General features: G+C 32.1%; 5 protein-coding genes across 8 annotated transcripts; 2 read left to right on the plus strand and 3 right to left on the minus strand.

The window, feature by feature from the left end:
* The first annotated feature begins 7,437 nt into the window (after positions 1 to 7,437).
* Positions 7,438 to 24,148, plus strand: LOC118190027 (BTB/POZ domain-containing protein 6-like). 2 transcript variants are annotated; one of them, XM_035360712.2, is made up of 3 exons: positions 7,438 to 7,735; positions 15,904 to 16,369; positions 23,343 to 24,148. In XM_035360712.2, exons 2-3 carry the CDS (start codon positions 16,062 to 16,064, stop codon positions 23,953 to 23,955), a joined length of 921 nt encoding a protein of 306 aa, XP_035216603.1. In that variant the 5' UTR covers positions 7,438 to 7,735; positions 15,904 to 16,061; the 3' UTR covers positions 23,956 to 24,148. The 2 variants fall into 2 exon arrangements, with proteins under 2 accessions (XP_035216603.1, XP_035216602.1); XM_035360711.2 differs by lacking the exon at positions 7,438 to 7,735 and adding an exon at positions 7,786 to 7,942.
* Positions 24,149 to 53,347: 29,199 nt separating this feature from the next.
* On the plus strand, positions 53,348 to 383,011 carry kst (spectrin beta chain, non-erythrocytic 5 kst). Of its 3 annotated transcripts, XM_085814575.1 has the most exons (80): positions 53,349 to 53,554; positions 150,349 to 150,389; positions 229,071 to 229,223; positions 234,970 to 235,137; positions 235,506 to 235,622; positions 235,779 to 235,855; positions 240,903 to 241,099; positions 245,558 to 245,670; positions 246,831 to 247,018; positions 248,189 to 248,414; positions 249,957 to 250,088; positions 251,783 to 251,865; positions 256,100 to 256,238; positions 259,058 to 259,266; positions 259,559 to 259,736; positions 260,750 to 260,950; positions 264,026 to 264,121; positions 264,577 to 264,693; positions 266,173 to 266,364; positions 270,002 to 270,221; positions 270,764 to 270,864; positions 276,430 to 276,516; positions 278,009 to 278,071; positions 278,256 to 278,386; positions 280,660 to 280,719; positions 281,038 to 281,164; positions 281,321 to 281,385; positions 284,626 to 284,707; positions 287,582 to 287,659; positions 288,857 to 288,984; positions 290,541 to 290,778; positions 292,708 to 292,847; positions 294,318 to 294,441; positions 295,678 to 295,824; positions 295,933 to 296,196; positions 298,132 to 298,262; positions 299,416 to 299,602; positions 301,301 to 301,501; positions 304,035 to 304,151; positions 304,744 to 304,857; positions 305,769 to 305,951; positions 309,586 to 309,731; positions 312,105 to 312,330; positions 315,850 to 316,029; positions 317,504 to 317,707; positions 318,044 to 318,193; positions 318,325 to 318,429; positions 319,408 to 319,502; positions 320,178 to 320,268; positions 323,049 to 323,207; positions 323,381 to 323,572; positions 325,087 to 325,170; positions 329,167 to 329,285; positions 329,780 to 329,894; positions 330,329 to 330,442; positions 330,612 to 330,733; positions 331,158 to 331,218; positions 333,262 to 333,363; positions 335,112 to 335,300; positions 337,066 to 337,143; positions 337,608 to 337,871; positions 338,857 to 339,141; positions 339,851 to 339,976; positions 340,106 to 340,236; positions 349,898 to 350,084; positions 354,585 to 354,785; positions 355,458 to 355,553; positions 356,734 to 356,868; positions 357,136 to 357,318; positions 357,453 to 357,644; positions 363,434 to 363,589; positions 364,054 to 364,271; positions 365,067 to 365,355; positions 367,394 to 367,576; positions 370,255 to 370,377; positions 370,464 to 371,622; positions 374,154 to 374,261; positions 380,801 to 380,938; positions 381,355 to 381,413; positions 382,186 to 383,011. In XM_085814575.1, the coding sequence occupies exons 3-80, from the start codon at positions 229,104 to 229,106 to the stop codon at positions 382,402 to 382,404; spliced, it is 12,525 nt and encodes a 4,174-aa protein (XP_085670701.1). In that variant the 5' UTR covers positions 53,349 to 53,554; positions 150,349 to 150,389; positions 229,071 to 229,103; the 3' UTR covers positions 382,405 to 383,011. The 3 variants fall into 3 exon arrangements, with proteins under 3 accessions (XP_085670703.1, XP_085670701.1, XP_085670702.1); XM_085814577.1 differs by lacking the exon at positions 380,801 to 380,938 and having other exon boundaries at positions 53,348 to 53,554; XM_085814576.1 differs by lacking the exon at positions 150,349 to 150,389.
* LOC118190024 (uncharacterized) lies at positions 64,286 to 65,415 on the minus strand. The gene is made up of 2 exons (XM_035360706.2): positions 65,291 to 65,415; positions 64,286 to 64,642 (listed from the first exon to the last, which is right to left on the minus strand). Exons 1-2 carry the CDS (start codon positions 65,312 to 65,314, stop codon positions 64,286 to 64,288), a joined length of 381 nt encoding a protein of 126 aa, XP_035216597.2. The 5' UTR covers positions 65,315 to 65,415.
* On the minus strand, positions 158,111 to 168,980 carry LOC118190022 (protein lethal(2)essential for life-like). Its single transcript, XM_035360703.2, has 2 exons — positions 168,827 to 168,980; positions 158,111 to 158,537 (listed from the first exon to the last, which is right to left on the minus strand). The coding sequence occupies exons 1-2, from the start codon at positions 168,916 to 168,918 to the stop codon at positions 158,297 to 158,299; spliced, it is 333 nt and encodes a 110-aa protein (XP_035216594.1). The 5' UTR covers positions 168,919 to 168,980; the 3' UTR covers positions 158,111 to 158,296.
* Positions 383,012 to 387,316: 4,305 nt separating the features above from the next.
* Positions 387,317 to 411,520, minus strand: LOC118198325 (glutaminyl-peptide cyclotransferase-like). The gene is made up of 7 exons (XM_035369978.2): positions 411,270 to 411,520; positions 406,376 to 406,519; positions 404,514 to 404,783; positions 401,049 to 401,240; positions 399,110 to 399,209; positions 395,570 to 395,692; positions 387,317 to 391,959 (listed from the first exon to the last, which is right to left on the minus strand). Exons 1-7 carry the CDS (start codon positions 411,387 to 411,389, stop codon positions 391,787 to 391,789), a joined length of 1,122 nt encoding a protein of 373 aa, XP_035225869.1. The 5' UTR covers positions 411,390 to 411,520; the 3' UTR covers positions 387,317 to 391,786.
* Positions 411,521 to 427,275: the final 15,755 nt, after the last annotated feature.

Genomic DNA, 427,275 nt, shown 5'->3' on the forward strand with positions numbered 1-427,275 from the left:
TGCTTCCATTTTCATTTCAAATACAAATTTTATTTAAGGCCAGTGGCCAAACTGCTTCTTTGTTTAGAAGAACAAGAGAGGTGTCATTCATAAAACCGAACTTTTTCTCTTTTACTTTGTTTAAAACTAAAAAGTGAAAAATTAAATCATTATATTTATTCCATAATTATAACGCTGATTATTTTATGTTCCTTTAAAACATATTCCATAGTAAAGTTTCATTAATTTCACATAATATTGTCATAAACATTTAATTTTTTCTTTTAATCAGAGTTTCAATGATTAGTTATGAAAGCTACAGAAGTAGAATTATTTAACATTTTTTATTTATCTCTACATAAAATAAAAGAAAGAGTCTGTGTGTCTTTCGTTCGTGCTGCGCGTAAGCTAATATACCCAGGGCTGCGGAATTTGATATATAGGTGTATCTAGACAGGAGCCAGTGCACCTCGAAGCGATATTTTCAAAATTCGAATCAGATTTTTTTTTTTTTTTTAATTTTTATCTTTTCAATTTTATCGCATAATTTTGATTAGTTTCATTCTTTTAGAAATGTGGTTTTGGCAACAGTTTTCATTCAATTATATACTGGACTGCTGACTGTCGAAAATCAATACTGTTGCCACGTGGAAAAACGAAGACGATAATTCTGTGCAGTTTTTAAATTTAATGTTTCTCTTGGATATTGGACGTTTGTTGAGAGAAGGCAACGGGAAGTTTGTTAATTTATTTATTACCTAATTAATATTTGCATTAAGGGATATTGCTTATTTTATTGTAATTTAATACTTTTTTATTTGTTTTTTGGAGGGATGAAGTTGTTGATACATACCTCACCGTACTGTCATCCGTGAAGATCATAATTCTACGAAACTTCGCATTGTTTATGATGCTTCTTCAAAGGAAAAAAATCATGAATCTCTAAATGATAATTTACTACAAGGACCAAATCTTCTTCCTGAACTTTTGAAAGTTTTAATAAATTTTCGACTTCATCGAATTGCATGTACGTCAGATATTGAGAAAGCGTTTTTACAAATTTCTGTTGCACCTGAAGATCGGGATTCAATGCGATTTTTGTGGATTGATGAGAATTCAAGTTTGAGCAATCCGAGAATTCAAGTTTATCGGATGTGTCGTGTAATTTTTGGGGCAAAATCAAGTCCATTTTTGCTGAGCGCTTGCATTAAGCATCATATAAAGAAATTTGAAGACATCCATCCCAGAACTGTAGAAATGTTAGAAAACTTCATGTATGTTGACGATTTTATTTGTGGATCAGATACGGAGGAGGAAGCCATACAGATATATCATGAAGCCAATGATATAATGAAAAAGGCATCAATGACTTTGACCAAATGGAATTCTGATTCGGATACTGTAAAAAACCAGTATAAATCAAGTGACAACTTCGTTAACTTTAAATTGCCTGACTGTGATTCCCCCTCAAAGATTCTTGGACTTCAATGGGATACAATTAAGGATATCTTCTGTTTTAATGCACAAGACGTTATTGATTTCATCCAGTCAAATGACCAAACAAAACGTTGTGTTTTAAAAGCTGCTTCAAAAATCTTCGATCCTGTTGGGTTTCTTGCTCCATATGTTATTCAAGCAAAAGTTTTGTTTCAGGATTTATGGCTGAAAGGTGTTGATTGGGATGAAATTATCCCACCAGAATTGCAGGACAAGTGGAACAAATGGTATAGGCAACTATGTGATCTACCTAATATCCAGAAACCTCGGTGGTATTTTCGTGATGTTGATGAAACACTAGAACTACATTGTTTTTGTGATTCATCTCAAAGTGCTTACGGAGCAGCAGTATACGTGAAATTTCGTAGCTTAAAATATTGTGGAACAAGTTTAGTGATAGCCAAGAGCAGAGTGGCTCCCCTGAAAAAATTATCTTTACCAAGACTCGAGCTTATGGCAGCAGTGTTAGGTGCAAGACTTGTAACTACAGTCCGTGTGCATTTTCCTCAAGCTAAGATTCATTTATGGACAGATTCTCTTGTTGCGCTTCATTGGATAAAGAACTCACCACGGCGATGGAAAACATTCGTACAAAATCGAGTGTCTGAAATTCAAGACAAAACATACCCGAGCATGTGGCATCATTGTCCTGGCTCAGATAATCCAGCCGATAAAATCACACGTGGTGTTAAAGTGAGTGATCTTGTAGTAGATCAAGTGTGGTGGCATGGACCTCCATGGCTTCATCAAGATGAAATAAATTGGCCTAAAGTGAACGAGCATTGTAACATAGTAGATAGTGCTGAAGAAAGAGTTGTGACACAAGTTACTTGCAGTGTTCAACCTTCACAACCTGTGTTAAAAATAGAAAACTTTAGTGACTTAGGTAAACTTTTAAGAGTCACGTCATATGTATTTAGATTCATTAATAGTAATAATTAAGTCACAGAATAGAGTGATTGGTCCTGTGACCAAAAATGAAATATGTAATGCTATGTGTTATTGGATTATCTTATCACAAGGTGAGTATTTTTTTGAAGAGTTGAATGATGTTAAATGTAAAAAACCATTGTCTCATAATTCCAAATTGTTTGGGTTAAATCCAGTAATGGATGAAAAGGGTTGTTTTAAGAGTTGGAAGTAGATTAGTGAAATCATCATTAGATGTCGATGAAATTCAGCCTATAATATTACCAAATAATTATTTTTCTCGTTTAATTATTTTGAATTGTCATGAAAAGGTACTTCATAGTGGTGTAAATGAAACTTTAGTGCAAGTAAGAGGGAAATTTTGGATTTTAAAAGCTAGACGTTTTGTAAAATCTGTGTTACATGATTGTAGATTTTGTAAAAAATATAATGCTAAAGCTGGACACGAGATATCGGCTCCTCTTCCAGCTGACCGAGTGGAGAAAGCTCAACCATTTGAGGTAAGTGGCATAGATTTCGCTGGCCCTTTGTATTTAAAGGATGGTACAAAAGTGTATATTTCATTGTTTACCTGTGCAGTGACTCGAGGAGTCCATTTAGAATTGTTATCAAATTTAAGTGCAGAGTGTTTCATTCAAGCCTTACGTAGATTTTTTGCACGTAGGGGTATTTGTAGAGTTTTATATTCTGATAATGCTAAAACCTTTAAGACTGCTGATCGTGAATTAAAATATTTGTATAAATTATGTAAAGATGAAAAGGTTCTAAATTTCCTTGGTAAAAATGGGTTTGAATGGAAATTTATTGTAGAAGGTGCTCCTTGGTGGGGCGGATTCTGGGAACGTTTGGTAAGATCTGTAAAAACTTGTTTAAAACATATCTTAGGTAAAGCTTCTTTATATTATGAAGAACTGTATACTGTTTTAGTTGAAGTTGAAGCTGTTATTAATTCTAGACCTATAACGTATGTATACAATGAACGAAAGGAACCTGATCCTCTTTCACCATCTCATTTTATAACTGGATCTAGATTGACTGTTTTACCTTCACCTGAATCTAAACTAGAATGTACAAGATCACAGTTGATTAAAAGATGGAAACATAGGCAATTAATATTAGAGCATTTTTGGAAAAGGTTTTATAAAGAATATTTGTTAGAATTAAGATCAGTTATGTTTTCAAAAACTCCAAAGAATTCTCCCGTGTTTAAAATTAATGATGTTGTACTTGTACGAGAAGATAATGTGAAACGCTGGAACTGGAAGATACGTAGGATTAAGGAATTATTTCATGGAAGAGATGATAGAATTAGATCCTGTGAGATTCAGTTGGATAAGGGTGTTGTTAGAAGACCAATTGAAACACTTTATAATCTTGAAGTTCAGTAAAATTGATGCATCCGTTACGTATGCATGGGGGGGGGAGTGTTAAGTTTAGGATTATATATCTTTAGATTGCCAATAGATGGCGGTAGTGTTTGTTTGTAAAAAGAAACTGTGATATCAATTATGTATATGTATCAGTTCGTCTTTGGTATTCGTGAATAAATGTTGTCTGGAAGAACGCTCCTCTGTTTATTACTTTAACTGCGATCCAGTCTGATTTATTAGAGATTTACTCATATTTTGTTTACTCTCTACTGTGCTAAGGTGTAATTTCGCCAGCATGCTCTCCTTCTCAACAATATCAAAAATGTAAATCTTCTGTCGAAAGGCACGACTAGAGAGCCAAGTGATTTTGGCCACAAATATCAATTGCAAATAAAAACGGAATTAAAACTGCCTCGACTGCCAAGTTCTTTAGATATTACCAAGTTAGCATTGTTAGCATACTACGCAATGAAAATTCTTCAATAAGGATCTAAGCACACATCGACACTGCTCCGGCTATTCCTTGTGCTTTTATTATTGCATATATACAGTCAAAAGTCTTTAATCCGGAAGTCCATAATTCGGAATGATCTATAATCCGGACTTCAAAGCTACGAACTTTCTACGCATGCGTCAACGCATAATGCGTTAGCGCATGCACATAATACCTTTACGCATGCGCGTTTAATGTATACCGGACGGTATAAGCTAAGCTAAAATTATCTAATCATCTATTTCAGTTAATGTTGCAGATTGCGCTTTTCCTTAATCTTCGAATTGGATCCGGCTTATTATTTTTTGCAAACTGTTAGAGCAATTTTATAAAAGTAAGTTGGAACTTTCGATTATATCAAAAAGAATTTCCGATTCTGGAGCTACCAAAAGATCTACAAAGCGAAAGCGTGTTTCGATGTCCATCAAACAAAAAGTGGAATTGCTGCAAAAAATGGATAAAGGCATATCCTTTGTTTTTCTAACCATTCCGAAATCTGTTTATGAATTTCACGCTGCTCTGTGGGGGGGGGGGCAAACGTCGCAGCGCGCAATGAGTTGAAAGTTGATCTCTCAGCACTATCCTTATCTTCAGGGCAGGTTTTTATATTTTATTCGGTTTATAATTCCTTACTAAATGTAGTATTTCATCTCGATATACTCTGATATAATTTAAATAAAATTCCTCGTCATTATAAATACCCCGAATACACATCAAATAGTTTTCTGGTTGCAATTTTCTAATTTCGACTAATGTATGCTTTACGCATGCGCGCGTTGAAAGAAATGTTTAATAAAGTAAATAAATAAATATAAAGCTTTTTTTTGTAAATTTTGATACCCTTTTAGATCACAATTGCTCTTTAGTTCATAAATTACGGTTTCATATTTTTAATTTTATAATTTCTGCATGCCATCTTACCAGATTTAAACTGATGATCTATAATCCGGAAAAACCGATAATCCGGAATCGCCGAAGTCCCGACGAGTCCGGATTAAAGACTTTTGACTATATATATATATATCGGTGAAGGAGGAGAAAAATGTTTACAAGTTTACAAAAATTTTTACAAATTTAAATTTTTTACTCCCCCACTTAAAGGGGGAATGGAAGAACGGGACTCAACCCAAGTCGAAAATAGATTTGAAAAGCGCCATATATTAGTTCGTATTCCACTTATACAGTCATCAAGTTTATTTCGAAACAAGAAATATGAAAAAGGCCCTTGCCAGGATTCGATATCCGGACTTTCCAATTGCTAGCAAGATGGGCCTCCAATTACACCACGAAGTCATGTGATAAAATGAAAGAAAATTTCTTACGTTTGTAGTTCTAGTAATAAAAACACAGGGTATCTGGTAAAACTAACAGTCTATAAATAGTTGTTATACTTCAATCTACCGATCTTTTTGTTAACATTGTTTTACAAAAGCAGATATGTTTGTGCATTTGTGGGTTAAGTGCAGCTAATTTTCAAACATGTATGACAAGCAGTGGCCTCATTAGTTTCGCTCGAACAAAAATGACATTGGCATAGAATTCACGAGCTTTTTGGTGACTCGCAGAAACTAAAGAAGTTCTGCAACTGCAACGAAATTTACTCTGTGTGTTTCATAAGGATCCTTCGACACTAACACCATCGAGATTTGGAAGGAACAATCTTCATCGATAGGGGTTTGTAATAAAACCATTATGTTGCTATAAATGCTGAATGTCAGATGAACTCGGAATGATTAAGTTGATAAGAAATTGTTTCACTGAGAGCCAACACGATATGGATTGATATTATACTATCATGTATAATGATTACGTTTGTATGGTTACAAAGTGCAAGTTTTACAAGAATTTGACCCAGACGAGAACCTGAAAACCATACATTTGACATCCTGAAACAGTTTGATAACAGCTCCGAGTTTCTGTCAAAATTTGCCTTCTGAGATTAGGTTATAACGTATTTCTCCCGCCTTCTTATCGAGCCTTCATGGTGTAGTGGTCTGCACGCTCAGCGCGTAATTGAAAGGTCCGCGGTTCGATTCTCGGTGAAGGGTTGCAAATTTTTCATTTCTCCGGCTTCCAAAAATACGTAATATCTCTACAGTGACGCCCGAACTAAAAGAGTGTTGGATGATGATTTTCCTAACCCAGGATTTGGCGATTGGGTCCCCTAAACACTCCAGTCGCACTTTAAAAGAGGGAGTATATAAGGTATTTCTCCCGCCTTCTTAGCAAGCCTTCGTGGTGTAGTGGTCTGCAGGTTCAGGGCGTTATTGAGAGGTCCAGTTCAGTTCAGATCATAAATTCAGTTGATCAGTTATCTTCCTTATATAATTTCTTCGATAATAAAATCTTCAGTGGATAGACCAGGTATTTGGTTAAACTATTTAGCTTTCTATAATCAATAGCAAATCGCCAAGCTTTGAAATTCGTAGGAGGCAAATCATTCTTTTTTCCACATAACACTACCGGACTAGCATACGGACTGCTGATAGGAATAATTATTTTATTTTTAAACATGTCCTGAATATGCTGTTCAATTGTCTCCTCCTTCACCTTGCAATACCTGTATGGTTTTGCTTTACAAGGGCTGTTATTCTTTAATTCAATTTCATGCTGAAGAATTTGAGATAAATCAGATTTGTTAGAAAATAAATCAGAAAATGTTCATAACAAGTCTTCCAGTTTCTTCTCCTCAGGTTTCATAAAGCCTATAACTAACACTGGTGATTAAGACACAATAACACGCCGAATAAATACTAATTCCGAAGTCAAACAACAAAAATCAGCGTTATACTCGTATTTTCAAAATTTTCACAGGACTAGTTTCGATGGTTTTACCGAACCACCATCCTCAGCTGCAAAACCGCAAATGAACAAGATAAGAAATAATGATTAGATAAGATAATAGAGCCTGGACAAGAATAAGCAAGTGGCGCCATCTGTTGGTGAAACCAGAATTAAAACATAATTTCTTTAAAGGCCGAAGGCCCAGTGTAAGTTGGCCTTGAGTAACTTCAAAAATGTTTCTACATCTTGACACTCGAGAATAAAATACGATGTGTGTGTGATGGTTCAGCAACAGATCTTTCCCGTTGACGGCTCTTAATAACGGTTTTTATGTTCTCAGCTTGCAAATACAATTCAGCAATCTGGAGTAGAATTCTTGCCGCATATATTACTTAAAATTGTACGTATTACTTCAACGTACATATAGCTTCTATTTTAGAAATCCTGATTAATCGGGCACTGGGCATTGTGAAATCTGGTTCTGATTATGCCGGAAGAAGAAGTAATAAAACTGCCTTAAATATAATTTTGCTGTATTTCTTTTTTGAAAATTCTCCAATGTCTTGTAAAGAACGTGAACCGGCCCGGTGACTTTTATGAATTTTTGCCTTAGGGATGCTGAATATCTTAACGTCAGCTGTGGCAATATTTCTCCAAACGTAATCAGAGAGAAGTGTTCAAGGTAAGTTCATTGAAAAACACTAATTTTTATTGCAAAAATATAATTATTATTCTACAATCTTAGCCCAACAGTGCCAAGTGTACTGTTGCGATCGATGATCTCTACACGTGATCTGCTATCAATCCCCTGCAAATTCTCTATTTCGGTTTCATTTTGTATTAAATATTTTGCTTGTGAAATTGGATTGTAAAATAACAATGGAGACTGGTGAGTGAAAAATTTAATCATGATTTAATGTCAACTTAAATTTTTCCATCAATATTGATGATTTTCCCTTATTGGCTATTTAAACTACGTATAAACACCGTAGTTTTATTTCTATCATGGAAGCTGCAGATTTTTTCCTCCATTGTTTCTCCATTGACACCAGCTGATAATGCACTGACTTGCATTTGTTGTACATATTTTGGGTAGATTTTTTTTAATTAGGCTGTATATGTGAAGTATGATTGTACAATAAATATAAACTTATTTCTGTAAAAGTGCAACTAAGATATGCTTGTTGCAGTCAAATTGTACAACATAACAATAGCATTGAAGTCCTAATAATATAAGATTTATAAGCAAAGTAAACCTTTATAACTGCCATTACAGGTAAAATACCGGAAAGAGACGTAATTGGATTTCATTTCCCAGTAGACAATATTTAATGTTTTTATTAATTTGACTGAATATGTAAATAAATATAACTGTTTCAACTGCATGTTTAAATGTTGGAATTTTAGTCGTGTTTCTCTATAAGTGCGTGATAGATTAGTTCTGTTAGTATTAAAGAAGCAGGTCCAATTTGCACACACTGCCGTTTATCAGTTTTAAATGCTGAACAAGTAATAAAAATGAAATTAAAAATCTAAAAAGTTTGCTTGACACAATAAACATCTCTAATAATATTACTAGAGCTATTTACTGTGATACACTGATGATGTCCAAATATTAGGACCTACTGAAATTAAGCCTTTTCAAGTTATTTGAAAATACAGTGAATTATCTGTTCAAGAACATATTCATTTCTGAAGGCAATTTGTCTTCAGAAATTTTAATAAATCAAAACTGTTTTCCTGATAGGAATTAAGTCTAAACTGATTAATATGTTCCTAAACAACAAAAAATTATAATCTAATCTAAATCATTAAATGCAAGACAAATGCGAAACTAATGTAATAAAATTGAGTGAAAATTTTGTTTTATAATGGGGAGGGGAGAGAATGTAAAAAAAGAAAGTGATGAGGAAGATGCTACTATAAAAATGTCGGGTAACTAATACCGTTTCTGAAGCATCTTTTAACTTTCTTTTGTTTCTTAACACCACTTGATTCTGTGTTAGACTCACTGAGATTCTTTTTCACTCAAAACTTGTCAAATGGGATTTGTTGTTATCTACATTGCCATTGAAAATGCTTGCAGCTGCTTTATCAGAGTGATATTATTATATGTAAACTTGGAAAATACAGCCTATCAAAAAAACAAATTTTTAGTCATTAATGGGAAAGCCTGCCTTTAAAAGCACTTGGTTTAGTATAATATTTTTCTGTAAACAAAAGTATTATTAGCTGTGTTTTTCTGCTCATATGCTGATTTTTTCTCCATGCATTTGGGAAAAATTATTAAAATTTGGGAGCTGACCACTGCAGATCAGAATGCAGTAGAATATTTTCAAAAGTGTGGAATTGAACAGCATCTAAAAAGTGTATTTATGGGCATCATACGGCACTCTACTTGAAATCAGACAATCAATGGTGCGAGTGTCTCTTCAGAAAAATGCATGGTTTGAGAGTTTTACTGTTTCATTATTGCTGGAGCTAAGAATTAATGACCATTGAATAGGGAAAGGAAAAAATTTGATTTAGTGACGAGGTAGTTATAAATTGGAGCAATTATCTGAAAATTGTTTGTACTCACAGCCTTTTGCCAAGATCAAAGAAAGAAAATGGTAATCTTAACCTCATGGTTGAAATCAGTAAAAGCCCGTTTAAGCAAGACAGAAGAACTAAGTACGCAGAATGCTGCCTGAGCATTGGGTGTGTGGAGGAATCTGCAAGGAATACGTTTTATCATAAGCATTTTCGATAAGTGGTGACTGTCCTTTTTCGGGCTGCAAAAGAAAATATTGGAGAACAATCTGTAATTTATTCATACTCTTGGAAGAGTTATAAAAACCAATGAATAAATAGCTGAAAGGCTGGAACATCTCAAGGTTATACAGAATACCGAAAAGATAGAATGGCTCTGGAATTCAGCCAAAGGCTGTAACAAAAAACAGCAGGGAACTGCATACTATCACTTAGATTCATATTGGATTTGAATTTTTGTCGGTTTCACAAAGAAGAGAATGCATTTGTTGCGATCTCGAATACAATTAGAAATTTTTAGCAGCTGCAATGACTAATCTATGTTTGGTGGGATTCTTGCCAATTTGTGATCGATGGAATTTTCCGTAGGTACCAAAAATTTTGGACCTTATCCCATTTTAGGCAAATATCAAGGATAAAGCTAGGTTAGACATTTCCTAACAGTCACCCCAGTTTAAACCTATGCCTGGGCCTTATAACACAACATTCTACATAAAAATTATTCCTCATCATCAAAGCTCTCAAAGTCTCTGCCTACAACATAATCTCATCATGATTTTCTCCGGTTTGAATTGGAACTCGGGTATTTTGGAAATGCAGTGTGAAAAAAACTGTAACAAACATGTCAGCATTTTAAGCGGTAATTGGTTCAAGAATAGTCGTCTGAGATTACAGAAACTAGATTTATAAACTGTTGGAGTAAGAATTAACAAGTGATTTCCCACTGCTTTGAATCTATTCTTAAAGTGATTGCTATGAAATTTCCACCGCAAGAAAAGAAACAAAAACAGATTTGTAGCTAGTTTTATAAATTTTTCTTCGAGATAAATATTGAACTAAAATTAAAATATGTGCCTTAATAACATGAATGATATGAAATAAATAACTTTCTCCGATTTGAAATTACCATTCTATTAAAAAAAAAAAAAAAAAAAATCGAGAGATTGTATCAGGGTGGTTGCGACAATGCTGAAGTATCTGATTTTTACTATTCATGGGAAGAAAAGAAACATGAACCTGTTATTAATTATCATCAACTGTATTTATATTTTCAAGAGGAAAAAATAAAAAGATATTTTTGTTATATCAATATGCTGATGCTATAGCTTATTACAAGTTCCAAGCATGTTCATTGAAAATCATGTTGATAATAACTGTGCTGCTGTTTTGTTATACTGTCTATAAATTAGCTATAACAGGAAGGTTTTTAAATTTCCTAATCAAGTACATCCAGTTGGGCGAGTCAACATTTTAAGAATTAATTTGCTGCTTGTACCATAAAATTAAGTTCTGGAAAACACCAAGTTGCCTAAATAAATATTAATTCAATTTTATCAACCACAGAACTAAAAATAATTTTAAAGTTCACAGAGTTTAATCTTAAAATTCAATTTAAAAAGCAATCTTGTCAAACTAGCTGTAGCCCACCACCAAATCCATCTGTAGCTTAGTCTTTCCATTGTTTATGTTGCATTATGCTGCATTATGCTGTACTATGCTGCTTATCATCTACACTGGCAGATAATTTGACAGGCTTTCAAACAACATAAACTCCCTCAATTTATCACTCTCATAGACTACCTTAGTTTCAGAGATGGGGCCTATCCCTAAAGCATCAAATCTTTAAATTTTCAAATTATAATCATGACTTGTTTAACAAACTGAGTAATTTAAAAGCAATAAACATGCATATTAATAATATGGTTCATTAATTTAGTTGGAACTACTCTTATATGTGCCCTCAGGTCGCCAAATGCGGCGACAAATTTCTCGCCAAGCATTTTTGGCAAGAAACTCCACGTGCCATATTACTATTTAAATTTTTTGTCTACGTTTCGAACTTTAAGCCTGAAATGTCTCCAAAAAGCAAGTTTTGAACACACAACTTAAGCTAAAAATCCGAAACAAAACCAAAAAATTTAGATAGCAAAACCATAAAGTTTCTAACCAAAAAGATTTGACAAGAATCGATGTACACAGCGATATGTTTTAACTTTAAAAAAATCTACGAATTGCACAATCTAGCCAGTGAAGGAATCTACAAACTACGCACACCTCGCTTTAATAAATTAACATAACAATAAATTTCAAAGAATACCATGTACACAGCATTCTGTTTAAACTTAACATCTACGAATTGCACAATCTAGGTATTGTGGACAAATCAACAAAATAACTAAAATAAATTACAAATAATTCAAAAAACAACAATAACAATAGAAATTCGTAGTAAAAAAACAATGAACATAACATTCTACAAAATAAAATGCACTTACCATAATCGGTACTATTCTGTTTCGAGGGCCATAAAAAATCGCCAAATTATGGTTGATGCCAAAAAGAATTGCAGCAAGAAAGGACGTATAATAATAAATAACTATCTAAGATTGATGTTGTAATTTAGATGAAAGGTTAATTTCATATAATACTTTTTTATTATAATAATTTATATGAAAAAGGCTAAACATGACTGAATGGAAGCATCAGAGTAAATGGTTGATCTTTAGATTATGGTAACTTCGCAAAAATTTGGTGACCAACTCTCCTACAGCAACCCTCTATTTTTTTTTTTTCTTGCCGCCATTTTGTCTTCACAAAGTAAAGACATGTTTCTTTTCTTTTTATCTACTGAACACTTCTTCCAACAATCTACTAGCCGAATTACACTTATGCTAGAAATTTTATCTAACAAAACTGCTTAATCATGACAAATATTCACTGCAAAATTGGGAAAAAGTGCGCAATACCATACTCCTTACGCGTTTTTCAAAATAACACATACACATAAACCATGTACACGTCGACTTATTTTTACTTAAAAAAACATCCCAGAATTACACAAAAATGGCATTGCGCACACTCTTTACTATATCCATGTACACTGCTTTTTTCTCATAAATTAGAAAAATTTCACGAAAATACATGACAATTTTCTCAATCTTTAAACCCGGTAAAAAGAACATATATGAAATTACCTGATCGCGAAAACGTATATACCCTTTCCAAATATGAACATTTCCACATATAAAATAAATAAAATATCCAAAAACTTTTACCTCTAAATCAGCTATTATATTATAAACGTCACCAACGAATTCATACCGCAAGCATTACAAATACTTAGTGTCAAATATTTAAATTATTTCCATGCACGTTTACTTCAACTAAAACATATACCAAATTCCTACAAACATAAAATTCACAAAATAACTATCATTTAATTAAAATATCACTAAACCATGTACACGTCGACTTATTTTTACTTAAAAAAAAAATCCCAGAATTGCACAAAAATGGCATTGCGCACACTCTTCATATCCATGTACACTCCTTTTTTCTCATAAATTAGAAAAATTTCACGAAAATGCATGACAATTTTCTGAATCTTTAAACCCGTTAAAAAGAACATATATGAAATTACCTAATAACGAAAAAGTATATACCCTTTCCAAATATGAACATTTCCATGTATAAAATAAATAAAATATCCAAAAACTTTTACCTCTAAATTATCTATTATATTATAAACGTCACCAACGAATTCATACCGCAAACATTACAAATACTTAGTGTCAAATATTTAAATTATTTCCATGCACGTTTACTTCAACTAAAACGTATACCAAATTCCTACAAACATAAAATTCACAAAATAACTATCATTTAATTAAAATATAATTAAATTCAAAAACACTACTTAAAATATAAATAAGCACATACATTAAATTAATAAAAATTAGCTTACAATCCTAATTACTTTAAACTAAATCATTGCTAATAACAATTTTCCCAATAATACCAAATTACTTTACTTCCGTCTTACATTTAGAACAATGCATAAAAATAATATCCTCAAATAATTAAAAATACTAACTTACCTAATCTTCTTCAGAATCTTGATTACGTGTCCGATAAACTTTTCTTATTTTCTATGCTAAATAAAAAGCAAGCGTATGTGCGCCTGTTTCAGGATCTTTAAAATCATACTTATAGTTCACAGCAAGGTACCAGGTAAAATAAATAATTTAATAAAACATCTTTACCTCTATCTCGCACAACCTTAAAGAAACACTTATTACTACTCCTTTCAATCCCACTAAATACCCATTTCAAATTCACTTTAGTTAGGGCCATGGGATCCAATAATTAATGAACACTGTTTCACACAACACAGAATAAAGCCAAATACAAAATTTCCAGATTTTTTCCCGATTCCCCCCCTTTTGCGATTAAAGAACCATAATTCGTCCATTAATATCACATGACATATACCATGATCTCTCATTTCCCTCACACAAAATAATGCGTAATCGGAACTGAGTACTGCTCACATTATTACCAAAGTCCCAGGTAGTAAACTTTATCGCCTCTAAAATGTCGCCAAACTACCAGTTACCATATTCTTAAGATCAGCCGAGTGAATAACTATTTCAGATCATTATTATAATTTATATAAAAATTGCTAAACATAACTGAATGGATGCCTGCATCGCTATTTCGCTACCAAATTATCGCTAAACCATGATTTCATCTCGTTGGTTGTTCAAACATAATTTTCTATAATGAATGATGCCTTTTCTTTGAAAATATTCTCGGTAAAGTGCAGAATCGCTCACTTATGTTTTTGCTGCTTTTTACAAGGGTTAAAAACAATTGGATTTTTGTCAATTTTCTTTTACTTTTTAAGTGAAAATAGGTCGATCTGTACATAGATAAAGTCAAGGGTGTGCGCAGTGCCATTTTTGTGCAATTCTAGTTTTTTTTTTTTTTTTTTTTTTTTTTTTTTAAGTGAAAATAGGTTGATATGCACATAGGTACTGAGTATGTGCAATTCTTAAAAACGCATCAAGCAGTGGGTGATTCTGCACTTTACCCAAAATTCTATTTCCGACTTTTCGTCATGGGCAATTCCCAAATTGTTAAATTCATAGGATATCAAAAAAGGATTTAAAAATTAAACTAGTATTTCAATGGCGTCTTAAAAAATATAGAACTATATAAATTTACGCAATCTAAAATCAACGCGTAAGCTAGATTTGGTGCGCTGTTAAATGGGCGCGTTTGCTAAATTTGGCGCTTTTGCGCATACATTTTCGCTGCAATTTTTTTACGGCCCTCAAAACAGAATAGTACCCAATAATCAATGCTTCTTCGGATAGCAGAACGTAGCTTTAACATGCCGCCACGTACTCTCTATGGTATTTATATGACAGCCAGACTCGCTATCCACAAAATTCGTACTATGGTTCACAAATAAATGTTCAAAACCTTCTTTTCCTAAATCCTTGCGAGATTTCCAGCCATCCGAAAAAATAGTTTTACAAGGCTCAATACACTCTTTGATACACTGCATCAGCATTTCCTTACTTCTATTATGCACAGCCATAAAAATAATCTCCCAGACCCTCTTGCAACCACGTCTCTCATTGCAACATAAGCCATTTCAAAACATGCACGACACAAACCATCGAGCAATTAACCTTTTAACTGTCATGCCTGAAATAACCTCGGGCACAGCACTGATATTCCAAAATGTCAAGCTCAAACATTACTTGGGCTTTTTTTTTTTTTTTTTTTTTTTTTTTGAGTGCATCGTATTGTTATACCCGAATACATATCGTGATAAGTTTATTTCGGCTTCAATTCAACAGATGGCAGGACTTTACTGAAGGTTTCAAAGGATAGAGGTTAAAGTTCAAAGTGCACAGCTTTTTTTTTTTTTTTTTTTTTTTTTTTTTTGACTGGGAGGCAAATTTTTATTTTTGGAATTAAAAAAAATTGACAATTTATGCACACAAATCATCAAAATAACTTGACAGTTAAAAGGTTAAACCAGTCCAGCAAAAGAGTTTTCAATGTGAAAATGGTTGCCGTACAACACACAATCGTGCAGAACACATAACGCCACATTTGGTGATCTTAGGGAGCATATAAGAGTAAAGCCATTTAGTTTAATTATATAAACTTATAATAGATCTATTTGATAAATTTAATAGACTTTATTGTGTACTTCACTACTGAATAATAATTTTATGCTATTAAAAATGGTAGTTAATAGCCTAGAAATAAAATCTTTCACCTTTTTTACTATCTTTTCAGATGTAATTACTGTTTGTAAAGAAATAGACACATCCCAGAGCTCAGGTACCTGTGACCCAGAACCCGTAAGCATTGGAGAGTGGGTATCATTAACAGAATGCACTGAAGAATCTGAATCCGAAAATTTTGTTGGGCCAGAACCTGTGGTTCCTGAAGAAATGGAGCCCTTAAGTTTTGCAGAATCATTAGTTTTTAGTGTTGGAAATGTGGAGTCTTTAGGCATTGAAAACTACGGACAGCTAAACATTGTAAAAGCTATTGCTACATTGTGGGAAGCAAATTTATACACAGATGTGCATTTCACAGTTAAAGGAAATTTCGGGGAAGAGAATTACTCTGCACACAAGCTAGTGCTATCTATATTTAGTCCGTTTTTTGCTGACAAGTTTTGTAATCCAGATGTCAAAATTGATAACACAATTAAAATTCCTGATGTATCTCCCACAGCTTTTGAAGCAATGCTTAGGTAATTATATTTATTATTATCTTTCTTTTAAATGAATTTTACCAATACTTTATTATTAGTTACATTCTATGAGAGGTTAGTCAGATTACATGAATATGACAAAGCACACAATGGCTCTTAAAAGGAGGAATTTCTAAGGGAAACCACCTCATGTAACCATTGTATGTGGGGAAAACTACAAAAACTAGTCTTGCAGCCAGCTGACTTTTAAATGAATACTGGTAGTATGATGGTCAAACTGCCAGTATTCAGCTGTCTTTGCCTCTTGGGTGCTGATGGAGCACATTTTGTGAGAGAGGAATCAAAATAGTGTACCTAATTAAGACATAATAACACACCGAACAAGTACAGTATGAAATTTGAAATTCTGATATTAGATCATCAGTTTAAATCTAGTAAGATGGCATGTAGAAATTATAAAATTAAAAATATGAAATCATGATTTATGAAATAATGAAGTATTTATGATCTAAAGGGTAGCAAAATTTACAAAAAAAAAAGCTTAATATTTATTTATTTATCTCATTAAACATTTCTTTCAGTGTAAGTTGTTTTAAGTTGCTTTTTTTTTTTTTTTTTTTTTTTTTTTTTTTGTGCTAATACTTTCTCTTTAATTCTGTAGACAGACATAATCTCTTGTTTAGTTACATTGTTGATGTCCTGTAACTGCTATTTCGAGAATTCTGACTAATTTGTCAATCGAAATTTTCTCATTTTCAGTAACTTCTCTGTCTATTTCTTCACTATCGGTAGCGATATTTTCTGGATATAGAAACATACTGCAGATTTTGCCATTCATTAATTGATTGATAATTGAGACGCATAGTCATCACAATGAAAAACTTCTTTTATATCATCTTCATTTATTATCGCTTCTCCACAATTCCGTTACTTGGAAAATTTCACCTTTGTTTTGCAATATCCGAAAACCTTTAAAATTAGCAGCTATCATCATCAAATTTAACTATTCTCCACTATACATATTTGGCTATGCATCACGAGCTTGGCAACTAACGACAAGTTGTTCCATTAAATTTGATATTGCTTCTATCGCACAGACAATTAAGCCTGAATTGCGTTAGTTTAGTTATTTATAGTATTTATGTCTATTTCTTGCACATGCTTAAGGCTTATCAGAGCTCTGAATAAATAAATTCCCACCATATACTTAAGCCTTATTGAGGCCCGGTGCTAGATATCTTACCGCCTGATGCAGTCTCTGAGGGTCATAAATTCTGCGACTCGATGCAGCCATACAAGCCCTAGTGCTGGTTCTGGGTTTATGTGAATAACAAATCAGTTATTCTTAATTCAAATATCCCTAAATATAATCTTTGGGTCTATGAGTATCATCAACAAAATCTTATTTTTAGCATATGGAAAGAAATTTTTGGTAATTTCTTCCTCGTCAACATATTTTAGCACATTTAACTTAAATCTGTAATCATTGCCAAGCATAATGTCAACAGAAAAGGTTACCACACGCCTTTATTATTAAATTACTAACATTAAAAAAAAATTTAGGCATTGTTTCATAAGTCAATACTCAAGTTGTCATGTTTTAATAAACATGCGGTGATGATGGAAAGTATATTAAATAATGATTCTCCAGGAGGGCGTCAGATCAACGATGTATCTATGTGAAATGTTTCGGTTTAAGATGTATGCCAAGCAGATACGCAGCAACGGAACCAAATTACTGATCATTGCAATTTTATGCTAAAATGCTATTTTATAATAATTTTATGCTAAAAAATAATAAGATGCAATTTTATGCTAAAATGATCGTTTCTTTTATAAGAAGGTATTTTATTAAGTGTCAAAGCAAAATTAAGAATCGGAACTCTCCAGATGTTTCATTATGCACGGAGAGGGGAATCAAATGCGCATGCGTAAAGCCTACGAGAAAACGTGGTGGTTTTGAGGACCGAATTTTATTTCATTCCGGATAATGGGCGTCCGGATTTCGGACTTTGTACTGTATTAATTTAGAAGTCAAACAACAAAACTCAGTGTTATATTTTCAAATTTTCACAGGACTAGTTTCAATGGTTTTACCGAACATTCATCCTCAGCTGCAAAAGCGCAAATGAACGAGATAAGATATAGTGATTAGGTAATATAAGATAAGAAAGCCTGGACAGGAATCAAGCTACTGGTGATATCTGTTGATGAAAAAAGAACTAAAGCATAATTTCTTTAAAGGCTGAAAGCAATGATGGATTGGAATTAGGGTCATTAACTAGAACAGAAAGATTTTTTTGAATGTGAAATGCCTCTTGAGAATCCAGTTGACCAATGGAAGATGTTTTTCGAATAATTTTGGCAGCAGAAATATTGAAAGTGTTGATTTTCGGACCAACAATGCTGGGCATCAGAAGTCTTCGGTGTTTCCTTTTTCTAACATATGCCTCATGTTCCTTAATGTGAAATTTTAAGACTCTCTTAGTTTGACCAATGTAAATTAAACCACACTGGCAAGGAATCCTGTAAATACCCCAGGAATTCATATCTGGAATGGGGTCCTTGAGTATGGAACTCGGAATTTATAGATGGGAGAAACGACGCGAAAGTTAAATTTCTGTAATACATGCAACTTTATAGCTAATTGATGGAAAGAAGGGAATGACAACATAATTTTGATAATCTCCTAAAACAAGAGTGTGCCTTTTGGTGTGTTGAGATGATAACTTTTTAACTACTTGATTAATAATGTTGGGTGAAAAGCCCCTGTCAATAGCTATTGCTTTTAAATAATTTAGTTCTTCATCAAGGGCTAGTTTGGAGGAGCAAACTTGAAGAGCACGGAAAACATAGGAATAAAATGAAGCTAACTTTTGTTTAGTCGGATGACATGATTTAAAGTGTGGTGGAAGGCAAACCGATGAAGGTTTATGGTAAACTGTAGTACTGAAGTTGGATGTGTTACGTGTGACCAGAGTGTCGAGAAACGGAAGAGAATTGCAAGTCTCAAGCTCAAAAGTGAACTGAATAGCAGGATCAATAGAATTCATTGTTGAAAGAACTTTATTTAAATCATCTTTATTACCTTCAAACAGGGTAAAAGTATCGTCTACGTAGCGGAACCATGCCGGGAAGTTTAAAGTTTCAAACAATTTTGATTCATAATAATGCATGTAGATATCAGCCAGGATGGGCCTAAAGGGCCTTCCCATAATCCCTCAGTTTGCTTGTAATATTTATTTTGGAAAACAAAATGTGTGTGTTTCAAACAGAGTTGAGTGAGAGAAATTAGCTCATCAATTTTGATGCAAGACAAATGAAATTCACGAAATCTGGTTTCTAGACATCTTAATGCACCCTCCATTGGAACATTGGTGAATAATGATTTTACATCAAAAGGAACGATGAGTAAATTTCTGGGAGAAATGCTTTTAACCTTTTTTGCAAACAATTGAATTTTTTATGGTGTAAATGTTATTATCTAATAGAGTTCGAAATTTAGAAACTAAATATTTACCAAACGGATATGAGGCAGTACCTAAATTTGATACAATAGGGTGGAAAGGAATACCACTTTTATGAATTTTGAGAAGAGCATATAATCTGGCACAATTCGCAACGGATGGGATAAGCGAATGTTTTAGGTTGCTTGAAATGATTTGTGAAAATTTGATCGCAGTTTTATTTTTGACAAGTCCGAAGGTGAAGGATCTTTAGGGATCGGATTATATGGTCCTTCGTTTAAGAGTTTAGTGATACCATCAATGTAAGTTTTCTTATCCATGATGACTATCTGACCATCTTTGTTGGCCTTTCAAATGATACGTTATTTGCACTTTTGCGGCTGAGATGATAGTTCGTTAAAACCATCGAAACTAGTCCTGTGAAAATTTGAAAATATGATGGTGATTTTTGTTGTTTGACTTGTACCTAATGCTTCCCTAGTAACCGCTGCATTTCATTTGCTAAGTGATGCAGCAACTGTAAAATAAAATTAAATTACAATATAAATATTTCAAATTACAAGGAATACATCTTGAGGAGTTTTAATCATTAAAGTATTTTTTAAATACAGTCAAAGTCGTTAATCCAGACTCGTCGGGACTTCGGCGATTCCGGATTATAGATCATCAGTTTAAATCTGGTAAGATGGCATGCAGAAATTATAAAATTAAAAATATGAAACCATAATTTATGAAATAAAGAACAATTATGATCTAAAGAGTATCAAAATTTACAGAAAAAAAGCTTTATGTTTATTTGTTTACTTTACTTTCTTCGCTATCGGAATGAATGACGAGGAATTTGATTTAAATCATATCAAAGACAGAATACATCGAGATGAAATACTATATTTAGTAAGGAATTATAAGCCAAATAAAATAAAAACGTCTGCCCTGAAGATAAGGATAGTGCTGACAGATCAACTAGCAATTCATTGCGCGCCATGGCGTCCCCCCATCGCAAAGCAGCATGAAGTTGATAAACAGATTTCGGAATGGTTAGATAAACAAAGGATATGCCTTTATCCATTTTTTGCAGCAATTCCACTTTTTGTTTAATGGACTTGGAAACATACTTTCGCTTTGTAGATCCTTTACATATTAGTAAATATATATCGGAAATTCTATTTGACATAATCAAAAGTTCAAGCTTACTTTTATAAAATTGCTCTAACAGTCTGCAAAAAATAATAAGCCAGATCCAATTCGAACATTAAGGAACAACGCAATCTGCAACATTAACTGAATTAGATAATTTTAGCTTATACCGTCCATTATACATTAAACGCGCATGCGTAAACGTATTTTGGGCATGCACACACGCATATTCGCAGCCGTAAAGGTCTTTCTGCGCATGCGTCAACGCGACGCATGCGCAGAAAGTTTGTAGCTTTGAGGTCCAGATTATAGATCATTCCGGATTATGGGTATCCGAATTAACGACTTTTGACTGTATAAAACTTTAAAAATTTGTGATCTAATCTCTAAGAATTCCAGTTTAATGCTTAAAATAATTTTAGTCTAAACCATTACAATTAGCTCACTAATATAAAAATTAATTCCTTTAGGAATTCAAGATGTAGAATGTAAAAATCTCAGATTTAAAATAAGCTAGTAATGGTTAAATTTCATTAGTATGATAGCAGCAGTTAAATTTTTCAGTTACAGCTAAAAAAGACGATTGATCTCAGAAGTTCTGTTAAAATAAAATCTTATGTCACTTAACACTGTACTTGATGGGTTATTCTTTCATATTTTTTTCTGAGTGTGATCCTGTTGCTCAGTGCCAGCTTCTGTAAAAAAAAATTAAAGCAGTATTTGTATGGAGAACGATGCAACATATCTTTAGCACCATCTATAATTTAAATGTCCATTTCCGTGAAGAATTCAGGCTGTTTTAAGTACCACCCAACATGTTATATGCCACATGAGAGCTTCTTAATGTATTCCTATCTTTTTGTGTGTTTAACTAAGTTGAATAAACATTTTGAATAATTCAATCTATACCTTCTCAACAATATCTAATAGACATCTTTAATATATACCTAATAATTCATAAAATTAATTTTGCTTTTTCACTTTTCAAAGACTTATTTAGAAATATCAATTACAAGATATATTGACATAGAGAAGAATTCGTAGAATAGAATAGAAATCAGCACATTTTGGAATCGAAGATTCCATGAATTGGTGAATTTTGCAGATTACAGATCATGTCTTTTTGAGTTTTGTTTATATTTTCCTCTTTTGCTAGTTTTTATATTAAATCTCAATTATTTGCATGTAAATAACTAATTAAAATGCTTTTATTGCATGAGAATAGTTTCATAAAGATTTATTGAATACAAAGTTCCCCCCCCTTTAATATAATTAAATGCAAAAAAAAAACAGCATCAGTACAGGGAGAAAGCATAATGGAGAGGAGGGAAATTCTTTGGAAAAAGTTAAGAATTTTTTTAAAACATATCAAAGAATTTTATTAAAAACGTTAATTTTAAAAATTATATATCTCCAACAAAGTTACTTTCAAAGTAATATTTCCATTCATAAAAGAGGAAAAAAATCTTAATTTTTTTTTCATAATAGCATTGTTTGCTAGAACTCTAGCCATAACATTTTCTTTAAATCGATTTGTTACACTAATCCTGCCGTTATACTCTGTACATGCAAAGTTGTATTGATAATGCTACAACAGATGTTGGGACTCAAATTTTAGATTTATTAATAAAAAAAATTATATATTCTTTAACTCCTCTTTATCATATTTCTGTATATAGTGGCAGAAAAATTTCTGTAATTGTTAATTTCAAAAATCTATTCCTATTTGCCACCGATATAAATATGCTTGCTTGTTGCATGGAATGTCAGTAAACCATTTGCAAGGCACATTAAGTTAGAACAGGCCATCTCAAATTTTGGATACATGCGTACCACGTGAATTTGAAATTAATATTCAAAGGCAATGGAATACATACCCCAAAGTAAGGATTTATATGAAGTACAACATTTGCAGAGATTCATAATCCATGTTTGTTATAAAAAAAGTGCTCATACAGTTGCGGAAAAGGCTAAATAACTTTAATAATGAAAAAAATTCACTTCAATGATTGTAATGTGTTGGGGGGGGAGGTGTGAAAAAAATGTCCCCAAATCAATTTTTTTTTTTCTTTACCTTCAGAATTGAGAATGGAAAGAACATTCTGGAAAGTATGGTACTTTGCATTTCACAACTGCTTGGTGTGAATATATAATGTATTATTTACATTCTTTGCTGTACCTGGTACATTTGCAATCTTATCAACATAAATTTGTATTTTGTGGATTTACAATTTCTGGCAATGCCCTAACTTGTCAAAAAGGCCTAAAGGGCCTATATAAAATCGTTACTTAATTTACACATAAAATCTGGACTGTTAAGGAAATCATCTGTTGTATCAAAATTACATTGAATATTGCATTCCCCTTTTTTAATAACAGTTTTATTAAATTTCATACTTCTCTTGCAGATTCATGTATGGAGATTCAAGAGCATTTCAGTCAATGGTAAAAAATTTGAATATTCTTCTAGATGTGTACAAGTTGGCTCTTCGCTATAAAATAGAAAGTTTGAGAAAAAAGTGCATGCAGTCAATATCGTCAGCCAGCCCAACTAAATCAAATGTTTTTGTGCTGTTAGAAGCTGCACAGTATGTGAAGTCAGATTCTCTGAAGCTCCGCTGTTACAAGGTCATTCAAACGCAAACATCTGAAATTTTTAAGTCCTATGATGTAGGCACGATTCCTCTCCATGTACTGTCCATGATTCTGGATCGTCCAGCGCTAAGTCTTGCTTCAGAATATGAGTTGCTGAAATGGGTATATACATGGGCAAAAAACCGATGTTTGATTGAAGGCAAAGACAATACCAGGGAGATAATGGAGCCTTTGCTGCCAAAATTAAACTTTTTGACCCTCTCTTGTGAAGAACTTGCAGAGTTTATAAGGAATTATCCAGATTTCTTCACTGAGTCTGAAGCTTTAAGTCTTTTCATGAATATTTCAAGCTGTGAATGGCCATTACCATCATGGGCTGCAGGTGATAAAGTAAAGCGTAAATGTAATAAATTAGTTAGAGAGTGAGAAATGTGTTATTTTGTTCCTACCATGAGCTTAACTAGAAAATATATTTTTAATTTTTGAACTTAAAATTAACAGTTACTACATTTCAATTTATAGTGAAAATGCTTTAATAATTTAATCTTAATATGTTCATTTTTTGTTGATTTCTGTTGTCAGTATAAATAAAACATTTAAAAAAATTTTTTACTCTGTTTTTATATATATATTTTCATGTTAGAAACTTATTTATTATACATAATTATTTCTCAGGGGATTTGACATTCACAGTGCTTAGCAGAGCATTTATTGTCCACCTAATCTGTCAAGTTTTTAGATCTGTGTTGCTATTCTATATATCTTTGACTCATAGAATAAAACTACACTGCTTAACAAACTGCATAATTTAAAAGCAATATGTCTAATTCTTAATAGTTTAACAGTAGTTGCCAGAAAAAGAACAATGAATGAAATTATATGAAAAACATATGCAGTCAAACCCTCAGTAACGAATTTTTAAGGGGCCAAAAGTGTGGTTCTCTAGATCCAATTTGATAAGAAAAAAATACATCATTTCACAAAATAAGGAATCGCAGGGGAAAACTGATTGCATGTTAAGGTTATTATTACATGTTATAATTGCATGTTAAGGTTATTATTACAATTATTATTACATGCAGTTTATAAATTTCTTTTCCTTTGTTTTTTAGTTTTACTTTAATAACTTTACATGATTAAAATTAACATTTCTCAGATATCAAAAGACTGCAGCTTCTTTCAATGATGAACCATTTCAGTAATATTTCTTCAACATCTTATGATTAGCATTTTTAAATATTTCCTCATATCCGAATTTTTCTTCATGAATAGAAATTATTGAGCATACATTTTTCTGCATTTAGATCTAGATAAACTATATTCCAACCAGATATCAATTTGGTTATGCCCATGATGCACCATATTTCCTCATGTATTTTTCCTGTCTTTTTTTAACTAAGTTTATTGCTTGAATATTGAGAAAAAATTATGTGAGTAATTTAATTTTTTAAGAACATGGTTACAGTAAAAGCGTAACAAATTAAAATTAGTCATAGATAAAATACTGGTAACACTTACAGTAGTATTTCTTTAAAAGAAACCTGCGTTGCAATAAGAATATTATCATTTACAATATATAATATATTAGATATTTAGCCAATATCTGATGGATATTTGACTGTAATTGACCTGAACGTGTCACGCTAAGTCCCAGGGGCACCTTACATAAATAAGCCTTGACCGCGGTTCCCAGAAAAGTCATCGAAGGAATCAAGAAGGATGTGGCGGACAAAAGACTCTGATTTTAAAAGATAAGCACATCAGCGATAGGTTTGTTTTGGGGTTTATTTAATTATGACATTGCACTCGAGGGCAATCTGCCTTAGGGGCATGATGTCTTTGTAGAGGACTATCTGAGGAAAACTGACTTGTATGCACATTACACAGGGGGAAAACCACGAAAAGATACATTTGCTGGGATTTACACACACACACATCAGCTATGGGGAAAGTAAATTAAAATTTGAAGAATTACTTGAAAAATGTTTAACAAATATTCTTTTGAAGGTATCCATAATGTTCATTACATCCAATTTCTGTACAATTAGAAATCTGTTATAGCTGCATAAAATACCATTAAATGTATAGGATATTGGGTATGGCAAAAAAATCATTAATTACATGCAGGGGATAGCATAATTTAACTGTATGCAATTTTCTGTTTCTGATATTGAAGAATTTTTCATTTATTTATACAATTAAAAGAAAATGTAGTTTTTCTTTCTGAATAAGGTCATTTGTAAACAAAAAAAAAAATAAGAAAATAAGTTTATATTACATGTTTGTTTGCAAATGTTAAAGACATCATAAAATAAGAGTGTGTAATGAAAAGAAAATTATAATAATACATCCTCATAGTCTTATAACCTCAGCTGGTGTTTTAGTTATTTTATCTGTTATTTTTCTACACTGATATTTTGTTAGGTCATGTCATTCTGTTGTAAAGTTTTTTCAGATTTTTTTAGTTTTTTATTATTTTTTTGTTTATTGTTCTGTTCTTAATCAGTCGGTAATTTTTAGTCAGGTTTAAATCAAACAGTTCTGAAGCTGTGAAAACAGCATAATATCTCCTTCTTGGTGAAAAAATATTTAACAGTCTGAGTGACAGTTTTAGATCATTATTATTTTGAAAAGTAAAACCATCTTTCATGTTGTTATATGCATTTGGCAGTATCATAGTTTTAGAATTCTTATGTGTTACATATTAGTCCATGGACCTATGGGGAAATAAAAACACTCGCACTTCTATGTTTAACTGTTGGTAAAATCCATTAGCATTTCAAATCTTCACCAATTTAGGAGAGATATAACAGATCTTCATATTGTCCAAAACGAATACCTTTAATCTTCATAGGTTTTAGTGAAAGGAAGTCTCATTGAGAGTTGGTTTCTTGTGCAAATTTAAGCCACACTATTTAAAATCTTGTATCGTTATAGCACTGAATTAAATGTCATTACTGGTATTTATTTCAGCTTCGTTATCAGTTGCAGAATGAACAGTCTTTTTCATTTCAAGCAATGAATTCTGTGACCCATTTATAGTTAATGTCTTCCCTAATCTGTTCTAAGTCTGAAATTTTCCTTTACTTGAATTTCAGCTTAAGCAAGATGTTTAAATACCTCTTCTTCTCCTTTCCAAATTAAATTAATTCGATCGACCTCGGCGGGGGGGGGAGTTGTATTTTATTTAAATTAGAATTTTTTTAATGTGTTTAAAAGAATCCCACAAATACATTTCTGTTTTTTTCTTAAACTAAAATAATATTTACTGCTGCCACTCATTAAACTAAATCTTAACTGAATAAAATTAAAGAATATTAACTTAAAATGTTTTAGAAGTCAAACAACAAAAATCAATGTTACATTTGCAAATTTTCCGGCGTTATATTTGCAAAGTGGAGTGTTATTTTAACCTAAATTCTAAAATTATGCCATGTATTTATTATTTTATCTATTTTTAAATAAAATTTGTGAAGAGAAAAATATTAAAGTTTGGACAATTTGTATGAAGTATGCATGCAATAACATAGTATCACAGGCACTCATTAAAATATGAGCTATTGCTATGAGATAATTATAATAAACTACTATGAGATTTAATTTATGTATTTGTAGCGATTTCAGAGGGGCGATTGCGCCGCCGATACGGTTGGGGTGTTCTGACAACAGCTTCTAACAGAAGAAAGCCAGGGCACTGAAGCAAGAGGAAGCTCTGATGTCACAGGTAGTTGTCTGACCCACCTCGCTCCTTCCAACAATCTCGTAGGTTACCGACGAACAGGGCACGATTATTTGAGTGAGCGATAAACGTGTGATTTTGTAGGATGCCTCATAAATGTTCTGTAACCACATGTCGTAAAAATTTTAAATATGGCCCTTACTTTTCATCTGAGCCTGAACTAAAATAGATAAAAAGTTTAGGAACAAAAGATGCTTTCAGCTTACCTAACATACAGAAGTAAGTTCGATTTTCGTTGCATTTTTTATGTTTTTGTGTGTTAATCAACTTTTTATTATTTTTATTGATACATCTGTGATGTTTATGTTTTCTTTATTAGATTTTAATCTCGCCTGTTTTAATTATTTCTAAGAAATATTTTTCTTCAAAGTGAAACATTTTAATCATGAAAATTGTAATATTAACTTTTTCTAATTCTGCATTTGAATAAAGATAAATACGAATGAAATAAAGTTCCATAAAACAGGAAGAATTATAAATTTAGTACAGTACAAAGTTTTTAATCCGGATGTCCATAATCCGGAATGATCTATAATCCGGACCTCAAAGCTACAAACTTTCTGCGCATGCGCATATGCATTTACGTATACGCGTAATACCTTTACGCATGTGCATAATACATTTATGCATGCACGTTTAATGTATAACAGATTGTATACGCTAGGCTAAAATTATCTAATTATCTATTTCAGTTAATGTTGCAGATTGCATTGTTCCTTAATTTTCTAATTGGATCTGGCTTATTATTTTTTGCAGACTGTTAGAGCAATTTTATAAAAAGTAAGCTTGAACTTTCGATTATGTCAAAAAGAGTTTCGGATTCTGCAGCTGCCAAATGATATACAAAGCAAAGCATGTTACGATGTCCATCAAACAAAAAGTGGAATTGCTGAAAAAAATGGATAAAGGCATGAAGAAAGTGACAAAGAGGTTAGTGAAAACGAAAAAATTTCGATTGACAAGTTAGTCGGTATTCTCGGCACAGCAATTATAGGACTTGAACAGCGGAACTTTGTAACTGAACAAGAAATTATGTCTGTTTATAGAATTAAAGAGAAAGTATTAGCACATAAAATGAAACAACTTAAACAACTTACATTGAAAGAGATGATTAATAAAGTAGAACAAATAAATATTAACCTTTTTTTTCGTAAATTTTGATACTCTTTAGATCATAATTGCTTTTTATTTCATAAATTATGGTTTCATATTTTTAATTTTATAATTTCTACATGCCATCTTACCAGATTTAAATTGATGATCTATAATCCGGAATCACCGAAGTCCCGACGAGTCCGGATTAAAGACTTTGTACTGTAGTTACATAAAAGCCAATAACTTGTAAATACTTTCTACTATATTGTGTAGGCAGGTTTTGCAGTTATTCCAAATTCATCATAATTTATATGCCAAGTAACTAACAAATGATGACAATAGATTTCATTTTAAAATTTTCATAATGATGCATATAAGTTTGGTATCAATGTAATTAAAGTAATTGATTATATTTGATACTTAGTATTATAAAAAACAATTATATAAATTTCTTTAAATGTGAATAAAGCTGTAGTCGTCGTGATGAGCATTCTACACTCTACAGATTACTTAAGAAAATTATATATGTAACTGAAATCATATTGCTGGCTTATTTATCAAAGTACTCATTTAAATCATAGGGCTCCTCAGCTTCTGTTACTAAATATTAACATACATGTAACTATTGTAATCACAACAAGTTAATTTTAAAATATTTTGTTTCATAGATGTGTGACTTGCATTTTTGAGTGGATGAAGAAGCACAAGAAATGGAAATGTATGATGAGGAATCGGCAAAATCGATTAAAATACCAATTTCTCAGCGATGTTTCAAAAAAGGATGTGTTATCTCTCAATTTCCTGATGGAGCATGTTACATATCATTGAAATCTGTATCGAGAATGTCATTTGAAAAGGTGAAAGTTCGTTTAGGAAAGAAAGTAATGGAAGAAAAATTATAAACAAAAGAAAGGTATGATAATTAGCGATCAATTACCTAGAACATCAAATTTATGAACTCTGTATACAACTCTGCATACTGAAAATTCAACTATGTTGAATGATATTTCGAGTGATCCAGCTCCAGAATGGGAATTAATCATTCTGTTGATATGGACACTTACTGACTGTTTCATATTCAGATACTTGAAAAGTGATAATATTGAAAAATTTCTGTGCTCTGAATTTATTGTCATGTAAAATAGTATCTGTAGGGGCGTAGCTAGGATGGGGCAAGGGGGGACATCTGTCCCCGGGCGTAGTATCTAGGGGGCACCAGTTTGATATTATGACATTTTAGAATGAAATATTTCCTATTCTTGGCACATAGAAGGGGGCGCAAATTCTTCAGCTGCCCCCGGGCGCTGTAAACCCTAGCTACGATTCTAAGTATCTGGGTTGTGTTTTAAGCGGCGACTAATTTTATTGCATGAATATCATTTGGTGTTAAAAAATGGTAAAATGTTTAATCATGATAAAAAAGTGAAGTGTTTCAACAAGCTTACAAAATGACATGTTTGTAATAACTGCCACTGTTATAGTGGGAAATAGTCATTCTGTTGATATGGACATTTACTGACTGTTTCATATTCAGATCACTTGAAAAGTGATAATATTGAAAAATTAATTTCTGTGCTCTGAGTTTGTTGTCATGTAAAGTATCTGTGTTGTGTTTTAAGTGGCGACTAATTTTATTGCGTGGCTATTTAATTGAGCACAAAGTGTTGTTATAATGTTTAAATAATTAATCATTTATGGTCGAGGATTGAATTAATCCATCTTACATTGAGTCGTATGGGAGAAATAGTTTCAGTGAAACATGCGAGTGCTCACCCGTTGCTCTTTTTTGATTCTGTCAAGAGCATAATATAGTAGGTTGAAGCTTTAGAACATTGCTTATTTTTTCCTAAACATAGTTTCTTATTATTGAGTTGCAGATAGAAAATCCTGCATGTAAACTTTACTGTCTGCTCTTCATGAATATTTCTATAATTTATTTATTACTGATAGCCCTCCTAAATTTAGCTGTCATTTATGTTTTTATGTGTTAAAATCGTTTTTGTGGATCACATGTATATACTTCATAATGTGGAGTAAATTAGTTCAAAGCAGTTTAGTATTGTGATAAGGTGGCATAAAGGCTCTTTGTCTAGGATGAGTGATTTCAAAGTGCAATAATTTCCATCAATGGTAAAGTCCTGTGCCTTTGTTAATGATTCGGGTTGCAGCCTCGAAGGTCACTTCAGTGGACAAAGAAGTCTTTTCATCAGGGTCAGCAGATGGACACTTTGTTAGGTATGAGTGAAAGAATCTTCCCCCCCCCCAGGAGTTCAGAGCAAGTAAACACAAGGAGATATATAAGGTGGTTTCTTAAAAAGAGAGAAAGTTTTTTTCTGTTTAGAGCTATGAGCATGTGGGCCTGCTAAGAACGATCATTCCTCGTGTATAATGCGTTAGAGCATTTTTCTTGTAACAAATTTCTGAAATTACGGGGCTAAATATACCCAAGTCCCATATTGTCAAGATATGCAACTGTTAAGGTTTTTATTTTATTAAAATTCATGTTATTACTAGAACCTGAGTTTGGAGTTCATTTCAACCCTGTATTACAATCCGGGGTTTGTGTAGCGGTTTCGGCCACTACACCACAGTATATGGATTTTGTTAGTTTTTGTAATTATGTATGAACAGTGTATTTGATAGTTGCAACATTTTGCATATATTAAAAAAATATTGAGTCAACTCGACTCATTTTTTTATATGTGCAAACATATTTTGATTTATTGCAGTAATTTAACTAGCTTATTATAAGATTATTCATTTAATCTTAGTTCATCAATAGTTTGAATAGCTGCTACTTTTATATTATGAATTCCCTATTAATTAATAGCATTAAATTATGCTAAAATGTGCTTTCTTGATCATTTTAATGTATCTTATGATGATAAATTCATTTGAAATGGCCAGAGATTTATTGCTTTAAAACTTTGTAGAGTGTGTTAAAAAAGATTTTACTTGTATGCTTGTTACTTTGTTATTCTGACTGTTTGCTTAAAACTGTAAATAAAAAATTGGTATTTTACATTTTTGAAGCTTTATTTTCAAGATCTGATATACAACTAATATAATATAATTAAGTATATATATATAACTAATATTATTGGTTTTATGGATTTAAGTAATAATTTTAAATTGCACTGTTGAATTATTTGCTAAAGAAATGTCTAATATACTAATTTATTGAAACTTGCAAGATACATATCATATTATATTTAAAGTTTGGTACATTTTTATAGTATTTACCTTTAAAGACAAATTACACATTTGAAGAAAAATGAAGTGGTAAGTAGTAGCTTGTATGCAGATAATATGGTTTTTTTTTTTTTTTTTTTTTTCATGAATATTAGAAAAATATAGTGCAACATTAAGAATGGCAACTTAAAATATTAAATTATGAGATTAAAGCAGAAATTCCTTTTTGAGATAGTATTGATGATTTTAACTTATTAACTGATTCTGCTAACCTTCCAGGATGTGTAATTCATTAGTTAGTCTGGAAATAGAAGCAGAAAATTCTTAAATATACGTAAAAGTTTATCATGTTAAACTTTGAAATAATTAAATTATTCAATGTGTATAATACTAAGACATTTCTTCTGCCTAAATAAGAACAATCATATTTCATAATGTGTTACACTACAGGATTTTTCCTTACAGAAATGTATTTATTATAAAAGTTATACTTAAAACTACAGAAAATTATGAAAAGAGGCAACTTTTTTATTTTATTTTGGAAATGTTATTTCATACCATTTAAATCATGAAATAAAAAGGATGATCTTAAGGAAATACTTATCTTTTACAGAATGCCTACAATCCTTTTTTTAAAATTTAATTATTTTTTAATAAGCAAGGAAGTAGATTAAACTATATTCCAATAAGAACTGTCTTCATGCACAATATGTTTGTTAGTAGATTTGTAGGAACAAGTTGTTTTGTATTTCACAATGCTTCCCTGTACGGTAAACAACCTCTAGTTAATCATGGACAATATTATTCATGTTATTTTTCAGTATAACCTACAAGGTTTGAATGTTTACCATTTATCTTTGGCCAAAGAATTTATAAAAATCTTATTTGTTTATTTTCTTAATATATTAAAATCCGAGAAATATTAATCATACTCTTTATAAACGACAAAAATGTTGAATTTTTGAATAAAATCTGACTCAAATATCTATATCAAATAGTGAATGCAATGTTAAGTACGGCACTAGTGCATAACCTATTTCGTTTCTTTCCCCTCTTGGAGTTTCGACTCAGACGACTACTCGTGACATAAAAAATCCAGTGTCCTGGCTTTCTTCTGTTAGGAGGTGTGTTAGGAATAAATAGGTGCTCCACCTATTTATTCTTAGCTCCATACATCATATATAACGGGGAAGCGAGGCCAATGTGATAAACAGAATTCCAAATGATTTCTCAGGCAAAGCAATGGGATCCTTGAGTTAGTAGTGAAGTCATGAAAACAAAGCATTTTACGACTTAAATTTTTTTAACATGCAATATTTTTCTGTGATCATTTTTTTAATCTTAAGAGTCGCGTAATTTGATCGCGGTTAATTTTATCGTTTGAATATTGTTGACAAATAGTGAAATTCCTGGTATTTTATACAGGAAAACATGGAAAATACATTGGTTAATTGTGATCAACAATTCGGTTAATGTGATCAAAATGTTACAGAATGATTTTTTTTAAACTGAACTAAAGTCACCAAATAACAGATAATGACAAACATCTCCAACATTTGTTCTTCGATTGTGTTATTCTTATTAATATTGCACAATATCTAATAGTCTTTTTATTCTTTTCAAAATCTACAGATTTTCATTTGTTAATTGTTTTGTTAACTGTAAATATAGAATATATGCATTCCTTTCTTACTGTTTGTTCATGGGAAAGCAAGTATTATAAGAATGTTAAATAATAAATTTAAAAAAAAAACTGCTATTTTATGAAAAGAAGTAAATGGACACTTTTTTATATTTTTATTAAATTTTAAACCTCAGTAAATTTATACATAATTAAAATTTTCGTAACAAGCAGGATCTTATAACCTTCCCTTATGCCAATAAATCAGATTGCATTTCCATTGGTCCAAAGTTGGAGGCGTTTTGAGGGTAATCCGAGTTGAAAGGCATCTTTTTCCTACATTTCTAATGCTTCTTCTAATACTTATATAACACAGATTTTCTAAAAGAAGACTCTGTTTCGATGTATAATGAACATGATTTAATTCCTCAGTATTTTCCTCATCCAATAGTTCCAAACTTCTGAACTGATCCAAGGTAGTTTCCCAATCTTCGGCTTGTAAATTCGCACCAGAAATTATGAGTAAACTACAGTCAAAAGTCGTTGATCCGGACTCGTCGGGACTTCGGCGATTCCGGATTATCGATTTTTACGGATTATTGAACATCAGTTTAAATCTCGTAAGATGGCATGCATAAATTCTAAAATAAAAAATATGAAACCGTAATTTATGAAATAGAACAATTATGATATAAAGGGTATCAAAATTTACAAAAAAAAAAGCTTAATATTTATTTGTTTACTTTATTAAACATTTCTTTCAATGTAAGTTGTTTAAGTTGCTTCGTTTTATGTGATAATACTTTCTCTTTAATTCTATAAAGAGACATAATTTCTTGTTCATTTACAAAGTTCCGCTGTTCAAGTCCGATAATTGCTGTGCCGAGAATACCCACTAATTTGTCAATCGAAATTTTTTCGTTATCACTAACCTCTCTGTCACCTTCTTTATGTCTTTATCCATTTTTTGCAGCAATTCCACTTTTTGTTTGATGGACATCGAAACATACTTTCGTTTTGTAGATCCTTTGGGAGCTCCAGCATCGGAAATTCTATTTGACATAATCGAAAGTTCAAGTTTACTTTTATAAAATTGCTCTTACAGTCTGCAAAAAATAATAAGCCGGACCCAACTCGAAGATTAAGGAACAACGGAATCTGCAACATTAACTGAAATAGATAATTAGATAATTTTAGCTTATACCGTCCGTTATACATAAAACGCGCACGCGAAAACGTATTCTGCGCTTGCGCACACGCATATGCGCAGTTGTAAAGGTCTTACGCCAGGAGGTTAGAATATAAGGAGGGAGGGTTCGCAGTTTCCTCCACTATCGGGGAATGAAACTCCACTGAACAAGCGGCGTCCATGTTTGTAACTTAAAAACATTGCATTACGGCAGTGAAAGATATGTGTTTTTAAGCTGTTCCGTGCATATATTTTCCACTAAAAATATGTAAAATTTATAATGAAATACTTCGCTATTGTTAATTTTTTTGTTTCAAAGTTATAAAGATGATATCCGTAATTTACTACGTACAGAAAATCATTAAGAAATAGTTCGAAATCTAAATGCATGTGCATAACATTAAAGCCTTTAAAAATAGAATTTGTTTAGATTTTATTAGCAACCTGTTGGGTGTACTTTCCAGTTTTTCCTTTAAGAAGTGATATTTCTGATTTATTCACAATATTGTAATTTATTAAAAAAAGATTTAAAATATATTTAACCTGAAATTAAAATCAGATAATTATCTAAAAAAATAGTCACAGGTTGCATTTTTTTAAAATGAAAGTTTGAGACTCTTTTCACAACTAACAACCTTATAACAACAAGAAAACAAATATTAATAAAATAAAACAGATTTATGTGAATTCAGTGATTTCAGTTTATGCGCGTTTCATATTTATGAATCTCAAAGAAATTGCCTTGAATTAAGCTAAATTAGAGAAATATACCTATATTTTTGGATACATCTTTCCACATGTTCAGTTGTGTAAATATTTTACTTACTTTTATCGCTATACTGCACACAAATTTGTAAATTTATGCAAAAACATTTTAACAACAGAAAAGTAAGTTTATCTTGATCAAATGCACAAATTATATTCTTAACAGAAATATAATTGTGCATTTGATCACAAATTATATTTCTTCTTTCTTTTCACTATTTTTTCCGAAGAAAAAATAGTGAAGTGCTTCAAGGAAACATGGGTATTTAATGCTCTTTCTAGTTCTGAAAATCACTGCAAGTGGGAGACAGTCTGAACAGTGACAATAGTGATGACCTGAAAGCTCCAGCAGCATTAAATGGTTTGAAGTCTAGATAATAGTAGTTTATAACAATAAGTATTTGTTATGCATTTACTCTAACTGCGTCCTTTCAGAAATTATGTTATTCACATAATTTTCTCCTTTCAATTTTTGGGCGACAAAGTTATTAAAAAAAGGAGGAAATATGCATGAGGAAATACGATAATTTTAGATAACATTGCTGAGGTAGATATGTTTGCAGAAATGTTTAAAATCTCTTCTAGTAAAATTCAAGTACTATTATTTAAAGTAAAAAATTTTGCTCTGAAATTCAAAGATTAATGGAGTTCGTTACTAAAGCAAACGGTATTATTACATATATATAATAAGTAGAGGTTTTAATCTTAACGTCATTTTATAACACAATGTTTAAAAAAATGGATCTTTTAAAATCTTACTGCTTTATGTTATGCTTTTTTTTTTTAATTTTAAATGTTACTAGCGGACCATGGTCAAAGTAAAATTTATAAGTTCTATGTACAACTGAAAAGAAAATGTGTAAAGACATTTCAATATGAATGAAATCAGTTCATTCTTTCCGAACAATAACCAATTCGTAAATAATTCATTTGTTACCAAATCAGGAAACAAAAACTTTTTACACTTCAAGTTAATATATATATACAGGGTGATCTTTTTTTAAGTGACAGTGTTTGTAGCGCGTCTAATAGCCGAAATGGCACCAAACTTGGTATTTAGACTAATCAAGACATGGGAAAAAGGGATTCCGTGGGGGGAAAAAAAATAGTTCCAAAAATCGCCTCTAGGGCATTTTGTGGCGCTGATGTAGCTTACAATAACGAGAATTAGCATAAAACACGGGTATCAAATAAAAATGCAAATGTGCGATGACAGTAATAGGGTCTATAAAAGCAAGTAGTAGACAGCTCCGACAAATAATCTCAGCTGAGATAAACGAGCTCCAGTGGACATGCCTCGTACGTTATCGGAACGTGCTGGGGTTACTGGTGAAACTGTATTGCATGAGTTAATGTAATGCATCCGCAGCTCTTCGGGAATTTCGAACCAGAAAAAAAGGACCCTTTATCGATGAAAGGTCTTAAGAAAATGATTAAGAAGTTCGAGGAAACGGGGTTACTGACCATTCGCGCTGGGAGTAGACGTAAACCAGTATCAGACGATGTAATAACTGATGTGGCAACTGCAATTGTCGAATGATCGCAGGGAACCGTTGCTGGTACTAGGTGTGTAGCTCGACAACTGGACATGAATTATTCCACGGTATGGAGAGTTTTGCGGCGCGTTATTGGATTTTACCCCTACAAAATAAGCCGATTATGATAAGCTGGAAGGAACTGAAACCAAGTGATTATGATAAGCGAGTGACATACGCTCTAGCGTTTCTTGCCAGGGTAGAAATTGATGATGCTTTTCCATGGCGCATTCTGTGGGAGATGAGTGCCATTTTTATCTCAAGGAGTCCGTAAACACACAAAATAGCTGAATTTGGGCTTCTGAGCGCAGCCCCACACCGTGCACGAAATCCCATTAAATTCCCCAAAATTCACTGTTTGGTGTGGTTTCACAGCCGAATTCATAATCGAGCCATTCTTTTTTGAGACCATCACTCCGACAGGACCCCAAACGTGCACCATAAATGCAGAAAGGTACCACGAAATGCTGCAAACGTTTGTTATTCCACAACTTCAGCAAAGAAACCGTCTCCAACAGACAATCTTTATGCAGGATGGTGCTCCGCCACACATTAGTAATAAGGTAAAGCAGCTGTTGCGCCAAAACTTCACTGATGATAGAGTCATAAGTCGCAGTTTTCCAGTTGCATGGCTGCCTCGTTTCCTGACCTCAATCCATGCGATTTTTGGCTCTGGGGTTATTTGAAATCTCAAGTTTATGTTGGTGGAGTATCAAATTTGTCTATTCTAAAGGACAACATAACAAAGACAGTGCGGAATATTCCTCGTAATTCCTGCCTGTGACATACGTCTGTGGAGAACGTTGTGCACAGAATGCACGGTGTTATTTCTGAGAACGGTGCTCACATTGAATATGGTCTAATTCCTCGCCGGGGAAGTTAATGTAGTAAATAAACATTAATAATTCAACTGTACGATTGTATGTCTTGATTAGTCTAAATACCAAGTTTGGTGCCATTTCGGCTATTAGATCATGCTACAGGGCGCTCCAAACACTGTCACTATAAGAAAGATCACCCTGTATATATATATATATACACGTATGGCGTCATGATTTAAATTTAATGTAATAAGCAAATTTTACTTATATAGTTTATGAATATTTTACTTGTTTAATTTATGAATATAAAAAACTTCTTTGACTCAATTTTGGTGTTTATAAACATTTTCTATGCTTTTCCTTGTTTAATTTATAAAACACGTTAAATATAGTCTAAATTTAAAGTATTTTTCGAATTTTGGAAAGAAGGGGGCAGGAGTAATTTTCTAGCAATAGTGAAAGGGATGCATAGGCCAAAAAAGGTTGAAAATCACTGATGTAGAAGTTCGTAATGTAATCATAATTTTAAATTTTACCGCAGAAAAGGGGCTTGTTCGTGCAATGATAAATGACTTCTTAAAATTTGTAATTCTTGCATCATCTGTACGCAGTATTCAAAAAATGGTAGGAATGGTTTAAAACTTTCTAAGACATGCTGTTAAATATTACGATCGGCAGGCACTACGCTTAAATTTCATTCCATTGTACTCAATGATGATATAATGTACAAACTGACTATTTCATTCATCTCAATAAAAAAAGAGAGCAGACGATCACAATCTGGAAACTTCAGATAACGAGCACAATTTAATAATACCTAAAAGAATTTACTATTGAAATGTCCAATATAAATAAAAAATAACAAATATAAACATCATAAGATTAAAATGAAACTGTAATATGATCTAGGTATGTAGATTTCAGTTTAACATATGAGAGGATTTTAAGCTTAATAATAGGTTTACAAATTTAAGAATCATTTGCTAGGAATTTACAGTTGTAGAGCATAAGTTATCATAAAGTAAAATGTTCAAAATGGAAAATCTAAATTGTAAGGAAAAATTTGCTGCCTCTTATTTCATCTTAAAATGAGACTTGTACGCTTTTGATTATTTAAGATGTAGTTATACATTTGTTTCATTGGATGGCTTGCGGACCAGATGCAAATATTTTCTTCAAGCAATTTTTAGTTTTGATTTGAGCTAAGCCTATCTCATTGAGCCAAGCCAGTTTCATTGATGTGAGAAAGAAATTCTCAATTATGGATTGCTTTTTATTTAATTATACTAAAGCACTCGAGGATTGTCTGCCTAAGGGAAAGGATGCGTTCGTGGAGGACTTTCTAAGGGAAATTGGCTCGCATACACATTGAACATGGGAAAAACCACAAAAACGTCCATGCAGCCAGCTCGTTCGCCTGGATTCGAGCCTCGGAGCTAACTACCAGTGTTCAGCGACTTTACCGCTCAGCCGCTATGGGACCAATTATGGATTGTATCAATTAAGTTGGATTGTTGTTAACTGAATTATAATTAGCAACTAGCCGCCTAATCTGTACTGTGGTTAGCATCGCTGACTGCCGTGCCGAAGGGCCGGCCTCGAATCCCGGAGAAGGCATGGATGTTTGTAAATGCCCAGTGTCGATGCGGCCTGGCGGCACTCTAAATATGTGGCGAGCCTGAAGTCCTCTCGTGTGGTTTGGCGGAGACGCACGGACCCGTTCCCCTTCGGAGTGTGCTCTCCATCAAAATCAGGGACGTAACTGAGCTAAATCGTACTGTCACCTGTTAGATAGTCAAGGCTATTGCCAACGACAGGAGTATCTTGCCTCGAGGAATTTTGTGAGCTTGGGCTGATGTCACTGTCAGACAAGTGAGCATAAGTAACAAGAACATAACTAGCAACTCTGAATGAATGCTCGAAAGCGGTTTGGCTACAGTGTGCAGATTTAATAAAAGAAGATCTGGAGCTTGTCAGAGAATTGGGTAATCATTTTGCTAAGCATGACCGAAATAAGGAACGCTCTGGGAAGTTTCAAAAGTGAATTGATTTGCTGATACTTCTTACTTAGAATTATATAATAGTCTAACCAGAACATGAACAAAACGATTAATAACTGAATTCATTCATAAAATCCCTGAAACATCAGCACCAGAGAAGACACGTGCTGATTTACGCACAAGAGATCATAGAAAGAATTTCATTCTTACAGGAAGACGCAGGATTTCTAGTAACAACAATGGTATTCAATTAGTACAAACGTATACGCCGTTTGCTGCCAGAGAGAGAAAATAATAAAATCTTGTTATTCGTATCTGTGAAACAGATTTTTTTTTTCCTTTGTGCTTGTTTGTTTTGTTCATGAAGAATTTTTTGAGTTTTGCTTTCATTTCGTACGGCTGTCGTGCTTGGGGACATGTTCTTGCAAAGAAGTTTAACAAAAGAAATTTGAGAAAGATTCAATGGAGAATTCTTGTTATTATTTTTAGTGGTTATATGTAGAACCTTAAACTATAAGCCTACTTTTGTTCCTGCAGGAGTTCCGCTTATTGATTTCGAAATTGAATATAAGAATAATATTTTCGAGTCATTGGCAACTGATACTTTAGAAGACTGCATAAATGGAATTGTCCCCTTCCCTGATCTTCCTTATACAGCTATTTTAGAGCCCATAAATTTCTGCGATTATTAAGAGATTATTGAAATGAGTTTTCATATGATTATCTTTACAGATGGCAGCAAGATGAACAACAAAGTTGGCCTTGCATTTTTTCTTTCTGACGGCCATTCCGTGGTTTGTTATTTTCGACACAGTATGAGGAATGAATTCACAATTTTTCAAGCAGAACTTCTGCCTATTTATCTTGCCTTCAAATGGATCAAGGATAATGGGATAGCATTCTCAAGGTACCTTATTTGTTCTGATTCTCTTTCTTCTCTCCACCTTTTGAACAGTATTACCAGCTGCAACAAATTAGTTATCGAAACTCTATTAACTGTCAGTTCGCTTAGAAATAGAGCAATTGATATCTGCTCTGCTTATATGCGTGCTCATAGCTGTTTTTATGGAAATGAAAGAGCTGACTTCTTATCTAAAGATGCCTTAAATTTATCCATTAATACTTAAATGGATAAATTTAACACTTTTTTGTACAGTGTCTCACAAAAGTGATGGGACACTTGTGCTTTACAAAAGGAAACTGTAGTAACATAAATTAAAAAACACATGTAAAACTTTTTTGTGGGTGTGTTTCATACTTAAATTTAGTAACAATTATTACATAACATACATTTTCTCAAAATATTAAAATATTAATTTAATAAAAATATAATTGTTTAGAACGGAGCAAAAAATGGCTCACATAAGTGATGGGACACTTACTTTTCCATTAAATATTTATCCAAAAATTTTGCTTTTTAAAAGGTTTTAATATTTTGTTGGATTTCCTTTTACTTTTTAAAACATGATTTAATTTTCTTGGGATGGATTCGGATAATATTTTTGTGATTTCTGGAGTGATTTTACCCCATTCTTCTTGAAGCATCGATTTTAATTGTTGTTTTGAAGAAATGGTGTGTTTGCGAATTCTTGATTCCAATTCTTGCCAAATATTCTCTATGGGATTCAAGTCTAGAGATTGTGGTGGTGTTTTTATTATTTCAGGACAGTTATACAGCAGCCAGAGTCTAACGTTCAAAGCAGTGTGCTTGAGGTCATTGTCCTGGTAGAATTTAAAATCGTTATGAAGGTTAAATTTTCGTGCTGAAGATTTTAAATTTTGATTTAAAATGTCAATATACTTGTACTGATCCATTACACTGTCAATAAAAACAAGATTACCAACTCCAGCGGACGACATACACCCCCATACCATAACTCCTCCTCCACCATGTTTTACTGTTGGCACCAAGTTCTGTTTGCGAAATTCTTCCGTGGGTTTTCTCCACACCAAGATTCTACCGTCAGAACCAAATATATTAAATTTACTCTCATCAGCAAATATAACTTCATTCCAGTAATCAGAATTCTTATTTATGTTGGATTTTGCGAAAGCCAGTCTGAGTTTTCTATTCTTTTCACTTACGAAGAATTTTTTCCTGGCTGCTCTACCGTGATATCCAGCAGATCGAATTACTCTTCTAATAGTCTAATAATTATATGGAGTAATAACAATTACTCCATATAATGCTTGTAAATCAGCAGCAACTTTAGGAGCACTCAATCTTGGATTTTTTTTTAATATTTCGAACGATAATTCAACATCGGATAGCTTTGATGGTCGGCCAGGTCTTCTTTTATCCTGAATGATATGATTCTTTTTATATCGTTTAATGATATCGAAAACTGTTGAATGACTCATGTTAACTGTTTCAGCAGTTTCTCTAATAGATTTTCCCCGTTCAATATGCAAGTTAATAACTAATTTTCGAATTTCAGGCAAAGTTTCTTTTCGTTTAGCATTCATGTTTAGCACAGAGCTAAAAAACACAAAAATTCCAAAACGAACTGGAGAGAAATACTGCAGACGATTTTATAAATTATTGCCAATTGCTTTTGAGTAAAAATGAAAACCCCCCAAAATATTTTTATTGCTTACTTCAGATTACTTCAGACGATTTTTGTTGCATAGTACATAGGTGTCCCATCACTTATGTGAGCCATTTTTTGCTCCGTTCTAAACAATTGTATTTTTATTAAATTAATATTTTAATATTTTGAGAAAATGTATGTTATGTAATAATTGTTACTAAATTTAACTATGAATCACACCCACAAAAAATGTTTACATGTTTTTCTAATTTATTTTATTACAGTTTCCTTTTGTAAAGCATAAGTGTCCCATCACTTTTGTGAGACACTGTATATTAATGGATAAATTTAAGGCACTATTAACTCTTTGGAATGCTAATGTATCTACATTAGCATTCCAAAGAGCTATTGGAAGTCCTTTCATTATAAGAAGCTTTTAGCTAGGCGAAATGAGGAATATTTTTCAGCTTGTAATTCTGAGGTCACCAAAAAGTTCTTTTTTTCTGTTTACCATAGACTGCATTCCGAGTCTTTCCTCTGTATTAATTTTAAAGTTTCTCATTTTTTATGTGGTTACGGTAAATTTGCAAGTTACCAGTTTCGTTTCAAGCTAAGATCAAGTAATTTATGCGAATGTTCAAAAAGAGTACCTCAGGATGTGGAACATTTTATTTTTTCATGCCCTACATTTGATGGCCCTAGATTATGCTTGCAGAACGATTTGAAAATGTTCGGAGTGACTTGGTCAGTGAACTTATCTGTTTTCGTGAAGTCCAGCCTGCTGTTCTCTGCTTTTGTTCGTTTTATTTATGCATGCAACTTTTAATGTTAACTTACTGCTGTAAGCCCCGTGTTGTACATCTGTGGTGCACGGGGAGTTTGTATGTTTTCAAATTTAAAAAAAAAAAAAAAAAAAAAAATGCAAATTTACTTAAATACAATCCATTACATACATTTCCATTTCCATACATGTAAGTATATTTTATCGAAAAAAAATAATAAGTTTGCAGTGTGACTAGCCATCTCGGTGAAATTCGTAATTACTCGGCTTTGCATTATACCTGTCGTCCTTTAAACTGTTACGCCGGTAAGAAGATCTGAGCCAGCTTAGATTTAAATATAATCGTGTAGACTTTGACTGTAGCCTAAGCTTCCATTTAAATTTGACTGTTGTTTTAGTTTCATCACCACAAGTGGTGGTTGCTCTGTTAAGCACAAGACGTACGGTTATGTTAATGTTCTGTTTTAATAAAAAGCTTGTTTTAAACTTTTTTAAGACTTTGTAGTAAATTTATATTTCCCCAAAAAGCCAAATTCTATAAACTTAAAACGAATATTTTCAGATAGTTTTTTTTTTAAATTATTTTTGCTGATATTTTAGAACTGGAGCCAGTCTTTTTTTTTTTTTTTTTTCTTAAAACTTTAAAAGGCTGTATCACTTTTCAAATCGTTGTCATCATATATTATTGCCCTGTCTTATATTTAAAGAAATTAAACAATGAAGAATCTGCATAAGTGTATGTATGTTTCTCGCATTGGGATAAAACAACGATACCTAGAGCCATCAAAATTTGAATAACGTAATCTTCCATAGAATGTGGGCATGTGGAAGCCCTAATTTGAATTTGAAATTAGTTTTATTATCGATTTAATATTTTGTAACACTTAAACGAATTTTTGATTAAAAAAACTAAACGATTTCAAAGCGAGCAATGGCAACACTGTACGGAAAAACATTTTTATCTCCAACGCGCGATATTCTGTATCGGAAATTCTAAAGATATGCTCGTTTTAAAATTAATTTGCGACATTGCTGTTGAACTGAATTTCATAGTTTGAGTACGTAGAACATGATATTTAATAAATAAAGGTAATACACAAAACGTTAAGAAAACGCCCCTTTAGACAAAATTTAAAATCTGAAAACTTTCAGATTTTTTTTTTTTTTTTTTTTTTTTTAAATTCTTTAGAAACGTATCTATGATGTGAAAACATAATTATGTGTAATATAAATAATTCCGCATAAAACAATACTTCTCAGGTAGGTAACCAAGTAATTAGGAAAAATTCATAATCAAGAAAGAATATACGATTTTTCCATTCCTTTGGCCACACTCGGAGCTTAAATTGCGCCGGAGTGTCGTCCTGTTTCCGCGGTTGTCAAAAACGTTCTTGTTTCCGCGAAATCATCAATATTCACTATCCCCCTTTTCAAAGGGGTCACATAGTGAGGGGCCGAGTGGACCTTGGCCTCTCCCAAAGATTTAGGAAAAAGAATTTTTAAAACAAATAATCGAAAAATTTAGAATTTTTAGATTTAGAAAAAAGAATTAAAAAACATAAATAAATGAAAAATATTTATTATGTCAGATGTTTGCATGAATGAACCTGATACAGTATTTAAAAGAAGAGAGATACTTAAACTCGCGATGATTTTGGCAATGAACTAAAAGATCGTTTCCGAAATTTAAATATGTATATATATATACAGTGTCTCACATAAGTGATGGGACACTTGTGCTTTACAAAAGGAAACTGTAATAAAATAAATTAAATAAACATGTAAAAATTTTTTGTATGTGTGTTTCATACTTAAATTTAGTAACAATTATTACATAACATACATTTTCTCATAATATTAATTTAATAAAAATACAATTGTTTAGAACGGAGCAAAAAATGGCTCACATAAGTGATGGGACACTTACTTTTCCATCAAATATTTATCAAAAAATTTTACTTTTTAAAAGGTTTTAATATTTTGTTGGATTTCCTTTTACTTTTAAAACATGATTTAATCTTCTTGGGATCGATTCGACTAATTTTTTTGTGATTTCTGGAGTGATTTTACCCCATTCTTCTTGAAGCACCGATTTTAATTGTTGTTTTGAAGAAATGGTGTGTTTGCGAATTCTTGATTCCAGTTCTTGCCAAATATTCTCTATGGGATTTAAGCCTGGAGATTGTGGTGGCGTTTTTATTATTTCAGGGCAGTTATACAGCAGCCAGAGTCTAACGTTCAAAGCACTGTGCTTGGGGTCATTGTCCTGGTAGAATTTAAAATCGTTATGAAGGTTCAATTTTCGTGCTGAAGATTTCAAATTTTGATTTAAAATATCAATATACTTGTACTGATCCATTATACTGTCAATAAAAATATGATTACCAACTCCAGCGGACGACATACACCCCCATACCATAACTCCTCCTCCACCATGTTGTACTGTTGGCACCAAGTTCTGTTTGCGAAATTCTTCCCTGGGTTTTCTCCACATCAAGATTCTACCGTCAGAACCAAATATATTAAATTCACTCTCATCAGCAAATATAATTTCATTCCAGTAATCGGAATTCTTATTTATGTTGGATTTTACGACCAGTCTGAGTTTTCTATTCCTTTCACTTACGAAGAATTTTTTCCTGTCTGCTCTATCGTGATATCCAGCAGATCGAATTACTCTTCTAATAGTCTTAGGATTAACAATTACTCCATATAATGCTTGTAAATCAGCAGCAACTTTAGGAGCACTCATTCTTGGATTTTTTTTAAAGATTTCGAACGATAATTCGCTTTATTCCATCGGATAGCTTTGATGGTCGGCCAGGTCTTCTTTTATCCTGAATCATATGATTCTTTTTATATCGTTTAATGATATTGAAAACTGTTGAATGACTCAAGTTAACTGTTTCAGCAGTTTCTCTAATAGATTTTCCACGTTCAGTATGCAAATTAATGACTAATTTTCTAATTTCGAATTTTCAAAATAAAAGTTTATTTTCGTTTAGTATTCATGGCTGCACAGAGCTAAAAAACACAAAAATTCCAAAAATAACTGGAGAGAAATACTGAAGACGATTTTATAAATTATTGCCAATTGCTTTTAAGTAAAAATAAAAACCCCCAAAAATATTTTTATTGTAGTACGTAGTAGTATCTAATGGTGTCCCATCACTTATGTGAGCCATTTTTTGCTCCGTTCTAAACAATTGTATTTTTATTAAATTAATATTTTAATATTTTGAGAAAATGTATGTTATGTAATAATTGTTACTAAATTTAAGTATGAAACACACATACAAAAAATTTTTACATGTTTATTTAATTTATTTTATTACAGTTTCCTTTTGTAAAGCACAAGTGTCCCATCACTTTTGTGAGACACTGTATATATATATTCTTTCAAAATTCTGCATAAAGGTGAGTTATAATAAAATCTTTCAGAACAAATATTCGTTCTAAAACGAAGTTCTAAAATGACGTTCGTTCTTTTAAAACGACTTTTGCTTTGGTTTTAATTGCGCCTTTGCAGCTTTTAATTCTTTCATTTATGCAAGTCCAATAAATTGCATTTTCCTTATTTCTATTCCTAATTCGATACTGATAACCTTCATAAAGGGCTAAAGATTTTTTTCCTCTTAGTTTCATTGTCTAAAACATGCATATTGATTAAGATGTGAAAATAACAGCTAATATTGTAGCAGAATTATGAGGCTAAACTTAACGAAGACTAACTTATTCACAATGAAACTGCCCAACTCTTCTTAATGACTTGACATCCCCTGAGGAGATGTCATGGAGGTAGGAAGTAAGATGGAGTAGCCCTAAACAAGTTTCTCCCGTACACTGCTCTGAAGCACCGACTATCCCTATGTGGTAACCGAAACATTGGGTCATTTACCATTGAGTTCAATGGGATTTGACGCGTTCGGATGTAAATATTTTGTAATTAAATATACATATAAATGTATATATTTTCTTTTTCTACAACACTTCAGAGTCCTAAGTATATGAAAATAACATATTTTTAAACAACATTTCATTCCGAACGGAATTAAATGCTTCTGACAGGACAGTTTTCTCAGAATGGTTTAATTTGAATGAAATATTTCACAAGTTTTCGATAATTACATTAGAAAAAAAAAAATTAAGGTAATTCGATTTTATTCGGTTAAGGTATAAAAATTAAGATCAAAGTTTATTGTGTTTTTAATATTAAAATTATGCATTATTTCTTTTCTATTTACAGAGCTTCTTCCTAAAATACTTTCTTAAATATGACATGATTTTTTGGCTTCTGAGGCATCTTTTAAATCGAAAAATGTAAGTCAGTTTATAATTAATGCTCTATTCGGTTCATTTTAAATTAGAGAATTATTAGGTTAATTAAATTATTATACTGAGATCCCGGTCAGAAAATGTTGGACTCTTTTCTTTTTATTTTCATACCTATACATCATCCATTAAAATTTTCTGTGCATTCTGTTATTTTTTATAGTTATTTTTTATTCTGTTTAGTCTCCAGAAAGAAGAAGTAACTCCATAAGTAAACTTCAGAAGTGAAGTTTAAACATTTTTTTTAACGTTTTTCATTGGTGTGCTGGAAAAAGAGTGGTCTGTATTTCTATCGTCCCTTGAAGTATTTATTTATTAAAAGTATTTATTTAGATATTATTATTATTTAGATATTAATTTCAGCCGGAACCGCAAATAAGTCAAGATCGAGTACCTTATTCTATTTTTTAACTATTTACCGTTTATTATTAAATTATTATTTATTATTAAATTTTTATTTATCGCTTTACATTTAATTAAATTTTAATTATTTAATTATTCTAATCATTAATTATGAAGTTATTTTTAATAATTAATTACTAATTTTTAATATTATTAATTATTTATTTATTTTAGTTGCTCTTTCGTGACGGTCTTCTAGAGTGCTCCGGCACTTCTGATTTTAGAAATTAAACTCTGACTGCATTGAATATTTTTTCGGTTGAATGGCCTTTGAGAATTTACCGTTATTTCAATACCAGCTCGATAATGTTCGCATATCTCATGATTGCAGTTCTATTTACAACTCTTTCGTCTAGAACTTATTTCTTAATTCTATAGATTTATTAATCTGGTTAAATTCAACATCGTTGTTATTAATATACTTATCAGCAATATCGATCCCCCTTCTTTTGATATGCCGGCAAAAAACTTTTTCAGAATGATGATAAAGAACTCTAAAATGTCTTCTCTAATCTATAAACTTCTTATCTATAAGTATATCCACTTCGCATCAGTTCCGCTTTTCAGATTTTTTTTTTTTTTTTTTTTTTTTTTTTTTAAGATTCCTGTAATAAGAAAACTCTGTCTCTTCATACCCTTACACTGCCTCTGTGAAAAATCTTCGATTCGCTTCGGAAGTTTCTTTTATCTTAGAAAATATACTTTCTGAAAAATCATTCAACACGTTTAATTCCGTTACCCGCATTTAAAAGTATCTTGAAGATTTTCACGTCTCATGCGTGTATAGAGATGTGTTCATAGTTGCATCCAACGATTTATATTTCATCTGAAAGATTAGATGATAAGTATCGCGATATCATGCTTACTCCCTCATATATGACACCTCGTGTATACGAAAACTGTTATCAACACTGACAGCTTAGCCAAAATTATTATTTTTTTTTTCAAAATATTTCTCTTAAAATCAGTTTATGTCCGCAGCAGAGAATTTCTTATAACATGGGATCTTAACATTGTTGTCGGGTTGTTGTGACTTTTCTCACACGCCTGACAATAACATCAGAGCAAGCCCACGAAATTTAATGCGGCAAGGCGTACAAGACTGCTCCTGTTGTTGGCAAGAACCTTGAGCAATACACATGTGACAGTACGACTTTGTTCCATCCCCAGTTTTGGTGGACATCATCCCGGGGCTGTGAACGGGTTCGAGGGTCTCCCACCCCGCTCCCCCTACCAGCAATCTCTCGAGAGGACTTACGGTTCGCCGTATATTTAGAGTGAACCCATGCCATACAAACACTGTGCATTTAATAACATCCGGTATCTTCTCCGGTATTCGAACCCGGCTATTTCGGTACAACAGTCAGCGTTGCTAACCACTACCCCGGTTGGGAAGCGGATCTTAATATTTGGTTCTTATATTGTCAATATATTTTTACACAACAAATATTTTTCTCGGTGGGATATGCTAAAAGTGCAGAATCATTTCTTAGTGAGGGAACTTGTTGACTGCCTGAGAAAAAGCAGAAAAACTTTATATAACCAATTTCTTCAAACAGGTATACCTTCGAGGCTGCAGCTAGAATCATTAACAACAGCACCTTGTTGCACCAGAATTTCTCCTCTGGTCTGAAAGAGGTACCATTGCATTCGGAAATCTTCATCATAGACAAAGAACCTTTATGGGACCTTATCGCAAGGCGCACGATCTATATTTTTATCTTACATACGTATATGAGAAGTACGCTAAGGTATAAGGAGAAATTGGATTAGAGGACCAGATATCAGCATTCAGACAGACGTAGCCATCAAATTGCATAATTTCATTTATATACAGGGTGTTTCATATTGAATAGGACAAAAAGAATAGCATAATACAAATTCTGTAATTGATTAATTAAGTCGACACAAATTAATTTTAAAACTACAATTATAAACATTTTATCTGGCAACAGCGAAATACCTTTCGGTTACGGAAGAGCCGCTAGAGGCATTGCTAATCAAAATGGCGTCATCCATGCAGGAGAGAGCACGCTGTGTTTTGGAAAACGTAAAAATATCAGCGTCTATCGTCGTTCAAAGCCATTTTCGCACAAAATTTGGTAACGAACCACCGCATCGTCACAACACCGAACGGTCGGTGAAACATCTGATTCTTGTGTAAGAAAACCAGCCCGGGATGAACAGCAGCCTAAACCGAAGTGGTTAAAAATTCGTGAAAAATTTTCACAGAGTCCCACAAAATGAACGCCCTGTGACAACACTTCTGAACTCAATGTACCACATATAATGGTGTGCATGTGTTACGGAAACGTCTACAAATCCGGCCATACACTTTTTCCATACACATCCGGTGTAAGTGTTAAAAGTGTAAGTATGTTCTGACAAACCACTGTGCAAAGCTTTCTGTGAGGATTCGCAAGATAAGCTGGAGGTCGATGATTTTGCGAACAGACTTGCAATTACGGATAAAGCCACATTTTACGTTTCTGGCAAAGTTAATCGTTATAATTTACGATTTTGGAGCACAGAAAGTCTACATGGAATAATGGAACATGAGCGTGATTCTCCAAAGGTGAACGTTTTCTGCGCCATTTCCAACATTTGTGTGTTTGGTCACCCTTCTTTTTATCATGGAAAAATTGATTAACGGGTGCATTTACTAAGATATGCTATCAGACTCGTTGTTAACTCAGTTGGAGGAAGCGGTTCTCCACCACACTGGCAACATTCGCCAGTACCTGAACGGTAGTCTACCTCGTCGCTGGATTGGCCTTGCTGGGTCAAATGATGTGCTAATGCTTTTTTTGGCCACCGAGATCCCCAGATCTTACAGCAACTGAAGCATCGGGCAACTGAAGTGCTCGAATCATTAACAAAGGATATTCTCTCACAAGTGTGACTAGAAATGGAATATCACATAGATATTTGACGTGTCACCGGATTGGCACACATAGAACTTGATGGATGACTGTAGTTTCACTGTAAATTTCATTTATCAAAATAAATTACAGCTTTCATAGGTATGCTTTCTTTTTGTCCCGTTCAATGTGAAACACCCTGTATTTATGTGTCTAAGAGTTTTATTTATTGTTTTTGAAAATCGGTATTTTATTGGTCTGGTGTCTGAAAATTGACTTTTGAATACTACGGAGATTATGGTCTGTATTTTTTTTTTTTTTTTTTTAAATCTACATATCACTTATTTTACCATAAAGTAAGCCAAAAACTAGGGAGAAAAAAGACAAACATGGAAATCTCTTGTTATTGCTTGAATTAATCGAAATCAACAGCATATTTCTCCTCAAAATTCATTTTGTATAATGCAGGGAATAAAAATACGGTTTCACGAATTTAACAAAACTAAATGCACGAGTAACTTTCTTTTTACAATACTGAAGAGAATTCTTAAACCTTATTCATTTATTTACGCGGTGGGAAAGCCTGTGCTTTTCGTTTGCTACCTAATGAACGTAGCCAAGCAAGCTGCTGAACATGGCAGTAGATGGCTTCTCGTTATGGAAGCTTGTTTTATCGTGGGAAGCAGGCGATGGGATAAGTAAAAGAAGGATGAAGAGAGGAACATCCTTGAGATTAAAATCTTTTTTACTCTTTCTGATGAACTTACAGAAAAATTTAATATTCGAAAAAATATCTATTTATAAACTTTTATCAGTAATCCAGAGCGTAAAAACATTTTTGTAAATTTATGACAACAAAAAATATGCTTCTACTTCCCCCTCAAAAAGATCTGCTAAGAATATTATAATTCTTTTGTTAATTTTACAAACTGCAAAAATATATGCAATTTTTATTACAGTAATTATTTATTAATCTATCATAATAGTATTAAATTCATTTAAATACTCGAGCCCGAATTATTTGTAACAGAAGACGGTTTCGTACTATTTTCGTCAAAAAAGAAATTATAGTAATCTTGAAACTAGCAATAACGTAAATAAAACGTATCACTTGTTGCCATTAAATAAAGCTGAATATTTTTGTTTCACTTAAAATAAAGTACAAATTAATAACAATGCTGCTACTTAACGCATTAAAAAGTTATATTTGAGTTAAGTTTCATCTAAAATTTCCTTCAAAAGCATCACTTTCATTGAAAACTAATTAGAGATAAATTGTAACTTTAGCTACGTTCTAGAACCAGATTCAGAACTTTCCGGCTAAAACTCGAAATGAATGTAAATTGTTGCACATTTCGGATGCTGACTTCAACACAGGTGACCAATGCTAGAAGTGCACAACTTCAAGCCTCAGTATTCCGAATATATTCCTCCAGTATCCTGGGTTATTTGAAACCGGACTACTCAAGGAATTTAATATCTACAAAAAACTGGTTACTGATTCCAAAAACTTTTGGTTCTTCCTGTTTTCTAATAAATAAAAGGCGATTAATAAATTCAAATGTTTGTTAGAAATAATTTTTAAAAATGCATGCTTTTCTTAATTCATATTTTATTCTCGAACAATTACAATATGGATGTTTGCCTAATTTCATTTTTTGGCTTTTGGTCTTCATACTATTCTTTGTATCAAAGAATTGCATTATTTATCATTTGGTGAACTTTAAGTCTACGTTCAATACTAAGATGAACTTTTATAATATACTCTGACAAGGTTTTACCCACTCCAGTAATTTTTTATAGCTGTTCAGCTGTTAGTTTTTGTACAGGCATTTCACCGTTCTCTACCCATTCTTCATGAGCCCGTTGTCCATCTATTTAAATACGTGTTTCATTATCTCGTTCATTAGTTTTCGATTAATAGTGTTTGTTCATTCGTGTTCGATCTGAAATATGTATCGTACTGGGAGGGCCGATGCTAAAAATTTTGTCACCCTGTGTAAACCCTGCGATTTTCTGTGAAAAGGAAATAAAAAAATCCCCGATTATTTATGTACCAAAAAAAAAAAAAAAATAATAATAATTTTGTTTTCCAATTTTAAAAAAATTATTTTTATCTTAAGTAAAAATTAGCTTGTTTTGAAATTTTCAAATCGACTTATAATGAATTACTTATTATTAAAATTTTAGGTGTGACTCATCGAAGCCGGAATATACAAAGTATTGCCGTATCCTAAATTTATCAATAAAAGAAATAATAATTAGTGAAACATAATTGTTGCATATTTGCCTAAAAAGAAATAAATTAGTGAAAAATTATTTTTACATATTTGATGACGAATATTAAATCTACATATTTTAGCGACAGAAGCTTCGAGATAATGTTAACTTTTTTCCTATGAAAACTACAAAATATTTGTTAGATTAACCTCCCGGGATCAAAAATACCTGGCATTGATAAAGTAGTAACCTGGCATGAATAAGTAGATAAATTAATAAATAAAGATATATTGGTAGAATTAAAAATTAAAAAAAGTCGATGGAAAAATAAACAATGTATATTTGTTGTTACTCGCTATAATATCCCGTTGTTTATTGCAGTAATTTGTTAGGTCCTTTTTAAAATTTTTATAAAGGTAGAAAAATTATACACTTACGTAGTAAATTATTATTGTAGAAAATATGTTTTGAGAATTTTTCAGTTGTTTATTATTCTAGGATGCAATTTCAAAGCTGTGCTCCTTCATTTATTTTTTAGTTAAGGTCTGCAAAAAGGCTAGAAACGTTATTAATGATATATTATTTGATAAATACATCATTTTGAGTTCTTAAAACGATGATTATATTCTTAACTCGTATTTCCGTCATGTGGCGCCACCATTCGAAAAACAGGTTTCCAAATTTCGCGCATACTCCACACGTGGCGCAACAGTCAACATCACCTCGCGGCATATTCATTAAATCGTCGGTTAGCAACGCGGCTAGGATAGCATCCGAAGATCTAAACTTGGTTTGTTTACCGTGAATAATTTTCAACTTGTATTTTTCTCATACTACATTCAGTGGGATATACTGCATTTATTTGTTCCATGTATTGTTATTATACCTGAGAATGCACCTGTAAGGAATCCGTTGAAGAATTCTGTGCTGTCGTTTAACCGGTAAGTTAGTCATGATTCAAATGCAGTCTTTAAACAACGCCTTGCATAATTAATTATTTTTTTCGGTTACATTTCCTTAATTTTTGTTTTCTGAACTCCATTATTTAATATGAATTTTTATCATCACTTGTGAACATCGAAACTAAAATTCATTTGTAATATGTGGGTGAAAATGAAAGATTTCAGGATTGTTTATTTTCGAGTCGTCTGAATACATATGCAGTGCGTGAAGAATGTTTTAAGTTGGTTCAAATACCTGTTTCTCGCATGCGAAATGCCTTCGATCGTGTGCATACTTATTAAAAATTATATTAAAATACGACCTTTGTGTTGCAACAAAAAATAGAAGATAATTATAATAATTTTTTCTAGAACTTTAATGATTTGTTCATACATTTTAAGAAAGAATATGTATACAATATTTTAAACACATTATATTTCTAATATATTCCGTAAACGACTAATAGAATTTTTTCTACTTGGATAAATTTTTCAAATGTATAAATATATTCTAATAGGTAATTTTTAAACCTATTTTGCAATAAAAGCTTTTAATTCATTGCTTCAGTCCCTCCCACTTTTGCTATTTCCATTCATTTCGTGAATTGTCAGCCTTTTCCACTTTTTTAAAAATCTTGTGGACTTTAATATAAAAAAAATATTTTATAAAATAAAGGAAAGAAATTTCGTAATGAAAATAGTTTTCAAATCAACATTTGAAATTATTCAGATTTTATAATTGCTGCTAATTTGCTCCTAATTTATTTTAAAATTAGAACCATAATTTTGTTTCGAATAAGTTCTATATGTTTTAGGCAAAATGTCTTTAAACTTTTAGGTGTAACATCTTTAAAAAAAGAAGTTTTTAAATTGAGCAAAATTTAAGTGACACAAGTTTTATAAAAGAAGTCTGTACATTTTGAGTGAACTATGTCAGTTTCTCTTTAGATACAGAGAACATTTTACTTTGAACTCAGTGTTGTGTAAGATTAAATTTTGCTTGATTTTAAACTTTTAAGTTGATGTTCTTCACTTCATTCCTGTGTCTACATTCATTCAAATGTTTAGCATCTGCTTCCTAGGACTTCATTTTTCAAAATATTTTCAAAGTGTTTTTTTCAGTGTTAAGATTTCATTTCAGAATAGTTAAGTACTAATCTGTCAGGTATGAGGATGGTAAAAAAATAGTCGTGCAATTTGTGATAAATTTCTGGGCATTAACTACATTAATGTTAAGAAATTTTATTGCCTGTTAGTATTCAGTTTTTGAACCCATAAAAAGCAACTGTTGACAAAGTCAAATAAAAACTTCCCCATTTAGACTTATTTCAAATGCAGATGCTATTTTGAAGAAAGCAAATTATTTAACTATTGATTATTATAATATAATAAATATAGATATATTTAATTATTATTTATGAGCTTTGCTTTGATTGCCTAAAAAATTCATTTTTAAAACTTGTTTGCTATATATATATATATATATATATATATATCTTTTTATTTTTTTAATACAGGATTTATATTTTATTGAAACCGACTGGATCCTTCTTTCCAGTACATTTCAATCTTTGAGCAAAATCGTAATTCCTTCAAGACTCTTACAATAACTTCACTTATTTTGTGTTCTCTTTGAATTGTAACATTAACAAAAAATTCCATTATTAATATAATCTTTTGTAGCAGTTAATAAAAGTAACAGAAATATTAGAAGGTTTTTTTTTTTAATTCTTGATACTATGCCTTATCATCTTTTTATTATTTCATTTAATTTTTTGATGCATTAATTAAATTTGTTAATTATAGTTAATTTAATTTATTATTTATCTCTGTACATTATATTTAAGTATATTTATATTTTAATTATGAATTGATTATTATTGTATATATTAATATTTTCACAGTGCTTGATAAGGTTTCACAAGATTCTCACATTTCTAATTTTAGAATGTAAACTCGGTTATAATTATCATGCACATACTATAAATTAATTATATTCCACTATGTTTATCTTGAGGTTTAAAGGCAAATTTTAGTGATCATGCAGGTTAAATTTCCTTTTTGTTTTTGAAGATAATATTTAATATTATAGTGCATTAGCTTTTTGATATTTTCAATTGCTCTTACAAGTTAAAAATTTTAAATAATAATATTCTTAACTTTAGACTCAATTTTTTATCTAACTGAAATAAAAATTCGTTTATAGTCAATAAATGCTAATTAAATTATTAATTATTTAATTTTATGATATGTTATTCTGTGACATTAATTACTCATGAATGCGAAAAAAAATTAGTTTACCATTACTAGGAATGAAACCTGTGTATTTAAGAATAAACATTAAGTAAAAAATAAATTGTTAAGAACAGAAGAAAAATTGTCAGAAAAAAAAGGTAAATGTTATGAAGATTTATTTTATTTTATGCTGAATTAATTGCATTGTGAGTGCAAATAAGTTTTTTTCATTAAAACTGCAAGCTAAATATCATCATTCCGCGTTTATAATTATTATTATTTCACTTAGACCAAAAATTTAACTCATCTAATTTTTTTTAAATGTTTTTTATTCATAAAAAAAGTTTCAGGCCTGTGGTAGTAATATGTATAACATTAATGGTAAGATGAACATATCATAGAATTAGCACATTTAAACAAAAGTTTAAAGAATTTCTTAAATGCAAAATGTGTTGAATCCAAAGCCTAAAAGTTTTTCCATTCAGCCTGGTATAATTTCTTTAATTTTTCATTTTATTATTTAAGCAAATTAAAAACTGTTTATATCTTTCTTAATATTAATTTATAGTCTTTTTATTTTTAATAATATTTCTAATTAATGTAATTTATAATGCCCCTAATTTAATACTTAACTAATAAACTTTAAAAAACATTTAAATCTGGCACCATAAAGACACTTTTAAACGAGTTTATTGCTATTGATGTTGAAATTAGTACAATACTTTTACTGCACACTCACAGTCGAATATTAAGAGGGGTTAAAAAAATTCCTTTGATATGTAATGATATGCTTTTAGTAATAATGTGTATTTTGATTAATATGACATTTACTGACTTTTGTTAAAGGCTATGAATCAATATATGAATAAAAATCATCATAGAATAAGATATCTTCTATTGGTAATAAAAACTTTTTTTTTTTAAAATACTTTTTTAAAAAAAATTCCTTAAAAGATTTTAAATGCTGATTTATAGTATGAAATATTAAAAATTGAAAGAAATCTTTTGAATATTTAAATGATATTTTTGTAATTGCTTACATTTTGTTTACTAATGCAATTAATGACATCGTTCTGCGGTATAATATGGGTCCCCCGTTATTTATTTGGCCCCAAGATTATCGATAAATTGCCTATACCTCACTTAATAATCAAGGCTGACCCGGCTAAGCTATGAAGCCCAATGCGGTCTCTCCATCTCCTATTTTTGCTGCCAGGTGCTTTCCAAAATTCAAAAGATTTTGCCACTCCTTTGTTTTGCAGATTTAGCCCTTCTTAAAGATTCGATACTTCTCTAAATTCTAAAAAATCTGCCGTCCTTGTCTTCTAAAAATCGGCTGCACTTGTTGCACCAGCTCTGACACCGGCCCTGCTCCATCTGAAGTGCTGTGAGTAGACCCCATGTTATCATTGTTTATTTCTATCGCATTTTCTGTCTTTTTCCGAAACAATGCTAACAGTTTTTGGTTTACAAGATAAGAGTAAGGCGGCCGAGAACCGACGACGATCTGCGACATACATTGGCGATTTACTGATAATCTTGGCTCCATTAAATGATAGGGGCCGTAATAATAAGAAAGTGCCCATTCTGCTTTTAATAGCCAGTTCAGTTAACTGAGTAGCTTTTAATGCTGTTTGAAGTATTTTGAAAAACAATTATTACTATTCTGGCAGCCTTGGAAAAGAGTCCAATCCATTCAATCAAATTCTTAACCGTTGTACCAAGATGTAATTAATTGCCTTATTACTTATGATGCTGTAAATTGGGTAGCAAATGATATTTTTGATGCGGTATTGTAATCGGTATATATAGAGATATATAAAGAAGAAACTCTGTGTGTTTGACCTCTAATAACTCAGTCACTACTATACTATAACTACACTCAAGGAAAAAAAGAGAAAAAGGCGATAATTTTCGCCCTCGCGTTTCCGAGTGGCAACAGTCTCACTAACTGGGAGATGAAAATCTACGGTCGCCGCTTTTTCGGATGGCAAAGAGTCTCCTTTCCCTATCGATGACGACTAGCTGATAGCTTTGCACTTTGTAATCGATTACGAAGTCTCGATACTTTGTTTACGTTTTAGGCGGAATTGTGGAAAATTTTGCGGAACGGAAAAGGGCCTTCACCTTCATATTTTATTTTATTTATTTATTTTTTTTTTTTGCGGTATACGAGACTGGGCGCAATGCGAATAAATCTGTATGATACACAGAAACTTGCTCATATTGCTGATACAATGATCAAGAGTATTGATATGTTTAGTTCATTTCTGTTGTTAAAATAAAAAACCGCAATTGTGCATGTAATGAGTGTAAACAATAATGAATTATTATTTAATATATTGTGTACTTAATTGTGTGTGCATATATATACGAATAAACGGGCCTTAAAACTTGGGTTGATTTAGTAAAAAAATTAAATATAGTATAATGTGTTATTATAAACATTATAATACTATACCACACAAGCACTTTCTTATATATGTAATATAATCTTAGAGAAATACCAACTGAATCCTTCTTTGAATATCTATAATATTCTCTGACTGTGTTGTTTCATATACAATGATTAAGCAAAGACAGCGTTAAAATTTTCTTAGATTTTGTACTAAACAGCACAAACTTATGTCTGGAGGTAAGAAATTTATAAATTTTGTTTTGTCTACGATTTTCATTTCTCTACATCGAAAAATTATACTGGTGTGGGGGCACCACTTCACTTAACATTTGATTTCAAGTGGCATCTGATGTTTTATGTCAATAAAAATATGACAGTTCATCCTAATTTTAATCTCTTCTTTATTGTTAGCTTTTAAGAAATTTGCTTCTTATTTGCATTTTGTTCTCTTTCTGTCAGTAGATGATATTAAGGATTTGGTTTTTATTATTTAACCATACTCTCCAATTTCTTTCTGTTGCTTCTCATGTAGGCACATGTTTCTTTTTCATTCTTGCAGCAGATATTAATATGTGTAGTGCTTCAAGTGAACTAATATTTTGTGGATTTTTGTTTGCTATTGATTTCTTTTTAAATTATAATCCTGCTTAGTGTTAAGATTTATGCGCTGTTTATATCTGGTAATTAATAATAAAAAAACTATGTATTTTCATCATTTGTGTACATTTTAACCATACAATTATTTTTGTATGCGAATAAATTTGTATTTATTGACTTTTCTTTACACCCAATTATCCCTAAAGTATATATGCTATGCTGAATGCATTATTTCAGATTCAAAATGTATACACAGAGAGATGCATATCACACTATGATGATAACAAAAATGGTAATTTAATAACATTGACATCAAATATCACCTAAGACAACCACTTCCATAGAAAATTTTTTGTAGCAGCTGTGTCTGACTGTCTTACAGAAGTGTTTTGTGATTTAGAATTAACTCGCTGTAATACTGATGCAATTTAAGGTTACTAATATGTGCATTCAGCTGTTTTTCTTTATTAGTTCAAACAACCCATGTTATTGATCAAAAAGCAATACCTTATCGTTAGTCATATTATAAAAATTAAAAAATGGGTTTTGGAAATTTTCCTCCTTTTGCAATGATTTCCAGTTTGGTAAAAAAGCTTTCATAAGTTGATCTTACTATGGGCACGTATTGAATTTTATTTAGTGTTAAAAATCATTTCTATGGTATATGTACATATTTTTACAGTTTTTAAAATACTTCAGAAATTCATTATCTCATGCCCCAAGGCATGCATAAAATAAGCTTATTTCCTTGTACTATTATTAAGCTGTCCAGAAGAAGTCTTTTTTTGACAATGGATCACTGAAAGTTATGCTGTATCTTTCTGTTAATTAGAAAATAATTTTGGATAATAAAATAAATGTATTAGAAAAATATTATATTAAAATGATATTTTTAAAACACATAATTAAATTAATGTATTAGAAATCTGTAATTTAAAGCAAACCTTCGTTCTTCAACTACATATTCATTTCCGATACCCAAAGGCTAATTCCATCATAATAGCTTGTATTTTAACTCGTCATTATTCAGCAAAACTTTTTAATTAAAAATTCTGTATTCGTCCTTTGTGATAAAAGCCCAAGATACGAACCTCCACCATCTGCAAAATGCATGGCTCTCTTTGTACAGGATCTCTGTGGCTGTTACTGGAAGCCTAGAGTATGTTCAAGCAGTAGTAAATAGGCTTCCTTATTCTCTGTTTATTTAGTGTGTGATATATTTGTTTGTGTGTGTTTATTTGATAGTGTGTCTGTATAAATACTTTTGTCTGCCATTGGAAATAAAAATATATGCATTACAAATCCGAGTTATTAAGTATATTAAGGCTGTTTACATTTTTCATTCCAAAACATATATTCAATTAAAATACATTATGCAATTTGTGTTCATCTACATTTGTTAATGTTTAATTAATGCCAACAGAAACATGTTTGCATAAATTCCTCTAAGTAATTTAAACATGAGGTTGTTTAAGAAGGTCATTTTTTATCCATTCATTTATTGAAATATTTGCATTACTTCTTATATATTAAAATTTACATATATTATGTACTTTTTTCAGTAGACAATCCAAGAATATTCTATATGTTAAAATGTATGGTATATGCAATAATTCCCCCCCCCAAAAAAAAAGAAAAAAAAAACTTATCCTCTATTTGTGATCTTATTATCTGATTGTGTCTTCTTCAAAATACACAAATAATCTGATGGAATGAAAATATTTTGGTCATTAAAACTTTTTAATCACTACTCTTTACATCTACATTTCTTTTTTCACATAATCTGAAGTTTTCGAGTAGTCTGAAGGTTTTCAAACTGTGTTTCACAGAAATTTTAGATACCATGCAACCTCTAGGGCATCTGTAAGTCAAAATTTAAAACACTTTTTAATATCACTGGACATCAAAATGAAATACTTGAAATAATCTTTGAAATTCTCTTATTATTGTTAAAAAATATTAAGCAGATTTTTGTTTATGATTAAATTTATAATGAAATAATGAATTTCTTTTTACTTTCTGCATAAAATGCACAAATTTTATATTTCAATTCTTTAACATTTATTTTTCTGAGGATAGAAATTCTTCTATAGAAAAAATTACGATTTTAGAAGTTTTTCTGAATTTAAAGATTTGAAGACAACCCTGTTATAAGGGTTTACGATTATAATGTGAATGACCCAAATAATTGTAAATGGCCTATGGCCATACTTAATACACATATTATTTAAATTGACATGCTTTACCTGTAATGTACATTTGTGACTTATGTTATAATTTAAGTGCACCAGTTTACTCACACTTATCTGTATTGTATGTATGTATTATATGCATCTCTAGACTCAGGTTAAAGCTAGCTCGTTTCCCCTTTCTCAGCTTTCCCAGATGACATTTTTGGGTCTTTACTGGAACTCGACGCACACTTTATTTCGGCTAGAATAACCACTTATCTCACTCTTCTTTTATTCAAAAATTATAACATACTAATTTGGGGAAAAAATTATATTTTATGTTAGTTACTCATGACAACATTTGAAACAACCTACATGTTCGACAAGGGGTAGGGGTCTAGGAAAGCCACAACTTTTTCAATGAACTGGATGAATAAATGCAGCCCTGCCTTTTGTTGTGTTTTATGCATTTATAAATTTCTACCTGACTGTTTATTCTTTAATTCTATATAACACAATTAATCGATGCTTGTTTCTTGTATGGAATTTTAACATTAATTCTACATAATAACATGAGTAATCTTTTTTTTTTAAATTGTATTTTAGCATTATTAAAAAACACTTTGGCACTATGAACTGAGAATATCTGTCAATCTGTCTTCTACGTTAATTTACAATAATATAAATGTGAATATCTGAATGGAGTTATATTGAAAGATCTACTGGATGCTATGATTCCATGATGGTCAATCCACCACATTGGAAATATTAAATCAAACAATAAGTACAGGAAAAGATTCAGCAAGACAATACATCCTCTTTTGAATGAATACATTTAACTGTAGTTATTCCATATGATGTATTATACAACACCCCAAAATCATGGAAAATAACTTTCTAAACCGAGTTTACAGTGTAAAAAAAGTAGTGGAAAAATGTTGTAGTCATGTAACTGGGCTATCTAATTAAATTACAGCATATTACACCAGTGTTCTTACCTTTACTGCATATTACAACCAAATAACTACAATTAGATATGAGAAAGAACAGGCAGTGTCAGTACAACCAAGAGTAAAACTTTTACACAGTTGCTAATTTGAAAACAAGTGAACCTGTAAAACTAACCCTGCATACTGGTTTGCTTTAGATGCATTTGGTAACCAATATGCTGTAAGTCTTTACCAGATTCAGTTTTGAGTGCATTAAATACTATATTGCTCATATGTCTTGATCGTGACAATCAATGCAGCTGCAGCATTATTGAATAGAAATAAGTTATATGACTCTCAAATAAGTGTTTGTAAAGTTGTTCAGGAAATAAATATTACTAAATACTAACATGTATTATGTTTATTGAATTGTACAAAACTTATATGTTATACTTTGAATTATCGTCAATTTTAATTGTCTGAAATCTGGTATTTGATAGTATATAGTTGTAGCAGTTTTTTCACTATAAATTCTGAAGAATCCGAAAATAAATGCACATACTAAAGTATTTCAAGTATGATAATATTCAGTATTTAAGATTATCCTAAAAGTATGAAATTTATTATTTTATTTGAAAATAAGTATTAGTGTATCCATGGCATGCAGGTCCCCGAGATTACTCTATTATCCACTCATAGGTGGGGGTGTCACCTTTGCCAAAGGCTCTTTGTAGCCTGCTTTAGGTTTCATACTAATTTTAATTACTGGCCATCTACTGAAATGGTTTCTTTATGTATATCCACCTTTATTCCAACTCTGGTATTTCTACGGCGATGGAGGTTTAGTTGACCATACTTCTTGACAATTCTTTTACTTTTTTTTAGTTTAATTTTTTTTTCAATTTGAAGCGGTAGACCAGTATTTTCATCTCGCATAACTGTTTTTGAAGCAGACTCTAAAATCTCCTTCAAAGAGTTGGCTACATTGTGTAAATTTTCGCTATCTAAATTCCAAAGGAGTGACCGAATTGATCTGTAATTTGCATCGCACTCATTGATCAAATTTCTTTTTTTACTCAACGTTGCTTCTTCAGATATGGTGGGTAAATTATCTGATGTTCCACCTGAAGGAGTTTCAGTTGATGAATATTTTCGTTTTCTGGTGCCTGAAATACTTCTTGAGACTAAATCTTCATCAACTTTGAAAATAGGTGTTGAAAATAGCCATTCTGCAGTACATTCCAAACTCCAGGCTGGAAACTTCATGCCAGCAAACACAATATGCTTGCACAGCAGTCGGTTTCTTCTGAAATCTAAGCATGTGCATTGACACAGTTGTTTCTGTTCATCAAACGTGACAGAATAAACTGCATCATGCTTAGTTTCAGAAGAAACTTTAAAGAAGCCATGTGAATTTTTTTTTATACTACCCACATAAACTTCAGCAGCTCTTAATTTTGTTTTTATGTGATCAATTAACCATTTTGGCTTATTGATTAAATAATTTGGTACATGTTCATTGTATAATCTGGCCTGCGAAAGCATACTCAGATTTTTTCTGACGTAAATTCTATATCTTTCTGGCAGAAATTTCTCAACCAAGATCTTAATTATTTCAGACAGCATACAGTTTTTATATCCCTGAAGATATCTATATTTTAGTTCCTCATTCAACACCATTGTTCGAGTTTATGAATAAGTCATTTGGTTTGTAAGCCAAAGCCCATCTCTCAATTTCCTTGAACCATGTTAATTCAAAATAATCTTTCACAGCTTCATATTGGTTCCATGATTTTAATATCTCTATTGCTGCAACCATTTCATCTTGAGTTGGAGCATTTGCTATGGCACGTAATTTACACAAAAGCTCTTCTTTGGGAACCACTGCATTCTTTTTCTTAGAAGCCCATCTTGACCATGCCTGCTCTCGATGGAAACTACATATAAAAGCCTTAATTCCTGTAAAGACATTTTCCAAACTTGTAATTTCTTCCATTGCAAAATCAACCATCCCATATGTTGGTCTAACGAGAGGCGACCAATTTTTAATAATTATAAGAGCTTCTTCTAATGCTTTGGCTGTTTCATTTTGTGTAATTATTATGCTCACTATTTGATAGTTCACATTTGTTTTGACAACTAAAAAATAAAGTGGGAGAGCATACTTACAGGTTCGATAGGTCGCGTCGAGAAGAACAAGATTAGAACCATATAAGACATATAAATTTTTCATTTCTTCACTTTGATATACAAATAGCAGATTTAGTTTTGAATCTGTAAAGTCATTTGGCTCAGTACCATCATATGTATTTTCAGTACATGGTCTAAAAAAACAGAACACTTGGAAGTATCCCAGCTATTTATTAACATTTCTGTATTTTCCTGGTCAATTTTACTAGTTCTAATATCGGATTTTGCTTGGCTTATTATTTTCCTTATTGCCTCCATTTCTGGATAAAATCGTCTTGCGCGTTTTATCAGTTTCTCCCAATTCAGTTGAAACGTATACTTCTAATAGCTCTGCAATTACAGTGGCATTGCATTTTCCATTCTTAACTTTAGAAGCTATGAAATGCCGCACTCTAGCATCTATAGGTTCTATTACTGCAGCCATGTTACCCATTAGATGATTTTGATGATCTTGGCTATTAGGTAAATTAAACATGAAAACTTCTTCACCAGCAATACTATCTTTATTGGCTAGTTTTTCCTTAATTTTCCGAGATATCATAATCTTTCTTTTTCGGGTTGGCACTACCTGTAATTTAAACATATTTATCACAGTAAAATTTAGAAATTCCAGCACAGTCATCTAAAACTAATTATTGATAAAGGTTCAATTTTAAAAACTTTCTGTTCATAGCAAATTATTCAAAAAAAAAAAAAAAAAAAAAAAAAAGAGGAGTCATTTCTCATTTCTTTCCTTTAAAAAAAGCTGTAAAAAGGATCTTCCATTTTTATAACAATAGATCAAATTACTTCTTCAAAGAAACATAACCAATAAAACTTCACTTTGAACAACTTATTTCTATTTGTAGCAAATTGGTTAGAATATAATTAGCACAAAAAGCCTTTATTTCTGGCCTGAAAACATCATTTTATTTGCATGTCAATTACTGAATTATTTATTTAGGAAAATATTACTGTTAAAAACCCTCTTTTGGCCAAAAAAAACACCTATTTAGAAAAATATGTTGAATAAAGAGACACAAAAAATCATTTCTCTTTTTTACATTGTGACTCTAAAAATACCTTTTGTTTTTATGTCAAAAAGTATGTATACTTTATCATAGAATACCTTCAATACATCTTGCTCATACGTGACAGAATTATATTTTTTCCTTAAAAAAAAATTCTCTAAAATTACTAAGACCATCTTAGAACAAAAAGTTAAATAAACTTCTACCTTGAACTGAGGCATCCTGTACATTCGGGTAACATTAATTACAGCTGGACAATTAACTTTTTTAGTTGTCTGGTTCTTGGAATATGCTTTACCAAAAGCATGATCAGTTTGACACTAAAAGAAAAAAAAAAAAAAAAAAAAAACACACACACACACATATATATATAATCCAAGAGGTGATATTTTTGTATAAATTTTTAAATATAACAATGTTATTTTACCTTTTCATTTTTTTCTTTAGCATAATTTTTCTTTTGACGTTTATTCAGATCTTTTCCTTGATGGCAAACATAGGTTTTTCGCCCAAAGTGGAAATAGGGAATATCATCTAACCAGTTTAATCGTAAATCTGGAGTTAGTTCAACTGGAAAGAAAATTTTGATTTAGATCACAATCTGATAAGCTTTGATTTTTAAAAGAAAGAAATTACAGATCTCTATAAACATATTATACATTTAACATTATACTTTGATTTTTAAAAGAAAGAAATTACAGATCTCTATAAACATATTATACATTTAACTGTCTCTATATATACTACATACTGTAGACACTGCTTAATGTATTGCAGCTGATGTCGTGTATATTGCTATTGAATTTTTTAAGTTCTGCTCTTTCATATATGGAAACATAAAAAATGCATCATTTGCTGTAATTTTATTTGCTCAATTTGGTTAATATAATCAAAATATTATACAATAAATTTCTTAAACTGAAGAACGAAAATGATTTTAATCAAGCATTTAGAAAAAAAGCGCAAAACAATAAAATAAAATAAAAAAAAAAACTTAATTTCATACGAATTTTCAATAGCTATTGATTTGGAAGGGCTTCAGCACAGTTCCCTCTTCTTCAAAAGGGAGGTAAAAATTCCTGAAAACATTTTTGCCCAATTTCAGATTTTACATTGGCAAAATCTCTTTAAACAAGGATGTCCTCCAAGTATTAAGATTATAGGTATAGAATTGGTCCAATAAATTTCAGAAACATTATGGACTACTCAAATGAACTTTTGCAATGAAGACTGTAAACAATTGATAAACAAACTTTTATTTTTCCTAATTAAAATGTTAAGAAAGTGGCTAGTTATATTTATAGTTAATTCAATTCCTATTTTAAAAGATACTTTTCTCATCATCTTATATTATCAAAAATGGGCAAATGTAATCACATTAAGCAGCACCTACTGCAAACATAGAGAGATATTAAAAGCATTAAACTATTATGTAAAAAAATTATGTCATTTTGTCTCATATTAAAATTATATATGCTAGGTAAAGTATAGAATGAGCTAGCTGCCTTACGCAAAAGGGATGCCTTTGAGAAGGTCTAATGGGAAACTCTCTTGTATTCACTTATATATAAGGAGAACAGGAAAATTCCCATGCAGCTAATCCATTCAACAGTATTTGTACCTTGATCAAACATCCAGTATTCAGCTATCTTATCTGCTAGTCCATTGGTGCTAAGAGTCAAAATAGACAGTAATGTGATTTTACACACAAGATAAGTAGCATTCATTGACTAAAGAAATATATATATCACATCACTAAAGAAATATATATACATTTCAGAAAACTTTCCTGTTTTCTAAAATTCAATATCTTTATTATTATAACTTCCTGATATTTCAATGCATTATAATTTTATGGTGAACTATTACCTGAAAATAAAACAGAATATTTTTTGAATTGGTAGTGTTTATTATAAGGTTATTTTGAAACATGTTGTTAATGATAAAACTAAAGAATGGATTTTCTTTATAGACTATTAAATGATTATATTTCAAATCAACAGACTGCATTCATACACTAAAATAGGATGAAAAATATAGTAGTCATCGAGACAATTGTCGAGTTTCTCAAGAAACAACAATAAAAATTTTCAAATCTAACACGGTATATCTTGTTTAATGTTTAATATAGTACGGAATGTTTCGTGAAGCATCAGCTATTTAAAAAAAAAAAAAAAAAAAGAACATGCAATACCTGACAATGAAACCAAATAAAAATCAAACATAACGCTATTACACGTTCTGCAACAAAATTAATGAATATGAACGTCTATAAACCCTTTTTTCAACTTGGACCGAATCTCGCAACATCAACTAGATCTTACGCAATAAAATTAATACAAATTAGTGCTGATAAGTTCTTTGGAACAAAATGGCCAAATATCAACTAAACAACCAAAGAAAGCATTTACATTCTAGAGGATTTTTATTTACTCATTACATCTTCAAAAATTACTTACTCTCTTTATCGAATGACTTTCCATAGTAATAAACATATTTTGTTACAGTTTCTACTTCGTGTCTGCGAAGTATTTCTTTAAATTCGCTCCAAGATTTCGCAAAATTCATTTTGCCTCTAAACACAAAGGGACTTTGAAACTCGTAATCGATAAACCGGCCATTCCCCTATCGTTGACACAAGTCTTTCTATCGATGGGAAGAGGAGACTCTAGGCCATCCGAAAAAGCGGCGACCGAAAATCTACCTCCTTGGCTTTACTTCGAAAGTTGTTGCCACTGCTCGCTTTGGCTATTCCCATTTTCGTACGACTTTAATCAGCCGAAATATTATTTAAATTTTCGCGCTTATTTTTTTGAGTGGCAACAGTGTCGCGCGTTGGAGATAAAAATGCTTTATTTCGAAAAGTGTTGGCTACTGCAGGCTTTCAAATTTTAGAATTTGTTAATCAAAAGTTTGTAAATTGTACAAAATCTATGCATATAAAGAATATCTGTTTGTTTGCGTTATTGATTTCTGATCAATTATAATACATTTTTTTGGTGCATTTAATCGACTAAAATTGAATATAGGTGAAATATTGAGAGGAACTCAAGCTTTTACGCCCATTTTTTGATTAGAGACGAAAATTATAAAAAACTGCGTGCCATTGTTGTAATATAATGGGAGAGAATTAGTTTATTTTCTGTCGAAAGTTTTTATGTATGTTCCATATCGCATCAGACTGAAAAACGTATGACTATGAATCGTATTTTTTGCATCGTTATTAGAGAAGGATTACAGCGGTATCGTTCTCGCAGTTATGTATTACTTTCAATCTAACTTAACTGGCATAGTACTTCCCCTAGTGTACTAATAATAATTACCACATATTGACAAAGAAGATATTTCTTAATTTCTGAAATATGGGAGATTTTAACGATTAACATCAACAATTTTCAAAACACTTTTAGAATTAAAAAGTATAATGTACTTTACCTTGACGCAAATGATAGATTTTCGACAGAAGAAAAAGAATGTCATATTTTACATTTTAATTAGTTGGTTATCGAGTTATTTTAATTAGTTAGTCTTCGAGTTATCTCGAAAAATAAATAAATAATCAATGAACCTATTTACAAGCGGAATTTTATTTTATTTATTCTGGTAGAAATTTCCTGGCGATCGTTTTAAGAATAGATTATAAGCAGTCGTTTCCTTAGCGATGTTGCGGCAAAATGATGTATGACTGCAGCAATTTTACCATAGTGCTTTCCATAGTAAACAAGCCCCACAAGTATCTTAAAATTGAATTCAAGATAAAAAAAAAATATAACGATTTGCCTACATAAATCTTTGCAACTTGGAGCACAACAAAAAAATGGATTTGGAGAATTGTTATGTACAAGGTTGCTATCGTTTAAACATTTGAAAACTTGGCGACTTCTGCTAATGTGGTTGCACTTAGGTAGGTTACAAAAAACGGAAGTCAGAAAATTCTAAATTATCCGAAATAATTAACTGATATCTTAATCCTTCTATATTGCATTTTATACAATGCAGTGGATAAAATTTTGTTTTATCCAAGGAACAATGCTACAAATTGCTTCTCAAGGTGATTGCTCGAAATATCGACCACAACAAAAACAAAAATCCATTTGTAACTAGGATTACTGATTGCCTTTTGGAATAAATATATGGTTGAAACATAAAATAGGTGTATAATAACATGTATGTAATATATACTTTTTTAAACACTGGTAGTTCTGCTTGGCTTGGATTCGAACCCAGGTGAACGAGTTGGTTTCATGATTTTATCCATGTAGAACAGAGTTTTAAGATAGTCATGGCTTTGCAAATCAACTTTTTGCAGTATTTATTTAAAAAAAAAAAAAAAAAAAAAAAAAAAAAAAAAAAAACTTACGTATCACATGCACAGTGAATAGAGACTGATACGTATAATTCTGTGCTAACACAACGTATAATTGTGAAATGCATGAAGTATGCTTTCTTTTTTAGTTTAATTGGACTCAAGAGAGCGGAATTATAACTTTTATATTTCTTCATTACCTGTGAGGCAAGAATTTGGTCTTCTTCCTCCAAAAATTCATATTGGCATATCGTATTCTGTACTTTAGAAGTAAACTGAAAAAAAGCAGCTGGAAAACTAGAAGCGAGTTCCTGTATTCATATGCGCAGAAATGTTTCCAATTGATACATTTTTTCTGTAATTTACTTTTTGTTGTTTAGTATATTATGAATTATTTTATAAAGGAACACCAGAATTTACCCGATAAGAATTTTAGAAGAAATTTGCATGCTTACTAAGCAGTTTGAGCGGTGGTAGCATTTGTCACTGCTGCAACTTCCGTAAAATGAAAAAAAAAAAAAAAAAAAAGTAAAAGGCTCTTAACGAACGCTTCTTAAACCTTTTTGTCACACATCCCGAAGTTAACTGTTGAAGTGGTACTTCAGACTACCGGAGATGCTTCTGATAGCATTTCATTTAAATTGGATATTTCACGAATGTGATATTTCTTTTATTCAGCTCCTTCTTTATAATGTGCTTGTTTTTCAAGTGAAGGAATAAAGTGTATTTAATGCAATATGAGCTTGAATTTCGGCACTTTCATAATTCGTTTCCTTCTATAGCATCTGCCACAAGTTAGAATCATCTTTCGCTCTGCATTCAAGCGATTCCACTTAGCTTTCATTTATTCCGCCTTTCCCCACGTAGATGGAATTCCTGCATGCCCGACAGATCATTTTGTAATTGCATGTGCAGTGGGGAGTATCTAAGGGTAGTCTTTCCAAAAGCTGAGTTCTGTGACCGCAAGTTGATACGATCAACAGATATATTATTCTTTACATAAGGCCAGAATGTCATGCGATGTTGTGCTGTTATTATTCAGATTTTTATGCTAAAATTTTGTGTTGCTATTTTAAAACTAAAATATTTTAAATTATGTAATACGAATAAAGTATCGTGTTTTAAAATGCATCTTTTATTACTTGACTTTTCTAGCTTGATTTGGTTTTATTTATTGGATATGGCAAAGCACTCGAGTACTATCAGACTAAGTATTTCTAGCTTACAAAACTTGCATTGTGAGATGTAATGTTTAGGTAGTCTCGTCTATGAATTCGTTCATCCTTTCGAACGGAGGAGGGAGGCAATTTTGTATGGTTTAGTCATTTTATATGGATAGATATATTTCGGCTTGTTGTAATTGAGACATTTTTGTTACTTTTTCTGTTATCGGGACCGGTTTCAGAAATGTATGAATGTATGCAAGTGTGTATGTATGTCCATATATGTGTATATGTATACACACCTGCACATTCCGACTTACATGCATGCATTCCTGAATCCGGCCCTAATAACAGACTAGTACCCCTTTTTTAACATTCAGTTATTATTTTTTTTTAACTTAAAAGATTATTTTCCCCCCGAAATTTCACTTTTGCTTTGTGAAAGTGCCAGTGTTTTATGTAAAGTCTTTTGTAAATCGAAATGGTGTAAAGCCAAAAGAGCAATTACAATTAAATTATATGGGAAACATTTTGGACGTTCTTAGATCTCCAAATGACGGAAAGGTCCCTGTGAAATCGTACCAAATTTCCCTTAAAATCTAAAAGGAAAAAACAGGAGAAATACGTAGTTCATATAAATAGCAAAAGCATACATTAAAGTTTAACGTTCTATAATTAAAAAATTAGGCGAACCACCGTGAAGGTTTTGTTAAACTAAATCTTCAGAGTGGGAAATACTGAACATACGAGTGTAGGAGAGAGGATGAGGATTGTGTATTAATATCTTTTCGTTCTTTCGTATTTATTGGGCCATTGTGTATACAGTTTTAATGCTTGACTACCTGCTGTAGAAAGTTGAGCTTTGTTTTGTATTGTGGGTGATGCAAAGTTTTGATTTAGCTGCTTTTATCTATATTCTGATTCTTAACTCGAATCTCTCGTCGCAGGAGATAAAAAATGAAGCATTTGTGCCAATGCGAAGCTCCGAATTGCTTGTTTTTGCGTAGAAACTGTAATTTTAATTGTAACAAAAATTTTTTTAATAATTTTTTAATAATTGTACTTGTTACTTTATGTTTTTCTATATCTTTCTAATTTTGAGTTTTTATGTATTTTTGCCTTGCCGTGAAGTGAGAACTGAATTAATTGGATAAGAAATATATTTTTAATGAAATTCGAAAATAATTGTTTCGTATTAACAGCAAATATCTGCCTCAGACCGAGAAGAATGTTAAAGTTTCTTTTTTATTTAATTTTTTTTGGACATCGTTTTAGGTTTATTTTAGTATTTAGATAGAATATGTGGCAACCATTAGATAATTCTTCACGTGATATAATTTTTGTGTATTCTGAGTTATAAAATGAATGAGATGTGACGCTGTTAAATGAACCTAGCACCAGAGTGTCATTGTGGTAAAGAACTATAGTGAATTTTAAGTGTATTTATTTTATTTAAGTCCATTTATTTTGAGTGCATTTATTCTATTGTAATTTATGCGCTATCGGCGAAGTAGATTTAATTCAATTCAATAAGTTTAAATGAAATGCAGGAAAAGATGCGTATAATTTAATATTCTGTACAAGATAGTCTATGGTGTATACATCAGCTTTTTCTTTCATCACAGAAAGTATATCCCTTTCAGAAACAATTTGTTAATTTAAAAAAAAGTACTTATTTAGGTTTTTGTAAAATGGAAATATTGTGAATCTAAAGATACTTGCATTATGCCTTAGGATGCTTATAGGCGCTGAAGCCCTATATTGCGTAGTCGTAAAAGCAGAGGGCCAAAACGGGACGAAGATGTTGATACTAAACTAAGTTCAATCAAGCATTTTGTTCCGGCTGTCATCAGGTTGATAAGGCGCTGGAGGTAAATTGAGTCCGAACCGTAGGTCCAAGAGGGCAGGAGCTGATGGTGAAAGTGGCTGACCGCTTTTCACGTGAGCAGTAAGCAGACACGGCATTGGTTGCGAGATTCCCATGAAAATTCTACTAAAATAACAGATAACGCAGTTTATTTGCGAGTGGTATTTATACGAATTACATGCAAAAAGTACTCTAAGCTATGACTGGTTTATTTGAGGTTGTTTTATAATCATGGAAGGATCTCGAATTTTGGGGAACAGATGAATATAGGTGTAGAGCACCAAATCGAGAATCGTTAATTTTGAGGTCGCCAGTTATTTTTAAAGCAGTTATCGTATTTTGTTATATTTTACATACATATATATATAAATCTGATAAATCTGAGAGTTTTCAGGTTTTACATTGCGTCCAAAGGGGCGTTTTTTTAACATTTTGTTTGTTACCTTTATTTATTAAATATGTTAGCACTTAAACCATAAAATTTAATTCAACAGGAATGTCGCAAAATAATTTAAAAATGAGCCTATCTTTAGAATTTCCGATACACGGTCTCGAAAGCTGGAGATAAATATATATTTTTACTTCCTTGTACGAAGTAAAAAGGAAGTATTGTAATCGCGAAAAGTTTCAGGCAGCATGTTTCAACGAAAATATCCATTTTGACCTCTATCAAATGCAATTTAATGATGTTTTTGCGTGATATCTGTACGTAAGGACAGAATAAAATACTCTTTTCCTTCAAAAAAATTATAAAACTGCTTTAAAATTAATTCTGAAGAGAATTTTTCGTGGCGTCTGTACGAACGTATGTACGTACGTGCGTACGTACGTATCTCGCATAACTCAAAAACGCATAACTCAGAACGTTGAAATTTTGTATATAGGACTGCTATAACATGTAGATGTGCACCTCGTATTTTGGTTGCATTCGCACCAAAAGTATATAAATGTATTTATATATACAGTGGATGGACAAAAATATGGAAACACCTTGTGAAATTCATGTTTGAAAAGAAAGATTGATTTTAATGAAATATGTAGGTGGCGCTGGCATTTTTGACTACTGACGCCACCTATACAACTTCGTAAATGTGCTAAACAGTTCAGTTGTTGTCGGAGTACTGTTATGTGAGGTTGTCATTGCATTATGTCAGAGTTAACAGACTTCGAACATGGGCAAATTGTTGAAGCACGTATGGTAGGTGCTTCCGTAAGCAAGGTAGCCGAGGTGTTTAGTGTTTCAAGAGGTACTGTATCGAAGATTTATTCCGCATATTTGAAAAGCGGAAAAACATCATCTGCTAAGTCACAGCGCGGACGAAAGTATGTCCTGAGTGATCGTGACAGACGATCATTAAGGGCAATTGTGACGAAAAATAAGAAGACCACAGCTGCAAAAGTTACTGCTGAAATTAATGTTGTGTTACCGAACCCTGTGAGTACCAAAACAATTAGAAGGGAGCTTCATAAACAGGGAATTGCTGGCCGTGCTGCAATTGAGAAGCCACTCATCAGTGATGCTAATGCCCGTAACAGGAAAAGATGGTGTTTAAGTCATAAAGCCTGGACAATAGAGCAGTGGAAGCGAGTAATATGGTCTGACGAGTCTTCTTTCACATTGTTTCCCACTTCTGGCCGAGTTTACGTCTGGAGAACGCCATCTCAAGCCTATAATACAGACTGCTTGTTGCCAAGAGTGAAACATGGCGGGGGTTCTGTTATGGTTTGGGCAGCCATATCGTGGTTCTCTGCTAGCCCCATGATAACTGTGTCAGGGCACATGACTGCCAAGACTTATGTGAACATTTTGGCCGATCAAGTTCATCCCATGGTACAAACTTTGTTCCCCGATGGTGATGGTGTCTTCCAAGACGACAAAGCCCCTGTTCACACAGCTCAGATTGTTCAGGACTGGTTTTCTGAGCACGAGGATGAGTAGTCCCATCTCCCCTGGCCACCACAGTCACCAGACCTGAATATTATCGAACCTTTGTGGTCTACATTGGAACGAAAGTGCGTTCTCGTTATCCACCGCCAACATCGTTATCTGAACTTGCCACCGTTTTGCAGGAAGAATGGTATAATATTCCCTTGGCAAACATACAGGAACTGTATTCATCCATTCCGAGAAGACTGCAAGCTGTTTTGGATGCCAACGGGTTTCCTACACCATATTAAGCAAAGAAACATGTTTTTTTAAAGGTGTTTCCATATTTTTGTCCAACCCCTGTATATCCACTCTGTTACCCGGCTCAGTGATCTCAGTTTCTTTACCCTTATATGTTTGTAAATTGTACATTTTTTGCTTTAAAAATGATTGTATTATGTTGATTTTATCTTCCGGTTAAGGTTTTTATGCCTTTAGTAAATCTGTGTGCAATATTTTTAGAATTATCAACAATTTTAAAGTTGTCTAAGTGCCGCTAAGCCTTTTTTTTTTATGGCGGCCATTGATGTTTACATTTGAAACAGGAGACTAGTGGATTTGTTGCCAATCTAGAGAAACTTACTTCGCAACAACAAAGATAACGCATTCATTTATTATTGCCAATTAAATCATGCTTAATTCTTTCTGGAATTTTTTCGAGGAAATAAGTGTTTGAGATTTACTTCGTAATTTTTAATATAGATATTTTGAGTTTTTATGTATTTTTGCCTTCTCGCGAAGTGAGAACTGAATTAATTAAATGAGAAATACTGAATCGTCTGTGAAAAACTGTTTCTTTTTTGTTTTGTTTGCTTAATTTCTTTTATACATCATTCTAGCTTTATTATAGTGTTTGAATAGAACATGTGGCAACGATTAGACAATTCTATTCTTTAAATGATATAAACTTTGTGCATTATGAGTTATAATATGAACGAAATATATAAGGTAACTCTTATATAATTATTGGATTATTTAACAGTTAACTTAGTTTCCGTTATATAATTATTATATAAGTTAACTGTTATATAATTATTAATACTGTTAAGTGAATCTAGCGCCGGAGTGTCGCTATGGTAAACAAATACTAGAGTGAATTTTAAAGAATGCATTTATTCTATTGTGGTTTATGCGCTGTCGGCGAAGTAGATTTAATTCAATCCAATAAGTTTAAATGAAATGCAAGAAAAAATGCGTATAATTTAATATTCCGTACAAGGAAGTCATGTGGTGTACACATCAGATTTTTTTAATTCCCGTACAGTGTTGCCATTGCGCTCTTTGAAATCATTGATTTTGTTCATCAAAAATCCGTTAAAGTGTTACAAAATATGAAATCGCTAATAAAACAAATTCCAAATTAGGGCTTCCAGATGCCCATATTCGGTGGAGGATTACGTTATTCAAAATTGGATGGCTGTACGTACCGTTTAGAACCGATATCGTTATTAACGCTCATATTAATCCGCTTCAAATTGCAGGTTAGTCATAATTTTACATCACAAGATACGTTTCAATAAAGTCACTTCAATATGTGAAAATCACACACGAACTAAAACTATGTACAAAATTTTAACTATTCTAAATTACTCTCAAACGAGAGTTCAAATCATTGTTACCGACTCAGTAGGTTCTTACTACAATTCTCTAGAACAGAGCGCAACTACAGGTTTGCCACAAAAGTACAAAGTCTAGTTATGCGCTTCAGCGCTACCTAACGGCAGTCTCAACACCGTTGTTTTATCACAATGCGAAAATTCATGCAGATTCTTCATTATTTAATTTATTTAATAATAACACGGTGTGATAATATTTGTGGTCAACAATTTGAAGTGTGAAACGGACATTTAAAGTTTTCGACGCAAAACTCCAAAACGAAATTAATAGCCCTTGTGAGCTAAACATTCTTCGGAATTCTTCGGTACCAAGAAGTTTCTAAATGCCGATGCTTATACGATAAAAGGTGGTATACATGATTACATCCATTTTTATGGACGCATAGAATGCTTCTTCTCTGCTTTTTTTCTGCACCAAATGTGTTAACTTCTAAAAAAAATGCATTAACTAACCTGCCTAAAAATGCGGTCAGGCTTTAATATAGCAAATCGTCAGTTTTATTAAGGTAAAGCCCGAATTACTTCACAATATCGAGAAAAACCGTCGTTTATTGAAAGTCCGAATTATTTTGAATTGCACCAGTTATTGGTTTATTGTTCGTCAAAATTAGATCATCGATACATTTAAACTAAAGTTTAAAGACGTGTTAGTAGTTTTAGGTTAGATTATTTGAATGTGGGAAAGCCTATGAAGGTATATCTGCTTTTGGAAAAGTATGCTGTGGTGGAGAATCTTTCTCGTAGTCATCTGACATATGGGTAAAACCGCGAAAATCAACTATGCAGCTAGCCTGTTCACCTGGAATCGAAACCGGGTTGAACTCTAAGTATATTACGGTGTTAAATACTCAGCCGTTGGTGAGGAAGTGGTTAGTAAAGAATGAAGTTAGGTATTTTTGCGAGAATGCGGTAAAGATCGACTGCGTAGAATCGACTTGGCAGTTCAAAACCTGGTTTCTAACCTACAACGATGTCAATTCTTTGCAGTTATCCTAAAAGTATGCGTTGCTAACTGTAACCTTAATTACCTAATTATTTATTTTAAAAGCAATTAATTCCAATTTTTTACAGCCGACTACCTAATACAGCTGTATTCTGAAATAGTAACAAGAAAATTTGTGCTGCCACAAATATTTTCATAATTTAATCCGCTTTGTGACAACATTTTTCGTCATATTTCCACCTTGCGCGCGCAGTTGAAAACATTCTGTCGCATAATTTCATTCCATATTTAATATATAGCTTTTATAACATTTAAAAACTACTGTGAACCAAAAATTCTAAGAATTTCATGTTAAATTTTTATTTTATTTGGAGTCGAGTTTATAAAATGTATTTTGTTAAAAAAATCTGTAATGTTTTCGTGCATAAAATCTTTTAATGTTAAAATATTCATCAGATTTTTGGTTTAGTTAGAAAATAGTGCCTATATAAAGAATTTCATCCAATTTCAAGTATGTACCATTAGTCATTTTTAAAATATCATGCGCGCAAGGTGGAAACATGACAAAAAAGTTTGTTTAATAGCGGATAAAATTACAAAAATATTTGTGGCAACACAAACTTTCTGGTTACTAGTTCCCAAAGCAGCTATATTATGTAGTCAGCTGTAAAAAGTTGGATGTAAAAGCTGTAAAAAGGGTGTGCATTAATATTTTTACTCATTATTACGTTACTATCAAAATTTACGTTGCATATTCTATCGATTGTTATGCCGATATCGATTCTGCTCTATGGCCATCCTATAAAATGTAACCCTATTTTGTAGTGAAGAAAAAATAATCTTTATCACAATTATTAGCTAAAATTCACATTTAAATTTGCTAAAATTACCATGTATTGTCAATATTAAGGTAAAATTTTTAGATGCTCCTTTAATGTTATGAAAAGCATTTATATTTTTGTCTAAAGTGTGCTGAATTTTATTTAAAAAAAAAATTACTGCTTTGATTTGTATAATCTAATTACTTGCTTTGACTAAGAAATCTGGAGATTTTTTTTCGTTTTCATTATATTACAACTGTTTAATGTAAATTGGATCAAATATTTCGTTCGAAGGCGATAACATTTAAATAAAAAGGAAAATAATAAATAAATAAATTAAAAAAAAAAAAAAAAAAAAACTGAAAGCTTTCAGATTTTATATGACGCCCAAAGTTTTTTTTTTTTTTTTTTTTTTTTTTTTTTTTTTTTTTTTTTTAACGCTTTGTGTGTTACCTTTATTTAGTAAATATGCTTTTCGCACTTAACCATAAAATTTAATTCAACAGCAGTATCAGAAAATATTTAAAAGGAGCATATTTTTAGAATTTCCCATACACAGTTTGGCGTATTGGAGATAAAAATGTTCCCCTCCGCCCCATATAGAGTAGCCATTCTTCGCTTTGAAATCGTTGAGTTTGTTAATTAAATATTCTTTAAAAGTTTTACAAAATATGAAATAGATAATAAAAAAATTCCAAATTTGGGCTTCCAGATGCCCATATTCGAGTGGAGGACTGACTACGTTATTTAAAATTAGATAGTATTTAAATAGATGTCTGTAGGTATCGTTGTTTTTTGACATTGCGAGAAACATACATGCAGATTCTTCATTTTTTAACTTCTTTAAATATAATGCAGTTCTCTAATATTTGTACCAACGTATTTCAAAAGTGAAACCTTGTTTTACGCAAAATGTCAAAAACGAAATTAAAGCCCTTCTGGGCAAATTGCCTCTTTGAGCCAATAATTTAGCATGAGGTATTTTGAATGGATATAAAATATAATACCATTTTGCTATTTAATTTCTTTAATGATAGGCGAACAGTAGACGTCTTTTAAGCGAATGAGTTGTGTTGTCTTTTTTTTTTTTTTAGTCCAAAGGGACTTGAGGCTCGAAGGACTATTACTTTCGTTTTGGCATTTTGCGTCGGACGGATAAATGTCGGTTCACTTTTCAAACTGTTGCCATAAAATGTTAGAGTCCTGCATTATATTTGAAGAAATTAAATAATGAAAATCTGCGTAAATGTATGTATATTTCTCACATTGTCATAAAATAACGGTACATAGAGTCATCGAATTTTGAATAACGTAATCCTCCAACGAATATGAGCATGTGGAAGACCAAATTTGAAATTTGTTTTATGATCGATTTCCTATTTTTTAAAACTTTGACGAATTTTTGATTAACAAACTCAAGGATTTCAAAGCGAGCAATGGCAACATTGTGCTGAAAAACATTTTTATCTCCAGCGCGTGAGTCTCTGTATCGGAAATTCTAAAGATATGCTCGTTTTAAAACTATTTTGCGATATTGCTGTTGCACTGGATCTTATGGTTTAAGTGCGAGGAACATGATATTTAATAAAGAAAGGTAACACACAAAATGTTAAGAAACGCCCCTTTGGACGTAATTTAAAATCTAAAACATTTCAGATTTTTTTTTTTTTTTTTTAATTTTTTTTTTTAAATCCATTGCTTTGTAAACAACTAACGGTTTTTAAAACTTTTGCTTCAGATTCTATGGGATTACTTTTAAAAAAAGCTTCATATTTCATAAGTTTTTTTGTCCGGAACGCATTTGTAATCTATTCAATTTGTAATTCCAGCTTTAGTAAATAAAATTTTTTGCAGGAAAAATTTATTCTTATATTGTGATAATGCTGCATCCTAATATTTGTGGTACAGAAGTACCAGGCTAGAGAATCATGGGAACACTTCCATCCTTTATAACCATATTTGTACGTCATTTAGCTGTCTGAGAGACAGAATTTTTGTTCAGTGTGATCCAATTAAGGCGTCCGAGACTGTGTAATAGCGCGAAACTCATCCCACAACATCCGGGTTTTTCCGCGGTAGCTGTTCACTTCTTGACCACATTGTGCTCAGACAATGTAACTGTCTTGAGAAAGTTTCCGGTTCGACTTGCGGCGTCCTTAAATGACACGCTACAAGGAACGTCTTAATTGTTTCGTAAAGCTAGGTTTGTGGAAGACGGCGTCTAGTCATTCTGTATTTGTGTTTTTATGTATTTTTTTTTTTTTTTTTTTTTGTATTTCTGTGATGTACCCAAAAAGCTCTAAATCGTAATTTTATATGGTTCTTTCTTTTCTTTATTTAATTTCTACCTTTGTATGTGCTTTTGCCCTCACTTTACCTTTTAAAAACCTTATTATTATTTGCGACATTTATAACTAACAAGTGTAGCTTTAATGTTATTGCTCTTCATCCATTTAATTACTACTACCAGACTTTGATAGTTTTGAAATTCGACTTAACAAATATAAATATTTATTTTCTCTTCATGGGATAAAATGAAAAAAATTTGATGTGTACACTACATGACTTTATGTACGGAATATACATGACTTTCTTTATGTACGGTTCATATGCATTCGATAGCGGTCAACATGTATATTTTCGTTGAAATGAGATACCGAGAAATTTTCTTGATGACAATACTTCGTTTATTTCGCACAAGGAAGTAAAAATTGTCATTTTTTTAAACATTAGGTCCACTAATGGCCAATGAAATTGTTGAGGATCGGTAATTCGACTCGTATTTGAGTTCCGGCGAAGCTTTTACTGCATTGAACCTTCAAATATTTTGATATTTGAGACAAAATCACGCCACCAAGATTGAGACATTTTCATAAATGATAGCAATGCGTGTGAGTAAATGTTGATATTTCAAGAAATGAAGACCAGTTTTAAAAGAGCAATAAGCAAAAAAGTGATTCCTGGGAATAGAAGCCCGTCAGAGGCCAAGTGGCTAAAACATCTGAACAATGAATTATTCTCTCCGGACGCATAATGGCAGACCGCACATTGAGTTGAACAGTGTTAAGCGAATTTCGCTTACTGCGCATGCTTCATGTTGTACCTTTGGCGCGGGGAGAAATATTGGCGACTAAGCAACCCTACGCTAGCTTATTCGTGATCTCCATGGCTGTCGAGTGTGTTCGAGTGATATTTACAATTGCAATGTTTGTCAATAACAGTGCATTTAATATTTGTTAACATATGTTCGTAATAATTCGTTACTTAGATGTAATTTGTTCACATGTTATAATTCAGTAATTGTAAACTGGAGACTCTAGCTTAGTTTGTTAGCGTATATCCGCGCTTTTATTTTCTCATTTTAAAGAATTTAATAACTAGCATTAAGGAATTGTAAAATTCAGTGTTATTTGCAAGCACTTGTTATATTCCTCAGTATTTATTTATGTATGTACGGATGGAACGTATGGTAAATCCTGAATTGTTTTTATTGCTTAAAAGTATAATGAATAAATTTTCAACTAACATATCCTAAATTTCAGTCTTTTTCTGAAAGAAAATTTCTACAGTTCCAAAGGAATGTGCAGAATTTCATAAGTATTATATCTTACATTTTGAATGCAAACACTGCTTCACATAACTTCGCAATAATTTCAGCTTTCTAGTTGTTTGAGCATTACAGCAAAAAATAGTATTTTAACACAGTAATTAATTTAAATTTACATTATACTTTACAAAGTTTTAAACGCCAGATTTGTTTACAATCAGATGGCGGTACATATACCGTATTTATCTTCTTTTCAAATCGCGCCAACATAGTTATTACGCCAAATTCTTTTCTGAGCATGCGCAGTATGCGACATTCGTTTAACACTGTTTAACTCAATGTGCGGTTTGCCATTACGCTCTCCGGACTGGAATTCAAGCGAATAGACGGGCTGCATGGGCGTTTACATGGTTTATCTGTGTATGATGTTGAATACGAGACAATTTCGTTTAGAAAGTCTGATGTGAAGCCATTTCTCTTTCTTTCTTTGCCATTATTAGCCTTTCTTTGTCCACACATCGTACCATACTTTCTTTGCCATTATTAGTTAAACAAAAAATTATCACAAAAGTTATTTACAGTAAAAGTAAAATTAGACACTTTTGTTACGACGGAAGCAAATTTAAATATTTGTTGTACCTTCCATAACTGAAACTAATTTTCATTTTGACTAGGTAGTAATTATCAAAGTCGCAAACTGGAAGAATTAAAACGCCAAGCTGAGGTATTCCCCCCCCCTTCTTTCTGTTTTTGCTGAATTTTACATTGGCTTGTTTGTCTTCGAATTTAATGCATTTTTTATGATCAACTACCATTTTGGAAAACTTACTTGCTGTTATTATAGTTTTAACTTTGATAGCACCCCTCCCCTTTTTCTGAAGAAGACAGATTTTTGCCGTATCGCCCTCGAAGTTTGTAGATTTTTATTTGAAACTCTACACCAGTTTCTACGATTTCATTTTTGCCTAATTGTAGACATCATCAAGTCATTGTGTTGGGACTTGCATTCGCTGATATTGTATTTACTGAGTTAAACAGAATTCTGATGTGTATTTAAAGAAATGCATCGTGTTTATACCTACCTTTGTTGATGCAGCTAACGTAGATGCATAAGGCAAATGATGCATGAATGCATAGACGTAGATGCATGAATGCATAAGGACAGGGGCGTAGCTAGAGTTTCCAGCGCCCGGGGACAATTGAAGAATTTATGTCCCTTTCTGTGTGTAAAACATTTCATTAAAAATTACGTAGCCTCAATTTGGCATTCCTTGGATGCTGCCTGCCCCCAGCGACAGATGTCCCCCCTTGCCCCACCCTAGCTACGCCACTGCATAAGGAACAAATGGCGCTGTTGAAATAGGTGATTGATCTTCTGGTGAATAGTATCAGTTCAGATGAATATTAGATGATATTTTATTCTAACAATTTTTCTTTACGATTGCTAAAATTTTTAGCTTTTTTTTATGTGTATATTGTAAGACATAGCGAACTGCTTTGAATTATTCCCCTCCCTTTTTTTTTCCTGTTTCCTCGCCCGACTTAGAAATCTTCCAAATATTTTCTCGCAGTTGTGCTGTTAAAATGCACGGCATAATAGCACTTAGGTTCTTTCTTACAAACTTAAGAAATTTTGTGATTCGAAGTTCATGAACATTATGAGTTGCATAGAGTCCTGTAGGCTTATCGGGCAAGTTTTATGTTTAGATCCTGGTTTTCTCAACCAGAGAGGAATTCAGTTGTTTTTGGGGAAGGCGGAAATGATCGGTACTTCTTTATTATAGCGGCGGTTATAGATTTATGCCTAGATCTCATACCAGTTCGGGCCCACCAGCGGCCGAGCGGTAAAGTCGCTGAACACTGGTAGTTCGGTCCGAGGTTCGAATCCCGCGAACGGGCTGGCTGCATGGGCGTTTTCGTGGTTTTCCCCATGTGTAACGTGTATACGAGCCAGTTTCCCTTAGAAAGTCCTCCACGAAAGGCATTTCTCCCCTTAGGCAGATAGCCCTCGTGTGCTTTGCCATAATTAAATACACCAACACCAACTCATACCAGTTCGTGGACCAACAACATTTATTTACACTATTTCGTGGAGTCAGCTTCTCTGCCCAAGAATACATAAATTTAATAGCAGTGACTAACGATATTTTGGAACCGCTGAACCAATTTCCTATACGGATGCCCTTCTTCTTTTTTGAATTTTGAACATTGCACCTCCAAATGGTTTCGCCGTTAATATAAAGTATCATGGTGTGGCCATTTTCGCATACTTGTGAGGTAAAAGACAGCTTTCTTGAAAAAATGAATGGCACCCGCCTCATTACTTGGTAAATTAAAGATTGCTAACATCCTGTTCACAGAAAAAGCAATGAATATATTTTAAAATAAACCATGTGAATTGGAAAACCTCATCAAATATGAATAACATAAAAACAACGCGGCGAAAGCAAACATGTCACACGGTGCTAATTACCAGGGGCGGATTTACGTATAAACTACACAGGACCCCACATGCTTGGGAATCCCCCAAAAATTAAAATATAGTATAAATAGTATTAAAGTATAGTATAACAGATTTATGAAGGGCCCCATATCTCAAATAGCTTAGGACCTAAGTCTAAATATGGCTCTGCTAATTACGATGATTAATTAATACGCACGATTCATTAATAATAATTAATGTATACGATTATTTAATTATTATGCACGGTGCTAATTACGTGGTGAGGTATAAGAACACGCAACCGGTGTTAGTTGTACGATCACGTGGCGATCTATAAGAACACACAGCCATTTTGGCACAATGTCTCGGTTGATTGGTCATTCAATCTCGATAGCCGCTATAACAAGAAAGTACCGAATGATCTTCTAGCAATGGTGAATGGGGCAAACCTTGTTCTAGACATTGTGTAATCATTAAAACCACGAAGATACCTAAGCACTCGGCCCATTTTTCGAGATTCGAACTACATTTCAGCGGTCTTACTTATATGGTTATAGGTAGGTCAAGAAGAAGAAGATTTGGGCATTCCCCGTATCGAGAACTCAATCTCATTCCGGGTCCACTCCCCCTTTGGGCACATCGTGGTGGTTCAACCTCCACTATTACCCTCCAGGAGAGCAGCGCACCACCTGGGGAAGTACCCCAGGCAGCATCGGTCGTCTAATGCTCCTACCAGTCGCTTGGGTGAGCCCGTCGCAGCGGGACTTTACCCAGCGACCCCGGGGGAGACCCCCGGGTTACTAGTACCACGCCGCGCTAGGACGTGCCAGACTCCGGGGCCGGCCAATAAGTGACCTTTCCCAGAGCCTTCAGAACCACCAAGTTCATAAATTTTATACCCCCGTGGCCGAGACTGCCTAGGTACAGATCCTAGCCAGTAGCTTCGCAGAATTCTCTACGTCGACCCCCGGGAGGGTATAGGTAGGTCAAGCGTTTTCATTGACTCCGAACTGTAAATGCTTATTCTTTTCTACATCCACAAAAATTTGCTTTAAGTAGTCAAGTTTGAGACACAGCATAATGTCGAATTTTAGTTAAGTAATTTATTACACGAGGATAATACGTCTGCTCTTAGAAGACATACTTTTCCTTTATTTTCTTTTAGGAAAATTTAAGAAATGGACATGAATAATAGTCCTAATATGAAGAAAATTTTAAGGTAAGTTCGCGTAATCAATTACAAATTTCGAAGTGAATTTTATATTAGTGTGCCATATTACTCACTCTGGTAATCGACAAAGCGCAGAGCGATTGTTGACAGATGAAGATAACAAAATTTAGTTCTTTTAGTATTGTTTTAAAATATCAAACATTTATCAGAAAATTAAAGACACACGATTTCAAATTATTTGATTTTTTTTAGCCCATAGGGGCGTCAGCCAAAAATGGCTATTAGTCTCGAAACGGCATTTTGCGTCGAATCACTTTTCAGTTTGTTGATACCAAATATTATCACCCTGTATTACACTGAAATAAATAATGAAGAATCTGTGTGAATGCATGTTTGTTTCTCGCACTGTGAAAAAACGACGGTACGCTCGAGCCATCAAATTTTGAATCACGTAGTTCTTTACCCGAATAATGGCACTCGGAAGCCTGAATTTCGAATTTATTATCTATTTCATATTTTCTAAAACTTTAACGAATTTTTGATTAAAAAAAAACTCAACAATTTCAAAGCGAGCAGTGGCAGCACTGTACGGAATAAAGCATTTTTATCTCCAGTGTGCGAGACTGACTGTTTATCAAAAATTCTGAAGATATGCCGCTTTTAACTATTTTCAGCTCAAAGGAGCGTTAGCCCAAATGCTCTCGAAACGCGTATGTGTGTGTACATGATGAAACGCCGCTTTTGTGTGTAATATAAAATCTCAGAGCTTTAATTTTTTTTTTTCCAAATTAAAGCAGAGTATTGCTTAACTCACTGAGCGACTTAAAAGCAATATTAATTATTACAGTTTACAAACTAGTCTGCAGTACATTGCTATAAAGTAGATTAAAATTTACCTATTACAAAGTATTATAGTCTGTAATACACAACGGAAATGTCGAACTGATTTATCTCTTATTTTTGTCGTGAAATAATAGCTACGGATCTGCTTCCCCGCTGTCATTTGTTATTTCTAACTAACAGCATTATAGTTTCATGTCATACGTAATTAAAACGCTTTTATGTCAAAACATTTCATTCTGTGATAATTAATCTTTAGTAACACTAAATATAGATTTATTCGTGGGAAATTATGTTCAATAAATAAGCATTTTGTTTTCATTTATCGCTTTCCATCGCAGCAATTGTAACATGATAGAGATAACTTGTGTTACACAAGGATATAGTAATACCATCATTCGATTTCCAATTTCATTTTTTGGAATAGTTGTAATGTTTTTGCAAATGTGAAGCAGTGCGGTTAATTCCAACATTTCAAAAAGTGTGTGCGATACTTCCGCCTTCGTGTTTACAAGCAATACTCGAAGATTCTTCTAGAAGTTCTGAGAATTTAAATGAGTAATTATTTTTACAGATTTCTGTAAAAATGAATAGTAAATTGTAATGACCTTTCGTAAACCTTCGTAATCTAGCTTTTTGTATTGTTCTTAAACCTGAAATAACTTGTTCTTTATAGCAGTAAACCTCTCATGATGATTATTTTTTTTAGACGACTACCTCTAAAAAACACCAGTATTTCTCAGAATTTTTCATTGATATTGGGTATTACTTCTTTAAAATAACCATTTCCTTAGAAGAGCAAATCATTTGAATTAGTAAGTCATCGTAGAGAGGTCTCACTGTATTAGTGATAAACCTTTTGGAAAATTAATGCTCTGTATAGTTTACAAAACAATAGGCTTTAGCAAAGTTTTTTAAAATTAAAAATATGTTTCCCACTCAAATTAAAAATACGATTTTACTTCTTTGTACGAAGTGAAAAAGAAATTGTAATCGCGAAAAGTTTCAGGCAGCATATTTCAACGAAAATATTCATTTTATCTGCTGTCGAATGCAATTTACTGATGTTTTTGCATGACATCTGTACGTAAGGACAGAATAAAAGACTCTTGTCCTCCAAAAAAAGTATAAAACTGCTTTAAAAGGAATTCTGAAGAGAATATTTCGTGGCGTCTGTACGTATGTAACTCAAAAATAACTCTTGCATAACTCAAAAACGAGTAGCCTCAGAACGTTGAAATTTTGTACATAGGACTGCTATAACATGTAGATGTGCACCTCGTATATTTGGTCATGCCTCATAATGCAGTCGGCCTCACCAAACGTATGTACATATATATATCTACTCTGTTACCCGGCTCAGTGATCTCAGTTTCTTTACTCATTTATATGTTTGTAAATTGTGCATTTTTTGCTTTAAAAATGATTGAATTATGTTGTTCTTACCTTCCGGTTAAGGTTTTTATGCCTTTAGTAAATCTGCATGCAGTATTTTTAGAGTTATCAACAAATTAAAAGTTGTTTAAGTGTGGCTAAGTCTAATTATTTTTGCAATGACGGCCATGTTTATTTACAGAATGACTAACGGTTTGGCAGAATAACGGAGTTGTTGCCAATCTAGAGAACTAAGCTTCGCAACAACAAAGATAACGCGTTCTTTTATTATTGCGAATTAAATCATGCTTAATCCATTCTGGAAAATATTCGAGGAAATAAGTGTTTAGGATTTACTTCGTAATTTTTTATATAAATATTTTGAGTTTTTATGTATTTTTGCCTTGTCGCAAAGTGAGAACTGAACTTTTTTTTGTTTTGTTTGCTTAATTTCTTTTATACATCGTTCTAGATTTACTTTAATATTTGATTAAAACGTGTGGCAACGATTAGATAATTCTTCAAATGATATAAATTTTGTGCATTCTGAGTTATAATGTGAACGAAATAGCTTGAACCTAGAGCCAGAGTGTCACTATGGTAAACAAATAGAGTGAATTTTAAAGAGTGCATTTATTCTATTTTGGTTTATGCGCTATCGACGAAGTAGATTTAATTCAATCCAAAAAGTTTAAATGAAATGCAAGAAAATTGCGTATAATTTAATATTCCGTACACGGAAGTCATATGGTGTACACATCAGATTTTTTAGTGAAATGTTGAAGCGTGTTTTGAACGCTGTTTTTTAATTCGTTCCAGCAGTTTGTGTTTCTGTTAATGAAGTCAATGTAACATCGAAATGAAAGAATTTATAAAAATGTATGCTCTGCATTCTACTATATTTTATCCATATATATGAGTATTCTGTATTAATGATGCAATGAAATCTCTGATGACATATACACGCGAAAGGGGCCATTATTTCGTACAACCTAAATAAGCGTCAGCATTGCGTATTACTGATCTAAGGAGATCATCTTCGCTGAAAACCAAAAAATCGGCTGGAGCTGGAGATGTTGGAAAGGTATCACTGTGACATCTTCATTTAATTAAGGAAAAATGTGTGAGGCTGTGGAATATTTCTCAAACATCTCCCAGCAGCGAAAAGTATGAAAATACAAAATAAGGAGAAGGGGACGAAAGCACCGAGGTCGCAACTTGGGTCGAACTACCACTCTTTGTCATTGGTGGACCGACCTCTTGAGTAAAGTAAGCTTTTATTACGGATGGTAAAACGGTCCTACAAATGGAATTTGAAACTCTCGTGGAACTAACCATTCAGCTGAATTATCCACTCGGCGCTGGTGGGCTTCTATTTGCCACTTTCTTGCTTAATGCTGTTTAAAAATTGGCCATTTCTCGCAATATTAACATTTATTATCATATTTGGAATGTGTGTCAATCTTGGCTGTGTAATTTTGCATGTAAAGTATCGAAGTGAGCGTTATTAAGATAGCTGCAGGTTGTTTGATAACAATTTTTAGTCATCGAGATCTATGGATTAAAATTAAAATTTATAAACTTTTTAATGAGGGAAAGCAATTTGAATTAACTTGTTGCTTTCTCGAAATCGGTGCAGACTGCCATCAAAATTTTGTAGATCTCGACAAAGGAAAAACTTTTGCAGAAGGAAAAAAGCATTCGTAGTATGTTTTACATGGATTCATTTTTACATGAATACCTTTTTGTTTCAAAATTCTTCCTTTATAACGTTTATTACAAAGCTTATTTCGCAACCGATTTTCCGCAAATTGCGTAGGTGGACAGCTCTTGCTGCACCTGCTGCCAGTTTGATTCGGATGATCCTGTTGACCTCTTAGGTTCTCACGAACTAGTAATGTATCTGTAATCTATCCACTACCTGAAGGTGCTGTTGATTGCGGTCAGCCTATCAAACTTGTTAGAAATGCTTGTAATACGCGTGTGCATTTAATATAACATTAGGATAGTGAAGATACGGGTTTGCAATTTTTGTTTACCTTTGCTGCTGATTTATTATCTTGTTTTTTTTTTTTTTTTTTTTTTTTTTTTTTTTTTTTTTTTGTCTAATTTTTTAATAATAGCATTCATCATTTCCTCATTCTTTGAAAAGTGAATTGATCTGACTTGAATAAACTTAAGAGTTTCTCCAATTCAGAAACAAACATTAACTGTCTCCTACTTTATGCGAACATAAGGCACTTTTAGAACAGTGTCCAGAAAGTAAAGAGATTGCAATCATTTGTCAACTCGGCTTCGAATTGTGAAGAGCAGGCTCGCTGCACGGGTGTTCTGGTGCTTTTGCGACGTCAGTACGAACCAGTTTTTCGTAGAAAGGTTTTCATGAAGGTATTCTCTCTCTTGCGTACTTTGTCGTAATAGGTTTGAAGTGCCATTTTGCACTTCATGCAAATCAGTATCAAAAGTCTTACCGTGAACGTGGTTCAAGAAATCCCTTCAATATGTGAATAAATCAACAAACACACTTAACTACTATGTACAGGTTTATTTGCTACATATTAGCTACAGTTCTAAAACAAATGCGACATGGTTGCCACCAATGTATTCAAAATATCAAACACGTACTTTAGCGCTGCCTAACGACCAAATCGACAGTAAGAACATGGTTAAACAAACAAATAAATATGGTAATGTGCAGAAGTCAGACCAGGACAGTAAAAAGGTATGAGTTAGAACAGTTACTATTCATGTAGTGTTTCTCTTTCTTTTTTTTTTTTTTTCCAACGATCACTCTTTGCCTTTTCAAGAAGACGCTTTACCTTAGTGCTGTTGCTTCAGCTTTCACGTGTTTGCTGGACATCTTTCTTACTGGTACTTATCCCTTAATATTACTTACCAGTTACTCATTTACTTAGTATATAACTCTGCAATGAACGGTTACTCCAGGTTTCAAGAATGTATAAAGAAATCAAATGAATGCGGTCCTCTGAAATACAAGGTTAGATTTTTGAAAAACATTGAAGAGATTCAATAGCGTCTTGCATTGTCAATAATCCCATCATTTTAAAAAAAATATTTCTTCTCACTACAGCAGCATCGAAGATTATATTTGAATTTTATAAACGAAAAACGTTTTCTTCAATTTAGTGTTGTAGTGGCTGAAATTTGAGGCCGCGCAACACTAGTGGTTTGTTGGCCCGAGCAGCAAAACGGGCTGATTACTTGGAATTTTCATAAATTTCTTTAAGGCCCACCAGCATCCGAGCATTAAAATCGCTGAAAACTGATAGTTCGGTCCGAGTTTCGATTTCGCGAACGAGCTGACTGCATGGGCTATTTTGTGGTTTTCCCTCATGTCTAACGTGTATACGAGCCAGTTCCTTTAAAAAGACCTCCACGAAGGCAACCCTCCCCTTAGTCATATAGCCTTCGAGGCTTCGCCGTAATGACATAAACCAAGCAAACCAAACCAACCACAAATTTCTTTATTTTGGAAAATAATTGTCACAGTTAAAAAATTTGTGATTATGTATGTATTTTTCCATGAAAAGGGTATGTCGTAGAACGTCACAAAGTTAACTTGGGCTTTCGACTGCCAGATCACCGCTGTATGCTAGCATCTATATATATATAGGAATATATTCATTTCAGAGCCTCACAATTATATCCGATTATCAATTTTCACAATTTCATTAAATGTCTACTTAGTTAAAGTAATATATTGTATCCCGGCGAACGGACTAACGGATTTGTAACGTAAATACGGCCCATTTCTCTTAGGAAGTCTCACACGAAGGCAACTCAGCCTTTATGCTGATAGCGCAGCCTGTTTTATCATAATTAAATCCAAATCAATAATGAATATTTCAGTTACTATATATGGGAATTTTTAAAAGCGGTTTTCTTCGGACTTTCTTAGCTGAGCAGGGCCGAGCGGGTAATATACATGCAGATAGTTATTATCTTAGATTCGTTTTTCGAAACAGTTTGGAATGAAGCTGGCTGTTTGGAATTTTTAAACCTTCCTGAAAGCTATCTCTCAAAAATGGATGAGATAGGCAGCTAACCTTTCTATAATTTTTTTAAACTAATTATGTCATCGGTGGTTCAATTTTTTAAAGTTGTGCTGGTTTCTTTCCAAAGTAGCGATACATAATGCGAACATAAGACTATGAAGTTCTCCATAAAGGCATTTGTGTTAAGGTAGGGAGACCTTGAGTGCTTAACACGTTGAGCGCCATGTCAGCCATCTGTGGCTGACACTAGACTTTCCGTTTAGGCCGCGTCAGCCATCTGTGGCTGACACTGGACTTTCCGTTTAGGCCGCGTCGACCGCCGCTGGCTAACAGCGTGTAACATGATATATAACTATACAATTTACACTGTTTTATGGAATTACAGAAAAATTATTTAAAATTTACTTAATTTTGATTCATTACAGGACTTCATTGAAACACGGTAAGTATAAAAACGGTTCTCCATTACAGCTATTACAAATTGTGACAATTGTCTTAGTCTTTTTTTCTGGCCATTACTCTACCAGCTTCAGTTGCATTTTTATCATAACATAATTTACAATGTTTCCGTACTTCAGAGGCCTTTTCCGGTTTTCTTTGGAGTTTATGCTGTCATTTTTTAGATATTCTTGCCTTTCTGTTCGATGGAATATCTTCTTTTTCACAACTTGTAAGGGATAGCGCTAATTCTTTCCGGACTTCAGTTAATGCTAATTTTCTGCTTCGTAATATCTTTGCATAGAATGTAACAATTTACAAAACAGACTTGGAGCGTAACGTGTTGAATGAATGCCTTTAGGAATCACGTTCCAAACGTAAACTATCTTCTACTGCGATAAGAATCGCTGGCCCTACAATGCCAGCGCTTTTAAGCGGCGCGCAAGGCCTGAACGGGTTTGCCTAAGAAATACGCTTGACGCTCAACGTGTTAATTAATTAAGACAAAGAACTATGCCATTCGCGACTTAAAGTTTAGACCGGTTGTAATTCAAATCAAACTTGTCGTATTCGTTTATGTGGAAACGTACAATTTGCTTGCGCATGTATATATATATTTAATATATATTTAACGATTTCTAAAATAATAATTGTATTATTGGAATAATAAAATTTCCGGTGTTTTACTATTAATTCTTGCCATGAGTTTATACTTTAGCATACAAAAACATGCCTACAAAGAGTTGGCCTGATTTGGAAGCTTCATTTTAGAAACACTGCGTTTTTTTTTCTCTTGTTTACGAAATCCTTTTCTGAAACTTCGAGTTTATTTTCTTTTATATGTTTTGAAAATAATAAAGGCATGTAAGAGATTCTCGGATCCATTGTTTCGGAGGATCTGCAAACTAATCGTGGTTTCGCAAGGTGTGAAATTGAGCACTTCATCTTGACACGAAGTGGTGCAAAAAATGTTTCAGCGGCTCGTAGGTAATCACAGTTAAGTTCTGGTCAGTTTTTTCTTAAGTATATAATTAGGGTCAATTTTATTTTTTTGAACTTTTAGCAGAATGTAGGTCAATTGCTTTCTCCGTTGCCTTGAATCCGATTTTGTTTCAGGTATTCGGGCATGTGTTTGAGAATTCCTGGAAGGCAGTTTTCTTTTATGGGTTCTTTGCGTACCATTATAGGATGGGAACAAAAAAGTTAGCAGTTGAGTTTTCCACTCTTTTGATAGTGTGGTTTGGAGTTCTGATTTGCGAAGTTAATGAAATATCGTGTTCTCCAGAGTTCAAAGTTGTAAAAAAAAATCCATGAAGTAAATTAATTTTTTAGAGATAATTGTAATTTTGGTTTTCATTAAAATCAAAGCATGTTCACCGGATATTTGAAATTTCTATAAATAAATTATTTGTTTATGAATCATCTCTTTGAATTAAAAATTTATTATTACTTTACTATTTCTAAGTAAAATATTTATATTTAAAAATAATAAACATTTGCTGTAGGCTACATATTGTTGCGTACGTAAGGTTTCGTAATCCATTGAATGCACGCAGAACCTATGATGCTTGATAAAATTTATTTTAAAAGAAATGCTTTGCTGTTCTGTAACTTTCGACAAACATACTCGTACAGCTGTTCTGAGTATCACAGAGAACAATTAGTACTTACAATTCAGAACTAAGTTACTAAGAACCTTAAACACAATGCAAAGTGCATTGAAGAGCGAAGTTAACACGGAGAACAACTTCTCAGGAACTGATGCTCATCCCGGTCTTACGTACAGTCTATCATAAAAAAGGCTTTCGCCAGTTAGTCTGGAGCAGTCTGTTGCCTTAGTAACGAGGCTTGACCTATTTTCCGTAGGGGTGTCTTGAAGACGAATGATAACTATTTTTCCCTTAGCCAACAAAGCGGCCGAGCGGTGAAGTCGCTGAACAGTGGTCGTTCGGTCCGAGGTTCGAATCCCGCGAACGGGCTGGCTGCTTGGGCGTTTTCGTGGTTTTCCCCATGTGTAACGTGTATACGAGCCATTTTCCCTTAGAAAGTCCTCCACGAAGGCATCCCTCCCCTTAGGCAGATAGCCCTCTTGTGCTTTGCTATAATTAAATACACCAACACCCTTAGCCAACAGTCGCCAAAAACAAAATAACAACAAAGCAACCCTTGGGTCGCCCCTGTTTAAAATATATTACTAGCCTTGTTGCTATAGCGACCTGTGGCGGAAGCTGTTCTTCTGGAAGACAGACAACGCTGATGGAACGAGACGGCTCCCGACCTAATGCGGCCTAATAGGCGCCAAACGGGATTAAGTGCCGCCCCGCCCTTGATCAATCGAAAATGTTGCGACCCCCACAGAGCAAGGGCAGACAAGACGGTACCAGTACGGACCCTGCCGAGTCCCGAGAGCCTCCTGTGAAGTCTGTTATTATGCCCTCGTGTTTGAGACTGCCTAGGTACAGATCCTAGCCAGTACTTCCCAGGCGTTCGCTTGAGTCAACCCCCGGGGGGACGAGTAGTTTTCTCCCGACCGCCGATTTCTAGTACCTTCTCGAAATTACTGGAATGTATTTGAGAGTCGGATACGGTTACAGCGTTTGTTTTGCTGAGGCACACAACCATTACCCCTGATGTGAAGGTGTGGGATGCTGGCAGCAGGTCGTCCATGGTACTCTTACATACAGTTCATTACCTGTGTACGTCAATGGCCCTCTTACACACACAGTTCAACGATATGTTGATGACATCCTGCAGCCTTCTGCCTTACCTTCCATAACATGCTCTGTTGGAGCCATTTTCCAGCAGGATAATGTTAGATTGCATACGGATGGCATATCTCTGTAGTGTCTCCGAGCTGTTGTTGATATTCTTTCTTTGGGCAACTAGGTCACCAGCCCCTTCTCCAATCGAGCATTCATACATGTTCCAACAGGATAATATTAGACTGCATACGGCTGGCATATCTCTGAACTGTCTCCGGGCTGTTGTTGATATTCTTTCTTTGGGCAACAAGAGCCCTTTCTCCAATCGAGCATCCATACATGTTCCAACAGGATATTAGACTCCATACGGCTGGCATATCTCTGGACCGTCTCCGAACTGTTGTTGATATTCTTTCTTTGGGCAAAAAGGTCACCAGCCCTTTCGCCAATCGACCATCCATTCATGTTCATGGGGGAGGTGTTCCCGGCTTATTTTAATCGGTTCCATCTACATATAATAATGATAAAGGCTTAATATAAGTTTGGGGACGCCAGGCACTTCGTCGATGAATGTACGCTTAACCAGAGTGCAAGAGAGAAATATAGAAATAATTTTAAGGAAGATTTTAAAAGGAACTATTCAAATTTGAAAGATTTTGCAGAAACAATAATGACGATTATAAATACGAACAAACATAGAATTGGAATTCGGCACTGAGATTTTGGATTTTATATGTTTTTTCTTATATTTGTTTTTTCCTGGACAGTCCCATTTTTTGATCATATTGCCGGCTAGGAGGACAGGGGCTCTGCCCTTATAATAATAATAATGTGTGGGATATTGTAGGCCGCAAGATTCGGATATCCCAAAATATTCCATCTGTGATAATTGAGGAATGCCTGCCAGAATGTATCCCAGAATGAAATTAGGAATCTTTATCACTCCTTACTTCAGTGTTTAACGCCGCTATGGGGGCTCACGGAATTACTGATTTGAACATTCAGTGTGCAAGTGCTAGCCACTGATCACTCTTATGGCTTGGAGTTTTTTTCATTTTTAATCGTTCATTACCTATGTATGAGCTTTATGCATATTTATTTTCATTAGAAGAGTCATTTTCTTCGTGGTATTTCTTTTCTTTCTTTCCTTTTCTTTTCTCAAAAGATTGTGTGAATGATAAAAAATACGATACCTAAATATGTATTTTTTACATGAAAATTTAGGTACTTTAGAATAGTCTGTGAATCCAGTTTCGGGGGGGGGTAAAGATATTTGTTTGTAAAATAAAGGTTGTATTAAAAATCAGATATTTTTGGGTTTATCTGTTTTAGGTATTTTACTCTTAATCACTTACTCTTGCATTGTTTTCTTATTGTGTTATGGAAGAGTTGTCTGCACGGCACTATGATAAAATTTTTTAAGAATTTCTTTTCTAATATAATAGCCATATGAAATATTTATACTATCACTTTCATGAACGGTATGTTAAGCAATTCTGCGAATATTGATAACAGGTCAAAAGAAATCTTGTGTGCATATGCAGATAGTCTCTTCTCAGAAATTACAATTTGTCTTAAATTGCTCTCCAAGAATCATCCATTTGATAATGGTAACTTCTTGTATATCTGTGAAATATCGTTCCAGAAACAATCCTGGTCATTTATTCAGTTGGTAGTAGATGAAAGTCGTATAGAAAGGATTTCAAGAATGAAATTGTTGTAAAGGATCTATAAAACAGAAACAAGATGATGTTCCTTTTTAGATTCTTTCTGATGAGAAATTGATGGAAAAGATGACAGTTTCTGATCGAAATGTCAATATCGTGCAAAATTATTTACACCAGTTTTTTTACATATTTCTTATTTTTAACGTAATTTATGCCTTTTGTTATAAACATTTAAGTTCATTTGAAATCACGAAACATTTGAAGAGCATTAACGCCACAACGTCGTTAACTCTTTTGGACATATTTAGGTAGAAAAAGTTGCAATAACTGATACAAATTATTCTTTAGAAAAATCTGTAATGAACGCCACACATTTTTGTTTTATCAGTCGCTTATGCTAACTAATGCGAAGATAAAAGCAAAGATTAAATTTGATTTGTGTCAAAAATCCAATGGAAATATAAACTTTCAGTATATTTGAGTTGTTACAAACGATTTGTAATGCATAGTTTTTGAAGTTGCAGCATTCGTGTTTTATAAACTGTCACCCAACATTATAGGTCTGTTCTAGATGAGGTGGTCTACCAGCGGCCGAGCGGTAAAGTCGCTGAACACTGGTAGTTCGGTGTGAGGTTCGAAGCCCGCGAACGGGCTGGCTGCGTGGGTGTTTTCGTGGTTTTCTCCATGCGTAACGTGTATACGAGCCAGTTTCCCTTAGAAAGTCATCCACGAAGGTATCCCTCCCCTTAGGCAGGTAGCCCTAGTGTGCTTTGCCATAATTAAATACACCACACCACACCTAGATGAGGTGCGGTTTTTTGTTTTAAAACTCAAGAGTTAAATTTTTGTTAATTGTTTGGGCAATTTTTTTCATTCTTTAAAAGTGATTTTAATTTTTAATGGAATGAAGTTCTAAAAAGCGATGTTCTTTTAAAAATGTTTCGAAAGCTGTTATGATACATGAAAATATTTAGAAAGAACTACTCTTTTGTGCAATTTGTGCGCTTTGTCATTTTTAAAAATTCGCCAATCATTTCGCATCCCTAGGGTTACCATGTAAAAGAAAATAGGTACTCTCAATAACCACAGAAATTAAGTTTTAATCAAGACAGCTGATTGATTGAAATGTGAACAATAGAAAATTGTGTTCCGTCTTTCTGTTGGTGGTTAAATCCGGTAGAAAGTTCTTTGAAACATTTTAGTTATCTGAAACAGAAGTATGGGGAATAGCACTTCAAGGAAGAACAGAATAAAACTTTATCAAGAGTGCTTAAAATTAAATCAAATATAGTAACACATAGTTACTATACATGTGAGTAAACCAGTGTTTTTTGATTCCATCTATAAATTAAGAGAAAAAGTAATTGTAACAACTATCCTTGTAAGCTAAGGCCAGATGTCCCATAAAAAATTTTCCCATTAAAAATCCAATTTTAAATCTTTGATGTTTCTTTTGTATTTATGCTATAGCAAGAACATCATGCTATATCTTCAGTTCTTGCTATAGCACATCATGCTATAGCTATAGCTTCAGTTCTTCTGATTTATAAATTCATCATCGGCCGAGCGGTAAAATCGGTGAACATTACTAGTTCGGACCTGGGCTCGATTTCAAGCGAATAGGCCGCTCGTGGTTTTTCCCATGTCTAACGTGTATACGAGCCAGTTTCCCTTTAAAATACATCACGAAGGCATCCCTTCCCTTAGACAGATAGCCTTGGTGGTATTTGCCATAATATGTGAAGCCAAAACAATCTGATTGTCTTCTTTCCAAGTAATGAATAAATACTGCTGTGGTTTGCACAAACCCAGCTGAACAATAACTTTTTTTTTTTTTTTCCACTCAGTGCAGCAAAATATATCATACTCATTAACTCAGTGCTGATCTTTCATTTTCATTCATTCTAGTGAGCCTGTTATTAATGCATAATGCCGGCGAAAAGATGGCATTAATGCATTATGTTGTTACAGCAGGTTTAAAAAAAAAAAAATAAACTCTTCAATGTTTCATTAAAATTTTTCATGGGTAGATGATTTAATCATTCATTCTAAAACATGCTGCCAATCATTGCTGCCAATTGATTAAAACATGCTGCCAATTGATTAAAACATGCTGCCAATTGATTGAAATGCAATTAATTTTTCCGAGGGGGGAGAAAATATTATTTTTTGCTAACTCATTAGTTTTCTTCATATTTATTACAGGATGGTTTTCTACTGTAGATAACTAGCCTCATGTTGTTCTCCTTCTGCATTTGCTGTTGCTGCCAATTAAACAATAGAATAGCTACTAAGACATTAAAAGGCCATTAAAACTTGACTGCGTACTTTTTTACTTTGTAATATCTGTTCACGTAGCAACCGCATATCGCTGGAAGGCGAATTTTCTTAGTTTTTCTTCCTAATTATTCCGTATTCTTTATCTATTTTATAGTTTATTATCGATTATTTTTCATATTTCTTATTAAATTTAGAATTTGGGAATATATTTTTATATTTTTGTTTCAATCTTAAAGTTATTTTACTCTTACAAGGTTTTTTTTTAGCCTTTTCTTAGGGGGGGAATGCTGTTTTAGGAAGAAGGGGTTAAATGATGATCAGTTCAATAATTGGGTTTGTACAATAAAATTCGATAAAGCATTCAAGGGTTACCTGCGTTAAATGCCTTCGTGAAGGACAATCACTAAAACATCTATGCAGCTAGTTTGGGGTGAACTAACAATGTTAACGGTCGCCCATTGGTGGGCTGGTATCGCTCTCATGTTTTTTTAGTAGTTCAACGGAAATAATAGTCTGCTTAAAACGGGGAAAAAATAAAACTTCAGCATGGGATTTATAACTTTCATTGGATCTTGGAGTAGTTTGTCAAGAAAGATTTATGGAATTTTACATCCACAAGCAGTAACCTGGTATTGCAGAAGTTTTATGAATAACCTCTTTCAAATAAAACAAACATGTAGTGTTCAAGTTTTAATTTTGGTCTTTCTAGTATTCTAAATATCACTGTTTTTAAGAGTAGTCTGAACATTTGTATGCACAATTCAGTGTTCTTACAATATATATATATATATATACAGACACACACTTTGTCTTTTAGTTACATTATAATTCTTTTGCCATCAACATATCTTAATTCGTTGTATTTTCAAGGCAGTAAAGTGTATGTATAAAGATTAACGATGATGTAATAGCATGAAGAACTTTTGCATTTTATACCTTTTGTTTTAGAATGGGATACGAGTACCTATTCGGAAGCTTCATTTCTTAAGATATTTGAAACTAAGCCTTTAAAGAAGGAAGAAATCTTGATTAATTTTCAACGTAGACTGTTAAGTCACTTAATTTTCAACTAAGACTGTAAGTAACATGGCGAGGATGTTATAAAAACAGGGAAATTGCTTTGTTTCCTTTTTCTGCTGGATTTGGTTCTTTAACGCTAGGTTTACAGACATTTTTGTATCGTGCGCGTTTGTGTGTTTGTTTGTAACATCACCACCTCCGGCACAGCGGGGAGTCGAGTTTCAAGAGAGGTTATCTCCAGATTCCAAAAATTTGCGTTAAGCCGTTTCGACCATTCTCAACTTCGTACGACTTTGATCATCCGAGATATTAATTAACAAATTTGCAAACGCTAATTTTTCGCATCCTGTAAAAGTTGTTTTTTTCACCGAACTTCACTCCTGTTCGGCGTGCTGCGTCGAAGCGCACACGAGGTGAAATTTTAAAATTTGCCGTCCGCCTTTTCTAAACAGAGTAAAATTTTTTATGGAATCACGGAGCCCGTTTATTGCTATTAAAATATATAGAACGGATTTCACTCATATTGGAGTGTTTTTATACGTTTGTTTTTTATGGGTACAGCCTGTCTATCATAAGCTCTCGCCAGTTAGTCTGCAGCTGCCAGTTGCCGTAAAAACGAGTCTTGACCCATTTTCTGTAGGGGTGTCTTGAAGACGAATGATAAACTCTTTTTCCCTCAGCAAACAGTCGCCAGAAACAAAATAACAATAACACCTTACGAAACCTTGGTTCGCCCCTATTTGAAATATACTAGCCCTTTTGCTATAACGACAGCCATCCGCCAGACACTGTGGTGGGGCTGTTCTTCTCGTAGACAGACAGTACATAGAACTTATAAATTTTGATTTGGCTGTAGCCCGCTATCTATCGGGCTTGCCTGTTAGTAAACACTAACAGTCTTAACACTGGAACTACGATAACCATTAATTTGACGAATTTGTAGCTGTTTTTATCGAAGAAAGTTACGGTAGTTTTAGTGTTAAGACTTACCAAAGCAATCTTCGCTTATGCTAACCGCTTTCTCTTCAGTAATTTAGCATCTCTTCTTGAACTACTCGTGATGATTAAAGAAGGGTATTTCGTCAGAATAAAGTAAAACTAGTAGCTTCCTCTAATGCTATAACGCTACTGATAATTCTCATAATAATCTAATACTTTCTGCTCGATCGTATATGATCGCACTGACTGAAACTTCTTCTAAAACATGTTGACACATTGACTGGGTCTCAAGAACTACAGATCGTGCCTAAGTCTTGAACGCTTTATGTTTGCACTTTAGGCACTTACGATTGACACGAGTCGCCCAGACGGTATAGCGGTTAGGGGAGCCTACTACGTTACCGAAGGGGCCCGGATTCGAATCCTGGATAAGACATGGATGTTTGTAAATGTATAGTGTCGGTGCGGCATGGCGGTATTCTAAATATGTGGCGAGCCGAAAGTCCTCTCGTGTGGGTTGGGGAGTGAGAAGAGAGGTGGGAGACCCCCGGATCCTCCCCCTCAAAACCGGGGTGGAAACTAGAAGTCCAACCTCTCTTCGGAGTAGGATCTGGCAATCATTGTTCCATGTAATATGGACAAGACAACAGATAATTACGCAAAACATATCCCTTGCTGAGTGGCGAACCGCGGTGTGTTGATACTGGGTTCGAAGTTATCGAAAGGTATTTCCGTTGAATTATGACTTTTATTTAGTATCTACTTTCTAACTACTTTTACGTATGTCTCCAGAAAAATAATTTCATAAAAAATAAATAAACAAATTTATTTACTGCGATTAACTATGAAACCCATGATATTGATAGGTATCCGTAGAGATAGGTATATCTCGTGCAGAAATCTGAAATTGAAGAGCTGAAGGGGCAATAAATTTGGGTATGTATTCGTTCATTACATCGATGATTGTCAGCATAAATTAGAAAACAGTAGTATGAAAATAACGGTTTTTGTAATTTTGCTGATGAAGTCTGAAATCCGTCAAAAGGGCCGGGTCCTGTAAATCTTTTAGTTTTGAGTTAGTTCTAGGGTCGGCCTAGAAGCCAAACTGTTTTTTACGTGACAGATTTTTCTCCTTGGTTGCTTTATTGATTTTTAGTGCAGTTGAATTTTCGAAGCTACTAGGATTGTGTTTTTACAATAGTTAGTAATTATTAAATATTACCACTACTGTTACTCGAGATAATATCTTAACTGAAATCTGTTCCTGACAAGACATTTTTAGGATCAAGTTTCATGTGTAAAACTGTTCTTCCAGAGAAATTGTGTGAAAGTGTTATATGGAATATCTACTAATAGCCGAACCATTCTGTTTATGATACGAAAACAGAATTTTTTGAAGTGTTTGAAGAAACAGAGTTCGGAGCAAAATAAAACAAAATTGGTGTTTTTCGTAATCTGTAGTTCTAGTTTAGAAACCAATTTAATCGTTATATCTTTTTTGCTTCTCATAAGCTCATTACGAATTTGCAGCGGCCGTGTTATAAATCTTACTCATTTTTTAATGCCTCTCCGATCCATCATACGGACCTGTCGTTGTTGGTTGTTAACTTAAGCTTTCTCGTTTTGTGTGAATGCGATGTACTTTTTTGTAACCTTTCCCACTTGCGAAACATAAAGCCAAAAGGGACATTAGTCCCGAATAGGATATTAATTTCGAAACGGAATTCTGCGTTGAATCACTAAAATGAGTTGTATCACTTTTCAAAATGTTTCCATCAAATAAAACTAATAAAAATACAAAGCATGTATTTATGAGAAAGGTATTGAATCTAGTTAATTTTTAATTGCTTTATTAATTATACGAGTTATATCATAGTCGGATTTGCAATAAAATGTATTATGACAGCACTAAACGATAAAATGTTTTATGACAGTATATTCGTAGTTGGCGGTTGTTTATAACAAACACTCATTATTTTTACAACAGTTATTATAATAAAGATTATTAGGAGTTGCTTGATTTATTTTTACAGTTTATAATTACTTATATGAATTATAACAAATCTCTTGAATTGCGCCAAATTGTTGTGCTTTTTTCTAATCCCAAAGCCGATACCTTCAAATAACATAAACTACTACGAGTTTGATCTGTGTGGCGTAGGTAAAGCAAAAGCGTTCTACAAATGAACTCTTAGCTGAGGCCTAAACACAAACATCGACCTACGAAATAACGCGTGGTCGGCATCGAACATGTTAATAATAAAGCTAAAAAGGCAAAAAAAAAAAAAAAAAAAAAAAGAGGGCGCTATTAGGAGTGAGTGTAACGGTAGACTGGCGAGCTGAGCGAGAGAGCATAAAAAACCTTAACAAACCCTTTTGCAGGCGTTTTGTAAAATCTAAAACCTTTCAAAATTTTTTTTGAGGGGCGGGGGGGGGAATATCCAGGCTACTTAAATTGTTTAACCCTTTCTAATAGGTTATTGATAAGATTCTCCACAGCACCTTTAAGATATTTTCTGTAGACGAACTGGTCAGTAATTAATTGCATTGGGCGATGAATCGCAAACCGCTGCCAAATTAATGTGAAAAACTTGGGATGTATGAAGTTTATGGGACGTTGGTGAAAATTCTTATAAAATGTAAACTGCTTGTAATGTAACTTGTATGTAAACTGCTTGAGAATGGCGTGGGCATTTTACCGACCATATACTCATTCATTGGTAATATTTAAAAATTTATTTTAAAATAAAAAAGGAAGCAAAATTAAGTAATTTTTCATGATGTTACTTACATCAGGGTTTTTTAACATGCACATTTTAGATCCGAATAAATATCTGTTGATGTGCGAATTCGTTGTCGAGCTCCAACTTAAGTTTTTTACAGACCGCTCCGCTAGCAACTCCCTGCAGAGCTTTAATGGTAGCAAGTGCTGCCTACTTATTTATACATGGGTTGGCTGTTCTGTTGATTAATTAAAACAAATCATAAGAAGTCTGCCTGTTTAAAAGAATACATGCTATCGTGAAGAATTTTATAATGGAAATGGTTCATGTATAGATTGCGCATGAAAAAAACCACGAAAACTCGGTGTATCTGGCTTATTCGCCGCGATTCGAAACAGGACAATATCGATAATTTGCTGGTGCTTTGCAAGAACCTGTTTTTAGAAAACACCTTATTTGATATTGCATTTAGCGGCTTCAAACCATCTTCACATTGTAATTTCTTGAGTGTTGATAACTATTACGACTTCAGGCACTGAAGTGCCAACTTCTTTTTTAAATTGATTTCAGCTTGATCTGTATATTTATCAATAAATTTATGCGAAGGAATTCAACAGAGTGAATTATTAAAACATTACCATGTGCATTAATATGTACAGAAAACGTCGTGGTTAAACGGCGCATCGATGCCGTAGTTGGGATTGCCAAAATTGTCCGCCGTGTCTGACTTATGTGTATGCGTACTTGTGGCAAGGATACGTTAGGTTACCCAATATGAACAAAAAAAGACTGAGCTTTGTTAGATGACGTGCCCAGCTGACCGCGTCTGAAATAATAAAACGCATGTTGGAAGCTTCCTGTGGAAGGCGATACGCCGAGGTCAGAGAGATCGGAAAAAGGTTGGCGGCGATGTCACTGCGAAAGCTCTTTCCTTCCGCCTACATTAGCATGCATATATGGACTCCATTTGTGAACGGGTTGCGTTCTTTTTCACTGTATTGTTGTTTACGTTATGTGATTATTTTTTATTCGCTTTCTTTGTTATGTTTTTTACTCTTTAAGTTTATTTCAAGCATTCACCTTGCGTGCATTTGAGTAATGAAAAAAGGATTATTTCTCTTTAAAGGAGAGGAAAAGACTTAAAGGAGAGGAAGGAGAAGGACGTGGCATTTGCGTCGAGTTATACTAAATAAATAAATACACAGATTCTAATTAACCGAGGGAGAAAAGTCTTATCTCCATAAAAGGAGGGATGCCTTCAGGGAGGACTTTCTGAACAAAAGTCTCGTATTCACGTTGCACATGCGGAAGACCGCGGAAACAAACCGTGCAGCAAATCCGTTCATCTGGGCTCAAACCTAGGTCGGTCAGCTATATTAACCAGTTAACTGTGGCGCCTTGTTTAAGAGTGCGCACCGTTTTGTGTCGCCAGAATCGAGCCATGACGAGTATATTCGTCCATCACAGAGTAAGTTGCGCTGGTAAGATACTGGATGAAAAAGATGGGTTTATTTTATAAAATTGAAAATTTTACTAATATTTAATTATTTGGTTAACATAAGCATATATTACATACATATTAAACTAAAAACGCATTAAATTAAATTAAATTTAATATTATACATGTAAAAGTAAGAATTTAAATTTCTGCCGTGGAATGATATTCAACAAAACAGCGTATGGGACTTTGCAAATCGAACACCGGTAACGCGATTCGTTCCTGATCTTACGTTTGCAGCAATGCGAACACCTTCGCGTAGGGTTGTTTTTTCTTCGATGTTCCGGGTATATAATCCGGAACATGATTGCCGCCTAATTGGCTTATATTAGGTCTAAATGGCCGCGTTTATGTCGATTTATTTCTTTTAATAGGATACGTCGCAAAAGTGTCTTCAATAAATTTGAGCAAAAAGTTGATACGCGATAATGTTCTATTATTTTTTTTATATAATATGAATGCATTCAGACACATAAGTCTAAGAAATGGAGAAATATCTTTTTGTAGTACTTTTTGAGTCGTTTTCTTGCTGTGGAATACGCTATGACAATCCCGCCGCTCATATCCAGTCCACCCATTTTTTTATTATAATCAATCTAATCAATCACTAGCTCCGGTTTCTTTGTTATTATTTTTCTTTTCTCTGTTTCTATTACGTTGTCATTATGTTCAGTACTTACTAAATAAACCTCCCTCTTACCTTTCCATTTCATTATATGCATGACGAGTGTACTCGTTCGTATACACAAAATCGTGCCGCTTCTCCGTGACGAGTATACTCGTCAATCACAGTTAACTGATTAATCACTCGAACACTGGTGGAACATTCTTTTTTCAAGGAAGTCAATAAGAAATTGAGAAAATTCATCCTAAAAAAATAAACTCTTTCATCGTACATTTGTCGTATGGATTTACATTTTTTCCCTATAATTATTTTGAAGACTATGAGGAGCCATTAAAATAACTTACGTGCAGTTTTATAAAAAATCCAACAAAACTTTATCCATTACTGTCAGAAAGGACGATATCACGCAAAAGGTCAGCTGTCGTTATAGCCGGAATGTGAACCAATAACACGGCATGGCATTCGGGGTGACATGCCAGCGTTTACTGACACACGATAATATCTGTTTTTTGTATTTGCATTCTATTTAAACTTTTGCTTCTTTAGAGTAGGAACTGCATTGAATTATTTTTTCGGGCCAATTCACGATACCGAAGTTAATAAAAAACCGCTATTAATAAGTAATTGGCTTATAAATGAGTAGATAAAGAATTTTTTCTCTTTAGCTTAGGAGAGGGAAAGGAGCTTTCATTTGATTAAAATTAGGCATTTTCAGAATTTTTGACAAGCGAACCTTAAAAGGTTCGCCATCATTATGTTCTGGCAACTACGAGAAGTCCTGCTATTCTGCTTTTGTATCTGTGAAAAATAATAAAATATGCAGAGTAGTCGGAGAAAGTGAATGCAAGCTTTTCTTAAATATGGATCCTAGTTATGCGCACATTAAGTTTACAACGTAAGATAAAATTAAGTTTACAAAGTAAGATAAAAATTATGAGAAGTGTGTAAAATAGTTTTTAAATTACATAATTTAGCTTTTTATGGGATCCTATTTAAAATAAAGAGTTTGCTTAAAAACTCTTAACCATTTAACAAATTAAATGCAAAAAGTTCACGTTATTTGCGGCCGACCGCAGTTAAAACCTCTGAATATTGATAGGTCGTTTGGCGTCTAAATCCCAGCAATGCAGGTGAATATAGGTTAGACTATGTCAAAGCAGTCGAAAGCCATGTCTTCCTAAAGGAAGGGATGCCCTTTGAGGACCTTTTTAATGGAAACTGACTGGTATTTACATTCCACGTAAAGAATACCATGACAGCTTCTTTGCAGCTAGCCCGTTCACAGAATTTGAATTAAGGTCGAACTGCCAGTGTTCAACGATTTTACAGCGCGGCTACTGGTGAACATTTGGAAGTAAGTGACTCTGATATTTTAGCCTAATCTGCAAAAATCATATGAGAAATGCACTTTACTGTAAAATATATGGCATAGTTTCTAGAGATGGTATGGGAGGAATCTTCTTTTTTCCATTAAAGCAATGAAAACAGTAATATTGTTAACGTGGGTACTAACAAGAAAAGCAGAATACAGACAAATTTAACGAAAAAGTGTTTTTACGAAAACAGACAAGAAAAGGGTGTCTTCCTGTTTCCGCTGTTGTCAAAATCATTCCTGTTTCCGCGAAATCATTAGTCTTCATTACCTCCCTTCCCAAAGGACATTGTGGGGGGGGGGCGAATGGACCTTGGTCTCTCCCGAACGGTAGGGGGGAATATTTCTTTTAAAAAAGAATTTTTTAAAGAAATAATCGAAAAATATTTACTACTTCAGATCTTTGCATGAATGAAGATAATACTGTATTTAAAAGGAGAGAGAGATGTTCAAAATATGCGATGATTTTGGCAATGAACTAAAATATTATTTAGTAAAAAACATTATTCTTCCAAAATTCTGCATAAAGGTGAGTTATAATAAAATCTTTCAGAATAAATATTCGTTCTAAAACGACGACTTCTTTGGTCGTAAGCTTTTGCAGCTTTTAATTCTTTCATTTATGCAAATCCAATATACTCCATTTTCCTTATTTTTATTCTGAATTCGATACTGATAGCCTTTATAAAGAGCTAAGGGTTTTGTTCCTTTTAGTTCCAATAATGTCTAAAACATTCATATTGATTAATATAAGATGTGAAAATAACAGCTAATATTGTAACAGAATTACAAATGGAATGAAACTTGAGATTTCAAGCGAAGCCTAAACTAAGACACGTCTTCAGTCTAACGAAGACTAACTTATTCACAAAGAAACTGCCCAGTTCTTCTTAATGAATCATCATGACATCTCCTGAGGAGCTAATGGAGGAGCTGTGGGAGGGGTACTATACTCTCCGATTTCGCGGGAACAGGAAGAATTTTGAAAAACGCGGAAACAGAACTAATTCGATAAAAATATGTGCTTGATAAATTGGTAATTGATTCGATTTTTATTCCTTCTATGCATCTGTGTTTCGTTAAATTTCAGAGAAACTGTGTGTGTGTGTGTGTTCAGCTGGTCAAACAAACGGAAAAGAGTAGTTCTTTACTATGCTACGAAATGCTTTTCGATAGCATCTTGAGTAGATGGTCTTTGGGAGGATTATAAAATTTTGCTGGTGGCATTTCCATTTTCAGCAACGTAAAAGTTCAGTGGACATTTTTAGCCCAAATGAGCTACTAGTCTCGAAATGGGATTTTACATCGTCCACTATACACGGCAAATCCCTTTTCTAATTGTTGCCACCAATTGTTAGAGCCCTGCATTATATTTAAATAAATCGAATAATGAAGAATCTGCATGACTGTATGTATGTTTCTCGCATTGTGAAAAAATGACGGTACCTAGAGGGCCACCAAATTTTGAATAATATAGTCTTCCACTCGAGCATGTAGACCTGGAAGCCCGAATTTTGAATTTCGTTTATATTGCTTGTATTTCATATTTTGTAAAACTTTAATGAATTTTTAACAAACTCAACGATTTGAAAGCGGGTAGTGAAAATACTGTACGGATTAAAACATTATCTCTAGCGCACGAGACTGTATATCTGAAATTCAGAAATAAATATAAAGTGCCGAAACATAAAGATGGGTTAAGAATACAGAGTAAGAGATAAACAGAAGAATTAAAGAAAGATTTATTGAAGGAGCATAATAAAGAATGTTGAGCTGTAAAAAGATGGAATGCAACAAGCGATATTATGAAAATAATAATAAGAAAATAAAATTGACTGAAGTTGTTAGTTTTCAAATAAATCAAGATGCTTTAAATTCTTCTACTGTTGCCAATAACGAATTGTTAAATTTGGATGAACTTTTACCAGATTATAGTGGAGAGATTCTTCAACGGTGTCTGTGAAATAAAAAAACTGATTAGTGTGTACATTATACTTTGTGAAAAACTTCAAATATAATAAATTTAGACATGTGGATTTATATAAGGAATTTAACTGTTGTCATTTATCAAAACGGCCGATTTTCATTGGTTAATTTTCGCTTGATGTGAATGGAATTTTTAACTTTTTAACTTTGTTTTCATATAGTGCATTCTTAATGTTTTCTTTGTGTAATCCTTTCCCGTTAAGTTTACTTTTCATTTTTATATATAAAATGAAGTAGGATAAATAATTGACTAAACCGTAACCCTTTATTTTTATCATCAGCATATTTTAGGTGATTGAACTTTTATCCACGACTCCCTTATAGGACATAAAAGGAAGATAATCTTTGAACTTTTTAAGATCTGATATAAAACTTTTATTTCTGAATGGCAGCGGTTCAAACCAGTTCACTTCTGCTTATTCCGTTCTGATTGGAAGCAACATTAGCTTAGAGTTCAACAAAAGATAAACATAGTTTCAATTACGGGAAGAAGACTAAACAATTAAGTCTCTTCTGAAAGAGAAATCTGCTTATCTCCGAAAGTTGCTTGTACCAGTCATGCTTTAATCTGAAACCTAAAGGGGTCTAAGAGAGTGGAACTAATTGAAAAATCTTGGTTGGAAATATTAATTTGTTAATGATCGCACGACTGTATAAGAAGTGTTAACTAATAATAATAACGATTTAGTACAACTGAAAGTTGATAAATTTTAGTACTGCATTATTAGTAGAAATTTTCAGTGGATACTTGCCTTTGAGTTACTTTATATAGCGTCATTATCATCGCAATGTATATTTCGCTGTTTATCAATATTAGGCATACGTTATAAGATTTTTATGAAATTGTATTATTTAAGTTTCGGAAAAGCTCTTTGTCCAAGAAAATGGATATCATCTTAAGAGTTTTCAACGAAAACTGCCTGGCATTCACTTTACACGCGCGAGAAATCGGAAGAACTCCCAAGCAGCTAATTAACCCAAGCAGCAGATAACGTAACCCAGATCGAACTAGCATAATTCAGCGGTTTTTATCGGTCGGCTGCCTTTGATATTTGAATAATATTTCCTTTTTGATTGAGAGGCTTAGAATTTTTCATCTTTCGACCTTTTAAAATGTGTTGTGTATTATCTTTGGACCATATTAATGAAAGATTATAGTTTTTAAATAAATGCTACACAGCTAATCGAGGACTGCCCCTCCCCCGTTAGTTTTACAAGAGCTTATTTTACTGGAACTCATGGGAAAGCTTTAAAATGCACCTTCGTTGGAAAAATTTAAAAAATGTCTTAAGTTCTTTAATATTGTACAAAATTCAGCGTTAATCTGCAACAATATAAATTTTTATGAAAATATTGATTTTTAAAAAAAGTTCAACTTCGAAAAAAGGTCATTTTAATTTAAAAAATCGGCCTTCTAATTTAAAAAAAATTTAACGTTTTTGGGAACATTTACACATATGTGTGTGTTTATTATCAGTTTAAATTGTTCTAAAGGAGGGGTATATATAGATATATGTAAGATATAAATATATGATGGAAATTTATTAACAGAATGCAACTTAATTGGAAAAATTGACAATAGACCTTTAAGTTACCGTAGATTAAAACCGTAACAAAACAAAGACTTTTCCAAGCTTATAAATGGTACTACAACTGGACTACGCCTCCTCTTTCGCCACTTCGCCTTCCTGCTGGCAACATGTCGCTTAGTGCCTGCTAGCTATTCTCCATGATTTGGAATGTAAGTATGTATCTAAAATTGTGGGGCGCGTTTAGCACCGCTAACCAATTAAGAGGATATGTGCTAAGAAATTCGTCAACCAAAAATAAATCGTATTTAATATCCAAGCTGGTTTCCTTCTTCCATAATTTCATCCACCACACCGCAATTTTTAGTCACCTATGCAGCAAGTTTCTCGGCCATGATTAAAAAATCAATTCGTGCGTTTTCTAATATCAAGTTGTCATCTAATATAGTTATCTGCAACAAAATAAATTATCACAAATGCAACAAATACACATACGCGTGTATAAATGAACTGAATATCTTTTGACGATCTCTTCACTATAGAATCCTTCAAATTGACGAAAACAAAAAATTGACTATACGATAGTACTGATAACATTTTTTGACTATTTCGTAAACTTTTCCAGTTAATTAAAGAAATTGATTATCCCTGATAAATAACTAGACGTGTTAAGTTCAATGATTGTATTAACTGAAAGACGGATTTTGTAATATCAGCTCTATTTCCTGAGATATTATACATGTGCATAATTTTGATACTATATGGACAGTTATCGTTTCGAATGGTGTCTTTGTGATAACCGTGTGTTTTATTGCGGGCTTTTGCAAGTGTGATATTATAGTTTTTTTATTATACTAACTCACAGATTGCAATAAAAAGGAGAAAAAGATACATAAAAGATGAAAATTATTACTGTGAGACCAAATAATGGGAGCTCAGATAGTGTAGATTTCGAAATATTATCAGGCACAGAAAATGTAGGTGACCCAAGCAGATCATTATTTATGGTTGAGGAAATCTGTTTCAACTGTGTAAAGGCATTCTGTATATGCTATCAAAAAATGGGGGGGGGGAGATAAGTGTTATAAAGTAACACCAGTGACGAAGGAGGTTCATTAAATAGAGGTATGTCATCAAAATTCTGCGATTTTGGTACACTGAAAAGGTTTAGTCCCATTATAGTCCTATCACCTTTTGTTTAGACTAACAAAACAACTGGTGAAACCTAATGTAGGGTTAACTGGATATCAGAGTTAACTTCCAATTAACCTAATGTAGAGTCATTAGGTTAATTGGAAGCAGAAAAGAGGAAAATGTGCAACCGCCTTCGCCGGGAATCGAACCATGGACCTCTGGAATACCGGCCCAGCGTGCTACCGTTACACCACGAAAGCACGCTAGGAAAGTGGGAGAAATACCTCATAAAACTACTTTCATTTATTTCAGTCAAATATTTACTAATGAAAATTTTGTGACACGTTTGCCAGTCTTCAGCTTATTAAATAACGAGAACTAGAAACTTTCTAGCGTGTCATGATTTATGGGGCGAATTTCCTAGTGTTATGTAAGCGCTTACCACTTTTGTGCACTGCTAGCTGTTGTGCCAAAATTAGTCATGGAAAGTATACTAAGTTAGCTTAGTATACTTTCCATGACGAACCAGAAAGTTAGACGTACTCACTATATTAGCTATTGATCAGTTAGCTATTTTTAGCCAATAACAGAAAATTGCAATTCCGGATTATCCTCGTAACTCGCGATTAACGTGGGATGGATTAAGCAGAAATTAACAGGTTACAACGTAGGACAGTTAAACCAGGCTAATTTTCTGTTAATTATAATATAGGTTATTTTTCTTTGATATTTTCTTTTTAACTTATATCCAGTTAACCGTATTGGGTTTGTTTTAAAGAAAAAGGTAAAGTTTCTTTGCGGAACGATGGAAAAATTAGTATCATGGACTCTGAGAATAAAGCGAAATTTCGGTGGGAGATTCAGAATGGAGAACAAATTGTGGGAGATAACGGCAGTGGTAGCAGATGTTATTGTTGTCTTGTCCTTGAATTTCATGAAAGAATGGTTGTCAGAGCCTCAAGAAGGTTGGACTTTCGAAGCACCATTTCCTCGTGAAAGGCCAGGTACCTGGCCGAAGGCCCAGGTACCTACCACTATTCGAATGATTGTGCTTTTACTAATATGTAAACAATAATCCAATTCAAAACATTCAGAAGGTAACAGTCAAAATTTATGTATGAAGGTGAATAATATCTAACAATTAAAAATTTATAATAAGTGATCGTCAAAGCAGCGTAGACATTAAAAGAACCTTACAAGCATCTGGTGTGGGGCCGTTCGAACTGATGGCAGTGGCTACTAAAAATAAAAACTTTCGAACAATAAAAAAGAAGTTACTAAAAAAGAATTGCATAGTAATACAGTTATTTAAAAAGTGCAAGAATCCTTTGCTGATGAGTAGAATAAATAACCATAAAAAATATATCACAAGTTACTGGGTGGAACCACGATTAAATTCGAACAAGACAAGGTGGGTTGGAAATCATTCAATGAAGAGAGAGCAGCCGAGAAAATGATAACTAGGTATTAAAAAAGTTGCAGTAATTTTATTTTAGTATATATGAGTGAAGATGAAAGTTACATAAACTTGAACTAGACATGTATAAACAAAAACTGACTATGCATTTTGTGACATGAATAACTCTTTAAAAGGATTCAATAGAATAAACAGCTTATCGATAGAGTTTTCTGTCGCCTGAATTTCTGGCACTTTGGCCGCTATTTTCTGAATAATTTGGGATAATGATAAACCTCTGAATATGTTTCCTACTTCTTTTATTAATTTAAAGATTTCTAGCAGATCGCTTATACCTGAAGTGTTGCGGTTACTTTGAATAGAACGTTATTTCTACTGGGTTTGTTTTTAGCGTTTAGATCATGATTTTGAACCACATTGGCATATGAGATTCTTGAAGTTGCTTGTGGGTTTTTCGGAACACTTTGCGGATTATTTTTCCGAGTAGCATTGCTATCAGTATTTGTTTGTTGGTTGATTAATTTTGGAAATTTCTCACATCCCTTGCAATAGGCGGTGTGACCGGTTTTAAGACAGTTGCAGCACCTTACTTCATTCATTATTTTGGATGCACAATCGGAAGTTTTGTGCGGTCCAGGACATTTTACGCAGTGAGGTGAAAGTTTGCATTGATCTGAATTGTGGTGGAAGTGTTTGCAGTTAAAACACTGCACAACACATACTTTATATTCAAGAATTTGTACGTAAAAGAGCATAAAATACTTTATCTGATAAATTTTTCCTACATGTGGGGTTTTTTCCAATTCTATCTGAAATAGGGGCATTGGAGCTTTTGTTTTGAGCCTGGACATTTGTGCAACTTTGCGAACCTTAAATCCTAAACTTTTTAACTCTTCTTGGATTTCGTCAATGGACAGTCGATGGGCAAACCCCTTATCACTACATTACCTTCACTGGTTAAGGTTGGACTTCTATTTCCACTCCAATTTTCCGGTCCCTCTCTCCTACCACCAATCCATAGGAGAATACTTTCGGTTCGCCATATATTTAGAGTGGCCTACAATGCCGCAAGGACATTATACATTTGCAAACATCGATGCTTTCTCCGGCGTTCGAACCCCGGCCCTTTGGTACAGCAGTAGGCTCGCCTAACCGCTATACCGTTTGGGCAGGGTGATAGCAAACGATATCATGCCACTGCAAACGATATCACGAGTATTTAGGAATTGCTTTTATACAACAACAGCAAGTAATTTACTGTACATAATACGGAATGTAAAAATATGTTAAATTATCCATTAAAATAACTTCCTAAAGCACAAAAATAAATTAAGTGTATAGTCATTAATCGTGTATTTCCCATTGACTTCTATCAAAATAGAAAAGAGTTATAAAATTTTTTTTTCTTCCTGTTTTGAAGTGTATTCTGTTTTTGTTTTGAATGCTAATTTTATATACTAACCAAAATGACTTTATTCTTCACCTTAGACTATTTATAATTTTCGGTTAATAATAATGTATATTATTTCTCTTTGCGGTTTTCTTTTAAACTGATGTCGGATGAACTGTGATTTGGGGTTAACCGTGGACGTCGTTTTTGTCTTAACTCCGTTAATCAGGAGTCCACTGTTTCACTTACCAATGATATCATTGCCGAACTATGTTTTGAAAAAAGGAATCATGCATGATTGCAGCATGATTTTAGTCAGTTTTTGGCTGTGAAAGGAAGAGACAATGTGCCATTTTTCTGTTCTTCCAAAGATTTAAAAGATAGAAAATAAATAGGGAAAATTGATGTACCTACCTACTCGGTTGAAGAAGCTGAACAAGATGCAGTGATGCGAAGAAAATGGTGGTATTCCATATGTACGACGCTTGAAATTTCATCTGAATTGAACCTTCTCCTGTGTAGGCGTAATTCATAGTTCATTTACTATGCTTTTATTATTTACTTAATTATCATCTTTAGAGAAGATTTCTGTTATTTTACTGAGTTTTGATTTTGTTACTGAAGATAACGGACAAAAACTTTTCGATGATCGATGAAATCAGACCCATCTCCTAAATATTGGCGACGCTTATATTCGGAAGGCGTCAGTTACGTTGCTGTCACAAGCGGCAACTAAATAAAACTATAATTTGCTTCGAATTTCCGTATGTTTAATTTTTAGACGGTTCCAATTGTGCTGATCTTCTGGGGATCCGAAAAACTGCAGTAGGGCGAAGACGGAATAATTATATTTCCATTTTTAGTCCAAAGGGGCAATTTTCCCAGAAGGACTATTAATTTCGTTTTGGCATTTTGCAACGATTCACGATAAGCGTTGCTTCACTTTTCAAATTGTTCCCACCAAATATTATCGCCCTATATTATAGTTAAAGAAATAAAATAATGAAGAATCTGCATGAATGTATGCATTTCTCTCGTTGTGATAAAACAACGGTGCCTAGAGCCATCAAAATTTGAATAACGTAATCTTCCATAGAATATGGGCATGTGGATGCTCTAATTTTGAATTTGGTATTTGTTCCATTATCGGTCTCACTTTTTTGTAACACTTTGACGAATTTTTGATTAACAAACTTAGCGATTTCAAAGCGACACTGTACCGGAGGAGGGGCAACAACATTTTTATCTCCAGCGCGCGAGACTGTGTATCAGAAATTCTAAAGATATAATCATTTTAAAATTAATTCGCAATATTGCTGTTGAACAGAATTTTGTAGTTAGAGTTTCTACGTACTCTAACTACAATTTAATAAATAAATGTAACTCTCAAAACGTTAAAAAAACGCCTCTTTGGACGTAATTTAAAATCTGAAACCTTTGAGAATTTTTTTAATACTTTCGGTTTCATAACTCGTAGCTTAAGGAACTTGCAGCACTGCAGATTGGTAGCTACGGTTCTAGAGATGATGGTAGTTCCTTTTGGGTTCGAATACGGGCGAACGGGCTGGTTGCATAAGTGTTTTCCCATGTGTAACGAGACTGTAAGCTGGTTTCCCTCAGAAAGATCTTCACAATGGCATCCCTTGTTTTGAGCATGTAGCTCTTGCAAGCATTGCATAATGGGTGAAACAACCAATTAGGAGTTTTCCAGCACTTTTTAGAAGAAGGCCATGGCATTATAAGGTTAATGGAAAGGTTCGGAAGTACAGAAATTGCAGGTGTATGAGGCGGAATCTTTTAAACTTATTACATTGTTTTGAATTTTTGTATATATGTAAATAATTTTAGTGAAGTTATGTTTATAATTGTAGTGTCTTTTGTATAATGTACAATGCAAATCTGAAGAGTCGAATTTCAGCTGGAAAAATAAGATTACAGGGGCATGTCTATTTAACATTGAAATAAATGGCTATCTCGGTTAAATTGGCGAGGATTTTGGCGACAACTTTTTGTTGCGAAACTTGGTGACCATTTGGCTACATTTTGATCCGCCGCCTGTGAAATTAATTGATTATGTAACTGAATAAGTGTAATTGGTCCCTATATGTAACTGTGACTGCATGCGGCCCTTATATGTAATTTTAATGGTACATGCCTTCCAGTAATGTCGAAAAAAGAAAGTTACTAGAGATTTCTCGGCGGCCAGGGGAAAACTGTATAAGAGCGAATCATTAGCTCTCAGTTGTTATGTTTTTTGTTTTTGACGTCTAGTTATCATGTATGACATTTGTTATTTTCCTTATGTTATTGTACACCATATTTATTATTTATTTTGCATATCCACAATATTTTGATTATCTTCTCTGCAACTCAACTATCTTGATTTTTGGCACCATTGCTCTGGCGCGTACTCCCATCTATATGTACTAACACAAGGGTTTTCACCAGCTCGACGGCCTTCTGGCTAAAGTATTAGCAATTAATATCAAATTATAATAATAAAAAAACTTAAATCCCATTTTAGGTTACTTTTGTTTATCATTCTAAATTTTCTAATTATTCTACATGGGGTAGGGCTTATGCCCAGGTACCCGGATGCACCCGGATGCACCAGACACCATTCCATTCATCAGATTAGATCTCAGTTGTTGTTTAGTTCAGCTTGAGCTGAGAGTATTAAGGGATCTGCGTAGGAGTTTCCCCTTTTAGATGCTCTTTGCATTGCGTTATGTTTAACGTTCTTAGTAGTTTGAAGTATAACTGCTGATTGTACTCTGTGAAACTGAGAAGAGCTGTACGAGAACTGTAAAGTGTTTCCTTTGGCAAAATAAATTTTATAAAGCTGCCATTGGTTCTGCGTGCATTCAATCTATGACGAATCCGTACGCACGCAGCAATATCTCAACCCAAAAAGTATTCTTAACAGTAATAGGAAGCATCGCTGTAACGGTACTTGTCTTCCCCAAATCAATTATTTAAGGTGCGCTTGAATTTTTTAGATGTGCTTTTTTACAAAATACCACTACTGGACATATCTACGTGCTTTGACGGTATGTCAGCAAGGGGCATATTGACGTGATCGGCATAAAGTCTACCACAGACTGCGTTATTAATGATCAGAAATATTTGGTGTTCAACCTTCGTTCTATTCCTAAAGGCTGAAAGCGATATTCGGATTTTCCGTGTGTGTAATGTAAATGGGGACCGATTACCCTTCCGAAATCCACTGCGCTGACATATCTTCCCCCAAAAGGACAATCTTGATGTGTTTTACCATAAATAATTCAGTCCGATCTTTGAAAAATACAGTTTGTCTGGCTTTTCTCTCTCTGTTTTTTTTTTACTAATCCTCTTTTTAATTGGCAAATGGTCAAAACTTTTGTTGCTTCTGAGACATCGCGCCAAATAAAGGGGTAATATTAATGTTCCATAATTAATTATCTCATGATGTATGCTAGTGTTAGAAAAGTTCAATTTATTTTTTTGCATGTATTTGTAGTAAAAGGCTTGGTATCGCTTGGAAAAGACGAATTATTTTCTCTTAGAGGCAGTAACCATTTACATTTGCCAATACCTAACATTTCGAATATTTACCAGTTATTTCATTAATTCAGCCTTCGTTAGTGTGTCATGGACTTTGAAATTAAGGTACAGCATCCGGAAAGGACACTTTTATGTTAATGATAAATAAGAAAAATATTTTTAATGCTACGTATTAATATGAAATGTTAAATTCCGTGGATGTCTATTAGATAGCTCAATTCGTGGATGTCTATTAGCGCCCTTCTCACCGAAGAGGAAAACAGTTGTAGATACATACGTATATTTATATGTGTAATGAATAATCACTACCCAATCAGATAAGATTTCTATCGTAGTGCGTTCAGGGAGGTCTGCAATCGAAATATTTGCTAGACGGGCTCATCTTTGGGATAGATCGTAGTACTTCAGGCGTGAATGTTCCTGCCCAATCGTTAATCTTCTGGCCGTCATTTCTGTTTTTATCATTTCGTGTTCTTCATTCAACTGCGAATTACACGGTGACTTATTTGTTATTCAGCTTAGGAATGCTTCTAGGAATTAAATCTGGTTATTTTATTTTTTTCAGCGAGTTTGGATTCCGACTTGCTTTCTTATTGGATTAGAAAGAGGTCGTACCCCGTTCACGTCTTGTAGGGATTATTCCTACTTCGCTTGTTTTCTAAGTGTTTTATTTATATTTAACAACTAAAACTAACTAGGTATAGGGTAGAATACATTTTATATTTTAAAAATAGAAAAAATTTAGCAGTAGTTGAAAACGCATACTTCAAATTCAAACCGTAGTCGCTCTCTATTTTGACCTAACAAAATATATGACCCTGAAAAGTCTAGCTGTTCCACTAACTGTGACACCGCTCTTTGCGTGGTGATTTTGAATGGTTAACTATAAAAAATAAATATTTATTCATTTTTATTTTTAATGAAATATATCGAGTCAGTCTAAAGTTCGCGCGCGTTAAGAGTCTGCGTGGAATTCACTATGACGCATTTACTAAAACAATACAATTTTGAACCTGTTGAAACTTGTCATCATTTGGCTATCATATTATTCAGTTCATCACCAACTTTCGTAAATATCGAACTTATTTTAGTACCCATAGAAGATGAATATAGACAATCAGTACAAACGTGCTGTGCTACATTTTTTTATTTTCGTGTGGTGAATCTGCCAGGTTTGCAGCGATAGAAATTAATAGTGTACATTGTGAACAAACTATTAGTGTAAGGACTGCCCAGAAATGGTTTTAAAAATTTAAAGTTGGAAAAAGCAGCATTTATGATGAACCCCGTTTACGGACGTTTTGAACTGTTAGAACCAAATCAAACGATTCATTCAGAAGTTTATAGTGAACAACTTTGCCGCCTGAACTCAGAATCGATCCAAAAACGCCCACGATGGGTGAATATCAAGAATGTGTTGTTTCATCATGATAACGCTAGACCGCATACGGCTCGAACAACGCTGCAAAAAATGAGTGAAGTTAATTGGATGCTTTTGTCACATCCTGCTTACTCCCCAGATATTGCCCCAAGTGAGTTTCACTTATTTCGTGCCTTACAAAATTTTTTACTGGGAAAAAAATTAAATTCTAAACAGGATGTACACAATGAACTTCCAAGTTTTTTTTGCATCAAGACGAGAGTCTTTCTAAAGCAATGGCATAAAAAAGCTGCCTGTAAGGTGGCGAGACATTGTAGATAATGGAGGAAAATATATAATTGATTAAAATGCTAAATTGTGTTTTTTATATTATTTAAAAATTTACCAAAAAATGCGCACGAATTAATGGACTGACCCAATATATCTGTCCTAAATCCCGGATTTAAGAACGCGATTCAAATTCTTTAATAATAAGACGTATCTTCTTAGGTTTTATTATGTCAATGTATAATATAAAAGAATGTGTCTGAAAGACATCTGATTCTCGATAAATATGCAAATTAATCATGGATGAAAACTAATGAACTGAGACTGTTTCAATGCAGAATAATAATTTGGCATTAAAATTAGCGCAGCAGTGACATAATAAACAATACATTTTTAGAGCATTCTGAATGCTAGTGTGTATTGGATGGCTTGAGGCAAGGCATCTTTTCTGTGGATCATCATGTATTTTTAATTGTTTATAAAAACGCTTCCAAACAAGTGGCAGAGGTCGCTAAAGAAAGGTCAGTTGTGTTGCTGAACACTGTCAACTATGAAAATCTGCCAGACCACAAAAACAAAGTTGACAGATGTGCAATTTTTTGTTACTAATCTTTGATGTAAAATTTTAATAAAAGTTGAAAAGTCAAATTGCATAGAGTGTTGTTACATCAGTGCAAAATTAAGGTGTAAAAAATTTTTAAGTAATTTAGGTAATTGTTAGGTAAACTTGTGAACAAATATTTCAGAGACAGCAAGTTCAAAACTTCTTGGTACAGACTATCAGATTTTGAGTTATGATTACAAATGAATTAAATAATATGGTACCATATAAAGGTTTAAATAACAGTTAATGATTTTAAATTGTGCGTAATGTAATTTTAAGTATAGTTGCAGCTAGCAATCTGAAGTGAGATTGCCAGCGAGCATGCTTTGTGCTGTACAAAGTCTTTATTACTTGTTTGATGTAATTTAAAATAGTTAATTTATAATATATCTAATTATATATAATTGATAAATTTATGAACAGTTGCAGTTTTATTCTAATAAATGTTTTTTAATGCCTTATGTTACAGACTTAGGTTCAAAATAGTTCATTTATTTATTATTTTATTATTTGCTTTTTAACCCTCTAATTTTATTATTATTAATAATTAAATAACTGAATTAATAACCTTATGAAACAGAATTTCAGACAAAACGTTGGTTTCAAGCAAATTTTTTTGCTACTTATTTACTTATTGCTGCTTTGGTTATTTTAGAAGTCAGTGTACTTCTCTTTGAGAAATCAGAATTCTTGGAATTATTTCTCGTTTGAAGTTTCTTTGTCGAGTAAATATTTAAATTGGAATTTGTGTGAGATATGTTTTTTTAGTCTTCATATTGTGTCTATTTAGTCTCATCTCCTACCCATCATTTTATCCACCTCCATCATTTTATTCGCAGCTCATAAAAAGTGTTAATTTCTCTCTTCTGTTTCTTTGATATGTAAGCTAAATTTGTATTTGTTTAAATGTATTAGGAATTCGTTCCAATTCTTCTCTACCACATTTTTAATAGCATAGCGTAATCGGCTTTTATGGCTTTTGAGAGAAATGTAATTTTTAAACCACGAAAGTTGATTACGTTAAAATAGAAGCAACGAATTTATTTAAGCCAATGAAATAAAATTTTAAGACCGAAGATTGGCGCGCCTGAGGCCGCGAAATACCAGTAGTTCTTGAAAATAAAGGAGTTGTTTTGCAATAAGGAAAAAGAATAATATTTCTCTCGTTTGATAGCTATACTGGACGAAGTTTTATGGTTGCAGTACTTCCGTTACTCTTAAAAACTAACGCAGGAAGAAGGCGAAAAAAAAAAGTGATTTCGACTTGTGTTGAAAAGAAAGCGAAAAGAAAAAAATGTCGGGTGGCGGCGGCGATAGCGAAAAGTGAAAGTGCTGCTGATGGAATAAAATGCCTGGTTTTTCAAGGTCACTCACTTCGTTTCACTTCGGTTGTCATAGCAGTCAGTGGCTCACCCAGTCAACTGTGACTACTCAACTCCACTTTCCATGCATGCTGCAGCCTTTTCAGAGCCAGGAGAAATTACGTTTAGAAGTCTATATATTAAATTATTTATTTATATATTAAGTATTTAAGGATCAGGAATAAGTTTTTTTTTTTTAAGTCCAAAGGGGCTTTGTCTCTGAGGGACTATTGTTTTTCATTTTGGCATTTTGCGTTGAAATCTTTAATAAGCTGCATCACTTTTCAAGCTGTTGCCACCAAATATTATCGCCCTGTAATGAAGAATCTGCATATTCTCGCATTATGATAAAACAACGGTACCTAGAGCCATCGAATTTTGAATCACGTAATCCTACTACGAATATGGGCATCTGGAAGCACAAATTTGGAATTTGTTTTATTGTCGATTTCATGTTTTGTAAAACTTTAACGAATGTCTGATTAACAAACTGAAGGATTTCAAAGCGAGCCGTGGCAATGCTGTACAGAAAAACATTTTTTTTTATCCGCAGCGCGTGAGACTGTGTATCGGAAATTCTAAAGGATACGCTCAATTTAAAATTATTTTGCGATATTGCTCTTGAACTGAATTTATGGTTTAAGTGGGAAGAACATCATATTTAATAAATAAAGATAACACACAAAATGTTAAAAAAAAGTCCTTTTGGATGTAATTTAAAAGCTGAAAAACCTTTCAGATTTTCTTCTCTCTCTCTTTTTTTTTTCTTTCTTTTTTTAAACGTGAAGGACATTCTGGTATAATGATAATTTTACACAAAAATGTAGGATTATTTTTGTCAGATGTCGGTTGCTACAAGTGTCCCAGTTTTTAGTGCAGTATTTTAAAAGTACGTTTCATGAGTTTATATTTTAACTGGGAGAAGAGCTGCTACATATTTAAGAGGGAATAACAGCTGGATTCATATTTAAGAAAACAACGCGTTGTGGAAAATGGTTGAATAATTCCAGTTAAATGAAAAGTCACTAGTAAGATAACGCGTGTTACATAGCCTTATATGCTGCCACCAATGGCTGAATACTAATGAATGTGCGAAAATATGTCAGTTCGTGATGTGCTCGTGAACTTGAATATTGTTATTTTTGTCGTTATTTGTGCATCTGATTGAGAATTCTGTATGCAGTAGGACTAGATTCTTCGTACAATAACACTCTGTTTATGTGAACTCCAGATATGTAGAACTCCTGTCATGCGAATAACTTGTTCTTTTTTCTAGGCAAAATTTAATTAAGTTTATTGTAAATTTAAATGCGTATTTTGTTGATTAAATAATAAAACATATTTTAATATCATATCATGTCAATTAACTTTATTTACATATATTAACGAAACTGCTATGTGTATAGAAAACATTATTATATAACATTATTTGTACTGCTAGTTTTATAGAAGAATAATGGCTTATTTTTATTTTAATTAATTAAAATATATGCGTTTTGTTTTATTAAAAATATTCTATTAAATTAGTATAGGGAAAAAATAATTATTTATTTTGTTTTACGACAATAAAAATTACTTTGGTGTTTTATTATAGACTGAAATAGAAAAATGTTGCAAGTTCGGTAAGTAAGGCAAATTAAAAAAAAATCATTTAATAATTTAATTATGTCATGAAATGTGATCTGTATTTTGTTTTACAGAGATGTAGTTTTTTTTTTTTTTTTTTAAGTTTCTGTAATCTTTACGATAAAAAAGTAAATGAAAGCAATAAAAAAAACGAAAATTTCCTCAGTTGCATTTTGCGATATTTCAGTTATACGGAGTTTTCGGCCGAGTGGATTATGGTCCCGTTTAATCTATATACTTAGTAGTTCTGTATTCACAATATCAAATCACTGTACAGTATCTGATTTGATATCATATTTTCTTTTATAAATAAGCGAATAATCGAATTTAGCATTTTTAATTTAAACTCATGCTAAGATTTAGCTTGGAAGGTAGTTGTTGCCATTTGTGAAGGCTTATTTTGTTTTTCAGTTTTTGGTAGAAAATATGACAACAGTGAAAGAGACCAACGAAAAGAATATTCATTTTTAATTTGTGTACGTACTGCACATTGTATCCTGAACTGGATCATTAAAATTGTTTTTTCATTTGTATCAAAACTTCATAAAAGAATGTTGAACAGGGCTTCCCAAATTTTTTATTCTCTTGATCAGAACTTAAAAAAGATGATTAACCCTGCTCAAGAACAACTTTATGTACTTGCGCTTGAATTGTCGTAACCCGCCTGCGAATAGTTGCGATTTATTTTAACCTATATGTATATAGTTTAGAGAAGGAGAATCATGAAAGAAACATGTGGCATGTGGAAGCCCTAATTTGAATTTGAAATTTGTTTTATTATCGATTTCAGATTTTGTAACACTTCAACGAATTTTTGACTAACAAACTAAACGATTTCAAAGCGAGCAATGGCAACACTGTACGAACACAAATACATTTTTATCTCCAGGGCGCGAGACTCTGTATCGGAAATTCTAAAGATATGCTCTTTTTAAAATTAATTCGCAATATTGCCGTTGAACTGAATTTTGTAGTTTGAGTACGTAGAACTCAATCATTTGTTTAATAAATAAATGTAACTCTCAAAACGTTAAAAAAACGCCCCTTTGGACGTAATTTAAAATCTGAAACCTTTCAGATTTTTTAAGCTTTACTGTTATAATTAGTCTGCTTTATGACATTAATTCTTGAAACCACTTTCTTGGGTTTCCAGTTCAGTGCATTAAACGTATGTTTATTTGAGACGTGTTGCTGTATTCCATGAGCGTCAGAGTTGAAGAATTGAAGTAGATCAGAGTGGCTAATTGAACACTTGGTCTGCATGCAACATCATAATCTTTTTTCATGAGCGACTAACAATAATATGTTAATATTATCTGTTGTTCTGACGCTTGAACATTGATATTTATTCCTGGTAATGTATAGGTACACAGATATACAATGCACGTGCAGATTTCTAGTAGGATGCAGTAGAAAACTGACTGCAATATTAAGAGGTCTACATACCTTTTGAACAGAGCACATGAACAATCTTTGCTGATATTATTAAAAGAATTACCTGCAGATTAAACTTTGCTGTAAAGAAATACTTTTTCTGGTCTTAACGTTTGTGCTAGCTTTTATATGTTGTTGCCTATTATATATTTCTCCTCAGGCAGCATAACAACAGCATTTTTTATTTCCGTGCAGTGTTAATTTCCACAATAAACTTTTAGGAGGTTAAACACAAAGCTTTTAAAAGAGGTAGTAGGATATAATGCATTTTTATATAGTGATGACTATAGGCCTTCAGGTGATGACTATAGGCAGGCCTACAGATTTCTTCAAGGGTTCAATACGTGTTCTATCTATCGTGATAGAAGAATCAGATTCTCACTGGAAGGAAATGCGCTGAAGGACAGACCTTGGAATGTGAGGGAGGCAAATAATATACTAGCAAATATAGGTATTTTTGTTTGGATAACATCCTTCTTCAAGGCCGCGTCCTTTATCCACCCACCAAAGGCACGTAGGAGATACATGTGCCATTTCTTGGGTTTGTTTGCCATCAATGGGTATTGAAACGCATTTGCAACTTTTTACATACCGTTTATCGTGCGGGTTTCACTTTATTGTATACTGGAGGGTTTTGTAGGCAGATGACCTCACCTTCGCGTCTTCTCTTTTTATCAAAAAACTCGTTTCCTTTCACATCAACATAAACCTTTTGAAATAGCTGGAATATTATTAAACGAGTTTCCCCTTAAAAAAGCTTTGACCTCTTTTAATTGGCGGCAAAATACTGACTGATGAGCGTCGAACTTGTTTCCCTTGGATAAGGATAATATTCGTGCTGACCTTGAACTATTTATATTTGTACTAGTCTATCTAATTAAAGAATGGGAATAAATCGTGTCATATTGAATCTAATTAGTAGATTGGTGATTTCTATATCAGTCTGTGATTCCTTTTAGCATGTAGAAATTTTTTAAATATTTAGAACATGATTCTTCACAAGAAGTAAGTTTTTCGATTATGTTTTAAGCTTTGCTGAATTTTCCTAAGGTACGGACGGAATCGTAAAATTCCATCCTAAATTTGGTAACCTAATTTAAATTTGGGAACATGATTGATAATTTCTGGGAATTACAGAAATGAAAGTCAATATTTATACGAATTTAAAAGAAAGACTTCGCATTTGGATTTTATTTTTATTTTTATTTTTATTTATTTATTTTTTTTTTTTTTGTTTTTAAATTAGCCGATTTTAATCACATTTACATTTTTAACATTAGTGGCTTATTTTATCCATTTTTCGAATCCCTTTATGGCGTCTTTATGTTACGTTACATTAGGCTACATGGGCATTTATCATACACGTGGCCCAGCATTTTGCCTTCTATTACACATGTAGAAATTCAGCGTGGTGTTAAATTCTTTTGTCTTTCAGATTAAAACTCTACATTATTTTGTTGAGAGATTAAAAAGCAATTTACATATTTCTTAAATGATTTATATTATTTTTAATAACATTTATATTTGATCAATTTATAATATATATCTTGTTCATGTGATTCAGCATACGTATACCTGAAACTTTTTATAAATTTTCATTTTTATTGTAATTAAAGAAAAAAGAATTTCTAAACGCCATACAGTGTATACCGGGTAAAGAACCAATCGCTTGTTCCCTTCCTAACGGTGAGTTTTTTCAAACTACTTTTTTTTAACTAGTTACTTGTGCGACCAGCCATCTAAAATAATTATTTTAAGAAAGGGGAAAAAGTATATACAGTGATATAAATGTGTTCAGCCTGTGTAATTTCACGAATCCAGCTAGTAGTTAATAATAAAGGAGAATGAAAAGTTGTATTTATTAATTTTAAATCGCTTATTTTATTACTTAGTATTAGATAATAATCAATAATAAATTTAGTTTGAAAGAAAAATATATTACCCTTTGTCGGGTGTCAGTGTACTGGCGCGGGAAAGATTGAAATCTTTTTATAGTGGGAAGTGGCGACATATTTCTTTTAAACTACTGGTTTTTGTAAATAAATTTGAGCTCGAATGGCAACACATTGCTTTTAAATCGCTGAGTTTTCTGATTAAATTTGAAAGATAACTTATCTTATGCTTTGCCGAACTTATCTTATGCTTTGCCGAGTGGCAACACATTCGTTGAGTTTATTAATCAAAATATATCTAAATTCGCACAAAACATGAAATAAATAAAAAGCTAATTCGAAATTTAAAATTCGGCCTTCGCGTTGCACGTGTTCGGGTGGAGACTGTGTTCAAAATTTGTTAGCTTTATTAGGTACCGCTGTTTTTCCCAGTGCGAGGTACATACATATATACATACAGATTCTTCGTTATATAATATTAAAGAGTTATATAATATTAATTCTTCGTTATATAATATTATTAATTTAATAAACATAAATTCCTTACATTAGGAAAAGTTTACCATAATTGTAACCTATTTGTTTTCAGGTATACGAGTGACCCGTCATCTATAGGCACTTCAAGGCCTGCGGTCCTAACTCGTTTCGTCATCACTGCAGAACATTTTCTCCACGTCATTTTGTGGCTATAATTGAAGTCATTTTTCACTCGTGCGCTTTTCATAAATGAAATATGTATTTGGGGGGGACGGAGGTCGGCCTTTTTTCCGAAGCTGTTATTCCCATGGTTACAAGTAAAATCATGCGTTCGGAAAATGACCTTTAAGTTCCTGTCTTAAAGGGCTATAGTAGATGCAGACCTAAACTGAAACTACTGAGCTAGACATGGTTGTTATAATTAGTGGTAGTTATGCAGTTTAATATATATATCGTGCCAGTGTAATTCATTTAGTAAACAGCGTAAATATTCTATATGTTTGATAATTGAACTTTCTTCTTTATCAAAATGTTCAATAAAAATATAGCAAAACAAGGGGTCTTATTTTCGAGTAAATATAGTATTTGTTAGCAGAATTAATTTTTTTATTTTTTATTTTATAGAATAGTATTCGTAATTTTCGTATTTTTATTTGGGTTGAAATATAGTGTAACATGATAACAAACTATACTTTTGAAATAGGCGATCATTTAAAATGTGTCTTCCATTTTTATTATTCCGTATAGGAAAAATGCAACTGTGCAGCTGCAATTTATTGAAAATAAAGTACAAATTGCCACCAGAATATATATAACTTGTATTCTCATTTCGTGCAAAAGATAAGGCAGCCGGGCGGTAAAGTCGCTGAACACTGCTATTTCGGTTTGGGGTTCAAATCCTGGCGAATGGGCCGGATGCATGGACATTTTCTTGGTTTTCCCTATGTGTAACGTGTATATTAGCCAGTATCCCTTACAAGGTCTCCACGAAGGCATCAGATTGCCCTCGCGTGCTGTGCCGGAATTAAATAAAACAAACCAAACAAAAACCATGCAGGTGATAATCTAATCCTAACTTTATGCTGCTGTCGAGCATTACCAATCATGAGTTCTTTCCTCGAAACTTTTTCATATTTTAAATATTTTATACATCATTTGAAATATTTTTTAATTATCTAGACTCTCCTCCCTTCCAAGCAGTAAAAACGCTACTTTTTAAAGATTCATGTTATTTAACGCACTGTTATCTTCGGCTGAAGTCCGTCCCTTAATTTTATTTTATGTGTTTTTTATTCCTCTTTATGTAAATATGAAATTTTCAACAGTGTTTGCATGAAAAAATGCTAAGAATATTTTTAAGCAGTAATACTTTGGCACTGTTTCTCCTGAAACGGTAAATTTTTCTGTTTTTTCTTGCAGCCACTCATAATGTTCTCTTCAAAAAATGTTTATTCCTAATAAAGACGTTAATAACAGAACTACAATTTACTCGGCAATTTATCAGCGAAGATTTATTGTGTAAGCTAGTAAGTTCCTCGTTTGCATCAGTTTGTTTTCTGTACATTTGTAACTGATTTTTCTTTTGTTTGAAAGAGAATGTTTTCTGCGTAACGGGAGGGAGTAACATTTTCATGTTTTTAATACATTTGCGGGCGGGAATTTTCTTATTTAATTCCGTGTGCTAGATTTCATACTTTGATAGGCGCTATTAACATTCAAAAAGTAATTTATCAGGAGGAAATATTTCATCAATTCATTAGTGATAATATTGTAGTTAAGTTTGTATTTATAATACAACAGCTCTTTTTCTTTTTTTTTCCCTCTAATACTCATGACCTTATATATATTTCATTAGATGTGCAATTCTAACGTTAGTAATGAATTCGTTAATTATGTTGTTTTTAATGTTGTTTATTGTTTATACGTATTAATGTTGTTTTTTAATTTCCTTATACGAAGTAAAGGAAGTATTTGATCGCGAAAAATTCCGAGTATCATTCAAAGAAGGAAAATATCCACTTTCGTTGACTGCTCTTGAATGTAATGTTTTTCCGTCACATCTGTACATACGGACAGAACGAAGGACTGGGTTTTTTTTTTTTTTCCTTCCCCAAAACGGATTGTAAAATGGATTTAGAAGATATTTTTTCGTGACGTCTGTACGTACGTACGTGTCTCGCATAACTCAAAAACGAGTAGCCTTAGAACGTTGAAGTTTTGTATATGAGACTGTTATAGCATGCTGTGGTGCGTCTTCGTTTTCTTGCAGTCAGTTCGCAGCAAACATATATAAATATTCTGTATATATTGCTACTCTGTTAACCAACTGGGTGAGCTCAGTTTTTCTTTAATTCTTATATGTCGGTAAATTGTGCATTATTTGCTTTAAAAGTGATTAAACTATGTTTTTCTTATGTTCCGATTAAAGTTTTTATGCCTTTAGTTAATCTGCATGAAATGGATGTAGAATTATCAAAAATTTAAAAGTGGCACTGTAAGCCTAACGAGGCGGCCATTGGTTTACATTTGAAACTTAGTAGAATAGTGAATTCAGTTTGTGCACCGACTTAAGTGTTTTTCTGCACGGTGGGGCCGAAAGTTAACTTTGTTTCGCGCACCGTAAAATCTGTCTTCTTGCCCTCTGGCCGAATTACGTGTTTTTGCATAGAAACTCTAATTTGAATTGTAAAAATGTTTTGAACTGTTTGTTATTTGGTGTTTTGTGTTTGTATGTACTTTACAATTTTTAATGATGATGTTTTGAGTTTTTATGTATTTTTAGCCTTGGCGGGGAGTGAGAACTGAATTAATTGAATGAGAAATATAGCTCTAATGAAATTCGAGGAAATAAATTGAAACGAAATGCAGCAAAAACGTGTGTATAATTTAATAGATCGTACGAGAAATTGGTGTGGCTTCCACATCAGGTATTTTAAATGGAAATACTAGTAAAAATTAATCACGGTAAAGTAAATATCATTTGTGACAATTTTAGTTTTTTTTTAGTCCAAAGGGCCTTTGTCCCTGAGGGACTAGTTTTCGTTTTGCGATTTTGGGTCGAAAATGAATGTCCGTTTCACTTTTCAAACTGTTGCCACCCAATATTATCGCCCCGTATTATATTTGAAGAAATTAAATAATGAAGATCTGCATAAATGTATGTATGCTTCTCGCATTGTGATAAAACGAGTCTAGAGCCATCCAATTTTGAATGACGTAATCCTGCTTCGAATATGAGCATCTGGAAGCCCAAATTTGGAATTTGTTTCATTATCGATTTCATATTTTGTAAAACTTTAACGAATTTTTTGGTTAACAAAATTAAGGATTTCAAAACGAGCAATGGCAACGTTGTACAGAAAATTTATCTTTAGCGCGGGAGGCTGTGTATCGGAAATTCTAAAGATATGCTGTATTTAAAATTATTTTGCGATATTGCTATTAAACTGAATTTTATGGTTTAAGTGTGAAGAACATGGTATATTTAAATAAAGGTAACACACAAAATGTTAAAAAAAAAACGCCCCTTTGGACGTAATTTAAAATCTGAAACCTTTCAGATTTTCTTTTTTATTGTTTTAGTTTGTTACAGTTTATTAAGGCATAAAAAAAATACAAATTTTAATGTGCACCGAGTTTTAAAAAAAGTGCTGTTTGTTTTACTAGAAGATGCGGTAGGCGATATATATCACCACATTGACTTGAATGTATTGGATATTTGGGACCTAATACATAGAAAGATTAAACCATCATTTCACGTTTTTAATGTCAGAAGTTGAAATCCAGTGTGGTACAGCGCAAAACTGCTCTGAATACTAAAATGGAGCGATGCTGCTCTCCTTTTGTTCGAATGTGTAGTAGAGTATAAATGATACGAAGAACATAAATCTCGCTCTCCGTAATCCACTTGGTCGTAAAACGTTACGTGCTTAGGGAAAAAAAAAAGATAACGTTAAGTTGCGCGATTCGAACTCGCATGACCCAGGCAGAGGGCTGGATTGACCCGGATTCCTCCACTTGGACAGCTCTCTCCCTTCCCCGCTTGGCCACCGTCGGCCCTCGTTCAGCGCCGACCGCATTCCTCATGGTGGCTGTTTACTGTGGACTCTTGGAAGCTGGAAGACCAAGAGGAGTTGTGACGCGATAGGTTCTGGGAAACGGCCTTGGCCTTGTCGCTGTTTGTTTTCATTTTACATTCTTATTCTGATTAATTAATGTTTCACCGATATTAATTGCTATTAATGGTTTAAATTATTGGTAATGCCCTGCAAGAATTGTATCCGGATTTTAAAGTAGGCAGACTTTAATTGCTGCCGGCGTTTTTCTCAGCAACTAAAATAAATCAGTTATTTTAAATAATAAAAATCTGATGTGTACACCACATGACTTCATTGCACGGAATATTCAGTTATACGCATTTTTTCTTGCATTTCATTTAAACGTAATGGATTGAATTTAAATCTACTTCGCCGATAGCGCACAAACCACAATAGTATAAAAGCACTCTTTAGAACTCACTATATTTGTTTATCACAGCGACACTCTGATCACGCTAGCTTCATTCATAGCGTTACATTTCGTTCATATTATAAATCAGAATGCATATAAATTTATATCATTTGAAGGATTATCTAATCGTTGCCACATGTTCTATTCAAATACTATAATAAATCTAAAACGATGTGTAAAGAAATTAAGCAAAAAAAAAAAAAAAAAAAAAACAGTTTTTTACAGACGGTTCAGTATTTCTCATTCAATTAATTCAGTTCTCACTTCCCGACAAGGCAAAAATACATAACAACTCAAAAATTAAAGTTTACGAAGTAAATCTGGAACACTTATTTCCTCGAATAAATTCCAGAATGGATTAAACATGATTTAATTCGCAATAATAAAAGAACGCCTTATCTTTGTTGTTGCGAAGCTTAGTTTCTCTAGATTGGCAAAGTTTGAAATGTAAACAAATGTGTCCGCCATCTCAAAATTCATTAGGCTTAGCTGCACTTAAACAACTTTTAAATTGTTGATAACTCCACAAATAGTGCATGCAGATTTACCACCATTCTTATAATAAAAGAAATTCCACCATTCTTATAATAAAATTGTAAGTGTTATAAGAATTATTATAATAAAATTACCACCATTCTTATAATAAAAGAAAGTAATATAAGTGTATCTCGCATTTACATTTCCTTCTTATTGCTATGCAAAGATCTATCCATTAGTTATTCTTTTCCTCCATGCATTCATGGACTTAATCGATGACTCAAGTACGTTGATTTAAAAATTTTAAAAATTATTTTTAGTATTAATAATTCTTTTCTTGCCCTTCTAATTCTGGAGATGTCCGTAATTTAAATTTCGCCCTGACTGTAACGGTGTGGGCACTACACTACCGCTGCCTCAACTTCATCTGACTAGAATGGTATCACTACTTGTGCTGATACCACTCTAGTGAAGCAACTAGAATTAGTCGCTGATTTCACCAGGTAGAGTCACTAGGTTATTTTGAAGCAGCAGTACCTGAAAAACGAGCAATGCCCTCTCCGGGCATCGAACCTGGATCTCTCGAATACGCGACGAGTGTGCTACAGTTACACCACAAATGTGTGCTGGAAAGAAGGAGAAAATATCTTAAAACCAAAACGTTAGATTTTAAATATGGTAAAATTAAAAATGCACATTGAACGCTAGTAATTCTAGTAATAATGCATGATGAATCATTTGGAACCAATTGGATTTTTAAAACAATAGCTAAGTGTTTAATCGTATTAACCTCACAACTGGTTTGCTCATTGATTCACAACCGCAGACCTAACCTAAATATGCAGTGTTATCGGATCATGCGTACCAATCATGGATCGATTGCATCTTTACTATGCAACGATACGTAACCATTCGTACCATCTTATTATTGTAATATGAAAACAGATATTTATTACGGCTGCATCTCTGGATATTGAAATGTTTAGTAACAAATGATTTTAAGGCTTACTAGTGAGTTGCCATATCGAACCGCTAAACACTGATAGCTTGAGTAGTGTTCCGATTCCAGTGAATTTTACATGCGTCGAATTTTTGATGTGTAACTTAAATACAAGACGGATTTTTGTGTTTTTCAGCATGCGTAACATAAATATTTGGGTTGTCAATGAAATGATCTTAAAGTTAATTATTTGGGCTTTATAAAAGGTGGCTTAAGTACCTCCCCCACCACCAAAAAAGGAGGGAAAAAACATCTATACAGGAAGTGTCGGGAGAGCACCGAGGAGAAGACACACTTTCGCATCCCGCATTGTTGATTTTCTGCATGGTTTACATTGCCTTGCGTGGCTGGGTGTTACAACGAAGCAATAGAAATACATGTCTATTCACAAGTGCCGATTGCTTAAAAAACAGTTTTCCTTTTGTTATGCATTTGCCCCACATCTGTACAACACCAAAGTGTATTTGTGGTTTCAACTTGTGGGAAGCATGAGTAGCAAATAACACCAGCGGCAGACCACCATACAGTAAACATGCAGTGGTGCCTTTGGAGTCCATCTTGGTGCATCTTTCGTATTCGGATATTGGGACTAATGTGTACTGTTGTAGAATATTCTCATTTACTGTCACAATTTGTTGCATCGTTTTTCTTCCAGTTCTTTTTTCAAGAGAGAAACTTAACTTCGAAGCGCCGTGCTTGATTTCCATAATGGTGAGGCACGCATTTATTGAGCTTCTTTACCTTTCGTCTTATTTCCAATCACCGTGCAACAATTGCAAAGTGTACGTTTAGTACTTGTGGGATCCCTCATACAGTTTGTGATGGATCTAAATTTGACTAAATCCTTTCATTTATTCGAATTAGTGGAGGAAGGACATGATGTGCTTTGTAGTCTCAAATGTCCTGTGCGAAATTTTGCCGACCAGCCGTTAGTGGATCTCTTATTAGCAATTCTTTCTAACTTAACAGTGAAGGCTTTAAAGAAACTTTTTGTCTTTTTACTTCCTTTTCCTTATACGAAGGAAGTAAAAAGAATCACTAAAAATTCCGAGTACCATATTTCAACGAAAATATCCATTTTGACCGCTATCGAATGCAATTTAATGATGTTTTTGCGTGATATTTCTACGTAAGGACAGAATAAACTGTTTTTCCCTAACGGAATTATAAAAATGATTTAAAATGGATTCAGTAATAGAATAATACAATTGCCATTACATCGTAAATATATTAGTTTTACATTGTAATGGGCAGCTGTAAACTCATTAACATGAGTTAATTTAACATTAATCAGTTATGACTATGTGAAGTCTCGTTAAAATTAGTAATTATAGAATCTGATATTCTTTTGTAAGCATAGAACATTGCATTTAGCTACTATTCAATATAATTTTAATGCTTATTACATGGTATTCTAAAGTTAGCGGTAAAATATTTAATTTAAATTATGAAAGACAAGAATTAAAGAGGTTGAGATACAAATAACACATTTACTTCTAAATAAATATGCTGTTTTAATTTCTTCTGCTAAGCTTGTGATTGATCTTGAAAGCTGTTTATAGATCTCCTTTGGATAATGTTTCAAAATTGTTTTTTTTTTTTTTTTTTTTTTTTTTTAAGTCCAAAGGGATTTGAATCCCGAAGGACTATTAGTTTCGTTTTGGCATTTTGCGTCGGACTCATAAATGTTGGTTCACTTTTCAAACTGTTGCCACAAAATGTTAGAGTCCTGCATTATATTTGAAGAAATTAAATAATGAAAAATCTGCATAAATGTATGTATATTTCTCGTATTGTGATAAAACAACGGTACATAGAGTCATCGAATTTTGAATAACGTAATCCTCCAACGAATATGAGCATGTGGAAGACCCAATTTGAAATTTGTTTTATGATCGATTTCCTATTTTTTAAAACTTTGACGAATTTTTGATGAACAAACTCAAGGATTTCAAAGCGAGCAATGGCAACGTTGTGCAGAAAAAACATTTTTATCTCCAGCGCGTGAGTCTCTGTATCGGAAATTCTAAAGATATGCTCGTTTTAAAACTATTTTGCGATATTGCTGTTGCACTGGATCTTATGGTTTAAGTGCGAGGAACATGATATTTAATAAAGAAAGGTAACACACAAAATGTTAAAAAACGCCCCTTTGGACGTAATTTAAAATCTGAAACATTTCAGTTTTTTTTTTTTTTTTTTTTTTTTTGTCCTCTACCAGTTTTCAAATATGAATGCAATGATAGTTAGCAAATCCGTTTCTGTCCATTGCTTGTGTTGGAGTCCAGAATGTTCCAGATTTGCATACTATAATAAGACTGTGACGTGACACATTTTTAAGGACAATACTTTTTCAAGTTCTAGTCTGAAGGAACATCTTAGGAATTTTTATGGTGCTTGGTACATCAGGTTAAGAGAGTTCTTTTTCCGCATCATTTGAGTTACTATGGTAATTATGTTTTCTAAGATTTCGTATGATTGTACTTGACATGTACAGTAGCTTCTTAAGCAACTGATGCGCAACCGTTTTATGAGTACGTCCTCATTGAAGACATTTTATTTTGGATGCTCCAAGCCGCCATGAAAATAAAACGAACTGTTAAAAACATTGCAATTAAACGTAACTGATGTAACGTAAATGTCTGAATTGTAACCTATAATAAAATTTTTACCATCACCTTAAAGTAGATGTATCCCTAGGCGTACCTGCAAAAAAAATTATTTTTTTTTATTCAAAATTTCCCAAGGTATGCGTGAATTTATATTTATATGTTGGTTATTTTGAAATTTGGCATATTTATTATGAGTGATAACAACGGCAATTGGGGTTTACGCACTTTGTTAAAAATATTTGAAAGAATGAACCATGCGCCTCTCCCCCCCCCTCCGGCTCATCCGCAATGAAAGAAAAATGAAAATAGGTTAACCATAAATTAATAATATCGGCAAGAGTGGCGCAGATTAAAAAATGTGCGCCAAGATAAATTTTTAAATTTCTTGGTAAGTTTCGCACCAAATTTTACGAAATTTGATATTTAGGCATAATTTGAGTCTTAGAATGGCATTTCAGAAAACGTGTGATTATTTTGTTTGTCAGAATACATAAGTCAAGAAAATGCTATGTAAAAATATAATACATATGTTATGTCGCCCTTTGGGGACATGCAAAACGCAATGTTGAATTTCGTCAATCGACGCAGTAGGACGGGAGATACAAAACTCCTCCTCCCTTTTTTTCCTTTTTCTTTGGTGCAGTGTACATTATAGTGAATACACACGATATGGATGTTTTCCATTTACACGTAGGTGAAGCATCTAGATTTACGGATTATATTAATAACATATGAATGTCCAAGAAAACATGTAGAGAAACATTATTAAACGTCCAGAAAAACATTATTTAAATCATTTGGGGCCAAAGCATAGAACGGCTATCTGCCTACGAAGAGATAGCTTCCTACAGAATTTTCTTAGGAAGACTGGCTCGTATTGATTTTACATTTCAGGAAAATTCCCGTCGTTTGCATACGATTTTAACGTTAGTCGAACTACCAGTGTTCAGTGGCCTTTTCCTGTCGACCATGAGCATTTAACTAAAAGTAAAGCTAATATTGAGTATTTTTATAGTAATTTCGCCATGTACTTAGCTGCTTAAAAGTAAGTATTGGTGTATATCAAACGACCATTACTTTATGCCAATACTTGTTGTCAGTTACAATATATTTTCAGATGATCGGTTTAAGTTTTGAAATATTATCTAAAGAAATATTTTTATCTCCAAAGCATGCCTTCTTTCGTTATTAAAGAAACTATTAAATATGGTGTATTGGGGAAGTAATGTAAAAGGGGATTTTCCATCATTTTGGAGCTAAAACAGGAACTTCAAAAAGATGCATTTTCAATTTTTTTTAGGGGGAAGAGAGTGTTATTGTCGTTAAATACATCTGTTGAAATAGTGTAGGCAAATTTAGGTCAGGCCTCTGATCTATACTGAAAGCGAAATGAAAACTTTTCTTAGCAGTTGATGGTGGGTTTCGCCATTTCTATATTTAAAAATAAATTAATAAAGCATTCTGATGCGGAGTGAAATAGAAGAATGCGATATCACGTCATGCGCATCCGAAGAAAACGGGGTTACTCTCCTTATCATGCGTATATTTGCATCTTTTAATGGGTCTTAAATTATTTGTCATGTTTATTTTTACCGTTTATTTTTTCGTTAGGTATGTATTTGACCTTTCTGTCTGTAGTTGCAAAAAAAATTACTTTCATTTCTTAATGCAGCTTGCTTTCTGAAAACTTTTAACCAGATAAAATGGCGTAAAATAATAGCGCCCGCAGCAAGCCATTATATGTTGCAGTTATTACTTTTTGGAAAAATTTTTTTAACAAAACTTTCTATTGCCAGGAACAGCACATATCTTTGTCACTTACTGTTCATATTTCCTGCTGTGTTGTTAAATCGGAGTCATTTCTAAGCAATTTATCCGTGTTTATCCCTAGGTTAGATTGTCTTGTGATAAATGCCGACGAAAAAAGACGAGAGTTTGTTGATAGAGGAAAAATACATGTGAAAAATTAAATAATGTATTTATATTGTTTTACATTTTTCACTCCCATATAAGGGAAAAATAATAACGGCAGGAAATTACCGTCTTTTGATGGGGGGGGGGAACAGCGTAGCAGCGAATTGCATGGCGTCATTTTTCTCTCAGGGTCTTCCAATCTGTCGGATTGTGCTTGTCGGACACTTGATATTTTTGCGCATGCTATCATCACCTAAATTGTGCTGACAATGAGAGATTTAAATTTTTTTAATTGAAAATAATCGAAAGTCATTAAATTAAACAAGAGGTGTCGAAAAGACTGTCTGATGATACACAAGTCGAAACTCTGTGATTAATTATAGATCTCATAAAGAAAAATTTGTGCGAAAGTTGTTTTTTTTTTTTTAAATCATTACAAAATTAAATTAGGGGGCGGAGGGACTGCACAAATTTTGAAACGATCTCTGTGAAATGTTGTATTTGATCGCAAATACTTACGCAAAATTTAAAGAAAATTGCCGCAGTCGAAAGAATTGTTTTTTTTAAAAAAAAGATCAGTTTCAGTTTAATGCATATCAAGAGAGGTCAAGGTAAATAATATATAAAAAAAATTGGGGTGTTCCCAACAGTGATAGATTTTGAGTCAAAATTATTAAAAAGAAATTTAGTTGAATGCAATCAGTAAATATTTGTAGGCATGTTGTAGAGATATTACGTTATTTCGAAGCTGGAGTCATGAAAAATGAGCAATGCCTTCGCCGGGACTCGAACCACGGATCTGTCGAATACGCGTCGAGCGTGCTGACCACTACACCACGAAGGCATGCTAAGAAGGCGGGAGAAATACCTCGTGTATTCCCCTTTTTAAAGGGCGACTGGGGTTAGGGGACCCATTCTCCAAATCACGATGGTGAAGAAGAGGAAATTCTTCCTTCTTACGAGGAAATTCTTCCTTCTAATCTGCGCAACAGTGACTTAGTCGTTTTTTCAAGTTTCTCCGATCTGTTTAATGATATGATATTGAATCGATTTTGCAAAAATCTGTAAATATAGATGGAGATTTCGAACAAATTTCATTTGAAGGATACGTTTCCGATCGATCCTATGGTGAGAAGATCGAAATTGTGCGATTATTGGTTTGATCATTAAGGAATGATATGCGAGAACTTCGTAAAAAATCGATTCAATACTAAGGCGAAAAAATTGCCAAATTCTGCGGAGGGGGAAGTTGAGCTGCTATCTTAAATACGTACATGGTGTGCAAAATCGTCTTAGTAAAAGGTAAAAATTTTATTTCAAGATTTGACCTAGAGTAACAACGTAAATAAATATATACAGTGAAAAAGTAAAATCAGTTGCTATCCATTGTCTCGTGCTAATCTAAACGTCGCAGCTAAAACAATAGAAGAATCAGTAGTTGATCAGTTAAATTCTGTAATTAGTGAAAAGAGCTTAGGGGGGGAAAAAAACTTCACGCCGTATGTTGTGAACTGTGCAAAATAGGCTGTGTGTCTCATTCTTAACTTTTACTGCTTTACAAAATAAGCCTGAAGAATGAACTGGGATATTAATTAAGGGAGATAATGTTGATAGCAAAAATTTCGGTATACTTTTTTTTTCAACAAGGTTGGTAGGGTTTTCCTTATTTTGCATAACAAATTTATTTTAAGTTTGATACCTCTTCTAGACTTCTCAACTTCCCCTCACATTTTCTCGACAGGATGTAAATTTTAGCCAAAAGCACGTTTCGTTGTTATCCATGAGTTGGGGAAAATTCGGGCGCGACATATAGTCTTTCTCTTTTGTTCCTCATACACTAGAATGGGCCCTATAATGACCTGGTGAATTCTCGCATAGGCGTAAATAAAACTACTGACTCAGACAAAGAGTAAAAATAACCCTTTATTAATTCAAAATAGTTAACAAAAAGGCACGGTTTTCGTGCGTTACAAAATCACCATCAACTTGCGGTGAAAACAAAACGTAGACTATAATGCAAGTCAAACCTAAAATAAATAGTGCAAGGTAGCACTTAAGTTACGCGTAATAGGTAGACTCGCAGGAACCTAGTCGGCGTGATACTAAATCTCATAAGGCCCAGAGGCTTACGAGCGTAACAGCGAAATAACAACGAAGTGTGCGCTTGGATAGCGAAACACGCTCTGAAACACTCAGATATTCATCCGTTTAAGTAAGCACTTCGCTTAACTTTAAATTTACATCCTGGCGAGAGAATGTGAAGAAGTTGAGAAGTCTTAACTAGGTATTAAACTTAAAATAAATTTGTTATGCAAAATAAGGAAAACCCTAGAGGTTTTTTTCAGTAAGAGAAATTTTCTTTTGTTGTTTTTCTGCCAGTTTTTGTGTGAGCAAACATTTCATTAGAAAAAAAAAAAAATATTTAATGATGATTTAATTGGTTCTTGTGAAGAATATGTAAAGACAATCTCAAAAGCGCCTTCTATAAATAAATGTATTATACTCCATTTTGACGTGATCTATCATATTTTTTACCATGGCAAAAAATACAAAACAGACATTTTGCATATCTCACTAACAACTCGTTTTTGGACTCTTGTATTGTAAGAATACCTGCATTTTAATTTATATTAAAATTTTCCTTAATTTTCCTTATAATTATTCATAACCGTCAAAATCCGTTTGACATTACGTTCAGATTTATGGCGTATAATTATTTTTCACATTAAATGTTTGTGTTTTTGCGTGCGAATTAAAAACGTCTTGAAGATCTGAAGATGTAAATCTTCAGATGGCGCTACCCTCTCATCTCTCTCGACTTCCTTAGGGTATAAGTATGTTTGTAACTTGGTTTTTCAATTGCAGATTTCTCTGTTGCTGATGGAGAGGGACTTCGCCCTCGAAATCGATAGTTTCTACACTTTTATGTCTACGTATATTGGAATTGTCGGGCGCATTTAGCCGTGGCCTTCGAGAATTTATATCCAGTTGGCCGTGGTTTAGCATCCCTAATGGTGTACTACTTTTAAGTAGAACCTTCCCCCCCCCCAATGATGGGGACTAGCCGTTAGTGGCGCTGGCCACTACTGGCCACTACTAAGTTCCGAAGCGGTAGTCACTTCATTATGGATGCACTTAATAGATGGGCCACTGTTGCCTGCTATGAGAGGACAGACAATTTACATCCATGCCTTCCCTAGGATTCGAATCTCGGCCCTTCGGTACGGCAGTCAGAATCACAAACAACTTTCTCGTCGGGACGGCCTTAAGCAGAAATGTATTTCTGAATAATTATTCCTGTGCCAAAATAAAAATGATGTTTTAACCATCAAGCTGTTTGTTATTTTTGCACCAATCGTCATCAAAGCAACAGTCTTGTTGGCATTGACTCAAGCGTGAATTGGTTTTCAGCTCCCCCCCCCACATATATATAAAACTAAAATATTCCGCCTAACGATTAGAATATTTTATAATAATAATTAAGGTTTTGTTGTCAGAATGTGATCATGATATTCCTCGATGCCGTATGAAGTGCGCAGAAAGCTATCACAAGTGACTGGGAAGGAGGCCCGACTCACAGGGGAGAACAAACTGTATTTCTCTGCGAAGGAAACCAATGAACTGTAGATACTTTTCTAAAAATGCTTGGAAATTATTACTGAAACAAGCTGAAAAAAGAAGAAAGAGTTTTCAAAGCTCAATTAGAAGAAGACGCATAGTTGATTTCTACATAGCTATGCTCAACTAATCACAGAACAGGAATGTCAAAATGAAGTAGAATTGTCAAAATGGAGTAGAGAATATTCATGAAAATTTTTGACCTTCTAACAATTAAAGTAACTGACAAAAGAATTTAGAAACGCATCAGAATTAACGAGAAAAAATGTGCATCGGCTTGAAAGCCGCTAAACTGAATACTTACGATGAAAAGAATTCAAGGGTTGGGCTAATGGCCAAACCCGTGCAAGGAAGTCATGTGGTGTACACATCAGATTTTTAGTAAGTATCATTACGCAGTCGAGCTAATAAGGTATATAACCCGAAGACTAGTGTAAAATTTAAAAGCTATGCATGCTCATGAAAGTCAAATTACGAAGGAAACTTCGATATTTATGAAAAAAATAACAGTTTGATGAACATGTGGCCAAATGCTTTTGCACAGAAATTTTAAAGATAATTGAAACTGTTACGTGCCATTTAACTCTGTGCACTTCTTTAAATATAATATTATGGAGGGGAAGAAAAGTGAGACATCTATAGGAAGCTCTCAAAATCAAAGAACGAGTTCTTATTTGAAATCTGCATAATGTCAGTACGTCTTGTTTTGCTTTTGTGGGAAATGTAACTGGTGGGTTGCATTGCTACTTTTCTTTATTGTCTTTCATTTGACCCTGGCATATTTCAGCCAATCCCGAGAACAGGAAAGTTGAGTTGTCATGTCACGCTGGTATTATACAGCGTAGGAAACGTATATGTAGTTAACTGCTTTGTATCAAGCGTTGCCTTTCCTAATTCTGTTCGAAAGGTACCGGTGGCTTCTCTTAAAAGGTTATTTTGACAGTTATGAAATGTTTCGAAGCTGTTCGCTGTCATCATAATGACAAAAGAGAAGCATTATTTAAAGTTTATAGACAATGAAGAAATTATTTTCCTGTCAACTAAGCATTTCATTTAACAAGCGTGATATCGTCACTCGTTGCATTTGTGAATTTCGCTTCTGCATGTTAAAATAAATAAATAAAGAAAGAATATTTGCAGTTAGAAAATTCCGAGTCTAACCCTTCTTTACCATTAAAGTTTCACAAAGTTGAGGGAGGGAAAACATTTAAAAGGTACGAAAATTAGGAAATTAAAAAGAAATTGATATCTGATATGAGATATATTCTGTAAGGAAAGAAGAGGAATTACTTTGTTTATTTACATTAGCTATACACAAGTCACGTGTTCACGGAAGTCATCTACACTGTTTGTTTACATTATCCGCACCTAAGTCACGTGATCTTTGAGGTCATCGGAATGTACGTCATTGATAAGTAAAATTCTGTCCAGCACGTGAAACAGTTTACTATAGGCTTACTAATGTAGTAATGATTTCTTCAGAAATTAAAGCTATAAAACATAAATTTTTATATTTAAAATGTGCTGTTGAAAATGGCAAAGCTAGATGGAGAGAAAAATATTGCTGTGCTATTATTTCAACCTAAATTAAGGTCTTAGGAAGACCTATGTTGTAATTTAGTAAAGAAAGGGTTTAATTGTTAAAGTTGTATTTAGGCATTACTTTCATTAATGCTATGACGTCAACAAACGAGGTTTCTGTTGGGTATATTTTTAAACTCAAGTTCATAAAAATAATTATTTGGGTTCTCTTACTATTTGATAGTTTTGGTGTAAAAGTCACCATTGTTAACAGCTCCTCGATTTGATTTTAAGTGATTTTTTTAAAAAATATATAAGAAAGAATTTTGCAGTAATTAAAATTAATTTTTACGTTTTTGCATATGATTAAAAAATCGTAATTTAAAAAGCGATGTATTATTGAGATCCGAAAATTGGAAAAAAAAAATTGATTGACGGTTTGTTTTTTATTAGCATGCTGGATTACAATTTAACATAAAAAAAAATACACAAAGTTAATGAAATCAACGTTTATTCAGTATGGCACTCTTTATCACGGCCAGAACTTCAAATCGATTAGCTGTGTCTCACTGAAGTACACAATAGCCTAATGTGTAGTTTTTCCAAATCGATTGTATCAGTTCATCTTTATCGTAGCTAGTCTTTTCATAAAAGGAATTTTTTGTGGTTTCTTACCTTTTAGGTTAACGGTGACTTATTATACACTCCGGGAAAGCTTCTTTGTTGGGAACTAGAAGCAATATCATTTGAAACCTTCCCATATCTTTATTCCGTAATAACCGGGGGGGGGATTTTTATGAATCTGAAATGGAATTTCAGACGTTTCGGTTTTTTAAAGAAACGGGTGAGGTTAAAGAAACTGGCGTTCTAATTAAGGGTTCACACGCGCGCTGCGTGTGCGTTGTTGACTATTTGTATTTCTTGGTTTCGTTCGTCGCAACGTCACCGTTGTATATAACACGCGACAGGAATTTTTAAAGAAAAATTGCGTCTTGTACACCGAGAAACGATACTTGGAAGAAAAAGGGCATATTTCTCTTTTAAAAAATTTTCCTGCATATTTTAGCGGAATGGATAAAAGAAATCCCTCGAAAACAATAAATAGCTGTATGTTTAAAAAAAAATAAACTTAAAAATGAATATAAATAAAATAAATCCAAATTATTAATTTTATTTACTAGCAAACGCATGGGAATTTTTTTTTTTGGGGGGGGATTGTCTTACCGTTTGTCGACTACTTAGCGGTTGTTTGAGGACTTCGGTAACTGTAAAGAAGTTATATAGTACTAATGACTGTAAACTGCCTTTTATAACATTTCTTCCTCTTTTTGAGAGTCTTGAAGTTGCGTGCATTCTATTTGAATCTCTTATAACCTGTAGCCAGATGACATGATAGATTGATTAGTCAACTATTTACATTTCTGATGCTCTGGCTTTAAGTTTTTAATTGTATTCTATACATAAATGATTACTATGAGATATATAAAGCAGTATGATGAAAATCCGTCATATAGTACATCACTTTATTTTTTTATGTAATGAACAATTAGACGAAAACTGTATCGTTCTAGTTGTCCCATTTTTGAAATCGTATTTTTTTACGAACAGAAAGCAGCGTCGTAGTGTAATCCTGCAGAGGTAAAATGCTTCCATTCGTAAAACATATGGAAACAAAACGAAGAAAGCAAGAGAAAGTTTGCAGCAGAAGTTTAACCTGAAAATAAATCTGGAAAGAGTTGAGATGCTAATAATCACGAAAGATGAGTTTTTATTCCTGAATATAAAAGAGTTTCTTGAATTTTGATCATCATGAGGTGCGATCGCTATAATTTATTTATCCGTATTCATTGTTTAATTAATAATAATTTAGCATAACTAATTAACTAACGCGTGAAATTCAGCTCGTATTTAAAGGCTTCTTCGAAAAAACACAGACCGAAAATGCTTGCTAATTTTTTTGCGCAGACTGTTTGACACACGGAGAAAATCTTTGCTTCCTCCGGCCCACCAGCAGCCGAGCGGTAATGTCGCTGAGCACTGGTAGTTCGGTCCGAGGTTCAAATCCCACGAATGGGCCGCGTTTTTGTGGTTTACTCCATGTGACCTTACATGGGGTAAACCACAAAATACAAACTAGCATAGTATACGGGCTAGTTTCCCTTAGAAAGGTCTTCACGAAGGTATCGCTCCCATTAGGCAGATAGCCCTCGAGGCTTTCCGGTAACCATATAAACCAAAACCTTTCCTTCCTCCGTAGTTTGACAGGATGAAAGCGTGTAACACCGCCTATTTGTGAGGGAAACTGCGCACTTTTCAAACGCAAAAGGGAAAAAAATATTCTATTTCCTTAACTCTTTGGTTACCTGCAGTAACCATTTCTGTTGACCTTTTCTATTGAACGTATAAAGAGGTTATCACACATGACTACAGTCCCTGCTAGACGGTACTTTTCTGAGAAACGAGATTCTGGTAGCACTGGTTTAAACGGGAGGACCTGAAGCGAAGTCCCGCCTACCTGAGGAAACAATGTTGCGGCTACGTGGGATTTTTTTCAAACTTCACTGAAACTGTCTCGTCTGGACTTCAGTCCCGGGTAGAGACAACCAATCAGATGAAAGTTATGCTTCTGAATCCTCACGTAATCCCGATCTGAGCGATAATCGATTATTGGCCTTCAAGTCTTTGTAGTAAGGCCGCCAAGTCGATATAGTGGTCAGGGTTGCTGACTGCGATGCCGAAGGGCCTAGGTTCGAATCCCGGAGAAGGCATGGTTGTAACTGTCCGTCCCTTTCATAGGAAAGGCAATGGTGACCCACCTATTAGGTGCCTCCATAATAAAGAGACCACCACAACCGGTCTGAGATTTGTCTCTTTCGACGTCAAGCCCCGCGTAGCCGAAACATAATGTGATTGGGACTTTACTCACTCGTGTGTGTGGTTTTCAAGACTGACCGTTTCTGAAGTTCCCTTGTAGCTCACTAGATGGGAATCAAGAAACATAAGCCAATCAAGAAACATAAGCCAGTAGTTGAAGCAGCAATTCGTCTTCAAGAAAATAAGCATCAGCCATCGAAGACAACATCACGACGATGTACACTCCTGCAGCTCCAAGAAAAAGCCTGTAATAACAGTGCAGGAATGCAGCACATGCAAAGTTGCACTCTGCTTGAAAAAGAGAAATTGTTTCCATGAGTACCATAGAGATTGATTTGTAGGGATGTGTTCTGTGGGCGGTGGGAATGCAGCACATGAAAAGTTGCACTATGCTTGAAAAAGAGAAACTGTTTCCATGAGTACCATAGAGACTGATTTGTGGGGATGTGTTCTGTGGGCGGTGGGAATGCAGTACATGAAAAGTTGCACTCTGCTTGAAAAAGAGAAACTGTTTCCATCAGTAACATAGAGACTGATTTGTAGGGATGTGTTCTGTGGGCGGTGGGAATGCAGTACATGAAAAGTTGCACTCTGCTTGAAAAAAACTGTTTCCATGAGTACCATAGAGACTGATTTGTAGGGATGTGTTCTGTGGGCGGTGGGAATGCAGCACATGAAAAGTTGCACTCTGCTTGAAAAAGAGAAACTGTTTCCATCAGTAACATAGAGACTGATTTGTAGGGATGTGTTCTGTGGGCGGTGGGAATGCAGTACATGAAAAGTTGCACTCTGCTTGGAAAAGAGAAACTGTTTCCATCAGTAACATAGAGACTGATTTGTAGGGATGTGTTCTGTTGGCGGTGAGAATGCAGTACATGAAAAGTTGCACTCTGCTTGAAAAAGAGAAACTGTTTCCATGAGTACCATAGAGACTGATTTGTAGGGATGTGTTCTGTGGGCGGTGGGAATGCAGCACATGAAAAGTTGCACTCTGCTTGAAAAAGAGAAACTGTTTCCATCAGTAACATAGAGACTGATTTGTAGGGATGTGTTCTGTGGGCGGTGGGAATGCAGTACATGAAAAGTTGCACTCTGCTTGAAAAAGAGAAACTGTTTCCATCAGTAACATAGAGACTGATTTGTAGGGATGTGTTCTGTTGGCGGTGAGAATGCAGTACATGAAAAGTTGCACTCTGCTTGAAAAAGAGAAACTGTTTCCATCAGTAACATAGAGACTGATTTGTAGGGATGTGTTCTGTGGGCGGTGGGAATGCAGTACATGAAAAGTTGCACTCTGCTTGAAAAAGAGAAACTGTTTCCATGAGTACCATAGAGACTGATTTGTAGGGATGTGTTCTGTGGGCGGTGGGAATGCAGTACATGAAAAGTTGCACTCTGCTTGAAAAAAACTGTTTCCATGAGTACCATAGAGACTGATTTGTAGGGATGTGTTCTGTGGGCGGTGGGAATGCAGCACATGAAAAGTTGCACTCTGCTTGAAAAAGAGAAACTGTTTCCATGAGTACCATAGAGACTGATTTGTGGGGATGTGTTCTGTGGGCGGTGGGAATGCAGTACATGAAAAGTTGCACTCTGCTTGAAAAAGAGAAACTGTTTCCATCAGTAACATAGAGACTGATTTGTAGGGATGTGTTCTGTGGGCGGTGGGAATGCAGTACATGAAAAGTTGCACTCTGCTTGAAAAAAACTGTTTCCATGAGTACCATAGAGACTGATTTGTAGGGATGTGTTCTGTGGGCGGTGGGAATGCAGCACATGAAAAGTTGCACTCTGCTTGAAAAAGAGAAACTGTTTCCATCAGTAACATAGAGACTGATTTGTAGGGATGTGTTCTGTGGGCGGTGGGAATGCAGTACATGAAAAGTTGCACTCTGCTTGGAAAAGAGAAACTGTTTCCATCAGTAACATAGAGACTGATTTGTAGGGATGTGTTCTGTTGGCGGTGAGAATGCAGTACATGAAAAGTTGCACTCTGCTTGAAAAAGAGAAACTGTTTCCATGAGTACCATAGAGACTGATTTGTAGGGATGTGTTCTGTGGGCGGTGGGAATGCAGCACATGAAAAGTTGCACTCTGCTTGAAAAAGAGAAACTGTTTCCATCAGTAACATAGAGACTGATTTGTAGGGATGTGTTCTGTGGGCGGTGGGAATGCAGTACATGAAAAGTTGCACTCTGCTTGAAAAAGAGAAACTGTTTCCATCAGTAACATAGAGACTGATTTGTAGGGATGTGTTCTGTTGGCGGTGAGAATGCAGTACATGAAAAGTTGCACTCTGCTTGAAAAAGAGAAACTGTTTCCATGAGTACCATAGAGACTGATTTGTAGGGATGTGTTCTGTGGGCGGTGGGAATGCAGTACATGAAAAGTTGCACTCTGCTTGAAAAAGAGAAATTGTTTCCATGAGTACCATGGAGACTGATGTGTAGGGATGTGTTCTGTGGGCGGTGGGAATGCAGCACATGAAAAGTTGCACTCTGCTTGAAAAAGAAAAACTGTTTCCATGAGTACCATAGAGACTGATTTGTAGGGATGTGTTCTGTGGGCGGTGGGAATGCAGCACATGAAAAGTTGCACTCTGCTTGAAAAAGAGAAACTGTTTCCATCAGTAACATAGAGACTGATTTGTAGGGATGTGTTCTGTGGGCGGTGGGAATGCAGTACATGAAAAGTTGCACTCTGCTTGAAAAAAACTGTTTCCATGAGTACCATAGAGACTGATTTGTAGGGATGTGTTCTGTGGGCGGTGGGAATGCAGTACATGAAAAGTTGCACTCTGCTTGAAAAAAACTGTTTCCATGAGTACCATAGAGACTGATTTGTAGGGATGTGTTCTGTGGGCGGTGGGAATGCAGTACATGAAAAGTTGCACTCTGCTTGAAAAAAACTGTTTCCATGAGTACCATAGAGACTGATTTGTAGGGATGTGTTCTGTGGGCGGTGGGAATGCAGCACATGAAAAGTTGCACTCTGCTTGAAAAAGAGAAACTGTTTCCATGAGTACCATAGAGACTGATTTGTAGGGATGTGTTCTGTGGGCGGTGGGAATGCAGCACATGAAAAGTTGCACTCTGCTTGAAAAAGAGAAACTGTTTCCATGAGTACCATAGAGACTGATTTGTGGGGATGTGTTCTGTGGGCGGTGGGAATGCAGTACATGAAAAGTTGCACTCTGCTTGAAAAAGAGAAACTGTTTCCATCAGTAACATAGAGACTGATTTGTAGGGATGTGTTCTGTGGGCGGTGGGAATGCAGTACATGAAAAGTTGCACTCTGCTTGAAAAAGAGAAACTGTTTCCATCAGTAACATAGAGACTGATTTGTAGGGATGTGTTCTGTTGGCGGTGAGAATGCAGTACATGAAAAGTTGCACTCTGCTTGAAAAAGAGAAACTGTTTCCATGAGTACCATAGAGACTGATTTGTAGGGATGTGTTCTGTGGGCGGTGGGAATGCAGTACATGAAAAGTTGCACTCTGCTTGAAAAAGAGAAATTGTTTCCATGAGTACCATGGAGACTGATGTGTAGGGATGTGTTCTGTGGGCGGTGGGAATGCAGCACATGAAAAGTTGCACTCTGCTTGAAAAAGAGAAACTGTTTCCATCTGTAACATAGAGACTGATTTGTAGGGATGTGTTCTGTGGGCGGTGGTCACTGACACTAACCACCAGAAGTGGTCATTTTTTCACGCGTCTCGGATAAAATATGTGTAATTGTCTCAAATAATTTCATTATAACACATGATATGGTAAATAAAACAAGAGTTTTGCTGAAAAAGTAAATTACCTTTTTCCTGCTCCTCAAACTGTTAACACTTTAATTGCAAATAGTGAAAAATCAATACGACTTCTAAGCAACCGTGCCAAATAAAAGGTAAAGAAATCCCCCCCCCTCTTCTCCTTCTTATTCAGTTCATACCCGCGGCGAGCTGATGACATTGTGAATTTTGTATCTGCCACAATGAAAAAAACTGCGTTCTATTCTGATACTGAGAGCTGTGTACAAATTGAAATCCACGTGCCCCGCACCACGGCGAGGCGCAGTCTGGGCAGGGTCTTTACTAATCGCGTCGTCCATCGAAAGCCAGAATTCTTCTTCAAATTACTTTGAATGGATGTGTGCAGTCGACTCGTTCTGGTAGGTTGTTTTAAAAAATGCAGGTGTAACCGGCGCAGATCGGCGTGTGTGGTAAAAAAACGATGAGGTATTAAAAAAAAAAAAACTTGCGAAACCGGCTCTCCTTCTAGCTAACCGCTAACAGGAAGTTTTAGGACATCGCTGTTATATAGGCAGCTTTTTCCTTACGATAAATTATTGTAGAGTATGATAATGACGTCACGCAAAAGCCGAAACCGATACCATCATTCACGTGACTCTGGAAAGAAGAAATTACCGAATTCAGGCGAAGTAAAACTACGAAAAATAAGTGAGCGAATATATTGTTGCTGAATTGTTTGCATAGTGAAGATAACGGGTTTTTAAGAATGAATATACTGCATTCAGTCTCTCTGAATGCCGTAAACGTTAACTTGAAAAAGAAAATTCAAAGCACAGAGCGTAGAACTGCGAAACTGAAGGATTCAGTGTGTAAATATTTCGCAGATTCGAAAAGTTTGGCTGATGTCGTATACCCATGACTGTATGAACGACACCAAAGTCTTCTGTTTCGGTTTTGTATGGTTTGTGCTTATTTATAGTTAAAACAGAGTAACAATTGCAGGGGTTCGAAACTTCCGTGTTTGTGATAGACGTAATGAAAAGATATCTGAAAAGTCCCTTCTCAAAAATTTGGTTTATTTGATTACGGCAAAGCACTCGAGGGCTGTCTGCCTAAGAAGAGGGGTGCCTTCGTGGAGGACTTTCTAAGGGAAACTTGCTCTTATACGCGTTAGACATGGGGAAAACCACGAAAACGCCCATGCAGCCACGTTGTTCGCGGGATTCGAACTTCGACCGAACTACCAGTATTCATCAACTTTACCTCTTCGGCCACTAGTGGGCACCTTCTCAAAAACATCAGCGCACTATTGGCCGAGTGGATAAGACCGTGAAGCGTTAGTAGTCCGACCCGGCTCCGAGTCGTAGTGAGCGAGCTGGCTACATGAACATTTTCGTGATTTTTCCCACATGTAACGTAATTACGAGCTAGTTTCTCCTTAAAGATCCTTCACGAAAGCATCTTTCTTGCCCTTGTGTGTTTTACCATATTAAAATTAACTAACTTAGAAATGTTTCATAATGATTCGGTAGTCTGCTGAAAAAAATATGTAGTAATCTTCCCATAAAAGTTTTAGTGTTTTAAAATGTTCTTAAATATTTGTGATGTTTTCGAAAGTATTTAAGTAAATAAAACCTTTTTCTGTTTTGTTTCTTTTCTAGTTCGTTGCCGAAATTCGTTTGCAGAAATGAAATAAATTATAGTAAGTAATGAAATCTAAAAATCTCTATTAATTTCTGTGCCTTTCTTGTGTGTAATGTAATGGATATTTGAACTGAATTATACTAAACTAAAAAGTCCGGCGGTCATACGAAATGACCGCTGTTCTAGATATTATAAATTGTAATTAAAATGAGGTGTCTGCTAATTCAAACTGAATTACAGATGATTGCTAATGCAAACAAATGTTCACGTATCCCCTGACTCGCTCAATTTGCGTTCAGCTGAAAATTCAGTTTAAAATACATTGTCGCAATACAATCGGGCAAAATTTTAAACTCTTTACTCGAAAGGATATTTAACATATGAGTTTGGGTAAACCTACCTGATGAGATGTACTACGCACAACTCGTTAGTAGGTTTCGTCTCCTTTAATTTTTCAACGTTTGCAAGTTTCTAGGTAATTCATACGTAAATATAGTTAAACGCATAATAAGCAACAGTTGCATGAATTAAAAATATTTAAATGTTCTTAAATACCATGATAATATAATTTAAACAATGATAACTGCATGCATGTTATCAGTGTGTATGGACTATTTGAATGCTATGGGAACTTCACCCCATTGGCTAGTACATTTACGCAAGCAACCAATAAACTATCGGTGACAAATAGACACTTAAGCTGCATATAATAAATATAATATGTTTTGTTTGTGACACACGCATATACACGTGCTCGAATTTTAGCTGTGATTTTATACAGTTAGATTCGTAATATTTAAAAAAATATCGAGATAAACCGAACGGGCAAAATATTTTTTATTTTTTACTTCATGCGTAAGTACCTTCGCAAATATATAGTATATTTCTTTGGCTTATCTATTATTATTTGTTATCATTACTAGGTATCTATAACGTGTAAATATTTCATTGAGGAAGCTGAAAAATGAAAACCAGTTAAGGTGTAAGTTATATTTAATTAAGTGCATGCGTGTTACTGTGTGTGTGATATTCCCCTCCCTTCTCTAGATAAAATATGCCAAAAGCGTGTGTGAATTTAAACGCGGTCACTTTTATCTTTTCTCACGTTTAAATAATACTAATTTTTAAAAAGAACTGCTTTTAATCCTAAATAACGCATAATAACAATAAAGAAAGTGAATGCTAATACAGCAGTCTTAATAGATTTTAGATGGGAAGTTTTCTCCACTTGTACTGATGTTTGAATAAGTTAACTATCCGTTTTATTCTTTTTTTTTTTTTTTCCTTTTTGAGAAATCTTGACAAGTGCATTTCATTGGTTTGAATGCAAATAAAACATTTTTATAACACAATGAACCTACCATACCCGTAAGTGTAATTATAATAAAAGTTTGCTTGCAGTTTTGAAAAGAAGTAGCTTTCCCATGAAGTTTTGAAATATTTTTTTTTTTTTTTCCTTTATGTGATCTATAAATTTGAGAGTTCATTAAGGCGATTTGAAGTGATACCTTAAAATGTTTACTAAGTGACCCAGAATAATATTTATGCATTTAATTCGCTTGAAGAACGTAACGTATATATTATGAGTGTATATCTGTTGATTTAGCGAATTGTTTGATTAACAGATTTTAATTTTTCAAGCGGACTACAGATTTCGTAAAAAGCGGCTTCATAATAAATATTAAATTTGCAACTCTATAATAAATTATTTCTTTAGTTTGTATATTATAAAAATATTCCATGCTAGTTTAATAAAACATAAACGTAGAAAATTATTATTAAATAATTTATCTTTAATTTACTGCAGATAAATAATATAAATATTGTGAGATAGAGATGATAGTGGTGAAATTCAGAATAGGGATTAAATGCAGAAATAGTACTTCAAACAGGTTTACTGAATTGAGTAGTGCTATATTTCCCAACTATCGTAGTGTTGTAAAGTTCTTCCGAAATATACCCTGAAATTTAAACTTTAAAAATATTGCATCCATTTGCAACATTTGAATTAATATTGTTAAGTTTTTCTTTTTTCTCTTCTGACACCAGTTGTTACGTTATTTTCTTCCTTCACGTTCGTACGGGTTTCGTGTAGATTTGGAGTTAATAACGACGACATTTTATGAAGTATGGAAACACACTTTATTTGGCAGTATTGTCAGGACAGCTCCAAAACACGTTTTACACTCGTCGATGAACTCCTATAAACACGCTGACACGATCAGCGACACAGCCTTCAGGTTAACAGGCTATCACGGTGGAGACAGCTTCCTGCAAAGCAGCTGACTCTGCTTTCCGGAGTACAACTTCCGACTCTGCTTGGTCGTTCTCGGAACTCCACATACTCTCGAGACTCTCCACGCTACAACTCGCGATGCACACAACGACACACGAGCACAGCTCCTGACTCTTTGGTTCAGTCTTTCCCGGAGCTCAATGCGCTCTCTCGACGATGCACTAACCTCGATACACTAACAGACTCCTTCAGTGGACTCGACGACCCATTCGGCACTCGCTGCCCGGCTGTCAACTCGATCAACTCCGCAGGGATTGACTCGCTAGACGAGGCACACACACTCTCTATGAGAGACACACTCTCTATGAGAGACACACACTCTCTATGAGAGACACACTCTCTATGAGAGACATACTCTCTCTATGAGAGACACACTCTCTATGAGAGACACACACTCTCTATGAGAGACACACAGTCTCCATCTCGATGAAGCACACCTGCTAACTGCAGACCAGCACGGTTTATATAGCTTTCGGCTTGTGTTCGGGAACATTCTGGACTAAACCGGTAAGAATTCGTTCCAGAAGGTTCTCCAACCGTCCATGGTATATCGCCTATTTTCTCGCCAAATGTCTCAAAATGAGTGATTTCTCGCCAAATGTAGCAACTCTGCCTTCCCTTGCCATTTTATGGCAACCCTAAAACTGTTTCCTGGGTAAGCCATCTTACCGCGCCTGTACTTTTCGTAACAATATTTTCTACACTAAAAAATAAGGAATTCTAAACAGGTACAAGTAGAAGCTAAGCCAACACCTCTTTGGTAGCACAAGTACTTGCGGTATTACTGAACCTAGTTAACTATTAAGCTTGAGGAAGAACATCCCGAGCGGGCGGTCTGAGGATCTCCCACTCATTCTTCCCCTACCATCAACCTCTTGAGAGTACTTTCGGAGCGCCGTGTATTTTGAGTATCCCTGTGTCGTACGGATACTATATGTGTACAAACATCCATGCCTTTTCCGGGATTCAAACCCGGGCTCATCGGTACGGCAGAAATCTAAACAGAGAAAGATATACTAAGCGCATTTTTAGGATAATATACGTGTTAGTCTGACAGAGTGGCATCTACATTTTGTTAAATTCTGTGGAGGCCACCAAGCATAGTCTTCTAATTAGCAGGTGAATTTGAATATAATTTTGCGATAATAACCGTTAAAAACCTACAACACTGTTTAGCGAAGCCAGGAGTTTTCAGTTAAATATACACTTGTGCTAAAAAAAAGTAGCAGCAGACGCTAAAAAAAATGTATAATTGTTAAAAAGGGGGAATTAAACATACAATTCACATATGAGGTAGAGCTGCCAAATGCAAATAAGCTGCCAAAATTAGCATAAATCGCTATCCTACAGTCACACCACAGTGTCTTAAAAAGAGGCATGCCAGACCTATGCGTCTGTTTAGTTCTGTGTAGTCAGAGGTAGCCAAAGCGGGATGCATTGAGCCGAAGACACCATTTGCACGATGAAATGCGTTGGAGGATAGTTGGGATGTTGCAAGCTAGTGCAAGACAGTCCGCTGTTGCGAGAGAGCTAATTCTACATCGTAATGTCATGAGTTAGTTCGCAAGCAATAGTTCCATGTAATCCCAGATAGCGAAAGCGGAAAGCATGAGACAAAGACACCTTTTGCACGGATGAAATGCGTTAAAGGGCTGTCGGGATGTTGCAAGCTGGCACAAGACAATTCGCTGTTGCGAAAGAGCTGAATGCGTCAACAAAAGGTTGTGGAATCGTTACCAAAGGGATGAAAACCCCTGTAAAAGACTTGGGTCTGGACGCCGGACTTACCACAACGTCAGACGATCGCTTCCAGTTGAAATGTGCAAGACGACCGAGATCACTTAATAGCACAAAAGCTCTCGTCGCATCTCTCTGCTGCATCCCGCCAAACTGTGGCGCTTCGACTTCATGAAGCCATCATGCCCGACGACTTGTAGTTTGTATATCTTTGTCCCCTCGCATGTCGGAGCCCGTGAACACCGCATTTGGACACCAGAGCACTGGGGGCCACCTTTTTTTAATAGATGAGTCCGGATTTAACATCCAGAACGATTCCTGAAGGACAATGATATGACGAGAGCCAAGGACATACTATCGGGTACCAAACATCATTAAAAGAGACTATTATAGTGTAGATGGCTTACTTATGTTGACTGGGATGGCAGTGAACGTTCGCATCGATCTGTACGTGATTTCTGCTGTTTCCGTCAGAGCCGTCCGATATCGCGACGAAATTCTACATCCTCTTGTTTGTCCTTTTATCGCTCCAGTGGGTATCGACGCGATACTTCTGGACGATTACGCCCGCCCGCATAGAGCTTGAATGAAGCGGAGTTATCTGGGGAGTGAAACCATTCCACATCTGCCGTGGCTTGCTAGAGCAGGTATGAGACATGTTTGGACGATGGATAAAAGAATGGTCACAATGTTCCGCTAAACACCCTCCATAAGCTCCGACATGCATTACTACAGGAATGGGCGCTACTGCCAAACAAGCGATCACTGACACTACTGCTAGCTTGCCTCGCCGTCGTCAAGCATGCATTTCAGCTAGAGGGTATCGTACCTCTTATTAGCGTGATCATTGCCATTTCTCCCAACCCATTTGGTCTTTCGTGATGTAATGTTCGTAAGACATGTTTTTGTATGGCTTTGCTTTATTTTTTGTTGTGTGGTCTAATAGGGGCGCACCAGCATCTTGGATCAGTTTTACGTATATGTATTATACAGTTTTTGTTTTATTCCGTATTTTGCCTTTGTTGCTTATTTTTTGAGCAGGAGTCAATTGAAAAATCAATTGGGCTTTTTAAGTCTTCATCACAGTGCGCCTGAAAACTAAGCCGCAATTCATATAAGAAAGTTATATATAGCAATATCTATAGGAAGTTACATTTTCATGTATTCTTTTAAAATATTTTAAAGAATAAAATACATTTCTCTCAGTTTTGATCTTAAATTTACTTGTTTTATTGCGTATGAGTAATATAATTTAACTATGCTTTTTGGCAAAGGTCAAAATTACTGGCAGTCTTAGAGGTTTAAAACCTGTTATTGTGTAATGCAGATATCAATCGATCATATAATGTGTTTGTTCGTTTTGGTATGAGTCTCACGAGAGCAGGGTAACTTCATCAAGTGCTCTTTCTTCGCTTGGTCGGTGTTCTGACTTCACGCTGTTCTCGAAAGTTGTGTTTAACGAATCAAGCATCCCGATAAAATTCCTATTTTCGTTTCTTTCACTTTAGAAATCAAACGGCTGAAAGGAAAACGTAATTGGCTCCTACACACAGTTTCGATTTCTTTTCCAAGTCGGAAAATGTGATAGTTTCTCAGATAGCGGATGCATCAGTGGTTGCCTGCGTCGATTGATGCGATTATTTTCATGGCTATGCGCAAACCTTCGGAACTTCTGTTTTGCAAACTGAACTCTTATTTTTTTAGTCTGTACAGGCCATTAATGTCTATTATTAATACATGTTCAAAAGTCCGATTATTTGTACCTATCAATGAGACTTGTGATTTCATTAGTATTCACTGCCAGTATTAATTCATAATTGTTCAAATCGGATCTCCTAACTGGAGATCAGATAGCATATGTACTACATTTGTTTCACTCTAATTGTTTTTCTTTCGTTCCTCACAAAGTACCGAACTTGTTACCAAGAGTCTACGGTAATAAACCAAGATCATAGACCAAGAGACTAAGGGACCAATTCAATACTAAGAGTCTGGTAATAAATGTTGAGTCTATGGTAATATTTTAATAGCAGAACTTTCTGCTGTGTTAGTGTACTATATTAACTATCATTTTTATTTACCGAGGCAAAATTTAAGCATTATTGCTTCTTCATTCTTCTCCTTCCCCCTCCTCCAAAAAAGGGAGCTATTAGTTGAAGGCTTTTCATGGGTTTGTTGGCACTATTGAAGGCTTCTTTGTCATAGGTCATTGGCAAATCACCGTTATTGTGATATATTACAAGTTTTTCTTAATTAAGTGAGGAATGCGGTTATGTAATATCACTGTTGATGAATAACATGAACCTCTATTGTTTCATTTTTGATTCAGAAACTTTAGTTTAACCGACATGCTTTTATTCTGTATTTTTTTTTTTTTTTTTTTTTCTCCTGCGAAAATTTTTTATTTATGTCATCAACTGAAAGGGAAAGAAGTGAATGGAAAGTCATAATGAGATCCCCCCTCTTTGACAGCGTTAAAGCGATGTAAAAACTAAAAGTGAGATTAAAACCTGATTTTTAATTGCTCTTACGTTAGTCGCATTTATCTTTTAAGATGAGTTTTCACATCATGGAAAAGTGGTTTTATGTAATTGATGATATATTTTTTGCCAAAATTCACGCGTTCTTCAAAGAGCAAACAGAAGTGAAGCACAAATAGGCCTTTAACTTGAACTGAATGTCTAATGATAAAATTAGTATATTTGTGGTACCTTTAATTAAGTAAGAATAAAAACTCGTATATATAATCAAATTTTTGTTTCGGCGGGGACTAGAAGTAAGAGCATCCTTTAATAAATATTTGCTAATGAAATACTGGTCGGCGGAGGGTTTGTCTACCTTTGATTTAGCACCATGAACGTGGACTTTTTGTTTGATTTAAACCTAGGATCTTTTCCGTTCGCATGCATGCCACTAATCTACCGAAAGCGGCAGTCACCTTCGAATAATTTTCGTTATTATTTCGATATTATTGTTGAGCTGCAGAAGTCAGCAACCATCTCCGTTCATTAACGTCAGGGGCCTACGAGCGGCCAAGTGGTAAAGTTGCTGAACACTGGTAGTTCTGCCGGAGTTTGAATCGCTTCGAACAGGCTGGGAGCATGGCCTTTTTCGTGGTTTACGCCATGTGTAACTTGTATACTAGCCAGTTTGCCTTAGGAGGTCCTTCGCGAAGGCATCCCTCCCCTAGACTGATAGCCCTCGAGTGCTTTGCCATAATCAGATAAAACAAAACAAATAATTACCGGCGGAGGGTTTGTCTACCTTTGATTTAGCACCATTAACGAGGACTTTTTGTTTCATTTAAACCTAGGATCTTTTCCGTTCGCATGCATGCCACTAATCTACCGAAAGCGGCAGTCACCTTCGAATAATTTTCATTTGAAATTGTTTGCTAGTATCCTACCCGTTTTTGTCTTGAGCGTTACGAATGAAAGTGGTGTAGTGGCATTGTTCGTAATAACGGCCAACGTATATGACATGCAAATGAATTAAAATTATTTTGCATAAAATTTTCATGTCCACTGGAGGTGGTCGTGTCAGAGAGATGATGTTGAATATTGATGTTTGGTTATGCTTTTCATAATACTAATCACGTTCACAGCTGGAAGTGGTCACCTTGAGAAAATTTACTGTATTTTGCTTTAGAGAAACTATTAATGTGATTTTGGTTTCTGAATGTGATAATGTTTTTATTAAATTTACTTCCACATTTTATTTTTATTTATTTATTTATTTTTTTACGAATCCAGGATTAGTACGGTACAAATTTATGCAGCTTCTTAAAACAGTTTTTTTTTTTTTTTTTTTTTTTTTTTGTTTGTTAACAAGATGGTAATTACCGAGTTGAGATAATATGATGCTTCATTAAAAAATATCAAGTGGACATTAATTATGTTATGTAAAATAGCAGTAGATAAGGTGGTAATTGATTATATATAATGAGTTTCCGGCTTTTTCTCGGATAAACTTGGTTTCTCGTCATCAGGAGCATATTTTACAGCAACCTGTTCAGCCGGGGCAGTTATGGTTAGAATTCCATCCTGACTTAAACTGGAACTGATTGCATCTGTTTGAATGTCTGAAGGCAGGAGATACCTTCGGATGAAATGCCTTGCAATGAATCCTTGATCATTTAGTTGTTCTTCATGCTCTGCTATTATGGTTATATACCTGAAAGTTAAGAAAACAAAATGACTGTAATATTTGAATCTTGCACTGCAACTTTGTTATTTTATAAAATTTGATGGAAACCAAACTTTACTGAAGTAATGAATGCAGGTCTTTGGAAATTGTAATTGGGTTAGCTTGTTTCAGAAATGCAGGCTGCTTTCAGTTTAATTTCTGGAAGTGTCGATACTTTTTATACCATTTTAGAAACAAAAAGTGGTACATTTTTTTTATCTACCGGCGTGATTGTGAAATTACAGTACTGACGAATTCGCAAGTACGCAATCATTTAATGAAATATATCGGAATAATGGTGATAAACCATTAGGAACCATTAAATAAGAAAGCAGGGATAGAGTACCAGAACTTTGCCTTTGGATTTACAGGCTTTGCTCTGTCGCACTACAGTTTTGGCAAAACATCCATCACAGGGAATACTGCGCCTCACCTCGGGCACCAGCTGGGCAAGGAATCCATGTGCACACTACAGTGGCGTTTTCACATTTTTCTTAAGGTCCGTTCCCACTAGGATTTATCTGAGCTAACGGAGTCAGTTCCATGTGTCGACTAGCTTCGCTCTGCTTGCTGTTCAGATTTTTCAACTTGGGACAACACTGGTTTGGGAGATTTGTCGGCTACGTCAGTTCTGTTCGTTAACTCAGATAAACCCCAGTGGGAACGACCCTTTACTGGACGGTCCTTTCAAGTTGCCATTATCCGTCCTGCTTTTCTTTATATACAATTCGAATTATTTTATTTTGAAATATCAATTTATATTTTGATGATGCTTTGGTAGCTATTTATATTTGGTTGTTCATAGGTACTTAATAAATAACCAGTAATGTAAAGTTGCAGTATGTCTGTTTTCATTTTGAATTAAATCATTGTTTAAATAAAAATGTCGGTACCTTCTTATTAGAACCCTCCGTTTTTTTTTTAACTCCAAGTTAACTACAGAATTATCGTCAAGTTCATGTTTACTTCTCATGCACACTTTGTGGCTGCCATGTTTCCGCGATTGCTTTTTGTATGGCACCAGAAGCATGGATTTAGAGATTTTTCTTTTCCCTCAGGTGAGTGGATTGGGGGGGATAGGATGTATCAGTTGAATCCATATAAACATTTTCAGAATTCTTGACGAACCAAACTCTAAAGTTAGAGATCCCAGTTAATAACGATAATTATTTTATATTTGTCAATGGTTTTAAAATGCTGTCTAGTTGACATTAATATCTGAGGCATTAATTCGTTGCATTAAAAAGCAATTTCAGAATAAATTGTTGAAACCGATCTTAGAAACGAAAGGTGACCAATGGTAATGATTGATTAGTACACTGTGGTTGATATCATCATTGACGACGTTTTGCAGAGGTAGAAACCTGCAGATATTTTTCTATTTTTCATCCATAATCCAAAGAAATTACTTAATCATATTATGCAAGTCTTGCGTATATTAAGTTTCTTGGGGTTTTTTTTTTTTGGGAGGGAGAAGGGAAGGATTTGATTAGTCTGTCTATCCATCTGTCTGGCTAAGCTGCACCCCAATTTGATCGAAAATATTTCAATGGATATTTTGGGGTACGGGATGTAGAAGGAATTGGATATAAATTCTGTAGTAGACTGCAAATATGTAACACACCTTTTTCCTGTCTTTGTAGCAGAACATAAAGCCTATGGGAATGTAACATCATAAAAATTGTAAAAAAAGCATTATTATTCCTCTGAATTCATCTTCCCATTGTTACATTGTTGTCACCCTAACAAGAGTCGTCCCGAGAGTGGGGTGAATGAGACGCTTCGTTTAAGTAAGTAAAAAACAGACGCAAAATTAAAATATAGTGAATCATGTATTATTCATTAGATTTTAATTTTGCGTTTGCTTTAAGTAAATGACAGAAAAATATCATCCCTCCTCTCCCGCCTTGTTGGCATGCCTTCGTGGTGTAGTGGTTTGCACTCTGGGCGCGTATTCCAGAGGTCCGTGGTTCGATTCCCGGCTAGGGCGTAGCTCATTTTTCATCTATCATGCTTAAAAAAAAAAAAAAAAAAAAAAAAAAAAAACCTTACCACCCTCTACAAGGTGTTAAAATCCGTCGGTACGCCTGTGACCCTGGTTCTAATCTATAAATCGAATTTTTTTCATGAAAAGATTAAAAATTTAAGTTTTTATTATTCATTATGTAGCGATCGGCTTTTTTTTTTTGTATTTTAACTGGATGTGAAATTTGAAACGAACCGCTTCTCATGTTTGGAAAAAAATTGATTAAGTTTTTGATTGTGTCATCAAGTTTTTTTTATCGAGCAAAGGAATTCAGATTTTATTAACCACGCGATTCGTGTCTAAGAAAACAATCGACACCAAAGCGTCAGAGCTTGCGTCTTTTTACTGCTTTTGAAAGCTTTTTATGTAGGCACCTTTGCGTTTCTTTCACAATGGAATTCTCGTCATTGTGCGTTGATGGAGCATGCTCAGGTTATCTTGCTGCGAACGCTAAAGCTCGAATGATACTTCTTCATACTTTGTCTTTCATGTGAGCGATAACAATGGTGTAAGCTGAATACTTCCCCATAATTTGGATGCAATAAATGGATAATTAATATTACTAACAAAATCAGCATGGCACAGAATGTAAGTAAAGTCTAGCTTACGGAAAAAATATAATTAATATTCAACTTATCAAATTTTTAAAGTTTTCTTTTTCCTTGCTTTCTTCCTGGGGCAGTCTAAAACCTTTTCATGACAGTTTTGAAATAATTTTTCACTTGTGCTCTCTTTTTAGGAAATAATTTGCGAAATAAATATAATTAAAAAATGAAATTAAAGCAGTAGAATTTACTTCAGAATTAATATAGTAAGAATCTTTTTTGCTTTTTTGTACAAAATAAAGGAAGTATTGTAATCGTGAAAAATTTCGGGTATCATATTTCAGAGAAAATACCTAATTTGAGCGCTCCTGAATCCATATGACCGATGTTTTTCATGACACCTATATGTATGGACAAAATAAAGGATTCTTTTTCCCAAAACGGATTATATCGGGCTAGTCCATGAGTTCGTGCGCATTGAGAGTGTGCGTGGAATTCACTATGACGCATTTACTAAAAACAATTCAATTTTGAACCTATTGGAAACTTGTCATCGTTTGACTAACATATTATTCAGTTCATCACCAACTTTCGTAAATATCGAACGCATTTTAGTACCCAAAGAAGATGAATATAGATAATCAGTACAAACGTGCTGTCTTACCTTTTATATTTTTGTGGGGAGAATCTGCCAGGTTTGCAGCGATAAAAATTAATAGTGTACACGGTGAACACACTATTAGTGTAAGGACTGCCCAGAAATGGTTTAAAAAATTTAAAAGCAGCATGGATGATTAAACCCGTTCAGGATGCTTTGAACTGTTAGAACCAAATCAAACGATTCATTCAGAAGTTTATAGTGAACATCTTTGCCCTCTAAACTCAGAATGAATCAAAAAAGTCCATGATTAGTGAATATCAAGAAAGTGTTGTTTCATCGTGACAACGCTAGACCGCGTACGGCTCGAACAACGCTGCAAAAACTGAGTGAATTTAATTGGGAGCTTTTGCCACATCCTGCTGACTCCCTAGATATTGCCCCAAGTGATTTTCACTTATTTCGCGCCTTACAAATTTTTTTACTGGGGGAAAAAATTAAATTCTAAACAGGATGTACACAATGAACTTTCAATTTTTTTTTCCATCAAAACCAGAGTCTTTCTTACAGCAATGGCATAAAAAAGCTGCCTGTAAGATTGCGAGACATTGTAGATAATGGAGGAAAATATATAATTGATTAAAATGTTAAATTGTGTTTTTTTTACATTATTTAAAGATTTACCAAAAAATGCGCTCGAATTTATGGACTGACCCAATAAAATGGATTCAGAAGACCTTTTTTCATGACGTCTGTATGTATGCATATATGTTCCTGCCATAACTCAAAAACGAGTAACCTCAGAACATGGGCTGAAATTTGTACATGGGAAAGCTATAGCATGTAGTTGTGCACCTCCCTTTTTTGGTTGAAATCGGGCGCACCAAAAGTATATATTATTTATTATTATTGTTAGAAAAGTTTTTTTCCCTCAAGGAAAATTAATTAATGCGATGAATTATTGGAATAAATTTGAGTCAGTATTTTAAGTACAAGTAATTTAAATTTCTATTATAGTAAAAGTATTTTAATAAGCTACTCGGAAACTCACACTCTCACCGGGCTTGGTGAGCTTACTTTTTTTATTCTTATATACCAGTTGCCCTTAGAAAGCCCTCCAGGAAGGCATCCCTTCCCTTAGGTAGATAGCCCTTGAGGCTTTACCATAATCGCATAAACCAAACCAACTTTAGTACAATACTTTATTTAGTTTCTGAAACAACTTCAATGTCCTTTTGCGGAGGGGGACGAAAAGTAAACTTTCAGATTTGTGCACCGAAAAACCTGTCTTCCTGCCCGCTGATCGAATTGCTTGTGTTTGCGTGAAAACTAATTTTAATCTTAACAATTTTTTTTAAACTGTATTTTATGTTTTTCTGCAATTTACAATTTTTAATGAAAATGTTTTGAGTTGTTATGTATTTTTGTCTTGCCGCGAAGTGAGAACTGGATTGGTTGAATGTGAAATATATCTGTTATGAAAAATTCGAGGAAATAAATTAAATGCTGCAAAAAATATGTTTATGATTTTATAGGCCGTGCATGGAAGTCATATGGTGTCCACATAAGATATTTTTAATAGCTTTTTTAATAATTTCTAATGTTACTAGAATCTAAGTGATAATTAATTCGAACTTCATCTAGTTTTAATTATGTAAAATAATTTCTTGAATAAGATATTTGAAAACGATAAAATGTGAAAATCAATAAATCATGTTTCCTTTCTGGCAGTTGCTTAGCTAATCTTTGTCGATTTGTATAACGTAGAAACTAAAACATCGTTTATCGTATTTATGCTTAATGTTAAAAATGTTAAATCAGAATATTCTATATAGAAATAACATTTTCATCATGAAAGTCGTAATTGGTTAAATATTGACCGAATTGAGATTTCTTGTGCTTAAACAGTATTCTGAATATAGCAACTGTATGAAACAAACCTCTTATATTTGTATTATTTTGCCGAGGTAAATTTAATTTATATTAATATGTAAATAAATGAATTCGTTATTAAAAATATCTGGACTGCAGTCTTAATTTTTTTACTCTCAGAACAAAATCAGATGCTTTTAAAAGTTTTATGTATTGCTACATGATAATGAAGGAAGGGGTGAGACATGTTTTTCGTATAGCCTGCAAATTAATCAAACTATTGAGAAACGAATGAGTTAGTACTTTTAGCCTGTTTAAATATTCTCTGTTGCTATATGTGTCAGCGTAGTGAAGGCTAGTTGAAAATATTTTGATATTGCTAGAATTGGGATATATTGAGAGAGCAGGGCATTATTTTCTCGAAAATCTTTGCATCCCCCCTTTATTTAAAATTACATCCATTGAAATTTTTGTTCTAATGATTAGTTTTAAATTTCATTTGTTTGTAAATTTCTTTACCAAACAAGTAATATAAAAGTTTTTTAAAGTCAGTTCCTACTTAAGTCAACAAAGAAAAATAGATAAAAATAAATAAATAAATAAAATAAATAATACAAAAATTAAATTAATTTAAAACATTTTTTATACGTGAAAAACTGTATTAACATCAAGTGTTCCACTACAAGTTAAAAAAATGTATTTGAGCTTGAGTGGATGAATAAAAAGTATTTTATTAACGATTGAAAATTGATTAATTAATAGTCAGTTCCTACTTAGGTCAACAAAGAAAAATTTTTTAAGTACAATTTTTTTTTAATTAAACATTTAAAAATTTTTTAATATGTGAAAAATCTGTATTAACATTAAATCTGTATTAACATCACTAGAAGTTTAAAAAAATGTATTTGAACTTGAGTGGATGAAAAAAAAGTATTTTATTAACGATTGAAAATTTGAACAAGATATAGTGAGAGCTAATAGTAGGAATTTAAAAAAAGATAACAAAAATTAGCATTTGACTAAATTTCTATATAATTGAGTGTGGTTGATATTCTGCTGATTAGGTTGCGATGATGACTCAGAATTTAATAGTCATTATCTGTCCTGTTAATATTCATTATCTGTTTAGTCTCGATATCCGAATGTGATACATATCATGATTATCCTTAAGCTGGATGTTTATCATTAATTTGCCTGCTTATATATTTGCTTCAGAATCGGTTACATAGACGAAAATCGCCGAGTTAAATTTAGAGGTTCGTTTTGGTGATCGCATCACCTCACGCCATTATCCTTTTCCGTGGCCTCCGCGATCCTCTGATCGATTGCCTGTGGATTTCTGTTTTTGGGGATATCTCAAATCCAGAGTTTACCTTTGCAATCCGAAAAGTTTGTCGGATTTAAAGGATTCTATATGGCGTGAGATTGCAAACATCCCTCATACCATGCTGCGATCAAAAATGTTTGATCGAAATAAAGGTATTCTTTTGTTCGATATGTGTTGTCATCAGTGATCGGTGTCTTGACTTCGTCATATGCAAATTTTCTGCATGCGCCCAGATCGTGTTTCGTTGGCTGATTTTCAGAACTCTTTTTTTGTGTATGCATAACACGTTCGTTTTTGGACATATGGGTACCGTTCCAGCGCAATTTAGGGTTTTCGCATGCGCTGAACATTTTGCGACCATAAAAGTTAGCGTTGCCATCCGTTATTTTTGAGTTTCTGTAAATGTAACCGTAACCGTGAGCGTCCCTGTGTTGGCATTCACAGAATCTCGAGCTCATATATCCGAATAACTATATTCTCATTTCGATCGGGTAACCGCGGACGCTAGAAATGCAGATGTTGTCAAAGTTCTTTATGACCACCCTGTATACTATAGTGCGGCATGCATAAAGTAAATAAAATTGAATTATGTTAACTGTCTGCAAACCTTCCCTTAAAATTTTCTATTTCAAATCTTAAATTTTTATTATATGCATTTAATTATTTTACATTTCACGCAGTGTTTAACAATATATTAATACTCAAATAAAAATATATGTAATTCTGATTTTCATTTATTAATATATATTTTAAAATATTTGGTGTGTCCAGAAGCATTCCCCCTTATACAAATTCAAGATACGCTCCTGACCTTTGTTCTCCTCAGACGTTTTCGAAAGCTTCATTTCAAATCTCGAAAGAAGTTATAATGACGCAGTGTGATTTCAGATATAGATAAATGGATATACTAATTATTATTTTAAGTTCTTTTTACAGGTTCAACATAGGATAATATTTCAATACAAATTTTCATTGATTAGTAAGAGGGCTTAAATGTTGTAAGAAATGAAGATAACTTTCACTTATGAATGTAATCAAATGTAAACGAAAATGTAGTTAGTTATAACTAACCAAAGTAGTGATTTGTTGTGGTTTGTAAAATGATGTTTAAAATGAAACATAAGTAATTAGTATTTAATTTTGTGCCGGTATGTTGTTACTGTGGAACTTAATTTATTATTATAGACCTTCTGCTCAAGCTGTATTAGTCTAGAGTTTATTACATTTCTCGAGCAAAAAAACAAGGCACTATCTCCTAAGATTCCAACCATGAAACTTGCGGTTGCGGAAATGGACGACGCGCTATGAGTTATTACAGCATGAAGAGCATACTTAGGAAAATGCAATAAGCTAATAAGCCTTCTTTCCTGTGTGTGGCATATGAATTTTAAGTGCTAAAAGTAAATGACTAAACAATGAGAATTTAGTTGTCCGGCGGTTATGCTCACCAAGCACAAATAAAGCTATTAAATTAAAAAATGGCACTACAGTACTATACTATGATATCTTCCAAATCTATTTTTAGTTTTAATTCCGTCTAAGGTACTTACCTATTAACGCCACCGCACTTACGTATTAACACAACCGCAGCAGAAGTTGCGCTGATGCGCCAATAAAGAGCAATCTTGTTCGCACGCAATTATCTTTTGGATTCCTTTTTACCTTGTTGTTTGCTGATTTTTGACACCATTTTTTAGTGCTACAAAAATGCGTCTTTGGGATTTGCCAAACACAGAACATGCAATTTTATTAGCGAAATATTTAAAAAAAAAAAAAGTTTAAAGTGCTTTAATTTATGATTTGTCACAAAAATTTTAGGTGTAGACTGGCGGCACTTAAAAACCGCCAAATCTGCAGCTGCGGTGGCGTTAATACGTAAGTACCCTGTCTAATATCATCTTCGGATCATCTTTAATTCTCTCTAGTACAAAGATAAATCATCTTTGGACCAAGAGTGTCTTATTGTGTGAATTTCTTTATTTAATCGTATTTTGTAAATCCTTGTTTTATGGTAAAGTTGATGTATAGTTCATAGAATATGGAGATTATAGAATAACTGAACATTTGGAATGTTTCTAAGCGATCAAATTTTTTGATTTCTCAAGACAATCTCAGAATACTCTTCTCTTGAACTTGTGATTCCCCCCCCCTGCAAATAATATTTTTGGGCGATTAAAGTATCCATTGCGCCGCCCAGACGGTATTAGTGGTCAGGGGAGTCTTGACTGCAATACCTGGGTTCGAATCCCGGAGAAGGAAAGGTTATAACTGTCTGTAATAAATGTTCTATAATAAGAGACACCACCACATCTGGCCTTAGTATAGATTAATGGACTCTGTTACAAAGCTGTAACTATTCACAATCTGCCATTGTGTGTGTGTGGGGGGGGAGTATCCATAAGCAGTTTGCTGCTGTCACATTAAAGGTCTTCATTAACCTAAAGCCCCCCAGACGAGCGGTTAAAACCACTGAACATGCTAGGGATAAGACCTAGTATACGGTACGACGCGTTTATGAAAATTGTCTTCAACACGAAAAGGACGCGTTTACTGCTCATCATAAACAAAAAATACCGCTATCAAGACTAAACACGAAAGTCGCCCAAAATCGCCAAATCTCCGTGTGTGCCGTATACTAGGATTAAGCCCATGCGTATTCAAATCCAACGTACGGATTGACTGAATGGGTGTTTTTGGAGTTTCCCCGTGCGTAACTGAAATGTGTGATAGTTTCCTTTAAAACAGGGTTTCTTAAACTGCGGGTCGCGATTCCCAAGGGATTAGCGGGACCTGCAGCAGGGGTTCGCCAAAAATTTTAGCAGTTTTGATATTTCTTTAACTTATAATAATTTTTTACAATTACCAAATATTTTTACACAATGTATAAGAAAATACAGACAAAGAAAAAAAAAAACGAAAACGTTTCGACGCGTCGTTTTTATAATATAAACGTTCATTTTCTCTGCTTTGCACCTGACGCTGTCATTTCGTTTGTTACTTATTTAAAATTTTCGCATTGTTCGATGTCTTAAAATTAGAAATTAATGTTAATAGACCTAAAACTGCAGTAGTATATTACCGTGCAAGTGAAAAAATTGACAGTTTCACTCACGCTGTGTCGGATTTGCGCAATACGTATGGGGTCCCACAAAATTTTTGTATATATTCTGGGGTCCTGAGGGTCGCAAAAAAATCTCAGTGATAGAAAGGGGTCGCGACTGAAAAAAAGTTTAGGAAGCCCTGCTGTATAAAATGCTCTACGAAAACGTCCCTCCGATTAGAAAAACAATCTTACCGTGTTTTGCTATATTCAGTTAAACAAATTTGATTTATCTTTTAATTTAGCTCTAGGCATTCAATTTGTTACTCATACAACTGTTCCCAATTTTATATGTATATTATTTAGCACTTTGGTTACTCAGCGCTTTTTTTTTTTTTTTTTTTTTTTTTTTTGCGTGTGTTTGTGTATATGTGTGTGTATGCATGTGTCTAACAAAATTATTCATTGATTTAGTTTATAAATTTGTGATGTTTCAATTAATACTTTATAATAGTGTAGCGTAACTGTTTGTTATTATCCAACCATTTGATAGCATATATTTCTATTTTGTACTATATATTTTAGGTAGTTTACAACATTTCATTTATTTATTTTTTAAAGAAATACTCTCAGGCTATGCATGTATGCATTTAAAGAGTCATACACACAGGAGGAAATAGTTTTAATTCGAATTAATGTGGTTAATTTCTAATTTTATTAGACGAAATGAAATTTTTTATATCAAACTAGATAAATCTAGCGACTAAATATCTTCAAAAGTTGCGTATCTTTTATATTTATTTTTATTACAATAGCTTTACCTTTTTGTGATAGAAATATATATATTTTTTATTTTAAAATTTATTTACCTGTCGTCAGTTTTCACTGTAATTTCCTCCTGGGCGAAATCGCTGACATCCAATTTGACCTCGAAACCCCGGACTGGATTTGATATTGACATTTTACCAAATTTCTAAAACTGAAATTTGCCAAGGAGTTTACTTCTTTGATTTAAAATGCCTGTCTGTTCGCAATACCGATTGTCTGCGATATCACGCGATTTATTTTTTTCACTTACGTAAGATTAACATATATTTCACCTTGAAAGTGGTGTTACCTTGGTAACAGGACATTAATAGCAGTATGAATCAGACGCAAGCAGTTTAAAATATGATCGTGAAGAAGAAAGAATATTGAGAAAGGGAGTGGAATGTATACTTCATCGGTGATATACTAGCTGGACATCAGACTGAGAATCGTATTATGCTTGAAAGTAGAATATAAATTGCCCAGAAATTTTTATAGTTTCCCGCTTTCTATTATAGTTGGAGTTTTTATGTTAAGCATTTAGCATTTATGTGTGTTACTGTGCGGCAGGTACGTGAAAAAGATTGCCGTTAGAGTTGCGTGTTTGCGGCTCTTTTGCAATCGTCTATTGATCATTTGGTTAAAAAGGCGTTGCTGCATTTTTATGGTTACGTTATTAAAATTTTTCATATTTACGTGCAGAGCGCAAACAGTTATGCTAATAATAAGCTTTGACTAATCATAACTATAATCCTACTCGATTATACAGCACAGTTTTCGTCCGTCGGCGAACTTTTCCGAGATAAATGCATTCCATTTACATCTTCAAATACCTTTTTGGTTTCGACTTTATTCGTTGTCTAGTGGTCGAGTGGTTAAAGTCTGGTGAATACTGAGAGGTCGACTTTGACTCGTTTCTAGGAGAACGGGCTGGCAGCATAGTGGTTTTCGTGATTTTCTTCGTGTGTAACATGTTGCCTTCCTGTGTATTTAAATGAATCGCCCATAAGGCGTTTCTAAAAGACAAAAAAGATTTATTGAAAGGTTAAAAATATACTCGTAAGTTAGTAGCCCTACACGTAACTTAAACATACATATCCTAATAGATGTTCACGTAGCACCGTATATGTCTTTGTCTTTTTGAATGTACAAACAGAACTTGTTGGCCATTCTCAGTACATATTCCGTCTAATAACAATGAATAATTTACAGTTATCCTGGCTTTTCAATTGATCTCAGTTGTGAAACATTACCCGTCCGTACTTCAACATTACACATAACTTACGCGCATTACATCGTTCGTTACGTGTATTATATCGTTGCATTACGTACTTTACATCGTTACTTTACGTACATTACATCGTTTTATTATATGTTACGTTCATTGCATCACGTCGTTCTTTACGCACATAACATATTTTTACATCGTCACATTATGTACATTGCATCGTTATGTTACGTACATTACATATTTTTTACATCGTCACATTATGTACATTGCATCGTTATGTTACGTACATTACATTTATTACATCGTTCGTTACGCACATTACATCGTTACATTACGTACATTACACACATATAACATTACATTGCTCTTCAACATTTGATTGTACTGAATGGAAAACTACAATCTTAACCTATTATATTTTCATAGTCATTTACAGATACAAATATTTTATTGCGTAGTTTGTTTCTTATTTTGTTAGCTGCAGTTGAGTATTAAAATATTTCTCTCTTGCAGCTTGGGTGCAATATACAAATAATAATAAAGAAACTTTACCAATCGATAGCACAATATCATTCGATGAAATGATAGTAGTGGAATATCTGTTGTACGTATTTTTGCCCCTAAACCCCATTTCTTATTAACGTTTCCGTTTCTCTTTTTTTCGTTCTTTTTCTTTCATAATAGTCTTTAACCATTCGTCAACACAATCCTCATCATATTCCTTGAGTGTTTTTTTCAAGTCACTCATTTCATGATTATCTGTAAAATTTTCTTCCAGTTCTTCTGTTGAAATTTTCAAATTACACCTCCTTCAAATTATAAATTTGTTTTTCCAAACATAGACATTTATAATCATGCATATAAACATGAATACGAGCCTTTAGAAAATTCTCCACGAAGACATCTCTTCGTTTAGGCGAATAGCTCTCGTATGCTTTGCCGTGTTCAGATAACCAAAGCTAACCTTTAAAATAGCCGTTTATTAGATAGTATATTATTCCAGATGTTGTGACAGATATCCTGTGACTTAGTTGTAATACAAAATTCATTTTTTTCTAAAATATTCTCATTTTTTGCAACGTAGTACCATGAATCTTCGACGTTGATTAATGGTTAAAACTGTAGAGCTGTGGTATTTTCTTTCCAGATTCGACTCCAGACAGACTGAGCTGTTTAGAGTACAGGAATTTATAATTATTACATTTGTAAGATAAATATTGTCTTTGGTTTAAAAATTTAAGATTAATACACTGTCTTTCAGACGTTAAGCATGCAGGGCGGATAAACAATTTTCGAAACCGTCGCTGAAAATTGCTGCAGATGCAAATTGCAGCGTATAAATATCGCATGTTACAGGCCGTCACGGACTGACTATTCGAACATATGGTAAGTAGGCAGCTGCCGAAGACGCCACCATTCTGAAAGATTTGAGGAGGTACATTTAAAGCTAACACGAAATGTTGATGACTTCCATAAGGTAATTTTTTAGGATATTCGCGTTGCTGTGGCTAAAAGAAGACGAATGGCAGGCATTGGCGTGCTGTCAGACGCATTGAAGCAGGATAATCATTAAAGATGTCGCTGTTTTCTTTGGCGTTGATCATTCGGTTATTTGTTGAATGTGGAAAAAATTCCAAATAAGTGGAACAGTAGTCCGGAGATCTGTGACTGATCGACCGAAGGTTACAACCCCTTTTGAGGATCAGTATATTGCTGTAATAGCCATGTAAACTCTGCAACTATTACATCCATGGTTCCAAGCGCCAATTGATAAGACTATCTGCTAGTACTATGCACTAAACGGACTCCACGCCCGATACCAAGTTTTGTGTTTGCTTATTATATAACAGAAATCAAACGAATGGTATAAAACCGGTTTTGTGAAGATTATAAATAAAAAAATAAATTCAAATATCAAGTAACTCAGAGCAGCGAAATACGAAACAGCAGCGAACGTGAAACATAAAAAGAAGTTAATATAAAAGACAGATTCAGGAAGTAGTTTTGTTTAGAGGTACTATAACACTATATATATTCTTGAATATGAGGTGACCAAGTCGAGGGGAGCGATATATCTACCATTCTGTTATCAGTACATCTACGTACAAACAAAAGTAATAATTTCTTTGGTCGATAATATTTATTTATAAAATATATTTGTTTTTTTGATTTGCATAAAACTTTTTGTCGAAAGTGTTCTGTAAAAATTTTAAGTTTATGCATCGTACTGTTGAAGGTAAAATTCGCTGTCTTTTTTTTAAAAGTGCAAAATTTTTTGTACGTCGCCATTAAACGACCAAAGAGACAGCATATAAACGCTCAATAAAAGGTAAATGTTGAGACCGTACTAATGAAATAAGTTGTGCTTGATGCTTGTTGTTCATTTGAGCAATAAGGATTACCCTTGTATTTAAATAGTATATTCTAACTTTTAAAATAGAAATGATCTTAGACGCCTAATATTTATGTTAAAGAATACACGGTATGCGTTCTTCAATGTCGCGGCATGACCTGTCTTCTTTCATGTATAATTGAGCTTTGCGATGTCTGTCACAGCCTCTCTGGGCGTTGGACGTGTGTATCATGAGCTTCTTTGGAACAAGTTAGATACTTGGAATACCTCGACTTGTTCGTCTAGTTAGAGGTCATTAAGAATTGAAATGAATGAAGGGTTGATCTTATGGTAAATGAAGAACCACGGTTTATGACCATTATAGAGGGTTGGTATTTGCTTATTTATTTCAACCCAATTAAGATTGTCTAATGTTGCGTTAGAAGGGAGTTGAATATTTGCTAATAGCGAATTATGATGACAGTTGTTTGTCTAGGAATATTTATGTAAGAATATATGAAAATTGTCAGAAATTATCTTTCAATACTTACGTAAGTGCTCTATAAGGTACATATGAAGAGAATTGAGGTACAATAACATGTATCGTAATTTTTCGATTAAGAGAGGTATTGTAAAACGCAAGTATTACGAAGGAGAAAGTAACAGTAAGAAAGAAAAAGATTATGATTTTAAGAAAATTAAATACTAAACTGTAACTAACATTTATTTTTCTTAAATTATAAGATTTCGTCTACTAATTTATTTTACTAATAAAATTCTATAATTATAAAATTTGATTTACTTATAATATACTTATATTTTGGAAATATAGACAGACCTAAGAGGAATAGTAACAAAATAAAATCGAGACAGACTGAAGACATTTCTGATATGAACATTTCCCATTGGTCTTTAAATATTATTATATTTATTTCATAATTTCTTCTAATTCGAGAACTTTTTGGTTACGTTTCATTCAAAACCGTGGCTTTTCTATAGAATCTCCATTATGTTATGTCAGAAGCCTTTGTCGTACGTTGAAAATTCCTAATTGTATTACCTTCAGGTATCATAAAAAGAAGCACTATATGGTTTTTCATCATCTTTTTACAAAATTCCATGATATATCTCTTTGAATATCGCGTTTTTTTTTTTTTTTTTTTTTTTTTTTTAAAATCGAGGAATTGGAATTTTTCAGCAGTAAATAGATGTATGTTTGCATGAAAGTCTTGACTGATTATTAATTTTTCCCGTGTGATAAGGCTTTAGAGATTATTATGGATTTTACGCGATGACACCTAAACTGTACAACAAAAATTTTACAACCGTTAAGCGTTTAGACACTTGCGTATCAGTATTTTCAGTGATGGCTATTTTCTGTTTTGCAACGCTTTGCGGCATTTATGAAGTCTCATTCCCTTTTTTTTTTGACATCCGGTTGTGCTTTGTCTTTTACTCTGCATGCATTTATGCGTTGACTGTCTTTGCTTCGTTCCCATCAAAGTCATTGGAATGAAGCATTGTCAGCTGAAAAAGAAGTGCATTGTAATATTTTTTCCCCCGTAGTTCGCGTGTTGAACGGTGAGAATGACAATTAGTTTTTTCCTCTTCCCCCCTGTCTTTCTGTCTCTTCTGTGATTGTTTTGATGTATTTTTCTTTCTAATATGTATGACTTGCGTGGGTTTGAGATACTTCCATAAAAATAAGAACTTTAATTTATTCCTTTTCCATTCAGTTTTTTTTTTTAAAGGTCAAAAGAGCGTTAGCTCAGAAGGGCTATTAATTTCGTTTTGGCTTTTTGTGTTGGTTCACTATAAAAATCTGAATCACTTTTCAAATTGTTGCCACCAAATATTAGAGCTCTGTATTATATTTAAAGAAATTAAATAATGAAGAATCTGTATAAATGTATGTATGTTGTGAAAAATAGCGGTACCTAGAGACATCAAATTTTGAATAACCTAGTCTTCCACTAGAATTTGGAATTTATTTTACTATCTATTTCATATTTCGTAAAATTTTAGCGAAATTTTGATTAACAAACTCAAAAATTTCAAAACGTTCCATTAACATCGCGTGCATCTTCAAGCACGGATATTTTATGCGCGAGGTTTCTTTTATTGTGATATTGCTGTTGAACAGAATTTTATGGTTTCAGTGCGAAAAACATGATACTTAATAAATAAAGGCACCACACAAAATGTTAAAAATAAAACCTTTTTGAGCCTAATATTCATGAAAGCTTTCATATTTTTTTTTTTTTTAAATCTGTAACGTATGTTGATCCACAATTTCTGATCTGCAAATTATTTGATAGATTTCTGATTCACAAGTCATTTGCTGGATTTCTGATCAACAAGATGGATATTTTAGAGGAGAAGACCTGAAAACTTAGGAAACATGGATTATAAACCCTGCTCTTTCAGTGTGCAAAATGTTTCGGAGGGTAAAGAACCGAAGGAAAATCTTTTAGAACTTGTGCAGAAATCGTGCTATTGAAATGCAATTTGAAATCAATACTTTGGAGAAATATTGGTGTTCGGTAATGAATATGTTTCCAAAATTTAGTGCAAAGACCCTAAGTGTGCTTATCCTGTTTCCGACAACGTACTAATGTAAGTCAGGATTTAGAACCCATTTGTCTATCAAAACAGAATTTAAAAGTCGCCTTTTTTTTTTTTTTTTTTTTTTTTTTTTTTGTATGCACAAGCATGTATAAGAATTGCTATTAGCAACAAAGCACCATTTTTTAAAAAACTATCATAAAATAAATAGGGCTCGGGGGAATTTGTTTAAAAGATTTATGCAAACGTTAATTTTTGTAATGTTTTCTTACTTCTTTGTTTCATTTTTTTATCATTAAAATTTGATTACACAGCTCTGTGTTCGTTTTCTTTAGAAACTACTGTAGGGGGGGTGTGCGAGAACATAATAAAAAATTTTTAGGGGTGGGGATGTGAAAAATGTTGGAAACTCGCTATCTGTTACTATCTCATCGTCGTTTGTATACATCAGATCATCTATCAGCAATTCGTATGTCTTCTTGCCGTATAGTCGAGATGTGGTGGGATTGATGTGAAAGCCTTCATCCAGCATATTAAGGCTGTTTATAGGCGATAAAAAATCTGGTAGAAATGCTTTAAACCTGCGTGTTTTTTCAAAGTTGGTCATAATTGTCTAATCTCACTGCTTAAAAAAAGGGGGGCATAAAACGAACTTTTATAAAGCGGGGGATATTTGTACTAGTTTTCGTTTATGATAGGACGTTAATGTATAGATATATCAATTAAAGAGAAATTTTGTAAACAGGATACTGTATGATAATAATGTTAACGAGAAACAGATAAGCTATGCAGAAAAATCAAGAATACAGGGGCATGTCTATTTAACATTGAGTAAATAATTATCTCGGTAATTTGGTGAGATATCAGCAAGCTGACGGCAAATTTAAATTTGGGGAGAAATCGCCATAAGTCGCCAAACTTGACGACCATTTGGCGACATTCTGGTTTGGTAAGTACTGTGATTTGTAATAAATGTAAATGATCTCTATATTAGCAACAACCGTAATTCGAACCTCATATTGCTTCCCAGTAATTTCGAGAAGCAGAAAGTACTAGAAATATCGGCGGTTGGTTGAGAACTAACTATCTGAGGCCTGAGAGGGTATCAGCTCTAAGTTATTGTTATTGCGAGTTTTTAATTCAGCGTGAATTGAAATACCTCCGGGTTAGCTTTCTCTTTAGATGCGTTTTGCATTGCATTTTGTGTTTAACGTTCTTAGTAGTTTGAAACGTAACTGCTGACTGTACTGTGAACACCTGTACGAGTATTTCTATGGAAAATTCCAGAATATTCTATGGAAAATTCTATGGAAAATTTCAGTTGATAAAAATAAATTTTATTAACCTCTCATCAGACCTGCGTGCATTCAATCTATTACGAACCCGTGCACAATTAAACAATATATATATATCGGACTGAAAATACAGTTTTGGTATGTCAACTTCTTTTAGCATCCCTTGAAAAGAGTTAACTTAGAGCTTTGCGAATCTAATTAAGCTAGAAAAACTGAAAGCAGAGTTTTTGTTATGTAGTTATTATAACTTTAATTAATTTTTCTGCTGAGATTTTTTTTTTAAAAAGATTCTGCAGCAGATACTCTCGAGTGTTTTTGCACGATAAATAATGTAATTGAAAACCATGTTCGTTCTTGTCTTTACTTTTTTGAAGCAAAACAATCTAAAATTAGACGAAACTGTTTTAGTTTTTCATAATAATAATAATACTAATCGTTTATTTTACTTCTATTTATATTTTTATTAATATAAGATTTTTCTACATTTAATGAAATCTATAGAAAGTCGATGAAAAATTTTATAAGGTTATTTCTCCCACTTCCCTGCGTGCCTTCGTGGTGTAGTGTTCAGCACATTGAGCCGGTATTTCAGAGGTCCGTGATTCGATTCCCGGCGAAGGCGGTTGCCTATTTTTCATCTTTCCTGCTTCCAATTAACCTAATGACTCTACAGGTGACGCCCGAACTAAAAGGGTTGTGGATGATGATTCTCCGCACCCAGGACTAGGCGACTACGTCCCCTAAAACCCTACTCGCCCTTTAAAAAGAGGAGTATATAAGGTATTTCTCCCACTTGCCTAGCGTGCCTTCGTGGTGCCTTCGTAGTGGTCAGCACACTGAACCGGTATTTCAGAGGTCCGTGGTTCGATTCCGGGCGAAGGCGGTTGCATATTTTTCATCTTTCCTGCTTCCAATTAACCTAATGACTCTACAAGTTATTTGACTGTAACTTCAATCTTCCCTTGAAAGTTTTATTATTTTGAAAAATTTGCAGAAATATGTTTTAAAAATCTCAAACCATTATTCTGTGCGGGAAATTTTCTACGATTTTCCTTTCTTTTGAGTAATATTCCTCCCCTTTCCCATTAACAGAAGACGAAAAATTTTGACTCCCCCCATCTAAAGTTTAATGAAGGCGAATGTAGTTACTCATATCGTGGGTGAATTCCTTCCCCCCCCTGTGCAACTAATGTAAATTATATTAAAGCTATTAGAAGCTTACGGCTTCTTTGAAGCGTTTTCTAAGTAGTATTGTTTTTAGTTTGAAGACAGCCCCTTTATGCAAATGATATAGAAGTTAATTATTAGCGATTGCATCGAAATCAATGATACCATTGTTTCCCTTGTAAGTATGATTAGATTGTACGATACAAGTATATTATACGAGTATCTAAGCAGTTTATCAAGTTATGAGTTTATTGCTCTTCTTAAATAACCTGTTAAGATTGTTGAAACCGATTCTACTTAGATTGACAGATTAGGTAACTCTTCAAGAAATTTAATTGGATTTAATTTTACTTTTCCGGTATTATTAATAGATTTATACATGCAAAATTAGTTGTTTACTGTATGTCTTGGTTTAGTCGTATAAAGATGTCTTTAATGTCTGCCTCTAGTTTTGCTTTTTTAAATATCTCTTTTCCCTTATCCTTGGCCGACTTCGTGAGATTTCTGAAACTTGTACTTTTGTCTCAGGATCATTTCTGGCGGCAAAACAGGATAGTTATTTGAATATTTTTTTGGTAAATAGCGTAAATATGATTCGGTTTTCCCGGAAAAATTGTGCCACCTTAGGACGATAGCCCGTACGCGCTTTCCTTGATTTAATAAATTTCCTATCTGGGTACTTTTTATGCAGTTTTAATAAATCTTGACATTTTTATTTTGTAACAGCTTTCGATCAAAAATAATGTTCTCAAAGCTGTTTTATTTTACATATGCTTTAAGCAAATAAAACTAAGGACAAATAAATCGTGGATATGATATGGTTTTCAAATTGCGAAACAGTGGACTTAAAACGTATTATGAGCAGGATGAATTAAAATTTTACAAATTAGAATGGAAGCATGATACAGGGATTTAACAATGTTCATTTACATATAAATCATGTGGGGAATGCCAAAAACGAATAATCCTTTCTGTAGTTCTTGGTATTTTAATTTTTCGATGTCGAAATGTTTACGGGGGGGGGGGGGGAATTAGACGTGAACGAAATGGATATAAAAATTTATTTATTTGATGCGTATTTTAGATAATATTCTTAATTGTAAGCCACTTGTGTGTACATGGGGAATCTCTCTCTCTCTCTCTTTTTTTTTTTTTTTTTTTTTTTTTTACAAAAGTAGTGCTTGCCACTTTTTGTACCCTTGAGGACCAATCTGAGTGGCATAGGGTCCCGTGCTACATAGTGTGTTTAGCAAATATATAAAAATGTGACCTGTTAAACAATGGTTATTTCAAGATTCTCCTCCATTCCATGAATTTCTTAAAATACTTTACCTCTTGACATTGACATTTTCTTTTTCTTTAAATACGTGAATTCTTCCTGCCCCCGCTCCAAATCGATGACTAATTTTATTTCACGATGAAAAGGGTACCAACATGCGATAATAATTTCTAGGCATTTGTGAAGTAAATTGTACATTTCTGGCACACAGTAAAATTACTGCGCGTGTTATACATATGTACTGTAATATGACTTTGGAAAATTCTTAAATCTTGTTGCCTCACTAGTGCAAAAAACTTTGCATATAGCTAAGAATTTTTTTTTTGACAAAGTGTTTTTCATTCATATTTTGAGAAATTTAATAATCGCTTCATCTTATATTAAAAATATTAGCCTTTTTTTGAAGGTGTCAGCGTTTATGTGGGCTTATTTTAATATCTTACTTTCACTTCCCCTTAAAAATCAAATACAAATAATAATAATTATAATAAATGCATAGAGTTTTACCTTTGGTAACATAATTTAGGATCAAACTCCTAACAGACTCGTCGCTGTGTCTGAAGTTAACGACAGAAACTTGAAAAGTAAAGTATCTTTTTTATTAATTCAGAACTTGAACATGAAATGCCGGTCTCGTGTTACAAAACTAGCCATCACTTGTGGCGATGTAACTTAAAGTAATTTAAAAGTTAAATTAAGGCTGATAGTCTAAGACTACAGAATTGATCTTAAATTCCAAGTTGGTCTGAACTTCTCACTGGTGTATACAATTAAATGTTGGCAGCGATAGAGCAAAGCCGAAGAATTACAATCTTATCAGAACCGTCGAAGCCTAGTAACGTGACGTGGAGAGGCAGAACACGCGGTCTCTTAAGTCCTTATCGCATATGTTTTCGCTACGCGTGAGTGGACGTCGAAAGGGACATTTCTCAAAACCCGCACATTTCCAGGAAACCCACGTAGCTAGGTTACCATTTTCACTTACTACAAAGACTTGAACTCCAAACAGTAATCGATTATCGCTCAGATTGGGATCACGTGATCCCTCAGAAGAAGAACCTTCGTCTGATGGGTTGATCTCTACGCGGGATAGAATTGCAGACGGTACATTTTCGGCGAAGTTTCAAAATATCCCGCGTAACCGGGACTTCCGTATCTAGGTGGGACTTCGCTTCCAGCGGAGCCTTTTCTTCTAGGAATCCTCCTGTTTAAATCAGTGCTACCAGAATCTCTTTTCTCAGAAAAGTCCCGTCTAGCAGGGACCGTCCCTAGATGTGATAACCCCTTTACAATCCAAAAACCTCAGCTTAAATACTGTCTAATTGATTTATATTTCTGGTGAGGAAACGGAAACGTTTAGGTCTAAATCATATAATAACTGGTTAATTAAAATAAAATTTTAAAAAATCTGATAGTTTTCAGATTTTAAATTACGTCCAAAAGCGTTTTTTTAACGTTTTGTGTGTTACATTTATTTATTAAATATGTTCTGTCCACTTAAGCCATATAATTCAATGCAGTAGCAATGTCACAAAATAATTTTAAATGAGCCTATCTTTAGAATTTCCGATACACAGTTCCGCGCGCTGAAGATAAAACGTTCCCTCCCCCCGTAGAATATTGCCATTGCTCGCTTTTAAATCGTTGACTTGGTTACTCAAAAATTCGTTAAAGTTTTACAAAATGTGAAATCGATAATAAAACAAATTTCAAATTTGGTCTTCCACATGCCCTATTCGTAGGAGGATTACGTCATTCAAAATTCGATGGCTCTATGTACCGTTGTTTTATCACAATGCGAGAAATATACATACATTTATGCGAATTTTTCATTATTTAATTTCTTCAAATATAATGAGGGACTTTTAACATTTGGTGGAAACAGTTTAAAAAATGAAACGGACATTTATAGTGATTCGAAGCAAAATCCAAAACCGAAAACAATAGTCCTTCAAGGACAAAGCCCCTTTGGACTAATAATAATAACCCTATAAATGAGTAGAAAGGCTTGAAAATTAAAAACTGCAGATGGAGAATTTGCCTTTAAAATAGTGTCGTCATGCAACAACTTAGGAGAAAAAAGACCATTTCTAAACATTACCTCAATGATATCCAACCGCCCTCTCTTTTCATGCCAATTTTTTATCCGAATGAAAGCGAATATCAACAAAGTGACTAAGGTATGTGAAAACTACAGTTCTGTGGTTAGACTCGCCCTTTAAATGATCATTTGTATGACGGTCATTAACTGCTTAATGGGTAATTGTGCGAATTAATGACCTTTCATGAAATTAGAGCCGTAGTTCCTGATAATGTAGAATTCCGCAAAATGTTTCTTTTCTTCACGCCAAATGGCACAGGAGGGAAAAAAATGATTAAATTGTGCCTTTTATAAATTCTACATATGATAAAATGAATTCTTGACATTTTTTTTCCTTCTCCAAATAGTAGTAACGCGTATTAATAAATGCTTGTGCGATGATTTTATTTTAAACGTTGAGGCATAAGGGGAGGTTTGTTAAATCTTGATTGATTTAAATCACAACTTATGCTAACCTTTTTGCGGGGCGTAACTTATTGTAGGAAATTCGAATTTAATGTATTCCGTGCAAATAATTCTTGACTTACGGTTATTTGGCTTAACGATTTTTTATTTTACAAGAGTACGAAAGCGGTATGTACTCAACAGAAACTGTGATTCGAATTGTGGTCTTTATCAGGGTATCCTATCATCAGGTATAATTCGATGCATGCAGGGATGCCATTGCATGCTAACTGTGGAGTCCTATCTTCCTGGCTTCGTGAAGACTGCAGTGCGTGCTAAACCCTCAGTACACGTCGGTGTCCTAATGTGTTCTTATTAGGTGACCTGTAACCTCCCCAAAATGGAATAAGATCCATGGACTTAGGTATTTGCGGTATCCTCACACATGTTTCCTTCGATTTTTGTATATCTGCGAGGTGCAGAAATGTAGCTGAACGGTGCGAAAAATTGCGTGGCGTGTAACTTGGATTATCATGAAAATTTTGCGTGTAAATATCCTGCTGTCGATTTTGTGTACAAGAAGCGAGAATACTTCTGTTACTTTGTTGACCCTTGCCATTAAGCAGTTAATTTCAGTGTAGATATTCTTTAAGATAATCATGTTTCCATTTCTGCGCGTTAATAGTTACTGCCTGCACGTCTATTCTGTTTTTGACTTTTAGTGTAGTGTTCAGTCAATTAAATGAGGTATTCAGCACTTAGTTATCAAATAGGTTTTGTGTCAAATGATTTTGACTAACTGTAGACTAACAAGTTTTCTTAACATTCTGGTTACTTTTAAGTAGTGCTAGAGTTTATAGGATTTATGAGCAAGTTCTCTTCCTATATAAGGTATAACTAACCTCTAAGCAACAGTAAATTGCTTGAATAAATAATTATAATTCAGTTTTAACAACCGGTACACCGAAATTTTTTAACCAGTTTTGCCAAACCCTCTAAATCTCGCCACTGCTTTTAAGATCCTCTAAACTATGATACTTGCTAAATCAGGTATATATTGTTACGAAATGAGATGGCTTCCCCGCAAAGCAGTTTTAGGTTTGCCATAAAATAGCAAGGTAGGCAGGGCTGCCACATTTGGCGAGCAATTGTCCATTTGGTGACAAAATTGGCGATATGCCATGGACGGATAGAGAACCTTCTGGAACGAATTCTTACCGGTATAGCCCAGAATGTTTTCGAACACGAGCCGAAAGCTACATAAACCCTGCTGGTCCGCAGTCAGTTAGTGTGTCTCATAGAGTGCGAGATAGATGGTGTCTCGTCTAGCGAGTCAGTCCGTGCGGAGTCGATCGAGTTGACAGCCAGATCGAGTGACGAGTGGGTCGTCGAGTGCATCGAAAGAGTCTTTTCGTATATCGCGGTTAGTGCATCGTCGAGAGAGCGTGTTGAGCTCCAGGAACGACTGGACCGAACAGTCGGGAGCCGTGCTCTGTGTGTCGTCGAGTGCATCGCGAGTTGTAGCGTGGAGAGTCTCGAGAGTACATGGAGTTCCGAGAACAACCGAGCAGAGTCGGGAGCTGTAATCTGGTGCTTTTCAGTGAAGCTGTTTAGAGCACTTAACCCAGTGGGCCAGCTTTTCCGTCGATGGTGAAAAGAAAAGAAAGTGAAGCTGTCTCCACCGTCATTGCCTGACAGTGTGAAGGCTGTGTCGCTGATTGTCCCAGAGTGTTTATAGTGATCTTCGACGATTGTAAAAAGTGACTTTGGAGCTGTCCTGATTAATATTGGCTATTTACTCGAAATAGCACGAACCCCGTAACGTATCAACGAACGTAAAGGAAGGAAATAACGTAACAACTGGTGTCAGAAAAAAAAAAAAAAAAAAAAAAAAAGTAGCAATTTTGTATATTTTTAACATCAGCAGGTTTATGGGATTATCGGGATCCCAGTAGATCAACCTGGAGATTTATTGGAACATAAAAAAACCAATGGAAATCGAGACGCGACCGTATTTACAAATCAACCGCCAGTTGATACATTTTAATACCAGCAGCTTAAATAAAACTCATTCTCCCTTCCCAATTTTTCGGCGCACCCTTTTCATTGCGTTGCAGGTAGACTTGTCTTTATTGTTGTCTTCTTTTACACGTACCAGTGGATTCGTAGGAGTGCCTCTTAGAAATGTCTGTGCTCTGACCTTCATGCGTTTGACAAATACTGGAGAATTTGTATTTTGCTTGTTATGTGTCTATGCTTCATAATGAAGGAAAAACAAAGAAAAACCTACCGCCGTTCTCTTTTATTCGGTTTAGAAAATATTCCATAAAACCTTCGTGCATTTGTTATGAATATGTCGCTTTAATGTAATTTAATTTGTCTATCTTTTCATTTTCTTTAGAGTAACGACGCAAAAAAATTTTAAAATCTAAACATAACGAAATGTAATTAACGTTAGAAAGACTGCAGTTTATCAAATTTATTGATTTTAGCTGCGGCCAAACTAGGTATGCATTCAGTGAGAGTAGTTCTAATATTAAAGATTATACTGACTAGAACAGTGGGCAAACTAACGGCGGCTCGCCGGAAGGTTCTATCCGGCCCGCGGATAGAATTTTAATTTGCCGGTCCGAGGCAAATATCCATCTCCTCTTCTAATTTGTTTAAATATTATTGTTTTTTTTTTTTTTTTTTTTTTCAAAGGACTGATAATATTTTTACTTTCTCTATTTTTGTTCTACAAAACATAAACTGGCGGAAATAGCAAGCACAGACAGCTTTCAATCGGTAAAGAGTTAAAAGCAGAAGTTCTTTGTTAGTTATAGCTGTAAACTGACGCCAACAAGAGTTCCCTCTTTCTCGGGGAGCAGACATATGGGGATCCAGTATGGGTGAATTAGACCTCTTAAAAAAGCTTAACTTAATTATCTTAATAAGAAATCTTAATCTTTGCTGGGCAGCTAGCTAAGAACGACTTGTCGCATTTCCCGAGGTTAAATTCAATACCCTCAGTAAATGAAGAGAAGTTTAAGAATTATGAAGATGACTCGAAAAAACTGCATTTTAAGTTCGAATGAAGATTTCAAGATTTCAGTGCCATTCAAACAGAATTGGATATTTTTACCATGCCTTTCATTGTAAATTGTGAAGCAGTGAGGTCAGATTTGCAGCTTGAGTTAATTCAGTTGCAATCTAACAATCATCTAAAGCAGTCGTTTCTAAATATGCTAAAGTTAGAGTTTTACAAATCATTATCAAAAATAAGCTTCTCAAATTTAATATATCACGCTCAGAAAAATTAGTGCTATATTTGCTTCATCTTATATATGTGAACAAGTGTTTTCAACTATGAACCTTAGAAAGAATTATTTCAGAAGTAGACGTAGACTGGCAGATGAGCATTTAGCCTCGTTCCTTAGAATCAGTACATCTCACTTCGAACCTCAATATAAGGAACTTTTAAAAATGAAATCGTAGTTTCATTCATCTCTTTAACATATTTAAATTGTAATACTTATATATTGTTTTTAAAATTTTAGAAAAGTTTATTCTTGGCCCACCAAACTTTTTTCTTTTTGATTTTTGGCCCGCGACCGAAAAAGTTTCCCCATCCCTGGACTAGAATATTCTTTTATATTAATAGGAATCTTCTAGTTAGTGACTTTTTTTTGAGGAATTTTGGCATTTCTCACTGCGTGCTCTCGTCATATAACTGGTAACATGATGTGTTGGAAATCGGAAGATCCCCGTCGGAATCTTGGCTGGGACATAGCTGAATGCCTTGAGTTTTCTGCTTCTCCTCCTTACACAAAAAGAAAGCCAGTAGCTAGATTTGCAGCCAGTTGTACTATAAGGCAAAATGAGCTACCGCTTATACATAATTTTCCGACTTCACATAACCACTATTTTGATGGGTTAATGATTCAGGGATTAAAAATATATTTCATTGTTAATTTTGCGCATTATTATTGCTTCAATTGAAGGCTAACCAAATGCATTTTATTTTGGTTAATTGTGCTGTAGAAGATATTTCAGTAAACTATTAAAATAAAAATCTTCTACTTTGAGTTTTTTAAAATTTTTATCTAATTTTCTTAAAAATTTTGTGTGTTTTGGAAGAATTTTAAAATACAGGGTGGCGCAGGGAAACGGGAAATTTTGAACGTTACAGTTGGCAGCACTGTAGAGCCGGCAGTTGTTCGAAACTTTGCACAATTGTTGTGAGCGCATTGCCATTTAGTAATCACGGATCATTGGACTGGTGCGGAACGTGCAGTAGCTGTGAGAGCGTTTTATAAAAATGGTAATAGTGCGACTGCCGCGCATAGAATATTTCGACAGCATTACTAGCTTGGACGTCATGGACGTGTCCCATCTGTGCATGCGATTACAGCGTGGGTGCGTAATTTTGAAGAAACAGGATCTGTCTTGAAAAAGAAACCTCCAGGTGGCATTCCAACGGTACGTACCCCAGAGAACATTGAAGCTGTTACAGCTGCAATCGAGAGAAGTCCTCGCCGCTCCGTTTGACAGCATCACACTGCTCGACAATCGATGGCAGCAGTTCGTCAATTGTTTGGAAGACGCATTATTTCACGTAACGGTGACATTGAATGGCATGCGAGATTCCTTGATCTTAGTGTGTGCGACTTCTTCCTGTGGATATATCTTAAAGGCAAGGTGTACCGTACACGTCCTGCAACAATCCATGAACTGGAGGAGAACATTGAAAAAGAAATCACTGCCATTCCCCAAAATTTGCTACACCGCGCATTCCAGAGTTTTCATCACAAGCTATTAGAGTGTGAACGCTGAATGGGGAAGCACATCTTTCCGATGCCATCTTTAAAAAGTAAAGAGACACTTTGGGACATTTGGCTGTAAAAACATAAATGGCATGCTGAATACATGCACTTTTGTTAATAAATTACTAGTTTTATGAATTTATTCGTGGAAATGACGTTACTTCGAAATTTCCCGTTTCCCTGCGCCACCCTGTATTTCATTGTTACCAGTATGGATCATTCTAAGAGATACATTTAGATAATTTACTGTTGACTATTATAGTTTCTTTCGTTAGCAATTACAGCAAGAAATTTTTTTCCCGAATTTATATGTTCTGAATAGTTTTTTTCATTCTGTATCAGGTGTATATCAAATGGTATGGTATATATCAAATTCTTCATTCAGATGTGGAATTGGAGTATATAATATAACCAAACGAAATAGAATACCAGGATCTTGTATCCCGTTTCTCTTACATCACCTCTTGAGAGATTAAAAGCACTTAGATGATTTAAACTCCTCTTATGTCGCAAACAAGGTAGCATCACAAATGTCCATGCCTCATTCAAGATTTGAATTGGAGGCCAAGGGCCGTGAAAAATCAATCAGTTCGGCCTGCCCATATAGACTCCCGGTCGAAAACAGAAGTGTGTAAAATCTTGCCAATGGATAGCCTACCATTAGTACAATTTTAGAAATTGCTTGCTCGAGAAATTACAACCTATATTCATTAAATTATGTAATAAAACTATCATCTTATACTTCTAGTTTCCTTCGATGCATTGTGATAATTAAGGACATTTTTGACTTCGTTCAAGCAATCTAATATATTTATTATAAAAAATAAAGAAATGCAAATAACGCTTATAAGACCTAAAACAAGTTATTGCCGGATAGTTCGAAAGAAATGCACTGAGCTATTATTAGTTATAAATTTATTCAGTTGAAGAACATTTCTTCGGGAAGGTTTATTTTTGTGAAAGTGATTCAAATAAAAGTAACTATCGCACATGAATCATGGATGGGAACTACGACTTGTCCGTGAGAAGCATGAAATCATGTGTGAGTAATGTACGCAAACGATGCAGGAAGCTTATTACTTATTGACGCTTATTGCAGTGCCAAGAAAGGCTGTGTGTGAACAGCAACTTTTCACAAGACTCTTACTCCAAAGATAGTATTTCCACAGCTGAGAGAAATTTTTTTTTCCAGGAGGGGGGGTGGAAATCATCTGTCATTTACTGTGGATGATAAAATCAGGGACAGGAAAATAATTCATCCCAGCTTCTCTTTTTCTCCCCACCCCTTCCGGGTAATTTATTTAGTTCTTTGAAAGTAGCAAGCTCTGCATCTTCTAAACATAAAAAAGAATTTTTAAAATTATTCTTATTAAAGATTTTTAAAATGTGTCAGAAATTCAGTCTAAGGTTTTAAGAATTTTTCTTTCCTACCGGAAAGAGAATGTGACATCGTTTGCATTTTCCCGCTTCGTCAGGTTGTACGTTGACCCGACATCACGTGGGTGTAAAGAATATTTTATAATGAGCCGATGAGAGAAGCATTTGCGCATGCTGTGGTTCTAGTTGACACAGCGGGCGGCGTTGCACCAAGACATTACCGGGAAACCGCGGTTAAATCGCTGTGTGGGTGCCGCATGTAAGGCGTTTGAAGTGTTTCCAAGCGCAGTCTAGTAGCCTTCTGAATTTTTAGTAGTAATTAGACAGTTTCGCCGTGTTTTGTAGACATGTGTCTGGAACATTTATGATTTTTACTTTTTATTTAAGCAGATCTGGCGCGAAAGGAATTTCGGTGTAAATAATGTTTACGAGAAAGGTCGTATATTGATTTTTGGTCATTTAAAAATCTCATCTCTATGTGTGAAATATATCAAGAATGCGGATTAAATTACCGTGGATAGAAATTCCTGATACCATTTTCGACAGCGATTGGTAACTTGCTTTGACGTAACGTAAACTGTTGAGTAGTGGGTATTTTCAGTCTGTCTTGTAGTTAAGATATAAATGTAGGATTGCCGTAAGAGTGAATAAAAAAATTTGACTTAAAAAATTGTGTATTTTCGTAAATACGTATAGCGTTAAAAGAAATTCCATTCTGGAGACTTTAAATTACATGACCTCGAAGAATTAATTAAAGTATCAAAAAGTTAAAAAAATATTAAAGAGTATAAAAGTCATTAAAAAGAAATAGCTATCTGATCTTAATATGCAGATTTCAGTTTAACTCTTGCAGCAATTTTAACTGAGTAGTTACAATAAGTTTACTCATTTAAGGAAAAGCTAATTAATTAATTAAGATATAGAATAAAAAAGAAAAATTAAAGATATAGAACATAAAATCTAGTAACAGGAATTACAGATAGAGCACATCCTATTTGTTGTTTAAATTCAGCTCTTCAGAACGCCGCTCAGACTTTATGATGGTTAGAGGAGTCTGTTGAGATATCGAAAGGCCCGGGTTCGAATCCCGGAGAGAACATGGATGTAAACCGTCTGCCCCCTCATACGCGGTAATGGTGACCGCCTATTAGATGCCTTCGTAATAAAATGACCACCACTTCTGGCAGTGGCGAAGCCTTAAAATGGCTAGTGCGCGCCGCAGGGGGGGGGGGACTCCTCCTCAGAATGGCAGCCAAATGTCGAGGTACGGCATAATTGCTGCGATGTTTTTGCATGAAGTCACCTTCATGAAGCTTGTGCCCTAATTTAATAAAGAAAAGAATTTATTATTCAAAATATAACTGGGTATTTATCTGATTGGATCGCACTGGGCTTGCAAGAAATATTCAGGTGGCAATATTTTTTGTTTTGCCGGACCATGAAATCCGCGGAATGAAAACGTAGACCTCTGGACGAGGTTTTCTTTGAGGTATTTTGGAAGCCCAGAGGGGGCGGACACAGACTTGGAACTTTTTTATTTTTATTTTTATGACAGCAAAGATTTATTCGTGTTCACTAGCTATATTGAAGGGGGGACACGAATGGTAAAAATTTTAAATTCCAGGGAAAATATGAACTCTGCTAAAGTGCAAAACAACCCGAAAGCAGTAACCGTTTTTCTTCTTAAATTAAGTTAATACCTGCTGTTAAAACTAAAATACTTGTCATAAATGAAAATAGTATTTACTTTTATAATAAACTAAATATTCAAATAAAACTGAAACTTAATTGAAACATTATTTCTTTTTTGAATGTAAAATCAAAAAGTCATTAGCGCCTAGAAAAATCGCTTAATCTAATATCTACATATATTCTGGAAACTGTATTATACGCTGTTATCAACCTGTTAGCCAAACTTGAGACAGAAAATGCAGAACTAATGCATGCTTATGCGAGTGAATCTATGCCAGATGTCCACATTCACAAACTCATAATAAATTACATCACTTAGCTTTTGTACCAGCTCGGATTGCTTATGTGGTAATATTGTTTTGCATTATCTAAATGAAATTCTCCGAAGATTGTACAATTAAATGAACGTCTTCGACGGAAATCGCATTGCTATCTTTAGATTTTGGAGGACTTTCAAAGAGAAACTGGCTCGTATCCACGTTATACATTGGAAAATCCACGAAAACAAGCCTGTACATCGGTACTTGAATGTGGGTCGAACTACCATTGTTCAGCGGTCTTTAACCAGTCGGCCACTAATGGGTACAGTCTTTACGAGGAGTGGGATGATAGTTCAGTATAAATAGATTTTATCGCTATGAATCCCCTCCACGACCTCTTAATGGATTAACCTTTGCGACACAGTGTGTCCGGTCTGGACACACCTAAAAATTTCCTTCTGTACGCACAGAAAAATTGAATGAAAAAGGATTTTATAGGTTACTCTGAACCTTCTTCATTTATAGTAGATGGCAGCTCAACACAAACCAGTCCATAAATTTTAGCCATCTTTAGTTTTTTAAGACCCTCATTTTTCAAAGAAATCTTCCAGATTTTTTTAGAGTATAAAAGGAATTGTTTGAAAAGAAATTTCTATCTTATTTTTTTGGCTGTATGCTAATCTCCTTATTCTATATTAGTTTTAAATTTTTACCTTGAAATCTTGCCTAAAATCAAACGGCGAACCCTATTTGTGTCCAGACCGGGCTCACCGATAATCTAGGACAACTGAGGGTCTGTAGTCTTTGTTTCCCCGCATCTCATCGGTCAGTTCAGTGACAACAATGCTCGTTTCAGCATTTTTTTCAATTAGTGTGCCCACTTTGGGCACACCTACAGAATTAAAACGATAAGTGCTATCTTCACAAAATTGTACTTGTGTACTCGTCTAGGCCTAATTAGACTGCCTAACCTTTTATTTTTATTTATTTATTTATTTATTTATTTATTTTTATCAAAACTCCAATTTTGAAAGGTAGCGTGCCGGCAAGGGTGAACAAGTATGAACGGACTTAGAAACTTTTACGCATATTTATCGAGATCCACCCTCAACTCAAAAATAAATCATTATTAATTTGGCATAATAGTGTTGAATTCCTAACAGCTGGACATTTGTTTTACCCTTTCTCCTTCTTACCTTCGGTCAGAAATAACTCAGCTTGCAGCAATTTTTTTTTTTTTTTTTTTAAATCAAAACTCCGACTTAAAAAGGTAGCGTGCCGGAAAGGGTTAAACTGACAAGTCAGTGTTGTTCGTAGTGGTTCCAGAAAGATCTCTATAATCGAGTTGAATGATGAAATACTAATCTAATATCTACATATATATTTATTACGCATTCATGACCCCTCCTCCCAAATCGATAATTTTTGGCCACGCAGCTCATGTGTGAATCTTTCAAACTGTTGCAAACTTAAGTATCGAGTATATTCGTAGGGTGAAAGCGCGTAAAAGTGATGTCACGCTGTTAAAATCTACGTCGGTTGAGAGTTGTATGTAATAAAAAATACACATTAAAGAAGGCAGGGGTAATATGTAGTTTGCTGTTGACACAGCTGAGCTTGGGCACATAGCTTATTCGCCAAGCGCTCTGTTGCAGGTAAATAAATTCCAGTCAGCGACGCTTGACGGGATTCCTTTTCTAAGCTTGTTAACATTCGTTCGTTCGTCATGGTTGTGTGGTAACAGCGTTTAATGTTTCAAGCTACGTCGAATCTATTGGATTTTGGCTGATTAAACCTGGATACATATCGTGATGTAACGATTACACTGAAGATATCCGAACATATAATTCTTAATAGTCTGAAGAGTTTTCCTACTTTCTCATTGTTTTATTTATTTTGTAAATGGAGACGTCATTTCCTCCCTCACTTTCGTCATTTGAAGAATCCCTTTCTCAGACATTTCTTATAAAGTATCTTCTAAGAATTCAACAGAGGCATGGCAGTAGATTATGCTAATCCGTCTATATTACGGATTGAAAAAAATCCAAAATATCTGACTGATATGTTATACGATTGTGATATGTTTTATTTCCTGTTTTAATATCTTTTCGAAAGCTTCTCTTCATAAATAATGATTGTACTAGGATCAACTTAACGTATTTTAACTGATTTAATTTGATTATTTTATGGCTGTATTTTTAACGGAAATATTTTGCCATTGGCTGTTACTGTGTTTGTTCGTTTAATTGAATATGGCAAAGCACATTATCTGCTAAGAGTAGGATGGCTGTATGAAGGACTTTCTAAGAAAAATTTACTTGTATTTATTTATTTATTTATATTATATATGAGGAATATATCATGGAATATATTTATGAGGAATATATTTATATTATATATCATGAAAATGCCCATGAAGCCAGCTTTTAACCAGCAAGATTCATTGGGATATAGTGTTACTTTATTTTAGATTTCTGTATGAAGTAGCTTGAACTGCTTAGTACCTCAGTTGAATGGATTAAATCTGTTCCGTTTAAAGCAGAAATGCTTTCTTACAGATTTTCTGTGAAAACTGGTTCATGTCCATACGGGGAAACCTTATGTATTCAATTCATTCCGTTGTTGGTTTATCATATAAGGTATTTTCTCTCTTCTTTCCGTATGTCTTCGTGGTGTGGTGGTTGCACACTGGCCGCTTATCCTTAAGTTCAAGTTCGAGTCCTGGAGAGGGAGGGAGGGAAATCTAAAAGGTTTTGGTTTTTAAATTACGTCCAAAGGGGCGTTTTTTTAACGTTTTGTGTGTGATCTTTATTTATCAAATATCATTCGCATTTAAACCATAAAATTCAGTTAAAGAGCAGTATCGTAAAATAATTTTAAATTGAGCATAGCTTTAGAATTTCCGATACGCAGTTTCGCGAGCTGGAGATAAAAATATTTTATCTGTACAGAGTTGCCATTGCTCGTTTTGAAATCCTCGAGTTTGTTAATCAAAATTCGTTAAAGTTTTAAAAAATATGAAATCGATAATAAAACAAATTCCACTTTTCAAATTTGGGCTTCCATATGCCCATATTCGCAGTAGGATTACGTCTTTCAAAATTGGATGGCTCTAGGTACCGTTGTTTTATCACAATGCGAGAAACATGCATACATTTACGCAGAATCTTCTATCTATCTATACTATTAAAATCTGTGTGCCTCTGTCTGTTTGTGTGTTTGTAACATCATCTCCTCGGGAACGGCTGGGTGTAGAGCTTAGCGGAAGGTACCGTTGGATTCAGAATGCCCGTGGCTCGCCGGATTGACCATCGGCATCTTCGTGCGACTTTAATTAGCCGAGATATTAATTAAAAACTGATTTTCTCCCTACATTTCCCTACGTTTTGCACTTTATTTCACGAGTTTCCCCTATTTTAGGGATTTGGCCGAGTGCCAAATTCGTTTTTCTCGAATATCTGCGGAACGGCTCCGAGTTGCGATTCGAAACGCATATCCCCGTATTCGAAAAAAATCAACGAATCCATCGATACCGGTCCCATCTTCGTACGACAATAATCGGCGGAGTTATTAATTAAAAACTGCGAAAACGTTATTTCATTTTTCGGAGTGGCAACCGTCTCGGAATTAGCTGAGATAAAATTGCTTTTTCGAAAGCGCCGGGGGGATGACAATTGCTTCCGCTCGAGATTTGTGCTGGCGAAAGGTCACGTGTCAATTTCTTTTTTCTTAAATATCTATGGAACGGCGCTGAGTTGGAATTCCAGGCAGGTGTCTGCGGATTCCAAAAAATTCTACGAATCCAATGATACCATTCTCATCTTCGTAGGACGTTAATCAGCTGAGATATTAATTAAAAACTGTGAAAACGCTAATTTTCGGGCTCATTTTTCCGATTGCAACAGTTTCTTGAATCGCCGCAGATACAAATCAAGGTTATATTCTAAAGTTGAATAAAGCACGCGATTGCATGTTACCTAACTGTATTTTAAAAATATTTCGTTAATGTAGGCATTTTAAATAAACAGCTGCTTTTCACAATTTTTTTTTAATTTCAGGTTAGGATGATTGTCACGTTAATTCTTTTATTGATATTGAATAAAAGTTATTATATTACATTAAATTTAAATGATGACGTTCTTGAAGTTGTACAACTTTAATCAGCTGGGATATTAATTAAAAAATCTGAAAAAGCTATTTTTTAAAAATATGTTGTTATTTTTTAATAATAAATTTGATTTTTTGGAATAATATATTTTTTTATGTTATTAGATACGTGCACTTAACTTAGATATTATCTTTTAATGCAAATGATATTTTAAATAAGTTCGCACCAATAAAAATTAAATTCACACTTTTTTTTTTTTTTTTTTTTAGATTAAAGATTTTTCTTTGCTCCTTTGAGATGGTATACGGTAACTTTTGAATCCCGGTGAGCAGGCAGGCTACACTCATGTTTTTTGTGATTTTACGCATATCTGTTGTGTATGCAGTGTCTTCTGGATGCATAAATTAATAAAGTTGAACTCTGGTAGTTCGGTCCTAATTTCGAATCCCGGCGAACGGGCTGTGTCCATGGGTGTTTGCGTGATTTTACGCATGTGCCTCGTGTACGCAGCATCTTCTGGATGCATAAGTGAATAAAGCGGCCGAAATTCGCTGAAAACCTCTGATTACTGGTAGTTCGGTCCAACTTTCGAATCCAAGCGACCGTGTTGGCTCAATGTGTGTTTTCGGGATTTTTCGCATGTGTAACGTGTATGCGGTATCTTCTGCATGCATACTTGAATAAAGCGGGAGCAGCCCGCGCAAAACTACAGAACACTGGTAGTTCGGTCCAACTTTCGAATTCCGGGGTACTGTACATAAAATTTGGTCGCATATGTGAATACAGCGCGCGGATACCGGGTAAAACCGCTGAACACTGGTAGTTCGGTCAAACATTCGAATCTCTGCGAGCGGGCTGGCTGCATGGGTGTTTTCCTGATTTTCCGCATGTGTATAGTGTATAAAGTGATTTCTGGATGCATATGTGATAAAAGTGGGCGCAGCCTGCTCAAAACCTCTTAACGCTGGTAGTTCGATCCAACTTTCGGTGTCGGCGAACCAGCTGGCTCCCCGGGTGTTTTCTTGCTTTAACTCATGTGTATCGTTTATGCAGTATCCTCTCCATGCTTATGTGTATAAAGCGGGCGCAGCCCGCTCCACAAAATCGCTGAACACTGGTATTTCGGTCCTACTTTCGAATTCCGGGGTACTGTATATAAAATTTGGATGCATACGTGAATACAGCGCGCGGATACCGGGTAAAACCGCTGAACACTGGTAGTTCGCTCAAACTTTCGAATCTCGGCGAGCGGGCTGGCTGCATGGGTGTTTTCGTGATTGTTCGCATGTGTATCGTTTATAAAGTATCTCATGGATGCATACGTGAATAAAGCGGGCACAGAATACTGGTAATGCGGTAATTTCGAATCCCGACGAACTGGCTGGCTCCATGGGTGTTTTCGTGATTTTACGCATGTGTATAGTGTATGGAGTATCTTCTGGGTGTATATGTGAATAAAGCGGGCAGAGCCCGCGCAAAGCCACATAACACTGGTAATTCGGTCCAACTTTCGAATACCGGCGAACAGGCAGGCTCCATGTTTGTTTTCGTGATTTTACGCATGTGTATCGTTTATGCACCATCTTCAGCATGCATACGTGAATAAAGCGGGCACAGCACGCGCAAAATCGCTGAAAAATTGTATTTCGGTCCAACTTTCGAATCGGCAGCGGGCTGGCTGGAGGGGTGTTTTCGTGATTTTACGCATGTGTACGGTGTACGCAGTATCTTTTGCATGCACACGTGAACACTGTTTTGGGCGGGCTCCCGCCCAAAAGCGCTGAACACTGGTATTTCGGTCCAAATTTCGAATAACCGCGAAAGGGCTGGAAGCATGGGTGTTTTCGTGATTTTCCGCATATGTATAGTGTATGCGGTAACTTCTGGATGCATAGGTGAAAAAAGCGGGGGAAGCCCGCGGAATGCCGCTAAAAAATGGTAGTTCGGTTCAACTTTTCAATACCGGCCAAATTTAACATAGGATATCTTTTAAAAACGAACAATGATAAGCGGGCTTCAGCCCGCTCAGCTGGCGGGCTTGCCCGCTAGTCTATACTATTAAAATCTGTGTGCCTCTGTCTGTTTGTGTGTTTGTAACATCATCTCCTCGGGAACGGCTGGGTGTAGAGCTTAGCGGAAGGTACCGTTGGATTCAGAATGCCCGTGGCTCGCCGGATTGAGCATCGGCATCTTCGTGCGACTTTAATTAGCCGAGATATTAATTAAAAACTGATTTTCTCCCTACATTTCCCTACGTTTTGCACTTTCTTTCACGGGTTTCCCCTATTTTAGGGATTTGGCCGAGTGCCAAATTCGTTTTTCTCGAATAACTTTGGAACGGCGACGAGTTGGAATTCGAAACACATATCCCCGTATTCGAAAAAAATCAACGAATCCGTCGATACCGGTCCCATCTTCGTACAACAAAAATCGGCAGAGTTATTAATTAAAAACTGCGAAAACTTTAATTCATTTTCCGGAGTGGCAACAGTCTCGGAATTAGCTGAGATAAAATTGCTTTTTCGGAAGCGATGGGGGGGGGAGAAACAGCTGGCATCCGCTCAAGCGTTGTGTTGGCGGAAAGGTCAAAGTTCACGGATTACCACGTGGAGAATTATTTAAAAATTAATATCTTTGCTTCTAATTAACTTACGGACTTGAAACAAGTATCAACATTTAGATTGTTGCGATATGTTTAATGTTTTGCTTCCTATTTTTTTAAAGATCTATTCATTCGTGTTGTATGTTTCTGTTAATGTTCCTTTAAATATTACATTCACGGTTTATACAATTTCAATTTTGTGTGTGATAAAATAAAACAATAAATAGAAACTGTCTCTTCATTTAGTTGTTGCGAATTGATTGCAGGTTGGTTTATCCCATTGATAAGTGGATTAATCTGCAATAAATGAAAATAGCTATTTTTTTCCAATATTTAAAATTTATTTTTGATTTTTTTTAGATTAAAAATTTTCTATGCAGATATTTAAACAAGAAGTTGAAATTACTATTTAGAATACTAGATTAAATTTTCACTAAAAATTTCTTTTCGTACAGGGATTTAAATTGAATATGTTTTTCTTGGAGATGGTATATGAAAACTTTTCTTATTATAATTAATTATGAATTATTAATTGCATTAATGTATATATTGATATAGTTTTGTGTGTGATCATATTGAAGTTTATAAAATAAAAAGAATTTTAATAACGAATCTACTGTTTGAATAATAAATGCGAAAATTTACGCGGTTACACTTTCTACAATAACCCATTTAGCGGCTGAGCGGTAAAGTCACTGAACACTGGTAGTTAGGTCAAGTTTCAAATCCCGGCGAACGGCCTGGCTGCATGGGTGTTTTCGTGAATTTCCAGTTGTGTATATTGTATGCAGTATCTTCTGGATGCATACGTGAATAAAGCGGGCGCAGCCCGATCAAAACAGGTGAACACTGGTAGTTTGGTCCAACTTTCGAATACCGGCGAACACGGGCTGGCTGCATGAGTATTGTGATTTTCTGCATGTGTAACGTATATGCACTATCTTATGCATGCATATGTTAATAAAGCGGGCGCAGCCCAGGTAAAATCGATGTACACTGGTAGGTCGGTCCAACTTTGGAATCCCACTGAACGGGATGCCTCCATAGATTTTTTCATGATTTTACTCATGTGTATTGAGTATGCGGTATCTCCTGTATGCATAAGCGAATTAAGCGGGCGCAGCCCGCCTAAATCCGCTGAACACTGGCAGTTCAGTCCAATTTTCGAATCCAGACGAACAGGCCGGCAGCATAGGTGTTCACGTGATTTTACGCATGTGTAATGTGTATGCAGTACCTCATGGAAGCATTTATGAATAAAACAGACGCAGCCCGCACAAAACCGTTGAACACTGGTAGTTTGGTCAACCTTTCGAATACCAGCGAATGGGCTGCCTGTATGAATGTTTTCGTGATTTTCCGGATGTGTAACGTTTATGAAGTATCTTGTGGATGCATACGTGAATAAAGTGGGTGGAGAACACTGGTAGTTCGGATCAAATTTCTAATCCAATGGTACGGGCTGGCCCCATGGTTTTTTTCGTGATTTTCCGTATGTGTATCGAGTAAACAGTACCTTCTGAATGCATATGTAAAAACCGCTGAACACTGGTAGTTCGGTTCAACTTTCGAATTCCGGCGAGCGGGCTGGCTGCATGAGAGTTTTCGTGAATTTCCGCATGTGTATCGTCTATGCAGTGTCTTCAGGATGCATTTGTGAATAAAGCGTGCGCAAGAAGCGCAAAACCGCTGAACACTGGTAGTTCGCTCCAAGTTTCGATCCCGGCGAACGGGTTGCCTCCATGTATGTTTTCATGATTTTCTGCATGTGTAACGTTAATGCAGTATCTTTTGGATGCAAACGCGAATAAAGCGGGCGCAGCCTGCGTAAAATCGCTGAACGCTGGTAGTTCGGACCAACTTTCGAATAAAGGCCAACGGGCTGGCTCTATGGGTGTTTTCGTGATTTTTCGCATGTGTGTCGTGTATGCAGTGCATTCTGGATGCATACTTTAATAAAGCGGGCGCAGCCCGCCTAAAACGCTAGACACTGGTAGTTCGTTCCAACTTTCGGCAAGCGGGGTGGGTGCAAGGGTGTTTTCGTGATTTTACGCATGTGTAACGTGTATGCAGTATCTTCTCGATACATACGTGAAGTAAGCGGGCGCAGCCCGGGTAAAATCGGTGAACACTGGTATTTCGATCCAACTTTCGTATACCGGGGAAATTTAACACGGGAACTCTTTTACACACGAGCAATATATAGCGGGCTTGCCCGCTAGTCTATACTATTAAAATCTGTGTGCCTCTGTCTGTTTGTGTGTTTGTAACATCATCTTCTCAAGAACGGCTGGGTGTAGAGCTTAGCGGAAGGTACCGTTGGATTCAGAATTCCCGTGGCTCGCCATATTGACCATCGGCATCTTCGTGCGACTTTAATTAGCCGAGATATTAATTAAAAACTGCTTTTTCCCCTACGTTTTTGGCGTTTCTTTCGCTTTCTTTGTTGGGTTTTTCCCTATGAAAGGGATATTTCTCCGCGGCAAGGGGCGAAATTAAGGTACTGGAGCATTTTTAGTCATGTCGCTAATTAAGCGTCTAATTGGCCGATCGACTTGCAACAAACGGCATACGTCGTTTGAAGATCCGAGAATTAAAAATTTCGAAATTTCAAGAAAATTGGATGATTGGTTCCCAAATTACGAATTTTCCTTAATTAAACAAAATGAGTCGGAAAAATGCACCAAAAATACGTATCTCCCGATCTAACCGACCGATTTTTTTCAAATTTTGAATTTTGCACTTCCCGGATGCTCAAATGAACGTTAGCGTTGATTGTAAACTGTTTTGCTAATTAGGAGCCTAATTAGCAGGTTCATTAAAAAGCGCTACTACGTTTATCTCCCCTTCCTAACTCGTGGTTGACGGCCTTCGACTCGGAAAGCGACGGGTGTCGGGGGTGGGAGATGGTATCCGCTCCACTGTTGGAATCGTCAAGGCCATTCGCTGGGAATGAAATTAGCGTAGTGGCGCTTTTTTATTCATTATGCTAATTAATGATCTAATTTTCCAATCAATCTAGAACAAAGAGCATCTTTCATCTGACCATCTATCAGTTGTAAATTTCTAAATTTGGAGCCGATCGCATGATTGGTTCCCGAGATACAAAATTTTACTGAATTTTTTTTAATTACAGAAATTGAGCCGGAAAAATGCACAAAAATACGTAACTTTTCTTCAGGGTTTTTAAATTGAATTTCTATTGGTCCGTGGGTGTTTGCGGGATTTTACGCGTATGCATAATTGAATAAAGCGGTCGAACTTCGCGCAAATCCGCTGAACACTGGTAGTTCGGTTCAACTTTCGAATCTCGGCTAACGGGCTAGCTGTATCGGTGTTTTCGTGATATTCCGCATGTGTATAGTGTAGGCAGTATTTTCTGGATGCATATGCAAGTAAAGCGGGCGCAGTCCACGCAGAACCGCTGAGCACTGGTAGTTTGGTCCTACTTTCGAATCCCGGAAAACGGGCTGGGTCCATGGGTGTTGGCGGGATTTTACGCATGTGTACCGTGTATGCAGTATCTTCTGGATGAATTGGTGAATAAAGCGGATGAATCCCGCGAAAAAACGTTGAATGCTGGTAATTCGGTCCAACTTATGAATCCCGGCTAGCGGGTTGGCTGATTGCGTGTTTTCGTGATTTTAGGCATGTGTATCGTATACGGAGTATCTGCTGGATGAATACGTGAATAAAGCGGGCGTAACCCGGTCAAAACCGTTGAACGATGGTAGTTCGGTCCAACTTTGAATCCCAGCCAACACGCTGAATCTATGTGTGTTTCAGTGATTTTCCGCATGTGTAACGTGTATGCATTATCTTCTGGATGCGCACGGGAATAAAGCAGGGGGAACAAGCTCAAAACCCCTGAACACTGGTAGTTCGGTCCAACTTTCGAATACCGGCGAAATTACAATGGACATTGAACAATGAACATTGAACAATGAAAAGCGGGCTTCAGCCCGCTCAGCTGGCGGGCTTGCCCGCTAGTCATTATTTAATTTCTGCAAATATAATACAGGGCGATAGTATTTGGTGGCAACGATTTGAAAAGTGATACAGCCTTTTAAAATTTTCAACGCAAAATCGCAAAACGAAAACAATAGTCCTTCAGAGACAAAGCCCCTTTGGGCTAAAAACTGATGACTCTACTGTGTTTGAATCAAACCAAGATGAGCGACCAGTGTTTTGTGGTTTGGCCTTTCGGCCGTTTTGGATAAGCACACTCTAATTAAATTAAATAAATGTTAATGATTTAAAATTGTTAGCTTTTTACGTCCTCTTTTTTTAAATAATATAAGTTGCTAATTAAAGTGCGCTCAGAGGGAATGGGTTCATGAAGGATTTTCTAAGGGAATATAGCTAGTGTTCACATTTTATACGAGAAAAATCACGAAACCCTCTGTAGCTAACCTCAGTCACCGTGAACCAAACTCGGAACGAACTAGTATTATTCAGTAGACCTTTTTTTGTTTCAGGTAATTGACACGGTATGGTATTGCCACGTTAATTCTTTTATTGATGTTGAGAAAAAGTTGTTATTAGTCCAAAGGGATTTGAATCCCGAAGGACTATTAGTTTCGTTTTGGCATTTTGCGTCGGACGGATAAATGTCGGTTCACTTTTCAAACTGTTGCCATAAAATGTTAGAGTCCTGCATTATATTTGAAGAAATTAAATAATGAAAATCTGCGTAAATGTATGTATATTTCTCACATTGTCACAAAATAACGGTACATAGAGTCATCGAATTTTGAATAACGTAATCCTCCAACGAATATGAGCATGTGGAAGACCAAATTTGAAATTTGAAATTTGTTTTATGATCGATTTCCTATTTTTTAAAACTTTGACGAATTTTTGATTAACAAACTCAAGGATTTCAAAGCGAGCAATGGCAACGTTGTGCAGAAAAAACATTTTTATCTCCAGCGCGTGAGTCTCTGTATCGGAAATTCTAAAGATATGCTCGTTTTAAAACTATTTTGCGATATTGCTATTGCACTGGATCTTATGGTTTAAGTGCGAGGAACGTGATATGTAATAAAGAAAGGTAACACACAAAATGTTAAAAAACGCCCCTTTGGACGTAATTTAAAATCTGAAACATTTCAGATTTTTTTATTTTATTATATTTAAATCATGACGTCATACCTTAACCTGAAGTGTAAAAATTTTTTCTTTCCTGGTTTGGCAACAAAAACATTTAAAAGAATGAACCGATTTCATTCATATTGAGATGTTTTTTGCCGCCCAACCGGTATAGTGGTTAGCGTTGCTGATTACCGTACCGAAGGGTCCGGGTTCGAATCCCGGAGAAGGCATGGATGTTTGTATATGTTTAATAAAAAATTTGTAAAACGTTTGTTGTTAATTTCAATATTAACCCTCACGAATTGGAGGAAACGGCGTTCGCCAAAGTCCTCATCATCTTTCTTCTTGTCTAAAAGGCAAGATTGATACTGATACTGACACTGAGATGTTTTTATGCATTTGCTTTTCAGGTGTACATAGAACTTATAAATTTTGCTTTCGCCGCAGTCCGGTAGTGAGAATTTAAATTCTGAGTATGACAACCGAGTTATATTACAACAAATCATCTAAATCGACAGTTGTACACTTTGAAAAAATGGTGTAATATTTGTATACCTTAGAGACCTCTTACCATAGTCAAAGAAATACTAAAAGTTATTGACTCGGCTAGATTTTTATTGTGTAAAATCCTTCTCGGCTGACTAGCGAACCGTGACGTTTGTTTCATTTTTAATCATTTCATGTGAAATAACAATTTGAGGGATGGGAAAGTGGAAAGTGAATCCGCAACTTTCATATGGAAATTTGCTTCTTCTTCCTTTCTGTAATTTTGCTTTCAAATTTCTTTTATATGTATTAATTTTTTTCTTTTACCTCTTAAGCCTTTTTCTCTCAGGGTATTGACTTAGTTGGCCTTATGCGATGTTATATTCTTGCGCAATTCGTATCCGAAGAATAATCTCTTTTTGCCTATTTATTTTTCATGCTTCTCTCTTGGTAAATTGTTTTAGAATCATTGTGGTTATCAAGAGAAATTACTTTCAATCATTAGCTGTTCATTGGTATGCTTTTTTCTTTATCCCTTCTTTCCTTATTTTTAATCATAATTTTGAACTACATTGTAAATTTGCGGAAAAAATGCATATTTTTTATTCATATGTATAACGAATTTAATGATTTTTCCGTTAATCCATAGGTAATTTTTGCTGATTAGGCCTTTGTCGAGAAATGCCCGATTCCATTAGAATGTTCACTGTTAGATTACTGATAATTTATCCACACTGTAATGTAAGTTTGGAACAATATTTCACCCGCTTACATGGAGGAGAGAGACAGTAATGCGAATATCCATTCTTGGCATTGGAAGACAAACCTGAATCCATCTCTATTATAGATGGATTTTATAAACATCATTCTGACCGCACAAAGCTCCCATTCAAAAACAATAGTAATTACTATTTTTAGATACGGTTTAAATGTAATGTTTCTATTATTGCCTGAGATTATAAATTATTCATGCTGATGCCAAAATATTTAGACTTTAATATTGAAAATGCTATGAATTTTCATAAGAAATTTAAAACTAACATTTCACAAAGACCAAAAATTGAAATTCATAATTAATAAATTTCCAAATAATTTCAACAAAGAATTTTAAAATGTTAAAACCAAAACACTTCAAGCAAAACCCCATTTAAAAAATTAATGAAATTTAAAGAAAATTTAACAAAAACAGGAGAGGCATTCAATCAACTTCAATGCCACTTCATCTGTGGGGGGGGGGAGGAATATTGAAATCAATTGAATTATCTCTTCTACAAAAATCCTTGCTTATATATATATATATGTGTGTGTGTGTTTGTGTGTAAACATTCATTTCTTTAAATTGTGTTGTAATTATTCAAAACTAGTTGAAGTACCTGATGCCAGTGCCAGTTAAGTTAAATTGAGAGTAATGAATCTAACAACGGAGAGAGAATGATACCGCTGTAATCCTTCTGTAATAATACGATTTCTGCAAAAAATACGATTCATAGACATACATTTTTCAGTCTGATGTGATATGAAACCTACATAAAAAATTTCCATTAGGAAAATAAACTAATTCTCTCTCATTACATCGGCAACAATGGCACGCAGTTTTTAATGATTTTCGTCTTTCTAATCAAATGGTCGTAAAAGTTCAAGATCCATCCAATATGTCTTTCAGTTGCTCCGGTTTGCTATTCTTTTGGCAATTTGTTATTGTTTCTAATCCTCCTTATGTAAACCTTCAGCCATATCAGGCACACATATTTTATCTTATCGTGGCCAAGAAGTAAGAGATAGCGTTTGTCGTCGGTCTGATGTCTTAAGCACCTAATGGGTGATAGTTTGCTCATCTCCGTCCGAATTTTGATGGATAACCTCATCCTCTGCCACCGCTGGAGGAGGCATCCGAGGGTATCCTAACCCTCTTCTGCTGTCACCAACCTCTCAAGAAGACTTTCGGATTGATAGTATTTTAAGTGCTCTCATATCCCAAAAGGCACTGTGCAAACAAATATCTATGCCTTCTTCAATATTCGAACCATGTCAACAGGAAGCACGTTTGAACATTTGACGGCATTTGCGAAAACGGTACCTTTTTGAGTGACAACCTTAATTTAACCACATGAAATTGCTTCTTAATTCAAATTTAAATTTAAGCTTCTTGTTATAAAGTGATGTAGCTGATTTTGATCTTCGCATATAGTCTCACGTGTAGCATGAATACTAGCTAATGTCCCTTTGAAAGTCCTCCATCAGGGATTTCTTTTCATAGTCAGATAGCGGTAGCGTGTTTTGTTGTAGTCAAATAAACCAAACCAAACATTTCTAATAGTTGATGCAGCAGAATTCGTAGCGTATTATTAAAATCACCGCAAGAAAATAACTACTTTTTGTTTTCTGTACTAGGCGCTTATGCCATCAGGCGCCTGAAGTAATTGTAAAAAAAGAAAAATTGTTTTAATGAGGTCTAGCTAATGTCATTTGATAAAAATATATATTTCTAATCAGTCATTTTACGATTTAAATGCATTTTTTAAAAAATTAATTAATTTAAAAAGTAGAAAAATTATTCTTAAGAATTTCTGTTATTGCTTTTAAATCACTTAGTTTGTTAACCAGTAACAGACAGATTAAATCTGAAAGTTAAATATTATATACTTTATTGAATGGTATCTCACAGGCGCGTGAAAGGTAAAAAGTACATTAGGCAGTGGCAACGCATTGCGTTTAAATAGCTATTTATTTTTTTGTTTGAATGAGAAGTTTTTGATATAAAGTATATCATATTATTAAACTCTGAAACAAAGATGTTAATGCTTGTATTTTAGTAAGAAATGTGAAACTCTATCTGTTTAAATATTCGACTGGTATTCCACAGTTCGTGTTTCATCGCTACTCTGCTTATAAATAAAAGAAAATATTGAAATTACTTTTTACTTATTATATATGATATTTTCTTCAAAGTTCTCACTTTCTGAGTAATTGCACGATTTCTCGAGAAAACAGAAATAAACAATTTTACATATTCTCGAAAAAGAATCCTGAGGAAGAAGCTTGGAGCTGGAATATAAAGCGATGTTTTCTCATAACAATGACGTCAGGCAAACCATACTTATCTTAACGCGGCGCCTAAACCACTAAAAAAATCCTGCATAGACCTTTCAAAACATTTAGACCATATAACTTTAATATCTGCCTTATGTGGATTACTAAATGTAGTACTTGTATTTTTCGTGGAGCACTTTTAATACTTCAAGTTGCCTACTGGTGAGCCTATTTATATGTAAGCACTTTTTTGTCTCGCTTCGAAAAATGCAGAGTTATCGGGTATGGGATACCGAATTTTATTCGAGACGACACTTAATTAACTTTTCAAAATGTAGTACAATGCGTTGTTCTATCTTTCGATCTCTGTCGTTTCCTTCTGCCTGCTTTCAGATTACATACTTCTAAAATCCTCTGGATCTACTTTAACGGTAACTTCAAAGTCAAATCTATTATTTCTGTATGTTGATTAATTTTATTAGATAATTAACAAACAATTCAGTGGTTTTTACTTCAAATTACATATTCGTTTAAATAGATACTGAATTAATACGAGTGCAATTACATAGATTAATATTAACATATGTTATTAATTATTCCTACGAGGAAACCTAATAGAAATTATTTCTAGAATATAACTTGTTCATAATGTCACATAAATTAAATCTGTGCGTCAGATGTATGCGTTTTGGTTTCAGTTCTCCAAAATTATGTACAATACTGTTTTAATGAAGCGAATTAAGGTTGCAAAGCTATCAAAAATTTATATTGCAGATTGTGTTATTTTGTTTTTCCATCTAAAACCGCAGCACTGAAACAAACGTCAGTTCTAAAGTATTTTAGATGTTAACTATATTTAGCGAAACTTGCAGGTAAGTTACGTATTGTTGTTTTGATACAGTGGATAAAGTGTTTACACAGTTGGTTCCGCATGTGAAGAACGTGTCATTGAACCTGCCTAAGAAACATGCTTCTTAAAGTGACGTCTTTTGAATTTGTAACTCATTCTCTAGAATTTTTCCCCCCATTTTCTTTTACAGTGTTATAAATATTCAGAAGCTCCATGGGGAAAACAATATATTTTTCTATCTTCATAAAATGCAAAATTCTCCAACGCCCGGGGGGGGATGAAATCCTCTTACCACTAAGACATCTAATGAGTTGGGTTTTCGAGTGCCTCTCATTTCCTAACATCTACAAATAGTCAGGCGGAAATCTTGATGAAGAATATCATATTAAAAAGAAAGGGAAGGGGAGAAAATTGAGAAGTTTAAGCCAAGTTTTTGTTGTCTTTCGGGCAGTGTTATAAAAAAATGTTGTTGCTTGTTTATAATATTGTTACGAATTTTGTACATAGACAGATGATTTTAGTGCAATTATATGTGAAATTGTTGTAGTTTTTTGTGTAATGTAACGCGAAAAATCTAAAGAGAGAAGCTATGCCTGAAAAGTAAGAATACAGGGACAAATCCATTAAACATTGAGTAAATGGGTATCTCGGTAATTTAGCGAGATATCGCCAAGCTGACAACGGTTTCGGCGACTTATTTTGTCGCCAGATTTGGTGATAAATCGCCAGAAGTAGACAAACATGGCAACATTTTGGTCCGGTCCCTGTATCCCCGTAATATGTGTTGTAATTGAATAAATATAATTGATCACTATATTAGCTGCAACCGTAATTCGACTCTCGCATTGCGTTGAAACAGAAAGTGCTAGAAATGTCTCTGCAGCCGGTTGAAAACTGTTGTTGCGAATTATTAGTTCAGCGTGAGATCAAAGATATTTCCGGGTTAGCTTTCTTTTTAGATGCGCGTTGCATTGCATTGCGTTCTTATTAGTTTGAATGGTAACTACTGATTGTACTGTGTGATACTGTGAACACGTGCACGGATATTTCTGTGGAAAATTCCAGAACTCTGAAATACATCTTTTGATAAAAATAAATTTTAGTAATCTGTAATCGGATTTGTGTGCATTCGGTCTATTACGAACCCGTACGCAGGGAACAATATTATTTTTTATAGGATAGCAGGCTGTACTATAAACAAATATTTCAAGCATACATAAATATATAAATTAATTATATAATTGTAATATGCCATATTGCTTCGTGTATCCTAACATGTTCTAAAAACCATACTTGTCATGTTAGCACCTTATTGCAGTAAACCCTTGTGTTTTCTCCTCTATTTCGAACCCTTAAACCGTAGACATTTCAAGGAAACCCGATGATATAACTTCATTATTGACTGCTTACTTTTTGTATAATAGAAAGTTTCTTCCGCCATAAATTAGAGTTATTATGCTGTTTACTTTATGTAGCAAAGAGATTCACTGCGTTTAAAATTGTGATTCTTTCTGAAAGTCGTGAGTTTTTCGTTGTTTCTCAAAACGTAGTTTGAAACGTTTTCTGTGGGATGGTGCGCAGATTAGCAAGAGTTCGGTATTGTACCCTTAACTTTTACCTTTAAAATATGTATAGTTTTAACCTCAGAGTATGATACCGAGACCATTTTATTATCTTCGAGGTACCCATATCTCATACGCCCACCAGCGGCCGAGCGGTAAAGTCGCTGAACACTGTAGTTCGGTCCGAGGTTCGAGTCCCGCGAACGGGCTGGCTGCATGGGTGTTTTCGTGGTTTTCCCCATGTATAACGTGTATACGAGCCAGTTTTCCTTAGAAAGACCTCCACGAAGGCATCCCTTCCCTTAGGCAGATAGCCCTAGTGTGCTTTGCCATAATCTCAATAAACCAAACCAAACCAACCCATATCTCATACATGGTAGAATGTCTTAACAAGCCTTGCGCCGCTCTTTAAAGGCGCAACTCAAAAATGTAGGTGTCGTATGTTAGGGCAATTATTATTTTGATTTTTGACTATAAAAATCCTTATAAAATTTAAAAAAATGGTGACGAAATAAATTTAGTTCAATTAAAGAAACTCGAAGCAGTGGAAATTCTAACTATAATGCAAACAAATATAGCTGAATTGAAAAATTGTATATACGTTTAAAACAAAATTGCGTAGGGAACTCTATGTTTCCTTAAAAGGGCCCCAAAGGTGGCTAGCACCGGAAATCGTCGGGAATCTGGGCCAGATGGGTACCGTCTGTTTTCATCCTACCGTCACTTCCATATCGTGTCATATTCCTAGTATCCGTACATACTCATTAGCTGAAAGAAAAAAAAAGAAGATACTGAATTTATTTCTGACAGAGAAGTTGTATCAAAGGATGGAAAGAATTGCAACAAGGATGACTTATTCACCGACTATCTAGTCTGTTCCTTCATCTTTCATAGCTATTGTTTTAGAGCTGTAAAATCTCTATCTATTGTTTTCAAGTGTGCTTCCGTAGATTCGCAATTACTCCCCCCCCAAAGGTAAAAGGTGGATATCTGAAACGAATGTCTATCTGTTTTTAGTACTACAGAAATTAAACAGTAACAACTCGGTAGATTTGCGACAAACTATTTCAAGCGGATAACTCTCAAAGTATTACTTTTAAGCAATACTGTGACGTTACAATAAACACGAAATAAAAAAACTAACATAATTAGGCGTAATTTTCCTCTCCAAGACTGTGAGTTTAATATTAGCTTTTTAATCCTTTTAAGTTTATTTATTAATAAATTATTTAAATTATTCTGTTTTTATAAATAAATTATATAAGAAAAACTTTTAAGTTACATGATTTTTGTTGAAGTAGAATGTTTAAAAAAATGTAGTCATTATAATAAATTTGCTTATACGCGAACTAAAAATAAAACGACGAATGTGAGGCTGCTAGCAATGACGGATTTTAAATCTAAACTAGCGGGCAAGCCCGCCAGCTGAGCGGGCTGAAGCCCACTGTTATTGGCCTTTATTCGCAAGTTGGACAGCCCGTTCGCCGGAATCGAAAGTTGGAGCGAACTACCAGTGTTCAGCGGTTTTGCGCTTGCTGCTCCCGCTTTATTCACATATGCATCCTGAAGACACTGCATACACGATACACATGCCGAAAATCACGAAAACACTCATGCAGCCAGCCCGCTCGCCGGAATTCGAAAGTTGGACCGAACTACCAGTGTTCAGCGGTTTTTCGTGGGCTGCGCCCGCTTTGGTCACATATGCATTCAGAAAATACTGCTTACTAGATACGCATGCGGAAAATCACGAAAAAACCCATGGAGCCAGCCCATACGATTGGATTCGAAATTTGGTCCGAACTACCAGTGTTCTCCACCCACTTTATTCACGTATGCATCCACAAGATACTTCATAAACGTTACACATCCGGAAAATCACGAAAACATTCATACAGGCAGCCCATTACCTGGTATTCGAAAGTTTGACCAAACTACCAGTGTTCAACGGTTTTGTGCGGGCTGCGTCTGCCTTATTCATAAATGAATCCATACGGTACTGCATATACATTACACATGAGTAAAATCACGTGAACACCCATGGTGGCGGCCTGTTCGTCTGGATTCGAAAATTGGACTGAACTGCCAGCGTTCAGCGGTTTTGGGCGGGCTGCGCCCGCTTCATTCGCTTATGCATACAGGACATACCGCATACACAATACACATGACTAAAATCACGAAAAAATCTATGGAGGCATTCCGTTCAGCGGGATTCCAAAGTTGGACCGAACTACCAGTGTACATCGATTTTACCTGGGCTGCTCCCGCCTTATTAACATATGCATGCATAAGATACTGCATACACGTTACACATGCAGAAAATCACGAAAATACTCATGCAGCCAGCCCGTGTTCGCCGGTATTCGAAAGTTGGACCAAACTACCAGTGTTCACATGTTTTGATCGGGCTGCGCCCGCTTTATCCACGTATGCATCCAGAAGATACTGCATACACTATACACAACCGGAAAATCACGAAAACACCCATGCAGCCAGCCCGTTCGCCGGGATTTGAAACTTGACCTAACTACCAGTGTTTACTGACTTCACCGCTCACCCGCTAAATGGGCCGTTGTAGAAAGTGTAATCGCGTAAATTTTCGCATTTATTATTCAAACAGTAGATTCGTTATTAAAATTCTTTTTACTTTATAAACTTCAATATGATCACACGCAAAACTGTATCAATATATACATTAATGAAATTAATAATTCATAATTAATTATAATAAGAAAGGTTTTCCTATACCATCTCCAAGAAAAAACATATTCAATTTAAATCCCTGAACGAAAAGAATTTTTTTTTTTTTTAGTGAAAATTTAAATTAGTAGTTTACATAGTAATTTCAGCTTCTTCTTTAAATGTCTGCATAGAAAATTTTTTGAAATAACGTGGGAATTATCCTAACCTGAAATAAAAAAAAAATTGCATAAAGCAGCTGTTTATTTAAAATACTGTAGAACTTCAAGAACGTCAGCATTTAAATTTAATGTAATATAACAACTTTTACACAATATCGATAAAAGAAATAACGTGGCAATAACATATCGTGGTAATTATCCTAACCTGAAATAAAAAAAATTGCAAAAAGCAGCTATTTTATTTAAAATACCTATATTAACAAAATATTTTCAAACTACAGTGAGATAACTTGCAATCGCGTGCTTTGTTTAACCTCAGAATATAACCTTGGTTTTTATCTGCGGCGATTCAAGAAACTCTTGCAATCGGAAAAATGAGCGCGAAAATTAGCGTATTCAGTTTTTAATTAATATCTCAGCTAATTAAAGTCGTACGAAGATGAAAATGGTATCAGTGGATTAAGAGAATTTTTTGCAATCCGGCAATAGCTGTCTCGAATTCCAAATCAGCGCCGTTCCAAAGTTATTTGGAAAAAAAAGAATTTGACACGTGACCTTTTAACCAACACAAATCTCGAGCGGAAGCAATTGTGCCCCCCCCGGCGCTTTCGAAAAAGCAATTTTATCTCAGCTAATTCCGAGACTGTTGCCACTCCGAAAAATGAAATAGCGTTTCCGCAGTTTTTAATTAATAACTCCGCCGATTATTGTCGTAAGAAGATGGGACCGGTATCGATAGATTCGTTGATTTTTTTGGAATCCGGTGATATGCGTTTCGAATTCTAACTCGGCGCCGTTCCGTAGTTATTCGAGAAAAACGAATTTGGCACTTGGCCAAATCCCTAAAACAGGGAAAACCCGACAAAAAGTGCAAAACGTAGGGAAATGTAGGGAGAAAATCAGTTTTTAATTAATATCTCGGCTAATTAAAGTCGCACGAAGATGCCGATGGTCAATACGGCGAGCCACGGGAATTCTGAATCCAACGGTACCTTCCACTAAGCTCTTAATACTGCTCGTAGATGGAAGAAAAATAATTGTCGCTTCTGAACGCAGGAATTAGCGTAGCAGCAAAGCTAAAAAAATTCGAACTAACAGTTAGGTCCAGTGATCTTGGCACCACTTTCAAACAGGTGACAGGTGACAGCAGGGCCGGACACAAGGACGGCTTTCAAAGACTAATCGGGTATAGTCCGGGACCCGCTCCATCTAGAGCATAACATGTTTACAACATAAAATACCTACAGTTGCATTACCTAACGACAGGAGAGCATTGCATGGCGAGATAATATAGCTCAGCACAGACATAACATGGCATAGCATTCGACGGGACATAGTATAGAATACAGTCATTGCATAGTGACATAACATATTTACAACAGTGTATTGTAACTTACAGGACAGGTGGATGTAGTATAGCAACATAACATAGTTAAGCTTAGATACGACATAGCGACATAACATATTGTGGTTACATATTTACAACATACAATTCGCAGTGTGGCATGACCTATGCTACAAGTGGACATTGCATGATGACATATCATAAGCTTAGCCTAGACGTAACATGACACAGCATTAACATTGCACCATCATGTGACATAGCATAGAATAAGGATTACATATTTACAGCATTAAATACACAACATAACTTAACTACATGAAAGGTGGGTATAGCGTAGCGACATACCATAGCATCTCATAGACATAATATACATAGTAAAGCGACATAACATATTGACATCACAGATTTACTACATAAAATACACAGCGTCATATAGCCAGCACGACATACAGAACATAGCCTTGCATATGAACAGCTTGATCATTTACAATTCATAAATCCAAAATGGATTTGTGCTGTGTAAAGAGTCCCGTGTTTCGTATCCTATTTGGGAGGTTCGCGTTCAGAAACCTGCATACAGCATAATGCCATGATGCCAGTGTGGTAGCGATCCATCTTTTAGAATGTAATTATCTCTCTCTCTCTCTGGTGTAAGTTCAGGAATCAACCAGTCGCATAACCATGTTAAATAATTTTCATCTGCAATTGTTTGTTTCTGGAAGAAGAACGGACCGTACAACCTGTGGCACAGTGGTTTTGCCCATTTGTAACGTGTATACGAAGTCCTCCATGAAGGCATATCCCTCCCTTTAGGCAGGTAGCCCTCGTGTGCTTTGCCATAATTGAGTAATCCAATCCAATTTGATACAGCACAAAGCACGTGCGTTTTGGGAGAGTCACGTTCTATATTTAGATTGGCACATGGATGCTTCGCTTCCCAGATCCTGACATTATGTCCATTTACCTTTCCATTTAAATGGAAGGTCGCTGAAAATTCTCTTCATCAGAAGAGTTTCTTCGCACTCCATTAAAGTTTGGATAGTTTCGCAAAACTTAAATCGCTTTCTTTTCTTGTGGCTACAATTTGTGAACTAGCTGCAGCCGGTACGGGGGGGGGAATTCCGGACGCTTGTTTAAGGTATTGCTTACTGTTGTTTGTGGTACTAGTAACTTTCTGCTAGCTAAGTTGACTTCTTCAGGCTGCGTACAGAAGCTTCTTTCACGCGCTTCACAATTAGATTAAAATTAATAACATAAATGGTTAGATAGACTCAAGTTTCATAACCCTTGTCAATGAACTTGCGACGAACGTATGCCCCCTTCGTCGCACGGAGAATATCAAGTCGATAATTCAATTTCACGCCAGGTACCGGCAAGCATGTCGGCATTCACAGAGGCTATTGCGATTGTAATTCTTCTGGCTTTTAGGTCATCAATGTTCGACACTCTCCTTCTGTAAACGTTGTCCTTTACAAGTTCACAAAGGAAAAAGTCCATAACATTGTAATAGTTGCCAAAAACAAAAGAGAGAAAAATGCAATTAATAAGCAGACGATATTTAGAAAAGTACAGATATTTAGACTGGAAAATGAAAGTAAAGATAGTCTAACCTGAAAAGGAAACTATATAAGTTATTCCATCAATAAATGCCGTAAATTTGTTTATATCTTCATTATTTGATGAGTTATTAAACTTCAAAATGGGTCCTGGACTGGACAAAATGGGTCCTGGACCCATATTTTGTATGCAAATTATAATTTTATAATAATTTACTCATATAAATTCTGATAAATCCAAATGTGTACGGAATTTTTTTTTTTAAAGCGGGAATTTTTTTTGATAAAATTAGAATGTTCTACTGACTACCTTACTCGTCTCCTTCGAAAGCAATTTTTTTAATATGTTTTACTACAGTTTATGTGTATTTTTAAAATACAATTAATTAAAATTCGCTTAATTTTTTTATTAGTGCTAATAAACTAAAAGGGAAAAAAGTATATTTGTTTTTAGGTTCGGTGTTATTTAAAAGTTCATTTAACTGTTCTCATTCATTCAACGAATTCCCCCCCCCCCCCCCGCTATATGTAACTAACCCACAAAGCGGAGTTTCTGCCTTTAATTTCTCATGGGCAGTAAGACTTTGTAGACAGATATTTAGTTCATTTAGTCTTGAAAATACATTTCAAAGATAAATGATGTAAAATCTTGTTTGTTCCGTCTAATAACGAGAAGACATTTTTGCAAATCTAGGGGAACCACAGTTTGAGAAACGCTGAGCTATTGCATTATTTTACAAAATCAATAAACAGCAAGCGTCGAAAAATAAACATCTCTTTTTCCCATGTTTATAAGATTTCTCTTCCAATATAAGTAAGAAAATTTGTGTTCTGGCGGAACAGGTTTACTGGCGCTGAACAGAATAACTGTGACCGCTTACGTAAAATAACTCGTTGTTTCCGGTGGAAGTTGGAATAACATACACGTGCTAGATAAAGCAAGAGAAAAAAGAAAGGAATTCGCTGTTACGCATTGTCTGCTGTCACCTTGAAAATTCCTTTCTTAGAGCAGAGTTACATCAAAGTGGGAGAATGTGTAATGAGTCCTTCCAGTTGCGAATGCACTTCCTGTATTTGAATTTATATTGCCGATATTTGATTATTCGCCCTCCAGTGCTTAAAGCAGTTAATTTCAATCGGTATGCATCGGCGTACCGATTGCAAAGTAGGTCCACAGGTGTGACCTGTGTATTTGGGAAAGATTGAAAAGATATGTAAGGAAAAGAGGAGACAGAATAATCAGCGAGATAATTTCTTAAAAAAATACACTTCATCCGTAAGGAGGGGGGGGGGGGGAGGAAAGTCTGAAAGCTTTCAGATTTTATATTACGCCCAAAGGGTCTCTCTCTCTCTTTTTTTTTTTTCTTTTGTGTGTGTTACCTTTACTTATTAAATATGTTTTTCGCACTGAAACCATAAAATTCAACAGCAGTATCACAAAATAATTTAAAAAGAGCATATCTTAAGAACTTCCGATACACAGCTCGTACGCAGGAGATAATTCAATTTTTTTTTTTTTTTTTTTTTTTTTTTTCGTGCAGTGTTGCCATTGCTCGCTTTGAGCTTTGAAATCGTTGAGTTTGTTAATCAAAAATTAGTAAACCTTTTACAAATATGAAATAGATAATAAAACGCATTCCAAATTTGGGCTTCCAGATGCGAATATTCGAGTGGAGGACTACGCTATTCAAAATTTGATGTCTCTAGTACTGTTGTTTTATCACAGTGCGAAAAATATACGTACGTTAAGGCAGATTATAAATTATTCAATTTCTTTAATATAATGCAGGGCTCTAATATTTGGTGGCAACACTCTGAAAAGTGAAACGCCGTTTATAGTGAACCAACGCAAAATGCCAAAACGAAACTAATAATTGCCCCTTTGGACTAATAATTCTTTTTATAGTCAAAATTATGCTAGGGAATAGTCCAACATAACGGCATCACCGAACACGGGTTTCTTTTCTTACAAGGGGGGGGGAACACCTTTATTTATTTACATTAAAATTTTGTCTTTTGCTACTTATGTTTACTGTAAATAGAAAAAAATATAACGTATGCATTAGAAATTATAATCTAACACTACTTTAAGCCGTACAAAAATTACTTTTATAGTACGTATGATTTCATTAATGATTTTCTGGTTTTCCCCATGTGTAACATGTATACAAGCCAGTTTTCCTTAGAAAGTTCTCCACGAAGGCATCCCTCCCCTTAGGCAGATAGCCCTAGTGTGCTTTGCCGTATTCTCAATACACCAATACACACCATTAATGATTTTCTTTTTCTTTCATTCAATTGAGAAGCAAAGTTCCGAAGAGGGGGTTAGAAGAAAAGAAACAAGTTTTGAAGGGCAGTCATGGAGTAATTGTTTTTGATAAGTAGCGAAAAAAATCTTGAAACTTATTACAACATTTAAAATTTTAGTTATTATAGTTTTAAAGCCTAGCTTAACATTTGTTTTTAAAATAATGGATTGGATTATTTAATAATAGCAAAGGGAGGGATGCCTTCGTGGAGGACTTTCTAAGAAAACTGGCTTGTATACACGTTACACATGGGGAAAACCACGAAAACGCCCATGCAGCCAGCTTCTTCGCGGGATTCGAACCTCGGACCGAACTACCAGTGTTCAGCGTTTTTACCGTTTGGCCGCTGGTGGGCCGTTTTTAAAATAATGTCGTTATACTTTAAACAAACTGATGATGTACTTTGATAAATTTTGAGCCTTATTTACTGTAGCATGTGTTGAAAAAAACATATTCTTCGACTCAGAAGTTAAACACTATTACTATATCTCCTCCCTATCACATTATTTTGTTCCGCTCACTTTTAACGATTATGTTCAGCAGCAAAAGATATAAAATTAATAAAACCTCGGTGAAATCTTGCTTAATATATCCAAAATGCTCACGCAATATTTTTGCTTGCCGATTGATGCTCTCATTATCTTACTATATAATATTTCTATATAGATATTGTAAATTTAGGTTCCATTGTTACAAAATGCCCAGCTGCGGTAAGATACCTTCCCCGCAAAGCGGGGTTAGGATTGCCAGAAAGTTCTAGGGTTGCCAGATTTGGCGCGAAGTCTCCTATTTGGCGACAGAATTGGCTATAGGCCATATACGGAGCGAGAGCAGTGTAGAGCGCATTCTTCGCGGGTTTCCTCGGGATTCTCCAAAAACGAATGGGGACAGTGTCCTAACTTCATGAAGTGTTAACCAGAATTAAAACTATCGTCATCGGTGATTGACGTTTTATTTTACAGCGATTTTTTTGGAGAATTTCTCCCCCTAAACCTGTTTGTAACATGTTTGAACTTTACATAAGTTTTCTTCACCCCCTTTTCTGCTTATATACGCGTTTTGAATTGTGGGTAAATTTTTGAAGAAGAAATTAACTGGACACCAGACGACTTCCTTTTACGGCCTACTAAATTATGCACAGTTTTTGCTGCGTTTCGTTTAAACTTATTTCCTCGAATTTCATTAGATATATATTTCTCGTTGAATGAATTTGGTTCTCACTTCGCGGCAAGGCGTACATACATAAAAACTCAAAACATAAAAACATACGTAAAATACATAAAAACTCAAAACATCTTCGTTAAAAGTTGTAAAATACAGAATAACATAAAATACCAAATAGAGTTAAAAACAGCTTACGAAAACATTTTTATAATTGAAATTAGAGTTTTTACGCTTAAACAAGCAATTCGGCCAACATGCAGAAAGACCAAATTTTCGGTGCAGAACTTTTGGTCCCACTGAGCAAAAAGAAGTTGCTGGAGAAACTGATTACTAAGAATTTCAAATGTAGACAAATAGCGATCTCGTTAGGCTTAGCCATTTAAAGTTTTAAATTATTGATAATTCTACAACTATTGCATGCAGATTAACTAAAGGCATAAAAAATCTTAATTGGAATATAAGAACGACATGATTCAATCAGTTTTAAAGCAAAAAAAATTGCAATTTATCAACATATAAAAATTTAAAAAAAAACAAAGCTCACCGAGCCGCGTAACACAGTGGCATAAATATATATATAGAGAGAGAAAGAGGGGTTTGGTGCGGGAGTTCCATATACAAAATTTCGAAGTTTTTTTTTTTTTTTTTTTTTTTTAAGTTATGCGAGATGCATATGTACGTACAGTCGCTCCCCCCCAAAAAAAACCACCTCTTCTTAACCCATTTTCCAGTCTGTTTTTTTGGGGGGGAAGAAGAGTCCTTTATTCTGTCCGTACGTACAGATGTCACGCAAAAACCTCGTTTGAAATGGATTCGAAAACGGTCAAAATGAATATTTTCGTTAAAATATTATACCCGAAATTTTTCGCGATTACAGTAGTTCCTTTACCTGGTACGAGAAACGCGCTCTCGGCTTATACCTGTATCGGCTTATAAATATTTAAAAAAAAAAAAAAAAAAAAAAACCACTATCAGCGATTGTCAACTGGTGGTGCGCAGGAGGGTAATATCAAAGAAACAAGGTATTTTTAACTATTCAGTTCAAAAATCTCGTGAAGAAAGAGATTGATAGAAATTTCCTGCGATCGAATTCCAACTGAAGATTTCAAAAATAACACATTAACTTTTGGCTGAATAGAAAAAAAGAATTTAAAAGCATATCAAATTAAATTTTTATTGCCTTTTTGCACAACCTACTTGTGTGAACAAAGATTTTCTTCCATATTTTGTTTGAAAAATAAATACAGAACAAAATTAAAAGGGGATCTTAATTTGGATCTTAAAAATTTGGGCCACACGTAAAGTAATTGGCCAAATTTCGCACTAAATTTTAGAATTTAAGTATTGTAACTTAAATTTTGATAATTAAAATGGTAACTAGTTTTTAATCTAACAGTTTTTATGTGTGCATATTTAATACAACTAGTGAATAAGTTGTGCAAAGGGGAAAAATATATTTTTTACATATTTCTGTTGAGAATTTGAAGAATAATCATTATAAAATATATTGGACGGTACTAAAGTTTTTCAGTTTTTGTTTAGGTGGTTTTCCCCATGTGTAACGTGTATACGAGCCCGTTTCCCGTAGAAAGTCCTCAACGAAAGCATCCCTCCCCTTAGGCAGATAGCCCTAGTGTGCTTTATGCCATAATTAAAAAAGCCAAGCCAAAGCCAGTTTTTGTTTAGATGGTACGTGTTAATCAAAATGCTGAGAACCGCTGGGTTAGATAGTAATCTATTTTGCGTTTTAATAATTGTTTTAAAAACGGTGGATATGTAAATATTTAGAGATTTTCATAATACGGAAAAATTTTTAATATAAAAAAGAACTATGCTGTGGTTTATTTTGATGAAATTCTTAGTTCCTTTACCTGGTACGAGGATCGCACTCTCGGCTTATATTCGAAATAAACAGTATTTATTATTTTCTAAAATAGGTTAGATGGTAATTTATTTCGCGTTTTAATAATTGCTTTAAAAATAGTAGATGTAAATATTTAGAGTTTTTCTTAATACGCAAAAACATTTTAATTTAAAAAAGACCAATGTTGTTTATTTTGATAAAATTCCTAGTTCTTTTACCTGGTACCAGAAACGCACTCTCGACTTATACCTGGATCGGCTTATTAGAAATAAACAGTATATATACTCATGTCCAATAAATTAAGGATAATTCGGAGTCACGCGGAAATCGAACTCTAAAATAAATATATCACCTGTAAAATCACTACACACACCTTCAAGAATCATATGCAAATTTCAGGAAGTAACCAGATGACACCAATGGTACGTCACAATGACGAGAGTGTAAGAGAGGGATATATAAGGAATACAGGCAAAGAAGTAAAATTGTTCGCAGGCGCTTTATAAGCATTTCAGTGCAATAACCGAATAGTTATGACACAAAGGACGCATTTGGATGTTTTTTTACGTGGTAGAATTATCGGCCGTCTGGAATGTGAGCGTACCCAACTGGAAGTATCAGACAAACTTGGAATTTCCCAGAGTGTCATCTCCAGGCTTTGGCAACGATTCCAAGATGATGGTAATGTGAGTAGACGTTACAGCACAGGTCGCCCCAGAGTTACAACGCCGAATGAGGCCCGATATTCGGCAGTTACCGCCAAAAGAAACAGGCGAAGCACAGCCTCAGACCTGTCTCGTCAGCTCTCTTCAGCCACTAGTACAACAATTTCAAGGCAGACCGTGTACAGACGCTTAGGGCAGATTGGTCTATATGCTCGTAGACCTGTCAGGTGCGTTCCACTTATTGCAACTCACTGTCGCCTGCGGTTAGCCTGGAGTAGAGAGCATGCATTGTGGACACCGCAACAGTGGGCTTGTGTGATGTTTTCCGACGAGTCCAGGTTTAGCTTGCAGTCTGATTCTCGCCGGACTTTCATATGGAGAGCTCCAGGTACCCGTTACCACCAAGAAAACATCATTGAACGATACCGTTTCGGGGTGCAGGAGTGCTCGTTTGGAGTGGAATTATTCTGGGTTCCAGAACTGACCTGCATGTTCAAATTGGAAGCAGATCTATCGGAACGTCATTCTGGAACAACATGTACGTTTGTTTCGGGGCGCCACGGGCTCATAATTTGTGTTTATGGATGACAACGCCCGTCCTCACCATGCAAACATCGTAAGCGAATGCCTTCAATCGGAGGATATCACCCGTATGGACTGGCCAGCATTCTCACCGGACTTGAAACCAACAGAGCATGTGTGGGACATGCTTGGCCGACGAGTTGCAGCCCCTCAACCTCTTCCTACATGTCTACCGGAACTTCGGAGAGCATTGCATTTTGAGTGGTGTAATATCCCCCAAGATCAGATCGATAATTTGATACTCAGCATGCCTAGGCGTTGTACGGACTGTATTGCATCGTCTGGGAGACATACAATGTATTAACAATCATACCAACCATGTAATATTGTTTTTTTGTAAATAGGTTTTTTTTTTTTTTTTTTTTTTTTTTTGTTTTTGTAATTTGCTCCAGGGAGAAAAAGTCGCTAGTTTTTTTAATAATATCAAACATATAGCTTCTTTTTTTTTTTTGCTGTTTACCTTTTGTTTAATAAATAAGCTTTAAAAATAAGTCAAATTTGTTTTGCTTCTAACTCTTCCTTTGCCTGATTTTGCATTATCCTTAATTTATGGACATGAGTGTATTATTTTCTAAAATAGGTTAGATGGTAATTTATTTCTCGTTTCAATAATTATTTTAAAAGCAGTGGATGAAATGTTTAGAAATTTTCTTAATACGCAAAATATTAATTTAAAAAAGACCAATGTTGTGGTTTATTTTGATAAAATTCCTAATGTAACCTATGTTGAAGGGGCTGTGAAGAAACACGTGTTTAACAGGGAGATTTGAGTTGTTTATTAAAATTGCTCGATCTTTGATCATAAATCATTTCAGTGTGATGAAAGATGTTTGGAAGAAAGATGCTTCTGCGTTCGTGATGAAGTGATAAGAGTTGCTATATTCTCTGCATTAACTGATTTTTAGATTTCAGCAGTGCTTCAGCAACAAATTTAAAACGATGACCTCACGTCTGCATGTGCGGTTCTGTTTTTATTCATTTATAAATTTTTTCTGTTTCCGTTATAGTCGGGTATTTTTAATATTTCATTCTGCGCGAGTTGCTCAAATTCCATCGGCCGTTTCACTTTCTCATTACTGAGACGTTGCCCCAGATATATCATACAGCGTAGACCGATATTGCATTCGCTGGGAAGGGGGTAGAAAAAACAAAGTACCAAACTTTACACAGGAAATTGAATCCGCACCGGCATTTCATCCTGCGTTAACCACTTGAGTCCGAGAGATCCGAAAGACTTTTCTGGTTAAGTTAGAGTTATTGAGGAATTTTTATCGAAATTTAACATTTTTATCTTACTTTATTTTTCCAGTATTTGAATTTTAATGAAAATAATTTTATTTCTTTAATTTTCTCATATTATAACAAGCAGAGTTTAAATTGCGCCGCAGCCCACCGGAGCCCTGCTTCGGTACTTCTTAGTTTTTGGGATAAATCATAATTCTACGCGGAGCACACCGGAGCCCTAAGTCAGAAGGCTTCGTCGCTTCTTTTATGTAACTGAGAAACAATTTCATTAGAAATTTTATTTTTTTGCAATAAAATTATATTACAAATCGTTTATTTAATTTAAATTTATCTCTTTACATTTTATTTAATTTTAATGATTTAATCACCTTAATCTTTAATTATTTAATTATTTAAATAATATTAATTAATTTAATAATGATCATTAAGTAAATAATAATTGACTAATATTAATTAAATGATAAAATAATATTATGTTTTTTTTTTAAAATTTTTTTTTGTAATTATGTGTATATATGTAATAACATATCCTATAAATAAATTTTACACAGTCATCGCATATAATTTAATAACATGCCGCATACCAATAATGTTTATGTATGACGCCAATATGAGTATGTGTAATATTGTATGTAAGATTTCAATAGCGTGTCAACATATGTTATTTGACGAATATATTCATAAATCTGATTAACAGAAAAGCAATTATTTACCGTCTATAGAACCTTACTATACTTTATTTACTTCGCAAGTCATTTGTTATAAAAGGTTTTATCTTTTCAAAAAACTGGCTAAATTCCCTGTTCGAACTTAATTTAGTTTGTGTTAAATAGTAATGGATTGTATATATTTTTTATGCGAGTTAAAAGAATTTTTTTGCATTAATATAGTAATGATAATAATAATCAAAATAAATTAAGATGCTTGATATATGGTATTTGAATAAAGTTAAATTTATTATTTTATTTTACTTAAGCAAGGACCGGTTGTATGTTTAGACGATTGAAAAGCAAGCTAGTTATTTTTTTAAATGAAAGAATAGAATTTTTCTTTTTAATTTTATTATTTTTTTAAAGATAAATGAAAATATTCTTTCGCATATATTGCAATAAACATGAAAATAAAATAAATATTTTTAATTTTATTACTTTTTTAAAAAATAAATCAAGATAAATGAAAAAAATTCTTTTGCATATATTGCAATAAACATGAAAATAAAATAAAATTAAATTAAAAATCCCCACATTCCGGTATCCGAATTTTCCGATTATCCGGATAGGCAGTGGTCTTAGTTACTGCGCATGTTTTGGAATCCTACGTATTTTGCAGCATTCATCGAAGGAAATGCGATGAAAAAATATTTGTCTACACTAATGTAATATAATTTTTATGTGTTCGTTTATTTTCAAAACGGTTACAGGAAATGAAAAGCTTAAGCGAAATCTCTTGTCAGCTGGTATTTTATGTTACGTTGGTTCCCCTCTCCCCGCTGATATTCAAACTACTTGAGTTATCAACAAGCTTGTCCATCAGTATTTGAGTACTTTTCTAATTCGTTATGATTTACTGCTATCCTTATCTTGAAGAAAGCTAAGAATGGGCGAAAAGTGCACGTCACTGCAATTCGCGGGTGAAGGTTGAGGCGCCAACTTTTTTTTTTTATGCGCCTGGTATTCTTCTCTTTCGTATCAGTGTGTTACAGTGATAATTTCTAAAATTTGCCTGTCCTTTTATGGCACTGATTGTATGGTTAAGTTTCGAAAATAGGCAACGACTTGCTAAAACAGAGAGAAGAAAATGTCTTGTCTGAAAGTCATCTGTTGATGCTTTATGATGCATTCAGTGTAAATCACAATTCTGCGAGCATATTTATAGTTAAACCACAGCAGTATAGTTAGTTGCGTTATAATAAAAGGAGCTTTTACAACGTAAAAAGCTAATTATAAGCATATAGTGGAAAAGAGAAGTAACTACGATCAGCGTAACAAAATGTGCATGCAGAAAACTATAATCATTATATGATGAGGGCGCTGTTATTCATCATTATGGTTGAAATGATCACTTTTTCTTTACAACCATGATGTCATATGAGTCATTACATTATATGTCTAAAGCACTAATGAATTCTAGAGCGTGAGTCATGAGAAGTATTATATAAGAAATATTCTTTGGCATGCGTTTTATTAAATTTATCATGTCGAGCAGGGATTTATAATGAATTGTTCTTTTTCTCAGATTTTTAAGCTTAACAGTTTAAATTTTTTTTTTTTTGTACCTTTAATAGCAGTAACATACAATAATAAATAAATTGATAGTGTAACTACGGTATACTTGATGTAATTAATGAAAGAATTCGTGTCGTATATCAATAAAATACACTTATAAACAAACAGTTCTAGCCGTTAAAGGTTTATATCAGTTAAGCTGCGAATAGCATGTAACATAAAAATAAAATAGATTTCAACACTAGAACTCGTAATACGTAGAGAACTTCTAAATTTAGAACTCTTGTTCAGGATAGAATTTTTCAGAAGGAAACTATCGAAAATCTTAAAGTGTTGACTAACTTTCTAATAAACATATTCTAGCAGAGGCTGATATTTCTACTATAACATTAAGTTGATATTGAATTAAAAATTGCGAAATCTAGGTAAACAAAATCAAAGAGAGAACCAAACAAAGGGTTTTCTTCAGAAAAGTAACCACTGCGTAAAATGGTCGAAGGCGGACTCATCGGTGAATATTTTGACTTTGATGATGATGATTGGTAGCTCAAATGATGGTATCGCAAATGATAGACAGTTGTGATCTGCACATCACAAAAGTATGCTATTGCTGAAAGATTATGCACAAATTCTATTCGGTCGACTTGTTGTAATGAAAGAATTTCAAAATGGTGACAACGTAAATGAAAGCTGTTGATTATTTTTTTGCGAATAACAGGTAGATCGTCAGTGCAGGATTTATTTATAAGCTACACAAGCTATAGCTTAGCCCCTCCAAAATATAATATAAATATAGTATTAAAATATAATAAAACAGATTTATAAAGGGACCCATGTCTCAAATAGCTCAGGGCCTTATCAAGTCTAAATCCGGCTCTGTAGATCATGTACTTTCAAACATCATCTTAATTGTGGCATAATTTCTGGAGAAGTAATCCTACTGAAGCACTTAAAAGTATCGCGACTACTGCACCCACTTTTCAATAGTTTTATATGTATGTTGCACATATTTTGCAACATAATTACAACTTTACAGATGCCGATAAAAAGAGGCGGCAGATTACATACTATTTGCTAGACAAAGGTAAATCCGAGAAGAGGAAGATTGTGAGGTGTTGATTTCTTTCTCCGCGGACTACTGCCGCGTTACTATTGATCTGAAGAAAGTTTTGGTTTGAATATTACTTGTACTCGGGGAAAATAAATAAATAAATAAATAAAAATAAAATATAAGTCTAGACTTTGGTGTTAATTTTTAGGAAATACAGTTGTAATACAAGTGATAACAAACAGTTACCAACTCGACATTAGTATTCTGACGTAAACGTACCATTTTGTCTGTTATTTTACGTTTAAAAATTTTTCATAAAGAAATATTTCGTACATTTTACTTCTTATTCGCACGTACTATTTTAATTTTTGTGTTTACATATTTTTATAATTTACAAACTGGCTGTGGATAAACACCATTTCGGCTAAGAAAATTTAAATCATTATTAATTACTTGATAGTACTGCGGCTTTATGCTCATTTTAAAGACAGTTACATATTTTATTTTTCTCCTTATTTTCCCCTTATATTAAAACTCTAGTACGTGCTGCAATTGAGATCAGTGCAGATAAATAACTCGGACGTTTTGTTAAGGGGGGAGGAAGAGGTTACGTTGCGAATTTTATGTCCGCAGATGGGGATAGTCAGTCTTGAAACCTTTCAATCTTACGGAATATTCATAACAGCAGATTTGCTTTAAAAAATCGGATATTGAAATAAGCTGTTCCTTCCCCTTTCCCTGAGTGACTTCTCCCTTACATGTGTTCGGCTTCTATGGATTAAACTTATGTATAAGGCTTTATTTCGTCATTGGTGATTCAGAAATTAGGTGTCTCTCAATGGTAGAGTTTTATGTTAATTGGGAAAAAAGGAAAATTAATCTTTGAGCTTATATAGTGTATTTTTCTCTTTTTCTGTATAGATTTCGTAATTTTAAAGGAACTTTTGGTACTTTTCCGTTTTGCCGGCGCAAACGATAAAGTCACCAATAATGGTACAACTGATGCCAAACGGAATATCTTCGCTGGTAACCTTTTACGCTTCATTTTGAAAACAAGTCGCAGCCATTTCTTATCAGATTGATTGTTTCTTTCAATACTGGCATACAACTACATAGAATTTTTACAAAAGATAGTTCAATTTTATATCCCAAGACTATTTGCGGTAATTAAGTCAATTAGGATGCAATCACACCGCTCAGCCGAAGGCGAAAATACAGAAAAGGCAAAATTAAGGGTTAAATTCATCAATTCTAATGAGAATGCACTAGCGAAGTAAAGCACTGCGGTTTTACATATTTCTGGGCCTACCAGCAGCCGAGCGGTAACGTCTCTGAACACTGGTAGTTCGGTCCGAGGTTCGAATCCCGCGAACCGGCTGGCTGCTTGGGCGTTTTCGTGGTTTTCCCCATGTGTAACGTGTATACGAGCCAGTTTCCCTTAGAAAGTCCTCCACGAAGGAATGCCTCCCTTAAGGCAGATAGCCCTCGAGTACTTTGCCGTAATCTAATAAAACCAAACTAAACCAAAACCATAATTTCTGAGTAAGCTATTCGTACGAATTGAAATAATTCTTTCATTTAAACTTGTATTCCAAATTAAGATTTAACTTGAAATTAATGTAGATAATTACTGAGAGAATTATATTTTTTAGCGTAGTTTACGTGAGATGAGATCACTTTGGGTCACGTGATAGGAAACAGCGAATCAGGATTTGAACCATGAAAGCATAGTAAATTCTTAAATTAATGTCTTTTTACAAATTTATTGTCTTTATTTATTGGCTTTTTACAAAATTTTAAATCATATTAAGATGTTTATGCCTTCAAAATAAAAAAATCTTAGAACAAAAATTTTTTTATGTGAATACTGTATGCTGTCGCCAATAAAGTCTTCTTGGCGAGATTTGCGCCGGCGAAACGGAAAAGTGTCGAACTGGTATAGTGGGATTATTCTTATGGAATACAAATTAAACTACCATAAGTTTTTAAATCACAGCTGTACATCGCTTATTGGCGGGTTAGTAACTAGAGCATTGTCCAAAACTGTAAGTCATGGAAGCAGGTACCTGTTTTAAAAGTTTCGCGCAGACAAAGTGATTAGTGTTATTTAGGTATACTGAAAGCTTATTTGAAATTACGTTAAATAACCGAATCATATTGTGTAAATAGTCAAGTAACCTGAATTATGCGTTATAAAATGATTTTAAATCGGTTTGGATTTCTGTTGAAATGGCGTCACAGCGCAGCCGTTGGTTTGGTTTGATTTATTTGACTATGCAAAGCACGCGAAGGCTATCTGCCTAAGAGGAGGGATGCATTCGTGGAAGATTTTCCGAAGGAAATTTCAGCGTTTTAATACCTACCAAACACTCCCGATTTTCGTACAAGAATTTTCCGGTTTGTTATATTTCAATGTTGGCAGCTATACTGTCATGATTTTGAACGCGTATTTGCCTTAAGTACATGGCTATCAATGTTTTTCATCCTTTTATGGAACATAAAAACCCTGAAGAGTAATTAAAAAAAGAGAGATAACAAATTGGGAGAAGTTATCAAAATTCGATCTACTCCCACAAAAAATTTATCTTCATTATCTTCAATCTTTTCATTGCTCAGTAGCGTATATAAATAAACAAAAGCCTTTCTTGTTTATTAACTGTGGTGTAATTTGTTAACAGGTTTCCGTCTGAAAAATTAAGATTACTCAAATAATTCCTTTTTATCAAGATTACATAAAATTTTCCCAATATATCTGACAATTGTTCGCGTACTCTCCCCCCCCCTCCGCTAGGATGTAATCTTAACTCCGATATATATTTACTGATGTCTTGCATATCCCTAAGATGTAGACTCATTATTTACAGTGTCGGGACACTGACATGTACCTAAAAGTAGATCTTGTTCATTATTTTCTTGAAAACACTTTAAAAGTAGAAATTCTTTTAATTCTACTTATGCTGATATGAAAGGAAGGTAGAAAATATCGTAGAACTTCTTAGTTAGCTTCTGAAAAATTAAAAAGTATTGGTAAAAAAGGTTCTTGAAAACTTTCTAAAAAACTAAAAGTTAATTTTTATAGATGTCCGTTTGATGTTATTCCAAAAAATTTCAAGAGTGACTCTAAATGACGGGAGCATAGGGAATATGTATTAGGTCATGTATGTACTACAACGGAAGTAGTATAATGGATATATACGGTATACCGAAGATGGTATGAACCCATCAAAATGCTATGGGCTGTTGCCGGATTCTAAAGGGGCTAAATATCAAAAGAAATTCTTTACATTTTATCTTTACATCAGGGTTTCTTGAACTTTTTTCAGTCGTGACCCCTTTTTATCACTGAGATTTTTTCGCAACCCCCTGGACCTCATAATATTTACAAAAATTTTGTGGGACCCCATAAGTATTGCGCAAATTCGACACACGCGTGAGTGAAACCGTCAACTTTTTCACTTGTACTGTAATATACTATTGCAGTTTCAGGTCATTAATTTTAATTTCTAATTTTAAGACATAGAACGCTGTGAAAATTTTAAATAAGTAGCAGACGAAATGACAGCGTCACGTGGAAAGCAAAGAAAATGAACGTTTAGATTATAAAAAGAATGCGTCGAAACGTTTTCGTGATACATTGTGTAAAAATATTTTGTAATTGTAGAATTATTATAATAAGTCAAAGAAATATCAAAACTGCTAAAATTTTTGGCGACTCCCCTGCTGCAGGTCCCGCGACCCACAGTTTAAGAAACCCTGCTTTACATCGTTGATTTATTTTTTACGTTGCGAACAGTATCATCATTACTGAATTCCATTTTAATTTATGGGTACTGTTGAAAGCATCGTGAATAGGAGCCTATATTTTGGGAAATTTGTGGTTGTTGTTGAGACACTTCGTGCAGGTGAGGACTTCAGAATACTACAACTGCCAGAGGACCGTAAGATGCCTCTGATTGTACTTGCATATACGTGAAAAAAAAGAATTTATTTATAAAAAATTGCTCAAAAGAATTTAGGAAACGGATTTGTTACCAGTGCAGAACACACGTACTGTGAAGTTGACAGGTACAGTGTTTGGAAGCCTGTAACAAGTTTAATTTTATTCTTCAGTATATTTTCTTATCACGGCTTGTCTGCATTTATGAAATGAACTTTACTTTTATTATTGCTGCTGCACTGAATTCGTGGAAACAAATGATTATTTAATTTAAATATGACGACACATTTTAGCCTGTGAGTGTATTTAAATTCAAAAGAAATTCTAAAAAATGTAGCATCTGTCTACTTCATCATTAGGGCACTGACTTTTTACCTTTCAGCGCTGGACTCTTGCAACAACCTGCTGCCTTTTTGTAGTAGTCAAAGGATTTTCGAAACTAAATGTTGTGATGAATTCTTTCATGTGCATCAAAGCATTGTTAGCCGCTTTGTTACTGCCGTGGCGATTTTATGGAAATGTTTTATGTAGCGTTGAATCGAGGTCACGTGTGTTTCATAAGCATCTTTGTTACCCACCAGTTTTTATTAAAAGGAATGTAAAAAGTTTTCTGAAAGCAGCCGCAGGATTTAGGTGTTTTTTTTTAAATACCTTCATGTAAAAATTTTTCATAGATTTTTTTTTCGGCTGGAGAGGGGAGGGGGATGAAAATTTCGAAAATTGTTAGAATTTCGTATAATGTCTGCGCAGCGATAAACCTATATTATAAATGGCAACTACTAATTGTCCATATTCAGCTATAGTTTGGGATAGGAATAAAGAACTTGGAATTGAACATAAATTTATATGAAATGCTTAGTTCGCATCTTGTATCTCTCACATTAGATTTCCGTTTCAGTATTTACTCGCGTAAAAGTTTGTGCATCATTTAATACTGAATGGCCATTGCACTTATTTTAATCGAATTTAATTATAGTTAAGTCCGTCGTATTTTATATATTTTTTTCCAACCTGAAGGACGTTATAAATACTGCTTTTACTTAGTTATCTTTGTAGATATATAGCTGATTTTAAAAAACATATCAGCTGCTGTTGACCATGATAAAGTATTCATGTTATATCTGTGCTTCCCATCTGGTTTCGTATATTTTTAACAAATATTTTAAATCATAAATCGTACTGTTCAGTCTGTTGAAATTATGATGCAGTTTTACATATTTATAGAAAAAAAAAAAAAAAAAAAAAAAGGGACCATAATCAATTTCTGTTATTTTTCTTGCAGTGTGATGTGAAGATAAGACGATATTCGAGAGACATGTCACAACGGGAAGATGCTATCAAATTCGAGACAGGTCGTATTAAAGCGCTACAAGAAGAGCGGCTTTACATTCAAAAGAAGACTTTTACCAAATGGATGAATTCTTTTTTGCAAAAAGTAAGTTACTACTATGAGCCTGTAATCAGTTTCAAATAAGTACGTTTCCTAAAAATTTTCGAGTAAATTTTTTTCATCGAATGGTGCTATTAGTGTGTTATGATCAGCGCCATCTGTTGCTAGTAAATGAAATTAATGACCTCTCCATCTCGTCGTGTTTACATCGTTTGAATGGAAATCAGCAGAACGAAACCCAGATTCTGTTTCAAAAAGGAACGATAAAAATATGCATCAGAAGTTTTTTTTTTTTTTTTTAATAAAAAATTGTTTGGTCTGTAACCGTAATGAAAACTGTTGCCTGTGTACTTTTTCCTGTTATAATTATGGCAATAGTCCCCCCCCTTTTTGCGGGAAAATGGGCAAAATTTGCCTAACTGTTTCGGGGAGGGGGAGGAATGTATTCATGACTCAGGTTTTACATCTCCAAAAAATAAAATAAAGCTTAAAAATAAATTAAAAGGAAACCATATATAAAGCAGTAATACAACTAACTACTTCAGAATTAGAATCTATATTATATTAGATGCTTATAAATGTATGCATCCGAGTCAAATTTTGACAATGTTAGCTATGCTGTTACATGAGAACAAGATTTCTAAGTAATCAGAGATTTCGTGCATGAACTCCTATTAAAAGAATAATTTTCTTCATCAACCTCCTTACATTTTTCTGTATAATATTCGGGATACAATATAATCATAATACAAATAATCGCACATAACTAAATTAAAGGTACAATTAGATTAAGAAGATGAGCAAACGTTTTGAAAGTATAGTATATTAGAGTTATGTTTAATTATTTTTTGTATTTTTAATTTTAGAAATAAAGAGGGGTTTTGGAAACCAAAATCACAGATTTTTATTCCACAGAAGTTCAGTTTTAATTAATAGGATGGCTGTACTTCATGGATTGATGCACTTTTTTTAATATTTAGAATGAAATTGCTTAATTGAATTTTTAAATCCTTTAATTTAAAAGTATTTAAGCTGTTTCTTGTTTCCCATTCTAGTTTTGCATTCTTCATTTTTTTAAAAAATTGTGTTGTCTTCTGTTCTTGCTTTTTACTTTTTTATATTGCAGTTATTGTATAAGAAATTCATACATTTAAAAAAAAGTTATTGGTTTAAAAATATATGAAACAATTTTTGGATATCCTCCTTATATCAATAACGAATTGATTATCAATTTTATTAATAATGTTTATATGTTTCATATAATGTAACATGAAAATTCTGAAGAGATGAAGCTCTGTTGGAAAAATAAGGTTACTGGGGAAGTCTGTAATATTGAGGTAGATAGCTAACTCGCCAAGCTGGCGATGATTTCCGCGACTAATTTCTGTCGCCAAATTTGGCGAGAAATCTCTAGCAGTCGCCAAATTTGGCTGTAAAGTTAATAAATATAATCAAACCTGTTTGTTATTATAAAGTTTATTAAAAAATTAAATATCTCCTCCAAATAATAGCTCAAGACAATATTGCAGCAAGAACAGAGTTTTTACTTCCTGGAATCATAGCTGAAAAAAATTTCCGGTACTGCATAATGAAATATCCTAAGAATTGTACAGTCCAAAAGGCATACTAGTGTAAAGTGACCATATTTTCATTGAGAAAAAGCGGGACAAACGGAATGAAATGAGAATTATAATTTAGTTATGAAAGCAGACCAATAATTCAAAAAAAAAAATTTATTATATACATTCATTTACTTGTCTATAAATATACAAAAATATATTTATTATTAACTATTGGTAACTATAAAAATATTTGTAAAAAAACAATAATTTGAATATTATGTTTGTTAATTAATTTAATATTTTATTTTTAAAAAATTATGATTTATTTTCACGGTTATATTTTTTATCCGAGTGAATGCTTTGCAATAGATTCATATTCATTAAAATGTCATGAAATTTTTCACATGAATTGGTCAAATTATATTTTAGGCTTAAGGCAGATTTTAAAGTTTTAATGTTCAACTGCATTTTTTTCAATTGTCCATATTTTATTGATATTAGAAAAAACATGTTCTATTGCTGCATTTGTTCCTGTAAGGGAGAGCGTGTGTTCTACAGTTTTCAAAATATTTTCATAAGGAATTATTATTCTGTTTAAAATAAAGGAATAACTCCATCCATTTTTTGTCTGTTTCCACATTTGCAGACAACCAACATTTAATTTTTTCATCAATAACTTATTTTTTTACTGATGACACCTCATCAAAAAATAATATTTTCCAAAAAATAATATTTAATAAAAAATAATATTTAATAAAAAATAATTTTTTCCAAAAAATAATATTTTCACAAATATTATTTTTTGGAAAAAGGTTACTAGTATATTAAAAAGATTTTTCCACTTATTCCCATAAAATATCCTTTTTTAATGTCACTCAATGAAAGTTTTTGAAATTGAAAACCAGTGAAGTTTTGAAAAGAACTGAACTGTCCATCCTTCAAGATATTCCAAGCAGTTATTATAAAAATTTCTGACTACTTTCAGAAAATCAGGTTGTTTATTATGGCACCTTGTTCTTCCAACCTAGTGATGTCCTTTCGAATAACTAAAGGAGCGTAATCCTTATCAATTCTTTCTCGCAATTTTGTTTTTAAATTATTGATTTCATTTGACACTTCCGTAATTGAAATTTTGTCCCTTTCAATAATTTTCACAGCATTGTGAAATAATGTAACTTGGTTGTGATGTGTCATTTTCAAAAAACAGCTGCAATATTCTTGGATATTTATCTTGTGATAAAAAGTGTGATTTTAATGGTTGGTATATTTAAAAAATATTTTCTACAGCTGGTAAAAGCGCTAGCCATTGTGTTTTGCTGTAACCAATAATTCTTTTATGTTCGATTTCTGCGCTTTCAAAAAATTACTTCAAACTTCGATATGCACAGTATATATATAAAAATATTAATACATTTTTGAATAATTTATTGGATCAAACATTTGTTTAGTTTTGTAAAAACGTTATTGATGCCTCTTCTAGCTTTTCCACCAAAATTTGCGTTAGTGTCAACAGTAAAATTATTGCCTCACAATAGGCAATAATTTTATTGTTCAAGTTATTCTTTTTTAAAATAGTTCTTATCGGATCAAAAATTATTTATGAAGTTTCACCTGGCAGCCGTCCAGACTGTATAGTAGTTAGGGGAGCCTGACTGTGATACCGAAGGGCCTGGGTTTGAATCGCGGAGAAGGCATGATTGGAACTGTCTGTCCCTTCATAGGAGGCAATGTTGGCCCACCTATTAGGTTTCGCCATAGTAAAGAGACGACCATATCTTTCTGTTACAAATCTGTAACTGTTCATAATTTGCCACTGGGGGGGAGTTTCACCCGGCAATGAGACAAAACTGATACAGTACAAAGTCCGCAATCCGGACGTCCCTTTTCTGGATTGAACTATAATCCAAACCTCAAAGTCACAAGTTTTTTTTTTTTTTTGCATGCTTTACGCGTGCGCGTAAAGAATGCGCGCGCATACATTATGCGCATTACGCATGTACATAATGTATACTTTACGCATGTGCGCATTGAAAGAAATGCTTAATAAAGTAAACAAATAAATATTGGTACTTTTCCATTTCGCCGCCGCAAATCGCGCCAAGCAGACTTTGTTGGTGAGCATGCAGTATACACATAAAAAATGTTAACGAATGTTAGTTCTAAGAATTTTTTATTTTTGAACGTTTAAACATTTTAATATGGTTTATAATTTTGTAAAAAGCCAATAAATAAAGACTAAATTTGTAAAAAGACATTAATTTAAGAATTTACTATGCTATCATGGTTCAACATCCTGATTCGCCGGTTTGTATAACGTGACCCTAATTGAGCTCATCTCATGTACACTACGCTGCAAAAATATAATTCTCTCAGTAATTATCTACATTAATTTGAAGTTAAATTTTAATTTTGAATACAAGAATTAAATGCATTTTCTTCATTTTAAGTTTAAATCTCAAGTTTAATTTTAAGTTTAAAGTTAAATCCTAAGTTTAAATGCAAGAATTATTTCAATTCGTATGAATAGCTTACTGAGAAATTATGTAAAACCGTAGTGCTTTACTTCGCTAGTGCATTCTCATTAGAGAACTGATAAATTTAACACTTGATTTTGCATTTTCTATATTTTCGCTTTCGGGTGAGTTGTGTAATTGCATCCAAATTGACTTAATTACCGTGAATGCTCTTAGGGCATAAAATTTAATTATCTTTGAAATATTCTATGCAATTGTATGCCAGTATTGAAAGAAACAACCAAACTGGTAAGAAATGGCTGCGACTTGTTTTGAAAATGAGGTATAAAAGGTTACCAGCAAAGATATCCCCTTTGGCATCAGTTGCACCATTATTGGGAACTTTATCGTTTGCGCCGGCAAAACGGAAAAGTACCTAAATATTAAGCGTTTTTTTTTTTTTTTTTGTAAAATTTGATACCCTTTAGATTATAATTGGTTTTTATTTCATAAATTTCGGTTTCATATTTTTAATTGTATAATTTCTGCATGCCATCTTACCAGATTTAAATTGATCTATAATCCGGAATCGCTGAAGTCCCGAGGAGTCCGGATTACGGACTTTGTACTGTATTCTAATTTTAATTCCTGTTTCTGGTAAAAAGTCTAACAATTGTGGGAAATAATTTTAAATCTTTGTGGTTGGAAGCATCATAATATAAGGACATAAATGTGCATTTAATCTAATTCTTTCTGCAATTGTGAAAACGAATATGGTGAAAATCATTACAGATAATTGCTTTGGTTTTTGTCTTCGCACGTGCAAATTTTTTGTCGTACAATGTTTTGATCATTTGCGACGTACAATAAATTGATCTGAAACTTTGATTGTGGTTTATGGTGTGGACAGCAAATAGCCCTTCAGCTAATGCTAGCTGTTCCTCCGTTAACAATATATATTCCTGGACGAGATGTAACGATAATGATCGAACACCATTGAGTAAATCTAACTCGTTACATCGCCTAATTTAGTTTACACTGCATGCATTGTGTTTTTTTTATTTCTTTCTATTCACTATAAAATTAATAAATAAAAGGTAATATATTTTTACAATATATTTAAAATAAGAAATGCAGATGTTTTCTAAAAAAAGGGACATTTTTAAAAATTGACAGTCCTTAAAAAAAAAAAAAAAAAAGTGACTATCCTGCCAAAATCGAGATGTGTGGTCACTTTGGACTAGTAGTGTACTAGTAGCTATCAAATATACTTTTTTTTGTTCAAAGTGTTTGAAAATAATCAGATCTTCTTGCTTTTACATATCATTATTTATTTCCTACAATGTAGTTTATATTATGATCTAATATTTTTAGAGTTCTATTCTTTTTATGGCATTAAGTTAGGAATTTCTAATAGTATATGTAAGGAAGCGGAATGGCAGGAGTGGATAATCAACATTGAATTCAAAAGCATAATAAAGTTACTTACCGAAAATGAAGAAAATGCAATAGGGGCTTTTAAATTATGAATAATTAGTTTGTTGTTTAAATTAATTTTCATTCTTTCTATCATATATATTTAGCTTTCTCTTTATTTTTTATGATATTTGCAAAAATTTATTTTTCTTCATGAAACTATAAGTTTCCATCATTAAACTAAACATATTTAATTTACATATATGATATGTAATTTTTTTATCAGAGAGTTCTTAACAATGTTGATTATTTTTACTCTAGATATTTATATATTATTATTTTTTTATTATGCTCTATTAGGCTAGAATGGAAGTGGAGGATCTCTTTACAGATCTTGCAGATGGGAAAAAATTGCTTAAATTGCTTGAAATAATCTCAGGTGAAAAACTTGGAAAGCCAAACCATGGCAAAATGAGAGTTCACAAGATAGAAAATGTAAATAAAAGTTTGGCTTTCCTTCATACAAAGGTAAGGGATATTGCTTTTTTGGGAGGAGGGGAATTTTATTTCTTATTACTAGTTTCAGAATTAATATTCTGTTTGGAATGGCTTTTACAAATATGAATAATTTTTTAAATTATATTTCTAATTAAATTTTTTTCCAGAGATATGTAATCCTAACTTCTTGTATAAAGTTTAAATTACTATTCTAAAGAAAAATGAATAAAATTAAACATAGTAATTCTCATTTCAGATAATTTAGCTTGACAGTTTATTAATTTAATAATAAACGTTGTAATGAAAGACACTGTTATTTATGCTCAAAACGAATACTGGTGACATAGACCATGTATTAGTTGTCTGTAGAATTATCTTTTATCTCTTTCTGTTATTAGGTTAGATTAGAAAGCATAGGAGCTGAAGATATAGTCGATGGAAATCCAAGGTTAATATTAGGTCTTATATGGACAATAATTCTAAGGTTTCAGATACAAGAAATAGAAATTGATGTTGTAAGTTTCCATTATGTAATATTTCTTTTGTATCATTTTTTCTCTTAATACAAAATAATAATGGAACTTAATACTACTATACATCTGATGTATTAACTTTAAATTATTTTCATAGCCGTGTGTGCTATTAATATTTATTATTTCATGTGCAAATAGAATGAAGATGATGAAAGTAGTGAGAAAAAGTCTGCTAAAGATGCCTTATTATTATGGTGCCAAAGGAAAACTGCTGGGTAAATATTATTTTAATAAATGATAAAATTCAGTTTTATTTGATGGTAATGTTATTTATTTAAAAATAAAAATAAAAGAGATCCAGAAGAGGTTAACATGCTTCAAGGAATTTATTGTCTTGCCTCATGATAAAAAATTGTACCAGAACAGTGTACTTGAAGAACTTTGATAAAACTGAATCCTCATGTGCATAATTCGGTTATGTATTATTATATTCTGTTACTTTTTATCTGTAAATAAAAATGCTATGTATTGTGTTATAACAGAGATATGAAATTTAAACATACAGTCAAAAGTCGTTAATCCGGACTCGTCGGGACTTCGGCGATTCGGCATAAATTATAAATTAAAAATATGAAATAAAGAACAATTATGATCTAAAGGGTATCAAAATTTACAAAAGAAAAATGCTTAATATTTATTTGTTTACTTTATTAAACATTTCTTTCAATGTAAGTTGTTTAAGTTGCTTCTTTTTATGTGATAATACTTTCTCTTTAATTCTATAAACATACATAATTTCTTATTCAGTTACAAAGTTCCGCTGTTCAAGTCCTATAATTGCTGTGTCGAGAATATCGACTAATTTGTCAATCGAAATTTTTTCATTTTCAATAACCTCTGTGTCACTTTCTTCACTATCGGAAGCAAATTATAATGATGAGGAATTTGATTTAAATCATATCAAACACAGAGTACATCGAGATGAAATACTGCATTTAGTAAGGAATTATAAGCCAAATAAAATAAAAACATTAAAAACATCTGCCCTGAAGATAAGGATAGTGCTGACAGATCAAATTCCAATTCATTGCGCGCTGCGGCGTCCCCCCTCCTCCCACCAGCAGAGTGAAATTTATAAACAGATTTCGGAATGGTTAGAGAAACAAAGGATATGCCTTTATCCATTTTTTGCAGCAATTCCACTTTTTGTTTAATAGACTTCGAAACATACTTTCGCTTTGTAGATCCTTTACATGTTAGTAAATATATATCACAAATTCTATTTGACATAATCGAAAGTTCAAGCCTACTTTTATAAAATTGCTCTAACAGTCTGCAAAAAATAATAAGCCGGATCCAATTTGAAGATTAACCCCTTCGAGCCGGGTAGTGAAAACGCGCGCTTATCGCAGCAGTGTCTTCCGCGTGCATCTCTCCAGTGCCGGGGGCTTTTTTTCTACTAAGCCTAAATCCATGAAATTTCCGAAGTATCAAGGCATTGTTTAATAATGCTCTATAGAGTCTTTAAACGGCTTATGCTTTATAGATATTTTTATATATATACTTATTTCTTTTTATATATATACTTATTTCTTGTTTAAGTGCATATTTTACACATTTTATTTTAATGACTCACCATTTTATGACTTTTAACATTATACATCTGAAAACTAAATATATTACTTAAAATTCTCTTTTCATATGAAAAATTTGAAAACAGGGATCTACACACGGTCCTACGTTACATCCCTTGAACTCGTAATAACTCATTTGCCGTTTTGGAGGATTTTTCCGGGAATGTGAACAAACGAAGCATCGTCGTCTCATTTTCTTATCAGTCTCTTCTGAGCAAAGTTTTGGAAAATGACTTTCAGTTAATCTTTCAGAATCAATATCAGAATTTCAGAATCAATATCTGAAATATTTTGCATCCTTTCTGCTATTTCATGCTCTGTTAAACATTTTCGACGCTTTGACATTGAAACGGTAAAAATAGAAAGAATTCACGTCTAACAAGATCTAATTATTTTCTAAAAACTGAACTGTAAACGGAAATACTCAACGCTTTAGCGCATATAAAACTTCTACTTACAATAAACAACTAGCACGTGCGAATAAAGTGCGATTTAAAGAGACGTCATAAATCACGCCATTCGGAAACATTTAGTTCCCCGTTTGTTTATATAATCAAAAACACGTGTATGTGAGTCATGCTTCTCTCATTTCGAGTAGAATGTCTAATGTACATGTATCTGAAACCATATGGGCATACAGTGCCATCTTGTGGCAGAAATTATAGTTTGAAAAACATTCCAAGGTACTGGCACAAATACGTGACATTCGGTAGAAAACGCAACATTGCTCTGGCACGCCTGCGTGTCGGCCGGTAGATAAGTGTGTTCGTTGCTGGCACGTATACGTGACAGTCGACGCGAAGGGGTTAAGGAACAACACAATCTGCAACATTTAACTGAATTAGATAATTTTAGCTTAGGTTATACCATCCGTTATACATTAAACGCGCATGCGCACACGCATTTTTGCAGCCGTAAAGTTCTTATGCGCATGCGTAAATGCCTATGCACAGAAAGTTTGTAGCTTTGATGTCCGGATTATAGATCATTCCGGATTATGGGTGTCCGAATTAACGACTTTTGACTGTATATTCTTGTGTGATGTGTAAATTAGTCATTGAATTTTTATAATAATTATAAAAGGAAATTGTAAATCTGTGTTTTATTTATATAATATTTCATCATCCAAGAAGTCCTGCAGTTTTTTAAGATAAATACAAACGAAGCAGTACAAAAACATAAACTTAATAACATAAGCACCTTTTTAGCCTACGAAGTTTTGTCATCTGTCAGTCAGCTGGAAAATTACTCTTTAACAAAAAAAAAAAAAAAAAAAAAAGATATTAGGTTTATTCAGAAAGAAATTAATGATGTGTTGTTTGATAGTCCCCAAAGAAGTGATCTTCAGGCCGTTCAGAGAATTCTGAGATGGGAAGATCTGATGAGGGTGATAAAAAATATCTCAGCCATATTTAAGAAGTTTTTGTGTTACTTCATCAAAATGATGTCAAATGTCATGTTGTTATGGTACAAGATAACTTGAAAATTGGTCAATTCTGGGCACTTTGCTTTGATTTCTGTTTTTCAAATTGAATTCATTGTCTGATTTGATGGCAACAATTCATAGGGTACAATTCCTTTGAGTCCCATTATACCATTATACACAAAATATTGCTTTTTCAGCGTGCAGTCCCCCTTTTGATGTTATTAGGTTATTAAAGGATGTTATTTTGGCTTACACCATGATCTTTTCCTTGTAACATTATTGTGTAGTATCAACTTCCCATCTCCAATAATGTGGGATTTCAAAAAAGGTGCTTTTTAAAATTTTTTCAGTAAAGAATAACTTGCCGAGACTCTATGAAGCACATTCTCCTCTGTTAAAATATGGAGCTTCCATACATCATAACAGCCTATATACTTAATCTTTGTTAAATACCTGTGTACTATATTTTTTAAAAATTTATTTTGTCTTATAGTTTCTGAATGGTATAATTTGAATTTTAGCATTCTTTTAATAGGTCCTTGTTTACAGAGGATAGTTTTTCAGAATGCTCATCATTTTTGAGGCTTCATATAAAAACTTCCATACTATTACTGTTAAAACTCTGTCACCAGAACACTTTTTTTTTTAATTCATAGCACAAGTTTTACAAGCAATCTCAGTAGAAATTATCTTTTTTAAAATAGCATAAAATGATGAATATTAATTTGAATCTTTCATTCTTTTTACTGTTTTAAATAAAAAATTATGCCACAACATATGCTAGATATATGCAACATCAGCAGAAAGGACCATATTTAAACATCTATTTGATCTAGGTCATTCCACATCAGCAGTAACAAAATAATTAGAAGAAAAGGTCCTTCAGTTTAAAAAAAGTGCAAAACTTCTGTTGCTCCTAGCTTTCAAGTGGTTTGTTATTAATGAATGCAAAACTGATTTTCATTAAATATTTGGTCATTGTCCACTAATTGCTTGTCAAGAGCATCCATCATTTTGAGTTATGATAAACATTGCACTTATACACAAAATATTGTATTAACACGTTGGCTATGGCACACATTTTATGTGGTTTGCCCATGGTGCCAATATGATTTTTTATGCGATGTATATTATATTGAAATATTATCTATGGAAGATAAAATGAGTTATATAAATGTGTTTAATGTATTTTTCGTGGTGGTGGGTCACAGGTGACCCTCGAGGCGCTGTAGATAATTTTAGCGATTTATTGTTTTTGCAACTTATTATTCTTTAAACCATTATAGTAACATTTAAAAATTTATCAGTATCGATATTTACTCTAATTATGTATTTTTACTATTGGTCGCATCGCCGGTTACGGTGGCCCCCACGGCGCTGTAGCCAAGTCGAGTGCCAGCCGCCGGTGACCCTCATGGCAGTCAATGTGTTAATTATGAGATGATCATAATTACCTTCGTTTATTAGGTATTTTCAAGTAGTATCTTCAAATATTTTAATCATAATGAATTATTATTTGGTCCAAATAACTTTTCATTGAGTCCTATTCTATCCAAAACTTTGGAAATTATCTTAATTAAGTGGATTATATCTTATATCTTAATGAGATGGATTGTATTTATGATGCTAAATGAGTGACTGACCATCGGATTGCCTCACTATGCTATTAAGGCAATACTAGGGAACTCTGTTCTTTTAGGTAGCATTAAGATAACCTTCCCCTAATGCAGATGACAGTAGTATGTGTTGTTATAATCAAATATTCCAATCCATATGTATGAGGATTTTTCAATTTTTATTACATTTTGATTTAAGTATAATAAAATTTGAGGTTTTAATAAAGTTCTCCCTGAATAGATTAATGATTTTTTTTGCTGTATCCGTGGGTATCTAGATAACCCTAATATACTTTGCCATACTAGGAAAAAGTGAACAGACTTTGATAGCTAATTATTAATTCAGAATTTGAATGGTAATTTTTTTAATTCTGCATCATGTATGTAATTTTGTGTAATAATTAATTAATTATGTGAAGTTATAATAAGTATCTCGTGAGAGTGAAATACTAGACATTATTTACAAAAATAATAATGTTAGTAGGAAACAAAATCCCAATCATTTATACAAGGAAAAACTGCCTTGACAACTTTTAAAATATATGTAAATCTGAAATATTTGTTTATATTTATATATAGAATTTTATATATTATTTATAAATTATATTTATTATATATTTTGTAATTTACATCACTTTTTTTGCAGTTATCCAGGTGTCAATATTCAAGATTTCCATGTAAGCTGGAGAAATGGCTTAGGTTTTAATGCACTTATTCATTCACATAGGCCTGATCTCATTAACTACCCAGCTCTTCATAATAATAGTAATATTCAGAATCTAAATAATGCATTTGATATTGCACAGAAAGAACTTGGTATCCCTCGTTTACTGGATGCTGAAGGTAAATAAATAATACTTTTATATTTCTGCTCATTGTATTAGAAATGGTTTGGTTTATTTAATTATGACAAAGCACGCTAGGGCTATCTGCCTAAGGGGATGGATGACTTCATGGAGAACTTTCTAAAGGAAACTGACTCGTATACACATTACACATGGGGAAAACCACAAAAATGCCCATGTAGCCAGCCCGTTCGCAGGATTTGAACCTCGGACCGAACTACCAGTGTTCAGCAACTTTACCGCTCTTCTGCTGGTGGGCAGTATTAGAAATGAGAAGGAGAAAAATATTTAAATTTGAAATTGTTTGGAAACTTTTTTTTCCATGAATATTTTTGTCTCAAATTAAAACATTGCATTTGTTATTTATGTAATTGAAGAAAGCAAATTTTACGTAGTAATAAAAGAGTTTGTTAATATGTCAATAATAGTCTTTATGTATTTGTTTTTAGACTTTCAAATAAACAATTTAAAAAAATAAAAATAAATAAAATTAAAAAAAAAAAAACTTTGTTGAAAGAAAAATTGTCATAATTTAAAATTTAATCTTTGTTAACCAAGTTTTCATTTATCTAAGATGGTTATAATCCTAATTACTTCAGAAAATTGATATTTTATGTTGTATTTTCTACGTGAATAATTTTTTTCCCTGTTAAATCAGATATTTCCCAATTAAATTTATTTAACTAATTCACTTTAATATTACATTTTTGTAATTAAATAAAACTCAGGTGTTTATGAGAAATATACAATAAATATTTTATAAATAAGGTACTTTGTTTTACAAAGTGATGTGATTACGAATCATATGTGATTATGAATTTAGATCAGAACATCTATCTTACAAGTAGTACAAGTAGATTTATATGGTCAGTTTCAAATTCCATGTTATTTAACCCCTTCGCGCTGACTGTCACGTATACGTGCCAGCAACGAACACACTTATCTACCGGCCGACACGCAGGCGTGCAAGAGCATTGTTGCGTTCTCTACCGACTGTCACATATTTGTGCCAGTACCTTGGAACGTTTTTCAAACTATAATTTCTGCCACAAGATGGCACTGTATGTCCATATGGTTTCAGATACATGTACATTAGACCTTCTACTCGAAATGAGAGAAGCATGACTCACATACACGTGTTTTTGATTATATAAACAAACGGGGAACTAAATGTTTCCGAATGGCGTGATTTATGACGTCTCTTTAAATTGCACTTTATTCGCACATGCTAGTTGTTTATTGTAAGTAGAAGTTTTATATGCGCTAAAGCGTTGAGTATTTCCGTTTACAGTTCAGTTTTTAGAAAATAATTAGATCTTGTTAGACGTGAATTCTTTCTATTTTTACCGTTTCAATGTCGAAGCGTCGAAAATGTTTAACAAAGCATGAAATAGCAGAAATGATGCAAAATATTTCAGATATCGATTCTGAAATTCTGATATTCTGATATTGATTCTGAAAGATTAACTGAAAGACATTTTCCAAAACTTTGGAATGATCTATAATCCGGACCTCAAAGCTACAAACTTTCTGCGAATGCGTGAACGCACAGGCGTTTACGAGAGCGCGTAAGACCTTTACGGCTGCGAATATGTTTGTGCGCATGCGCGTTTAATGTGTAACGGAGTTATACGCTAAGCTAAAGTTATCTAATTTAGTTAATGTTGCAGATTGCGTTGTTCCTTAATCTTCGAATTGGATCCGGCTTATTATTTTTTGCAGACTGTTAGAGCAATTTTATAAAAGTAAGCTTGAACTTTCAATTATGTCAAATAGAATTTCCGATATATATTTACTACAAAGCGAAAGTATGTTTTGAAATCCGAAATCTGTTTATCAATTTCACGCTGCTCTGCGGCAGAGGGGGGGGGGTGCAGAAACGTCATTATTAGATTATGATAGATTAGAAAGATTATGTCAAATAGAATTTCCGATATATATTTACTAATATGTAATTTGTATCTACAAAGCGAAAGTATGTTTTAAAATCCGAAATCTGTTTATCAATTTCAGGGGGCGGATTGGAAGTTAATCTGTCAGCACTATCCTTATCTTCAGGGCAGATGTTTTTATTTTATTTGGTTTATAATTCCATACTAAGTGTAGTATTTCATCTGGATGTACTCCGTCTTTGATATGATTTAAATCAAGTTCCTGGTCATTATAATTCGCTTCTGATAGTGAAGAAAGTGACCCAGAGGTTATTGAAAACGAAAACATTTCGATTGACAAATTAGTCGGTATTCTCAACGCAGCAATTATAGGACCTTGAACAGCGGAACTTTGTAACTAAGCAAGAAATTATGTCTGTTTAATAGAATTAAAGAGAAAGTATTATCACATGAAACGAAGCAACTTACATTGAAGGAAATGTTTAATAAAGTAAACAAATAAATATTAAGCTTTTTCTTTTTGTAAATTTTGATACCCTTTAGATCATAATTGTTCTTTATTTCATAAATTACGGTTTCATATTTTTAATTTTGTAATTTCTGCATGCCATCTTACCAGATTTAAACTGATGATCTATAATCCGGAAAAATCGATAATCCGGAATCGCCGAAGTCCCGAGGAGTCCGGATTAACGACTTTTGACTGTATTTAGTTTTCAGATGTATAATGTTAAAAGTCATAAAATGGTGAGTAATTAAAATAAAATGTGTAAAATATGCATTTAAACAAGAAATAAGGTAATTAAAGTATATATATATATAAATATCTATAAAGCATAAGCCGTTTAAATACTCTATAGAGCATTATTAAACAATGTGTTGATACTTCGGAAATTTCATGGATTTAGGCTTAGTAGCAAAAAAGCCGCCAGTGCTGGAGAGAAGACCGGCCTCCGCGATAAGTGCGCGTTTTCGCTACCCGGCTCGAAGGGGTTAAGGAAGATGTTATTGTTTGCTACAATGAGTTGAATGTGGGGAAAAAAAAAAAGTACCTTTCCATTTTGCTGGCGCAAACGATAAAGTTGCTAAAACTGGTACAACTGATGCCAAATGGAATATCCTTGCTGGTGACCTTTTACGCCTCATTTTCAAAACAAGTCTCAGCCATTTCTTATCAGATTGATTTTTTCTTTCAATACTGGCATACAATTACATAGAATTTTTACCTGGTAACCTTTTACGCCTCATTTTCAAAACAAGTCGCAGCCATTTCTTATCAGATTGATTTTTTCTTTCAAGACTGGCATACAATTACATAGAATTTTATGCCCTAAGCCCATTCGCGGTAATTAAGCTTTCTAAGTAAGCTATTCGTACAAATTGAAATAATTCTTGCATTTAAACTTGTATTCCAAATTAAGATTTAACTTGAAATTACTGTAGATAATTATTGAGAGAATTACATTTTTGTGGCGTAGTTCACGTGAGATGAGATAACTTGGGGTCATGTGATATGTACCACGAAAGCATAGTAAATTCTTAAATTAATGTTTTTTTACAAATTTATTGTCTTTTTACAAAATTTTAAATGGTATTAAAATGTTCAAGCCTTCAAAATAAAAATATCTTAGAATTAACATATGTGAATATTTTTTATGTGTATACTGTGTGTTGTCACCAATAAAGTCTGCTTGGCAAGATTTGTGCCGGCGAAACGGAAAAGTACCCCCAAAAAAGTGCTTATTTGTACGTATTAAAAAATGTGCATTTTTAAGTCAAAGCCCCTTCCAGTAGAAAATATGCAATATCTAACTACCTACAAAATATCAAGTGACAGAAGAGTGGAGTAGGAGTATATAGGAGCATGCAAAAGAATTTCCATGTGGCTGAAACCTTCATAAACCAATTTTCACATTTTATCTTCTGTAATGTGGCTTCAAAAATAAAATACTCACTGGTAATAGTAATGTTGATGATGATTGAAATGCAATAGTGATGTTGATGATGATTGAAATTATTTGCAGTTAGTTCACCAGTGGTTAGTTTCTCCATAGTCTATCAAATTATATTCATTGGTATTTAAAATCTTGAAAAATTTTCTTGAAGTAAAGCAAAAATATAACAGAGCAAAACATGAAATTTAAGTAAAATTACTAAAATATCACATTGTGGAAATTACAACTTTAAATACTTAAATTACAAAAATGAAATATTACAAATTTACAGCAGTGCAATATGTGAGCAAGTTAACTGTAATTGACATTGTAAATGCTGGGTTGCCAAATGTGAAGACTAAATTACAAATTATTATCATTCTTTGTTTATATCAAACATACTGTAACAAACTGAACAGTTTAGAGAATAATTAATACTCTTAAATTTTAGAACAACTTTTTTTATAGCTTTAACTTTCATTTATATGATTTGTATGAAAAATAATTAATGAATTATGTGCATTTGTTTTTGATTTCTGTATTTATGATTATGTTGAATTGAAGAACTTTTAGACATATTACAAGTTATTTTAAATAATCATAATTATATAAAAACAATTTTTTTTAAAGATGTTGATACAAATAAACCAGATGAGAAGTCTGTAATTACGTATGTTGCATCATATTATCATACATTTGCTAGAATGAAAAGTGAAATGAAAGGTGGCAAACGTATTGCCAATGTAAGTATAAAAATATATCTATATGTATTCTGATTGTTGTAATAGTTATAGTTCTTTATTACGCATACCATTACTTTCATGATATGTGTATTTTTTTTTTTAAAGTTTTTTAATATTATTTTTGCATTCTTCTTGAAATTATATCCATATCATTTTCTTGACATATTATTTTCCCATTCTTCTTGACATGTCATTTTTCTTTTATGTGATGTAAAGAAGTGGTAATCAGACATTTCCAGACTGTACTCCTTAATCATGACTAAAACATTTATGTTTTAAAATGATAAAACTATGTAATACTTAAGGAAGAACAGAAAGTGATGATGCATATGAGTTGTATATTTTTGGTTCATTTGTTTATTTTGAGTAATAAGGAAATTAATATTTTATGCATGTTGCATAATACAGATATTATGTAATATGGAAAGATAACATGTTAGCTACATGGAAAATATTTAAACTGTTAAATTTTTTTTTAAAATTAAACTGCTAAAATAAAGGTACTTGTAATTATTATTCAAAGGGAACCTATCAGTTTTGAATATTTTTATACAGATCTTTCAAGTAACTACGAGAGAAAATTTCTGTTAATTGCCTTGGAATTTTGCTGCTTCTTCTTCTTTTTTTTTTTTCTTCAATCTTTTTAAAATTTTCTCTATAGGTATTCAAGCTTATAAAAGTTGCATAACACTATGAATACCACACTTTGAGAAACTAGAAATTTTTACTTTATTACACTGTTATGTTAAATATCCTGTATTAATTTAGAGAATAGTATGGTTAGTATTTAGAGAATAGTTCACTTAACATATCTAAAACATTTTGCATCTAAAGATAATTAAGTTAGGGTGTTGAAGTAAATCAGATTTTAACTTCTTACATTTTCAGGGAAGTACACTATACATGAAAATTAGAGCATAATTATGCATGTTATTGTGCATTTGAAGAAGGTTTCAAAAGAACTTATATACAAATGTATGCATTTTATAAAAGTAATTTTGTAATTAAATTATCAACAATGTTATGTGTATAACTAATTTATACAAGCTTTTCTTTTCCCTTTTGAGCCATTTATGAGTTACTTTTTTTTCCAGTTTTCCCAATTCTTTTTTTCCAATTTATTTCCATAAGTATAACTTACTTCTTTTCTTTCAATGTAGATTGTTGGTCAGATGATAGATGCTGATAAATTGAAAAATAACTATGAAAGTTTCACTACCAATCTTTTGGAGTGGATTAAAATAAAAATCAAAGAACTAGACAATAGGAATTTTCCAAACTCATTGGAAGGGATTCAGAAGGAACTTTTGAGATTTAAAGAATATAGAACAATTGAAAAGCCTCCTAAGTAAGTAGCTTATTACATTTCCTTCTTCTGATTCTCTTTTATTAGATTTTCTTAGACACTTATATACAAAATAACTGAAAAATCATTGGGTGCAAGGTTTGGACTTTAAGGTAGATGATCCAGTTGTTCCCATCCAAAAGACCTGATTAGACCTTGTGTTTATGCAGAAACGTGTGGCCTCCCATTGTCATGGAGCAGTATCATATTGAAAGACAGTAGGCCATGCTGTTTGTTTTGCATGGCATGCCGGAGTTTTCTCGAAGTCACACAATGCACGTCAGAATTTATTGTTGTGCTTCTCGGTATAAAATCCAATGAAAACTTCTTTTCCTGTCCCAAAAGACAGCTGCCACTATCTTTTGCACCAAAGTTGTCTGTTTAGCTTTCATTTTGGTTGGTGATGATGTGTATTGCCATTCTCTTGATTGTTGCTTGCACTCAGGAGTGACACAAGGCACTTAAATCTCATTTCATGTAACAAAGTGGCTCAAAAATTCATCTCCTTCCTGATTGTGTTGAGTGATAAATGATAAAGCAACGCCCAATCTTTTGTTGTGTAATTGTCTGAAAGCAGTCTTGGAATCCACTGACTACACATTTTTTGATAATTCAGTTCCTTCAAAACAATGGTGTACAAAACTGACTTCGAAACCCGTGGAAAATCAATTGATAAATTTGCAGTCATGAATTGTCAGTTCTCTCAAATTTTGTTATCCCCATCACAAATCAAATCTTCAAAAATTGCAGAAGTTCAGCCAGGGCAGGGCATCATGCACATTAATATATCTGACCTTGAACATTCTTACCCACTTTCGAAACTTACCCTTGTTCCTGGCATCATCACTGTAAACTTCACAAATGTGATGGTGAATTTCCACTACTGACAAGTTTCTAATGCTCAGGAATCAAATTACAGATCGTATCTCACAGTTTTGGTGAGCAACTCAATTTTCTTAAACATCATAAATTTTTACAGCTCAGCACATAGGTAGATGATATGGCTGCAAATAGCATCGAAATATACTCGATGCATGGTAGGAAGAGGCATACATACGCACTGAGCGATCATGCATCATTCTCTTATCTCATTCACAACAGACCTTATTTAAAAAATAACCTACACATATACTGTAATCTTCTTCTGAATTATGTATTTGATCTGTTTAACAGGTATAAAGAGAGAAGTGAAATTGAAGCCTTACTTTTCTCAATTCAAACAAAAATGAAAGCTCTTGGTCAACCTTTATATGTTCCACCTGAAGGACAGTTAGTCCATGATATTGAAAAAGCATGGGATGAATTGGAAAAAGCTGAACACAGAAGGGAAGTTGCTCTTAGGGAAGAATTACTAAGGCAAGAAAAGCTAGAAAATCTTGCTTATCGTTTTGAGCGTAAAGTATGTCAATTTATTTGTGTGTATTTTTCTGTTATTAAAATTTAATTATAGAAAAAATAGATTTATTATAAATGTAGTCAAATTTAAGCTTTACCTTCATTATTATTTTATGAATTATCACTACTTTTTTCTTCAAAATTAACCATGACATGCTATCAGTGTTTTTCCCAATTCGTATAATGTAATATAACTGCATGCATACTACATTGCATCTGTCTTACAACTTTGAAAACATAGTTTTTATTTCTACAGCTCTGTGTATTTATGTGCATGTTATGAAATCAGCCTGTAAGACATTGATAGTGTTAAGGTTTTGTTGGTTAAAATTGGTATTGATATCAAAAAGAAAATACAAACACCATATGCTTAATTTACCCTCTGAGCGGTGCAGGATTTTAGATATGTCATGAAGATCGGTATTTAAACAGCATTTATTTATTTTGTATAAATACTTATTTTAGTCTGTATTTTCATAAACTTAGATTCATTAAGATGATATTTACATTATTAAAGAAAGTAAGAAAGCAAAATATCTTAAAGTAATATATGCGAACTAGCGAAACTTCCGACGACCAGATAAAGCCTTAAAAAAGGCACAGGGAACTTTAATATGTAAATTGATTGAAAGGTCTAATACCACTTGGCATCCACAGTAATTGGTATAGAGAATGATTTGCAGCTGCTGAAAGCAGATCTGAAAAGAAAAGCAGAAACAAGCTAAACTTAATTTTTTAACTCCTTGAGCATTCATTATTAATGAGTGCTAGCTATGAATTAAGTATAAATAGCAATTAGTTATAGAATTTTTAATTGTGTAATGGAAGGAAGATCAATTTATAAAGATATCAAGAAATTTTACGAACTCTCAAGGAGCGTTTTTGTAGAATTGGGGCTAAAGAAGGATTTCTTTTTAATATCATGATAATGCAAAGCCACACTGTAGTCAATAAAACATGGAAATGATTTCAGTCTAAAATCACACTTGTTTCAATCATCCTTATAACCTAGATTTGACACTGATTTTTTTTGCAGTTCTCAAAATTGAGAGAGATGTTGAAATATGAGCATTTTTTGCCTTATATCAAATATAAAATTGTTGTGCACAAATGGCTTGAAAGCAAATTACAAATTTCATGAATGGAATTAACAAATGAATTGCACATTTGAAAAAATGTGTGGTAAGGAATAGTAACTGTGTTGAAAAATAAAAGTATTATCTTTAAGCGAAATAGTTTTCTGTCATTTTGATTAACACTTTCATTATATTATTTTGCTCTTAATTTATTTTATATAAGTGGAAACCTTGCTTATCAATTAACCCTTTTACAAGTATTTAAGGTCATTTAAGCTAATGAAACAAAGTATTTTATATATTCATATGCATTCTAATAAAATTTTACAGTTTGGCAATTACTGACATAATCTTCAAGATTGAGTTTTATTTATGTATGTGAAAATATGTGAAAATCTATGATAAGTCATAAAAATAAGCAGTTTAAACTACAAAATTCAACAGAACTAAAAGATGTCTGTCTCTTCCAGAGTGTTGTTCGAGAAGGTTATCTGAAAGAAATGATACAAGTTCTCTCAGATCCTAGGTATGGAAGTAATTTATCTCAAGTAGAGGCAACTGTGAAAAAGCATGAAGCAATTAGTGCTGATATATTAGCTAGGGTAAGTAATGCAAACTGTAGTTCTGTAGTAAAATGAAAAACTTATTTAGTTAAAAAAGTGTATAAGAATTCAGGGAGTTCAGTTATATAGTGGTATGTTGAAATTATTTCTTTTTCCCTCCGATGGAGCTAATTTTTCTTTTATTATTTATCATCTGTCGCTGACTAGGTCATGTGACTGGTGGCAGAGAAAGAATGTAATAGCTCTTTTAGTTAAGCTTGAGTGCGACGCTTGAAATGATCTGTTCTTGGCCGCATAGCGGTAATCAACAATTATAATAATTGTTCTTGATAAACTAATCTTGGCCCTATGATGGGAAAATTTATATTATATATATATTTTGTGCTTTCAATAATGTAAATAATGTACATAAGCTCTTCATTAAATATTTCTGTGTTTCAACTGGAAGTTATTATTTTCAAGTTGAGTCTTTACGTGAAAATGATATATTGACTCTTGATTATACTAGTATATTTTTGACTAATTTGATGCTCTCCCAATTCATGAAAAATAGAATCGTGAATTCGTGAGCATAAACGTGACAAGTTTTTATACATGATATGTGCATTTAAGCTTAAAAAGTATAGCTGTCTAAATGTTGTAATTTCTTTCAATTTTAAAATGCATTGAAATTACAATATGTACAGCATTAGTGTACTTAATGTTTAAAATGTATAATGTATGTGTCTAATCGATTGTTGCATTATGTAATAAATTGTTTCAATTTTTTATGTGGCGAGAGGAAAATTAACATAGTATATAAAGTAAAAATTGTTCAAACATAATCTCTTTATGTAAAATGATTTCTCTTAGTTTAAGCTTTAGATTTTTCAGTGTTATTCAATTAAATGTTAATATTGATTACAAATTAATTTCTGCTGATGTAAATTTATTTGATGTTATATTTGTAAAATGATTTAATTTTCAAACTTATCTTTCAAATGTTTATAACAGTTTTGGTTTGGAATATATAAACAAGGGAACATACACAAGAGTTAATTGCAGTAAACTCCATCCTAAATTTGATCAAGATTGCTGAGATGTAGAGTACTGTATCTCTGTACCTCTTCCATCAACTTATTTTTAAGAATGTTGCATTGATAGATATTAAGTGAAAAGACTGTATTTTACTTAACATCCATACTTTATTTGGGGCATAAGCTTAACAATGTGGTAGTCTCTTTTCACTAATCATCATATATTATCATATATAAGGCACATAATTATTTTTAAAATTATGTTTGCTAGGTACGTGAGGTTTCTTTAAAGTAGGAACTAACAGTTTGAACATAGGCGATGCTAGGGTTTTCAGCATCTGAGAACAAATGAAAATTTTGCCCCCCTCCTCCTGTTGGCCAAAATGCAATGGACAAACTTCAGTTTGGCATCCCCTTGATGCTGTACATGGAGACAGATACACTCCTTGCCTTCCCATTATGCCTATGAGTTTGATGGTTTTGTTTCAACAAGGCATGTCATATCAATAAAGTCATATTTCTCCCATCATATCATTTTAATAAGGGGAGGGGAAATCTGGTATCTCGAGATGTGATTATAGCACATGCAGATTTTGTTTTACTTTTGTATTTTAACAAATTTATCAGTTTGATCATTGTGATTTTACTGAAAATTTGCTGCGAAAATGTTATTGAATTGTTTTTTCAATGTATAGGATTATCTTTTCTTTTATTTAGGAAGAGAGGTTTCAGAATTTAACTACAATGGCCGATGAATTAGTAACAGAAAATTATCATAGTAAGGATAGAATCAAACTCAGGTAATTAAATAATTAACTTTATGTTTGCTTGAGAAAGGGAAACTTTAGTATATGTTTCTCTGTTTTCCTCTCGAAGAATTGTGTATTAAGCTTAAGTTTGCTTTCATTTTAAAATGTTTTTCATTTATAAGGTAATTTCTCCCACTTCCCTAGCGTGCCTTCGTGGTGTAATGGTAGCATGCAGGGCCGGTATTACAGAGGTCTGTGGTTCGATTCCTGGCGAAGGCGGTTGTTAATTTTTCATCTTGGCTGCTTTCAAAAAAATACCTAATGTCTCTACAAGTGGCACCCGAACTAAAAGGGTTGTGGATGATGATTCTCCGCACCCAAGATTTAGCGACTAGGTCCCCTAAAACCCTAGTCGCCCTTTAAAAAGGGGAGTATGTAAGGTATTTCTCCCACTTCCCTAGCGTGCCTTCGTGGTGTAACGGTAGCACGCTGGGCGGCGGTTGTTAATTTTTCATCTTGCTTACTTTAAAAAAAAATACCTAATGTCTCTACAAATTCATTATGAAGTTGTAGATGCAGTACAGAAGCATTTCGTACATCATTTTTGTAGAATAAATTTTTAAAAATATTCTTACCAATAGCCTAGCTGCCAACTTTCCCAGTTTTTCATCTCATCTGGTTTCCCAGTAGAATATCCCGGTCTTTGTTTTTAGTCTTTATTAAGAAAAATATTTTCCAACAATAAATGCAATTTATTGAATTAATGAAACTTAAACTGTGAAAATACCATACCACACCCCTAATGATTTTCAGCATAAATCTTCATATTTAATTTTATGTGCTCTGGATTTTCTTAATATATTGTAACATTTGTATAAATTTTTTTGGAGATCCAACTATCGTGTCAGTCCATAAGTTCGTGTGCATTAAGAGTATGTGTGGAATTCACTATGACGCATTTACTAAAACAATACAATTTTGAACCTGTTGAAACTTGTCATCGTTTGGCTATCATATTATTCAGTTCATCACCAACTTTCGTAAATATTGAATGCATTTTAGTATCCATAGAAGATGAATATAGATAATCAGTAGAAACGTGCTATGCTACATTTTTAATTTTCGTGTGGTGAATCTGCCAAGTTTGAAGCGATAAAAATTAATAGTGTACATGGTGAACATCAGTTTACCTTCTAGCTAATGGTTTTGTTTTTATTTTACTTTTATTATAACTATTTTTTCTTTATGTATTTATATTAGATTTTCTATTAACATCGAAAATTATAACTGTTGATTCATGTTATTGTAAACTTGAAAACTATTGGACAGTTTCTCTTCTTGCATTTTCATTTACTGTATCATTTTCATTTTCATCATTATCATTTTGAAGTTTACGAAATATTCATTGTTTCTTAATATTCAGTGTTTTATGCAGTACTTACTATTATGGTTAGTTTATAGCTTTTGTATTTTCATTTAAAATGTCATTATTGGAAATTCAAATATATCTTTAGTGTTACTTTAAAAATTATTGGTATTGAATTCACCCTTTTTATGGATATATTGTATGAATTTAAAATGCATTAGCATCCTGGAAAAAAAGTATATAAAACAAATCCATTTTGGGAAAATATTCTGCAATTAAGGGTGGTCAGAAAAAGATTAAATCTGAATTAAAAGTGGATCCAGCAGGAAAGAATGTGAGAAAGATAATAGTGTGTTATGAATTTATAATGGAAATTCACAAAAGTTATAATTATTAATTTTTTTCTATTATATTGATGCATTCAATTCAAAAGAGAAGCAGTATGCTACTTAAACTGGGGGGGGGGGGCTGATCTGCAGAATAAGCACATTTTTGCTTACTGGATGGACTTGTCAAGTCATAAGTAACACTGTTTTCAGTTACTTAACACTCTTATTAAAGCATGTTCTAAATAAGTGGTTTTCATGGATCTATAAATATCTTTCACCAAAGACCGCTTCATTCATTAAATTCTGGCTTGCATGCTGGCTCTACTTTCTTGCTTCCCTCACAAAAATGGTGCTCACGGCAGAGCACCTCAAACATGCTATGCTTCTTTAGTATGAAAATGCAGATTGCAATGAATGCTAAAAATTATGGAGAAAGTATATTGTAATGGTAGAAGACTGTATTCTCATCAAGATTGTATTGCCATTTGAAGGAACTTCAAATTGCATCCAAGCTTGGCAGGTAGTTTCCACATGAACTTACTAATGTAATTGAAGAGTGCCGCTGTGAACAACTGCACTGCTCTTCATTCATTAAAAAAAGTCCTTTTTTTAAACATCTAGTGCTTGGTGACTAAATATAACTGGTGGTCCGAAGCTTGCTTAATTTCATTGGTGGAAAAGAATACAATTCTCATGAGATATAAGCTTTCAAGATTGTTTCAGTAGTAAGCCAAGTGTTTTCTAGAATTGCATAAAAATTATTATAGCATTAGAATAATGTTATTGGTTCAGTTGAGGAATATATATAATTGATCAAATTTGTATTTACTTTGAAAAGCAAAATTACTTATGAGATGACTTGATATTTACAGGAATAGACTTTTTGTGGTGGAACTGTTGCTAAAGCAGTTGTTATATAAAATACTTTGTTATAGAACCTGAATAATGTGTAAATTTTTTTTATCTAGTTTTGTTCCAGCATGTTCAATTGTTATGATGCAATGAATCATATATATATATGTTGATAAATGAAATTTATATTGGGTTGTTCGGAAAGTAATTTCGTTTTTTTTTTTGGGGGAACATGAAAGACAATTTTCATATAATGAACAAATATTTTATTAAATTATATATTGGCCATTCTGGTCCAACACCTTTTGCCATCTTTCTGGCAGTAACATGATTCCCCGCTCATAAAAGTTTTGGTCCTTGCTGGCAAAAAACTGATTCAGGTGGTTTTTGACATCTTCATTTGAGGTAAAGGTTTTACCATCCAAAAAATTTTGCAGGGACCAGAACAAATAATAATCGAAAGGCGCCAGATCTGGAGAATATGGTGGGTGTTGCAGTATGTCCCATTCAAGCTGTAAAAGCTTTTGGCAAGTGACCAAACTTGTATGAGGTCTCGCATTATCCTTGTGGAACACTACACCCTTCCTGTTGGTTAATTCTGGCCTCTTCTGTTTAAGTGCATCATTCAATTTGTCCAGCTGATGACAATAGACTTCCGAATTAATAGTTGTATTGTCCGGTAAAAGCTAAAAAGAAAACGATTCCTTTGAAATCCCACCAAACGGAAAGCATCACCTTTTTTGGTGAATGTTGGCTTTTGAAACGCTTTGAGCCGGTTCATCTTTTCTGCTCCATGACCTCTTGCGTTTCACATTGTTGTATATGACCCATTTTTCGTCCTCAGTAATAATCCGCTTCAGAAATGGATCATTTTCCTGACGTTTGAGGAGCGAATCACACACGTCAACGCGACGACACAAATTTCGCTCTGTAAGAACATGGGGCACCCACACATCGAGCTTCGAGGTTAAGCCCAGGCCTTTCAAGTGGCCATAAACAGTCGAATTCGACAAATTTAACCTCTCACCGATCTCTCGTGTGGTTATTCGCCGATTTGCACCAACTAATGCCTTTATCGCATCTTTGTCAGCTTCGACCGGCCTTCCAGACTGTGGTGCATCTTCGACGTCAAAATTGCCGGATCGAAACTTTGAAAACCAGTTCTGGCACTGGCATACTGTTAACACGCCTTCTCCATACACATCCGTCAATTTTTTTCTCGCTTGGACAGCATTTTTACCTTTTCTGAAGTAAAAAAGTAAAATATGACAAAAATGCTGCTTATTGCTCGCCGTATTTAAAAGAGTACCAACCAAAAACTACTGCGTAGAATTAATAGAATTTTTTCACACACAAGCCTTGTAATATCAGCTCTCAAGACATATAATAGTTATGCGGCTTAAGTGTGAAGTTGGTTTCGAAAAAATGTAATTAAGTCCTCTGACGGGAAAAAACGAAATTACTTTCCGAACAACCCAATAGTATTCTGCACTACTCTTCTGTTATTGGGACCGGATGCAGAATTGAATGTATGTATGAACTTATGTATACATGTATGTGCGTATATGTGTGTATATGCTCATATGTACACGCATATATGCACGCATACTTGAACGTATCCGTACATGCATACATTTCTGAATTCGGCCCCAGTAACAGAAGAATATGTGTTTTTCATTATCTTTACAAGTTGACAAATGAAATTATAGTATTTTGCATTACCTTTACAACCTTTTAGGGAACAAGAAATTATGCAGAGGTGGCATTACCTTTTAGAATTACTTAAGAAACACAGATCAACTCTGACAAACCTTAGTAATTTGATGAGCATGCTTCGAGAAATTGATACAATAACTGTGGAAATTAAAGATATGGAGGTAAATATTTAAAAAAAAAAAAAAAAAAAAATTTTTTTTTTTTTTTTTTTTTTTTCTCTTTAGTTAATGGCATATGTCTTCAAATTGAAATTTTTAAACCCAAAATGTATATTTTTATGTGTAATTATTTTATTTTCTAATTTTATGTTATCCAGATTTGGGGGGGGGAGAGGGAATTTTATAATTAAATTTTAATATAAGTCCATTATAATTTCTGTGCTATTTTGTGAGCACAGAAATTTAATTGATTTTAATTGATTTAAATGCAATTAGTAATAAATTTAAAGTGTAAGGCATGTCTATCACATCCTGGAAATTTGCATTGCTTGAAGAATATTTTGTTTTTAATGTAAGATTGCGTTTCTTCACAATGGTTTGACGGGAAAGCAAATATTAAGACTCTATTTTAGATATGTGTGAATGCTCATATCTCCAAAACTACAAATATTACGATCAATTTAAATGCATCATTAGATATTTGAAAAAGCACATTAGCAAACGGGGGAAAAAAAAATTGGACAGAAGGGTATACACGTCAAAAATAGTGAAATCTAAGATCTATGGACAAGTTAGCATCACGATTGTCTGGTAGACAGTCAGTGTGTTCGGGTGGTGTTTGTATTTTATTTTATTTTGCCAAGCTAGTGGTATTGCTATTTATAGGAATTTGATGAGTTTAGCAGATTGTGTACCAACAGAATTTACTATTAAGAGAATACAGAACTCAAAAGTAGGTGATATCTGTATGGTTGATGTAATTGTTGATGGACTGTCAAGATTTATTCTAGCATCCATATATATTCATCCAATCAGGAGATTCAAAGATGCTCTTATTTAGTGCATTAATGGAATATTCTGAGACTGCATAATTGATCGATGAAGAATTTACTGTAGATACAGTTGTTCTTGTTACTGTGAGAGGAGATTTCAGTGTAGACATCAAATGAAATGAAAAGGCATTTTAGTTTATGAAACATCACTTTAATCTCAATATGGTGCCGAGTAACTATCCAAGTGCACTTGGCAATTCATTTATAGATTTAACATTTACTAGGAGCATAGCTGCAGACATATAAAATGATGTATTTTATTTCTCATATCACGATTAGTTTTACATGCAGTCATTCTGAATGAATAAAAGTAATAAATAGCAAATAAACTAAAAAATTATATATGTGTGTACATTTTTTAATAACATCCTCAAACTTCTGCTAGTAATCCTACACATTAAACACCAGTGGCTCTTTAAACTGAAAGAGAGAGTCTACCGTCTGTTTTTTATAAAATTTCTGAAACTTGTATTATATGAAATATTGTTAACCTCGGCATATTTTTTAGAATAAACTTGTTCATGATTTTTTATAAGAAGTTATACATTATAGAATACTTAATGATAAATGTTTTATAATAAAATGCTTTGTTTTATTTCTAAACTATAACTGAAAATATTTTATGGTGTTTATTTTCATCAGATATGTTTTTACCTTTTAATTAAAGCTTCAGATTTATATTTGGGAGAGGTGTATATTTGTCTTCAAAAAGGAATTTGCCAATAATTTCATATGTATACTCATAAGTCCTGATGAATATCTTCTGGAGTTAGAAAGCTTTCCTCACTGTTTTAAGCAGGATTTTTTGAATTAGAAGCACTCATTTACCTTAAGCCACATTAGATACCTCTAAGATGATGCTCACTTTTTAATCCTTTCTTTTGATTAAAATTTGCCAGATTTGTTGCTACCATTCATATTGCATCTGTCATAATTCGTTGTATTACTAGTGGCCATTGTTTCGATTTTTCACTCTTATTTTTGTGAATTTTACAAAATATTTTTATTTTCTAAAGAGCCATTTTATTATTTATTTCCCTCAGTTATATGGTACAAAAGGATAACTTAATTTTTATGTTTATGAAATTTTCATGTGTTGAATAAAAATGTGAAGTAGCCTTTCAAAAGCTAGTTGCAGCCATAGACTCAAACTTATTATTGGAAATAGGGTATCAGCTCTGTATTGGGGATAAAATACCTCAAGCATTTTTTTTTTCAACCATCTTATTTGATGTATCTATGTCTGTAGTTAGTTGACTAATAGAATGTGCCAAAATATGAGGAATGTCAGTTTTAAATAGGATATCTTAATGCAGAACTGTCTAAATAAGTGCATTCATGTTGTACATAAATAAAACTATAAGAATTATTAGTCATTAGCCTGTTTTCTAGGAAATGAATATGAATGAATTGCTAATGTTCAGTAGTCTACTCTGCCGTTGGTAGGTCGTTATGTATATCGGACTCAGTTGTAAAAATAATTTTGATAGCTAGATATTTGCCTCCTGATTCTAAATAAATAATAATAATATGTTATTTAAATCAAAAATTATAATTTTTTAATGGGAAAAAATATATGAAAATTGCAACAAAATAATTTTGATTCCTAAATCATGTTTAATGTTAGCATTATTACTAATATATTTAAAGATTTTTCTTGTCTAAGTTGTTATGCAAGTGCATTAAGAGAACAATTTGCACTTTGCATGCTTAGCTAATCCTCTAAAAATATATTTTGTTAAAAAAAATAATAAATATAAGCAGAGATATAACTTTTATGACTAATATTTTCAAAATACTTGCTATATTGGCAGTTGTAATTACTTTGCATAAAGTTGTGACAAAATTTACATCTGAAAATTGTTAACATTTTATATATATATCACATTTGAAGTAATATCAGAATAATGTTATTTGAAAAAATTGCAATTTACAAATAACATATTACTATGGAATTTTAATTTTAGATATTTTCTTTGTATTTTATAGAGTAGTTTTTATACTGAAGATCTTGGTCGGCATCTTTTAGCTGTTGAAGATTTACTTCAGAAACATAGTCTTGTAGAAGCTCATATTACTTCCCAGGGAGATACAATAAGAAAACTGAACAAGCAAGCTCAAAGTTATATTGATGACGGACATAAAGAAGCTCCTATATTACAAAAACGTCTAAATAAATTAAACACAGAATATGATAAGTAAGGTTCTATATTGTTTATTTTCTGGTAACTGTAATTTGTAATACATTAATTTAATACCTAAAAATAACATTCAGTTATAGTTGAAAATTAATTTCATATTTGTGTGATTACAGCTCTTTACATGTATTTAAATATTGAATTAGTATTCTATAACATATATATATATATATGTTAACCACTGCTTACGGACATTTGCTTGGAATATTTTATATTAATTTATAAAATTATACATGTTCATAATGTGTAATAATCTTACAAAAATTTATTTCCAATTGATATTATTTTGCAGTTTAGTTAATCTGGCTGCCAGCCGTAGAACTAAATTGGAAGAATCACGAACATACTACCAATTTGTACAAGATCAGGAAGAAGAAGAAGCCTGGGTAATTGAAAAGCAATTAATATGTAAAGCTGTAGTTCCTGGAAGAGATTTGCAGGGAGCCCTTTCTTTGCAGCAGAAACACAAAGTAAGAAAATTTTTACAGAACTACAAAATTCATTATATTAGTTAAAAGGTCATATCCTTATTTAGTTTTTTCCTTTTTAATATTTGTTAGTAATAATATGTTTAAATGAATTATTATTGCAATATAAAATATGTTAATGAACTATTAAAAACGATTTTTAGATATCAGTTACCTTTTAGAAGGTAATCAATAAAGTTTAATATTCTGACTAGAAATATTTTGACTCTGATTAAATGAGAAATTTAATTAAAAGATTGAAAATTGAAAGATTGGAAATTAGTTAAAAATTGAGATTAAACGAGAATATTTTATCAGTGCTTGTTATTTAAAAAAAAAAAAAAAAAAAAACTGAAATTTATCCTTTGGTGGTTGCAAGATTAAGCAATTTTTTTTTTAAATTGTGCAAAATCTGCCAGTCTATTTATAATACAAACTGTTTTCATTTGCACTTATTGCAGTGCATAACTGGAATATGAGCTGAGCTCACTGATGGCCATCAAATGGTTACTAGAATAAATAAATTTAATTTAATTTTGAGTTTTTATTTCCTTGTACGAAGTAAAGGAAGTATTATAATCGCGAAAAATTTCAGGTATCATATTTCAGTGAAAATATCCATTTTAACTGCTCAAGTTTGCTTTCTGAGAAGATTCAAGAGACAAATTTTGCATTTTTTTTCCCTTTATTAAGTTTGTTTTTTCAATCTTTTCAGGAGGATATAAATGATCAGTTAAACTGTTATTTGGTACATGTAAAGAGTTTTTTCCTCTACTTTTTGATCTGATATTAAAAGGCTGAGAAACTCAGCATTTGCAAATTATTAATACAGTTTATATTTTTACATAAATTATAAAATTGCAAATACAGAACAATTGTGTAGATAAATAGTCTAAAAAATTTTAGTAGGCTACCACATCTTCTCCAAAATGCTGCAAAATCTTCTTTTTCATGTCTGCAGAAAGCGTACTTTATTTATCTATTTCTAATGGTGTACTTTTATTTTTTACTCTTAGGCACTGGAAGTTGAAATCAATGCAAGATGGCCTCAAATCACAAAAGTAATAGAAGCAGGAAATGTGTTGAAAGCACAGAAACATCCCGAAAGTGCAGATGTTTCTGCTAGAATTGACAGTTTGAAGAAAAATTGGGATAAGTTGCATGAATTGTGGGCAATGAAATGTAAACAACTAGAAGATGCCTGCGCTGCATATCAGGTTGGCAATTTATTTTATATGTCTATATAAGAAAGGAATTTAAAACCTAGAAAAGTTGTGAGACACCTGAAGTTACCTATCTTAATTCCAGAAACACTTTGTAAAATGAGTTACTAAGTAAATTATAAATGATGAACTAAGAAACCTTTTAAAACAACAGAAAAATATGAAAAAACGACACGAAAATATTTTGTCGATGTTCTCTGTTCAAAGCTTCAAACAGAACTTGTCAAGAGAAAAGTGTTTTAAAGCCTCAAACCAAGTTGATTAACTAGATTGTGCATACATGTTTCATCTGGCAAATCCATTGAGACTTCTAATGGCATTAAGCGAACTCAAATTTCCTTAAAAATTAAAACTTTAACAAAAGTATCACTAAATTTGCCCCTTTTCCTGACATGTCTGCATGTTCTAAGACATTTAAAAAGTTTTTTTAAAAAATACGAAGTACTACCAATAAAACCTGAAACTGAAATAAAATGAAATGCAAATCTTAAATCATAATTGACCTAGTAAGGCTAACTATCAAATGACAAGTAAATGCAAAAGAATAAAAATATTCAAACAATTTTCATATATGAAAATTAATCTTGAAAGTCTTGTAAAAATAAAATTAAGGGGGACCTATTACATTAATTAAAAAAAACTTTAGTCTTTTATGTAAGAAAAAAAAAAAAAAAGTTAAAGCAAAGACTTGTGCATTAAATAAAGGGAGGAGCATTTTGCTCAAAATTCAGTTTTAAAAATGCTTTTTTACTCCTTTGTTTGCTTATATGTATTATATTTGCTTATATGTATACAAAGTAATTCCATTAAAATCAATAATGCTTCAATTCCTTATACTTTTAACTAAAATTTTTTATTGCTTTAATAGTTTAACCCAAGGTTTGGCTCCAAAAGCCCAAATTCCCCCCAAACTAGTGTGAGAAATGCTGCTTGTTATGTTAGACTGGAATAGTTTTATTTTAAAATTCTGCTTTAATTTTTAGCCATATTTTAAGATGTTTGTATATATAATTACTAGAAAGCCCAGCGGTCATACGAAATAACTGCTGTTCTAGATATTATAAATTGTAATTAAAATGATTTGTGCAAAGGTGTCTGCTAATTCAAACTGAATTACCCAAAGCAGACGGCGAGGACGCTCCTTTGCTTACTGCCCGACGGGGTTTCCCCCTTGCTTAATTCCTTAAAGTAGAATGCAATGAAGGAAGCTACTGGCGGTACCTTTCATAAGAGCCACCGCTAGCTCAATCAATAAAGGTGATTTAAATAATAAAATGTTAATTCACATGTCAAAGATCTCTTTGTACACAACATTTCTTGTGTAGATCTTTCCATCATTTTTAACCTCGCCTTGCAGAGGACCATCCATTTTTTAATTTTACATCCGTTCTTTCACAAACTCTTGAACAGGCAACATAAAGTTGACCGTGTCCAAATGCAGGCTCAGGTAAAAAAATGCCAACACGCTTAAGCGTTTGGCCCTGAGAATTAAGGATGGTCATAGCAAAGGCAAGTTTTACAGGAAATTGTCTACATCTCAATTGAAACGGCAACCATGTGCTGTAGCAACTTCACCCCATTGGCTAGTACGCAAGCAACCAATAAACTATCGGTGACAAACAGGCACTTAAGCTGCATATATATATATATGGGGTAAAGTAACAACATCTCTTTCGAAACGGCTGGCTTCCGGGCTTAGCGAAGCACACTGTTGGATTCTGCAGATCCGTGGCTAGCGAAGCACACCGTTGGATTCTGCAGATCCGTGGCACGTCATTTTTACCATTCGCGTCAATTATTTAATTAGTCGAGATATTAATTATTAACTAATTTTCCCCTACGTTTTTCCTACATTTTCCATTTTCTTTCTTGGGTTTTCCCTATTAGAGGGATTTGACTACGTGCCAAATTCTTTTTCTCGAATATCTATGGAACAGCGCCGAGTTGAAATTCGAGACGCATATCCTCAGATTCCAAAAAATTCTCCGAATCCATTAATACCGTTCTCATCTTCGTACGACTTAAATAGGCCGAGTTATTAATTAAAAACTGCCAAAACGTTAATTTCCGTGCTCATTTTTCCGAGTGGCAACAATAAACTATCGACGACACGCACTTTAGCCGCTTATATATATATAAAGATTTGCAGATGTGACAAAGTATTCTTCACCATTGGCCTTTCTGGTCAGAGTTTATTTTTACTTTTGAAGCTATTTAAATGAAATGCACTTTTCTTTTTGGTAAATCAAACTCTTAATTTTTTATAAAAATTTCATCTCTAACTTTTAAGTGTTCTTCCTTTCCATTTTATTGTGTTTTATACGCTACTTTTGGCCCAAAAAGGTTTTGCAAAACTATTGCTGATATTTTTAGAATATTTTTAATGTCAGGCGAAACATCAAGTTGTAAATCAGTGCTGTAAAGCAATTTTTATATTCCACCTATCTACTTAAATAAATCTTCAATAAAGCATTTTCTCTTTTGCTATCCACATTTCTTATATATTAAAATTTGAGCATAAATGGCCATTAAATAGCTTATTCTAGTATATTTTATCTATCCCCCCTTTTTTCAATAAAGAATACAGATTAAGATATGAATTAAATTGTTAAAAAATTGCTGTTCTAAATAGCTTTATCATTGCATTGCTATATAAATTTATTTTTATGGCAGTGCTATGAAATGTCTATGCACTGAATTGCTAAAATTTCTAAACTGCATTTACTTGATTGGAAGTTTAAAAGTTTTTGTGTAACAAATGAAAGTAATGCTGTATATTTTTGTATTTTTCTACAATTGTTCTAACTGCTGCATTTTGAAATTTTTAGTGCTTGGATACTTGGTGATTGGAAGTCTTTGCTTTTCACATCACGGTTAACTAAACAAAGTATAATAAAAACTGTTGCAGGGAACATTTTATTGAATAGTTTTTAATTCTAATATCTTTCTTCAGCATTGTGATATTTTTTATTATATTAATCTGCAGTAATATGTTTGTATGTTTGTTGATGTATAATTTTTTTTTAACCCAACCAATGTTGAATGAATCAACTTTTACTTATTTTTTAGTATCAAGCAGATGCAAACGAAGCAGAATCGTGGATGAAAGAGAAAAGACAGTTAATGTCTAGTACTGATTATGGAAAAGATGAGCCTAGTGCACAGGTATATTTTTACTTCTGCTACTTGGCTGAAAACTGTCAATACAGTTCTATTCTTTAGTTGATTTTTACTTTTATTTATTTATTTTTTTTTTTTTTATTATTATCACTTTTTTCTGCTTTCAGATTATGCAGAATACTGACTTTTATTGAATAATGTAATCAATATGTAGTTTATATATAAAACCATTAATTCACACTGTAAAATAATAAATGAATTGTTGAATAAATTATTTATTTTAAATTTTGCATGAATAACTTAGATCTCCTCTGCTTAAGATGTTTTAAAAAACTATTAATGCATGAAATTGGCCCTTAATATAATGATACCAATGGGCAAGATATTAACCTAGCAGATTCTTAATTTCAAATTAAAGCAGAAAGTTTAAATAATTTGCTTTCAAGTAACAGCAGTTGAAATTTACTAATGGACCATTAATATACAATTTTTTTTCACAGGCTCTTTTACAAAGGCATGCAAGACTGGAAAGTGAAATCAAAGCTTACAGCTCTGACATTGAGAGATTAAATGAGCAAGCTGAAACCATGATAAAATCTGGAATGGCAACATATTTTGTAAGTTGCTTTTATAATGAAAGCATTAGAATGAGGCTGTTTTTATTAGGAAGAAAGTTGCTATTTGTCTTTCTTCCTCAAAGGTCTTCTTATGGCATAATGATACAAATGATAATAATCTGTTGTTTCTGTTATCAGCGAACTAGATTTTAATTTTTGAAATTGGGCAGATTATTTTTTGAAATTGGGCATATTTTATTATGTTGATAATCAAAATTTTATGAGCAGATCCATACCTATACTGTTGATAGTATCAAAATTTATACAGAATTGTGCTACAAATATGAATTCTTTACTATAGTGGATTGCAATTAAATCAGGAAAAGTGGATTGCTATTTCCATTATAGCAATCATAATTTTTATTCCTCCAAAACTTAACTCTGATTTGAATTTAGCATATAATAAATTAAGGTTTCTGAGTACAATTTTTAGATTTAATGCATTAAGATCTATATTGATGGCTTTATCCAGGAGTGTAAAAAATAGTTTTTTGAAGTGGGTACTAGGCTACATGGATGAGAATTTAATGCCAAAGTAGATTAATCTACTAATAATTGTTCTTGTGTAGAGTTATATGATGTTGCTGGAAATAATGATTTTTTTTTCTTTCTTCAATGGGTAATTTCATTTAGAGAGCATATAGAATGTGTTTAAATGCTGTATTTGCTAAGATTTTTAATTAAAAAAAAAAAAAAAGACCATTTTGACAGAATACACATTTTAGAACTGGATACTTCATCAGTGAATGCTAGCTGAACAGTTTTGGTACTATATTTATAATAATCTTGATTTGTGTTTGTGTATGTAAATTCATGTGCAAATGTTATTCCATTATTTAATTGATACCGTAGTTCTTCTATTCTAGTGATAAGGTAGGTGTTTTTTTTTTTTTTTTGTGTGTGTGTGTTTGTGAGAGTGTGCATGCGTACGTGTGTGTGCTCTTGTTAGTTAGTTAACTGATTAAAATCTTTAATTAAGTTTATGTTTGAAAAGGAACTGCAAATTATTGGATGTTATACTAGTTTTTAGTTAATAATTGTTTAAAATCCTCAAATAAAGGTAAGAAGTAATTACATGAATATTCTTAAATGAAATTTAGTGTACTTAATAATCTATTAAATCTCTTAATCATTAATTTTAATCTAGTGTTGACAGATCGGAAATTCAGCTGAATTAAATATTTCATTATCTGATTGAGTTCTGTATTTCCTGTACTGTGTTCTGTATGTCCTGTACTTGTAAAAGAAATTTGAAATCATATATTTGTCCATAAAGGTTCAGATTTAAGCTTTATTTATAATGAGATATAAAGGCAGATTGCTTCTTAAATATAAAAAGAATTTATATAAAGTCTGCTTTATGTTACTAATGAATATTTTTTATTCCCTGAAATGTTTTTTATAAATTGAACATGCTCTAACAAAACTGTCAATTACTCTTGTATTAGTTATATAAATAATTCAAAGAATTATATTCAGCTTTCTGAAGCTATCAATGAACCTGAGTCTGAAGAATGGGTGGAAGAAGTTGTTATTGCTCCTGTTGATGAATGGGTAGAAGAGATTTATGAAAAAGAAATTGTAAAAGAAGTAGTTGAAGATCGAAAAATTCCTCAGGTTCGAGCTATGTATAAATTTTCAGGACAAGATCTCGAAATTGATAAAGGAGAAGTAAGTCTCTTATCCTAAAATATATAAGTACTAACTATGTGTTTTATTTAAAAATGAATTTGATTTTCCAAAACATTTAATTTAATTTCAGTTTTAAATGTTCTGAATTTAATTAACAACAGATAACAATTTTAAATGTTAGAGTGTCAGAATACTAAACCACAGTAATGAATTCCTTCAGCTGGACAACTAAATATATATCTTTCTTGTTCTGTGATTTTTTAGGTCTTTCTCAGACATTTTAAAACACTGAAAGCAGCGTTCTCAAAAAGGTTAAATTCTTTATTTCTGTTTTATTCACTGGTTAGAGGATAACATGAGATGTTGAAAATGCTATAAAACTAATAAAACTCGAAGAACATAGTTTTAGCTTGTTCTATCTCAAGTGATATCTAGGAACAGTAATGCCTGACATCCGTTCCCCTCGATAAATTTACCTGGAAAATCCATTGTTTATGTTTTTCTGTCTACCTTAGCAAACTTGCTTAATTAGGTGCACTTTTCATACCCTTTGGTTAGAAAGGTTTCATTTGGAAAGGGTATTCATCATTGGGAAACCAATGTTCAATCAGTGACTGCCGCCTTAGAAATAGCCATGTCGAAATAACTTTATAAGAACATTGCCTGCGAGGTTTTCACTAGAGTAAATCATTCTTGTTAGCTTCAAATTGGAAACCATTTTGTCTGTGTTATTGTTTAAAACATGCCGCATTGTTATTACTTTTCCTGTGCTTACTAATCCAATTAATTATTAAACTTATTTCGAAAGCATTATTTCTTATTTATTCCCAAAATATCATTTCTAGACTGTTAAATATAATTGTTGTATCTGGAAAAAATTGATGCAAATGAAGAGAACTTTGCTCATCCTCATATTTTTGGAAATGATGACTAATAATTATTACTAGGCTAAGAAAGAACTACAGATTAAATTCGACTACATGCAAATTTTTTGGTGTCCAAATTATATATTTCATCATTATATACATAATCAGCTTTTCACCGTTCTCTTTTATGTACTTTATTTTTATGCTCAAGCATTATGAATGGTTGAACATCATCATTAGAAATATTGTAATTGGTAATATTCTTTATTCACTTTGAACATGACAGTAGGCTTGTGCTCATATGAGCAAAGAAGATAAAACTGTTTTGTGCAGGTGAAACATCAGTATAGCAGATGTGAACTGTTGATCTGAGAAGCTTTCCTTTGAATATTCATAGTGACTAGTCATGAAGAATTTTATCCTGAATGCCCATCACTATATCATCTATTCATTAATTGTTGCAATGCATGCAATTTTTATATCTATCAATAATACAGAAATGAATTCTTGAAACCCAAATACAGAAGCAATTTCACATGCCTTTTGTTCTTTTTATTTTTAACTCATAAAAAAATCATTTATTGTAATTACTTGTAAACAACTTCTTTGATTAGGAAGCTATTTAGCATATGGCCTGGCCTGTTATTAAATAATGATTCCATTTTGTACATTTAAAGTGTGCTTGGCAAATAGATATTTTACGTTTTAGCATTCATCTCCATGGACAGTGCTGACGTTAAAAACTGCTGTTACATAAGAATGGTAAAAGTTCCACAAAAACTCATAAATAATGTTATTACATCTCTATTATGCATATGGGCCTTGCTGTTAGCAGTTAAAGGAAATTAGTATACTGGCAGCAGTTAATAAAGAGCCCCATTATAAGGGTGCTTATACCTTATGCTACTCTGACTTTTGTTTGCATTACTGATAATTAATTAAGCAGGGGGTGAAATAAATCTTCAGCACCCTTTTTTTTTTTTTTTTTTTTTTTTTGTTAAGTCCCATTTTACATAAAAATACCTGCAACTGTGTAAAAGTGAAGATTTGTTTAATCCCTTTAATTAATCAGTAAACAGCAAAATTGATTAATTAATAATGCAAAAGGAAAAAAAAATGCATATGGATGTCCCAGCATAAAGGTGACTAAATTCTTGCAAATTTTTTTTTTGGGGTAGAAACTTATCCTATAAGATTGTATGTGGCTTTGTTCCAGGGCAATCCTATAAAGGTTTCTGTTTTTTCAAACAGCAGCTGACCAGCATAAGGGGGATGCCAATTTTACAACAGGGCACTCTTATATGAATGCATCCTTGTATATTCTCTTGCATGTACTTAAATTTCAATTAAAAAATTAATAAAATGTAAAAGAAGTTAAAAAATACTTTTAGAAAAAATATTTTTTATTTATCATTAAAACTACATTATCTAATTTATTTCGACTGATTTAGAAGGTGCTATCCAGAAGTTCTTAGACGTGCTGTTTGAAAATATTTAATTTTGCACATATTTTAGTGGTTCTTCCCCCCTTTATCTTTTTGTCACCACCCAAAATATGTCCATAAACATTTATTCTAGAGCTGTTCTGGTGATTGAAAACTGTTTTAAAAAAATGACTTTTGCTGGAATATTTGCATGCAGTGGTACCTATGATTTTTCTTTGATATTATTTGTGGAGTAGAAGCTCTTCCTAAGGAATCACAATGAATTGAATGATGAGTAAGGAGAGAGAAGAGCAGTTATAGTACCAAAAATGAGGATACCAAAAAGCACTGTATGGAAAACAAATTTGCATCCCAAGTCTGTAAGCAGCCCTTTTCATCTTCACTTCATCCAATAAAATTTGGTGGTGTAGCATAAGAATAGTTTTGCAGATGTTTAAATTTTCTGTCTACAATTTTTGTGTTGATGATTATTTTGCAGTATTCCAAGTTTGTGCTGATCAAGGCAAGATCAGAGGGGTTATTATCTTCAATTGACATTTGATTGGTCTTAAGCCTTTTGAAGTTTAATATTTGGCAAAAAGTGGCCTTTTAAAGTTTAATATGAAAGCTTTAAGAAAATAAGTTTCGTAGATATACTTTACCAAAATTTAATGCATAAATAATTTTGGTACACATGTGTTTTCTTGTTGACAAATAAAAACTGTTGCCAAACAGTGCAATTTATTGTCAATAAAGGATGAGCATGCTATCACAATACATGAGATCTTTGCTTTGGTTTTATATAACCCCAGTCCTCAATTAGTCAGTGCAATTTTTTTTCGTTGCATTAAAAAAAAATATATTAAAATTTTCAACCTAATAGAATATAAACAGTAAAGTATTTTCAAAGCTATGGAGCTGGTTATATTGGTGCCCATATTCAAAACATTTAAAAAAATGTAGGATTTAAAATGGTATTATAAAAAACACCGTATCACGCGTATTAGTATTTAAACAAATTTATGTGCTGCTGATTTTGCAAATAAAAGAGATGACTATTTTATTGTTATTTTAAATGCCATTAAGAATTTTGGTAAGCTGGAATGATTGACACAAAATTTAATGAATTAGTTTACAAGATTTTTCAAAGCTCATTTTTATTCTAGATTTTTATATGCCGTGTTTATAACTTATATCTGCTGATTATCTAACTAATAAAATGCATGATGAAATCAGAGGGCATAAAAAAACTTTGTCTATGCCAAATTTGACACAACAGTCTATTTTAGAAAAGTAACAGGTCCTTGCAGTGGAGTTAAAAACATAAATTGTTTGGCAAGTTTTTTTAAATGCATTTTCATTCACAGTGTATCATTTGATTTATAGGTTATGATTTTATTACAAAAAACAAATGCTGATTGGTGGAATGTTCGTAAATCAAATGGCCAGGATGGTTTTGTTCCAGCAAATTATGTCACTGAAATTGAACCTAAAATAGTTCGCAAAAGGGGTCAAAAAGTCTTGAAAGTTCCTGAGAAAAGAAAAGTTAAGAAGACTGTTATGAAAAAACAAATAGTGAAAAAGAAGAAGCAGTCTTTGCCATATAGTAAGTTATAATTTATTATTACTTAGAGAAATATTATGTATAACATATAGTGAATAAACATACATTGAATTTCTGATTTTTTGTGCGGCTCTAGAATTTTATTAATGTTTAGGTGCAATGAATAATGAATGATATGTAGTAAATTATTTAACAGAGGGTTTTATTGTTTTTGTCTGTCTCTGTCTACTTTTCTGTGTTTTCTTTATTTATAGCTCCAAATCCTCAAATCCCTGTCTCTACCAGTACCAAAAGTAGTTTCGTCAAAGCTTGGTGATGTTACTTCTTTGGTAAAATAACTTTCTACCCTATTATAATAATAAGAGATCAGATTCTTTTTCCAGGCCATGAATAACCCCTAAATATTTACATTCTGAGCTTTCCTCTGAAAATTACAGATTTCTAAAAAAATTGCATGTTTTTCATTTCTGAGTGCTAAACTCAGAACTTTTCTGAGGATAATGTTCGAGTAATCAGAAGTTCAGTGTATTCACTTTTAAATCTGCATAAAAGTGTATTTTAATCATTTAATTTTCCTTTTAAAGAAAAAGTACTGTCTCGGTCTCCAAGTAAATCTCAAGAATTCATACTGAAACGACAGAAAGCTATTAATGAATCATATGCTGAACTCAATGAATTATCAAAGGTAATTTATTAGTTATTATGTTACATATTTTTTTGCATGAAAAAGCATATATTTTAATGTGTTATATCATAAATATTAGAATTTTCATTCATATTGTCTTTGAGGTAATGTTGTTATTTCCAGATTTTATTTTAAAGTGCTTATTATATGAAAGAATAAATAAATTAATTCACTTTTAAGGAGGTATAATATTTACTTCTCAAAACGTGTAGTACATGTTACTATGTCTTGTTACATACAAATTTATGTTTCATTTAATGGAAAGTATGTGTCTATTAAATTAGCTTAAAATATGTTTTTTAATTAAAAAAATATCTGAATTTTAATTATTTCTATAAATATATATATATATATATATATATATATAATTTTATTTTCTAGTAGATTATTTATGTATCTATAATATAAATACATTATTTTTTCCCTAGTGGATTATATATATATATTATATATACACACATAATTGAATTCATGTCATTTGGATGATTCATGTTATTTGGATGACACTGCGTCATATTATAGGACTTGCATAATTGTTGTTGAGATTAATTGCATGTAAGTTACAAAATAGGTATGATGCATAAGCATATGAGGCTCTTTTTAATTCAGGAATTTGTGTTTGGGTATCTCTTGAAGCTAGCTTGAGTGTATTTCTACAGATCATTGAGTATGGAAACAGTCTGCTGTAACACAGAGAAGAAGTGACTTCATCAATTAGAAACTTTTGAATAACCATTTATTTTTGAATACAAGCCAAACTGTAATAAGATTTTATGGCCAAAACTCAGCCAGAATTGGAAAAAATGTGTAAACCAAATTTAATAAAAACCAACCTTAATGACGATAATAATGGTTAAATATACCAATAACTAGTTGTCTAACTTAGCTTCACCTATCAGATAAGCTGAAGGGAAATCTCTGTTAAAAAGTAGGATTGAAAGCAGCATTGTAGAATGAAAGTCACATTAGCTGTTAATATTTTCTGAATTCTTCCAGCTTTTGGATTTTACATGCATATCATATAACTCTTTGGCCTCTTCATTATGAATTTTATTATGGTTCTTAGTTATAAAAACCTTTTTCTAGCAACTGCTGGACTTTTTCTTTGTACTCTGGCTTAATGAGTAGAATATATGAAACTTCATTTCTTATCTATAATGAGACTATCCTCTCATACAAATATACATATTTTGCAAGTTTTAAATTAAAAGTCATTACTTTTACTGAGATATGCTGTGGATAGAATTAAGCATGATGGTATTAGTGAGATGAATGATTATGATGAAATGGATATCAGTCACATTCACTCAGAGATTCTAAATTGAATACTAATATTGAGAAGTTTGAGTAATGTATGTTGAAATTAAATAAAGTTTAAAAAAATATTTTCTCAGTTATTTAATGTATAGTATCATTCAAAAATAATTTTTGGGGAAAAAATTCTGAAAATTCTCAGCTTTATATAGAGAAATATGCAGTATTTATATTTATATTTTTGTTTATTATTTTCTGATTTTTTTTTTTTTTTTTTTTTTTTTTTGTATAAATATCAGAGTAAACTTTTTTTTAGTATTTAGTAGCTGTCAAATAATTTGAAGTTTGTTTTGATATGGGTATTATGTAAATTTTCAAGGTGTCCCGTCAAGACTGCATATAATCTTCTTGCTCATATATAAAAATGGCTTAGTTTCCATTCTGTAATAATTCATAGTTTTCAAGGTAAATGCCAAAGAAACACTATGATGTTAGATATAAGGAAAAAAAAAAGATTTATTGGAAATAAGTGTCTTGGTACATGTGTATGATTTTTCTCAAGAAGACCAATAATTAATTATTATGGAAAGCTGTTGGTTATACAGTCAAAAGTCGTTAATCCGGACCTCAAAGCTACAAACTTTCTGCGCATGCGTCAACACATAATGCATTCACGCATGCTCATAATGCCTTTAAGCATGCGCATATGCCTTTACGCATGCGCGTTTACTATATAACGGACGGTATAAGCTAAGCTAAAATTATCTAATTATCTATTTCAGTTAATGTTGCAGATTGCGTTGTTCCTTAATCTTCGAATTGGATCTGGCTTATTATTTTTCACAGACTGTTAGAGCAACTTTATAAAAGTAAGCTTGAACTTTCGATTATGTCAAAAAGAATTTCCGATTCTGGAGCTGCCAAAGGATATTTACAAAGTGAAAGCACGTTTTGATGTCCATCAAACAAAAAGTAGAATTGCTGCAAAAAATGGATAAAGGCATATATCCTTTGTTTCTCTAACCATTCCGAAATCTGTTCATCAATTTCACGCTGCTCTGTGGGGGAGGGGAACATTGCGGTGCGCAATGAACTGAAAGTTGATCTGTCAGCACCATCCTTATCTTCAGGGCTGATATTTTTATTTTATTCAACTTATAATTCATTACTAAATGTAGTATTTCATCTTGGTGTACTCTGTCTTTGATATGATTTAAATCAAATTCATTATAAATATCACGGATACACATCAAATAGTTTTCTGGTTGCAATTTTCTAATTTCGACTATGCGTAATGTATGCTGTACGCATGCACGCGTTGAAAGAATGTTTAATAAAGTAAACAAATGAATATTAAGCATTTTTTTTTGTAAAGTTTGATACCCTTTATATCATAATTGTACTTTATTTCATAAATTACGGTTTCATATTTTTAATTTTATAATTTCTGCATTAAATCTTACCATATTTAAACTGATGATCTAAAATCCAGAAAAATCGATAATCCAGAATCGCCGAAATCCCGACAAGTCTGGATTAAAGACTTTTGACTGTAGTATGAAATACCTCCACATCATAAAAATAAAATAAAGAGTAGAATTAAGAAATAATGTGTGGTAGACTTTAAGAAAAACTGTAAGAGGTGGTCAATATGAGTTCAAAAAGTTAAGGGGGAAAAAATAAACTTTTAAGCATATTAAAAATTTAGATAGTAAATACAGTTATGTTTGATTTTTTTATTTTAGGTATATTTTTTGTTTGGTATTGTATAATCTTTTAACCTACATACAACACAAAACTAAAATATTAAAGAGGTAAAAATTAGTAGTTTCCTAGGTCGCATTATCATAATATCTTAATATGGCAATGTATTGGTAAATGCGAGAAAATATCCATCGCAAAATTTAATCTGCAGGAATTTATCTAAAAATGATGTTTAGCAGATTGATAATAATGCAGTATGGTATTTATTACTGATAGGTGTGAAGGTTAGTAGCAATTCGGGAGTTAATTTAAAGCATTTCTGTAGAGTTGAAGTGAGAGCTGGAGCAACAGTGTCCAATACTGATTGGCTCTGGGTGGGAACTGAAGTTGAAGGGGTGGACAGTTGCCTTTCGGATGATGGGAAGATGCTGTACTTTTACTGATCTTGGTCTCCGGGCAGAAGTGGGCATCATAGGCAGGCAGGTTACAGAAGTCATGTTTATCACACTGTTCAGTATGGGAGAATAAATTTTGATTAAGTCTTTTAATTAAGACACCAGTGGGTTAAATGTTCAGGTCTGAAATAATTGCATCACTGCAAACATACTAGAGTATGTTAAGAGTGATAAATTTCTTTTTTAAGATATGTCATTTGATTGCATGTATTCATTTATAGAATGTTTTATTCATTTATTATCTTACAGAAGTAGTTATCAAATAGGTTTCATTTGTGTAGAATTTTCATAGGTGGAAATTTATGTTTTTTGATGATTATTTATCCTTTATCATAAACATTTATAAATATAATTATTGCTCATTTGTAAAATATCAGATTTATGAAATATGTTTCATATCCCTTGCAAAGTTATAGTACTGGGAAGTTGTAGGAAAACACAAATCTGCCTTTTAACCTGTTCAGTGCCGCATTTTAACTCTGTAAGCCTGAGTTAACTCGAGAGTGGCACTGAATGGGTTAATAATGTAATAACCACTTTTAATACACATTTTAATTTTTCACACAGGGTATTGATACTTTTTTATTTTTAAAGGATGTGGTTTTATTGGCTAGGATATCCTACCACATCATGTGGTAAGTATGCTGCATGGGAAATTGTTATTCAGAACCTAGTGCATGTGTTGAGATAATTGTAATTTCTCCCCAAAATTGAAGCATTTTATGGAACATGGAAAATTTAGATGCATATAATTAGCTCTGGTAGAATCATAATCTACTAAATAACCTAAAATAATTTTTCTTGTAGTCATATTGGCATGAATTTAACAAAATTCTTTCAATAAATGTGAATTACTGCTGTGTGTGATGGTTTGCAGTTAATATATACTTTTAATGTCTTCAAAGTCATTTACAATTCACTTTATAGTATTTTGTATATGTGTTGTGTAGGTAGTTCTTTTGCATTTTAAAAAATGTTGCACATTTATATCCTTACAAAATAATTTTATAATATTCGAATAGAATTGAAATGGATTGAGTAATCGAAATCAAAATGGTTTTGAAATACTGTGAAGCAATTGCTGATGGCCACTACCAGTTCCACACAATTCTGAAGCAATCAGTATTCTGACAACTAAATTAGTGCTGTGGGTTTTTATCATTGTTAGGTTTTGCTATAATCTATATAGTTCTGATATGCATTATAAGGTATATCGGTAGTTTAGTTTTTATTTTATTCAATGCTTGATAGTTTCACAGAAATTTAATTGCATTTGAAAAGGCAAATTTACCAAATGTTTTCCCTATACTGTGTCGCATATATTTTGTAATCAATCTTCTTCACGAAAAGCCAGCAGTTTCTTTCCTTTTTATACTATCTTTTAGCTTATTAATTTTGAAATACATTCCTTCCTTCATTAGATCTTTCCTCTCTTCATTTGTTAAAGAGTGCATTGAGTTATTTTCCAAGGTTTAGAATTTCTTAATTTTTTTTCTTATCAAGTTGCAAATAGAATATGCATTTCATTTTTCCATACTGTAATAAGATGTATTTGGCAGCACAAGGGCATTAACTGTTTTCTTGGTTTTTACACCTTTCTATGTGACTAATATTTGTGTTAAAACTTAGGCGTTCTGATGATTTTCATTATTATTTTATCAAGCAGATGAATTAATTAGTTGAATAATTTTTCCCCACAGCATCTTCTGAATTATCTTTGCAGATAATCAAAAATGTAAAAAATATTTTGTAATTTTATCTTTAAGCATTTTTAGATAGATAGCTTTATGTGTTCCAGTACAAGAAAAATACCAAATGATAGATAAATAGACCTTATTCTCTCATTGTTAATGTAATATGTTGAAAGGAACTCTGTAATGACATAATTTGATGCCTATGCATTTCTATTTGCTATGACCCAAACGTTTTAGAAACTTGAATTTTAATGTAAGCATTTTTTATTATTTATTTAATTTTTAGCAAACATTTGCTCAAAAATATGTGCTTTAACTGCTATATATATAGCAGCAGAAATTAATTAATGTCTGTTTCTTTTATTATACACTCTGCAATAAAATAACTTTGATTCTCTGTCTTTAATATTAAAAAAAGTGTAATATATTTTATATTGAATATTTCATTTGCATTTCAGGCTCGTAGACATTATCTGGAGGATGCCATACGTTTATTTAGCTTCTATCGAGAATGCGATGACTTTGAAGCTTGGATGAAAGAAAAGGTGATAATTTGGCCTAATTATAGTTACGTTATCTTTAAATGAAGCCTATACATCCATTATTATCATCATCATCTCATGATTATTACATCAAGTATTGTTGAGTAATATTAATATAAACTGTATCAAATGAAGAAATAGATTGCTTCATCTAGAAGAAAAAGGGGTGAAGGACAGAGAACCAAAAAAATTTTCGCTGTCTTGCCCATAGATATAATTTAGATTAGAATAAACTGTTATGTACTTTTTAAATTTCTTTTTATAACATGCTGTGTGATGTTATTATTTGTATATTGTGTGAAGTATCCTTTTTGGAGCTATTACGTTCTCATTTCCTCATAATATTTTATTTGCTATTTATTGCTACAATGTAATTATTAAGTTTATAAATAGCATATAAATAAAGTGTGAGAAATGTAATAACAAAAATGTTTCAGATAACTGCTGCACATTTCATCTGAAAATTTTACTATTGTTTTCCATTATATAGATAATACATGGCTGATTAAGTTTGATACTTTGCACTTATTCTCCTTTGACAATTGTTAAGCCAAAACATGAAGAGAAGTAGAATTATCAGTAATTGAATCATGTACACAACAAATTTGAAATTCCCATGTACATATTTATTTAGCTTTAAGTTATTTTCTTCAAAGGGGGCAGGAACCACATGCATTCAGCAATTTTTTAATAATTATTTAAAGCACATAACCTTAAAAAGTAGTAATGCTCATGTCATCATAAACTGCATTTTTTATGCAGTTTAAGACATATATTAAAATATAGAAAGAGTTATATGGGTCAGCATTTTTTATTTCTTACTGAAAATAGAGGTGTCAACATTACAGGACCATATATGGTTAATATTATTTTAATATTCTAATTATTTACTTTTATTTATTTGGGAATTTTAAATGAACATTTTTTATTTGATATGAAACATGAAAATTGATTGTATTCTGCCTGTATTTTAGATTTGAAATATTAAATTTAGTGTTGATAGGGAAAATATTCTTTTTTAGGTATATATTCATAACATATGTAATTGTGTTCCAGGTGTAACTGCTCTGTAATTTTATTTATATATTTAAATTTTTGTAAATATTTCTTTTTGTGTGTGTGTTGTAAAGTGTACAACATTTTAAAATAATTTTTGAAGAATAGCTCTTAAATAGTTTCTTAAATACTTTGTGTGAAAAGTGTATTAATTTGTGGTATCCACTCAGCACAGGTACTTAACGAAATGTGAAAGTTAAAAGTTAAGAACATATTTCAGCCTTGATATTTTAATTTTTATGGATATTTCATAATTTTGAATAAATTATTAAGTGACTATTAGAGTCAATTAATGGTTTATTCAAAAGTCATTATTTTAAGTCTTTAAAATAGTTTGCCAGAGTTTTAAATATTAAAAAAAAATTAAATACTAACATGCAGTTGACAAAATATGTAATACTGTTTTAGACCAAAAGTAATATCTCTATTATTGTTGCAGGACAGAGTACTTACCACCAGAGATCCCAAGGAAGGAGTTGAAGTGATGAAAAAGAAATTTGAAGTAAGATAGATAATAAAATAATCTAAAATGGCAATTTCAGATTATTCTTAATAATTTGCCTATTTACAATAATTAATTATAGTTGATTAAGTAAGGTTATGCCATTCAAATATAATGCAATTTTAATAACTACTCATGTTTTTGAATTTTATTTAATTAATTTTGAGTATTTTAATTTTCTCAGAACTTTTTGACTGACCTTTCGGCAACTAGTCGTAGAATTGAAGAAGTTGACAACCGTGTTGAAGAATTTGTGCGTACTAAACATAGTCAACTTGGTGCTGTTAGATCAAGACAGAAGCAAATACATGATAGGTCAGCTTATGCTCTTTTCCTTCATTCTGTAGACTTTTTTCTTATTTAAATGTATTATTAAATTCTTTATTTTTTAAGTAATTATTCTTTCTTCTTGACAGTGCATTTAAATTTTGTAAGATTTCAAAACAAAAAAGGGTATTTCCAACATAATACCAAAGTAAAACATCTTATTCAATTACAAAATTCCATCAACTATGAAAACTGGGAAGATCTCGCCAAACTTATGCCAGTCATTCCATCAGAAGGTTGAAGGAACAAATTGTTCTTAATTTAGTTAGATAATCAAAATATGCAAATTATGGACTTAACAAATAAGAAACTTTAATCACTTATCATAATTTTTTTGCATCACATAATCTTATAAGTGTTTATCTATTTTCACATAAAAGTCAAACTCTTCATGATGCCCGGATCCCATAATTGTTAAAATATTGTTCTGCATGATGTTTTTCTGAATGCAGGTTCCAAATTTTAATTACTTTGCCAAAGTGTGATTGAAAAACAGATAAGTTGCAATTACCTTATATCACTACTTATTGAGAATTAATCGCAGGTTTACATAAAGCCAAAGTGGAGATAGGATTAGACTGTGATGTTGCGCTTATTATTATTGTGCTGAATCACACCGTTTGGCATCAGTTTTTGTTTTGTATAAATCATGGCCTGTTCATGCTTTATGGTGGAGTTACAAATATCTTGTTTACCTAACTTTATTGTTTAAAGAGGGGGTGGACCACTTTCTAAAGTCAAAAATATTTTAATTTTTTGAGATTTTCAGTTGCTTGAATGACTGGTAATTGGGCTTTTACTTGTCATTTGGTTAATTTATCAAATTTTACCCATTTCTTGTGATTAGTGCTGCAGTCAGAGTTAGATTTAGGTAGTTTAAATCTAGATCTTTGCTGTTCATTAAATGCTTTCAGTTTATTTATAATAAACTGATAATTGTAAAAAAATGGTCTTTTTGTAATTAATGTTTTAATGCAGATAAAATTATTATGTAAAGAAGTAAAACATATGCTATCAGTATGCAAGATAAAATGCCTTCAAATTGCTTTCTAATTATTTTCAGGTATTCAAGAGAATGCTAGATATTATCATTTTTCTGTTTTACATGACTGATTTTCTTTCATGCACTTATAATTAGGAGTGCCAAGAATAGGTGTTATGCCTTCTTAACACACTGCAGTCTAATTATTTTCAAGTTTTCAACCAACTTTGAATTTGACACTTGTGTCAGTACATTCATTCCTATTTAGGTCATTTTCTTAACTCAAATTCATTGTCACTATCTTTGATCACTTCTTGACATTTGGAATAAGATCACAGCGTAACATCTAGCTTCCTTTAGTTGTAATTTGTCTTCCAAGAATATTTTATTGTGATTTTTCTTTAAAGGTGTTTCTTAATTGTATATTTTTTCATGCTAGTGTTGATCCAAGTGTTCAAGAGGAAATTAATGTCTTCAAACTATTGTTGGAATAATGGTTTAAAAGTGTAATTTTCATGTCCAATTTTTGCATCTACCAACTGCTGAAGTCATGTTTGGGTTGGTTCCTCTAGTCATTTGTTAATATTGTAACAGTATGTGAACAAAATAGCCGTATATATTTAGTAATTTTTACTTGCATGTTCACTATTAGTGAAATTGCCAAAAATTTTTAGAATTTTTATCAAATGCTAATTTTTTAATTTTAATCTTATTTTTAATCATGTTTTAGATTTTGGATATGTTAAATATTTTTGACAAAAAATTCATTATATTTTACTAAAATAATCTTATATCAGTATTAAAATTATAAATTTTGTGTAAGAAATTATGTTCTTGAACTTCATATATGAGAGAGAAAGCAATGAATGCCATTTAGAAGGGATAATAATTTCAAAATTAATAAGAGAATTATAAAATTAAAAAATATATAAGCAAAGTATTAAAATGTCTTTTAAAACTTTTTATGAGAAGTGTTTGAACAAGTTTTTATATACAATGTGTGCAAATCGTTCCAGATGAGCTAATTTCATAATTTCATTTAAAATCTAGGCTATATTTATTTTGCCATGCATGAGATCTTGGGTCTCAAAATTTCTGAAATTTTTTTAATAAGATTTTGTTTTTAAAGTCATATATTGTTATAGAAAAAGGTTACGTGTTTTAGAGATGGAGTATACCGTATGTTAGAAATGCAGAAATATTGATATAAGACTTCTGAAATTTATCTTATTCAAATCATCCAGATTTTTAAATAATTGTTTACATATTTTCCCCCTAGGTGGAATAGATTAAATCATTTGAAGACAGAGATTGAGAAGAGTTTAGAAGGAGCCACAAGGTACATACTACTTTATACATACTACTGTAAATACTGCTTCAACTACTTTATACATACTACTTCATACATACATTTGTACATACTATTTATATTCAATAGTATTTGTGTATATTCTACGTATCATCAATAGAAAAGTGCTTGTTTTGAATTTTTTTTAAATTTTATATTTGTTTTGATACTGGTCTCATACAAAGTTAAAAATTTCTACAGATTAGACTATCTTTTTTTGTCCATTGAATATTATGCTTTTGAAATGTAGAAACAATTTATGTAGTTTCCATGAGTGTATATAACTTTAAAATTTTTCATTGTTTTTAGTGTTGAATTATTTGAACGTACTTGTGATGATGCCTATGAATGGATGCTTGAGAAACTTGAAAAAATTGAAACAGATGATATTGGTAGAGATATGAAAACTGTTCAAGCTCTGCAACGCAAACATCAGGTATATTATATATATCTTAGTATTAAATGTTGCAAAGCATTATTTATGGTTGTGAATTACTTTTTAAATGCTTGAAAACTTCTATTTTGTTTGCTGAATTTTTTGCTTGATGTATGTTTTTTCTGTATTAAAGTTGCATTTAAATTTTCCTTGTAGAATCTGGAGAGGGAATTAGCACCTGTTGAAGAAAAATTTAATAGAGTGAATTTATTGGCTGATTCGTGAGTAAATTGTTATACTGTATGGTCATGCTTGCTTTATTGTATTTATATATTATACTGTGCATATGTATGTGTAACTATAAATATGTATTATTTGGTAGAGAGATAAGCGCCTTCTGTGTAAGCATAGAATTTAATTTTTTAGTTTTTAATATAACAGTATTTATTTTGATTAACAGCATTTCTTTTACTGGTATTTCAAAAAAATATTTTGCAATTCTGATGGACTGTTTTTTTTTTTTTTTTTTTTTTGAAGAATAAGTTCTATATATACCTGGATTATAAAAATTTTCGTTTTTCATTAAGATAGTTAAATGTAATTTGCTTGTAAATAATTTTATTTCTCAATACCTGTTGCAACAATGAATTTTTTCCCCTTTACCTCTCTCTCACTTCCCCCCTTTTTTCAAATTTTATTTTGGTTTTCAAACACTTAATCCTTAGACTTAAAATTATAAGCATAATTTTAATTATTGTTTTTAAAATATTATTATATTCGTGTTACTATTTATTACATTACAGCACTATAGTTAATGTTGTCTTAGTATTAATATTTACTACATTACTGCACTATAGTTAATGTTGTCTTAGTATTACTACAGTACACTCCAGATTATCCTCAGAATTGGATGGCGTGGCCGCCACAGATAACAAAAATCGTGGATAATCCGAAAAAAGCTAAAAACGGGTATAGCAAAAGATAAAACAGTCATTCCAACATTGAAAAATCGTTTTATGTACAATAAAACAGCAGGACATGTTTAACTAACGCTTAATATTTTAGTATATCACTCAAAACTAACCTAAAATGCATTTTGTTAATGAAAACAGAAAAGTGCTTTGTATACTTAACAAGAGGCGTCAAGGATACACAGAAAAATTAATACATATGTACTGTTTTAATACTGTAATGTATTATGTAATTACAAAAGCATAACTGTAAAACCACACCTTTTTGAAGAAATCAGTTATTTGTTTTTGCTTCTTGCTTTGGAAGCATTTTCTCTTGATCCAAGATTGCATTTTTCGTAGCATAAGTTGCTCGGCCAACTCCGCGTTGTCTTGTTCTTCCAAATAGCTCAGCAGTCCGTCGACTTGTTGCAAAGCTGCTTCGTGAGTCTTCCGCATCTGCACAGTGGGCTCTTCTTCGCCTTCACTTCGCTGTCCTTCATTCTCGGTCTCTCCCCTTGCTTTCTTCACAATTTCGTCATCTGTGAAGCGTTCGAAGCCAGGTTCGTAGATGTCACACTCCAGCCACTCATTAATGTTTCAGCATCGACATTCTCACCACCCGGAACTGTTTTCACCATATCGGCAAGAGTTACCGTGGGCGTGTCTACACCTTCATTCTCTTCTTCACAACTGAAAGGGGTTAGGTTGTTGTTGGCTTTAACATTAGGCATGAGTTTTCTCCATGATTTTACAAGGGTTGACGGGTTTCACCGAGTCCCATGGATATGCAATATTGTAGATGCTGTCCAAGATCGTGTATTGTTTCCAAAACTCTTTCAGATCATAACCTTTTTCAATTTTGGTCATTAGCAGCTTGGTTCGGTATGTTCTCTTTATTGTTGCAATGTCTCCTTGGTCCATGGGTTGGATTAGCGCAGTAACATTTGGGGGGAGAAACTTTGCAAAAATTTTTCCATCAGAAGACTTAGGATGCTTCTTTCTGAGCGAGAAGGTGCGTTGTTGATCAATAGCACAGCTTCTTCAGGCAGGTTTTTTGATTTAAGATGTTTACGCACTTGAAGAACAAAGATTTTTTTGAACCATTCTTGAAAAATGTTTCGATTTATCCATCTCTTTTTTTTCTTTTTTCTTTTCTTTTTTTTTTTTTTTTTTGTTAAAGTAATCAACGGGCAAATTTTCTATCCTTGTGCCTTTGAAAGATCTCGGTTTTTTTTTACTTTCCAATGACAACAAGTCTAAGTTTATGTCCACCAGTAGCGCTACTGCAAGACATGATAGTGATCCTTTCCTTGCTGCTTTTATGACCCACCACTTTACTTTCACTTTCAAATACTAAAGTGCGAGTGGGAAGACATTTCCACAAAAGTTCCGATTCCTCGGCATTGTAAATTTGTTCAAAAGATAGCTCTTCTTTTAAAAAAATTCTTCAAATTCATGGTGTAAATCGTCGGCTGCTTGTTCGTCACCACTAAGTTTTTTCCCATGAAGTTCAATTTCTCGAATTACATGTTGCTGCTTAAAATGAGTCAACCAGCCAGAAGACGCATCAAAATTTCCTTTCAGGCCTAACAACTCAAAAAAGGATTTTGCCTTCGCCACAATGATAGGACCATTTACAGGAGTACCCTCTTTTCGAAATTGAGCTAACCACTTTGTCAATGCCGTGTCTAGCTCATCATAGTTCTAACCCTTCATAGTTTTTCGTGTTTTCATTGCGGAAGCACTGTCCGACATTGATGTAGAGTTCACCAGTTTGTTTTTTTGCTTTAGAATGTCACACACTGTTGTTTCCGTGATTCCGTAATCCAATTCCATCTGCTGCCTTCTAGCGCCATTTGCTACTTTGGAAATTAATTCTAGTTTTTGAGCAATCATCAACACAACCTTCTTTCGTTTTCCTGACATTTTAAATCGGTAATGAAAAATACAAAACCAAAAAGCACAAGTACTGAATACAACAAAAGATAAGAAATTAACTCCGACCGGTTCGCAAACACTATCAGGCTTAAACTAACAATAGCGAGTGGGAGGAAGTGGACTTGTCAGTAAGATTAAGATGAGAGAGGGCGGTGGAGCGGGCATTGCAAGGGTGAGTAAGAAATCGCTTACTCATCATAAGGGAAGGTTCCGAGAAGGCCTGGGATATTTTTGCCATAAATAAGCACGATGATAGCAAATTTAACGTTTCGCTCAGTTTTGTGAACATTTTTACTTTCTTTGTTTTACGCTTAAAAAAAAAACTTTGTGCAGCAGGCACAAATAATTGGGAGTCTACTGTATGTATTATTACAATTATTTTAATATTCTAAAATTCTCAAAATCAGGGGAGTCAAAATTTTGTTATAATATAAAATGTATACTGTAGTCTGTTATAAAATTGAGCTCTGCAGTTATGTAAAAACAGAAAATGGTCCATTTTTTTATGTTCATTATGTATAGAACAAATTTAATAGCCTATTTTTATTTTAACTGTTCTCTAAATATTTATAATAATTTTACTATGATATTTTGCTTTTTTCTGTTGTAATACTGTCATTATTTTCATAGTGTAAAAGCATCTTATCCTAGTGAAAGGGCTAATGTTACATCACGGCAACAAGAACTTCATGATCTATGGGAAAAAGTGAAGGTAAAACCTATATTTATATAATTACGTTTATCCTTTGATGAAATTAATGAATAAATTTGCTTTGAAAAATTAAAAGTTCAAATAATCGACCAATTTAATGCCCAGAAACATTAAACTTTTGAATAAAATGTACGTTTATTAATTATTTCATTAATTGTGAATTCTATAGTTAATGAATAACCAAGATTCCCATGTAATATATGCATTATTCACAGATGCCATATATGATGCAAAAGCAATTTCTCTTGCTTTGTTACATTTGGTAAATTATTATTCAGGGAAAAAGGTGTATTTAAAAAAAAATAGTATTAAGTGCAGTATTTAAAAAAAAAAATCTGAAAGGTTTCAAACTTTGAATTACGTCCAAAGGGGCATTTTTTTAGCATTTTGTCTTTACCTTTATTTATTAAATATCACATTCTTCGCACTTAAACCATAAAATTCAGTTCAAGAGCAATGTAGCAAAATAGTTTTAAATTGAGCATATCTTTAGAATTTCCGATACACAGTCTCACGCGCTGGAGATAAAAATGTTTTTTCTGTCAATGTTGCCATTGCTCGCTTTGAAATTCTTGTTTGTTAATCAAAAATTCATTAAAGTTTTACAAAATATGAAATCGCTAATAAAACAAAATCCAAATTTGGGCTTCCATATGCCCATATTCGCAGGAGGATTATATCATTCATAATTGGATGGCTCTAGGTACTGTCATTTTATCACAATGCGAGAAACATGCATACATTTATGCAGATTCTTCAATATTTAACTTCTTCAAATATAACACAGGACTCTAACATTTGGTGGCAACAATTTGAAAAGTGAAAGGGACATTTATAGTGAACGAACGCAAAATCGCAAAACGAAAACAATAGTCCTTTCAGGGACAAAAGCCACTTTGGACTTAATAATAAAAAAAAAAAAAGCTTTCAGATTTTACATTATGCCCAAATGGGTTTTTTTTAAATAACTTTTTATGTATTACCTTTATTTGTTAAATATCATGTTCTTCCCACTTAAACTATAAAATTCAATTCAACAGCAAAATCACAAAATAATTTTAAAATGAGCATATATATAGAATTTTCAATATGCAGTCTTGTGTGCTGAAAATAAAAATGTCCGTCTCCCCAGTACAGTGTTGCTGTTGCTCACTTTGAAATCATTGAGTTTGCTAATGAAAAATTTGCTAACGAGTGACAAAATATGAAATCAATAATAAAACAAATTCCAAATTAGGGCTTCCAGATGCCCATATTTGATGCAGGATTGCATTATTCAAAATTTGATAACTCTAGGTACCGTTGTTCTATCACTATGTGAGAAATGTATATTCATTTATGCAGATGCTTCATTATTTAATTTTTTAAAATATAACACAGGACGATAATATTTGGTGGCAACAATTGGAAAAGTGGAACGTACATTATATTTAAAGTTTTCGATGCAAAATGCCTAAACAAAATTAATAGACCTTCTGTGCCCTTCAAAATTAATAGCCCTTTATGCTAATTATTAGAATTTTTTTATAAAAATGCAAATGTTTTAAAGTTAGGTTTTAATCTTAGGTTCAGAAATACTATTTTAACATATACTTCGTACTTTAGAAAAAACTCAGCATTAGTTAGGTTTAATATTTGTAAGAAAGTTATTTTTGAAACATGAGTAATATATGGAATCATTTTTACTTTTGCATATATAGATTATAAAACTTCATAATTCTTTATTTTTTCTTCCAAAACAAAAATTTAGGGATGTGTTTTTTAAGTTAATACTAATTTTTCAGTTAGGTAAAAATGAGAAAGCAAATTAATCATTGATTTTAAATTATGTTAGAAGACTGTTAAAAAAAGCATACTCTTTTTTTATGTCTTTAATGTTGTAAATTTTAAAATAAATTATGTAATGTTAACTGTTAAAAGAATGCTTACTTTTTGTGAAAAATTTTAAAATGAATTATATATAATAAAATTTAGAGATTCTAAAAAATTCAAGAATTATTCTCAGTATGTACCGTTAAATTACATTAATATGTTTAATATGCTATAATGTTTCATTTGTTCATTAAGATATAAACAAATTGCTTGAAGGAAATAATATTATTTGTGTAAATGTTGACCTCATTCAAGATCTACGTATTTGACCCATAAATTAAATTTAAAACTTTACCGAGCTTCTTATGTAGCAAACAATTCAGTAAATTTTCCATATTGCTATATTCCTGATGTATGCAGAAATTATGTTCAACTATACCAAACAAGATTGTACTATCTATGAGACAGCGAAATATGTAACTTATTTACTGTTGCTTATAAAATTACTGTTCAAGGAAAATATAGTTTTTGTGTAAATGAAAAATATTAGTTTATTGCTTAATTGTTGTGCTCTGTTATATCTATTAACATCTTATTTTGTAAATATGATTACAATAAGAATGAACTTTTTTGTAATAAGAATGAACTTTTTTGTAATGCGATTTAGGTTCTAATGAACAAAAAGTTATATTAGTTAATAGTTTGCTTTTTAGGAAAGGCAGCATTATGCGTCAAAATTGCGTACATGCCAGTAGAAGTTTTATATGGTATAATGCATTCTTGTATTGGTAGTATTCTTACTAACATTTATGTCATATAAATGGTATGCTTTTTGGAATAGCACAAGAAAGTAATTTACCACTGATATATTGAGTAATGATCACAAGGAAATTATCTTTGTATGTTAAATCATATTTATCTGATTAAATCTGTCGAGATTAATAATATCTATTCCTTGAGATTCTCTTGAGAAATTATCTTTTAGATTATCATTACATTATAAAACTTGTATTGTGTATTGGGGTGAAATGTAATGCTGCATTTGAATATTACTTTGCTTAGGAAAAAGCCGCTCAAAGACGAGCTAGATTAGATGAGTCACTTGGTTTACAGATATTTCGAAACAGTGTCAAGAGTCTGGTATGTGGTATTTTTAAATTTTAGAGCTAAAACTTTCTTTGAAAACAATATATGTTGTTCTTCAAAATACTTTTCTTCTACGAGATTAGCATTGTAAACATTAATAGGATTTCCCTAAACTAGAACTAGAAATTGCATCTTATATTATGCCCCAAACAGCATTTTATTGTTTAATTAGAATTTATGTAATGAAGCATAATACTAGATAATTTTAAAGATAAATGTAATTTCCTTTAAATGTTGTTCATTTCATTTTATCAGTAATAGTGTCATTTTTAGTACTGTAGTAGTTAAAGTTTTTATAAAGAATCTTCCCCCCCCCTCTCTTTCCTCCTCTCTTTTTTTTTTTTTTTTTTTTTTGTATTATTTATGCTTGCTTATTTTTTACATGTATAAAATCTCTTAAAAAACAACTTTTCCTGGGATATTTTACTTTATGTGCATCTTTAAATTTGTAGTTGAAATTAAAATATTTGTATATTAATTTTTGTCTTCAGTGCGAATCTTAAATAATCTTGATCAATATCTGTTAATATCCTATATAAGATAATGCTTATTTCTCAAAATGCATAATGTGCAACTTTTTGAATAATTGCATTGAAATTTTGTATTGGAAATATTTTTTTAAATTGCATATTCTTAGAAATTTTTGATAGGGTTAAAAGTGGATTTTGAGTGGCTTCTTGATAATGAAATTAAAAGCATTTTTCAGATCTTTATTTTGTTTAAAAAAAACTGTAAGTTATTTTTTGAATTTAAATCATTCTCTGTTATGTATTGATGAAAAAGTAAATTTTAAAAACGAATGACAGAAAAGATGAAAAATGAGAAAATATTTTTTCTTTTTTTATATATGTATTCTGAAATTCTTTGAAGAATAGAAATTAATGCCATAAACATAAATGACTCGAATAGAAATGCTGAAAGTTTTTCTTGGAACTATATTTAAAAATTTTTCTTCTCTCTTTTTTTTCTGTTCACCCATTTTTTTTTAAAATTTTATTAATAAGTCAATAGTAAGAAAAGGATTATGATTAAGTCAGATTAAATTTTGACTAAAATTTCAAAGAAAAACAGTTTAAAGTTTAATTAAATAAAATCATCTCAAGCTGTTTTATTTATTGCTATGTCTCTGTAAGCATTATTAGAATACTACTAATAATGTATACTTATTTCAATTATGACTTAAACTTCCAGTTAGCATGGGTGAGTGATGTAAAGCAGTTGCTTAATAGTGATGAACCTGCTCGAGATGTTGCCACTGCAGAAAATCTTTTGAAGAAACATCAAGACCTTGGGGATGATATTGCAGCTCATCAAGATGAGTAAGTACATCTGGAAGCATTACTTATAAATTTTCTCCTTTTATTTTCTGATGTTTTATTTATTTGTATTAATAAGATTTCCTGTTATAAATAGTTCAGACAATAATTAAGCAATTTTATGCATTTAGAATAGGTAATTTTATTTACTAAACATGTTCTTTTTTTTTTAAAGTGTAACAATGTCTTAAATTCATATAAGATTATATTATTCATAATTAATTTTTTTGCAGAAGTTATAAGGTTAAGTAGTTTATAATAAATATTAACCAATTTTATGTGATGATAATATTATAAAAAAATTTTATGTAATCTAAATCCAACTTCAGCTAAAGGTGCTATTATTAAAGTTTTAAGTTTTTTTATTGATAAATATATACTATATTTTCCAGCATATAACATGCACTTTTAACACCAAAAATATGATTGAATTTACTGGGGCACGTTATATGCCAGATATAAAAATGATAGATTAAAAATAAGGAAAAAGTCAGCATACAAAAATTTGACTTTTACCTGAGCTTAAAAACTTTTCATTATCAGATAGCATGAAAAATTCGTTATTTTTGTCTTTCATTATATCTTCACACACATCATCAATTTCTGTTTCATCTATAAATAAATAACCATCATCCATTCCATCTCTTACCAACACCAAACATGCTTGCTGCAGCACGATTTCCATTTTCTTTTGCAAACTAAGTGACTGCAGTGGAAACCAGCACTGTGTAGTTTCCTTTGGCAGAAGCCATATTTACTATAAAAAGAACTCTGGATCAACTGTATTTCAACTGAAATCTTCAAAGTTCACTTCAAAATGATGGCTTCTGCAGAAAAAGAAAACGTCTGAATCATAATTCCACGAATTGATTTAGGTTGGAAGTGCAATCTTACTCCAAATTATATTCCCTTTTTCTTGAAACCCTACTACAATAGTATTCTTTTGGACACACACTGAATACAATCTGCCCTCTTCGAGGGATTATTTGATCCCTCAAGCATTTGCCCCACACGCATATTTTCCCTCTTATCACTTGTCAATTTGGTATTCGATTGTTCATAAGGCTAGGACAAATCTTTGAATAAGTGACCTCAAAACGAACATTGCATATGTATCTTTTCGGTTTCTTCGTGAAGAATAGGGTGCATGTTACACAGCAAATATACCTAAAATTTAAATTTAGCTTGAAATCATAGATGTGAATTATACACGGTTGCGTATTATATGCTGGAAAATACAGTAATTAAATTTTGGAATTTCACTTGTTAAGTATTCAAATATACATTAATAATGTATTATGTAAATGCCAGTGCATAACAACAGATATTGATATAACAACAAGATATAATTGTATACAGTGCATAATAACAGATTATACAAACTAAATTTATTAAAACAAATTATTCTGCTAAACAGTTTTCTCATTTGCAGAACTAAATTTCTGTTACTTACATAATTATAAAACTAGATATTATTCATATCGGTGCTTTGCTGCTTATTTTTTTTAATTTAAATTTCATTTTCATGTATGATTTGTTTTCCCTTTTTAAATGCATAGGTTTACAGATATACAAGGCTTAGGGGTTAGTTTATTGCAAAAAAATCCAGAGTCTACTGAAATAAGAGATGCTTTAGTTCAGTTACAAGAAGAGCAAGATGCAATACACCGAGGCTGGCAAGAAAAGGGAGACTGGTTGAGACAGTGTATGGATTTGCAAGTTTTCAATAGGGAAGCTGATCAGATTGATAGTATTACAAACAGTCACAATGCATTTCTGGAGTTTGAAGATCTAGGTGTAAGTTTATACTTTAAAATATAAGTATTTTATCCATGTATTTTGATTACATTTTTTACTAATTGTGCATATGAAGTATTAAAATTTAATAGTTGAACTGTTTATTTTCTTGCAAAGTAAGATATTGAGAATAAATAAATTTTAAGGAAAATAATGATTCTCTCGTAGCATATTTTAAATCATTTAGATTAAAATCTAAACCTTAAAAATTAAAAGTGTAATTGCAGTATTATTTACGATATTTTGTTTACTAGAAAAATAACCAAAAATTGATGTACAATGTGGATAATTATTTTGTATATAAATTCTACAAATACTTATGCATTAAAATTGTACATTCTGATATATTCATTATACAGATTAAAAATTGCAGGATTAAGATTATTAATTATTAAAGTCATGCAGTATTTAATTACATTAAATTTCTCTTTTGCAGTACTGTACATTAATTTCTATTTGTAAGTGTTTTCAAATCCTTGGTTTAAATAGCAATTTTGGCAGGGTAAAATTTTATTATTGTTTGTTGGAATGACTGCTTTTCTTTTAATTTACTTAATTTGAAAATAACTATCTGGGAGACCTGATTTAGTCAGAATTATGGGGTTTATATATATATATATATATATAGAGAGAGAGAGAGAGAGAGTAAATTAAAGTTCATGTAGAAAGGTCATTTTCAAAATAATTTTAATTAATCAAGTTATTGATCACTGAGTAAGAAACATGTGTCAGCAATTTTTATACAATCACTTGAGAAGCATAAATCTAATATTACATGCGTCATTCGACAGTTCTGAATATAGATTTAAAATTTAGGATGTAGCACACTAAAGAACATAAATTTTCATTTCCTTGAAGTATCTACATGTTTTTTGAAAGAAATGAAAATTTTATTTTAAGCATGTGTAGTAAGTAAATATTCAAATAAATTTAACCTGTATTATCCAAGCAAATGGGGGAATGCCATATATAAGTTAAGATAATCAGTAGTATAAAAGTAGATATGTAATTGAATAAAATAATCATAGTAAATAAATCATATTGTTAAGTTGCACAAAATATTTTAGTCACAGAAATCTTTCACTATAAGTTTAAGTGAAAAGTTTCAATATTTTATAAGTATTATAAATGATACCCAGCATAATACTGAATTTAAGTAAAAAGTATTGGTAAAATTTTATAAGTGTGATATTTTATTCTTTAAAATCATCTACCATAAATTTAATGCTATTAAATAAAATAATTATAGATCAAGGTATTCTAGAAGGTATGACATTAGACACATCTTTTATTAATTACAATAACATAGCAAATTCTGATACAAATTATCAGTTATAAATTTACTGCCTTTTAAATTATATCCATTTGTTATATTGTTAAAAATGTAAAATAAATGTTTGACTTATTTAAAAGAGTATTTATTATTTTTAAATTCTTCGAATTCTTAAGCAATTGCAGAGTGCTTTAGTTTAAAAGGTAAAAGTCTTTTAATTTGCAATGCAGAGAACTGGCTGTTTTTGAGATGCATGAAAAACAAATAAAAGATCTTACCTCTTGCAGAGTGGCAGCATTCCCAAGTTGCATAGTTGATTAATATATGATAGTATACTGTAACATGACAATCCTAAATTTCTGAGAGGGGGAAAAATTGAGGATGTTTCTAATGTCAAAAATTAAAAAAAAAAAAAAAAAAAAAAAAAAAAAAAAGAAGAAAAAGAAACTTGAGCTTTGTTTTACCGTATGAATGTTGAGGAGTGGGAAAAAGTTAAACTGATAGTTTTATGTAACAGATTATCAAAAATGAATGAATATTCAAAAAATAAAATTATATTAGTGTAATTTTATATGCTTCTGCCTGTGTATAATAATCAATGTTTTCTGCCTGAGTTTTTACATTATTATTAAAATTTTCCTTTTATATTTCTTTAGATGACTTTGGATGATGTTGAAACCTTGCTAAAAAGACATGAAAATTTCCTTAACACTCTTCTAGCCCAGGATGAAAGACTGCGAACATTTAGCGAAATGGCTGATAAACTTATAGCAGCAAGACACTATGAAAGCAAATAGTATGAAGAAGTTCTTTATTTTTATGTAAACAGTGAAATGTATTTAAAAGAATTACCCACAGTTCCACTAAAGCTGGTAATCTTGTAGAATATAATTATCAGTGTGATAATTAATTTGTGTGATGATATTCATTAGCTGACTTTGAACATAATGACTTTATGACCCTTTAAAAATACCGATCTAGTGGTATGGCTTAATGATTTTAGAAATACAATTGTATTCATAAAAGTACAAATTAATGACAAAGATAAATTATAAATAATAACCCTCCCAAAAAATCAGATTAAAAATATTTATTCTTAATAGTAATTTATAATACAGGAAACAAATCATAAAACATCTTACAAAAATTTTACATTTTAAATTTGTTTGGTAATATTAGAAACTTTTGCTGCTTATTAAAAATAATAATCCAATGAAATCAGATTACTTGGTTAGTACGAGGTTCGTTTGCTAAGTATATCATAAATTTCCATGAGATGGCTGTGCCAGGACAAATTTCATCCAGAAATGATGAATAGTTGTCATTTGGTAATCATTTAAAACAGGTGGTGTAGCAGTTTCCTCAAAAATAGGGGAGGAAGGAATTCCTTGCAGTGATAAAACACTTGTATTTAAAAAGTAGATAGCAGTGCAGATGAAAGCCAATTTAGACAAGGTTCATGGAGATTCTGATTTTGTACTAAAAACCATTTATTTTTGGATAAGTGAATATAGAGATGGCCAAACATGCGCTGAGGACAAAAGCGCACTCATGACAACCTGTTGAGATCATCACATTTGGCATCCTGAAAAAAAATCCATGGTAAGATTATGAAAAATCATCAGATGAAGATGCATGAATTGTTGAGGCCATAGGCACCTTCATGGAGTCAGTGCATAATATCCTGCCTTCCTATTCTGAAATTTAGATTTGTCTCAGTGGAAATAAATTCTAGTCAATTGAGGAAGTAATTGTCACCATAAATGAATGTTAGCAGACTTTGAAACAGCTTAATTTTCCAACAATATTACAAAATTGGAAACTCAATGTGTATAGATCTTGATTGAAACTTATTATTGTTAAGAGAGATAAAGCAGATTAAAAAAGATGGGTTTTATTTGTTTTTTTTTTTTTACCAAACTTATGAAACGATACTCGTATTAATTTTGTGATAGAGATGTAATTATTTTTTGTTAATTTTTTTTACAAATTAGAATATAGTATCTTTATTTAAAAAGCATGAAATTTTGTCTGACATTGATATTTAACTATTGGTTGAAAGGAAAGAAAAAATCATAAATGTTAAAAGAATAGTAAATTTAATGAATTTCAAAGTATTTTACTCTTTGTTTTAAGATACTCAATATGCAAGCAGATGATGTCCATCAGTCCATTAAAATTTTAAAAGCATAAAATTGCATTGCTCTTAAAAGTTTATTTTCCTCTTCCTCCCCTTTCATCCCTATTTTCATTTATTTATTTTTAGCATTGATCAAAGAAGGAAAACTGTGCTTGCTCAAAGACAAGCTGTGAAGCAAAAAGCAGAGCAACGAAAAAATTTACTTTTGTCATCTCACGCTTTTCAAGAATTCCGTACTGATGTAAATGAGGTAATAAGGTTTTTCCCGTCTCCTAATTAGTTGTATATATACTTTTAAATTTAAAAAAATTTCTTCTCTGCATTAAATTCATCATACTTATTGTAACTAAGACATTCATGAATTTCTTGTAACATGTGATTAGTTGCAATAATCTTTTATAATTTTAAACTTCTGTGCATGGTATTATTTCCTTATGCTTACATTGTAAAATTTTAGGAAATGAAATATCAAAATAAAAAAAAATTAAATGAATGTTTGACATATTGTAAATTTTGACATTTTTCTCAGTAAAATGAAAATTTTACTGCACAGAATTTTCTTCTCTTCTCTTCTCTTCAGTTTTAGAATTTGAACTCAAAATTTTCTGTTAAATAAAAAGTATTGAAAATAAAGTCTGAGTAAAATAATTTGAAAAGATTTTTTATCTTTTGAATGTTAATTACAGTGCTAAATTATTTGAAAAATTAATAACTGTCACTTAATCCCTTACTTATAAAAAGTGACAAATTTGCTTTTGTCCAAAACCAACTCACTTTAATACCATTTAAATATAAGGTGAATGTTTGCTACATGAACACCCACTAAATGTTTTCATAAATTTGTCAGTTATATTGAAAGGTTTAACGTTTTTTCTGCTGAAGTTTATGCACTAACTCTCAAGTAAGGAGTTAATTAAACTTAATTATAATTAAGTTTTAATTATCTTCAATTTAAAAAAGTGTTTCTCCTAGACATGTTTTGTGTGAGAAATGATCATTGATGGGTTACCTTAAAATATTTTTTTAAAAAGTCATAAGCAAATAGTTTAAATATTAAAAAATTCTATCTCATAGTTCTTGTACAAGTACTTGGCAATTGTTGTCTTAGTAAAAAATTTTTAATGCACGCCTCTCAAATTCTGGTATCACCATTTAAATGCTAGATTATTTTACTTTTAATAATTTCTGTCATCACAATATTTCGTAATGGTTTGTATTTGGATTTTTACACATCTGTCGATTTTTTTTCAAAATTTCCCCTCACGTGTATTTTTATTAGATTAATTAAATTAATAATGTTAAAAGTACTTCATAAGTAATATTATTAAGATTTTAATATGAGTATTAAGATACTTCACTTTTTTGCAAAAATATCATGAAAGCTGTTTAATTTTAAGAATTGCATGAAAAAATTTATTTATTTATGTTAAGTTATAAAGTTATGTATTCTTTATGCAAAGCGACATCATTCTATTCTTTTTAATAGCTTTCTGGGTGGATTCAAGAGAAATTAAAAACAGCATCTGATGAATCCTATCGAGATTTGACTAATCTTGAACGTAAATTGCAAAAGCATGAAGCATTCGAAGCAGAGTTGAAAGCTAATGCTGAGAGACTTGATGCCATAAATAAGGTAAAATAATTAATTACAGCCTAATCATTTTAACTAATAAGTTTTTCTTGTTTTATAAAAATCTAATATTAAATTTTCCCATTGTAATTAAGCATTTTTCTGTTAAAGAATGGCGAGTCACTTTTAACTGGAGGCCATTATGCAGCTAAAAAGATCGAGAGTTTATTGAAACAACTGAATGAACAGTGGCAAGAGTTATGTGCTAAAACTTTGGAGAAAGGACAGAAACTGCGAGAGGCAAATGCTCAGCATACTTATAACAGAACTTTGGAGGATGCCCGAACTAAATTAGATGAATTGGAAAATTCTCTAGCATCTGATGATCTGGGTCATGATTTAAGGAGTGTGAAAAAGCTTCTTAAACGCCATCAGGTAATTTATGAATGTGGGAATATTTGTGGAAATAAGTAAATGTAAACATCAGATGAAAATTAATTTGAGTACTAAGTTATCTAGGAGGGAAAAAATAATAAAAAAACTGAATTTTAGTTAGATTTTGAGAAATGTTTTTCATTTGAGTAACAGTATTTTTGTAAAATTAATAACTAAATTTAAGACATATTTTGATCTACTTTTTATAACATCAAGGCATTCGTGGTAATAATACATTTGGACTTTTCTGTAAATTAAATGTATTCTGTGGCATCTGATGTTTTTAAAAAATATAAAGATATGATGGAGAAGTGACATAATAGCTGACTTTGTATATTGAACACTGGGTTTGTGTACTAAAATTTTTAGTGAAAAATTTCAAGCCAAATTATTTGCTCTTACAGAGCTTTGCAAAAAGGTAGAAGACTGGGATGCAATAAAGTTTAAGATTGTTTAAAAATATTTTTTCAGCATATTTTTTAAGCTTATTTTAATTCTTTGTTAGCATTAGCAGCCACATTGTGAAGAATATTGGATGTAGTTTCTGTACACTTCTCTTCTTTGTCACTGTGACTATTCAAGTACAAAGAGTGTACATTTTTTAGCTTAGCATGCTAATAATTTTAGAATATGTAGGATTAGTAATACATTATTTTGTTTGAAAGTATGCTTTGTTCTGAAATGTTATGAAATATGTTAAATTTTATTTTTTTTTTAATCTTCTGAGCTGATTGTTACTTCATTAGAATTTTGCATCTAAATTTATGTTTTTTAAGAGAAAAATGTAAATATTTTGTATCAAAATTTGTGTACACACTTTGAATAAATATAATTTATTGTGTTAAGGCAATTTTTTGAATTCTGTAAATAATATTTTTTTCCCTTATGTGATTTTATTTTTGCAGTTGTAGGTTTCTTTTATAATGTTAAAAATAATCTACTTAATTTCAGTCAAAATTGTCCAACAAATTTAATTAAAGTTGATATTAAATTTCATTAAAGCTTAATGCATTAAAGGTAGATAATGAGGATGGATGTTTCTACTTTAAAGAGCAAAAATGTGACTGTCTGATATTTTTATCAGTTGAAGAAGATAGATTTATGCTAATTGCTATCAAAATATGCAGAGTTTTTCTATAATACTAATCTTAGTCTAATGTTAGCCTACTTTTTAAAGTTTTAGATTGAGGTCTTGCTTTTCCATGTATTAGTTTCTCTAATGAAAAGTATTTAAGTAAAGTAAAGTTATTTAAGTAAAATGCATCAAATTTTTATGACTCTTTCAATATTCATGTGCTTTCTTCTTCCTCTTCCTTTTCCTTCTTTGTTAATCCATTCTTGTAGATCATTCAAATCTGAATTTATTTATTGAATTCTGTGTAATTAAAAAGAAATCCTTCCCTGATCTTTTAAAATATAATCAGAGGAGGGTTTACTTATTTATTTATTTTTAGAGAAATGTTCTTGAGTAAATTTGATAGATAGAGGGGGTGAGGTGTATAAACTGTTGTCTTCTGATACATTGGTGCATAACACCTTAGCTTTAAAAATTTCAATTTATCATGTTAAATTTTGATTTAACCTAATGGTTTAATTTTTCAATAGTAATATAAACATGTATACTGTTTTTGTAATAATTTCAATTATGCTTTTTATAAGCCCACCAGCGGCCGAGTGATAAAGTTGCTAAACACTGATAGTTCAATCTCCCAGAATGGCTGGCTACATGAGCCTTTTTGTAGTTTCCCTATGTGTAATGTGTATACAAATCAGTTTCTCATAGAAAGTCCTCCACAAGGACATTGCTACCCTTAGGCAAATAGCCCTCGAGTGCTTTGCCATAATTAAATAAACCAAACCAAACCATGCTTTTTTATATTTCTATTTATTTAAGAAACAGTTTTTAATGTATTTCTCCACTAACTAATATTTCAGATGCTTGAAAACGAACTGTTGACTTGGGAAACTAAAGTTACGGAACTTGTTTTCCTTGGTGAAGAGATGGCTAGCCAAGGACACTTTGATGCTCAAAATATTCTTAAAGGCACAAAATCTGTTACAGAAAGGTAATAATTCATAGAAAAATGTCTGTTTAAAAATAAATGATAGTTAAGTTTGAAGTACTATCATAAGTAAAATTTCACAGAAATTACCTTTAAAAAAATGTTCATAAATTTCATGTTTATTAGATTTAACTTATTGTTAAAATATGAAAGAAAGTATCCAAGTAAATATGTTTTGAAAAATTTGGTTCATTTGAAATTTTAATTATGAACGTATTTAGCTGAGCTGCCAACTCTTCCACTAAAATAATTATACTTCTGATTTTTCATCTTATCTTCTGGTCTTCTGGTAAACCTCTGTATCTCCTGATTTTTCATTTAATCATTTCTTTCATTTGTATTTTAGAAGAATTATTAATTAGTGAATGTCAATGAAAAAGGAACTGTAATAAATAAAATGTTGATAAAAAGTTTTTTTTTTTTTTTTTTTTTAAAGGACACTAAAGCAGTTATATAGTTGTCCATTGATGAAACAAAATTGTGTGAATTCTTTTTTTTTCTTCAAATGATTTTTTGGAGTAATTTTCTGTCATATATGTGCATTTAATTTTTCTTTAAATGGTAAATTACTAAGTTTACTCATTAGGTTATGTGCACATTAATTTAATTTTTATTATAGTTGAAAGCAAGGTAAATAAAAGATTGTCTTTCGTAGTTAGGTTGTCATCGATATAATCTAGGTAAACAAAATAATAAAAATCAAAGGAAATTAGTGGAAAAACATAGAATTTAAAATAATGAATTAAATAATTAGTTTATTTATTAATTAAAACTAGTTTAATTTGGACGATGCATTATAAAGCAGTAAAATTTGCAAGTTTGGAGTTATTTAAAAGTCACAACTGTGTGCGGTTCTAGGATGTGACCTTCTGTTCTCTCCATATTTCAAGACTAGCAGTTAAATTAAAAACTTTAAGCATTTTGTCCCTTTGAGTTAAAAATTACAAAGTATACTTAATGTTCATACCTTGTAAAGTATAACTAAAGTTAGAAAATAGGCCTAAATTTATGCTGTATGTGCCCTATGTTTCATTTATATATTTTTAATAATTCTTAGTTGACAGTTTGCAAGATTTTAAAATTTATATGAATGAATTGTTATTTTGTTCCATGTGTTGTTGTATGTAAATATCTACATTTGAACATCTGCTTATAGATTTGCTAAAATGAAAGCTCCTGCTGCTGAGCGTCGTCATATTCTGCAGGAATCTCTGAAACTTCATGAATTTAATTTTGAAGTTGACACTGAAATACAGTGGATTAAAGAACATTTGCCTGCTGCCTCTTCTCAAGTTTTAGGGCAAAATCTCATTGATGCTCAAAATATATATAAGAAACATCTGGTAATATTTCTGATTTTTTTTTATAATCACTTTGATACAGTACTAAGTCTGAGATCCGTAGTAGTCAAGAATTTCCAGAATTAAATCATCAGATTAAATCTAGTAAGATAACTTGTAGAAATTATATATAATTAAAAATATGAAATTAAAGTTTTTTTTTTTTTTTTTTTTTTTTTTTTTTTTTTTATTTTTCAGGTATATATACACTAATACATTCTCTTTAATTGTATAGACAGACTGACATTTTTGTGGTTTTTTTGTTCAAGCACAAAGTTCCACATTTCAAGTCTTGTAAATTATCACATTGTGAATTTTTATTAAACTGTTAGTTGACATGTTTTAATTCTCAACAACTGCATTATCACCTTCCTTACTATTGGTAGCAGTATTTTTAAGATTTAGGATCGTATTGCAGATTTCACCATCTGTTAGATGATTGATGATTGGTGTATTATCACAACTTGTGTTACATTATCTTCCTTTATTATCAGTTCTCCACATTTCTTCATGAATTCCATTAATTGGAAAATTTTGCCGTTTGCTTATGAAATCTGGAAACTTTCGAATTAGCAGCTGTCAACATGAAATATGGTAGCTGGCCATAAATTAAAGGAAACATTTTTCTAAATATCTGAAGATATATCCTCCCGTGACCTTGAAATGCTGCATACAACAAATTTTATAGTAAAATATTAAAACAATTCTTGAATTATCTTAGCATTGTTCAGAAAATTTAGTTTAGATTTTAAAAAGGCTTTAGCATAAATTTTAAAAGGTTACTTACATTTCAGTTTATGTGGTGTTCCAATATCTATTGGCTGAATTATGGATATACACTTTGGAGGCGGGAAAGTAGATAAAAACATTGCCCATCATAAAATTTCAAGTGAAGTTCATCATAAAATTTGAAGTTGAAAATTTCAAGTGAATTCAAGTGAAGATTTTTGCGTCATCTAGTAAATCAACCTATTTTTTCAGACCTCAGGTTTTTCAGACCAATCATTGTACTGTTGACTTTACAGTACCATACAGAAGGATATATGCCTTTATGCAATTTTTAAACCAATTCCATTTTTTGAGTGGGGGGACTTGGCTTTACATCGAAACATGCTTTTGTTTCAGTCCCTTCTGTAGCTTCAGAATTAGAAACTTCTTAGACTTAATCAAAAATTCAAATTTTAATTTTGATAAGATAACTGTAAAAATAAAACCTTCAAAAAATAATAAGCTGGACTAAATTACAAAATGAAGGAATAGTGAAGTTTGCTGTATTAACTGAACCTAAGTTTACAGGCATCTTTCTCCCTTACCTGCTGCTATGCCAGCAAAAGAAAACAGCTTGAGCAGCATCCAGACAAGTATGTCTCGGATTTTCGCGCATTGTTAAGTTAAACAGAAAAATTTACTAGACCATAAATGTGGTTGTTGCCAACATAAACATACTATTAATGAAAATATTTCTGTTGGCTGTGCAATTCCCTAACCAGCAAGTGTTTGAAAGTGACATGCAGTAAGTTGGGTCGTTAAAAAAAAGTTTATTATTATTATTATTATTTTATTTTATTATTTTATTGCTGGTAGTCCACATATGAGATGTCTGGATTTAGGACTTTGTACTGTATTATAATAATCATTGATATTCTTCTGTATGTGAAAGTATTTTATGTCTTATCCTGCCATTTAATTAATTCTTTCCAGAAATTGGAAAGAGAAATTAATGGTCATCAACCGATGATTGAAAAAACTTTAGCAACTGGACAACAGCTAATTGAGCAAAAACATTATGCATCATCATCAATAGAATCTAAATGTCAAGAATTGAAAACTTCTTGGAAAGAGCTTCTTGATTGTGCTTCTGAGAGGAAAAAGAAACTTGAATTATCTTTGAAAGCTCAGGCAGTAAGATGAATATTCATTTACATATGTCTTATATTTCCTTATGTTAAGAGTGAATTATTTCTGAAGGAATCTTGATTCTAATTGAAGATTTTTTTTTAAATGTGTAAGAATTTTTGTGATTTTTTTAACATTGGCATATTTGAATGTTTTGCAGTTAATCTTCAGTTGGAAATAGATTATTAGCGTCTGTAGCAAATTATTTGGGTACTTATATATTAACAACACAACCACCTTGGCATAGTTTGGTGATTTTTTACATATGAAAATGGAAGAGGTTCTTATTGGATGCAAGTTGGTGGTTTTTGCAACCCTTTTTATTATTATTATTATTATTCCTGCACTGTCCATGTTTATCATAAGTCAGCAAACATTATCAACATATGAAAAAACATACTTTAAAAGTTTAAAATACAAATTTTAATTATTAAATGTGGATTGCACCTTACATGAAAAAAGTATAACACATTCATCTCCTGTTTTTTTTTTTTTTTTTTTAAACAAAAAGAAAATTCTACCAACTTGGCCATCACATAAACCTTGGCAATACTGGTTATCTACCGAACACATCTCCCCATTGTACTGTTTATTGATTTTGTGACAAAATTCTGTATTCATGCATAAATTTTACTGCAGTTTCTTCCATTCTTAGCAAATTCTGCATGTGCATATTTTAAAATTAAGTTTAAGGCAAAATGTCCCATGCTTTGTTTATAAAAACAGTTGGAACTTGAAATACAACCTAAAGAGTGCATACGAAAATGGCTATATTGCTTAACTGAAGGATTATTATTAGAATGTTTGACTAAAGAATGTTAATGTGCATGGTTGCCATAGTTTGATAGCCCACCAGCCAAATGGTAAAGTCACTGATCACTAGTACTTCCATTCGCTGTTCGAATCCCGATGAATGGGCTGGCTGCATGGGCATTTTCGTGACTTTCCCCCAGTTGTAACATTCATACAAGCCAGTCCCCTTAGAAAGAGTCCAACAAATGCATCCCTCCCATTATGCACATAGCCCTCATGCACTTTGCCATAATCAAATAAACCAAACCAAAACTAAGGCATAGTTCAAACTAAGGCATTCTTAAAATTTGCAAACTTCTACTAAGGTGGTTGTGGTAAAATGTAAGTACGATTTTTTGTTTGTGATAATTATGAAGATGATAATTTGTAATGAATGCAGTGATATTTTGTTTACAATAGGTATACATTTAATGCACTTTTTTTTATGACGTTTTTAGATGTGCTACTGGTAATCATTGATGCCATTATGCCTTCTAACTGAATTAATTTAGAACTGTTGAAATAGTATTATATATATGTGTGTTTCTAATACATTTGTACATATGTACGTATGTATATATATATATATATATGTAAGATAAAAATATGTAAATCAAAATTAGCTCCATAATTCTCCCTGTCTGTTCTAAAAATCGTAACTTTTCTGCACTGCATCATTTCTAGATCAATCTATCTATCAAGCTGGTGTCGTAGCTAACTTGGAAGCTGAACTCGCAATTTTGAGAACTGAAACCTTCTCTTTGCAATCTTCCATGTCGTATAAATGCACACTTTTAGCTTGAACTTCTGTGCTGCTTGGACGCTATATCCCTCGCTCTCTTCCTATCACAGCACTATTCAAAAATATAAATGTTCTGTAAACTAGGCATGATTAGAGTGCTGAGTAAACTGTGAATTTAAATAAATGTCACTGCCTTGACTACCAAGCATCCTATTCTTTATGAATTAGCATTCTATGCAATCAAAATTCTTCTTATCTAGTATGGATCCTCTTCAATATGTCATCTAAGTGCTTTGTCATCATAATTTCTGTGTTTGCTACATATTTGTCTCTTTTATTACATATATTATATTTAAGGATTAACTTTAATTTGTAATATTCACTCTAAAGTTTCTTTATTTATCGGGATATTTTGCTTTCCTACTTCGACATTAAAATAAATATTAGCAGATTTTATTGAACACTTCTAAAGTATATCATTCTGAAATAAATAAAAGATCATCATGGATTCAAGTGATATATCAAGTGATGCGCATGTTTATAGAATAACACAAGTGAAATCTCATAATAACAAAAATTAAAGTGAAATCCAAAAACACTCATGCAAAACATTTCTCATTACCTTTAATAATACACCATGCTTTTTTTCTTCTTCTGAAATATTCAGGTATTTTATGGTATAATTCTTTTCGGATGCATGTCCACATTATACTGGTGGACACATATACCACATATATTTAACACATCCTTGGTGGTTTTTCTTCTGCCTTATTTTTTGTTTTCTTGCCATGAAGTGTTTTAATATTTTGAAATGTACTGCTCTGCACTAAAGTAAAGTTAAATGTTTTCATGTGATAAACTGTGCTGAAAATTTTCTGAAAGCTATTGCATTATTGCATTATTCTAAAACTATTACAGTGCAGGATTATTTTACAAAATTTGATAATTTTATTAAATAATCCTGCTTCTGACAGTTTAATATTTTTGTCATATGTTTATTTCTAGTTTTTCTCAGAAGCAAATGAAGTAGAAGCATGGATGAATGAAAAGACAGACATTTTAGAAAGTACTGATTATGGGAAGGATGAAGATGCAGCTGTCAAACTTTTAACGAAGCATAAAGTGAGATCATTTTCCATATTTATTTTATCCTCGAGTAACAATATTGTTAAGTCTTTTGAGATTTTATTATCTTCTAATATCAGCTATGTGAAGTTTCTAACGGTGACTTATATTAATGAAATCTTTGCTTAAAAGTAAATTTGTCATTACAAAGTTATTTTTTATTCACTCTTTACTTCAGATACCATTAAAAGAAAAAGTTTTAATCATACATGTATAATAAGTATTTTAGTTACATAAGTTTATTGTTGTTATAATAATTATCAACACCACCATTATCTTAGTTCATTTTGGCTTTGTTATTTCATGTAAATTTTTAAATTCTTTATTTTTTTCATGTTAAAGTATTTCTTCACTTATTAATGGAGTTCATTAGTAGGAGACAAATTCATCCTTCAGAGATAAGAAAAAGCTTTTAAAAAAATTAAAGTAAATATCAGTGTATCCCTTATGTATGCACATTGCAAAATAATTTGATATAGTAGTACTGCTAGAATGAGCTAATTACTGCCAGACTAATTACAAAATTTATTTTTATATTGTTTTGAGTGTATTGTATGTAATATAATTTCCCATTTGATTTGATTTACAGGCCCTTGAACTTGAAATAGACACATATTGCAGTCTAATCACTGAAATGGGTCATCAGGCACAAATTATGATTGATTCAAATCATCCAGATTCTAAAGTTATCAGTAATAGATTAGTAAGTTTTATTATGACTTCAGATATTTCAAAATATGAATGATCATATAAAAATGTGCTTGGAAGTGATGCATTCATCATCATGGATAATTTCTTAAATATTTAATTGAATTGAAATGCAGATCTTAATTTCTTTTCCTATATCATTTTTCACTATTAATATTACATTCATAGAAAAATACTTAATATTGTATTATTTTTCTTTGTTTAAGTAAGGTAATGAGATTTTCTTAACATCTTAAATTTGTTAGTTATTTTCATTTTTACTTCTATAATGGGTTAAAATTACTCTTTTCTAATAAAAGAAACATATATTACCTTATTACATATATAAAAGTATTGCTTTAATTTCATAGCCAGCTAAACTGTATTTTGTGTGTGAAATCTTCAAATAATTAGTTATTTCATATTAATTGTTTTAGTTATCAATGACCTTCTTATAATTATAGTTATTCATGACATCATATAATTTAATTTAAAAACAAATTTATGCATTTTTCTTATAATCTGTAGTAATATATTCATAGCAGTTTATCAAAGTTATGTAAATTTACATCTATTAAGATTCTTATATTTGTATGTATTCAACTTGATATGCTATTTTATTTTAAAGTAATTAATCCGGACACTCTTGGATGACTTTAAAATCTGTGCTTTAAAATATAAGCAAAGTTGTATAGCATAAGTACCGCTAAGCATTTTTATATGCTTGTCAAGACTACTAAAGTAAGGGATGTTCATATTTTAATTACTTTCAATAAAAAAAAGGGTGATTATTTTGCTTGGGGGATGAGTGTTAAGGGATTAAGTATTATACGTCAAAAATTCGTTAAGTTACTATGATTTTATTCTTTTGTAATATTTTAATTTTTAACTTGAGTATTTGTCAAAAAAAGATGTATTTCTATTTAGCAAGTTGTAAACCAGCAGATGAAAAATATTCAAAAATTAGCTAATATACGAAGGCAGAAGTTGATGGAATCAAAACATCTTCATGAATACTATAGAGAGAGTGATGAATTGGAAAATTGGGTCAATGAACAGATGTTAATGGCAAATTCTGAGGATTATGGACAAGACTATGAACATTTATTGGTAAAGTATAGCATTTACATCTAATGTCACAAACTTAAAATTAGGTATTAAAGTTAATTGCAATGTCTGTTCAAGTTATTCTTTAAATTTTAATTTAAATTAAGATAAATATAATGATACATTCATTTCAACTACTGGGACATTTTCATGCTTGTAGTATACTGTATTAAGTAATAAATGATGTAAATATATGTAAATGCAAAATCAGTAATTCTGTAAAATATATTTGCAGTTAAAGTGTTGTGTTTGTTTACAAATATTTCTGTATAAGTAATGATGTTCAGTTGAAAAATATCATTTAAATAGGGGATTATCACATTTTAAGGGGTAAATTTATTATCATTTGGTAGAATATCTCAGTTAAGCAATCAAGATTCGCATAAAATCTTTCAGTCTGTAGAATCTCTTTCCAAAAATAGTCCTATGTATTTTTAAATGTAGCGTGTAATAAAAAATGAACTATCCCCTTATTTGACGAACATTTAGGAAGAATTAACTGAACATTTGTTTAAGAGTTTGGACTCTGAATTTATTGAAGAACTATTCTTTTAAATATATTGTTAAATATTTGTTTGTTAAGTATTTGATTTAGAATCTGATTTTTTGTAGCAAATTTTACGATAGAAATATCGATTTTATTCTTGCTTCCAAAAATCATATCTGTAATTTTTTTGTGACTTATCCTACTTCTCTGATAGTAACAACAGAACAAATGTATAAATTTTGTTGTAAAGAGGAGCACAGGATTTTTGTCTGTCATTAGCATGGGTCTTCGATGCCGTATATGTGATAGGACAATTTCCTAGCTCTCTCCCAGTTTTGAAGGATAATGCTTTGGGGGACATATACAAAGGTGTCTCACCCCTCTTCCACTATGATAAAACATTTATTTTTAGTGCTTCCATGCTTCAAAGACACTATACATTTACAAATATGTAAGCCTTCTTTGCCATTCAAACCTGGGCCCATCTATATGGCATCCAGCATCTCTGACTGCTATACCGGCCAAGCAGTGGCATAGCTATAGATAGGCAAGATCAGGCAATACCAAGGGCCCATTACTTTTTGATTTTTGGATATTGAAAAAGTAATAATGAATTTGTTTCCAAATCCATCTTTGATATTTTATCTGTACAAATTAAAAATTTTGCAACTAAAATATATTACTAATTATAGTAGTTTTATATCTTCTTTTTGAATAACATAAAAATTAGAAATATTATTGAACACCATAACAGCCTATGTCCTTAAATCCAGTGCCTATGTAATGAATTCTTTTGTTTACACACATTGGCCCATCTGCAGTCTAGTATGCTCCTGCTTAATCTAACCAAAAATACCCTGTTCTGTGTGTGATAATCATTTTGTATTTGCTTTACTGTATTTTTTTATATTTAAACATGAGAAGGTTCTAACTTTGGTTGCAGCCCACCTCACCTGAGAGACATAAGCTGGTTTTATGACTGCAGCATGAGAAGGTATTAAAGCATAGCAAAAAATTGCTATCGCAAACAAAATAGGCTAGTTTTGGTAAGACTGCATATGCACATTTCATGAAAGGGGCAATCAGAACAGCTAAGTGCCCGTGTCCTGTAGTAGTCTGTGTACTAGACTTAATTCTGCAAACTCTTAACTTCTTATTAGTTCTTGGAGGGAAAATAAAATATGATGATAAGAAGTATGAAAACAATTGTAGCAGTTGATAAAATACTACATATATTATCAGTTAAGATGCATAAGAAAAAATAAAGTGGGCCCAAAATTGGGGGGGGCAGAACAAGTAGAAGAAAGAAAATAGCTGCAAAAATTATACAACTTTGTTATTAAAACATTATACCCAGAGAAAGATGTTTCAGCGTATATTGTCTCTGCCAGTACAAGTTGAACAGCTTGACTGGAAAAAACTGTATTATCAGCTGAAATCACCTCTATTATTAAAGCTGACAATAAACATATAGAAGAAACAGATATGTGCACATCTGTAGATACAGATATCATAGGATCTGTTGTTGATTAACTGTTATTCACAATGCATAAATTGGACAATATTGGGTTATGACTCTGTGATAAAAATTCTTTGTAAATCTTAATTGGAAATATGACCAATTTGTACTAAAACCTAGTGAATTTTAAATTTATATGCATTTTATTATTGTATTTGCTCTGCAGTATTTAATAGTGTTAATAATATGCAAATACTACAGCCAATGTTTGAATACTTATAATGTTAGTTTCCATTCGTTAATATAATTTTAAAAAATTGTATGTAAGGCACCCTGCCCTTTATGAAAACTCATATGCCATATTCCCCTGCTTGTTTTCATATATCGCTAAAATTTAAAACATTCTTGAATAATAGAGCAATTCTGTTTTTTCCCCCTTTATCTTCTTTACATATAAATGATAAGGTTGAATAAACTCTCTTCCATAGGCCTTCCTTGACGGGGATGACGGGCAGCAACATGTGATTTGGCTGTCTTGCTTATGTGGCTGATCAGGCCCAAACCCTTTGAGCTGCTAAATTGCTGTGTGCATATGTTGGGAATGCTCAGTATTGGGAAGATTAGCTGCCTTCACAGGTGCAGATCCATTGTTTCTACAGTGGTCCATTCATGTGTGGCAGAGACTCATAATGATACTGTCAAATCTGACTCAGGCTGCGTGATTACCAGATTTTTTTTCGATACCTTCTGTGGAGTTTAACATTATAACCATGTATGGCTGCTCAATGATTGTCTTTTCCTCATGTGCACTCTTGTATTGACAGAGCTTTTCTAAATTATTTAATTTCTGGGATTTAAATCATTTTGATTTAAGCATATGATGTATAAACATTTCTCAGCATATATATTTTGTTGCACATGACTTTTTTGGGCCGTGGAATAATAATTTAGTTTGGTTAATTAATTATGGCAGAAACATATAAGGGGTACTTGAAAGAGAGGATTTTTAAGAAAAACTGGCTTGTGAGGGATATTACCTGAGCCAATGACCCCCCACTTTTGCTATTCGACTATGTATAGGCCTGTGGTTGAATTAACTTAGTCATCTGTTAATTTAGAATGTAATTTTAGTCCTGATGATATGATTGAATGAAGATGGTTGTGCTTTGATTCATCTTGGTATGAAATTGTGTTGTGTCATGCAATGGAAGTTTTAAAAATAATCATGCTTGTAGAAAAATTTTAGAATCTGAACTCGTGTATTAATATTATTATCTTTTAAGCAGCATTTTTTAAAAATGTAAACTATTTTAGTATGAAATATTTTTTCAAATAGAAAAAAATCTGCTAAATTATTATATAACTTAGTAGTTACATTTCAGTTTAATTTAGCAGTGTGATGAATATCCTTTTTGTACCTTTTTCTCAGATTGAAAAATTAATAAAATTAAATGTGTTGAGCCTGTATATCGACTGACATTAAAATAACACTGCCGAGTAATGATTATGTGTTATCTTATCAAAGTTGGGTACATTAGCTGTTAAAATTTAACTTTAAAAGGGAAGATAGTAATTAAAATTAGTAATTAAAATTTATCTGTTTAAAGATATCCTTTAATATAAATTATTTTTCCTTTATACATTTGATTATCATAATTATAAAGCTCTTAATATTACACTTTTATTTATAGCTTCTTCAAAGCAAATTTGATGACTTTAAGCTACGGGTGGAATCAGGATCAGAAAGATTTAATCAATGTGAAGAACTTGCAAAAAAACTTATTGCAAGTGACAGCTCTTACTCAGGGAAAATTGAACAAAGGCAGCAGCATTTAAGGTAGGTAGTGTAGATCTCTTAAGCTTTATGACTTATACCATAACGGAGATTAAACCTTTTTCTATATTATATGCTTATTTTTAGTTTAAAACACTTTACATATTTATATTCTAGAAAATTTTAATAAAAGTTATTTCTTTATGCAAAAAATGTTATGTATTGCAGAATACAAACTAATTTTTAACATAATTAGAATATCTATATTGTAGTTTAAAAAATGGTCCAACAATGCATGGAAAACTGAAAATTTTCTGCAGTAATAAATAGAAAGCATTGTTGCATTTTTATATATTTTAAAATGTTCTCTACCTTTTATGTAATATCCTTGTTCAGGTTACCAATTAAACAAAAATTATTTAATTGCATTATAGGAAAAAAAACTATTATTGTTATGAATGGCTGTGAAAAAAACTTTTAATTTTATTTGTTAACTTTTTCATACTTTATGTAAAAATTGTTTTAGAAATAAATGTTATTCATAATACATTTTTTTAAAATTGCAGTTTAGAAATAGTATGTTTCCCTCTTTGCTTTCATATATTATCACAACTGAAATCATGAGATTATCATGACTTAATAAGAAATTTGAATCTTATTTGTTCTAGTGAATCATGAATATATCCAAATCATGATTCGTGACCATCTAAAATCATCATTAATGCTAGATAAAGTAAAGCCATCTTATTACTTAGATTAAGATTAGCATTCTGAAATTATTATATCATGCATTAGTTCAGAAGTCTTTGTTTTAATGATTGTTTCTGTATTGGTACATGATGCAAAATCTTCAAAAGACTTTTTGTCCCCATCTCAGACCATGCAAATGAAATATATTGTGTCTGTATGTTAAAAGAAAGCATACGCATATTGACACCTTTGACACAAAGCAAATTTTTTGCTTTGAGAGTTCTTTGTATTTCACACTTGTGTTCATCAAACATAATGTTATAAAATTACATCTCAGAGTTCTTAATGATCAACGTTACTCAATGTAAAAGTGTAGTAATAAAATTGTCAAAAATGTTAATAGGACCAAGAGAAACTTGCATTTGATAGACCATGCCAGTCCAATGTGTATACTATAAATAATGATGATGAAAACATGACTAGGTGATACCAAAATCTGTTCATAGAACTTTAATGAGAATTAATACACAACAAAAGTTGTATCAGCAAATTCTGTGAACTACAAAATCAGGAGAGCGTATCTGTTTTCCTTATGATTCTTTACATAATTGCAAAGAATTATTTTCTTTGGAAGTTGCACATAAATGGGTACTACCTGTTTTCATTTCATGAAACTGAGAAACAATTTCCTTTTGAGGAAGTAAGTAGTTATTTCTGTATATTTTTTATCTTTGTGTCTGTAGTTTGTTCATTTTTATGGTTACACCATGGGCACATTATGTTTGGATTATTTAGATTTTAGTTAAGTTCTTGAAGGCTATCTGCTTAAGAAGTTGGGTCTTCATGCAGGATTTTTTTTAAGGGAAAATGCCTTATATTCATATTGCATATTAGGAAACCATGAAAACTCCCATGCAGTCAGATTTTAAACCCAGGCCAAATTATTGGTGTTTAGCAATATGAGCACTATGCCACTGGTGAGCTAGGTCTGTATTTCTGATGTTCTATGCTAAATCATGATATATGCTAGATCTAGTGTTTTCTTAATAGAATCATTTTTTTTAATTATATGCATAATGAAAAACGTCAGGCTTGTAATTAACAGTTAAATAAGATGATTCTGGATTGATAGTAGCATTTCTTTGCCGATCCTTATACTTTTAACTATTGCTTATTTTCCTCTAACAAAAAATATTTGATAGAAGGGAGAATTGAAGTATTCATCTGTATTGAACAAGCACACAATGAAAAGCTTATATTGGATATTTTTAAAATTTTTGAATTTTATATTAAAGCCTACTTTTTCTTAATGAAAAGTTAAATTTCTTGACATAAGTGCATATTTCAAGTATCACATCATTTTTCTCTTTAATGCGAATTTTGGAAGAGGGAGGTACTTTTTGTTAAAAATGCAAACGAGAAAGAAATTACTCTGTTTAAAAAACAGTGCATCTATAGAATTCAGGTACTAAATCCAAAAAATAAATAATTTTAAGATAGGTTACATATTTTAGAATAATTTTAAAGTATTTTAGGAACCTTAAGATATTTTTCATGTGTATATTTTCATTATATTTGTAAATTAAAATATTTGTTTACCTCTTGGTTTTAAATAGTATGATATGATGAAAATTCATTTGTGTTTAATAAATTATCCTTAAATACTTACATTTGTTATGTAAGATTTGTATGACAAAATAAATTGAAAGCATTAATTATTGTTTACTACTGTAAAATAATTTGCAGGAAAGCCTGGTCTGTTTTGTTGGACAGTATTGAAGCAAGAGATCAGAAGCTGCATGCAGCTGGAGAAATCCACCGCTTTAATCGAGATGTGGCTGATGCATTATCTCGTATCCAAGAAAAATATGCAAGCATACCTGACGATTTAGGACGTGATTTAAATAGCGTTCAGAATCTAATTAGGAAACATGAGGGATTTGAAAATGATCTGGTAGCTCTTGAAGCTCAGGTGTGTCTTATTTCTTGAATTAATTTACATATAATTAATTTAATAATGCTGAAGAATCTTAGGTTCTCTTAGGTAAGCATTTTCTCATGGGCATAATAAAAAAAACATTTCTTGCAAATTTTGTAAGTTATGTGGTTTAGAAATAAAATTTTTTTACATAATGTGGTGTTTATAAGACATATGTTGATGTGTTTTTTAATTCCAAAATTACTGTTTCTGCAGAAGAAGAAAATCTGCCATTCTGAACAGAACAGCATTAGTGTTAAGATACTTATCTTATATTTTAAACTTCTATTTTTCATATTTCTGTTGTTTTGCATTTACCAAATATGATATATTTTATGTTTAACATGTAATGTAAACACTCCCCCCGAGGCATAAAATATTATAATGTATATATATATTTTTTAAAGTTGGTTTTGCAAATGTGAGTGACGAGCCTGATTTTGGGTAACCATCATTTCAGTTATATAAGTGATAGCCAAGCTTGTTCTGTTACCGTTGACTGTTCATGAGTTTGCTTGTGAAACTGGTCTAAGTCATGCAACCATCCTCATTCTGTACAAAAGGCTTCTAAAGAGCTAACTTATGGCATACTTTGTTCCTCATCCTTAACAGGTTCCTGATGGCATGCCTTTGTTTCCTTGGATATTGTCTATCCCAAGGGATAGACATTCCCTTGGGATAGATGGGAGTTGAACTGTCCCACAGGGCAAGGGTTTTGCATTACTAAGCCTGATTTTAGGGAGGGGGAGTAAAAAAAAAAAAAGAATTTGTGTTCTTATATCATAATTTTGTACCATTTTAGACTATTAGGCTGTCATATACATTAGAATTAGTATTTAATAATTTTTGCATTTATTTTACATGAAAATATATAAAAAAATACTTACTTTAAGTAAGGATTTTTCAGAAGCATTGTTCAAATTATTTTGAAGTTTTAAGCAGGGCTGTAGAGGCGATAGGGAAAATGACCAACTCCTGGAATTTTAAAGACTCTAACTTCGAATTCGACTCCCTCATATATATGTAAACATATCACATGGTTACAGCTTATTTAAAAAAAAAAAATTAATTTAAAAGAAGTAATAGATGCTACAGAAAAAGATTGATGATAGCAAATTTTTATATTAATTACCATTTGTTATGAAATGAAAAAACTGGCATTAGTAATTTCTAAGAAACAGTATAATTTCGGCAAGATCTTCTTTGTTGGAGGACCATAGATCCGATTTGATAAACTTCAGAGCTTCAAAACTTCTTTCCACACTGACTTGAGTAGGAGGAAGAGCTGTTACTGTTAGGACAATTTCCTTTAACTTTTCAGGATAGATTTTTTTTTAATAAGTTTGTCTCTCTTTTTTTTTTCCCCCTATTCACTTTAATCTTATTTTAAATTCAAACTGTCCAACAAAAATGAGTCAGAGTCGATGTGTTTTTAGCGACTCCAACTCCTTTTAACCAAAAGTCTACCCAACTCCGATTCCAACTTCATGACTCTGACTCCTGAGCCCTGGTTTTAAGTGACAAACTACATTAATAGACTTTAAAATAAAAATAAAAAAAATTACAAGAAAAACTGTTTACAAGAGATGTAACAAAATCTTTCATGGGAAATGGAATGCAGGCACTCGTTGAGCTCAGTCTATGATAGATTGTCCATATCAGAATCACGAGAAATATTATTTTAACCCTTTAGAAAATGAATCATTGCTCTCATGCATGTCACTGATCATCTCATACACAAAATATAAGCAATAAAAGCTATTCAAAGCATAACAGAATCCCGCATAATAATCTTGAATGATCCCTACATAGTAGTAGGAAAAAAGGCTAAAAAGAGGATTCGAAGGGATATCACTTGGCAAGTTAATATTATGCTTTTCCTCCTCCCCACCATAGCTGAAACTATGATCAGAATGGGATCAAACTGAAGGTCAGGGTTCTAAAACTGTGTTCAGTTCAAAAGTAATGGACACGAAACACCATCGAGTAGTCTTTAAAATATGGCTGAGCTTAAAATGTGCATATGCATCACTTGTCCCTTAAGCTTCCTCTCTGGTGATGCATGGGTTGTATGCCTGGCAATAAGTGATTTCATAGGGAATGCAAATGTGGGATTCCAGTCCTGAAAGAGTTAAAGCTTGTCAGCGTTGTGAAGCTGCTAGGATTCTGTTCGGATGAATTCCTTTTGGTGCATGAATGCCTTTAATGGATTTCTGTTGGAATGAGTTCCTTCATTGCCTTATATGAAATATGGTCATACTTGTATGAAATTCAATTAATTAATACTGTCAATTCAAGTAATGCATCAAGATTATTTTTCCCCTTTAAAAATTTTTATAAATATAATCCAGAAATATTATAAATATAACCTAATATTTTATTTCAAACCATTTTCATTCTTTTCTGTAATAGTTTTTATAACATTTGCTCAGAACCTAAATCGAAATAATAATTTTTTTTTTTTTTTTTTTTTTTTTTTTTTTTTTTAGAAAATAAAATATTTATGCACAGATTATTAATTAAATCACCAAGTATAAGCATAAACTTCTATTATGATGGTGACAGAATTGTGCATCTGAAAAACTGCATAATTTAAACAGCAAACTTAGATCAAAGAAACAGAGGTAGTTTAATCAATTTATTAAAATACATAAAGAGAAAATTGGATCTAGCTTCTTGGACATCTGTACATTGGACTAGGAAATTTGTTTATCTAAAGTAGCTTTAATGATTGTATTCTTTCATTTTGGTGAGAATAGTTCTTCTTTCTTCAGATACAAAGACATTTAGAATTAGAATTGTTTCTCATTCTTATTGCTGAGGAAAATGCATTCCCGGTGATGTTGATACTAGTTGCAATGTTCTGTGCAGTAATTTAGGCAGACTGCACTTTTGTTCTGAAGTGATAGAAACATAAATCATCGCGTTCCTAAACGTCTTCTGTAGTGAATATATCATTATGCAAAACTTCCAGTTTCAACTGCAAGTTGTAAATTCATTTTCTTGGCAAACAGGTTCCGGTTGTGATAACTCATTGTAGATACATTCATGCACACTCATAAACATCAACAATAAAAGAAACAAATGAAAAAGAAAGGATTGAGAAAAGGAAAAAAAGAGAGAACAATGACTGTCTATCTCAAAATATTCATCCTTATTGCCTTTGTACTCCACTGTCTGATATCCTTCTAAATGGTCAATAACTCAAAGGTACTTCTGAATGATACATTAAGGTCCTAAAAAAGTGTTTTGACTTTTGTTTATCACCGAAATCAAATTTTGATTTTTCTGCAGTTTTAAAAAATAGGCACTTTTGCAAAGTCTTCCCTTGCCTCTGGATGAAATTACATCATTATTTGCATTTCAGAAACAGATTGATCAAATTATAGTGAATATTGATAATAAAGTTATATTTATTTTGTGACAAACTAATCAAATTAATTGTATTTTTTTTAACTGGTTAGAAATTACTATGTTTATTAAAAATGATAATATGCATATTTTAATTTTTAGCTACAAATTTTGGTTGATGATAGTGCCAGACTTCAAGGTGCTTATCCTGGTGGAAATGCAGATCATATATTGGAACAGCAGAATATTGTTATAGAAAACTGGAACACACTTCAAGAAAGGGCTGCACAAAGAAAAATTGAACTTCAGGCATCCTATCAGCTGCAGAGATTTTTATCTTCTGTAAGTAATTCTTATAGTATATAATTTATTGAGCAAGTTATAGCCTTTATATGTAAAGTAATTTAATTTATTGCAATGTTTTGTGTAATTTTATTCTATTATAATAGTAACTTAGTTTGAAGTAATTTTCATCCGGTAAATCTAAAATCATCTAATTTTCTGTTAGGCTGAAAGGGAACTGTAATAGTTTTCTGATGATGTTTTAAATTGTACACTGCACAAAAAAAAGGGGGTTAATTCTACATCTCCTGATCTATTGGGGCGTTTTGACGAAATTCAAATTGTGTTTTCCATGTCTCGAAACCGTGACTTAGAATATATATTAGATTTATATATAGCTTTGTTCTAACATAGGTATTTTGATAGCTTTGTTCTAACATGGGTTATAGGACTCAAATTAAGCCTAGATATGAAATTTTGTCATTTTTTGGTGAGAAACTTAAATTTATCTTGGCCAATTTTTTTTCAGTTTGTGCCAAGAATAATTCACATGGTGAACTTAATTTAGAGCAACCTATTTTCCCTTCCTTTTACTTCATTGTCCATGAGCAGAAAAAAAGTCGTTCATACTTTCAAATAATTTTAACTGAAAGGTTAGAAATACATCTACTTTAAGATAATGGCAAAACTTTTGTAGGTTATAATTCAAAATATTTTTCGAAAAATTTATAAAAATTATTTTAAATACAAATTTTAAAAATAAATCATAAAAAATAGGCAGATTTTATTTGGAATGAACCTAAATTTTGAAATATGAAAGGGAAAATCAAATAAGTTTAATCAAAAAACAGATATTAATAAATATAAATCAAATTCAATTAACACTGAAAAGCTAAAATTTTGAGAGCTAATTTTTTAAAAACTACTCGTGCCTTTTTTACAAAACTTGACAGTTTGGCATCATTTGAGACGTAGAAACGAAATCGAGAAAAAAATTGGCATGTCATTTCAGAAAAAGTCCAATTTTATGTCAAAATACCTATACATAAATTTAATACATATCCTAAGTCGTGCGTTCGAGATGTGAAAAACGCATGTTGAATTTCGTCAATCGGCTCAATAGAACAGGAGATATAGAACTGTCCCCCCTTTTTTTGAGCAGTGTACATTTTATAAGTGTATTCAGGAATATGTAATAGAACTTTTAGAAATAGATATTTTTCATTTGAATAAATCATGTAATATTCTGCAGCATAAAAATAAAATTCTTAATGTTACAAAAACTTCTGATGTAAAATATTAAATATTTTGAGGAAACCCTATTTTTCTAATTTTCACTTTTAATTATAAAAGTTTCAGGTTCATTTTCTGTATGAAACAAGTGTTTTAAAAACGGATTGTTTGAAATCTAAGCTTGCACTATATATAAAAAAAGCTGTTTGATGCATATTCCCTTTTTTTAAATTGTTAAATATTTATGTAAATTTAACATATTGGAGAGACTGATATCAAATCACATTATCTTTCATTTTAGGTACGTGATGTTGAAAACTGGGCTTTAGGACTTTGTTCATCTTTAAAAACTGAGGAGAAAGTGCGTGATGTAGCAAGTGCACAGATGTTAAAAGCAGAGCATGAACAGTTAAAAGCTGAAATTGAGGCCAGAGAAAGTACATTTGGAACAATAGTTAATGTGGGAGAAGAAATGATTGAAGGTGGTCATTATGCTCAAGATGAAGTAAGATGTTTTCTAATTTGGAAACTTATTTTCCGTTCAAATGAATTTCTCCTTTATTAAACAACATTTTGTGTGCATTTTATTATACATTCACCTATTTAAAACCCTTCCCTCCCCAGCAAAAAAAAAAAAAAAAAAAAAAAAAAAATATATATATATATATATATATATATATATATATATATATATAATTTAATTATTTTGAAAATTTTAAAATTGGAAGAAAATTTGTTTAAAAAATATCACTAATATTTTGTGATGCAAATCATTTTGGAGTTTATCTAAGTGCACGTAAGTTAATACAGAATATCAATTTGAATGCATGTGTATTTTCAGATTCGAGAGCGCCTTGATCAACTTCTTGCTGTCAGAGGAGAGCTGCATACAGCATGGCACAAGAAAAAGATTTATTTGGATCAATTATGTGATTTACAATGCTTCTTGAGAGATGCAAAGCAACTAGACACATTAAGCAGTCAACAGGAAGTAAGCTTTTTTTGGGGGAAAATTAAATTACTTTCACAAAAATATTTTAAATATGTTTTAAATATTCAATATTATAATCAAAAGAAGAGAATTTTGATTAGTGACTTCTGTTTTAATTTAAATGTATTTAGGTTTATTTATCTGGTTCAGACATGGGTAATACTGTAGAAGAAGTTGATGCTCTTGTTAAAAAGCATGAAGCATTTGAAAAATTACTTATAACACAAAATGAAAAAGTAAGTAAAATCATTCTTTTATGTAACTGTTTATTTTTTAAAAATTGTTCTATGATTAATTTCTGTTTTTATCTTTAAAAAGTCACAACTCTTTCATATATTAAATAATATTTAAACTACATATATTTTTATGGTAAAGAAGTATATGTTATATCCTGACATTAGATGATAAAATGATGTTTTTTTTAATCCAGCCATTATTTAGAATATATTTATTAATTATTATTTTACTTTATCCAGAACAATTTAAATAATTCTGAAATTTTTATTTTTATTTCATAAAATTTATTTTATTTGGAAAGGATTATTCAGAGAGAAATGTAATGAAACTTTTTTATTGTTGAAAAATAAATATTTTATAGATGTTTTTAACAAAAATTTGTTTAAATGTTATTTAATAAAAAAAATGTTTGAATGCAAGGTCACCAAGATATTACATATTTGTTGTTAAGAATGTTTAATAGCATATTTTAAATTTTAAATGCTGCAACTAAACATTTGTAAGTACAATTCCAATTCTGTTAAAGCTCAATGCAATCAAAAATTTGAAAATACTAATTGAGCTGTAACAAAGGGAGTTCTTTACTTTCTTCTGTTTTTAAAATGACTTTGCTTTAAATTTATTTTTAATTAATATTTTCTGTTGATAGTGAATAACTCTTGTTAATTAATAACCATAGAATCTTAGCTTTATTTAAGTTACATGTGCTTAATGTTTTCAGAGCATGTAATCAACTGCGGGATATTTGAAGATATTTTTTTTTAATTTTATATTTATTTTGTCACTATGCTAATTTAAAATTTTATAATGTCATTCCTTGCAATTATTCCCCTTCCTTTTCATAAGAGTTATGAAAGATGCTTTTTGCTTAAAGATGTAACAGAATAATTTTCATATAAATTTGCACATTTTAATAGTATATTTGTGTATTTGATATTCTTGGTAAACATTTGTGTTTCATTAATTACTTTTTTCAGCTTACTGCTTTACAAGAACATGGGACAAAGCTTTTAGAACAGAACCACTTTGATAGTGATACCATCAGAACAAGGATGGTTGAAGTTACAAATAGGTAAACTGCTTATACATCCATGCATTTTAAAGTATCTTAAGTTGACAGTTTTTGCTAGATTTATTGTATTTTTTCTTATCTTAGTGCAGGTTATTGCAACAGATATCTTTTCCCGCATATAACTTTCTTAAACCATTTATATGTAGTTTAAAGTTACAAAACAGCCTACAATAACATATTTTCTTTAATAGTTATACTGCTTTATCAGGGCACTTTTCTGTGTTTCATTCTTTTTCAAGTTCGTACATTAACAGATTTTGCTACATCTGCTGTCACTGAAAGATTGGTGGAAGCTCATTCCGCTCGTGTAAGATATATAAAAAGAGCAGGAGTATAATAAACATTAATTTGAATTTGTGATCTTTCATAACAAGATTTTATTAACAAATTATACATATGCTATTATTTTGCTTGAACTTGTTTGTTATTGATGTATAGTGAATTATCTGTTAACAAGTAAAAGAAATCTCATACATTCTCATTTCACTGCTATTAGTCACTGTGTATCAGTTGCATACTTATTTGGATATTTGTTGTAAATCCTAAATAAGATACTTTATGTAAATTGTTTTTAAATGAAAAACAGCAAACGTATGTGGGCATGTAAAATCCTATTATTTATTGTATTGAATATAGTCTGTGAATATTTTTAATGCTTTACTAATTTTATTACAGGAGAACCAAAGTTAGAGACCTTAGTAATGTGAGAAGGCAAAAGTTAGCTGACAGTTTTCTTCATGCTCAGTTTAAGAGAGATGCTACTGAGGTAAGCAGTTTGTTTAGCACCTAAAAAGTAAAGGGTAAATAAATAAGTAATGTTTTTAATATTTCTAAATACCCAATTAATATACAAACATTAGGAAACACTATCTAAACAGTAATTGTAAAATATTTTTATACCAAACAATAAAATTATTACTAGTTAAATTAGTTATTGCTCAATATAAAAAAAAAAAAATTACAGTTTGTTTTATTTCATTACTATTTAGATTGTGTTTTGTAATATTGAATTTTCTTATTTTTTTAAAATATATTTTTAAGGAGAGTTGGGAAACTATAAGCAAAGATTTTTTATTCAGATTCCTCAGTGTATCTTTAGTTATATATGTAAAGATATTGAACAGTGTAGGAGGCTATGATCTGTTGTGTAATGGGAAATCCATATATAATTTTTTTTTTTTTTTTTTCTTTACTTTCCCATGATTTGACTTCTAGTGTATTTTGATTAGAGGCTTTAACCAATTATATAAGCCAGTCAGTTTAAAATACATATAAATTTGTATACTATATGTATTATATATTTTAATAATGAAGTAAGCTATGAAAGAGTGTTTTTAAGGGAATAAAAAAAGGGAATATGCATTTGCATATTGTGCTTAATTTATTAATACATCAAATTTATATTGTCTGTGTTATGTAATTAATTTTATTTTGTAAATGTTTGTGTCTTTTTAATCGCAGTTTAGCATTAATTTTGTGAGATATTTTTTATTCTGATAAATACTGCACCCAGTATCTATTTTTATACTACAAAATTTTTATGTTTATCATGTTGATGGCTTAATTAATAAAAAGAAATTGCAATATATTTGAGGAATTTTTTTTTATGGTATATCAAAATAAAGCTTCTTAAGTTCTTTATATTATATAAAAAATGTGATGTGTACACCACATGACTTCCTTGTACGGAATATTAAATTACATGCATTTTTTTTCTTGAATTTCGTTTAAATTGATTGGATTGAATTAAATCTACTTCGGCGACAGCGCATAAACCACAATGAATAAATGCACTCTTTAAAATTCACTATATTTGTACTATAATGACACTCTGAATGCACAAAATTTATATCATTTGAAGAATTATCTTATTGTTGTCACATGTTCTATTCAAATACTATAATAAAGCTAGAACGATGTATGAAAGAAATTAAGAAAACAAAACAAAAAAGAAACAGCTTTTCACAGACGATTTAGTATTTCTCATTCAATTAACTCAGTTCTCACTTCGCGACAAGGCAAAAATACACAAAAACTCAAAATATCTGTATTAAAAATTACGAAGTAAATCTTAAACACTTATTTCCTCGAAAAAATTCCAGAAAGGATTAAGCATGATTTAATTTGCAATAATAAATGAAGGCGTTATTTTGTTGTTGCGAAGCTTAGTATCTCTAGATTGGCAACAAATCTGCAATTCTGCTGTTTCAAATGTAAACAAATATGTCCGCCATGTTATTTAAAACTTAACCGCACTTAAACAGCTTTTAAATTGTTGATAATTGTACAAATATTGCCTCCAGAATTACGAAAGGCATAAAAACCTTAACCGGAAGATAAGAACAATATAATTCAATCAGTTTTAAAGCAAAAAATGTACAATTTACAAACATAAAAGAGTAAAGAAACTGAGATCACTGTGCCGAGTAACAGAGTGGATAAATATGTAAATATAGTATTTATATACGTTTGGTGTGGCCGATTGCAACCAAAATACGAGGTGCACATCTGCATGTTATAGCAGTCCTATATACAAAATTTCAACGTTCTGAGGCTACTCGTTTTCGAGTTATGCGAGATACGTACGTTCGTACAGACGCCACAAAAATTTCTCTTCAGAATTCATTTTAAAGCAGTTTTATAATTTTTTTGGAGGAAACGAGTCTTTTATTCTGCCCTTACGTACATATATCATGCAAAAACATCGTTAAATTGCATTCGATAGCGGTCAAAATGGATATGTTCATTGAAATATGCTGGCTGAAACTTTTCGTGATTACAATATTTCCTTTTTACTTCGTACAAGGAAGTAAAAATATTAAAAGTCTGTCAACATATTTTGATGCATCTTTTCTTTTTAACCATGAGGTGTGTTTTCAGCAGATATTTATTACATTAGGTACCATATGATTTATCAGTCTTACAGCCTAAGAAGTGTTAGCATTGCACAAGTTTAAATTTATCTTTCACACAGCTTAACCAAAAAAAAATTTTTTTTTTCCCAGTCTTGCTTATTTGACATTATATAAGAACTTAAAATTTAACCTTCAAATTAAATACTTAACAAGTAGTTAAAATGAAGCGAATGCCCTTAATAATTGAAATCTTTTATCTAATTTAAAAACAGTAAATCTAACTGATAATTAGGAACATTTATAACATTACTATAATAAATAAAAGATTTTACATTAGTAACATCTTTTAACCATATGTTAATTGTTAATAGCTCAGTACACAATTTTCCCTCCCCGTTTATAAATAAATGTAACATCTTTTACCCATATGTACCTCAGTACAGAATCTCCCCTCTCCCTTTACAAATGAATTTCTCCTAACATGCCTGTTTTTTGCATCAGATAAATATTTAATAGCATTTAGTCTTCTTAAATAATATGCAGTGAACAAGCCTTTCTTTTAGCAAAATGTACTTTAAAAAAGAGAGTGGGGTGTTTTTTTTTTTAATATGATTATAGTATAAAATGTTATAAAACGACTGTTTTAATCAAAATTTGAAATGGTTGCCTAAACTGTATCCTATTTAAATAGGCAGAAGCATGGATTGAAGATAAAAAGAAGTACTTAGATGCTGAGCAAGATATGAGTCAAATTGCTAGCTTAGAAGATAAAATGAGGAAACTGCAGAAGCATCAAGCATTTCAAGCTGAATTATCTGCACATGAAAGTAATATTCAGAATATAAAGCAGGTATTACCTTTATATTTGAGCAGTTTTTTTATTTTATTTTATAAGAATGAATAATATTATTACATATGCAATGAAATTATGAGAGTGTTGGAAAAATAGTTTAAAAATCGAAGTGTTTGTTATTGATAATAATGAATTCTAGTTTCAGATAAAATATTGAATTGTATTTACAGAAAGGAGAACTTTTATTGTCAAAAAATCATGAGAATTCTACCAAGATACGACTGCAGTTGGAAAAGTTACTTAAACAATGGAATGAACTCTTATCATCTTCAACTAACTTGGGTCGTGGTCTTGAGGAAGCTCAGGACATATTAGAGTTTAATAATCAAGCTGAGAAAATAGAAGCTTGGATAAGAGATAAGGTTGGTTTCTTCAAGGTTTATCCTTTACTTAGAATATAAATAAATACTAATGTAATTTTTCATTTGTAATAAGTATTTTTGATATAAATATTATCTCAGGATACTACTATTGAATTATAATTATTAAATATTAGTACTTCAGTGAACTTCAAAATTAAAATATAATAAAAATTTTGTTGTTTGAATTTATGTATTGTATATAGCAAATAATTCACCATAAAGAAGACTAAAAATATGCCATTTATTATTAGCCATGCATAATTTAATTTCATTTAACTTATGCTTTTAAGGATCCATTTTCTTGCTCAAATGTTATTTTACACTTTTGTGTCTCTTCTCATTTTTAATGTACTTTATTATTATTAAATACTTACCAGTGAAGTGGTCGTTATAAATTTCCTCAAATCAAATTTCTTATAGCTGAACTGAGTTGTTTCATGGAATTTCTGCATATGTAATATAAACACGAATCAATTTCTGTAAGAAATTCTAATAAAGACATCATTTAAAAAGACACTTTAATAAAGACATTATTTTCTGAAAGCATGCAGTTTTCAAGTGTTTTGCCGTAACTTTTAAATATCCCCCCCCCCATCTGTTGCTTGATTTTCATGTAAGATTAGGCATGTTTAACTGGAAAGCTGTATTAAAATGTTAAAATTTTGTGCCAGAAGGAATAAAGTTATTTAAAACATTTTTTTTCATTAAAAATGATAAATATTAAATTAGAAATGCTATATAAAAATATAACTGATGTCGTAATCACTTTGTCAGTGTGAAAAAAACAAGGGAGTTTTCTTTAACAGTTACATGTTTCTTTTATTTCTGAGTAGAACACTCTCCTTTAATGTACTGCATTTCAAAAGCCCTTTTTTTTTCTATGAATTATGTATTAAATGTTATAGATTTGTTAACTTCTTTTTTGTAGTTAGATTAATCACTCATAAAATGGTTGTAAAAGACAAACATTTATTTAAAGATAAATCTTAATAACCTACACGTAACGTATTCGTAAACGTACATAACATAACAAACACACTTCTGCATCCGTACCATTAAACATTCCAGGCATACATCATCTGAATATCTTTTAAAAATTATAAATAGAACAACATCCAGAAATTAGCTGTTGCCATTTCTCAATAGATATTTTGTCTAATAATAACAAATAATTTACAATCGTGCTTACAGATTTAATAAAAATCAATAATTATTAATTCATTTTTCATTATTTCTGTATTTTTAATCCTAGTTTATAGTTTAAATGTCCTTAAATAAATGTAGTTTAAGAAATTTTAATGAACTCTTACTTTATAACTTTCACTATTAGCTGTATTTAAACAAATTTCTGAAGAATGCATGTATTTTCAAGTATTATTAGTTATTATCATTCTATGCTTAAATAAGTCAAAATTTAAAGCTCAAATATTCATTGTATCAAAATTGTTTTTGATTTTCAATATAAAATTATTAATGCTAATTAATAAATATTTTTAATAATTTTTATTTAACAGGAAATGATGGTCCAGGCTGGCGATACTGGGAAAGATTTTGAACATTGCCAAGCTCTTCAAAGAAAACTTGATGATGTTGATTCTGTAAGTAACAATTTTAAATAGTATGCCATACTTCATTGTTCCCAGATTTGGTGTATAAATTTAATATAACAATTCATAAACCTCCAAAATCATGTTGTTTTCCCATCTTTATACAAGGCATATATTCATGAAAATAGTTTTGACTGTTATCCTGTCTTTTAATATAATAGTCACAACTTAAAAGCTTAAAATACATTATAAAATATGTGATTTTTGGAATATTTTAAAATTGTCATTCATTATTCAAAGAATACATATGCTTTATGGCGTACATATGATTTATTAGGAAAAATGAAGTCTCATTTTTCTACTTTGAGCCTTAATAATTTCAAGTATATGTTTTGAATGTAGCATATGTGAAAACGTTTTAAAGAAATATAGTCCATTTTATGTTCATAACTGAAAGAGAATGAAGGAATCAGTATTTAAACACATATGTGGTTGCATACAAATTCAAAATCTATTCAGCTTGGGATAGAGGTTATGTGGATTTTAGAGTGTTACAAATACCAAATCATAAATAAATAAATCATTAAACTCAGAACAGGAAAAAGAACTTAAATTTTAAAAAAGTACCTAAAGAATGCAAATAATTTACTTTTGACACTTTATAAAGCAAACCAACAAAGAAACATATAAACATTATTTTTTACATTTTTCAAATAGTTGTTTTGCACCCATTAATTTAAGAACTTAAGAATGTTCCAGTTATTTTTGCAAATTATATGCAGACAGTATCTCCTGATCGTTTATATAGCTATGTTGTTTCAAAATTTTTAACTTCTAAAGCTAAATCTTCATCAAATGATATTTTTTAATTAAAAAAAAAATTAGCATTGGGATCAAAATTTTCATGCTGTAGATTTAAAACTTTTTAATGATTTCATCATTAAGCATTTAATAATGGTGTTCAAATAATGCTTCATTTAAATTTGTATTTCAGTTCACAGTATTGTCTTTATGAAAATGTTCATTTTTAATTATTTCTTTTGCTTAAGCAAGCAGCTCTTCAGCTTTAGCCTTTATCAAATCCTAAATACAAAACATTAGTACTGTTGCACTCTTGGTTCTGCAAAAGCTTAATTGGCTATAAATTAGGACATGCATTTATCATAGTTATATTTGTAAAGAGAAATTTTATGTTCAAAAGAATTTTGTGTCTAAGAAGCTGTACAGATTTTAAGAATTGGTGGATTTGAGTGTTTTGTTAAACTTTAAAAGTTTCCAACATTTTTTCCTTATTTTATATTAGCATTTTCAAATGTAAACTCTAAACGATAAGAGTTCAATAATTTGGAATTTTTATTGAAAGATTTTATTTATTTATGCATGTATGTATTTATATATTTTTGATTTTAAAGAAAAAAATTACTCTGACTGAATGAAAGATAGTTAGATTTTTAGTCAACAATTAGTAAAATTTATCAATAGTTTCACTCAAAGAATTATGAAATTTTTGTATGTTTCTCTGTCATATGTAATTTGAATTTATACTATAGATTATATTCTAGTTTCTTTTATAATACAAAAGACTATTAGAAAATTCAGGTAATATTTCTGCTAGTATGTGAAAGGAAAAATAAATTACTGCAGGAGCATTTGTTGCTATGAATAAATCTGTAATTTAAAAATTCAAGTTTTTCCTTACTGTATCATTTATTAATGAAAATCCAATTCACTGAATATCTCTATCTGCTTAAAATGTTGTTCAAATGAATTATTTTATAGATAATTGCATTTATTTTGTGTGTATCTCTGCCTAAGATATTTGCATAACACCCATTTAGAGATAATGACAGTTATACGCATATAGACTGAAGTAGAGTGCATTGAAACAATCTGGTTCAAAATATATGGCAAATTAGCCAAAGACTGAATTTTTTATGAAATGATACATATTCCTGATTTGAAACTGAATATTAAATCTGAGGCTGGTAATATTGTTGAAAGAGATCCTAATAAAAATTTTAAGTCTGTTTTCACATTTCAAGCTTCAGGACCTTTCATGATTGTTGTGCAGCAAATCTGTTATCTCAGCCTTAGAGAAAATGAATGTGTCATAAATTGATAGCATCACATTAAAGAGCATCACATCTTCAACTGTCTTTATGAAAGAAACATTTTAATTAAATCTATAACTTAAAAGTAGTATATTACAAGAAAGATGTGAAAATAAAGAGAATTTACAAATTATGCCTTTTTTTACAAAACGTATTGAACCAAAGGTATTAATTATGCTACCAAAGAATATTCAGACTCAAATATGTAAACATTCACATGCAGGTCTGCAGAGCTATGGTTCTGGGTTGGGAATATAGGCACACAAGTAGCTTGCAGCAATTTGTGTGCCTACTCCTCCACGACATTTGATGAGTCTCTGGCAAGAGTTGGTTAAATTTTATAAGGTATCAGGTAAAATGAGTAGCCACGAACTTATGAATGACCAAATGAGATGGAGAATTAGTGGTCGATTGGAGGCAGGCCAGTCATAACTTGGGTGGCTACAGAGTTCAATGTAATATCCATTGTCATTTGCAATTTTTTGAAACAATTGGAACACAATGGATCCATATCAAGAAGATTTGAACAAGATCAACCAAGATTTGCAAGGATGAATAAGGATTGTTATTTACCATTTTCAGCACCTCGACCCCAAACTGCTACAATTTCACAGCTCTATGCTATATTGTCATTTGCAATTTTTGGAAACAGTTGGAACACAATGGATCCATATCAAGACGATTTGAACAAGATCAACCAAGATTTGCAACGATGAATAAGGATTGTTATTTACCATTTTCAGCACCGCGACCCAAAACTGCTACAACTTCACAGCCCCTGCATGAGCACTGGAACTTGTGTTTCATGGTCTACAGTTGTTTGAAGGTCTCATGAGAAAGGCTGTATGCCAGAAGACCTGCTCTTTGCGTCCAAAAAATTGCAGCACACAAGAGAGCATTTGCCATGGTGCAAACAAATGCATGGTGCAGGACTAGAGGTCATTGAGGTACTATGCATTTTACAGATGAGTTGATATTCAGTGTGGACACTGATTCTTGACGTTGACGTATCTGTATCTAGAGAGAGCTTGAAATGTAGTATCATCCCTCCCTCATCAGGGAAAAGGATCATTATGGTGATGGAGGTGTAAGGTTTAGAAAGGCTTTATGTTGGACAGCCACACACCCCTGTATGTGTTTGACAAATATCTTGATTGCTATGAGTTATAAAGAAGAAAACTTGGAGCATTATGTTCAACTTTTCAGAGCCATAGTTCTTTCTGGGTTACTGTCAATGGACCACAGTGCTGTCCACATAGGGATGAGGTGGTCGACAATTATCTGGAAAGAGAAGATATTAGCCATATGGATTTGCCAGCCAAATCTCTTGACATTAACCCTATTGAGCATATCAGGGATGCTCTTAGGAGAGCAGTTTTATCTTGCCATCCCCCTCCGAGAATCATCCCCTCTGAGTTGAAAACTATCTTGCTGCAGGAGGGAGAGTAATTGCCACAGAGACTCCTCAGCTGCCTCCTGTCCAGTATGCCCTCATGCTGCATGACTTGTCTGGCTGTGAAGGGGTACCATACCTCATATTAGACTTATTTTCAGTTTGATATCACAATGCGGATTCTGTACTAAGAGCTTTACTGATAATCATGCGTACATAAAATGACTTTTGAATGGCACATCTCTTTCTCTGTTAAAAGTCCATATTCGTACCAAATTTAATTAAAATATGTCCATTAGTTTTTCAGAAATTCAATGTAATTTGGAAATTTTCTTAATTTTGCCCACAAGTGTATTATAAGAAATTATATTCAGTATAATAACATCAATAACAATCTGACTTAATAACTGAGATGTTTTATTGTGTTTAATAAAATATGTACACCAATATTTTGTATTAAAAGGGCATTTAAGTATAATTCTTCTTTTAATCTTTATTTCTTATAACATGTAGTTTTGATAAACATTTTAAACTGCCTTTCAGGATATGAGAGTTGATGAACTGCGTATGAAAAACATTAATTCTTTAGCTAATAAACTTATACGTCAAGGAAGATCAGATACGCAGTCAGTGCAGCAGAGACAAGAAGAGCTGAATAAAAAGTAAGAAATCCTGAATTATTTCTTTCCTCATTATGAATTTAAAATATTTTGCTTTCTAAACCTATCTATTGCCACCTGTTTCTTCTCTGTCTCTCAGAAAATGCATATAAGTAGAAAGAGCCTTAAAATGCATTTTATTTATATCAAAGATGAAGCATGGTGTTTCATAGTTTTGGCTAATAATACATATGGAACTTTTACTTGCATTTTATTTGTTTTCAGTAAAACTTTCTGTCTTATTCCCCTTCCAAGTCAATACAAGGAAAAAGAAAGGACTTCTTCCTCAAATGTTTTTTAAATATTAGTTTAAAAAAGTGGATTTTTTTCTTTAAAATTGTATAAAGATTAAATCATGTTTAGTCTCTTAAAATTAAACAATAGGTAGAAAATTGACTGAGACAATTGTGTTCGAGAACCTTAAACTAAACCATGTAATTGTATTAATATCCATCGTAAACATTTTTTTGATTTAATTTTTTCATGCAAAATTTTAGGTGGAAAGCTTTGCAAGGTGCCTTAGAGTTATATCGTGAGAAACTTGCTAATGCTTCTGATGTACATGCTTTCAATAGAGATGTTGATGACACAAATGATCGAATTAATGAAAAGGTGGGAATTTTATTTGTAGTTGAACATATAATTTTTTGGTAACTTTTGCTGTTAATTACTTTTCACAGTTGCCGTCAGGTTTGCTCAAATATTAAACGTTTAGGTGTTGTTTTCTATTATATATTCAGTATAAAAAAATAAATAGATTTTATTGTGTTAGTAACTGTAAGCTATAATAGATCATTATAATCAACCTCTAAATCTTCTTTGCTTACAGTATCTCTGTGATTCATAACTCTAATATATTTCTATTTTGTATGCCAAATTTTCGTAATTTTTATTTCTTTCATAATCATTAGCAATTGGTATCTAAATGTAAATAAATCTTTTTCCCATGTTTCTTATTCATCATTCTGCATTTATTTTAATTTGTATTAAAATTTTATATATGTATGCCTCTTCTTCATTTTAATGCATTTCTGATTCTTTTGTAGTCTTTAGCATTACATGTTGAAGAAGAAACTAAAGATTTGCAAACAGTTGAAGCATGTCAAAGAAAATTAGAGGCTACTGAACGAGATATGACAGCAATTGAAGCAAAACTAAAAGTAGGTCTATGCTGTTTGGAGATTTCAGAAGTGAAGATCATAATTTCTATGCATAAATCACATTTTATTTTTTGCTGGTTGTTGAAGTTTAAATGAATTTTCAATATCTCAAATAATTCTTAATTCAAACCATTAAAGAAAAATAATTACTTATTGATTTTTGCAAAAGGAACATGAAGTTGATGCTCGTCGTCTGATCCAAAAAAATCCAGAAGCAGCTCCTCAGATGAGACAGAAAATTTCTGAAGTACAAGAAAATTGGAGAAAACTAACAAATTTATGTTTATCCAGGTAAAGTGTTTTTTTTTTTTTTTTTTTTTTTTTTTTTTTTTTTTTTTTTTTTTTGTGGAAGGTGTGTGTGCACATGCGCATATTTGAGAGTGCTAAGTTTGATCTGTAACTCAAAATTAATGATACTGCAGTATTATTAATTACTATCATTAAATTTTAATTATTAGATGAAAATTTTTAAATGATTAATTAGTTATGCATTATAATTTGAAATTTTAAAATGAAGATGTATGATATTTTAATATTAAAAAGCTTAGAAAAATCAGGAAAATTTAAATTCTATTAAATATGTGTAGTTCAAATTTAAAAAATTCTTTTTAGAAAATGAAATGCAATATAAAATTATTATCTGCTTCTAAGTATATTTATTTTAAAGGTTTGTAATTACATGTATAGGTTATTTATTTATTTTTTCATCTTTCAGGAAACAGTCTTTATCATCAGCATATACACTTCATAAATTTCTTTCAGATTTTGATGAGTTGGTAAGATACTTTCCTACTCCTACTTTATTAATAAAAGTAACAGAAGTGCTGATGATATTAGTGCAGGTGTTTAAGATGTTAGAATTCAGTATGTTTATTTCTCACAGCCTTCCTTACTTAGACTCCTTAAGGGCTCATTCTTTTTTAGCTTTGGTGTAACAATCCTGATGTACTGTAACCTTTCAAGGGATTATCCTGTTGGTGAGACAGAGGGTCATGTTCCTGGAGCTTCAGCGATCTTTACTCCTTTCCTTTTTCAACTTTCATCTGTTCCTTTACCATTACTTTTTCCCTTGTAGTTTTACTTTTTGGAGGTTTGGGGCTCAAAGTGAGAAGCTGTTACATCCCTTTGATTCTAGTTTCTCATGGAGAGAAAACCACTTACGCATATGCTGTGTGTTGTGACCCATAAGGCTGGAAGGAAGGTCCTGATATTTGAAGGGGTGAGGTACTCTCTTCAACACACTGCTTTGGTCTCTGCTTCAGAATGAAACAGGAGGCACTTAGCTATCTCCGCTAGTATCTGTTGGCTGGTTACTCCTCTTTTGGGTCAGTGAATTGGGGAATAAGCTTTCACGAGTTCCTGCTTTGGGAAAGCTGACTGTGGAGCTTCAGACTGCGTATAGATTCCATTAAACTTGGTTCAAGAATCTGCATCTTGTTGGATTCCATGGTGGGTGCAGCTTCCAGATCCGAACTTCTTTTATCTCTAAAATATAAAATCTTCAATTTTACAAAGTTCCAAAGAAAATGTTTCAATCCCAAAGAAAATTAAGTAAATGTACTGATTCATTAATCTTAAAAAAATTTTAACTGTTTTTTGGCTAATCTTTGAATTCCATGGTTTGTAGCGTTTTCAGTGGCACATTGAGAAATCTCTATGTTTTGTAATAGTAATGCTAAAAGAAACAGTGCATTGAAGTCGTCTTGCACCGCTATTCCACGTGTTTTTTTTTTTTTTTTTTTTTTTTTTTTTTTTTTTTTTTTTTTGAGAGAGGGTGGATTAATTAAAAAATTTTCAACTTGAATTTTCACCATATAAACAAAATTATTTTGATGAAAGAGTACTTTAAAAATGTTAGCCCTGTAGTTACATTATCTTTTTGAAAAAGTCTGTAGCATGGAGACATACTATTGCAGCATGAATTGCACTGTGTATTGTTTATTGATTGTAGTCCAAACCAGGGGTTTTTAATCAACAATTTTATAGTTTCATGGAAAGAATTTGGTCAATCTTTTATTTTAAGTATTTAGTTTTATGAATATAAAACTACTTTTATTCAAGTTTTGCTATTTATAAACATTTTCTATACATTTTCTAGTTTAATTTAAGAAACACATTAAAAAGTAATCTAAATTTAAATAAATATATATGTAAGAACCACTGGTCTAAACTATTGAAATCTTTACTGGCTGTTTTCAAAATGAGTGTTACCATCTAATATCAGTTGGCAAATTCTGAATTATTTTAAAATTTAAAAATTTCAGTATCAGTTACACTTGTGTGAGGCATGTAAGTTTTATAACATGTTTATTGTTGAAAATAGTTTATAAAATTGCAATTTGCAAAATTTTAATTGCTTAGATTTATGTTTTTTCATGATATATAATATTTTAACTATAATTTTGGAAATTTTGTGGAGAAAGTTGAATTATCACTCAATGATAGTTATTTATTTATTAGTTTCATTTTATTTAAATGTTATACGTAATAAGTAAATTATGAAATCAAATTAAATTTTTTAATTTATTAGCATTTAGTATTATTTTAGAAGGCATAACTTTTATTATCAATTTCTTAGTAACTTTCTTTTAAAAAACACTAAGTTCTATCTAAGTAAACATTTATGAGATGAAAATTGATTACTGTTAAATTGATGTATGTCAATTTTTATATGCTATATGCATTTTAATAAAAAAAAATTTAAAAGTGGCATTATTTTCTGAAATAAGAGTATGGTTGAATACATTACATTTTATTTTATGAAAGGTAATGATAACACTATTTATTTATTTATTTAAAGTTTGAGTTTATTTATTTAGGAATCATGGGTAAATGATATTAGTAACAGAATGACATCTGGTGAATTGGCTACAAACAATTCTGAAGCTCAGAACATGTTACAACTTCATCAAGAAAGAAAAGTAAGAAATGGGTATTTTCTATTAAAATAAAATAATAATAATAATAATAAAATAAAAAAAAAGATTTCCACTTTTGTAGCTTTTCATATTGTTCTGAAAATAATAAAATTATAAATCTAGTATAAAATTAAGCTGTTTGCATTATCTGTTAATTGAAATATATTATATTGCAAGATATAACATATCTACTAATTTTTGCCTAAAATTTCATAAAGAGAATTTTGTGAAATAAGAGATTATTATTTTAGTGTAAAATGAAGGCTTTATTTTTAAAAAACTGTATTTTTGTGTGATTGTATATCTCACTTATTAAACTGTTTCAATACATAACATAATAATTGTGAAATTGTTTTATTAAGTTTGTTATTTCCTAATTTGTTTCTGTAATTTCCTAATTTGTTTCAGTAATTATTTTAAAGGACAAAAATATTTACCTCCTTAAAATTTTTCTTTTAGCTGGAAAATTTTAATTGGTTTTGTAATGAGAAAAAATAAGGTTAACAAACAATAAGTATGGTGACAAAACAAATGGGGACCTCGTTTGGAGCCCAGATAAATAGCTTATGAGGCTTGTGTTATAAAGGCAAAGAAGAAAAGTGCCCAATCTTAAGTTTGAACTTAATTCATCATGTACATCTGCTGATGTTGCCAAAGGACAATTGTATCTATCTACATACATTTTAGTTATTTTCCTTAATTCACTGCATCCAGGAGTGGGGGAGATATGCTACAAAACTGAATACATTTTGTTTATGAAAGAAAATATCTAAATGGTTAATCACATAGTCATGATTAATGCCCTTATTTATTAAATGGTAGAAATGGGGGAGAAGGCTGCATATTTATAAAAAAATCATCATTTTCAAATTTGTAGCATAAACAATTTTGCTAATACATCATCATTCCCTGACATCAAATGACATTTCTATTTAGATGATGTTGCAAATTTAATATAATTACAAAAAATAATGTTTCTGAGTTTCAGCTACCTAATATAAAAAGAAGAATTATGCATTAAAAAGTATGTAAATTCACTTTATAATGCTTTAAATTTATGTTTTGTATTGTTATTAAATAAAAACCTGATTTTGCATTTAAAAAGGATAAAAACCTGCAACATATCCCTTTTCCTTGATCTAACTGATTAAATATTAAATGGGGATGTTGCTTTCAGATATGATATCAATTATTCTGCCTTTCAAAATTCTAAGTTCTGCTTACAAGTCAAAAAGTTTCATCTTTCTTTCAGTCTGTGTTATAGAGCAACATATGCTGTATGATTATCTGAATCATTGATTAGGTAAAAACAAGAAATGACTACATACTTTTAAATAATGTATGGTTCACATATATTGCACACATTTTTTAGTGATTAAAAAAATTATGGAGCTCAGAATTGTATTTCTTAAATTTTTAATTAACCCTCTAAGTGGCAAGGCCATATATATATGGCTTTGCCACTTAGAGGCTGTGTATATATGGCCTAGAATATTTTTTGTGATATCTGTAAGAACGTATATATACATGCATATTAAAACATGTCAAAGAAATTAAAGTAATATATCAAAAGAAAACAAATCCAGGTATGAAATACCAGGAAAGTTTTTACATTAAAATCAAAAAATAATTTGTTCTCATAGTAGTTTTGGGGAATTTGTGCTTTCTTAGTGAAAACCCTGGCCACTCAGTAGGTTAAAATACAAAGTGTCTGCATGCATGAAATAAAGCAGCATTGTTTCTTAATTTAGGCTGAAATAAATGGAAGGCAGGAAGCTTTCAAAGGTCTAAAAGACTTTGGTCATCGATTACTTCAGCAAAACCATTCAGCAAAAGATCTAATTGAATCAAAACTGCAACGTTTAGAAGAATTAAGAAGAAATCTCACTCAGGTTTGGGAAGAAAGGAGGCATATGCTAACTCAGTGTCGAGATCTGCAAGTATGTTTATCTTTTTGAAAAACATGTTTTGACTTTGTTTTTATTGATTATATGTTAAAAGCCATAATCTAACTTTTCATCATTCGAGGTTAAATGTGCATGTATTGGGATATTTGATTAAATATGAGTAAGAAAATATTTTATTCAGATTGTCTCTTTTTAGTTGCTTTTCTGTGGAACAGAATTGAAATAATAGAGAATTTTATGCGGAATAGAGGAGGGATCGGTAACCTTTATAATTAGGAGGGCATATTTCAGAAGTGCAGGAGCTAAGCTGCCATTAAGAGATACCTACAATAATAATAATAATAATAAATATATTTATATCAGAATTAAGTTAATTTATGTTGATTGTAATAGTTATAATGTTTTAACCGTTTGATTTGTTATTGCAAAGATGTTTATGAAAAAATGTTGCTGTAGTATGTTGTTCATAAATGATGCTACTAAGCACAAAACTGCAAAATGTTTTACAACTGAAATAAGTTGTTGAAATAAAATTATTTTCGTACTACTAACCACTGCAAAAGCAATGCCGCATGTATCGTTTCATTATTCTTTAATTTGATGAGAAGAATGTGTACTTGTTCAGTTTCTGTTAAAAGTTTAATTGTACAATTCATACAAATGTTAAAAATGGCAAAAATAAAATGCAAATTTTTGCTATAAATATTCATTACAATTACAAGTGTTTGTCCAAATATGTAAAATTTAGAATTTAGATATTTGAACAGTAGGCACTTTAAAATTGCTTCAAAATCATCTTGGTGCCTACTGTGTTGCCAACATGTAGGCTGAATATTCAAAATCTTATCTGAGGAAAAAAATTTCATGTTTAATATTAAATTATGTGGGTAGATCTTTAATTGTCTTATATTTAATCTGATCCTTTCCATGCCCCTACATGCAAGATGGTTTATTTTTCAATCGACAGTTGTATTCTCTGAGCAGTTTTTTTTTTTTTTTTCCTTATGAAGTTTTAAAAAGTCTTTTGCACAGAGCAATTAAATTGTATTTCTTTTATTTATAACTTGCAATTAACATTTTTTCTGATGTTCAGTATTTCAGTATTTGTTAATTAATAAAAGTACTGTTTTCTGTGTATATTCTGTGTCTATTCTCTCTGCTAATGAATATGCAGTTCTTCTTAAATGTATGAGTAGCAGATGACTCTGCTGAAAATGGTTAAAAATTTCTATGTATTTCATATCTTGATTCTGTATTATCATTAATCTAACCTTAAACATTCTAAAATTTTTATTTAATTCTAAATCACTTTGCAATGCTTATTTTATTATTATATTTTCTTTTTTTACTTTGGAGTACATTTAAATTATACGTCAAATATTTCATATTTTATGTTTCATTAATACTTCATATTCTATGTTAAGAGTAGACCATTAGTGGCCGAGAGATAAAATCAGCGAATACTGGTATTTTGATCTAGGTTTGATTCCAGGTGAATGTGCTGGCTGCTTGACCATTTTCATGTTTTTTCCATGTGTAATGTTGATACAAGCCAGTTTCTTAAAAAGATCCTTTACAAAGGCATTCTTCACATGCTTTGCTTTCATCAAATAAACTAAACTAAACCAAATCAGAATTATTTTTAAGTACTGTAATACCTCATAAAATTGTTATGGAGTTTTTTTTTTTTTTTTTTTTTATTTTTATTATAAACTATTGCTATCCTGCTATTGTGACTTTCGTTTATAAGTTTCTTTGTAAAGAAACAATTTAATTCAATTAACTATTTTTATCTTAGATTTTTAAAGAACAGATAGAAGCTGCTGAATCTTGGTTATCTGCAAAAGAAGCTTTCTTAAATAATGAAGATTTAGGTGTAAGTAAAACTTATTATATTTCTTGAGTGAGTTTTTTTCCATTATTTATATCTAAAATTGAAATTTATTTCAAATAAATAAATTAATTAATGCTTAATAGTCTGATAATGATTGGGTAAAACCATTTAAATGGCAGGGCAAAAACAAAAGGTATGCAGAGGTGAACCATTAAATTTTGTTTTTCCTTGTCCTTCTTGGATGAACTATGCATTTGCATAGCAGGTCAAAGACAAAAGTTGTGCAGAGATGAGCCATTTTTATTTTTTTTCCTCTGTAATTGAGTTGTATTTGTCGGTTTGAGGATAAAATATTATAGACTATTTACTATGAAAACAAAATATTTTATTACTTAAGGATATTCAAGTTGAGTTACAAAGTTTGTTTTACTCTGTAATACTTTTCATCTACTTAACTGTATTATAAATTAAATGTATTTATTATTCTGTTTTAATAATTTCTGTAGGACTCTATGTCAAGTGTTGAAGCTCTAGTCAAAAAACATGACAATTTTGAGAAGACGATGATTGCCCAGAGTAACAAAATAGATGAATTAGAAACTTTTGCTACAGAATTAATTGCTGCAAAACATTATGATAGTACAGCCATTCAAAGCAAGTGCCAAGATGTTTGTAACAGGCGAGATAAATTAAAAGAAACTGCTTTAATTCGAAGAAAGAAATTGCAGGAATCAAAGGAGCTACAAAAGTTTTTACGTAATATTTATGAGGTTAGTTTTGTTAAATAATTATTATAGTTGCTGTTATTAAAGATGTTATGGCCCATTTTCAAGTTTTGCATACATATGCTGTCCAGAATAATTTAAAAAAAGAAAAAAAGAAAGAAAATTCAAGATAAATTAATAAGATACAATTTTTAAGATAAGTCTGAGTCATGCATTGCATAAAGATGACTATATAAATATATTTCTACAATTTAAAATATAAAAAAAAATCAATTGAAATTTTTTAGAGAAAGATTTTTTAGATATAAATTTAGCAAATCAATAAAAATAATTTGGCTTCCACTTCATGTCAAGTCCGTTACCTTGACATTATTTCACCCACAATAAGTTCGTAAACCTGCCTAAAAGGGGGCAGTACATATTCAAAGTAATCAAGCTTAGCTTGACTAGTTTATCTATGTCACTTAATACATACTGCCCCTTTTAGGCAGATTTACAAACTAACTGTGGGTAAAATAATCTCAAAGTAACAGACTTGACTTGAAATGGAAGACAAATTATTTTTATCGATTTGCTAAAGAAAAAGAACTTCTTTAATTAATTTTTATCATGAATATAACACACTAATAATTCATATTTAAAACAAACTTCTTTATTAAAAAAATTAAGTTACAAAACAAAGACACTGAATAGCATAAAACTTGAAAGGGACAAGCATTTTTGCCTACGATCAAATTTTTTAAGATTTATGTCTGAAAAATTTCATTTTTATTTTGTATTTTAAATTGTAGGAATATATATATATATAGTCATGTTTATGCAATGCATTGCTAAAATTAAACTTTAAATATAATTTATCTTGAATTTTCTTTCTTTTCTTCTGAGACAGCATATGTAAACAAAATTTGAAAATGAGCCGTGTACGTTAATTTCTGTTATGTTATTTGATTAACACTTTTTTGAACCATTTTTTAGTTCAATTTAGACTTTTGAAATTATATTCCTGTCCAATAATTTTACTGTTCTTTAGGTTGTGGGATGGATAAATGAAAAAATACAAGTAGCATCAGATGAATCTTATCGAGATCCAACAAATCTCTTGAGTAAAATTCAGAAACAGGCTGCATTTGAAGCTGAATTAGCTGCAAATAAAGCCAGGGTAGATGCTGTTATGGCTGAAGGGGAAAAACTAATAGGAAGTGGGCACTTTGCTTCATATGAAATTCAGAATCTTTTACAAGAATTGGAAATGCATTGGAGACAACTGTTGGACCAGACTGCTTTAAAAAATAAACGCCTGCAAGATGCTTATCAGGTATCACATTAAATTAGTTGCTACATAGAGAAATTTTTAAAACATTATAACATAATTAATGAAATTAAATTTTGTTTTTTCTTAATTTGATGAATATGTTTTATTGAACATGTAATGTTAATCTTTCATACATATTTTAGATTCTATATAATCAGTATTTTTACTGTTATACATTGTTCTTTATGTGCTTTAATTGTTTATTCTGTTTCTGCTATATGCATGGGTTTAATCAGACTTCTTTGTACTTTAATTGCATATCAAATAGTACTTGAAATAAAAATTATATTTTTATTCAGACTTCTTGCTATGTTTTGATACTCTTAAATATCTGTATTATATGTAATCTGTCCTTTAAAGTTATTAATTATTCACTCCTCTGAATTTTATTCTACATTACAAATCCACTTTTTACTCTTAATTTATATTAAAAGTAAGCTTTTAATTTTCTCTGTTCTTTCTTGTTGTAAATGATAAATATTCTTTTAGTAGAAATATCACAAATGGGCAAAAAATATTAAAGCATGTACATAATTTTTATGAAATTATATGTTATTCTTTACGTATTATAACTTATATATATATAACATAATAACTTATATATGTAACATATTATACTAAGTATTTTTTAATCAATTTAAGTTGAATGTAAACTGAATTTTTAAAAAAAAATTTTGAATTGTTTCTAAATTAAATTTTAAATTTCAAACAGGCTTTGCAATTTAATCGCATGTTAGATGACTTAGACACATGGATAGATGAGATTGAAATACAATTGCAGTCAGAGGATCATGGAAAAGATCTAACAGCTGTTCAAAACCTGTTGAAAAAACATCAAGTATGGGCACTGAATGCCTTACTTATATTTCATTATAGTAACAAAGGATTTATACATAATATGCAGTGAATTTATGCATATTGTATGCTTCATGGTTGTAAGAAGTATTAAAATGTATTTCTTTTCCAGCATCTTGAAACAGATATTAATAACCATGCTGAAAATATTGAGCAAGTAAAAGACCTAAATACCAGTTTTCAAAACAGTAATCATTTTTTGAAAGAAGAAATTGAAGAAAAAGCTGTTGCTGTTGTGAACCGGTAAGAAAATCATTTTATTGGAATTATGTATGCCACTTTTAATACCATCTTGAATTTTCTTGAAGGAAACTCGGAATATTTATTAAATATATAAGTTTTAAGTATATAGTTTTGACATTGGTATCAAAGTGGACAAAGGAATTGAAGTGCAGATAAACAAAAGAATTAAATTCATATTTGTCTATATAAAAGTAAATTATTTATATCCGAAAAAGAATAAGTTGTTTCTGCTTTCTGTGATCTTTAAATTGTAAAGGAAATAGAGATACCTATTAGCAATATGACATTCTCTGTTAAGATCTTAAAATAAATTTCTACCCTAAAAGTAGTTCTACAAATTAAATCCCTGCATAAAACTTCCGTAAAAATTTAAATCTCAGAATGAGAGCCATTTTTAAATGGAGGTCCTAAATACAGTGAGATAAAAAAATAAAAATCCACTTCATATCTGCATGAAATTAGCGTACTAACTTTATATATATATACGAGGGTTGGAGCTTTAATAGTGGCAACACAGCTGAAAAAACGCTACGCAACAAAACCAAAGAATATCATGTATACCACACGTAAACTACATACTTACCTTACCTCTCAGCAAAAAGACTCGTCCTGCCTACGTCACGTGCATGCGGAATGACGCGAAGAATGGATCCTTGTATAAGCTGCCTGTCTAAAGTAAGTGCTGTCAGGATGTTTTCAAAATAAGAACAGCGATGTTGGATAAAAATTGAATCTGCCAGAGGTCGTACAGCACGACGTGTCATCAAGGGCTTCAAGAGGCTTGCGGGGAATCTGCATTGCCTTACAGAACCGTATCAAGATGGGTGAAAGCATTCAACGAAGAACGCCGAAACATGGCAGACATGCTGCGGCCAGGTCGTCCGAGTGTCAGTGATGCAGACGTGCAAGATGTTGCCACACTAATGTACAGTGATCGCCACCAAACGATTCGTCAGCTGGCCAGACAAACAGGATTAGCGCATACGACTGTGCTGCACATTCTGAAGAAATGCCTGTCCATGAGAAAAATTGCTTCACGATGGGTTCCATATCAATTGACGGAAATGCAGAAATGGCTACGATACGATGCTGCCTGAACCCACCTGGAGCGCTATGAGCACGAAGGAGATGCTTTTTTACGCCGTATCATTACGCTGGATGAGACTTGGGCCCGATCGTACCAGCCAGAACTGAAATGCCATTCAAACGAACGGCGTCATCACGGGTCACCACGACATTCGAAATTTCATCAGAACCCCAGCAATGTGAAAGTTATGGTGATTCTCGTGTATGACTGCGATTGTGTCATCCTAACGTATACCGTTCCCCCACAGCAGACCGTCACTGCGCAGTATTACTGCTCATTTTTGGAGCACAATCTCCGACCAGCTTTGAGAAAAAAACAGCAACACTTTCTGCGGAATGCTCCTCTCACTTTGCATGACAATGCTCGGCCACATGCAGCGCAAGCTGTGACTGATTTGTTCAAGCGATGGAGCTGGGAAGTGCTTTACCATCCACCATACTCCCCTGATCTAAGCCCTTGTAACTATGACTTAATTCCTAAGATGAAGGAACCACTTCGTGGCACTCGCTTCCAAACTGTTCCCGAGATTCTTGTGGCAGTAGACCGGTACATTCAAACTATCAACAAAACAGGCGCTGCTACAGGTATTCTGCGATTTCCACATCGTTGGAAACGGGTTGTACACAATGCTGGTGACTATATTGAAGGACTGTGAAACATGGTGACATGAATCACTTTTGTATTCCTTGTAAATAAATAGTTGCCACTATTAAAGTTCCAACCCTCGTATATACAGTGAACTTGATATACATCATTAATCTGTTCCAGATCCTTGGACGTGTGCCAAACAAACTTTTCGACTAAGATATGAAATATAAATACAGTCAAAAGTCGTTAATCCGGACTCGTCGGGACTTCGGCGATTCCGGATTATAGATCATAAGTTTAAATCTCGTAATATGGCATGCAGAAATTTTAAAATTAAAAATATGAAACCGTAATTTATGAAATAAAGAACAATTATGATCTAAAGGGTATCAAAATTTACAACAAAAAAAAACTTATTATTTATTTGTTTAATTTATTAAACATTTCTTTCAATGTAAGTTGTTTAAGTTGCTTCGTTTTATGTGATCATACTTTCTCTTTAATTCTATACACAGACATAATTTCTTGTTCAGTTACAAAGTTCCGCTGTTCAAGTCCCGTTAATTGCTGTGCCGAGAATACCGCCAAACTTGTCAATCGAAATTTTTTCATTTTCACTAACCTCTCTGTCACATTCTTCATGTCTTTATCCATTTTTTGCAGCAATTCCACTTTTTGTTTGTTGGACATCGAAACATACTTTCGTTTTGTAGATCCTTTGGAAGTTCCAGCATCGGAAATTCTATTTGACATAATCAAAAGTTCAAGTTTACTTTTATAAAATTGCTCTTACAGTCTGCAAAAAATAATAAGCGGGATCCAATTCGAACATTAAGGAACAACGCAATCATTAACATTAACTGAAATAGATAATTAGATAATTTTAGCTTACACCGTTCGTTATACATTAAATGGGCAGGCGAAAACATATTCTGCACTTGCGCACATGCATATGTGCAGTAGCCAAGGTCTTACGCGCACGCATAAAACGCCTGTGCGCATGTGCCAACGCGGCGCATGCGCAGAAAGTTTTTAGCCTTGAGGTCCGGATTATGGGTGTCCGAATTAATGACTTTTGACTGTAGTTAATCATTTGTTATGAAATTCCTATGTTATTGTTATACCACTGTACTAAAATACAAGTGCAGTGGGTAAAATATATAGTGCACGTAAATGAAGCACTCAACATGATACTGTATATAAATGTTTGTTTGCTATCCAGATCAAAAGTAAATTTTCAATATGTTCTATCATCTCTGATCTTTGTTTGGCAAACAACATTAGCGATTTTTTTCAGTCATAGACACTGTCATGCTCAGCACATGGTATGCATTAGCCAGGTACGAGATAAGCATGCCATTTTCATACTTTTCAGCAAACCTTTTTCTTCCCAGCATGGCGATGATTATAATTTTCTTTGTTACTTTACTATTGTTCTCAATAACTTTCCAAAAATTCATAGTTAATGAATTTACAAAACATTTTATCAGGTTAAAAAAAAATCACTTGAAATTCTAACTTATAGCGTAAGTTGTTTACTGAATAGTAGTAACTGTTGGCTTTAGTTTTCCACATGCAAATTTTGATTGGAGGACAATTGGCGGTAAACTAACGTGGCTGCCGCCGATTGGCCGATGACATCAAGATCGGCGGGTTGGCCGAGTATAATATATATGTACGCCGGTATCTGCGAAGGTTCTTGTTTCTTGTTCTCTTGTGTGATTATCAGTTAGCATTATGCTAGTTTGCTTTCAATCAAATGATTTTAAATGTAAAGGCTACAGTGTTAGCTCTTTTATTTTATTTACGGAATAAAGCATGAATTTTATTTAGTCTTAGCTTTATTTAAGGGAAGCAAAATATGCTTTGCCTTTATCACCACTGACAACTGGGTTATGGGCCCAGCGCCAACAGCTAATCAGTCATCCAGTTCAACTTAGCATTGAAGGAATGTAGGTGAAGAGGGCCGTTATCCACGAAAAGAAGCTGACCTGTCCTAGAAGTTTGTTCAAGTCGTTGTGCTCACACTTAATTGAAGATGTCATTACTACCTGAAGGTTTTGAGTTGTTAAACCATGACAACTGGGATCGATGGAAAGTCGACATGAAAATTCTGTTACTGGATAGAAATTGTTGGAGCTTCATAGAAGAAAAAGAAGAAGAATTAGATAAAAGTGCAACAAGGCGTGAAAAGCAGGAGTTCACAGTGAGAGAGAACAGAGCCTTCACTACATTATATTACGGAATTAAAGCTGAGTTCAGGCCGCTGATACAAGAATGTTCAAGTGGTAAAGAAGCGTGGGAAGTTCTACAGAAGCAATTCGAACTCAAAACAAGAGCAAGGATAATTCAGTTACTGGATGAATTTTTTATTATTAGATATACGCCAAATGAAAAAATAGGATTATTCATCGCAAGGATAAGAATGACTGCAAAGAAGTTGGCTGAAGCTGGTCACAACTTGGCAGATCTTTTTAAAGGATTTCAGGCAATAAGGAGATTACCCCCGGAATATTTTGGCATTGTACAATTGATCTATAGGTGGAAGGACGAAGATTTTACGTTGGAAAGAATTGCTGAAGAGCTGGTAAGGGAAGAAAGCCGACTTTGCCAGGTAAACGCCGATTTAGAAGACAGCAAGGTAAGCGTGTTTAATACTATTAGTTTAAACACAGGGAAAGATAAAGTTGAAAATAAAACTAAATCTAAGAAAAAAATGGGGAATATGAGAATAGGACCTTGTTTCAGATGTCATAAATTTGGGCACTTAATTGCTCAATGTAAAGAAAATGTAAGTAAAAATCAGAAGTTTAAAATAGACGATAAAAATGGACAGTTTAAAGATAAAGAATTAATGTTAGTAGAAAAATTATGTAACAACTACAGATAAAGGAGGTAACGTACATAAATTTAATTGGGTCGTAGATACTGCAGCTACAACTCATTTCTGTAATAATAGAAATTTAATGACAAATTTCGAAGAAATAAACGATATACGTATGTCTTTAGCTGTAGGAAATTGTGAAAGTAAAGTACTAGGAAAGGGTACTGGCAAATTTGCAGTAAAAGTAGGCAATCGAATAAATTGGATTGAGTTAGATAATGTGTTATATAATCCAAATCTAAGAAGAAATTTATTATCGGGAGCAAGGTTAGAAAAGGCTGGTGCTCATTTTGTGATTTCAAAAGGGAAGATGTGCATATACTTTAATAATTGGGATAGATTATGCTACGCTAAACGATATGACGGACTTTATCACGTAAAACCATTTAGATATGCAACAGGTAAAAGGGAAGCTGGTTACAGTATAGAAATTGGAAAGTTAAATAAAATAGACGATGCAATGCTATGGCATCGAAGATTTAGCCACGTAAATTTTGATTATATTAAGAAAACTAGTAAGAATCAAAGCGTGAAAGGGTTACCAGAAATTTAAAAACCAATAGAGAGGTGTAAATTGTGTATTATTGCTAAATCTAGTAGAATAACTTTTAAATCTGTTCCGAAGAGATCGGATAAACTATTGCAGTTGGTTTATTTAGACGTTTGTGGCCCACTACCAGTTCCATCTAAGGGTGGGAGTAAATATTTTCTTGCTATTGTAGATGACTATAGTAGATTAGTAACAGTGTATTGTATGAAAAATAAAAACGGATCGTTCTACAACTTTAAGAATTATCATCGGCAAATGGAAAGACTGACGAATAGAAAATTAATAAGTATATGCACCGATAATGGTGGGGAATTCTGTAACAGGCAATTCGAAGGGTACTTAGCCAAAAATGGAATTAGTGTTGAACACACGGACGCGTACACCCCAGAAGAGAACGGTGTGTGTGAACGTTTTAACCGAACGGCATTAGACGCAGTTAAAGCTATGCTTAATGATGGTAAAATGGGAAGAGAATGGTGTGCAGAAGCTCTTGGCTGTTTCGTACATACATGGAACAGAGTATGTCAATAAAAGCAACCGAACCCCTTATGAAATGTTCCTAAATAGAAAACCCAGTGTTGTTTATTTTAAAGTATTTGGTTGTAAAGCCTATGTTGGTGTGCCAAAACAGATTAGGAATAAATTAGAAATAAGGTACAAAGAAGGAATCATGGTAGGATATGTGAAGGAAACTAGGGGTTATAGGATATGGCTGCCAGAAGAACGCAAATTAATAGAAACCTGTAATGTGAAGTTCGATGAAAAACTGTATGCAGCAAATGGCATCCTGGAACAGAAATCAAAGCCTAAATTTAAAAGACTAGAGGAATCTGAGCTATTAGCAGAATCAGATGAAGAACAGGAAATTTCTAGAGAAGAAATAAAGTTGTCAGATGACAAATCTACTCCGAAAGAAGTATCAGACTTAAACTGGCAAAGAAAAGCAGTTAAAAGGCCAGATGGAACACATACAGACATATATTATTATGTAGAGGGAACAGACACCCGTTTTAGATCCTATGATGATACTGAAAAGTATTGTGAGGCAAGAAATATTAAATATGAAAAAGATAAGTTCGATTTTAGTGGAAAAAACGAATACTCGGGGAAAGTTAATTTTGTAGAACAGGAGACTAGCTCTGTGTCTGAAGAGGCAAATTCCGTAGAAATAGTTATCCCACAAAATTTTAAAGAAGCACGAAAATCAGTAAATGCCGAAGAATGGGATAAGGCAATGAAAGAAGAAATCGACACAATAAAGAAAAAAAAAGGTTTGAGAATTAGTCGAAAAGCCAGAAAATAAAACTATAATAGGAAGCAAATGGGTCTATACGCTAAAATGAAATGAAAAGAATCAAGTGGTTAGATACAAAGCACGCTTAGTTGCACAGGGATTCAGGCAGAAAAGAGGTGAAGATTTTGATGACGTTTACAGTCCTGTAGTAAATTTTTCAATCATAAGAATATTTTTCACTATACAGGTATGTTTATATGGATGGACTAATTGTCAGTTAGATGTAAAGAACGCATATTTATATGCAAACCTAAATGAGAAAATATATATGACCCAACCAGAGGGATTTATCGAAGAGAAAAATAGTGTGTTTATTACACAAGGCCATTTACGGTCTACATCAAAGCGACCGTGAATGGTTTTGTGAATTTGAAAGTACTTTAGAAAATCTACATTTTAAGAAAATACAATGGTGTAATTGTGTTTATAAGGGTTCAAATGTAATTCTCTTGTTATATGTAGATGATATTGTGATTTTTAGTAAAGATCAATATAGTATAGATAAAGTAATTTCACAGCTGAGTAAGTTTTTTGATCTTAAAGTATTAGGCAAAACTAAAACGTTACTTGGAATTGAATTCTTAGAGAATGAGAATGGGGTTTTTATACATCAGCAAAAATATATCGAAGAAATTTTTGAAAAATTTAAACATTTCCAGATACCAATAACTTCACTTCCCATACCTAAGGGCACTATTCTTACAAAATTAGACTGTCCATCTACAAGTGCAGAAATTGCGGAAATGCATATATTACCCTTTAGAAATCTGTTAGGATGTTTAGTTTTTGTAGCTAACAGGACAAGGCCTGAGATATTACATATGCAGTGAATAACTTATCACAGTTTCAGGAGATTCCTGGAATTAGGCATTGGGAAGCATTGTTGAAATTGCTTGGTTATCTCAATAGTACTAAATTATATAAGTTAAACTTATCAAAGATTAAACATCTAAATTTATATTGTTATTCAGATGCTGATTATGCAAGTAATAGAGATGACCGCGTGTCCATGGGAGGATTTATATTATATTTAGATGAAGTACCGGTAATCTGGAAAACTGTTAAACAAAACTGTGTAAGTTTATCAACCATGGAAGCGGAGTATATCGCCTTATCTGAAGCAGCGAAGGAATTAATGTGGACAAAAAATGTCTTACAAGATGAAATTTTAAAGTTTAATTTAAGAGAGTGCAAACTATTTTGTGATAACAAGTCTGCGATTGATTTTTCTAGATCGCCAATAGAAAATCGCCGAACTAAGCACATAGACGTAAAATATCACTTTGTTAGAAGACTAGTAAATGATGGAGTGTTTGACCTTGAATTTATCACCAGTAAATTAAATACTGCCGACTTATTTACAAAAGCAGCGACTGCTGTTAATTTAAGAAAGTTTTGTTTAGATGTTTTCAGTGTTTAAAGACAATAAATGTTTTTGTATAATGGAACTGAACTATGAACTTCTGTGCAAGTTTTGTTTTTATCTTTGCATGAGGAAAAGAGGGCCGTTTGTTGGCTTTAGTTTTCCGCATGCAAATTTTGATCGGAGGACAATCGGCGGTAAGCTAACGTGGTTGCCGCCGATTGGCCGATGACGTCAAGATCGGCGGGTTGGCCGAGTATAATATATATGTACGCCGGTATCGGCGAAAGTTCTTGTTTCTTGTTCTCTTGTGTGATTATCAGTTAGCATTATGCTAGTTTGCTTTCAATCAAATGATTTTAAATATAAAGGCTACAGTGTTAGCTCTTTTATTTTATTTACGGAATAAACGGATTTTATTTACGGATTTATTTAGTTTAGTCTTAGCTTTATTTAAGGGAAGCAAAATATGCTTTGCCTTTATCACCACTGCCAACAGTAACAAGCATACTAATTAATCAAACTCAGGTTGTATTGTACAGTCAAAAGTCGTTAATCCGGACTCGTCGGGACTTCGACGATTCCGGATTATCGATTTTTCCGGATTATAGATCATCAGTTTAAATCTCATAAGATGACATGCAGAAATTCTAAAATTAAAAATATGAAACCGTAATTTATGAAATAAAGAACAATTATGATCTAAAGGGTATCAAAATTTACAAAAAATAAAAGCTTAATATTTATTTGTTTACTTTATTAAACATTTCTTTCAATGTAAGTTGTTTAAGTTGCTTCGTTTTATGTGATCATACTTTCTCTTTAATTCTATAAACAGACATAATTTCTTGTTCAGTTACAAAGTTCTGCTGTTCAAGTCCCGTAATTGCTGTGCTGAAAATGCCGACTAACTTGTCAATCGAAATTATTTTGTTTTCACTAACCTCTCTGTCACCTTCTTCATGTCTTTATCCATTTTTTGCAGCAATTCCACTTTTTGTTTGATGGACATCGAAACATACTTTCGTTTTGTAGATCCTTTGGAAGCTCCAGCATCAGAAATTCTATTTGACATAATCGAAAGTTCAAGTTTACTTTTATAAAATTGCTCTTACAGTCTGCAAAAAATAATAATACGGATCCAATTCGAAGATTAAGGAACAATGCAATCATCAACATTAACTGAAATAGATAATTATATAATTTTAGGTTATACCGTCCGTTATACATAAAACGCGCACGCGAAAACATATTCTGTGCTTGCGCACACGCATATGCGCAGTCGTAAAGGTCTTACGTGCACGTGTAAACGCCTATGCGCGTGTGTCAACACGGCGCATGTGCAGAAAGTTTTTAGCTTTGAGTCTGGATTATGGGTGTCCGAATTAACGACTTTTGACTGTATACTGTGGTCTCACAATATTAATAATTATTTTTTCAACACTTGTTTTCCATTTTACATATGCATGATGCTAATTCATTCGTATGTAAAGCGGAAATTTTGCATTTACAATTACAATTTGTTTTACTGAAAAGTTTCCATTTCCTATTCCCCATTCCCAATAATTTCATTGAAATTTAGTTTTTATGTAAATATTTAGTTTTCAATACTTATTTCTTACTGCATAATATTTAATAAAGGTTTAAAATTTTTCTGAATGTAAATTATAATGGATTTTAGAATGGTTTATTTAAGTTTAACACATCTGTATTAAAATAAAAACAACCTCTCTATATATGACTGGAAGTAAATTGTCAAAAACTAACTATTGTTCATTTGACCAGTTATCCAAATAATTTTTAAATATTATTAATTAAAAGTACTTTTGCCTGACAGAAAATAAATGCATTAATCTGTAATTTTAAAATACATTCAACTATTTTTGTATTTTTAGATATCAGTCACTCCATGATCCTGTTCAGATTCGACGGGAAAATTTGGAAGATTCTCTTCTTCTTCATCAGTTTAACAGGGATGTAGAAGATGAGTTGTCATGGATTAGTGAAAAAGAGCCATTAGCAGCTTCAACTGATCTAGGGAATAATTTAGTAACAGTACAAAATCTCCAAAAGAAACACCAGGTAAATTTTGAAATTGATTTTGCAGTGCAGTTTCTATTTTTATTTAAAAAAAAAATTTTTTTTTTAATGTACAAAGTCTGAATTGATATTGTCTATTCATTATCAATTTAGACTTGAATCTTTTGATTCCTTTCTGTCTAAAATTTATTTTGCCAAAACAGAAAAGAAATACAGATGTGTATTTGAAATCAGTGTAGATAATTTTAATGATTAATTTGAGAAAGAATCTTACATTTTCCACTGTTTGTTACATATGAAAACCTTCATTATCCCATTTCTTTAAATTTGTGAAGAGCTAAGAAAAGCTGTTATAAATATATATAAAAAAAGTATTCAGTTTTGCTTAAAGTTATAAACGTTAATACATCTTTTAATCATATATTACTATTAGAGATATATGCATTTTTTGAATTTGAATAAATAAAATGTGCATTCCCCATTTTATTTTAATACAGCAAGGGACATTGTCTAAAAGATTGATAAAAAAGGCAGTTTTGGTTGTTGTTTTTGTTAAGAGTGTGTGTGTATATACGTATATATAAACATGAATGAATTTTTAGAATGTAGGAAAGCCTCTGCTATTGTAATATTAGCAATCTTGGATTCATTTTATAATACAGTGATAATAAAATTAAGTTCTAGTACATCAACTAAAAAGGTTTTCACAATTCTGAATCATATATTACCTGATTATGATATTTATTAATTCTGAATGGTAATTGTACAAAATGTATGATTATTTATAAATAATGATGATGTATATAAAGGAATGGAGTGTACAAAGACTGATGGCACACACTATTTTTTAAAGTAAATGCAGTGAATATTTCCAGGAAAATTTTGCTACAGCATCTACAAGTTTCAGCATGATGCAGGATATGAAACGCACATATATACAGTTTAAATAATGATATCATTTGAAAGCATGAAAAGAATAGAAGAGTGTTATTCCATTAAGTTAATGTATAATATTTTCTCAAGTATATGGAAAAAAGCTCTCCTCCTTTCTGTTTTCTGTGGAAGAATAACAATTAAAAGAAGATATAAATGTCTTTGATATGTTGTCCTTGATGTTTTTCCTGAATTTTTGAATTAAACAGAAGTTTAATCATAGATCTAAGCATAGAAGGTTGATCTTTAAAGCTGAAATTCAATATGCTGCAACATTAGTGAATTTGAAGTAGTTAGAAAGTACTGTGATTCAAAGTAATGTGTAGATTTATGCATCATGTATAGTGCAGTAGTGTGTGATAGGCAATATTCTGCAAGTTATCTGCTTTACTTCATACTCCCTCAACAAAGTAGCTAGTCCACTTGAGGATGGTGCTTGTCAGCCTGTTTGAGCCTTGCCAGTGGTTCTAGTTTCATTTCACATCTAGAGATATGACTGTGGGAGCTATCTTTGTTGGAAGGGGCAGTGAAAGGGACACTTTTAAAAATTTATTATGGACAAACTGTGAGCAGTAGGACCTGAGAAAAGTATATGATTTCAAAAGTAAGGGTGTAAATGTTATTTACATGTAATTCATTTTGCAAACACTCTGTTTGGCAGCCATGTGTGACTATAAATGTAAGTGTGATGATCAAACTCTTGCCAAACGTGGACCAGCATGTCCTTCGAGATTGTGGCCATTACTTCTGCAATTCTCAATTTGAGTTCTAGAATATCGCGTGGAAGAGGAATGTTGTATACAAGGTCCTTCGCATAACCCCACAGAACAAAGTTACAAGGGCTGACTGATATCAAGGGATCTAGGAGACCATTTTAGCACACATTGATCTATTACCCCAACATGACCAGTCCAACGATTGGGCTCTGTATTTAGATATGCTCTAACAAAATAGCAAAAATGTGGATAGCCCCATCTAACTGAAAGACAAAGTTATCAGAATCATTCTTCAACTACTGCATTAACCACTTTGGCAGCACTGCAAGGAAGGATTATCCAGTTACAGTAGATTCTTCAAAAAAGAAAGGCTCGTAAAATTTCCAATGAGACATAGCACAAAAGACATTGACATTGGGAGCTCGTGTTCTGCTGTTTCATGTGAGTTTTGTGTTCCCCAAATTTTGCAGTTGTGTCTGTTCATTTTTCCATTTGTGTGAAATTTTGCCTCAACATAAAGAATTAACGTATTAACAAAATCATAATCTTTCAACTGCATTGCAGAGCAAAAGTCGAATCGCTTGTCTTTGTCTTGGGGGTATAACTTTTCAACTAACCGCAGTCTATACAGTCTCGTATGTAATTTTTTACATATGACATTACATACAGTCATTGTTGGCATTTTCAGCTTACCTACAGCAATGCATATATATTTTCTAGTACTCCTTGTGAACACTTCTCTCACTTATTCAGTGTTCTTTACACTAATACTTGGCCAACCTCTTTTCTGCTTCACACACAAACATCCAGTTTCAGTGAACTTTCCATGCCTTCCTGGTTTCCTGTACTTCATCCTAAATTTTTGTTGGACACTTGTTTCACTCTTTATTTTGTCAAATTCTAGCACGCAAAAGGCCTTCTCGGCTCCAGAAAGTGCCATCTTGCTTCTGACACCACATAATGACAATAAATGGAACTATTCAATATACCTGCAATAATAAAAAAATATACTTCCTTACTCTTTGACATTATGTGCTTTCTTACTTTTCTACTTCTGATAGTTTGTCTACAACAAATTTTTAAAAGTGTTTCCATACTTAATGTGCACCCTGTACAAAAAAATCAGACATGCGGTTAAAAGCATTCTATTTTGATTGTTGAGCTGCTAAGTTGAATGAGAGTAGAAGGGATGCATGCATTGCTGTTCATTCGGCTTGAAATGGAGTTGTCATTTTCAGAGTTCTCGAATTTCACAACAGTTTGAAGTAGATATATATATATAAAAAGTCCCAATGCTGCTATAAGCATGCTGATGTACATCATTTGAAATAGATGTGTGTGGCAATTAACTGCTACCCATATAGAAACACAATAATACTGTACAGTATTGATGCTATTTCTCTTTTGTTATCTAAGACAGGTTTAGGGTCTGACTACCATTTATTATGATTGCTACTAACATTACACCAAATCATAGTCGTTAATGCTTGCAATGTTCTCATGCTAGATTTACTTGAAGTTGATTAATGACACAGTATGACACAGTAATGTTCTTCATGCTTTTGTCTTATTAATAATTATTGCTATGTGAAAATGTGGAGGCAGTCTAGCATTTGGTTTATCTTTCTACCACTACTCTATATCAAATCAGAGTTGTGGTTTTGCTTCACGTTAGCATCAGCTTGTGATGAGCCGTAATAACTATAATGGATGCAATGACAATATGGTGTTATTATTATAAAGTGCTGCATCCCATTGCACTATCATTTTCAGCCATAGAAAATGCTGTTATCCTGCATAATAATGCATATTCACGTACAACTAATATAATCAGTATATTAGTTGTACTTTTTTAAAGTATCCAAATGATTCCTTGGACATCACAGTGCCAAGATCTTGTCAGGTGAGAATCTGTGAGACATGATTGTCATTAAATGGGTATTCTCCTATAGCTTTACAAGGAAGCTGAATTAGAAACTTCGGCTGGTAATGTATTATATGTCTATGATGAACTTAATTAGACTAGTCTTTGAAATAACCATATTGTCATATGTCATATGTATATATATATGTATATACAAAATTTCAAGACAGATTTTGAGGATTTAATAATTTATCACATTGAGTTTATTATGTCATTCAAAATAATGCCATATTACTTACTTAACTTGTTTTTTTTTTTTTTTTTTTTTTTTTTTTTGTGTGTGTGTGTGTATTATTTATTGCCATTGAACACATGTAAATATTTGAATTTAAATGATTTTTCAGAACATTCATCTTTTTCCATCTTTTATCAATCTGAAACATTACTTTCAATGATTTTTCACTTTTTTCTGCTGAACCACGTATGCTCTTTTGTTCATTGTATTTTTATGTGGTATACTTGCATATATGATGATTACAGTTTTGAAAATGGGTCACTAAAAAATTTCCTCTTTTGCAGTTATTGTTTTCAAAACATTTTGGAACTCAAAAATAATGTATGAAAAATTGTATGATTAATTATTATAAAATAATAATGAAAGTACTATACAACTAAGTTGTGACTGCCCTTTTTTTAAAATTTTGGATTCCTTATCATTATTCATAAAAACTACTTGGTTATATCAAGATATGTATAAATACAAAAATAGTATGCAAATGACTTTCTTTTACTTTGATAGTAATATTATATTAGTTCATATGAAGGAATGTGTCATTTATGATTGAAAATGAGAAAAAGCTTATTTATAGCTTTTTGAAATTATGAATTGCAGTAATTTTCCTACTGCTTTTTTCACCTTTAGTATTTATTATATAATCCAAATTATTTTATTATATCACATTTCATATAAACTTATTTTACAATATAGTAACATATTTAATTTTATATTCTTTATGCATTGATATTTAGGCATTAGAAGCAGAAATTCATGCCCATGAGCCACTTATAGCTTCAGTCATAAGCAAAGGAAAACAAATGATACGAATTGGTCATTTTGCAGCTGCTGATGTGGAAGCTAAACTGAATCAATTGCAGTCATCATTACAACAGCTGAAAGATCTTTCAAGCATTCGCAAATTGCGCTTACTTGATGCTGTTGAATCTCAAACTGTAAGTAACATATCTTTATTATTATATCACAAATTAATCTGTTTTTGCAGCAAAAATAAAATTATAAATCATTATACTGAATATTTAAAATCTGTCATTGATTTATAAATAAATCCACTATAACAGGATTGTCTGTACTTTATATTTGTAATATGCAAATTATTAAACCATGTTTACTGTTTGGGTTATTTTCTAAAATTTTCCTTCACTGATAGTGCTACAAATTAGAAGAAATGAATTAATGCCAAATTAGTAGAATTTGTTATTCAAATAATTTGTCATTTATTTATTTATTTATTTATATTTGTTATGATCGATTCCCCTCCTATCTTTCAAAATGGTTAACTTTTGTCATATTTCCTTTCAATAAAGTTTGTAGGAGGTGTGATATATATCATAATGAACTAATCAATAAAAAGGTGTAATAACTTTATTGTTACCTTGAACAGTTAATTACTGAGTGTCACATTTTAATTGTTCTAAGATTTTTCATTTATGTTTAGTTTCTAAAGTCCTGTGTTTTAATTTATGGGAAATTTGTAACAATGTGCTTATTGCAAGAATACTACATTAAAATATTTTATCTTATAGTTCTATTCTGAATGTTTTATCTTATAGTTCTATTCTGAATATTTTATCTTATAGTTCTATTCTGAATATTTTATCTTATAGTTCTATTCTGAGGCTGCTGAAGCTGAATCTTGGATTCAAGAACGCAAGCCACCTCTAATAAGCCCAGACCTTGGAAAAGATGAAGATTCTGTTCAGGTTGTAGACTTAGCATAAATTTAGTAAAAGGCATAATAGTTTTGAACTCACTTCCTTTTTCTTTTAGGATTACAAAAATATTTATATTGTTCAAGAGAATACTATAATTTTTAGAACATATTAAATAAAATAAAATCATAAATATTTATTGCCTATGATTACCATGCTGAGTTTATTTATTTGTTTACTTATATACCTCTAACCCCCCCCCCAAAAATGAGTGTAAATTTACAGTTTCATTATTATTCAAATAATTCTTATAAAAAATTTTATTGCATGTATGTAAATAAAACATTTTTCCTGAGCTAAGTCTTATGTAATGTAATGTTGAAATTAACAAATAAGTACAAAATTTTTCTGCTTCTACCTGGTTATGAAAATTTACTTTATTTCAAATGTAGATGTAGCAAAAATGTGAAATAAAAATCATTACAAAATACTACGTTAACTAAATAATGCAATTTTTATAGAATGCATTTGTTAGTTCAAATGTGTTATTTTTTTAATATGAAATTATAATGTAGTATATATGAATGGTAATTTACTATTTATAATTTATAATATGAATCATAAGTAATTGCTTGTTTGGTACCATTTGTGTTAAATATTAAGGTTTTATTTAATTTCTGTTAGAATTATCTTTTCTCGATTAATTTTTAACTTCCTAATAATAATTAAAATTGGTAAATAATCTTTAAAAGAGTTTTAAATATGTTAGAGTTTGCTATTGTTTAATCCTAGTTTTAATATTTTGAAAAATAAAATTAATATTATATCAATTTTCTTACTCTGTATAGCTCTTAATTCTTCGGTTTTTCATCACATCTCCTGGCAGATCACCAAGTCTCCCGTCTTAATCTTTACCAATAAAAGAGATTTTCAGCAATAAGGCAAATTTATTGAATTAAAGCTAAATTGTTCAAATTTAATTGAGCTTGAAATATGAAAAGAACCTTCCCTCTTTTCATATTTCAAGCTGGACAGCTATACCATTAAAATTATTTTGAGCAGCTTATAGAATTTGAACCTTTAAAGAGCAAAGTTAAATGTAATCATTTTGGTTCAAAGCTGATTCTGGATTACAATATTAAAACCTAAGCATTTCATTTCCACACAAAAGAAAGAGCAAGGAAAATTTTTAAAGTTGTATATTAATAATAATGTCTATTTCTATTTTCAGTCTTTAATGAAGAAACTTGATGGGCTTGAGAGAGATATTCATAATTTTAATAACAACATTATAAAGCTAGCAAAATTGAGCCAGGGACTCATAGAAAGAGGACATTTTGACAGTGAAAATATACAGAAAAAACAGGTAAAATATTTGATTTTTTTATTATTATTATTATTACTTAGTATTTTTATTTTATAGAATTTTTTCCTCCCAAAAAATTTTCAGTTTTCTCTCTTAAAAGCATAGAAATGCTATTTCAATTATAATGTTTAACATAGTTATCTAACATATGGCATTCATTTTATAAATTCCTTAGTAATTAATTATTAACATTTTTTCTCTTTAGTATTTAAATTGTGTGCTTGAGGCAAATTATAATGCCACAAAATGTTTTTGTCTCCATTGTAGAAAGAGGTTGAATCAAGCTATCTTGAGCTGAAAAATCTAGCTGAAGAGAGAGGTTATCGACTACAAGAGAGTAAAAGATTCTTTAATTTCATGAGAGACGCAGATGAAGTTGCTGCATGGATACAAGATCAAATGATTATAGCAAGTTCTGAAGATTATGGCAAAGATGTAGAGCATGTAGAAGTGAGTGTTATATTTTTTTTCATTTATACCTTTGCTTTTAAATAAAAGTAGGCAAAATTTGATTTGTTATTGATTGTCATATAATTCATAAAAATGTTCAATTATAAAAATGTATAATGTGTATGTTGTTTTAGATACTTATTCAAAAGTTTGAAGGATTTCTGAATACTCTTCATTCAAATGAAGACAGAGTGGCTAATTTAGAAAATTCTGCTACAACACTTCTGAAGGAAAACCATCCAGAATCACAAAAGATAATGGCCAGAAATGCTGAAATTGCTCATATGTGGGAAGAGCTTAAAGAATGTGCTCAGTCAAGACAAGAAGTTAGTTACTTAGCTTATTTGCTAATTATGTATTTGGAAAAGATTGATGTTGAGAATGTTTAAAACGCTAAATTACATTTTCATAAATTTCTAGTTAATTATAATTAAACTATAAACTTTTTGTCATTTATTTCCTTACATAATTTATTGTTTTATCATTTGTAAAAAGTAAGTTTTCATTGAAAAGGGGGACAGTTAAAATATGAAATTAAAAATTTCATTTTTGGTTTTAGTAATTATGAACTATTTTCAAATTGAAATTTTTTCAACATTTTTCATTATATTAATGAATTTCATATTGAAACAAAATTAAGCTATTTTGTAATATTGAGAACATAATGTTTATATAGAAAAAAAATAGATTTCCTTAATTTTAATATTTTCTTTTAAATGTCTGCATAAATAAATCTTTGAACTGAAATTGGTATTTTATGGTTAGCAGTATGCCATATGGCATCAAAGATAACTATTGGCATAAAACAAAACCTAACTCGAGCTGGGAAGTGCAAAAAACAAACAAATACAGAAGTTTATAAATAAGGTCTTTAGTATTATTTGTCTTCACATTCTGGTTTACCTTTCCCATAATTCTGGCTGTATGAAATTAAAGAAAAGAAAGGAAGGTGCAATGTAAAATAGTATATGCCTGTAGAATTTTATGGTGCATATATGCAAGATGGATAAAACATTTTACTAAACAGAAGTAATATAATGTAACAAATGAAGGCTTTAATAACTTAATTAAGCTATGATTGGGAAAACTGTAATCTGTTTTGGTGTAATGATAATATTACCTTTTGCTTTTCAAATAGTGTAACATTCATTTTAACATGAAACATCCTATATATATAACAAACATTCTCTATTCGTAAAAAGCAAATTTAAAGTTAATTAAATTTTAAATGAAATTGAATTACAAATGATTAATTATTGTTGCTATATTATATATAAATAATTACAAAACAATTATTTTGAAAACAAAACACAAATATGCCTAGTATTTTCGTGCTTTAACCTCTCAGCGTTACGGCCGGAAACTTCCGTACAGAAGGTTGCCTTCCACATTCATTATACATGAAAATTTCTGCTAGCTTTTAATGTATCTGATTTCAGTTTGGATGTATATTGGAAGAAAAGGAATCAAGGTACTTAATTAAAATCAAGAAAATATCACTTATTCATGACATTTTGAGGAACTTTGAAATTTCAGGGCTAAACCCGTAATGCTCAGAGGGTTAAGCTGCTGAAAAATTATCATTAAAGACATAAAGTAAGAAATTCAGGACTAATATTTCACAAAGACCAGAAATTGAAATTCATAATTAATAAATTTCAAATAATCATATAAATGCAACAAAGATCTTTAAATTGTTAAAACCAAAACATTTCAAACAAGCAAAACCACACTTCAAAAAATTTTTGAAATTTAATGAAAAATGAACAAAAACAGAAGAGGGATTCAATCAACCTCAATGTCACTTCATCAGGGGATAGGAACATTGAAATTAATTGAAATCTCTCTTCTACAAAAATTCTTGCTTTTCTGTATCCAGAATTAGCCAATGAACCATTTCAATGTGTATTTTAATTATAATTATAATAGTTCACCCGAAAATTCTGTCCCTTTCCCTAAGCAAGGAAAATGCAATCAAAGTGTGGCACGCAATGAACTTGAAGTTGATCTGTCAGCACTATCCTCATCTTCAGGGCAGATGTTTTTATTTTATTCTGCTTATAATTTCTTACTAAATGTAGTGTTTCATCTCGATGTACTTCGATATGATTTAAATCAATTTCCTCGTCATTATAAATATCACGAATACACATCGAATAGTTTTCTGGTTGCAATTTTCTAATTTCGACTATGCGTAATGTATGCTTTATGCATGCACGCGTTGAAAGAAATGTTTAATAAAGTAAACAAATAAATATTAAGCCTTTTAATTTTGATATTCTTTAGATCATAATTGCTCTTTATTTCATAACTTATGGTTCATATTTTAATTGTATAATTTCTGCATGCCATCTTACCAGATTTAAATTGATGATCTATAATCTGGAAAAACTCCTAATCTGGAATCGCCGAAGTCCTGACGAGTCCGGATTAAAGACTTTGTACTGTATAACTTTTTTAGATATAATAGAATTCCAATTAATTAGTAGAAAAATTAAAATCTTTTCTTTCATCAAAAAGTTTAATTTCCCTTAGTTTATGAATACTTAGATCAAGATAAACTTTTTTTATTGGTTTTGTTTAGTTTTAGACAATTTGGGTAGATGTTGCTGTTTTCGATGAGATTAAAAGAGTTGAAAGTAATAATGTCATCAATGTACCTATAAGTCTGTTCAAATTTACTGAAATCGTTATCATAAAGGCTTTTAAGGAATTTAAATTTTTTAGAAAATACAGTGGATGGACAAAAATATGGAAACTCCTTGTGAAATGCATGTTTGAAAAGAAAGATTGATTTTAATGAAATATGTAGGTGGCGCTGGCGTTTTTGACTACTGACGCCACCTATACAACTTCGTAAATGTGCTAAACAGTTCAGTTGTTGTCGGAGTACTGTTATGTGAGGTTTTCATTGCATTATATCAGAGTTAACAGACTTCGAACGTGGGCAAATTGTTGGAGCACATATGGTAGGTGCTTCCGTAAGCAAGGTAGCCGAGGTGTTTAGTGTTTCAAGAGGTACTGTATCGAAGATTTATTCCGCATATTTGAAAAGGGGAAAAACATCATCTGCTAAATCACAGCGCGGAAGAAAGTGTGTCCTGAGTGATCGTGACAGACGATCATTAAGGGCAATTGTGACGAAAAATAAGAAGACCACAGCTGCAAAAGTTACTGCTGAAATGAATGTTGTGTTACCGAACCCTTTGAGTACCAAAACAATTAGAAGGGAGCTTCATAAACAGGGAATTGCTGGCCGTGCTGCAATTGAGAAGCCACTCATCAGTGATGCTAATGCCCGTAAAAGGAAAAGGTGGTGTTTAAGTCATAAAGCCTGGACTATAGAGCAGTGGAAGCGAGTAATATGGTCTGATGAGTCTTCTTTCACATTGTTTTCCACTTCTGGCCGAGTTTACATCTGGAGAACGCCATCTCAAGCCTATAATACAGACTGCTTGTTGCCAAGAGTGAAACATGGCGGGGGTTCTATTATGGTTTGGGCAGCCATATCGTGGTTCTCTGCTAGCCCCATGATAACTGTGTCAGGGCACATGACTGCCAAGACTTATGTGAACATTTTGGCCGATCAAGTTCATCCCATGGTACAAACTTTGTTCCCCGATGGTGATGGTGTCTTCCAAGACAACAAAGCCCCTGTTTACACAGCTCACATTGTTCAGGACTGGTTTTCTGAGCACGAGGATGAGTTGTCCCATCTCCCCTGGCCACCACAGTCACCAGACCTGAATATTATTGAACCTTTGTGGTCTACATTGGAACGGAAAGTGCGTTCTCATTATCCACCGCCAACATCGTTATCAGAATTTGCCACCGTTTTGCAGGAAGAATGGTATAATATTCCCTTGGCAAACATACAGGAACTGTATTTATCCATTCCGAGAAGATTGCAAGCTGTTTTGGATGCCAACGGGTTTCCTACACCATATTAAGCAAAGAAACATGTTTCTTAAAGGTGTTTCCATATTTTTGTCCAACCCCTGTAGAAATAGGTTACAAATATGAGTGGAATATGAACTTCCCATAGGAATTTCTTGTGTTTGCAGGTAAAGAAAGTTTGAATGTTTAATATAGTTATTGTATAGTGAAAAATGCAGAAGTTCTTTCAATTTTTGTAAATCTAGTATATTAAGTATTTCAGGAAAAAATTCTGTCATTTCTATAATACTTTCATAGATTTCTTGAAGTGGCAGGGTCATGTAGAGATTTTCAAAATTATAGCAGTTAATATTGTAAATTTTAAGATTTTAAACTTTTTAATGATTCTCAAGTTGTTGTAAATAATCCAGCAGAAGTTTTGCAGTTTTTAGCAGTCGAATGCAGACTGTTCTAGTATATAACAGTGTGTATTCAATTTTGTATACATTAAACTTGTGATTAGTTAATCGACATCATGGTTAATCTGAGGACCAGAAAAAAAGAGTAACCCATGTTAAAATTAATAGAAAATTTCCGCTAATGGTTTACCATCATTTTCAAGTAACTTAGTGTGGAGAATAAATTTATTTAATTATATAAATCACTGATGTACTGTATATTTAAAACAAAATGGATATAGTGTAAATAACAAATATGCACCCAAATGGTAACTACACACATAACAATTATTCTAGCAGCTGTACACATGACAAAGATTTTGATCCCAATATCACCATTTTATTGCATTCCAAGTTTCAATGACTTTTATGAAAAAATTATGATTATTTTTTTATCTGAATCTCATTTATAAAACTTGTGCTTGTGGGATTTTCCTGTTAGAGAAGAAAAAGTGTTGACATTTCTGTGGGAATACAGTATTTCCTGCAAAATAACTGAAGAAACAATGGTTCAAATCTTTTCTCAAAATGATTCCTGTGAAATTTCCTCCATAATGAAAATAAAATCCTGTTGTAATTATATTTACTGATTATTTAATGGAATAAATTTATAGTTGAAACATAAAATATATATGCATGTAATACATAATTTTTACAATAAAAGTTATTGTTCTTTTTCTTGCATAAAACTCACCAAACTGCATCAAGGTGGTTGTGATAATGCATAGGTAGAAAATAATACTTACAAGAGAATTTGAACAATGTATTTAATTTGAAACTCGTATAAAAAATTGTTTAGAATTTTTTTATACAATAGTATTGAATAGATGAGTTATAATTCATAGTATTGAATAGATCAATTATAATTCATAGTATTAAATAGATGAATTATAATTCATAGTATTGAATAAATGAATGATAGTAATTTTTGTATCATCCTTTTTTAAACAAACTTTTTGTTTTGTAACTGGACCAAGTTAATCTGCCCACAATTAATCAAGTGTTAGGTTAACATTTAGTTTTCTTAAATTTCCTCTCAAATTCAAATTGAAGCACTGTAGAGCATCAACTTCAAAATATTCTTCCTATAGGTAAATGTACTTTGTTCACAGTTGTATTTAATGTAATTCCATCATTGTGAGCATTTGGCACTAGAAATTGAAAAAAGTGAATGCTATGAACCTTCAAACAGCATAATAGTTGTTGCTCCACTAATAATAAAATTCAGTTTCATTTTATGGTTTCATGAGATAAGCTTAATAATATTTGTCTTAAAAACAGTTATTGTGACTTATAAATGTGTCATGTGGCAATTGTCAAATTGCATAATCCATATTGATTGATTCGTTGTTGATAAATAAGTAAATAAAAATAATAAATCCTATCCTTAACCAAAAAAGGAAAAGAAAAGCAACTGGGATATGTTGAAAGCAAAATTTATGGTCTATGTTCATTCTTCCCACTCTTCTGTGATGATACCATTGGATTACTCCTTTAATTAGAAATATTTGACATTTTAGCACACAGATTGTTTTCTTGTTAACTGAAAAATACCTTGAAAGTATTATGTACAATATTAATCAGATATATTTCAAAAATCATATATTATTAATTATAAATTTTTTTACTAATTTCCTTTAAGTCTTCATAAATAGTTCTTAAAAATTAAAACTGAAAGCATTATGTAAAGAAAATAAACCTCTAAGATGCTGTTTATAGAATTAGCTGATATAAAAATTTTAATTATTATTTGTTAAAATTATAAAACCATGCTTTTATAGGCTTTAGCTGGTGCAAAGCAGGTACATACATTTGACAGAAGTGCTGATGAAACAATCAGCTGGATACATGAAAAAGATACTGTGTTGTCCAGTGAAGATTTTGGGCATGATTTAGAGACGATTCAGGCTCTTGTCAGACGGCATGAAGGTTTTGAGGTATGGTCCTAACCCTTAGTTTTCTTAGATCATGATTATTAATTATAAATTTTAGAAGTAAAACGGTATTTATTTCTTCCACAGCTTGTTTGACACTTTTCATAATTATCTTTGAAATTTTAATACCCATAGGATTTGAATATTCACTTTACCCTCATTAATCATTTATATATAGCAATGAAATATTAAATGTAGTTTTTTTTGGGGGGGCATAAAATAAAAGTGCCACTTGATTCAGGAATATTTTATCACAAATAATATCTTCAATCAAATATCAAGCTGTTTAAAAAATTGAAAAGTGAATATTATTATTCATAATATGTAAATGTTTCAAGCTTTATAATAGAATAGGAAATATTGATTTATACATCTAAAGAAACGATAAATGCCCTATTTGCATTAAAAAATGAGCTGATATTGTAGTATTGTTTCTTTCATAATTTTATTTAATTTCCTTTCTTCAGAGAGATCTTGCTGCAGTAAAGGAGCAAGTAGTTGCTTTAGTGGAGGAAGCACGAAGATTAGCTTCTCAGTTTCCTGATGCCAAAGATCACATTGATGCAAAGCATGAAGATGTTGCTGAAGCTTGGAATCAGCTCTTGGAAAAATCTGCAGAGCGGAAAGATAAACTCCAACAAGCTGAAAAGTTACAAGCATATTTTGATGACTATCGAGAGCTCATGTGAGTAATTTTATAATACTAATGCTGTATTATTTTTGAAGGGTTATACCTTAAAAATTCCAGATCCTGAAGATGTATTTGGTTTCTAATATTTGTATCTTGTATATTAAGATACAAATATTAGAAACAAAACTTGTATTCACTTGCATATTAAGAACATTATAATAAACATAATTTCAGTTTGGTAAATAAATTGGTATCACAAGTATGATTATTTAAACACAATAAAGGTGATTATTTTAATTGGACACATATCTTTCTCTTCATGATTATTTAACCCCCCCTCTTCTCTGAATCTATGAAGCTCATTGTCCTTCCATTTTTTTATGTTATCTTTATGCTAATACATTACATACAGAATATGAGAATCATGGTACTTCATAGGATGAGTAGATTTATTTCATGCATATAATATGTGCAATGTACCCATAAATGTGGGAGATTAAAAGCTCTGTGTATTTTAATTTATATATTGTATATAATGAGAATGTATATTTTAATTGGACAGATATCTTTCTCTTCATGATTATTTAACCCCCCCCCATTCTCTGAATCTATGAAGCTCATTGTCCTTCCATTTTTTTATGTTATCTTTATGCTAATACATTACATACAGAATATGAGAATCATGGTACTTCATAGGATGAGTAGATTTATTTCATGCATATAATATGTGCAATGTACCCATAAATGTGGGAGATTAAAAGCTCTGTGTATTTTAATTTATATATTGTATATAATGAGATTAGTAGAATTTTCATATTTTATAGTAAATAATTTTGTTTTTAATTTTAGGGCTTGGTTAAGTGAAATGATGGCCCTCATAACTTCACATGAATTAGCTCGAGATGTCAGTGGTGCAGAAGCTCTCTTAGCACGTCACAAGGAATACAAATCTGAAGTAGATACGAGATTAGAGAATTTTAATAAATTCTATGAAACAGGCGAGACTATCATAGCATCTGGTCATTTTATGGCTGAAGAAATAAAAGATAGAATTCATAGACTCAAAGCTGCGTTTGCACAGCTCCAAACAACGTGGGAAAAGAGGCAAATTATTTATGAGCAAAACTTAGATTCCCAGGTTAGTTTTTAAATCTTATATGGCATTGCTTGAGGTAAAAGAAAAATGTCTTATATTTCTTATATTAGTTTTAGAATTCAAATATTTGCACATTATTTATTGAAGAATTTTAGGGCATAATAATGACTAGGCGCTAAATGATGTAACTTGAATGTTCAGTTTTGAAATGCTGTGCCAAAAATTATTAGTAAAAAAATGGGTTGGATATGTAATGTATTATTTTTAAATTAATACTTATTGTGTTAGGTACTGTATACAGATTGTTTTCAAATTTAATAATTTGTAATTCTATCCCTAAAATGTAGTGCTTTTATAAATCATTAAAAAATAATTTTCTTTAATTTTGTATGTGGGAATAGAAATATGTAAAGTTATAAGAATTTAGTGAAATAAAATAAAAGGTTCAGTTTAACTTCTCTCTTTTTTTTTTTTTTTTTTTTTATGTAATGTATAGAATTTTTTATTCACTACTTTAAACGTATTCTTATTCAACGTACCAAAAAGTATGCAGTATGACTACGACATGTTGTAAGACATAGGTTTTATGAAATTAATATTTTATTACTTAATTAATTAACATGTCAGCTCTTGGAACAAATGACCATTTATATAAAATTAGTAGCAAAATTATAACATCAACAGCCCAAATATCTTATTAGTAAAATGTTTTCAAATAATATAAATTTTGATTCTTGTCTCTCCCAACGTTAAAAAAAAAAATGTGCATCATTATTATAATCCTGTTGATTGCAAAATAACAATTAAATTTAAATGATAATATATTGATAAGATGATAGACATACATAGTGCCCTGTTTTGTTTAATCGAAAAATTCATGTTTGTGTCTAATCTGTATTAGACCTTCAGATACGCATTAAGTCAATTTAATACTATTCTTAGTCTGTTAATAAAAGAGAGATCTGCAAGATTATTTTTAAATACATTATTTGAGTTTCTTAAAATTACATTAGTTCAATTTTCCTACTTTTATGGTCATTTTATCAATATTGATCTTACAACTTTCATGAGATTTTCATGCATGATTAAAAGTTTTTAGAAAGGAAAGAGATTAGCGTGGCTAAGAAAATTATCTTGGAGGGGAGGAGGCAGTAACAGTTTCCTGTGACTTTTAAAGAAGATTTTTGCATATATTTTTTCAAAAAAAAAAAAAAATATACATAAGAAAGGAAATGGATGAGAATGTAAAAATTCTTCAGTTATGAACAATAAAAGGGCACATCACATACACACATATTTATGTGTATATTACTGTTCATATTTTATAAATGTCTTCACAGCGATAAAATTCACAAGTGAAGTTAAAAGCATAATAATCTTCAGTGTTCATTACCAGACAAGATATTTTTAATGAGAGTAATTCATAATGTTTTAAAATAATTTAAGAAGTGTTTTTGACTGCTCCCTCCACTTTTGTCAAAAGTACATGTATAATGGTGGATCAAAAGTGCAGTGAAAACTGAAAATGCAGGATTCAGATTATCAATAGATTTTTCTCATTTTAGAAATCTGCAACGCATTATTATGGGTGTATTTCCTGGAAGTTATGGTTGTGTATCATTATGTCAATGTAAATGAGATCTTCAGTAGAAAATATCTGATATTACATGGATGCATGCCAGTTTGAATGTGTTTTCAGTTAGTTGCTGTGTTTATCTATATTATCAAAAACAATCAGTTAAGTTCTGAATAGCTTTAAGAAAAGAATTAAACGAATATTTTTATTACGTGTTTTGTATCATTATGTCAGTGCAAAATGATCTTCAATAGAAAAGATCTGATATTATGTGGATGCATGCCAGTTTAAATGTGTTTTCCGTTAGTTGCTGTATTATCTGTATTATCTAAAATGATCAATTAAGTTCTGAAATAGCTTTACGAATAGAATTAAACTAACTTTTTCACGTGTGTTTTGTGTAATAATTACATCGATTCTGTATCTAATAAATATTTGACATTCTTTTTTCCAATTAAGCAAAGCATTCCTTTGTGATAAGTTTCTTTTTTATTTTATCATCAGATTTTCAAAAGGGATGCTGAAACACTTGAAGCATGGCTTCAAAGTCGTGAACCAATTTTATTTGATAAGCAGTATGGTGATTCAATTTCTGCTGTTGAAGAACTAATAAGAAAGCATGAAGATTTCGAAAAAACTATTGAAGCTCAAGAAGAAAAATTCCTTGCTTTGAAGAGAATTACAAAGGTAAAAGCATTCCTTATTTTAAGAATATCTTCTGCTTTCTTTTCGTTTCTCTCTTAAAGTTTTAATTATACTTTAAGGTTTGAGCACTGAGGGCTCAAAACCAAAGCCTATTCACCTGTGGCAGAGTGTACTAGTAAGCACTCAAAAGAAAATGCAGCTGCTAAACTAATTGAAATTTTCATGTGAGTTCTGCTTGAAGTGTGCTCCTTTTTAGGGGGGGTTAGAATTTCAACATTAGGCATTCCCTTCCAGTAATCTTATTCCATAGAGAAAAATACATGAAAAGAATATGTACTTCTTAAGATCAAACTTTGTTCACAAAATTTGTTGCATGATAAATTAAGTATTTAGTTGTATTAGATTTTGTAGCTTAAATACAGGTGTAGTTTCTGCTGTCTAAAATATTTTATTGTGTAAAAAATATTCAAATACAGCTCCCTGACCCACATTTCAGGAACATTAGTTGAATTTTCTAAAACAGACAAATAAATTAAGAAAAAGACTTTTTAATAAAAGTATTGTTATTATAATTATGTATCTTTTTAATAATCTCTCTTTCTTCTCACAAGAAAATTCACTGTGATATTTAATTTATATTAACATAATTAAGTAGTTTTTTCCTTTTGGTTTATCCTGCCTTAATTTTTTTAATTTAACTTTCCAACCTTGTGTACAGGTACATCGATAATGATCAATTAACCACTTGCGCCACGCAAGACATGCCACGCACGTCGAGATGCTTTCATCTGAAACCACGAGCGACGTGAACACCACGTCGATAGGCATTTATCGCAAAAATGAAAACAACATAGTGTACACGTCGCCTAACAACGAGATAGTTTATTTCTCGAGCTACAGCTCTGGATTGCACTCGCAGGCGCAGAGCGGTGTAAATGAGACACTTTACCGCTTGTTATATTGTAGCGCACAGCACCGCAACCGTGAAGTTTAATCATAGCGCTAGTGGTTAACATGAATTTATATTTTAAGCGTTTTTGCTGCAGTATTTCAATTGGACTTTGTTTATGCTAAACCTTTAAGTTATTTTAACAGATATGTAATACTTCCAGCACCGTACGACAAGTGTTCAAGAAGAAGCTGTGCAGTTTTGTAAAATGCCTGTAAAATAATAAGATCATCACTGTTACATGTAAAAGAAAACTACATCTGATTTTAACCAAAGAATATACTGATTGATATTTATTATCTTAATGAGAATTTGTCTGTAACACTTTTCATATACACTGAGTTGTCAAAATATTAGATATTCCCTTTTTCTAACATATTCTGCTAGTGATTTAACAGCAATGAATTGCTTATATAAGACATACTCTTGAGAACAAATAGGGTATCACTACAATTAGTGTAAAAATAAGTAAGACCAAGAGTGAATGTGAGCTCAAGAGCACCAAAATGGACCTTTGCTGATTAGAAAAAAGTTGCTTTATCCAATGTATCTCATTTCCTGCTTCATCATATGATGATAAGATCAAAATATTGACCAAATATAATAAATTCAGGAGCCTTTCTTGCCTAATAATAACTTTTCAGGCTTGTGATGGTAATGTTGTGGTTTGGAAAATATGTTTCTGAAGTGCAGAAAGTTTCTTGATGTGTCTGGAAGCAATTCTGAACATCACAGCTTACCTCAATACCATTGCATAATTCATTTTTATTTATGATATTCCTTCGTTGATGCTGTTGATCAGTAGTGGCAGGAGCATTGTACCTTCTTATCATGAACTCATAGTCTCAAAATTGTTTTAAAAATGTAATCTAAAATTGAAATTATTTCCATGACCTCTTCAGTTCATTGACTTCCACATTATTGAGTATTTAGAGTTAAATTTAGAAGTATTAGAAATGCCATCTTTTAGATTTAAAAAACTTACAGCTGCCAATATATCAACATGGGCTAATGTTGAGTTCATGCTCAGAATATCAGTTGTTGTCAAAGCTAATATTGAATCAGGAAGTTATTAGCAGGTGTCAGAAATATTTTGGCCACTCTGTATATGTAAGTGGAAAATATTTTTACAAAAAATTCCATGATAAAATATCTGTTATATAATAATATCCTATTCCATGATAAATATCTGGAACATTAAATTTTACTATGCCTTATTATTCCAAAGTACTCATGAAGCTTTTATTCTTATTTTTAACACAATAATAATTATTTATTATATTGTACTATCAAGTGCTTTTGTTGTTTAAAGGAAAAAAAAAAATTAAATGTTATTATAGGAAAATCTTGAAAAAAAAATGAATAAATTAAAAAGTAGTTCATTATTTCAGTTAAAATTACTTTTTCCCTAAATGAATGCATTATTATTTCACATGAATCTTTATATTTTAATCTAGTTGTTAATAATAACAACTTTCATTTGTTTTCTGTTGCATTTATTATTTTATTCATTAATCTTTTAGAACAGTGAATATTCTTTGCTATCCTTTTTCCAGATTTAAACTTATTGCTAAGAACTGCTCACTATTCATCTTTTATTTTTATCCCTGTCTGGAAATTCATTAAGTCTTTTGCAGAACTAAATGCATTTTTTAGAATTCTTATGATTTTATTATTCTTTCTCTCTTTTTTTTTCTGTCCTTATTTACTGGGATAAAATAATTTTTTCATATTGATGTATTATGATACTTAAATTTCCTTAATTTTGTAGTTGGAAGAAGCATTTGCAAGGCAAAAAGAAGAAGAAGAACGTAATAGAAAAGCAGAAGTACAAAGAAAAGAACAGGAGAGGTTGGATGCTATAAAACGAAAGGAACAGAAACGTATTCTGGAAGTGAGTATTGGTCATATATTAAATTTTGTTGTTTATTTTATCCTTTATTATGAATCCTTTGATATCAATGTAAATATTTTTAACAGGAAAGAAGAAGGGAAGATGAAAGAAGGCGTACACAAGAGATAGTTTTGAAGAAGCCCGGTGAAGAGTATGAAATTGATGGCAATGAGATATCACCATTATCATCCCCAAAAAATATTCCTGAAATTCGCCATCCTCCTGGTCTTTTCCGAGCATCCAGTCAGAAGAGTTTAGATGGAGATAAACTATCTGTTAAACGGGGTGAAAGTATGAGAGTTGAAGGCTTAAGTCCATGGAAACCAGAATCTCCAGCTCACATGAAACGATCTGAAAGTATGAGGTTAGATGAAAGACAAAAGAAGCCAAAGAGAACTCCAAGCTTCACTACCCGAAGGCGCACCCAAAGTTTCCGGCGCCAGAGAACTCCTGCAGATTTACCTCCTGTTGAAATTGAAGGTTTTCTTGATCGTAAGCAAGAATTGCAAAGTGGTGGCAAAAGAGCTACTATTAGGTCCTGGAAAACTTACTATACTGTTGTTTGTGGGCAGCTTCTTTGTTTTTTCAAAGATAAAGAAGCTTTTGTGGATAACAATGCTGCTGCACCACCTGTGAGTCTTCTGCAAGCAAAATGCTCAAAGGCAGCTGATTACACAAAGAAGAAACACGTTTTTAGATTACAGTTAGTTGATGGGGCTGAATTTCTGTTTATGGCTCATAATGAGAAAATTATGTATGATTGGATGAATAAAATAGCATTTCATGCTGCTTTACCGCCAAGCATGCAGTTAATGCGATATGAAACTCGTAAAAGTAACAGTTCCGATAGTGTAAATTCTAGCCAAAAAGCATCAGTTGTGAGTGAAGATAGTACAGCTGGAGCACATGTCAATGATAATCATGAAACTACTTCAGCAACATCTAGCCAAGGGTCAACACCTGAACTTAGACGTGCTATAATGTCACACACTTCAAACCAAGTAGTTACTGATAGATCTTCTCTATCAAGATCACATCCACCTCCGTATGAGGAAGCTTTATTACGAGAAAAGCAGAAACCCCCAATTCCACCGCGAAACCTCCCCTCTCGACCTCTCTCAGATCCACCAAGTAGGCTAAATAGTCAGGAATCTTCAGTGTCTGTTAAAAGTCGTATTGAAATGTTCCAAAGTCAACAGCATGCTGCACCACCAGCCGTAGCTCCTAGGTCATCATTTCCTGGTGGTAAGTGAGAATTTTTTTTTTTTCCTAATCATAATAACCAGTTTGCAGTTTTATGGTTTTTTATTGCTGCAATATCTCGATCTTTTTTTTAGGGGGGACATTTGATTTTCATAACATGCTCATTGGCTTTTTTTTTTTTTTTTTTTCCATGAGCATTTTGTATGAAAAGACAAGTATAACTTTTTTATTAATAATGGTAGATAGTCAAGATTATCACTGCTATAGTTTTAAAATAGAAATATGCTTCTCATAATGTTTTCAAACTAAGTTTGCTTTTAATATTTTTTTCTTCAACTTATTTTTATGGGCAAAACCAGATACTGTTATTCAATGCCAAATGGTTTGAGCTGAGTTAAATTTTTATCATCAGAATGAAGATACATTCTCCACTTTATATGCATGGTAATAAATATTCCAGAAGTAATTGAAATGTGAGAGCTTCTCTCTTTTGGAAATGAAAGTAATAACTCTGTTTTAAAAGAATAAAATTTCACTGGCAGCACATCTTTGGTTAGTATAGTGTATGAATAATTATGATAATAATGGTAATAATAATATTTGTGATCACTATCTGTGTTAAGTAGACATATGTAATAATGTAGATTTTTTTAAAAACTTTTATATAGATATAATGTTATTGTCAGTTGTGATGATATATGAGAGATCCAAGTTTGACTAATTATATGAAAATTCATATCAACTATAATGTTCTCATAGTTGTTTATCTATTCATACATTCCCATGTATATGAAACTCATTGCTGCAAATTTCACTGATATCATATTCTGAGTGGGGGGAATTTTTATCATTGTGCATTAACCTACTTTAAATTTATTTTTTCCGATGAAATAATTATCTGTAGAATATGCCACCTAACTATTTTGTTTATAGTAACTCAATATTATTTTATATATCTGACATTAGATTATCATTTTATTGAGTATGCTGTAAATATAATGACACTATCATCATGTATTTCATTTCTAATGAAAATAACCAAGCATGGTAAAATGGAATCATGTATGCTGCTATCTATAATTAAATATGATAGTCGAAATATTTGTTGTTATGTATGACATATTAACTTCTTGCATGAAAATATATATTTAATCTTTAGAGAATTGTTGTTTTGTATTAATAAATACATTTTGTAGTTTTAATCCTGAGAGAAATTATACTTGAAAGTGTTTTAAACATTTAAAATGTAGTACAAAGTCCGAAATACAGACCCCCCCCTTTTTTTTTTTTTTTTTGAATGCTTTGTTTTCATCACCCCATGACTATTAATACACATAAATATAACTGAATACCAAAGAACATTAAACAGTATTATATTACACTGACATTAATTATGCTCGGCAATGATTACAGTCTTCATGTAAATTTGATGCTGTTGATTGGGAGAAATTCAACAGAAATTTCTTTCCATCTGCAAAAAATAGATTGTAAATTATAGGATAAAAGGTTATATTTAGTGCCATTTGAATTGAGAATAACTGATTTGTTATTGAGATAAACTCAGGACTGGTACCAGAGCTGATGTGGCATAATTTAGAGGAGGTTAAAATTTTTAGAATTTCAACAGAATTTTGGACCCACAGAGATTTGCACCAGGCTGCAAAATGTCTAGTGCTGGCCCTGGATAAGCCTTGCAGGACTCGGTTGAGCCTTGAGCATTTGCAGGAAATTGGTGTAAGTTTAATAACTAATACAATTCAGACTTAACTTCATCAGCATGCGGTAAAAGCAAGACAAAATTAAGTGGCAAAATTAGACTAAAACATGGCTTTAATCACCAATTTCATAATACTTTGCAAATAGCATATATCAGACACTAGCTGAGCTTTATGATGATTGCTTCAAATTTGAAGGTGTTCAGATATTGCAAATAAAAAACAAAATTTTACAGTTAAGGGAGTTTTTTAAGAAATGAAGAGACATAGTTATAAATGAAGATGCTATAACAGAAGTTGTTCATTGCAACAACACTGCCTAAATCATCAATCAGTTAATGGAGAGCGAAATCTGTAGTATGGTTCTAAATTCTGAAAATATCATTACTAATAGAAGAAAGAGATGAAGAGGTTATTAAGGATGGACAAATTTTGATTGAGAATTTAGTGGGAATTAACTGTGCAGCAGTTACAGGAACAACAGAAGTTCGTAACTGAAAAGAAATTATATCTATTTATAGAATTAAAGTGTTAGAGAGGGGGAAAAACAAAATAAACAACTTTCACTGAAAGAAATGTTTAATAGCAAATATTAAAAGCAAACGAATATTGACACTTTTTGGTAAATTTTGAATCAAAGTCACAAATGCTTCATTTATTTCATAAATCACTTCGTCATGTTTTTAATTTTATAATTTCTATATGTCATCTTACTAAATTTAACCTCATGACCTAATATGTAGAAAAATCCCCAATATCGAATACCTGAAATCTGAAGGAGGGTGGATCTTAGATTCTGTACTGTATGTGTAATTTGCTTAAAAATAGTTTTCCTTATAAACATAATATTCTTTGCAGTTCATCATCATAATGGTACGGCTATATCCACCAATCGCAATTCTATTCATACAACTAGAGAGTTCCATCGTAGTATAGAAGAAAATTCAAGCTCTTACAGTGACAATGGTTGGTATTTATATACTTTTTATGTAGAATTCACTTGTATTGAAATGTAAATGATTTATTTATGTTGATGATGTTTGCAACAAGAAAATAAGCATGTATTAAAATTCTTTATGGATCATTGTGAAAGAGTTTGCAGTTTCTTTGCAGTCAGCTTGACAGCTAACAATTAGAAAAAGAATTTTAAAATGGATGTCATAAATTTCATTCAGTCTTTATAAATGAATTGCCACATTGAAGGAATATAGTTAAAATTTGTTCTCTTTTTGAAACAATTTTGGGGAAGGCCTCTAACACAATCCTGCATACATCCTGCCACCGGTTTTAATCATAATCTATTAGTTCATTAATGGCCATTGGCTGGAATGCTTGCAGGCCTAAGTAAATTTTCATGTGGAGTTGCAGTTCCCCTTTTAATTCCAAGTTGTGCTACAGGCACTTTGGTTGAGTTTCAGGGTGAACGCATCCCTGACGAACTAAATTCAACATGTTTCCCCTCGGATTGATGGACGACCAAAGCAGGGGACATCCAAAACTCTCTCCAGCTGAAAAGCTTCTCTTTCCTATGTGCTCATATTCTGACAACTTGGTTGCTACTTATCAATCACCTGTGCCATATTTTCGTTGCTTTGCTTTAATTCATGGACACATGCATTTGTTACTAAATGCTGCTCCAAACTGAAGTCGCTGGTATCTGCCATTGTTTACCACCAAGCATAGGAGGGCAAGACAATGAACTGGTCATTGCACAGACTTTATTCTTCTCCCCGGGCAGCTGTGCAGAAATCGCATTGAAGTACATGTGAGGAGCATTGCTGCCATATCAGTGATCAGAATGAGAGGTTCCAATCTTATGATTTACTATCTTACATTGTTACATGCATTTGTTCAGGTGTAAAGGGACTTGCTGGTCACGTTGTATTTTAAAGATCATGCATATAATTCATATATTGCTTTTAAATGCCTTGTTATTTCTGAAATAACTGTCTTTGTCAAATAACATTAATGGGCATTTCTTGAAAGATTATACAGAATCAAATGCAATATCCAAATTCTTTTGTTTGGCAGTTAACTCTATAGTGGATTTGCACTGTTCCAGTGTCAAAAATCACAGTGAGAATATGCAAAATGATTTCATGGGCTTCTCAAATTCTAAGCTTAATAGCTTGTTAGGAATTTGATTTAGTAGAAGTATCAGTACTACTAACAAGATTATACAGCTATCTCATTGGCAGCATGAGGCTCTGCTGTGAAGCTGATGTAGCTATGTTAATAAATAAACAAAACATCTGGGAAATCTTTTTGTTCTAGTAATAAAACAATTTTCAGGATTTTTTTTAATTCTAAATATTCGTATAATTTTCAAACAGAAATAATTTAATCTTTACTCTCTGTGGCAGATATTTTAAAATTCAGAAAAAAAAATTTCAATGCCTGTAAAATTTATGTAGATCATATATTTGTATAACTACATTATTACTGAAAGTAATTGTATAAACCATGATAAGAATTATCAATATTGTGTTATTTTAAAAAAACACTCTTGATTGATACATAAATATCAATTTCTTCTTGCATATATTGCTTCTAGCAGGTGACAGCAGGGCCGCACACCCGGACGGCTTACAATGACTACTCGGGTGCTGTCCGGACCCTGCAACTATCTGTAGCTGAAACTTTAAATAGACATAAATATAGTAGTTTACAAATAGACCTGATCGTGTAATCGCACAATGCGTCAATGTACATAATGCAATACACTAAGATACTGTAACCTCAAAGATAGACACAATACACCAATACACATAATTGTGACACACTAATATGCTATACACCAGTATTCTATACACTAATATACTATACACCAGTATAATATACAATAATTCACTAATATACTATACACTAAAAGATAGACACAATACACCAGTGCGCATAAATGTGACACACTAGTGTACATTGACACTAATACATAAGTACCATGTACACAAAAATATACATAGGTAAGATAATACAATTATTCTATTATACTACTGTAACATACACGTGGATACAATACACTGAGATAGGTAGAAACTTACGCTAAGTTACAATATATAAAAAAGTTAAGTATTGATACACATAGATACTGCGTAAATTCTATATATTTTAAAATACACTTTTGTGTAAATATTAATAATACACAGTACTACTACAGGTGTTACTCTGTATGTTCTTAGATCTTGAAACATGACAACATGATGCTAGAATATATTTATAAACACAATAAACCAATGACACGATGCGTCAATATACATAAATGTTTCACACTAATACAAAATACACTAAAACATAGGCACAATACACCAATGCACATTAATGCGACACACTAATATACTTTACACTGATATACATTGACACTGATACGTAAGTACCATGTACACAAAAATACACGTGAATTAGATTATACAACTATTCAATTATACTACTGTAACATATACGTGTATACAATACACTGATAATACGTGAATACAGTACACGTAAATAAGATTAAACAATTATACTATACTACTGTTACATACACGTGAATGCAATACACTGAAATATGCAGGCATATACGCATATGAGAACACTAAATACTATGTGGATTCGACATATTATGAAGTGCACATTAATGTGAATATTTAATACATGCCTACTACAGGGGCTGAGCCTCTTAAAAGCTTGACAACATGATATTAGAAATTTACACTTTGGCTGGTAGAGATGTACATAAGAAACAGGCGGACATAAACTGTAAGAGAATTCTAGACTGCACTATACACTTGTCTATGCATTATTCTCTTGGTGCGTGTACGATGGGTACAGTGCATGCTGAGGTACATTGTTAATGCATCTGTGGCACGCTGAGCATATATGCTAGCGAGGTACTCACTTTGCCACGTGTGTTACAGAAACTGGCATGTGCGGCACCTATGCAGGGCTGCAGAGCTCCTGCCCCAGTACTTCTAAGTGATCCATGATCTTTTTGATTTTGTCCATAAGTCGTGGTTGTTTCAGCACGAATCTTTTAAAGGTGGCCACATTATTCGATGGGAGTTTAATGTGCCATTGTGTGGTGAGTTGACACTCCGTCAGGTAGTGGTCGGGGGACCCAATTTTTCCGCAGACACATAGGTCTGTGGAGGATATATTTCTCTCTGCGAAGTAGGTCGGAAACGGCCCATGTCCTGTGATGAATCTTGTTAAGAAGGGTGCAAATATGAGTCGTTCTGTGTCCACTTTTTGTATGAATTCGAAAGTTCGCTGACTCTGTGGCGACGTGTTCCATTCCTGCTGTCACTGCGACAGAGCTGACTGCCAAGTCTGCCGCTTGAGAAGTGACTATAGTAAAGGTGGGTGTATTTGCACCGCATCCCGGTCCTGTGCTGCCTCTTTTGCCAGGGTATCTGCACGTTCGTTGCCCTGGGCACCAACGTGCGCTTTTACCCAAGAGATTTCAATTTTTTGGACCGGACTCGTATTTCTTAGTGTCTCCTGAATTTGGGACACGAGTGGGGAGGTGTAGCGTGGGTCGTTGATGGCGTACAGTACCGATAGGCTATCAGTATAGATTGTAAAATCTTCTGCTGTGGTAGTTTGTGCCCATTCTATTGCTTTCAGCAAAGCAAGGGCTTCTGCCTGGAAGACCGAATTGTGTGGAGACATATGGCACTTCCAGGTTTGCACTTCAGTGCCATTATGGAAAACTGTATATGCACTGCCGACTGCATTGTCCATCTTCGACCCATCCGTGTAAATCATGAAGCCCGGGTCCTCTATGAATGGTGGTAATTCAGGGGCGAAGCGAGTTACAACACCTTTCCCGTAATCTGAAGGGTGCGTTTTAAGTTTTGAACTTTTAAACTCTTTAAGGTTAAAAACTTTTAAAGTCTGCAGGGTCATAGCTGAGCTCCCCAAATAGTGCTTTTCTATGCAGTTGGGAAAACATTGTAATTGCGGCTTCCTGCTGTGCTTTTATTGATAACGGGATTAGTCCCACCAGAACTGCTGCGGCTGCTGTCGATGTTGTTCGATATGCCTTTGTAATCGCCAGTATGAAAGGTCTTTGGGAACTTTGAAGAATTTTTTGTTTCCTGCAGGTCATGGGGTTTGCCCAGATTGCCACCCCGTAGATCATGATCTTTTCTGCTACTGCAGAGTATAGGATCTTTAGAATATGGGGAAGCAGTCCCCATTTGGAGTCTTGCATTTTCCTTAGATTCATGGCTATTTTTAATGCTTTTGTTCTTTGCGATCTTAAATGGAGGATCCAGGTAAAGCCTTCATCTAGTATGATACCTAGGAGCTTCATCTTTTTAACTCTTTTAATCCTGTGACCTGCCATCGTAATTGTCGGGTTTCTTTGTAAAGTCTGGCCCAGTTTATGGTAGATGATATATTTAGATTTTGAATGCGAGATGTTAAGCTTCTTAGCCTTGCAACAGTCATAGAACATGTCAATGACTTCCTTGCAGTTTTGTTCAAGGATGACGCGGCTTTTCCCACTGACCACGAAAGTGGCATCATCTGCGAAGGCTGCGACTGTTGTGTGAGCCGGCCATTCTGCTTTTAGAATCGAGTTAAATGTTAAGTTCCACAGGTCTGGACCTGCGCATGATCCCTGTGGGCAGCCTCTTTGCTGTGGCCTGGTAATTATTCCACCATTGTGAACAGCGATGAAGCTGCGGTTACTGAGATAACTTTTAAAAATCTGTAGGATGTTATTTGGGATGTTAGCTGCATGTAAAGCTTCTAGGATTGCCGGCCACCACAGGGAGTCAAATGCACTTTGCAGATCCAGACTGAGGACTGCCACATGCTGTTGTTGTTTGCGCAGTCTAGTAGGTCACAGAAAGTCTAGCAGGTCACAGAATGATGTTGAAAATTAATTACTACTATTTCCATGTATAAACCAAGAATATTTAATAAGTTTTTCACTGCTGGAGTTAATGATGGCATTATATACAAATGCAAAATGATTTGCAAAAATTTCATTGAAGAAATATTATATGTTAAAAAATTGAATAAATATTTTAATTTAATCCTAATATACATTATTCAAAATTATCCATTTTGAAATTGTCTAGCAATTTTTGGAGATCTCTTTCTGTTAAAGGCAAGTCTTGGTGAATGAAATGTCTTCCATTTAATCATTAACATCATTATCACATGTCTTATGCATACTATCTTCTTCAGTTCCATCCATATGATTGCTTAATAAAAATCATAAATTTTAGTGTAAAGTTAGAAAAATATGCAATCCTCCCCCCTTTTTTTAGGGTCATTTTTAGACCAGAAGGGCTATTAATTTCGATTTTACGTTTTGTGTTGAAAACTTTTAATGTTGGTTCACTTTTCAAATTGTTGCCACCATATACCTTGTGTTATATTGAAAGAAATTAAATAATGAAGAATCTGCATAAATGTATGTATGTTTCTTGCATTGTGATAAAAAAACAGTACCTAGACCCATCAGATTTTGAATAACGTAATCTTCCACCGAATATGCGCATCTGGAAGCCCTAATTTGAAATTTGTTTTATTATCGATTTCCTATTTTGTAAAACTTCAACAAATTTTTGATTAACAAACTCGAGGATTTCAAAGCGAGCCATGGCAACGTTGTACAGGGAAAACATTTTTATCTCCAGCGTGTGAGACTGTATCGAAAATCCTAAAGATATGCTCATTTTAAAATTATTTTACGATATTTCTCTTGAACTGAATAAGTGCGAAGAACAAGATATTTAATAAATAAAGGTAACACACAAAATGTTAAAAAAAAATGCCCCTTCGAACGTAATTTAAAATCTAAAACCTTTCTTTTTTTTTTTTTTTTTTTTTTTTTTTTAAATCTAGGTATCTTAATATATAGCAGAAATGAAGAACCAAATTTTATTGTAAAAGCGATTGAGAGAGTAGCTTGATTGCTACCTCTCTAGTCTTATGACTGCTTGTTAATAGTTACCATAGCTTAAACAGAGTAAAATTTAATATGCTATTGTGAAAGCACCAAATGACATACATCCTAAAAGTTGGGAGAAACTACTGTCATCAATAGTAAAATTTCATCCTACAATGCTGTCACCCCAGTTTTTCGAGACCCAAAACCATCAAAGTAGTTGAGATAAATTTCAAAATAAAACAGAAGGTGAAATGATTGATGAAAAATTCAATAAGCCCATTTAAGGCAGGTGACCAGTTATTCCCAATTTCCGTAATATACATAGCTTGATTTATAGGACATTTTAAAATTTTTTGCTTATATACACAGTTTTCAGTTTGTTTTAAAAATCTGTACTAAAATTTTATCTCTTGTTATTTATATTCAGAAATATGTAATACTTAAATGAGTTAGTTTATATGAGCATATGTTTTCCCTTATATGTTACTGTATTTTTTTTTTTTTTTTCTTATTTATTTATTTCTTCTTTTGCTGCACAGTACCATTCATTTATATTTTGTGTTTTAAAAATGTGTGTCTTATTTCTTATTATTTATTTTGTGTTATTTCCCATAATTAGATCATTCTAGTTTATCTGTAAATTCTGCACCCCCTCCCCTGCCTCAGAAACCCCCTCCTGCAGCTTTGCGTAGTCATAATGTCCCTGATTCAGATGATGATTGGCATCCTATGTCAGATGGTGAAATGGATAAGCATGGTAAGATTCTATGGCAGGGAACCTTCTACTTTTCTCTGTCAAAATGCAAAGTATTGTATTGTCTTTATATGTAATATTTTAGAAAAATGGAAGCTGTAAATTAGAAGTTTATTATCAACAGAAACAAAAGTATAATTTATCCTCCTAAAAATTAGTATTTAAAGAGTGATCGAATTCCATTTAGAGTCTTTAAACTTTTACTTAATGAATTAATTAGTTTTACTTGCTGCTAAATCAAATTACCTATATTTTTAAAACATATTTTTATTATTTTTAAATAAAAAGTTGTTGCTTAATATTTAAATCACTAATATTTTTTCTTTTGGAGTAATAATTTAATATGGATGTAGAAAGGAGATTAATTTCTTTTTCTTAATAGTACTCAAGAAATTTTATATTTATTTTTCTTTTTAAAGCTGTGTATCGAAGGCAAGAGCTGAAGGGACAAAACTCCGATTTCACACAATACAGACAAGTAAGTTGCATTTTTTTATTGCTTAATAAATAAAGCAAGAATTGTATAGCTGAGGCAAGTATAATCACAGTTTTTAAAACCAGACTGTTTTGTGGTAGCCATCTTATTTTGAACTTTAGAAAACTTAAAAAAGTGCATATAATGTTCTCCCATTTTAAAAATTATATAATAAAATTCATTATTAAGCATTTGATAAAATATTAACACTATAAAATTGGCATCCATATTTTCATTTCTGTATTAAACAAAACTTTGAATATATACTGTTTGTATGGTGCCCTACTAAATGCTACTAAAAGAAATCTTTTTCTCTCTAGGGTATTACTAATAGAATTCATGGTTTTCTTATTAACAGCACAGTTAATATTAAATTACCAATGTATATTAATCGTCTTATAAGAAGCTAAACCATAATTGAATTTAAAGTGTTAAATCAAGAGAACATACAGTAACCGTGACTCAGATTTTAATAATATAACTTCAGAATTTATAAAAAATTTTATAATTTATTACAGAAAAAGTAAATTATGAGGATATTGATTTCAATTATATTAAATGTAACCAAGAAATTCATAAGTTTTATAATTAAAACATATTTATAGTTCTTGAAGTGTTTATATTGAAGTATTTTCTTAATATATGGATGAAAAACTTAAAATTTAAACATGGAAGATTTACTCTTCTTTTATCAGAAAATAAACAAAATACAGAATATTGCACACACTGAAATGCAGTTGCTACAAAATAACATTATGGTGCTTTTAATTTTTAGACCTACGAAACTACTGAAACATCTCATGCGAGACATATGTCATTACCCCATAAGGTACAACCTATACCAGGAACTCAAGTCCGTCCATTTTCAACGTTAGAAGTCCGCTCACGAACCACATCATCAGAAGGATCATCTGAAGGGGAAGTTGTTCCAACTGACCGTAAGATCAAAGAAAAGAAAAAAGGAGGAATGTTTGGCTTTTTGAAAAAGAAATAGTATAAATTCATATTTTGTAAATTTTTAGAGATTATATATATTATTGTATATAGACAGTTGGTTATTTTCTGTGACAGCTGGTTTTGTCTAATTCAAATAATATCTGAAAATAAGTGATATGTTTGTATATAATAGCATTAAACATATTTTTATAAGCAGACTTTTATTTTCTAATCAGCACAGTCGGGAACTATCGAGATTTATGATGAAAGTTAAGTAATTTTTTTAATTAACCTGAAACTGCATATCTGTGTATTAAGTAAAATGAATGTTTATCTTGTATCATAGTTCAAAATTTTTTTTTATTTGGAAGCAAAATTTAAAGATCTGAAGTTTTATTATAAATTAAAATTTTGCTGCACTTAAAAAGATTATTTTCATTTAGTTAATTTTTTCACTCTTTCCATTTCATTTTATGAGATGTTTTATTGTAACCACTTCTGGGACCAAAATGTAAATTTTTCCTTAAGCTTGTAATGAGATAAATATATCCAGTAATAGCAATAATGATGCTGTATTTTTAGTCTAGCATGTTATTTTGTGCAATACACAATTTTTTTTTTTTTTATGTAAAGTCTTACTGGAAATAAATATTTTGATGAAAATATTTATGTAGTATTTTCTTAAATGTAACATGAGATTCACTGACAGTCTGATTTACAATTTTCTTCATATTTAAAGTATTTCAAATATGACTCTATATGTTTTGATTTCCATTAAAAACATAGATTGAATCACATTATCACTGGCATAACCACCAAAAATTATTTTAAATAGTATTTATAATATCTTACTGTATGAATACACTGGATTGCCTGGTTCAAATCCAGTGTGTATAAAAAAGGGGGAATATTCTAAATGTATTTCATAGTTGTAATTAGAAATGTATATTTAAATATAGCACCTGAGAATAATGCCATTTAAAAAAAGTTGGATAACCATTTTTTTTTCCTTAGTGTTGCTAAGATCTGTCTACTGTTTATAAGGATGTAAAAAAAAATAAAACTAAGAAAAATGTATTTTCCTCACATTCTGCACATGCGTACTTACAACCTAAAAGACTTAAGTCTGATATTATGTATTTAACTCGCAATATCTTTGTATTTTAGCATCTGAAATGAAATTAATTTTTTTAATACTTATGCATTTATCTTTGGTTATCCATTTGAAATTCCCATACTACCATTTAGAAAGTGAAATTGTATAATTATCTGCAATATTGAAAATTTTCAATTCTAAGGATAAGGGTAATGTAATTTAATGCGGCGATTATCTGCTCAATTCCCATGCAGATTATCTTCCACTAGGACTCTGAATCTTGGACAAACTACTAATATTCAGCAAGTTTTTTTTTTTTAATTGCATGGTTTCTGATAGGGTAATTTCCTTATAGACTGTTTTTGAAAATATTGATACATATATATTACAGTCAAAAGTCGTTAACCGGACTCGTCGGGACTTCGGCGATTCCGGATTATCGATTTTTCCGGATTATAGATCATCAGTTTAAATCTCGTAAGATGGCATGCAGAAATTCTAAAATTAAAAATATGAAACCGTAATTTATGAAATAAAGAACAATTATGATCTAAAGGGTATCAAAATTTGCAAAAAGAAAAAGCTTAATATTTATTTGTTTACTTTATTAAACATTTCTTTCAATGTAAGTTGTTTAAGTTTTGCTTCGTTTCATGTGATAATACTTTCTCTTTAATTCTATTAAAGAGACATAATTTCTTGTTCAGTTACAAAGTTCCGCTGTTCAAGTCCTATAATTGCTGTGTCGAGAACACCGACTAATTTGTCAATCGAAATTTTTTCGTTTTCAATAACCTCTGTCACTTTTCTTCGCTATCGGAAGCGAATTATAACGACTAGGAACTTGTTTTAAATCATATCAAAGACGGAGCATATCGAGATGAAATACTACATTTGGTAAAGAAATTATAAGCCAAATAAAATAAAAACATCTGCCCTGAAGATAAGGATAGTGTTGACAGATCAACTTCCAATTCATTACGTCGCGGCGTTCCCCCCGCCGAGCAGCGTGAAATTGATAAACAGATTTCGGATTTCAAAACATACTTTCGCTTTAGATCCTTTACATATTAACAAATATATATCGGAAATTCTATTTGATATAATCGAAAGTTTAAGCTTAGTTTTATAAAATTGCTCTTACAGTCTGCAAAAAATAATAAGCCGGATCCAATTCGAAAATTAAGGAACAACGCAATCATCAACATTAACTGAAATAGATAATTAGATAATTTTAGCTTATACGTCCATTATACATAAAACGCGCACGCGAAAACGTATTCTGCACTTGCGCACACTCATATGCGCAGTCGTAAAAGGTCTTACGCGCACGCGCAAACACCTATGCGCATGTGTCAACGCGGCGCATGCGCAGAAAGTTTTTAGTTTTGAGGTCCGGATTATAGATCATTCCGAATTAACAACTTTTGATTGTATATCCAAATGGAATTCTTTTGTGCTAAATAAGTAAATTAATATTTAATGATGCTATTTTATAAAGCACTATATTATCTAATTAAGTTCACCAGTTCTAATTAATTACCATGTCTTATTATAATCCCTCTTCCATGAACACACAAAAGTTTTAAATGCAAACACACACATATACTATATATACACTCTTTTGCAAACAAATCGAAGCACCATGAAGGAAGTGGTTGTTTTTTATGAAATTGAATATGCGTATTGCTCATGCAAAGATAATAAAATAATTTAAAAAATCAAGGTCATAGTACCTGTTAACAGCTCACAATCACCCATTGAGTGTTCAAATTAGTAGTTGGTCAAATTGCCCTTGGCGGCAATGCATGCTTGAATTCGTCGAGGCAGTTCCTAATGTAATCCTGCGACACATTCTGCCAGGCATTAATCAGTTGCCGCTTTAGATCTGCGATATTTTGTGTTGCTCGAATCTGACGGCCTACCATGTCCCAGACATGCTTGACTGGTGAAAGGTCAGGTGACCTTGCTGGCCAAGGAAGAGTATCAACCACATGGAGATAGTCCAGAAATATGCAAGCGCTATGTGACCTGGCATTATCTTGTAGAAAAATGGCACCCGGATGACATGTCATGAAAGGTAATGTAACCAGCTGCAGGATGGTATCAACATATCGTTGAGCTGTTAAAGATGTATGGAAGTTGACCTGCTGTCGTAAGAAATAGCATCCCACACTATCACACCAGGGGTTATGGCTGTATGCCTTTGTAAAAACAAAGGCTGATTGGGACCGCTGGCCCCCGTCCTCTCCAGCCACATACACGGGGGTCATCTGCTTCAAGACTTTAACGGGATTCATTGCTGAACACTATATGATGTCAGTCTGATGGAAGCCATGATGATCGGCTGTGACACCACTCCAGACGACTCCGCCGATGTTGTGGGGTCTAAGGCAAAGGCCTCTGTGAGCGGAACCCCGGCTCAGACAATCACTGTGAGATGGTGGATGGTACCACGGGAGGTATAGACGTGGCTGTAGTGCATTGAATAGTCGACAATGATACCGTTGGGGCATTTCGGGCCTGGTGAACAATCGTCCTACCTTGCCTCGCATTCGTGCTCCTTGGCCTTTTAGAGCCTACATTTCGTCAGCACTTTCCTTGTAGCAACCATTGCTGCCAACATCTTTGCACAGCAGCGTCTCTACGCTCAAGTGGCGGCCTATTGCTCGGTATAACCACCCAGCTTCACGCAACCCTGCAATGCAACCACGTTTGAAGTCGTTTAGTTGCCTGTAAGGTCTTCGATATCGTCGTAATGGCGTTTTTAGTTGCTTCTTTACGGAATTACAATGGTAGCAACATAAAAAGATAAAATTTCCACCTCTGTTACTGGTTTTATACTTTGCAAATTGTGCACTGAAATGTGCACTATGATTGCAATTCCTGTTCATTTGCCTTGAAACTTTAATCATTTGCACGTTCCATCGAGATGTTTTTGCATACCAAATTTCGTCACAATTGCAAAAGTCCTTCTTGGTGCTTTGATTTTTTTTTTCAAAAGAGTGTATATATATACCATATTGAAGCATTTAATAAAATTACTGAGAATTAAAATTACATATGAATTTCAGCTATTAAAATGTTTTGTAAGCCACCATTTAGCAAATTTTAAGGTTACCATACTTAGTGATTTGATCTGAAAAAAGATTCATGCATAATCTTTGAAGCTATCTTATATATATATTTAAAAAAAAGGGTCAGTGAAATATCTCTTAATTGATAATGTTGAAATACGAAAGAACCATAGGTTTCATGCAGCGATGCTTTTTCAAAAGAATTCCAAATTGACTTAACATTCACTTTATAATGCACAATTCAGATTACTGATCTGATTATATCATTGATATGAAATGTATTAATATTTAATTAGATAGTAATTTACATATTTTACGTCCTTATATAATTTTGTAATTTTCTTAAAACTTTTATACTAAGAAAAGTGTTTGTAGAACGGAAATAAGACCATACAAAAGCAAGCTCCACATCAGCAATCATAACTCATGTTGTTTTCACTGCACAGCGTTTATTTTCTCCATGTTATTTGAAGCAGTAGTTTTAAGTCAGCCCTCATCGGGGTAAATTTAAAAAAGTAAAACACACCGAACAAATAGTGTTTGTGTGTGTGTGAGGGGGATAAACTCAACTTTTTTTCCACGGCTACTGTTCCCATAGTACCAGTCACACTGAGTGACATAAAATAACATTGAAATTACAGTTGTATTCTTGAATTTAGCCCTTTCTCTTGTAAATCATTTTGGGGGCAGGAAACAGACAGTAACCTAACAAGTGCATTGCAAATGACAAAATATCATGGAAATAATCCAAGCATGTACCCAATAAATATTACAGCAGATTAAGTATAATTCAAAAATTTAAAATATTTTTTTTATTTATAAACATAGTACATTTCATGATATGCAATAAAGTCACTGGAATGTAACTACCATTAATGCTTAAACATCACAGCTATAAAAAATAGTTAAAATGAAGAGAAAATACCTTAAAGTATAAAATATGTCTCACTAAATAAACCACCGTCATTAAAAAAGTTATGTTCTGAAAGTTAATAGCAGAGACAACAAAATTTTCAAACTGATTTTCATAACATTCAATAAACTACATTATGAAAACAAAAACTAAAAAAAGGAGCACAATACAACCTATTACAAATAAAAAAGTGAAAGCCCATACTTGGTGCATTCTTTACGTGAAGAAAGCAGAACAGTCTTCAGTTTTTGTTCCAATTCAACATACGTTCTAACCTTATCTTCCAGTACACTTCTCATAAAACTTAAAAGAGAATTCTATTGCAAAATGTTTTATAGTTGGATGATTATTAAATTATAGCACAGCAATAGATAGTTATTTGGCTAGGTAGGTTTGTCTTTGAGGAAACTAACAGAAACACAGTCATAGTTACCTTATATTTAATTTCATAATAGTGTACTTTTTTCCTGTTCTTAGAAAATACATATAAAAAGGATTAACAGAAATAAAAGCCAGTATACTTCATTGTAAAATGATTTATGGAAACGTGAAAAGAAATAAGTGCAAGTAAATATTGACTGAGTTATCTATGCATACCTCTAGTAACACAGCTCTTTATTGTAATAATTATTATTTCTGAAATTCGATTTTTGCTCCTCCCCACAACCCTATACAAGTGACACTGAACTAGTCACTCATATGCAAAGCAATTAATTATATTAATTTTTCTAGTCTTAGAATTTCTCTGCATAATTTTTTATTAAAGATTATGATATTTCTATTGCTGAAAGATAACATATAAAAATATATTAATATTAGAATATAATAAGTTCAGACAATGATATCGGGGTTTAACAAAAGTTTCCTGCCACCAGAAATACTGTCTGTGCAAACAGTTCGCATTGGCCTCTTTAATTATATTTTGATAAACGATTTTTAGCATTTGAAAGAAAGAGACTTGCTTTGGAACACTGTGTTGTGAAATTTGTAAAAAAATATCATCATCATGTACAAGGTGTCTGAAATGAAACTATCACGCTACAAGTTTTAAAATCATCCTTTACTTCCAGTTCCATTGCAAAAAGTCATCTACAGAATGTCACCAAATCATGTATACAGCTTTAGGTACAAAAGTTGTATCATGTGACACTAAAAGTTTGGTACCGAAAGTTCAAAAATAAGGACTATGACGTTCAAGAAGATGAAACTTCTTGAATCACTTGTGATGAAAATTGGATTTACTTTAACAACACAGGCTGAAAGGGGGTGGTTTGCTTCCCGTGAACTCATCGGCAACAAAGTGCAAGTTGATTAATGAAAAGATATGCTTTTTACCTGGTGGGGTTGCCATGGTTTTATCCACAAAGAGTATCTGGATAAAGGTAAAACCCTCGACAGTAAGGTGTACAGAGAGATGCTAGTCCGTGTTGATGCTGCTATCAAGCAAAAACATCGAACTCAGTTTCGGCGCAAAAAGGTAATGTTCCATTAAGATAATGCAAGCCTGCATGTTCCATTAAGATAATGCAAGCCTGAATTCACCAGCTGGACTCTGTATGGATTTGAGTATGGATTTGAATGGGATCTTTTGCCACACCCACCATATAGCCCAGACAGCACTCCTTCAGACTTCTACCTTTTTTCACATCTGCAACTATATCTTCCATTCTGCATAAGACACCCAAAATAAGAATGATCTGTTTTTGGACTCACGGCCACCAAGTTTCTGGGCCAAAAGCTTTGAAAAACTACCAAAACATTGGCAGAATGTCATAGATTTGGGTGGTGATTACTATCCACACTAAAAGTCTGCTTTCATCTCTCCCCCCCCCCTAATTTTACTAAGAACGTTTTTTGGCAGAAAACTTTTGTTACAACCAGATACTAACACATGTTAGTCAAATATCATCAAAGCAAAATAATCAAATCATACAAGAAGATATGAATGCATTGATAACTTTTAGCTACTGAAATAAGACATTCAAGTGAAATGAAGTTATATATAGCACCAATTCCTTGTATTTTAAAAAACAATAAAACATTTTAAATTATGGAATAAAAAACATAGAATATTATATCTCAATAATGTAATTAAGATACATATTTTAAACAGATGGCACATTATTTTATATAAGCAACAAATTTTGAAATTCCTATTTTTGTACACTTCCTACTGTATTTTTAAAATTTCAAAACCTCTAACTGGAAGTAACAACACATATTTTAATAATAATAATAAAAGGAATAAAATTGCACTTTTTAAAACATTAACCTTACCTTCCAGCAGGAAATTGAGGCAATATTCGTTTCTTTAAAAAGTAAATATTCTTGAGGAGAATTCATGCTCTAGTATAAAAGTCAGTGAATTCTAAAATATTTGTTGACCTTAGTTAATAAAAAGTATACAGATACATAAAGCTTTATTCAATGAAATTACTGCAATTGTTTTACTGTATTCTAGACAAATGAAGAATTTGAAATGACTACTTAGAAAAACTAATAAAAACATACATCTAATGATCATCTGTCACAAATAAAAACATTTAAGCTGAGTACAATAATTATACGGTATTATACAACTCCACAGTAATTATACAGATTTGAAAACATTTGCTCATTTTATTAAAAGGAAGTAAAAAGATAATCATATATGTATCACACAAGCATTTTTAACTATTAAATAAAAATGTATGTAATATTTTTGTTGAAGCGCGCTACTTAAAAAAAAAATTACCACAATAAAAAATACTCTTAAAAAATTATTTTTATGAATACTCATATTCAGATGTAGCATTTATAAAAATCTCAAATTTGCAGTAAAGTTTTACACACCACGAGAAAACAGTTCTAAATGGTCAGTTTCTTTTCTTATCAGAAATATTTGCTTTCTTAAATTGATACAAGTTAAATAAGCCTAGTTTAATATCAAATATAAATCATTTATGAACAAAAATCCATTCTACAATTAAAATGATTTTTAGTAAGCACCTTTCAAAAAAATAATTTCAATTAACAAACATACAATTGTGCATTAGTTCAAACACAGTGGAAATCAGTTTATACATATTTGATTCAATTCAGCCTAATATGAATGCAAAAAATAAAGAAAATTGGGCAGAAATATAAAATATAAATTGAAATTTATGCATACGTATTTTAATATTTATATATTTAAATTACATAATGAAGAACATGTAAACTACTGCCGATTCAACAAAAATGACAGATAAAGAAAATAAGATGTTTTGTTGCTTATGTAGTATCCCGTCGACCATATCCCCCTTTTTTATTATTAAACCATAAAAATTGACAAGAGTTGTGCCAATCATTTCTGGGGAATTTTGAAGGAACTGATGCCTCTTTATTTAATTAACAATCCATATTCGACCTGTTTCATTTTCGCACTTTGTCAACATGCTTTTATTAGTTTTTGCTATTTTCAACAATCTATTACTGCTTTGTCACCTAGTCAACTGACTATAGAGTGTTTTTTGATGGAGAATCCACTAACTTACTGTTCTATAGCAGGCTATAAACATAATAAAATAATCCACTACTTACTGTTCTATAGCACACTAGTGCCAAATTTTAATAATTATTTTTTTTTTCTTTCAAAATGCAGCAATAACAATTTACATTCTGGTATCCATAAAACCAAAATGTTGTTTATTAAGAATCAATTAAAGTTATATCAAATGAAAGCACAGATGTTATGAGAGTGTTGTTATATTATGCTTATCTAAAACTAGTGCTAAATCGCACTGCTTTGTGACAATTTCATGGTCAACGGGATAATACATAAGTACTGATATTTCCGTTTATTTGAACTGCAGAAAATTTCTAAGCCACATATTTTTTAAATATTAGAAAATTGTTCTGCTTTAAAGAAATAGAATCTTCATAGTTTGAAACATAAGTTGATTTCTGCATATCACAGCAATATTTGAAATTTAAAGGAACAGTAAGTTTTATTTTCTTCACTATATTTAGAACTTTCAAAACTTTTATAAACAATTGATTACAATATTTCTTGTGTATAAAATTTACCATTTGAACTCCTTAAAGGCTGATATACATCATGCCTTAAAAATAATAAAAAATACAATATTTAAACTGTGTAATCTTTTCAACTAGTCAGTATCATGTAATACTGGACAGTAAGTAATAAAATACCTGAGATAGTTACAACTATTCCTAATTTAAATTTTATTAAAATGAATATCAATCAGGTTAATAAACTTTAAAACAGATGCATTCATTAACTTTTATCAATAAAAAATTAATTGCATATAAAGAGGAAACAGAGAAAATTTACACCGGATTAACTGAAAGTTTAGATACACACAATCCTACATTACATGATGGAAGGATTTTTAGAGAAATCAAGATGTAAATATTCAGCTATAAAAACACGGAGAATTTTGTTTAGATTGTCTATTGTAGAATGGTGCAAGCTTGCTCGGTTATCACTTTCTCGATGCCAAACATGTGGAAATGGGCTAGGTATAAGATGCACAATGGGAACACCTAAAACATAGTTTGCCTTTATTAGCTACTTTTTTTTATTATTACATTTTACAGAACAATAATAAGAAGTTCAAAATTACTTTAAAGGTAAATTTCCTTACAAAAATTATATTTGAATTCTGTTAGAGATAAGCTGCCTTATCAATCAATTTTAACTCAAGCAAAATATAACACTCATCTAGCAAAAAAATATATTTTGTGTAGAAATTTATAGCATTTGAAATATACTGATAGTTTTTAACAACTAAGGAAACAATTACATCCATAATAATAATAATAATAATTAAAAAAAAAAAGAATACATTTTAGTTAATACTTTATTAAATAATTTCATATCTTCATGATTTACATCTTTAAACATGACATTTTAACCCTTTAACTGTCAAGTTATTTTGATGATTTCGGTACACAAATTGTCAAATTTTTTTATTGGAAAAACCAAATGTAGCCAAAATAAACATCTCCCGATATATATTCGGGTATGACAATACGATGATCTCGGGCATGACAGTTGAAAGATTAATTCAGTTAATCAACTTACTGAGGAATTAGCTACATGAATTTTCTTCTAAAACAAAGCAATAACTTAAAATTGGATTAATTTTTAAAATGAAAGTTTCAAAACTTTTATTTTAAAAATTAAATATATATATATATATATATATATATATATATATACACTTTATTATATTAAATATAATATTTTTAAAATAAGAGTTTAAAAACTGTTCACCACATTTAAAGTTATTATTAAATTTAATAAATATATAACAAATCAACTGGGTCATAATCAGCCTATATTCAATGAACAATTTGAAAAACCAAATATGGCATCAATCAGAATATTTTTTTGAGTACAGTTTTGTTAATTCAATTACCAAAGATAAAATTCTGTATGTTTTACGCTATACTGATACAACACCCTAAGTTTACTGAGTTTTTGCAGACATTTCATATAGTTTTGGAACTTAAGGATTGGTCTTCCCCCCCCCCCCGTGTCTACAAAATCCTTGCTTTTAACAATGACTGGAATTAGTTATTTTATGTGGCCTTCTTAGTAATGACAGAAACTATAGTTATTTAGTTTTCTGAACATAGAAAATTTTCTCTCAAGCTAATTTTCACTATTCAATAAATAAATGACCTTATATAATGCTAAAGTCATATTTAGTTATTACAATTCAACATTCATTTTCTGTAGGTCTAGTGAAAGGCATGTACAGATTTGAAGTTGCTTAGTGTTATTATGATTAATTAAAATATAGGTCACTGAAAAAGATTTTAAGCATTTTTTATTGGAAAATGTATTTGAAGTAGCTTGGCAATTTATAATGCAAAGTAAACATGAAAATACACTTTTTATCATATAATTAATAAATTTCAGTATGGATTGCATTGCACATATCAAAGTTGTACTCTGTTTCCATCCATGTATATTGGACCATCTGTGGTATGATTGCATTAGAGGCAACAGATGATGGACTTTTGTAACAAGTGGCTACGTTCCATAAATTTGTCAAAAACGGTGTTAAATCATTATAATAATTTTAAATTCTGCATACTACACAGTATAATTTAGGCCTTTTTGGTCCTTATGGTCAAAACTTTCTAATTATTTTGATACAAAAGCTAAGATTCACCGATTTGAGTATACTATAGTGATTTAAAATTAGTATTTTAAAATTAGTGATTTAAAATGTTTTAATCAATCATATATTTTCCAATGGTGCAACATATTTCTGAAATGATTTTAAATAAGCCTTCTTTTTACCTGGCTTATCACTCTGAAATCTTCTGGATATTTTACTAAGCACATAATATGAAAAATTTTAGAGCTTACTTTACTGTTATTTATGTGTATCTATATATATATATATATAAGACAGCCTACAAATATTTTTTCCAGGAAGCATATATTTTGATGATTTGCTTAGTGAAAACTTAATAATTAAACTTAACAACTTGAGATATACTTTATATATACAGTCAAACGTCTTTAATCCGGACGTCCATAATCCAGAATGATCTATAATCTGGACATCAAAGTTACAAACTTTTTGTGCATGCGCATAATACGTTTAACGCATGCGTGTTTAATGTATAATGGACGGTATAGGCTAAGCTAAAAATATCTAATTATCTATTTCAGTTAAAGTTGCAGATTGCGTTGTTCCTTAATCTTCGAATTGAACCCGGCTTATTATATTTTTCAGACTGTTAGAGCAATTTTACAAAAGTAAGCTTTAACTTTCGATTATGTCAAAAAGAATTTCCGATTCTGGAGCTGCCAAAGGATCTACAAAGCGAAGGCATGTTTCGATGTCCATCAAACAAAAAGTTGAATTGCTCCAAAAAATGGATAAAGGCATATCCTTTGTTTCTCTAACCATTCTGAAATCTGCTTATAAATTTTACGCTGCTCTGCGGCGGAAGGGGGGAACATCACGGCAAGCAATGAACTGGAAGCACTATCCTTATCTTCAGGGCAGATGTTTTTATTTTATTCGGCTTATAATTCTTTACTAAATGTATTATTTCATCTCGATGTACTCCATCTTTGATATGATTTAAATCAAATTCCTCGTCATTATAAATATCATGACCGTAATTTCGACTATGCGTAATGTATGCTTTACGAATGCGCGCGTTGGAAGAAATGTTTAATAAAGTAAACAAATAAATATTAAACTTTTTTTTTTTATTTTGATACCCTTTAGATGATAATTGCTCTTTATTTCATAAATTATGGTTTCATATTTTTAATTTTATAATTTCTGCCATCTTACCAGATTTCAACTGATGATCTATAATCCGAAAAAACCAATAATCCAGAATCACCGAAGTCCCAACGAGTCTGGATTAAAGACTTTTGACTGTATATGAAATTCAAATACGCTCAGAAGGCCTAAATGGGGAGCTTGCATAATGCTCTACATAATCCTCATAGACAGTTTTGTTTTTCTTACTCAACAATACAGATGTATATTTTGATCTTAATCACATACATAATTAAAACACAAAGCTAATTTTAAATAAATATATAACTAAAAAAATTAACTGAAATTTATTTTTTAAGATAAATATTTTAATGACCAATATTTATTCTTGATGCTAGGGAAAATCTATTTACAAAATAACAACTCATTAAAAAGAAATATGCTATATATTTAATGCTATAAATAAACTTTTAAACCCAGTATTCAATTTTATTATTTCAAACCTTCACTGCATCATTTCATACTTTCTGTTTTTCAAACAGAAATTATGTATTTTGATATTGATGGAATAAAATATTTGCATTGTAATCAAACAAATTAATTTGATCATATATCGTATATGTAAGGAATTTTCACATTCTCCATGCATGCTCTTATGATGTAAGTGGTAGCATGTCTAGCTAGCAATTGAATGATCCATTATTTGTATTCTTACTCTGAAACATCCAATGTCTTTGCAAATACATTAAACTTCAACAATTTAAACAAATGAAAAACCTATTAAATCTATAACAAAAACATAAATGAAATTACCAACTTTTCAAATACAAGAGACTTTGCTAGTGCTTTAACAATTAGAGTTTTATAAGTTTTAATTTTTTTTAAATATTTACCTTTTCTCATAAATGGTATATGATCATCCTCCACAAATGCTAATGTAGATCTACTGTCAAAATACTGAGTTCTACTCTCTGGCGGCTCAGCTTCAACTAGACCAAGACTGTTCAGTCTATGTTCTATGAATTGAAAAAGAAAAAAAAAAAAAAAAAAGAAACTATATTAAAGTGTAGAAAATTATTCTATATTATATGAATGCTTAATGTCATTGATATATAATTTTAACTAAAATGCCTGGATTATTAACTGTTAACAGTTTCAAAGACAAACTATTTAAAAGAATTTATTACTGAAAAAAAAAAAAAAAAAAGGCACATTTTATACATTTGATTAGATGGTAAATGAAAACATTATACTTGTAAAATGCAAAAACATATATTCTCCCAAATTTCAATAAAGTAAAACCAGTGAGCAAAATAGTGAAATTATGCAAGTACTTTGTCTTAAACTATGAAATCTGTTACTTTGTCCATACAAACCATGAAAGGGGGCTAAGTTTCAACCACTAGATTTATCCATAAATCATGTGGTTTTAAGGTATCACACTGTTATGCAGATAGATGCACTTTTTGCTTTATGTGTGCTTTGCCTAACCAAATAATCCATTTTAATCCAAAGGAAGATTTTTGTGGAAATGCCATAAAACGTTTCATTTTTACAGTTATCCACCAGATATGAAAAGAGATTTTCATGTTACGTCTGAAAGTTAAAAGTTATATGCCTCAGTTATATCTTTTGAAATTTCAGAAGTATACATATATTAAATATAACTGCCAACTTACTTTAAAATTCTAATGATTTAAAATTAAATTCACATTGGCACTCTTTAATGAAACACTACAATATTTCCACAGAAGCAATCTAATCCATGTATGTAACAACATCTGAAATATTCCTAGATATGTTTAGTTCCAAGCATTTCAGATCAGATAAATACAACATATAATATAATCACCAACGAAACATCCTCCAACCTATACCCATTTTGTAACATTCCACTACATACTATATTGTTGTCCAGCAAGAAAGGAAGCTTATGTCACTGGAAGACATGTCCCTGATGTTAGTAAGTTATAATACAAAATATTTAGCAAGATTCTGTCTAGTTATAAAATCACTTTTACAGAGAGGCCATATAGCAAAGATAACCACTTTAGTTTTATTTAAACACTGCCAAAGTTAATCATATGCCATCAAGAAGTACAGGCCACATCAATCCTTTTAGGTAAATCATAAGGAATCATCCTTTGCTCTTATATTATGTCCCCAAAGCCAGCAATGTTCTGGTCGGTCAATGAAGTACCTTAATAACTTTAATTTAGAATTAATGATTGTTTTACATTTTTATACAGAAAGAGGAGGATCTGACTAGAGTAAAAGAACATTAATTTGACAAGCTAATCTGCAGATTGATTGCCTGGAATTCCACACTAGCCTGGGATCAACTGACGAGCAATCATTTTCCAATTATTAGCTAGACGACTAATGATTTCTTTCTCAACTGTTGAAGATGAATTATTTGTATTTACTACAATTTGAATGACAGCAAAGGAAAGACTATCTTGCTGATCAAGCTTGTATATTTAAAACATCAAAAAACTGCCAGAAAATTGCACTTATTCCACTTTCTGTATTGGCATCTTCAGATTCATCAGCATATATGTTTTACCATTCAGAAAGCGAATATTTTTCATAAGTAAGGGCCATTGCAAAAGATTTCAATTCTATTTCAAAATGAGATCTACAACAAATGTGTTAATGAAAGACTGTCTATTACTGGGCATATTAAGTTTAGAGTTGATATCATTTGTATACTTTGTATATTAAAGCTATTCACAAGTTTGTAACTATTCCAATGATGATTACTTTTTCAACACAGTTTTTTTCTAAAATTAAAAACTGCTTTACATTTACAGTCAAAGTTTTAATAGGAATTTGCAATTTCATTGCTTGCATCAAAGTGGATTTTGTTGCCACTGTAATTTAACAAAAATGCAGTTTTATGTAATACTAAGTTTAGACAGAGTAATGTCAGAGTTCTACTGAAATTAAGCACACATAATCAACCTGAAATGTGGTTTGTTTGCATTACTTGAAACTTTTTGCGATCTTCCCCATCCAGTTTCAGCAAATCATCTTTGCAGTTTCATCCTTTTTAAAGTCATAAATAATTGTCAAACGTAAGGCAAATTTTAAGTACTTGAAAGAGATTAGTCATTACTAAGTTTTTAACTAAAATAATTGTCAAGTGCAAGGTGAATTTTCAGTACTTGACAGAGTCTTTATTCTAAAGACCTTGGAGAAAGCTTTCTGTTACTCATGTTAAAAAGCTGAAAACTAATCTTCTCATGATTTACAATTATTTAATTTCCTCTTATTATTCAACAAGTTTGAACAATGTTTTATTTAGGAAGTCTTCTACGTTTTCTATATTTGATTTTATAGATCAAATCACATTCCTTCCATTTCCAAAAGAAAATTTAATTTTAAGTTTTTCAAATATTATTCATATCTATAGCAAATATGATCGTAAAATCCCCCAATTTACCACACACTAAAGCTTCATTATATATTGCTCACTTTATTAAGCCAGAATCAATATATCACTCATTCATTAAACAAAATGCTTGTTAAATTACTGTCTATAGCAGGGTTTCTTAAACTTTTTGAGACCCCATTTATCACCGAGATTTTTTTCACGACCCCCAGGACCCCATAATATTTTTTAAAAATTTTGTGGGATCCCCATAACTATTGTGCAAATCCAACATAAGTATTGTGTGTGAGTGAAACTGTCAATTTTTTCACTTGTACTGTAATATACTATTGCAGTTTTATGTCATTAACTTTAATTTCTACTTTTAAGCCATAGAACAATGTGAAAATTTTAAATAAGTAACAGACAAAATGACAGCGTCACGTGCAAATCAAGGAAAATGAACGTTTATATTATAAAAAGAATGCATCGAAACATTTTCAGTTTTTTTTTCTTTGTCTGTACTGTCCTATCTTTATCTATTTTCAGATACATTGTGTAAAAATATTCGGTAATTGTAAAATTATTATAATACGTTAAAGAAATATCAAAACTGCTAAAATTTTTGGTGACCCCCTACTGTTTAAGAAACCCTGGTCTATAGAATTTCAAATATAAGTTTTTCTCAATTTCAAATGTCATCGTGTCAATATACCTTTTAAGAAAATATTTTCATGCTCAGAAATCACATATATTTAAAAAGTTTCATTCACTGCTTACAAAAATTGCATTAGCAGGTAAAAAATTAATTATTTTCTTGGTGAGGATGAATATGAATGTGCATTTTTGGTACAGTTAAGGAACGTGATTTATATATCAGCAAAAATATATCTCTCTGATATAGCAACAGAACTCCACTCACAATCTCAATAACAACTTGAATACTTTTCAAAAGTAATAAAAATTAAACGAAAATAATTTTTTTTAACTATTCAGTTTGGTAACTATTTCTTGAAATTTTCATATTTATTCAAAACACTTCATCTAAAAAAAAACTTACCAATATCAACAAGTTGAGAATATAAACCATATGTATCAGGAAAATAGCTATAAAATTTTGGATTAGCTGTTCCAATCAAGTCTAATAGCACCATGACATCCTAAAAATAGGTAAAAATTATACACATACATAATTACATACAGTACATGTAAAAGTTCACATACGAGATATACTTCTTTACTGTAATTATATAAGGAACTCAAATTAAAAGTATACCAAAAATTACTTATTGGAAAATTTCAGGCATTCAGTTAAAGGAAAAGAATAGGTAAAAGTAATAATAATAAATGAAATGAAGGGATAATAAGATACTAAATTCTAAAAATCAGCAAATGATTAAGAAATAAAAAAATCTTCAATGATAAAGAGACACACATTGAACTAAAAGTAATTATATAGTATAATGTATTGACGGTTATATGACCGAAAATATATAATGTATTGACTATTATTTACAATCTTAAGATTAAATAACAGTACTTTTATATTTAAAGTGTGAAATTAAAAAACAGATACAAATAATTATCTTTCCTATTGATTATGTACAATTAAAAGAACTTTATTTTTTCTCATTAGAATTTGTAGATTTTTTTTAATAAATATTTTAAATTCTTAAGAGAAAAAATAAAAGACATGGCAAACATGTAATGTACTGACTGTTATTTACAATTTTAAAATGAAATAAGAATATTTGGTACTATTCCATTTTGAGGACCGTAAAAAATTGCCAAACTATTGTTGATGCCAGTGCTGCCAAAAATAATTGCGGCAGCCCTAACACAAGAAAGGAAGTATTTTGATTTTATAACAGTAAATAACTAAGATTATTGTTTTAATTTAGATGAAAGGTTAATTTCATATAATACTTTTTTATTATTATAATTTATATAAAAAAGGCTAAACATAACTGAATGGAAGCATAAGAGTAAATAACTATTTCAGAACATTATTATAATTTATATAAAAAAAGGCTAAACATAACTGAATGGATTCCTGCATCGCTATTTCGCTACCGCGTTATTGCTGAAGCATAATTTCATCTTGTTGGTTGTTCAAACATAATTTTCTATAATGAATGATGTCTTTTCTTTGAGAAAATTCTATTGCAGACTTTTCGTCATAGGCAATTCCCAAATTGTCAAATCAATAGGATATCAAAAAAAGGATTTAAAAATTAAACTAGTATTTCAATGGCATCTTAAGAAATCTAAAACTATTTAAACTTACGCAATTTGAAATCAGTGCATACGCTACAGTTGTCGCTCTGTTAAATGGGTGCGTTTGCTAGATTTCGCGCTTTTGCATACATTTTCGCTGCAGTTTTTTTACAGCCCTCAAAACGGAATAATACCAAATATTCTTATATTAAAATTTTCAAAAGAAAAAAAAATGAAACAGTATGTTTCTTCTTTCTTCATTATACATTACTTGAGTAGCGAATTTTTTCAGGAATTATTTACTCTCCTAATGATTTGTTTTTTGAACAAATGAAAGTTATAAGCACTTAAAATCTATGCCTTTAGAAGGTCTGGACAATCTTCAATTACTTATTAATAAGTTATACATTTTCTCTTAAAACACAAGCACAGTACAAAAAATAAAAATACAATGATCTAACTTTATGAGAAATATTTTATCTTGGATTATATTTCCAAGTAAATATGTTATTAAATCTTCTGTTCTGAGAAGACAAAATTAATTCATCATACAATTAAATGTCGCAAATGATGCATCTGAAAATTACACCATGAAAGGAAGACAGGCAAGATATATTTTCAATACCTTGTTTTTATCTATTCCATTCATTTCATATAAACAATAGCAGAGTGCATCTTCAAATCTTTTATGAACATATCTAAACAATATCATTAATTTTACTACAAATCTTGAGAGTGTGACTAAGCATGTGTGGAAGAGAGGGGAATTAATAAATCCATACCATCCTATCTAAATATGATGCATAATCTTTTGAAGTACAATGACGACCATCATTCAGGCCATGGGGAAAAGGTGTCATTCTGTTCCACTTTGCTGCCAAATGTCTGGAACCATACAAAGAATCTGTATGACTCCACCGTTGAAAGGCTTCTTCTCCATCAAAAAATATGAACTGCAGTGTCAATTGATTGTTCTAAAATAATAAAAAATTTAATACAATAAACATAACTGATAATTACATTTAAAAGCTCAATTTTGTTTTTACTGACTATAGAATGTTATTTGCACATTAGAAGAATGTATGTTAAGAAGAAAAGAATATGTACTTTGTATCTTTCTCTCTTCTGATCAAACTACATATTCAGCCTATGATGATCCCATGTAATGTGATGAAAATGTGAAGACAGATATATTTTAATTCTTTTGGAGCTGAATATCGCTGTGCATGTCTAACTGGTACTTACGTATTAGCACAATTCATCTTAATAGAAGTTGCCAAATTTTTAATGCATGCCAGGTTCTGGCAACCATACTTTAACAACTCTTGTCAAGTAAAATCACTATTTTACATGCATTCTTTTTCATTGTGTATTCCAAGTTCCAATGGTTTTTATAAACAAATTGTGATTTTTTTTTTCCCTTGAACTCAATTTTAAAATACATGCTTGTGGAATTTACTAACAGTAAAAGAAACTGCAATAAAATTTCAACTTGAATACAATACTTTGCCTCAAAATCTCTAAATGAGAGCAATTGCTTCAAATCTGTTGTTAAAAATGTTAACACAGAAAATTAAAAAATGCCCCTTTGCATCTAATTTAGAATCTGAAACCTTTCAGATTTTTGTTGACATTTTTATAATCATTATAAACTTGTTACAGTATAAAGGAGGCTGTAAATTTTTGGAGTAAATATATGATGATATGAATTGTGTTTTAAAATTAAATACTGGTATCTGTCTTACTAAATATAACTGATATAACTGTAATCAATGCATGTACATTCTAGACTCTTAAAAAAAAATACAGAATTGCTAAATTAAGATGCAACAAGTGAATAACAGTTTCAGAAGTTGGCGAATGCAGTAAAAAGAATAAATCCAGGAAAAACACCTAGAATTGATAACTTGCTGAAAGAAATTACACAAGAGGTACACACTGTCGGTCAAGCAGGAAAAATATTTCCAAGGACAGTTTTAGATGGAAAAGATTTATCTTCAGAAGGAAAAAAAAAAAAAAAAAGAGAGGACAAATAGTTGAGTTCTTTTAGTTTTGATCAAAATAACGGCTTTTGAGGTGTATTGAATACTAAAATCGTTAAATGGCTTTTCTTTCTGAACAAAATGATATATTTCAACTTACATTTACAAAAAATTAAAAAGGGGCCCTTAGGGGGTCCGATAATCGAAAGTGTTTGGGGGGCGTTTCTTGCTACCATAGCGTGAAGTATGCTTGTTATATATTATCTAAAGCATAACATAACATAACTTTAAAAATGCAACATAATTTTTCAGCTGAGTTGCAGAGTTTCATTTTTCAATTTTTATTTTTCACCGAGTTACAGCTCCTTATAACATTATATTAGTTCAATTATAGCATGATACAGTTTACACATGCAATGTTATATTTGTTTCATTTTTTCATAAAATAATAATATTGAATTTAAATAACTTTCAAAAGCTTTTTACCCATATTTTACTTAAGTATATTCAGCTGGGTGGCATAATCCAAGCACATAAAGATGTAAATTTTATTTTTAAAATATAAAATTTGTAGTGAAATTTTAAACATTTTTGATTTCAGAATTACATAACTATATTCAAGCACCCATCTCTATAGATGCACATCAAAGGTAGGCAAAAATAGATGAAATAAACAAAAATTAACAATTGGCAGCTACCTGGAAAAAAATCCCTTAGAGAGGTACTGGTATAAAATTCAAGTATATACTAGCCCTCAAAATTCAAGATTTTGCTCTACTCTTAGTTTTGTGTTTTTAAGTCCATAAGTTACAATTTATGCACCCCAATTTAAATTATTTTATATACCGCCCCTCAAAGGGTTAAATCACATGATAAAATAAAATATACAGTCAAAAGTATTTAATCCGGACTTGTTGGGACTTTGGCGATTCCGGATTATAGATCATCAGTTTAAATCCGGTAAGATGGCATGCAGAAATTATAAAATTAAAAATATGAAAATGGAATTTATGAAATAAAGAGCAATTATGATCTAAAGGGAATCAAAATTTACAAAAAAAAGAATGCTTAATATTTATTTGTTTACTTTATTAAACATTTCTTTCAATGCGCATGCGTAAAGCATACATTGCGCATAGTCAAAATTAGAAAATTGCAACCAGAAAACTACTTGATTTGTATTCGTGATATTTAAAACGACGAGGAATTTGATTTAAATCATATCAAAGATGAAGTACTTCGAGATGAAATACAACATTTAGTAAGGAATTATAAGCCGAATAAAATAAAAACATCTGCCCTGAAGATAAGGATAGCGCTGACAGATCACCTTTCAGTTCATTGTGCGCCGCAACGTCCCCCCACCCCACCGCAGAGCAGCATGAAATTGATAAACGTATTTTGGAATGGTTAGACAAACAAAGGAGCCTTTATCCATTTTTTGCAGCAATTCCACTTTTTGTTTGATGGACATCGAAACATGCTTTTTTCCCTTTGTAGATCCTTTGGCAGCTCCAGAATCGGAAATTTTATTTGACATAATCGAAAGTTCCAACTTACTTTTATAAAATTCCTTTAACAGTCTGCAAAAAATAATAAGCTGGATACAATTCGAAGATTAACGAACAACGCAATCTGCAACATTAACTGAAATAGATAATTAGATAATTTTAGCTTAGCTTATACCGCCCGTTATACATTAAACGTGCATGCGCAAAAAGTTTGTAGCTTTGAGGTCCGAATTAACGACTTTTGACCGTACAAGTAATAATATTTTTAATACATATAAAATAAAAAACAGAACTAAAAAACTAAAAAAGACATGCTTTAAAAAATTCATAGAATTAAAAATTTTACTCTAGTTAATTATGCAGAAATATAAGGCTATTACATCTCATTCTAGAATGCACATCAATAGCGATAAAAGCAGATAATGCGCGATTCAAAAACATTTATTCAACAACAAAATATTAAATATATTTTAACAAGGGATAGGTAAATTTATGCAAATTAGCGTGATGAAAAGAATGAGGCTGAGCTTTACATATTGCTATAAAAGAAATTTAATATTTATCTTTTTATGATATAGATGTTGTTCCATACTAACACTGATAGGAATTATTTAGGCATAATATTAGAAAACAAGAGAATTAAGGACCATCTAACATTTTTCTTAATAAATAACTATCACACAGTATTTAATAAAATACATTTAATATTTTATTTTATATAAAATTTTTAAAGACCAAAAATATATATTATAACCTTTTCTTTTTGTTCTTTTAATGCTGAATCAAGCATTTTTGCTGCATGAATCATCATAGCACAAGGTACAGCAGAATCAGTAGCACCTAAAAATGTATACTCTCGGTTATACAATGAATCATAATGGCATGCTATAGTGAGGCGACGACAAGCATAAGGATTCAGAGTGGCTACAATATTGGAAAATGGTTTCTTTCCATGAGGTGTACGATCAGTAAAAGAATCTTCTTCCACAGTCCATCCTAAATTTTTCATTTCTGAATTTATATACTGTAACAAAAAGGTATGATGAGAACTTGAAAAGACTAGATATAGTAAAATATTGCAGAATATACATACATTACTTTTATTAAAGTATAAACTTCAAAAGAATTTATTCAATTGTGTTACTTTTTTGATTAATAAAGCTGCAGTCAAAAGTCGTTAATCCGGACTCGCCGAGACTTCGGCGATTCCAGATTATAGATCATCAGTTTAAATCTGGTAAGATGGCATGCAGAAATTATAAAATTAAAAATATGAAACCGTAATTTATGAAATAAAGAACAATTATGATCTAAAGAATATCAAAATTTACAAAAAAGAAAAAGCTTAATATTTATTTGTTTACTTTATTAAACATTTCTTTCAATGCAAGTTGTTTAAGTTGTTTCGTTTCATGTGATAATACTTTCTCTTTAATTCTATTAAACAGACATAATTTCTTGTTTAGTTACAATGTTCCGCTGTTCAAGTCCTATAATTGCTGTGTCGAGAATACCGACTAATTTAGATATCGAAATTTTTTCGTTTTCAATAACCTCTGTGTCACTTTCTTCACTATCGGAAGCGAATTATAATGACAAGGAACTTGATTTAAATCATATCAAAGACGGAGTACATCGAGATGAAATACTGCATTTAGTAAGGAATTATAAGCCAAATAAAATAAAAACATCTGCCCTGAAGATAAGGATAGTGCTGACAGATCAACTTCCAATTCATTGTGCGCTGCGGCATTTCCCCCGCCCCGCCGCAGAGCAGCGTGAAATTGATAAACAGATTTCGGATTTCGAAACATACTTTCTCTTCGTAGATCCTTTACATATTAGTAAATATATATCGGAAATTCTATTTGACATAATCGAAAGTTTAAGCTTACTTTTATAAAATTGCTCTAACAGTCTGCAAAAAATAATAAGCCGGATCCAATTCGAAGATTAAGGAACAACCCAATCTGCAACATTAACTGAATTAGATAATTTTAGCTTAGCTTATAACGTCTGTTATACATTAAACGCACATGTGTAAACGTATTATGCACATGCGTACACGCATATTCGCAGCCGTAAAGATCTTACGCGCACACGTAAATGCCTATGCGCATGCGTCAATGCAACGCATGCGCAGAAAGTTTGTAGTTTTGAGGTCCGGATTATAGATCATTCCAGATTATGGGTGTCCGAATTAACGACTTTTGACTGTACAAAGTTTCTGAATTACATCAACAACAGAGAAATTCACCTTATGCAAAAATTTTGAATAGGACAGATAAACATTTATGTTTATGTATTTACAGATAAAATTTAATTAGAGACTAATTGAATTAATTACAAAATGGTTTCAGGTTGAAGTTTTTTTTAACTGATAGCATAATTTTACATGAAATCAATAAATCAAATTTATAATATGCAAAATTATAAAAATAACTTTTTATATTCATACATTTCATAAATATGTACCATGGATAAGTTTTTGCATAAATGCTAACAATTCTAAACAATTTTACTCATGCACATATAATTTAATTGCAATTTAAGGGTGAAGAGTGCTCTAGTTTTTCAATAAATAGCTGATAGATGGGAAGCTAAAGAAGACTATACCTTTCGAACTGCTTCATGTCCATCTGTTCCGGGAACCCTACTAATTAAAATATTATCTAAGGTCCTATTAAAATCATCATAATTGCTAGTTGCCACAACTGTACGTAAAGGTCTATCTTGTAATCTTGATAATGTGTGATGCCACTAAAATTAAAATAAACAAAATAATTTTTACTTTTCTGTACACCAAATTATTAAGCATTTAATATATTAAATCCCTTCTTTAAATAATAAAATTGTTGATTTAATGAGAGAGAATAAACATATTATGTATGCGTATAGAATGCTCACTAAATTATCTTGAAATATTTGTCGACAAACAAAACAACAACAAAAAAAAAATCATTAGGTCAAACTTAATAAATGGAAATTAAAAAAAAAATAAATAAAAAATAAAGAAAGAAAGAAAGGAAGGAAAAAATGAAATTACAAAAATACTTTAAAGTATAAATGTAACAAAAGTTAAGTCTTTCAAAATGGAATGTTCAAAACCTTGAACATTCCAGAAAACAAAAATTAATGCAGCATGTCATAACACACAAAAGTTGATCAATTTTTTTTTTTTTTTTTTTAAACTACTTACTTTTCTTGCTTGATATTAGCTGCTACAGTTTTCTACTAGTGCACTAGGTTTTATGAAGGTCATACATTGACATGTTAAAATCTGTGATTGGACAGACATGGTCTTCAGTATTTGATATCATGTAAATGGGAGTACTTAGTATTTTTTTATGCTAAGGGTGAGGAAAATATCTGTAGAATTATATAGTTGAGAAATGATTTAATTTTGTGGTAAACTTGCAACAAGCTGTAATGAAACATCTGAAATGCTACAGTATGAATGAGGTTAATGAAATATTTAAAAATACTTCAGGAAGTCAATAACTGAAGCACTTCTGAGCAAGTTTGGGCAGGTTACACTCAAAGACAAACAATGCAAAGTGACTATTATGTCTATTTAAAATCATTTACGTCCAGCCATGAAGAAGAAAAGACTGGGTTTTCTCAAAAAATTGTTGATTTTGCGAGAGGATAATGCCCAGCTATATACTGTTGCAACAGCATTGACAAAATTGTCCAAAATCAATCTGTCAGTACTAGAATACCCTACACATAGCCTAGATTTAGTGGCACAATTTTTAGCACTCCTGGGGCAGATTAAGGCTTTCAGAAGCCCTAAGTACTTAAAAGATTTTGGTGGCCAAATATTTTTTAATTTATTTATTTTTTAAATTCCTTCTCTCTCAATTTAGCTGTACTATGTATTCATATTGCATAATGGTTAAATACTGCCCTGGGAGACATTAACCTTGAAGAAACAATTATGTGAGAAGAGATTTTCAGATGAGGGGAACAAAACGCAAGGGGCCCCAGAACAAAAGTTGCCATGCCCAAAGGATGGCACAAAAATATTTATGTTTTTAAACTGTTTATAAAACACTATGAAATGTGAACTTCAATGTGAAGGATTCAAATTCCAAAAGGAATAAATAAATAAATAAATAATTGACCCACAGAATCATGGAATCACAGAAAAATCAGTATAAAAATGTTTAATCAGCCTGAGTACATCTCAGATATTCTTGATAATTTATGCATATCTTCAATACAATATTTTAATTATTAAAAATACATTCAGATTAAAATTTCCATCAAACAATATTTAAAATTGTTTACTTTTTTTAATCCACTTCTATATGATACTTTTAAAAACTGAATAAATTTATTCAAAATTACTGTACTTATATTTCTTGTCGAAACAACTTCTAAGTCAAAGCAGAATGATAGCAGTTATTTTAAATCTGCAAAATTTATTCTCATTAATTAAAATTAATTTAAATAAACATATATTGCTGTCTGAAAATTTCAGGTTATAATATAGCACTATGAAATTTACCATTATAAAGTTTTAAAAGTTTTTTTTTTTCTTTTTAAATATATATTTTTAAGGTTCTCTCCTGTTATCGGGACTGAATTGAGAAATATATGTATGTATGCATGTATGTATGTGCATAAATGTATGTACACATACATATAGGCACATATGTTTGTATATATTTACTAAACTAATGTTGATTATATTACCTCCTAATATAAAGTTAGTAGAATGTATCTGAATGAAGTAATCTAGAAGCATTGAAATTTAATCCCCAAAATAATATTTTTAAAGGAACTTGAACTTAAATCATGAAAAATTGAAATGTAAACTTTTAAAATGAAAATTAATAAAGTAAGTAATTATCATCATTGATCGGAAATTGGTTGACTTTTAAAGGGGAACAAACCGCCCCCTGTTCAATTAACAATAATTAATTAATGTGTAGGTGTTTTGTCTTTTATTCAAGTAAGAAGTCTGATACCAAACTGGCAATTTGAGTTAAAACCAAACTTGTAGAGTTTTAATCCAATTAGTGCGATTAAAGTGAGATGAATTACAGTGAAGTATTATAAAGAATTAATTTTGATACATGCATATATGAACAGATACATCCATACATATAGGCATACATACATTTCTGAATCCAGTCCTGATAACAGAAGAATAAAAAAAATTACCATCCGGATTTTTATACGTAAATTCCAGTTTAACTAATAAAAAAAAAATTTAAAAAATTAAGCTAAGCAATTACAAGGACTCTTCAGAATTAATCCTTTAGAAGTTCAAGGCAAATATATTTAAAATGAGATGTTCAAAATAACAATACCATGTGCTCAGAAAGTCAGCTATGACACTATTCAACCATAAATAAATGCCAAACTGAATCTTGTGGAATTATTTAGTACAGCAAAGGTTTAATTATTCAAAATGTAGGTGTGCATTTTTTCCCTTGGATCATTTGAGCATAACGCTTACAATAAATATTCAAGTAGCAATAGTTTCTATTTCTTCATGACAACAGGTCTGAAAACTGAAAATAAACACCTTAAAAGGTTTCCTTTGAAGTGCTTCATAAATAAAAAATCCTTTTTGGTTAAAAATTAAATGTTGGGTACTTGTTTAAAATTTAAATAAAATGGTTACTTAAAAATGTATTTGTTTAATCGATTTTAAAATTTTCTCATATGGTAATGCATGAATCTGATAACCCTGTTGAAACTGTTTTATAAACACTGATTTTATTTTTCAGTTAGGCTTATATATATATAAAAAAAAAAAAAAAAAAAAAAAAAAAAATTAAATTAATAACTGTGCATGGGTTGCATTGAAGTGTAGTCTTGCATATCTACTATTATTAGCAACTTATAAAAAAATCTTATCCTACTTCAGCAACAATCATGCTTAATAGTATCTTTCTTGAAATAATACAATTAGACAGATTATATTTATTTTTTCATGTAGCTACATTATTTTCTGTATTAAGGTTAATACTAATATTTCAATTTCAGACCAAATGTTTCAAATGTCCCCAACAGTGAATACTCACACATTCATATATTTTAAATAAGCAAATATGTTGGTTAAAACTGAAAAAATGACATCTGTTCCTCAACATCTGAAATTAAAATTCAGAAATATAGGAGAAACCACCTTTCAGTAATACAAAACAGGATTTTCAATAAATCTGCAGCAATCATAGCAGCTAGTTATTCATCAATAAATAATTACAAATCAATAGCCATCTGCTTCAAATTTATATCACATCTATAAAAAAATATTTAGTTGTAGCAGTTTCCCATTTTTCTTTAGCATTAAAATGATCCATCAGTTATATTACATGAATGCTGATTAAAATTTTACATTGTTATAATAACCAAATTTTAGAAAATAAAATTTAGTTCTAAATATATAGACAAATATTTATGCATACTAGAAGTGTAGCTAGAGAGAGGCAAGGGGAAACATCTGTCCCTAGAAATCCAGGGGAAGCCTAACAGATGTTGCAAAATTTTAGAATTAAATATTTTCCATTCTTAGCCAACACAAAGGGGCACAAAATCGTCAACTGTTCCTGGGCACTGAAAACCCTAACTATGACTCTGATGCATATGGAAACAATATATACATTTACATGATTGACAGAATTTTCCATAACACTCTAAAATTTTCATCTTGTAAATATATCAAACATGATATTAATTTTAAAGCAATTTTTTATATCTCTTTCATAATTTTCTCATTCATTTTATAATATGTATATTATAAAAATGATCCTATGAAGTATAATCTTATCATGCATATATTTATAAGTTCTTATTATTATTGAATGGCTGTATGAAAACACTCATAATACAAAATTCTGTCACATATTGGAGGTTGCAATTACAAATTTCAAAACTCCAAGATCTAGGAATTTGAAATTTCATAGTCTTTAAAGGTATCATATGTTTTACATTAAAATAATTCTTTCCACGACTTCTGAAATATATTTTTTAATATAGTCTTTTATTCTACGAGATATTAGACTTAGTAAACATGATAATAAATTATAGCTGCTGCAATGTTGGTTTTTCAACAGGTAATGACAGTGATTGAATAAAAAGGTAGATTAAAAACCACATGAAGAAATTGTAATGATATATAAATAAAAGAAACTAATATATCATTACAATTAAAAGTTAAATGTCAGACTGCATTTTATGTTTAAGAATATTCTTGCTCCTTGAAGATATGGAACTCTGTACTAGTCTTCCTAGAATTTCACAATTTTTTATAAAATCACCGTCAATCTAGGGTTGAATTTTGCTTGGTTTTGAATTTCATACTTTTGCATAAAACATCATTCCAAAACAAACTTACCACGTACCAAATACGAAATTATACAATTGAAAAATTAAAATATAGAAACAGTAGCTAAGCAACAATAAATCTCAGAAAATACAATAATATTTTTAATTCTTATTTATTTTTATTTACAAAAAATTTCGTTTTATAAAACGTAGGGAAAAAGCTTACTTTTGATGCTTCTTGAGACCAACTTACACCTTTCACAGAAAAACCTGATAAAGAATAGCTAATTAAAAAGCGGAAAAGTAAAAGGGCTGGAATTAACAAAAGCTGAGATATACTGAGCATGATTTTTAAAACCTTCGACTGAGTTCAAATGTTACGTTTAAAAACATATGTCAAGGTACTAAAACTAAAGCCTCTTATAAACAGTAACTTCAAGCGTTACCGCCTCGAGCACCAAAAATGCGGAAGACAAGTTACAAAAGCAGACGGCAAAAAAGAAACAACAGCTGACGTGCCAAAACGTCACTTCCGGCTTCAGATTTCGCCAAATTCTGTCGCCAGATGTGAATAAGAATAGTATCTCAACATCAATCGGAAATTTATCCTCGGATTCATCACGGTAATTTTGTACTTGAAGTACGGCTTAATATCTAAAATTAGAAGTGCCGCAGCCCTATGGAAGATCGTGATGAAGGATAGAAAAAATAAATAAATAAAATAGCTAAAAATAAAAATAATTAAATAATAAATTTAAATAAATATTAATTTAAATAATTATTTAATTAAAATTAAGCATACGTAATGATGAGAAGAGAAAGCTAATAAATTATTAAATTAATTTCAAATAGTTAAATAGAAAAAAAAAAAAGTCGGACCTTGTCTTAGTCTGTAGAAGTCTTGTCTTAGAAAATCTGCAGAAGCTCTGCGGTACGATATCACTAGCGTGAAACGTGCATGGCCAGGGTATCACTTTTTAGTTCTTTGAGGAAAACAAAATTTGCCCGCTCTTATAAATTCATTACATATCCTGGAGAATAAGACTTTGACATATGATTGGGGGCTTTTCTTTCCTTAAAAGTCTCAATCTCCGCGCAAGGCTTGAGTGCGAGGGAAAGACAGGCCTGCTTTCAGAATTGATTTTTAAAGGCATGTTTTACTATTAAAACAAAATGTATGTGCTAAAATTGTGGTTCACTTACATAAAAAAAGTGTCGAAGCTCTTGTATTTAGGGCCCCGATGCTCTCCTGCTTAAATTAGAATATATCTCGAAAACTGAGAAGTACCGGAGCCGGGCTTCGGTTGCGCAATTTAAGCTTTGACATTATAAGGTATTTCTCCCGCCTTCTTAGTATGCCTTCGTAGTGTAGTGGTCAGCACGCTGGGTGCGTATTCCAGAGTTCCGTGGTTCGATTCCCGGCGAGGGTATTGCTCATTTTTCATGCCTCCAGCTTTCAAAAAATATCCAATGTCTCTACCTGAAGCAAATATAGCAGATAAGCAAGGCTCAATTTCTAAAATTAGAAATGCCGGAGCCGTATGGAAGTCTATCAGGAAGGAAGGAAACAATAAATAAATAAAATAACTAAAAATTAAAATAATTATAGGATTCAAATAGAATTAAAAGAAATGTAAAGAGATAGGGATTTCATAAATTATTAAATTAATAATAAATGGTTAAATAAAAAATAAATTATCGGACCTCGTCATATTTTAGGTTCCGACTGGAATTACAAATCCACTCATAAGCTAAGAAGTACCACGGCCGAGCTCCGTTTGAATTTGAACCTGATTATACAGGTGATGTACTCTTTCAAAGTATGCTAGTATAAAACCCTTTTTTTTTTTTTTTTTTTTTTTTTTTTTCAGCCCCCCAAAGGAAAATGATAAAACGATTCGTCACAAAGGAGAACAAAGAGAATTCTGTGTGTGGAAGGAAATTTAAACGGAAAAGTGTAGCTTTGAAAATAAAAAGGAAAGAGTTCTAGATTTTCTGATCTCGATGCTCTGTCGATATAATTCAAGCCATCAAGCACAAATTTTCCCTGGATACGTTCCGATAACAACGTGAGAATAAACGTAAGGCGCCTTTATACAGTAATGGTCTCCAGCGTTAGATCATACCGTTCAAAAAGTGTACAGGAGTTCTGCAGGAGTTGTACTACATGGCACGTGCGGGACTAGGGTGATGCTTTTTAGCCCTTTCAGGAACTAAAAATGGACCCACTCTCATAAATTCATTGCATTTCCTGAATAAGAGCTTTTGGCATATGAGTGGGGCTTTTCTTTCCTGAAAAGGCTCAACCTCTGTCCGAGGAAAGATACTAGGTCTATATTTAGATGTTAGAATACATTTTTAAGTCATATTTATTATTAAAATAAAATTTGCTTGCAGAAATTGTAGTTAACTTACATAAGAGAAGTGCTGGTGCAGCCCGACTAAAATTGTGATTTATCTGGAAAACTGAGAAGTACTGAAGTCTGACTCCGATGGGCTCCGGCGCAATTTAAGCTTTGCAGATAATGTATTTTCAGATAATCGATCATAAACAATAGTGGCATACATCATACATGTATCAATTGCTTTACATTAGTCACTCAATTTTACGTCATTCTTATGCCATGCAAATGATTATGGTTACAGACAGTCATGAAGTGCAACGCCCCTATAAACTCTAATAATTTGAAAACTAAAATGCAATTCATTTCGAGAAATTTAAGAATGAAGCCACCAGATATGTAAGTTATATCTATGTAGACATAAAAATAAATTAAAGTTCATACCTCTCCTTTCAAAAACTTGAAAGATACATATACATTTATTTAGATTTATAGTATTTTTAAACATATTTTATTAATCAAACAACAGAAAGTATACAGAATATTGATAAATACCAAAACTTGTTTAATTTCTTGTTTATTATATTCATAATTTAAAATTAAATACTGAGCAGCTAAATTAAAGGTTGACCGCAATTTCCTTTAAAATTATTAAATCCCCACCTAGTGGGGAATTTCCCTATGTTTGAGAACCCCTGATTTAAACAAAAAAGATTTTCTCAACTATCTCCAAAATAATTACAAAATATTTTGGATTATTTTATATGATACATGCCATCCATTTCATTTTTTATTCTTCTAGTTTTAAATGTTACAAAATATTAATAAGTTTTTTTTATATATCTGAAGTTTAAAATTTCATTTTCTATTGATATTATTGATTGACATTGTTTATCGCAAATAGTTTTTACTTAATTTCAACTTTGTAAAACTCCTTTCCCTGGTTATTATTTATTCGTAGGTAACATAAGTAACTTTAATTAAATACTATATCGTCTCATGGAAGTATTGGGAAATTATCTTTTCATTTATATCTGCGTAGAACTGTAGATATTGATTTATATTCTTCTGATTAAAAAATATGTTCGTATAAAAGAAAATAATATTTTTAACCCAAAGGGACAATATGCCCAGAAGGACTATTAATTTCGTTTTGGCATTTTGCATTGTTTTGGTTGCATTGCACTGTGTTTTGGCATTTCACTATAAACGGCGTTTTACTTTTCAGATTGTAGCAGCCTAATACTAGACCCCTGCATTATATTTAAAGAAATTGAATAATGAAGAATCTGCAAGAATGTGGGCATAAATAGATAATAAAACAAATTTGGAATTTGTTTTATCTTATTTGTTTTGTCTAAAGTTCATTTTAAAATTATTTTGCGACATTGCTGTTAAACTGAATTTTATGATTTAAGTGCAATGAACGTGATATTTAACAAATAAAGGTAACACACAAACTGTTAAAAAATGCCTCTTTGGACGTAATTTAAATTCTGAAACATTTTATATTTTCCTTTTTTTCTTTTTTGTTGTTGTTGGTGGTGGTGCGTGTGCGTGATACATTGAACATTAATTTTTTTGCCTGTTATCAGATAGAAAAGCAAGCATTTTCTTTTGGTTTTCGCAATTCACCTCGATTATAACTGTCAACTGATTTTAATGAGAATAAGTGGGAAACGCAAGAAACCACAGAAGTTTTCGCACTAATCTATGAAACTTTTTATTCAAACGAAGAACAAATCAATAATTTTAAAAAATGTATTAGCGCTTTTCTTCTTTGGATAGAATAATAAAAGAAGGAATGAATAGAGTTGAGGAGAAATTACAATTCAAGATGCAAATATTATTTTAAGATAAACTATCAGCTTATCAAAGTTTTTGAATAAATGTGATAATTGAAATTTTCTTCGTAACAAATGTGAAGAGATGCGAATATCAAACTTAAACATAAACAATTCAATTACGTAATTCGTTCGATGACAGCGAGTCATCCGATATGTTTTTTTTTCCTATAAAGCAATTATAATTATCCCCATTCCTTATTCCTTTCATTAAGATTTGAGGTCCTGTTATGAATTGACAGCAGTAAGTGGCGCTCCGAACGTTCTATATCCGGATGTTAAGCCTAACAATAGCGAAGGTGCATGCCTAATAATTCTGCATGTAACCATTGTATTATATGTAAATAAATTTATGTGTGTTAATAACGAGCGGAATCACCACTTGCGTCTGGATTTTATCCTCGAAAGGAAATCTAAAAAATGGCAATGTAGATACCTGCTACAGGTTGCATTATCAGCGGAACGTGTTTTGGATATATTTATCTTTTCTGTAGCTTCGATAGGGCATATTCTTCACTCAAGCGATTCTCTTTTCAAACGAGCATAACAATCTTAAAAAGTCATAGAAACAGAATTATTTGCGTTTTATTCCTTATTTTGTTGATTAACATATGACGCTTGATTTGGTATTGTTTAAAATCATTATGGCCATAATGTACACCTACCCCACGACTTACACAGAAGATAGCACAAAATCGTGTAAATCTAAATCTTGGATTCTGCTATGTAAAACGAAAAACACACTAAATGTGCATAATTTAGTTATGTATTTACATAAAACACAAGTAAGACATCTTAAAATAAATAAAGTAATACTTCGTTCATAAAATAACAAACACGTGTAGGTAATAGAAGTACATACTTAATTTATTTTACATTAGGAAAATATAAGATCATTAAAAAATTATTAAAAGTATAATCACTGTCATCACTTTTATGAACTAGTACTCTTTTCTTCTTGATTGGTATGATGTCTCTTTCATGACTTGAGCGTTCTTGATAAGATGACCATCTTATCAAGAACGCTCAAGTCTCCAAGAAAGCTCAAGTCTCCAAGTCTCCAAGAACGCTCAAGTCTTCAATCGTTAACGAATTAAGGAAGATCTCAGATCGACAAGCCTTTGTTGTGAAATCCGTAATTAACAATTGCCTAGGTTTTTTTCCCCCTAAATCTTTGTAAACATCCTCATATTGAATTAAGCACTTACTAAGCTCTCGTTGGAATCGCAGAGCTCGTTCAACATACGTGCCATATTGTAAAAATTGATTACCTAATTTTCTTCCCAATTCAAATCCTACGCTGTTGACTACGCTGATGGTTCAGATCACTCTTCATCAGAATCATTGTCTTCATCATGTTTATTTGTTTCATGAATCATTTTAACGAACCCATTCTCATTTAGTTCTTTATCAGCCATTATTTCTTTAATATCTGCCTGAGCTAAATCCTCAAAACCTTCTCCTCCTATAGTTCGGGCCAATTTAGTGATCTGAGAATATTAATGCTTTAATGGTAATCTGTCGTTCTCATCTTTAGCAGCATCCAGCCGTGTTGCTTTCCAGCATGTGTTGAGCGTTGATTGTTTATCTGAGTATATGACAGTCCAACATGCTTAACACAATTTAAGATTGTAAATTTCTTCCAAGCATCCATAAGAGTAAGAGATACATCATTCTCCATTTGTTCTAAAATATACCTGAAGGCTTGTTTAATATACAGTGCTTTAAAAGTCGAAATTATTTCTTGATCTAACGACTATAATAAGGAAGTTATATTCTTTGATAAAAAAAGACAACTTCTACATTTTCGTGTTGTAAATCTTGAGGATGACCAGGTGCATTATCAATTAATAGAAGAGCCTTAAAATGCAATCCCCTTTTACATAAATAATTTTTGACATCTGTGATAAACATGTTATGAAACCATTCATTGAAAGCTCTGGAAATGGCCTGTGCTTTCTTATTAGCCATCCAATAAACGGGAAGGTTGTTTATGTTTATTCCTTTAAATGAGCGTCGTATTTTTGATTTGTTAATAACCACTGGTTTCATTATAGAATCGCCTGAAGCATTACAGCAGAAAAGAGCTGATTTGGAAACTTTAGCTAAATAAGTTCTTTCAGGCATTTTTCCCAGAACAGCCCGGACTCGTCAGCATTGAAGATCTGATCTGTAGGATTTGGCTGCAATGATTTCAGCAAATTTTGCTGAATATTGTTCCGCTGCATCCAAATCAGCAGATGCAATTTCTCCTTTCTATCTTATGAGTAAATTATATAAAGAATGTCTTTGTTTAAATCTCTCTACCAACCATGACTTTCGGAAAAAGATACCTTTTTCTTTTTTTTTTTTTTTTCCCCCATCTGACAAAGTTGACGGTGACTGATTCTGTGCTTTATAAATCTTTAAAGCGTTATTTGTAATAGCATTAGTAACAATTGGAATCCGTTTTTGATTTCGGTCTTCTATCCATATCATTAATGCCTTTTCCATGTTTTCCATTGTATTATCTCTTACATATGAAATTTTGCTCTTACTGTTGCAATTTCCAGCTGTTGCACTTTTTCTAATTGCGCCTTCATTTTTTTTCTAATTGTTCTTATCGTGGCTTCATTCATGCAGTAAAATTTAGCAACATCTGTTACTCTTTCTCAATTACGTAGACGATCTAATACCTTAATTTTTGTTTCTAAAGAAAAAACTTTTCTTTTTATTTAATTTTTTAAAAAATCTTTTGCCATTAGAAAGCCTTAAAAAATTTACGTAAATTATAAAAATGCCACCAAAAATATAGATGTTGAAAACTTACCAGTAAACATTCAAATATGTAGATAAAAATGATGTAAGGTTTTCTGCTAAAATACTGATACTGCACTAGTTCACATGAACCAAATAGCTTTACTGTTGTGAAATACAAATACATATTACGGGGATTCCCCTTTTACAACACGTAGAATCCCCATCCTTATTGTTGCCACCAGTGTTCCCTAAGGAATGAGATTCAAAAATGGCTTTAAATATATGTATTTGCGTATATCCAGCCGAATATACATTTTTACCAAGTTTTTGAAATCCACCGTGTAAAACCGAAACCCTGTAAAACGAGTACCGTGTAAATCGAGGGACAGGTATACTTTTAAAAATAAAACTACTGATTATTAAAAAGCACGTTTTCTGTTTCAAATTATAATTATATTGTTCAAAAATAAAACTGCTATTTGTTATACAATGCGAACCGAACTTAAGGGACAGTGATTTGGCCCTGCCTGTTATATAGTATTAATATCTTGCAATATATTAAAATATTTTATGATAAATATAACTAAACGTAATACTAAAATTATGGAAGCATATTAAATAATTCCTAATTACATACTGGGAAAGAAATTTTGTATTTCTCTCAAGCTTTGCATACTTTATAATCGTTTTATCAAAGGTTCTTAGCTGTTATTCATACAATTCCTTCTTCATATACGAATATCTTAACAAGACAGAAATTGGCATGCTAAAACCACATTTCTAGAAAATCCAGTATCTAGTAGTAGTTGACTTAAAAGTCTAGTTTATCGGGATTTAAAATATTTTTAGTCCAAAGGCGACGTTTACCCAGATGGGCTATTAGTCTGGAAGAAGCATTTTTATCGAATCACTAAAAACGTTGAATCACGTTTCAAATTGTAGCCACGACATGTTATCTCCCCGTATTTTCTCTCTCCACTCAATCACTACTGAATATTTCAAGTATGTGTTAATAAAGTAAACTATCTCTAGAACTTGGTTTCTTTCTCGAAGCTAGGAGTTCCATTCATTCTTCATTTCATTTATTCTTCATTCCGTTTATTCTCTATTTATTCATTAAAACCGAAATCCCAACTATAATATGTAAGGAAATTACTTGACCATTTTCTTGCGAACGAATTCATGCTTCTTTGTTGATAAATTTAAGAGTAAAGACAGTACAGAACAAATCCTACTCCGATTTTGCACTATGCCACGCCTTTGGACGTGGATGCGGGGATGGCGAATGAAATAAAAACGAAAATAGAGTAGAAAAGGACGAAAAAAAAAGAGATGTGATTTATGTGATTATTACCTGCTTGTTCATTCAATGACATGCGGCTGAAATTATTATATCATTATCACAGAATTTTTATTCCCTTGCATTGGTGAGCTTTAAGAATACAACAAATGATTAAATCAAATATTGGAACTGCATTTTTCAATTTTAAATTCCCTTTTAAGCAGATAATAGTGAAGAGTACATATTTTTAGTCTCAAAGGAATATCGAAGAACCCTATAAAAATAAAAGGAAAGAGCTTCTGGAAGCCATTAGTGATCTAAATATAACTTGTATTTCCCCGCAACGAATATCGAAAGACTCTGACATTGATTTTGGAGTGGGCGGATGACCCATTGCAAAGAGCAAACTAATAGATGTCTCCAGAATATCACGTTCATAAGAAGATGTTTTCTTTCCTAAATATAGAAAAAAAAATATTATTAGTCCAAAGGCGCAATTTGCAGTGAAGGACTATTAATTTCGTTGCGGCATTTTGCATTGAAAACTATAAACAGCGAATCACTTTTCAAACCGTTGCCACCAAATATTATCGCCCTGTATTACATTTAAAGAAATTAAATAATGAAGAATCCGCATAACTATATGTACGTTTCTTGCATTGTGATAAAACAACGGTACCTAGAGCCATCAAAATTTGAATAACGTAATCTTCCATAGAATAGGGACATGGGAAGCCCTAATTTGAATTTGAAATTTGTTTTATTATCGATTTCATATTTTATAACACTTCAACGAATTTTTGATAAAAAAACTAAAATATTTCAAAACGAGAAAGGGCAACACTGTACGAAAAAAGAAACATTTATATCTCCAGCGCGCGAGACTGTGTATCGGAAATTCTAAAGGTATGCTCATTTTAAAATTATTTTGCGATATTCTGTTGAACTAACGTTTATAGTTTAAGTGCAATGAACATTATATTTAATAAATAAAGGAAAAATTATTATATGAGTAGGATCTCGTTTAACTGATATTGCCCACTGTCGATTGCTGCAGTGTAAATGAATCAAACTGAAATTAATCCGATAACTTAAAATTATTTTATCGTTTCTCTTTGAACTATAATAATTTCGATGTTGAAGCTTTGTGCTGTGTACTATATAAAAGTAGAACTGAAGTTCTCGGACTTTTATATTGCAGAATGGTTAGATGCTTTGAAGCTACATGTGCGTAACTGCTTGATCGCAGAACATAAATTGAAGCCTTAATGTGTATTCATTATTCTTATAATACATGTAGTACAAGCTCCATCTCTGTTCCTCAGATATACTGCTTTGAGATAACAGCATTGCAATTTTAAATAAAAGCATTACCAATATATTCAAATGTCGTGGCATTTTTCAATTTAGAAATGGTTATAGCTTAATTTTCGGACCCTCCCTTCTCATTCCTTAACGCTATTAAGCGTTACGTAACGCTATTAAGCATTTATACGCTTGAGCAAGAAATTTGTCAGTTCTCAGAGGCATTCTATTAGATGAGGCTTACATTTCTAGTCAACAACGAGGCTTACATCATTAATCAAATGTAAGAGTAACACGCAAATATAAATTTAATAGTAAGCCAAAAAAAAAAAAAAAAAAAAAAATCTGAAATTTTTCAGATTTTAAATTACGTCCAAAGGGGCGTTTTTTTAACGTTTTGAGTGTTACCTTTATTTATTAAATATCATGTTCTTTGCACTTAAACCATAAAATTCAGTTCAAGAGCAATATCGCAAAATAATGTTAAATTAAGCATATCTTTAGAATTTCCGATATACACAGTCTCGCGAGCTGGATATAAAAGTATTTTTTTTTCTATATAACGTTGCCATTTCTCGCTTTTAAAGCATTGAGTTTGTAAATCAAAAATTCGTTAAAGTTTTACAAAATATAAAATCTATAATAAAACAAATTCTAAATTTGGGATTTCAGATGCCCATATTCGCAGTAGGATTTCGTCATTCAAAATTCGATGGCTCTATGTACCATTGTTTTATCACAATGCGAGAAATAGACAATCATTTATGCAGATTTTTCATTATTTAATTTCTTCAAATATAATGCAGGACTCTAAAATTTTGTGGCAACAGTTTGAAAAGTGAACCGACGTTTATGAGTCCGACGCAAAATGCCAAAACGAAAGCAATAGTCCTTCGGGACTGAAATCCCTTTGGACTAAAAAAAAAAAAAAAAAATGAAAACTTTCAAATTTTACATTTCGCCGAAAGGAGCCTTTTTTTTTATTGGTCAGCAGACGTTTTGAGTGTCACCATTATTTATTAAATATCATGTTCTTCGCAATTAAACCATATAAAACTCAATTCAACAGCAATAAAACTAAACATTTAAATTAGCTTATCTTTAGATTTTCCGTCTGTAATAGACAATCCTTAGTCTATTCTTAATCCCTAGCCTAGTCTAATCCAATTTGGACGAGCTGGAGATAAAAATGTTTTTTACTTCCTTGTATGAAGTAAAAAGGAAGTATTGTAATCGCGAAAAGTTTCAGGCAGCATATTTCAACGAAAATATCCATTTTGACCGCTATCGAATGCAATTTAACGATGTTTTTGTGTGATATCTGTACATAAGAACAGAATAAAAGACTCGTTTCCTCCAAAAAAAATTATAAAACTGCTTTAAAATTAATTCTGAAGAGAATTTTTCGTGGCGTCTGTACGAACGTATGTACGTACGTGCGTATCTCGCATAACTCAAAAACGAGTAGCCAACGTTGAAACTTTGTATATAAGACTGCTATAACATGTAGATGTGCACCTCGTATTTTGGTTGCAATCGGCCGCACCAAACGTGTATAAATATATTCATATATATATCCACTCTGTTACCCAGCTCAGTAATCTCAGTTTCTTTACTCTTATGTGTTTGTGAACTGTACATTTTTTTTTTTTTTTTGCTTTAAAAATGATTGAATTATGTTGTTTTTATCTTCCGGTTAAGTTATGCAATATTTTTAGAATTATCAACAATTTTAAAGTCGTTTAAGTGCCGCTAAGCCTTTTTTTTTATGGCGGCCATTGATTGTTTACATTTGAAATAGCAGACCAGTGGATTTGTTGACAATCTAGAGAAACTTAGCTTCGCAACAACAAAGATAACGCCTTCATTTATTATTGTCAATTAAATCATGCTTAATCCTTTCTGGAATTTTTTCGAGGAAATAAGTGTTTAAGATTTACTTCGTAATTTTTAATATAGATATTTTGAGTTTTTATGTATTTTTGCCTTCTCGCGAAGTGAGAACTGAATTAATTGAATGAGAAATACTCAATTGTCTGTGAAAAACTGTTTCTTTTTTGTTTTGTTTGCTTAATTTCTTTTATACATCGTTCTAGCTTTATTATAGTATTTGAATAGAACATGTGCCTACGATTAGATAATTCTATTCTTTAAATGATATAAATTTTGTGCATTATGAGTTATAATATGAACGAAATATAATACTCTTAAGTGAATCTAGCGCCAGAGTTTCGCTATGGTAAACAAATAGTAGAGTGAATTTTAAAGAATTCATTTATTCTATTGTGGTTTATGCGCTGTCGGCGAAGTAAATTTAATTCAATCCAATAAGTTTAAATTAAATGCAAGAAAAAATGCGTATAATTTAATATTCCGTACAAGGAAGTCATGTGGTGTACACATCAGATTTTTTCGCACTGTGTTGCCATTGCTCGCTTTGAAATCGTTGAGTTTGTTAATCAAAAATTTGTTAAAGTTTTACAAAATATAAAATAGAAAATATTTAAAAGAGCATATCTTTAGAATATCCTATACACTGTTTCGCGCGCTGGAGATAATCCTTCCCGGTACAGTGTTGCCATTGCTTGCTTTCAAATCGTTGAGTTTCTTAATCAAAAACTCATAAGTGATTTATAAAATATGAAATAGATAATAAAACAAATTCCAAATTTCTTTAATTGCTTCCAGTTGCCCATAATGGGATGGAGACGTACGTTAATCAAAATTTGATGGCTCTAGTTACCATTGTTTTACCGCAATGCGAGAAACATTTATGCTAATTCTTCATTATTTGATATCTTTAATATAGGGCTCTAATATTCGGTGTCAACAATTTAAAGAGTGATTCACAGTTTATAGTGAATCACCACAAAATGGCAAAATGAAATTAGTTCTTTTAGGGCAAATTGGCCCTTTGATCAAAAGCAAAATAATAATAATAATAATTTTTAAAAATTCTGAAAACTTTCAGATTTAACATTACGCCCCAAAGGCGCGTTTTTTTAACATTTTGTGGATTACCTTTATTTATTATATATCATGTTTATCGCACTTAAGCCATAAAATTCAGTTCAACAGAATATCGCAAAATAATTTAAAAATAAGCATACCTTTAGAATTTCCGATACACAGTCTTGCGCGCTGGGGATAAAAATGTTTCTTTTTTCGTACAGTGTTGCCATTGCTCACTTTGAAATCTTTAAGTTTTCTATTCAAATATTCTTTAAAGTGTTACAAAATATGAAATAGATAATAAAAAAATTCCAGATCACAAATTTGAGCTTCCAGATGCCTATATTCAGGTGGAAACGTACGTTATTCAAAATTTGATAGGTCTAGCTACCGTCATTTTATCACAATGCAAGAACACATACATACATTTATGCAGATTCTCCTTTATTAAATTTCTTTAAATATAATACAGGGCTGTAATATTTAGTGGCAACAGTTTGAGAACTGTACCGACATTTAAAGTTTTCAACGCAAAATGCCAAAACGAAATTAATAGCCCTTCGGGACTAACGCCATTTGGGCTAATAGAAAAATTAAATTAAAAAAAAAGATAAAAAAATGAAAGCTTTCAGATTGTAAATTACTTCCAAATAGGCGTTTTGTGTGCTACATTTATTTATTAAATATTATGTTCTACTTACTCAAACTATAAAATTCCTTTCAATAGCAATATTGCAAAATAATTTTAAAATGAACATATCCTTAGAATTTCCGATACAGAGTCTCGCACGCTCGAGATAAAAATGTTTTTTTTCGTACAGTGTTGCCACGGCTCGCTTTGAAATCCTTTAGATTTTTTTAATCGAAAATTCGTTGAAGTGTTACAAAATATGAAATCGATAATAAAACAAATTTTTAATTCAAATTAGGGCTTCCACATGCCCATATTCTATGGGAGATTACGTTTTTCAAATTTTGAGGACTCTAGATACCGTTGTTTTATCACAATGCGAGAAACATGCATGCATTCATTCAGATTCTTCATTATTTGATTTCTTTAAATATAATAGAGGGCGATAATATTTGGTGGAAACAATTTAAAAGTGATTCACCGTTTATAGTGTTCAACGGGAAATGCCAAAACGAAATTAATAGTCAGTCCTTCAGGGCAAATTGCCCCTTTGAACTAAAAATAAAAAATCTGAAAGTTTTCAGATTTTACATTACACCCAAAGAGGCGTTTATTTTAACATTTTGTGCGTTACTCTTAATTATTAAATATCATGTTCTTCGCACTTAAACCATAAAATTCAATTCAACAGCAATATCGCAAAATAATTTTAGGTACCTAGGTCAAAATAGGTCATCAATATACCTGTACGTAAATTTAAAAAAAAATTAAAATGTTCTAGTTTATGGTAACGTGATCGTTTCTTAGTGCTTAGCAGTATTATCTATTGTCTTAACGTGTAATAAGTTGTAAGTAGAATGCGGGGTGTTTTCCACACCGATAGTGATGCTCAAAACAAGAATATATGTTCTAAGAAATTATACGAAAGAAAACAATATCTCCTTCATCAGCTAAATGGTGACACAAATGTCAGAGTAATTTTGAAGAAACTTCCAATTTAGTAAGCAAAGAATCCATTTACAACGATCTAGAAAGGGGAAATTACTCTAAAATCAACGTTAAACAATTTATGAAAAAAAGAAATTAAACTTCCATTTTTTTCCCTTGGATTAAACACAAATTCAGAAAGTAGATCAATATTTCCTTTAAAAATTAATGTTCAGTGTTAATGTAATTACTGAAAAATATTCGTCCTACGAAAGACCGATTCAATGCTACAGGTTTCAAGATTATGGGGCACACACAGTATGCATGTTATATGATCCAACGTTGCTGTAAACGCGAAGTAAACCATAGCATTAAATTTTGAACCTAAAAACCTAAAAAAAAAAGCTTGTAATTTTTGCCAATATAGTCACGTTAACAGCTATTGAGGTTTTAGCTACTATCAAAGAAAATTTGAAAAAAATCAGAAAATTGAAGATCCAAAAATTTTAGATACAGCTCCTAAACTCTTTTTAGATTTCTCCACATTTATTAAAAAACTCGCAAACTACTCAAGACAAAAGCCAGGGAAAAATGTCTTACAGTGAAATTGAAGCCAAAACTAAAATTCAATCTGAAGACCGAAGCACTGGCTTCTACATTTAAATACTAAATTTTTTTCTTTTCACTACTATACGGCAGAGTTAACTCTGATTTTTTTTTTTTTTTTTTTTTTTTTTTAAATTTAATACAAAGTCCTGTTGGGACATAAGCCGACCGAAGCTGAAGCCTAAAATAAGGCTGGCACTTCGCTCTAGAATTACGACCTGACCACATGGGCAGTCACTTTTCTATTTGCTTTTGCCTGCTAGCACGTGTCTCACTGCTTCGCTGTATTATCTATTATCTCAACATGTGATAAAGTTGTATATATAACGGGGTTGTTTGTCGCTTCCATAGTGATGCTTAAACCAAGAAAATAAGCCCTAAGAAATTATTCTTCAATAAAATAAAGTTATGTAGTGAATATTCAGCTATTTTTGGTTTTCCGAATTCCATCTGTGTATTACGCATTCTATTTGTCTGCCAGCAACATCTCGGCCATGAATGCAGAATTATTGGCATCCTCTCTTCTCAAGTCATCCTTAAGTAAAATATCACTATGTATATTTATATAAATAACACGAACCCATTTTTAGTGTTACCGATTACAATAAAAAAGGGAGATGCACAACTAGATGTTATAGCAGTGCCCTACAAAACATTTTAAAGTTCTACGGCGAATCGTTTTTGAGTTATGCGAGATACATACGTACGTATGTACATCCAAACGTCACAACAAATCCATTTTGTATCCATTTTAAATCCATTTTACAATCCGTTTTGGAATAAAGAGTCTTTTATTCTATCAGTATGTACCCACATGCAAAAAAAAAAAAAAAAAAAAAAAAAAAAAAATAGTGAAAAGGGGTTTCGGAAACGGTCAAAATAGATACTTTCATTAAAATCTGAAACCGAAATTTTTCGCAATTATAGTACTTCTTTTACTTCGTGCAGAGAAGTAAAAAACGTTGCACAGTTTTTAAGTGCATTGCATGATGTGAATATGACAAACTCATTTCCTGAACCAAATGCTATTTTCACAACAGGATTAAATGAAGCATACATCTTAAAACAAATAAGATCTTCGAATATGTGATTGTAGCCAGAATTGCGATAACTTATTTATTTTAAAAGCAATTACTTCCATATTTTTACAGCTGACTACACAATATAGCTTCTTTCTGAAATAGTATTCAGAAAGTTTGTATTGCCACAAATATTTTCATAATTTAATCCGCTTTGTGACAAAATCTTTCGTCCTGTTTTCACTTTGCGCGCACAGTTTAAAATATTCTGTTGCATAATTAAATTTCATATTTAATATATAACTTTTATAACATTTAAACTTTTATAACATTTGGAAACTACTGTGAACCAAAAATTCTAAGAATCTCATGTTACATTTTTATTTTATTTGGAGTTGAGTTTATAAAATGTATTTTATTAAAAAAATCTGTAATGTTTTCGTGCATAAACTTTTTTAATATTAAAATATTCATCAGATTTTTGGATCGGTTAGAAAATAGTGCCCATATAAAGAATTCCATCCAATTTCAAGTATGTACCATTAGCCATTTTAAAAATATTATGCGCGCAAGGTGGAAACATGA

This window comes from Stegodyphus dumicola, chromosome 4, assembly GCF_044657685.1.
Source record: "Stegodyphus dumicola isolate Sdum_Otavi_A_Nest chromosome 4, ASM4465768v1".
NCBI classification, from domain to species: domain Eukaryota; kingdom Metazoa; phylum Arthropoda; class Arachnida; order Araneae; family Eresidae; genus Stegodyphus; species Stegodyphus dumicola.

What these genes read in the sequence shown, in the direction of transcription:
- LOC118190027 (XM_035360711.2), top strand. An exon ending in GCTTTTGAAGCAATGCTTAG is followed by an intron (nt 16,370 to 23,342) that starts GTAATTATATTT and finishes CTTCTCTTGCAG; the next exon opens with ATTCATGTATGGAGATTCAA.
- LOC118198325 (XM_035369978.2), bottom strand. Translation starts at nt 411,389, where the DNA reads ATGCTCAGTATATCTCAGCTTTTGTTAATTCCAGCCCTTTTACTTTTC. An exon ending in CATCATATTTAGATAGGATG is followed by an intron (nt 399,210 to 401,048) that starts GTATGGATTTAT and finishes ACCTATTTTTAG; the next exon opens with GATGTCATGGTGCTATTAGA. An exon ending in TATACCATTTATGAGAAAAG is followed by an intron (nt 391,960 to 395,569) that starts GTAAATATTTAA and finishes ACTATGTTTTAG; the next exon opens with GTGTTCCCATTGTGCATCTT.
- LOC118190024 (XM_035360706.2), bottom strand. Translation starts at nt 65,314, where the DNA reads ATGTACAGGATGCCTCAGTTCAAG. An exon ending in ACAGGATGCCTCAGTTCAAG is followed by an intron (nt 64,643 to 65,290) that starts GTAGAAGTTTAT and finishes TTTAAATTACAG; the next exon opens with GTAGTGCCAACCCGAAAAAG.
- kst (XM_085814575.1), top strand. Translation starts at nt 229,104, where the DNA reads ATGTCACAACGGGAAGATGCTATCAAATTCGAGACAGGTCGTATTAAA. An exon ending in CTCTGCAACGCAAACATCAG is followed by an intron (nt 281,165 to 281,320) that starts GTATATTATATA and finishes TTTTCCTTGTAG; the next exon opens with AATCTGGAGAGGGAATTAGC. An exon ending in ATCTATGGGAAAAAGTGAAG is followed by an intron (nt 284,708 to 287,581) that starts GTAAAACCTATA and finishes TACTTTGCTTAG; the next exon opens with GAAAAAGCCGCTCAAAGACG.
- LOC118190022 (XM_035360703.2), bottom strand. Translation starts at nt 168,918, where the DNA reads ATGTCAATATCAAATCCAGTCCGGGGTTTCGAGGTCAAATTGGATGTC. An exon ending in ACAGTGAAAACTGACGACAG is followed by an intron (nt 158,538 to 168,826) that starts GTAAATAAATTT and finishes CTTAACTTTCAG; the next exon opens with GTATATAACCATAATAGCAG.